This window comes from Rhinopithecus roxellana, chromosome 5 (genome assembly GCF_007565055.1).
Source record: "Rhinopithecus roxellana isolate Shanxi Qingling chromosome 5, ASM756505v1, whole genome shotgun sequence".
Taxonomy (NCBI): Eukaryota; Metazoa; Chordata; class Mammalia; order Primates; family Cercopithecidae; genus Rhinopithecus; species Rhinopithecus roxellana.
In genome coordinates, this window is record NC_044553.1 from 149,579,245 (window position 1) to 150,064,289 (window position 485,045).

Genomic DNA, 485,045 nt, shown 5'->3' on the forward strand with positions numbered 1-485,045 from the left:
TCTATTTTACTTTGTTTCTGTTTTCTGTAAAATTAAACTTAATTTTACTTAAAAATAATTTGTAGAATAAAATTCCACTGTTATCTATTGATCTTTTTGCTCTGCATGCCCAAGTTCAGATGACATATTCCAAATGTTGGTGGCTGTTTCCAGAAAGTGAGATTTGAGACACCAGAAAAAAACAACAACAAAAAAAACTTCCTCATGGTGCTTTTTAATGCTTTTTAGAAAAGCTCATTATATATAAAAAAACAGTCATTTTTCTTGAGTAGTGTGGAATAGAAGGATAAAATGGCCCCCATGCCTTTCATCACCAGATGTTACACCCATGATTATGTGATTTATGTGGTGAAAAGGATTTTGCAGATGTCATAAAAGTTATTAATTACAGGCCAGGTGAGGTGGTTCATGCCTGTAATCCTAGCACTTTGAGAGGCTGAGGTGGATGGATTGCCTGAGTTCAGGAGTTCGAGACCAGCCTGGGCAACATGGAGAAACCCCATCTCTACTAAAAGTTCAAAAATTAGCCAGGTGTGGTGGCACTCGCCTGTAGTCCCAGCTACTCGGGAGGATGAGGCATGAGAATCAGTTGAACCTAGGAGGCAAAAGTTGGAGTAAGCTGAGATCGTGCCACTACACTCCAGCCTGGGAGACAGAGTGAGATTCCATCTCAAAAAATTAAAAAAAAAAAAAATTAACTCTCTCATCCAGGCTAATGTTTCTGTTTTTAGTAGAGATTTTTGTACTTTTGGTAGAGACAGGGTTTTGCCATGTTGGCAGGCTGGCCTCGAGCTCCTGACCTCAAGTGATCCATCCCCATTGGGATTACAGGTGTGAGCCACCACTCCTGGCTGCATGAAAAAGCTTTAATGCAAAAGAGGTATCTGGTTGCTGACTTTGAAGATGGAGGGGACCAAGTGGAAAGGCCCTGAGGAGCAGCCCCCAGGAGTTAAGAGCAAGTCCCTTGCCAACAACCAACAAGGAAACAAGGACCTCAGCCCTATACCTTCAAGAACCTTCAAGGCAGGAGGATCACTTGAACCCAGGAGTTCAAGGCTGCAGCGAGCTATGACAGTTTCACTGTACAAGATAAATTGAAGATAAATGAAGTTAATAAGGCCAAGGTGGGAGAATCCTGTGAGGCAAGGAGTTTAAGACCAGCCTGGGCAATATAGCAAACCCCTATCTCTACAAAAAAATTTAAAAATTGCCTGGCACGGTGGCTCACACCTGTAATCCCAGTGCCTTGGGAGGTTGAGGTGGGCAGATTGCTTGATCCCAGGAGTTTGAGACCAGACTGGGCAACATAATGAGACCTCATCTCTACCAAATATATATATCGCTTGAACCCAGGAGTTCAAGGCTGCAGCGAGCTATGACGGTCTCATTGGACTCTAGCCTGGGTGACAGAGTGAGAACCTGACTCAAAAAAAAAAAAAAAAAAAAAAAGAATGAAGGTAACAGCATCTTTGTTCTTCAGACAGATTCTCTCTGACATCTACCTCCCAACTTCTGCCCCATATAATTTTATGGATAAAAAACATTTACCTTCTATACTTAACCGTAATTAAGTATTCTGCAGACTGACCCTAAAACATGAAAATCACTTAAACAGCATTTATTAGATTGATGCAAAAGTAATTGTCGTTTTTGCCATTGAAAGTAATGGCAAAAACCATACTACAGTATTCTGTAAATATTTTTCTCTGAAGAGGCAAAATGTTTACAAGAATTACTCTTCTTGGCTGAGTGTGGTGACTCATGCCTGTAATTCCAGCACTTTGGGAGGCTGAGGCTGGCGGATCACCTGAGTACAGGGGTTCAAGACCAGCCTGACCAACATGGAGAAACCCCCTCTCTACTAAAAATACAAAATTAGCCAGGCGTCGTGGTGCATGCCTGTAATCCCAGCTATTTGGGAGGCTGAGGCAGGAGAATTGCTTGAACCCAGGAGGCGGAAGTTGCGGTGAGCCAAGATCATGCCATTGCACTCCAGCCCAGGCAACAAGAGAAAACTCTGTCTCAAAAAAAAAAAAAAAAAAAAAAAGAACAAGAAGAAGAATTGCTCTTTTTATTGTACGAACTTCTTTCCCCTTGGATCTTCTATTTGCCTTTCTTGCATTTTTTCTTTATCATGATTCATTTTACCCTAGTTTCTTTATCCAGTTAGGTATTTTGTTGAGTTTTTAAGCCCTCCCCTCTGAGGCTCATCATCCTCCTCCTACAGGGTTGTCATGGTAGCATTTACTTTCATGGCTTTCCAGGGCCAATTGTCTTTTGTATTTAGGGTAGAGACAAGGTTTCACCATGTTGGCCAGGCTGGTCTCGAACTCCTGACCTCAAGCGATCTGCCCACCTTGGCCTCCCAAAGTGCTGGGATGATAGACATGAGCCATCGCACCCTACCTAGAGTCATGTTTTTAATTAATTAGAACCCTTGTTTGTCCTTTGTTGGGCATCCTATCTTTCTGAATATATTAATTGGAGCTTTTTAGTTTAGTTTGCTTTAATTTGGGTTCTCTTCCTCAAAATAAATGCATCCTCCAGGGTTGTTGTTTTATTTTCCTGCTTGTTTTAGTCTTTCTAACTGGCTGACTGTGGGAATGGACAAGAGGAAATGGAGTAAGGGCTGCTCCTTACTCTTGACCAAATGCATCTTATAATACCTGAAGTCAGTGTTTGCTACCATCAAAGAAGCAATCAGCATTAGTCCAGGTGGTTCATTTCCTTATTTATTCAGCATCTTTACTGGACCCTTTCTGTGTGCCAGTGCTACAGAGGTTATAAAGATGGATAACAGGCCAGGCGCGATGGCTCACGCCTGTAATCCCAACACTTTGGGAGGCCCAGGTGGGCAGATCACCTGAGGCTGGGAGTTTGAAACCAGCTAGGCCAAACCCCTATCTGGTTTGTAGTAGAGATGAAACCCCATCTCTACTACAAATACAAAAATTAGCTGGGCGTGGTGGTGGGTGCCTGTAATCCCAGCTACTTGGGAGACTGAGACAAGAGAATTGCTTGAACCTGGGAGGTGGAGGCTGCAGTGAGCCGAGATTGCACCACTGCACTCCAGCCTGGGTGACCGAGTGAGACTCGTCTCAAAAAAAAAAAAAAGATGGAAAACAGTGCCTGCCTTTCAGAAGCTCATAGCTGGGTAAGAGGAGACAGACATATAAACAAGTACAGTCTCTCTCAGTATCTGTGGGGGATTAATTCCAGGATCCCCAAGGATACTAACATCCGTGGATACTCAAGTTCGTAGCATCTGTAGATGCTCGTTTTACACTATGTATAAAATGTAGTATTTGCATGTAACCTGTGCACATCCTCTCATGTACTTTATAATCTGTAATCTCTAGGCTACTTATAATACCTAATGCAGTGTAAATGCTAGGTAAGCAGTTGTTATACTGTATGGGTTTTTTATTTGTATTTTTTATTGTTTTTTTCTTCCTGAATCTTTTCCATCCAAGGTTGGTTGAGTCTGCAGATGTAGAAGCCACAGACAGGAAGGGCCACTGTGTGTGCAATAGTGTCTTGAGTGTTCCAGTAGGAGCCCGTTTAGGACCCAGTGGAGGCGGAAAAGGGCAAGTGCTCAAAGCTACTGGGAAGGGAGGATCTGGGAAACTCCGCAGGGGTGGTGATACTTGCTTCAGGATTGAAAGATGAGTGGGCACGGGTGAGGGATGGAGTAGGAATCCAGGATTCCAGGCAGAGGGGGCAGTGAGAGCAAAAACAAAAAAGCGAGATGCCGTCCCAGGAGTGCTGGGGACTGCAAATTCCCAGAACCCCAGAGCAATGAGGCTGCATGAGGGAGGGAGTCACGGGCCAGACCATGGTGTCCTGTGTTCCCGGTCACGGTGCCCGCATGACTCCGCAGGAATGGGAAATACTAACAGCCTGGACACAGGACAGTGCCATGATCAGATTTTTGTTTCAGAAAGTTCCAATAGGCTGGCACAGTTGCTCATGCTTATAATCCCAGGCATTTGGGAGGCCAAGGTGGAAGGATCGCTTGAGCCCAGGAGTAATATCAACCTGAGCAACATCATGAGAGCCTGTCTCTACAAAAAATGAACAAAATTAGCCAGGTGTAGTGGTGTGTGCCTGTGGTCCCAGCTATTCAGGAGGCTGGGGTGAGGATCACTTGAGCCAAGGAGGTAGAGGTCGCAGTGAGCCATGATCACGCCACTGCAGACTGATTGTCAGAGCAAGACAAGCAAGCAAGCAAGGAGGGGGAGGTGTGGGGGGAGAGAGAGAGAGAGAGAAGCAGAAAGAGAAGAAGGAAGAAAGGGAGGAAGGAAGGAGGGAGGGAGGCAGAGAAAAAAAAGAAAGGGAGAAGGAAGGGAGGGAGGGAAGGAGGGAAGGAGGGAGGAAGGAAGGAAGGAAGGAAGGAAGGAAGGAAGGAAGGAAGGAAGGAAGGAAGGAAGGAAGGAAGGAAGGAAGGAAGGAAAAAGAAAAAACAAAAAGAGGCTGGGCATGGTGGGTCACATCTGTAATCCTGGCACTTTGGGAGGTCAAGGTGGGAGGATCACAAGGTCAATAGATCAAGACCATCTTGGCCAACATGGTGAAACCCTATCTCTACTAAAAATACAAAAATTAGCTGGGTGTGGTGGCACGCGCCTGTAGTCCCAGCTACTTGGAAGACTTAGGCAGAAGAATCACTTGAACCCGGGAGGCGAAGGTTGCAGTGAGCCGAGATCTCGCCGCTGCACTACAGCCTGGGTGACAGAGTGATATTCGGTCTCAAAGAAAAGAAAAGAAGAAAAGAAAAGAAAGAGGGAGGAAGAAAAAGAAAGAAAGGGAGGAAGGAAGGAAGGAAGGAAGGAAGGAAGGAAGGAAGGAAGGAAGGAAGGAAGGAAGGAAGGAAGGAAGGGAGGGGAGGGAAGGGGGAAAATGAGAAAGAAAAAGAGAGAAAAAGAGGAAGGGAAGGAGGAAAGAAAGAAGAAAGGAGAGAGAAAAAAAGGAAGGAAGGAAGGAAGGAAGAAGGAAGGAAGGAAGGAAGGAAGGAAGGAAGGAAGGGAAGTTCCAATCATACTAACTAACTAAAATAACTTTCTTTTCATAGCAAACTATCCCCACAAATAGACTCTGCTTGTAGTGTCTTACTGGTGCAATAAACATCAACAGGCCTTAAAATACTAAGCTATTTTGTTTTTTGTTTTTTTTTATTTTTTGTTTTTTATTTTTTTGAGACAGCTGCTCAAGCCTAGGCTGGAGTGCAAAGGCTCAATCTCAGCTCACTGCAACCTCCACCTCCCAGGTTCAAGTGCTTCTCCTGCCTCGGCCTCCTGAGTAGCTGGAATTACAGACGCCCACCACCACGCCTGGCTAATTTTTGTATTTTTAGTGGAGACGGGGTTTTGCCATGTTGGCCAGGCTGATCTTGAACTGTTTCCATTACTTTTAAAAGGCAGTATGAATCAGTGTTAATAAAAACTACTTTGAATGGTATGCTAATGAGTAATTAGATTGAGTTTCCCTCAAAAACTGGATTTAATAACCTTGGCCTACATTTACTTTCAAGGAACTTGGTTGTCTGCCTTTATCCTGAAAATGAAAACTTGTGGTTTTAGAAGCTACTGTTTGATGGGGAGGTTGCAGTGCGGAAGAATTTTCCCCTGCAGCGGGTCTCCTTTGAGTTCTTTGCTCCCTCCATCCCCCCATGCCTTCATTCACTGTCTTTCTGTGAACCAGCATGTGCCTCGTTTTGAAAACACTAGTGTGACCTCAACAACTAAGATTAAAGTAACAGTTGTTAGAAAAGAGCATAGTCTTGTACCCTAGAGGATGTGGTAGCCCCAAGTAAGCAAGAACTGTGCCACATTGAAGTTTTGGGGTTTTGGTTTTTAGTCTTCAAAGTAATTCATTTTCTCTGAAGAAAGCTGGAGAGTCAGGAAACTAAGAAATGGAGCAAAGTAATCTTTAACTGTCCAGGGACAACCTCTGATAATACATTGGAATATTTTTTTCCAATGTTTCTATTTTGTGTCTATTTATTTTTAATATTTATTTATTTAGAGGCAGAGTCTCACTTGGTCACCCAGGCTTAAGTGCAGTGGCACGATCTCAGCTCACTGCAACTTCCGCCTCCCGGATTCAAGTGATTCTCCTGCCTCAGCCTCCCAAGTAGCTGCAACTACAGGCACCTGCCACCATGGCCAGCTAATTTTTGTATTTTTAGTAGAGATGGTGTTTCACCACATTGGCCAGGTTGGTCTCAAACTCCTGACCTCAAGTGATCTGCCTGCCTTAGCCTCCCAAAGTGCAGGGATTACAGGTGTGAGCCACCACACCCAGCCTTATTTTGTGTTTTTTAAAATTTTTTAACACTTGGGAATCATTCCAAGCACAATATTGTACCCTGCCCTTTTTGGCTTAACATGATATTATCAGCATTTCCCTACATCAGTAAAATATCTTCATAAACATGATTTCTTTCTTTTCTTTTTTCTTTTTTTTTTTTTTTAAGGCAGAGTCTCGCTCTGTCACCAGGCTGAAGTGCAGTGGTGCAATCTCACTCACTGCAACCTCCGCCTCCCAGGTTCAAGCAATTCTCCTGCCTCAGCCTCCCAAGTAGCTGGGACTACAGGTGCCCAGCACCACGCCTGGCTAGTTTTTGTATTTTTAGTAGTGACAGTGTTTTGCCATATTGGTGAGGTTGGTCACAAACGTAAACATGATTTCTAATGACTGCCTGATAGTCCATAACTTGGATTACACTAATTTCCTAACAAATCACCTACTAACAAACTTTTAAGTTCTTTAGAATATTTTTTTTTTTTTTTTTTTTTTTTTTTTTTTGAGGCGGAGTCTCGCTCTGTCGCCCAGGCTGGAGTGCAGTGGCCGGATCTCAGCTCACTGCAAGCTCCGCCTCCCGGGTTCACGCCATTCTCCTGCCTCAGCCTCCCAAGTAGCTGGGACTACAGGCGCTCGCCACCTTGCCCGGCTAGTTTTTGTATTTTTAGTAGAGACGGGGTTTCACCGTGTTAGCCAGGATGGTCTCGATCTCCTGACCTCGTGATCCGCCCGTCTCGGCCTCCCAAAGTGCTGGGATTACAGGCTTGAGCCACCGCGCCCGGCCTCTTTAGAATATTTTATGATTACAAACAACACTGTGATGAAGAGCTTTATCCAAAAAAAAAAAAAAAAAAATGCTCACATGTCAAACTGTTTTACTAGAATAGATTCAGAAAGAAAAGGTTTGAATGCTTTTATGACTGTTAAAAAATTACAGTAAATATATATAACATGATATATATCATTTTAGCCATATGCAAATGTACTATTCAGTAGCTTTAAATACATTCACAATGTCGTGTCACTATCACCCTATCTACACCCAAAACATTCCATCATCCTCCGGACCCATTAAACAATAACAGCCCCATTTTTCCCTTCCCCCAGGTAACCTGTATTCCACTTTCTGTCCCTGTGAATTTGCCTGTTACAGGGACTTCATAGAAGTGAAATCATACAATATTCTGCTTTCTGTGTCTGACTTATTTCACTTAGCATCATGTTTTCAAGGTTCATCCATGTTGTAGCATATATCAAATTTTCATTCCTTTTTATGGCTGAATAATATTTGATTGTGTATATATACCATACATTCTGCTCGTCTATTCATCTGTGGATGGACGTTGCAATTGTTTCTACCTTTTGACTGTTGTGAATACTGTTGTGATGAACGCTGGTGTACAAGTATCTGTTTGAGTCTCAGCTTTCAATTCTTGTGGATATACACCTAGAAGTAGGATTGCCGAATCATACAGTAAGTCTATGTTTAACTTTTTGCGGAAACTCACACCATTTCTTTTTTCTTTTTTTTGAGATGGAGTCTCACTCTGTTGCCAGACTGGAGTGCAATGGCGTGATCTCAGCTCACTGCAACCTCCACCTCCCAGGTTCAAGCGATTCTCCTGCCTCAGCCTCTTGAGTAGCTGGGATTATAGGCGCCCACCACCATGCCCGGCTAATTTTTGTATTTTTAGAAGAGACGGGGTTTCACCATGTTGGTCAGGCTGGTCTCAAACTCCTGATCTCGCGATCCACCCTCCTTGGCCTCCCAAAGTGCTGGGATTACAGGCGTGAGCCACCACTCCCAACCAGAGAACATATAATTTTTAATGCTTTCCCATTTTAACCAACCATCCCAAACTCATGGTGTAAGAGAGCTTCAACTATCCATGTGAAACCAGGGCAAAAGTGGAGTCCTAGTAAGAGTGCTTTAGACTTTAGGAAAATCTTCAACAAATATGAGTGCCTTTTGTGTGCATTGTGCAACATTCAGTCCTTTGAGAAAAAGCAAAGAAGTCTAGAAAAAGAATTCCATTTCATTCATTTATTCAAAAGCATGTATTGGCTGGGCGCGGTGGCTCACACCTGTAATCCCAGCACTTTGGGAGGCCGAGGCGGGTGATCACCTGAGGTCAGGAGTTCGAGACCACCTGGCCAACATGACGAAACCCGGTCTCTACTAAAAATACAAAAATTAGCCTGGCATGGTGGTGGGCGCCTATAATCCCAGCTACTTGGGAGGCTGAGGCAGAGAATTGCTTGAACCCGTGAGGTGGAAGTTGCAGTGAGCCAAGATCGCGCCACTGCACTCCAGCCTGGGGAAAAGAGCAAGACTCCGTCTCAAAAAGAAAAAAAAAGACCCAAAACCAAAAGCATGTGTTAAGAGAATAATAATGGGTAAGCCCTGTTCTGTGTGCTACATAAACAAGTACAAGTGCCACGTTAACTAAGCTGAGAGAAATGTTGAAGAAAAAACAGGAGACACATCCCACAGCAATATGGTACTAAATTTCAAATGACTTCATCGTAAGTAATAGGGATTCATACATGGGAACAAACCTTGACGGCCATAGGCCAGGGCCAGCATGACCTTTCCAAAGGGTGATATTTTAGCAGGTATATTAGTTTCCTACTGCTATTGCAAATAAATTACTACAAGTGGCTTAAGACAATACACATTTATTGTCTTATAGTTCTGGAAGTCAGAAGTCCAAAGTGGGTCTTCTGGGCTAAGATGCAGGCGTTGGCAGGGCTGTGTTCCTTTTTGGAGGCTCTAGGGGTGACTGTTTCCTTGCCCTTTTCAGATTCCAAAGGCTGTCTGCACTCCTTGCCTTGTGGCTCCTTCCTTTGTCTTCAAAGGCCATCTCTCCAGCCTCTGTTTCTTTATTTTTATTTTATCTTATTTATTTATTTGTTATTATTTTTTTGAGACAGAGTCTCACTCCATCACCCAGGCTGGAGTGCAGTGGCACCGTCTCAGCCCATGCAACCTCCACCTCCCATGTTCAAGCGATTCTCCTGCCTTGGCCTCCCGAGTAGCTGAGATCACAGGTGCACGCCACCACGCCTGGCCTCTCCAGCCTCTGTTTCTGTCGTCACATCTCCTCTCTCCTCTTTGACCCTCCTGTCATCCCCCTCATAAGGACCTTCATGATTACATTGGGCCCACCCAGAAAATCCAAGATAATAAAGCCACCTCAAGGTCGTCAACTTCATCATGTAAAGTAACATATTCACAGGCTCTGGGGATTAGGATGTGGACATCTTTTGGAGTTGGACGTGGGGGCATATTATTCAGCCTGCTGTAGCTGGGTAATGTTTGGAAAAGCAGAGAAGAAGGAAATTGTGATAGAGCGTGCAGAAGGTATTTGTCAGTTTGACTGCATGCAATACCCTTTCTTATTTGGGAAGAATTCCAAGATAAAAAGTGAGCCACACCCCCCTCTTCCCATGAAAGAGGTACCTGACCCAAGCATAGCCAGTCTGATGTTCTGACCACCATGTTAACCAAATGTCTTCGCTTTTACTTCCTTGCTCTTGGGCTTGTGTTTGGAGGCCTTATCAGAAACAGCCACATGAAGCTTATTATTGTGATTACTGCAGGAACATTGTTGAGAACAAAGTCCACCTCGATACCAGGAATACCAGCAATTCTTACGAGCACATGGCTTGCTGTCAACTTACAGAGGTGGTGACTCCTATAATTGGACATTTCCCAATCCTTATCATGTTCTGTAAGGTTGAAGCCAGCTGTTAGAAGTTTGACGATGACCATTAATTGCAAGCCTCTTCCTGTCAGTGTTGGAAGCTGATTAAAAGCAGGCCGAAGGATCCTCATGAAGTGCCTGTTGGTATCAGTTTCATTATCACAGGCCTTTGGTGAATGTGTTAGACATGTAGGTTGCACATCTTGTTTTGTTTTGATTTGTTTTTTGAGACAAGGCCTTGCTCTGTCGCCCAGGTTGGAGTGCAGTGGTATGATCACCACTCACTGCAGCCTCGACCTCCTGGGCTCAAGCAATCCTCCTGCCTCAGCCTCCCGAGTAGCTGCAATTACACACATGTGCCACCATGTTTGGTTGATTTGTAAAATTTTTTTGGTAGCGATGGGGGTCTCACTGTGTTGCCCAGGCGAGTCTCAAACTCCTGAGCTCAAGTGATCCTCCTGCCTTGGCCTCCAAAAAGGCTGAGATTACAGGCATGAGCCATCATGCCCATCAGAGTTTGCATCTCAGAAAGATCTACAGGCATTCATGCCCTGCCCCAATTTTCAACCCTACATCTACATGTTGGGAACAGTGCAGGGAAAAGAGCCACATTTGTGCCTGCCCTTAGCACACTTATATTTCCACCACATCGGAGGTAGTGGTCTGCCTCCCACTTAAAGAACAAAGAGAGAAGGCTGGTCACAGTGGCTCATGTCTATAATCTCAGCACTTTGGGAAGCCAAGACGGGTGGATCACCTGAGGTCAGAAGTTCGAGACCAGCCCGGCCAACATAGTGAAACACTGTTTCTACTAAAAATGCAAAAACTGGCCGGGCGCGGTGGCTCAAGCCTGTAATCCCAGCACTTTGGGAGGCCGAGACGGGCGGATCACGAGGTCAGGAGATCGAGACCATCCTGGCTAACACGGTGAAACCCCGTCTCTGCTAAAAAATACAAAAACTAGCCGGGCGAGGTGGCGGGCGCCTGTAGTCCCAGCTACTCGGGAGGCTGAGGCAGGAGAATGGCGTGAACCCGGGAGGCGGAGCTTGCAGTGAGCTGAGATCTGGCCACTGCACTCCAGTCCGGGCGACAGAGCGAGACTCCGCCTCAAAAAAAAAAAAATGCAAAAACTAGCAGGGCATGGTGGTACGTGCCTGTAATCCCAGCTACTTGGGAGGCTGAGGTGGGAGAATTGCTGGGACCTGGGAGTCAGGGTTTGCAGTGAGCCGAGATCATGCCACTCCACTCCAGGCTGGGCGACAGAGGGAGATTCCGTTTCAAAAAAAAAAAAAAGAACAAAGAGAAAACGATCCATAAAAGAGCGAGTCTCCAGGCCTGACCCAGATGTCCTACTGTCAGCAAGCAAGAGAAGCAGCAGCAAGAAAATACATTCCTTGAAGTTCCTTCCTAGGGGATGCAGACATTTGTTGCTTTTGTGTCAACTTGAGAACAGAGATGCCAGCAATGTTTTTCTATTGTTTTTTTAATAATGTGTCAGGGCCGGGCGCGGTGGCTCAAGCCTGTAATCCCAGCACTTTGGGAGGCCGAGGCGGGCGGATCACGAGGTCAGGAGATCGAGACCATCCTGGCTAACACGGTGAAACCCCGTCTCTACTAAAAAAATACAAAAAACTAGCCGGGCGAGGTGGCGGGCGCCTGTAGTCCCAGCTACTCGGGAGGCTGAGGCAGGAGAATGGCGTAAACCCGGGAGGTGGAGTTTGCAGTGAGCTGAGATCTGGCCACTGCACTCCAGCCTGGGTGACAGAGCGAGACTCCTTCTCAAAAAAAAAAAAAAAAAAAAAAAAAAAATAATGTGTCAGAAATATGTGTTTCTACCTTGGGGCCTCCAGATCTTCCATGGCTCATTGTTAAAGCATCATTTAGGGTTTAGCTCAGCTGTCACTTCTTGAAGTCACTTCTATGGCCCCCAGTCTAATGTAGCTTCCCTCTATCCACCCCACCGCTATTACTCTCCATCTCATCTCCATTCTCTGCTTTAATGGCTTCATAGCATAGACCACTATCCAAAATGATCTTTTTCATCTATGTATTTTCTTCTTTGCTGCTGGTGGTCTTCCTCCTTCAGGAAGTAGGGAGTTTCCCTGTCCTGTTCTTGCTGTGTCCTCAGTGCTTAGCATAGTCTCTGGCACACAGTAGGGCTGGCAATACATGTTGTTGAATGAATGAGGGGTGCTGCCTGGGCCAAGACCTGAGCTCCTGGATGCCCCCCATCTATTCGATTCCAAGCATTAGCAGTTCTCTCCACCATCATCTGTCTCTCTCTCTCTCTCTTTTTTTTTTTCTTTTTTTGAGATGGAGTCTTGCTCTGTCACCCAGGCTGGAGTGCAGTTGCCTGATCTCGGTTCACTACAACCTCTGCCTCCTGGGTTCAAGAGATTCTCGTGCCTCAGCCTCCTGAGTAGCTGGAATTATAGGCGCCCACCACCATGCCTGGCTAATTTTTTATATTTTTGGTAGAGATGGGGTTTCACCATGTTGGTCAGGCTGATCTTGAACTCCTGACCTCAAGTGACCCACCTGCCTTGGCCTCCCAAAGTGCTGGGATTACAGGGATGAGCCACCATGCCCAGCCCATCTATTTCTTATGCATCTCTTCTTCTCCATCCCTCCCACCCCCTAGCACTAACGTTCAAGCTCTAAGGCAATTACAATGGTGGTAACTGCTCAGTCTGCACCAATCTCTAGCCCACCCTGTCACCAAATGTTCCTCCTGAATCTCACCAGGGTGCTTTCCTCTCTATAATTCTTAGCTTTGGTCTGCTCCACTCCAACTAGTGGACTGATTTCCATTATGGAGGAGGAGAGAGGCACCCCGGGGAGATACATTGTACTTGAAGTGGGTGTACGGATGTGCAGATTGGAAGCAAAGCAATGCCTTCTCCTGCCTGCACTTTTGTTTTATACTCACAATGTTTATTTTTGTGTGTCAAAATTGTTAAAGGAGAGCCTGAGATTTTGTGTTTATCAAGGGAGGGTGGTGGTGGTGTGATTTTTCAAAGTTAAGAGAGGCTGGGCATGGTGGCTTATGCCTGTAATCCCAGCACTTTGGAAGGGCAAAACAGGAGTATAGCCTGAGTCCAGGAGTTCAAGACCAGCCTGAGCAACAGGGCAAGACCCCATCTCTACAAAAATGTTTAAAATTAGCCTAGCATTGTGGTGTGCACCTGTGGTTCCTGCTACTCCAGAGGCTGAAGTGGGAGGATTGCTTGAACCCGGGAGGTTGAGGCTTCAATGAGCCATGTTCGTACCACTGCACTCTAGCCTGGGTGACAGAGCAAAACCCTGTCTCAAAAAAAAAAAAAAAAAAAGAAGTAGTTAAGAGAGCTGTTGATTGCTCTCTCCACTAAAGTAAACCTCACCCCTTAGTGCCTTTGCCCATGTGGGTCCTCCCTCCTGACCTCTGCCTGGGAAATTCCTGCTCTCTTCAAGGGCCAACTCCAAGGCCCCTCCTGGGCTGTGCCACTTTCTCCATACCCCCCACATCTTTTTCCCCTCCCCTAGGTCCCTTAGCACTGTGTCCATAGCTCTCATGAGTCAGTACAGTTGTCCCTCAGGATCTATGGAAGATTGGTGCCAGGACCCCTTGCAGATACCAAAATCCATGAATGCTCAAGTCCCTTTGGTGTTTGTTTGTTTTGAGTGTGCGTGTGACGGAGTCTCACTCTATTCCCCAGGCTGGAGTGCAGTGGCACGATGTCAGCTCACTGCAACTGCCACCTCCTGGGTTCAAGCGATTCTCCTACCTCAGCCTCCCAAGTAGCTGGGATCACAGGCATGCGCCACCACGCCTGGCTAATTTTGTATTTTTAGTAGAGATAGGGCTTCACCATGTTGCCCAGGCTGGTGTCGAACTCCTGACCTCAGGTGACCCACCTTACTTGGCCTCCCAAAGTGCTGGAATTACAGGCATGAGTCACTGTGCCCAGCCCTGCTCAAGTCCCTTATAGCAGGGGTTCCCACCTCCCAGGCCATGTACTGGTACTGGTACCAGTTTGTGGCCTGTTAGGAACTGAGCCGCACAATGGGAGGTGAGCAGCAAGCAATCTGTATTTACGGTCACTCCCCATCACCGGAGGTCCACTTCCTGTCAGCCCCAGTGGTGGCATTAGATCTCAGGGGAGCATGAACCCTATTGTGAACTGTGCACATGAGGGATCTAGGTTTTGTGCTCCTTATGAGAATCTAATGCCTGATGATCTGTCAGTTTCTCCCATCACCACCAGATGTAACTGTCTAGTTGCAGGAAAACAAGCTCAGGGGCTCCCACTGATTCTACATTATGGTGAGTGTCATGATTTCATTATATATTACAATGTGATAATAATAGAAATGAAGTGCACAATAAATGTAATGCACTTCAATTGTCCCCAAACCATCCCCAACCCCCTGCCTGGTCTGTGGAAAAATTGTCTTCCATGAAACTAGTCCTTGGTGCCAAAAAATTGGGGACTGCTGTCTTACAAAATATGGTGTAGTATTTGTATGTGACCTGTGCACATCCCCCTGTATACTGTAAGTCATTTCTAGATTACTTATAGTATTGAATACAATGTAAATGCTATATAGACCATTGTAACACTGTATCATTTAGGGAATAATGACAAGAAAAAAAGCCTGTACATGTTCAGTACAGACACAACCTTTCATTTTTTTCCTGAATAATTTTGCTCCATAGTTGGTTGAATCCACAGAGGTGGAACCCACAAATATAGAGGGCTGACTGTATTTTATACCTGTTCAGACCCCCTATCAGATCAGGTGAGCTTCGAGGGCTGGACACTCAATAAACACTTTCTTGTGTTTTATTTTTTAATTTAATTAATTAATTAATTTTGAAACAGGATTTCACTCTGTCACCCAGGCTAGAGTGCAGTGGCTCGATCTCAGTTCACTGCAACCTCCACCTCCCAGGCTCAAGCCATTCTCCTGCCTCAGCCTCCCAAGTAGCTGAAACCACAGGTGCGCACCACCACACCTGGCTAATTTTTTGTATTTTTGGTAGAGACGGAGTTTCACCGTGTTGCCCAGGCTGTAGACTTCCCTAAATTCCCCCAGAACAAAGACAAGACTGACTCCAGGGTCCAAATCAGGGCTGCACCTGCAGGTGGCTGCAGTTCATGGGACCCACCTTTGGAAGTCAGAGGTGAACAGAGTCTAGAAGTTTGCCACAAGATTGATGTCAGCTAGTCTTGCTCCCTGGTCTCCACAGACTAAAAAAGTCAAGCCCCCCAAAAGTTCAAAGGACTCAACCAATGTCTTAATCTTCTCTGTGCCTAGAATCGAATCAGGCACTGCTTACAAAATCATCTTTGTCCATTCAAAAAATATTTATGATCACCTATTGCGTGCCAGGAATTGTATTGCCCTACAGAAGCCCCCTGTCTGATGGGTATATAAAGTAGAGGTTCCTCTTCAAAGACTTTCCTTCCCATCTAATTAGTAATATTAGAAGTAAATAGTAACTTCTCTTAGAAGCAAAATTTATTCAAAGACCTGTGCTAACATTCTTAAGCATCTGCTATCCGTTATAAAGAAATCAATGTACTTTATGTTCTTAGCTCCCACAATTTAGCTGAAGTATTTGCCCTAGCATGCTTCTACTGGTCCAAGCAAGCATTAGGTCATAGCCTGTTCCTCTTCCTTATTTGAAGGTGTTTTTACCTTTCTCAGCATTCCACAAGTTACTTCCTCCTTCCTTTGTTCTCCTCTGCCTTTGCTTCTTTTAAAAAGTTCTAAGTTGGCCGGGCGCAGTGGCTCAAGCCAGTAATCCCAGCACTTTGGGAGGCCGAGACGGGCGGATCACGAGGTCAGGAGATCGAGACCATCCTGGCTAACACGGTGAAACCCCCGTCTCTACTAAAAATACAAAAAAAAAAAAAAAAAAAAACTAGCCGGGCGAGGTGGCAGGCGCCTGTAGTCCCAGCTACTCGGGTGGCTGAGGTGGGAGAATGGCGTAAACCCGGGAGGCGGAGCTTACAGTGAGCTGAGATCCGGCCACTGCACTCCAGCCTGGGCAACAGAGCGAGACTCCGTCTCAAAAAAAAAAAAAAAAAAAAAAAAAGTTCTAAGTTGCCAGCCATTCGGGACAAATACAGAATGTGAGGTCCCGTTCCAGCCAGTGGAAACTGGACATAGCAGTAGGGTGGGTGTGTCAGGTTATAAATTACCCTGTCTCCTTTGTTCAGTGTACTCTCGTGACAAAACTGCTGGTGAGTGTACCCTTTCTGCAGAAAGTAAAAATGGCCTTGCTAAGGAAATTAAATTTATGTTCAAGTGCTATTTCTTTACAGCACCAGGGAACCAGAAATGCTTTTCTAACCTGGGGAAGACAGACCTATAGCCAGCTACAATGAGACAGCCCAGGGATGGAGCCTCTAACCCAGCCGAGGGTCAGAGGAGGCATCTTGGGGAGGTGAAAGCTGAGGGGAGTCTGCAAGGAGGAGGAGGAGCTGGGCAGGCAAAGGGTCAGAGGAAGATGTTCCAGGCAGAGAAGGTGAGCTGGGAGCCAGGGAGAAGCGGACCCCATTGGAAATTGCAAGTGAATATAGAGAAGTCAGTATATGTGCAAAGTGCTTTGTCCAGTTTTGGAACTGCAAGGAATTAGAAAACAGTGACCCTGACCTCAAGGGATTTACAGTAAAAGATATGTGAAAAGGGAAATAGATGATGATATAGAGCATCATGTTTTGCTTCACCTTCCTGGGGGTTACCTAATACAGTTTGAATGTGATTCGGAGCTTCCACCCCACTATTATAAGAATACTTTTCTTTCCATCTTGGAGCATGTCAGTTTTCCATGTTAAGTTCGACAACCACAGGGTTCTACTCAGTCACTAGAACAGTCCTAGAGCTTCTGCCTATTAGAGAGAAAAAAATCAGAGAAGCAGATGAGTCCCCCTCAGTGTCTTGTTCTCTGCTGTTGTTATTGCTGTTGCTGTCAGTGGTGCCTCTGGTGAGACCTCAGAGCCTGGGGCAGAGCTTGTCCAAGGAAGAAAGTGCTTCCAGGACAGAGATGGGGGTTGTGGTCAGGGAGAGAGGGGAGAAGAGGACCCTTTTGCAGCCCCTGCAGGGGTTGCTGCAGGCCATGGTGACCTCAGCTCCCAGTGCCTTGGCCTACTGGCCCTGAACCATTTCAGATCCTGTGAACACAAGCACGTGCACACACCCAGAGTCACCCCCAGGGACAGAGGGCTGCCAACCTGAAGCCACATGTATTCTGGGAAGCAGCATCTATCTCTCCTCGGGGACCTCGCCCTCCTAAGCAAGGAAGTTCCTCTGTCTTCTGTTCCACGGCCAGCTCTGTCCCCAGGATGAATGGCATCTCTCTGTGGAGACTAATGGAGAATATTACTTCACTCTGGTACACATTTGACAAGCAAGTGGTTAGATCAATGCCACAGAGCCCGCTCAGTAAATACTTGATGCTGATTGTACCAGACACTGAAGGAATTGTCCATTCCGCACCGGTTGCCCCTCCTAAAAACTGCCTCTTCCTCCATTCTCGTCATGGTTCCCTAGACAGCTGCAAGGTTCTGGAACCATCTTGCCCTCCTGCCCACCATTGGACAGTAAGTTTCTTCCTGAGTGTTTCTGGGGACTTGCAACTGAGAAAGTCAGCGTTCTTCTGATGATGGAAACTGCCAAATGTCCAACTTAGGAGCTGGTGGCAGCTGTCAGGGAAAAAAGGGTGACTGTGCAGAGAGAAGAGGCAACAAGAGTCACAGGGCAGAAAGAAGCAGGAGAGATGGTGAGGGACCCCTCAGGGGAGTCTCTGGTTCTCATGATGTCTGACTTTCCTGTCGTTCTGGCAATAAAACCCTCTCTTTGTTTAAATGACTTTGCGTGCTTTATGTAAATCTGTCACCTTATAAACTAGGGGGACCAAGCAATTTATTGTCAAAATTAAGACATTTTAAGAATGAAAGGGGTGGCCGGGCACAGTAGCTCACACCTGTAATCCCAGCACTTTGGGAGGCCGAGGCGAGTGGATCACCTGAGGTCAGGAGTTCGAGACCAGCCTGGCCAAGATGTGAAATCCCGTCTCTACTAAAAATACAAAAGTTAGCCGGGCATGGTGGCCCATACCTGTAATCCCAGCTACTCGGGAGGCTGAGGCAGGAGAATCACTTGAACCCTAGAGGCAGAGGTTGCGGCGAGCCGAGATTGTGCCACTGCACTGCAGCCTGGGTGACAGAGCAAGACTCTGTCTCAAAAAAAAAAAAAAAAAAGGGTCATCCACTATGTATCCACAAAAATTAAAAATAAAATTTTTAAAAATAAAAGAATGAAAGGGGACATTACTAATAATTACTCTGGGATAACAGATGTAACCTGGAATGGTCTCAGACAAGCCAAACCTTTATGCACCCTACTTACAACTCACTGATCCAATCATGGGACAGTCAGTCTGTCCAACTCTACAGAGGTGCACAAGCGGGGCCCTGAAGAAGGAGGAAACATCTGACTGTGCGGGTATCTGGCTGGCAGCTGCAGAAACACGTGCCCTAATACCCATTCCTCTCTCCTTGCTGGCTGAGCACACTTTCATTGCACCTCCATAGGGAGGAAAACACCTTGTTCCAGACTGCTTCCAAAATTACGTCAGGTTCATATCGGGGAAAGCCCACAGATGAGCCACAGACTGGCTCCCATCCCAGTCATGGATCTCGGTGAGGACCACTTACTTCCCTGGACCTCAGCCAGAAAAAGGAGTGGTGAGGGTAGCTGTTGAATGACAGTGATATTGCCTCCATATGCTCTGTTCTTTTGTTTTAGATGCTACTGCGTCCCAAGCTACATCCTCTGTGAGTTTTTTTTTGGTTTTTTTTTTTTGAGACGGAGTCTTGCTGTGTCTCCCAGACTGGAGTGCAGTGGCGCGATCTCGGCTTACTACAAGCTCCACCTCCCAGGTTCATGCCATTCTCCTGCCTCAGCCTCCTGAGTAGCTGGGACTACAGGCGCCCGCCACCACGCTCGGCTAATTTTTTGTATTTTTAGTAGAGACAGGGTTTGTATTTTTAGTAGAGACAGGACTTTACCCCTGAAGAGCTATTGCTTTAAGGAGTATTGAGGGTAGAAAGATAACTATTAAGCTAGCTTGGCAAATTCCCCGACCAGTGTTACAACTCTTTTAGAATTTGTCTAGGATGGTCTCAATCTCCTGACCTCGTGATCCAGCCGCCTCGGCCTCCCAGAGTGCTGGGATTACAGGTGTGAGACTGCGCCCGGCCCCTCTGTGAGCTTTTAAAACCTTCTCCCAGCCTCCTGCATGACTTTGGCCATAAGCATCATTCCTCATCTGGGCTGAAACCAACAGGGAGTTCCTGAGGGTCGGGCAGCATTTGGTCATGAAGGGCAGGGATGCTCTGCCTCCTGCCATGGCTCTGGGGGAGCTCTGTCCTAGTTAGCAAACTAAGAGCCACTGGCAGGAGCTTGTTGATCTCAGGAAAGTCCACCGGTAGCCATGGGGTGCATGAGCCAGCTCCCCTCTGACCCAATTTGGTCATAGGTAGGTTCTCTGGGACTGATGGGAAGAAGGAGACATTGAGGAAGATGCCTAGGACATCTGGTGGAGTCTTGGCTGTTCCCTCTCCACTGTCCCTATCAGACTCCCAGCAAATGTGCACAGGGAGGGTGGGGATGGCTCCGTCTTCCAGGGTGACTTGGGGTGAGCATCCTGCAGCTCAGAAGCTGCATCCTGCAGGGCGAGTCCACCCATTTCCCTGGCTTCTCCAAACACCTCAGCCTCTTGGTCTCTATCCTTTGCCCTCTGCAAGAGAGGGAGGAAGGTGTGGTCAGCGTGGACTTTACCCCTGAAGGGCTATTGCTTTAAGGAGTGTTGAGGGTAGGAAGATATCTATTAAGCTAGCTTGGCAAATTCCCCGACCAGTGTTACAACTCTTTTAGAATTTGTCTAGCAGGTTTTCTGGTCTTTACTGAAAAGCCCCAAATAAAAATACAATGTAAGACAAGACAAGACAATACATTCCTTTCCATAAATTCCTCTTCTGGAAAGCCCCCCTTTCCCTCCCCCCCCCCAAAAAAATTTCTGGCTGGGCACAGTGGCTCACGCCTATAATCAATCCCAGCACTTTGAGAGGCCAAGGCAGGCAGATCATTTGAGCTCCAGAGTTCAAGACGAGCCTGGGCAACATGGTAAAACCCCATCTCTACTAAAAACTACAAAAATTAGCCAGGCGCGGTGGCAGGTGCCTGTAATCCCAGCTACTTGGGAGGCTGAGGCCAGAGAATTGCTTGAACCCAGGCAGCAGAGGTTGCAGTGAGCCTGGATCGCACCACTGCACTCCAGCCTGGGCAACAAAAATAAATAAATTAATTAATTAAATAAAAATAAAAACTTCTGTCCATTTGTCTATTCTCAGAGGGCATATGTCTTTTTCTGAACCTGGAAATAATGCAAAAAGTTCCGACAACTGGACAAAGGTCCATAGTCTGGACAATTCACATGTGCATGTCTGGGGCAGAAGACAGTTGATATAGAGGGCAAAGACACCCAGGTGCTGTCGTAAGAGATTGGTCTGAGTACAGAGACCCCTGTTCCATCGCTTATGGAGTCCCTTTAATGACTGTATCTGGGAATGAACATACCCAAGTCCCCTGAACACAGACTCTCCTGCCTCAGCCAGGCTGAGCGTTTTGGGACACGGCCTTCCTTCAACCCTCCTCTGCTCTAAAACCTCAGTGGCTTTTGACTGCCCCTCAATCATCCTTGCACCTCTAGGGCTCTGTCCTCTGATGTCCTACCCATGGAAATTGACCACGTCTTCCAAATCAAACCCTTGACTCCAGGCAGGCCAATATCTGTACTCTTAAGATTCCTTGCTCATTCCTGTCTCTAGCTACATGGAGCTCCCTGCCCCTTTAAAAATGTGCCTATTCTTCAAGCCAGACTCTTCCTTGGAGCCTTTCCTGATGACTTCAGCCCATGTTAATTTCATGTATTAGCCATAGGACTAATTTAACGCTTGATCTTATGCTGACACATTCTTGACTACTGTACTGGCCTATGGCTGCTCTTTCCAACTACTGAGTGTGCAGGACAGAAACTATCTTCTGCATGTTCATATCCACACGCCCCCACCCTGGTGCTTAGAATAGTACCAAACTTGTAGTAGGTGTTCAATAAACTCTTGTTAATCATTTGATTTCCATACTGAGTTGAATTGTTTTGGTTTCTTGTAGTGTTGCTGTATGCTAGTGGTTTCTAATCTTCTCAAATATGAGGATCTCCCCATGAGAAAAGTGGTATCTTGAGTATTGGTTAGACTGAGAAGACACATGATGATAAAAGGCTTTTATAAGACTTATCTTTTATTCATTCTCAACAAAGACTGCACACATTTGAGAAACAGTAGTGCCTATATATGTGAGAGAGAAAGGGTAGCCACTGAGTGCTGGAAAATGCTTGCTGCAGATGTGGTTCATGAACTCCTTGCTATAACAGTATAATAGAGATCTCATGGCTTCATGGCCCAAGATTGGGAACCAAAGGAGTATGCAATTCAACATAATCCTTGCAAGTACCTAATCCAGACATCTCTCCGCAGTTATCCAACCCTGATTGTGTTTACGATGTTTTGTGGGCCAAGTGCAGTGCCTCACACCTGTAATCATCCCAGCACTTTGGGAGGCTGAGGTGGGTGGATCACCTGAGGTCAGGAATTCAAGACCACGCCTGACCAACATGGTAAAACCCTCTCTACTAAAAGTACAAAAATTAGCCGGGCAATGGTGGCGGGCACCTGTGGTCCCAGCTACTCGGGAGGCTGAGGCAGGAAACTCACTTGAATACGGTAGACAAAGGTTGCAGTGAGCCAAGATCGCACCACTGCACTCCAGCCTGGGCCATAGAGTGAGACTCAGTCTCAAAAAAAACAAAAACAAAAAAAGATATTTTGTGAAACAAATGAATAGATACAACAGAAAACAAGAGGTTAGAGGAATTTCTGTGATCGCATAATGACTATAATGATGATATAATAATTAATAATATATTATTGAGCACTAGTTGCTAGGTGCTTTTGTCACTTTACCTGCTGTGTATTATTTAACCCTTACAGGATAATGATGAAGTATCATTATCCCCATGAGGAAACTGTGAGCAGGGGTCATTGTGGAAATGGAAGAAGGGGCTAAGTTTTGTATTTGGATAGATGAGGTACAAAACAGCACCAGCAGAGAAACGAAATGTGGTAGATCCATGAAATGAAATATTATCTAGCTATTAAAAGGAATTGAGGACTGATCCATGCTACAATAGAAATGAACCTCAAAACATTATGCTAGCTGGGCATGACGTTCATGCCTATAATCTCAATGCTTTGGGAAGCCAAAGTGGGTAGATTGCTTGGGGTGAAGGTAGGTGGATTGCTTGAGACCAGGAGTTTGAGACCAGCCTGGCCAACATGACAAAACCCTATCTTTACTAAAAATACAAAAATGAGCCAGTTGTGGCAGTACATGCCTATAATCCCAGCTTCTTGGGAGGCTGACGCATGAGAATTGCTTGAACCCAGGAGGTAGAGGTTACAGTAGGCTGAGATGGAGCCATTGCACTCCAGGCAACAAAACAAACCAACAGAAAACCATTTTGCTGAGTGAAAGAAGCCAGTCACAAAAGGCCACATCTTGTATGGTTCCATTTACATGAAATGTTCCAAACAGGTGAAGCCATAGAGGGAGGAGGCAGATCAGTGGTTGCAGGGACTGGGTCTGGGGAACGAGAAGTGACTGCTTAACAAGTGTTTAGGGTTTCCATGTGGGGTGATGAAAAGTTCTGGAACTAGATAGTGCTGATAGTTGCACAACACTATGCAGATACTTAATACCACTAAATTGTACAGTTGAAAACGAGTACATTTTATGTTATGTGCATTTTACCACAATTTACAACAAAAGTCAAAAAGAGCAACTACAGGCCAGGCACGGTGGCTCACGCCTTGCTGACCCTGAGCCAGCAACTGGGAGGCCAAGGTGGGTGGATCATGAGGTCAGGAGTTCAAGACTAGCCTGGCCAATATGGTGAAACCCCGTCTCTACTAAAAATACAAAAATTAGCCAGGCGTGATGGCAGGTGCCTATAATCCCAGCTACTCGGGAGGCTGAGGCAGGAGAATCGCTTGAACCTGGGAGGTGGAGGTTGCAGTGAGCCGAGATCACACCACTGCACTCTAGCCTGGGCAACAGAGCGAGACTCCATCTCAAAAAAAAAACAAAAAAAGAGCAACTACAGCCCATGTGGAAACAGGATCCCAGAGGCAGGGGTGACCATGCAGACAGAAGCTGGGAGACACAGGTGGGAGTGCTTCAGAATGTTTTCAGGCCTGGGCTGGGTACAGGAGTGAATGGCTCACTCCTGTAATCCCAGCACTTTGGGAGGCTGAGGTCAGGAGTTCGAGATGAGTCTGGCCAACATGGTGAAACCCCGTCTCTACTAAAAATACAGAAATTAACTGGGTGTGGTGATGGGCACCTGTAATCCCAGCTACTCGGGAGGCTGAGGCAGAAGGATCACTTGAACCCAGGAAGTGGAGGTTGCAGTGAGCCGAGATCTCGCTATTGCAGCCTGGGCGACAAGAGCAAAACTCCGTCTCAAAAAAAAAAAAAAAAAATGTCCTCAGGCCTGGAGTGAGAACTCAAGCCATGATCTCATGAGACAGGGCTGTCATCAGCCTTTGTGGGCATCTATATAAAGGATATACCGCTTTGTAAAAGGATCCAACACACTCTGATGAATGGAACCTGCTCACTCTGAGTCCAGGCATGGGTGATCTAAAGCAGCAGCTGCCCTCCAGCAGCCGGTCATCTGTCCTAGCTACACAAAACTCTAGCCATCTTCTCTGGTCATGGGACAGCACCCATGAGAAATTCCCCCAGCCCCCCAGTTCATTTGCCCCTGAAAGCAGACCATATGCCCACTTGCTTTTCTTCTCAGCAGCAACAGAGCAGATGTCCTTCCTCGGCGATCCTGCTTTCTAGAACCACTTTCTGTTATATCACAAAAATAGTGACTATTGCTGAGAAATTAGCCCACCTGTTCCTGAAGAGCTTCCAGGAGTCATGGTTGGGATATGCTGATTCCTAGGGGCACCAGGAGGGAGGAGGAGGCTGGTTCTCAGGGTCGGCAGAGGCTGCCACTCTGCCTGTGCCCTGTGCTTGCCTGGCTCGCTTCCTGCCACAAGGCCAGTGGCTAAGGAGACTAAGGGTGCTTGTCACTGCCTCATTACACGTGAAGGCAAGTGACTATGACACGGACTCCATGTTCTTTCTTTGGTAAGGGAGCTTTTTTTTCCCAGTAGAGTCAAGCCTCTTAAAAAGAATACACCATAGTTCAATCTGTTTCTTTTGTGGATTTCAAAAGAGATGCTTTATTCAGTTCAGAAATGTGTGGCAACAGCTGGAGAAGCTATTCCTAAGGCAAAGAACAAAGACTTGCAATTATTTATAGTGTGGGTTGAGAAGAGAGAAAGATGGAGTGGAAGAAGACTGCAAATAGCGTGGGAAAAAAATGGCGGCTCTCCTTTATACACCTCTTCAGTGGCCCACTGCGTTGGCCCATCCCTCCCTCCCCAGCTTTCTGTCTGGGCCCACCTTTCCCCAAAATACATCTTTTATATCTTTATCACCTAGAACCATCACTGCCTCAATCCAAAGCTCACATCTTCAGGGTCCCACCGCATGCAGAGTCCAGCCCCTGCTTTCCAAGGTAAAGTCTTGCTGACCCTGAGCCAGGTGCCCTTCCACCCCCTTCCAATCCCCTATATCAATTTCACTCATGGCCTCTGGGGATAATGGTATAACTCAAAGGAATGACAAGGATTTCAGATGCTAGTATTTGGTAGTAGAAATATTTTGAGACAGGTGGGGGTCTTTGTCATCCCCTCACTTTATATTGCACAAGTGGCCAATTGAACTAGTAGGGAGGCTGGGCATGGTGGCTCACGCCTGTAATCCCAGCACTTTGGGAGGCTGAGACAGGCAGATCATCTGAGGTCAGGAGTTCGAGACCAGCCTGGCCAACATGGTAAAATCCCGTTTGTACTAAAAATACAAAAATTAGCCAGGTGTGGTGGTGCACACCTGTAATCCCAGCTACTTGGGAGGCTGAGGCAGGAGAATCGCTTAAAGCTGGGAGGCGGAGGTTGCAGTGAGCCGAGATTGTGCCACTGCATTGCAGCCTGGGCGACAGAGTGAGACTCCATCTCCGGGCCAGGGGTGGGAAGGAAGAACCAGTATGGAGATGCATTATTGAAAACTGGGGAGTGAGACCCTCTCACTGGTGACTCCTCCTGGGGCCAAGTCCGTGACGGATGGAGCAGTTTGTATAGCCATACAGGTTGTGACTTTCCTTGAGAGTGCCTGGGGACTGACCACAGCACAGTTCTCCAGAGAGGCTTGTCTGCCCTTAGAGTGTCTGGGTCCACACTCGCACTCAGGCCCATGTTCAGCTGAGCGCCTTCCCCTGCCCACCTGCCCGCCCCCCGCCCCCGCTCTGGCTTATTCCTCCAACTTCTGCACCTACCAGAGTTTCACCTTGTACCTTCAGCCTGGGCTGACCACTCAGCTCACCTGCAGGAACGTTTCTCCCTTGATCCTTCCCAGGGGAGAGAACAAGTTGGCCTACTGAGAGGGAGTGGGTCAGCTGTGGTCAGAAGGCAGTTTTACTGAGCTCGCACTGGGAAAATTGGAGAAATTGCTGGGTTGGCACAGGGCGTGCTGCCCATGAAACACTCTCCAAGATTAACTCATACAATTTCAGATTTCTGTGTCAGCTTAAAAAAATAGCCTTAAATCTATAGAAGCAGAAAATAGATTGGTAGTTGCCTTCAGCTGGGGAGAAAAAGAGATTGGCATAAATGGGGAGTGACTGCTAACAGGTCTGGGAGTTTCTTTCAGGGTGATGAAAAGTTTAAGGCTGGGGACAGTGGCTCACACCTGTAATCCCAGCACTTGAGTTCAAAGCAAGAGGATTGCTTGAGTCCAAGAGTTCAAGACCAGCCTGGGTAATATGGTGAAACCCTGTCTCTACCGAAAAAATATGAAAATTAGCTGGGTATGGCACGTACCTGTGGTCCCAGCTACCTGGGAGGCTGAGGTGAGAGGGTTGCTTGAGGGCAGGAGGTGGAGGTTGCAGTGAACTGTGATTGCCTCACTGGACTCCAGCTTGGGTGACAGAGCAAGACACTGTCTCAAAAAACAAAAACAAAAACAAAAAAAGAACATGTTTTAAAATTGTGGTGAGGTTGCAAAGCTCCATGAATATGCAAAAATTATTGAGTTACACCCTTTAAATAGGTGAATTATGTATGTTTGAGAATTACATCTCAATAAAGCTATTTGCTAAGCTTCATGTTTCCCTCCAAAAATAATTCAACACAGACAGTCCCCACAAGGCAGGCTTGTAGACAGCTTGCCCACCCTCACCTTCACCCCATCTCTCTCTACTTGGCGTTCAAGGACCTCCCCCCCACTTTTTTTTTTTTTTTTTTTGAGACAGAGGTTCACTCTTTTTGCCCAGGCTGGAGTGCAGTGGCATGATCTTGGCTCACTGCAACCTCCACCTCCCGGGTTCAAGCAATTCTCCTGCTTCAGCCTCGCTAGTAGCTGGGATTACAGGCGTGCGCCACCACACCCAGCTAATTTTGCCTCTTCCTCCAAATGTTAATTACTCAATTGACTCTTCCCACCTTGTATGATATCACTTGTATCCAGTGGTGTTTTAGTAAGTGTTTAACAACCAGCTTTCTGGAAGAAAAAGAAAAAAAAAATCCTAGTTTGTAGCGTTTGCCAATGTTTATAATATAAATATTCCCCACTACAGCCAACGTCAAGCTGTTAACCTGATAGCACTGAATGCAGAGCTAGGAAATGCCCCACAGGCCACCATTATGTAGCATTTCTACCATATAGATGTAAAGGACCCCAAGAGCAGACATGATAGTAAAACATCAGAAAATGATTAGGAAGTGGCTGGGCACCATAGTTCATAGCTCATGCCTATAATCCCAGCCCTTCAGAAGGCTGAGGCAGGAGGATCACATGAGCCCAGGAGTTCGAAACCAGCCTGGGCAACATGGTGGGACCTCATCTCCAAAACAACCAAAAATTAGCCAAGCATGGTGGTGCGCATCTGTAAGTCCCAGCTACTCAGGAGGCTGAGGCAGGAGGATTTCTTGAGCTTGAGGTCAAGGCTGTAGTGAGCTGTGATGGCGCCACTACACTCCAGCCTGGGTGACAGAGTGAGACTCTGTCTCAAAAATAAAAAATAAAATAATTAGGAGGTGATGAACTTTGAGTGTGTATTACCTTTGTTTTTTAATATAACTTATTAAATTATGTTTATATGATTTAATTTCTAATAATGGCTGTATTTAACAACTGGCTCACAAACTTCCTGAAAATTTAACACTCAGCTGCTATAAGCTTGTGTGAGCCAACTCCAGCCTCAGGATGAGTACCTGCCTCATCCTGACCACTGCTGCAGGCCTGTCCTCTTGCCAAAAAGATGTCATTTCTTAGAAGGCAGACTGGATACTCTATGAGGACGGGATTGTGTTACCTTGTTGATCATTGAATAACCTATGTGGCCCATGGCCAGCACATCCTGGGTACACTCAGTACATATTTGTGGAATGAGAGTAAGGGACTTTCCTTTTAAGCACAGTGACAGTTAATGAATGCTTAGCAAGTAACAGGCTTCTATAAATATTGGCTGATTGAATAGTGGAAAATAATGGAATAAAAGAAAATTTAATGCATTTAGGTCTTTAGATTATTTAACTTTATGAGTTAAGTAAAGGTAAAAGATGTCTATTCTGCTGTGGGCACAGAGCAAGCTCTCTCTGCATTTGGGGTACAGTGTAAGGAAAATGAGAGAAGATGAAGAGCAGAAGAAAGGAGGCTGCTTGATGCAGGAGGTAGCTTTAGAAGAATTAAGGCCAGCAAATGGGACTACCTCCTAACCTACTGAAGAGAATAGCAATTTAACAAAGGAGGTCACATGGTGTGGGGTCAGAGTTTCCAAACACTTTTAAACAAATGCCCTTCACTGGCCAGGCACGGTGACTCATGCCTGTAATCCCAGCACTTTGGGAGGCCAAGGCAGGCAGATCACTTGAGCTCAGGAGCTCAAGACCAGCCTGGCCAACATGGTGAAACCCTGTCTCTACTAAAAATACAAAAATTAGCCGGGCATAGGGGCATGTACGTGTAGTCCCAGCTACTGGAGAGGCCGAAGTGGAAGGATTGTTCAAGCCCGGGAGGTCGAGACTGCAGTGAGCTGCGATTGCACCACTGTACTCCAGCCTAGGCGACAGAGACCCAGTCTCAAAAAAAAAAAAAAAAAAAGGCTCGGCCGGGCGCGGTGGCTCAAGCCTGTAATCCCAGCACTTTGGGAGGCCAAGACGGGCGGATCACGAGGTCAGGAGATCAAGACCATACTGGCTAACACGGTGAAACCCCGTCTCTACTAAAAAATACAAAAAAAAAAAAAAACTAGCCGGGCAAAGTGGCGGGCGCCTGTAGTCCCAGCTACTCAGGAGGCTGAGGCAGGAGAATGGCGTAAACTCGGGAGGCGGAGCTTGCAGTGAGCTGAGATCCGGTCACTGTACTCCAGCCCGGGCGACAGAGCGAGACTCCGTCTCAAAAAAAAAAAAAAGGCCCTTCGCTGATAAGCATAAAAATCTCCCTTCTTTTCTTAGAGATTCTGATCTGTTCCCTTTGCCAATCCCTTCACCATTGCCTTAGAATGAGAATTATTCCTACTCAGTTCTGAGTATCCCCACCAACCCAGGGTATCTGCAGTTTTATTTAGGAAAGCATAGCATTTTGGGTCAGTTGGGCTGAGAATCAGGCCATGAAAGTCTGAGCCAGGGCCAGCAGGCAGCACACGTGATTTCCAGGTCTGCCCTTGCCCTTGGACTCACTGTGCCACCTTGGGCAAGTTGCTACCCCTCTCTAGGTCTCAGTTTCCTCACCTTCGACATCGTCACCTTTAGCTAGAAAATTAGATGGTTTCTCCAAAATTAGCCGGGCATGGTGGCACATGCCTGTAATCCCAGCTACTTAGGAGGCTGAGGCAGGAGAATCGCTTGAACCCGGGAGGCAGTAGGTTGCGGTGAGCCAAGATTGCGCCGTTACCCTCCAACCTGGGCAACAAGAGCGAAACTCTGTCTCAAAAAAAAAAAGAAAAGAAAATTAGATGGTTTCGAAGTTTCCTCTCAGCTCTAACATTTGATGAGCCCAAGTTCAATATTCATCCTGACCCAGATTTTAAAGATAATGTACTTAAAATATTACAAAATTTGAAAGTGATCAGTTATCTCCTCCGCTTAGAAATGTCATCGCTGGCAGTGCATTGGTGGGTGTTAGGGGCTATTTTGGTGCCTGGGTGTTCAGAAGAGGAGGAAGAGAGGGTGGAGAGATTACCAATTCAGTAACCTCCTCACGACTTTTGAGGCTAAGTCAATGCTTGTCTTGAATGCCTAATCCAAACAGCTGTGAATTGTGGAGGTGTGTTAAAATGGTGACAAAAATAGCAACTGCTTTCTTTTACTGGGTACCCACTTAGGACCTTGGACTTAATATGACTTCTCTCTGATTTCCAAAACAGCTTCTCAAGGTGTACCACATTCTGATTCCCATTTTACAGGTGAGCATTGACATTTCTTGCTCGAGCTTGCAAAGCTGGATGAGGCTGGAATTCAAACTCCAACCTGACAGCATCCCATCTTCTTCCACTGTGGTAATAAGGTGTGGTCCTCAGACCAGCAGCACCAGCCTCCCCGGAAGCTGAGAAATGCTAATTCTTCGGCCTTACCCCCAGGCCTGCTGAATCAAGAACTCTGGGAGCAGTGTCCAGGAATCTGCGTTTTAACAAGCTCTCCAGTGAATTCTTTTTTTTACCAATTTTATTTTGGCCAGGCACAGTGGCTCATGCCTGTAATCCCAGCACTTTAGGAAGCCGAGGCAAGTGGATCTCAAGCCCAGGAGTTCAAGACCAGCCTGGCCAACGTGGTGAAAACCCGTCTCTACTGAAAATACAAAAATTAGCTGGGCATGGTGGCGCACACCTATAGTCCCAGCTACACGGGAGGCTGAAGCAGGAGACTGTCTTGAACTCAGGAGGCAGAGGTTGCAGTGAGCCGAGATCATGCTGCTGCACCCCAGCCTGGGCAACAGAGCGAGACTCCATCTCAAAAAAAAAAAATTATTTTATTGTGGTAAGAACATTTAGCATGAGATCTATCCTCTTAACAAAGTTTTATGGAAATCAATAAAGATGTTTGATAGATCAGTGAGGTAACTGTGTTAACATCATTGTTGGCTATGGCTATAGGTACAATGCTGGGCAGAAGATTCTATAGCTTATTCATTTTGCTTAACGGAAGCTTCATGCTCCTGGGTTAGGAGCTCACTCTTCACCCTCAGCCACCTCCCTGACCCCTAGCAACCATCATTCTACTACTGGATTATCTAAATTTTACTCTTTAAGAAACCTTATGTAAGTGGAATCATGTGATATTTGCCTTTTTCACTTCATTTGAGAGCCACTGTGAGGTTAGGCCACCTCTCGGCGATAGCCTGGCCAGCAGCCACACTGTGGAGATGCTCAGAAAGCAAGCATCCCTGATGCCCTTACAATGATAGGACATTTCCACCAGGACATTGGAAGTCGTGCACTCCTGTGCTGCTGGGCCACATGCTAACACTTCAGGGATGTTCCAAATGCCACACAAATCATAAAATTGGCTTATGGACACATTCTTGAGTCGAGTCAAAGTAAATCATCAGATATTTGATAGATCAATGGGGTAACTATGTTAACATCAATCTATTATACATTTCTTTCTGGGGAGGACAGGATCTTGCTTTGTTACCCAGGCTGGAATGCAGTGGCATGATCATGGTTCACTGCAGCCTCAAGCGATCCTCCCATATCAGCCTCTCAAGTGGCTGGAACCACAGGTATGTGCCACCATGTCCAACTAATTTTTTATTTTTTTAGAGATGGAATCTTACTATCTTGCTCAGGCTGGTCTCAAACTCCTGGGCTCAAGCAATCCTCCCACCTTGGCCTCCCAAAGTGTTGGAATTAGAGCCATGAACCACTATGCCTGGCCTTATTGTATATTTCAAAATAGTGAGAAAAGAATAATTCAAATGTTCCTAGCATAGAGGAAAGATAAATGTTTAAGGTGATAGATATCACAGTTACCTTGATTTGATTATATGAATGTATCAAATTATCACATGTGCCTCAGAAATATGTATATCTATTATGTATCAATAAATTTAAAACTAGCTGGGCACGGTGGCTCATGCCTGTAATCCCAGCACTTTGGGAGGCCAAGGCAGGTGGATCATCCTGGCTAACATGGTGAAACCCCGTTTCTACTAAAAGTACAAAAAAATTAGCCAGGCGTGATGGTGGGCGCCTGTAGCTCCAGCTACTCGGGAGGCTGAGGCAGGAGAATGGCATGAACCCGGGAGGCGGAAATTGCAGTGAGCCACAATAGCGCCACTGCACTCCAGCCTGGGTGACAGAGTGAGACTCCGTCTCAAAAAAAAAGTAATTAATTAATTAAAAACTATAAAAATATTAAATAAGTGAATATAGTTTTAAAAAATAAATCCCCAGAGATTCTCTGACTTGACTTTCTGGCTCCAGTGAAGTGATCATTGTTCAAGGCTTCTGGAATGTCTTACTCTTAAGTTCTCTGTGAGGCGATGGATGAAGTCCAGTACTAGGGTGAATTTAAATCCTTCTCAAGAAAGTGTCCTTGTGTCTTGTGTCCAGTAGTGAAATTCCCTTGTTTTAAGATGAGCAGATCATAGTATCTAGAATTTTGTACACTGATTTCTACCTGGACTCATTGCTCATACCTGCCGCCCTGCACCTCCCCCCCGCCCCGGAACTGTCCATGGGAGCCAAAAGGAAAGTAGCATTGGGGGTAGAGGCAAGTGTGAATGGCAGAGGAGCAGTGGTGTCCGCTGAGAGACTGTGGAATGTCAGCAGACTTTGGTTTTCTTCTTGTTAGGGTAAAGTAGGGGCTCATAGCCTCTACAAGGCATGAATATGGGGAATTGCATGTGGTCTAGCAGATTTGTGCATCTGCTTCTGGGGATGGGAGGATGCTGCTGGGACCCCCTCCGGTTTGTGTGTGTATGTGGTTTTTTGTTTTTTGAGACTGAGTCTCACTCTATCACCCAGCAGTGGCGTGATCTCAGCTCAATGCAACCTCTGTCTCCCAGGTTCAAGCAATTCTCCTGCCTCAGCCTCCCAAGTAGCTGATTGCAGGTGCCCCCCCATCACGACTGGCTAATTTTTGTATTTTTAGTAGAGATGGAATTTCACCATGTTGGCAAGGCTGGTCTCGAACTCCTGACCTCAAATGATCCACCTGCCTCAGCCTCCCAATGTGCTGGGATTACAGGTGTGAGCCACCCTGCCCGGCACCCCCTCCGTTCTTGATCTTGAAAGTGCAAAGATACCCCCATGTTTCTCTCAGGCTCAAGGGAGAGCAACTTAATGATTGGTCCTTAATGAGGACCCTGCTCCTGTAGGCTGCCTGGGAGCTGCTGCCAGTCACCCAGGCTTCATCCACGCACTCCATGCTGCTCCCAGAGCAGATGAAGTTGCCAGAGAAAATTCTCACACCACATGGGCTGGCCTCATTTCAAATTCCTGGTCTCAGACTGCAAATGGGCTATCAACACGGCCTAGCAATCCTTCCCCCTTCTCCTTTTAGCCTGCTTTGCTGTACTCCAAGATAAGTATTCTGTGCCTTTTCCTCCCTCCTCCTCCGTCTCCATCCCAGCTCTGCCGATGACCCTGTCGCAGGCTTGGCTGGGAAAATAGAAGCCAACAGATGGGAGCTCCCTCCTCTCCCCATCACCAAATACACACGCCTTCCTACATCTACTTCTGCATAAGGCCTCTCTTGCTTCTCTTATACCAGAGCAAATGTCTCTACTCCTGCAAAGGCAAATCCTGCAACTTGTAGTCTGGATCCCATTTCTTGTTGCCTACCCCAGAAATTCACACCTGCTGTTTCTCTCTTTCTCTCTTTATATATCTCTCCTCATCAGCAAATCAGCAACCGTTCACTCTCCCCTGTGTCATTGCCATCAACCTACAGCCCTTCTCTGCTATCTCTCATCATGTATATAAACACACATGCACACACAAACACATATATGAAACACACACGCACATATATATGTACACACACATACATGGAAGTTTTGGAACATTCCCTTGGCTCCTCCCCCACCTCCAGCTCTCACTTCTGCGCATGTCTGTGCAGGCTTTCTCCTCTCCCTCGCCTCCCATTCCCTCCTCTGCCTACTCCAATTTGGCTTCCGCCCACCATTCTACAGAGCAGTAGTGCTCAACCTAGGATGATTTTGTACCTGGGGGCATCTGTCAGTGTTTGAGAACCTAGGGACATTTGGCAATGTTTGAGAACATTCTTTTTTTTTTTTTTTTTTTTTTTTTTTTGAGACGGAGTCTCGCTCTGTTGCCCAGGCTGGAGTGCAGTGGCTGGATCTCCGCTCACTGCAAGCTCCGCCTCCCGGGTTTACGCCATTCTCCTGCCTCAGCCTCCCGAGTGGCTGGGACTACAGACGCCCGCCACCTCGCCCGGCTAGCTTTTTGTATTTTTTAGTAGAGACGGGGTTTCACCGTGTTAGCCAGGATGGTCTCGATCTCCTGACCTCGTGATCCGCCCGTCTCGGCCTCCCAAAGTGCTGGGATTACAGGCTTGAGCCACCGCGCCTGGCCTGAGAACATTCTTTATTGTTGCAACTGGGGAAGGGTGTTGGCTACCAGCATCAAGTGAGCAGAGGCCGGAGATACTGCTGAACATCTACAATGCATAGGACAGCCCCCCGCGACATGGAATTATCTGACCCCAAATGTCAGTAGTGTCGCAGTTGAGAAACCTGGATGTAGGGGCTGCTCTTGTCAAGGTTACCAAGAACGTCCATGACGCCAAGTCCAAGAAACGACTTTCCACACTCATCACACCCAGCTCATCTCTCTTGGTTTCCATGACACTTCTCTCTCCTGGTTTTCCTCCTGTCTAGTGGCCATTCCTTTGCAGGTTCCTCCTCTGCCTGACTCTGTCCTGGGCTCTCGAATTTCTCTTTCCTCTGTCTTCCAAATTGTCCTGTCCAGTGACTTCAGATCATTTCTAAGCTGGCTCTGGAGTTAGACTGTCTGGTTGGAGTCCCAGCTCTCAGCTTCCCCGCTGTTGTCTATAGCCACAATTTCTCCCCTATGATCTGGCAGCCTTAGTTTTTTCTTCGGTGAAATGGAGGTATAACAGCACTTACTGCATAGAGTTGTGATAACTGAATGAGGAAATCCAAGTACATCTTATGACACAGAGTTTAATTAGTATTAGCTGTTATTTTTATTTATAACTTCTATTACATAAAAATTGCGTTATTGGCTGGGCGTGGTAGCTCATGCCTATAATCCCAGCACTTTGGGAGGCTGAGGTGGGAGGATCACTTAAGGTCAGGAGTTTGAGACCAGCCTGGCCAACATGTTGAAACCCCATCTTTACTAAAAATACAAAAGGTAGCTGGTGGTGCATGCCTGTAATCCCCGCTACTTAGGAGGCTGAGGCAGGAGAATTGCTTGAACCTGGGAGGCAAAGGTTGTAGTGAGCTGAAATCGCACCACGGCACTGCAGCCTGCGCAACAGAGTGAGACTCCATCTCACAAAAAAAAAAAAAGAAAAAAGAAAAAAAAATACACTATCGTTTTACTTTTCACCAGACAACTCAAGAACAGGTGCTGAGGACTCACCAGATCACATCGAGATAGGTGTTTAATTCAATTTCAATGAAACGACAGCAACAGCAAACCACTGGCTGACCATGAGCCCTGTGCCAGGCCTGGTACTCAGTTTTTTTCCTGAGGTGCAAAGCAGGATTTCTGCTCCAGAGAGCTTGCCCGTGGTGAATAAACAGGAGAGCAACATAGAGGAATACGTGGAAAAGTCAGGCAGTTATAATAGGTGCCCAATTATTAAAAGACCAGTAGTTGCCAAATAGTATTCTATGAAACTCATTCTTCAGAGATGCTTCAAGGGGCATCCTCAAACTCTTGAATTCCAATTTCTGTTTTAAAGTATATTTTAAACTCCAGTCAGACATGACTTAGCAAGGATGGCCGGGCGCGGTGGCTCAAGCCTGTAATCCCAGCACTTTGGGAGGCCGAGACGGGCGGATCACGAGGTCAGGAGATCGAGACCATCCTGGCTAACACGGTGAAACCCCGTCTCTACTAAAAAAATACAAAAATCTAGCCAGGCGAGGTGGTGGGCGCCTGTAGTCCCAGCTACTCGGGAGGCTGAGGCAGGAGAATGGGGTGAACCCGGGAGGTGAAGCTTGCAGTGAGCTGAGATCCGGCCACTGCACTCCAGCCTGGGCAACAGAGCGAGACTTTGTCTCAAAAAAAAAAAAAAGGATAAGTTCTGAGAAATGTATCATTAGGAAATTTCCTCATTGTGCAAATGTCATAGACTGTGCTTACACAAACCTGGGTGGCATAGGCTACTACACATCTAGGCTGTATGATATGGCCTATTACTCCTGGGCCACAAACCCATACAGCATGTGACACTGACTACTGTAAGCAATTGTAACACAGTGGTAAGCATTTGTGTACCTAAACATGTCTAAACCTAGAAAAGCTACAGTAAAAATACGACATTATAACCTTACAGGGCCAGGCGCGATGGCTCACGCCTGTAATCCCAGCACTTTGGGAGGCTGAGGCGGATGGATCACCTGAGGTCAGGAGTTCGAGACCAGCCTGGCCAACATGGTGAAATCCTATTTCTACTAAAAATATAAAAATTAGCTGGGCGTGGTGGCGTGCACCTGTAGTCCCAGCCACTTGGGAGGCTGAGGCAGGAGAATCACTTGAACCCGGGAGGTGGAGGTTGCAGTGAGCCAAGATCTGCCATTGCACTCCAGCCTGGGCAACAAGAGAGAAACTCTATCCCCTCCCCCCAACCAAAAAACTTATGGGACCACTGTTGTATATACAGTCTGTCATTAACTGAATTGTCATTATATGGCACATAACTGTATTTTAAAACTGTAGTTAAAAAAACTAACTTTGGCTAGGCACAGTAGCTCATGCCTATAATCTCAGCCCTTTGGGAGGCCAAGGCGGGCAGATCATCTGAGGTTGGAGTTTGAGACCAGCCTGGCCAACATGGTGAAACCCCGTCCCTACTAAAAATAAAAAAATTAGCCAGGCATGGTGGTGTGCACCTGTAATCCCAGTTACTCGGGAGGCTGAGGGATGAGAATCCCTTGAACCCACGAGGTGGAGGTTACAGTGAGCAGAGATTGCGCCATAGCACTCCAGCCTGGGCAACAAAGCGAGACTCTTGTCTAAAAAAAAAATCTCACTTATGAATATATTGAAGGTGAAATTTCAAAACAGTGGAGATCATCAACACATTAAGTTCTGTTTCAGGTTAATAGATTTTTGTCCAGGCTGTAATGAAGTGTCTGCTTCCCTCTCTATTAAATAAAGGAAAATCTTGATTCACCCAGATAAAAGTTGCAAGAGGAACTATTTTTTGACAGCGTTATTGAGATATAATCCACATGCCATAAAATTCACCCATTTAAAGTTTTGGTTTTTACACAGTTACAATTTGCAATTGCTTATCTGAATGAATCAAGGTTCTCTTGAGTTTGTGCAAAGAAAAATGCAAATTTAGAGTGAAATGAGGATGCTAGGAGATGGTGCCTGAGTGTCCACAAGTGTCCATAGCATCAATTTTCAAATTTTTATGTACAAGCAAGCTAAAACATTTCATTTGGCTGCCTTTCTAAGTAATCATATACATTTGAACATACAATGTTCTTATATGTTCTCGTGTCTTATTTCATACTAACTGAAAACCCTTCATTTGACTGGGTGTGGTGGCTCACACCTGTAATCCCAGAACTTTGGGAAGCTGAGGTGGGTGGATCATCTGAGGTCAGGAGTTCGAGACCAGCCTGGCCAATGTGGTGAAACCCTGTCTCTACTAAAAATACAAAAATTAGCCAGGGTGGTGGCTCACACCTGTAATCCCAGCTGCTTGGGAGGCTGAGGCAGGAGAAATCGCTTGAACCCAGGAGGCAGAGGTTGCAGTGAGCTGAGATCGCACCACTGCACTCCAGCCTGGGCAACAGAGCGAGACTCCATCTCAAAAAACATAAAAAAATGAAAACCCTTCATTTATCTGCTTGATATATTGAGATTGCAGCTGAGAGTGAGTGTGAAGAGATTCTGTTTGACACGTGTTTACTGACTCCGTGCCATGTGTCAGGCTCTGTTGGAGGCTCTGGAACTCAGCCATGAACAGGCAGACATGAAGACCTGCTCTTGTGAAGCTTAGATTCCAGCGCAGGGAGACCGAGACTAGCTAGAGAGAAAACAATGGAATGGTGTATCAGATGGCGATAAGTGCTGTGAAAACTAAAGCAGGTCCAGAGGGATGAGGAGCTGGTGGGGGTGGGAGACATGAGACAGGGAGCTACTTCATGAAGGGCGCCAGGCCAGGCCTCACTGAGGATGCGGCCGTGGAGCAAAGATGTGAAGGAGATCAGGGAGTGAGGCTTGTGCTTGCCAGGTGCTGCTGCCAAGGAAGCCTGAAGCCCTTGAAAGGCAATAAGAATGAGAGGAGCTCAGAGAAGCAAAAGCAAAGGGAAGGGTTTGTGACGCAGATGAGAGCTGGGAGAGAAAAAGGCTTTGGTGAGCAGAGGAGTGGGGTTGGTCTTCTAGGGGGTGCTGGGGGAGAAGGCAGTAGGAGCAAATGTGTGCAGGTGGAAGTGTCTGCATGGTTCTGGAAACAAGGAGTCGATTGATTGGCTGATTAGCTCAGTGAGGAAGCAATAGGGCCAGGCGGGAGCCGAGCGTACAAGTGTAGGGTCAGTCCCTGTCCTTGTTTAAAATTTTGGTATTGTGTTCACCATGGAATTTTTTCGTTAACTTTGATTTTTAAAAAATTAGCATTCTTATTGGTTACTGAGTTGTTTGGTGCTCCCTTAAACTTTGCACCAGTTTCATCCTAGTTTTAGCCCTGGGAGCAGAGTCTGTGTCGATAAGTTCACAGTCCTTAGAGGAGGGCCGTCTAAGTCTTTAGACTTGACTCTGTGGTCACTGGAAAGGCCCTTGAAGAATTTTTTTTTTTTTTTTTTTTTTTTTTTTTTTTTTTTTTTTTTGTGAGATGGAGTTTTGCTCCATCGCCCAGGCTGAAATGCAGTGGCATGATATTGGCTCACTGCAACTTCACCTCTCAGGTTCAAGGGATCCTCCTGCCTCAGCCTCCCTAGTAGTTGGGACTACAGGCGTGTGCCACCATGCCCGGCTAATATTTGTATTTTTAGTAGAGACAAGTGTTTTGTTTTTCTAAGACCACCAGAGCGGGTACAAAAGAACCAGCGACTAGGCAAGGGGTAGGAGCAAAACTGCAAGTTTATTTTGGTCACCTAGCTTCAAGGGAAGAAGGTGGGTAGGGAGAGGTCTGTTGGCCCCCCGACAAAAGGGGCCCCCAGAGTCACCCGTACAGCTCTCGGACGGAGTTCCCACAATCCTGACATCCCGACAGGAGTGGAGGACTGAGGAAGGCCGCGCGTGGCGTGCCGCTGCTTTTCTAGGAGTGGGAGGGCAATAGGCGGGGCACGGGCGTGTCAGGGGGCGTTCCACAGGTGCGACCAGGTAAATCTTGGTCTCTTCAGATTGACATCACCTGGCGCATGCCTAGTTGGTCTGCACCTTCCCGGGTCGCCGGCTGGATTTTCGCACGCGCGGGAAAAGTTGGGGGGATGAAGAACCCGGAAGTGCGCCATCTTGCCTCCGTTCATCCAAACAACAAGGTTTCACCATGATGGCCAGGCTGGTCTCGAACTTCTGACCTCAGGGGATCTACCCACCTCGGCCTCCCAAAGTGCTGGGATTACAGGCATGAGCCACCGTTCCCAGCCCCTTGAAGGATCTTGAGCAAATAAATGATGTAACCAAAATCTCCTTTGGGGACGATTGGTCTAGAAGCAGTGTGGAGGATGAGGAAAGGGACCAGAGAGCAAAGACCTGTCAGGAAATGGATTGTGATGCCCCAGGCCCACGGTATAGGAACAGGAGGTGTGGGAAGGAAAGCTGGCTGCTCCTTACCTTTCATGGGTCTTTGCCTGCCTCTAAACCACGCCCAAAATTCATCATTTCCCAAACAACTGAACAGACATAATGAATGCGGGCCTCGTGCCTCTTTCTGTTTTTATTATGACTGATTTGTACAAAACAGGAAGTGCTACCGTGACAATGGTATTATTTGTGGCTGAGAAATGTACTTTTGAAAACTCAGCAAACCCTGGAACCCTTGCACTGAAGCCTAGTTGTGCTTATGGAGTCTCCCCGTTGGGTGGGCTCCATTCCAACAGGGACCATGACTTTCCTCTGCTCCAATAGCAGCATGGACTCAAGAGCCGCTGTGTTCCTAGGACAGGAGACAAGTTGCTTCACCTTTCAAGAAATTCCAGCTAGTGAGGGCCTGGCACTGTTGAGGAGAGTGGCTGGCTGGGTGCCACCAGGCACCATGAAGACAGTATGATTGATGAGGAGGTCACAGGAAACCCTCCCTGCCCCAGGCTTTGGTCCTAGATCAACGTTTTCATCAGCGGTAGTTAGTGGCTGCAGGCTGCAGGGAACATACCCATAATTCCCTGAGGCAGAAGTAGATCGGAAAGTAGGTGGTTGGGATCTGATGAGCCTCCTCTTCCTGGCTCCCAGATGGCCACCTTATCACTGTGTGCTCACAGGGCAGAGAAAGAGAGAAAGGAAGCTTTCTGGGGTCTCTAAAGGTACTGATCCCATAAGATCAGGGCCTTAAGCTCATGAGGTCATGTAACCCTAACTACCTCCCAAAAGCCCATCTCCAGAACCCATCACATTGTGGGTTAGAGCTTCAACACAGGAATTTGGAGGGGATATAAACATTCAGTCCATAATATTCTCCATTTCCAGAGCCGACCACGTCTGGAGGCTTCATATCTAATTCAGGTTGAGGAACCTCTTTGGGAAAAACATCTTGGGTTCCTGTTTCTATCAGCTCACTGAATCCCTTCAATTGCCTTCTCTTTTTGAACTTTTAAATAACTACGATTACTTGGCATACAATTGTTACCTAGGTTTAATTTCCTTTTTTTTTTTTCCCCTGGAGGGTGCCTCATTTTAGCTAAGCAGTTGCAAACAATAGCTTGATTATACTTCTACATTCTTTTGACACAAGCAATTGCTTTTCTTCCCAAGCACACTGTGACACCAGCTGAATATTGTAATATTTCTCTTCCTGAGCAATTTTGCCTGGATCTCACCCACTGAAGAAACCAACTGTAAATATTAGTATTTGGCATTCCTTGCACCTCTGGCCATACGCAGTTTAACCTTCTGAGGCTCTGCATCTCATCTTTAAGCCTTAAAAAATGGAAAAGGAGAGGCTTGGGCATGTTGCAAGCCCTGCTTGGTTTCAAGGAATCCTCCAAGCTCTGCTTGGTTTCATTTTCTTTCTTTCTGTCTTTTTTTTTTTTTTTTTGGATACAATTTCGCTCTGTCACCCAGGCTTGAGTGCAGTGGTGCAATCTCAGCTTACTGCAGCCTCCACCTCCAGGGTTCAAGCGATTCTCCTGCCTCAGCCTCCCTAGTAGCTGGGACTACAGGCGCCCGCCACCATGCCCGGATAATTTTTGTGTTTTTAGTAGAGACGAGGGTTCTCCATGTTGACCAGGCTGGTCTTGAACTGCTGATCTGACCTCAAGCCATCCGCCTGCCTCAACCTCCCAAAGTTTTGAGATTACAGGTGTGAGCCACTGTGCCTGGCCAATAGTTTGGGTTCCTAATCAAGTTTTTTCATTGTAGTAAAATATGCATAATGTAAAATTCAATCATTTTTAAGTGTAAAATTTGGTGGCATTAGTACATTCACAATGGTATGCCACCATCATTACTATCCATATCCAGAACTTTTTCATTTCAAACAGAAACTCTGTAGCCATTAAACAGTAGTAACTCCTCGTTCTCCTTCTGCCAACTCTTGGTAACTGCTATTCTACTTTTGTCTCTCTGAATTTGCCTAACTCCAGGTACTTCATATAAGTGAGATCGTACAATTTTTTTGTGTGTCTGGCTGATTTCACTTGGCTTGATGTTTTTGTCTTAGTCTGTTAAGGCTGCTAGAACAAAATGCCATTAATAGGGTGTCTTATAAACAACAGAAATTTATTTCTCACTGTTCTGGAGATTGGGAAGTTCAGGATCAAGGTGCCAGTAGGTAACATGTTTGGCAAGGGCCCATTTTCTTTTTATTTTTCTTTATATATGTGTGTGTGTGTATGTGTGTGTGTGTGTGTGTATGTGTATATATATATATATATATATATTTTTTTTTTTTTTTTTTTTTCAGATGGAGTCTCACTCTGTGGCCAGGCTGGAATGCAGTGGCACCATCTCGGCTCACTGCAACCTCTGCCTTCCAAGTTCAAGTGATTTTCCTGCCTCATCCTCCCAAGTATCTGGGATTACAAGTGCACACTACCACACCCAGCTAATTTTTGTATTTTTAGTAGAGATGGGGTTTCACCACGTTGGGCAGGATGGTCTCAGTCTCTTGACCTCGTGATCCGCCCTCCTTGGCCTCCCAAAGTGCTGGGATTACAGGCGTGAGTCACTGCGCCCAGCCTTTATTTATATTTTTTAACACTTACTAGGCTATCACTCTCAGATCTTAGTGAGGGCCTACTTTCTGATTCATAGATGATGCTTTCTGGCTGTGTCTTCACAAGGTAGAAGAAACAAGGCAGTTCTTTGGGGCCTCAATGCCATCATTAGGGCTCAACATATAAATGTCGATGTATGAATTTTGGAGGAATACAAACATTCAGACCATACAGCCTTCAAGTTTCATCCATGTTGTAGCATGTATAGGAATTTCATTCCTTTTCATGGCTGAATTGTATTCCACTGTATGTATGTATCACATGTTGTTTACCTACTCATCTGTTGATAGACACAAATTTTTTCCACCTTTTGACTCTTGTCTAATAAAGTTTAACATGGCCTGGTGCAGTGGTTCATGTCTGTAATCCCAGCACTTTGGGAGGCTGAGGCAGGCAGATCACCTGAGGTTGGGAGTTCGAGACCAGCCTGACCAACATGGAGAAACCTCTACTAAAAAAAAAAAAAAAAAAAAAATGCAAAATTAGCCGGATGTGGTGGCATTTGCCTGTAATCCCAGCTACTCGGGAGGCTGAGGCAGGAGAATCACTTGAACCCGGGAAGCAAAGGTTGCAGTGAGCCGACATCGCGCCATTGCACTCCAGCCTGGGCAACAACAGCAAACTCTATCTCAAAAAAACAAAGAAAGAAAACGTTTAACATAACAGATGGGATCTCTCTCCTTTGTGAGCCTGGCATCAATTTAACAACTACCTTTTGATTAATTCTATTTCATTCTCTAGAAACATGACACCAAACAGAGCAACTTAGACGCAGGGGTCTACAGGAAAGCTGGGGCTGGAGAACACACACGATGGGTAGCTGTGGTCATTAGGGACCTTTGCAGAGCGATGCCTGAGGGTCCAGCAGGTCAGAGATGACACCCTGGGTGGGTGAGGCTGCATGACATGGGGTTTTTGATTCTATAATAAAAGACACCTTTCACTTTTCACTTTAACCCGTTCATTTATTCATTCACTCACTCACTCATTCCAACATTATTGAACACTTACTAAAAAAAAATAAAAAAGAACAGGATGCGTAATAACAAAAGAGAAAAAGAAGCAAAAACAAAAAAAAAAACAAAATAAACAAATTAAAAAAAAATTGGCCGGGCACGGTGGCTCATGCCTGTAATCCCAGCACTTTGGCAGGCCGAGGTGGGCGGATCACGAGGTCAGGAGATTGAGACCATCCTGGCTAATAAGGTGAAAACCCACCTCTACTAAAAATACAAAAAATTAGCCAGGCATGGTGGCAGGCGCCTGTAGTCCCAGCTACACAGGAAGCTGAAGCAGGAGAATGGCATGAACCTGGGAGGCAGAGGTTGCAGTGAGCCAAGATCACACCACTGCACTCCAGCCTGGGCGACAGAGCGAGACTCTGTCTCAAGAAAAAAAAAAAAAAAAATGGACTGGTGCAGTGGCTCATGCCTGTAATCCCAGCACTTTGGGAGGCTGAGGCAGGTGGATCACAAGGGCAGGAGTTCAAGAACAGCCTGGCCAGTATGGTGAAACCCCGTCTCTACTAAAAAATACAAAAATTAGCTGGGCGTGGTGGCGTACACCTGTAGTCGCAGCTACTCGGGAGGCTGAGGAAGAAGAATCACTTGAACCCAGGAGGCAGAGGTTGCAGTGAGCCAAGATCGTGCCACTGCACTCCAGCCTGGGTGACAGAGCAAGACTCTGTGTCAAAATAACAACAACAGCAAAAGTTATACATGAATTTTTGACTGCACGAGGTTCAGTGCTCCACGTTGTCCAAGTGTCAATTGTACTGGGTCCAAAGGTAAGTCCTGATGGCTTTGAAGCAGAAGAAAAACAGATCAGGAGAAAATCACGGTCATAGTCAACATCTTTTGAGCACTTTCTAAGTGCTGATACTGTTCTAGTGCATAATGCTTATTATCTCAGTCAATCCTCAGAGCAGCCGAGCAAGATAAGTGAGGAGGAAACAGGCCTAGAAACTTACCAAGACCTCTAAACGTGGGTGGCAGAATGCAGATCCAAGCTCAAAACATCACCCTTGCTATTCACAGTGTGGCCCACGGACCAGCAGCTGTGTCTTGTGGGAGCTTTTTAGAAATGCAGAATCTCTGCCTGACCCCAGATCTTCTGGATCAAGCCTGCACTTTAACAGGATCCCCTAGTGATCCCAGTGCACACTAAAGTTTGAACAGCACAGACGGCGATTCGCCAGATCGGCTGCACATTGGAACCACTTGAGGGATTTCAAAAATCCTTAGTGCCCAGGCCATACACCCCTAGATCAATTACATCTGCATTTCTGGGCTGTGACCCAGGCATCAGGATTTTTCAAAATTACGCCTCTGTTGACACAGGGAGAGCAAGTTAACTCTTGCAGGGAGAACTGGGCTTGCAGGAGCCAGCCAGCTGCCAGCAGCTCTGCAGCTTTAAGAACTGGGGCGGGCTGGCTGCGAGGAGAGCACGCTGCTGCATGGGCCATGTGAGCTCAGGCTGTGGGAGCGGATGGAGCTGCCATAGTCAGCGCTTAGGGCTGGCCCCAGCTTGTAGACCCGAGTCCTGCAGAACAACCCCCCATGGCGCGGGCGAGCAGAAGAAAGGGGGCCTTTATGCCCTTTTGAGGGAAGCACACATTCTGCAAGGCCGTGGAAACAAAGAGAAGAACTGTTTGTAGCCCTCGTCCAGACGCCCCAAACAAACAGTAAGTCAGAAGGGAACAGAGCACAGCACAGTCCCTCCTTCTGCCCCAGGCGACATCCACCTTGCCCCACCCCACCTAAGAAGCCCAAGGGTATTCTGGGAGCCCACCGCAGGACAATGGCAGGGCAAAACCAGTGAGCAAGGCAGAAAATCCCCTGAAATTCTCCACTGAGGCCCAACTGTTCCTCTCCTTGAAAAGTCAAGGCTTGGCTCAAGCCAGATAGCACCAGAGGATGGACAGAACACATCAGGTATTGGCAGTGTTTCTCCTCTGTTCTCTCTCCTGCAAGGTCCTTTCAGTCCTTGTCACTGCCCTTGAGAACTCCCAGGTCACGTGAAGGCAAAGAAAGTAAAACTGAAACTGCCTTTGAGCCACAGGCTTGCTGGGGATGAGGTGACAAAGTTAATCGAGGTGGCAGTTGGGGAAGGGGTTCCGGGCTGCTGCAGGCACACCGGCCAGAGCTTCGTGGATACCTGCAGGGCCCAAAAGTCCCTCCCTGTTTTGAGGAGTGAATGATGGCTGTGAGGTAGCAGCCAGGCCGGTCACCCCCGTGTTGACTGGAGGCAGAATTCTGTAAATCCTCTCCTAGTCTTTCTCCAGACCACTGGTTAGCTCATCTCAGCCTCCTCTGGGAGCATCAACACCAACATGGCACAGGGGAATGCAGTGGTGTGCTTTGGGCCTGTGTACCCACCCAAGGCTAAAGGCAGAGCCAGGTGACTTTGTGGGGGTCTCTTCTGTAGGATTATCTGTACTTCCCCTCTGTCTTTTACTACGGGAGATCGAGAGCTGGCTATAACCCACCTTCCTTCATGAGACCACACTAAATTGCAAAAATTATCCCAGTGCTGGAGGAGGGCAGCAGGTTGAGATTACGTTGGCAGGAAGAATGTTGGCATTGATTGGCACGCAGGGGAGGAGAGCTGCTTTATGCTTTAAAGGTAACCGAGTATGAGCTAAAAAGAAGGAAAGGAGAGGCCGGGAGTAGGAAGAAGAAGGAAAGCTGGCTTCACTGGAGGGGTGGAGTGAAGTTGAGGAAGCAGGAAGGGGAAGGAGGCGATGGGTGGGAAGGGCAGGGCAGGGTGGAGTTAACTGAAAGAAGGCTAAACTGTGGCTTGTACATAATTATGAGGAAGCATCTTTTTTTTTCCCCCCTTCATTTTGAGACGGAGTCTCTATGTCGCCCAGGCTGGTATGCAGTGGTGTGATCTCAGCTCACTGCAACCTCTATCTCCTGGTTTCAAGCTATTCTTCTGCCTCTGCCTCCCAAGTAGCAGGGACTACAGGCACATGCCACCAGGTCTGGCTAATTTTTGTAGTTTTAGTAGAGACAGGGTTTTGCCATGTTAGCCAGGCTGATCTCAAGCCATCCACCCAGCCTGGCCTCCCAAAGTGCTGGGATTACAGGCAGGAGCCACCACACCTGGCTAGGAAGCATCTTAAAAGAGTCAGATGTCACTTCCAGATGAGGGCTAGATCCCAGGAGGCCAACTGGTGGCCCCTGACGTGTTTTATTTGTAAGCATGAGGACTCTTGGAAATTTGGGAAATTGTACGCGTGTGAAAGAACGGGTTCACGTTTCCGCAGGGCAGCTGGCGCTGGAGCTGCTGGTTTGCCAAAGTCCCTACCTCTCCTGCACTCTGAGCTCTGCATTCCTTGACCCACCCCAAAACTTCTGTACCTGCCCAGTTCCTGTGGGCAATGCAGATTGCTGCTACTCCTGGTTTGATAATAATGATTCTTGTCGAAGTGCATAGGTATATGCTCTTTCAATGAATTTCAATTAATACCTCCCTTTTTCAGTGGAGCATGACAGATGCACAAAACCAACCCTCTCCTTGACAGATTTCTCAGCCTTTGCAGGCGATCTGCCAAGTTGCTAGAGGGTATTTGCATTAAAAAAAAAAAAAAGTTTATTTTCTTATTTTGGGTTTAAGGATTTTCCAACCTGCCTTAAGGCAATATTTCATTTACGCCACATGTTACAGCTTTCAAAGCATTTCTTAAACGGACTTGAATTTGTTTTATCCTTCCAGAAGCTCTATGAAGTCTGTAGTTTGGATCTCCTCATGCTGTCTTGGAGGAAACAGAATTGTAGAGAAACTAAATGACGGCCCTTGGTCCTTCAGTAATGTTGAGGTTCACATTCAGGCACAGCTCTCTGGAAGACCAAGCTGTGTCTTTTTGACTGTGTGGAATTGTAAAAAGTTATGCTTTAAAAAGCATAGTGACTGAAAGTATGATCTCAATCCAGAATACTTGTGTTACCAGAAAGGGGCCCCAAACCAGACCCCGAGAGAGTTCTTGAACCTTGTGCAAGAAGAAACTGGGGGCAAGTTCATAGTAAAGTGGAAGTGAAAGCAAGTTTATTAAGAAATGAATAGGACAGGTGCAGTGGCTCATGTCTGTAATCCCAGCATTTTGGGAGGCCAAGGCAGGCAGATCACAAGGTTAGGAGATGAAGACCATCCTGGCCAACATAGTGAAACACTGTCTCTACTAAAAATACAAAAATTAGCTGGGTGTGGTGGCGCGCACCTGTAATCCCAGCTACTTGGGAGGCTGAGGCAGGAGAATCACTTGAACCTGGGAGGCGGAAGTTGCAGTGAGCCGAAATCGCCCCACTGCACTCCAGCCTGGTGACAGAGACTCCATCTCAAAAAAAAAAAAAAAAAAAAAAAAAATGGCTCCTCCATAGGTAGAACAGTGGCATGGGTTGCTTGACTGAATATACTTATAGTTATTTATTGATTATATGCTAAACAAGGGATGGATTATTCATGAGTGTTCCAGGAAAGGGGTGGGCAATTCCTGGAACTGAGGGTTTCTCCCCTTTTTATACAATATAGGGTAATTTCCAGACATCGCCATGGCATTTGTAAACTGTCCTGGTGTTGGTGGGAGTGTCTTTTGCCTGCTAATGCATTGTGGTTAGTGTATAATAAGCAGTGAGGACGACCAGAGGTCACTTTCATTGCTATCTTAGTTTTGGCTGGTTTCTTTACTGCAAAGTGTTTTATCAGCAGGGTCTTTGTGACCTGTATCTTGTGCCTACCTCCTATCTCATCCTGTGACTAGGAATGCCTAAGTTCCTGGGAATGCAGCCCAGTAAGTCTCAGCCTTATTTTACCCATCCCCTATTCAAGATGGAGTGGCTCTGGTTTGAAAGCCTCTGACACTTGGGCTTGACTGCTGGTTTGGCCACTCAGTACCTGTGAATCTTTAGGCAAAGTACTGAATCTTCCGGCGCTTCCTTTTCTGTAAAATAGGGATAACAGCCCTCATCTAGGGAGTGTTGTATGGATTAAATGACATAGTACATGAAAAGTATTCAGAACAGTGCCTGGCACAGAGTAAGCTTTTGTTGACACAAAAAAAGTGGGGGGGCAAACTCTGTGAAATATTTGAAGAGACTTATTCTGAGCCAAACATGAGGACCCAGGAGGTCCTGAGAACATGTGCCTACGATGGTTGGGATACAGCTTGGTTTTATGCAGTTTAGGAAGACACAGACATCCATCAATACATGTGAGGTACACATTGGTTTGGTTGATTCAGTCCAGAATTGAGGTATTCAGGTCATAGGTAGATTCAAAGATTTCCTGATTAGCAATAAGTTAAAAGAGTTAAGCTTTGCCTAAAGTTGAAGTTAGCAGGAAGAAACAGTTGGATTTAAGATAAAAAGGGTTGTGGAAGCCAAGGGCCAAGGTTCTTGTTGTGTAGATGAAGCTTCCAGGTAGCAGGCTTCAGAGAGAATGGATGGTAAATCTCCCTTTTTTTTTTTTTTTTTTTTTTTTGGAGATGGAGTCTCACTCTGTCACCCAGGCTGGAGTACGGTGGGATGATCTTGGCTCACTGCACCCTCCGCCTCCTGGGATTCAAGGGATTCACCTCCTTCAGCCTCCCAAGTAGCTGGGATTACAGCCACCACCCCTCCACCCACGCCTGGCTAATTTTTTGTATTTTTAGATTTTTAGTAGAGACGGGGGTTCACCATGTTGGCCACACTGGTCTCAAACTCCTGACCTCAAGAGATCCACTTGCCTCAGCCTCCTGAAGTACTGGGATTACAGGTAATCCTCTCTTATCAGACCTTAAAAAGTGCCAGACTCTTCATTACTCTCTTCAGGGTGGGAGGACCTGGAAGGGGAAAGAGCTAGTTATGTTAACAGATTCTTTACAGATGCAGAAAGCAGTTTCAAAATATGGTGAAGAAACATATTTGGGGGTAAGATATTTTTATTTCCTTCTTTTTCTGTCATTTGATAGAGTCAGGTTGGAATTTGGTATCTTATGGCTACAAAGAGTCTCTTTTGTCAGACTTAAGATCTCTGTTTTAATGTTAATGGTGGTCAGTTGTATCTAAACTCCCCAGTGGAGGGGGTATAATGAGGCATGTTCAGCCATTCCCCTCCCATCATGGCCTGGACTAGTTTTTCAGGTTTCTTTGGAATGCCCTTGGCCGAAAGGGGGTTCATTCAATTGGTTGAAGGGCTTAGAATTTTACTTTTGGTTTATACTTTCAAGAAATATTCCTATCAGTGGGGCCAGGTACGGTGGCTCATGCCTGTAATCCCAGCACTTTGTGAGGCCAAGGCAGGAGGATTGCTTAAGCTCAGGAGTTCGAAACCAGCCTGGGCAACATAGTGAGACCCTAAAAAGTTAAAAAATATATTTTTCAATTATATTACTACTACTAAAATTATTATTATCTGTGCCTTTGGGAGACACTCTGTATTATTTAGGGTACAGGCTAAATTGTAAAAAAGATCCCAAAATACATTTGCTCAAAAAGGATAGAAAATTTTTCCTCTTTCACATAATAGCTAAGAGGTAGATGGTCAGTCCAGGACAGGCAAACAACTCTGTTCCACAGGGTCATTCAGGAACCCAGGTTCCTCCATCTTGTTGCTCCCTTTTCTGCATAGTCAAAACTGACTCAACATCACCTTCACCTTCTGTTCCTGCCTGTAGTGGGAAGAGGGAAGGAATCAGAGGGCAAACAGCTCCCTTCTAAATGATATAACTCAGAGTTGTACATATCCTTTCACTCATATTCCCTGACACACTCTGTTCCTCTGATCAAACTTCCCAGGCTTTTCTACCTTGATCTGACCTTTGGTACTACTGTGCTCCCATACCTGAAGACTCTTTCTCACTGCAGTGCTACTCTTTCTAGGTTCCCATCCTACTTTGCTGGACATTTTTTTCCATGTATTTCACAGAGACCTCCTGTTCCACTCACTCCCTAAATATCCCCTGGGTCTTCGTGTTCCACTCACGGCCCTTCTTGCCTTCTGCCCTCTCCCTTGGTGTGATGGCTTAATGTTGAGTGTCAACTGGATTGGATTGAAGGATGTAAAGTCTTGTTCCTGTGAGGATGTTGCCAAAAGGAGGTTAACATTTCAGTCAGTGAGCTGGGAGAGGCAGACTTGCCCTCAATCTGGGTGGGTACCATCTAATCAGCTGCCGGCTCATCTAGGATAAAAGCAGGCAGAGGAACATGGAAGGACTAGACTGGCTGAGTCTTTTGGTCTTCATCTTTCTCTTGTGCTGGATGCTTCCTGCCCTCAAACATCCGACTCCAAGTTCTTCAGCTTTGGACTCTTGGACTTACACCAGTGGTTTGCCAGGGGCTCTCGCCTGAGACTGAAGGCTGCACTGTTGGCTTCCCTACTTTTGAGGTTTTGGGACTTGGACTGGCTTCCCTGCTCCTCGGCTTGCAGATGGCCTATTGTGAGACTTCATCTTGTGATGGTGTGAGTCAGTACTCCTTAATAAACTCCCCTTCATGTATTAGTCCTGTCCCATCTAGAGAACCCTGACTAATACACTTGAGTGTCCTCAGCCACGTGGAAGCTGATGGCTTGCAGCTCTCCCTCCTCCAGGCAGGTGTCCCTCCTGACTTCTGGTGCTGAATGTCCACCCTGTCATGGACTTCTGCCTGGGGCTGTCTCACAGGCTCCTCCTACTTAGCATTCTAAAACCAAATTCTTCATCAGTCTCTTCTTGTATTTATTTTCATGAATGTCACAGTTAGCTGGTTGTCCATCCCGGGAAAAAGAAATCTGATAATAATAATTATTATTATTTGTTGAGATGGAGTTTCACTCTTGTCACCCAGGCTGGAGTGCAATGGCGCCATCTCAGCTCACTGCAGCCTGCAACCTCCACCTCCTGGGTCCAAGCCATTCTCCTGCCTCAGCCTCCTGAGTAGCAGGGATTACAGGCACCCACCACCACGCCTGGCTAATTTTTATATTTTTAGTAGAGACAGCATTTCACCATGTTGACCAGGCTGGTCTTGAACTCTCTCCTTAGGTGATCCACCTGCCTCGGCCTCCCAAAGTGCTGGGATTACAGGCATGAGTCACCCTGCCCGGCCCTGATAATTATTTGTGATTCCTTTCTTTTGTTGCATGTTTTGCATACATTCAATCCGGTATCAGGTTCTGGCTAGTCTCCTTCCAGTTCCTCAAATTAGCCCTTCCTCTCATTCTCTCACTTTGGGGAACGCCTTGATTGCTTCTCAAACAGCTACGACAAAGTGTCCCTGAGGGATGTTCTCACATTCATCTTCCACCGAGTGCTGCCTGCTCAGGGGATCCTCCCACCCTTAGTGCTCCTGGGGCTCTTAGATGAAGCTCCTACTGCTTCAGTTTATTCACATGCTCCTTCCCAAGCATCTCTTTGTCTATCTTCCCAGCCCCTCTGCCTCTTTACCCCAGGTGTGCCAACCACTCACACTTTCACCTACAGAGACTTCTTCAACCTTTCTCCTAGTGCTGATTTCCAGTTGTTTGTCAAAGCTCATGCAATGCCTCCCAGACCATAGCTGCCTGAGGCTGTCAACACAGTTTTCCTTGCCTCTTCCTCATTAGCAGCTCCAGTGCTTAAGTACATTGCTGGATACACAGAAGGTGCTCTCCGAATGGCAAAAGAATGAACTATATGGCTCTTTCCATGTCCTACTCCACCATCCAATCGTGCCACCTGCTCTGTACCCAAGCTTCCGAGAAGACCCTCCTCTCCTGTGGGGATGTCTGTAACTGTTTCTTCAAGAAATAATATTTTTGGCTGGGTGCAGTGGCTCACGCCTGTAATCTCAGCATGTTGGGAGGCCAAGGTGGGTGGATCACCTGAGATCAGGAGTTCGAGACCAGCCTGGCCAACATGACGAAACCCCATCTCTACTAAAAATACAAAATTTAGCCAGACATGGTGGCGATCGCACCACTGCCCTCCAGCCTGGGTGACAGAGTGAGACTCCATCTCAAAGATAATAATAGTAATTTCAAGAACAAACTCAACTAATGTCTTCGGTGAAGCTTTCTCCTGCTTCCCCAGCCAGATTTTCATTATTTATTTATTTGTCAAGTATTTTTTAAATGCCTGTAGTGTGCCAGGCACTGTTCAGTATACCGGGGATAGAGCAGGGGGAAGAAAATGACAAAAACCCCTACCCTTAAGAGGTTCGCAATATAGCATGGGGAATTAGAAATAAGCATCTGCCTCTTCTCTGGTCTTTAAGCACCTCACAGGCACGGGCCATGTCTGCTCATCTGTGTATTCCCATCATCTAACAGAGTGCTCAACACATTTGCTTGATGAATGCGTTTTGAGCACTGGGAGATGATCACAGAAGAGCTAAGAAGTGATAACAGTTGTATTTAGTGGAGAACAGTATTCACACCTTGTTGTCTAGATTGCCTTGAAATCAGGCTCTGTATTATATATATATATATATATATATATATATATATATATATATATATATATATATTTTTTTTTTTTTTTTTTTTTTATTTCTTAGAAAAACTGTTAACCTATTTAGAGTAATTTTATTAAGGAGTCTTTTTTTTTTCTTCTTTTTTTTTTTGAGACAGGGTCTCACCCTGTTCTCCAGACTGGAGTGCAGTGGTTCAACAACCACAGCTCCCTGCAGCCTTGACCTCCTGGGCTCCCACCTCAGCCTCCTGCGTAGCTGGGAACACACGTACGTGCCACCCTGCCCAGCTAATTTTTTATTTTTTGTAGAGATGGGGTTCCACTGTGTTACACAGGCTGGTCTCAAACTTCTGGGCTCAGGCAATCCTCCTGCCTTGGCCTCCCAAATTGTTGGGATTACAGGCATGAGCCATTGAACCTTTAAAAGAAAAAAAGAAAGATTTTTTTCTTTTAAATTAAAAAGTATGACATTGCGACTGGGTGTGGTGCTCACGCCTGTAATCCCAGCACTTTGGGAGGCCGAGGCGGGCGGATCGCAAGTTCAGGAGATCGAGACCATCCTGTCAATGGTGAAACCCCATCTCTACTAAAAATACAAGAAATTAGTCGGGTGCGGTGGCGGGCGCCTGTAGTCCCAGCTACTCAGGAGGCTGAGCCGGGAGAATGCCGTGAACCCGGGAGACGGAGCTTATAGTGAGCCGAGATTGCACCACTGCACTCCAGCCTGGGCGACAGAAAGAGACTCCGTCTCAAAAAAAAAAAAAAGGTATGACATTGCATAACACTGTGAGTGTATTTAATGTTACTGAATTGTACACTTTAAAATGATTAAGATGGTCAATGTTATGTGTATTTTAACTATAATAAAAGAAAAAAAGTTCTTTTTTTCTTTTTTTTTTTTCTTTTTTTGTTTGAGATGGAGTCTCACGCTGTCGCCCAGGCTGGAGTGCAGTGGCTCGATCCTGGCTTACTGCAACCTCTGCCTCCCGGGTTCAAGCGATTCTCCTGCCTCAGCCTCCCGAGTAGGAGTAGCAAGGACTATAGGCACCTGCTACCACGTCCAGCTAATTTTTTTTTTTTTTTTTTGAGATGGAGTCTCACTGTGTCGCCCAGGCTGGAGTGCAGTGGCCAGATCTCAGCTCACTGTAAGCTCCGCCTCCCGGGTTCACGCCATTCTCCTGCCTCAGCCTCCCAAGTAGCTGGGACTACAGGCACCCGCCACCATGTCCAGCTAGTTTTTTGTATTTTTTTAGTAGAGACGGGGTTTCACCGTGTTAGCCAGGATGGTCTCGATCTCCTGACCTCGTGATCTGCCCGCCTCGGCCTCCCAAAGTGCTGGGATTACAGGCTTGAGCCACTGCGCCCGGCGAATTTTTTTATTTTTAATAGAGACAAAGTTTCACTATATTGGCCAGGCTGGTCTCGAACTCCTGACCTTGTGATCCGCCCGCCTCGGCCTCCCAAAATGCTGAGATTACAGGCGTGAGTCACCACACTTGGTTAGTTCTTTCTTTTCTTTTTTTTTTTTTTTTTTTTTTTTGAGACGGAGTCTTGCTCTGTCGCCCAGGTTGGAGTGCAGTGGCCGGATCTCAGCTCACTGCAAGCTCCGCCTCCCGGGTTCACGCCATTCTCCTGCCTCAGCCTCCCAAGTAGCTGGGACTACAGGCGCCGCCACCTCGCCCGGCTAGTTTTTGTATTTTTTAGTAGAGACGGGGTTTCACCGTGTTCACCAGGATGGTCTCGAACTCCTGACCTCGTGATCCGCCCGTCTCGGCCTCCCAAAGTGCTGGGATTACAGGCTTGAGCCACCGCGCCCGGCCTAGTTCTTTCTTTTCTTAAGGCTGCATTTCATTCAACAAGGAGGCACTCTCTATGTACCCAGCACTACTCTGGGTTTGTGGGCTGTAAAGACAGATAAGACACAGTCCCTGTCTTTGGAGGACTTGGGCTTAGCAGGAGACAGGCACCTGAACCACAGAGACAATCAAGAGTTGCTCCCTGTGCTCGGGGAGAACTCTGTTCAGCTCACACCACCTTAGTTACTAGTGACGGCCACCAGACTTGAAGCATCATGAGTACCTGGATCATCACAGAGGAATCAGTCCGTTTTTACAGGGCTAGCTTGGGTGTTTCTAAAAATATCAAGTAACAAACACACAACAGAACATTTGTAAGAGCAGGATTCCAAGGTATCAGTTTGACAGTAAACGGAGGGGCCCAGCCAAGCATATTCCCATGCTGCAAAGCCACTTGATATTAGCGCACATCTTGAAGCAATAAACACTGCCCTGGCAGACCCTGGCAAATGGACTTGTGAATATTTAGAAATGGGGCAACCTTGTTTGGGAAAACTGTCATATTGACGGTAGTTTGGGAGAAATGAGGTAGAGACAGTTTAAAAAAAAAAAAGAATGAGGCCAGGCGTGGTGGCTCACGCCTGTAATCCCAGCACTTTGGGAGGCCTAGGCGGGTGGATCACGAGGTCAGGAGATCAAGACCATCCTGGCTAACATGGTGAAACCCCATCTCTACTAAGAAATACAAAAACTTAGCCGAGCGTGGTGGCGGTCGCCTGTAGTCCTAGCTACTCGAGAGGCTGAGGCAGGAGAATGGCGTGAACCTGGGAGGCGGAGCTTGCAGTGAGCCGAGATCGCGCCACTGAACTCCAACCTGAGCGGCAGAGCAAGACTCCGTCTTAAAAAAAAAAGAAAGGAATGAAAGAATGAACTGTATGCTTTCAGAAACGTTAAACTCTCTCACTCACGGAGCCTAATGCATCAAGTTTAGGTCCATTGTAACAGTACTTCAGGTTGTTTCAGATTATTTTTTTCAAGACAGGGTCTCACTTTGTCCCTCAGGCTGGAGTGCAGTGACACAGTCATGGCTCACTGCAGCCTTAACCCTTTGGGTTTAGATGATCCTCTGACCTCAGCCTCCTGGGTAGCTGGGACTACAGGTGTGCACCACTACAGCCAGCTGATTTTTTGTAGAGACAGGGTTTCGCCATGTTGCTAGGCTAGTCTTGAACTTCTGGGCTTAAACTGTTTGCCTGCCTTGGCCTGCCAAAGTGCTGGGATTACATGCATGAGCCACTGCACCCAGCCTCTTTTTTCAGTTTTTTAAAGGAGCATCATTTGGCTTTAATAGTCAGACTTTTTTCTTTTCTTTCTTTTTTTTTTTTTTTTTTTTTTTTTTGAGATGGAGTCTCTGTCACCCAGGCTGGCGTGCAGTGGCACAATCTCGGCTCACTGTAACCTCTGCCTCCCGGGTTCAAGCAATTTTCCTACCTCAGCCTCTTGAGTAGCTGGGACTATAGGCACACGCCATCATGCCCGGCTAATTTTTGTATTTTTAGTAGAGACGGGTTTCATCATGTTGGCCAGGATGGTCTAGGTCTCCTGACCTCGTGATCCACCCACCTCGGCCTCCCAAAGTGCTGGGATTACAGGCGTGAGCCACCGCGCCCGGCCAGTGGTCAGACTTTTAAAAGCAGCAAACCCAGCCAACTGGAAGTGAAGCAGCTACTCCTCACTCATTTGCTGTCAAGGAGCTGAGCAAATGGAAGCACCAACCACCCTCGTCCTGAGGCCTCCTCTTCTCTCTGGGGTTTCCACATTGACTGCATTAGTGCATTTGGTTTGTGGGGTTGACAGTTCAGCAGGACTTCAGGCTGGAGGTAGGAAATGGGTCCGCTGTGGGCATAGCTGCTTGTTAATTCATGGCAGATTAGGCTTTCTGTGAATGGCATGGCTTTTTTCAACCACGAGTTCTCTGAGGCCTGAAGAAAGTGCTGGTGGAAGGCCATGTTGCCCGGGCCAAGGAAAGTGTCCTGTTACACAGGGTTGGTTGTGACTCACTCTGATTCTGTGGTTAATCAGAAGCAAATCAGCCTGTTTTATGGAAGCCTTGGTTGTTTGTTCTGATGAGATTTTTACCTGCTGTACTTGAGACATATGTAAAAAGTAAAGTAGAGGTTCCTCTTCAAAGACTTTGCTTCCCATCTAATTAGGAATAAATAGTAACTTCTCTTAGAAGCAAAATTTATTCAAAGACCTTTGCTAACATTCTTAAATATCTGCTACCCGTAATAAAGAAATCAATGTACTTTAATGTTCTTAGCTCCCACAATTTAGCCTAAATATTTGCCCTAGCATGCTTATACTGGTCCAAGCAAGCGTTAGGTCATAGCCTGTTCCTCTTCCTTATTTGAAGGTGTTTTTACCTTTCTCAACATTCTGCAAGTTACTTCCTCCTTCCTTTGTTCTCCTCTGCCTTTGCCTCTTTTAAAAGGTTCTAAGTTGCCAGCCAGTCGGGACAAATACAGAATATGAGGTCCAGCCAATGAAAACTGGACACAGCAGTAGGGTGGACGCATCAGGTTATAAATGACCCTGTCTCCTTTGTTCGATATACTCAAGGGGCAAAACTGCTGGCGAGTGTACCCTTTCTGCAGAAAGTATAAAAATGGCCTTGCTGAGGAAATTAAATTTATGTTCAAGTACTATTTCTTTACGGCACTGGGGAACAAGCCTGTCAAACACATACTGGCTGCAGAATCTGCCCTCTGAAATGGCTGCGATCCTGTCTCAAATTGATTTGAGCAGAAAAGGGGAAGTGACTGGCAGAAAAGCCCAGAGATAGATCTGTATTTAGGTACAGTTGTTTGTCCAGAGACAGATCTGTGTTTAGATAGGGTTGCTTGTAGGGCCAGGGATGACAGCATCAAGCCCTGCCTCTTTTTACTCTTGGCTCTCTGCTTTCTTCTCTGTTGGCTTCCTTCTCAAGCCAGCTCTCTCTGTGGGGTGACAAATGACCACTGGCAACCTATGCTCACATTGTACCTGTGTTTAGCAATTTCAGAGGTAAGAAATACTTCTTTCCCGACATCTATACAAATTCAAAGGGTAAGGCTGGGCACGGTGGTTCACGCCTGTAATCCCAGCACTTTGGGAGACCAAGGCAGGAGGATCACCTGAGGTCAGGAGTTCGAGATCAGCCTGGCCAACATGGCGAAATTCTGTCTCTACTAAAAATACAAAAGTTAGCTGAGCCTGGGCTACTCAGGAGGCTAAGTCAGGAGAATTGCTTGAATCCAGGAGGTGGAGGCTGCAGTGAGCCAAGATCTTGCCACTGCACTTTGGCCTGGGTGACAGAGCGAGACGCAGTCTCAAAAAAACAAAACAAACAACAAAAGCAAATTCAAAGGATAACTCTGGTTGGCTAGCTGGGGTCATGTGACTATCCGCACCCTAACATTGTGCTAAGGAGGATGGGCTATTTTGATTGTCCCCTAGGTCTGAGATAATGACTCTGTTTACTATCAGACAGCCCCACTGGGTAGTAGGGGACACTTTTCCAAGTTGCTGGGCAGGTAATTGTTTCTTAGGGCTGCCGCAACGAATCCCAACTTACTTGGTGGCTAAAAACAACAGACATCTCTTATCTCACAGCTCTGGGGGGTAGGAGTTCTACATCAGTGTATTAGGGGGACTATATTCCCTCTGATGCCTTGAAGGAATTATCCTTTCTTGCCTCTTTCAGCTTCTGTGGCCCCAGGAAATCCTTGGAGTTCGTTGGCCTGTAGCTGTATCACCCAATCTCTGCCTCCATCTTCACAGGATGGCCCCTTCTGTGTTTCTCCTGTCATGTCTGTGCCTTCTTTTCTTATAATTACATGTGTTGGGGTGTGCTCAGAGCAGGGGGCCCGAAGAATGCCTCCTCTGTTTACAACACACCCAACAGTAATCTGGGGTCATTGTGACAAGGGACACAGAGCTTGTGACCTCCCTACAAACAAATGCCCTACAGATGAAAAAAAAAAAAAAAAAAGAACATGAGTCAGGCCAGGTGTGCTGGCTCAGGCCTGTAATCCCAGCACTTTGGGAGGCCAAGGTGGGAGAATTGCTTGAGCCCAGGAGTTTGAGACAAGCCTGGGCAATATAGCAAGACCCCATCTCGACCACACACAAAAAATGTGTTACTGGTTTTAGGGTCCACTCAATTAATCCATAATAATCTCATCTCAAGATCTTCCACTTAATTGCATCTGCAAAGACCCGTTTTCCAAATAAAGTCATATTCACAGGTATAGGGTGAGGGTTAGGAGTTGGACTTAGATTTTTGGGGGCCACAATTCCACCCCCTATAGGGCAGAAATAAATAGATAGCCACTGCACTCCACCCGTTGACTACCTGGCATCCACCCATGGCCTTTTCCACATAAACAGTTCCAGAAACGCACCACCCCAGTGCGGTACAGGCTGCCCACATCCAAGCAAAGCTGATGTGCATTCTTCTCAGTCAGGCCTTGATACTTCTCTTTTTTTTTTTTTTTGAGACGGAGTCTCGCTCTGTCGCCCAGGCTGGAGTGCAGTGGCCGGATCTCAGCTCACTGCAAGCTCCGCCTCCCGGGTTCACGCCATTCTCCTGCCTCCGCCTCCCAAGTAGCTGGGACTACAGGCGCCCGCCACCTCGCCCGGCTAGTTTTTTGTATTTTTAGTAGAGACGGGGTTTCACCGTATTAGCCAGGATGGTCTCGATCTCCTCACCTCGTGATCCGCCCGTCTCGGCCTCCCAAAGTGCTGGGATTACAGGCTTGAGCCACCGCGCCCGGCCCCTTTTTTTTTTTTTTATGAGATAGAGTTTCCCTCTGTCACCCAGGCTGAAGTGCAGTGGCACAAGTATGGCTCACTACAGCCTCAACCTCCCAATCTCAAGCCATCCTCCCATCTCCCTCCCGAGTAGCTAGGACCACAGGCATATGCCACCATGCCTGGCTAATTTTTAAATATTTTGTAGAGAAAGGATCTTGCTGTGTTGCCCAGGCTGGTATTGAACTCCTGGCCTAAGCAATCCTCCTGCCTCAGCCTTCCAATGTGCTGGGATTACAGGCGTGAGCCACCATGCCAGGACCTTAGTCCATTTACTGATAACTCTGTAAGCTGCCAACTGGAGCTAGTCAAGTCATGCTGTAGAATCTGGACCTTGTCCCCCCTACACCTGCCCCCTCTACACCCTGTTCTCCTCGAGCCTTCCTTCAGACTGCAGCCTTCTGGCCTCCCCCCCAACACACTGGGCCGGGGCCAGAGGGATGAGGCCTGGGCTGTCTGGCCCCTTGCCTTCAGGCTGTTTGTGGTTTGGCCAGGCAGGCGACACAGGGCAGAAGCGGCAGGCAAGGAGCCAGGGGAAACTGCTTCTTCGGGTTTCTGTCCCCTCTCACACTGTGTCCTCCTTCTCTCAGCCTTTACCAGTGCTCTTAGCCTGGGGCAGGGAAGCTGACTTTTGCAATCCTGAAATACGATTTTCTGGTTCTCAGCTCAGTTGAATTGCTTGCCCCAGGCGGAAAGAGAAACTCATGGCTTTCTTTTCTCCTTCCCTGCTTTCAGAAAGGTCAATTGGGACTAAAGTGCATCTTTTTCTCACAGAACTTACTGAAGGCTGAAGAAGGGGCAGCACACCCCAGGCACCTGCCTTTTTTTTTTTTTTAACGAGTCCTACCAATTTCCAGCATCATTGAGCATGTGGTCTGACTCACTGGGCTCAACAGGAGAAGCTTTGGCTACCTTGCACCACCTGATAGATGTTGCTCACCCCTGAGTCAGGAAGGGGGACCCCATCTTACACCCACCTTAACCCAGCAAATTCCAGATATTAGGGTCTGTCATTTGCAAAACCCTGCTCCTGGTACAGAATTCTGAGTTACTTAGGACACTTGATTGCAGTTGATGTTAAGAAAGATCCAGGCTGGGTGCGGTGGCTCACACCTGTAATTCCAGCACTTTGGGAGGCTGAGACAGGTGAACTGCTTGAGCCGAGGAGTTCGAGACCAGCCTGGGCAACATGGAGAAACCCCATCTCAACAAAACAAAAAACAAAAAAATATTAGCCAGGCATGGGGGTGGTGGCATGTGCCTGTAGTCTTAGCTACTGGAGAGGCTGAAGTGGGAGGATCACTTGAGCGCAGGCACGGAGGTTGCAGTGAGCTGTGATCACACCACTGCACTCCCACCTGTGTGACAGAGCGAGACTCTGTCTCAAACCAAAAAAATAGAATAAAAAATGAAAGAAAGATCCAGAAAGGGGATTGTATTAGCCTATATAACTGGGAAGCAGGAAAGGCTGGATCCAGATACCTAAATGCCAGGATAAGGACTTTGTCTGTTTCTTACCCCCCTTTGTCCCCTGTGACTCTCTGGCCCTTCTTTCTGCTTTCCTTTCTACTGGTTTTAATGGGTTTTCAGGCCGATTTTCATGGAGCTCTAGGCTCACAATGCATTTATGTCTAGCAATCCACTTAGATTCTGAGTTATTCCAACAGAAGACACAGGGAGGGCTCTGACTGGGCTCTCTTGGGACCTCTGCTCACCCCCTGTATTAAGTAACCACCGAGGCTAGATGAGTGGAAATACCCTGGTTAGTCGGCCTGAGTCACATGGTACTATTGATGAGACCACATGATTGGCAGCCCTTCTGGGTTGGGGAAAAGACAGTTTCTGAAAGAAAAAAAAAATGCTAGGGAGACAAAATCAAATGTTGAGGGGCTGGGCTCTCAGCACATTCTTGGTTTGCATTCTCCAGTGGGTCAGAAGCCTGACAATCCGCCTAGCCTCTGCCTTGAGCCTCAGGGGACCCAGTTCTATTCCTGCATCCTTAGCCATCATCTACACACTTTTTATCTTTTCTTTTAAGTTTTTAAAAATTGTGAAATCTATATACATATAAGCCATATGTTCAACTTAAAGAATAGTAAACAACTGTGTCCCTACGATCCAAGTTAAGAAATAGATCAGAGTCAGTTTCTTAGACGCTTCTATATGTGCTTCTCCCCAGTCGTGTGCTCTTCTGTCTCTACCCAAGGGAAATTACAGACTTCGTGCTTTTCTTTATAGTTTTCCTATATACACCCTTAAGTCTCTAAGTACTATACGGTTTGGTGTTGCAAAGCCCAGAAGCCTATTTTAATGCTGTATATAAGAATATGCTAGCTGGGTATGGTGACTCACACCTGTAATCCCAGCACTTTGAGAGGCTGTGGCAGGAGGGTTGCTGAAGCCTAGGAGTTCAAGACCAGCCTGGGCAATATAGGGAGACCCCTTCACTACAAAATAAAAAATTTTTAAAAAAAGAATATGCTATATTTCTGTGACTTTTATTCAACATGAATAAAACATTCAACATGATGTTTTTTGTTTTTTGAGACCGAGTTTTGCTCTTGTTGCCCAGGCTGGAGTGCGAAAGTGATGCGATCTCGGCTCACCCCAACCTCTGCTTCCCGGGTTCAAGTGATTCTCCTGCCTCAACCTCCCTAGTAGGTGATCCACCCGCCTTGACCTCCCAAAGTGCTGGGATTACAGGCATAAGCCACCACGCCCAGCCTCAACATAATGTTTTGGAGCTTCGTTTGTGTTGATGCAGGTAGCTGTAGTTTATTTTTCACCACGTATAGTATTACATTGTATGATTTTCCCACATTGCATATGCTCTTTAGAGTGTATATCTAAGAATGGAATTGCAAGGTTTAAAGGTACTTCCATGCTATGGGATAATGCTATTTTTTTTTCCCTAAAGTGGTTTATAACAATCAACCCTTGCACTACAAGTCAGTGATAGTGTTTTGGTTGACCTCATTCTTACCAATTTTAATTTTTGGTAACACCACGAGTGTGGCCTGTGTTTCATTATAGTTATAATTTGCATGTATTCAATTACTATTGAAGTGAAGAATCTTTTCTTTTTTTTTTTTTGAGATGGAGTCTCACTCTGTTGCCAGGCTGGAGTGCAGTGGTGCAATCTCAGCTCACTGCAACCTCCACGTCGCAGATTCAAGCCATTCTCCTCCCTCAGCCTCCCGAGTAGCTGGGACTACAGGCGCGTACCACCATGCCCAGCTAATTTTTGTATTTTTAGTAGAGACGGGGTTTCACCATGTGGGCCAGGATGGTCTCGATTTCTTGACCTTGTGATCCACCCACCTCAACCTCCCAAAGTGCTGGGATTACAGGCGTGAGCCACTGCACCTGGCCATAATTTTTTCTTCTTTATTTATTTTTATTTGAGACAGGGTCTCATTCTGTCACCCAGGCTGGAGTGCAATGGTACCATCACAGCTCGTGCAGCCTCAACCTCCTGCATTCAAGCAATCTTACCACCTCAGCCTCCCAAGTAACTGGGATCACAGATGTGCACCACCACGCCCAGCTAACAGTGGAGAATCTTTTCATGTTTATAAACCAGCTGTTTTTTCTGTACTGTAAATGCCTGTTTATAGCTTTCCCCCCATTTTTTTAATGAATGGGTGGTCTTTTTCTTATTGATTAATAAGAGTTCTTTATATATTCTGGATGACAATTATTCCATATCAGTTTTATGTTTTTTTCTTTTTGTGATAGGGTCTCACTTTGTTGTTTAGGCTGGAGTGCAGGGGCAAGAACATGGCTCACTGCAGCCTCAACCTCCCCGGCTCAAGCAAGCCTCCTGCCTTAGCCTCCCAAGTAGCTGGTATTACAGCCACATACCACCACGCCCGGCCAAGTTTGGTATTTTTAGTAGAGACAAGGTTTTACCATGTTGGCCAGGCTGGTCTAGAACTCCTGGCCTCAAGTGATCTTCCTGTCTTGGCCTTCCAAAATGCTAGGATTATAGACATGGAATATCATGCCTGTCTCAGTGTTATATGTTCATATATCTACTTGCAGTTTGGGAATGCTTTTGCATTTTATTGATGGTGACTCTTGGACAGAAGTTCCTAATTTTGATGTCAAATTTATCTTCTCTAGGAAACCTTTCCCAGCTTGGGATTCTTTTCTATTATCTTATAGAAGTTTCTAATTTTGTCCTTCATATTTCATACTTCATATTTAAGTATTTGATCTACCTGGATTTGATTTTTGTTACTGATAATTAGCTTCCAATTTTACTTTTATTTATTTATTTTTTTGAGACAAAGTTTTGCTCTTGTTGCCCAGGCTGGAGTGCAATGGCACGATCTCAGCTCGCTGCAACCTCTGCCTTTTGGGTTCAAGTAATTCTCTTGCATCAGCCTCCCAAGTATCTGGGATCATACTCAGCTAATTTTGTGTTTTTAGTAGAGACAGCATTTCTTCATGTTGGTCAGGCTGATCTTGAACTCCTGACCTCAGGTGATCTGCCCACCTTGGCCTCCCAAAGTGCTGGGATTACAGGCATGCGCCACCGCACCCAGCCCCAATTTTACTTTTGTACCCACTTGTCTGCAATTCCCTCTCTGTCAGAAATCAAATTTCTAGACATGACTGTGGGTTTTATTTTGTCTTATTCTCCCTGAACTTTCAAATTTCCTATGTTGAACTTCATTTTTTTCCAAAATTCATTGTAGACCAATATTTGTAAGTACAATAAATATTAATTACTATGGGCAGGGTATGGTCGCTCACTCCTGTAATTCCAGCACATTGGAAGGTGAAGGCGGGAGGATCACTTGAGCCTAGGAGTTCAAGACCAGGCAGGGCAACATAGTGAGATCCCATCCCTATAAAAAAAAAATTAGTTTAGCATGGTGGTGCATGCCTGTAGTCCAAGATACTTGGGAGACCCATAACTTTTTCTTTTTTATTTCTTGAGACAGAGTCTTGCTCTGTCACCCAGGCTGGAGTGCAGTGGCGTGATCTCGGCTCACTGCAACCTCCGCCTCCTGAGTTCAAGTGATTCTCCTGCCTCAGCCTCTTGAGTAGCTGGGATTACAGGTACCCACCACTACGCCCAGCTAATTTTTGTATTTTAGTAGAGACGGGGTTTTGCCATGTTGGCCAGGGTGGTCTCAAACTCCTGCCATCAGGTGATCCACCAGCCTCGGCCTCCCAAAGTGCTGGGATTACAGGCGTGAGCCACTGCGCCCAGCCAGAACTTTTTCATCTTCCCAAACTGCAATTCCACAGTCATCCCTCCTTTCCCCCAGCCCCTGGCAACTACCATTTTACTTTCCATCTTTATGAATTTGACCATTCCAGGTTCCTCATATCAGTGGAATCATAGAATATTAGTTCTTTTGTGTCTAGTTTCTTTTACTTATAATGTCTTTCATGTCTCCAAGGTACATCCATGTTATGGCATATATCAGAATTTCATACTTTTTTGGCTGGGCGCGGTAGCTCATGCCTGTAATCCCAGCACTTTGGAAGGCTGAGGTGGGCAGAGCACCTGAGGTCAGGAGTTTGAGACCAGCCTGGCCAATATGGTGAAACCCCCATCTCTACTAAAAATACAAAAATTAGCCGGGTGTGGTGGCAGGCCTCTGTAATCCCAGCTACTTGGGGGGCTGAGGCAGGAGAGTTGCTTGAACCTGGGAGGCAGAGGTTGCAGTGAGCCGAGATCTTGCCACTGCACTCCAGCCTGGGTGACAACAGCGAGACTCTGTCTCAACAACAACAACAAGAATTTCATTCTTTTTAAAGGCTGAATAATATTCCATTGTCTGTATATACCAAATTTATCTGTTTATCCATCAGTGGACATTTGCTTCCACCTTTTGGCTATTGAGGATAATACTGCTATGAACATTGGTATACAAATATCTGTTCGAATTTCTGCTTCCCATTCTTTTGGGTATATACCAGAAGTGGAATTACGGGATTACATGCTAGCTCAATGTTTAATGTTTTAAAATTATATCTATTTTTTCTAGAGATGGGTCTTACTATGTTTCCCAGGATAGTCTCAAACTCCTGGCCTCAAGCAATTCTTCCGTCTCAGCCTCCCAGAGTGCTGGGATTACAGGCATGAACCACCGCCTGTAGCCCAGTGTTAATTTTTTGAGAAACGGCCATACTGTTTTCACAGAGGGCTACACCATTTTACCATCACACCAGCAGTGTACAAGGGTTCCAATTACTCCATGTCCTCACCGATACTTCTTTTCTAATTTTGCTTTTGTCTTTGATAATAGCCATCCTAATGTGTGTCAAGTGGTATCTCATTGTGGTTTTGATTTGCAGTTCTGTAATGAGGTCGAGCGTCTTCTCATGTGCTCAGTATAGCTTCTTTGGAGAAAGGGCCATTCAAGTCCTTTGCCCATTTAATTGGACTATTCATTTGTTTTTTGGGTTGAGTTGTGGGAGCTCTTTCACTCCATCTTAATTACCATGGTTTTCTGTATCTTAATATCTGGTAGAGGACAAGCCCCCAACCCCAACACACACCTGTCTGTTGCTCTTAATTTAAAAGTGATTTGTTATTTTTTGGCCATTGACCGTTCCCTGTAAGTTTTGGAATCAGTGTGTTTGGTTCCTTTTTAAAAGCCCGTTAGGATTTTGATTGGAATTGCCTAGAATATACAGTTTAAGGAGAACAGATATTTTTACAACATTGCGTCTTTCTGTCGTGAACGTGCTGTCTCTCCATTTATTAGTTCTTTAATGTTTTTAAGTAAAGTTTTACCGTATTTTCCATAAATTGTCTTCACATATTTTGTTAGATTTATTCCTGGGTAATTGATATTTATTCATGCTATTATAGATGATATCATTCAAAATTAGATTTCTTTTTTTTTTTTTCCTGGGATAGAGTCTCCATCTGTCACCCAGGCTGGAGTGCAGTGGCACCGTCTCAGTTCACCACAACCTCGGCTTCCCGGGTTCAAGCGATTCTCCTGCCTCAGCCTCCTGAGTAGCTTGGACTACAGGCATGTGCCATCATGTTCGGCTAATTTTTGTATTTTTAGTAGAGACAGGGTTTCGCCGTGTTGCCAGGCTATTCTCAAGCTCCTGACCTCAGATGATCCCCCCGCCTTGGCCACCCAAAGTGCTGAGATTACAGGCGTGTGCCACCGCGCCCGGCCTCACAATTACATTTCTAACTGTTACTGGTGTATAGAAGTGCAGATGACTTTTACATATTTATTTGGTATACAGAAACCTTCCTGAACTCACTTACTAATTTTACTAATTTATTTGTGTAGATAATGTTGAGTTTTCCATGCAATCATAATATCTGCAGGTTTTTTCTTCCTTCCCAAGCCTTTACACATTTTTTTCTTTTTCTTTTTGTGACAGGATGTCACTCTGTAGCCCAGGCTGGAGTGCATTGGTGTGATCTCTGCTCATTGCAACTTTCCCCTCCCAGGCTCAAGCAGTCCTCCAACTCAGCCTCCCAAATTCCTGGGATTACAGGCGTGAGTCACCGTGCCCTGCCGCCTTACGCATTTTTATTTGCTTTCTCATTCTTGTTCTACTACACAGGCTGGTATAATGTGATGATATTGGGAGTTCTTAGGCCTTGCTCCTGATCTTCACGGGGATGCTTTCAACATTCACTATTAAGTATGGTATAGGCAGGCCAGGCACGGTGGCTCATGCCTGTAATCCCAGCACTATGGGAGGCCGAAGTGGGCGGATCACCCAAGGTCAGGAGTTTGAGACCAGCCTGGCCAATATGGCGAAACCCTGTCTCTACTAAAAATATAAAAATTAGCTGGGCATGGTGGTGCATGCCTATAATCCCAGCTACTCGGGAGGCTGAAGCAGGAGAACCACCTGAACCCGGGAGGCGGAGGTTGCAGCAAGCCGAGATTGCGCCACTGCACTCCAGCCTGGGCAACAAGAGCAAAACTCCGCCTCATTTAAAAAAAAAAAAAACCAAGTATGCAAGTATGGTATAGGCTTTTGTTCTTTTTGTTTTTAACCTTGCTAGATGTTCTTTATCAACTACTAGTTCAAATTAGTTGAGTTTTTATTATTGACAGATATTAAATGCTACTAGTATTTTTTTCTGCATTTATTGAGATGGTATCTTTTTGCCTTTAATGTGGTAACATGATGAAGTATGTGAATTGCTTTTCTATAGTAACCAGTCTTGGATTCTTGGGGTGATCCCAGCTTGGCCGGGATACATTAGCATTTCTTATACCACAGGGGCCAAAAAAAGCTGTGATACCTTTCCTTCCCATCAAAGCCAGTACTCCTGAAACAAAAGTTTTAGGAGTATTGATGGGAAGGAAAGTTAACAAGAGAAAAGCATAAGAGATTTTCTTCATGAAAGTTTTATGTGACACAAGAGCCTTTAGAAATACAGACCCAGGCCAGGCGCTGTGGCTCACCCCTGTAATCCCAGCACTTTGGGAGGCCAAGGCAGGTGAATCACTTGAGGTCAGGATTTCAAGACCAGCCTGGCCAACATGGTGAAAACCCTTTGTCTACTAAAAATACAAAAATTAACTAGGCATGGTGGTAGGAGCCTGTAATCCCAGCTACTCGGGAGGCTGAGACAGGAGAATTGCTTGAATCTGGAAGGAGGAGGTTGCAGTGAGCCGAGACGCGCCACTGGACTCCAGCCTGGGTGACAGAGCGAGACTCTGTCTCAAAAAAAAAAAAAAAAGATTGGGCACGGTGGCTCCCACCTGTAATCCCAGCACTTTGGGAGGCCAAGGCGGGTGGATCACCTGAGGTTGGGAGTTCAAGACCAGCCTGACCAACGTGAAGAAACCCCATCTCTACTAAAAATACAAAATTAGCCGGGTGTGGTGGCTCATGCCTGTAATCCCAGCTATTCGGGAGGCTGAGGCAGGAGAATCGCTTGAACCCGGGAGGCGGAGGTTGCAGTGGGCCAAGATGGCGCCATTGCACTCCAGCCTAGGCAACAAGAGCGAAACTTTGTCTAAAAAAAAAAAAAAGAAAGAAAAGAAAAAGGAAAAGAAGGCCGGGCGCGGTGGCTCAAGCCTGTAATCCCAGCACTTTGGGAGGCCGAGATGGGCGGATCACGAGGTCAGGAGATCGAGACCATCCTGGCTAACCCGGTGAAACCCCGTCTCTACTAAAAAATACAAAAAACTAGCCGGGCGAGGTGGCGGGCACCTGTAGTCCCAGCTACTCCAGAGGCTGAGGCAGGAGAATGGCGTAAACCCGGGAGGCGGAGCTTGCAGTGAGCTGAGATCCAGCCACTGCACTCCAGCCCGGGCGACAGAGTGAGACTCCGTCTCAAAAAAAAAAGAAATGTTCGAGACTCGGTATTATAAAGGAAAGAGGTTTAATCCCCAGTTCCAAATGGCTGAGGAGGCCTCGCGAAACTTAAATTCATTGCAGAAGGCGAAGGAGACTTAAGCACCTTCACAAGGTGGCAGGAGAGAGCGAGCAAGAGGGAGGGGGGAAATGTCGCGCTTTTAAGCCATCAGATCTCGTGAACTCACTCACTATCATGAGAACAACGTGGGGGAACTACCCCATGACCCAATCACCTCACACATGGTCCCTTCCTCGTCGTGAGGATGATGAGGATTACAGTTCAAGATGAGATTTGGATAGGGACACAGAGCCAGACCGTATCAGATGGGGCATGAGCTAAATCAGCAGTCAGCTCCTGAGCAGGAGCTCAACAAACTTTTAGGAAAAGAACCAGATATTTTAAATATTTTAGGCTTCCGCGACACATGCATCTCTGTTTCTATTAGTCATTGTTCTCCAGAGAAACAGAACCAATAGGAGATACAGATATAGACAAAGAGATTTAGTATAAAGAAATGGCTCACAGGATTATGGAGGCTGAGAAGTTCCAGGATCTGCCATCTGCAAGCTGGAGATAAGGACTAAATTCCAGCCTGAGTCCAAAGGCCTGAGGACCAGGAGTGCTGATGGGGCAAATCCCAGTACAAGGACAGGAAAAGACCCAGCTCAGTCAGCCAGGCAGAGAGCAAATTCTCCCTTCCTCCTCCTTCTTGTTCTCTTCAAGTCTACTGTAGACTGCATGATGACCACTGCCATTGGTAAGGATGGGATCCTCCTTACTCAGTCTACTGATTCAAATGCTAATTTCACCCCGAAACACCCTCGCAGACATACCCAGAAATAATGTTTAACCAGACCGGCGCAGTGGCTCATGCCTGTAATCCCAGCACTTTGGGAAGCCAAGGCAGGTGGATCACTTGAGGTCAGGAGTTGGAGACCAGTCTGGCCAATATGGTGAAACAACGTCTCTACTAAAAATACAAAAATTAGCTGGATGTGGTGGCTCGTGCCTATAATCCCAGCTACTTGGGAGGCTGAGGCAGGAGAATAGCTTGAACTCGGGAGGCAGAGGTTGCAGTGAGCCGAGATCGTGCCACTGCACTCCAGCCTGGACAACAGAGTGAAGCTTTGTCTCAAAAAACCGAAATTTAACCAAATGTCTGTGCACCCTGTGATACAATCAAGGTGACACATAAAATTAACCATCACACTGTAAACTAAAAAGTACCTGAGACAGGTCTCAATCAATTTAGAAGTTTATTTTGCCAAGGTTAAGGACAAGCCCAGGAGATGGGTCTATGCCTTTCTCCAAAGATGATTTTGAGGATTTCAGGATTTAAAGTGGGGAAGAGCAGGATAGAGGGGGAAGGGGGAGGCTGTGGTCACATGACTGAATCCACATGTTGCAAGAGAAAGGGAGCAGGTAAGGGAATAGTAAGTCAGCACTCTCTGTAAGGTAAGGTGAACACAGAATAGCTACCTGCAGAGATCTTTAACCTTTTATCTGTAGCTATCTGCTTAGGAACAAAAGGAAAGACAGATTCTTGCATGACTCAGCTTTCAGCTTCATTTTCTTCCTTCTGGCAAAGTGAACCAGGGTTCAAGTTTTTGCTTTTCCTTCACAATATCGTTGTTTCTCCTCTTCCTTTTCTTCCTCCTCCTCCTTCTCCTTCTTCACAACCCCTAAAAATGTAAAACCTATTCTTAGCTTACAAACCTTACAAAAAAGTTTGCCAGTTTGATTTAAACTATCTCCCCAAATCTACATCTCAGTGACATTTTGTTGTTTCCTACAATATAGTGATGCTTGCGTGATTATCTAAAGAAAATAATTTATGGGCCGGGTGCGGTGGCTCAAGCCTGGGTCCTGTAATCCCAGCACTTTGGGAGTCTGAGGCAGCCGGATCACCTCAAGTCAGGAGTTCAAGAGCAGCCTGGCCAACATGGTGAAACCCTGTCTCTACTAAAATACAAAAATTAACTGGGCATGATGGCACATACCTGTAATCCCAGCTACTAGAGAGGCTGAGGCGGGAGAATCTCTTGAACCTGTAAGGCGGAGGGTTGCAGTGAGCCTAGATTGCGCCATTGCACTCCAGCCTGGGTGACAGAGCGAGACTCCGTTTCCAAAACAAACAAACAAACAAGAAAATAATTTATGAAAGTCAAGAACCTCATAAACAGTCACCACCCGTTCGTAATCTGTGCTGCCACACCTCTACCCAGCAGATTTGCCATCTTTTGAAATGAGTACCAACCTGGACATTCCCAAGTAAAATGCCCACAACACCTAGGGGTTGTGATTAGAACAGCAATGGTTAGACTCAGGCTCTCTCTTGCTGCCCTCTCCTGGCTGGCCCATTGTTGAGGATCAGATATGAATCCTGTAGGATTTCATGAGACTCAGGAAACCTTCAGACCTGATTGCTGACCTGTAGACTTGTCAAAATTTCTACCAGTGGATAGTACTTAAGGCTGGTCATGATGGCCAAGTTTGTCTGTTATTTCTTGTAGGGTGCTCTGACTTTCTTGAGTGTAAGAGTTGTAGAAAAAGAATAGTTAGCAGGCTGGGCACAGTTGCTCACACCTGTAATCCCAGCACTTTGGGAGGCTGAGGCACGTGGATCACTTGAGGCCAGGAGTTCAAGACCAGCCTGGCCAACATGGCGAATCCCTGTCTCTACTAAAAATATAAAAATTAGCTGGGCGTGGTAGTTCCAGCTACTCGGGAGGCTAAGGCAGGAGAATCGGTTGAACCTGAGAGGCGGAGGTTGCAGTGAGCTGAGATTGCACCACCGCACTCCAGCCTGGGTGACAGAGCGAGACTCCATCTGAAAAAAAAAAAAAAAAGAAAAGAAAAAGAGGCGTTATCATATATTGAACATTTACTATGTGCCAAACATTGCTAAACAAGTATTATTTCATTTCATCCTTAGAACAATCACACGAGCTCCGTATCCCTGAACTGTTCAGCATTACCTTCACACAGGTGATACAATGGAGACCAACAGAGGTTTTTCTTTCTTTTTTTTTTTTTTTTTTTTTTGAGATGGAGTCTCACTGTGTCGGTAGGTTGGAGGGCAATGGCGTGATCTCAGCTCATTGTAACTTCCGCCTCCCAGGTTCAAGCAATTCTCCTGCCTCAGCCTCACGGGTAGCTGGGATTACAGGCGCCCACCACCACACCCGGCTATTTTTGTATTTTTAGTACAGACAGGTTTTCACCACACTGGTCAGGCTGATCTTGAACTCCCGACCTCAGGTGATCTGCCCGTCTTAGCCTCCCAAAGTGCTGGGATTGCAGGCGTGAGCCACTGCGCCCCATCTTTTTCTTTTTTTCTTTTTTTGAAATAGTGTCGCTCTGTCGCCTAGGCTGGAGTGCAGTGGCGTGATCTCGGTCCACTGCAACCTCTGCCTCCCAGTTTCAAGCGATTCTTCTGCCTCAGGCTCCTCAGTAACTGGGACTAGAGGTGCACAGCATCATGCCTGGCTAATTTTTGTATTTTTAGTAGAGACGAGGTTTCACTATGTTGCCCAGGCTAGTCTTGAACCTCAGGTGATTCATCTGCCTCAGCCTCCCAATGTGCTGGGATTACAGGCATGAGCCATCGTGCCCGGCTGGAGAGGTTAATTAACCTGCTCAAGGATCACAGGTGGTAGAGCTGGAGCTTGGCATTCAGTCCATATTTATCTGACTCCAGAACTTGTGGTCTGAATTGCTACCCAAATAGACACTTGTCTGAATTGCTACCCAAGGTTCACAATCATTTGTGCAGAGTCTAATTCAGTAGGAATAGTATGGAGCCAGAAATTTGCATTTTTAACAAGCACTCCAGGGTCCTGGAGAGCTACACTTTGAGAACACTGCCTGTCGCAAATAGAAACTGCACTGCTTCCAGTAGAAAGATGAAACTCTTCAGCAACAGAAGACTTATTCTGGAGCGGAAAAAAATGCTGGACTTTCCCTCCTTCTTTGAGTACAAGAGGAAGTTAGAAGAGGATAATAAGATGCAAAGATTTCTTATCTCTTCCTGTCCCTCAGGCCTCCCTGCCCCCACCTAAGCCCCAGAAAAGTGCACCTCAAATGAATTTGCCTGAAGAGGTATAACATTGCCCTTTGCTGACAAACGCCTGAGCAAACATATACTGGTTATTTGGTAACACTCAAAAATCTAATTGCAGCTGGGCATGGTGGCTCACGCCTGTAATCCCAGCACTTTGGAAGGCTGAGGCACGCAGATCACCCGAGGTCAGGAGTTCGAGACCAACCTGGGCAACAAGGTGAAACCCCATCTCTACTGAAGAAAAACCACACACACATACACACAAATTAGCCAGCATGGTGGTGCACGCCTGTAGTCCCAACTATTCAGGAGGCTGAGGCAGGAGAATCACTTGAAACCGAGAGGCGGAAGTTGCAGTGAGCCGAGATCGCACTACTGTACTCCAGCCTGGGTGACACAGCGAGACTCCCTCTCAAAAAAAAAAAAAGGATATAATGGCAGTTTTGGCAGTTCTAAGGAACAGTTTTACATCTTAATTGAAACCGCATGCCAGGCCACCAGGTAAATCTCCTTCTCTTTCTTTAATCAGACTTGGTGATCAGGCTATCAGATCTGGAAGTGTTCATGGCTTGCTGAGCAGAGACAAGAGGACGAAGGCTTAGGTGTAATCTAAATGCAATAGATTTGCAGTGAAACAAGTGGCCTGGGCTACAGCCATTTCTCCATATGCTCTGCCTTTCTGACACCAAATCTATGTTTGGCAAGGAATGGGATGGAAACTTCTTCCCACCTGGTGGCCAACGTTTTCTTGAACGTTTATATCACCCTTCAGCTCCTGGGTAGGGTTGATGGTCATCCACCGAGAATGGGGGGACATATACCTGTGAGGGCCCAGCCACTGGTCAATGTTCAGCAGAGGAGAAATACAGTAGAAAAAGAGCAAGACTATGCCAGGCATTGTGCTGGGTATTTGACTAACATGATTTAATCTTCCAACAACCCAGAGAGGTGTTGGGATTCCATCTTCATTTGCCACATGAAAAAACGGAGACACAAATATGCAAAGTAACTTGCCCAAGATCATGCACGTAATAAGTAGAGTCAAGAATTTAACCTAAAGGCCTTGCCCTTTCCGGCCAGCTCTGTGCCACCGTGAAGGGCCGCCACCCTCTGCGTTAGTTCTTCTGTATAAGATCTCTTCCAATCCAAACAGGCTCCACTCACAAACCTTGGAGAAAAGCCACCAGCCCTTGGGGTCCAAGAATAACATAAATGCAGTGAGCCATTTTCTGAAAATGAGATGACATATGTCAAGCATTCAGCCCAGAGCCTGGTACTTTTCAGACTGCCCAGCTGGGGTAGGAGGGTCCCTGGGACAGGGTGTTTCTGGTTTCGGGAGATTCTATTGGCCATTTGGTAACAAACATTCATCAAGTACCTATATAAATGTTCAAAACAGGAAGAGCAGGGCTGGGTGCAGTGGCTCCCAGGACTTTGGGAGGCTGAGGCGGGTGGATCACCTTAGGTCAGGAGTTTGAGACCGGCCTGACATATATGGTGAAACCTTGTCTCTACTAAAGATACAAAAATTAGCCGGGCGTGGTGGCGGGCACCTGTATTCCCAGCTACTCAGGAGGCTGAGACAAGAGAATTGCTTGAACCCGGGAGGCAAGATGGCATTACTGCACTCCAGTCTTAGCAACAGAGCGAGACTGCATAGCAAAAAAAGGGAATCATGGGAGTCATTCTGATTGGACCAGCTTAGATCTCAGGAATCCATCCCTGCCTGCTGGGGGGATGGAATGAGCTGACTGGCTTAGCTTAAGTGGCATGCTCTATCCTTGGAAGCACGTGGACCCTCAAATGAAAATTGTGAGCTCTCGTGGGAAGTGGGGTTTGTCAAGGAGACAGCCACAATGATCACAACAGGAAAGCTGCTTTTGGGAAATAAAAAGGCAGGAAGGCACAAGCAGTATATGATTGTAGCCCACAGATTTGTTTGGCTAGAGCAGAGCGTTCTTTGTTCTTGAAAGTGAGTTGTGAGAAATGGAGCATTTGGGAGGGAGTTGGGGGTGCTGGAAGGGGCCTTGTGGGGAGCCTGCGGGGCCTCAGGCTTTGTGTGAGTCTGGGAGTTCCAGTGCAGCATTTACCGGATTACTAGCAAATTCAGGAAATGAGCCTGTTTCCTCCTATTATAGAGCCTAATCCTTTATTCCTTAAATGGAGTATTTACTCAGCCTTAAAATGTTCAGTGTGGGGGGTTAGAAAAGAAGGGAGCCCACAGCTGCTGAGAGCCCACTATGTGCTGACTCTGGGCTAGAGGTTTTTCCTACATTTTCTCTTTTAATGCTCCCAACCTCCCTCTTTGCCCCATTTCACAGATGGAGAAGGAAAGGGAAGTGACTTGTCCAAAGCCACTCTGTCAAAAGGGGACTTGAGTCCTCAGGGCTGTTGACACTAAAGCTGGCAATCAGGTAACCATATTGGGGTTTTCTCCAGGACATGAGAATTCCTTTGTCCCATGTATCACGTCAAGCACCTGGGCTGATGACCCTTCTGCATGGTGTACCCACCTCACAGCCTCAGGCAGCCTCAGCTTATCCTCAGCTACATCCACTATGCCCAGGGACACTGATGAATGCATCTGGGATTCTGGAGAGAGGGGTCCACTCATGAGTTGAGGCCCCGTTTGTACTTGCTCCACCAGGACTGAGGACAGGAAGTCACACCTAGGAGAACCAAGACACACTTGACACAAATGGTACCCACAGAGCATCCTTGTCCCAACTGTCACCACCATCCCCCTCCTCCTCCTCACACTTGCATCTCCAGCAGTTACTGAGCACTTGCAATGTACCAGGTGCTCTCTCAGCACTTTATATATATATATCATCTCCTGGAACCATCCCAAAGCTGCTTTGAAGCAGGTGCCATTATCCTCCCCCTTTTATGGATGGGAAAGCCAAGGAATGACCATGGAGGCTGAGGTCACAGCAAGGGGCTTGTCCCTATAAAGTCTATACACTCATCCCCATTTCCTTTTCTCTCTTTCATTTTCTTTTTTATTTTTGGAGACCGGCTCTCACCCTGTTGCCCAGGCTGGAGTGCAGTGACGTGATCATGGCTCACTGCAGCCTTGACCTCTGAGGCTCAAGCAATCCTTCTGCACCAGTCTCCCGAGTAGCTGGGACCACAGCTATGCACCACCATGCCTGGTTAATTTTTGTATTTTTTTGTAGAGATAGGGTCTCAGCATGTTGCTCAGGCTTGTCTCAAACTCCTGAGCTCAAGCCATCCACCCTTCTCAGCCTCCTAAAGTGCTGGAATTAAGGCGTGTCCCACCACGCCTGGCCCATGCTCCATTTTAAAAATGAGTAAATTTGATCTTCGAGAGGTTGCCCACTCATCTCACATGGCTGGCAAGTGGCTGAGTTGGGATTTGAACTCGAGTTCTGTCTGACTACAGTGGCTGGGCTGAGCACTGCTGTGAAGGATAATTGTTGAGTTAAAGAAAACCTCTGGAGAAGTGATTTGACCTTGTGGATCTTTCCCTGAGCACAATTTCCAGCATGTTCCTGAGAAAGCTTAGGATCCTTTTGTTGGAATAAGCGCAGGTCCTTCCTCGGGGCATCTATGCCCACTAACGTCATAGTCATCCTCCACCCCCACTTCTTCCCCTTTCCCAAAAACATCTGATATGGGGCTCCCGGCAAGCCCTGGGAGGAGCTGCTTCCCAGGTGAATGTGTCCCCCGGAGGAATGTACGCCTGCAGCAAGGCGAGTAGGACACTTTTGAAGCCTCAGGTCACATTGTCCCCAAGACAAGGCTGATGCGGATAGTAAGCCTCTTGTTTTTGAAGGTCACATACAACAAAAACGTGGAAACTCAGGATGGAAGAGGCCCGTGAGAGCAATCATGAGGCATAACAACAGCTGCAGAAGGTGACTGCAGGGAAGCGGACTGTGCTCCTTTTCTTTATGTTCTGTTTTTAGCTGTGTTTTTCAGAGCAAGTAGGTACCATGGTGATAGGTACCATAGAAATAGATGGAGCGCACCACCCAGCACGGGGCTGCTAAGCTGTTCCCCTGGAAATGCACCGAGAGCTGCCAGGGAGAGCCCAGGGACTCTGCTTCCTGGGGCCTGTCAGCTGCACGGCCAGGGAAGAAGGCCTCTGGAGAATGGTCCCCAGAGCCTTCTCATTGTCTCGCTGTGATTGTCCGAGGTCCCTGATGGTGCATCCTCCCTTCTGGAGCACCTATGGCCTTTCTCTCTGAGTCCTCCCAGGAAACTCACTTAATGAGGTTTGCCTCTGCCTAGTGAAGCAATTATCTTGGCCAACAGTGACCTCAAAAGTAACACTGCCAGCATTCCCGTCTCCATAGTCAGGGGTGCGTGGTCCTCATCCTGCCTGGATGTGGCACTGTCACTGGTTTTATGCAATGGGTCATAAAGAATTTGTGGGGCAGGAGCTGAGTTCTGAACATTTGGTAATCAGGAATACTCATAAAATGAAATCTCAGAGGATCTAACCCAGAAAGCCGGGCAAGGTAGGGCATAACCATGTCTGATATGGTGGTTTTCAGTTTGTGAAGCCGCAGGCAGTAAAGAATAGGGCCCAGCCTCAACTATTTTTGGATGCAGCTTGAATGGACTGAAAGACCCTTTGAAACAAGTGCTGGAACCATCCTGTAGCACTTACATAACCATATCTGCAAGGCTGTTGATAGATGAATGTAAATTAACCTAGGCAGAGCTTAGCTCATTTTTATTTAGATTTAGACCAATTTCATGTCTTCTGAAATGTAACCCATATATACACACACTAAATCTAACTCTTTTATTTTAGACCTAGCATGAGAGGATCAAGTTTAAAGGGCATCTGTTATTACAAGTTTAAAGGGCATCTGTTATTGTATCTGTCCCATCATATCTGTTTCTGTGATAGCTTCATTATGTACATTTCTTTCTATACATTTGTGCTCTCAGGTGGCATTCTTCTTCAGAGCAGGGCAAGTGTAATTCTGGACCAATGTATGATTCGGAGATCAGTAATTTTAAGCACCAACCAACTGAAGGTAATTTTATTCTCGATGAAAGAAACAGATGGGGCGCAGTGGCTCACATGAGCCTGTAGTCCCAGCACTTTGGGAGGCTGAGGCGGGCGGATCACTTAAGGTCAGGAGTTCAAGACAGCCTGGCAAACATAGTGAAACCCCATTTCTACTAAAAATACAAAAATTAGCCAGGTGCAGTGGTATGCACCTGTAATCTCAGCTACTTGGGAGGGTGAGGCGGGAGAATCGATTGAACCCAGGAGGTGGAGGTTACAGTGAGCCAAGATTGCACCACTACAGTCCAGCCTGGATGGCAGAGTAAATCTCTGTCTCAAAAAAGAAAGAAACACACATCTCTAACAAAGGATTTATTTATTTTTTCCTGAGACAGGGTCTCTCTCTGTCACCCAGGCTGGAGTGCAGTGGCTCCATCCCGGCTCACTGCAACCTCCACCCCCAAGGCTCAAGTGATACTCCTACCTCAGCGTGGGACCACAGGTGTGTACCATCATGTCTGGCTATGTTTTTGTAATTTTAGTAAAGACAGGGTGTCACTATTTTGCCCAGGTTGGTCTCAAACTCCTGAGCTCAGGCGATCCACCCACCTTGGCCTCCCAAAGTGCTGGGATTATAGGCATGAGCACTGTGCCTGGCTAGGAACTTATTTTATAAACCAGAAACTTAAAAATCAATAACATCATTAACTCATAAATTATTGTTTAGTTATAGATTATGAAAATGATAGAACCATAAGGTGCTAACGAAATGTCTGTCCTGCATGTGTGGCATTTGATATGAAGAAACTGAGGCCCTTGCCGGGCATAGTGGCTCTCGCCTGTAACCCCAGCACTTTGGGAGGCCGAGGCAGGAGGATCGCTTGAGCTCAAGAGTTCAAGACCAGCCTTGGGCAAGATGGTGAAACTCTGTACCTGTAGTAGCAGCTACTGAAGAAGCTGAGGTGGGAGGATCGCTTGATCCCAGGAGGTCAAGGCTGCAGTAAGCCGTGATTGTGCCACTGCACTCCAGCCTGGGCAACAGAGTGAGATCCTGTCTCAAAAAAAGAAAAGAAAAGGCCAGGTGTGGTGGCTCATGCCTGTAATCCCAGAACTTTGGGAGGCCGAGGCGGGTGGATCACCTGAGGTGCGGAGTTTGAAATCAGTGTGACCAACATGGAGAAACCCCGTCTCTACTAAAAATACAAAATTAGCCAGGCGTGGTGGTGCATGCCTGCAATCCCAGCTACTCAGGAGGCTGAGGCAGGAGAATCACTTGAACCTGGGAGGCAGAGGTTACCGTGAGCCGAGATCGCGCAATTGCACTCCAGCCTGGGCAACAAGAGCAAAACTCCATCTCAAAAATAAAAAAAAAATAATAAAGAAAGAAACTGAGGCCCAAAGAGTTGGCGTACTTTGCTGTTAGTTCAGCATGTCTTCTGTGTATGCAGGTGGTATCTCTAGGTCGTTATCACTCTGGCAAGTTCTTTCCCAGTGATGGAGATGTGCGGAGACCCCAGTCTCTCCAACCAGGGAGTGGTGCTCATGGTGACTTTGAAGTAGGCTTGTGAGTCAGGCCGTTGGTTGAGCTGTGCAGTGCAAGAAGTAGCTAAACATGAAAGGAATTGCCTGGTTTATCATTAGGACTAACCACAGAACCGATGACTCAGCGTTTACTGTTGGCGGTATCATACACTCAACCTGCATGTAGATTTCGTGCATCGGTATTTTGTGGTTATAGGAATTTGGCCTGATGGACCCGTTGCAGAAACTCTGTATTAAATAAGCAAACACGTGTGCTCTAGTTTTACAGGCCAAGCAAACTGTGAAACAGAAGGGTTGGCCTTTCTTGCCCATAGCAGTCATACCTTGGACTTTTGCCACTTGGTTGGTTGCTTTATTTGGCTAAGTAACTAAAAGCAGATTTACTTTGAAGACTGAGGCTCTCAAATATTCTAGAGCTCTCTAAGAATGGACATTCACAGTTATGCTGGGCAGACATATTCTCAAATTTTCAGAGTCATAAAGCTGATGTTTGGGATGGGCGTGATCACTCACACCTATAATCCCAGCACTTTGGGAGGCCAAGGCGGGCATGTCACAAGGTCAGGAGTTTGAGACCAGCCTGGCCAATATGGTGAAACCCTGTCTCTACTAAAAATGCAAACATTAGCGAGGCATGCTGGTGGGCATCTGTACTCCCAGCTACTCCGGAGGCTGCGGCAGGAGAGTTGCTTGAACCCGGGAGGCGGAGGTTGCAGTGAGCAGAGATCGCGCCGCTGCACTCCAGCCTGGGCAACAGAGCAAGATTCTGTCTCAAAAAAAAAAAAAAAAATCCAGTTTGGCCTGTGTGAAGCACACACACACAACCTTCCTTTCCCAAGATAAGCACCTTCCCATGGAGCTGGAACAGGAGACCTGGGATTAGAATATTTGATATTCAAGACACACACTGAGTCTGGTGAACACACTGAAAAATTGTTGCTTTTCACACCAACAATTTGAAACTAAACATTTAATGTGAATGTTTCTTTTTTTTGAGAGAATGTCTCACTGTCCCCCAGGCTGGAGTGCAGTGGTGCAATCATGGCTCACAGCAGTCTCGACCTCCAGGGCTCAAGCACTCCTCCCGCCTCAGCCTCCTGAGTAGCTGGGGTTACAGGCGCACGCCACCATGCCAGCTAATTTTTTTAGTTTTTATTTTTTGTAGAGATGGGGGTCTTGTACTCCTGGACTCAAGGGATCCTACTGCCTCAGCGTCCCAAAGTGCTGAGATTCCAGGCATGAGCCACCGCACCTGGCCTTCATGTGAATGTTTCTTAACAATCACAACTTGATTTTTAACATTTTAATTTAAATTTTTTATTATGAAAAATATATAACATACAGTTTACCATTTTAATCATTTTTAAGTGTCCAGTTCTGTGGCATTAAGTACATTCACACTGTTGTGCAACCATCATTGCCTTCCATTTCCAGAACTCTCTTCATCTTCCCAGCCTGAAACTCTGTGCCCATTAAACGATAACTCCCCTTTCCCCACCCCATCTTCTGGACCCAGCCTGTGGTCACCACCATTCAGCTTGCCATCTCTGTTCATCTGTCCGCTGTGGGTGCCTCGTAGAAATGGAATCACACAATATTTGTCACTCGTGTCTGACTTATTTCAGTTTGCATAACGCGCTCAGGGTTCACCCATGTTGTAGCATGCATCAGAATTTCCTTCCTTTTTAAGGCTGAAGAATATTCTACTGTATGTATATACCACATTTTGTTTATCCATAATTTTTCTATAGTTTTTTTTTTTTGAGAAGGAGTCTCACTCCCAGGCTGGAGTGCAGTGGCGTGATCTCAGCTCGCTGCAAGCTCCTCCTCCCGGGCTCACGCCATTCTCCTGCCTCGGCCTCCTGAGCAGCTGGGACTACAGGTGCCTGCCACCACGCCTGGCTAATTTTTTATATTTTTAGTAGAGATGGGGTTTCACTGTGTTGGCCAGGATGGTCTCGATCTCCTGACCTCGTGATCCACCCGCCTCGGCCTCCCAAGGTGCTGGGATTACAGGTATGAGCCACCACGCCCGGTCTGTTTTTTTATTTTAAAACAACTGCAAAGTGACAGAACATTTCAAGAATGGTACTAAAGAAAATCTTTTTTATATCTCATTATTCATCTTTTTTCTTTTTTTTTTGAGATGCAGTCTTGCTCTGTCGCCCAGGCTGGAGTGCAGTGGTGCGATCTTGGCTCACTGCAACCTCCGCCTCCTGAGTTCAAGAGATTCTCTTGTCTCAGCCTTCTGAGTAGGTGGGATTACAGGCGTGCCCCTCCACACCTGGCTAATTTTTGTATTTTTAGGAGAGACAGGGTTTTGCCATGTTGGCCAGACTGGTCTTGAACTCCTGGCCTCGGCCTCCCAAAATGCTGGGATTACAGTTGTAAGCCACCCCACCCGGCCTTTCTTTTTTCTTTTTAGACAGGGTCTCGTGTCATAAGAGACACTACCCGCCATTCCCCACCACGGAGTCCTACCTTACTCAGCTCCACCTTGTGGCTTTAGGACTGAATTGTTTAGCAAGGGGAGGAGAAGGGACCACCATTTGCTTTCATTGAAAAGATTTGTTTTGGCCAGGTGTGGTGGCTCATGCCTGTAATCCCAACACTTTGGGAGGCCAAGGCAGGAGGATCGCTTGAGCCCAGGAGTTCAGAAAATACAGCCTGGGTAGCATAGTGAGACCCTCATCTCTACAAAAAAAGAAAAGAAATTAGCTGGGCATGGTGGTACATGCCTGTGGTGGTCCCAAGCTAGTCAGGAGGCTTAGGTGGGAGGATGGCTTGAGCCTGAGATGTTGTGGCTGCAGTGAGCCATGATTGCACTCCTGCACTCCAGCCTGATGACAGAGCAAGACTCTGTCTCAAGAAAAAAAAGAAAGAAAGAAAATACTTGTTTCATTAACAGTTCTTTGCGTGTGGGGAGCCCTTGTATTTAACCTATTTAAATAAACAAATCTTAATTATGACTACCAGCATTTCCCCAATCTTTTGTCTCTGCTATTATAATACCATTTTTTAAATAAAATGTTTATACAGTTAGGATGCCTTCTTCCTTGCAGCAACACTTACTTTGCAAATTTGCAGTTGTATTTAGGCTACCACCAGCAACTCTCTTGGCAAACATTGAGCAACTCCTACCACAAAAATTAATGAGTAGAGAGACAAGGTCTGTACACCTACTCATTTTGTTCTTCCATTATCAAGTTGTGGGACTCTGGGGAAGTGATCCAGGGGACATCTACAGAAACCAAAAATGGAGTTTTGTAACACTGTGAGTTGTTTGTTCTTGTGAATAATAGGATCTTCTTGACTAGACTGAAGGCTTCAAGGAAGCTGTGTCTTCTGTTTTTTGTGTGCACCCTTCGAGGTTCTAAACATGATGCTACATGAATATAAGGTGTTCCCGGTGCTTGTGGGCTGGCAGAGCTGTGAGGGCTTCTTTGGGATAAACTGGGAGAAGGAGCCTGGGTTATAAAATTCAGTGGATGCTTCTTGGGTTTTATCTTCCTTGACCTCCCCGGATCGTAAATTCCTCCTTGAAATACTTGCTTCTGAATCAAAAAGTTTCTTTCCTACCTCCCTGGCCGCCTTTTCTTAGCTGCCTTTGTGTGAGCCACATACTCTGCCCATCCCTCCTGACAGTGAGATTTATTTATTTATTTATTTATTTATTTATTTATTTAAGACACAGTCTGTCTCTGTCACCCAGGCTAGAGTGCAGTGGCGAAATCTCAGCTCACTGCAACCTCCGCCTCCCTGGTTCAAGCGAGTCTCGTGCCTCAGCCTCCCCAATAACTGGGATTATAGACATGCGCCACCACACCCAGCTAATTTTTGTATTTTCAGTAGAGACAGGGTTTCACAATGTTGTCCAGGCTGATCTCGAACTCCTGTCCTCAAGTGATCCGCCCACCTCGGCCTCTTAAAGTGCTGGGATTACAGACGGGAGCCACCGCACCCAGCTGACAGTGAACATTTATTGGGCACGTTCCGTGTGCCAGGCACTGTTGATGTTGCATGTCCAGCAGTGAGTACAACGGATGGAAAGCCTTGTCTTCACTGAACTGAAAGGCAACGAGGAAAACCCCCTCCCTTGGGTGTGAGCCTGATTCCTTGTTTCTGCATCACAGGGACAACCTCAGCTGCTCCCCAGGGTGTGCTGAGCACTGCCTGCTCTTGCAGGCCTTGCCGGGCCCGTGAAGGATGAAGGCAGCCTCTTCCCTGCAAGGTTCTTTCCTATGCAAACCCAAAAGTATCTGAGACAGAGCTCAATCAACTTAGAAAGTTTATTTTGCCAAAGTTAAGGACACAGCCTTACCATACAGCCTTAACACACAGCCTCAGGAGGTCCTAAGGACATGTACCCAAGGTGGTCGGGGTACAGGTTTTTATTTTTGTTTGTTTGTTTGTTTTTTGAGACAGGGTCTCACTCTGTCACCCAGGCTGAAGTGCAGTGGTGCGATCTCAACTCACTGCAGCCTCTGCCTCTCCGGGTTCAAGCAGTTCTCCTGCCTCAGCCTCCCAAGTAGCTGGAATTACAGGTGTGCACCACCATGCCCAGCTAATTTTTGTATATTTCGTACAGATGGGATTTTGCCATATTGACCAGGCTTGTCTTGAGCTCCTGACCTCAAGTGATCTGCCCAACTTGGCCTCCCAAAGTGCCAGGATTATAGGTGTGAACCACCATGCCTGGCTACCGCTTGGTTTTATACATTTTAGGGAGACATGAGAAATCAATCTATGTGTGAGACTGATCAGCCTTTCACTGAATACACAATTTCCATGTGAGAAGGGGGTAGAGGAATAGTCACTTATGCCTTAGTCTGGCTCAGTGAATCTACATTTTTACATAAACAGTAGGGCAAAGGAAGCAATTAGATACGCATTTGTCTCAGGTGAGTCTCAGAGGGATGACTTTGGGTTCTGTCTATCCTTTGTCAGGCACCCATGAAAATAAGTTGTCAATTTACATTGCCAGGGTGAAATTCAATAGAACTGTTTTAGGGTAAAGATGTTGAAGCCCACAAGGAATTCATCTTTTAGCAATCTTATTCGGGAATAAAATGGGAGGCAGGCTTGCGCAGTTCCCAGCTTGACTTTTCCCTTTGGCTTAGTGATTTTGGGGTCTATTTTTGTGATTTATTTTCCTTTCACACCTGCGAGGGAGACTTTCTGATGCTCCTGTCTCTGCCCTGCAGTCCCCTCTCATCTGCCAACTTCATACTTTGGCTGCCCTGCCGTCTGTCCCCCACCTGCAGCCCCACTGATCTTCCTAAAAGGCAAGTTTCACAAATCACTCACTGCTCAGTACCTTCTGTGATTTCCTGAGGCTCCAGGATAAATCCAAATTCCTTCACATGACAGGAGGGTCCCCACGAGCCGGCCTCTGCTTTCCCTCCCAGCCCTGGCTCCCACCACCTCCTGCCTCGTGTCAGGCTCTGCAGCATGGACAGCTGGTGCCCCCTAATACCTCCCTGCCTTGCTCCTGCTGGCCCCTGGGTCTAGAGGACCTTCTCCCTCCCCAGCCTGCTTCTAGTCTGACCCCTACTCTCCTTTTAGACTCAGCCCCTTCTGCTCCACCCTGAGTCCACGGGCCCGGGAGCGCTAAGCACATGGTGTTATAGTTAACTATTTACTTTTCTATCTTTTCCTGGAAGACAGACATGATGGTAATTATGCATTTAATGTCTGTCTCCTGGGATGGTAAACCCCTGCGAGCGTGGGCTGTGACTGTCTTATTCACCACTGTTTCTGGCATGGGGCACGGAGTAATAAACATGGCTAATGCTTCCACAGCGCTAACTGAACCAGCCAGAAGTATTCTGAGAGCCTTACATGCATTAACAACTTTAACCCTTACCACCACTCAGTGAGGTACTGTAATATTATGAGATATGTATTTGGTCTTCCTCTGGTTTCCTGGCATACAACTTCTAAAATCCTTGGAATCTCCAAAGAGATAAACGTGTTTTTATAGGCTAGAGAGTTGACTGATGGCCAGGCATGGTGGCTTTGGCCTTGCACAGCAGCTCACTCCTGTAATCCCAGCACTTTGACAGGCCAAGGCTGATGGATCATTTGAAGCCAGGAGTTTAAGACCAGCCCCGTCTCTACAAAAAAAAAAAAAAAAAAGATTAAAAAATTAGATGGGCTTGGTGGTGCTCACCTGTAGTCCCAGGTACTCGGGGGACTGAGGTGGGAGAGGCTGCAGTGAATTGTGATTCCATCACTGCACTCTAGCCTGGGCAACAGGGCAAGACCCTGCTTCCAAAAAAAAAGTACAGAAAAGATAAAGAGCAGAAAGCCTGTCTTTCCTCAAGGCCACCCCAAGGCACAACTCCAGAGGGCGCCATTCACATAAAATATAGTGCGACAGTCACTCTCACTCAGGCCCCAGCCTCTCACTTTCCCCTCTGAGGGCACCACTGATACCAAGCTCTTCTCCATCCTTCCACAGATGTCTACGTGGATGTGAACAGAACATGGGCATGTCGGTTAATAGAGAATTCTCCACCTTGCCTTGTTAATTTTGCATCATTGGGAGATTGTTTCAGATAAGGTGTGGAGAGTAGCCTCATTCTTTTTTTTTTTTTTTTTGAGACGGAGTCTCACTCTGTCGCCCAGGTGCAGTGGCGTGATCTCGGCTCACTGCAACCTCCACCTCCCAGGTTCAAGCAATTCTCCTGCCTCAACCTCCCAAGTAGCTGGGATTACAGGCATGCACCACCATGTCTGGCTAATTTTGTGTTTTTAGTAGAGACAGGGTTTCTCCATGTTGGTCAGGCTGGTCTCAAATTCCTGACCTCAGATGATCCACCTGCCTTGGCCTCCCAAAGTGCTGGGATTCCAGGTGTGAGCCACTGGGCCTCACCTTTCTTTCCTTCCTTCCTTCCTTCCTTCCTTCCTTCCTTCCTTCCTTCCTTCCTTCCTTCCTTCCTTCCTTCCTTCCTTCCTTCCTTCCTTCCCTTCTTGCTTCCTTCCCTTCTTGCTTCCTTCCCTTCTTCTTTTTTTTTTTTTTCAATTGGGTCTTGCTCTGTCACCCAGGCTGGACTGCAGTGGTATGATCATGGCTCACTGCAGCCCTGACCTCTGGGCTTAGGTGACCTCTGGGCTTAGGTGATCCTCTCCTCAGCCTCCCAAGTAGCTGGGACTATAGGCATGCGCCACCACGCCTGGCAAATTTTTGTATTTTTTGTAGTGACAGGGTTTTGCCATGTTGCCTAGGCTGGTCTCAAACTGCTGGGGTCCAGCGATACTCCCACCTTGGCCTCCCAAAGTGCTGGGATTACAGCCATGAGCCACTGTGCCCAGCCTGTTTCTAAAACATTTCTATTACAAACAGTGCTGCTATATACTCAGTCATTTCATCACTGTTTGAGCACATCTGTAGGATACAGTCCTAGGATTGGATTACTTGGGTAAATAGAGACATTACTTTCTAAAGGTGGAATTTCAGAAATCTGTGACAAGCATGCATAAGATATTTTTACACTGAAGTTTGAGGCATGTCAGATCCAGCTAGAAGTTGACTGTCTGTAGGGCTCCTCTCTGATATATTTGATGTTAGGGAATGATGTTTCTGGGTTTGATAGTTTGTTCTCTAAAGAGAAAAGGGAGAGCTCGCAGCAGAAAGGTAGCTTTTTGGATTCTAGCCAGGGCTCACTAATTGGATCCCATCTCACTTCACTTCTAGAGGAAGACCACTCAGGAAAATAAGATACCTGGTCCATGCAGCAGTGGGTTCCCCAGTGCCCTGATAGAAAGTTTGAGAAGTTTAGGATTCAGTCCCTAAAAACATATGAACTGAAGAGGCTCTGGCCGTAAAATCACCTTGTTGGGGATAGTGGGAAGGTCCCTGCTATTTTAAAAATATACTGAGGATGTGATTCCTAGCACCACAAGATGGGTGGGTGGGTGAATGGATGAATGGCTGGGTGAATGGATGAATGGCTGGGTGAATGGATGGATGGCTGGGTGAATGGATAGATGGATGAACGAATGGGTAGATGGATGGATGGATGGATGGATGGATGGATGGATGACTGGATGGGTGGATAGATGGATGGATGAATGAATGGGTGGATGGATGGATACATACATAGATTCATACATATAGAAAGGCAAATAGTGATCAAACAAATATGAACTTAGACGTACTTTATTATTAGGTAACTTCTTTGAGCTCCTTGAACCTCAGTCTCTGACTGTAATAGGATTAACAATGCCTTTTTTGTGTGTGGGACTATAGTGACAAACCAACAGATGATGTACGTAAAGGCCCTAGCATGGTCCTGGCACACAGTGGGTACCCATATATGGTGGTAGTTGCTATCATTTACTATGAGTGGGCATTCTCTGATTGGTGTACATTGAAGGCTTTTTTTTTTTTTTTTACTTTGCAGGAGCCAGGTCACACCCTGTTTGACCCTGCCTTCAAAGGGATGACTCTGTAAGGTAGGGGCTCTCAGCCTTCTTTCCCTCCCAGCATGCACGGTGGGTGACACTGGGGTGCCTGACACACTCCCAGCATGCATTTCACAGGGCATTATTTCTGGCAACACTCATTTCTCTCCATGCCAGGAAAGTAACCTAAAATCAACTTACATTTACATTAAAACAATACATAAATAAAGGAAAGAGAAGGCAATAACCCTCAGACTTTGGTCTCCTGGCTAAAATGTATTTGCAAAACAGCACACAGCTTGCACCTGCTGCTCTCTAGCATAATAATGAGAGTGGGTGGAGGTACCTGTGGGATGACCTATTCCAGTGGGTTTGGGTAAATGAAGACGGTTGTCAGAGGGGTGGCTGCTATTCCCCACATGGTTATGGGATGCTTCTCTCTTGGGCCTTTGCTGTGTGCCAGGCAGAGGTGCTAGGTCCTCTCTGCAGTGTGCAGTGACCCTGGGGAACTACAGACATTTAGGACCCTGGCTGGTAGCTCAGTTGCTTGACTAAGGGGGTCAGGCTTGCCAGGCCCAGGCGTTAGGCAAACCCAGGCCTGACCTGCCAAAGCAGCTGCTTTAAGCCTCAGAATCTTCCACTGGGCAATGGAATCCTACCTCACCTGACTCCTCCCAGCACCCCCTCCCCTCAGTCCGTGGGGACTAAGTGTTCTCTCCCCTGTGTCCCCACAGCACTTTGTTCCCACAGCTATTAAAGTACTCATTGTTGGCTCTAAATACATCTCTCCTTCCAAAGCAATATTCTTTTTGTTTTGTTTGCAAGAGATTTTATGCAATCTCAAATTCTTTGTTAAAATGGCCCTGGGGTTTACATTATTTTCTATCTAGGAGATTAGAGTTGAAAACATAAATTGGTGGTTTGGAATTCCACTGAGTTCTTCTCTTTAGATAGAAAGAATTGTGGAAAGTCAGGCTTGTCCAGAACCCTCACTATGGGCACTGTCCTTGAATCCTGCTCTCATTCATTCTGCAGTCAGCCAGTCATTCAACGAACACTTACTGAACTCCCACCTTTGTGCCACTACGCTAGGCACTGGGTATATTTGGATGAAAAGGACCTTGGCTATGCTTTAGAAACCAACACAATGTGGTTATCTAGCTTTAGATTTTGCTGAAATACTAAAATCTATCTTTTTTTTTTTTTTTTTTTTTTTTGGAGACAGGTCTCACTCTGTTGCCCAGGCTGGAGTGCAGTGGCATGATCTTGACTCACTGCAGCCTGACCTCCTGGGATCAAGTGGTCCTTCCACCTCAACCTCCCAAGTAGCTGGGACTACAGGCATGCAATACCATGCCTGGCTATTTTCTTTTTTTCTTTTTGGTAGATGTGGGTTTTTGCCATGTTGCCCAGGCATGTCTTGAACTCCTGGCCTCAAGCAATCCTCCTGCCTCAGCCTCTCAAAGTGCTGGGATTACAGGCATGAGCCAACACACCTGGCCGAAACCTCTTTTTTTATAGCATAAGAAGTCAGTTTCGGCCAGGTGTGGTAGCTCACGCCTGTAATCCCAGCACTTTGGGAGGCCAAGGTGGGCTGATCACTTGAGACCAAGAGTTTGAGACCAGCCTGGTCAACATGGTGAAACCTCGCCTCTACTAAAAATACAAAAACATAAGCCAGGTATGGGGGCACATACCTGTAATCCCAGCTATTCAGGTGGCTGAAGCATGAGAATCTCTTGAAGCCAGGAGGTGAAAGTTGCACTGAGCTGAGATTGCGCCACTGCACTCCAGCCTGGGAGACAGAGTGGCGAGACTCTGCCTCAAGTAAAACAAAAAAGAAGTCAACTTATAGGATTCCCTTCTGAACACAATTTCCTGGAGATTTGAGACCACCTCTATTTTTTAAAAATCATATTTTTTAACTTTAAACTGTGGTTTAAAAAACACATTCTACTTTTAAAAATCTACAACATCTATTTACTCGCCAAAGATTGTATAAGGCACTGTGCCGAGAGAGGGGTTGGGGAAGCACAAAGAAGAAAATATAAAGTCCCAGCCGGACACGGTGGCTCACGCCTATAATCCCAGCACTTTGGGAGGCCGAGGCGGGTGGATCACGAGGTTAGGAGATCGAGACCATCCTGGCTAACATGGTGAAACCCCATCTTTACTAAATATACAAAAAATTAGCCGGGCGTAGTGGTGGGCGCCTGTAGTCCCAGCTACTCAGGAGGCTGAGGCAGGAGAATGGCGTGAACTTGGGAGGCGGAACTTGCAGTGAGCCGAGATCGCGCCACTGCACTCCAGCCTGGGCGACAGAGTAAGACTCTGTCTCAAAAAAAAAAGGAAACACAAAGTCCCTATACCTTCTAGAAACCTAAATCTAAATAACGGAAGTCGCATGTCGACAAAACTCAGCCTCTTATTTCACTTGCGACTGCAGTGGTACTCATTCGTCTGTTCATTCAATCGTGTCTATTTGGGGCACGTGCTATGTGCATAGGCTGTGATAGGTGCTCTGGAGCCTGTGGAAGAAGTCTCACCTGTGTCCCTGCCTTCGACGCCCTAGGGAGAGAAGGGAGTTCAGAGTCAAGTAGAATAATAGGCCACGGTGACTCCTGGCCAAGGAGCCCAGCACCAGCCTTTTGGAGAAGACTTTGCAGCTTCAGAGGAATGGAAAGCCCGTAGGGGAAGGAAGGGGGACATTCAGGTTTTCGTTAGGAATTTCTCATCAGAAACTGAGATGTGACAAGGGGGAGAATGGGTTCCAAACAATGCCCACCGCAAGGCAGGCCCAGGAACAGAGCCAAGAAAGGGTGGGATATGATGTGGAATGTGATGCTATGTGAGGCTGAATCTGCTGCCTTCAGGGGCCACCCTTTCTCATTTGTTCCCTTTTCTCCCTTCACCCAGATTCTCTGCTACTTATTCAAGGTGACACAATGCCCTTCACACTCCACCTGAGGTCCTGCCTTCCCTCTGCCCTAAGGAGTTTGATTCTACAAAAGAAACCAAACATCAGAAATACATCCAGCATGGCTGGGGGTAAGTGGTGCCAGATAGTTAAAAAAAAAAAAAAAGAAAAAGAAAGTTCCTGGGAAATACCAGCTGTGTAGGGCCCACAAACTCCTGAGACTTCTAGATTCTGCATAGGAAACAGAAAGTAAGAGCAGAATGATATTAGCTTCAGTCACTACTTAACTTCCCAGAAGAAACTGGAACCTTGGATTAGACTCAAGGTGTGGAAACCCATCAGATGGGTCTAATGACACCCAGTTCTGCTTGGTCACCTCGCCCCATATGGAGAACCACCAGTGGGCTCAGGTGATGAAAAGGGTTGTCCCTTCCCAGAAAAGTGCCCCCAGGTTACACTGCAGTTTAATCAGATTTTGAATCAGACCAATTCTTCCTACCCTTGACTGGTCTTATTCTCTGGGTGGCACCCATCTCCCCACTGTATTCCAGGAGTGAAACCGAAGGCTTTAAAAGGTCCTGCAAGAAAAAACAGATACCAAATTTGTCATTGACCTAAGTCCAAGCAAAATTTCACATTAAAAAAGACTCTTCTGGCCGGGCGCGGTGGCTCAAGCCTGTAATCCCAGCATTTTGGGAGGCCGAGACAGGCGGATCACGAGGTCAGGAGATCGAGACCATCCTGGCTAACACGGTGAAACCCCGTCTCTACTAAAAATACAAAAACTAGCCGGGCGAGGTGGCGGGCGCCTGTAGTCCCAGCTACTCGGGAGGCTGAGGCAGGAGAATGGCGTAAACCCGGGAGGCGGAGCTTGCAGTGAGCTGAGATCCGGCCACTGCACTCCAGCCTGGGCGACAGAGCGAGACTCCGCCTCAAAAAAAAAAAAAAAAAAAAAAAAAGACTCTTCTGGTTATGGTATAAGTGCCCAAGGAAAAACCATCAACACTGTCTAAAGTACTAGAGCAAGACCATTTTCCTTTAGTTTATTAACATGCCTGGCCTCTGTTGCTATATATGGGCTAACAGAGTTAACTGTTGAATAACAAAGCACTCTTAAACTTAGTGGCTTAAAACCATAATTCTCACAATTCTGCAATCAAGGCTGATCTTAGCAGGGCGCCTCTTCTGCTCCATGTGGTGTCTGTTGGGGATAGACCATCCAAGATGGCTTCCTCCTGACATATCTGGCATCCAGTGGGATGGCTAGAACATCTGAGACTGGCTGAACATTTCCTGTCCATGAAACCTCTTCAGTAGTGATAGCCAAACTTCTGTACATGGGAGCTCAGGACGCCATGAGACAGATTCCAAGAGAATAAGTCCTAATGCCCAAACTCATACCAAGCCTCTGCTTGCATCACACTTACTAATGTCCCATTGGCCAAAGCAAATCACACGGCCAAGGCCAGAGTCAATGGGGAAGGGGCTACAATGGGGTGTGAATACTGGGGAGCAGAGTTTATATAAATTGGTGCAAAAGTAATTGCGATTTTTGTCATTTTTTTTTTTTAAATAAAAGTAATGGCAAAAACTGCAATTACTTTTGCACTACCTAATATATACATAGAGAGCCACCAAGGTATTAGTCTACAACAACCCGTTATATATGAGCAGCGAACACCAGCTTAACCCCAGGTTGACAACTGCTTGCTAAGACTCTGGGGAGGCAACAGAGCGGATCAGCCAGGGCCTTGGAGCCTGGAGGGAGAAAGCCTGAGTGTGAGTCCTAGCTTCACTCCTTACTAGCAAACTGCGACCTTTCTAAGCCTCACCTACACAATGAAAGTAGCAGCAGAACCTTCCCAGTGGGACTGTCGGGAGGGGCGCCTGAGCTGTTCCCGCTGCTGTGAAATGCTCCTCAAATAGAGAAGCTCATTTTACCAAACAGCTGGAAAACTCCAGCTTGGAGCTGTCTTCTGGGGGCTTTCATTCAGATTAGAAATGTTAAAGGGTGTTTTTTCCTCTCTCTTGTCATTAAGTTAAAAAAAAAATGATTTTGAGGTAAAAGGACTCAGAGAAATTACTCAGTTTATCTACAAAGAAAAGTGTCACTGCTTTCCATGGAGCCCAAGGCACCTGGGGGATGCACAAATCACCAGACCATAAAGTATCCTCCAGAAAGGTGAGGCCTCCAGAGTCCACCATCCTCTCCAGAAAGAGACCATGCAGGCTTCTATTCTGTGCCTGTTACTAATGGGGACAACTTGGGGACTTTTCTATTCATCTCCAGCCATGGAGATGAACAAAACCAAAACATAGTACCTTGCAAAGTTCATTTAATTAAAAAGGAAACAAAGGGCCAGACGCGGTGGCTCCCACCTGTAATCCCAGCACTTTGGGACGCCGAAGCGGGTGGATCACCTGAGGTCAGGAGTTCAAGACCAGCCTGGCCAATGTGGAGAAATCCCATCTCTACTAAAAATACAAAAATTAGCTGAGCGCGGTGGCACGCGCCTGTAGTCCCAGTTACTTGGGAGGCTGAGGCAGGAGAAGCACTTGAACCCAGGAGGCAGAGGTTGCAGTGAGCCGAGGTCACACCATTGCACTCCAGCCTGGGAAACAAGAGTGAAACTCTGTCTCAAGGGAAAAAAAAAAAAAAAAGGAAACAAAGAAGCTTTGTGCACATACCATCCTGATTTATTGTATTAAAAATACAATTTGTGCTGGGTGTAGTAGCTCACGCCTGTAATCCCAGCACTTTGGGAGGCCGAGGCGGGTGGGCTGCCTAAGGTCAGGAGTTCAAGATCAGTCTGCCCAACATGGCAAAACCCCATCTCTACTAAAAATACAAAAGCATTAGCCAGGCGTGGTGGCATGCACCTGTAATCCCAGCTACTCAGGAAGCTGAGGCAGGGGAATCGCTTGAAACCTGGAGGTGGAGGTCACAGTAAGCCCAGATCCCGTCACTGTACTCTAGCCTGGGCAACAGAGGGAGACCCCATCTCAAAAAAAAGAAAAAAAAAAATCCAGTTTGTTCTCACAAGGGGCTTTGGTGGTAAGGAGCGGGTGAGTAGGGAGTGGGAGGCCTCTAAGCCAGCTGAATCCCCTCCCACCTCGCTCCAGATCATTTTCACAGCCCTGCTGGGCTTGTTTGAGACCGGCATCAGGTTCCTTGGGCTTTCGGCAGCTGGGGGTGTCTCACGTGTCCTCATTTGGAAAGTCTGCTTGTAGCATTGGCAGGCACTGTGGCGACTGTGATAATGAGCTCCAGGCACTGCGATTCGAGTAGGAGCCGGTCCTGGACATTCCCAACAGATGGTTGCATCTGTTTCACTCCCCAGTCCCCGTGGAGGACAGCGCTCCCCTCCTAGGGAAACCCAGTGCCTGAAACCCAGCGGAGGCCACTCCGTGATGAAGTGAGGCGAGCTCCACGGACACTCGTCCCAGGTTTAAATGCCGGCTGTGCCATGCAGCAGCTGTGTGACCCTGGGAAAGTCACTTCATCTCTCTGAGCCTTGTTCCCCTCATCTATAAAATATAATTACATGTGCAGATGACTTGGCATGGGGAGTCCGGCACATAAAAAGCACTCAGTAAATATTCGCCAGCAAGATTATTGCAGGAGAGAAAGGGACATGGGTTGATACAGCAAATCTGACAGGGCAATTGTCCTCAAGGGTATTTCTCCAGTAGAACATTATTATTATTATTATTATTGGAGATGGATTCTCACTCTGTCACCCAGGCTGGAGTGCAGTGGCATGATCTCAGCTCACTGCAGCCTCCATCTCCCAGGTGCAAGCAATTCTCCTATCTCAGCCTCCCAAGTAGTTGGGATTATAGCCACGCACCACCATACCTGGCTAATTTTTGTATTTTTAGTAGAGATGGGGTTTCACCATGTTGGCTAGGCTGGTCTCAAACTTCTGACCTCAGGTGATCCGCGAACCTCGGCCTCCCAAAGTGCTGGGATTACAGGTGTGAGCCACCACACCCGGCCCAATAGAACATAATTATGTTTTCCTTCAGGATGGTCTTAATTTTAGAATATTGTGAAAAGCACAGAGAAGCAAATGACCAGCATGCACAGCTCTGTCACCTGAGGCATTAACTTGTAATGTCCTTCCTTCTAGTTCTAGTAGATGTTCTTTAGTGTCTGCACATTCAAGGGTTAGGTATTTATTGTAGTCTTCGCTATCTGGGCTTATTTATAGCCCTCTGTTTTGGGAAGGCTTTCCAGTTACTTGAAAGGATTTGAGTGTTGTGATCTAAGCTGTTTCTGCTTTAGGGGGCACCTGAAGTCCAGTAACGCTGTCATTCTTGCAGCCTCAGTACAGGTATGGCTTTGATGGTCTTGGACAAGATCTAGGAAGATTCTCTGGTTTACCAGGCAGAGACTCTTGTTCTCTTCCCTTACTTTCTCCCAAAGAGTCTCTCTCTCTCTGTTTTGAGCCACCTAAAGCTGGGGGTGGAGTGAGACAAGCACCCCTGTAGCCGCCACCACTGTAAGTGTGCTGGGCCAGACCTGAAGCCAGCACAGCACTGGGTCTTACCCAAGCCCTGCCGTAACCACTCCCTGGCAACTGCCTATGTTCGCTCAAGGCTGTAGGGCTCTGCAATTAGCAGGTAGCAAAACCAGCCAGGCCTGTGTCCTTCCCTGCAGGGCGGTGAGTTCCCCCAGGCCCTGGGTGAGTCCAGAAGAGCCGTCTGGACGTCAGGGACTACAGCCAAAAAACTTAGATGTCTACCCAGTGTTCTATTGTATTGCGGCTGAGCTGGCACTCAAATTACAGGACACAGTCCTTTCCACTCTTCCCTCCCCTTTCCTTCTAGTTCTTTCACTCACTGATTTTATAAAAAGGAGAATTTGTCCAATACATTGTTTCATTACCTAGTATAGTTCCTTTAATGACACATCACAGACATCTTTTAACATAATCATTACATATTTCTTCTGTAACCATAATTTTAAACATCTACACAGGATTTCATTGAACAGTAACTTCAGTCCCTGCTTCCTGAACACCGAGGTGCTCAATAACTTACATACATTACCTCCCTGAGGTCTCTTGGAGGTAGGCATGGTTGCTGCCATCTTATAGATGGGGAGGCCAAGGCTAGGACATGCAAAGCCACAGCCCAGGGTCACACAACTGGTCAGAGACAGGATCAGGATTCGAGCCCAGGTGTGTTTACCTCCAAAGCCAAAGGATTTCTGTTGCGGAGGAAGGCTGGCTGCCCCCAGAGGAGGCTACAGCATGTAGTAGGATTCATTTCATGGCAATTCATCAAGCTGTAGGTTTGTGTGTGTTTGATTGAAGCATTACCTACACTTTTTTGAGTGGGGCTCTGCAGTTAGCAGGTAGCAAAACCAGCCAGGCCTGTGTCCTTCCCTGCAGGGCGGTGTACACTTTTTTGAGTGTAGGTAATGCTTCAATCAAAATTTACATTAGGCCTGTTGCAGTGGCTCACACCTGTAAGCCCAGCACTTTGGGAGTCCGAGACAGGCAGATCACTTGAGCCCAGGCATTTGAGATCAGCCTGGCCACCGTAGTGAAACCCCATCTCTACTAAAAATACAAAAACTAGCTGGGCACAGTGGTGCATGTCTATGGTCCCAGCTACTTGGGAGGCTGAGGCATGAGAATCACTTGAACCCGGGGGGCAGAGTTTGCAATGAGCCAAGATCAAGCCACTGCACTCCAGCATGGGTGACAAAGCTAGACTCTGTCTCTAAAAAAAAAGAAAAAAGAGAATTACATTGGAAGTTGGGTATGGTGGTGTGCACCTGTAGTTCCAGCTACTTGGCAGGCTGAAGCAGGAGGGTCACTTGAGCCCAGGAATTCAAGGCCAGCCTGGGCAACATAGCAGTCTTGCCACTTTAAAAAAAATCAGAGGGCCAGGCACGGTGGCTCAAGCCTGTAATCCCAGCACTTTGGGAGGCCGAGACAGGCGGATCATGAGGTCAGGAGATCGAGACCATCCTGGCTAACACGGTGAAACCTCGTCTCTACTAAAAATACAAAAACTAGCCGGGCGAGGTGGCGGGCGCCTGTAGTCCCAGCTACTCGGGAGGCTGAGGCGGGAGAATGGCGTAAACCCGGGAGGCGGAGCTTGCAGTGAGCTGAGATCCGGCCACTGCACTCCAGCCTGGGCGACAGAGCGAGACTCCGCCTCAAAAAAAAAAAAAAAATCAGAAAGGGGCCAGGTGCAATGGCTCATTCCTGTAATCCCAGCACCCGAGGCGGGTGGATCACCTGAGGTCAGGGGTTCAAGACCAGCGTGGCCAACATGGGCCACCAAATATCCCGTGTGTATTTTTAGTCTGTACTAAAAATACAAACAATGAGCTAGGCATGGTGGCAGATGCCTGTGTTCCCAGCTACTCAGGGGGCTGAGGGAGGAGAATTGCTTGAACCCAGGAGGTGGAGGTCGCAGTGAGCCAAGATTATACCATTGCACTTCAGCCTGGGCAACAAGAGTGAAACTCTGCCTCAAAAAAAAAAAAAAAAAAATCAGAAAGTATCTGCCAATAAACAGCTGACTATACATTTTTCCCTTCTCCCACCATATCCAGAGCTCCGACCAGCCAGCCTGGTGGTCCTGCCCAGGTCCCTTGCTCCAGCGTTTGAAAGATTCTGCCAGGCCAACACTGGTCCTCTGCCCCTGCTGGGCCAGAGTGAGCCAGAAAAGTGGATGCTGCCCGCTCAAGGTGCTGTCTCAGAGAGCAGGTAAAAAGCTTGGGTTATTGTGGGTTAAAGCTTGGGAGTGTCCAGGTGCTGTAGCCAGGTGTCTCTGTTATCCGGGACCTCTCTGTCCAACCTCAGGGACCTTCACAGTGCCTGGCACAGAACCTCACTCATGGCTGTTGCTCAGGAACGAGCTGCCCTCCCCACTGTTCTGACCCCTTCCCCTATCACCTGGCCCCTGCCTTGTCTAAGATCTGTGGGATCATGGAGAAAGTCCAGCCCTGGAGAAATCCCACTGACTCCACCATCTGTCCACTCCATTGCCCAAGCCAGAAACCCGCCTGCACAGGATTAAGAAGAAAATAAAAAACACTTGCATTACCAGGACCCAGAGACAGATATTGTGTCTATTCTCCTAGGCTTTTAAACTAGAACCTATGTAGTAAATGGCCCCACTGATTCTGGGTCGGTGTACCTCTCCCGCAAGTCTACCTTTCCTACGGCACCAGCACAGACTGGCATCTTCCCTGGCCTAGCCCTAGTCTCATCCTTCCTTCCCCCACCCTGTCATTGTCTGCTCTCCTAGCAGAGTGACTTTTTCTAATGCTAAACCGGATCATGTGGCTCTCAGACTGGGTGCCGTGGTTCATGTCTGTAATCCCAGTACTTTGGGAGGCTGAGGCAGGAGGATGGCTTGAGCCCAGGAGTTTGAGACCAGCCTGGGCCACATAGGGAAGACCTGGTCTCTACAAATTTTTGTTTTAAAAATTAACTGGGCATAGCAGTGCACACCTGTGGTCCCAGCTACTCGGGAGGCTGAGGAGGATCGCTTGAGACCAGGAGGTTGAGTCTGCAGTGAGCTGAGATCATGTCACTGCACTCCAGCCTGGGCAACAGCGCAAGACTCTGTCTCAAAATATATGTATATATAAAATAAAATAAAATTCTTCAGCATCTTCTCATGGCTTGGACCTCAGCCTGATCTCAAGATCCATGGTGACCTGGCCCCAGCTCAGTTTCTCCCCTGACCCCTGACACTCCAGTCATCCCCAACCAGCTCCCGAGACAGAAAGCTCCCCAGGAACTTTCTGTCATGATCATTTTAGGATGGGAAGGTCCTTTGGAGACCCCATCTGGGTCCGCGATTGTGACTTTACATTTTTCCCTGGTGCCTCCTATGCTGCCAACTTGGAGACTCCTAGAGCAGGTTGCCCAGTGGGCTTCCATGTGCCGCTTCCTCTGCCTGGGTGTGCCTTCTTCCTTGCCCAACTGGCGAACTCCTATTCATGCGAACTCCTATTCATGCCTCAAGACCCAGCACCTAACTCCTTTATGGAAGAGAATTGATTTCCCCCTTCTCTGTGTCACGCTACCCAGTCTGTTGACATTCACTGCTGTGTATTGCCAGTATGTTTTCAATAGAGTCTCACCTATCAATGTAGGATTATGAGCTCTTTAAACGCTGGGATGGGCAAGGCACGGTGGCTCACGCCTGTAATCCCAGCACTTTGGGAGGCCGAGGAGGGCAGATCACCTGAGATCAGGAATTCGAGACCAGCCTGGCCAACATGGTGAAACCTTGTCTCTACTAAAAATACAAAAATTAGCCAGGCATGGTGGTGCAGGCCTATAATCTCAGCTACTCAGGAGGCTGAGGTGGGAGAATCACTTGAACCTGGGAGGTGGAGGTTGCAGTGAGCCAAGATCACAACATTGCACTCCAGGCCGGGCTACAGAGCGAGACTCCATCTCAAAAAATCAAAAAACATTAAAAAAAAAAAAAAAGACCGGGATGGTGTCCTCTCCATTACTCTAGCCCCATCACCTAGCATGTGCCTGACATGGAGGCATGGCTCAGTAAAAGAGTTTGGAGTGAGTAAAGAAGAAGCTTGTAACCAAAGAAGTCTTTCAGCCCTACAGAAGAGTTTCCTCTAAGGGAAGAGAAAGGCCTCACCCACTGCTGGCACTGAGACGTTCCCCAAGACACATATTCTCTGTCCCCTTTGGGCTACTGGCCCTATCTCCATAGCAGAGAGGGCACCATTTACTTTTCTTCTTCTTTTTTTTTTTTTTTGAGACAGTCTCACTCTGTTGCCCAGGTTGGAGTGCAGTGGCGCGATCTCGGCTCACTGCAACCTCCACCTCCCAGGTTCAAGCGATTCTCCTGCCTCAGCCTCCTGAGTAGCTGGGATTGCAGCTGTGTGCCACCATGCCTGGCTAATTTTTGTATTTTTAGTATAGATGGGGTTTCACCATGTTGCCCAGTCTCGTCCTGAACTCCAGAGCTCAAGTGACCTTCCCGCCTCGGACTCCCAAAGTGCTGGGATTATAGGCATGAGCCACCATGCCCGGCCACCATTTGCTTTCTTGGTGGTTTGGCTTGTCTTGGATTGTGGGTATAGGAGACACACTGGGTGGCAGGTGGGGGTGTGTTCTATACATGCTGATTTAATAGTTTCTGATCTGAGGACAGTTGAAGGATGCCAAGAAGGCCCCCTGCTGAAAACTATGCTCCCTACCCAAGTGCCAGGGCTGGAAATTTCAGCACTAGACATCCTCTTCTCTCTCCACAGTCCTTCTATTGTGTATTATCAGGGGCCACAGTGAGGGTCTGGGGCCCTGCCAGCTTTCCCTTTGTGTCTACAGGATGGGCCACCCCCAGTTCTGGAAATACGAGTTCGGTGCCTGCACCGGCAGCCTGGCTTCGCTGGAGCAGTACTCAGAGCAGCTGAAGGACATGGTGGCCTTCCTCTTGGGCTGCAGCTTCTCCCTGGAGGAGGCCTTGGAGAAAGCAGGGCTCCCCAGAAGAGACCCAGCAGGTCACAGCCAGGTGGCTGCATACAAGGTAGGGACACAGCCCACAGCCCACAAGGGCAGAATGGCCTGAAAATGCAGATCAACTTACATCTTCCTGGGGCAGAGAGAACATGGGCACGGGAGGTGGAAAACCTAAGCTCCAGCCCCAGCCCAGCCACTTTCTAGCTGTGCAACCCAGGAGAAATGATTGATCTCTTTGAGCCAGCTTTGGTCCCACGCACCTCTGGGACCGCCGTGAGCACCCAGTGTGGTCCTTCTTCGTGGTTCAGTGCCTTAAACCAAACCCGCTTGGGATTTCTCTGGCTCCTTTAACTTCAGGCACCTCAGCAAGATTTTTATTAATCCTCCCTGGCTCGGGTGAGCCTCAGCCACGGGGAATGAGCCTAGCTCTGTCAATACCCAGGGATTTGTGGCAGAGCCTCGGCCAGGCAGTTCCTCCTGGGTTAGGTCTCTGGCCAGAAAGCCGGGTCATGTTCTTGGCTGGAGGTTGCCTCTGGCAGTCACAAACACAGCACAGCCGGCCTCTCTGGGACGTGCCTGCTGTGCCTCTTCCAGCCCTTACTTGTCAAGGTGAGTGCACTCGATTCCCTGGTTCCACAGATCCTTCCTGGACATCTGTTGGTGAAGTCTGAGAGTTCACTCTGCTCCAGCAGTGGTCAGCCAGCATAAACAGCCAGGCTCCAGGTTTCTTTATTTATGGAGGACTTGGATCAGAGATTTTGTCTTGGACTCTGGGACATTTATTAAAATGTCTTGGTTTGGGCTCCTGCCAGAGAGGCCCCAGCTGCCTCTGATCAGAAACAAAGCTGCCCATAGTCTGTGCTGCCCTCATGGGTGAAGTGTGTGCCCGAGCGGTTCTCTTGAAGCTAGGGAAGGGTGGGGATGGGACCCCAGCGGCTGGCGGGCACCCACAGCAGGCTCTGGCTCTGGAACACACCACTCTTTGTAGGAGGTGGGAGCTGAGAGGGCCCCATGGCTCCACATGCAGATTCTCATTTTAGATGAGGAAACCAAGGTCTAAAGAGAGAAAAGGACTTGCCCAAGTCCCAAAGCTCGGTGGGAACGCAGAACTCCTGGCTCCCATCTGTACAATGTCAGTAGCAGAGATGTGACAATTAAATGATGCTTTGCAGTCACAGGGTCTGGTGATATGGAAGCTCTTTGTTGCCTACAAAGGTGCAAGTAAGTGCCCATAGTGAGTGCTCAACACGGCCTCACTGACCCCGATGCTTATCAAATAACTTTCATCTAATATTGACACCTCTGCCCATGGGCTCCAGGGAGAGATGGCCAGGCAGCCATCTGGGATTCCATTGGCCACCCCCAGACGGAATGTGTCTCAGCCTTGGGGAGCACTGCCTGGGTCTGCCAGTGGCTCCAGCACGTCCCCTCTCCTGGGTGCCATTATGCAGACACTGCTGGCAGGCACACTGAGGTTCCATCCCGCTGCCGCCAGGGTGGTGATAGCAAGCTCTTTAGGTGGTGCCCAAGACTTCACAGTGGATTACAGTCCTGGCCATGTCCTAAATCTTTCATAAGCTCTATTGCAGGCACCAGAAACCATTCAGAAGGTGGGGTGGGGGAGCGAAACACCAATGAAAGTCACACCGATCAAAGCAGGCAACATCTGTTAAGGCAGGAGGAACCAGGCCATGCTCCATGGGGTCTGGGGACAGGCTTGTCACTGGTGTGGATTCAGAAGGCAGAGTGGACACCACCTCCTACTGTGATGTTCTCAGTTGCCTCCCTCTGCCCCTGATTCACCAGAGGCTGTTTACCTGTGCTCCACAGCCTTTGCAGTCGCTGGAGAAATTCAGACCCTCCATAATATTGGATAGAAAAAAAGTACATTTTTCTTTTCCCTCCCTCCCTCCCTCCCTCTCTCACTCCCTCCCTCTCTCCCTCCCTTCTTTATTTTATTTTATTTTTATTTTATTTTATTTTTGACAGTCCTTACTCAGTTGCCCAGGCTGGAGTAGTGCAGTGGCACAATCACAGCTCACTGCAGCCTCAACCTCCTGGGCTCAAGAGATCCTCCCATTTCAGCCTCCTGAATAGCTGGGACTACAGGCATGCGCCAGCACACCCAGCTAATTTATGGGGTTTTTTTTGTTTGTTTGTTTGTTTGGTAGAGATGGGGTTTCGCTGTATTGTCCAGGCTGGTCTTGAACTTCTGGGCTCAAGCGATCCAACCTTCTTGGCCTCCCAAAGTGCTGGTATTACAGACACGGACCACTGTGCCCAGCCTCATTTTTGTTTTCATAACCTCAACCCATATTTAGCATTTCCTTCAATTATGAATGTAGGCAGCAAACAGCTGTCGTATCAGCAGACCCTGTGACTTCATGGCTGGCAACGGAAATCACAGATATCTTCATATCACATTAGAGTTCTTCCTGATGTCTCAGAAATGTCCTATATGCTGATCACTACTTCAAAGTTACAATGATAGTCGAACTGGCATCTTGTTCTTTAGGCTGCTACTGAGGAAGCATGCATATTGTCTCACATTTTTCCTTTTTTTTTCTTTGAGATGGAGTCTCGCTCTATCACCCAGGCTGGAGTGCAATGGTGTGATCTCGGCTCACTGCAACCTCTGCCTCCTGGGTTCAAGCAATTCTCCTGCCTCAGCCTCCCGAATAGCTGGGACTACAGATGCGTGCCACCATGCCTGGCGAACTTTTGTGTTTTTAGTAGAGACGGGGTTTCACCATGCTGGCCAGGCTGGTCTCGAACTCCTGACCTCGTGATCCGCCCACCTCGGCCTCCCAAGTGCTGGGATTACAGCTGTGAGCCACCGTGCCCTGCCACATTTTTCTATTATGTGATAACTGTGCTTGCAGGATAATTGGTTTCCTTTGGAATCCTGTGCATTTTCTTGTATACAGTTAAAAGCATTACTTTGACCAGGGGTCCACAGCTGTTCTAGTCTACCAAAGGGGTCCGTGGCATACAAAAAGTTGATTCCCTATTTTAAACCAGTAATTAGCAGCAAACTCCCCCTCTCTATGTCACATAAAAATAGAAGCTAATTTCTGTAACAGCTACTCCTCCTTCATTTAGCTGCCTTGAACTCTTGGTGCTCAGAGCTTGGATCTGTGCTGATTCCATTTTTTAACATTTTCACTTGATTTTTTTTTTTTTTTTGGTCAGACAACAGTGCCTTGTGTTACCCATGCTGGCTTCTGCTGCCCTCTGGTGGTCATAATGAGGCCCATTCCCAAGGACAAGCTGGAAAGGCTGGTGCAGGCCTGCTGCTCCCTGGGGGGTGAGCAGGGGCAACCTGTTCACATTGGTGACCCAGGTCAGTGTCTCTCGCTCCTGCCCGTGATCCTGACAGCCTCTCTTGGAGTTGGGCCTGAGGAGCAGACAGGAGCTTGGCATGCTGCTGAGCTCCCACGGCTTGTCTTTCTTTTTACCAGGGGTCTCCAGGGGCAAAGGCCCTGAACAAGGCTCAAAGGCTCCGGCAGCTGTCTCGGGGCTGGGCTTACGGATGCCCCTCAGGTTTAAAGGTGCCACCCTTGGCAGAATAGCCAGTCTCACTGTGGTGTAAGTTTACGTATATCATATCCTCTTGGGTTTTTACAGAGGCTTAATATATATATATAGGAAAATATATATATATATAAAACGAATATATATTGGGTTTTGTCCACAGTTCCTGGCTCATAGCTCCTAAAATTCTTGGAACTTCCAAAATGCTATATTTTGTCTGATAGGTTCAGGGTAGGGCTGGTCACCGGAAAGACGAAGGTAGGATTAGAGGGTTGGGACTTTCAGCTCCACCCCTCCCCCCAACCTCCAGGGAGGAAAGAGGGGCTGAAGGTCAAGCTGATTACCCACGGCTGATGGTTTAATCAATCATGCTCATGTAATGAAGCCTCCGTAAAACCCCAAGAGGATAGGCTTCCGCGAGCTTCTACATAGCTGAAAACATACTAGAGGGTGGTGCCCAGGGAGGGCACGGAAGCTCCGCGCTCCTTCCCCCACACCTCGCCCGGGCCTCTCTTTATCTGTATCCTTTGCAATATCCTTTTATTTTATTTTATCTTATTTTATTTTATTTTATTTATTTTTGAGACACAGTTTCCCTCTGTCGCCCAGGTTGCAGTTCAGTGTTGCAATCTCAGCTTACTGCAACCTCCGTCTCCTGGGTTCAAGTGATTCTCCTGCTTCAGCCTCCCAAGTAGCTGGGATTATAGGCGCCCACTACCACGCCTGGCTAATTTTTATACTTTTAGTAGAGATGGGGTTTTGCCATGTTGGCCAGGCTGGTCTTGAACTCCTGGCCTCAAGTGATCTGCCCATCTTGGCCTCCCAAAGTGCTGGGATTACAGGTATGGGCCACTGCACCCTGCCTGCAATATCCTTAATAACAAACTGGTAAACATAAGTAAATGGTTCCTCAAGGTCTGCGAGCTGCTCCAGCAAATTAATCAAACTCAAAGAGTTTGGGTTTCATCAAACCCAAAGAGAGTTAATCAAACTGGAGGCCAGTTGGTCAGAAGTTCTGGAGGCCCAGACTTGCAACTGGTGTCTGTAGGGGGGTGGCCTTGGGGACTGAGCCCTCAACCCATGGGTTCTGATGCTATCTCCAGGTGGAATGGAATTGGAGGGAACCCAGCTGATGCCTCCTGCTTGATGGTGGGGAGAAACCCCCACAAATTTGATCACAGGAGTCTTCTGTGTTGGTGACTGTTATTGTGGTGTGAGAGCAGAGGAAACACACCATTTAGATACAGTTTTTTTTCTCTACACGCTCACCCACTGGGGAGATCTTTGATAAATGTAAAGCTCCTATGAACTTCCAGTGAATCTGGGGTTGGGGGAAGCCAAGGGTGGCAGCAGGGCTCTTTGTCCAGAGATTTGAGCTCGAAGCAACGTCTAATCTGGGCTGCTATTCATTGGTATATTTGGGTAGGAGATGGCTTTGTTCCAAATGTTAATTTGAGCTGAAATCCATTGATCCCTGGCATATTAACTCAATCTGACAGTGAGTGAACAGATCCAACATGAAGAGCCAATATCAAGAAACTGTGCAGGCCTCTTAGAGGGCCTGATGAGAGTTTGAGACTGGGCCTTGGATGACGGTCCAAGTTTGGTATACCTGAACTTGCTCAGCTGCATAACCGACAACATTAGACAGAACCTACCCTTTTGTGAAAACGCAGTCAGCACTTGCTAGCTTCATCACATGAGGGTGATTGCAGAGCCACCCACCAGGATGGTGTCTGCTGAGGAGTTTTATCATTAGTGGGGATGGATTGGGCCCAGCACATCCATCTTTGCTGTCTTCGGGATTAGGTTGCTGCTGGTAGTCAAGCAGCTGAGGTTAGGTGCATGAGATGTGACCCAGCCTGGACCAACGTCAACCCCCCAAGGCTGGCTTTGGTAGCAGTCTGCATGCACAATGAGAGTACTAGGCTCAACACACCCAAGGATCCTTCCAGAAGTCACGCCATGAAGTTTGAGATTCTGTGTTCTGAAACCAGCACTCCACATGGACTGTAAATTATGGAGAACCCTGAGTTGTCAAAGCCTCAATCCCTATTCTCCTTCACCTCCTCCTCAAATACCATTTACAATAATCCTGCAATTTGAGTTTCTGTTTTAGAGAAAGAACCATGAACTACTCAACCAGTTCTAATTGGATGCTCCCTGCTGAGGGAATTACATTCTCCTTTTCCATCTGCAGAACTGTTGGGAATCAAAGAGCTTTCCAAACCTGCCTACGGGGATGCCGTGGTGTGTTCCCCCGGGGAGGTTCCAGTGTTCTGGCCTTCTCCACTGACCAGTCTCGGAGCTCTCAGCAGCTGTGGTATGTTGGGGGATACTGGGGCAATCGCTCTGCCCTAGGATGGAGCCCAGTGGGGTCTAGTTCTTGAAAGCACATTCTCTCAGTACAATGATTTAAAAATAAAGCCATAAAACAAAACACAAAACAGAGGCCTACAGCTACAGTGATTCTCTCTCTGGTTTCCTTCTTTTATTTATTTATTTATTTATTTATTTAGGCAGAGTCTCACACTGTTGCCAGGCTAGAGTGCTGTGGTGCGATCTCGGCTCACTGCAACCTCCAACTCCCTGGTTCAAGCGATTCTTCAGTCTCAGCCTCCTGAGTAGCTGGGATTACAGGCACGTGCCACCACGCCCAGCTAATTTTTGTATTTTTATAAGAGACAGGGTTTCACCATGTTGGCCAGGATGATCTCGATCTCCTGACCTCGTGGTCCGCCCACCTTGGCCTCCCACAGTGCTGGGATTACAGGTGTGAGTCATCATGCCTGGCCTGGTTTCCTTCTTTTAATCCCAGGGCTGGAGCACTTTGTCTTACAACTCAATTTTTTTGTCGTTGTTGGTTCTTTGGTTTTGTTGAGACACAGTCTCACTCTGTCGCCCAGGCTGCAGTGCAGTGGCATGATCTCGGCTCACTGCAACCTCCGTCACCTGGGCTTAAGCGAGGGAGGCATGCCTCAGCCTCCCAAGTAGCTGGAATTACAGGTGCATGCCACCACACCTGGCTAATTTTTGTATTTTTAGTAGAGACGAGATTTTGCCATGTTGGCCACACTGGTCTCGAACTTCTGGCCTCAAGTGATCCTCCCACCTTGGCCTCCCAAAGTGCTTGGATTACAGGCATGAACCACCGCATCCAGCCTTAAATATGTTTTGATTAAATGTATTTCCTTCCTTCCTTCCTTCCTTCCTTCCTTCCTTCCTTCCTTCCTTCCTTCCTTCCTTCCTTCCTTTCCTTCCTCTTTCTTCTTTCTCTCTCTCTCTCTTCTTTTCTTTTCCTTTCTTTTCTTTCTTTCACAAGGCCTCAGTGTATTGCCCAGGCTTGAGTTCAGTGGCATCGTCATAGCTCACTGCAGCCTCAAACCTCTGCAGTCAAGTGATCCTCCCATCTCAGCCTCGCAGGTAGCTGAGACTACAGGTATACGCCATCATACCAAACCAATTTTTAGAATTTTTTTGTAGAGATGGGGTCTTGCTACAATGTCCAGGCTGGTGTCAAAGTCCTGGGCTCGAATGATTCTCCTGCCCCAGCCTCCTGAGTCATAGGGATAATAGGCAGGAGCCACTACTTCAGCCATTTTAATTAAACATATATTTTTATCTGCCGAAGCATCCCAGCCCATTCTAGCAGGAAAACTCACCTTTAGCTTGGCTTTTTGAGACATTTTGGAGATTGATGGGGCCTTGAAAACAAAGGTGAAGCCAAGAAATGTAACTAAACAAGTAATTTCCCATGGTATTTGCAAGGTGATTATAAACAAGGCCTGCAGCAGTACATTTTTTCCAAGGCCTAGGTGATATTACAATGAAGAGACACACGAGGGCGCCCTCCTTAGCTCACAGTACGATAGGAAGGGGACAGAAACATGAAAAATAACAGCCATTGCAGACCATGGTCATGGACACTGGAAAATTCTGGCCAGGCCAGTCACACTTGCACTGTAAGCATAGAATCTAGTGTTACTTTAATTTATTTTGAAAGCATTCATGAGAGTTCAGCTATCAGAGTGGCCTCATGCGAGGGAAAGATCATCCCTAATGTGGTGAAGAGGCATGGCTACCAAGATCCACAGGATTCCATTCGTTCGTTTATTTAAGTACATGTGTTGAGAACGTGCTGTGTGCCAGGCATGCACCCAGGCCTCGGGAATACAGTGCTCCCTGGGACAGGATGGAGTCCTCTGGGCGCTCATGGTCTTTTCTGAGTGTGTGTGTGGGCAGTGTGTAGACACATACACCCAGGTTTAGTAAACGTCCCCCAGCCCACTGGCCTCACCACTTTCCCACCATCAGCCTTGGCAGGTGCCCTGCAGAGGAGATCTCACTGCCATGGGCACCCCAGCATGTTCCAGCCCTTTAATTCTAACAGTGATAGCACAGTTGATCATAGATGAGAACAAATGACATGAGACAAGGACAACCTTGAATCATTCTCAAACTTCCTTTTTTTTTGAGACAAGGTCTCACTCTGTCACCCAGGCTGAATGCAGTGGCACGATCACAGTGCACTATAGCCTTGACCTCCTAGGCTCAAGCAATCCTCCCACCTTAGCCTCTGGAGTAGCTGGGACTATAGGCATCAGGCATGCACCATAGAGATGGGGTCTCACTATGTTGCCCAGGCTGGTCTTGAACTCCTGGGCTCAAGCGATCCTCCCACCTCAGCCTCCCAAAGTGCCGGGATTATAGTCATGAGCCACCGTGCCTACCTTGAACTTCAATATTTAAACTTCGATTAGCAATATATTATTTGCTGCAGACCTCACAACTGATGGGGGCAAAACTGTGTCATGCTCTGAGCTGACTGTTCTGACCTGTAGCTGGCTTTGGAGTGACCAGTTTTAGGTGCCATCCAAAACACAGACAAGCGATAATTACATTCTTCAGATTCATGACTTCTTCCCCTTACACATCAAATCTAAAGTTTATGTATCTGTCAGATTTTTATTTTGAAGTGCTGGCTGACTCTGGCTTTCTATTAAATACGAAACTTTAAGCCAGGCATGGTGGCTCATGCCTATAATCCCAGCACTTTGGGAGGCTGAGGTGATTGGATCACTTGAGGTCAGGAGTTCAAGACCAGCTTGGCCAACATGGTGAAACCCTGTCTCTACTAAAAATATAAAAATTAGCCAGACGTGGTGGCACACACCTATAATCCCAGCTACTTGGGAGGCTGACACAAGAGAATTGCTGGAACCGTGGAGGCAGAGATTTGCAGTGAGCTGAGATCGCGCCACTGCACTCCAGCCTGGGTGATAGAGCGAGACTCTGTCTCAAAAAAAAAAAAAGAAAAGAAAAGAAACTTTATTGTTCCTATGAAATCCAGTATTTACTCAATTCACATGTGCATTTGTTGAACACCTATTATGTGCAAGGCACTCTGTGGGATCCTGAGATGCATGAGCAATGGTCGCTCTTCTCCAGGAGCATACAGCTGAGTGGAGATGAGTATTCAAGGATGATAATGACACTGAGGAAGGCGGAAGAGGTAAATAGTATGGTATTAAGCACTTAATGAGCCAGGCACAAGAAACTAAGAATGAGTAAGATACTGTGTGATTCAGGCCAGGCTCCATGGCTCATGCCTGTAATCCCAGCACTATGGTAGGCTGAGGTGGGAGGCTTGCTTGAGCCCAGGAGTTTGAGGCTGCAGTGAGCTTTGTTGCACCACTGTACTCCAGCCTGGGCAACAGAGAAAGAGCCTTGTCTCTTTAAAAAATTTATATATGAGGCTGGGCGCAGTGGCTCACGCCTGTAATTCCAGCACTCTGGGAGGCTAAGACAGGAGGATCACCTGAGGTCAGGAGTTCGAGACCAGCCTACCCAACATGGCAAAACCCTGTCTCTACTAAAAATACAAAAATTAGCCAGGCGTAGTGGCACACGCCTATAATCCCAGCTACTCAGGAGGCTGAGACAGGAGAATTGCTTGAACCCGGGAGGCGGAGGTTGCAGTGAGCCGAGATCGCACCACTGCACTCCAACTTGGGTGACAGAGCAAGGCTCTGTCTCAAAAAAAAAAAAAAGTATGTGTGTGTGTGTGTGTGTATATATGGTGTGTGTGTGTGTATATATATGGTGTGTATATATATATATGGTAGATATATATACACACAGTGGATACATATGTATGGATATATATGTATATGGTGCTTGTTCAGTTATACAAACCATCATTTATTGAGGGCTTACTCTGAAACAAGCACTTTGCTGAACACTTTTTAAAAACTTATTTTTTTTTACTTTTTTAAACCACATGAGTGTGCTAAACACTCTTTTTTTTTTTTTGAGATGAGGTATTGCTCTGTTGCCTAGACTGGTGTGCAGTAATGCGATCTCGACTCACTGCAGCCTCTGACTCCCAGGTTCAAGCAATTCTCCCACCTCAGCCTCCCAAGCAGCTGGGATTACAGGTGCACCACCACGCTGGGCTAATTTTTGTATTTTTAGTAGAGACAGGGTTTCATCATGTTGCCCAGGTTGGTCTTGAACTCCTGACCTCAGGTGATCCACCCTCCTTGGCCTCCCAAAGTGTTGTGATTACAGCCATGAGCCACCGCGCCTGGCCTGCTAAACACTTTTACGTACATTTTCCAGTTTCTTTCTGACAACAGCCATATGAGGCATTATCATTGCTTTACAGTCAAAGAAACAGGTTTAAAGAATAAAGTCGGGCCAGTCGTGGTGGCTCATGCCTGTAATCCCAGCATTTTGGGAGGCCAAGGTGGGCGGATCACCTGAGGTCAGGAGTTTGAGACCAGCCTGGATAACATGGTGAAACCTCGTCTCTACTAAAAATACAAAAATTACCCAGGCGTAATCCCAGGCATCCTGAGGTGGGATAATCGCTTGAACCCAGGAGGTGGAGCTTGCAGTGAGCCGAGATTGTACCACTGCACTCCAGCCTGGGCGACACAGCAAGACTGTCTCAAAAAAAAAAAAAAAAAAAAAAAAAAGAATAAAGTCAATAAAGTCACATCCCAAATTCAAGTATATTCACAATGCTAAAACCACTTCTTAATAACTATGCTACAGTGTTTCACATTGCCTGAAATCTAACAAGGAAGAGTCTTTAAAGAATAAAATTAACAAAAACGAAAGCAAAATGTAACTGCCATAAGGAAAAATAGAAACGATGCTCACAGGGGGTTCCAAATCTAACATTTGCTGGAAAGCAAAGCAAGATGGCATCGTGAGTTTTAAGAATCCAGTAAATACTTCCTGATCTCCATGGGTTAAATTGATGGAATTACCTAGAGCTCTAGCTACAGCTGTGGCTGTATCTCACTTCTTTTCAACCCATAGTCAACTCATCTTTACTTTCCTAGAGATTAGAGGCAGCTGTGTAAATGGAACTCGATGTGGCCATAAACTAGCTCATTCTGGCCTTGGTGCCAACAGGTGGTATAGGGAGTGCTTAGGCTGAGCTGATGACCAGGCGCCATCTTGCCTATCAGCAGTGGGCTCGATGAGGGTAGGCTGGACTTGATGAAGTGGCTGGGCTCAGATCCTCCTGTTATGTGTTTTAGAGACCCCACTGGCTTTTGCCAGCATCCCAGGCTGCACGGTTATGACTGACCTGAAGGATACAAAGGCTCCAACTGGTTGTCTCACCCCAGAGAGAATTCCAGAGGTCCATCACATTTCCCAAGATCCTCTGCACTACAGCATTGCGTCAGTGTCCGCTTCTCAGAAGATCAGAGAACTAGAGTCTGTGATCGGCATAGACCCAGGTAAGAAACAATGCATTTGCACCTGGAGAAACCGACCACTGACATAATTTTCAGTGAAAAAGGCAGGATGCAAAATGTATCCACAGGATGATTTTTTAAATGTTGATACTGCATATAAATCTCAAAAAGACTAAAATTAAATACACCAAAATACTGACATTGATGGTCTCTAGGTAGTGCTATTATGAGTGATTTTTTTTTTTTTTTTTTGAGACAGGGTCTCACTCTATTGCCCAGGCTGGAGTGCAATAGCGTGATCTCGGCTCACTGCAACCTCTGTCTCCCGGGTTCAGGTGATTCTCCTGTCTCAGTCTCCTGAGTAGCTGGGATTACAGGCACGCACCACCACACCTGGCTCATTTTTGTATTTTTAGTAGAGGTGGGATTTCACCGTGTTGGCCAGGCTGGTCTTGAACTCTTGGCCTCCCAAAGTGCTGGGTTTACAGGCGTGAGCCACTGTGCCCAGCCTTGCTTTCTTCTTTGTGGCATTTTCTTTCTTTCTTTTTTTTTGAGATGGAGTCTCACTCTGTCACCCAGACTGGAGTGCGGTGGTACAATCTCAGTTCACTGCAACCTCCACCTCCAAGGTTCAAGTGATTCTCCTGCCTCAGCCTCTTGAGTAGCTAGGACTATAGGCACGTGCCACCCCACCCAGCTAATTTTTGTATTTTTAGTAGAGACGGGGTTTCACCATGTTGGCCAGGCTGGTCTCGAACTCCTGACCGCAGGTGATCCACCCATCTCAGCCTCCCACAGTGCTGGGATTACAGGCGTGAGCCACCGCGCCCAGTCGTTTTTGGCTTTTTCTTGTTGTTCTAAACTTTAACACTAAACATGTGAGGAAGTTCGTTGAGTTTATTTGCTGGACATGTTGCCAGCCAGAAGCAGATGGAGTTAGGTAAGAAAAAAAGAGAGAATGGTTTCTAGGTAGGCAACTGCCACCATTTTAAAACAGTTATTTATGTAGTTTATTATTATTATTTAGAGATGAGAGGGCGGTGTCTCACTGTGTTGCCCAGGTTGGTCTTGGACTCCTGGGCTCAAGTGATTTTCCCGCCTCAGCCTCCCAAAGTGCTGGGACTATAGGCATGGACCACCCAGCCTGTCCTGTATGGATTTAATGATGTCCCTGATCTCTCCCTTTTGTGCCATTGCCCTGGGGTTGGGCATGGAATAGATTATTTGTATTCTAGGCAGCAGGGATAGTGTTAGGGGCAGGATTACTTCTCTGGGGATCCCTGTGGGGCAGGACCCTACAGCCACAGCCTCACAACAGTTTACAGTCAACTTGTATATTGTATAATGCATCTCAGAGGAAGGATAGCCCTTCTGTGGCTTTGGAACCGCTGGCCTTCTGTACGTGGGAGAGGGCTGGTGAGATCCCCTAGGGGACCTGCCGATTCCAATTAGTTATTTATTTTATTTTATTTTATTTTTTGAGACAAGGTCTCACTCTGTTACCCAGGCTGGAGTGCAGTGATGCAAAGAGGCTCACTGTAACCTCCACCTCCTAGAAATCCTCCCACCTCAGCCTCCTGAGTAGCTGGGACTACAGGCCGGCACCACCATACCTGGGTAATTTGTTGTTGTATTTTTAGTAGACACGGGGTTTTACCATGTTACCCAGGCTGGTCTCAAACTCCTGAGCTCAAGTGGTCTGGCCACCTCAGCCTCCCAAAGTGCTGGGATGACAGGCATGAGCCACCACGCCTGGCCCTGCTGAGTCCAGTTAGAAAGAGGTTTGCTGAAAGCTGGTTGAGGGGCTTTTAATTTCCAGCTATGTCTTCATTTAAGAGCTGAATTTCTAATCCCAGGTGGCCAGCAGAGCCTGCAGTTTCACCTGCCATTGTGCGTGGTAAATTCCTTTGTTGGCAAACACTCATGAGAGAATTACAGCGTAGACGATACCTCAGTTTCCTCATCAGCGTAACAGGAGTAATGACAATTATGCCTACCTCTCTGGATTGTGATGCACAAAAAGGATAATGGTGTCACCTACCAAGTTGTACTGTGCTAGGCATCAGGCTGCCAGCAAGCATTTAAGCGTTTCATCTTATTAAAGTCTCCCAATGACTCTATGTGGAGGCAGCTATGATTAACTTCATTTAACAGGTGAGGAAACTGAGGCAGATAGGGTGCAGAGACTTACCAGAGTCCACATACCTAGTAGGTGGTCAGGGCAGAACTTGAACCCATGTCTGCTGACTTCAAGCCCATGATTTATAAATGTCAGCTAAATTAGAATCTGAATGTAAACGGTAAGTCACAGTCTTGCCTGGGCAGTTGAAAGAGTGCTCCATTGACTCCTGGTTCACACACCAGTCTGTCTTCTGGACCTTCTCATGGGCCGTGCTCCTAAACCTGGGGTACAAACCACCCTTGGCACCTGGAATGACTGAAGAGAAGGCATATGTGGCCTCCCCACCGGCCCACCTGACTCTCATTCCCCAGAGTCAGGTGGACCAGTGGGGAGATCCAGGTAGCTACCTGGATCAATGGTGGCTGACCGCCGTGGAGAGCTGAGGGGTGAGGCCAGCCTGCACATCAGCGGTCAGCTCTCTGGGCCAGACTCCCAGGGCCCAGACAGGACTGATTCCAGTGCCAGTTTAAAGCCTACGGCAGCTGGGCAGAGCCCCAAAACAGACAGGCTGAGACCTTCCCCAGCTGGCCAGCACTGTCACGAATCTGACAGTGCAGACCAGTCCTAGAAATGCCTAATTCTTGGGAGGCCGAGGTGGGAGGATCACTTGAGGTCAGGAGTTCAAGACCAGCCTGGGCAACGTAGAGAGATCCTATCTACAAAAAAATAAAAAAATCAGCTAGGTGTGGTGGTGTCACATACCTGTGGTCCCAGCTACTAGGGAGGCTGAGGTGTGCAGATTACTTGAGTTCAGGAGGTTGAAACTGCAGTGAGCCATGACTGCACCACTGCACTCCAGCCTGGGCAATAGAGCAAGATGTGAGAAAGAGAGAGGGAGGGAGGGAGGGATGGAAGGAGGGAAGGAGGGAGGGAGGGAAGGAAGAAAGAAAGGAAGAATGGATGGATGGATGGATGGATGGATGGATGTAGAGATGGGATCTCCCTGTGTTGTCCAGGCTGGTCTTGAACCCTTGGGTTCAAACAATCCTCCCTCCTCAGTCTCCCAAAGTGTTGAGATTACGGGCAGGAGCCACCGCTCCTGGTGCTCTGGATGGATATATTTTTTTAAATTTCTGCCGTACCTTCTCCTTCACAAACATTCTTACCCAAGCCGATGGCTCTCCATTTAGCACAGGGTCATGAGGGAAGATGAATTATTAACTCTATCATTAGCTCAGATTAAAAAATAAAAGTAATTGGGAAGTAAATTTATTGCAGACGTGTTGCACCCACTGCTTAATAAAACGAGCTAAGCGTTCAGCCACAAACACCATCCATCAATGCTGTGCAGACTGCAAGACGAAGCTTGAAGGATGACGCTGGGGGAGGCAGATTTACAGTTGTTGGATGTGTTGATGTCATCTGTTAAGGACTGTCTTTAATCCTCAAGAACAACAGATGCTTTTGATCCCCACTATATTAAATAAGCAGATAGAAGATTCATAACAGTGTCTTGAGCATTACTCACTGGGCATAAGAATAGGCCCACTCAGTCATTTTTGAGAGGGTGTTGGCTTGCATTTGAGGTGCCTGGGGAATATGAAGGGATATAGGGTTTATAGTAATGATTTTAGCTCTGATGATAAAATCATCCTAAATGTATTGACTAATTTACAGTTGACCAAGTTCTCACTCTCCTCTTCTCCCTCTGGTGCTCACCACGCCCTAGGAAGTAGGTTACATCCCAATTTTTTTACTTAAAAATGTTATTCTTCTCCTCGCCCCCCTCCGTTTTTTGAGACAGTCTTGCTCTGTCACCCAGACTGGAGTGCAGTGGTGCGATCTCAGCTCACTGCAGCCTCTGCCTCCCAAGTTTGAGTGATTCTCCTGCCTCAGCCTCCTGAGTAGCTGGGATTATGGGTGTGCACCACCATGCCATTTACCCAATCTTGCAGCCACACCTGACTGAAGGGAGGCTCCTCAGCCATTTACCCCCTTCTCTTTCACTGCTGGGGTCAGGGGGGAGGGGTAGAATACACTGTGGTGAGCAATTTGCAGTCTCTGCCGCAGTCCTCAAAAAAAACAAAGCGAACAAACTAAAAACCCAAACTGCTCTTGCTATAAAGTTTCTACTTTAAAAATAATCACTTTTGGCTGGGTGTGGTGGCTCACGCCTGTAATCCCAGCACTTTGGGAGGCCAAGGTGGGAAGATCGCTTGAGCCTGGTAGTTTGAGACCAGACTGGGCAATATAGCAAGGCCCTATCTTTTAAAAAAGTGCCAAAAAAATTAGCGGTATGTGGTGACGTGTGCCCAGCTACTCGGGAGGCTGACGCGAGAGGATCACTTGAGCCCAGGAGTTCAAGGTTGCAGTGAGCTGTGATCGTGCCACTACATTCCAGCCTAGATGACAGAGCGAAACCCTATCATAAATAAATACATAAAAACAATTTTGAAAGTAAAGATAGTTAGTTTTACATTCTATTTTCTTTTTGTCATTTCAGGGAACCGGGGGATTGGACACCTGCTCTGTAAAGACGAGCTGCTGAAGGCCTCTCTCTCGCTGTCCCATGCCCGCTCAGTGCTCATCACCACTGGGTTCCCGACGCATTTCAATCATGAGCCTCCAGAAGAGACAGATGGCCCACCAGGAGCTGTTGCTCTGGCCGCCTTCTTGCAGGCCTTGGAGAAGGAGGTAGCCATAATCGTTGACCAGAGAGCCTGGAACTTGCACCAGAAGATTGTCGAAGACGCTGTTGAGCAAGGTGAGCAGTGAGATGCGCTTGGTCCGTTTCCCCAGATGGGCTTTGTGGACGGAAGCTGGAGTGAATCCGCGTCTGCAGCACAGAGCATTCTCCTTCCAGCTCACAGCTCCATTGTAAGCTGCATAGCCTGATTTTATAGACGAAGAGACTGAGGCTTTGAGAGGTCCAGGGGATTTTCCCAGGTGGAAATGGCGAGCTGGAATCTGAACTTGGATCCACCAGGCTCCAAAGCATGGGATCCTTCCTGCACACCTGCTGTTCTCCCTGTGCGATGGGGGGAATGACCTGCTGAGTATTAGCAACCAGGGGCAGCCCTGGACCACCAGAGCTGGGGAGGATAGTGGAGTGTGAAGTGGCTGAAAGGCTCAGACATCCATCCCACCTGGTTGTGATGGGCAGGGCTGCACCTGGAGCACCCAGTGGGCGTTATTGCTGCAGGTGTTGGAGACTCAAAGCTGTAATTCCACTATACATGTAACCGAATCAGCCTCAGGTTCAATGTGAACAACCGCTACTCACCGCACCTCCATCCTGCAGGAAGTGTTATCAGGCATGAGCTGGAAGCCTGGTGAATCTCACCTGCCTCCCACTACCGATCGCTCTGTGTCCCTCAAAATGCATTCTTCAGAGGTATGTTTTTTCCTTTTAGCATTTAAAAAGGGCTTTAAACCCAGTAAGGCATACCCTAAAGCAGCCATTGTGTCAGAAGTTTCCAAAAGCCTGTGTCTGTACATGCAGAATCCATTTCATGCAGCAAATGCGTGTTGAACTCGAGTATGTGCCAGGCACTCTGTTAGGTTCTTGAGATCCACCCGTGAGCAAAACTGACAATAGTCCTGCCCCCACAGAGAGTATCTTCCAGCAGAGTGTGACAGACAAGAAACAACATGTAAGATGAAGGCACAGTGTGTTCGAGTGATGATGCCATGGGGAAAATGGACCAGGATGAGGAGACTGGAGAGTGAGGGGCTGGGCGGTGGCAGCAGTGGGGGACAGCTGTCACTTTAAACAGGATGGCCAGGAAGCTCCCCTGGAGGAGGTGGCCTTTGAGTCCAGAATTCAGGTTGATGATGAGGGCGTGAGGCTTGGGCTGGCTGAGGGAAGGGCATCCTGGGCTGTGGCAATGGCTGGGGCAGAGGCCATTGGGTAGAGTGGGGGCCCAGTGGGTTTAAGAAAGGATGACATGCTGGCTGACTGGCCTGGAGTAAATGAGGAAAAGGGAATTGGCACGAGGGACAGAGAGGTAACAGGGACCAGATGGGGCAGGGCCTCGCAGGACCCTGTGGGCAGCTGGGCTTTTGTTCTGGGTGAGATGGGGAGCCCGGGATTTCTCTGAGTAGGGGACAGCCACGTTCTGTGTGAGTTGTAAGCGATCACTGGGGTGCAGAGACAAGAGTGGAAATGGGAGACTGGTGAGTTATGGAAGGTGGGAGAGGAGGACGGTTTGGAGTAGGGGTGCCTCATGGCATATCCCTTCAACCCCACTTCTGATTTCAGCCGCCACTGCGGTGGAAGTTCTGAGTCACATTGACCCGATTGAGCCCTGCCATAAGCTAGGGCCCTGCAGGACCTCTCCAAAGCCATGTGGAATCACTGGCTGATGGCTTCAGGGCACCCTCAACCCCTGGGGGACAGGACCTGAGGTTAAGTGACCTGTCCCCTGTCTTTTGGAGACACACAGGTCCTAGTGGAACTGAGCCCCCACTCCCTAGAGGAGCAACCTTGAAGGTGCATGTTCCCTCCTTCCCAGCCTCACTCTCCCTGTTCCTCCCACATGCTTCCTGGCACCATCTCCCAAGAGACTATCTGCATCCAAGTCTCAAGTTCTGGTTTCAAAGGAACTTAAAGAGACACAAGGTATAGATACAGAGGGCAGGGGGTATTGTGAGAAGTAGCCAGATGCTGTATCTATTTTGCAGTCAACATGATTTCCAGATGGATGGGATATGGGTGTGAGGAGAAGGATCAGGGCTTGCTCTAAGGTTTGCGGCCTGGTAACTGAAAGGATGGAGTTGCCGTGAACCGAGATGGGGAAGACTGGCATGTTTAGGGGTAAATCAAGAGTCCAGGTTTGACATTTGCACCCCGATGGAGGGATTGTAAAATGGTGCAGATGCTATCAAAAACAGATGGCAGTGGCTCAAACAGTTAAAAATAGCAAATGCCATAGGGTCCAGCAATTCCACTTCCAGGCATATACCCCCCAAAAAGGAAAGCAGGGACTCAGAGGTATTTGTCCCCCCGTGCTCATAGCACTTTATTTGTGATAGTCAAGAGGAGGAACCAAACCAAGTGCCCATCAATGGATGAATAGATAAACAAAATGTGGTAGATAATTATTACTCAGCCTTAAAAAAGCAGGAAGTTCCAACACATGCTATAACATAGATGAACCTTGACGACATCTTGAGAAGTGGATTAAGCCAGTCATATTGTATGACTCCACTCATATGACGTGCCTGGAGTAGGCAAACTCATTGGGCAGAAGGTAGAATGGTGGTTGCCAGCAGCTGGGAGGAGAGGGGAATGGGGAGTTGCTTATAGGTACAGGGGTTCAGTTTGGAATGATGAGAAAGTTCTGGAGATGAATAGGGGTGATGGTTGCACAACGATGTGAACATACTTCATGCTACTGAACGTGAAAATGGCTAAAACAGGCCAGGCACAGTGACTCGTGCCTGTAATCTCAGCACTTTGGGAGGCTGAGACAGGCGGGTCACTTGAGGTCAGGAGTTCAAGACCAGCCTGGCCAACATAACAAAACCCCATTTCTACTAAAAATACAAAAATTAGCCAGGTGTGGTGGCGCACACCTGTAATCCCAGCTACGTGGGAGGCTGAGACACAAGAGTTGCTTGAACCCGGGAGGTGGAGGTTGCGGTGAGCCGAGATCATGCCACTGCACTCAAGCTTGGGTAACAGAGTAAAATTGTGTCTCTAAATAAATAAATAAATAAATAGGCTAAGATGGTAAATTTTATGTTGCATGTATTTTACCATAATTTTTAGAAGAATGCATGTTTGACCCTGTTAGGTATGAGGTGTCTGTTAGACACACAGTAGAGAAGTCAAGGAGGCAGTTAGTGATATATAAAGCGTTCAGGAGAGCAGCATGGGCAAGGAGAAATTGGGAGGCTGTTGGCGTGTCAGTGGGCTCCCAAGTCAAGACACTGGGTGAAATCACTGTGGAAATAAATGGAGGCAGAGCAAAGGACCCAGGATTGCATCCTGGGTTTCCCAGTGTTAAGAGGACAAGGAGAAGGGCGGAGCAGGTAGTGAGGGAGATGAGAAGGAGCGGCGCTGAGGCCAGAGGAAAGGCAAGGGCCTGTGTTTCCGTAGAGCAGAGAAAGGCCTCAGGAGGAAGGGCTGACAACGGCGTAGAGCACCACTCGCCGGCCAACCCTCGTTTCCATCGGACAACGGTGTTGCCAGCTATTTTCAGCTGCCCCCTTCCCAGAAGTCGCTCTGCCCTCTCTGCTCACCTGACAGCCTGGCTTGGAGATGCCTGCCAGACTCCACTCAGAGCTGGGTCTTGTCTCTCGTCCTCATGGGAGCTCAGAGGGTGGAATTTGCTATATTGGATTTTGCAGAACTTCCATTACATTTGGATGAAGAATGTAAAAGCAATTTGGCCTTTTAATGAAAATTATTTCAGCTCCCTGCTGTCTTAAGCTCTGTGTGGAGACTTGGTCTTTGGCCAGTGAATATGTTGGGATTCTACCCCAACCTGCCGTGAGGTAGATCAGTTAATGAAAACCAAGTTCATTTTATTTTATTTGGGGATTTTTGTGTATTTCCCACGTGTTCTACAACAATATGTGTTCTTTTTGTAATTAAAAACTCCTATTTTTAAGAGTCAAATTCACTTTGATTCACTTTTGGAAATCACTCCAATATAAGTAAGTAACCCAAGGCACAGAATCTGGGAATTTCCTTCAGTTGTTCTTGACCTTCCCTGAAGGTATGCAGGGAGGTAGGGAGTGGGTGGGAATTTGGGGTGAGAATTGGAGCTATGAAACTGGCATATATACATGGCCTTGCCCAAGTTGTTTGGCATCTCTGAGCCTCAGTTTTCCTCCTCTTTAAAATGGGGATAATGATGTTTTTTTGTTTTTTTCTTTCCTTTTTTTTTTTTTTTTTTGAGATGGTGTCTCGCTCTGTTGCCCAGGCTGGAGTGCAGTGGCGCAATCTCAGCTAACTGCAACCTCTGCCTCCCAGGTTTAAGCAATTCTCCTGCCTCAGCCTCCCGAGTAGCTGGGACTGTAGGCACCCCTACCACGCCCGGCTAATTTTTTGTATTTTTAGTGGAGCCGGGTTTTCACCGTGTTAGCCGGGATGGTCTCAATCTCCTGACCTCGTGATCCACCCACCTCAGCCTCCCAAAGTGCTGGAATTACAGGCATGAGGGACCACGCCCAGGCCATGATGGTTTTTATCACATAGAATTGTTGTAAAAATTAAATCAGAGTGTTCACATTGAGTGCTTAGCAGAGGGCTGGCGCACTGTCACCAAGGGCATATAAATGTGTGCCCAGCCCTCGTGACGGCAGTGGGCCAGAACAGGCACTGTTCCCGCAGTATTATGGGCACCTTGCGTGCGGCATATCTGATAGGCTGTATTAGCCCGATTCTGCCCTCCACCCCTGTCAACCCTAGAGTTTACCCAGGACCAAAAGTAAACTTAAGTATCCTGTGTGTCGTGGCCTCGGCTTACCTAACATGTTCTACAGATAGATGTTGTTCAATAACAGTAATGATAGCCTTCAAAGAAGCTTTTGAAAAGCTAACGTGAATTTCCAAAATCCAACACTAGAGCTGATGTGTGCCCCGCTTGCCTTTATTTTCAAGGTGTTCTGAAGACGCCGATCCCGATGTTAACTTACCAAGGTGGATCAGTGGAAGCTGCCCAGGCATTCCTGTGCAAAGACAGAGACCCGCAAACACCTAGGTACATATGTCCCATCCCAGTTTAAGTGGCGGATAGTAGAAACGCCCATATGCGCTCTTAACTTAGCAAGCAAAGCTGAGCCTTTCAGAGGGAACGAAGCCATGAGCCAAGGAAGATGGGTTCTCATGGACCAGACTAACAAATGAAGCTGGGGGTTTCAAGGTGTCCTGGGGGCCTCACAGAGCATCTCTGGAAGTAACAGATCCCTGGTCAGTAGAGAGGGACAGCATATCTTCCTGATAGAGGGGAGACATAGACATAAAAAAAAAAAAAAGACGGCCGGGCGCAGTGGCTCAAGCCTGTAATCCCAGCACTTTGGGAGGCCGAGACGGGCGGATCACAAGGTCAGGAGATCGAGACCATCCTGGCGAACACAGTGAAACCCCGTCTCTACTAAAGATACAAAAAACTAGCCGGGCGAGGTGGCGGGCGCCTGTAGTCCCAGCTACTTGGGAGGCTGAGGCAGGAGAATGGCGGGAACCCGGGAGGCGGAGCTTGCAGTGAGCTGAGATCCGGCCACTGCACTCCAGCCTGGGCGACAGAGCAAGACTCCGCCTCAAAAAAAAAAAAAAAAAAAAAAAAGACTAGAAGTTTCTCAGTCTCAAACTATGGGTCATGACATGTTAGATAATAGTGAAATCATTTCAGTTGGGGTATCCAGCACCTTTGGAAAATGAAATAGAAATACAGCATCATTGTATATCTTGTATAGTAATGGTAAGTACTCCCTCATAAGACTGTGTACGTGCAAGTGTGTGTGTTTCTTACTGTGTGTTATGGTCAAACTTTTTTGTTTTTTTGGATGGGGGGATGGAGTCTTGCTCTGTCGCCCAGGCTGGAGTACAGTGGCACGATCTCGGCTCACTACAACCTCCCCCTTCCAGGTGCCAGTGATTCTCCTGCCTCAGCCTCCCAAGTAGCTGGGATTACAGGCATGCACCATCACACCCAGCTAATTTTTCTATTTTTAGTAGAGATAGGGTTTCACCATGTTGACCAGGCTGGTCTGGAACTCCTGACCTCAAGTGATCCACCCACTTTGGCCTCCCAAAGTGCTGGGATTACAGGTGTGAGCCACCGTGCCTGGCCTCTCTGAACCATTTTTAAGCTTACACTTCAGTGGCATAAAACTACACTCACATTGCTGTGCAGGCATCATCTCCATCCATCTTCAGAACTCTTTTCATCTTGCAAAACTGAAAGTCTGTGCTCCATTCAAAGATAATTGTCTGTCTCCTCCTCAACCCAGCCTCTGGCAACCACAATTCTACTTTCTGTCTTTATGAGTTTGACTGTTCAAGGCACCTTGTGTAAGTGGAATCATCCAATATTTGTCCTTTTGTGACTGCTCATTTCACTTAGCATAATGTCCTCAAAGCTGATGTCGCAGCATGTGCCAGAATGGCCTGCCTTTTGAAGGCTGAATAACATTCGCTTGTGTGTATATACCACATTATGTTTTGGCATTCATCCAGCAGTGGGCTCTTGGTCTGCTTCCTGCTCTTGGCTATGCTGAATACTGCTGCGATGAGCATGGGTGGACAAATACCTCCTTGAGTCTTTCACTTCCCCTGGACACACAAGTTGAAGTGAAATTGCTGGAACATATGGTATGTTCTATTTTTAATTTTTTGAGGAATGGCCATACTATTTTTTATAGCAGAGTTGAGATTTTTGAAGAACACTGTCTTGGAAGGATTGAGAGAGATGTAAAAGTACAATATGTATATTCTTTTTTTTGAGACAGAGTCTTGCTCTGTTGCCCAGGCTAGAGTGCAGTGGCACAATCTTGGCTCACTGCAGCCTCTGCCTCCCTGGTTCAAGTGATTCTCGTGCCTCGGCCTCCCAAGAAGCTAGGATTACAGGCACCCGCCACGGTACCTGGCTAATATTTTGTATTTTTAGTAGAGACTGGGTTTCACATGTTGACCAGGCTGGTCTCGAACTCCTGGCCTCAGGTGATCCACCCGCCTCAGCCTCCTGAAGTGCTGAGATTACAGGCATGAGTCACTGTGCCTGCCTTTTTTTTCCCCCCCTTGAGACAGGGTCTCACTCTGTCACCCAGGCTGGAGTGCAGTGGTGTGATCTTGGCTCACTGCTACCTCTGCCTCCTGGGCTCAGGCGATTCTCCCACCTCAGCCTCCCAAGGATAGCTGGGACTACAGACACATGCCACCACACCACGTTGCCCAGGCTGGTCTCAAACTCCTGGGCTCAAGTGATCTGCCTGCCTCGGCCTCCCAAAGAGCTGGGATTACAGGTGTGAGCCACTGTGCCCAGCCTGCATGTTCTTAAATTGAATTGTCAAAACAGGATTCCTGCTAGTAACAATAGCAACAATAATCACTGTAACTAATACTGACTGAGTAGTTACAGGTAGTTACTACTACTGACTAAGTAGGTTCAGGGCTTCGTAACAAGCGTCTCCTGTGCGTTTTCTCGTTTTTCCCTTCAAACATTGTGTGAGGTAGACGCTGGGGTCATGTCACTTTACAGATGCAGAAATGAAGGTTAGGAAGGGTAAGCAATTTGCTCAAGACCCGTGGCAGGAGGACCTGGAATCAGAACCCAGATGATCTGCTGCCGCAGTCCACATCTGACCACTATACCATCTGTGCCCCTTATTTCTCTGTTTCTATCTAAAGAAGTTTATCTTTGTGTTAGACTCATTCCTTTTATATTTTGAGCCCTCTTCCTTCTGTTTTGTGTCTGTAAACTGCACAAGTTCCTGGAAGGGGCCAGCAGCAGGCCAATAGCAGCCAATACTCTCAGCCTCTCGGCCTGGCTGTCCCTGCTGGACAAAGGGGATCTGGGTGGGCACCAGCAATGTTCCCATCCCCCATAGCAACCCTGACCATTGGCCTCCTGCTTTTATAGCCTCTGACCCTACTAAAGAAATTGCTGAGGATTCCAATGCTGGACTTTTTTTTTTTTTTTTTTTTTTTTTTTTTTTTTTTTTTTTTTTTTGAGACAGTCTCACTCTGTTGCCCAGGCTGGAATGCAGTGGTGCAATCTCGGCTCACTGCAAGCTCCACCTCCCAGGTTCAAGCGATTCTCCTGCATCAGCCTCCCAAGTAGCTGGGACTATAGGTACCCACCACCACGCCCAGCTGATTTTTTAGTAGAGATGGGGTTTCACCATGTTGATCAGGCTGTTCTCGAACTCCTGACCTCAAGTGATCCACCTGCCTTGGCCTCCCAAAGTGCTGGGATTATAGGCATGAACCATCGTGCCCAGCCCCAATGTTGTATCTTAAACTGATTTGATAGACTAACCTCCAGCACAGGTCCTGGCCTGGAGTAGATGTGCCACCAAGTTCTGCAGTAATGGAGGAAGCAAAGAAAGAGAGAAGCATCCTTCGCACAAACACAAGAAGGCATGACCCAGCAAAGCAGCCACCTCTCCGTAAGGACCCTCTGACCTTTGCTTCCTGGCAGATTTGACCACCTGGTGGCCATAGAGCGCGCTGGAAGGGCTGCCGATGGCAATTACTACAATGCAAGGAAGATGAACATCAAGCACTTGGTTGACCCCATTGACGATCTTTTTCTTGCTGCGAAGAAGATTCCCGGAATCTCATCAACTGGTAAGTATGGGGTACTGGGGATGCACCAAGAACGTGGCCCCGTGAAGCATCTTTTTGTTGTTGTTGTTATGGAATTTTGTTCTGTCACCCAGGCCGGAGTGCAGTGGCACGATCTTGGCTCACTCCAACCTCTGCCTCCTGGGTTCAAGTGATTGTCCTGCCTCAGCCTCCCAAGTAGCTGGGGTTACAGGCACGCACCACCACGCCTGGCTAATTTTTGTATGTTTGGTAGAGATGAGGTTTCACCATGTTGGCCAGGCTGGTCTTGAACTCCTGACCTCAAGTGATCTACCTGCCTCAGCCTCCCAAGGTGCTGGGATTACAGGCATGAGCCACCGTGCTCAGCTGAAATGTCTTTTTATTGACTATCGAACACATGACCAGAAAGAGTTATGTGGGGACCATCATTTTCCACTGCAAAGACAGTTTTTGTTCATTATGGTTGGTATAGACACTAATGACACCGCCATTTAGAAATCCAACATCCCCACAAGCAAGGGAGGGAAAACGTATTCTATTTGCCCTCCTCTAAAGTAATAAAACTAATATTAAAGTAATATCAATAGTAAAATTGAAGCATGGCGTATTATTTTGGTCATATAGGACCGAATGTACCATATATTATTTTATGAAGCATGTTAATTTAAAAATTATCTAATACATGGTTAGTATTTCAATTTTTTTTTTTGAGGCAGAGTCTCACTCTGTTGCCCAGGCTGGTGTGCGGTGGTACAATCTCAGCTCACTGCAATCTCCACCTCCTGGACTCAAGCAATCCTCCCATCTCAGCCTCCCGAGTAGCTGGGACTACAGGCTGTGCTACCATGCTTGGGTAATGTCACGTGCATCCATGTGAAGAGAGTCCACCAACAGGCTTTGTGTGAGCAACAGGGCTGTTTATTTCACCTGGGTGCAGGCAGGCTGAGTACGAAAAAAGTCAGTGAAGGGTGGTGGGATTATCATTAGTTCTTATAGGTTTGGGATAGGTGGTGGAGTTAGGAGCAATTTTTTGCAGGCAGGGAGTAGATCTCACAAAGTACATTCTCAAGGGCAGGGAGAATATTACAAAGTACCTTCTTAAGGGTGGGGGAGGATATTACAAAGTACCTTCTCAAGGGTGGGGAAAATGTATAGTACAAAGTACATACACAAGGGTGGGGGAATATCACAAAGTACATTATCGCAAGGACGGGGAGGGTGTATTGTCTCAAAGTCAATTGATCAGGGTAGGGCAGGAACAAATCACAGTGGTGGAATGTCATCAGTTAAGGCAGGAACCGGCTATTTTCACTTCTTTTGTGGCTCTTCAGTTGCTTAAGGCCATCTGGATGTATACATGCAGGTCACAGGGGATATGATGGCTTAGCTTGGACTCAGAGGCCTGACAGGTAACTTTTTTTTTTTTCTTTTTGAGACAAAGTCTCGCTCTGTTGCCAGACTGGAGTGCAGTGGCGCTATCTCGGCTCACTGCAACCTCTGCCTCCCAGGTTCAAGTGATTCCCCTGCCTCAGCTTCCTGAGTAGCTGAGACTATAGATGCATGCCACCAAGCCCAGCTAATTTTTGTATTTTTAGTAGACACGGGGTTTCACCATGTTGGCGAGGATAGTCTCGATTTCTTGACCTCATGATGCACCTGCCTCAGCCTTCCAAAGTGCTGGAATTACAGGTGTGAGCCACCATGCCCGGCCGCTTGGCTAACTTTAAAAAATTTTTTTGGTAGAGATAAGGTCTCACTATATTGCTCAGCCTGGTCTCGAACTCCTGAGCTCAAGCTACCTTCCCACCTCAGCCTCCCAAAGTGTTTCAATTACAGGCATGAGCCACTGAGCCTGGCCTCCAATTGTTAATAATATAATAATGTGGGCTGGGCGCGATGGCTCACGCCTGTAATTCCAGCACTTCGGGAGGCCGAGGCAGGTGAATCACCTGAGCTCAGGAGTTCCAGACCAGCCTAGCCAACGTGGGAAAACCCCGTCTCTATTAAATATATTAAAAAATTAACCAGGCATGGTGGTGGGCACCTGTAATTCCAGCTCCTCAGGAGGCTGAGGCAGGAGAATCGCTTGAACCCAGGAGGTGGAAGTTACAGTGAGCTGAGATCGTGCCACTGCATTCCAGCCTGGGCAACAAGAGTGAGACTCTGTCTCAAAAATAATAATAATGTGATAATTTGTGTTTGCACAAAACATTGTACTTTTCCAAGAGGCTTCACATTCATTGTAGTGTTTAAGCCTCTGAAAACCCCGTGAGGCAGGTAAGGTGAGTCCCAGGAGGTTTTCTCAGATCACCCAGCTAATTAGTGTTGCTGGTAGCATTAGGAGTAGACTACGGACTCCTGGGGCCCCAGCCCTTTATCAGGGAATCATGCCTTTATGAATTGCTGAAAGGTTTAATGTAAGCCCCAAGGAGAACCTTTCTTCCCTCTGGGTGGGTCTCAGGCCCTGGGGTAATGAAGGCTTGTTTGTCATTCCGTGTTTCCGAGTGTTTCCCAGACTCATTAGTCTTTGGCTTTTGAGGTTTTGATGAGACAGTGAGAGCCTTCTAGGCTGATGAGAAAGTTTCTGCAAATCGCCCTGGCCTTTCCCAGAAGAGGCTGTGGGTGTGGTGCACACAGTGCGGGTGGCTTCCAGCTTCCTGTCCCTCGGGTTGGGCAGGCGGAGGACCTCAGTCTGTGGGGGAGGGGTTCTCAGAGTGGAGAAGGAAGAAAGAGGTCTCTGTGGCTACAGGGACGAACAGGGTCTGAGGGAGCTGCTAGAGCAATCCCATCCTCCCACGCCCAGAATGGGACCCCCATCTGTGCTGTGACAACCCTGAGATCCCAGAGGAAGCAGGTGGAGCTGGCTGTTCATGGCTTCGAACCGCCCCCTTTGTAGATCCTTGGGCCTTCTCATGGCCTCAGGAGCCCAGTCTCCTCCTGTGGCTCCCCCAGACCCTCCTGCCCAGCAAGGCTACCTCCTGAATTTTCCTGTTTCTCTTCTTCTGCATCAAACCCCCTATTCCTCAGGTTCCATGGGCAACTGCCATGTCATGGGCATAGTGCTCAATTGAGAATCAAGTTACCTGGGTTTAAGTCTCCACCTTCCACTGACTGCCCAGGTACTGCCCCCATCAGGGACTGCCAGCTCTGTACAGTGAGGATCACGATATCCATGACAGGATGGACATGAAGCCCAAACGAGATGGAATTCATAAGATGCTAAAAGGAGACAGCTATAGACGAGATAACAATGTTACATGGTGGGTGTTATTCCCCTCATTCAGTGGGCTATCATAGATCTAGAGAACTATTCTGAGAAGAACCATCAGGATATAAATCTAAGGTGTTTGGTCCTTCACAATTGTGTCATTCTTTTTTTTTTTTTTTTTTTTGAGACCGAGTCTTGCTCTGTGGCCCGGGCTGGAGTGCAGTGGCCGGATCTCAGCTCACTGCAAGCTCCGCCTCCCGGGTTTACGCCATTCTCCTGCCTCAGCCTCCCGAGTAGCTGGGACTACAAGCAGCCCACCACCTCGCCCGGCTAGTTTTTTGTATTTTTTAGTAGAGACGGGGTTTCACCATGTTAGCCAGGATGGTCTTGATCTCCTGACCTCGTGATCCACCCGTCTCGGCCTCCCAAAGTGCTGGGATTACAGGCTTGAGCCACCGCGCCCGGCCAACAATTGTGTCATTCTTTTGGCCAAATCCAGTCCCTGATGCTTGAGATGGATCAGATCTAGATCCCACAACAGTGAACACTAGCCTCTGGCAGAATTCTTCCACATCTTCCAAGCCTTTATAGAAGCAGACACAAAGATAATGATGTACCTGTTCTGTAGGCTTGGGGAGTCCAGCCCTCTGGGTTGAACATCTAGTTTACAGAATCCTCCAGAAATATCTGGACACAGGAGCTGTGTCCCCAGATCTACAGCACCACCTCAAAGGGTACATGCTTCAGGGCTTGCTAGGTTTTTGGTTTTTTTTGAGATGGAGTCTTGCTCTGTTGCCCAGACTGGAGTGCAGTGGTGTGATCTCAGCTCCCTACAACCTCTGCCTCCCAGTTTCAAGTGATTCTCCTGACTCAGCCTCCACAGTAGCTGGGACTACAGGCATGTGCCACCGTACGTGGGTAACTTTTGTACTTTTAGTAGAGACAAGGTTTTGCCGTATTAGCCAGACTGGTCTCGAACTCCTGATCTCAAGTGATCTGCCTGCTTTGGCCTCCCAAGTGCTGGGATTACAGGCATGAGCCACTGTACCCAGACTAGATTTTTAAATCTTATCCATATACCTGCTAGTTATTTTTAGCCAATCCACCTATCTTGAACACCATTCATTTCACCGATGAATTAAATCATTTCTAATATGTATTTATTCTAGCATTCATTTATTATGCTAATTAACAAATTCTCTGATGTGGACTATCAGATGGGCCTCAAGACTATGGGCTCTTTCAAATGCTCACTAACCACACTTGGAGTGTGTATTCCTGATTATGATATTTCAGATGTTAACCAGGCACCCCTCTGGTATAGATTAAAATGAACTAAAACACATACATTTCACATTCTTTCAGCAGAAGCCTTTAAAGTAAGCTCTAGAACTGACTTTGCACCAGATCCCCCAGGGGGCTCAGTGAGCCGGAGCCACTGGAAGGGAGGTCCTGAGTGTCACCATACCCACATCTCCCATGGGCCTGGCACCAAGAGCATAGAACATGCTCCATCTTGGCTGGAGAATGTGACCCAAAAGGGGACATGCCCACACTGTGGTATGTTCCAAACGTGGACTCATTTTTAACTAAAGAAGTTTCTAGAAGGCCTAAGGGGAAGAAACACAACTCCTGGTTGTCTGAGAATATATCCAGAGCCAACGTCTTTGCCTTCTAAAAGGCAACAAGCACACGTAGGGATGCCTTGCTTCAGGCCTCCCCGTTTTGCCCTGGTCCCGGGCACTGACTCAGCTCCCCTTCCCTTCAGGAGTCGGTGATGGAGGTAATGAGCTTGGAATGGGTAAAGTCAAGGAGGCTGTGAGGAGGCACATACGGCACGGGGATGTCATCGCCTGCAACGTGGAGGCTGACTTTGCCGTCATTGCTGGTGAGCACTCAGATGGCCGCCCAGTCCAGCCGGCTACCCAGGGTGAGGGATCTGGCTTGGAGTCTGACCAGACCAGAAGCTCTTCTCTGCGAGTAGTGCAGAGGGCACCAGGGGAGGGAGGGGAGGTGGTGCTCAGTCTCTGACCTTTCATTCATTCATTCAACAAACATTTACGGTGTGCCAGGCAGTGTTCTGAGCACCGGGGTTATAGCTGCAGTGACCCTGCTCCACAGAGCTCCCATTCTAGGACTGGGGGATAGAGAATGAGCCCTGACGAATAAACGCGTCAGATGATTCTAAAGAGTAATGAGAGCTTTGGGGGCGATAGTACAGATAGCTGAGAGAGGGTGATGGGAGGGCTACTTCAGACCAGTGGTCAGGAAGGCCTTTCTGAAGAGAGTCATCTGTGCTTTTATCTGCATGGACAGTAAGAAAATTATCTGGTAAGTGTTTGGAGGATGCAAGAAGCTTTCCACCTTTCCTTTCACCTACTTCTGCCTTGGGCTTCCCTGCGCCTCCCACTGTTGCTCCTTTCCCGCAGGACCCACTTTTCCTGTGTCCAGGTCCTTCTAGGTCTGGCCTCCTCCTTTGACCTCACCCCAAATTTCAAGAAAATTGGCAGATCCCTGAAAAAGGCTGTCTCCCACTTCTTGATCATAGTCTGGAGAGGAGTGGAACCTTGTGGGAACCAGTGCCGGGGTGGGAAAACCTTTTTCATAATTGAGAAATGGCTGGAGGCTCAGTACGGGCAAGTATGAGAGTTTAAAACTCCAGGGGACACAGTGGTCTGAGGGCCCTTGTGCTCTGTGAGTTTTGCCTCTGGGCACTCAACCAAGTTCTCACAATGAATATCAGAGAAAAATCCCCTCATTTGCATCAGGGGGAGGGAAAAATGAGTCATTTTCAAGTAGGCCAGGGCATTCTCCTTCTTCTTCTTCTTCTTTCTTCTTTCTTCTTTCTTCTTCTTTCTTCCTCCTCCTCCTCCTCTTCTTCCTCTTCCTCTCTTCTTCCTCTTCCTGTTCCTCTTCCTCCTCTTCCTCTTCTTTTTTTTTTTTTTTTTTGTGCCATCTTGGTCACTGCAACTTCCTGGGTTCAAGTGATTCTCCTGCCTCAGCCTCCCAAGTAGCTGGGATTACAGGTACATGCCACCACACCTGGATAATTTTTGTATATTTTTAGTACAGATGGGGTTTCACCATGTTGGCCACACTGGTCTCAAACTCCTGACCTCAAGTATCCACCTGCCTCGGCCTCCGAAAGTGCTGGGATTACAGGCATGAGCCACCATGTCTGACTGATTATGACTTTTTAGATAACAACACCAAAGACATTATCCATGAAAGAAACAGTTGATAAGCTGGACTTCACTAAAGTTTCAAACTTCTGCCCTGCGACAATGTTTTTTTTGTTGTTTTTTTTTTTTGAGACAGAGTCTCACTCTGTCGCCCGGGCTGGAGTGCAGTGGCCGGATCTCAGCTCACTGCAAGCTCTGCCTCCCGGGTTTACACCATTCTCCTGCCTCAGCCTCCCGAGTAGCTGGGACTACAGGCACCCGCCACCTCGCCCGGCTAGTTTTTTGTATTTTTTAGTAGAGACGGGGTTTCACCATGTTAGCCAGGATGGTCTCGATCTCCTGACCTCGCGATCCGCCCGTCTCGGCCTCCCAAAGTGCTGGGATTACAGGCTTCAGCCACCGCGCCCGGCTGCAAACGACAATGTTAAGAGAAGGAGAAGGCTGGGTGCAGTGACTCATAGCTATATAATCCTAACACTTTGGGAGACTGAGGCAGGAAGACCATTTGACGCTAGGAGTTTGAGACCAGCCTGGGCAATGTAGCGGGAACTTGTCTCTATGAAAAATTTTTTAAATATTACCTGGGCTTAGTGATATCTCTGTGTCTGTTTCCCAGTTTTCAAATGGAGATAATAACAGTACTTACACCTCACAAGCTTCTTGTAAGGACTCCAGGAACTAGTCTGTGTAAGGCATTTATAACAGTGCCACATGTTGTAAATATTCAATCAAAGAAGATACTCTATTCCATTCAATATAAGATGTCACTGATGGCCAGGCATAGTGGCTCATGCCTGTAATCCCAGCACTTTGGGAAGCCAAGGCAAGAGGATCACTTGAGTCCTAGAGTTCCAGGTTACAGTGAGCTATGCTTGTGCCACTGCACTCCAGCCTGGGTGACAGAATGAGACCCTGTCTTTATTTAAAAATGAAAAAAATGCTGGGCGCTGTGGCTCACGCCTATAATCCCAGCACTTTGGGAGGCCGAGGCAGGCAGATCACGAGGTCAGGAGATCGAGACCATCCTGGCTAACACAGTGAAACCCCATCTCTACTAAAAATACAAAAAATTAGCCAGGCGTGGTGGCGGGCGCCTGTAGTCCCAGCTACTCAGGAGGCTGAGGCAGGAGAATGGTGTGAACCCAGGAGGCAGAGCCTGCAGTGAGCCGAGATCACGCCACTGCACTCCAGCCTGGGCGACAGAGCGAGACTCCATCTCAAAAAATAAATAAATAAAATAAAAAATCCCAGCACTTTGGGAAGCCAAGGCAGGAAGGTCACTTGAGTCCAAGAGCTCCAGGTTACAGTGAGCTATGATTGTGCCACTGCACTCCAGCCTGGGTGACAGAGTGAGACTCTGTCTTATAAAAAGAAAAAAAATGTAATTGATGACAATCATTACCAATAATTTACATACTACTAAGGAAAACACAACCAATTATAACTGTAAGATACTATTAATTGTAAGTATCTTACAATTAATCTCAATCTGTAATCTCAATTGAGATCTCAATTGTAATCTCAATTGTAATCTCAATTGAGATCTCAATTATAATCTCAATTGTAATCTCATCTGTAATTGTAATTGAGATTACAATTAATCTCAATCTGTAATCTGTAATCTCAATTTCAGAGATGTAAGTGTAACAAAAGTACATCTTAAAATCGGTAAAATGCAGTATTATTTTTAGCACATGGTCTTTACCTGCCACATTTTGATATATGCCTTGTATTTTCATGCCACATGCCTTTGTACTCACTAAAGATTTTTTGTTTGTTTGTTTGTTTGAGATGGAATCTTGGTCTGTTGCCCAGACTAGAGTGCAGTGGCACAATCTTGGCTCACTGTAACCTCCACCTCCCAGGTTCAAGTGGTTTTCCTGCCTCAGCCTCCTGAGTAGCTGGAATTACAGGCTCCCGCCACCAAGCCCTCCTGATTTTTGTACTTTTAGTAAAGATAGGGTTTCACCATGTTGGCCACACTGGTCTCCAACTCCTGACCTCAGGTGATCTGCCCATTTTGACCTCCTGAAGTGCTGGGATTACAGGCGTGAGCCGCCGCGCCTGGCTAAGGGGGTTTTTGTTTGTTAGTTTTTTTTGTTTGTTTGTTTTGTTTTTTAAACTGGAATTACTCCCATTCCTCCACCCTTCTTCTGGCAAAATTTTACCCACCCTACGAGGCCCATATTAAAAGACCCACTTTCTGTGAATCTTTCCTAAACCGGTCAGAATGAGTGCTGCCTCCTCATGCTCCCATAATCCTGCATGAACATCTCAGTCACAGTGACCCATGGCTGACGGTGTGCACAGCCCCTCCTCTCCTGGACGGGAGTGACCTCTCTTTCGTAGTGCTCTGCACCTAGAGCTTAGCAGGGCCTTCATCAATTCTTCTTCAACTGCATGGAGAACTCAAGCAGGTTCTAGGGAAAAGCCAAGGAGATGGTCCCAAAACTGAGGAATAAGCCCTTTGGGCCTGTGATGGAAAAAGAAGGGAAGTCTGAGGCTGATCTGGGAGTGATCTTTGAGCACGTGAAGAGACCATGTGGTCCAGCATGACGGGGTTGTTTCCTGCCCTCTGAGGGTGGACCTCCATGTGGCACAGGGGATTCAGCTCAGCCAGAAGGGAGAGTTTCTTCATGTTGAGTGTTTTGGAATGGGTTTCTAGGGTTATTGCCTCAACCTTTTTTTCTGATGGTCATCAGCAGTGTATTAAGTAGTTTAGAGCAAGGGTTTTCAAACTTTAGCTTGAATCAGACTCACATAGAGGGTTTATCAAAACTCAGTCAGGTGCACCTATAATCCCAGCTACTTGGGAGGCTGAGGCAGGAGGATCACTTGAGCCCAGGAGTTTGAGGTTCTACCCCAATGAGCTATGATCATGCTAGCCTGGGGGACAGAGGGAGACCCCATCACTAAAAAAATTAAAAATAAAGATAGGCCGGGTGCAGTGGCTCATGTCTGTAATCCCAGAACTTTGGGAGGCCGAGGTGGGTGGATCACAAGGTCAAAACTGGATTCTGGAACACAGAGCTCCTGTGGTCCTTGGGCTGGGCCCTGCTAAGGGGTCTTCTCCTGACCCTCCCTTGCACCCGAGCCCCTGATGTGGGAGCACGGTCCCCTGATGTGAGACCAGCCTGGCCAATATGGTGAAACCCCGTCTCTTCTAAAAATATAAAAATTAGCTGGGTGTGGTGGCACGCACCTGCAGCCCCAGCTGCTCAAGAGGCTGAGGCAGGAGAATCACTTGAACCCAGGAGCCAGAGGTTGCAGTGAGCGGAGATCACACCACTACACTCCAGCCTGGGCGACAGAGCAAGACTTCGTCTCAAATAATAATAATAATTATAAATAAAAATAAAGAAAATTCAGCTTGTTCCTTCCCCTCCTTTCCTGCTGAGCTTTTTATTCAGTAGTTCTGGGCTGGGGCCAAAGAGTTCGTGTTTCTAGCCGGTTCCCAGGTGATACTGGTGTTACAGGTCTGGGGAACAGTCCTGAAGATAGTTCTGCTTCCTAGAGGCAGGCTGACAGACACATGACTTTTCCAATTCCATGATGGAATCTTGTTTTGCTGTTCTAGGTGTTTCTAACTGGGGAGGCTATGCCTTGGCCTGCGCGCTCTACATCCTGTACTCATGTGCCGTCCACAGTCAGTACCTGAGGAAAGCAGTCGGACCCTCCAGGGCACCTGGAGATCAGGCCTGGATGCAGGCCCTCCCGTCGGTCATTAAGGTAACAAACCCCAGCCATCCGCTCGCCTGGAAGCAGCTTTTACCCTGGATGAGCAGCAGGCCTGAGGTCCCAAGCCATAAGCCAAGGGCTGGCACCCTGCTGCCCCTCAAAAGCCAGAGGCAGAGCCAGCCTTGAAGCAGAGGTCTCCTGGATCGGGTGCCCTTTACACTACTCGTGGTCCTGAATCGTATGGCAGGCCTGATCCAGGTGACCATATTCCTTCTAGTTTGACTTTAGGTGAGTTGCTTAGCTTCTCTGAGCCTCATTTTCTTCATCTGTAAAATGGGTGCTGTCAGCATTGTTGGAGGAACCGAATGCCTCACCCATGGTGGGTACTTCATACTGGTAGTGGTGGGCAGGTGTCCTATCAGCCTCCTGCAAGGAACACACCACCCGGTGAGGCCCCTAAAACCTCCAGAGTGAGTCAATCAGTCATACTAAGGAAAGTGCTAAGGGGGACAGACAAGGTGGGAAGAGAATCCTGTGGGCTGGAGGCTGCAAGGAATAAGCCGGGTAGAAGGAGAGGAATCCCAGTGGGAGGAATGGGGGGAACAGGGGCTTGGGGGATGAGGACAGGCTTAGTGATGGTTTGGGGGAGATAGCTCTTGAGGTGGAGAGCAGGAGGTAAGGGGTGAGACAAAAGTAGAAGAGGGCTTCAGACCCCAGGGCCCATAAGGAGGACGTCCATGAGCCGCTGAAGCTGTTTGCACAATTGTTCCTGTACATGTATTTTTCTGGGCAAGACTCTGTGGTTTCATCAGATTCTTCAAGTAGTCTGGGGCCATTAAGAATCCCTGGTCCAGCTGGGTGTGGTGACTCGTGTCTCTCAGTACTTTGGGAGGCCAAGGCAGGAGGATCACCTGAGCCCAGAAGTTCAAGAACAGCCTGGACAACATGGTGAGACCTCGTCTCTAGAAAAAAATTTTAAAAATTAGCCAGGCCCGGTGGCATGCACCTGTGGTCCCAGGTACCTGGGAGGCTGAAGTGGGAGGATCGCTTGAGCCCAGGAATCCAAGGCTGCAGTGAACTATGTTCACACCACTGCACTCCAGCCTTGGAGACAGAGGGAGACCCTGTCTCAAAAAAAAAAAAAAAAAAAAAAAGAGAGAATCCTTGGGAAGGGACAGATCATATTAGCTGGGCCCAAGAACACTGACTTTCTCCTGAGGACTCTCCCTGAGAGGCAGCAGCAGGTGGCTTTTGTCTGAGCTCCTCCGACTGCAGAGCCCATGCTCTGGAGTGTTTGCAGTTCTAGGTACGCTCTAGCCCAGTGCAGAGGAAGGGCATCAACGTGTGCCTGTCTAACTTATGTGAACTCACACATGCATATGGGGAAAATGCAAAAGAGAGGCGCCCAGCACCCAAGCCTGAGCAGCGAGGTGGTGGCGGGACTGGCCCTTCCTTCCTTGGTCCTCAATTTCCATGGTCCCTGTAGAGCAAGCCCCACCCCTAACACCAATTCCAGGCTCTAACCTGCCTCCTCTGGGGCTCCTCAAGGAGATGGGACCTGCCCCTCCTGGAGGAGAAGCTGGTGGACCAGACTTGCGGGACATCCATAGTGCCTCAGTCCCTAACGGGACACCTACTTGGGGAATCTTCCTGGGTAATTTGGACCTTGGGAAAATGGGGCCAAAGCTCTGACTTTCCATCTAAATCCTGGGTTAGATGTGAGCGGACAGCAGCCTGTGAGTGGACAGCAGCCTGAGGGATTACAGGTGGGTGTCGAAGGTTGCGGAAGAGAGTGTGGAAGGTCTGGGGAGATGGGAAGGTAAATCCAAGAGGCAGGAGGCTCCTGAGCACTGAGCCTGCAGAAGAGCCCGAGATTGGGTGGGCCATTGCTGCAAGTCCCCTGCCAGTGGGCAGGCCCGATACCTCCTAACGTCTGCAACCAGACATCTGCATTGCTGCCTCTTTTCTGTCTTTTTTTTTGGGCAGTTTCACTCTTGTCACCCAGGCTGGAGTACAGTGGCACAATCTCAGCTCACTGCAACCTCCACCCACCAAGTTCGAATCAATTCTTCTGCCTTAGCCTCTCGAGTAACTGGGATTACAGGTGCCCACCACCATGCCCAGCTAATTTTTTTTGTATTTTTAGTAGAGACAGGATTTCACCAAGTTGGCAAGGCTGGTCTTGAACTCCTGACCTCAGGTGATCCACCTGCCTCAGCCTCCCAAAGTGCTGGGATTCCAGGCGTGAGCCACCACGCCCAGGCTCTTTTCTGTCTTTCTTTTCTGTTATCTTGCACCCTGTCTCTTCCCTTTTTCCTTCTGTCTGTCCCTCCCTCTCTGTTTCTCTGTATCTTTCTCCTTCCTGCCTCTGGCCTCTTTTTCTCCCCAGCATCTGCCTGGATTGGTGGTGTCATTCCCATTTTACAGACAAGGGAGCTGGGGCTCTGAGAAGCCGGTGGCTTGCCTGAGACCACCCAGCTGAGAGGCAGAGCTGGGATCCGAGTCTAGGTCTCTGTGACTCCATTCTCTGGGCTTTTCCCAATACCACTCAGAAGTGTCCCAGTTCCTGGTAGTGCCAGGGAAGAGGGATGGGGGAGGGGGAGCTCAGGCAGCTGTGGTGACATTTTCAGAAGGAAATGGTCTGCCCTCGAGGGGCCCAGAGGGCCTTTTGTGCTTTCTTTATACTTCCTGGATCTGAACTGGAAAAAAACACGCATGGGCTGCTTCACACATGATTCCTGATTCACGCAGACACAAAAGAACAAATGCAGCCAAAGAAATCCACACAGCCCAACATGCAGATGGAAACTTTTCCTTCTGTATTTCTACCCAGTCCTTCATAAATCGATTAATAATGTACCACCCTCATAAAGAACATACAATGGGTTTTTTTTTTTTTCTTTTTTGAGACAGAGTCTCGCTCTGTCGCCCAGGCTGGAGTACAGTGGAGCAGTCTTGGCTCACTGCAACCTCTGCCTCCCAGCTTTGAGCGATTCTCCTGCCTCAGTCTCCTGAGTAGCTGGGATTACAGGTGCACGCCACCACACCTGGCTAATTTTTGTATTTTTAGTAGTGACAGGGTTTCACCATGTTGGCCAGGCTGGTCTTGAACTCCTGACTTAAAGTGATCTGCCTCAGCCTCAGCCTCCCAAAGTGCTGGGAATACAGGCGTGAGCCACCGTGCCTGGCCTAAAATGGGGATTTTTAAAAGCAAAAGTACAAACACATGTTTGTTGAGCCCCTCTCCTGGGCAGGCCCAGGCTTGCTCTAGGGGACAATGAGGAGTCTCCCTGGGTGGGGGACTCAGGGTCCACTGGGGAGACTACACGTGACAGGCAGTTTCAGGAGCCAAGATGTAATGGGCAGAGTAAGCTTCAGTGGGAGGCCGGGCGTGGTGGCTCTCACCTGTATTCCCAGAACTTTGTGGCTGAGGCGGGAGAATCACTTGAGGCCAAGAGTTCAAGACCAGCCTGGTCAATATAGGTGAAACCCCATCTCTACTGAAAATACAAAAATTAGCCAGGCATGGTGGCTGGGACCTGTAGTCCCAGCTATTCGAGAGGCTGAGACATGAAAATCACTTGAACTTGGGAGGCGGAGGTTGCAGTGAGCCATGATGATGCCACTACACTCCAGCCTGGATGACAGAGTGAGACCCTGTCTCAAAAAAAAAAAAAATTAAAAAAATTTTTAAAAAGCTTCTGTGGGAGCACAGAAAACAGTGCTTAGCTCAGAGAGTTCAGGGAAGGCTGCCTGGAGGAGGTGGCACTGAGCTATCTTGAGGAGTAAGTAGGATATAAGTAGCCAGGTAAGGAAGGATGGAAAAGGCCTTCTAGGCAGCAGAAACCACATAAGCAAAGGTATGAGGACATGAAGCCATACAGTGTGCAAGGGAAATAGCTAGAATCTAGAATAGCTAGAGTTCTGCAGGTCACTACGTGGGGGTCCTTGAGTCATCTAGAGATGCTGGGCAGAGCTGTGGCCTGAGCTAGTGGCAAAGCTTGATTGGTTGGGGCAGAGAAATGTCCCACAGCTCTGCTCAGTGAGTTGCATTTGGGGACGGGGTTGTTAGGGATCTGACTGTGAGTGTGGTAGAAGTGGGCACCTTGCCGAGGAGGCCAGGGAAGGTGGACACCACTACCCAGGCACACCTTGCCCACTCTGGCTCTTGGCCCAGGGGAGCCTCAGAGTGAGGGAGAGGCAGTGCCCTTGGGTTGTACTTGAGGGCAAGCATTCCTCAGACGTCATCAAGAGCCAAGAGCCAATTGATGACACTTTACAGGGACACTCAGGTGGTACCTGCAAGGGCTGATAAGGAGGGCTTGGAGCTAAGGAGCTGGAGAACTTGGTCTTTCTCAGCTTGGGGGCCAAGATGCTGCAGTTCGGCCGGGTGACAGGGCTCTGGGCAGGGGGTGGGTCCCTGGGAGGGACTGAAGACCTCCAAGGATGAGGCCTCGGGAAGCCCCTCATGGGACCATCTTCCCCCAGCTTGATGGGGGCCTCAGACAGCAGATAGCCAGGCCGGCTCTGCCTGGATGCTGGTCTGGATTAGGGCCACTCTCTTCTCTGTACTTCTGTAGTTTGTAGACTTCTGTGTTTCCTAGGACCAAGTCCTTTATAAAAACATCTGGCCTGCCTTGGGTGAGTGAAGTGGTGGTTAGGAAGGTCACAGGCCCTGACTGACTGCCTGGTTCAAGTCCTGGCTCCACCCACTTCAGCCTTGAGCAAGTCTCCAACCTCAGCATTCCTCAGTTTCCTCGAGTAGGGTCATAACAGGTCTACTTTTTGGGTGATTGGAAGATGAAATGAGTTCCTTTGTGTAAAGCACCTGGCATAGTGTCTGGCATGGATTAGTAGTAAGTGTTCAATAAATGCCAACCATCATTATCATCATCATCCTTCTTATCATGACAAGGTCCTTTCTTTACTTCAGTCAGGCTGGGGCAGGTGTCAGGGTGTCCCTGAGCCAGGCTTGATGGTGGCAGCAGGTGGCCTATGCCAAGGAGAGCTCCCACAGCCAGCGCAGAAGGAGGTGAAGGCCAAGACAGAGCTGGGGCCTCCAGATGCCGTGTGGCGTCACATGGGACTGCCTGTCTTTCCCTGTGTGGCCAGGAGGCAGATGGAGCTATTTCTCCCGCTGCCACACTCCCCAGCCCGGCCCAGGCAGCCAGCTCTCCCCTGCCTATTGCAAGGTGAGACCATGATTATACGAGCCCCATCTTGCTCCATGGGAAGCCTCAGCACCACGTTCCTGCCCGCCTCGTCATTGCCTGTGCCAGAGCCCAGGGCCAAGGGAGTGCCTCACCTCATATCCCAGCCCATCTCATGCCAGCCCTTTACAAGAGATCACAAAGAAGAGGCACTCCCTGGGAGGGGTGAGCCAATGCCAGGAAGCTGATGCCTGGGCAGGAAAGAGGCTAAGGAGACGTGGGGCTCATGGTATAAACAAATACCAGGAAAGGTTTCCTGGACTTCCCCTACCTCCACCCAGTACTTGGGGAAGAGGAACACAGCAGCTGGGCCTGTTTTGTATCACTGCCTTGAAGTGGAGGCTGAAGGGGGCTGCCTGAGGGCTCTGGCCAGTCTCCCAGCCCCTCTCTGCTCCATCTCGGCTCCAGGGCAGTTACTGAGCACCCATGGTGAGCATGGATGTGCAATATTCCATCAGCCCAGGGCATAGCAGCCATGTGGGTTGGGGAAACAGAAGAGGACCCTGTTATTCACATGCCCAGTGGTAGGTAGGGAGTGAGAGGCCAAAGAGTGAGAGCTCTTGGAGGAACAAATGATGACTCATTTGTCCCTACTTCAGGGCCTGGCCCAGGGAAGGCACTCAGGAAATGTTGGATGGAGAGATGATGGATGCATGGATGGATGGTGGGAGGGATGGAGGGTTGGAGGGATGGATGGATAATGGATGGATGGATGGATGGGTGGGTGGATGGAAGGATGGATGGGTGGATGGAGGGATGGATGGATAATGGATGGATGCATGGTTTGATGGATGGATGGGTGGATGCAGGGATGGATGAATAATGGATGGATGATGGATGGATGTATGGGTGGGTGGATGGATAATGGATGGATGGATGGATAGATGGGTGGGTAGGTGGGTGGATGGAGGGATGGAGGGAGGGATGGATGTATAGATGGATGCATATGCATGGATGGATGGGTAGATGGGTGGGTAGGTGGGTGGATGGAGGGAGGGATGGATGTATAGATGGATGCATGCATGGATGGATGGGTAGATGGGTGGGTAGGTGGGTGGATGGAGGGATGGAGGGAGGGATGGATGTATAGATGGATGCATGCATGGATGGATGGGTAGATGGGTGAGCAGATGGAAGGATGAATGCTTTGATGGATCGGTGATGCAGGGAGGCAGGAATAGCCTCGGGCCTCATTCTGGGCTTCCATTCTCTTTCAGCACTTTCATTCGCCCTACTATTCTTTATAACTTATTTTTGTTAAAGTATAATTAACATACAATAGTGTGTACACCTTAAGTGTACAGTTGGATGAATTTTTACATAGGTATACACCCTTGCAACCACCAACAAGATTAAGACACAAAACAGTTCCAGCTTCCCAGAAGGCACCCCACTCTGAACAGCATCATCACCTCCCATAAATATCCACCCACCATGCTCCCATTGTGACTTAATAGCAAGCACCCGTACACTCAGCCTCTACACACTCAGCATCCACACACTCAGCAATCCTGGGGCCTCTGTCCCCATCCAAGCCCTGTCTACTCTCCCTCACTTGGGTCCTTCATTCCTCCTCTCCTGCTCTGTTGTCTCAGCCTGGACTGGTGCAGTGGCCTCTGGGCCCCCTCCAGCTGCCCTCCAGCTGCTACCTGGTGATTCTCCTCCACCACTGTTACCACCTCTGCCTCTTAGAAGATGGCATGGTCATTCCGTGATTCTTGGAAATTTGCAGAGAGTAGCTATTGGCCCAGCTGGTCCCTGTGTCTCTTAGAGGCTGGGTGCCAGTCAGCTCCAAACCTGTTGGCTGATCGCGTGCACCTTGAGGACCCCACAGCCCTTCCTGGAGGCCAGAAGGATGAGAATGGTGAGGGAAAACAGTGTACTATGAGGAAATGGCCCCAGGAGTCCCAGAAACATTCCCCCATAAAGAGAGGATATGACCAGTGGAGAAGAGAAGCGAGAGGAAAAAGCCCAAACAAAGGGCGGGAAATGCCATTCTGGGTGGGTAGCTCCTGAGAAGGGACTGTTGGACAAAGGACACATGTGAAAGTGGAAATGATTTAGGGCCTCCCTCCCACAGAGGAACATCCTTCTTGGCCCCCAGGGCAGAACAGAAATGCAGGCTCTCAGGCCAGCTGTGAAGAGACAGTTTGCAGTTGACATTTGCCAATGCTTTCTTTATTATTTAGAAAAAGTTATCAGTGAGTGACCCTCCAGGGCTCTCAGCTGGCTCGTTTTTATTCTTTCATCGCCTCTGATCCTAGTTGTCCCTTGTCTTAGCTCAAGCTGCTATTAAATAAAAAATACTATAGACTAGGTGGCTTGAACAACAGAAATTTAGTTATCACAGTTCTAGAGGCTGGGAAGTCCAACATCAAGGTGCCAATAGTTTTGATTCACTGGTGGGGACTCTGTTCCTGGCTTACAGGTGGCCACCGCCTTACTGTGTCCGCATATGGTGGAGAGAGCGAGAGCTCTGGTTTCTCTTTTTCTTATAAGAGCACTTATCCCATCATGAGGCCTCACTCTCATGACCTCATCTCAACCTTATTACCTCCCAAAGACCCCACTTTCAAATTCCAACAATTGAGGATTAGGTTCAGCATACAAAATTTGGGGGTACATATTCAGTCCATAACACCTCTTCTCCAGAAAATGTTCCCTGAGCCATGCCAATAAGCTGGGTTGGGTATCCCTGCTCTGTGCTGTGACATCCTGTACTATGACTACCTGATTACTCAACTAGACTCTGTACCCCATGGGGCAGGAACCATGTCACATTCACCACTGTATCCCTGGTTCAGGGCCTGGCACATACACAGCAGGTGTTCAATAAACCTTTGATCAATGGTGGGATGAATGAGCAAATGCCTGAGCAGGGAGAGAGCCTTCTTATATCTGTCCTAATGTCCTGTTCTAGATTCCTTAGGTTCCTTCCTCTCACCTCCCGCCTTTGTTTGTGGAGGAGGAAGAAGAGGAAGGATGTGTTTGACTTGCTTTATGCCTTCACTTAAGACTCACTGTCCTTAGGGGAACTTGAGCTGTTCACTAGGGACAGACACATTAGTGGCTTAGGCAAGTGGTTCTTTGGGACTTTATTTTTGGAAGGAGGGGGGATGGAAGAGGATCAAACCACTTTTTTTTTTTTTTTTTTACCAACAGGAAAGCAAAGGGAGAAAGCTCTAGGCTAATAGGCCAGAAGACCTAGCTCTGCCAATAAAATCACCCTCATTTTGTGAATACCTATTGTGTGCCAAGGACCCTGCTAGGTGCTTTTGCTTGCACTTAATCCTCAGAACAACCCTCTAAAGGAGGCAGGATGAGTAGTTTTATCATCACCCTCCCTATTTTACAGATAAGCACACTGAGGCACAGAAAAGTTAAAATTCCTGCCAGGAAAGACTCAAGTCAGATCTGTCTGATCCCCAAACCACTCTGCCTGCTAGGCCCTGGGCTGCGGCTTCAGGATGGGGGCTTGTATTCTCTGTGGCTCTGCTACACCTAGGTACTCCCACTCCCACAGTCACACTGGTCATGTCTAGACGGCAACAGCAGCAGGATTTGGCACATGCTCCACATTAGGCTAACAGAGGTCGCAGGAGAAATGGGGGTCTTTGGCACAAAGACCATTGGCAGATAATCCAGGGCTGGGAGGAACTGATGGGCAGGAAGTAGCCTGCACTGCACCTGCAGGAGGAGTGAATCTTCGGGGTTAAGGAAATGCAGGCTAGCCGGGCGCAGTGATGTGCACCTATAGTCCCAGCTAGTCAGGAGGCTGAGACAGAAGAATCACTTGAGGCCAGGAGTTTGATACCAGTCTGGGCAATATAGCAAGACTCCATCTCTAAAAATGGACAAACTAAGAAACCGTGTGTTTCCATTAAAGCATATTTAGTTACATAACAGTAACTACCAAAAGAAGCAGCCCAAACTATTCCCCTGATTGCTTCTGGGGAGTGGATTTGGGGGCCAATGAGCTATGATGGAGGACACTGTTATTTTTCATGACTTTTCCAATGGTATTAATATTTTAAACCAAAATTTTACTTTTTAAAAAAGCGAGTATGTCAAGGCAAAGGATCCTTCTCACTTATAAATGTGTATAAATGAAATTTCTTTTTCCTCCCCCTCCACTCCTATTTCTGCCCCATTTTTTTCCAGGAAGAAAAAATGCTGGGCATCTTGGTGCAGCACAAAGTCCGGAATGGCATCTCAGGCATCGTGGGCATGGAGGTGGATGGGCTGCCCTTCCACAACACCCATGCCGAGATGATCCAGAAGCTGGTGGACGTCACCAGGGCGCAGGTGTAACCGTCCATGTTCCGTGTGAGCAGAGTCCCTACCAATGGGCAGTTCTGCATCTGGGGAGAATGCAGCTGCTTCTGGCGACAATCCTGCTAGTAAACACTGGTATTTGGTGAGCAACGAACACTCGCCTGGCCTGGGAAACTGCATGCCCACTTTCTGGGAGGGGTTAGTGCAAGTGCTGTGGACAAAGGACAACATTTCTCTGGGGCTTGCCACAGGACAGTGCCTAAGACTCTCAAGGCATTGATTTCAACCCTCCTTCACGCTGGCTTCTTCAGGCCACCCACGTGGTCTCCTGCGAGAATCTTCTCGACAGTTACTTCTGGGGACACTTGTGAGCAATTAACTGTCAGGCAGAGCATGAGAACAAATATTCCCAGGCCATGTAGGACACTCCAGACTCCAGTCATCCTCCCTCACCCGTGGTTTCTGTTAATCGTGGTCTTAGTTACTCATGGCCAACTGCAGACCAAAAATACTAAGTGAAAGATTTCAGAAATAAACAACTCTTAAGTTTTAAATTGTGTACTATTCTGAATATTGTGATGAAATCCTGCACCATCCTGCTCCATCCTACCTAGGACATGAATCCTCCCTTTGTCCAGGGTACCAGTGCTGTATACACCACCTGCCTGCTAGTCACTCAGCAGGTGATCAGATCCACTGTCATGGTATTGCAGTGCTTATATTCAAGTCCCTCTTATTTAACTTAGTAATGTCCTCAAAGTGCAAGAGCAGGGATGCTGGCAATTTGGATATGCCAAAGAGAGGCCATAAAGGGCTTCCTTTAAGTGAAAAGGTGAAAGTTCTTGACTTAATAAAGAAAAAGTTCATATATTGAGGCTACTAAGATCTATGGTAAGAATTAATTTTCTATCCATGAAATTGAGAAGGAGGCCGGGCCTGGTGGCTCACTCCTATAATCCCAGCAGTTTGGGAGCCTGAGGCAGGCAGATCACTTGAGCTCAGGAGTTTAAGACTGGCCTGAACAACATAGTTAAACCCTGTCTCTACCAAAAATAGAAAAAATTAGCCAGGCCTGGTGGCGGGTGTCTGTAATCCCAGCTACTCGGGAGACTGAGGCGGGAGAATCGCTTGAAACCAGGAGATGGAGGTTGCAGTAAGCCAAGATCGAGCCACTGCACTCCAGCCTGGGCGACCGAGTGAGACTCTTAAAAAAAAAAAAAAAGAAAGAAAGAAAAGCCAGGCGCTGTAGCTCACGCCTGTAATCCCAGCACTTTGGGAGGCTGAGGTGGGCAGATCACTTGAGCTCAGGAGTTTGAGACTGGCCTGGGCAACATGGTAAAACCCCATCTCTACCAAAAATAGAAAAAATTAGCTGGGTGTGGTGGTGGGTGTCTGTAATGCCAGCTACTCGGGAGACTGAGGCGGGAGAATTGCTTGAAACCAGGAGATGGAGGTTGCAGTGAGCTGAGATCACATCACTGCACTCCAGCCTGGGCGACAGAGCGAGACTGTCTCAAAACAAACAAGCAAAACGAAAAAAAAAAAGAATTGAGAAGGAAAAAGAAACGTGTGCTAGTTTTGTTGTCAAACTTCAAGCTGCAAAAGTTCTAGCCACAATGTGTGGTAAGTGATTAGTTAAGAGGGAAAAGGCATTACATGTGTGGGTGGAAGACATGAACAGAAACGTGTTGCAACTGACAGCAGTCGAGTTCAGTAATATCTACTGGGGATCTTGGAACATATTCCCTGCGATGAGGGGGTATTATTATGATTAGGACATAGTCAAGCAGCCGTGCATGGTGGCTCACACCTGTGATCTCAACATTTTGGGAGGCCAAGGTGGGAGGATCCTGTGGGCCCAGAAGTTTGAGACCAGCTTCAGCTTGGACAACATAGTGAAATCCCATCTCTACAAAAAAAGTTTTTAAAATTTGCCAGGCATGGTGGTATGCACCTGTAGTCCCCGCTACTCATAGGGCTAAGGTGGGAGGATCACTTGAGCCCAGGAGTTTGAGGCTGCAGTGAGCTGTGATCACACCGCTGTACTCTAGCGTGGGTGACATAGCAAGACCTTGTCTCAAAAAAGGAAAATGGTAAAATGTACAAATGTAGAATACATATTTACAAAGTTTTTGGGCTTTACAGAAGATTTACTCCTACCACCACCAAAATATTTATACCTTTGAAATGTTTTTTTTTTTTTCCAAACAGCATTTTGTTTACTAAGGCAAAAGGTCCTTTTTTTTTTTTTTTTTTGAGACGGAGTCTCGCTCTGTTGCACAGGCTGGAGTGCAGTGGCCGCATCTCAGCTCACTGCAAGCTCTGCCTCCCGGGTTTACACCATTCTCCTGCCTCAGCCTCCCGAGTAGCCGGGACTACAGGCACCCGCCACCTCGCCCAGCTAGATTTTTGTATTTTTTAGTAGAGACGGGGTTTCACCGTGTTAGCCAGGATGGTCTCGATCTCCTGACCTCGTGATCCACCCGTCTCGGCCTCCCAACGTGCTGGGATTACAGGCTTGAGCCACCGCGCCCAGCCGGCAAAAGGTCCTTTGAAGAGCCTAACATTTATCACCATTGCTGCCCCTCACCTCACCCTGACACTATTCCACCTCCTCTCTATCTGCTCCCCTGCACCCCCTGAGCCCAGACCCTTGTGTAGGAGGGCAGCCTCACCCTGTGGGTGAGTCAGGCCCGTCCAGTGCTCAGGTGGCTCAGAGTCCTCCTGAACAACTCCAGTCACTTGCCCTTATCTCTTTCACAAGCTCCCACTGCACGGTGCCCAACAACATTAGAAATTGAGTCACTGACAGTGTCCCATTACACTCTTACAATATCCTGTGCTGGTTGCACTGCTGAGTGACAGCTGACTCACCCGGATCAGGGGAGTCCAGCTTGGCAGCCATGACCCCAAATGTTTGTTGAACCTGCTTAGTTTTCCTTCATTTCCTTAAACAGGTTGAGTTTCGTTCTTTAAGGAGCAACAGTTGTGAGAATAGAACACAGGGTGAAAATGAACCCCGCATTGTACACACAGCAGTTAAGCATTAGGATGTAGCACAGTGGTCTGGGACTCACTGCAGTTCTCCCTATGCAGGGGCGTGATGCAGCCCTGGGCAGAAGCCGCTGGGGTTGGGGCTCTCCAGGTCTCCCTTGTCATTCTAGGGGAGTTCCCACCGGCAGGGGCTATGCTCATGCTGTTGCGGCAGCAGGGCTGACACCTCCGACATCCTGAGAACTCAACCACATGGGCCTCTGTGGCATCTCATGGCTCGGTGAAGCCACCTCAGCTCTGCAGCCTCCCTGGTCACGTGTCCTCTAATTAGGATTTTTGTCCCTGATTTGGGACTGCAGAGTTCCATGTAGCAAGGGCCTCTGATTGAGAATGTACCCCAACGTTTCTGCAATCTTTTTTTTTTTTTTTTTTTTTTTAGATGGAGTCTCGCTCTGTCGCCCAGACTGGAGTGCACTGGTGCAATCTCGGCTCTGCAAGCTCCACCTCCCAGGTTCACACCATTTTCCTGCCTCAGCCTCCCAAGTAGCTGGGACTACAGTCACCTGCCACCACACCCAGCTAATTTTTGTATTTTTAGTAGAGATGGGTGTTTCACCTTGTTAGCCAGGATGGTCTCGATCTCCTGACCTCGTGATCCGCCCGCCTCGGCCTCCCAAAGTGCTGGGATTACAGGCGTGAGCCACCACGCACGGCCTGTTTCTGCAATCTTGATGGCTAGAAGAGAGAAGTCCTCACTATGGTAAAGCTGCCAGCACGCTTCTAACTCATGTTTTGGGGGAAGACACAAATGGGCCTTTGGTTTTGCAGTAGTAACAGCAGAATTCTCTTTTGGCATGGAGGAGTCTCAGGCATAAAACCACATAATGGGTTATCTTCACTATGGGCAAAAATTCATAGGGAGAGGATTCCAGTTCTTTGGGAAAGAGGCTGACACCAGGTTGAGCCCAGAAAAAGCTGAGAATAAGGGTCCTAGACTCAGTAACACAACCCCGCTACAGGGAGAGGCAGGCCCGTGCTCCCACATCAGGGGCTCGGGTGCAAGGGAGGGTCAGGAGAAGACCCCTTAGCAGGGCCTAGCCCAAGGACCACAGGAGCTCTGTGTTCCAGAATCCAGTTTTGATGCTTGTCCATTCCACTATAGGATTCCTGCTCAGACCTTTAGTAAAGTTTTGTTCAGCTTTGCTCTTTTATCCTAGCCTTGACTGTGCTTTGGGGAAGCACCTGTATCCATGGGGTGGCCATGGTGAGTGTGGCTGCAGCCTGAAGAAGCTGGTTACAGGGGGATAGGAGATGACATGCAGGGAATGATGGGATGGCTTAAGGTGAGATATGGGCCTGGTGCCAACCAGAATGGATTTGTGGGACATAGAAGCATTGCTGGGCATTTCCAAGAACACTGAGGGGAGGTAGTCCTGGTGAACAGTGCATAGGATGCTCCATGGATAACAAGGGCAGGCTGGGGACCTTGGCACCTAGAGGAGAGAATGAGCCACACAGACCCTGCAGGAGGTGGATCAAAGACAAGTGAGCCAGCTAAGCAGGTCAGGGCTCCTTAGTCCCCTGGAGGTCCTCTGGCCCCTCCATCACTCAGCAGGGAAAGGCATTCCTCTGAGGTTGTTCCTTGCCCCTCATTGCACGGGCTCTGTTGACCACCAGTCCCAACTTGGTCCAGCCCACTGCATTCTGCTACATCCCGCCCACTCCATGTGGCTTCCACTGGCTGCACAATGAAGTCTAACTCTTAGATTCAAAAAACCACTGCCTCTAGGCAGGGTGGAGAGGATGTGGCTTACCAGCAATTCACATAAACTCAATGTGTGTCAGCAATAAGATTTCTCACCAGAAGTAAAGAAGCAGAGAGGAAAATGGGCCTGTTCTCCACGCGGCAGGTCAGACAGACTTGGTCTCACTTCACGTTCCAGGCATCACATTTGAAGAAGGGGATTTTGTTTAGATGAAGGTACAGGAAGGTGGGCGCTTAAAACCTCTTAAGTTTAGGGTTGGATGTGGTGGCTTATGCCTGTAATCCCAGAACTTTGGGAGGCCAAGGCAGGTGGATCACTTGAGGCCAGGAGTTTGAGACCAGCCTGGCCAACATGGCAAAACCCTCTTCTCTACTAAACATACAAAATTTAGCTGGGTGTGGTGGCACATGCCTGTAATCCCAGCTACTTGGGAGGCTGAGGCAGGAGAATTGGTTGAACTTGAGAAGCAGAGGTTGCAGTGAGCCAAGATTGTGCCACTGCACTCCAGCCTGGGTGAGAGAGCAAGGCTCTGTCTCAAAAAAACAAAACAAAACAAAACAAAAAACCTGTTAAGTTGAGGTGGCTTGAAGAGCTGCCTGTCAGAGAATGGCCAGATGCTCACCAATTCTGCCTGCATCCGTAGGAAAACTACCTTCCCTAGCCTCACTTGCAGTTAGGTTGAGGCCACATGACTGGGATCTGACCAATGGAGTGTGAGTAGCAGGGATATTCGCCATTTCCACACTTGGCCAAAAACCCCTGTGAGATTCTCTTTTTGCTGCTTCCCCTTACCTGTGTGGGTGAAAAGGGAAGACCCCAAGATGATGGACTCTGGTGATGGAAGGACCTGAATCATTGCCATCACTTTGGGAAAGACTTGCCAGAAAGCAGCCTCTCATTGGACTTTGCATGAAGTTTTCTGCCCAACCCTGAAATTAGTCGTCTTGGGTAGTAGTGAGTTGTCATTGGCGGCGTTTGTAGAGAGACTGGACTATCATTTTTGGGGAATGCAGAGAGGAGGCTTCATGGAGAGGGAACTGGATATTATGACCTCTCTGGTATATGCCCGCACTGATATCTAACATGTAATTTAGCAGTATTCTTCTGAAAGTTGTTGAATTAAAGCAAATGGGATTGAAATCCCAACATTTCCCCAGAGTACTGGGCACCATCATAACCTCAGGATTAATGCCATCTGTCTTAGTCCATTTTCTATGGCTATAACAGAATACCATGGACTAGGTTATTTATAAAGAACATACATTTCTTTGGCTTATGATTCTAGAGAGTGGGAAGTCCAAGAGCATGGTGCCAGCATCTGGCAGGGGTCATCTCATGGCAGAAAGCAGAAAGGCAAGCAAGCTCTTAAGAGAGAAAAAAAAGCGGGCTGAACTCCCCCGATAACAAACTCTCTCCCACCATAACAGCATTAATCCATGACCTAACATCTCTTAAAGATCCCACCTCTTCGCATAGTTACAATGGCAATGAAATTTCAGCCTGAGTTTTGGAGGGGACATTCAAATCATAATATCATCAGGGACAACTGTCTTGCCAGATGAATTCCAGGGATGGAGGCTTCAGGATCACCAGCTACAAGAAGCGGGTTATTCAGAAAAGCAACAAGCCAAGAGGGTCAGAGTCTGGCTCTCTTTTGGTTGGAACAGTCAGAGGAATCAGCAGATGGGGATGTATTTCGTGCTGAAAATTTCTCCCACTCTTGTCTGGCCAACCCACAGACCAGTGTGTGTAACAGGAAGATGAGCCCTGTGTGTAAACAGGAAGATGAGCCCTCATCTGACTAAACAACTCTGGTGAATAAGAAAGAAATCCTAATGGCTTCTGTCACCTTCCAAACCAGATGGACTTTTTCTTCCACCCATCCTCTCAGGAGAGAAAGGAGTCATAATCCCCAATATTCTCCTTACTTAGTCTGTTTAGGAGAAGGATCTACTCTTCTGGAACACTCCAGGACTCTAGGAGCCTGACCCAGAGAGGGATTAAATGACCAAGATCAAATTTACGTTTTAATATGATGCAGTTAATCCTCAGTGATAAACATGGCATATGCCACTGTTGAGAAGACGCTCCAGCCTAAAGAGTCAGGTCAGCAAATGTGGGTTTCTCTAAACAAAGCCCCGTCACCGAGGACAGCCCCACAGAGATGAATGCAACAGGCCCTTCTGCTTTGGGAATCTTCTCTAGTGAGGAGGGGGTGGTCTGATGGAGCCCTCCCTCACTGTGGGGAGCAGCTACCTAGCAGATACAAGGGGTCATGTGGCCAAGGACAGAGTGGGTGATATTCTCCAAACCACATGACTGGGCTCTATCCTCAAAAGGGAGTTGACCAAGTTAAACCACAGAGCAAATTTGCAACACCACACTGTAGAGCTGGGTGGCACTTTATGAATCTCAAGTGGAGGGAGAGAAGGCTCTACTTCACTCGAGGGCTGTGTCCTTCTTGAACATTTTCTGGGTAATCAAGTGCAAATCCCTAATTGCTCTGCTTGAGTTTGCCCTGAGAAGTTCAACCTCTGCCCCTTCCTGACTCCTTTGGTTCTTCAAGGACCCTCTAGACCCCTGGTGTTGAAGACCCCCTACCCCATAAGGACTGCAGCATACTCCCAAGGTGTCCAGTTACTTTGCTTTATTTGCAGACTGAAGTTGGCTACATAAATCCATTGCACAGTCAACACATGTAGACTTGGCAAAAAGAGAGGACAATACAAAAATACAACTCTTGATAGTAAATGAGAGTGCCCTCAGCTCATCCCAGTGTGTATCAGTGGGGAGCCGGTGTTTAAGGTCAACATAGGAGGAGGTGCTGTGGAATGAGGAGGCATGGAGGCTTCCACCAATGTCATTGACCCAGTAAGATCCTGGGCTGAGTTGCATGGGCCTTCTTGGCTGTGTGGTCATTGCTGCTGCCTTCAAACTTGGTCACTTCCTTCTCTAGGAAGGGGAAGAGAACCTCCCCAAGTCATCGGACACCCTCCACAAGGATCTGATCAGGGGCTGTGCAGTCGAAGCCAAGTATATCCCTGGGACCACTGTGAGCACCCTTCCGTGGGGCACCTCCAACCTGGGCTGTCTGCCTCTGGACATCCCCAATAAAAGGGCTAAGAGACACAGCAGAAAGGATCAACCTCTTAAAAGTTAGGGGGAAGAGGGGAAGGGAGACTGAGGAAGGGGTTCTACCTGGGCCTCCCTTTGGTAGATTCCAGAAATGTTTACTGATGCCAACTTCTGCTCCTAGCCACTGGTCCCTTCTTGGAGGAAGCCCAGGTAGCCTCTTGGTTCTGAGGAACTGGAGTCCCAGGCCTTGGAGGACATCCCCAGTCAGAGCAGTCCCAGCCCACTGACCAGAAGGTCTGAAGGGCTAGCATTTCTGTGGAGGTGGGCAAGTCTTCTGGAGCAGCAGGTGGCTCTCCCAGTTCCTGTGGCTGAAGCCAGGGTCCTTCTCTGCCTATAACTACCCCCACTCCCCCAACCCAACACCCCCTCCCTTCCTTCTCCCCTCCTCCCTTCCTTCTCCCCCTCCTCCTTTCCTTCCCCCTCCTCCCTTCCTTCCCCCTCCTGCCTTCCTTCCCCCTCCAGTTTTCCCTTCCCACCCTGTTGTGGGCGGGGCTCCAGCGCTGATCCCACCGGGACACCTGGACAGGCATTGTCTGTGACAACGGTGGCATTGGAAGGCCCTGGCAGGTGAACGCCCAGCCTCCCACCCCCCAAGTCCTCACACTCCCCATGCACAAACTGCGGGAAGCAGGCCAGGGAGCGCAGCTCACTGTCTTCCCCCCACCGGCAGCCCCAGCCTGGCCACATCGCAGCCGCAGCAGAGGACACCATGAGCCAACGGGGGCTTATTCTCACCCTCGGCGGTCCCAGCGGGCTCAGCAAGGAAGAGCAGACTTCTGGAGTCACAGGGGCCTCGCTGCCTCTGCAGAAAGCGGCACTGGTGCTGGGGGAAGCGGGAGGCGGCCAGCCCTGAGGCCCGTGGGCTGAAGGCTCAGGCCTCACGTGGCCCCACCCGCGGGGGACCCAGGCTAGGCCAACCCACCCGTGGCAGACCCTACCACCCCTGGCGAGTTAGGGGTCTGGAAGGCCGGGTGGAGCTTGGTCAACAGCTCGGGCTCCTCGCCCTGGGCCCCGCTTTTCCCGGAGGCCTCGGGGGCACCCAGCGGATAGGCCTCCCGGGCCCGGCCGGTCCTAGAGCAGGTGAGGAAGGCCAGGCAGGCCCCGCGGAGGCGGGCCAGGTCCCGGTGGGTGGTCTCGCTGACGAAGCAGTAGAGCACCGGGTCGGCGACGCAGTTGAAGCTGGTGAGCAGGAGGGAGAAGTGGTAGGCGTTGAAGACGCCCTTGGCGAAGTCGCAGCTGGCCTCCCAGACGCTGCGCACCAGCAGCAGCACGTGGTAGGGCAGGAAGCAGGCCAGGAAGATGACCACGGTGCTGAGCACCAGCCGCTGGATCTGGTCCTTGCGGCTCTTCTGGGTGCCGTGGCTCCGGCGCACGGCGCGCAGGATGCCCTGGTAGGACGCCAGCAGCAGGCAGATGGGGAAGAGGAAGCCCACCAGGAAGCGGTAGTAGTTGATGGCGCGCTGCCATGCCTGGATGGGGTAGTGCTCAAAGCACACACGGTGCTGGTCCTCGTCCTCGATGACCTCCTCGTGCATCAGGAAGTAGATACTGGTCAGCAGCTCCTTGGCCCAGATGACCACGCTGACGCCGACGGCCGCCTTCAGGGTCCGGAACTGGTGGAAGCGGAAGGGATGGGCCACAGCCAGGTAGCGGTCCACGGAGATGCAGCAGAGGAAGCCCACGCTGATGTAGATGTTCTCGTAGAGGAGGATGCCGCACACCTGACAGGACAGGTCGCCGTGAGACCAGTTGTCGTGCTGCAGCACGTACTGCAGCCAGAAGGGCAGCGAGCAGATGTAGAAGAGGTCGGCCACCGTCAGGTTGCACAGGTACACGCCCAGCTCGTTCCGGGCCTTGATCTGCAGGTAGCCGAAGTAGAGGGACAGGCAGTTGGCCGGGAAGCCTACCACCAGCACCGTAACATAGACCACCGGGGCCAGCGTCTGGTGGATGGTGTGGTCGATGGTACAGCTCATGGAGGAGTTGTCTGCAGTGATGTTCCCCATCTTTGGGCCTGAAGGGGCCACACTCCTCATGGGCTCAGGGACTGGGCCTGTCTCTCCACCGCCATCCTGTTTATAGAAGGTGGTTCAAGTTCTACCAAGGGCTGGGCATCGCTGGTGGTGGGCAAGACCCTGAAAGTCAGAGGCAGGAAAGGCTTATAATAGTAGCTAACATGTATGTAGCACCTACTGTGTGTCAGGCACCGTTCTAAATTCTTTGCTCATTTAATTTAGAAGGTGTACTAGCCCACCAACTCCAATTCAACTAGAGTATCTGAATGGTCGGACATGATGGCTCACACCTGTAAGCCCAGCACTTTGGGAGGTGGAAGGATCGCTGGAGCTCAACAGCTCAAGAGTTCAAGACCAGACTGGGCAACATGGCAAACCCTTGTCTCTATAAATAAATAAATAAATAACAAGAAGAATAGATCTGAATGGGAGCCCCAGGCGCGGTGGCTCACACCTGTAATCCCAACACTTTGGGAAGCCAAGGTGGGCGGATCACTTGAGGTCAGGAGTTCGAGACCAGCCTGGCCAACATAGCAAAACCCTGTCTCTAGTAAAAATACAAACATTAGCTGGGCATGGTGGCGGACACCTGTAATCCCAACTACTCAGGAGGCTGAGGCAGGGGATTCACTTGAACCTGGGAGGCGGAGGTTGCAGTGAGCCAAGATCGTGCCACTATACTCCAGCCTGGGTGACAGGGGGAGACTGTCTCAATTAAAAACAAAAACAAAAACAAAAACAAAAAAAAAGAATATATCCAAATGGGTCACATACCAAGACACTATAGGGTAGTTTACATCTCCCCTCCCCATTCCCTGGCTTTGCCTATTTATTCCCCATCCTTTATATATTTTCCTGCTCCCTTGCTGTAGCAAGTAAGGCTGGAGGTTCTTTTTTTTTTTTTTTTTTTTTTTTTTTTTTTTTTTTTTGAGACGGAGTCTAAGTCTGTCGCCCAGGCTGGAGTGCAGTGAAGGCTGGAGGTTCTTATGAGCATGTGCCCACCTTGAGCCTGCTCTCCCAGGGAGACGTGGGGCAAAGATCAATTCTAACCCACACGCAACAGCACCGGCCACCCTCCTCACCCACAGCAATAGGCGGCATTCACATTTGTCCTATTTGCTCACAGGAATGTACTACTTAGGTCCATTTACAGAGGGCACCGCCCCTCATGGGGGCCTCTCCAGAAGAGGCCCAACCTTGTCCACATTTTACTGCGTCTTGGCAAGAAACAAAAGCACAGTTTCCCACGAGCACAGCCTGCACTCCTGGGTGCTCACCCAGCAAGAGCTACCTCTCCTCTCCTCCATGGAGCTCCGGGAAAGCTCCGGGCCAAGGCCCCAGGACGTGAGTGCCAGGCCAGCCAGGTACAGACTGTGCAAGTCACTTACCTTGTCTCAGCCTAGGTTTCCTCACCTGCCAAATGGAGATAAAAACACCTGCCCTTGGGGGTTAGTATCAGGGCCACATCAAATAATGGGTATGCAAACAGGGCATTGTTTTTCCAGAAGCAAAGAGGAGGAGTAAGAGATTATAATCTTATTGGAATCAGTGAAAAGTTCCTATTTATTGGCCAGATGCAGTGGGCTCACACCCGTAATCCCAGCATTTTGGGAGGCTGAGGTGGGCAGATCACTTAAGGTCAGGAGTTTGAGACCAGCCTGGCCAACATGGCAAAACTCTGTCTCTACTGAAAATTAGCCAGGCATGCTGGCAGGCTCCTGTAATCCCAGCTACTCAGGAGGCTAAGGCACGAGAATCGCTTGAACCTGGGAGGCAGAGCACGCAGTGAGTTGAGATCGCACCACTGCGCTCCAGCCTGGGCAACAGAGTGAGACTCCATCTCAGAAAAAAGAAGTTCTTATTATTGAGAATTTAACAAAGACAATTCCAGATATTTGAATATGTTTGAGCAAGATAGAATACAATGTTTTGGGCCGGGCACGGTGGCTCAAGCCCGTAATCCCAGCACTTTGGGAGCCCGAGACGGGTGGATCACGAGGTCAGGAGATCGAGACCATCCTGGCTAACACGGTGAAACCCTGTCTCTACTAAAAAAAAAATACAAAAAACTAGCCAGGTGAGGTGGCGGGCGCCTGTAGTCCCAGATACTCGGGAGGCTGAGGCAGGAGAATCACGTAAACCCAGGAGGCGGAGCTTACAATGAGCCGAGATCTGGCCACTGCACTCCAGCCTGGGCGACAGAGCCAGACTCCGTCTCAAAAAAGAGAGAGAGAAAAAAAAAAGAATACAATGTTTTGGTGGGGCGCAGTGGCTCACACTTGTAATCCCAGCACTTTGGGAGGAAGAGGCAGGTGGATCACCTGAGGTCAGGAGTTCGAGGCCAGCCCGGCCAACATGGTGAAACCCCGTCTCTATTAAAAATTCAAATATTAGCCAGGTGTTGTGGCGGGCACCTGTAGTCCCAGCTACTCAGGAGGCTGAAGCATGAGAATCACTTGAACCCGGGAGGCAGAGGTTGCAGTGAGCTGAGATCATGCCACTGCACCCCAGCCTGGGTAACAGAGCAAGACTCTGTCTCAAAAAAAAAAAAAAAAAAAAAACTTCTTGGATGAATAGGTGAACGACACTTCCCACCTTCCAGGTGAGGAAACTCCGGTTCTAAAGGGCAAGTGACTTGCCTGAAGCCAGCCTGAGGAAGGACGCGTTGCTGCTAGAATCCAGGTCTCCTTGCTTCACATCCCACCTGCCTGCCATGTACAGTCTCCGCCTGAGACTCAGCTCCCAGCCTCTCAGTTCCCAGAATACAGGGACTCCCAGTCTCTGACTCACCTCTTCCGTCCTCTTCAGGGCACTGGCTTAGAATTCCAGTGATGGCGGTGGAGGGAGTTGCTCCTTGTTTTCGTTGTGGTAAAATACATGTAAAATAACATTTACCATTTTAGCCACTTTTTTTTTTTCTTTTTTTTTGAGACGGTGTTTCACTCTTGTTATCCAGGCTAGAGTGCAATGGCATAATCTTGCTCACAGCAACCTCCGCCTCCCAGATTCAAGCGATTCTCCTGCCTTAGCCTCCCGAGTAGCTGGGATTACAGGCATGCGCCAACATGCCTGGCTAATTTTGTATTTTTAGTAGAGACGGGGTTTCACCATGTTGGTCAGGCTGGTCTCGAACTCCCCATCTCAGGTGATCTGTATCCATTAAATAATAACTCCCCAGCCCCTAGCAACCACCATTTCTGTCTCTATGAACTTGACTATTCTAGGTACCTCATATAAATGGAATCAGACAGCATTTGTCCTTTTGTGTCTGGCTTATTTGATGTAGTATAATGTCTTCAAGATTCATCCATGTTGTAGCACATGTCAGAATTTCCTGCCTTTTTAAGGTTGAATAATAGTCCACGGTATGCACAGCCCACGTTTGGTTTATCCATGCATCGATGGACATTGGGATTGTTTTCACCTTTTGGCTATTGTGAATAAAGCTGCTATGAACACGAGTGTACCAAGATCTGTTCAAGTTCCCACTTTCAGTTCTTTTGGGTACATAATCAGAATTGGTACTGCTGGATCATATGTTAGTTCTATTTTTAATTTTTTGAGGAACTGCCCTACCGTTTTCCATAGTGGCTGCACCATCTTACATTTCCACCGGCCATGCACAACTGTGGGTTTTGGGTTTGTTTGTTTGTTTGTTTTCATTTGTATGTTTTGGTGGTGAGAAAAAGGGGGGAAGGAACAGCTGAAGTCCATGATCCCAAAACTCTGCCCGCAGCCCAGTGAATCAGAATTCGGCCCTAGTCACCTTCTCTTGTCAGTCCGCCTGTCCCTGAATTGCAAGCTCACACCTGTGGGGCCAAGTGCTTTGCCAGGCTTACATATGAGGAAATCCACAGAAGCTCATGGCCCCGAATGGTCCCCAAGGCACCTATCCAAGGCCGTTCCTCTTTCTGAATTTACTTCAGGTTCACCACAGTCCACACAAAATCCACCCACAGGAAGATAAAATCCATTCATAAAAGCACAGGCCCCCAGGCTCCCCCCAAACGGCAAATGAAGCCCCCACGAAAGCACAACCAGTCATCTTGGAAACTGACTGAGCGTCATCAGGCTACGGTTTACGAGCGGGGGTGTCTATACGTGTAGGGTGGTGCTTCCTCTTCCCTAGGCCAACAATAAGCTAATTCTGGCAACCAAAGTCAGAAACATTCAAGCCTACAGAACAAAGAAGAAACATGGACTGCGTGTAGATGAAAGCACCTCCTACGTTTGTTTTGGAGAGAAAAGAGGGTTTGGTATTCTAACGCTGCAGTGCTTGAACTTGGGTGCATCAGAATCCCCTGGGGAATTTGTTATGCCAGGTCGCTAAGCCTCACCTCAGTGAGTCTGGGCTGGGGCTCAGGAATTTTACATTTCAAACAAGCTGCCAGGTGACGTGGATGCTGCCGACCCATGGACCACATTTTGAGTAGCAAGGTGCTAGGACAGTCTGGAAGGTCCAGGGTTCAGCTCTTGAGTGCATGCCCTACAAGAGCTCCCAAGGCAGGGAAACAGAGGAAGCTGGCAGGGGAATGTGATCCAGTGGGACCTTGTGGGCACAACCAGGTCACAGCCCTTGGGATGTCTCCCGGCTGATTCAAGGCCCCCAGAAAAAGCCATTAAACCTGAGCACTTACACCTTTTATTTGCAAAATACTTTACAGTTTACAGAGCGTTTCACTTCTGTTCTCTTGTCCAGTTTTAAAAACAGCCATTTAGAGATGTGTCCATTTTAGAGATAAGAAAACCGAGGTCAGGCTGCGTGCAGTGGCTCAAGCCTGTCATCCCAGCACTTCGGGAGGCCGAGACGGGCGGATCACGAGGTCAGGAGATCGAGACCATCCTGGCTAACACGGTGAAACTCCGTCTCTACTAAAAATACAAAAAACTAGCCGGGCGAGGTGGCGGGCGCCTGTAGTCCCAGCTACTCCGGAGGCTGAGGCAGGAGAATGGCGTAAACCCGGGAGGCGGAGCTTGCAGTGAGCTGAGATCCGGCCACTGCACTCCAGCTCGGGCGACAGAGCAAGACTCCGTCTCAAAAAAAAAAAAAAAAAGGAAGAAAACTGAGGTCAGACAGATGAAGCAGCTTGAACTATCCAGTACCCTGGCTTTCACTGCACAAGTGTGTGTAGAGCATCTCCGATGTTCACAGCACCAAGCTAGACATGGGGGACCTAGAGGTCCACAAGAAATGGCCCGGGTGTGATGGCTCACCCCTGTAATCTCAGTACTAGCTGAGGCGAGAGGATCACTTGAGCCTAAGGGTTCAAGACCAGCCTGGGCAACACAGCGAGACTCTGTCCCTAAATAAAATTTACAAATTAGCCAGCTGTGGTGGTGCACACCTATAGTCCCAGCTAATCAGAAGGCTGAAGCGGGAGGATCGCTTGAGCCCAGGAGGTTGAGGCTGCAGTGAGCCAAGTTCATGCCACTGTGCTCCAGCCTGGGTGACAGAGTGAGACCCCCCATCTCAAAACAAACAAAATGCAAGAAATGGCTCCCAGTTTCAAGGAACCTCCAAGCTCGAAAGACAGGAATGTCCCATACACAAATTACTAGCATGCAAGGCAGTGTATGGCGGGAGCCACGGGCAGCTCTCCCACACACATTCAACACTGGTTTGCCCTTTTCACTCTCTGTGGGATGGCTGCTTCTCCGTGGTTTCAACCCCACCTACACTCTGATGACTCCCAGGTCTCTCCCAGGATGGAGGCATAACCGGCTTCCTGCCATTCACAAGACACGCTCAGTGAGGCCCACGCTGGGTCCATCATTTTCTCCACTGGTCTGTTCTCAGAAGGGGCATCCTCACCTGCCCAATCACTTATGTCAAAAAATGACTGGACTTCAGCTTTCACCCACATCTTCATCCACAGCATCCAGTTAATTTCCAAGTTCTACCACTTTCAACTCCTAAGTATTTCCTACATCCATCTCCTCCTCTTCAGCTCTCTCATCAGCACCCTAGAAGGGCTGACGAGCTCCTTCCCAGAGTCAGTGCAACAGCCTCCTCTTGGGCTGCTTCCTGTCTCCATCTTACCATCCTCAAAGCCATCCTCTAAACAGAAATCTAAGCCAGTCACACCCTGTGGCAAAGACTTCCATGGTTCTCCAGTCATCCACTCATGCATCCATCATCAAGCCATTCACACATCCATCCATCCATCCATCCAAGTATTCATTCATACAACAAATACCGAGCATCTGTTATACGGAAGGCACAACACTAGACACGCCCCTAGTAACAAGTGGCTTTTAGTCTTAAGGGGGAGGAGAGAGGATAAGTGAAATAAACTCACAAAGAGAGTGCAGGATTTTGTGAGGGTTCATGGGTGAGGACCTCACCCTCTCAGGAAAGGCCTTCCTGAGCACCGGCAGTTACAGTAAGATCAGGAGAAAGACAAAGTGCTGCCCAAGCAGAGGAGAGTTTCCACCTGTGGAAAATGTGTGGAAACAGCCGAAATGCAAGAGGAAGAGAAGGGGCAGCTCTGCGGAATTGAAAGTAGGTTGGTGTGACTGGATCTGAATAGGAGGTAGGCAGGGCGAGAGAGGAAACAGCTGTAGAACTGGCAAGTAATTACAAGCGAGGTGGGGAACAACCAGGGGCCAGTCGGAGATTTTTCTTGGTGCCTGGTCCTTATAACCTCCCCAAAATTATTCGTTGGATGGATGGTGGAGAGGTGGGTGGGTGAATGAGTAAATGGAGGGATGGGGTAGCCAGATAGATGGATGACTGGATGGCTGGACAGATGGACATATGGGCAGCTGGAAAGGTGAGTGGATAGATGGGTGGGTGGATGGATAAGTGGATGGGTGAATATATAAATGGATGCATGGGTGAGGGGTAGAGGGATAGAGGGATGAGTGAACGGGTGGACAGGTGGATGTATGGGTGGGTGGATAGGTGAGTAGGTGAGTGAGTGGATAGGTCAATGGTGGGGGGTTGAGGCTGGGTGCTGGGACAGTGGGGGTATCACTAATAGAAACAGGAAAGTGAGGAGGAGGAATGACCGTGGTCCCCTCTCTGCTCAGGCTGCCTGAGCTGGTCTGAGGGTCCTGATTTTTCACCAGTGCCTTCCCTTCTACTGTTCCCTGAGGACAGGCACCCCCAGATGGAAACTCCGACTTGCCCTCTACCTCATCTCCACAGGAACCTTGCTCCTCGAAAATGAAAGAACACAGTGGATGCAAAAAATATTCCGTAAATGGAAAAACATAGATATATAGAAGAACTAAGCCACGTCTGTCAAGGGCCCTGCACTTGCCAGGCAAGTTTCTGAATGTCTGTTGTCTCTTTCACCACCACTCTCATCAGCACCCACTTTACAGATGCAGAAACTGCGGCTCAGAAAGATGAACCAACCTGCTGAAGACTCCGCAGTTGAGATGCGGCAGGCCAGGTCTGGAACTCGGACTGGTCCACACTTTCCTTGATGCTGTGCTGACTATCATGGTCATCCTGGAACCAACACCCTCAAGCCGCCAGCTCAGCCAAGCTCCAGTCCCCACAGATGCTGCAGCAATGGCCACCAGGCTTGGTCCGGGACTGACCCCCTTCACCTGGACTACGCTTTAGCAGGTCAACCATGTTTTCAACGCCCACTGAGGAAAACCAGCCATGTGTCCAGTCCGTGGTTTGGGAAGGCATTGGGGAAAAGAATCAAAATAACACTTTATTACCCAGCTAAGACACTGAGAAAAACTATAGAGTGGCTCAACGCCTGGAAGCGAATCTTTTTTTTTTTTTTTTTTTTTTTTTTTTTTTTTTTTTTTTTGAGGCGGAGTCTCGCTCTGTCGCCCGGACTGGAGTGCAGTGGCCAGATCTCAGCTCACTGCAAGCTCCGCCTCCCGAGTTTACGCCATTCTCCTGCCTCAGCCTCCCGAGTAGCTGGGACTACAGGCGCCCGCCACTTCGCCCGGCTAGTTTTTGTATTTTTAGTAGAGACGGGGTTTCACCGTGTTAGCCAGGATGGTCTCGATCTCCTGACCTCGTGATCCGCCCGTCTCGGCCTCCCAAAGTGCTGGGATTACAGGCTTGAGCCACCGCGCCCGGCCTGGAAGCGAATCTTTAGCAAATGCAAATCAGCATAGAGGCCTCTGAGGACTTCAATGACCAAGAGAAATTAAGCTCCCAACAGGAAGGAAAGGCCTCTCTGACTAAGCTAGGAGTCTCTTGCATGTCCCAAGTCAGAAGGCAGAGGTGCCTAACTGCTGGATTCCAGCTAGCACATAAATAATGATCTAACTCACCCCCCTCTTCCGGGAGGCACACACCGGCACGCACACAGACAGTTACTCATGGTGCCGGGGCTGCTCACGGAGCCCCAAACCCACAAGAGCTGGGGAGTTTCCCGAGGGCCCAGCTTCCTTTTCCTTCAGTTGGCCAAACCTCTGCATGCTTTAAACAAGACTGTTTCATTTTCTGAAAGTGCTTTATTTTTCCCTCTGAGGATGGGGAAAAATCAGGATGCATTTTTCCTTAGTCCCCATTTCCCCCCAGACTGCCTCACTCCAGCAGCCGCGTGGACCATAGCATCTGACTTCTAGAACCCTTGCCACTGTTTCAAAGGTCAGTCCCATCTGGGCTCACAAAGTCCCTGTGAGTCAGGTGGGGCTGGCATGGCTAAGCCATTTCTGAGAACCTGAAGCCCAGAGAGGCTAAAGCAGGGAGGCTCAAATTCACACAGTTAGTTGGGGTGGATCCGAATCCAGAACCCAGGTGTCTAGGCATCAGCTTGCTGCCTTTGAACTTTCTGGATCACAAGCAATAGCAAGAAATACACCTGACATCACGACCCAGCACACAGAGACACACCCCCCCCCACATCTGTACAAAGCGACAAACTTCCCCAAAGCAATACTTACCCTACTTCTTGCCATGCACTCTGATCATTTCTATTCTATTTCCATTTTTAAAATGCAGGTCATGAGTTACGAAGTTGATTTACTGACCCATGAATGGGTCACAACCCGCAGTTTGGAAACAGCTTGATGGACCCCCACCTGTGCTTTCCAGCTTCTCATAGAGCCTCAGGGCCCCAGGAAGGCGGTGTGGTCTCTGAAGACAGGTGAGGAGCAGACAGCTGCTGAAATCAGGACGGAGGGAGTCCTCTGAGGGGGGAGTCTGAAACGAGTCCTCTCTGACTCTGCCTGCCTCAGCTGGGCTCTGCCCTCAAACCTCAAACAGCTGGGCTTCCTGCAGAGGCTCTGCAGGAGCCTGGGCACCCTTGCAACCACGACCCCAGCTCTCCCTCCAGCGACTTCCCGCAGCCTGAACCTCCCAGCTCCGGCTAGAAAATCCCCAGCTGGAGGCTGCCCATTCCCGAGCTGAGGCAGAATCATGTGAACTCCAATCTGGTGTCAGGCTGGGCGGTTGCCGAGGAACCACTCGCCAGCCAGAGGCTGAGGGCGGCAGAATGGCTCTCTCCACGCATCCTCCTCTGCTCTCCATGCAACCCAGTCAGTGAGCAGCCTCACTGGGAATGTGAAAGCCTGAGCTAGGGGCGGGTGCCCTCAGGACTGCGGTGGGGGGATACAAGAGGAGGGGGTGGGCTAATTCTAGCCACCTTTCAGCACCTACAGGATACCAGGATCCAGGCAAGGGCAGGGGAAGCTGCCAACATCTGGGTCACTGGGGCTCAACCCTGGCCACGTGCATGAGAACATACCTGGGAGCCTATAAAAAAAAACCAATGCCCGGGCCCCTCCCAAGGCTGGTTAAATCATGCTTCCTGCAAGTGAGGTGCCAGCATCAATGGCTTTAAAGCTCCCTGGACTGTTCTAAAGGGCAGCGAAGGTGGGGAACCATGGATGTGGTGAAGCAGGTAGGATCCTGTTTGGCAGAGCAGCAGAGTGAAGGCCATGGAGCCAAGGCTCTGGGCATGATTAAGGATAAGATGGGCATCAATGTTTGCAACTGTGTCAGTCCCCAGAGCAGGAACCAAGCCCGGGGCTCTGGCCGCGGGGGGCCTTCTGGCTCTCAGGAGCACTTACTAAACTCCCTCACACACATAACACGGAGGATGAAAAGGCCCAGCCTTTTGGTGTAACCACCTCCCTCCAAGGCAGGTTCCTTGGAAGCTAATTATAAGTTACAATGCCAGAGCCAGGAAGCCAACAGACACACATGGTGCTTGGGGCCACTGGGGGCGCGAGTCCTTCCTGCCGGAAGCGGCCAGAGCCCTGTGCTAGGTCCCTGATCTGGGGACCAACACAGTTTAAAACATGCCCATCTTATTCATGCCAAGAGCCTTGGCTCCACTCCCCTTGCTCTGCTGGTAGAGGCTCTAAGGAAATCCCCTTCAGTGGAGCCTGGGCCCTCCAAGCAAATGCTACCATATAGCAGGCCTTTTAAAAACTATGTCCAGCCAGGCGCCGTGGCTCACCCCTGTAATCCCAGCACTTTGGGAGGCCAAGGCGGGTGGATCACCTGAGGTCAGGAGTTGGAGACCAGCCTAGCCAACATGGTGAAACCCCGTCTCTACTAAAAACACAAAAATGTCCTGGAGGTGGTGGCCCATGCCTGTAATCCCAGCTACTCGGGAGGCTGAGGCAGGAGAATCACTTGAACCCGGGAGGTGGAGGTTGTAGTGAGCCAAGATTGTGCCACTGCACTCCGGCCTGGATGACAAAAGCAAAACTCTGTCTCAAAGAAAAGAAAAAAAAAGTTTCCTATGTCAGTTGCTTCTTATGTTACAAGCAAAGGCTTCAACTTGCTGTGGTGCAGTAGTGTGCATTTAGACACACATGCTATTTCTGAGTTTCGGAAATGTGGCTGGCTCTCCCTGATGTCATATAGGAGGACTCGGGGGTTAGGAGCACAAAACTGACTTAGCAGTGACTGCCTGGCTTACCCCTAGGACACGACCTGCCAGAGAGAGCACCTCTGGCCCTCTACAGGGTGACCTGGCCTAACAGGGTGTGCACACGCAGGCCGTCTACACCATCATTGTCTATACCTGCAGGAACCACTAATGGCATGGTGTCCCGGCCCACCTCCAGCACCGCCAGGGGCCGTCAAGCTGCCCCAGCCCCTCTGCGAGCACCACATGCCCTACTGCACCTGGAGGAAGGACCATGACTTTGGGATGAAGAAGGTGAAACTTTCTTTGGTTTTACTCAAATCGGCGGAGCCCAGGTCTTTGTGAAATGCTAGCTCAGTAAGAGAAAAAAGAGCCCATGTTCTCTCACGTGCCTGGCCCTCGAGGGGTTAAGAAAGAGCCTGGAGTGGCTTGCTACCAAGAGCTGCTTTACCATTTCCCCAGCATTTGCTTTTTGCACTAGGTGCTGTGCTAAGCACCTTCCCGATCCTTTGTTTAATCCTTACATCAGCTCTGTGTGGCAGGGATTATCCTGTTGCCCAGGGTGGAGTGCAGTGGTACGACCTCGGCTCACTGCAACCTCTGCCTCCTGGGTTCAAGCAATTTTCCTGCCTCAACCTCCCAAGTAGCTGGGATTACAGGCACGCGCCACCATGCCTGGCTAATTTTTTTTTTTTTTTTTTTTTTTTTTTTTTTGAGATTCGCTCTTGTTGCCAAGTCTGGAGTGCAATGGCGTGATCTCAGCTCACGGCAACCTCTGCCTCCTGGGTTCAAGCGATTCTCCTGCCTCAGCCTCCTGAGTAGCTGGGATTACAGGCATGTATCACTATGCCTGGCTAATTTTGTATTTTTAGTACAGATGGGGTTTCTCCATGTTGGTCAGGCTGGTCTTGAACTCCCGACCTCAGGTGATCTGCCTGCTTTGGCCTCCCAAAGTGCTAGGATTACAGGCGTGAGCCACCATGCCTGGCCCTAATTTTTGTATTTTTAGTAGAGATGGGGTTTTGCCATGTTGGCCAGGCTGGTCTCGAACTCCTGGCCTCAAGTGATCCACCTGTTTTGACTTCCCAAAGAGCTGAGATTACAGGTGTGAGCCACTGCACATGGCCAAAACAACATCCATTTCTTACCTTGCAGTTCTGGAGGTCAAAAGCATGACATGGATCTTACTGGCTAAAATCAAGACTGCAGTCTGCAGGGCTGCATTCTTTCTTGAGGCTCTAAAATCCACTTCCTTGTCTTTTCCAGCTTCTAGAGGCTTCTAGCATTCCTTGGCTTGTGGCGTCTTCCAACTTCAAAGCCCACAGCAGTCGACTGAGTCCTTCTCACATCACATCTTCTCCTCTGACCCTCACGTTCCCTCTTCCACTTTGAAGGGTCCTTCCTTGTGACAATGCTGGATCATCTCCTTACTTTGTCAGCTGATTAGGAGTCTTAACTCCACCTGCTGCCTTAATCCCCCTTTGCCATGTAAGGTAATGCAGTCGCAAGTTCCGGGGATTAGGAACTGGACCTCTTTAGGGAGGGCATTATTCTGCCTCCCACACCCACCATGTGATACTTATTTATTTATTTATTTATTTTTGAGACCGAGTCTCGCTCTGTCACCCAGGCTGGAGTGCAGTGGCCGGATCTCAGCTCACTGCAAGCTCCGCCTCCCGGGTTTACGCCATTCTCCCGCCTCAGCCTCCCGAGTAGCTGGGACTACAAGCGCCTGCCACCTCGCCCGGCTAGTTTTTTTTTTTTGTATTTTTAGTAGAGACGGGGTTTCACCGTGTTAGCCAGGATGGTCTCGATCTCCTGACCTCGTGATCCACCCGTCTCGGCCTCCCAAAGTGCTGGGATTACAGGCTTGAGCCACCGCGCCCGGCGTGATACTTATTTAAAACCCTATATAGTGCTGGCTGGGTGAGGTGACTCATGCCTATAATCCCAGTACTTTGGGAGGCTGAGACAGGCAGACTGCTTGAACTCAGGGGTTTGAGACCAACCTGAGCAACATGGCGAAACCCCGTCTCTACAAAAATTTGGTGGGTGCGGTGGCATGTGCCTGTAGTCCCAGCTACTCAGGAGGCTGAGGCTGGGGAACTGCTTGAGCCCAGGAGGCGGAGGTTGCAGTGAGCTGAGATCACACTTGGGCAACTGGAGTGAAACCATGTCTCGAGCGAAACAAAACAAAACAAAAACCCTGTACAGTGCTGCTTCTCAAATGTTAGTGTGCATGTGTTATACATCTCCTAGGGACCTTGTTAGTGTAGCTTTTGGTTCAGTTCAGTAGGTCTCCGGTAGAGTCTGAGATTCTGTCCTTCTAACATGAACTGAGGACCACCTTTATCTCTTGTATCCCCATGGCAATTGCTATAATGCTGCACAAGTGTTTGGGCTAAATAAATACTTGATAATGGAAAGGGCCGGGCATGATGGCTCACACCTGTAATTCCAGCACTTTGGGACGTCAAGGCAGGAGGATTGATCACTTGAAGCCAGGAGTTTGAGACCAACCTGGGCAAAAAAGTGAGACTCTGCCTGTACAAAAGTTTACAAGATTAGCTGGTTGTGGTGGCCCGCACCTGTAGTCCCAGTTAGTCGGGAGGCTAAGGTGGGAGGGTCCCTTGAGCCTAAAAGTTTGAGGCTGTAGTGTCTAGCATAGGCAACAGAGAAAGACCCAAAGGAAGGAAGGGAGGAAGGGAGGGAGGGGAGGGGAGGAGGGGAGGAAGGAAGGAAGGAAAGAAGGAAGAGAAAAGGAGGGAAGGAGGGAGGAAGGGAGGGAGGAAGGGAGGGAGGGAGGGAGGGAGGGAAGAAAGGAAGGAAGGAAGGAAGGAAGGAAGGAAGGAAGGAAGGAAGGAAGGAAGGAAGGAAGGAAGGAAGGAAGGAAGGAAGGAAGGAAGGAAAAGATGAGCTCTGAGTGTTTTTATCACTGTGGTACAAGGGAGCTGGGATAAGGGCTCCTCACACACGCTTCACACAGAAGGAAGGCGGCCTGAGGTGAATGACAAACAGGTGCTGAGCAAGGGGATGCAGGGTGGGTGCTCACCTGTCTCGAGCTGCCAATATATGCAAGGCATTGAGCTTTGCATAGGCTGCCTTGATGCCTCACAGCAACCCGCCAGGTAAATATCATCCCAGCTTTATCACTAAAGCTCAGGGCTATCCAAGACCAAGGGTCACACAGCTGGCAAGCAAGCAGCAGTGCTGGGATTCAATTCAATGTCCGAATTCACTGTGTTTTCATTTTTAATTAATTAATTAATTTTTAGAGATGGGGTCCCTATTCTGTCACCCAGGCTGGAGTGTAGTGGTGCGATCATAGCTCACTGCAGCCTCAAAAATCTGGGTTCAGGCAATCCTCCCTCCTCAGCCTCCCCAGTAGCTGGGACTCAGGTATGGGCCATCATGCACAGCTCATTGTATTTTTTAAAAAAATTTTAGTATATGCAAGGGATTGGTTCCACCATTGTATTTATTTATTTTTATTTATTTATTTTTTGAAACAAGTCTCCCTCTGTTGCCCAGGCTGGAGTGCAGTGGCACAATCTTGGCTCACTGCAACCGCCACCTCCCGAGTTCAAGCGATTCTTGTGCCTCAGCCTCCCAAGTAGATGGGATTACAGGCGCACACCACCACACCTGGCTAATTTTTGTATTTTTAGTAGAGACAAGGGCTCACCATGTGGCTTATGCTTGTCTCAAATTTCTGAGCTCAAGCCATCCGCCCACCTTGGCCTCCCAAAGTGCTGGGATTATAGGCATGAGCACCTGGTCCATCATTGTATTTTAATATTTACCAATTTGTAACGCATGGAAATATGTATGACTATTGGTTGATGCCTATCTTCTCCTTTACACAGGAAGCTGCCTGGGGAAGGAGGAGCTAGATCTATTTCGTTCTTTGCTAGGGACTGTGCACACCAAAAACATGCCGAATGTTTGGGTGAATAAATGAATCTAAATTCCACTTCTTCCTGTAGCCTGCTGGGAAGGCCAGCATGGCTAAAATTGAAGTCAGAAGCTAACAATCTGAGGGAAACAGTCAGGATATAGGATGAGGCAACAAGAAGAGGGTTGGTTTGGACTCTCAGAGTGTGAGTGGGTGGCCTTAAGCGGAAGTGCATTTCCACGAAGGCCTGGTGCTGAACCGGGGACTTCCAGCCAGGAGGGCCTGTGGTCTGAGAAGGTCTGAGCTGCCTGGGGCATGTCTCCTGTCTGCAGCTGCAGCACAGACCACAGACCTGGAGGTTGCCATGGCAATCCCTGGGGCCTGCTGCCCCCACTGCCTGCAGAACGCTCCAGCCCATCAATTAGTAACCTAATAATGTATGACAACAGTCACTCCAAACACACAGGAAGCAGCCCTCCTGAAAAACAAACAGACTTCTCCAGCGACTCCAGAGCTTCGAAGATGCTCATTACACTCAACCCCGGGCCACCCGCTCAAATCTATTTTCTTGCATCCAAATTGCTCTCTCATTGGCTTCTCCCTCTTGTTTTGAAGGCCCAGGGTTGACAGAGCTGGGGACTGAAGCCTCAGAGGTTCCAGTGCTAGAGAGGCCACTGGGTAGGATGCCTGCTCCCTCAGCCCTGTGCCAGGTCCAGCGATACTGATTCTGACCAAGATAGACTGTGTGTGATAAGGCCCATGTGTCTGTCTCTGCAGGTCCTCTCCTGGGAGAAATGCTTCAACTTTTGCAAAAGATTAATTCATCAACATGGCGCCCAGAAAAAAAATGCAAAAGAGAAGACTCAAGTTGTGGTAGACCCAAGGTGGCTGCAAACTGTCTGAGATTTTCCTCATCGAGAGGTGGGGCTCTAAGTCCCCTCCCTTGAACCTAGGCAGGCCCTCTGACTGCCTGACCAAAGGAACAGCGTGGACGCAACGCTGTACCAGTTTTTGAGGCTAAGCCTGAAGAGACCGGCAGTTCCCACTTCCTGTCTTTTGGGAATAATTGTTCTTGAAACCTAAGTGCTATGCTGTGAGGAAGCCAAGCAGCCTCGTTGACAGGCCCACATTGAGCGGAACCAAACCCTGGCCAGCAGCTCCTGCTGCGCCCCCAGCTGACAGCCAGGTTTGACTTGTCTTGCATACCAGTATGTCATGTTGGATGAGGATCCCCCAGCCCCAGCAGGGCCATCTCAGCTGATGCTCCAAGAAGCAGAGATGAGCCATCCCCACCGAGCCCTGCCCAAATCACAGATTTGTGAGCAAAATAAATATGTTATTTTAAGCTAATACCTTCGCTCTCTCTTCCCCTCCCTCCCCTTCCCTCCCTCCCTTCCTTTCTCTTTCTTTCTTTCTTTTTTTTTTTAACGGAGTCTCGCTCTGTTACCCAGGCTGGAGTGCAGTGGTGCCATCTCGGCTAACTGCAACCTCCACCTTCCAGGTTCAAGCGATTCTCCTGCCTCAGCCTCCTGTATGGCTGGGATTACAGGCATGTACCACCACGCCCAGCAAATTTTTGTATTTTTAGTAGAGACGGGGTTTCACCATGTTGGCCAGGGTGGTCTCCAACTCCTGACCTCAAGTGATCCACCTGCCTCGGCCTCCTAAAGTGCTGGGATTATAGGCATGGGCCACTGCACCCGGTCTAAGCTAATATCTTTAAATATGGTTTGTTATGCAGCAATAGATAACAGAAGCATAAATTATTTGTCCCCCCAAATCACTTTAGGGGCTATCATGTGCTGGATTTATTCATATAATTATTTGATTTCAAATTTTTTCAAATTGTATAACAATTCCTTGAGGTGTATTATCATCTCCACTTTCCCTAGGAGACACTAAGACTCAGAAAATTAAAATATTTTGTTTGAGGCCAACCAGCTAGGAAAGACAAAACAGGAATTCTGATGCTAAAGCTCATTCCTCTACCACCATCATCATCCTCATCGTGGCTGGTGCCAAGCGCTCCTCCTTCCCTCCAGGGTCTTCAGTCACCAGCCCCTCTTTGGGTCCACCCACTGAAGTCCACCAACCTCTGGACACCACCACACTTTGCATTTGTTTTCTTTGAACCTGTTTTCCACTCGGTTTCCTGTTGGCTGAGTCTTTTCTTCTGACAATGTGCACCTTACCCAGAAGCGTGTGGTATGATAGTAATAATAAGAGTGAGCGGAGCTGACATTCAGAGGGCATTGCAAGGCTTTCAAGGTCGGATTTCACCTGTGCAATCCCATAATCGCCCTACTATGATGCCCATTTCACAGGAAACTCAGAGGCTTAGAAAGAGACAACATGGGCTGGGTGTGGTGGCTCACACCTGCAATCCCAGCACTTTGGGAGACAGAGACGGGTAAATCACTTGAGGTCAGGAGTTCAAGACCAGCCTGACCAACGTGGTGAAACCCTATCTCTACTAAAAATACAAAAATTAGCTGGACATAGTGGCGGGCGCCTGTAGTCCCAGTTACTGGGGAGGCTGAGTCAAGGGAATCGCTTGAACCAGGAGGTCGAGGTTGCAATGAGCCAAGATTGCACCACTGCACTCCAGCCTGGGCGACAGAGCAAGACTCCACCTAAAAAAAAAAAAAAAAAAAAAAAAATTGCGACTTGCCCAAGGTAATAACTGTAAAATATGGAAGAGCTGGGATTGGACTTAGACTATCTGGTTCTGGAACTGGGCTGGCAATACAGTCATACAGTCCACAGCATCCTCACTGCCCAGCTCCACTTCCACTGCTGAGCTCAGGAATCTTTCCCTCCCTCCTTTTGGAAGCAATCCTGTGTGTGGAGGTGGGGCAGAGGGAGTAAAGCCAAACGCAACTATAGCATCTCATATGTGCAGACTCTCAAACCAGCCTCACACCTCAGTGAGGTGACAATGGCTAATATTTCTTATCTCAGTTTTACAGAGGCCCAGCCACAGCAAGTTACCTGCCCAAAGCTACACAGCCTCTGGCTCCAACGCAGGGCTCTCTCCCCTGCCTGTGCCCTTTCGCCACCGCAGCCCCTGCCCTCCAGCTGAAGGACCACCTGGACCCTGCTGCCTCCGTTGGGCCATTTGCTTAGTGGAGTAGTTGGGGGGGTGGGGGGCCTGCAACCAGGGACCCCACCCCCACCCCCGGCGCTGCCCCTGCCGACCAAGCAGTGAGCCAGCTCTCCCCTCCTCTGAGGCAGGGGGTGTTGTCCGGGTCTCAGGGCTGCCCTGAGGGGCCGCGCACATCTGGGGGACAGAAAGGCCCAAACGGACTCGGAATGGCCGGTGCTGCCAGGCTCTGGGAAATGAAGGGCTCGCGGTGTCTCGCACTTTTTGTGGGGGCGGGAGTAATTACCAGGTGGCCGCGGAGCCAGCCGAGGGGGTGGCTGCTAACCTGGGCGGCGACCGCAGGCGGAGACGCCCAGCCCGGGAGAGGGACCCGGACGCGCCGGCGCTCGCGGACAGACACCCGCGGTCCCGGCCGCTACCGCGGCCGCGTCTCCCGCCCCCGCCACGCCCCGGCGGCCTCGGCTGGGGGCGCGCCCCCTCCTCGCACGCGCACGCGCCTGCACCCGCACTGGCCCGCCAGGTTCCCGCGCGCTCGCGGGGCCGCTCCGGGGGAGGTGCCGAGACCCGGCCTTGGTCCGCGCGCGGTTTCCGGGGTCTGGCGCGCCGGGGACCCACAGGCGAGGCGAGAGGAAGGGGTCGGCTCGCTGGGACTCTTACCTGCGCGGCGCAGGGCTGAGGCGCCGGCCACCGTTACCCCACGCCCCTCCTCTTGCCAGCGCGCACGCAGATGGCGGGGTGGCCTGGGGACGTCCTCGGGTCCCTTCCTGGGAACGTAGGGCCAAATTGTGCTCCGATTCCACGGCACCCCTGCGTTGGGCACACGCAGCCCTGAGTGAGGGTCCACGCCCTGCCTTTCACCCTGACCACAGTCCCTAGGCTCAGCGCCTGCTCCCGCTACCATCCTGCCCTGGGGGACAGGGTCTAGAGCACTGCATGGGGCTCAGAGTGGGCCTGCCTGTAAAAGGACAAGGGTCCTTCTCCAGTCACGTCCACTCCCGGGTGCCCTGGCTATCAGCAGCCTCTCACCACAACCCCAGGGTGAGAAGCCTAGAGAACAGTCCAGGAGGAGCCTTTCTGTCCTTTTCCACGTCCGTGTGCCCAGCACACGCAATAAACGAAGTGCGGTGTTGCAGCTCTGGGCCTCTCTGCACCTGCCCTGACCTCAGCCTGGCCAGCCCAGCCTGGGGCTCTGCACTTAGGTTTGCAGCCCCCTGGGTCCCTGCCAGGTGCTCCCCAGAGCCGGACCCTGCCTGCCACAGGGATGACTTAGAGGACCTCCTACTGACCTTCTTGATAATTCAAGGAGGTCTTAGTGCCCTCTGCCCCACATGCTCACAGATAATAGTAATAGTAGTCCCAGCCCGCATCTATTGAGCTCTGCTGTGTGCCAGGCACTGTTGTAAGTACTTAATCGCATTAACTCATTTGATGTTCAGGGGTGTATGATGCAGATACTATTGTTATTCCCATCTTATACATGGGGGAATGAGGCACAGATTGGGCAAACAACTTGCCCAAGGTCACACAGGTAGTACGTAGAGGCCTCGGGATTCAAATCCAGGCAGTACAGAAGCCCTTCTCCTACCCACATCCTGTCCCAAGCCACCCTCGGCTGTTTCCTTCTGCTTTTTCACAATTGCATACCTTGGTTCCTGTGGCCCTCTCCAATCCAGAGACCTCCTGTTTCCCATCTCTTGAACTCCTGCCCCGGTCTTAAGACCCCAAATCACTTCTCCTAGGGAGCATTCTTGGTTGCCCCAGGTAATGTGTGCTGAACCCCACTGTGTGCCCTTAGCCCCTTTCCCAGCATTGCACTGCCCCTGGGGTTGGTGGCACACAGCTGTCTCTCTACAGGGCCCTTGCTCTCAGCCCAGTTATCCTGCTCAAAGCAGGGTGCCCCCATTCCTATTTATGAAATTAATGTCTGGAACTGTCACTGCAAGAGTCTGCAGAAGCTTGGGCGGTTGTCAGGACAGATGGTTGCAGGTTAGGGACGAAGGGTGATTGGAACTGCAGGCAGGGGAGGTAGAAGGAGAGAGACAGCAAACATCTCACCTTCTGCTAACTCCTCTGGGTGGCTCAGCGCTCCACACGGTGTGACTTAGCCTCTAGGTGAGTCTCCGGAAGGATGGACAGTGGGTAAGAGGACAGAAGGTACCCTGGCAGGGGAAGGCCGGGGAGCAGGAGGAGGCAGAGAGAGGCACAGGGAGTGTGGAGTCAGGGGGATTTGCTTTTCCCACTGGACACTACCCTAGCCACATCCCAGCAGGCTAAGAGGCTGGATAAGCCGCCTCTGCTGGTCTTCACTTTGAAATTCCTCCTTCTTAGAAAGTCCTCACAAATGGAATTTTCTGGATTGACTATTTATGCCATAAAAATTCACATCTGCTTTCTAAAAGTTGCCAAACTAAATGTAGTTGTGAAGAGTTTGGCGTTGAAAGCCAGAGTGTTGGCATTTAAATCCCAGTTGTACTACACACTAGCAGGGTGACCCTGGACAAGTCTTTTAACCTCTCTGTGCCCGTTTCCTCATCTGTGAAATGGAGACACAACTTCAAAAGAGGGCTAAGATGATTACATGAGTTAAACCAACTAAAGCCCTTAGCTCAATGCCCAGCACACACGAGGGTTCAATAGATGTTAACTGTTATTATCACTGTCATTGGACATTCCAAATATCGTCTTATTTGCAGCTCTTATCATTTATTTATTTATTTTTGAAACAGGGTCTCACTTTGTCGTCCCCCAGAGGACAGTGGAGTACAGTGGCAGCTCTCTGCAGGCTCGATCACTCTTATCTTTTAAATGCTTCCTGTGTCCTTAGTGCCTGTGCACGATCTCCTTTCATCCCCAGAACAAGTAGTTTTATTCTCTCCATTTCACAGATCAGGAAACTGAGGTTTCATAAATTGCCTGAGGCCACTCAATTCCCAAGTGACTGAGCCAGGACTTGACAGGAGTTCCGACTCTGAAGCTGTTTCTTCCAGTGATTCTGTTCTGCCTCATCTCATCTCTCTAGGAAAGAGGTGGGCTCTTTTAAAGCTCATGGTCAGTTGCCAGATCGAGGACTCTGACTGTCAGGAGTACAGAGCACGCCCTGTAGAAAATATCTTACAGAATGAATCCTGTCAGGGCTACCACACTGCACAACCTCAAGGGTGCCGTGCATGCTGTAACCCCAGTTGGTGGTCCCTGGAGTTGGCACAGTGTGTCAGTACTTGGTGGCCCTGTCTCCCGCCTCTCTTTTTCTTTTCTTTTTTTTTTGAGACAGAGTCTCTGTCACCAAGGCTGGAGTGCAGTGGCACAACCTCGGCTCACTGCAACCTCGGCCCCTGGGTTCAAGCAATGTTCATACCTCAGCCTCCTAAGTAGCTGGGATTACAGACGTGTGCCACCACGGCCAGCTAATTTTTAGTATTTTTAGTAGAGACGGGGTTTTACCATGTTGGCCAGGTTGGTCTCAAACTCCTGGCCTCAAGTGATCCACCTGTTTCAGCCTCCCAAAGTGCTGGGATTACAGGCATGAGCCACCGTGCCCAGCTATGCCTCTGTTTTTCACCCCACTTTCTCCGTTTACAGGTGCCTAAACATATCCATTGCCTTTCACAGTCTTGATGCTGTTAAATTAAAACAAACTCACTTTTGATTCGTGTTTCACTTTTTAGAGACAGACAGCATGGCTCTTATTATAGTTACTTAAAGATCTGGAACTGGCCAGTGGAGTCTGAGATGCTTGGGCCATTGCCAAAACACAGACTTGGGCATTTCTGGCCATGCTTTCCCTAAGAAAATGCTGGAGCTGGAGAACCATATAGAAATTCATCATGCTGCTTGCAAAGTCACTTTTGGCTGGGTTTTGCTATGTTTCTCGGTGTCAAGATGTCCAGTCCTTGGCAGAGGCAGCAAAATTTGTTGTTTTGTAAATAAAACCTGGCCTTACAAGCAACAAAACAGCTCACTGATGGTAAATTAAGCACATATTGTCTTCCAGAACCTTCCTGAGCCTAGAGAATGTAAATGATGACCCATGCTCTTGAAATGCTGATTGGAAATGCTGCACTAATAACTGTCTCGCCCACAGAAATTATCTCCCACATTGGGCTGGGCTCCAGAGACATGGTCTGAAATTCACCACCCCCAGTGCCAGTGATGCTTGCATCCATTTCTTCTTTTCCAGTCACTTGTGGTTTTTCTTTTTATCTTGGCATCTGTAAAGGCAGAATCTCTACACAGAGCCTGAGGACAGCTCACTCACTGCATTTCCCCAATGTCAAACCCAGAGTGACACACTGCAGGTGTCCAGAAAATGGAGCCAAAGGAATGTGTGAAAGAGGCTCCTGCACCAGCAATGTGCCGTGTACTTTCTATCCACCTATCCAGATCCAGTCTCCATCCCGCTGCTCTAAGGATGATGTCACCCGGCTCCCTGCCTTCCAGCGTCTGCTAGATTTGGGCGATAGGAAGCACTAACTGGAGATCAGAGGATGGGAGGAGAGTGAAGACCTGGGAGTATTTATCCACTCTGCCGGGGTCACTTCAGGTTGGCTGCCTCCCTTGGCTGAAGATGTCAGCTCAGCTCCTGTTGGAGTCCCTCTCCTGCACTTCTCTCTCCCTTCCTCCTGCAAGCCTAGGGCTAGTAAGCTCCTGAGGCATGCCAGTCCCACCGTGTGGCACCATCCCTTAGCCCTGCCACACCTTTGTGTTAAATTCTTGTCAATTACCCTGCTTGAGGGTGCCATCTGCTTCCTGCTGAGTCTGACTGATACAGAAATGGATGCATCAGATACATCCTCACTGCAAACTCATACTAAGGAAGAATGTGCATATATTTCAGAATGTGCACAGATGATCTACTTTCGAAAATTACTGTTTTTCCACTTCGTTCTTCCAATTAGCACAGCTGGATAGCCTTAGCGGAAATCTCTCTTTATCCCCTAAACAACAGAATGAGTTCCTACTTCCTCCCTCGGTTCTAGCGCCAGCTCTTCTCAATCCCTGCTCAGGCCCAAGCCTTCTCTTGCTGATCCACCCCTGTCCTGTGCTTCCTGTCACCGTGAGCTTTCTAGAGCAGAGCATGCGGCTGCGGAATCAGGTCAGTAACTTTCCTTCTGGAAAACAATTGCCAATGCTGAGTCAAGTTTCAGGACAGTTTCAGGCAGAAAGAGACTGGTTTTCTTTCCTAAGAGTTATTGTTTCTGGCAACAACGACACTCCAACAGGCTCGGGCCTGAGCTGATGAATGGGACAAACTGATGACCACCACAAAGTTGCGTCTGCTCCCATCCAGCTAATCCGAGGGCTCTCAGACAGACTGTGACTAATGGGGACCTCTGAGGGCGAAACGTTCGAAGGCCAGGGAGGAACAAGTCTAGACGAAGTGTGAGCACACACATCTGGAGGGCTGGGAGCCCATGTCACATTCCTGGCTGGACTTTGGACTCCAGGAGGAAGGCTTCAGGTTGGGCTTGCTCAGGCTGAGGCAGTTTGGGAGAGTGGGAGTGCAGGGGACTTGGGCATCTGAATGCCTGGGTTTGAACTGCACATCTGTTGCTTTTTAGCTCTGAGAGCTCTGGCAAGTTATGTAGCCTCCCTGGGCCTTGGTTTCTGCTTCTTTAAAATGGGGTTAACAGTGAAGATTGGTGTAAGAATCACATGTAAAGGTGCTGTCAAGAAATCTGGTTGAAGGCTGGGCATGGTGGCTCATGCCTATAATCTCAGTACCTTGGGAGGCTGAGATGGGAGGATCACTTGAGGCCAGGACTTCAAGAAGAGCTTGGGCAAGACTGTAGCCATAGCCATAGCAAGAATCTGTCTCTATTTAAAAAAGAAGAAGAAAAAAAAGGAATGGAAATAAATGAATTAAATGGAAGTGTGGTTGACATAGAAACCAGGATACCAGCTTTGCCAGGTCCAAAAACAACAGGTTTTGCTGGGAAGGCACAAGAGGGGGCTTTGCTGATGGAAGGAGTGTGGCCCAGGCTGGGGCTGTTCAGCTCTGGTCAGCCTCTGCCTTGGTTCTCTGCTTAGGGAGAACGGACCCAGTTCTGGCTCCTCCACTTATTGGCTATGTGACCATAAACAAGTGACATTCACTCTGTGCCTTAGTTTCCTGATACGTAAAACGGGGATAATAATAGTACTGGGCCAGGCACGATGGCTCATGCTTATAAACCCAGCACATTGGGAGGCCAAGGTGGGCAGATCACTTGAGGCCAGGAGTTCAAGACCAGCCTGGCCAACATGGTGAAACCCTGTCTCTACTAAAAAATAAAAAACTTAGCCAGGCATGGTGGTGCCCACTTGTAATCCCAGCTACTCGGGAGGCTGAGGCAGGACAATCGCTGAACCCAGGAGGTAGAGGTTGCAATGAGCCAAGATCGTGCCACTGCACTCCAGCCTGGGCAACAGAGCAAGACTCCGTCTCAAAAAACAAAAACAAAACAAAACAAAAAAAAAAAAACAGTACTGCACAGGCTTGTTGTATTCACTGAGTAAGTATAAAACTCTTAGAACTATGCCTGCCTCTAGTAATGCTCACTTAATAAATGTTAAGCCATCCCTTCTTCCCCTGATGCCCATGGAAGGCTTATGTGTTCCAATCTCATTTAAGGGTGTAGGCTTCTTTGTGGCAGTGAGCTGGGTACATGGTGATGACTTTTCTTTGATTTGCTACGTAAGATTTGCCTCCTGTGGGGTTCATATGACTTGGTGTGTGGATGCTGGGGGAGGACAGGGATGGATTTGAGTGGTATTTGGCACACAGAAACCTTTCCAGCCTTAACTGCCTGGGACCCCCTGAAGAAAACCATTGGCAGCTCTCCCTTCAGCCCTCTTGGATCATGGCTTAGGGTCCTATAATGGGGTGTGGATGGTGTGGGAGGGTGAGAAAGGGCTGAAATGAGAGAGTACTGGCAGAGAATTTGTAGCCTATACAGGGGCCTTACCTAGAAAACCTTGGAGAAAATCTCCTCCTGATCTGGGCTTCAGGTCTTCTTGCCAGGCATCTTGAGGGCAATAATGGTGCCAGAGAGGCAGTGTAGCCTACAGGCCAGGAAGGTGCATCCTGGAGCTCCACTGCCTAGGTTCAAATCCCAGCTCTGCCACATGCCAAGTTATTTAACCTCTGTTCTTCATCTGTAAAATGACAATGATGGCACCTAACTCATGGAGTGTTGTGTAATGTGCCCGGAGCAGTAAATGTCAGCTACTAGGTATATTCCACCAGTCAGCATGTCCTGTGACTACGAGGGATAGCTCCTACTGTGGTAGGCAGAACAACAGCCCTCAAAGATGACTGTGGCCTTGGCTGGACACGGGGGCTTACACCTGTAACCCCAGCACTTTGGGAGGCCGAGACGTGTGGATCACTTGAGGTCAGGAGTTCGAGACCAGCCTGGCCAACATGACAAAATCCTATCTCTACTGAAAAAAAAAAAAAAAATTAGCTGGGTGTGGTGGTGCACGCCTGTAGTCCCAGCTACGCGGGAGGCTGAGACATGAGAATCACTTGCACCTGGGAGGCGGAGGTTGCAGTGAGCCGAGATCATGCCACTGTATTCCAGCCTGGGCAACACAGCAAGACTCTGTTTAAAAAAAAAAAAAAAAAGATGACTGTGTTCTAATCCCTGGTACCTGTGAACATGTTACCTTACACATTAAATGGACTTTGCAAATGTGATAATTAGAGATTTTGAGATGGGGAGATGATCCTGGGTTATCAAAGTGGACCCAGTGTCATCACAAGGGTGGAAGAGGGAGGCAGAAGAGAGAATTTGAGTGATGTAGAGAGGGGAGGGCTCCACCATCCATTGTAAGCTTTGAAGATGGGAGAGACCACAAGCCAAGAAATGCAGGCAGGCCTGAGATGCTGAAAAAGACAAGGAAATGGAGTCTCCCCTGGACCTCCACAAAGGACCTGGCTGGCCCTGCCAACACCTTAGTTTTAGCCCCGTGAGACCCTATTCTGTCCTCTAGAATTCTAAAATAATGAATATATGTTGTTTTAAGATACTAAGTCAGTTGGTGGTAATTTGTTCCACAGCAACAGGAAACTAATATAGCTATTGAGACCCAACACAGCTGGTACTTGGAGGCTGGACCATGTGGAACCACTCCACAGTGTTTCCTGAGCACCTGTGGTTTGTCACCCACAGCCCCTGACCTCTGGAGGGGAACACGCCAGACTAGGGAACTGAATACGCCCTAGGTATGCATATCACCAGCGATGTAATATTCTGGGGCAAGAGGGCTGAGGGTGGATCCGTTGGTTTAAAAAGGCCTCTGGAGAAGCCGGACCCCGGACCCCTGGTAGGGCCTTGAAAGATGGAGGGTTTGGATAAGGACAGGGAGGAGGGCAGGGAGAAGAAAGGCATAATTGGAAGGGGCCAGCAGGATCCAAGTCAGGGAGGATCACTCAGTTATTCATTCATTATTCATTCATCAGCTCATTCAACACCTGTGCTCCAGGCTATGGGGCCAGGGTGAGGCAGGTGTCAGAACAGTGAGGTGAACAAGGAACAAGGTAAACCTAGTGATTGTTCTTTTTTTTTTTTTTTTTGAGATGGAGTTTTGCTCTTGTTGCCCAGGCTGGAGTGCAATGGCACTATCTTGGCTCACCGCAACCTCTGCCTCCCAGGTTCAAGCAATTCTCCTGCCTCAGCCTCCGGAGTAGCTGGATTACAAGCATGCACCACCACACCCAGCTAATTTTGTAGTTTTAGTAGAGACAGGGTTTCACCATGTTGGTCAGGCTGGTCGCGAACTCCTGACCTCAGGTGATCCGCCCACCTCAGCCTCCCAAAGTGCTGGGATTACAGGCGTGAGCCACTGCGCCCGGCTGTAGTGGTTGTTCTTATGAAATTTATACTCAGGAGTGGAAGACAACACGCCATTGCAATGAAACACGGCAAGCATTACAGCAGGAGAGGTTTAGCTTGTGAAGGGACACATCAGGGTGGACTTCCTGGAAGAAGTAGCCCTTTAGTTGATAACAAGATTAACTGAAGGTTTGTTTTATATCACTCCAGGCACTGCTGGGCTCTCTGCACTTAGTAGGTGCTGACTGAAGGAGACAGTGACTATTTTTGTTATTCCCGTCAGAGCCTTTTTTTTTTTTTTTTGAGACGGAGTCTCGCTCTGTCGCCCAGGCTGGAGTGCAGTGGCGTGATCTCCGCTCACTGCAAGCTCTGCTGCCTCCCGGGTTCACGCTATTCTCCTGCCTCAGCCTCCCTAGTAGCTGGGACTACAGGCGCCCACCACCACGCCTGGCTAATTTTTTTGTATTTTTAGTAGAGACGGGGTTTCACCGTGTTCACCAGGATGGTCTCGATCTCCTGACTTCGTGATCTGCCCACCTCGGCCTCCCAAAGTGCTGGGATTACAGGCGTGAGCCACCACGCCAGGCCTTTTTTTTTTTTTTTTTTTTTTGAGACGGAGTTTTGCTCTGTCACCCAGGCTGGAGTGCAGTGACGTGATCTCTGCTCACTACAACCTCCACCTCCTGGGTTCAAGCAATTCTCCTGCCTCACCTCCCGAGTAACTGGGATTACAGACGTGTGCCACCATGCCCGGCTAACTTTTGTATTTTTAGTAGAGATGGGGTTTCACCATGTTTGGCCAGGCTGGTCTCGAACTCCTGACCTCAAGTGATCCCTGCGCCTTGGTCTCCCAAAGTGGGAGTAATCCCAAAGCTGGGATTACAGGTGTGAGCCACCATGCCCGGCCCCAGTCCTTTCTGAATCTGTCTTACTACACTAAGGAGAAAGCCTCATGTGGGTGCTAGTACGTCTTTAACACCACTCTCATTCTTGCTCATCTCCTTTTTTAGCCCAGAGAGCAGGCCTCAGGTATATTCACAGGTGCTAAAGTTTAGTAACACTGCTGCCTAGTTCCTTGCTTTTATTTATTTTATTTGCCAAGTCCCTTGCTTTTATTTGTTTAATTACCTTCCTTTTGTGGCAAAGGGGTACTGACTTTTCTATTTCTGGAAGTAGACTACAATTTCTTTTTTTAAACATAATGTATTTGTGCAATAGAACCAAGAGTGGGATTTACCCCCTTGTCCTGGAATTGACCACTGGGTCCAGGTCCTCTTTCGCGGTGGGGCCTGATTCTACTCCCTAATCAGGACTTCCACCAACAGCAGACCCCACCACCTCGCAGTCTCCACCCCACAACACACAGTCAGCACCGGGGCGGGGCGAGTAGGAACTGGGGTTAGAGGGAGAACACTTGGAGGCTCTGAGAGTCTCTGAGAGCTGGAAATGGGGCTACTTTGTTTAGAAGGTGGGTTACTATCTGCTCTCTCTCCTCAGTCAGGAGCCCCAGGGGTCAATCAGAGGTAACAGAATTTGTACCACAGGGGCCTGGAAATGATGAACTCTGCCCAGGAAGTTGAGGAGCACAGATGGAATCTGAAAATAGTGATGGTAAGACATAAGTTTCGAGTTTCCGTTTTTTGAGTAGAGGTCCCGCGGTAATCCAGCTCCCATGGTAAAATATTCGAATAAAAACATTATGTATATAGTAGACATGGAGCTGGAGGGCGCTGAGGTTTTTTGAAACTGATTAGAAGGGAAAACCAGAATGAACACAGCAAGAACAACATTCTGATAACAGCTATGATTGGAGGATAATGGGCAGGGAGGAGCCACGCCTCGGGTGCCAAAGTAAAAAGCTCCTGGTCTGGAGGGCGGGAAGTCAGGGAAGCCTTCCTGGAAGAGGTGATTCTGGACTGAAACCCAAAAGCGACTAGGAGGGTGTCCTAGGACTTCTCTCAGTGACTAGTGTATATGATGCTGTGGATACAGAAGGGGCCCTTGAATGTTGATGGTGGGGGCTTAGGGCCTTCTCATTGGCCCAGGGTTGTATTGCTGGGGGCCACTTAGTTTGATTCTGATCATCTTGGGCAAGAAGGAGAAGCAGTGCAGACCTCCCACCGGTCACTCTGAATTACAGTCTGTTTCCCATGTAGAGTGTGAGTTACATGGGCAGTGAGCAGCTCCCTCCAGCTCAGGCCAAAGCCCAGCAGAGTGCCCGTTTTGCTGAATAAATGAATGCAGGAATAGATGGAAGGATAAAACGAGGCAGTTAAACAAAATACTGTGTGAGAAGTATCTGGCGCCAGCGGACATTCAGTAAATATTAGTGTGTCCCTCCCTCTTCCTTTCGCCTCTCTCCTCTCTCTGGGCCAGGGTCGAATAGCATTTCCCCGGCTTTAACGGATGCCACGGAGCCCAGACCTCCAGCCTGGGTCCGGGTCCTTGGACTCCTCCCACAGTGCTCCTCGAGGTGCCTCAGTTGCAGCTATGAAAGGTCATGTCCTCAGCGGGTCTGGACAGTGCTGGATTTTGAGATATGCCCCCACCCCAGGAGCCCTGGGCAAAGGAGCCCCTCTGGCCTGGCGTCCCCCCAAACACCACTCCATGACACCCTCAGGGTGGCAAGTCCCTGGGCCTCAAGAGCCCCATCCATTTGTATCCTTTCCTAGCACAGAGACCTACCCCAGTCCTTCTCCTGCTCCACTTCCCCCAAACGCCTTTATTCCACAGATCGGATTTGAATCTTCCGCTCCGGTAGCTGGCGGGGAGCCGCCCTCGCTGAAGGTCAGCCGTTCCCCGGTGCGTCCCCGCGCTGCCGCCGCCGTCCGCCCTCGCCCCGGCCGCCCGGCGCACTCACCTCTGTCGGGTCCTGGGTGCAGGAAGCGCGGCCGCGGCTCAGCTGGGCCCGCAGGAGGGAGTGGCAGCGGGGACGGCGCCTGCGGGGCGTGGCAGGACCGGCGCGGCGCTCGCCGTGCGGGGTCCTCGAGCGGGAGGCGGAGGCTCCGCTGCCCACCCGACCACGGGGACAGAGTCCAGGCCCCGCCGGACACCAGGGCACCTGCACCCCCCACCGGCCTGGGGAGGGTGCGGCTCCCAGGACAGCTCCTAGGGTACCTCCCTCCGCCAGGGGCTCGCGGGGCCCAGGTTTCCCTCCCTGCGGCCAGGCTGGCTGGGTGCCTGCCCGTATCTATTTGTGGTCTCTGGGGGAGGGGAGATGGAGAGCAGGTAGATGGTTCTGCCTCTGCTCCCAGATGTGACACGATGAACCCAACTTCGTGGGGCTGGGCCAAAAGGCCCGAGCTTGGACAGGGGACATTTCTGCGCCTGACTTCGTGCTATGGACTCTGCCGGGTGGAGACCACTGTACCCCAAACACATGGAGAGATGACAGGCTTGCCCCGGGCCTGGGGTCTGTCAGTCCGCTGGCGGACTCTTTCTGCTCTCTCTGGAGAAGGGCAAGGAGGAAGGGTGGAAGGTGAGGGAGAAGCCGGGACAGAGTGTCCCAGCTTCCAGACAAGCCCGAGTAGCCATTCTCTGTGCCCTGTACGGGAAGACCACGTCTCTCAACCTAGGCTCTTCCAGAGCTGGGTTTGAGGGCAGCTGAGTCTTGAGGAGGCTGGGTTGTTCTCCTCTGAGTCTGCCACTGGGGCTGCCTCAGCAGACCTTTGTAATGGGATCCCTGTGACCATCCTGCACACCTGGTACCCCTCTCTCTGAGGCCTTTCCTGGGGCTCGCAGGGCAGAAATGAGAGGGAAATGGCCTAGGAGACAGCCAGAGGCTGGCATAGCTGCATGCACCTTAGGACGGTCAGCTCTGCAAAGCCTCCAGCTTCTCTTCTCTTCTCGTTCCTTTTTCTCCTTTAGTTATTTCTGCTCAGTCATTCAGACTCTTTCTCCGCAGCCCATCCCTAAGAGGTGGTGCTCCCTGTGCCGAGCAGACCTGTGCTGGCTTGTGAAAGCACATTCGTGAATTTCCAGGAATTTTGCAAGCCCGTTGTTTCAGCACAGCCATCATTAACAATTAACCTATGTAAACCCACCATCAAGTAACTTACATGAAAAGCAAAGGGAACACTCAAGACTCCCCACTTGCTAATTATTTTACTTTTACCCATGCTTTCAGGTTACAACTACTGTATCTGTATGGTGGTGGTATCATATCATGAGGTACATCTCTTTCTGGTGAAGGAAATCCCAAAATATTTCACGCCAAAATATGGCTCCCTGGTATAATGAGTATTTTGAATTCAACACCCTTAGAGATCAATAAACTGGAAGAAACTTTTCCCCTATCTACAAAAAGAAAGGACTGAATCGCCAAGGGGAACAGTTGTTCTTGTTCTCACCCTGTTATCTCATCACTCTTTACAGCAAAGAAGACCAAGAATGTAACCACATCTGAACAGACCCTTTTTCAAGACAGTGACTGTTTCCAAGGATCATATAAATTCCAAATAATTTTACAAGTTACTTTCTGTTCCCCATCCAATCATTCTCCCTAGTAATCATGTATAGCCCCTCAATAGAATGCTTCTCCCTCTCCCATAACCTGTTGTGCCAGGACCCAAGCCCCCATTCTGTCTGTAACCTCAAGACAGTATATAAGTTTCTGGACTTCCCTGGAGAGGGTGTAGTCTTTATTCTGAAGGCTCTCGTGTATACCTGTTAAATTTGTATGCCTTTTCTCCTGTTAATGAATCTGCCTCATGTCAGTGATTTTTCAGGGAACGCTTAGGGGCCAAGAGCTTCCTTGGCCAGTTCTGTGTTAAGTGATGCGTTCTGTGTTAAGTGATGTGTTCAGTGCTGGCAGCCTGACATTGGCCATGGTGAGAGTACTTATACCACAGAAACTGGTAAACGCTATAAACTTGGGTTTGATTTATGTTTTTTCATTGTCTAGTGTTTCTAGACTTAAGAATGATAGAGAAGATGTCTTGGGTGAATATTATGATATACAAATTATCTCAATTTTTAAAACATTGAGGCCGGGTGCAGTGGCTCACACCTGTACAATCTCAGCACTTTGGGAGGCTGGGGTGGGTGGATCATGAGGTCAGGAGTTCAAGACCAGCCTGGCCAAAATGGTGAAACCCTGTCTCTACTAAAAATAGAAAAATTAGCCTGGTGTGATGGCAGGCGCCTGTAATCCCAGCTACTCGGGAGGCTGAGGCAGAGAATTGCTTGAACCCGGGAAGCAGAGGTTGCAGTGAGCTGAGATTGTGCCACTGCACTCCAGCCTGGGCAATAGAGCGAGACTCCATCTCAAAAAAAAAAAAATTGAGATTTTTTTAATCTCAAAGATTGAAATCAGTTCCGTGTTAAGTGATGTGTTCAGTGCTGGCAGCTTGACATTGGCCATGGTGAGAGTACTTATACCACATAAATTGGTAAATGTTATAAACTTGGGCTTGATTTATGTTTTTTTGATTGTCTAGTGTCTCTAGACTTAATAATAATAGAGAAGATGTCTTGGGTGAATAATATGGTATGTAAATTATATCTCAGTTTTTTAAAAAGTGTGTTGCATCTGTAGCCATTATAATGGGAATAGTACAAAAAACTGAGGAAATATTTTCAGCATTCAGAAACTACCACTTGATTAAACAGTTGCTCATGTTTTCAGTGAAGCTCTGACATACATCTTTGACTTATTTCCCTTTCATCTTACATGTTAACATAAAAGAAATTACCAACCACGTTTGTGTTGGAGCTACGCTCATTTGTCAGTTGCAAGCATAGGTTGGCTACAAATACACCCGTTTGGCAAAAAATCAATGAGCTTTCTACAAGAATCAATTGGTTGTGTGGATTTTACAATAATGATTATTGTATGTTTTATTATTTGTAAATTGTTACTGATAATAAAGAGTCAAACTCTGGCCAGGTGTGGTGGCTCACGCCTGTAATCCCGAAACTTTGGGAGGCCAAGGTCGAGGGATCACTTGAGGTCAGGAGTTTGAGACCAGCCTGGGCAATGTAGCAAGACCCTGTCTCTACAAAAAATAAAAAATTAGCCAGGTGTGGTGGCATGTGCCTGTAGTCCCAGCTACTCAGGCGGCTGAGGCAGGAGGATCACTTGAGGTTGCAGTGAGCCGTAGTCATACTACTGCACTCCAGCCTGAGGGACAGCGGAACACCCTGTCTCAGAAGGAAAAAAAATATCCAGCTGCAACTTGGGTATTTCCCAGCCAAGAGGTCACACACCATACCAACGCAGAGGGTGGGGCCCTGTAACTCAGGAGGGGGCGTGATCTGGGGTGCTCTCTTAGCCACAGGGCCCCATGGTACTGCTGAAGGGGGCTGTGGCTTGGGATTGGCTGTGGAGGTGAGCAGGGTCTTAGCGTTGAAAGCAGCTGATAGAGTAACAGGACACAGGGGAGAGTGAGGGGAAGGCCAGCATCCTCTGGATGCATATGGGGCAGGTGTGGGGAGGAGGGAATACAAAGAGGCCTCGCTTTGGAGGGGGAGGATGGTGAGCTGTGTTGGGCATGTTGAATTTGAGGTGTGTTTGGGACATGCAAGTTGGAAATCCAGATCTGGACTTTTGGAGGAGAGACAGGGGCTGGATACAAGTTTGGGCCTTCTGGGAATAGGTGGTAATTAAAGTCATGGGTATGCCTGGGCTTGATGAAGTATGATCAGGGGGCTGGGTGTGCCTTGAGGGGAGCCTGTAGAGAGGACCTAGTCTGCAAAGGGCTGGGTGTGTGTATAGAGCACCTTCGACATAAGTAACTCCATCTTAGAAAAAGACTCCATCTTACATTTAATATGGCACTTTGCCAACAGGGACCACATGTTTTACCTGATCAATAAAGACTGCATCCAGCCAGATAAGGACATAACCAAGCACTCTCCTCCACTATCAGTCCTCACCAGAAGACTCTGTGACCATAAAAGGAGCAAGACTTCAGCAGCTTGAAATGGCCATCTCAACTGACACCATCTTGCTGTCACTCGTGATAAGCACCCAGTATCTCCCACCTAAGGCTCTGCCCACATTAGTGACTCTGCTATTAACAACAGCCAAGATGCAGAAAAAACCAAAGTGTCCATCAACAGATGAATGAAGAAAATATGGCATATATACACAACGGAGTACTAGTCAGCCATAAAAAAGAATGAGATGCTGTCATTTGCAACATGGATGGAACCGGAGCTCATTATGTTAAGTGAAATAAGCCAGGCACAGAAAAAGAAACTTCACGTCCTTACTTATTTGAGGGCGCTGACAATGAAAACAACTGAACTCATGGAGATTGAGAGTAGAAGGATGGTTACCAGAGGCTGGGCAGGGTAATGGTGTGGGAGGGGAGTGAGGATGGTTAATGGGAACAGACATATAGTTAGATAGAATAAGACCTAGTATTCATGCCTGTAATCCCAGCACTTTGGGAGGCCGAGGCGGGCGGATCACGAGGTCAGGAGATCGAGACCATCCTGGCTAACATGGTGAAACCCTGTCTCTACTAAAACTACAGAAAATTAGCCGGGCGAGTTGGCGGGCACCTGTAGTCCCAGCTACTCGGGAGGCTGAGGCAGGAGAATTGCTTGAACCCAGGAGGCGGAGCTTGCAGTGAGCTGAGATCCGGCCACTGCACTCCAGCCTGGGCGACAGAGCAAGACTCTGTCTCAAAAAAAAAAAAAAAAAAAAAAAAAAGACCTAGTATTTGATAGCACAAGAGGATGACTACAGTAAAAAATAACTTATTGTACAATTAAAAATAACTAAAAGAGGCCGGGTGTGGTGGCTCACGCCTGTAATCTCAGAACTTTGGGAGGCCGATGTGGGCAGATCACCTGAAGTCAGGAGTTCGAGACCAGCCTGGCCAACATGGTGAAACCCCATCTCTACTAAAAATACAAAAATTAGCCAGGCATGGTGGTGCACACCTGTAATCCCAGCTACTCGGGAGGTTGAGGCAGGAGAGTCGCTTGAACCCAGGAGGCGGAGGATGCAGCGAGTTAAGACTGCACCACTGCACTCCAGCCTGTGCAACAAAAGCAAAACTGTCTCAAAAAAAAAAAAGAGAGAGAAAGAAAAAGAAACAAAGAGAAAGAAAGAAAAGAAAAGAAAGAAAAGAAAAGAAAAGAAAAGAGAAAAGAAAAGAAAAAATAGCGTCAATAAAAGTCTGACCTTGTGGAAAGACACCAGTGGATGAGCTGGTTATGCCTGACCTCCCGCTGCTCACAAGTGTGGCCAATGTGGAGGGGATGTTCTAAATAGGAAGGTCCCCTGGTTCAGGGCACCTCCTGAGAAATGACAACTAGGGCCGATAAGTTGCCTCTGGATTAGTGACCTTGGCAGGAGCTCTCTTGTGGAACCAATGGGACCAAAAGCCGGCTGGAGTAGATGGAAGAGTAAGGGGAGAGCCCGAGGCAGCCAGACCAGTCGGCTGGAGGGTGTGACCTAGGGCAGAGGGGAGGGGCCCAGATTCCCGCCCCACCCTCAGGTCCAGGATGTGACCTGTGAAATGTGGGATGTGAGGAAAGGAAGGGTCCAGCTCGAATCTCAGGCCCCTGAAGCTGCAGAGATGATCCTGGGAACAGTGAAACTGGGTTGATGAGGGCAGCAGTCCCAGCCTGAAGGTCAGGAGACGCTGGGCTGGAGGTCACCTCCACAAGCGCTCCCTGCATAGGGAGGGTGGGGTCAGGCCTGAAGGGGGAGTACAGGACAGGGGAGTGGTGGAGACAGAATCCAGGGCTCTGCCCGCAGTCCTGATGTCCCCAGGAGGGATGAATGAAGGGACGAAGGAGCGGGTAGCACAGAGCTGTCCCAGAGGGACAGAGAAGCGTGCAGCAGAGGCTGAGGGTGCCAAGAAGTGCCTGGCCAGCTGTCAAATATTGCAGAGGCCACACAGGATGAAGACTGCGGGTGGCCGCCACTCAGTCTGGCTCAAAACAGCATGGATGGCAGTTTCTGCAGAGTGGCCAGATACAAGGACAGATTGCAGAGCCTCGGGGAGAACGGGCAAGGAGGCAAGAGGAGAGAGCCAAAAAATAGGTTTGTAGGAAGGAAGGAGACACTGAGGCAGCAGCTAGACAGAAAAACATCAGAAGAACCTTGGTCAGGCGTGGTCATTTTCATGCCTCCTCCTTCCCTCTCTTCCTCCTCCCCACCATGCATCTAATTTCAGTATCTGCAGCCCCTAAGGTCCAAATTCCAGATCCAGTATTTACTGGTTGAGTAGCCTTGGGAAAATCATAAGGAGCCCCTTCAAGTTGAGGTCCTGTCACGACATGAGATGAACGCCATAGCAAAATGGGATTCTTCAATTATTTTTGAGATGAGGTCTTGCTCTGTCGCCCAGGCTGGGGTGCAGAGGCACAAGCCTGGCTCACTGCAGCCTCGACTGCCAGGGCTCAAGTGATCCTCCCACCTCAGCCTCCCTAGTGGCTGGGACTACAGGTGCGCACCACCACACCCTGCTATTTTATCTTATTATTTTCTTTTTTGAGACAGGGCCTCACTCTGTCTCCCAGGCTACAGTGCAGTGGCGCCATCACTGCTCACTGCAGGCTCGACATCCTTGGGCTTAAAGGATCCTCTGTCTTCAGCCTCCCGAGTAGCTGGGACTGCAGGTATATACCACCACGCCCGGCTAAATTTTGTCTTTTGTAGACAGTGTCTTGCTATGTTGCCCAGACTGGCCTCCAGCCCATTGCATTCCCCCTGCGGTGGTGGTGACCCATTAGAAAAAACAAAATAGGATTCAGGGCCGGGCGCGGTGGCTCAAGCCTGTAATCCCAGCACTTTGGGAGGCCGAGACGGGTGGATCACGAGGTCAGGAGATCGAGACCATCCTGGCGAACACGGTGAAACCCCGTCTCTACTAAAAATACAAAAAACTAGCCGGGCGAGGTGGCGGCGCCTGTAGTCCCAGCTACTCGGGAGGCTGAGGCAGGAGAATGGCGTGAACCCGGGAGGCGGAGCTTGCAGTGAGCTGAGATCCGGCCACTGCACTCCAGCCTGGGCGACAGAGCCAGACTCCGTCTCAAAAAAAAAAAAAAGAAAAAACAAAATAGGATTCAATTTATGTGAACTTAAACACACCTGGGGAAGGGGGGAAAGCTGTCACATTACAGGAAATCTTTGTCCTTCACATTTGTCTCTGGTTGCACGTGTAAAAGCTTCCCCCACCTAGTGGCAAGGAAAGTGGTGGATTTCAACTGTGGAGGAAGGGTCCCCAGGGTGCAGAGGGAGGGGCACAGGGAGCCGCAAGTCCCCAGAGGCCCACCCGATGCTAACAATGTGCAGTGAGGAAAGCCAGAAGGCACTTCGGTTCCATTCCATTTTATTACAATCCTGTCCTTGAGTTCCAGAACGAACGGCTATTTAATACACAACCCCAAACACTCCTAAAATGGATCTTGTTAACATTCAAAAGTCTCCCATTTCTTTCTCAGTATATTAAATCAAAAGGGAAAAAAATCTTTAAAAAAAAAAAAAATCAATAGGTTTAGTTCACCCCAGGAAAAGCACCTTCACAACAGGAAACTAAATTGTCAGGACATCTGACCAAAGACACAAAGCAGCAGGTGAGATTCCTGACAGGAGAGAGGGACTCCCAATGGAGCATAAATAGACCCCCCCAAAGTATACATTTCACATGAGTGTGTACATATATATGTCATATATTAAAAAAAATTGGTTTCTATACCCAAAAAGTCATTCAGAAATAAATCAACACCCCATCTGAGACCGGGAAAGTCGGGTGCCGTAGCCAGGTTATACATCAAGCTTGCACCTCGCTCTGTGCGGGTGACCCCTCGGTGCACTGTGCACACTGGCCTGGAGGGGGCTGGATGGGGACCTCTGTCCTGCCCCCCAATCCCCAGGCCTGGCAGATCCAGTGTTTGCAGAAAAGTGAACCAGGGAAATTTAGGAAGGCAGGTAGCTGTGTGGTCCCCAAACCGCACGGTGCAGCTCAGGAGCCAGCTGGAGGCTGGGGGCAAATGGCCAAGGTCACCACCAGCTGCCCTGCAGGCTGCCCTGGGTCCTGGGGTAAAGGGAAGTGCTTGGGAACCCAGGAATGGAACAGCAGCACTCTCACTTTTTACCAGCAGGCCTGACTCTGGGGTCTGCCCAAGGCCCTGGAGACCTTAGTATCACCAGTGTGGGCTTCTCCTGGGATCCAACGGCCTTTGGGAGAGGGAGTGGGCTTTTCGACCCGCCAGGCCTGAGCCTCGTGAGCCTGTTGTGTGAGTGTGTGTGTGCTTAATGGAGCTCAACACACTGCAAATGAGTGTTCTACTGGGACATACTGGAGACGCGTCTGCTTTGGGGAAGTCAGTTTGTCATTGCATCCTAATTGGTCCCCATGCTGTGGATTTGTTCCAAAGATATCAGCTGCTGGAAGAGGCAGACACAGAAGACACGTTACACACTTGGAAGCGTAATCCTCTCGGGACTTGGCACAGTGTTTCCATTCACAGAACAAACAGCAGAAATGCATGGGAACCCCTTTCCTCATTCCAAACCCTTTCCTGACACCGCAGGCAAGCAGGAGAAAAGGCTGTGAGAGTCAGAAGGCGTGTCAGTAGTTTTCAGGTTTGCAAGCTCAACCACGAGACAGTCACACGCAGCCGTACTCATACCACACGGTCTGCGGGTCCCCGCCTGGCTCCGGGGAGGCGGGAGTGCTCTTGGAGATGCTCCCTCGACTGCAGTCCTCAGGGACCCGGCCAGGGTGGGGAGCCAAATCAGAAGACCGACCTGGGCTCTTGGCCAGGAGCCCCTCGCTGCAGTCTTGCCCGGGGACCCCGTCTCCCTCTGAGAGGCTGAGCCCCGCCCGGACGGGGGCAATGGTGGCCACCTCCCCCGAGTGTGGGGGCGCCTTGGGCTTGGTCCTGGCAGCCAGGGCTGCAGCAGGTGAGAAGTGTGGGAGCTGGGAGTTGCTGCCACTGCCAGCAACAGCAGTACCAGCACCTGCAGCGGCAATGGCGGGGGCTGTGGCAGACTGATGCAGGGGGGCCAGCCTTTCCTCCTTTGGGGGAGCCAGGGAGAAGCGCCTCGTGTCCAGTGGCCGGCTGCGGGGACCTGGGCCCTGACAGGAGCTGCCAGCCTTTCCCACAAGTGGGGTCCGCTCCCGGGCCAAGCTGTGGGAGCTGGGGGGTGCTGGGCTTTGTAGGGTGTGGCTGCCTGTCTCTTTGCCCCCTAAGGCCTCAGGAGTCCCCAGCTTCTGAGGGGACTCCTGTTTGCAGGCCTCTGGCCCACTGGCCCGGAGAAGGTCAGCTGAGGCCAGGCTGAAGGCCCGGCTCAGGGAGGCACTGCGGCTGGCAGGTGCGTGGGAAGCTGGGGGCACTGGAGCCTGCCGGGGTCTGCCCAGAGACAGGCTCTGGGGAGGCTGGGCCTGTCTCGGGGCCACGCTGGATGGGGCCACGCTGGGTGGGGCCTCGGCCTCAGTCAGTCTGAAGTTTGGCTTTACATACTGCCCAGGCTTCAGCGGCCTCCCCTCCGAAGTGGGGGTGGCCATCTTGACGGTGGGGGCCACAAAGCTGGTGGGCATCTTGGTCCCTTCTTTCTTGGCAGGTGGTCCTGGTTGGCCTCCGATGGCTGGGGGATCGCTGGCCTTTCGAAAGTAGTCACTCAGCAGGTCATCCCGGCAACTGGGAGTGTCCTATGGATAAGAGAGTGAAGGGTGGAGGTGGGCATGAGGGTTGGGCGAGTCCTCAAAGCCTCCTCCCACCCAGGACGCCCCCTGAGCAGCCCACATGGCTGGGACTGCAGTTCCTGCCTGCCTTTTCCGAGGCACATGTGCCACCCCCGCCACACACACCAGCCCTGGGCAGGACGGTGAGGGTGGATGAGGCAGCATGGGACCACCAGGAAATAACTCCAGATTCCCCCAGGCAGCCCCCTAACTTTACACAAATAAGGAAACAGACCCAGAGAGGGAAATGACTTCCTACAAAGTGAGTTAGTTTCCCAGAAACCCTGACTGCAGCTGACCACTTCGGTCTGTCTGGTTTCCACCAAGCACAGCCGGAACTAGAACCCTGGCGGGTGTGAGCAGGGCCTTGCTCCCCCGGTCACCCCGGGACATCATAAGGACCTCACCTTGCGCCACCGAGAGCAAGAGGAACAAGAGCAGCTCCTGAAACACCAGAACCTTCACTGCCACTAGACCTCTCTCTGGGCCCGAGAAAGGGAAGAGAGAGGCAGAATGGAGGTGGGAGGGGGCGGGGGACAGAGAGGTACAAATGGAGTCTGTAAGTGTCCAGAAGGGGGAATGGTGGGGCTGCACAGGGAAATGAAGACACTGGGACGGCCCAGCCGCCACTCTGTTCCTGCTAAGCTGCCGCCCAGGCTGTGCTTCCCCTGCCCAGGGAGCAGGTGTCCTTTGCCACCACCTTGGGAACAGGCAGAGCCATGGAGGCAAGGGTCTATGTCCCCACTCAGGGAACTGCAGCCTTCTGCAAGCACAGCTTCTCCTGAGGTTGACATGGATGAAGACGAAGAGAAGTGACTTCATGGGGGATGAGAGGCCGGCGGGTGTCAGCCTGAAGGTGGGTTGGTAGCTCAGGAGCCATCTGCACCTGCCAGCAACTCCTGTCCCACAGAAACATCTGCACATGGTGCCACTGGACAGAGATGCATCTGCTGTTTTATGCTAGTTTGATGCTACACATCTTGGGTGGGCGTCCAGTAAGACCTGTGATATCCACAGGTACCTTTCATCACCTAGGGGGCCATGTGCTGTTCTAGGAACCACATGTATAATTGCAAAGACACTCATTTAATTCTCAAAATGACCTTGCAAGGTTGTTGAAAGACTGTGTGAAGGTAAAGAAGCAGGTCATGGAGGTTTGGCAGGTCACGCGTCCAGAGAGAGGCAGACCCAGATGAAAGCCTACGGCTGCCTGGCTCAGAGCTGCTTTCCACTCCACCAGGCTCCTCCCTGCACACCTCAGAGCCGTTGATACCCACACTCCCTGGCCACACAGGGAGCCCCATCGTGCGACACTCCCTCCCTGCATCATCGACACCCAGATAGTGGGGGCGCAGTGGGCATACTGTTGTCATTTCCCTGGGATGGGAAGCCCTTGTGTACATTAGGGGCTTTGTGTGTCGGGGGTACCAGGAAGGAAGTCAGGTGTGTCAGGGATAGGGGGTTAAATATCCCAGGCAGAGAGAGGGGGCTGGCTCGCTGCATGCCAGGCATCTGCTTTCAACAGAAACTGCTACAGCCGGACTGTTTTGGTCTCATTTAAGCTAAAAATGGAAAGGTAACAGTACAGGGAATAGGAAATGGGGACTGTGAGGACGAGTCTGAACTGAGCAGGGAGGGGCCCCACTCCTCGATCAGGCCCTGCCTGCCAACATCTCCAAAGGGAAAGGAAACCATCATAAGGGGCATATAACAAAAGAAGACTGAGAAGGAAAGCCTTCCCGCCGCAGGCCCCAGTTTCTGGAGTGTTCTCGTTCAGTCCATTAGACCAGCAGCTTTTTTTTTTTTTTTTTGAGACAGGGTCTCACTGTGTTGCCCAGGCTGGAGTACAGTGGCACAATCTCGGTTCACTGCAACCTGAGCCTCCCAGGTTCAAGAGATTCTCCTGCCTCAACCTCCCGAGTAGCTGGGATCACAGGCGCCTGCCACCATGACCCAGTTAATTTTTGTATCTTTAGTAGAGATGGGGTTTCACTATGTTGGCCAGGCTGGTCTCGAATGCCTGACCTCAAGTGATCCGCCCGCCTCAGCCTCCCAAAGTGCTGGGATGACAGGCGTGAGCCACCGCTTGGCCTAGACCAGTGGTTCTTAAACCATGGTGCCTACCCAGCCACAAGACCATTATCTAGAATTTATAAAGATGCAAATTGTCAGCAAGCCCAACCTCAGACCCACTGATTCAGAAACTCAGGGAATGGGTTCTGTGGTCTAGCAAGGCCCCCAGACGATTCAAAGGCACGCCTGAGTTTGAGAACCACAACATTAGACTGCTAACGTCTTGAGCGCAGGCGCTCCTTTGCTTTTCTCAGCTTGGCTTTTCCAGCTCCTTGCACAGAATAAGTGCTTGGGAGACAGAAATATTTAAGTGAAGGAAGGCCAGGGCCATGTTTCATATTTCTCTTGTGTCAACTGCAAAGCCGGGCACGGCGCATGCAGGCAAAGAAAACCTGCTGATGAACTGGTTTGTTTTTCAAGAGCAGGCACCAGGCATACTGCTTAACGTAAGATAGTAGGTGCTCAATAAATATCTACCAAACACATACTTGCTTTTCTATGTCACTGTGTCCTAGTAGTGCAGGTCACAGGGTTTACCAGAGAGCTAGACAAAGTCCAAATGTGTTTCTTTAAGGGGAATGAGATGGAAAGACTGAAAAAGACTGAAGTTTTAAGAATCCTCAAAAGGGCTCAATTGCAGACAGTGAACTGCACTCACTCAGTACCCCAACAGCTCACGTGACGAAATTCGGAGGGAGCACTTGAAAGATGGATGTGCAGCTTCAAAAAAGCGAAATGAAGACCTACAGAGGCGGCAGGAGGATGTCAACAGGCAGTGTTCAGGGTGAGGAGCTGCAGAGCTGGGGCCAAATCCAGCTAGCTGCCTGTTTTTGTACATCCTGTAAGGTGAGAATAGTTGCTACATTTTTATTTTTATTTTATTTTTTCTTGAGACAGAGTCTCGCTCTGTCGCCGAAGCTGGAGTGCAGTGGTGCAATCTCAGCTCACTGCAACCTCCGCCTCCCGGGTTCAAATGATTCTCCTGCCTCATTCTCCCGAGTAGTTGGGATTAAAGGCACCTGCCACAATGCCCGGCTAATTTTTGTATTTTTTGTAGACACGGGTGTCTCTACAACTCTGCTTATTTGTAGAGATGGGTATATTTTTTGTAGAGATGGTGGCCAGGCTGGTCTCAGACTCCTGGACTCACATGATCTGCCCACCTTGGCCTCCCAAAGGCTGGGATTACAGGCATGAGCCACTGTACCTCGTCAGTTGCTACATTTTTAATTGGTCAAAAAGAAATTTTGTAAAAATGTATTTCACAACATGTGGAAATCATATGAAATTCAAATGTCAGTGTCCATAAGTAAAGCTTTATTGGATGTCAGCCATGTCCATCCATTGACATAGGATCCAGTGTTTGCTTTCTCGAATGGGCAGAGTTGAGTAGCTACAACAGAGACTGTGAGGCCCAGAAAGCCTAAAATCATTCCTCTCTGGTCCTTTCAAGTTAAAAGTTTGCCAGCCCCTGCTGGAGAAAATGCAGGGTAAGCGAGGACTCAGAGCTCTGCCATGAAACCCAGTGTGAGACCCTAGCCCTGCAAGTCAGGTGCTGGCCACGCACCCTTGGTGCCGGCCACAAGCTCTGCCGGCTCACCTCCCAGACCCAGGGAAAAGCAGCCTCCGAGGTCAGGGGCTGGCTTGCGGTGACTTGCCAGCTAGTGCTCTAGTCAGCCTCTCACGTCCAAGCCAGCTCTGTGCCTAGGCCTTGCCACCCCCACCCCATCCCTCTCTGCAGCTATGATCCTGAGCCAGGAAGAGACAGCGAGGGAAGAGAGACGCGCCAAGTTTGTGTCTGGGTCACTCACGTGGGTGGGGGAGCTGCGGTTGCTCTCCTCCAGGAACTCCTCCAAGGTGACCATCTCACTGCTGGGGGAGGCTGAGCAGGGCCGCACTCCAACGTGGGGAGGAGCTGTGCCCCTCTTCTGGGCACCCTCCTGTGGGAGGGGCCCGTTCCGGGGCAAGGGGTACTCGTGGCGGCCAAGGGCATTGCGTCCTGGTGTGCTGGCTTCCCGGGGCAGAGTAGCCAGGTCCCTGCTGGGGATCAGGTCTTCGCTGCTGAAGCTCTCGGACCGGCCATGGAGCTGCTCGGAGGAGCCTGGGTGTCCAGGCAGGAGACAGAGGACCCTCATCAGTCTCGGCAGCCCTCTGATGGCTTCTACAGGTTTCGTGCTGCCTTTGGCCCACTCCAAACTAGCAGAGAGAAACCCCTGCCCAAAATCCCAGGGCTTACTCCCACCAGGCTGAAAGTCTATTGAATCTGTAGGACTCCTTTTGAATGTCACTTGGCCTTTAAAAACATAATACCTTGAGATAAAAGTGGAAAGCTTCTGCTAAAGTTTCAGTTATTACTGGCTATGAGGCACTGCCCTTGTTAGCACTCGCTCATTCATGTATTCAAAGCTTATTCACCTGCTCCATGCTAGGGGCTAAATGTACAGGGAAAGTTCATGAAGTCAGACCACAGTCTGTGCCTAACACAAACTATACATGTTCCAAGAATCAAAATCCTCCAGATTTGTTCTGTGGCCACAGCAGAACGGAACTAGTGTTACTCTCCCCATTCTACAGATGAAGTAACTGAGACTCGAGACCTGTGACACGCCTGCATCTCAGTGCTGCTCGGGGGAGAAGGGAGCTGAACCCCAACCCATTCTAACTCCCAGTCTATGCCTGAAACTGTACAGTGTGGCCTCTGAATGTGTCAGAATGCATTTGAAACCCCTAGTCATGTATTTTAAAAATTATAATAATATGAGCCCAGAGCCAAACCACCAATACACTTTTATCCCCCATCCTAAAATAGGGTCTCGCTTCTGTTTTCCAGGCTGGAATGCAGTAGTACAATCACAGCCTACTACAGCCTTGACCTCCCAGGCTCGAGCGATCCTCCCACCTCAGCCTCCTGAGTAGCTGGGACCACAGGCATGCGCCACCACACCTGGCTCATCTTTTGCTTTTTGTAGAGATGGGGTTTTGCCATGTTTCCCAGGCTGGTTTCTAACTCTGGCCCAAGCGATCCACCTGCTTGTGCCTCCCAAAGTGCTGATTATAGGCGTGAGCCACTGTGCCTGCCCCGAATCAATTTTTAAAAGTACACAGAAGCAGAAGACTTACCTTTTAGGTTAAGAGGTGAGCTGTTGCTGGATGTGTTTCTACTGCTCTCTAAGCTACTTGGCCGCGACACTGAAAGGAAATGGCAGTGTTAAAATTAAAAAGCCAACGAGCAGGTATATCCCAGATTAGCCATCTGAGAAAAACTATGCACTAAAACAATCCTGTGCCAAAGCTAAGCCCAGTGCCCTCAGGAAGGAGGAACTCTGGGACTCCCTCTGCGCTCCAGTGAGGAAGCCTCGCGTCCCCAACAGAGTGCTGGGCACAGAACAAGTAGCCACCAACAGATGACAACTCTGCTTTTCTACGTTTAGGAGGCCTGAGGCTGCAGCTTCACACAACTGTACAAAGGAAATCTCACACAGAACGCCAGCATAGAGGGCAGACAAAACAAGGCTGCTCCGGGTGAACCAGAGGTTGAGGTGGGGGTAGGGGGGTCCTCCTCTATTACCGCACAGAGCTTTCTGGAACACATGTGGACAGCCTCAGCCGAGGCCATGGGAAGGAAGATGAGGGCTGTTCAGGGCCATGTGAGTGCACGTGTAAGCGCGTGTACCTGTAACCAGTGAGGTGTCATGTCAGGAGACCACAGGGAGCAGGTGCCAGGGGCCTGGGAAGGAAGGGGGCACTCCCTTCTCCTGGATATTTGCTCTTCTTCAGTTTCTTTGTGTCATTTGCCTTAAATTTACATCTGCCCCAAAGGAAAAAAATCAAGGCTTATGGTGCCGAGGGCACCTGCCCACCTGCTCTCCTGGCCACAGTGGGTGCTTGCCTGAGTGTGGCTCTGCCATGCCACCCCACTGCAGACTTTGGGGAAGGCTGGCACCATTCCCTACAGAGGGCAGGCCATCCCTTCCAGGGCCCGCAGGCCTCTCCTGGGTCACTCCTCCAGCGGCCCTATCTCGAGAGCGAACATGTCCATGCTGCTGTGCTATGAACCCCCGTGGCAGGGATGGCATTTCAGTTGTCCTGCAACCCCCAGCACCCAGCAGGCGCTGAGCTGAGCCACCTCAGGAGCCTGTAGAGACCCCTGGGGTTCCTCTGCTTGCTAGGCCACCAATGCAAGTTCATTCAGGTTTCCTGGGTCCACAGGGCACCTGGTTCCAAGGGCTGAGGTGCTCTGCAAACAGCAGATGTCCAGAAAACACCTGCTAGCAAACATGTTTGAAACTGAGCCAAAAACATACTTGGTGATAGCGAATAGCCTAAAAACAGAATCGGTCCCCTCCCTGAGCAGTGAAAATGTAAAATAAACAAATGCACATCTCTCTTTAAAAAAGAAGTAAATTTCAGTACAAGGGAACTGTGATAGCAATCAGCGGCCCGAAAGCACCATTGTTTATTAAGTACTGCAACGCAAATCCTTTTCCCTTCTTTTTCCTAAGAGAAGCTAGAGGAAACAGAACATTTATGAAAAAAGCTCCTATGGTTAGCTGACTGATCACACATCTGGCTGCTCAGGGAGATGCCCCCAGCACACGAGGTAGATTTCTCCTGTTGCATTAGCCTCCACTCAGCGTCAAGATGTAAGACTCCTGTTCATTCAATTATTTCATTACAGTTCTTTACTCAAGTAGAAGACTGTAAGAATGTCAACATCAAGGCCGGGCGCAGTGGCTCAAGCCTGTAATCCCAGCACTTTGGGAGGCCGAGACGGGTGGATCACGAGGTCAGGAGATCGAGACCATCCTGGCTAACACGGTGAAACCCCGTCTCTACTAAAAAATACAAAAACTAGCCGGGCGAGGTGGCGGGCGCCTGTAGTCCCAGCTACTCGGGAGGCTGAGGCGGGAGAATGGCGTGAACCCGGGAGGCGGAGCTTGCAGTGAGCTGAGATCCGGCCACTGCACTCCCGCCTGGGTGACAGAGCGAGACTCCGTCTCAAAAAAAAAAAAAAAAAAGGAATGTCAACATCATCAAGCTATTCAGACCGTGGATAGGGGCAGGAGGTGATGCCGGCTCCTACACTTACCAAGCCTTTCAGAAGTAAACTGAAATCGATGTAAACTTCTAAGGGTCTTTTTAGGATTATTTTCTCACACTTCTAGGGCTGCTTTTCAAAAATTAAAGCAAAGCAGCTTTTAATTTCTGAGAAGGCAGGTACTGTTTACTGCCTCCTTCTGCAGAAATTTATAACATGCCCGAATCAAATGACAAGTGCTTCTAACAATTTCCAAGACTAAATACACCTCAGAGCTACTGTGGGCAACTGCAGCCAAGTCAGGACAGTAACGGACCTTCTTGAAATGAATGCTCCCCCCCTGAGCCACTGGAACTTCCTGGCCAAACTGGAAGGGTGCTTGAAGGCATGAAGAGGAAAGGCCAGTGCTTCCAGAACTGTGATGCTTGGGAGGCAGCAAATTCCCCACCACTGGAGGTATGTAAGGAGAAGCTACATGCTCAGCACCCTGAGGAGGGGAAGGAAGAATGGGTCTCCCATTCCCACCTTCATTTGGTGTTGGACTCCCCTACAGGACTCAGCTTAAAGGATAGGTACCGTGGATAAAAACCAGTCTGGAAACCCAGATGCAGCACCCTCCCTACTCACCGTACTGCCTGTGGTTGGGGACCTCAAACTCCAGGGATGGCTCGCAGAGGTTGTCATCTGAGTTATAGGCTAAGGTGAAAATGAGGCTGGTGAGTCACGGTTACGGAACATCCCTCATCCACAGGGAACCCTGCCACCTCGCCTGCCACCTGGATCCCAGCAGCTCCAGCTCTTGGGATGAGGGCATGGTGTGCAGATGCTGCCTTTGGGACCTGCCTCTCCTACCCCTCCACTATTTCTCCTGCTGGGCAATGCTGACACTCCCGATTCCCATCCCCTTTAAATCACTCTTCCACCTCTGCTGTGACTGGGATGTGTGGACCAAAGGTGTGTTTTGGCCTAAGGATGATATAAAAAGAGCTGAATATTGAGTATCCTGGGGGACCCCTTCCAGCCTCAGAGGCCAGCCCTGAGAGCAATTCACTTTCAGCAGTCAAGCTATCTTCAGGTGGCAGGAGGAAGAAGGAAGAAAAAGAGGCAAAATCAGAATCTACCCCTTGAGGGGAGAGGCTGAATTCCTGGGGACTAAACATTGCACCAATAGCTCCTGACCAGAAACAGACCTGGAAACCATGGGCCATCAAGCATTCGGCCTTTCCCTGAGAACTGGAAAATGTCTCACGCCTCAATCCTGCTAGTTTCTACCTGACAGCAGACCCTGGATCCCCTCCAAATTGACAACAGGGTCTCCATTTTGGAGATGGTGACATGCCCACCTGCAATGGATATCTGGAGTTTGAGCGTCCCTTGAGGTCAGGACCCTGTCTCTGTTGCTTTGTTTTGTTGATCAGACTCAAGGTTCCGCATGCCCATGGCTTCAAGAATCAGGTGGGTGGGTTTATTTATGCAAATTAACCCCTTCTTGCTCTCTCAGACTTCCAACACCCCAGAGGCAATCACTTTCAACTCCTTCATCTGTTTCTCTGGATATTTCCCTGTCTCTTAAATTATAAGGGGAATGCCCTTTTCAGTTTTAAGCATTATCTCTTCCTTTCTCTTTGCATATTTTAAATTCCCAAATGCTCCTCCCTTCCCTATTGCTTTTTTTATAGCATCTTGTTCTTGTTTCTTGGGTGCAATCATTTCTCTTATCTCCGATTTGAGTGTCACCTGGTAAGATCTGACTGAGCCATTCTGCTGGGACTCTCTCATTACTTTGAGTAATGAGATTACTCAAAGAATATTTTAATCTCCTGCCTAAAGATGTGAACTCGTGGCACCCTGGAGACAGGGAGTTCGTAAATCCTTCACTGAACCCATTTGATTTTAATACAGAACACCTGCCTCAACTGTGTCAGTGAACTTCCAGTTCAGAGACTCTATCCTTTCTTGGCCCGGTGTAGTGGCTCAACACCTGTAATCCCAGCACTTTAGGAGGCCAAGGCAAGAGCATTGCTTGAGGCCAGGAGGTTGAGACCAGCCTGGGCAACATGATGAGACCACATCTCTACAAAAAATTTAAACTACACACACACACACACACACACAAATTTAAAATATATAATTTATCTTCTCTCGAGAAAAAAATTCCAAACTTTTACCAAGGTAGGGCAATGGCAGTTGCCTGGTTTTAGCCCAAACTCTGGTTCTCAGCCCACCTTCCCTTCCCTTCTGGAGCTATTTGGTGCCTTCACTTCCTGAATGCTGGTGGTGGCAGTGGGTTCTGAGGCCCCATTGCAATTAGGCCTCTGGAGGGTTTCCTGCCCAAAGTCCTTGGCTGGTAAACATAGCTGTATCTGTGCCACCAAAGCCTGTCAGCGGCCTCACCCCTTTGCTCACCACCTATCAGACTGAGAGGCAGAGCGACCCCTCTGAATTCTGAGAGCCTGGGGTCTTCGCAAAGGACATTAGGCCTGACGCTCGTGGCTCTGGAAGGGCTCGCGACTCACCTTTGGTGCGGCCTGGGTGCCGGGTGATGGGGGTGGAGCTGGAGGGGGCTGTAGTGGTGGCTGAAGTTGAGCAGGTCCGGGAGCCCAGCTCCGAGGGCCAGGACCTCATGGCCGGATCGGTGGAGGCATCTGTGCGGTCAAGGCTGCCTCTGTGCGGGGAGCCTCGCTTTGGTTTTGGATCCCCAGGGCCTGAGGCAGAAGAGGACATTGAGAAATGAGGCTGCCAATTCCTGTGCCCTGTGGACAACCACACCATGGCCTAGAAGCAGGGCAGCAGGGCACGAGGACCACAGAGACAAAAGCGGGGCTGCCACAGCTCTCGGGCTGCGACTTAAAAGGGACCTGGTGGGGCAGGTTGGGGCAAGAGGGCTTGGCCTCAGGCGGGTGTTGGAGGCCCCATGAGGATGGCTCTGGCTCTAATGCTGGGGTCACACTGCCAGCCCTGAGAGGCCGGGAGGAAACAAAGGGAGCCCCTGAGGGGATAAACTGTTGGTAAAAGTCACACATATTCACTCTAGGACACATCTCCTGTGTAACACTGTCTGGAACTCCAATCCCTGACTTCCAAAGATCCTAACAGATGTCTGCCAGCTCCAAAACCTGCAGCTGAGGATCCGAAGGTCCTGCTGACTGGACTCACTAAGGACTTCAAATAGAAGTTTATTGCTAACCTCACAATATTCTGTTTTTTCAAAACGGGAAGCCTTAATCTCTAACTGCAAGAAAATCTTTACCTTGTATCTTGTGCTTTTCTGAAATCTCTGATTTTTCTACCATGAACATAAACTGGTCAAAATTAAATTAAATCATATATAAAATCATTAAAAAAAATACAGTCCATAAGACCAACTACCCCACAGGAAAGAGCACAGGCTCTCCAAACACAAGATAAAAATGAACACGGTTGGCATTCCTAAGAGCCGACGAAGCACTCTGCAGAGCGTCCCACTCCGTGTGCCCTGACGGCCATGGACCCAGGGCCAGGACTCACTGCTGCAGTTCGGCTTCTTCACCCATGCAGCTGTCTGCCCTCCCAGTCACTCCAAGTCTGGGTTCACTGTGCAGTTTTAAGCGCCCAGAGCTGATGATTTGAAATCAAGGGGAAATGTGGATTTTGAAAGATAACCTTGATGAGAAGCAAGATTCAAGTCTGCCTGAAGTGGGACAGGTGGAATGAATTGGGACAGGTGGAATGAATCGGAACAGGTCATCCTACAGGTGAAGCTAAAATGAGGATCCACGGGGGAGGCGGAGATGAACGAACAGTTAGCATGAGCAGCGGACAGAGAAAGCACAATTCCAACAGCATGCGCAGAAGACAGGTCTGGAGGACCCGGCGCCACGGCAGCCCAGGGTTCCCAGAGCGAGGCTCATGAGATGAAGTCAGTGGCACGTTAACGCTCACATTTTAGTAGTTATGTGTTTATTCTCACGATTACCTTGTTTTTATGATGATACTTGTGTTTTCCACTTACAGGACGGATACTAATCTTTCCTTTTAATACATTTAACTACAAACTGTGAATCAACGTAAGGGAAAACATGTAGGTAATCATATTTTTGTAGGTAATCACATAGATGGTATCAGGATATGACAAAAATAACAGAGGCGGTACAGGGATGGCTGGAGACAGGAAATGCTCCGCCGGTAATGGCCTCGCTGGCCGGCTGGCATTTGCCCCTGCTCGAGGCATGATTTGTGTGCTGATGTTCTTTCTGTCTCCTGCTGTTTTAACTTCAGCATCCAAGATGTCAGAAAACCACAGCACAGTCATAAAACTTCACTTGGGGCTGAACTCTGGCTGGCAAAATCAATCCAATTAGTCAAAACGTCTGAACGGAACCATGAATCCTTCAAAACAGAACATATTTTATAAGGGCCTTACCGGAAAAGGTCCACAACTCAGTGCTCTGACAAAGGAAGAGGAGAGAAGGGCAGCAGTTTTAAATTTAGCTGCTTAAAAATAAAGTCTTAAAAAACCCCTCACTTGACAGAGGCTGTATATTTTAGAAAGTGCAGCAACCACCCGCCAGTGCTGCTTGACACACGGGCAAAACATAAGCTCGCAGGTGCAAGAGACGGGAGAGGGGCACGGCCACTCGACTTACTTAGTACGGACATCCTGGCCCAAGGACATGTGCACGTATATCCTGAGGCTCCCCCTAAAACTGTGTTGTGCTGAAGAAACGGTCCAGGGAGTGTGACAACTCATCTTCTATTTTGAAATCAGAATCCACGCTGGCTACTTTAAGCTTGAAATTGGGGTCAGGAGGAGGGGTCCGCTATCGGCCATCTGGCCTTTTAGACGCTGGCTTTTTTTGTTTGTTTGAATTTTGGAAATGGAGGAGAATACACAATGCAGACACATGATAAAGGAAAGGGATTAGAAATCTCCAATGTCGGAGAAAGAGAGAGGCTCATTAGGAGAGGATGGGATGTCGGAGGAAGACCAGAACCGCAGGCGTTTAGAGAGAGCTGGGTGGGTCGCTGGAGACTTGTCTTTGTCCTTGTTTTTGCTTTTCAAAAAGGGACTCTTTTTGCGCGGAGGTGCTAAATTGTTACCAATTGGATAACCCAAAGGAGGAAGGAAAAAGAAAACACAAATAAATGAAATGAACAATAATGACAAATGAATCGAAATCAGCTAAACGTACTTAAGAAATCAGAATCCCGTCTTGCCCAGGAAAGATGAAAACAGTACACAGTACTCAGACCAGAATCAGGGCTCAGGAATCATCTGTGCTCTGACTCAATTAACTTAAAGGCACCTGAATGCCAATAACTTATTTCCTCAGCACGTGAGGAGAATTACATACTGCCCAAGGAGCCAAGGTTTAGATGATTTTTCAGTTTCAGTGTGCCAAATTATTAAGCAGGAATGCTTATTAGTTTAGGGCCCAGCTTCTCTTACTCATCCATTTTAATGACAGGGTCCCTAACAGCTCAGCTCACACAATCCTCCCGTTCCCACCCAAAGACCTTGGGAACACTCAATGATCCGTTTCAGGGCGCTGTAATCAAAGACTCTACCTGAAGTATTCACTAATGATTTTGTATCTCTAAAATAATCTTTTGGCAGGACGAGTTTTAAGATAATTTAAATACCTCCTTCGCATACTAAAAAAACCCTTCAACACCAAGAATCATGATTTCCTTTTAGACCTTCTAGATATATCCTCCACTCCAATCCTCCACTCCTTAGCCTTTAAATTATAGTGTCTTAACAAAGCAGACAACTGGGCTAACTTCCTAAACACGTCTTATATTAACATTAATCGACCTAACCAATTTCTGATGTAGGATTAAAGTTGATGCCAGGATTTCCATTATTTCTTCCTCCACAGTACCACCTGGTGGCCACAGTGGCTCACACCACAGAAAAAGGGACCAACTCATTCAAGGTTGGTGTCCTTGCGGCCAGTTCAGGGCTAGGCTCTTGTTCAGCATCTTCAGGGACCCAAACAGCTTTACCTGGAGGCAGTCCATGCAGTTAAATGCATGCAGTTAAGAGCTCAGGCCCGGCCGGGCGCGGTGGCTCAAGCCTGTAATCCCAGCACTTTGGGAGGACGAGACGGGCGGATCATGAGGTCAGGAGATCGAGACCATCCTGGCTAACACGGTGAAACCCCGTCTCTACTAAAAAATACAAAAAACTAGCCGGGCGAGGTGGTGGCGCCTGTAGTCCCAGCTACTCGGGAGGCTGAGGCAGGAGAATGGCGGGAACCCGGGAGGCGGAGCTTGCAGTGAGCTGAGATCCGGCCACTGCACTCCAGCCTGGGTGACAGAGCAAGACTCCATCTCAAAAAAAAAAAAAAAAAAGAAAAAAAGAAAAAAAGAGCTCAGGCCCCGGAGTGTGGTCGACCTGAATTTGGGTCCCGCTTACCCAAGGCAAGGGTTTCACACTGTTGAGCCTCACTTTCTCAGCTCTACACAGGGGAGGCCACTACCACCTGCCTCAACAGGGTCGTTAGGATTCAGTGAGATGCATAAAGCACATAAAGTAGTCAAATGGTGCTGGACCCAGAGGGAGCACCCAAGACATGGTGGCTGCTAGCGATCGTGACCATGGTTATGGACCTGCTCGCTCATGGATCACTTTGGACCAGTCAAGCATTTTTTTTCTCTGAAAGTTTTCCTAACTCAGACTGATTCTAGTTAATTAATTCCACTTAAACAGTAATACAAGTTGAGATGACAAATGTCCAAAAATTAAACAGGAGCGAATATAAAAACCTGAGGCAACAGAACCCCTCTAGATTAAAAAAAGTTAAGCTTATCGTTTACTCACGAGTCCTCTAATTTTTTTCTTTTTCTCACCCTGTCTTACGGTGCTGACGCTATCTAATCTCGTCCCCATAAAGAATGACAGTGTTAGTCCCTGAATAAGGTGCGTGAACATTATTTTTGTTAGAGATGGGGTGTCACTCTGTCACCCAGGCTGGAGTACAGTGATAGCTCGCTGTAGCCACGACCTCCTGGGCTCAAGTCTACTGAGCAGCTGGGACTACAGGTACGTGCCACCACGCCTGGCTAAATTTAAAAAAAAAAAAAATTTTTTTTTTTTTTTTTTGCAGAGATGGGGGTTTCCCTATGTTGCCCAGGCTGGTCCCAAACTCCCGGCCTCAAGTGATCCTCCTGCCTTGGCCCTCAAAGTCCTGAGATTATAGTGAGATTATAGGCATGAGTAACTGCAGTAGGCTTTTTTTTTTTTTGCATCTGAAGGAGACACAACAGGTACTTGTGAATGTGCCCCCTCAAAAGGCTTGTGCACACACCACACTCAGAGGGTAGCCTGTCGCTGGTGCTCAGTGCTATATCCTCCGCCTCCGAGACCCCCATGGGTCTCAGGCATAGGCTGGATCTTCAGAAAGTCCTGGTATCCTTTGTAAAAATTTAAATGACTCGGGATAAACAATCCCCCCAAAATGGTATTTAAAGGTAAAGCTGAAAATTTAACAATGTGTAAGGTAAATGCTGTGTCTAATCGCTTCTAAGACACATTTTTTTTTTCCTATACTTTAACATCTCGGAAATTAGGAGGCAGCTTGAATGGTTTCTCGGTCACCACTGGCCAGGTGGCCACAGTGACAAAACAGACATGGTCATAACCAACTCATCTTGCTCCTATTTTCCTTTCATGTGTGTGTACAAAAATCGAATTCTTATTTAGAAAAGCTCTTTCAACAAGAACATAATAAAAATTCGAAGTGGTGGCCCTGTACCATTTGATTGCCTCATGGTATATAAGGTAACTGTACAGCTTTCATGGCTCCTGAGAGGTGATGAAATCCAGCATACACGACTAGAAACCCTGTTCTTGTTTCAGAACCTCTGGCAAACTCCAAAGGACAGCCCTGAGGGAAAAGGCACAGTGTGTCCTATGGCTGGTGGGACACAAGGCCAGATCAGGCTGAAGAAGTCCTAACCCACCTTTCAAAGTGGTAACAGATGAATCACCCAAGGGCTTTCAGGACATCTTATGTAAATGGAGAATGTGTTGAGTGCACCTGGGATCTCCCTGCACAAAGCGGCTTACTACAAATCTTTGGCACATATGAGGGAGCCTCAAAATAAGCTTCCTTGCTTGTCTCGTTGGTACCTGCAGGAATGTCAGCTTTGGATATTCAAATATCTGCCTGGCTACGTGATGAATGATGCTTTTCATTCTAAAATAACAAAAGCTGCTGGGAGTGGTAGCTCACGCCTGTAATCCCAACAGTTTGGGAGGCTGAGGCAGGTGGATCACTTGAGGTTAGGAGTTCGAGACCAGCCTGGCCAACAGGGTGAAACCCCGTCTCTACTAAAAATACAAAAAATTAGCCAGGTGTGGTAGTGTGCGCCTGTAATCCCAGCTACTCAGGAGGCTGAGGCAGGAGATTCACTTGAACCTGGGAGGCAGAGGTTGCAGTGAGCTGAGATCATACCATTGCACTCTAGCCTGGGCAACAAGAGTGAAACTCTGTCTCAAAAAAAGTAAAATAAAATATAAAATAAAATAACAAAAGCATTATGGGACAAAACGGTCACCATGCTGACATTTCTACTTGGCTCATAACACACCTAAGCAGAAGGTGCATGTGCAGTCACCCACCCCCGGCACGTTCCTGCACAGGTGTGCACAGCCGCCGGCGAGAGACCCTTCAGGACACCCCCTTCCTCACCCAACCACGGCCAGGGCGGCCACCCCTACCTTTCCCCGCAGACCCGTTGTGGGCATCGCGCTCCTCTGCACAGCTGGAGCCCAGTGCGGGGGTGTCGGGGTTCTCGGGCTGTGATCTGAGAGGCTGAGAGGCCGCCGGTGAGGCGGGGTCTGAGGACTCCAGCTGCCAGGGAGGGCTATCCACGGTGGCTTTTAAGCGTTCCCTCGAACCCTCTTTCTTTGGTTTGATGAGTTTGACTAAGGCTTTGGCTCCGATCCAGTGGTTCTTCCTAGTTAGAAGTAGATGTTTAGGACATAGCCAGCCCTCCCACACACCCCCAGCGGTCCCTGGTTCCCTAACGTGGGCTGGGATGTTCTTCCCCAGTCTGGGAAGTTTGGCCACATTCACGTGGGGTTCAGGACGATGATGCTCATGACCATGGTACTCGCTTTTGGGGCTCAGGAGCTGGAACCTAATTCTCAGTTTGGCGCAGGGCTGGGGATGGTAGAAGGATGTGCATCATGACAGAAATCCACTCTAGTCTCCCAGGATGAAGGAAGTGATGCCATGCTTAATTTAGTTGGCAATTTTTCTGTCAAAAAGCCATTTCCATGAATCTCATTTTCTGCTACAGTTAATAATCAGTGAAATAAGCTGGCATTCCCCTGACTCCTCCCTTGCACTGAGCAATCTGGGTGAGGTGGAGAGGGCAGAGGAGAGTAGGCTGTTTGATTAAAAATCAGTGCATTTAAGGAGTAAGCAGTAACATCATAGCTAGCTGGACACTGAGGGCATCCTGGTGTGACATGAAGAGAACCCTGCCTGGGCTCTCACCCTGACTCTGAAACTAAATAGCACCTATTTATATTATCACTCCAGTTTCTCATCTGGGCTTCAATTTCTGTGTCAAACAAGATTCAGACCAAGGTTCTGGGCCAGGCACGGTGGCTCATGCCAATAACCCCAGCACTTTGGGAGTCCGAGGCAGGTGGATCACTTGAGGTCAGGAGTTCGAGACCAGCCTGGCCAACATGGTGAAACCCCCATCTCTACTAAAAATACAAAATTTAGCTGGGCGTGGTGGCACATGCCTGTAATCCCAGCTACTCGGGAGACTGAGGCAGGAGGATGGCTTCAACCTGGGAAGCGGAGGTTGCAGTGAGCTGAGATTGTGCCACTGCACTCCAACCTGGATGTCACAGCGAGACTGTCTCAAAGAAAACCAAAACCAAACCAAACCAAACCAAAACAAAAAGCACACACACAAAAACCAAAAACAGACTGAGGTTCGGAAATTCTGTGGTTCTGGATTCCCAGAGAGACCTCAAGGGATTTGCGGAGATTTTGACTTCAAGGCTGGGCCAGGACAATCCGAAGGGACAATTCCTTGGGTTCGGGCCGTGGACAAGGGGCAGCACTGCTAGGCTGGGCCAGCTCCACTCAGGGAGGAGCTGCTGCTCTCTGGCGAAGAGACATGTTGGTGAAGCCACCCTGAGGTTCTGTGCATCCAGAAAAATCTGCATGCGGTCCAAAGGTTCCCACATTTGAAGACCATGGGGGCTGGGCCAAGTGTGCTGCCCGAGCATCCTTTCCAAACCAGGAACATGGGTGTCCACGCCACATTTAATCCTGAGACAAAACCCTGACAAGGCAGCCCTGCCATCCTGCTTGAGTGACTCCAGGACCACGGATGCTCTGCCCCCTTCAAAGGCCCACAGCTAAATGAAGCCTGTGTCTCACTGGGGTCACCCAGCATTGGCCGCCCCTCACAGGACAAGCCAGAGTACAGAGGCAGGCGGAGAGGATTGTAAACTCTCTGATGTGGGAGACATCTGTCACAGGTGATCTGCCACACAGTGGACGGTGTGGGGCCTGCCCTAGATGGGGGCTTTCACCCTGTGCACAAAAAAGGAAGCTTTTCAGTTCTGTCTTTATGTCACTACACTTAAATCAACTCACTTCTTTGGAGGAGGATCATAGAACTTGTATTGATCCATGATTTTTTCTTCCAGCTTTTCCTTATGTCTTCGTAAGGCATTTAATTTGTCTCTGTGAATACAGGAGAAAGAAAACCTATCAATCCAGTTTTAAATCAAACAAGTGAATTTACTCATTGGCCCAGCCTGGAATCTTGTGCACCGGGGGTTGGTATTTTTCCGGGATTGGGATGAGGTTAGTCACCACCGTCATGGTCACTGAGTTTGGAATACGTGAATGGAGGCATGTGCCATGGGTTCAGGGAGCCCCATGACCCTGAGATTTACTGAAGCCCCTGGGGCCCAGCTCAAGGCAGCAAACTTCTAACAATCTGAAAACTCACGCTCGGAAGGCCCAAAGTTTCTCCTTCCAGGTTGTTCAAGACGTGGGGTGCTCCTGGGGTCAGGCAGAAGCTACTCCCCGGTGGTGAGGGGGCGGGGTTCAGGGGGTACATATTAACACCACCTGGGCACTGAGGTTGAAAAAGTCAGCTCAGCAAAGTCAGATGCGTGACTCAGGGCCGTTCCCACTCAGAAGCAAACTCAGAAGCTTTCAGGGGCCAGAAAGAGAAGTTAATGAGCACAGCAGGGCTGGAGAAACCAGGGGCCCTGGTGGGGACTGCAGTGAGCTCCTGTGCTGTCAACGCTGGCAGATGACTGCCACGGGGGAGTGAACCAGGTCACAGTGGGGCGGACCTCCCAAGAAGCCAGATGCCCAGATGATGAAGCCAAATCTCCCAATTCCTAAATATTGGAAACTGGGTCACTTTTCAAGAACTCCGCAAGGGACCAAAGAGATACCTCTTGAATCTTGGGCAGGCTCAAGCACCTCTGCTTACCGGGGAGATCTTGGCCTTCCTCATACAAACAGAAAGCTTCTGTTTGCACTTAGGGAGTCACAGGGCTGCGCCCACAGTGCATTCGGAGCAGCGCTGCCCATGGTACTGCGGACTACTGCCGACTCCTGCCTCAGTGTTGGGTGGTCTTGAGGGCCCAGACCCTTGGTTTCCTCATCTGAAAACAAGGCCTTACATGAGAGATAACAGCTCACTCTCGAAGCTGCCAAGGTCCTAACCCAACCAAGGGCTTTCCCAAGAGCACACGATGAGGTGAGCCCCTGTAACAAGCGACCTCAGCCACGCTCCACTCCCAGTCCCTTGACTCGACATCTGTGTGCTGGTGTTCTGTGCTCATGGCCGTGCTGCTGAGCCTTAAGCCTTGAGTGCTTCATGGCTGGGGATGGCCCCACAGACTCACACAAACTCCAGGGCCCGGAGCAGGCCCCAGGAAGCCTGCCAACCCGCTGGCGTGGAGTAGACACTGTCTAATGCAAAAACGTCATCAAATAATCCCCGAGTGCTCCTACACTCCTTCTAGTTAGCACCTGCCCAACCTCTGCTGGCGATTTTTATCACCAGGATTATAGAGGGCCAACTTCAGGGTCATTTCCACCCCACAATTACTGTGTGCTTTTACATACAAACCATCCTCCCGAAGGTGGCACGCCAGCCCTAGACACGTAGGTGAAGCCAACAGAATAACAAAGGGGCATCGTTACATCAGAGAGCTGGGACAGCACCCTGGTGTTCACTGTGACCACAGTGATCACATCCCACCACAAGCACGTCCCTTCTTGCCTTCCCCATACTGATGCCAGCACACCCATGCCTGCCTGGACAGCAATACCAGCCATTCCCGATCACGTGGAAGGACAGCCCAACCACCATGGCTAGGATCCAGAAACCACTCTAGATTCTTGATTCCTCGACTTCTGAACCACGAGATTCCTGGCACCAGGGTTCGTCCTCTTGCCCTCTATTTCTGGAAGCTTCTCTGGCCCTGCTAGAGTAGTATATCTTCCAAAACAACTCCAGGAATCCAACATCTTTAGCTGGACATGGAAGCTACCATAGCTGAGTGTACACCTCCTTTTCCAGCCTTCTCTTCAGATGCCCCCTGCATATTGCCTGCACTTAAGACCACCTGCCACAGCTCACCTTCTTGTCCTCACCTGCCACGGTCCACCTTTCTGTCCCCTCACCTGCCACGGTCCACCTTCCTGTCCCCTCACCTGCCATGGTCCACCTTTCTGTCCTCACCTGCCATGGCCTACCTCCCATGGGCCTCCCCCAGGCCCTCCGGGGTAGCTGTGGACTTCGACTCCCCCTGTGTTTTTTTCCACGCTTCATGTAACCCTTCACATCTGGCTGGTAACGGACAAAGCTTTGTTCACATCTGAACTCCCCTACTGGTTCCTGGCTACCAGGGAACTGGTTCTGTACACCTCACAGGGCCCACGCTTAAACCACCACCTCGTAAATACCAGCTGAGTGAGGCCACAAGCCCACTTCCCTCCATCCAGGGGGACATGGACAAGTGCACAGCACTCATTCCCAGCCTTCAGTTTGAATTCTCCCTGAGATACTTCAGTGTTCTCATGATTTTTTAAAGTGAATTTAATTCTAGGAGCAGAGAAAAGAAGCTTCTGGTGGTGGAAAGCACCTCTGAAAGAGCAAACAAAAGCCAACTGCCATCACCTCTAGAAACTGAGAACATTCCAGGAAACTAAGGGAAGTCCACGCTGGTAACCGGTCTGTTCCCTGCCTTCAGGATCCCAATGGGCCCAGAGGGTCCTCTTTGCAAGGGAAGCCAGGACGTCCAGAGACTGAGAACGTGTAACTGTGGTGAGGGTGTAGAGAGGGGTTCAGGGACTCCCTGCTTACATGTACTGCTTCTGCTCCTCATGGTACTGCTCCTTGTTCTCCATGTTCTGCTCTAGAAGCATCTGGTTCTGCTGGCTCAACAGCTGGATCTGGCTCAGGAGGTGATGATTTTCTTCCTCCAAGTTCCCCTTGAGACGGGAGAGCAGCTAGAACACAGACCAACAGCATCTCAGACACCACGTGACCAAGTGATCCCACTGTTGGGAACCTAGCTTCCAAAGGAAGAAGGACACTGCACAAAGATGTTCAACGCAGTATAATCTACAGCAGTGGAAACGTGGAAAGGGTCAAACAGCCAATGACGTGGGAATGGCTGAGTTCCCTCTGTCCAATCCAGATGTCTATGGCAACATGTGGCTACTGAGCAGTAAAATGCAGCTACTCTGAATCATGATGCACAAGTGCAAAATATGCAACAGATTTTGAAGGCTTAATACAAATAAAAAGAACATGAAAAATCTCATCAATAATGTTTTTGTTTGTTTCTTTTGAGACAGAGTTTTGCTCTTGTTGCTCAGGCTAGAGTGGAGTGGCATGATCTCGGCTCACTGCAACCTCCGCCTCCCGGGTTCAAGCGATTCTCCTGCCTCAGCCTCCTGAGTCTCAGCTGGGAATTACAGGCGCCTGCCACCATGCCCAGCTAATTTTTTGTATTTTTAGCAGAGAGAGGGTTTCATCTTGTTGGCCAGGCTGGTCTCGAACTCCTGACCTCAGGTGATCCACCTGCTTTGGCCTCCCAAAGTGCTGGGATTACAGGCGTGAGCCGCCGTGCCCGCCCTGAAGTCTGCCAACTTCTGTTCTAGAGTATAATTGGGGTGCAATGGGAAAATCACAAGCTTTGGATTCCAATGCACGACTCTGAGAAAGGAGGATGGGCTCATGGGGCCACCGTAAAGATTAACACAGAGGAGAACACAGCAAAATGCCTGGCACACTGCAGATGGGAAACACAGGCTGTCCCCTCCTCTTCACCCCATTAGCAATTATAACTCTGACTTCACCATTAAGAGAAAAACCAAAATTCTCCCTGTTTTTAATATAATTATACATAATTTATGCACACAGTGAGAAGAACTGGAAGGGAAAAGGTGAGGCTATGGCATTTTTTCACTAAAAATACTTCTGTGATTGCCACTGCTATATTGCTTGGGCAACAATGAAAACAAATACCATAATAAAGCATTAGTCTCCCCAGTGTAGAGAACTGCATGAGGCTTGGGAGTCAGGCACATCACAAACGTGGGAAGTCAGCGGTCTGTAGGGTGAAAGGCCGTCCCTGGAAACTCAGCTTTGGCCCAATGGAAAGACCCTGTGTGGCCAGGGGGTCCCAGGAAACCAAGCCGGCTGGGCCCCACCCTTCAGCCCAAGTCCACGATCCTGAGGGCCAGTGCATCCCAGTAACAATGGGGGAGCTGCTCTTCCACCTCATTAGATGCCGGACAACAAACCAACCCAATGTAAGGCATAAGGGCTCCTGGAGAGAGGAGGGGTGGAAGGAGCGGAAAGCCCGGCTCCGAGCACAGCCATGCCCTCATCACTTCACTCATGCTGCTTCGCTTCTGCCACAGGGTGAACCACGTCCCCAAAATTCATACAGTGAAGCCCTAAGCCCCAGTCCCTAGCATGGGACTGCATTTGGAGACAGGGCTCATAAAGAGACCATTAAGTTAAAATGAGGCTGCGGTGAGGGTGGGCTCTGATCTGATCTGACTGATGTCCTTTCAAGAAAAGGAAATTTTGACACACAGATACTGGGAATGAGCCCACAGAGAGAAAAGGGCACTGCCTGCAAGCCAGAGACAGACCTTGGGAGAAACCAGCCCTGCCGGTTCACGGATCATGGATGTCCAGCCTCCCAAGCGGGATAAACCCACTTCTGCTGCTTAAGCCACCTGGCTTGTGGTCTTTTGCTCCTCCAGCCCAGGGAGACGAACATGGCTTCCATCTGCTGCCTGTTTGGGGAAACTGGTTTGTGCTGGATCTGGAGTTCCGCTGAACCCCTTCCCAGAAGCCACCATCCCGGCCACAGCCCTTCCCTTGTCCCCTCTCATGACCTGTGCTCCACCCTGAGTGAACCATCAGCATCTTCCAAAAGGCCTCCCCATCCATTTCTGTGCAAATCAGTCCTTCCCATGCAAAGCCTACCACACGTGTCCAGCTCTTGCCAGTCCTTCACTTCACCACAAGTGTGACCTTTTCCACAGGGCCTGCCTTGCAGCCCCTGACCTGAAGCCTCCTGGAAAATCCTGACGCATCTGCCTGTGACAGCACAGCCCCCGGGGGCAAGGATTCCACAGGCAGTGCCGTGGCCTTTGCCTCCATCCTGCCTCCACTCCCATGGGGCCCTCAGGGTCCCAGGGTCTCTCATTCTCAGGGGGCAGCATGAGATCCGGGTGGGTGCACCCTGCGCCTCGGTTCCTCATTTGTGATGTCTCACAAGGCTACCGAGGGGTCTGGGCAAAAGGCGTCTGAGACTGTTTCTCGATAAAAGAACAAACCTTGTCCTGAGGTGCCAGCTGTCCCTGGGGCTGTCTAGGAGGTGCGGTGAGACCTATGTGCTCCTCCCTGCCAGACCTGCCTCATCAGCCTTCCGTGTGCTGGGGTCTGTTAAGATCTCATCTGGAGAGGGTCTTGCTGCTTGAGACCATTTCCAACCTTGTGTACTAGAAGGGAGGGCTCTGGAAGCCGGGGCCTCCTGAGTGAGCTCCGTCCCAGAGGCAGCCACACCCCCAAAAGGAGCAAATTCACACCACTTCTCTAGAACAGTGTGACTACTGAACTGAAGAGATGTAGGAAGACAGCGTAGACACGGCCAAGAGGATTGACATAAAACATCATCAACCGTCCCTACCAGGCCTCTCCCAACCCTGCAAAAGGCAATGGTCAGACGGGTGTTTTCGTATACAGTCCCACCAGAAGCCGCACTGACCCCGCCAGCACCTCTGGCTTCGCCACAGCCTCTGTGCCACCTCCACACATTTGTGTCTTTGAGCACAAATGCCCATGAGGACCCCTCACAGCCTGGCTGAGTCCTGGGTTGTCCCCGACGCGGGCCTCACCTCGCAGTGGTTGTCCAACTTGGTCAGCGAGATGTCCATGGTCTGGTGCTGCTCCTTCAGCTCGTCAAAGCGGGCCTGCCAGCGGTTGAGCTCCAGCTGCGAGTTGTTCAGTGAGGTTTTCAGCTCCTTGGTGTGGGCGTGCAGCTCCTCGTACTCCCCCTTCAGCTGGTGGTGCAGGAAATTGACCCTGGAGGGGAAGAGTCACAGGGCAAAGGGGCTGAAGAGCCTGCCAAACAGGTATCGGCCCAGAGGCCTGGGCTATGTCCCAGCTCTGACAGTGGCAGGCTGTGCAACCTTAAACAAAATCACAGCCTCTCTGGGCCTTTTTATTTTTTCCCCACGTGTAAAATGAGGAGCTTAAACAAAACTGTCCATCAGCAAACTGTGTTCTTTGGGGTTCCATGAGGGTACCCTTGATGCCACCACACTGAGCCTACAGGGAGACTGAGCAGGCAAGCTCATATACCTGTTTCAACATAGCATCACTGCTATGATCTCTTCTATGCTACAGCTGTGGTATCTGTGTACACTTGAAAAATAGGATTCTGCTGTTTAAAAAATGTTTAAACCACTGAACTAGAACATTTTTGCTCTAAAATTCTATGTCTCTGCCCAGTTCTTCTTCCCAATTCCAAGCCGCTTTCTAATTTCACCTCCTGAGATAAAGTGTGAGATGGTGTGTATTATGTAAATCTACTAAAATTGCCAAAATCAAAACAACTATTATCCAACTGGGAGTTCCCTGGAGATTTATATCAGAAAGCTCAAATTACCAGGGTCTTGTGGACTTGATTTGGACATAGACGTGTCTTATTTGGCCTGCACAATTTTACTTTTTAAAAACAAATTAGTTGGCCGCGTATGGTGGCTCATGCCTGTAATCCCAACACTCTGGGAGGCTGAGGAGGGAGGATCGCTTGAGGCCACTTCCACACCAGCCTAGGCAACATAGTGAAACCCCCATCTCTGCAAAAAGTAGAAAAAAGTTACTGGGAACCTGGGAGGCGGAGGTTGCAGTGAGCCGAGATCACGCCACTGCACTCCAGCCTGGCGACAGAGCGAGACTCCGTCTCAAAAAAAAAAAAAAAAAAAAAAAACCTTGCCAGGCATAGTGATGCACACCTGTGCTCCCAGCTACTTGGGAGGCTGGGCTGGGAGGATCACTTAAGCCCGGGGGTTGAGGCCACAGTGAGTCGTGATCATGCCACTCCAGCCTCAGCGGCTGAACAAGATCCCATTTCAAAAAAAAAAAAAAAAAAATTAGTTGCCAACATTAAAAAATTTGAAGTTTACATCAACATCCAAACATTCAGGTTCTCTTAAAATGTAAGAAACAAAAGGCTGACCCGGCAGTCCCGGGCCTGCCTCCAGCTGGTGGCCTTTGCTGGAGCCGATTCTTTGCTGCCCTTTTAGATAAGGTGCATTCTCCGTTCTACGGTCTGTGGTCTATGTCTGGCACTGTTTTACCCATGTGCTTGATTTGCCTGGAGAGCCAAGGTATCTGAGTTTCTAACCCCCTGTACACACTCATTCAAGTATGTGGGAGGAGGAAGAATTTCGTATGGTCAAGCCTTTGCAATGAGACAGGACCTGGTTTCCATCCTGACTCTGCTATTCACTAGAAACACTGACTTGGAACAAGTTATTTAATCTCTCTCAACCTGTTTCCTCATCTGTTTAAAGAAAAGTCAAAAAGATATAATAATAGTATAGTCGATTCTTATTATATGTGGTAGTCATATTCTATAAAGTTGCTGTCAACACTGAATGAGTGAACAGCGAAGCATCCAGCCTAGGGAAAAAACATAAAATTAGGTTCCTGGGAGCCTCTGGTCACATTTTTGTTACTTGATCAATACATAACCTTGTTTTATGTGGGTTTCTGTTTAAAGATACCTTATGTAACATACTCACAGCCAAGAGCACTATAACTCATGCCTGAACAAAGCTTATCTAAGACTTTTTTCTCTGTAAGGCACATCACAGCCACCTTCTGCTTAGGGACATGAAACAGCACTCCAGTACTACAATTGTGGGTCATTTTAAACAGCAAAGTCACTTCCCGAAAGCACAAAATATGAAAACCGTAGCACTGAAGAGATTCTGAAAGGGACGTGTGTTTGTAGTAGGAGCTGAAAGAAGAAGGCAGCGTGTTGCTTGCTGTGCGCCCTCAGTTGGGAACACGCACATCCAGTAACTCCCACATTTCACCACTCGGTACGGGTCCACGAAAGCTCCACGGAGACTGCTCTTGGGGTGGCAAATAAAACTTTAGCAAGTAGGTGGATTCACAAATAGGGGCTCTGTGAATCATGAGGAATCTGCAGCTTCTCCTTCATGAGCATGAGGCGGGCTTATGCCAGATGATGAATTCACCTGTGCCTGATGCAATCCTCACAAGGGTCGGAGATGGCGGGGGGAGAACCACCCAACTCAGATGATGCACCATCTCCAGGTGTCACCTGAGTGTTCGCATGCCAGCAACCAGCTAGGGTTACCCTTTAGCTTATTTTACCCACCCAGCTGTTCACATAGCAAGGGATAAAAATCCACCATTGCCAGGGGACTCGACCTTCTCAGTGGTTGCTATGCAAGGAGGGTCTGAACAGAATCTGGGGTGCTGAATGCCGCTGTGTGCAGGGCTGGGCGCCGGCGCTCACCTGTCCAGTTCGCCCCGCAGCCTCTGGTTCTCGCCCACGGCAAGGGCGTTTGTTCTCTGCTCCTGCTGCAGCGCCTCCCGCTCCATGGTCAAGACCTTCTCCCGCTCCTCCAGCTCCGCCTTGCGCTTCAGCATGTCACCGTGTCTGTTGGAGGGAAACACCTCCTGTGAGTGTGGCCAGGGCCTTCTTTTCCTACAGGTAACTCACACCCCAGAGGATCTGCGTGTCTCCTGTGAGAAAATGGGATTCCTCTGGAGATTCTCTCTGCAGAAGTGAGGGGCATGGGGCAGGCGGGGAGTGCAGCCACTGGGAGCCATGTCCGGGCCAGTACCGTGCCCCGGAGCCCAGAATCCTCTTCCTCCAGCCCGATCTGTCTCCACAGTCCCTCCATGCCCTGATAAAGCAGTCCCTCTTCCTTTAGCCAACTGACAACGCGATGACTACATTTTCTGAGCTCCATGCCCTTCTCTTTTAGGGAATTATAAATAAGCACAAATAAATCTAACAAACCATAAAACAAACAGTAGAATTCCACCGCACATCACAGCTAATCCCACCCTCTAAGGGCTGGAGAAGCCTCTCCCTCTCCCCTTCGTGCTTGCATCCACTTTTTCTTAGTCTGGCCTCCCCCAGAGCACAGAGGCTCACCCAGAAGCTGCCAGGGACTAGCTGTCACATACACACAGCAGCTCTCCTCCGCCCCTCAGCCACAGTCCTCACCTTCCCCGCAACTTTCTCCCTACCCTCCAGGCTCTAATCTTCTCCAGGCTCTAATCTATCTTTGTTGGCTGCACTGGCCGTCTCTGGGGGGGCAGAGTACAATGATGCAGGCCCCATAGGCCCTGGCCCCTCCCTCTTCCAGCCTGTTTCAACCTCATGTGTTTACGCGTGACCCAGGATCTCCTAGCAGACTGGAAGTGTTGAGAAGTCTGAGGCATGGTCTCCTGATCTTCCCCATTGAGACAAATTCTTCTCTACAGACCCCTTCCTGAGTGTCTCACACCCAAAGACAATCTGACAGAGACTAGCCAGTGTCCCTGGGGTTTCCAGCCTTTCTCTTCAGGACTCCATTGCACCTTGTTGGAAAAGCACATTAATCAAGCACGTCTCTAACCATTAGCAATGACCCAACTGTAGGGCAGAAACTTTATAAGCCTTGCTCATCACTGAATCCCCGTGTGAGGAATGACACGTAGTGAATACTTGTTAGAGCAATGAGTGAGTGGGCGTCTCTGATTTAAAAGTGTCAAATGAGAAGAGAGAACCATCATCCTTGCGTGCCATGTACCTACACTCCTAAACCTGTAGTCCTGCTGCAGACACACCAAGGGGGCCTCCAGTCATCTGTCCAACCAGCAAAAACCACTGAGTAACCACCACATGCTGTATTGAGCAAGGACCTGCAGGGAAAACAACAGTCCAAACTCCACCTGCCAAAATCTTTGCCCTCTGAATGCACATTAAGAATACAATAAGGGGGCCAGGTGCGGTGGCTCATGCCTGGAATCCCAGCACTTTGGGAGGCCGAGGCCGGTGGATCACTTGAGGTCAGGAGTTCAAAACCAGCCTGGCCAACATGGTGAAATCCCGTCTCTACTAAAAAATACAAAAATTAGCCAGGTGTGGTAGTGCATGCCTGTAGTCCCAGCTACCTGAGAGGCTGAGGTAGGATTGCTTGAACCCAGGAGGTGGAGGCTGCTGTGAGCCAAGATCACTCCACTGCACTCCAGCCTGGGCGACAGATTGAGACTCCATCTCAAAATAAATAAATAAATAAACAATACGGCATTATTTAACATAACATAACATAACATAACATAACATAACATAACATAACATAACATAACATAACACTAAGAATAAGGCACACAAGTGCCTGATGAGTGCTGGGCATCATGCTGGTATCAGACGGACACAAATGCTTCATTAGTTTGTCAACTGGGTGCAACTCCTACCACGTCTAGACACAGCACCACGTACACAATAAATGTTACACAAATAACAAGATGGGTGGGGGAAGATGAGGGAGAGATTAAAGTGCCAAGAGGCAGCAGATGCTACTTTAGGCCGGAAGGAGTAGTCTTACAGTTTCAGATGCCTCAACAGCCCCTGAAGGATGGAGATCTGGATGGATAAAAGGGGTGAAGAACTCCAGACAGAGACAAAAAGGGAGCACTTGGGAAGTGAATAAATGAATGTCGTCACCACTCACGAACCCACAAGCATCATCAGTGCCCACACAAGGCTTTTGTGACTCATGACATTTGCGCTCCTGACTGTGGAGATGTCCTCCCCACTCCCACCTTGAAGAACCAATGATCACTTAGCCATGTTGTTGAGGCTGCTTCAAAGGAAACAGCATCAGCAGGGCCACTTCCCAGGCAAAGGAAAGTGGATCTTGCTCCCTCTGTTGTACTCCAAGTATCTGAGAGCCTCTCTTTAGCCACATCTCTCTCATGCATCATATCCAGGTACACATCACACCTGCCCCTCAGACTCTGGAGAGCAGCATCCTACCTCTCCTAGCCCTCCCAGGATCCTGCCATGCTCTGTGCTGGTGCCTGGTACCATCACTGATTAGCAGGAGGCAGAATCCCAGCCCAGGTTGGCTGACTTAATGAATACAAAACCCAAGACCACAAACCGTCAAGAGTGCAAAATTAAGATGTCTGCATTTCAATGTATGTAAGTTTTACCTGTAAAAAATGGGGCATGGGGGTGGAGAATGGGAGGTGCACATGAAATGAGAACCGCAGGACATAAATGACTGTAGAGGGCGCATGACACGTACACAAGAGTTTCACTATATGATTCTGCTTACTTTCTATATGTTTGGAAGTTTCCATAATTAAAGGTTAAAAATGAAAACAAGCAAGACCTTGATATGAAAGAGCTGGGAGGCCAGAGAAGGCACACCCCTACAAACGGAGCCATGGAGAATTCCCTCCTTATTTCTGTTTTGGGGAGAAAAGAGAGAAGAAGAGAACCCTTAGGGATCAGGGCCCCAAAGGCCCACTGGAAGTAGTAGAGGCACCCCCTTCTCCACACAGAACCCCTTCTTGCTAATGTCTCCAGTTGCACAAATTCCAAATTGCTGAAGGTAACGTTTTATTTCCTTCCCTTTGGGAAAGCTCAGGTGCCCCAACAATGGGAAGCAGACGGACAAGAGATTTCCTGCAGGGGAGGGCCGGGGAAGTCTTGGTCCTCTGGGTAGCCTGACAGTCTCCCCAGGCCTGGCCCAAGGCCCCGCTGCAGGCCTAACCAGGGGCCCCACCTCCACCATCCTTCACCTCCCTACACACCCTGCCTCTCCCTTGGGCCCTGCCCACTTCCCCAAGGCCCTGTATCTCCTCCAAGCTCTACCCCTCTCCTGAGACCCCGCCTCTCCTCCAGGCTCTACCTCTCCTCCAGGCTCCACCCCCATCAGGAGGCCCCGCCTCTCCTCCAGGCTCCACCCATCTCCCCCAGGCCCCGCCTTTCCTACAGGTCCCACCTATCTCCCCCAGACCCCGCCTCTCCTCCAGGCTCCACCTCTCTCTGCTGGCCCGACCTCTCCTCCAGGCTCCATCACTCTCCCTCAAGCCCCACCTTTCCCACAGGTCCCACCCATCTCCTCCAGGTCCTCTCCATCTTTCCTACAGGCTCCACCCATTTCCCCCAGGCCCCGCCTCTCCCCCAGGTCCCACCCATCTACCCCAGGCCCTACCTTTCACCCTGGACCTGCCTCTCCTCCGGACTCTACCCCTCCCCAGGTCCCCTTCCTTCCCCAGGCCCCACCTCTCCCCGAGCTCCTTGTGCTCCAGCTCCAGGTTCCGATGCAGTGTCTTCAGGCAGCTGTGCTGGCGGATGAGAGCCTCGTACTCAGCCGATTGCCGCTCGTGCAGCGTGCCCAGGTGCTCGTGGTCCTGCAGCAGGGCCTCGTAGGCCGCTGTAAGCTGCTCCTGCTGCCTCTGCAGGCTCTCGTTCTCCGTCTCCTTGGCTGTATGGTGGTTCTGAAGCAGCGCGTACTGCGCGGTGAGCGCGGCACTCTGGGAGCTCAGTGTGGAGTTCTCCACCTGCCGAGAGGGAGAAGCGCGGTGTGGCGCAGGCCCCACAGTCAGCGAGGAGGGCTGGGGAGCAGGTCAAGTGCTCCAGCAGACACGAAAATAGAGCCGGGACCTTCAGGGCAGAAGACCCAGAGGGTACCCAGGACGGCTGTTCCAGAACTTAAGGAACTGCTGTGGGAAGGGGACTAAACCACATAGACGGGCACTCAGAGGGTGCTTCAGTCCTGAACCACTGGCCACAAATGCGAGCTGCTGGGGCAGATGATGTCCTTTTCCTGGATAACTCCCTTGGGTGCTGTGCCCTCTTTGATACTTTTTTAAAAACCTCTTTTCAGCTGGCTGTGGTGGCCCAGGCCTGTAATCCCAGGACTTTGGGAAGCAGAAGCAGGAGCACCACTTGAACCAAATAATTCAAGACCAGCCTGAGCAACATAGTGCGACCCCATCTCTACCAACAAACAAACAAACAAAAGGTGTTTTTAACTTAGCTGGGCATGGTGTTGTATGCCTATAGTCCCAGCTGCTTGGGAGGCTGAGGCAGGAGGATTGCTTGAGCCCAGGAGTTGGAGGTTATAGTGAGCTATGATTGCAGCACTGCACTCCAGCCTGGGTGACAGAGTGAAACCCTGTCTCTTACAATGAAAATAAAACCTATATTCTAGATTAATTTATTTTTTTTTTTTTGAGATGGAGTCTCGCTCTGTCGCCCAGGCTGGAGTGCAGTGGCCAGATCTCAGCTCACTGCAAGCTCCGCCTCCCAGGTTCACGCCATTCTCCTGGCTCAGCCTCCCGAGTAGCTGGGACTACAGGCGCCCGCCACCTCGCCCGGCTAGTTTTTTGTATTTTTTAGTAGAGACGGGGTTTCACCGTGTTAGCCAGGATGGTCTCAATCTCTTGACCTCGTGATCCACCTGTCTCGGCCTCCCAAAGTGCTGGGATTACAGGCTTGAGCCACCGCACCCGGCCAAAACCTATATTCTAGAACAAGTAGACAGAAAATCTGTAAATAAGGCTATAGAATACCTGAACAATACTATCAACCTATTTAACATAATTGATATTTGTATACCTCTGCATCCAATGACATCCAAAATCACCAGAAACTGAAGAGAAGGGAATAGTTCCCAAATTATTTTGTGAAGCCAGAATTACCCTGATATTAAAACCAGATTAAGACTGTAAGAAAAATCCAAAATAGTAAGTCAATATACTATTTTCTTGTTAGCAGAACAAATTCCAATTTCTTTGCCAAACAGTCTCCTGTTGATTGTCCTTGCCCCATAAGTTACATATTTTCAAAGTTTTCTCAGAAACTGCAATAAAAGGCCAGGTGTGGTGGCTCACACCTGTAATCCCAGCACTTTGGGAGGCGAGGCGGGTGGATCATTTGAGGTCAGGAGTTCGAGACCAGCCTGGCTAACTTAATGAAATCCCATCTCTACTAAAAATACAAAAATTAGCCAAGGCACAAGAATCACTTGAACCTGGGAGGCAGAGGCCGCAGTGAGTCAAGATCGCACCACTGCACTCCAGCTTGGGTGACAGAGTGAGACTCCCATCTCAAAAACAAACAAACAAAACCTGCAATAAATAAATAATTTTCCCACAGTCTACAAGCAATAAATGAAAACAAGCATCTGAAGTGGCACACAATCCTAGTTCTACTTGATGCTCTCAACAGTCTGGGAGCCTCTTCATATCCCACACTTCCCTCTTAGAGATTAAAAATTTACATTAGCTTAAAAAGAAAGAGTTCTGCCAGGTTCTACAGTAAAGAAATCTACAGTAAAGAAATTTCTACAGTAAAGAAATCTGGTTAACTCTGTTAAACCAAGCTTAATCCCAAAACCTCTTTTCCAAGTCAGTCCTAATAACACCTCAAGGAAAAGACTGGAAAACATGCACAAGAATGCAAGTAAAAGGAGAGAAATGAAACTTTCGCCCATGCAGCCATTTTCTCAATCACTAAAAATGGCTTAAAAACTATCACCCCCTTCACTGATCACTGTTTGCAGCGGGTCTATTAACAAAACCCCAAACTGCTCTGTGCTTTGATCTGCTGCTTCTTTTGAGGAGTCTTAATGCCCCCAGTTGGTCCCCAGGAGCCACAGATAAACATCCTGCGGGGCTTGTGACCACTGGCGCTGGGAGCCCCGCTCACCTGCAGCTTGGCGGTCTGTGTCTGCAGTGTGGTATTGTGCTCCTGCAGGAAGGCGCTCTGTTTCTGCAGTGTCAAGATCTGGCTGCTGAAGGTCACATTCTGGGTCTCCAGGTGCTGCAGCTGTTCCTTGAGCAGCTGCTTCTCAGCCTGCAGAGCTGCGTTCTAGAAGATCGGGAAGCGTGAGCCAATCAAACTCCAACTGGGTAAATGCTAACTGGCCACAGGTACTTGGGTTGTAACGAACTCTCAAAAGTTGAGGTTTTGGGAGCCAAAACGAGGGTCTGCTGGATGAGGGCAGTATATTTTCTCTCTTTGAAAAAGATAATCAGCAGGAATTTTTTTTTTAAAGGCTACACATCATGGGGACACTGCCTGACACCCAGGTATGTAAGTGGGAGGTGAGTGCATGCTGGAGTTAAAGCCACTTCCTTTGTCTCTTTAATGCTTTCCTTTGTTTTCTGTTGAACACCTTAACAGTGCATTTCTGTCTCCCATTGACTAACCCTGAGTATCTCACAGGACAGAGAGTCAAAACCTTAGGCTACAGCCTTACTCAGAGGTGACAGCAAGTAGAATAAGGTGCTTCACGCTACATGAGATTAATAAAGACCATGTTAAAGTTTGCCACCAACTGGGCTAAGGGCCAGGACCCCGTAGTCTTTTACTATCCCTTATTAGCATGGGGCTTTGGGTCAAGTCTCTTAAATTCTGTTTCAGCTTTATCATCGATCAAATAGTGAAAATCACCACTCTGAACTTCATAAAGTCATTGTTGAGAATCAAAGTCAGAGGTACGGACATGCATTAGCAGACTTTTTCTAGCAAGGGCCAGATAGGAAATACTTTTGGGTTTGCCAGCCATGGGGTTTCCATCTCAACCTAAAGAATCACTGTCACTGGAGGGGAAGCAGCCACCGACAACCTGTAAACAATAGGCATGACTGTCTGCTAATAAAACTTTATTTACAAAGGCGGGTGGGGGGTGGAGTTTGCCAATCCCTGGTACTGGGCACTGAAAGACACAACACTCCAGGAAGAGGCTGAATTGCCGTGAAGACTGTGTGTGCCCCTGATGTGAGAATCACTGAAGGGACCTCGAATGAAGAGGAGCCCCCGGGACCTGCAACTCAAGACGTGTCCAACTAGATCCGGCTAAATCTCCTGTGTTCTTTACAGCAATGACAAGTCATCTGTGGGACTACTGATAGGGCAGTGTCTCTCTCTCTCTCTCCCCGATGGACCATGCCCAGGCCAGCCCACTCACATTCCGCTCCAGCTCGATGGCCCGGTCCTTCACTCGGAGAAGCTCCATGGTGGCTTCCTTGTGGCTGGGCCCCCAGGCCTCCTTCCCCTGGTGACTGGCGGCTGTCTTCCCCGCAGGGTGCTTGAAAGAGTTCTGCAAGTGCTGCCCCTCTCCCTCGTTCTGCCTGAGGGTCTCACACTCCTTCTTCAGCTACAGGCGGGTGTGACAATGAGCAAGGAGGCTTTAGGCAGAAGCAGCCCGGCCTGGAACCCTGAGTGAGTGGCTGAGGGCAGCCCGCACCACACCCTCCGCACTCCCCACACTTGCCCGCCCTGGTGCGTGTAAGCGAGACGCACTCCCTTTTTTTTGAGGGGAAGGCACCAACCCTCTGCCCTACACTTTCCCTTCCCTTCCACAGAGGACAGGGAGGTGGGGGCCTGCGACCCGTTCCTGCCTCAGTCCCTGCTTTAGCCACATGGCTTCCTGCTTTCCTGAGCCTCAGTTGTCAACTCCTTCAAACAGAGGTGAGGCTGAGGATACAGGACGTGAACAGGGACGAGGTCTCAAAGCCCCTGCCGGCGCTGCAGCGGCTTCATCCAGATTCCTATTCAATCCTGCAGCCAAGAAGCATGGCACATGTTCAAAACTGAGGCTGGAAGAGCGCATGTGTGGAAGGGGGGAGTGTGCACACCTGATGACCTGTGAGAGTGTGCACGTGGAGAGCACGTGTCGGGTGTGCACACCTGTGTGTGAGGAGCATGTGTCTCTGTGTGGAGTGTGCACACGTGGCGGGCATATGTATAATACATGTGTGTAGAGAGCATGCATGTATGTGTAAGGAGCATGTGCATATGTGTTTATGGAGAACATGTGCATATGTATGTGGAGAGTGTGCATCTGTGGAGAACACACGTCTATATGCATATGGAAAGTGTGTTCACACATGTGACAAATATGTGTGCACGCATGCACCCAGAAGTAGACATGTGCATGTCCTCATGGGTCCCTGTGCACCCGTCTGTCTCATCAGAAGGCTCCTGTGAGACTGCAGGCCGTTGCTCAGTGCCCGATGTACAGTTTCACGGAGGGCTCTCACGGGTGTTCCCATATCTTGCCTGGTGGACTTGGTGCTGCTCTAGGCCACTGCCCGCCTCCCTGCAGGCCTGTGACTCTTACTCTGGTTCTGTTTGGCCCCAGTGTGTGTGATTCTGAGGGTGGCTCCCTCAGTCACCCTGCGGCGCATCCACAGCTGCCCTAGAAAACGGGTATCTGGGTCACCCCTCTGCTATACAGGTGAGGGGCTGGAAAGGGTGAGGCCGAGAGTGGGCAGCTGGGCCGCACAGTGAAACCTCCATGCTCACCATCTGCAGCTCGCTCTCTAACTGGCGATTTAGGCTCGCTTTCTCTTCCATCTGTGCTTCCAAAAGCACAATCTTTTCTTCTTTCATGGCTAGTGTTGTTTTTAATGCTGATTCATTTCTGCCCTCCAAAATCTTGTATTTTCTGGAAAACACAAAGATATAATAGTATCGCTTATCTACTTCTCCACAAGTTCCCAGTGTCCTCACTGCCAACACATCACTCCTTCCACTAGGCTGGGTTATGGAGCTGCAGCTTTTGGTCCAGAAGAACTCATGAGCCAAAACTCATCTTCCCAGAGCCCTTTGGGGGTTCCCTGGGTAGAAACACCTGTGACACCTTCAAAGGCGACACCACAGCTACAGTTTTACAGTCACTGTCTGAAGCAGGAATTATTGCCATTTTACCAAAGGGGAAACTGAATCTCAGAAAGGTTAAGCAATTTGCCCCAGGTCACAGTGCTAGGTTAAGTGGTAAGTCTAAGGCCTTTCCACCAGAGAGGATTCCTACTATAAGGCATGTGGGTCTTCTAGGTTACAAGTCCAGAAAAAGACCAAGACCTTGGATTTCCTTAAAAAACAAGATCAGGACGAGCACAGTGGCTCATGCCTGTAATCCCAGCACTTTGGGAGGCTGAGGTGGGAGGATCACTTGAGGTCAGGAGTTGGAGACCAATCTGGCCAACATGGTGACACCCCATCTCTACTAAAAAAATACAAAAATTAACTGGGCATGGGGTGAATGTGATCTCAGCTACTCAGGAGGCTGAGGCACGAGAATCACTTGAAACCAGGAGGCGGAGGTTGCACTGAGCCGGGATTACATCACTGCACTCCTGCCTGGGTAACAGAGTGACACTTTGTCTCAAAACAATAACAATAGCAACAACAACAAAAAAATCCCAGGATCATTTAAGCAAGCATTGCAGGGAAAAACTCTAATAGTCTACTTTTTAAAAAACATTAAGAAGCGTGGCTGGGAGCAGTGGCTCACACCTGTAATCCCAGCATTTTGGGAGGCTGAGGTGGGCAGATCGCTTTGAGCTCAGGAGTTCGAGACCAGCCTGGCCAAAATGGCAAAACCCCCTCTCTACGAAAAATACAAAGATTAGCCAGGTGTGGTGGTGCACGCCGGTGGTCCCAGCTGGGTAGTGGTCCCAGCTGGGTAGTGGTCTCCAGCTGGGGCTGGAGGATCGCTTGAACCTGGGAGGTGGACATGGAGGTAAGCCGAGGTCATAACGCTACACTCCTACCTGGGTGACAGAGTCAGACCCTGTCTCAAAAAAAAAAAAAATTAATAAGCTTTTTCATCAGACAAAATCTCCTTCCACACCTATCTGAGAACCTCAAGGAACAAGAGCTGGAACAGAAACGACCAAGGAACTTTGGGCTCAAGGAACTACGTGAGATCAGAGTCCTCGGCAGTAGAGAATTCATGGCGGTCCCAGGGGAGGGTGAGGAGTCTGCAGACTGAACAGCGGAGGAAGTGCTCCCACAATGGGGAGAGGGAGAGGAGGCCCTCACGTGTCACTGCCGCTGTCGTCCTCCTGCAGCAGCAGCTCCCTGTTGAGGCCGACCTTCTCCAGTTCCTGGCTCAGCTTGTCCAGCTCACTGCTGAGCTGCTGGCTCTTCAGCTTCTCCAGCACCAGGTCCTGCAATGATGGGGAGAGAGCACGGGACAGGAGCTCAGCAAAACATGCAGGGAGGCCAGGTGCCAGCCCCGCCCGGGTGTGAGCAACTGTCCTCCCAGACCACGGCTGCCTCCGTGTGGAGCGAGGGGACTCTGAACCCCAGGGATGCTCTTCCCGAGAAAAGCCAATGAATGCACTTGTCCAGTCTTCCTGGTGCTGAAAACCACCAGACTAGGTGGCAATATGTCAAGGATGGATCTAATATGCCACTTCTCTAAGTCACGTATTTGAAATGCCACTTATGTTGACCTTTAAGTAGTACGTTTGATATCTGGTAATACGGCTGCCTTTTCAACACAGAAACAAGTAATTAAATGCCCCTTGTAGACACTTTGAAACATAAAATGTGTAAAGATGGGAAATATTTTATTTTAAACCCTGGATGTGGTTTACTTTTCATTTTTTAGAGACAGCATCTTGCTCTGTTGCCTAGGCTAGAGTACAGCGGTGTGATCACAGCTCACTGCAGCCTTGAACTCCTGGCTCAAGCGATCCTCCCACCTCAGCCTCCTCAGTAGCTGGAATTACAGGAGTGCACCACCACACCTGGCTAATTTTTACATTTTTTGCAGAGATAGGGTTTTGCTATATTTCCAGGTTGGTCTTGAACTCCTGGCCTCAAGCAATCTTTCTACCTTGGTCTTCCAAAGTGCTGGGATTACAGGCGTGAGCCACTGCACCCGGCCTCGGTCTACTTTTCAAAACGTGGGTGTTGAATGCACGTCGGTGGTTCACTTCCTCCACCCCAGTTTATGTCAGCACCTCTTTGTAGCTCTCTAGGTAGTGACCGTTTTCTGCCCGGTGTCACAGTCATTCACATGCATGCTTAACCCTCCTACCAAATCCTCAAACCTGAAGGGCAGTGTGACAGAGACGGTGATGCTTACCACCTGCTCCCCCAAATTTCCCAGCCACCCTGTATCAGCTGAAGTCAGGTCACCAGCTCTGGCAAAGGGGCTGTAGGTGGAAGTGACGTGGGTCACCTCCTGGCTGGAACACAGAAGAGCCTATGTGTGACCTTCAGCTGCCCTTTCACCTGCCAGGGCAACTGCCCAAGCATGGTGTTGAGACGGCAGAACCATGAGATCAAAACAGCCTGGACTGCTGGGTCAAGCAGGACAGACTCCCTGGAGGCTCCCCTGGACTCTGGTGAGCAAGAGGTAAGCCTTGGCTGTGATGAGCTGCAGAGATGCTGGGGTTGGCTACTGTAGCACAGCCTAAACCTACGCTAACCAGCTGGGGCTCTGTCTGCATTCATATTTTGGATCTCTCCCTCACAGCACACGGAATTGCCTGCACGGATGGTCAGTCATCTTTTTCCACTGTGGAGACTGCTCAGTGTTCACCAAACCGATTTCCTTCTCTTGTGTGGCATGTGGCACCCTGTGGTTGGTGTGGCTGTGCTGCTGAGCCTGCCCATGCAGCGTGATCTTCCTCACTCTCTCTCTTCCTCCTCTACCCACCACATGCCGAGGAACTAGAGGAGGACTCCACTGGACTCCACTGGGGGTGCCCAAGCCTCAAGATGACAGAAGGCAGGCGCCTGAACTGGGCCTTAAGTGCAGCGCTGCAGTGCCTGGCTTCTCCCATGTGGGCAGGCCCCCCACATTAGACCCTACATGAGTGAGACTAAACAGGGCTGGGCCTTTCAGCTGCAGAAGCCATTTCCCAGAGCAGCCATCTACTCACCCCAGCATACTAAATAAATGCCCAGGTGGCCCACACAACACTTACCAGGGTAAGGACAATATGGAATTCTGGAGGATTTTATATCCCTCAAGAGACTAACACGTTCACACCCTTTGACCCTGTAATTCAATTTCTGAGAATATACCCTAAAACACAGTTTGATTCATGAAGGTCTACGTGTACAAGGATGTCTAGTATTATTTAAAATAGTGGAAAATAGGATTCTAGGAAAAAAGGTGCTAAAATTTTAAAAACAAATTAAAAAAATACTTCAGCAAAGGATTCTAGGAAAAAAAGTAATAAAATTTAAAAAGTAATAAATAAAAATAAAATAGTGGAAAACACTAAAACAATCTAAACGTCTAAAAAATAATTACAGTAAACCTACAGGATTAAATATCTTGGCCGAGTACAGTGGCCCACACCTGTAATCCCAGCACTTTGGGAGGCCGAGGCGGATGGATCCCCTGAGGTCAAGAGTTCAAGACCAGCCTGGCCAATATAGCGAAACCCCATCTCTACTGAAAATACAAAAATTAGCTAGGCGTGGTGGTACATGTCTGTAATCCCAGTCTCAGGAGGCTGAGGCAGGAGAATCGCTTGAACCCAGGAGGTGGAGCCTGCAGTGAGCTGAGATTGCACCACTGCACTCCAGCCTGGGCGACAAAGCGAGACTCTGTCTCAAAAATAAAGGGCCGCGTGCAGTGGCTCATGCCTGTAATCCCAGCACTTGGGGAGGCCAAGATGGTGGATCACCTGAGGTCAGACGTTCGAGACCAGCCAGGCCAACATGATGAAAACCTGTCTCTACTTAAAATACAAAAAGATTAGCCAGACGTGGTAGCGTGTATCTGTAGTCCCAGCTACGTGGGATGCTGAGGCATGAGAATTGCTTGAATCCGGGAGACAGAGGTTGTAGTGAGCCGAGATTGTGCTGCAACACTCTAGCCTGGGCAACAGAGTGAGACTCTGTCTCAAAAAAATAATAATAATAAATAATAAATGAATAAAACAAAATAAATAAAATAAATAAATATCTTACAGCCATTGGGAAATTGTGGCTTTGAAATCTAAAATAATAACAAAACCCACAACATAATAAATACAAACCGTAACAGCTCACCTGTGTGTAAGTATGATATTAAGCATGTGTCTGTATACACGAGGGAAAATGATGAAATGAAACAACCCAAACTATGAGGAACGAACCTCTGGGTCATAAGATTGTAATATGTGGTATTTATTGGGTTCTTAGACCTTTAGGGATTGCTGTTTAGAATTAGATAAAGCATTTAAGGAGGACACAGAATCTTACATCTCTCCTGAAACCATGCACCACAGAACCCACCACCACGCCACCACCTGCCAACCCCTTTACAGGGGCCGCCTGCATCTGCTCACCTCCCTCAGAGTCGTCAGCGTCCTCGCATGCACGGTGACTTGCTTGGTGAGGTCCCGGTTGTCCTTCTCCAGCTCCTTCAGCTTGCCAGCCGCATCCCTGCAGCGGGCCAGCTCCTTGTCCAGCGCACGGCTCTCCTTCTCGACTGCGGACAGTTTGGCAGTGCTATCGTCCAAGACCGCGTCCTTGAGCTCCACCTGCTGCCACAGCCGCTTGGCCTCCTTCTCCAGCAGCTTCTTATCCTTCTCAAGCTGGGCCACCTCCTGCTCCAGGGCCTTCCTGTCCTTCTCAGCTCCCTCCAGCTGTGCATTGGCCAGCCGGAGGGCCTCCAGGTCCCGCCGCAGTGCCTGGCGCTCGGCCTCCAGCTCGCCCAGCTCACTCTCCAGGGTCTGCGTCTTGCGGCTGCTGCTCTCCAGGCTCTGCTGCAGCCGGAGGTTCTCAGCGCTCACGCTCTGGTAGCTGAGCTCCAGGCGCTCTGACTTCTTGCCCAGCGCCTTGAGCAGCTCCACGTTCTTCCTCAGCTCCTCTTTCTCACGCTCCAGCTGCTGGTTCTCCCTCTCCATCTGTGCCAGCTTGGTACTGGTGAAGCGCATGGTCTCCACTAGCCTGCGCAGCTCTAGGTTCTCTGCGTCCAGCTGCTTGTTGTCACGCTCCAGGCCCTCAAGTTGCAGGGACACGTTCTGCAAGGTGTCCAGAGACTTCCTCAGTGTCCGGTTCTCCAGCTGCAGGCCCTGGCTCTCATGCTCCAGGGCCTCGACTTTCTCAGTGGCCGTCTCCAGGGAGGTCACCTTCCTGGCCAGCCTCCCATTCTCCTCCTGGAGTCGCTGCAGCTCCCTCTCCAGCTTCTCCGCCTGCTCCCCCTTCTCCTTGGCCTGCTCCAAGTCCCTGTGCAGCTGCTGCTTCTCAAACTCCAACTGGCTGAGCTTGCCATTGGCCTCTGTCACTGACTGGTGGAGAGCTTTGTTCTCCTTCTCCACGTCTTTCATGCGGGCCTCGCTGCTGACCTGCGACCTTTCCCGCAGCGACCACACGGCTCGGTTGAGGTGGTCCTTTTCCTGCTCAAGGTCCTTGATCTGTGGGAAAACACAACAGGCACAACCCAGGCTGCTGCAGGAACCTATTTCAGTGACATGGACTCACACTGGGGGATGGGAGACAGAAGGTCTTGAACGGCGTCCTACCTGTGCTCAGACGCCTGTGTGTTCCCCAGGGGCCTGACAGACACAGGTGAGTGAGCACAGACACCACCACTTAGATGGTTCAAGTCAGAATACACTCAGAGCAGCCAGGATGATTTTAAAATGTAAATTACATCTCTCTTCCTCACTTAAGTTTCAGTGGTTTCTCTTGGTCTCTGGTGGCCAGGCCCTGCCCACCGCTGCAGCCTCTGCTTATACCACTCTCCACCTCCTGCTCACTACTCCTAGCCCGTCTAACTATGAACACTTTGCACATGCTGATCCCTCTGCCTGGAGTACTTTCCTCTGACTATCAACCTCACTGGTTCCTTCTCATACTGGGGGCCAGCTCCCCAAAACATCCTGGCATGACGATTCTAAGGTGGCCATGCACCCCAGTATTCTCTCCCTCAGCACCCTATTCTCTCAGTAGCACCCTCCTGAGATCATCTTGCCTGTCACCTGGAAGTGTGCCTTCCTGGCTGTGAGCAACATCTGGGCAGGGCCCTGTCCGTCTGTTTACCATGTGCCATTCCAACCATCTTCTCTGGGCTTTTTATTCCTCTACTACAGATGCCAAAAAGCTAAAATACTTGGGGCCGGGGTTGGTGGCTCAAGCTAAGACGGGAGGATCACTTGAGCCCAGGAGTTTGAGAACAGCCTGGACAACACAACAAGATCCCATCACTATTAAATTAAACAAAACAAAACAAAAAACTAAAATACCTGGTACCCTGGCATTCTTTGCGGGCAGAGGTAGTCACACGTCAGTTCCGGCCAACATGATGTCTATGGAGCGTCCTTGGGAGGGTTTCCCTGTGCCGCTAAGCCCTCCACCTTTCTCTGCTTGTACCTTAGGGATGTGCAGCAGCCACTGTTAAGGCTGGCAGAGTTGTAGGCAAGAGGCCTTGTTCCTGATGGCATCCCTGAGCCACTACATCAGCCCTGGACTGCCTGCCCTGGGGCTGCTTGTAGTGTGAGGCAAATAAAACCACACGGGTTTGCCAGGATTCTCAGCTGGGGCACCACAAACATTTGCAGATGGAGTGCTCCTTGCCCTGCACGCTCAAGAATGTGCAGCAGCAGCATCCTCGGCCTCTACCCACGCTATGCCAGGAGCACCACCCCCTCTCCTCCCCCGGATCACGACAATCAAAAATGTCTTGAGACATTGCCAAATGTCCCTTGGGAAGCAAAATTCACCCCACCTTTTCCCACTGCCAGTTGGGAAACTGAGAATTGCTGATTTAAGCTGAGGCTAAGTTAGGTAACAGATAATCCATGCATCCACAATACAGTACCAGGAATGGCGGTAATCCTGGCTCTCTGTCTTGCAGGCAGGGATTCTGGGAGAGACACCTACCTGCCTGGCTTTGTCAGCCTTCAGGGTCTCCATGTCACTCTGCAGTTGCTCCTTCTCTCTGATCAGCTCCTCACTGAGGGTCTCCAGATCTTGGTTGCTCTGCTTTTCTCTCTCCAGCTGGGTCTGTAACTTTTCAATCTGCAGAACCAAAAGACCCAGCCCAGTGTAGACGTCAATCCTATGAAGTGAACCATGATTAAAACAAAATGGAAACCTCTCACTCCCACAAAATGCACTAATGGGTGTTTTCTCAAGGGAAGACCTCCTGGCATCATTCTGTAGCAACCTCCCCACACCACAGCTGTCACTCTTAAGACAGTAAGGTCACCAGGCAGCAACCCATCCCCATCTCCCCAGTATCCCTCCGCCCTATCCTTGCTGCCATGTGCTCCACTGCCTGGGACCACCACCACTGGATGCCCTCGGGGACTTCACATACACCCATCTCCCTGTCCTCCCAGAGACTCCCTGCCTTGGCTGGTGACGTCACCTGGCTGCTCAAGTGGCCCTCTGTTATATCTCTTCCTCTTTCACCTCCATGTAAATTTGTCACCAAGCCCTGTCCTTCCTACCTCTTCCACACTTCCACCATCTCCATCACAGGCCAGGCCACATTTTGTCATTTTGTCTGGCCTGGACAGCCACCCAGTGATCTCCTTGACATCAAGCTCTTATGCCAGAACTCACCTGTGCCCAGCCCTCCTTAACACGAACTACCTAAACAGAGGTCCTCATGCTCCTCGTTGCACATGAGCACGCAGATAACTTACTGAAATGCAGATTCTGACTCAACCCTTGCTTTTTTTTTTTTTTGAGACAGTTTTGCCCAGGCTGGAGTACAATGGCATGATCTCGGCTCACTGCAACCTCTGCCTCCCAGATTCAAGCAATTTTCCTGCCTCAGCCTCCTGAGTAACTAGGACTACAAGAGCCCGCCACCACGCCTGGCTAATTTTTATATTTTTAGTAGAGACGGGGTTTCACCGTGTTGGCCAGGCTGGCCTCAAACTCCTGACTTCAGGTGATCTGCCCTCCTCGGCCTCCCAAAGTACTGGGGTTACAGGTGTGAGCCACCACGCCTGGCCAACCCTTGCATTTCTGATTGCTGTTGCTTCTGGTCTAAAGGTGTGATTTCCTGGGTCCTACCTACCTCTGCTGGACCCCTCATCTTTCTCATTCTGTGGTTCTTTGTCCTATATTCCGGGTCCATCCCCGAAGAATGCCCAAGCCCCTGACAAACTTGCTAGGCTGAGACACGGGCTGGCTGCAGGCCTTCTGGCATCCAGAGGGTTTTCTGTCCTCCCTGCAGCCCCTGGCTTGGGCGATGGTGTCGTGTTTTCTCAGGAATTGTGGGTGCCAGGACCCTGCCCCTCAGCCCCCAGGCTGCACGTCTTTACATGAGCTGCTTCTGCCTCTCGTGACATGTCCCCAAAGGGCTGCCCCTCTTCCTCTAAAAATAAGGATTCTTTTTCCTTCTTGAGTCAAAGAATGAACTCTTATGACTTCGATACAAAGCTACAGACACAGAGGAAGGAGGGGGCTTCTCTAGGACCCATGGAGGTGCCCTGAGTTAGAAGGAAAGATGTTTTAACTTCAGGGAACTATGGTTTCCAGCGGTCCCAGACCACAGCAAGCGTGCAGCCTGGGCTACACTCGGGGTGAGGTGGAGAGCCAGGTAGGCGCTAGGGCCCCCTGTGGGACTCAGCAGGGCCAATGGGCTTGCTTACTGATTGGGAAATGCCAGCTGGATGGCTGAGGTTAGAGAGGGAAATTCAGGATGAGCTGAGCTGGCTGAGGGTTGCCAGGCCTGAAGCACAGCCCACCTCCTGCTGCTGCTGAAGGTTTCACCTGTCAAACGCTGGAGGGCTCCCCTTACGTGTCAGGCTTTGGGCTGGGCACTGGGGCCAATAAAACAGTGAGTGAGACATGGACAGAGGGTGAAGGGAGAAACACCCTGCAGGGTTGGGCCAGATTCCAGCCAGGCTCAGGGCAGGTCGAGGACAAGAGAGAGGAAAGAGCTCCAGGCTTCAGACACAGGACAGCCCTGCCTGCAAATGGCGGCCCCTCCCTTCCGGTGCCCCCGCGACCAGGGAGTGTGTGCCAAGACAGGGCCTCCCTAGGCCCATGGCAGGAAAGGCTGGCATCGGGCCACGGAGGAAGTGGGTAGGGCCTGAGATACCAGTATAAGGAGTCGTGATGGGTGGGCGGAGCTCCCACCAGGTCCTGTTTGTACAGAGGAGGGGCCACAGCAGACAGGACAGGGCGGAGAGATGCCTGAGCACCACCTTGGTGACCTGCCAGGAGGGGACACAAAATGTCACTAGGCCAGTGAGATAATACTGCAGGCTTTGCAGGGCAGCGTCGTGAGGACCTGCAGAGCTGGAGGTTCTCATCTTCCTAAAGGCCAATTCTTTTTATCATGGCCAAGGTTGGGCTGCCATGTATGAAGACATTTCCCGTGCTAGGCCCACATGAATCTAAGAAACCAAAACGCCGAGCCAGCCATGGTGGCTCACACCTGTGATCCTAGCACTTCGGGAGGCTGATGCGGAAGGACTGCTTGAGCCTAGGAGTTTGAGACCAGCCTGGGCAACATAAAGAGACCCCAGTTTCAAAAAAAAATTAGCTGGGCATGGTGGTATGTGCCTGTGGTCCCAGCCACCCGGGAGGCTGATGTGGGAGGATTACTTGAGCTCTGGAGGTTGACGCTGCAGTGGGCCATGGTCACACCATCGCACTCCTGCCTAGATGACAGAGCGAGACCCTGTCTCAAAAAACCGAGTCACTTTCCCCATGCTGCCCTGCACCGGAAGACGTGGCATGAGACGAGGATGTTTTCTGTTGTCCTATAAAGAGAGGAAAAACCACCTGGCAGCTAAAATGCTGCAAGGCACACAAAGCTTCAAAGGGACAAGAGTGAGCAGCCACGTAGGAGAGGTCCCATGAGGGAACTCAAGGGACCAGTTCCCAGTAGTGGGGGACCTGTTCCCAGCCTCAGAGACCATGAACCTGCAGAGTGGCTGGGCGTGGTGGCTCACACTGGGAGGCCGAGGCAGCTAGATCACCTGAGGTCAGGAGACCAGCCTGGCCTACATGGCAAAACTCCATCTCCACTAAAAACACAAAAATTAGTTGGGCATGGTGGCACCTGCCTGTAATCCCAGCTACTCGGGAGGCCGAGACAGAAGAATCGCTTGAACCCAGGAGGTGGAGATAGCAAGGAAGCTGAGACTGCACCACTGCACTCCAGCCTGGGCAACAGAGCGAGACTCCTTAAAAAAAAAAATAAAATAAAATATACACACACACACACACACACACACACACACACACACACAGAGAGAACCTGCAGAGCCAGGGGACCCAGGTCTCCTGCCACAGTGACGCCTCAGTAGATGATACTGCCAGGACTCACAGTGGGTTGGGAGACACCCGAATGTGCCTGTCCTGCATGGCAGTCAGCCTGCAAGAACACTCTGGCCTCCTCCCTCGGCTGGAATCTGACAGCTGGTGCGTTCAGAGCCCACACTACACCTCCACAGTGTGAGGCAGGTGGATGAGAGGTTCTCTCACCTGGAATGAGCAAGACCTGTCAGCAATCCCTAGTCTCTCAATGGCCCCTTCCCGCACCTGAGGTGGAATCTGCCATGTGACAGGGATCCTCTTAACTGTAGAACAAGACTGGCTTGCAAACCCTCATCTGTTCGCCCAGATGTCTGGCTTCTACTGTGATCCCAGGAACACCTAACAGCTGTCATTAAAAGAGAACACAGTTCGGCTATCTCTTCTTCCCCATCCCATAAACCCAGAGGAGGGAGAAAGCACTGACCTGCTTGTTTTACCACTAGCAAGACCCTAAGGTGTTCCATCAGTGGCCTCACATATTCATACCTAGGCTTTGCAGCCCCAAGGATGTTCATTATCACTGTAGTCAACAACTCAACATTCGGTATTTGGTACCTTACTGCTTCTTCTCCCTAGGTCCCTATTGCAAGGTTTATAACAGTGCACTGCTCTCTTTTTTTTTTTTTTTTTTTTTTTTTGAGACGGAGTCTTGCTCTGTCACCCAGGCTGGAGTGCTGTGGCCGGATCTCAGCTCACTGCAAGCTCCGCCTCCCGGGTTCACGCCATTCTCCTGTCTCAGCCTCCCGGGTAGCTGGGACTACAGGCGCCGCCACGTCGCCCGGCTAGTTTTTTGTAGTTTTTAGTAGAGACGGGGTTTCACCGTGTTAGCCAGGATGGTCTCGATCTCCTGACCTCGTGATCCGCCCGTCTCAGCCTCCCAAAGTGCTGGGATTACAGGCTTGAGCCACCGCGCCCGGCCACTGCTCTCTTTTTATTGAGCGTTTGCTATGTGCCGAATCCATCACACACACTATCTCCTCTAATCCCCACAACACCCAGCATAAGAAATGTGTGTTTGGGGCCAGGCACAGTGGCTCACACCTGTAATCCCAGCACTTTGGGAGGCCGAGGCAGGTGGGTCATCTGAGATCAGGAGTTTGAGACCAGCCTAGGCAACATGGCAAAACCTCGTCTCTACTAAAAATACAAAATTAGCTGGGTGTGGTGGTGGGTGCCTGTAATCCCAGCTACTCGGGAGGCTGAGGCAGGAGAATCGCCTGAACCTGGCAAGCGGAGTTGCAGTGAGCCGAGATCATGCCATTGCACTCCAGCCTGGGCAACAAGAACAAAACTCAGCCCCCGCCCAAAAAAAAAAAAAGGAAGAAAGAAAGAAAGAAAGGTGTGTTTGGTTGTTGCTAAATTTCCTGGCACAAGTTTTGAAAATCCTTGGAATCTCCAAAGGGATAGGTGTCTTTCTTGTATGCTAAGATAAATGAGGACTGGGGGCTCCTGGAGAGCCTCAGGATAGGGGCTGGTTGCCAAGGGAACCAACCATGTTATTAGAGTTGAAACTTTCAGGTCTCCCCTACCTCCAGGGAGGAGAGAGGGCCTGGAGGTTGAACTAATCAAATGGCAAATGATGTACTCAACCATGCCTATATAATGAAACCTCCATAAAAACCCAAAAGGACTAAGTCAAAAAGTGTCCAGGCTGGTGAACATGTGGAGGTGCTGGAGGGGCACCCGCAGAGGGCAGGGTAGGGTCGCACCACTCCCCGCACCCACCGCCCTGTGTATCTGTTCCGCCTGTGCACTGTATACTTCGTAATAAACAAGGACTACTAAGCCATCTAGGCAATAGTGGAGCCCTCAAAGGGGACGGTGGGAACCTCTGATCTACAGCCAGCCGGTCAGAAGCACAGGTGACAATCCAGACTTGGATTGGCACCTGAAGTGGGAGGCAGGCTGGTGGGACTGAGCCCTTAGGCTGCGGGGTCTGTAGTGTCAGAATTGAGTCAAATTGTAGGATACCCAGCTGCTGTCCCCCGAGAACTTGAGAATTGCTTGATGCGGGGAAAACCCCACGCCCCTGGTAGAGGCAGTGAGATACTGGGAGCAGTGGCATAGAAGAGAACAAGGGAGTTTTCTTTTTACAGGCAGGCACCCCATCAGCCCCATTTCACAGATGAAGACAACGAGGCACAAGAAAGTCACATGTCCAGGTCATCCTCTAATGGTAGCGGAGCAGGGACAGGGCCCCACTCTCTCTGGCTCTCCCCAGTCCTCACTCCCGTTCCCATTATAATCAGTGGTGACTGCGCTTGGATTCTGCCCACTCCCTGACACCTGCATGCTCTACCCGGCTGCCTCCTTGTCTGTGTGCTCCAGACAAGCACTGGGGAGGGTGGGAGGGTGCCCGAGGGCTCTGTGCCTCCCCGCTGACCTAAGGAGGCTGAGGTACCTTCTTGCTGAGCTGGTGGTTTTCCTTCTCCAGCTCCCCGCACTTGAGGCCGCTCTCCTCCAGCACCAGGGACGCGTCCCGCAGCCCCTGGATGGTGCTCTGGAGGCTCTGGTTCTCCTTCTCCAGCTTCAGGATGCGGCTGGACGCACATTCGTTCAGCTCAAACACAAACGACTTCCTGGAGGCTGAAGACAAAGTCCAGTCAGAGCCCAGCGTTCTGTGGGCCTCCACTTCCACTCTCTGCCCCAAGCTCTGAGATGGTCATCAGCCCGAGTCCAGGCTCTAAGGGGCCGGGGAGGAGCTCCCACAGGTCAGCCGGGGACCCTCCCTCCTGCCCCTCCACTCCCAGTGCCTGAGGGTTCCTCTTTAGGCTTTGCTGGGGTCTGTCAGGGCAGCAATCCAGGGCTCAGAAAGGTGGCAGGTTACAGTCCAGGAGCCAATGCAAGGGCTGTGTCACTTACGGGAAACATCTGGCTATCAGGCTGCTACCTAACTGTCCAATCAAGGATTTTAGAGGCTAACAGAGATGGAACATAGGCAATGTATTCCATGCCCCCAAGAGCATAGTGGATACTTTGGCTGCTCAGCAGGCAGGAACACGTAACTGACCACTCCCGTCGGCCACGGGTGGTAGAAAGCTCCACTGGAACATGTGCTGGGCACTTGTCAGCCTGGATGACATGCTATGCAGAGATTTCTTTCTGTGACTTCACAATTATGAATTATGTTGAAGAAAACTGTGATAGTGTATGCAAATTGCTTTCAAAATTCTAAGTGAGACGAAAAACAAGCTAAAAATAGTAAAAGGCAGACTATCTACTCTGCTTTTAAACAGCTCAGATGCAAATGGAGAAGGGAACAGTCTCGAGTCAGGAATGGGAGTTCCTGGTCCTTCCTGCCACAAGCAGGTGCACAATTTGAGGTAAGTCATGGGGCTGTTTCGGGAAGGGGAAAAAAAGGTATGCAAAAGCCCTCTTAAGAAGGGACCCAGGTTCTTCCACCCCTCATTTACCCAACTGAGTGCCACGTCCTTTCCACACTGTTGCTAATACAGCTATTCCTCCCCCCACCTCTTCACCCCGGGGGCTGTGGGTACGGGGGGGTGATGACTTGCACGGCAAACACATAAATCTGGAAATGTGTGTGTTCAGATTCCCCCGGTGATCATAAAGACTGAACAGCGTCTCGTTTCCCTCTGAGTTTCCATCTTTTACCAAGGATAATGACACAGACCACCCAACAGGCCAGAACGCCCCAAAGACCCAAAGCAACAACAGGCGAGCAGTAGAGGGGACGGTGTGTCCCTGGCCCCAGCCCAGCGCTGACACACACATAAACACACACACACACTCCACATACAAAGACACTTGGAGGACTCTGGCCCAACTAAGCTGTAAATGAAACTAACCTAACTTCGACACCAAGCCTCAAACAACACTCCATTATTTCAAAACCTGTGGTCATCCGGACAGTGCCTCTGCAGAATTCATGGCAGGGGGAACCCATTTTTAAAATTATAGAAAAATACATTTAAAAAGTACCACTTCAGCCATTTTAAAGTGTTTAGATCTGTGGCATTAGGTACAAGCATACTTTTCTGCAACCATAACCACCATCCCTTTTCACCTTCCCAAACTGACCACAGAGAATAATTTTTAAGGTTCTATGAGTTAAACAATGGAGTTGATGCTTCATTTCCTCTTCCATTAAAGTCAGTGCCTTGAAGACTATTAAAATGACACAATGGTTTACTACTAAAACGCCAGTGTTTCTCTTTTTTTTTTTTTGAGACAGAGTCTCATTCTCTTGCCCAGGCTAGAGTGCAGTGGTGTGATCTTGGCTCACTGCAACCTCCACCTCTCAGGTTCAAGCGATTCTCCTGCCTCAGTCTTCTGAGTATCTGGGATTACAGGCACGCACCACCATGCCTGGCTAATTTTTGTAGTTTTAGTAGAGGCGGGGTTTCTCCATGTTGGCCAGGCTGGTCTCGAACTCCTGACCTCAAGTGATCTGCCTGCCTTAATCTCCCAAGGTGCTGGGATTACAGGCGTGAGCCACTGTGCCCGGCCCAGTGTTTCCTTACTAGTGCAAATCTCATCAGCACCCCCAGCAACCAGAGTAACTGGGTATGTCTTAGTAAGACAGACAAGAAGAGCTGCCCTCTATGGAACACACCAAGGGCCAGAGTCGGGGTTCATGCTCCGCTGTCTTCTCACTCATCGTCACAGCCATCCTGTGAGGCAGGTTCATTACCCCCATTTTGCAGGTAAGGAAACTAAAGTTTTAAAAGGTTAAGTACTTGCCCTAGGTCACCTAGCAAACTAGTGGAGGAACTAAGGCTTTATGCCAGGTGTTTCTGGCTCTCAAAGCCACCACCCCACACACTCAGGCTTTGCTTGCACGATGTCAGCTCCTAGCTAGGCACTAGGAGTTGACAAGACTAAGAATAAATCATGGTATTAACCTGAAGGAGCTCACACATTATACAAAATAGTGTAAATCGGTGAGGCCTTCTCACCCTACCAGCCACCATGGTCTCTTAACAAATACTTCGTTGATGGGAGACCATCCTAAGCTGCTTGCACCACCTCTATGCTCCACTAGGGGGCACCCTCAACTTGGACTTCCAGAAGCGAGGGATTTTTTTTGGGGGGGATCCCCCTCGTGCAGCCCTCAGGCCCCAGCGCTACGCACAGATACCAAAGCCCAGATAGCGAACGTCTCACACTGATTCACAGTGAAACTGATTTTAGGTTCGGAACTGATAGAAACCCCCAAATACAAAAAATATTCACCTGTTTCCAATAACTTTTCCAGAATGCTTAGATGTCTATCAAAAATTTTTAAAGCCACCCCCTAAACAAGCCAAAAGCCCCATCACACCCTGGAAAATCTAAGTAACTATGAACTTGCACTATCACGTGCGCCGGAACGGTGAGCGTGTGCTATTTTCAAACGCAGGAACTGGCTCATTGTTTGCCGGGGCTGAGGCTTCCTGCCAGCGGGGCTGAGTGCGGCCCCGCCCACACTTCCCATGACCGACACCTCCTCTCGGGGGCGCAGGGCAGTGGGCAGTAGAGCAAGTCCAGGAGGGAAGAGGGAAAGGGAGAGGCCCGGCAGAGGCGCTGAGAAACTGGGTCTCGGGGGCAACAGCCACTCAGCAATCCCCACACCCAGGAGAGAGAAAACAGGCTGCCTCCATCTTGCCCAATTATGCAAATGAATGGAGAAAATAACGCCCAGGGTACATTTATAGCAGGGATTCGTGCCCACTGGTGATGACTCCCGCCATCCAGGGCTTTCAGCCATCCACAGATGGCCTAAGAGAGCCTCTGGGTGTCAGTGCACTATAATCTGAAAGCTCTTGGGAATGTCCATATGGGAATTGGGAAACCTAGCAACACTTAATTTGTGTTTTGCGTCCTGACATCAAGGCTGCCAGACCCCTCGTGTCTTCCCCGGGGAGAACTATAATGAAACAGTTCCAAGTGGCGCTTGAAGGAAATCGTGTTTGCCTGGGATTAATGGATGGGCTAACATGGCAGCTCCAGAGCCCAGGGCTCAGCTCCCTGGAGGCAGTGGTGGTCACGGCCAGGCTGGCTCCTTGGCACCAGGCACTACCTACCGTCTGACAAGTCTGCGTTCTTGGACAGCTGCTCCAGCTCCCAGCCAAGGTGGGCAGATTCGTTCATGCTCTGCTTCTGTGCAATCTCAAGGACCATGTTTTCTTCCAGCAGCTCCTCAATTCGTTTCTTATCTGTGTCCCGGTCCTGGGGTAAGAAGAGGCAAGAAGTGAGGCTGCACAGCTGGGAAGCCCTCTGGACAAGCCTCAGCCCCTGTACAGCTACCATCATGTGCTGTGGATGAAGATGTACTGGCTCACTTCCAAATAAACAGAGCTGCACAGAAACGTCCCAACACAGGGCCCTGTTATGAGAGGTAAAGCCACTCAAAGGTACCCTGACCTGGCTACCTAGGTTATGAAGAGAGACCCGAGGTCCCTAACTGAATGCTGTCTGAACAAAGTGACGCATTGCACAGGGCTTTAAAGCAAGTGTGCAGTGATGGGCAGCTTCGTGGCTCTAGCGAAGCCCTAACAGGCCTCTAAAGCTATTAAGAGGCTAACAGATCACAGCTCACCTCACACCATCAACAACAGCAAAGACCTTTCTTGCAAAAGACACACACACACACTCATTCCTACAGAAAAGCAATACAGAAGTCAAGTGCTCTCTGTTGTGGGTGTTAAGTGGCACCCACTCAAGCCTGATGATTTTAGCCAGCTACTCCCCGCAGTCACCAAGTCATTGGTGTTAGCGGTGGGAGCAGCAGTGGCGGTAGCAGCAACAAACCCAGTAGCTGAACTATCAGAGAAGGGCATGGCATAAACCTGAACCTGCCCCAATCTGTTTTCTTTTCTTTTTTTTTTCTGAGACAGAGTCTTGCTCTGTCACCCAGGCTGGAATGCAGTGGTGTGATCATGGCTCACTGCAACCTCAACCTCCCAGCCTCAAGCAACCCTCCCACCTCAGTCTCCCCAAGTAGATGCGACTACAGGCTCACACCACCATGCCCAATTTTTAAATTTTTGTAGAGATGGGGCCTCACTAGGTTGCCAGGGCTAGAACTCCTGGGCTCAAGGGATCCTCCCACCTTAGCCTCCCAAAGTGCTGGGATTACAGGCATGAGCCACTGTGCCCCACCCCAATCTGTTTTCAGTGCAGTAACAACACAGCCTGCAGTACCAATTCCAGGTCGTGAAGCTTTGATTTCAGCTGCAGGTTCTCCTTTTCCAGTTCATGGACTTTATCGCCCCGGGCCCTAGCAGCAGTCAGCTGTTCCTCCAGCATGGCCTTGGTTTCAATTAAAATGATATTATCTTCTCTCAGCTCCTGGTTAGCAAAAACATACATGAGAACCATCAGATAAAGGCACCTGGGTCATTAGGACAGAATTCTAAAACCAAAGCTCTTTCAGGCATCTGGACCCAAGCAAACAATCTAGAGGGAAGTCCGAGGCAGGAAGTTTTTTCTCCACTTTTTGTTTTTATCATCTTCACTTTTTTTTTCCAAGACAGAATCTCACTCTGTCGCCCAGGCTGGGATGCAGTGGCGCGATCTCAGCTCACTGCAACCTCCACCTCTTGGGTTCAGCAATTCTCCTGCCTCAGCCTCCCAAGTAGCTGCGATTACAGGTGCCCGCTACCACACCCGGCTAATTTTTGTATCTTCAGTAGAGACGAGGTTTCACCATGTTGTCCCGGCTGGTCTAGAACTCCTGACCTCAGGTGATCCGCCTGCCTTGGCCTGCCAAAGTGCTGGGATTACAGGCGTGAGCCACTGCGCCCGGCCCATCTTCACCCTTTTGAATCGGGCAAGGACAATGGACTTTCTCTGCTATAAGGAAAAAAATCTATGAATCAAGATAGGCTGGGAATAGTGCCAAGGTTTTGACATTCTTAATCTCATTTGGATGGACAAGGGGTCTCTGAGCCCGTTTCCTTAACAAGGAAGGAGTGGGGTCAAGAGTCAATCCTGGGTTCCAGGTCTGAGTCTAGTAGACCTCTTGATTCAACATTCATTCTACAGATGTGGGGCCTGGAAAAAAGCAGCTATTCAGATAAGCTTTCATTCAATACACTGCTCCGAATCTGAGTATCTTACAAACACTCTTAGAAAAGAGAAGTTATTGGCAGTTTCCTGGAAATGGGGGTCTTTAAGACAGTTAAGTCTCAGCACAGCAAACCACACAAATGTGAACTCCACAAATATACACAGTTGAGGGGTCCACCGGATCTACTTTTGTCATAGGCAGTGAAGTGCACAAGGGAAGAAGTCGGTCCGGGGCCCACATCTCCACTGTTCCTAGGCTAAGGGCTTTCTTGGTTTCTCTTCTCCTGGGCCCTTCCAAGCACTGCTCGGTATCTGGTGGGGAACTGAGCTTTCCCCAAATGCCTTCGCAGGTTACAAACGGCACACGCCAGCAACCTGTATGCTTCTTTCGGTGGGCAGAGCTGTCTAAGCTTTGTCCCACTCACGAATCATACTGGGAACCAGGCTGGGAGTTCCTGCTTATCCACCATGTGCTCATCTTCCTATGTGGGCCAGAATCCAAGATTCCTGGTGGAGGGGAAGCCACACACTTTCCAGCCAGCGGACACAGCTTTGATCAAAGCCTGGCAGGGGGTGAGGGGCTTGGCCATTAAGTCTCTGGATTCACCTGTGTGCCCTCTCGGCCAGTCCCCAGCAGAGACCACATCTACTATGTGGCTGGCCCTGCCCCAGGCAATCCATGCACCGCCTTACTCACAGTGGCCCTCAGAGAGAGGCAGGGACAGTCCCTTCCTGCAGATGAAAGACCAACTCAGAAAAAATAATGAGCTCAAAGCCACAAACCTAGTGAGGTACAAAGCTGGGGCCTGACAAGCTGCAGACCCTGTGCTCTCCTCACTGCCCTCGGCTCCCTGAAGCCCACCCTCGGGGGCTTGTGTGGGTGAAAGGCCCCTGTTGTACTAATGACACGAGCCAGAGCACAATGACAGACTTCAAAGCAGAAAGAAGGCTGGGTCTTTTCTCTCTGGCTATTGTCCCCACTCTTCCGACCAGTGTTCCAGCAGGGTCCACCACCAGCACTCCCCAGCATCACTACCCTCAGGCCCTAAGCAACCACCGCACAGGCTCCCGCTGCTTCACCCTCACAACCAACTCCTATTTAGCCTTCAAGACCCAGCCTGAGTTGTCCCCTCGGAGAAGTGCTTGAGAATTCACTGTGTCCCACCCAAGTCAGGCTTCTGGGCTCCTAGTGTTCCCCTGGTCTGCTCTGAGGCCACAGCAGGCCGGCCTGTTCCTCCCCTAGATCAGGAACCCCGGGCAGGACTGTTGTGCTTTTGCTCTTGTGAGCCTCACATAAGTGTTCAATAACACTAGTTGGCCAAATCATGCCACGAGGAGGATCAAAGGCGGCATGTGAGGTGGAGATTAAAGAACTCAGGAGACTTCCTGGAATGAATGGGGATGGCCAGGAGGGGGAGATGGCATGGAACAGAAGATTTTTAACTGCTACTCAAACATGCCATGGTTTTCTGGCCATTTCAACTCCCACTATATATAAGGTAACAAAAACATCTCGAGTGCCCTGCACACCCCACCACCACCTCTGAAATGAGAAGCCAGATTCAGAAGAAGCTGCGGCCAAGCTCCCGAAGCAAGCCCAGAGCTCCCCCAGGGACCTGGTGAGGAGGAGCAGGAAGCCCGATTCCACACCTCTGGGTAGCTGTCCAAGGCCAGAACGCCCCACCACAGCCCTGACCACCAGTGATCTGGGGGGCTAAAGGCCCGGCCCAGCCCAGCAAACAGCTGAGGGGACCACACTCATGAAGTCACAGGCCAGGCCTGAGGGCTGGTCCAGGACGCTCGAGAGCTCACTTCTAATCCGCCACTGCGACTTGGGGCAGTGATTAGGCATGGGAGCTAACGGGCCCCGATTCCCAGGGCTGCTACATACACTGTCAACCCGGATTCCTCCTTTACAGGATGGGCCTGAAGCCAGGGTGATGCGGAGCTCGGATGATGCATGTAAAATACTCCATGCGCAGTGCCTGAGACCTACAAACTCACCAGCTGCCATCACCACCAACTCACACCAACAGCACCCCTGGCACTCGCTGTGTAGCACCTAGCATGTTAACAGCAAAAACTGGCTTCTAGGGTGCCTCCCGACCCCTGAGGAGCACACAGCACCAGAGCAGGTACAGAATCAAAGAAACGAGCAGTCCCCCACCAGGGAGCTCGGTAGCGACCACGATGCCGTACAGTTCCCTAAGGGGGCCATAGCAGCAGGAGGCCGGCCCAGGGCATCCTCAGTGGGGAGGGTCTAGGTCAGCTGACTCAGGGCGGGCAGGCCTCCTACCCACCCAGGAAACATCACCCCCGCTCTGAACTCTACCTGCTCATCCAGCTTCGTGGACATCCCTTCAGCTTCACTGAAGACCTGCCTGTTTTCAAACTTCGCCCACTTTGAGGAGCATGGGGGACTTAAACCTTAAACCAAACGTCAGGTCTGTCCTGTTCAACGTCTTAGTGTGCTGAACCTCATCACAACTCCTCAGCAGTTATTAAGGAATGAGGGAGACACAAAGTTCCAGGTGGGAACAGAAGACCTCCCAGTGTTCAAGGTGTCCTTAGTAAGTACCCTGAATCTTGACATTCCCTGATTATGACATGATGTGTCAGCTCTAATGTGAGCTGCTGGAGGCTGGGGCCCTTCCTCAGGCCTCCACGGCCTCGGAGACAGTGGCAGCCCCTCACCCCTCCTGAGAGTACCCCACACCCCCTTTATTTTCTCCTTCCTGTGAAGGCTGAAGCTCACGTTCATTCACAGGCAAGCATCAAGGTCTTGGAGGCAGACAGTCATTCCCATCCCAGGTCCCCCTGCTTAGCAACTGCCATGTTATTAATTAATCCATCATCCGTTTCCTCATCTGAAAAGAGGGTGGGAACTGACAGTAGCTGCTAAACCTGCAGAGCCACCATAAGGCTTCAGTGCACGGACGCAGTTAGGGCCTGACACCATTCCTAGCAGGCAGGGAAAGCTCCACAGATACACAGTCTAGTTACCACTCACTGAAAGACCCGATTGTGCACCTCATTTGGGCCAGCCCCTGAGACCGTGCAGGCCCAGTCAGGCAATGTTTTCAGCTCTGCAGGTTTTAAGTCTCTGTCACAATTACTCAGCTCCACAGAGGGAGCACAAAAAGAGACAGCAAATGGGCATTAGCTGTGCTCCAACACAACTGTGTTCATAAAAACTCATGGGGCCGGGTTTGCCCAGGGACTGCCATCTGCTGACCCCTGAGCCAGAAGGCGCATGGGGCACAGAGGACCAGGGGTCAATAAGGCACAGACCCTGTCTTCAAAGAGCTCCCACTCTGGCTGGGAAACAGACAGGAAAGTGCCACGTGATAAGCGTTGCCTGCAGTCAGGAGGGGTTTCAAGGTGCCTGGAGCAGGAGGCTGGGAGACACAGCCTGCACAGATCAGCGCCCCATCCCTGACCTGGCCCTGGAGTCTGAGGAGAGAGCTGGGAGGAGAGAGCGGGGCTGGGCCGAGGAAGCACTTGTGCAAAAGCACCAGGAGTCCTGGGGGAGCTGAAGGGGGTGAGCGGCAGACGAGAGTACAGTGTGGATTTACCCAGCAGCCATGGAGAGCGGCTGCAAAGGCCTCTGCAGCAGGACAGACGGAGGCAGACTGGCCAGTCCAGACTGTTAGGGAGGGCACTCCACGGGCAGACTCTGGAGTAACATGAGGATGCCAGTGAGGCTGAGGCGCCCTCTTCAACACCCGCCTCTGGACAGGGAGATGCTGGGAGGTGAGAAACAGGCTTATAAACAGGAGGGGCACCTGGGCCTGGGACGCGGAGGGTGGGGAGGAAGACAAAGAACCAAGGTGGCCCTGTGCTCCGGCTTGAGCACCCGAGTGGATGTGACTCCAGACCAGAGACAGGACAGGCAGGTGTGGAGGGAAAGACAATGACTCTGAACACACTGGCCTTGAGACGTCTCTGGACAACCCGGGTATACTGAGGCCTGGAGCACAAGACAGAGCCTCAGCCAAGGATTAAGATCTGGCACTCAAGGAAGGGTCTATGTGTATGGGCTAAGAGAAGTGGGCGGGGCAGGTGAGCCATCCCTGGAGAAAGCCCAGAGGAGCAGAGGGCGAGGGGTGAATGAGGGCCCTGATGCTGAGGGGTGGGCCTGCGAGGGGAGGGTGAGTCCAGGAGTGGGGAGAGTGGAAGCTCAGGGAGGAAGTGGTAGGAGGGGCTGGGGCCGAGGAGTGCTTGCCGGATACGTCCATGTCAGGAGCACTCTTCACTGGCAAGAGTGGCTTTGGTAAGTCGGGGCGGGGGGGGGGGGTGCAGGCACGGCAGGTGGCCCCAGAGACTGGGGGAAATGGGCCCACAGCTGACACTGCTTTCACACAGGTCCGCCTTTGAGCCCAGGGAGAGGCAGCTGGAGAGAGTGGAGGAAAGTGGAAAGGTCTGTTTTAAGTAAAAGATGGGAGAGCCTCAGGGGCATTAAGACACTGGACTCAAATCAACAAACATGTCCCAAGCACCTTTTCCTCCCAAAGATGACTGAGACCTCTGAGAGCTGCAGAAGATGCTGTGTGGGGCCAGAGGAGGCTGGAGGAGGGCAGGGGAGCTGGGGCCCTATCTCCAGGCCTTATGGGCAAGGCAGACCAGGCCACAGGAGAGCTCCTGCCCCACCCTATTCCTGATCGCCATGGCAGGGGGGGCGGGGGGAGGATGTGCACACGTGTGTGTGCACGTGCAAGAGAGAGGAAAGAGAGACACACACACATTCTGGGAATGATCATTAGCCCAGCTCCTCACTGGTTGGTGCTGGCCAACAACCCTTTCTGTCCCTCTGGCTGACCCCTCACTGCAGAGATCTATTCCAGGGTCCTCACCTCCTCTGGGGGAGCTCCCTGTCAGGGAGGCTCTCCATGGAGAGGTGCACCCCAGGATAAGCCCATTGCAAACATGCTCCTATATCACAGGATGCCAAGGTCTCAGATATGCCCCAGAGCACCCCCCACTTTGACAGATGGGGACAAGACTTGCTTAACACCTGGCGAGCTGGATAGAGACTATGCCCAGCTAGGTCTCTGCCCCTGGGTATAGACTATGCCCAGGTAGGTCTCTGCCCCTGGGAATAGACTGTGCCCAGGTAGGTTTCTGCCCCTGGGTATGGACTGTGCCCAGGTAGTCTCCTGGATGTAGACTGCACCCAGCTAGGTCTCTGCCCCTGGTGCAGACTCTGCCCAGCTAGGTCTCTGCCCCTGGGTGTAGACTCTGCCCAGCTAGGTCTCTGTCCCTGGGTGTAGACTCTGCCCAGCTATGTCTCTGCCCCTCGGGCTATTTGGGAGCCCGTGCTGCCTAGAGAGCCGTAAATCACACAGAAGCAGAGAGACATTACATCCACTCCGCTCAGGATGCACACAGCATCTATGCATCTGCCCTTTGGCTGCAGTAGAAACTTGCAGCCAGTTTTAAAATATGGGAAAAATTGCAGCCAATTTTAAAATATGGGACGCAATTTTAAAAATACTGCGTCCTCCTCCCACGCAGCCCTGAGGGCAACCCCCATGCTATGGACAGCACTGAGCAGAAGAACTACTATTTACAAAGGGAAGTCAGGGACACCCCACGCCTGCCCGCACGCTTCCTCCTGGACCGAGGGACACCTACTCTGCTGTTCATTTAGCTGTTTCACTTCTTATGTAAGCTAGGCTAGGAGCAAAAATAGCTGCCAGACTTTTGAAAACAAACCATGTACATTTGTGTTCCATGTTTTTGTAACCAAAATTAATCTGCCCTTGCCCCAAAGCCTGGGTCCTTTATCTTGTCTTCCCACATGGCAGGACGCGCTCTCCCTTTGGTGAGGCACACCGATGTGCTTGCCGGGTTAGACGGGGCAGCCTGTCTGGGCGGACCTGGCCACCAGTCTCTCCCACTGTACCTACAAGTGCTGCACCAATTCGAGCTGGCACAAATCCAATAACCTCTCTGCTCTCCTGCCTATCTCACCTAACAGCCCTGTCTCCAGTCCCAAGGAATCGAAAAACTCATGATTCCTCCTGTTCCCTCCTCTCCCGACTACAAGCCTTTTAACTGCAGAGCAAAGGATGGCGTGATTACCAAGTGCCTTGTGTGTGCCAGGCTGTCTGTATACACAGTCAAGTAAGACAGAGTCCTGCCTGCTGGGGCTCAAGGTCCACACAAAAAGCCTCTGGCCTCACTCTGCCCACAGACTGACCCTTGGCTCTGCAAACCCTGCCTTTCCGGAGGGAATCCAGGAGTGAAGAGCCTCAGGGGGAAAAAAGCACTCTGTTCATCTTCAACCGTATTCCTCCAGCTTGGGAGGAATCCAGGAAGTATAAAGGGACAGAGACACACAGATGTGTTCATATTTCCATTTGGATGACAGCCACTGACGTATGTGCATCTCTTTTGGCTGTACTATAGGAATACATTAAGTAATTCAATGGAAACATACCTTCTTGCTAATATTTTAATGGTATAGATCTGCTAATGAATTCTCTTCCAAACATATACTTAGTATACTCTGTTGCTTTATGTCTTATTTTAAACTGAGCCTTAAAGGAATATAGTATTTTAACATTAACTCTGCCAATACTTTTATCTAGAAGCCTGTTGCCATTTTTGTCGTCTGTGACATTTATGTCCAAAGAAAGGCAGGATTACGTTTTTTCCTAACAGATTGAGTTGGTGTAGTGTATTCTTGGTTATCAAAATACTCATACAGCTTTGGGATTTCAAATTGGTAAATATTCATGATGTGTGAAAAAGCATGACATATACTGCACGCTCTCAAACATGTAAAATGCGGCTGTGTGCACACACAGGACACGGAAGGACACGGCAAACTGTAAACTGCTTGTGATTCTGGAGGACTTTGTTCTTTGCTTGTCTTTTTCAGTTTCCTATAACGTACATGTTAATTTTTTAAAAGTAAGGCTATGTTTTTAAGGCGGACAAGATGGCCTGGGAGAGGGCCTGTAAAATGCAGATTTCTAGGGCCTGCCCTTACTCCCTAGGGTCTAGGGTGGGGCCCAGGAATCTGCATTTTAAACACAAACCCTCAGCTGATCCTGATACAGACAGACACAGACCACATCTTGAGAAACTGAGAAATGAAGAGCTGAGACTTATGGGAAGCTGCTGCATAGCTTTAAACTGATCAATATTTTTAACTGTTTCACAATGGATGTGGTTGACCAGGTGTGAGCTTAGGCAAAGTGCCTGTTGTCCCACTGACCTTTTACTTGGAATATCTCTTCTAACACTAACATTTTATTACAAAAAAATATGAAATTTCCTGAAAGGTCAAAATAATTGTATCACACACACCCACACACACACCACCTAGACTCTACAATTACAAGTTTTGCTAGCTGTGCTTTATCACATATCCATCCATCTATCCATCTCTCCAACCACTTCATTTTTATTTTCTGGATAAACATACCTCGTACTTGGGTCTTTTCTAATCTAAGGTTTTACCACCTGCGGGTCAACCTCAATTCACAGATGCATTTCTTGTTTTTGAGAGAGGGTCTCATTCTGTCGCCCAGGCTGGAGTGCAGATCTCGGCTCACCACAACCTCAGCCTCCTCCAGGGCTCAAGCAATCCTCCTACCTCAGACTCCCAAGAGTTGGGACCACAGCTGCCTGCCACCAGAGCCGGCTGATATTTCTGGCATTTTCTTGTAGAGATGGGGTTTCACCATGTTGCCCAGGCTGGTCTCGAACTCGTGGGCTCAAGAGATCTGCCTGCCTTGTCCTCCCAAAGTGTTGAGATTATAGGCATGGGCCATTGGGCCACCATGCCTGGGCCACAGATGCATTTCTTCATGGTGCTGTCTGCTTTGAACTGCATAGGAACTGTTCCTAAGGACTCTCAGGGCAAATCCCCTGGAAGTGTGTGTGCATCGCTACACCCTGAAAAACCTGGATTTTCATGTAAAGCTGGGCACACACTTATTTCTTAAAGGCAACACGGGCCCATCAAAGTCACCTGTGCATTAAGGCAGCGCCGGGCCTTGACATGAAGCTCACTCAGCACTGGAGGGAGTGACTGGCCCAGGCATCTGCCACGGGGGGCAAGGGCTCACCTCAACCCCAGCAGGGCTCAGATGGTACCTGGCTCCCATCTCAAAGTAGCTCAGCTCCAGGCCTCTGAGCTGCATTCCAAGTTAAGTCTGACACACACCTGAGTGCTCAGGTGGGAGGCCCGCCCCGAGAGGCCTGTGCTCCCATACTCGGCCTCTGCAGGTATCTGAGAAGGTGGGGGCTCCCATGCAGTACAGCAGCCACCAGCTCTGCAAATGCAGCACTGCCCAAAGCCAGCCCCAGATACGATTCACTCAGCAAGCATCTCTCCAACACCTCCCAGGACCCAGAACTGCTCTACATGCTGAGAACTCGCCCCATGAAGACACAAACCAAACTCCTGGGCCAGGCTTCCTCGTCCGGTGGGACTCGGGGAAGAAGTGGTAGAAAGCAGGGCTCGTGCATCGGGCAGACTTGGGGCCACGCAGCCTAAGTGCTTAAATGTTCTGAAATACCCCACACCACCTGCCTCGTGAAAATGCTTGATGGGCATGCTGCACGCTGCACACCTTCCACGGCTGGGCCCTGAGAGCCCCTCCAGCCTCACCTCTCACCGTCCACCTGGACACACCAGGACCTTGTGGCCCTGACCTCAGGTGTCTCTCCTGCATGCTGCTTTCTCGGGCTTCCAGGCCTTTGCTCCTCCCTCTGCCTGGCTCTCCCTGCTTGGTTAACTCCTAGCTATTTCAGGCCTCACTTTCAACAGCACCCTCCCAGCAAAGGCCTTCCCTGGCCGCAGCCCATGTTTGGATGAGGCGCCCTCCTCCGTGACCCCCAGCACAGCACTGACGGTGCTGCGTCCTAACCATGTGCTGCCCGCCTGCTCCCCTCCCCAGAGGCTAAGCCCTGTGGGTCCAGCTGTCTCTTCCCTGACTATCTCCATGCTGCTCAATTAATGTCACTGCATGAAGAAGGCAAAGTCACTCACAAACAGAAAGGTTTCAAGTCTAGAAGAGGGACAAGGGAGGGAATCCTAAATTGTTCTAAGCATCCTATGAGGACTGAAGATGGTTTGCTAGGCTGTTGTAACTATTCCAATCCAAGAACAGGTGTCCTCCACTACTTATCTGAGTCCTGACACCTACAACTCACTCCTCTCAACAGTGGCCTGGACTCAATCGACCATACCCAGTTCATCACCTGCGTTGATGGCTCAGTGTCTGCAAGCCTACGTGTGTGTCACTACCTATCCCTGAGTAAATGTCTCATGCAGATGGACACTATTGCTCTTTCTCTTGTGATTAATAAAATGAATACAGGCATTATAAATCTCATGGTAATTTTCCACTATGAAAGTCATTAATGTGAAAAATACTTCTGTCATTTCACAGAGGCATGACATTGGAGACTGTGGAAACCTCTCTAAAACACCAAGAACTCCCTGATGCAGAGGGCACAGCTTGTGTGTTTCTAGATCCTCTGCTCCTGGTACAGGGCTCAGTTACCATGCAGGCAGGTGCTGGGCAGACGCGTCTGCGTGACTGAGCGAGGATGCTCACACAAGGCCAGGAACGAACACAGAGACGGGATCCCCAAACCCACCCTCCTCCGCAAATCAGGGTACGGGGTGAGATGTGGGAGTCACGTTCCATCCATGACCTCACTCTGAGGCTGCACGAGGTCCCCCATGTGCAGAAGGAGCTGCTGAAGTGGTGGTTTGTGCATGACAGTCCCCAGTCCTTCCACCCAGGGCATTTCCAGCAAGTGATGCAGCCGTCAGAAGCTGCCCATGTCCCGGAGCCCATCTGTGCTGCGGATTCGTGCCTCTCATAACCCACAGAGCCAGTGGCCCATCTCCAAGACAAAGCTGAGAAACGGTCTACCCTCTCCACCCCTTGCCCAGGCCTGGACGGGCTTTGCACAGCCTCTAGGATGCTTTCTCAGCAGGGGGCAAGGAGCTTTAGCATGTGGCTCACATTCCTCAGGGGACACTCCCTGAGTGGGTCTGAGGAACAGACAGGCCCTCGCCATAGCCTCGCCAACCCACCTCGCCCAGCCCCAGTGCCTCCAGGGCCCGGTTGCAGCACAGAGCACATGGACATCCTGGGCCGACAGCCTTCCCCAGCAAGCCCAACAGCTCCATGGCAGGGAAAGGGCAATATGGCGCTCTGCCTTCGGTGGCCTAAGAAGCCTTCTGGCTGGTAGGAGAGACATCGGGCTTATTTCTTAGCCTTGAACAAGTCCACTCAGTGTGTGCCAGGATTCTGATTTCACTCAGCTCATGTTTTCTAACCACTTCCAGCCCCCCCTTGGAATAGGCAATGGCAAAAATTCCTAAATCCTCAGAAAAGAGGGTCCCGGAAGCTGCTACTGACGTGAGGTTGTCAGGGTGAGTGGTCAAAGCATCAGAGACCTCACTTGGGTCTGGGTCTCCATGTAGCCTTAACCCTTTCAGCTGCATTCTTCCCAGAGCCTTGAAAAGATTTAAAATAAAGATGGTTCGAGTAGCCTCCACTGGCTGATGACTATGGGGCTTGCCCAACACCAGTTACATCTTTGAAACCTCATAGAGCCATAACAGTATTCCTATTTTTAGGGACAGGGTTCCTCTCTGCCACCTAGGCTGGAGTGTAGCAGTGCAATCATAGCTCACTGCAGCCTTGACATCCCAGGTTCAAGCAATCCTCCTGCCTCAGCCTCCTGAGTAGCTGGGACTACAGGCACGTGCCACTATGCCTGGCTAAATTTTTTTATTTTTTGTAGAGACAGAGTCTTGCTATGTTTCCCAGGCTGATCTCAAACTCCTGGCCTCAAGCGATCCTCCCACCTTGGTCTCCCAAAGTGCTGGGATTATAGGCATGAGCTGCTGCGCCCAGTTGCCTGTTATTCCCACAGATGAGGAAATAGTCCTAACAAATTAGCCACAGAAATTGCAAGAAGTCTTTTAAAAGATGCACACGGATAGAAGGTGATCATAATGCCATGAGGTGGGGGCAGAAGAAACCCTGAAGGCAATCACTGCCTTACATCAATCAATGACACTCCTTCCCCTCCCCTACTGATGGGGAGATGAAGAGGAGCAAGACGGGGGCCCTGGGAAGCCCAGGCAGGCTGAGGTGCCAGGGAAGCATCTGCTGAGACAGCTGTGGCTCCGCTTCCCCAAGCCCCCAAGGACAGGTCAGTCTGAATCTGCTTCTGAGGAATTTCCAGCAGCCCCGTCCAGGGGCCTCGCAGCAAGGTCACCTACCTCCATGCGGGCCTTGTAGAAGTCCACGTCGTGCAGTTTCTCCTTGCAGCGGGTCAGCTCCAACTCCAGCCTCTCCACGCGGTTTGCCTTCTCCCGCAGGGAATCCAGCTCGTCTCGATAGGCACGAGCAGACCGGGCATCTGCTGCTAGCTGGATGTTCTGGAAAGTGGACAAAGGCAGGAGAACCTAGCTTAGGGCATCCTCTAGGGAGGGCAGAAAGGCCAATTCCCTCCTGCATGGTGTCTCCATGATGGCCCAGGACAAGCCAGCTCCGGTGGCCAGGAGCCTCCATGTGCACGCCACCACACGGGATCTCCACCTGCTGTCACTAAGAAACAGGGTCATCCCCATAGCTGTGCTCAGGACAAGTGGCTCTTGGGTGGCTTAAAAGTGCTGCTGTTGTGCTCCTGACCCTCCAGGCCCCGTTATTGGACACTCCAGCCCCGCCACCCCCAGGACACACAGGCTCAGGCCCCCAACTCACCTCCTGCTTAACTTTCTGCAGTTCCAGCACCAGCTGGTCCACCTCATGTCTGGTGTCCACAAGCTGCTCTGTCTTATCCTCCCTGTAGAGGCAGTAAGGACAAAGAGTGTGGGAGGCAGCATCCTTAACAAGCAGTCCCGGGAGCAGGCTGCCACTTCCTAAGACCAGTGGGAAAAGGAAAGCACCCGGGATTTGGGCGGTGGGGAGGCCATCTGCTTATAGGGCCTGCAAAAATGTTACCAACTCAAAATTCTTTTCTTTTTGTAAGTTTGCAACATCGGCCCTTAAACTATGTCCATCCGCCACTCAGGTCTCCCTCCAAGTGTGTGGGCAGGTAAGGAGACCCCAGCGGCAGCTGTACCACCCTACAGCCAGGCTCTACAGGTGACCAGCCAGGTGACATCCACCAGCTGCAGGAAACCTGGGAGAACAGGCTCACCAGACTGGACGGAAGGAGGGGCACCTCCTCCCTCCAGCCAAGAAAACACACCAGGTGTGGTCGTCCCAGCCCCAAGCTGGAGCTGAGCATGGACTGGAGGCTGCCTCTGTGGACAACTTGCACTGTCTGGACTGAAGAAACCCTGAAGACTGGGAAGAACCCCCGCCCCCATCCCTGTGCGGGCCTCGGAAGGCGAGGCAGCTGGTCCCAGGTCAGAGTAAGCTCAAGGCAGACCCCAGCTGACTCCAGGGCGCACGTCAGAGCTGTGCCATTGGCAGCACCACACATGTGAGTGGATGCCACACCAGAAACATGACTGTAACAACACACACAAAGGTAGGAGAAGCAGCCGGGGACTCACAGCTCCTGCCTGACGCGCCGCAGCCTGGCCTTGGTGTCGGCCAGCTCCACGGCCAGGTGCTGCTTGTCTTCACTGGAGAGGCTGCTGGTGGGGCTGGGAGTGGAGTCAGCACTGGAGGACTTGACGGGGCTGGGTGGATGCTGCGCCTGCAGGTAGTCACGCTCCTGAGTGAGGTCCACGATCAGCTGCAGCCGGGCAGGGAGGCGGATGGAGGAGAACAAACGGGGTTAACCAGCACCACACCTGAGCTTGAACAGGGTGAAGAAACCACCAAAAGACAGATATTTCAGCGGAGACGAAGAAACCAGGAGGAAGGTGGGAGAAGGCTGGCGTAGCTTTTGAAAAGAGGTGAAATATTTAGTGAAACAAAAGGGAATGTACGAGGAGAAGCGCCCTGATCCCCTGTATCCTCTCACAGGCCCGAGGTGACCATGCACTGCAGGGTCGTAACCAGGGAAAGCACGCACGTCCCACCCCCACCAGAACCTCAGCAGCAGGACTGAGGCGTCTAGGCTGAAGATGAAGGGAGAGGAGATGAAGGGGCCTGAGCCCTTTCCCAGGCTGCCCGGGCCGCCGCCCTGCGGACGTACCTCGGTGCACTCGTCCCGCTGGTCGATGAGCCTCCGCAGGTGGAGCACCATGCTCCTCGAGAGGGCCTCCAGCTCCTCCGGAGCCACGTCGGGCAGCTCCAGCCACTGCAGGTCAAACACGTTCTCTTGGTTGTGAGTCACCTGTGGGCACACATGGCAGGGCACTGCAGGGGCGGCAGAGACGGGCACCCACTTCCTTCACACTGCAAACAGCATCTCCTTCCAATCAACCTTACTAATCCCTCAGTGACAACTTTACTGCGGCCAGCAAAAGGGTGCCCTATGCAAGTGCGGCCAGACCCTTCAGCAGAGCCCTGTTCATACAAACCACTTCTGCTTTCAGAACTGGGTCAAAGAGGACACTGATTTTCAAAGAGGACCAGAAAGTACGCCTTACAATTATTTCCCTATAAGGTCCTGGGATAAGATATCTTCACTGGAACTACATCAATGTAGAACGCAAGGAAAGCTTCAGGGTGAGAGGGTGAGGAAAGGGACTGTATGTTACTTCTTAAAATCTATGCGAATAGAACAAAAATACTAATCTTTTATCAGAATGTTGTGTACAAAGCAATCTTGGGTTGTTTTCTGGAACTATTCATACTCAAACAGTTTTCAGGGAAGGGTGCATCTCATTCCCACGGGCCACAGAAGATAGCCTCTTTGGGCTTCTTTCCCTGGCCAGGGAGCGGAGATACATGGCTCTGTCTACATGAAACAGCCTCTCGACACACACCCCCGCGATCTGCCCTGGGAGACAGGGTCTATTTCCAGCTCTCCTCCTCTCAGTTTTGGAAGAGATACCATAGTGCTCGGGCCTCAAAAGAGGAAAACAAGAACAATGAAATTGGGGCATCTACTCTGAAACACACCCAAAGAAGTCTTATTCAATCCACAGAGGCAGAGAAAACAAAAAAAAAACAAACTCAGCTTGAGCAACATAGTAAGACCCCATTCTCTACAAAAAAATGTAAAATTTAGCCGGGCGAGGTGGCATGCACCTGTGGTCTCAGCTACTTGGGAGGCTGGGGCAGAAGGACCACCTGAGGCCAGGAGTTTGAGGCTGCAGTGAGCTATGATCACACCACTGCACTCCAGCCCTGGGTGACAGGGAGAGACCCTGTCTCTAAAAAAAAGACAAACCCATAAAATAAAAAGCAGACAGGGCCCTGTCAACAAAGGCCCTTCAATCTCTCAAAATTTGAAGAGACACCATCTTACTTTTCTCCACCTTAAAAGGATAAGTTTGGATACGGGTGATCTGAGAATTAGGAGAAATCTTATCCCATGATTCAGAGCACCCTAAGGGCACAGGATGGAGAGGCTGGTTCTAGGCCTGCTCCAGACCCCATGCTGGGGAAAGTCCTCGGACATCTCAGGGCCTCTGAAAAGGGTGGTGTGGCTGGGCTTCAGGGGCTCAACCTGGCTGCACCACAGCCACTTGCTAAGGTTTTATTTAAATGCTTATGCCCCTCCTCCCACTGAGTCTGACTCAGTGGGTCTCTCATGGGGCCCAGCACCCCAATTTTTAAAAAGCACCAGGGAATTCTGAAGCCCAGGCCTGACAGCCCCAGCCAGCTGTGGAAGCTGGTAGGCCCAACTACAGCTTCTCCCCAGTATCAACCCAGGGAGTCCTGTGCTCAGCTGCCTCTGCCAATCACACACCAGTTCCTGTGTATGCAAATCTTCTTCATGCATTTATCTCATCTGTCCAATGACACTGACTGCTAAACCCATATCCCCTAAGGTAATTAAAGCACACAGTGCATATGCGTATTTTGGAAGGAGTGTGGAAGTGGAGGTCAGGAAAGTAAATTTCCACCTGGATACTGCCCCCCAGGGTGGCTGCCTCCTTAGCTGATACCACCTCTGCCAACGTCAATGGCAAAGGGCCGGGAAGGTCAGGCCTCCAAGGCCAAGGGCTCCTCCTCCTGCACTATGCTGATGCTCAATGCAGAGCCCTCCCGACCCCTTGCTGGGGGGCCTGAGTTGGGGATGGGCCAAGTCTCCCAAGGCAGCCTCTCTAGGACTCACTGGTTTAGCTTCCCAAGTGGTGTCAGCTTGTCTCTGCCATGTCACTGACAGAAGCAGAGACTCTCTCTCTATAAAGATCAGCCGTTCAAAGCAGGGTGACATTTGCCAGAATACATTTTCAGGGCCTGTAAATCAAACTCTGAGCCTCAACCACTTGACAGCTCTTAAAAATAGTCTGAGTCCATATTAGGCAAAAAGAAGGCGACAAAAGACGACTTGATTGAGGTGTTTTTTTTTTAATTTTTATTTTTACCCTCATTTTATTTTAGCTGGCTGATTGATGGCTATCTTTCCAAATAGAATCAATGTGCCTCTGGTGTCTGAAACCTAAGATTAGCAAAATCGTAATGGGTGATGTATTCTTTAAACGTTTCCACTCATAGAAACGTTTTGCCTCCCGGCTACCATGGGCGCAGCAGTCCACAGCTGAGCCCTCCACGAGGCCACGCACCTACCTCCTGGATATGGGCCACGATGCCAGCCTGGGTCTCAATGTCCAGCTGTTTGATTCTTTCAATGAACTCCTCTTTCCTCTCACACTGCGGAGGGTTACATGTGTTAACGGAAGCACTGTTCAAGTGAGGGCGAAGCTGAGTCCACCACGGCCACAGAATGACAGTTTCAAAAGGAACCACCCACCCCGGGCTTCTTCATAACGAAGAACGCTGTTGTCCTCCTGCCAGCCCTTACGCTGATGTGTCTCTAGTGGTTGCCGGGACCACCTACATCAGAATCACCTGGGGAACTTGTTCTTAAAACTCCCATCCGTAAGCCCCCACCGAGATTGAAAAGACCAGGGTGGAACACAGAACGCTTCGTTTTAAACAAGCTCTCCAGGTGATTCTTAAATACGTAAAGACAGGGAACACCTGGTTTAAGCCAGGGGGTGGGAAACATCATGTGTAAAAAGCCAGATGGTAAATATTTTAGACTCCGTGGGCCATTTGGCTTCTGTCACAACTACCCAGCTCTGTCGTTGTAGTGGGAAACCAGCCACAGACAACATGTGAAGGCGGGCATAAGGCTGTGTTCCAATAACACTTTATTTGAGAAAGGGTCTCGCTGTCACCCAGGCTGGAGTGCAGTAGCATGATCATGGCTCACTGCAGCCTCAAACTCCTGCACTCAAGTGATCCTCATGCCTCAGCCTCCTGAGTAGCCGGCAGGCATGCGCCACCATACCCAGCTAATGTTTTCTATTTTTTTCTGAAGACAAGGTCTCACTATGTTGCCCAGGTTGGTCTTGAACTCCCAACCTCAAGCCATCCTCCCCCACCTCAGCCTCCCAAAGTGCTGAGACTACAGGCATGAGCCACTGCACTCGGCCAAATAAAACTTTATTTACAAATACAGGCAGCAAGTCAGATCTGGCCCACAGGCTGTAGTTTGCAGATCCTTGCTCTAGCAGTTCCTACACTGGGGACGATTTGCTAATGGTACCCTGGCCTGAGGGATCCCCATCTTGCCTCCTGCCCAAGGTGCCCTAGTACTAGAAACAGCTGCCACCTAAAACAATGGCCACTCTCTTCCAGGTACCCAGCGGCCTTCTGTCATACTGGACTGAAAGGAGCATCCTCCCACCTAAGCTAAGGGCTGGTTCCAGTCCCACAAACCCAATATGAGAAGGCTGGGAGAGCTCCCTCTGCCGCAGCCCTGCCCAATCCCTACCTGGACGGCACAGCCCAGCACCAGGAGCAGCACCTTCTTGATTTCCTCCATGCTCTTCCCTAGATCAAGAAAGCAACACATTTAACTCAGCTTAACTGCTGGTATAATTTCAGTGACATGTTTACTGTAGGGGAAAAAAAAATCAGATAAACAAAAAAAATCATCTCTCTACTCTGTGACATTCACTTAGGTATACACACTCCATCGATCTTCCATGTGACACTTTATTTACTTTTTCTTTTATTTTGAGACAGGGTCTCACTGTCACCCAGGCTGGAGTACAGTGGCAGGCCCACAGCTCACTGCAGCCTTGACCTCCCAAGGCTCAAGCGATCTTTTCACCTCAGCCTCCCTAGTAGCTGGGACTATAGACATATACCACCACGCCCAGCTAATTTTTGTATTTTTTGAAGAGATAGGTCTTTGCCCTGTTGCCCAGGCTGGTCTCAAACTCCTGGACTCAAGTGATCCGCCCACCTCAGCCTCCCAGGGTGCTGGAATTACAGGTGTGAGCCACCATACGCAGCCTTATTTACTTTTTAAACCAAATGAGAATTCTGTACATAACTATTTGAAGCCCCATTCCATTCAAATATGTCATAAATATCTCCCTGTGATAATTAATGAACCGTAACATCAGCATCCCTTTTTAGCGCATCAGGTAAGCAAAGTACACAATGGGAGAGAACGACTCCCACAGGAAATACTGAGTTGACACTCAAATAAGGCTGTATACAACCTCCCCCTTTTTATCATGCAAATTTCCAAACAGACATGGGAGGACAGTATAATGAACCTTCACAATACACTCAGCCTCACATGATCAACATTCTGCACCTCTCACTCTACCCGCCTCCTCCTTCCCTCTTTAAGTTTGTTTGGCTGGAGTATTCTAAAGTAAATTCCCTAAGATAACATAAAGACATCCTTTTTTGGGGGGGGATACAGGGTCCCACTCTATTGCCCAGGTTGGGGTGCAGTGGTGCAATCATAGCTCGCTGCAGCTTCCACCTCCTGGGTTCAAGTGATCCTTCCACCTCAGCCTCCCGAGTAGCTGAGACTACAGGTGTGCACCACCACACCTGGCTAACTTTTGTACTTTTTGTAGACAGGGTCTCATAATATTGCCCAGGTTGGTCTTGAACTCCTGGGATCAAGCAATCCTCCCACCTCAGCCTCCCAAAGTGTTGGGATGACAGGTGTGAGCCACCACACCTTTTTGATGGTTACATACTTACTTTGTAAAGCAAGGCCACTAACTTACTCAACCAATCCCCTTCCAGAGGTTCAATTTATATATATTATATATATATAAAATATATACTATAGATATAAATATAATATATACTATAGATATAAATATATACATATATTTTGAGACAGAGTCTCACTCTGTCACCCAGGCTGAAGTGAAGTGGCACAATTTTGGCTCACTTCCACCTCTGTCTCCTGGGTTCAAGTGATTCTCCTGCCTCAGCCTTCCGAGGAGCTGGGATTACAGGCGCTTGCCATCATGCTCTGCTATTTTTGTATTTTTAGTAGAGATGGGGTTTCACCACGTTGGCCAGGCTGGTCTTGAACTCCTGACCTCATGATCTGTTGGCCTTGGCCTCCCAAAGTGCTGGGATTACAGACGTGAGCCGCCGTGCCCGGCCCTAAAATATGTCAATCTAAACAATGTTATAAAGAATATCATGGTAGCTAATTCTTTATGCATTCCCTTTTTCAGCTTTTCATATTGACAAACTGCCCTGCAGACAGGCTTTACCATTTCACCATGGGACATATGTGGTGATTCCCATTTTCTTACCCTTGACCAGCAGCTACCCTACCACTCTTTCTCAACTTTGTCAATCAGGCCAAAAATCCTGTTTCGTCATTCTGAGCTCTCTCTGATTGTGCTTGAGGCTGAACGCATCTTCACCTGTTTATATATTTCAAACACTTAAACGGCAGCAGAACACCTGGGCCGAGACGACGGGCTTGGTCACCCAGGAACTGTGTGTCCCAGACAAGCCATATTCTGTCTCCAAGCCTCAGTTTCCACATCTATAAAATGGCCTGGGTAATGTGCAGGGTTCCCTTTCAGGTAAAAAAAAAAAAAAAAAGAAAAAGAAAAAGAAAAAAAAAACTATGTGTTCTGACTTTTTCGTTATATTCTGTTGTATTTGAGGAAGAAAGGACATGCCAGAAATAGCTTTCTTCTCTTGAAAGACTTAACCGACTCACACACTAGGCTACAGTGGCCCAAAGCATCAAAGACTGCTGGGATGAAAAAACCAGACCACCGTCCTGAGAACCAATGCTGTGGTTCATTTCAGATCCCTGAGTACAAGTAGTGAATGAATGTGACCTCCTCCTAAGACCCCTCAACTGAGAAATAGCTAAAATTGGCCTTCCTTGAGATAATGACATCATTGTCAAGCCTCAGAACTGGGAACTGGGGGGTTCACTGAACCAGAAACACACCCCACCCCCCAGCCTGAAGGCAGGGAAGGGAGAGACTGGTGGGCTGGACCACAGGGTCTAAAGGCCACTTTCCTGCTCTGGAGGACACACCTGAGAAAAAGGCTCAGCGTTGCAAAGCAACCTTCTAAGGTTAAATCCTTCTCCTGTTAGTAAGTTTAGAGATTCGTCAATATTTGAAAAAGAAAAATTCTCAAAGTCTTAGTATTATTATTATTTTTTTACTTGAGATCTTTTATTTGGCCCAAGACACTCTAATCCACAGAATAAATATCACCACAGTGACTCACTTCCCTATTAACACAGAGCTATTCATCAGCCACTTAACTTTAGTTTCGATAAAGAGAAAAGGGGCCAGGCGCGGGGGCTCATGCCTGTAATCCCCGCATTTTGGGAGGCCAAGGTGGGAGGATCACTTGAGGTCAGGAGTTCGAGACCAGCCTGGCCAACGTGATGAAACCTCGACTCTACTAAAGATACAAAAATTAGCCAGGCGTGGAGGCATGCGCCTGTAACCCCAGCTACTTGGGAGGTTGAGGCAGGAGAATCACTTGAACACAGGAGGTGGAGGTTGCAGCAAGCTGAAATCGCTCCACTGCACTCCAGCCTGGGTGACAGAGGGAGACTCTGTCTCAAAAAGAGAGAGAGAGAGAGAGAGAGAGAGAAAAGGGAATGCCCACATGAGTGTTAACAAAGCCTCCAATCAGTCTTTCTGACAGTGCTTGCCGGCTCAGCCCAAGTCACCCACCTCCTCCTTTTCCTTCTGTTGGCCCACAGATCACTGGCAAGGGCTCATCGCATGCCCATGCTGGATATAAGAGGCACAGACCCTTCCCTGCCATCACTGGCTTGTCTTCCTACAATGAGACTCGCGTTTTGAAAGGCCACTCACCAGGTACTGTACCCACCAGAGGAGCCGAAACACTGAGAGAGCACTAAGGGTCTGAGATCAGCCTAAACAGAAGTCAGGGCTTGCACAGAAAATCTTCATGTACTCTATGCAGAGCAAAGTCCCCAAAGGAACTAATTACATCACACTGTAGAATCATTTAGACAACTGGTGATCCATTTCCCCAGCCCAAAGCAGATTACAACAGCAAAGTAAAAGAGGGAAAAGGGCTGGAGAAGCTCACTGATGGTGTTCTGAGAGCAAGGAAGAGAGCAGGAACCTTGCTCACACACCGGAGGGCTCAAAACTGCACTCTGAGGCCAGGTGAGTGGCCCACACATGTAATCCCAGCACTGTGGGAGGCTGAGGCAGGAGGATCGCTTACATCCAGGAGTTCAAGACCAGCCTGGGCAACACACAGAGACCCCCCCCCCCCCCACCATCCCTGTTTTTCTTTTCTTTTTTTCCTTTTTTGTTTTTCTTTTTTGAGATGGAGTCTCACTCCATTGCCAGGCTGGAGTGCAGTGGCTCGATCTTGGCTCACTGCAATCTCTGCCTCCTGGGTTCAAGCGATTCTCCTGCCTCAGCCTCCTGAGTAGCTGGGACTACAGGTGTGCACCACCACACCCAGCTAATTTTTGTATTTTAGTAGAGATGGGGTTCCACCATGTTGAACAGGATGGTCTTGATCTCTTGACCTCGTGATCCGCCTGTCTCAGTCTCCCAAAGTGCTGGGATTACAGGCATGAGCCACTGTGCCCAGTCTTTCTTTTTGAGATGGAGTCTCGCTCTGTCACCCAGGTTGGGGTGCAGTGATGCAAGCTCAGCTCACTGCAACCTCTGCCTCCTGAGGTCAAGCGATTCTCCTGCCTCAGCCTCCCAAGTAGCTGGGATTACAGGCACACGCCACCATGCCCAGCTAATTTTTGTATTTTCAGTAGAGATGGGGTTTCACCACGTTGGCCAGGCTTGTCTCAAACTCCTGACCTCAAGTGTCTGCTTGCCTTGGGCTCCCAAAGTGCTGGGATTACAGGAGTGAGCCACTGCGCCCAACCAAGATCCCATTTCAATTAAAAAAAAAAAAAAAATTAGCCAGCCCTGGTGGTGCACTATTTGGGAGGCTGAGGTAGGAAGATCGCCTGAGCCTGGGAGGTTGAAGCTGAAGTGAGCTTTGACTGTGCCACCGCACTCTAGCCTGGGCGACAGAGCAAGACCCTGTCTCCAAAACAAACAAACAAAAAACAACATCACAAAAACAACGCTCCAAGGCTGCTCGGTGACAGAGCAAAGGGTTCTACTCCCTCAGCACCCTGCAATCACATACCATGACAACCCTGAGTTCATTCATTCCCTCATTCATCCCAACACCCATCAGACATCAAGAAAACACTCAATCTGACCCACAGCACAGGTTAGAAAAGTATGGATTCCTGTTTGCTAAGGTTTGTAACAGGAGGAAAAAAGGCTTTAAACATAGAGAATTAAGTTTAGAAAAATATTACTAGGAAAAAACTAAACTCTTTGGTGATTAACAGGTTAGTAAGAAATTCACCTCTGCCCTCATTCAAATGAAGCAGAGCAGTGCTCATTCTCACCAGGCTGAGTAAATAGAAACATTTACTTATAACAAATGCATCCTGTGATCCCCACCCCTACAGATTCCTACAAATTTTTTTTAAAAAGCAGAAGTTTCCTCATTTCTCATGAGAAGCCGATGCCCAATTTCTTTCAGGATTTCAGTCGTAAGAAAAACCGCTATTTCCACAAATCTACCAGATTGTGGGTTTTGAATAGTTTCAAAACACAGCAGAAGATTCCCTCCTGGGTCCTTGCCAGTAGGACTGGCTCAGTGACACAGTCAGGCAGGCCAAGATCAAACAAACCTACAGACAGCTCCCTGCCAAGTACCTACTATGTGCTGGGAGCCAAACCAGCAATCTGAAAGCTGGTAAGTGCTACAGGAAGCCGAGAAAGGAACTTCTAATTTGCAGCAAGGCCCAGGGCAAGGATTCTAAAGGGAATAACCTCTGAGCTGAGTTCCACAGATGAGGAGGAGACAGACTGTCGGGTAGGCAAGTGTAGGCTTTCCAGGCCCAGGGAACAGCATGTGCGAAGGCCACGAGGTGAGAGCGCACGCTGCTTGTCAAATTATAAGTGCTTTGCGGTTACACTTATCGAGCTGGTGTTCAGAGGCAGAAATGGGGGCAGGTTATAAAACGACGTGGATTTCTACACCAAAAAAAGTCACAAGCAACTGCTGGGGGCGGGGATCGAGAAACATCAGACAGGACACACTCCACACTTAACACAACTACACTCTGTCGAGTATAGGAGAACCCCCGGAGGACTCCCAGGACGTCCTGAATGAATAGCTGAGTCTAAGAAAAACCTTATCTTACTACCTGCTTCCTGGAGTCTTGACACAAAGAAATTCACCCCGGCCTATCTTAGCAGAAACGCAATGCAGACAGACAGGCCAACATAAGCTATATAGAAAGCTGCAGATGTTAACAGTCATAAGCTTCCAAAACAGAAGGGAAACCGCCAGACAGCACATGTTTCTAAGTGCAGAGGTGAGGACAGAAAAGTAGTTGGACAATTAAAATACATCATCCTCTAAAATGTGCATTATATCACGGTTTGAAAAATCCCCGACTTGCTAGCCCTGAGTCCATGGCAGACATGATTAGTCAATCACAGCACTTTCTGACTCAGGGTGGAACTAGGTCTCAGAATCCTTCTGAACACAGCACTCCACAGACTACCAGTTAATGGACGTTAACACATGGAACAAAACCTATCTTCCTTCCATGACTGGTATATAACCTCGAGAGTCCTTTTTGACTTCACTCTTTGGTTCTTTAAGATGCAGCCATGCACATGTTCAGAAGACACATTTTTTTTTTTTTTTTTTTTTGAGATAGAGTCTCGCTCTGTTGCCCAGGCTGGATGGAGTGCAATGGTGCAATCTTGGCTCACTGCAACCTCAACCTCCCAGGTTCAAGCGATTCTCCTGCCTCAGCCTCCCAAGTAGCTGGAACTACAGGCACCCACCACCACGCCTGGCTAATTTTTGTATTTTTTAGTAGAGACAGGGTTTCACCATGTTGGCCAGGCTGGTCTCGAACTCCTGACCTCAAGTGATTCATCCGCCTCGGCCTCCCAAAGTGTTGGGATTACAGGTGTGAGCCACCACGCCCAGACAGAAGACACTTTCTGATTTCTGGACACAGGAACTAAATCTTGTGTATAAGTGATGACTGAAGTGTGAAGCTGGGGATTTAAGCAATGGCAGGCAAGCATCCCTGTCCAAGAGGGAGCCCTTCCTGCTTCAAACTACATACCCTCTGCCCTTGCTGGGGTCGAAGGACAGTGACTCCTGTCCACAGATGAATAGGGGTCAGAGATAAAGCAGTGAAACTGATTCCTCTGTCTTGCTAACTCAGCTCTCCACAACCACAGAGGCCCAGGACCTGCAAATCACCAGCCAGGCTCAGGGTTTAACCCTTACAACCTGGAAGGACTGAACGTATTCCGTAGAGTAACTTTGCCCTTTCCTCCTATAGACCACCATTACTGTACCTTAATACACAGCATGCTACCATGTGACTTAATTCTGAAAGCAATCCCCTGAAGATGGTATGATGACTCCATCTTAGAAACAGAACGATGTAGCTCAGAAAGGCTGAGTCACAGAACTGTGACTGATCTGTTCCCGGGTCCACCACCACCTACCATCTCCTAACTTATTTATGTTTCCTTCTAAAGCAGGGAGCTATGTGGTTTCGCTTCTGATCCCTGTGATCCCAGGCAGGTTAGTTAACCAGCGTTTGCTGACTGAGTGAGGTTAACTGTTAGCATCAAGTACCTGGGTTAGAACAGCAAAGAGAGCAGTTTCAGTTTCTCTCTTCCACGGCACATACGTGTGCTTACTGATTCTACATTCTCTTTTCTTCTGGCTTATATGCTGGTGTGAACCACTGACTGCTTTCCCTGGTTTTGTACTTAAAAACCAGTTATTTCATAAGGATGCTCATGAGGCTGTCACAGTGCTTTGAAAACAGCAGTGCACCGAACACAACCCTGTCGTCTCTCCTCAGTACACAGGCACACCCCAACACTCAAGCGGGCACAGCTCTGAGGGCCCTCCTGAGGCCTCAGCTTACAACGGGAAGAGCTGTTTATTATTATAACAGTCAGGGGTACTTCCCAGGCACTGCCGAGGAATACTAGAGGTAGAGAGTTCCCTGTGGGTGGACTCACGGGGATGCTCCATCATATGTGTCCCCACCCACGGGGAAGGAGGCAGGCGCCTCTATACACGGGCTCACATTCTGGGGAGCGGCCCCTGTGAAATCCTCATGTCACCACATGTGCCCCCCACCATTAACATAACCAGGCACACACATTTATCAAACATGGACTCTGGCAGGCGCTAAGCCGCGTGCCTGTGTGGAATGGTGCAGGAGCCTCCCGGGGCACCCTGACCAGTGGCCCTTTACCCCACTGTCTCTCAGCTGCCCGTATCAAGTCAGTCCCACCCCCACAGATACCCCAGCACCACCATGCACAACAGACGTCAGCTGCCCCCAGGTCGTGTAGAACACTTTGAAATAGCCCCTCGGAGCACTCTCACCCCCAAAATGACCTCCTACCCCACCTGCCTGCCACGGCTGCAGAAGCTGAGAGCGCGAATTCATTTCCCAGCACCAAACAACTGAAGACCAGAAAAGCAGAATCAGCCACAAGCCTGCAGCTTTAGACCTGAGTTTGCCCTGGGAGGGGGCGAGGAGCTAGGGCAGGCAGGGGATGCTCTGGGAAAGGGTCCCTCCCAACCGCCAGGTGGAAAACTCAAACATAAAGACCTTTGACAAACAGCATCTCTTCCCTCCTCTGCAGACGGCGGCGGCCACAGAGAGCAGGCCTGCTGGAAGCCATGGTGTGGCTGTTGCAGCCAGCGGCGCGTTCTCTGTGTGCCCCAGCCATCGCTAGGAAGTTTACTAACAAAGTCTGGTCTCCAGGCAGATCCGCGGGTGCTCAGAGGCCGGCGTGTGGGCCGCGCTGTGACGCTCAGCTGGGCTTGGTGTCAGCCAAACTCTGCAGCTTCCTAGGAAAGGAAAGCCTCGGCTCCCGGCCTAAGTGCTCCAGCACCGCACATGGACTGGAGACCTTGTTTCTGGATCCAAAAAGCAGCACAGAAGCAAAGAAGCGGGATGGAAATGGGGTAGTTGGAAACAGCATTTGGTTGCTTTTCTGAACCTTCTCTCTCAAGGATGAAAGAGGAAATTTTACAACAATCAAAATGCCTGAAAGATTAGTTTTCTTTTTCTTATTTCTTCCCTCTCATTCGAAGGCCCCAAACTTTTTGCAGATATGAAAATTATATATATATATATATATATACATATATATATACACACACACACACATACACACGTACATTTATACACAGGATTAGAGAATTATGGCCAGGAGAAATAAAAGAAAAACAACAGAGGTAGGGGAAAAGAACGCAAGAATGGCTCATGAAGCCGGAGTGGCCGACCCTTAGCCTCCACACCATACGGTGAGCAGGCATGGAGCCGGGGGCAGGACTGGGAGGGCCACAGGGCCGGGAAGACAGGGCTTTTGATTTTTAAAAGCACAATCTCAGCAGGAAGATGGCTCCCCACAAGCAGGACTCTGAGCCTGTGCCTGGGTTGCCAGGGTGGGGGTCAGCAAGCCTCGGGCACACCCAGCCCTCACAAGCTCCCGGGGCCCCCTGAAGGGCTGTGCCGTGAAGGAAGGCAGGGCTGTGCCGTGTGAGCTACGAGAGAGAGGTTTCCATGGGATCTGAAAAGCACTCCAAGGACACGCTGGCAGGAGAGCAAATCAATACTGAGAGGGCAAAATATTAAATTCCAAGGAGTTTCAGGAGGTTTCCTTCTGTTTCCTCTGGCCCATGAAACCTAAACCTCAGCTGTCACAGAAGACCTCCTCCCTCCCAGGCTTGCTGCTCCTCATGGGACTCCCAGCAACTTGCACTCCCCTGAGCTCGTTCCACCTAGAACACCTTTCCTCGCTTTCTGTGTCTGAGGCCTTGCCCAGATATTGCCTCCTCCAGGAAGCCTTCCTGACTTGCCCAAGCAGAACTCATCAGCCTCCTTGCACTGGCTGTGAAGCACGATCTTGTACCATCTTCTGTCCTGGAATAAATGTCTCCGTGGACCCCGTCTTCCCTTCCTGTCTCAACACAGACTGGGGGCTTCCTGATCTGAGGTGGCCTGTTCATCTCACCAGCGGAGGGGAGCTAAAGGAGGGGCCTGGGCTGAGCTCCTTTTGAGAGCCTCTGGCCAAGGGGCAGCCAGCTAAGATGAGGAAGGATGAAAAGGTGCTCCAGCCTTTTATTTGGGGGAGGTCAGAAGTTGGGCCTTCTGGCTTCCTCAGCTGGTGCAGTAGATAGAGCCGAGTCCTGCACTCAGCTGAGAAGGGAGGTCGGTCACAGCACTTTGTGTGCACAGAACCCTGTTTCTTCGGGGTGCTTCCTCTGCTGCTGGAATGCGCACCCTCTATAACCATCATGAGAGAGAGAAAACGCAGGACAGAGGGCCAGGCCACTGAACAGCAATTAATGAAACACCAAGACTCTTCTCAAAGGTTCCAGTGGTATTCAGATAGGACCCTGCAGGGTGTGCACATGGAGTCGCAGCTCCTCCAGGGCTCCCAGGAATCCTGCTTGGCATTGAGAATGTAAGAAACATCAGGGCAGACCAGTGGCCGACTGTCCACAAAAGTAACCATCTGTGCAATTTATGGTGTGAAATCTGTCTTTCACCTATGGAGACCTCTATGCCGTGTGCCTCTGAATGAGCTCCTCCACTCTCTGGGCTGGGCTTCTGCACCTATAAGGCTCGTACTCTTCCATTCTAAATGGCTTCGGTGGGATCAGCCATGTGTAAGTCTGGAAACCACTATTACACTTGGATACAAACCCTGGAAGAAAAAACAATGCTCTCTTCCAGCACAACTGTCCTGTGATTCATCGCAGAAAGTAATTTGCTAACACCCTGGCTTCCCGTCAGACAAATCTAGTCCTTATTTGTGCGTGTGGCACAGTGACAGGCCTGGCTGCTGAGAAAGATGCTGAGAAGCCAGAGCTGGAGGGACCCCAGAGCTGGTCTAGCTCCATCCAGCATCCTCCCTCACTGCTCAGACAGCACAGACATGAGCTCTTGCTTCTCACAGGCTTCTCGTAGAATACACTCATCAGTAACCGCGGAAGATGTTTAATAGCTGTGCAGCTGGCAAGATGCTGAAGGTGGTTTTCAGGGAGTCATCTCAGGCCTAGGGGAGGCAGACAAGTGGTACTGGGCAGAGAATGAATCTCACTTGACCCTGACCACCAACAGCTGGCCTTCTTATCTGTGACAGCAAGTGGGTAACGCCTGTCGGGGGCCCCAGCTTGATGGGGGAGTCAAGTGGAGAGAGGAGAGAGGAAGACAGAAAGGCGGGCCCCCTGCATGGATGCTGTATTTACTGAGCACCTACTACATGCCAGGTGGTATGTAATGTCTACATTCTAGACATTAGAATGCACTGACCACAGCAACAAAAACCCCAGGATTCCTGCTCTCAGGAGAGCGTGCACCCTAGCGGGGGAAAAGCATGCAATGCCACAGAGGGGAAAAAAATAAGTGAACAGTATCGTCTATTCTCAGGTGCCAAAAGGTACGGAGAAGAGAAAGCAGAGCGGGACAAAGAAGACGGGGCATGTGACAGGAGAGACAGGTGGGGCCACACTGAACAGGTGCTCACAGGTGGTGTTTACACACTTTGCTGGCAGAGGGACCGGCAGGCGCACAGGCCCTAGTGCCCAGAGCGGGCTGCAAAGTGACAGTCAGCTGACTTGAGGAGGGGGCTGCTCGGGCTGCCATGCTGGGAGCAGACTGCAGGGGGTAGGGGTGAGGACACTGCCCTGGGGAGCAGCCAGGCAGAAGCAGGGTAGCTGGCGGTGGGGAGGAGGGCTGCAGAGGAGAGCTCAGCTTCTGGGGGTGCACTGAGGGTAGACCCAGGATGCCAGGCGAAGGCACAGACGTGAGTAAAAGGGAAGGCTAAGGATGGCGGAGGGGAAACAAAGCAAAGGACACTGGACGGCACTCTGGCCCCAGAAGCCTGCATACTGCCTCACTACGGGGGCCGGCTATTATAAGAGCCGTCATATAAAAGTGAGGGTGGGGTTCAAGCAGGGCCCAGCCAGAGCCCAGGCCGTGCTCGGAGAAGCAGAGACTACAGCAGTGAGGCACCAGACAGACCCTCCCATCCCCAGGGGCACGGGTGCAGCTGAGAGTGAGCTGCAAAACCACAGCACCATCAGCGCAGAAACCCAGAGACGGTCCCAGGGGTGGACACAGCATAAGGGAGTGAGGAGTTTGGGCCAGGACAGGCTGAGGAGAGATTTCAAATGCAATTTTCAGTATACAAAGTACTGTTTCGTAGTCATTGCACTGTCCTTGACTTCCACCCAGGATAGGAAGAGAGTGAACACCCTTCTGTCTGATGGGTGAGGGGGGGTTAAGTGAGACATACAGAAAAATTGTAAGTTGTGACACCTCCCTTTTTTAGGTCAGAGAGAGGGGACAAATGCATAGACTCTCAGGGTCTTTTAGTATCATTGTGCTGGGGGACAGCGGGTGGACTAGATGCTCTGTTGGGATCTGGAATCAGGAAGCTTGTGATGCTATGTGCTCAAAACAGAAAAGTTACCCCAAACTATAAAAAATGTTATAAATAACAGTACAGTGTCAGCATCCACCAAAAAGAGTACAAAGCAAGCCCCTGACACATGAGGGGGACAGATTTAGTTAAAAAGCACACACATACCCCACCCCAGGCAACCATACAAATTAAAAAAACACACCAACTTTGTTCTTTGTTTAAAAAGAAACGAAAAAAGCTTCACACATCTATTTTTGCAATTTAAAACTGAAAATGCTATTTCATAAATCCATCTCTCTGCCCCCAGCACTGGTGTCTGCATCTTCCTGCTGGTGGATGTCCCCTGCCAGCCTCCTCTGCTCTCAGAGCACCCTGGGACTCCTGTCAAACCTACTCATCTGTGCACCCAGCTCCCGGTCCCCCAGCCCTGACACGCTGCCCTCCATGTGCAGCCTGCTGAGGCCACCGTCTAGCATGTCAGTCAGCGCGGCCTGGGGCCCTCTGAGCCCTCGGTGATGGGTAAGTTATTCCCGTCCTTCACTTTCCCGGCGCTCACTGTCCAGTTTCTCTAACTCCGCCTTCAGAGCTGGGAGCAGCTGATTCATGTCGGCTGATTATATACCATGGGGGTCCCAGGGACATCCAATTCACCTGTCAACCATCTAAAACCAGCTTCCCCTTAACGTTCTAAAAACTAAACTGTGGTTAGGGTTGTACAACTTTGTATATTTATGAAAAAAAATCACTGAATTATACACTTACGATAGGTGTATTTTATAGCATGCAAATGATACCTCAATAAAGCCGTTAAAAAAAATCAGCATCCACATCTTTACAGATGTTTCTGTTTGGCAGCAGACCTGAGATGGGGACCTATGTTCTCTGCCCATGAACAATCTCTGTGGTGTTGGGAGGTGCCTGACGGCAGCGGGGCAGAGAGGACAGGCTTCCAGATGGCAGTGGAAGGGGAGACACCTGCAGGGGTGAGAAGAGAGGGAGTGCCAGCAGGAAGGTGGGCAAGCTATGCAGGTGACATCGGAGCTGAAGGGAGGGGTGAGAAAAGGCAGGGAGAAGGATGTGTTTAATATTGGGTTCAACCATATACAATGGCCATTTTCATAGGTCAAAAAAGGCTGAATATTGCAATCGCCTACAGTTAAACCTAACCCATGGATGTCCACGTGTGACAGACGAAGAAGCTCAGGTTTGGGGGCAGACAGAGCAGGTTTCCAATCAGCCCTTCTGCTTACAGGCCAACTGGCCAAGGGCATGGCATCCAAACCCTCGGAGCCTCAGTTCTCTCACTATAAACGGAAATGGGCGCAGCCACACCGCAGAAGCACGTTTTCATTCCTTTAAAAACAAATTTTAAGTAACTAATTAAAGATGGAGTCTTGCCTGTCATCCAGGCTGGAGTGCAGTGGCACAATCATGGCTCACTGTAGCCTCGACCTCCTGGGCTTAAGCCATCTTCCTCAGCCTCCCAAAGTAGCTAGGACTACGAGTGTGTGTCACCATGCCCGGATTTTTTATTTTTTGTAGAACTAATCTCTCGCCACCACGCTCAGCCTTTTTTTTTTTTTTTTTTTTTTTTGAGACGGAGTCTCGCTCTGTCGCCCGGGCTGGAGAGCAGTGGCCAGATCTCAGCTCACTGCAAGCTCCGCCTCCCGGGTTTACGCCATTCTCCTGCCTCAGCCTCCCGAGTGGCTGGGACTACAGGCACCCGCCACCTCGCCTGGCTAGTTTTTCATATTTTTTTAGTATAGACGGGGTTTCACCCTGTTAGCCAGGACGGTCTCGATCTCCTGACCTCGTGATCCACCCGTCTCGGCCTCCCAAAGTGCTGGGATTACAGGCTTGAGCCACCGCGCCTGGCCCACGCTCAGCCTTTCATTCAATTTTTAACGCAAGTTCAATGGCAAGCACAGGGTGGGCTTGCTAAGGAGTCACTGTCCCCCTCTCTTGCTCCTCCAGTATCTCCAGGGTAGACGCAACAACAGGAGTAAGCTACCGCCAACCTCTACAGGCATCACTCTCACCTCCTCCCGTAACACCAGCCCCAAATAAACCAGGAAGGCGGCAGAGTTCTGCTTAGCAAAACAGGCTCCACTTCCCTGAAGTTACCAGAAATCATGAGAGTGCCCCCATCCCTGGAGCCCAGGGCTGTGGCCAGCGTGGACTGCATTTGGCATCCTGCCTTTCTCCAGAGGAGCCGTGAAATAAAGCCGGAACACACATGGCCCCATGACAGAGCTGGCAAGCGAGCAGAACCAAAGGCTCCCTGCTACTAACACGTGAAGTGGGGGAGGGCGCTTGCTGTCAGGGGCCACCAGGAGGACCGGGGGTGGCCTCTGCAGAGTCCCCATGTAAGGCGGTGGTGCCCATAGGCCAGAGCATGGAAGACTAACGGGTCAGGGAAGCTCTTCCTCTTCCTGCTGGCTTGTGCAGACAAAAGGCAGACACCTCAGCCAGCTGAAGCCCAGAAAGCGCAACCCCACGGAACAAGGAAGCTACTGTCATATGGACAGGAGAGGGGATGGCCAGGCTGCAGTGAGGCCAGGATGAGGAGACGCCAACAGAGGGAAGCCTGAGTCTCTTTTGGAAACGCCTCTAATGTTTAGGATCCACGGTCTATTGCCATCCTACAGGTGCGGCTTTTCCTGTGTTCCTTGATCCCTCAGCTATTCCAGGAGGCCCCAGACCTAGGGTTCCAAAATGATGACAAGGTCTCCATCAGAACAAGGGAACCCCTAGCCAGCGAGAGTAAGTCTGTCCCTGGGGCCTGCGACTTCTGCCCACGAGCTATGGGTGCAGCTAAACACAGGCAAAGGTGAAAGGAACGCAAGGCATCACTCCATGTAATGCACCCAGGAAGTTACCTGACAGGCAGAGATTAAGTTCTGACTTCCTGTAAGATGCTAGGAGGACATTTAATTTGGTCTTCTTTCTTTTTATCATTTTATAATTAGAGATGAGGTCTCACTATGTTGCCCACGCTGGTCTTAAACTCTTGGGCTCAAGCGATCCTCCTGCCTCAGTCACCCAAAGTTTTGGGGTTACAGGAATGAGCCACTGTGCTGGGCCTCATTGAGTCCTTCAAACTCACACTGAGTGTCAGAGACTGCAGGGACCTAGAACGCGTGCCTACCAGGAGAGCTGAGTCCAGTAGGCAGACGTAAGACAGATCAGTGAGCTCCATCACTGAGCATGAATGAAGCCTCGCATGACCCCAGTGAAGACAGATGTTCTCTAAAGAGATTCTTACTCTCCTGTCTAAGGTACCACACTCCCTGATGGTGTCAGTTGATTCCACACTTACTGAGGAAGTGAGTCCACCAGATGGTATGACTCAGGCACCTAAACCCAGACTCATCTTCTCAGGAGGAACAAGGCAGTGGCCTCGCCAGCCTCTACACACACATCTGAGGGGTTGGGAGGCTTCACTCTTTTTTGTTTTTAAGACAGAGTCTTGCTCTGTCGCCCAGGCTGGAGTGCATTGGTGTGATCTTGGCTCACTGCAAGCTCCGCCTCCCGGGTTTACGCCATTCTCCTGCCTTAGCCTCCCAAGTAGCTGGGACTACAGGCGCCCACCACCACGCCCAGCTAAATTTTGTTTTTGTATTTTTAGTAGAGACGGGGTTTCACTGTGTTAGCCAGGATGGTCTCAATCTCTTGACCTCGTGATCCACCCGCCTTGGCCTCCCAAAGTGCTGGGATTACAGGTGTGAGCCACTGTGCCCGGCCTGGGAGGCTTCAATCTTTTTTTTTTTTTTTTTTTTTTGAGACGCAGTCTCGCTCTGTCCCCCTGGCTGGAGTGCAGTGGTGTGATCTCGGCTCACTGCAAGCTCCGCCTCCTGGGTTCACGCCATTCTCCTGCCTCAGCCTCCTGAGTAGCTGGGACTACAGGCACGCGCCACCGCACCTGGCTAATTTTTTGTATTTTTAGTAGAGACGGGGTTTCACCGTGGTCTCAATCTCCTGACCTTGTGATCCGCCCACCTCGGCCTCCCAAAGTGATGGGATTACAGGCGTGAGCCACCGTGCCCAGCCGAGGCTTCAATCTTAAGGAAGAAATGTGTCCTTGGCTGAATGCCTCAGGGTAATGAACCCACTCTTTAAAATCTCAGCAAAATGATCATGTGTTTTCACTGTGCTGGCCCAAGCTGGCAGCCAGAGCTCGACGGCCAGCAGCTGCCCAACGCCGATGGCACTGCCCAGGCACCGCAGGGGGGGAAGGGAGCGGCTTTCACTCACCAGATAGTGGGTCTCTGCCAATCATCAAAACATTGGGCAAATTCATTACAATCAGCTGCTGGAGAACTTCCTGCAGAAACAAAGGGGGAAAAGATACCATTAAGAACCGGGAACAAAAATAAAGAGGGATTAAGTAAATTACAAGTAAGGAAGCCCCCGGATGGGTGTGCAGCCATCCCGTGGTGATGATGACGGTGCTAATGACAGCAAGGAGCATGTAAGACGCAAACAAACGTGAAAGTCAAAGCCTAACTGTATTTCTGTCTTGATTGTTAGCAAATAAAAAGTATATCTACAAGAGATTTAATGGGGTTATGAAAAAAGAAAAAGCATATTTAAAAAATAAAATGAAAGCTAAAGTTATGTTCATATAGGTAGAGAGGCCTCGGGAAAAAAAAGGCAATAGATGACACGCTCAGATAGCAGGATGATGTTTCTTTTTTAAAAGATATCCTTATTTTTATCATATGACTTGTGCAATTAAAAAATGAGGCCAGGTGCAGTGGTTAACGCCTGTAGTCGCAACACTTTGGGTGGCTGAGGCAAGAGGATAGCTTGAGACCAGGATTTTGAGACTAAGCCTGGGCAACATAGCAAGACTCCATCTTCACACACACACACACACACACACACACACACACACACACACACGCTCTTAGCTAGGCATAGTGGTGTGTGCCTGGGATCCCTGCTACTCGGGAGGCTGAGGTGGAAGAATCGCTTGAACCTAGGTGGTCGAGGATGCAGTGAGCTGAGATCACACCACTGCACTCCAGCCTGGCGAACAGATGGAGATCCCGTCTCCAAAAAAGAAAATAATAATAATAAGGAATAAAGATTAAAGAGATGCTACTGAGCCTTTCTAATCTGATGGTTCAGGATCCAGCACTAAGCAGGTCTTTGGTACAAGTTATAAATGAGGAGACTTCTCTTGTTTATAGCATGGACTTCCTAAGTGAGGGATACATCAGAGCTGCTCTGCACAGCCAGAGGTGGTGCCTTCTGGCCCTAACACCAACGGGCTTGGAAAGAAGACCCAGGCATCAGCTATCAGTCACGCCCGCTCATCTGGGTACAGGCTCTCCTCAGTGTGCTGGCAGACAGCCCAGACTACCACTTATATCCCCCTAAGTATTTCTTGGGGCAGATCAGTCTTCTGTGCCCAAATGCACAAATAAGGAGATTTTAAAATTCCAATTCTGGCAGGGCACGGTCGACACGCCTGTAATCCCAGCACTTTGAGAGGCTGAGGTGGGAGGCTTGAGCGTGGAGTTCAAGACAAGCCTGGGCGACACAGAAAAAACTCGTATCTACAAAAAATTAAGAATCAGCTAGGTGTGGCACTGAGCCCTTGTGGTCCCAGCTACCCGGAGGGATTGCTTGAGCCCAGGAGTTCCAGGCTGCAGTAAGCGATGCTGCACAACTGCACTCCAGCCTGGGTGACAGAGCAAAACCCTGTCAATTAAAAAAAAAAAAAAAAAAATCCAATTTTACGGAAGACAAAAAAGAGGGTGGGTTTCATAACTATTCTAAAAGTGGCCACTATAGAAATTCTTCACCAAGAAAGCTCCTCTTAGGCCTTTAAAAAAGTGTTTCTGTTGAGACACAACTAGTTTCGTAAGTCGCTCTATTGCATAACATGCGGAATCTCTATATCCAGTATGCTGCTAACTCGCTCTCGAGAAGAGGGGGATAACTACACAACCCATATGGCCCGGGTGCGTATCTCAGACCATCTCTGAGTCAGATTAGAACGGGGCCGAGGCCACATGCTGGGAGAGGCATGCGTCCTTCCTTACTGTCTTTCTATGGCTCCTGTCCACACTGCTGGAGGGGATGTTAAACCATGAGGTGTACCCCACTCCCGAACACACCAGCCCCCCTCCACTCAATGCTGGAAATCACATTTCTCCATTATCCAGGGTCACACATCACTGCGTCAGCGACGGCTAATGCTTTCTCAAACATGTTTCAGCTGGTAAGTATCTGTATGCGTTGGATAATAGTGTGAGTTGCTTAACCGCCTCAGCCCTCCTTTAGGGCTCAGTAGAAGTCAATGTGAAAAAATTGTCTCTTAAGTGCATGAGTTCGCCAAAGGGTTCCAACACCCTCGCCCTACTGGCAAAACACACCAGTAAAATCAGTGAAATCTGCTTTCCAACTCAGTGAAAGGAGGGTGCCCAACAGCATCAGCCTGTCCGTCACATAGCTCCCTCCCAGCCTCAAGACTATACTCCAGGCCAGGCACGGGGGCTCACGCCTGTAATCCAGCACTCTGGGAGGCCAAAGTGGGCGGATCACCTGAGGTCAGGGGTTCGAGACCAGCCTGGCCAACATGGTAAAACCCCCGTCTCTAATAAAAATACAAAAATTAGCCAGACGTGGTGGCACATGCCTGTAATGTCAGCTATTTGGGAGGCTGAGGGAGGAGAATTGCTTGAACCCAGAAGCAAAGGTTGCAGTGAGCCTAGATCACACCACTGCACTCCAGCCTGGGTGACAGAGCAAGACTACGTCTCAAAAAAAAAAAAAAAAAAAAAAAAGAATAGAAAAGAAAAAAAAGACCACACTCCAGTGTTCCAGTCAACCCAAGGAAGAACAAACGTCATCACCAGCAAACCAGCCACAGTCCCCTTTCTAACTCTTGGCTAGTTGTTTTCTTCTGCCATTTATCCAAGCTCAGCCCTGTACCAGGGTGAATGTGTTTATAAGCAAGATGCAATATGTGAAATCATCTTGTTTTGTTGTTTTGTTTTTTGAAATAATTTGAAGGTCACTGCAAAAAATGCAAATTGTTATTTTTATGCGAATGTTAATCTAAGCAAAACACTGCTGGAAATATTGCCAGAAAATGTATGTGTTCTCCTTCCAAAACAGGATGTTTAATTTTGTCTAATCAGTACTTTCTAGTTTTCCCACAAGAAACATGTGTCATTTGTGCAATTAAGAAATAATGTTTTAGGAACAGACAATGTCTTTCTGAGTTGTTCCTTTCAAAACACCATGGTTCTCCTAAGATGTAATCCTATGGCCAGAGCTACTCCCAAGTCATTAACTGGTCCCCTTCAAGGACCATCAATCACATTTCCAGCAAAAACTGGCTCAGACACCAGGGATGTCCAGCAACATACATAATTGAGACACATTAATTCAAATGTTCTATTAGCCATCTTTAAAAAAAATAAAAAGAAACAGGTGAAAATATTCAACTTTAATTAAGCCAATATAACCAAAATATAATCATTTCAACCCATAATTGACATAAAAATGTATTGAGATACTTTATTGTTTATGTTTTTTTTTTTTTTTTTTGTAGAGACGGGGTTTCACCATGTTGCCCAGGCTAGTCTTGAACTCCTGGACTCAGGCAATCCGCCCACCTCGGCCTCCCAAAGTGCTATGGTCACAGGTGTGGGTCACCTCGCCCGGCCTTTGCATGCTTTTTTCTTTTTTTTCTTTTTTTTTTTTTTTTTTGAGACGGAGTTTCGCTCTGTCGCCCAGGCTGGAGTGCAGTGGCTGGATCTCAGCTCACTGCAAGCTCCGCCTCCCGGGTTTATGCCATTCTCCTGCCTCAGCCTCCCGAGTAGCTGGGACTACAGGCACCCGCCACCTCGCCCGGCTAGTTTTTTGTATTTTTTAGTAGAGACGGGGTTTCACCGTGTTAGCCAGGATGGTCTCGATCTCCTGACCTCGTGATCCACCTGTCTTGGCCTCCCAAAGTGCTGGGATTACAGGCTTGAGCCACCACGCCCGGCCTGCATGCTTTTTTCATACAGTCTTTGAAATCAGTGTGTATGTTACACATATAGCACATCTCAATTCAGATGCTAAATGTTCACTGGAATTACTTATGTTTCCAGATTTCATGAAATCTAGAGTTGAAAAAGTACATTTCTTGGAGGTATAATATGCTGAGATTAAGAAAAAATAATTAAAAAAGTTTTTAAGAAAGAAAAAGTAGACTTGTGCCGGGCGCGGTGGCTCAAGCCTGTAATCCCAGCACTTTGGGAGGCCGAGACGGGTGGATCGCGAGGTCAGGAGATCGAGACCATCCTGGCTAACACGGCGAAACCCCGTCTCTACTAAAAAATACAAAAAACTAGCCGGGCGAGTTGGCGGGTGCCTGTAGTCCCAGCTACTTGGGAGGCTGAGGCAGGAGAATGGCGTAAACCCGGGAGGCGGAGCTTGCAGTGAGCTGAGATCCGGCCACTGCACTCCAGCCTGGGCGACAGAGCGAGACTCCGTCTCAAAAAAAAAAAAAAAAAAAAAAAAAAAAAAAGAAAAAGTAGACTTGTATTCCCACGTTGTTCCAAACACATTTAAAAGTTTTCCTACAACTGAACTGAGTACCAGTTTTTAAATTTAAATGAACTAGAATAAAGAATTCATTTCCACAGTCACACTGTGGTATCTCCAGGCCCTGAAGGCCACATGGGACTGGTGGCTACCGGGCCCCAACACCAGACCTTTGCCCTCCCCCATGGGGAATGGGGTGGGGTGAGGCGCCTCTGGGCTGGCCCTCAGTCTGGCAGGGACGTGAGGAGGCTGCTGACGAGGGGACCCTCCTACATGGCATCAGAACAGAAAGTCGCTTACTTGGAGGCTGCAGCTGACGCTGTCCTGCCAGGGCACCTGGTCACACCCCAGGCAGCCACGCATGAGGCAGGACCACACCAGGCTGGAGAGTGCAAGTCCAGTGATGCTCCGGACAGGCCCCAAATTTGCCAGCAAGCCCTCCTTGTGCCACTCTGGCCTTTGCAATGACAGAACAAGTGCCAAGGCAAGTTTGAGGGACAACGGACACACACCAGTCTCGCTGAGGCCTCTGTCTTGTCACCAGTCCTCGTGGTCTGATGGACAGGGAGGAAGAGGGTCAGGCTTGGGGCACAGCCCTCCCAGGGAAGGGTGCGGCACTCCTCCTCACTCCTCTCCACTCCTCCCCACTTCTCCTTTAGGTTTGCTTTTGGATCCTAAAATAAGATTTTGCTTTTCATAAATGACTTGCTCTTCAACTGCATCACTGCTTTTCAACTGCATCCTGGAATGACTCCTCGGCCAATTAAATGCTTTAAACAAACCAAAAGAAAAGTCAACGAACCAAGGGTCAGAGGCAGGTGCGTTTGTGTTTTGGATACTGCAGGGGCCACTGGAGTCCCTCCCGGTTGGGAGAGAGCAAGGCTGAAAAGCACTTTGTAATGTAAAAAGAGGAGAGGGCCCACCTGCCTGACACCACCCTGGCCTCAAATCTAGGCTCTTATTAGTCACCCCATAGGGGAGGGGTGGGCCGGGCCAGGACTCCCTCAGGAAGCGTCTGTCACCCCGGCAGGAAGACGGCAGGGGCAGCAGTTGTGTCTGCACACAGTGTCAACAAGCCTCCATTCCCGGCTCCTGACCCAGACCACAGGAAGCAAACAGGGTGGCCCAGAGCATGCTGCATCTCAAGGCCTGTAGCACTGGCTTTCCAAGGTCACAGGCGTAGAGTTCTAAGAACAGAACCAAAGAGAAAGCTGATTCTCTTTTTTTTTTTTTTTTTTGAGGCGGAGTCTCGCTCTGTCGCCAGGACTGGAGTGCAGTGGCCAGATCTCAGCTCACTGCAAGCTCCGCCTCCCGGGTGTACGCCATTCTCCTGCCTCAGCCTCCCAACTAGCTGGGACTACAGGCGCCCGCCACCTCGCCCGGCTAGTTTTTGTATTTTTAGTAGAGACGGGGGTTTCACCGTGTTAGCCAGGATGGTCTCGATCTCCTGACCTCGTGATCCGCCCGTCTCGGCCTCCCAAAGTGCTGGGATTACAGGCTTGAGCCACCGCGCCCGGCCAGAAAGCTGATTCTCTTAGAACCCGTTGGGGACAAACATGAATGTACTTGTTGAGAAATCGGGACTGTCCCCAAAACACAGGATACAGGTGTCCCATTCCAGGCTTCATAGGTGACGAAGCTCTGACGGGGGAGGATGACGTCAGATCGCAGAGGCACCTCGTTAGGGAGTGATGCCTACGCTAGATGGTGGGGCCACTGCAAACAAGACCAGCGTCCAGGCCAATGGTCTGACGCTAAGCACTTGTCACTGTTGGCTCCAGGAGGTCACAGGCACCCTATGGTCCCCTCCGGCCTAAGTGCTCTCTTCCTCTCCTCCAACTGCCTCACACCTCATTCCTCCCAAGCAGGGTTCACTTTGCTGGGGCTTCTGCCCTCCCGAGAGGCAGGAGGGCAGAAGGACAGAAGGACAGAATGAGTGGCAGGCAGATGTCTGGAGCCCGTGCAGCAGATAGGGACCAGGACGGGACGGGACTGGGCTAGGAAGGACCCAAGGAAAGGGGACTGAGCGCCTCCCTTCTCTACCTATGATGGCCCCTCATACCCATATGACCCTGTGTGGCTCCTGGGGCTTGTAGATGAAGCTCATTTTCTGTTTTGTCCAGTTGAGGCCATTAAACTGTTAGGGGGACAGGCCACCTCATTCCTTTTCAGCCAGTCTCTATGTGGGACCTAGAAATAGTGCAGCCACTCAACCATGTTCACCTCGGGCTCAATGTCTTGGAGGCCCTAAACTGGAACTGTGCTTTCTTTTGGGACCTCCTCCCTTGGTTTGGCAACAGAGGGATTCAGGTCAAGTACCTTAAATGACATCCTTAGCCCCAATCTGAGAACAAGTATGTAGACCCCCAACTCTGAGTCAACCATCTACTATGCAATTTGTCAACCACAGACTATTAAAGGCCCTAATCCTCCCCAAAACTTGAAACGGAAGCATGAAAGAGGTGTGAGATTAGAGAACAGCACTCTTTAACAGTCTTGCTGCAAACTAACGCTGGGGAACGGTTCAGGACACTATGGCCACTCATCCCATTTAAGAAGGCAGCAAAGAGTGCTCAAAGGTGTAAAAAGATACACAATTGTATGTACAGTAGGAAATGGATGTTGAAAAAAGAAAACAAAACCTCAAAGGAAATATGTTACACTAAAATGACAGAATTTTCTTTATTAGAGTGAGTAGGACAAGAGCAAGTTTCCCCAGCATTTTCTAAATATTCTGTAAAGGTTCCCACAGAGACCATTTGGTCAGAGGCATCTATTTACTACGTATTTCAGCTGTGAACATGACAGATCCACTTAAAACACACACACACACACACACACACACACAGGGCTGGGCGCGGTGGCTCACACCTGTAATCCCAGCACTTTCGGAGGCCAAGGCGGGTGGGTCCTCTGAGGTCAGAAGTTCAAGACCAGCCTGGCCAACTAGGCAAAGCCCCAGCTCTACTAAAAATACAAAAAATTAGCCAGGCACAGAGGCATGTGCCTGTAATCTCAGCCACTTGGGAGGCTGAGGCAGGAGAATTGCTTGAACCCGGGATGCAGAGATTGCAGTGAGCCGAGATCACGCCACTGCATTCCAGCCTGGTGACAGAGTGAGACACGGTCTAAAAAAAATAAAAATTAAAAAAAAAAAAACAAGAAACAAACAAAAAACCATGTATCTGTATCTATATATCTGTATCTACTCTTTCCTCCGAGACAATTCACCAACTATCCAAGATGAGGAATGAAATAGATTGTCATTTAAAAAAAAACCTACAAAAACCAAGCTGCAACTTCCAGCATCTTCTCATCAGGAGAACCAAAGCCTCTCGCTTGGGAAGAACGGATGGGAGCCAGGAGCACCCAAGGGGCCTGTAACCAGTGGTGGGGACAGGGGTTCTGCGCAGAAGGCTGACTCCCAGGGTACAAGCCCTGTGAAGATAGAGGCTCAGAGGTCCCAGAAAAGGCCTGCTCAACACCTGAGGCAAAGTAAGGGCCTCCTGAAAAGACTTAACATCCTGCCAGGGCCATCTCAGCCTCTGTGCCTGCTCGAACAAAAAAGGTCATTTTCTCCGCAGGTGGGAGAAACGTTACAGTCCTAGGAAGGATTTAGGTGGAAACACCGTTCTGTGCACGTGGCAGAGGTGAGCTTCAGTAACCACTGGAAACACTAGGATGGCTGGACCAAGAACAATGATTTCACGAAGAAATGGGAAGAATTATTTTTCTCCTTCTAAATGAAACTGAATCTCGCAGCTGGATATTTTACCAGGAAGGAAGAATAAATGCTGCCGGAAGCCAAGCATTTAGGCCCATGGGATGCCCCTCATGTGGCTGTGAATGGGAGCTGCTAATGCAGAGTAAATGAGAGGGAAATCCCAGAAAAGTTAAGATGAATGCGCGGCACAGGCATCCAGGATGAAGGTGACGCTCACGGTTGCCAAGGAGACCAAGATGGTCCAAATAGCAAAGAGAGCCTTCCACAGAGCTAAAGTAAAACCACAAAGAATGCTGCTGTTGACCCACACACACCACAGTCAAGACTGAAACAGAAGAAGCAGGAGTGACGTCGGCTTCCCAGGTGCACCCAGCAAATCTTTAGACACCGTCTTCCCTGGTGCCCAAAGGCAGGGCATTTTCTACACCTTTAGGTCTGGTCTGGGGTTCAGATATTCAGAAGACACGCACTGTGTACACCTTACAGCAAGCTGAGAACTCTCGGCCTGGCTGGGAGGGAGGCAGACAGTGGCAGCACAGCACAGGGAGTACTGCCAAACTGCCCAGGCAAGTCTGGGAAGGCTTCCCAGAGGAGGCAGCTTCTGAGCTGGGCTGTAGAGAATGCTTAGGAGTCTGACACGTGAAGGACAGAGCCAGGAAATATATTAACTGCTAAGTGTAGGCAGCAAGTCAACCCTTTGGTTACCCTGAGTATCAAACTGAACCATCTGCACTCTCTGCATTTCCCACGAGGGTGCCCTTCCTCCCACAGCCCCATCACCACCAGATTACCACCTGCCAGACCCTACTCGCCCTCCAAAGCTCAGCTAAAACGCCCCCTCCTCCAGGCAGCCACCTGATGCCCGATGATTTTTTTTCTCCCCCGAACTCCTAATGCTTCATCAGCCCCCTTCTGCGGCACTTTCCACCCCGTGCCGTGTCAATCAACTCCCCACGCCGAAGTGGCAAAAAGCTGCTAATAGTGACGATTGGGAAAATTAAATCAGAAAATGTTCCTCAAAATATATAGTGAGTACACAATTTTTAAAAACCTCTTTTGTGGAAGAGGTGTCTTCTCTGTGTCTTCCATGTTGACAAGGGAACCAAGATCTGAAAACCGACTGTTCTGCTCTATGGCTGCAACGAGGGTGGTTTCTCTGCTAATTCCTGTGCCTTGAAACCTGGAAAATCTGACACCATATTCCTTAAGATTCACAGCCTGCAGCTGTTAGCAGAAGTTAAAAACATTTCAGAGTGGAAAAAAAAAAAAGCTTCGAATTTGTTTTAGAATTTTCCACTAGAACTTGTGTGAGTGGAATACTGAATACAGATCTTTAAAAACATTCCAAAGTGAACTGGCAATGCTGGTTTGAATATACCATGCTTTCCAACGGTAAAATCCCAAATACAATAGTTTTATGAGCAAACTAAGCAAAACTAAATTAATTTTAAATTCCTAAACTAGAGAAGTGACTTCAGATAGGAAAAGCCCCATATGTATCCAGTGTTCCCACGTCTAGTCCAGTGCCCTAGGAGGGACGTCTAAACCCTGCACCAATGTAAACCTTCCAGAAACGGCAGGTGCTGGCTGTGCTTCAGGCAGGAGGGATGCTTTTTGAGAGCCCCCAGGAGAACCCTGTAGTCAGGAGGGATACTCCACAGATCTCCTATGCAGGTGTTGGAACGTCCACGCTCATGCCACTGATCAACTCTCCGTAGGACACATTTCACAACCTCTTCCTGGATGTGGCCAGAGGCAGCCCCTGAATGCATCGCAACAACTTGATGGCCAAAACAAAAACCACCTGAGGACCTGGCACTGGCAACCAGCCAACCTCAGGCTCTTGTTACCAGAAACACCAGACAGTGGGGAGGTTCCATCTCCTTTCTCTTCCTTACCCCCTGACATTCATGTGAGGTGGCCAGGACAAGAATTATGAGCATTTCCAGCGTGAGGGAACAGCCGCAGCACAATGTCGCTGATCGTTTGCCAGCAGGGTCCAGAGCAAGACCAGGGTTGGAATCTCGGGCCTGGAGAGCTTCCCCCCATAGACACCGTCTTCATCACCTGATGCCCGAAGCCAGGGCACTCTCTACAGCACAAGCCCACCCCAAACCTTCAATAACAACTCACGACACAGCCTGCCGCCCAACCCCGGCCAATCACACCCGCCACGGTGTCACCCCATTGGAGGGTAACAGGGACTTGACCCCAAAACCAACACTTTCTGGCTGTTAACTACAGCTGGAGCACAATTTTCTTTCTTTTCTTTATTTTTTTATTTTTGTTGGCCAGGCTGGTCTTGAATTCCTGACCTCAGGTGATCCGCACACCTCGGCCTCCCAAAATGCTGGGATCACAGGTATGAGCCACCGTGCCCAATTTTCTTATTTTTTATTCATTATTATTATTTTTCTTTTTTACCTCTGGAACAGCACATTTTCTAACATAGCCACTGAGATGAAAACCCGGCAGTGATTTGTCCTCACTGCCTGCACAAAGCCCGGGCCCATACACTTGTAACTCCATCTGCACAAGTGGCTCTCCTATCCACACGGTCTCTCTTTGGGGCAGGGAGTCCTGGCAAAATCAGTGGCAATGAAGTGCTTTTATGTTACGAGGCTGTCATGTAAAGCTGCTGATAGATTCAATCCATCTGTTCCACCTCATTTTGATTAATCCTGGAGTCCCTAGGGCCTGAAACCAACTGCAATCTGCATAAGCCCAGGAGCGCCACCCCCCCAACAAGGCCACCCGTGTCTCAGTACCCAGCGACCAACTGGGCCCGGACGAGGTTACCACATCATCAGAAAACCCCGCTACAGAACACCTCCTAACTGCCTGTCCTTGTGGCTGCGTTCACAGAAACAAACACAAGCCGGTTCTTTGTTCACAGAAAGGAAAACAAGTATTTCCTTCGAGCTGACCCCGGAGGAGGAGAACCACTGGCAGGGAGCACCTGGACACTCAAAACACCACCAAGTGAGAGCAGAGCCACTAACTCCAGCCTCTGCCTATAACCCTGCTGTGTGGCCTCAGGCAAGTGACAGTCCCTCTCTGAGCCACACCCTCATCTGTACCAGGATCAGGACTCCACAGTCTCTAAAGGACTTTGGTCTCCTTCAGAAGGGGGAAGGCAGGGGCTGGAAAAGGAGACGCTGCTGGCAAGGGAGGCACAGCCCATCTTTATGGCGTTAACTTTAACTCAGCTGCCAGCTCTCACCAGCAGGCAAGTGCCCACGTGTCCAGAAGCACTCAGGGAATTCGGCAGGGAGAGAACTGGAGGACGTTTCGAGCACTCCCAGGAGCGCCTGCCACCTTCCCTTTAGGGCTGTGCGATGCCCGGGATCGCTCTGTGGGCAGACTTGTCTTATCTGATGCCAGGAAGGGCCTGTTCTGAGACCCTGAGCCAAAGAAGGGTGGGGGGCAGCCCCAGAAACATGGGCAGGACACGGCATTCGACTTCTTGGAAGAGAACCTCTGCCCATAAACGGTAGTTCAGGAACCATTTTACAAGAGGAATGCAAGCCTGGTCTGTGCATCGGGCTTTAGGAACAACCAGCTGCAGTGATGCCGCGGCGACCACAGGTGTGGAGGGTGGGGGAGGGGAAGGCGGGTCAGCAGGTGGACACATCCGTGCATACAGACCCCAACAGCAGAGGGATGCTGAGAATCCACATTTTTAAAACCGAAAGAGCCATCAAGATTTTCCATAGAGTGAGGAAACCGAGGCCCAAGAGCAAAAAATGACAGAGTACTGTAGCCCCACAATCAGGTCTGGAAACCTTGGACTCTGCCCTAGGGCTCCTTGTGCCACACCAAGAAGCTTGTATGCACTCAGTGGTGTCTGCTGAATGCATGCCATGCCCTAAGGTGTGTGTCTGGGGTGAGGCAGAAGGGTATCAGGATTAGGCTATGGATGAAGAGCAGGGCTCTGTCCCCACAGGACAGCATCTGCAGCGGTTCTGGGCTTCCCTGTCCTCTGTGCCAAAGTCCACCCCTCCTGGCTAAAATGACAGCATCAGTGCTCCAGGCCTTGGAGTTGATACAAGGGCCCTGATTTTACGGCCATGAGAGATGGTATGACTGGGACTTAGTGGTGGTAGAGTTTTGTTTTGTTTTGTTTTAAGCTTCTTGGCAAAGTCAGTACTTCTGCTGATGGATGGAAAAGTATTTCTGCTGATGGATAAGCAAGAAAGGGGTAGAGAAAGTGTGGCCAGAGGCAACTACGGTATGCATGCAGGGTGGGCTGGGACGGGCATGACCCACCCCCCCAGCCAGAGTGAGTGCAGGGGTCCCACGGGAGGACCCATGTGCTGTCCAGGCCCAGTCGGCCTCACCCGCCGGTGGCAGGAGTACAGAGGCCGGTGGTGGCAGGAGTACAGCACAGACCAAGACCACGGTCTTGCTCCCGAGAAGCCTGTGGAGTCACAGACTGGGACCAAGACTGCCTCCCGCACCCTCCAGTCAGGGGTGGCTCTAGCTGATTTCCTGGGTGGGCACCTATCTGTCCTGGGCACACCCTCCCTCGCTCAGCAGAAGGCCTTCTTCCTCCCAGCAAGTAGCTGGGCCAGGGGAACGTGGCACCTGCCCACAGAGTGACCCATGTCCCACTCCACCGCTCACCCACCCAGGCCCGCAGGCACCTATGCCAGGGCAGGGCTGGGGCCACGCCACACCCTGGCAGCCCTCACCCGGTGGCCTGACAATGCTGCCTCAATCCCAGGCACAAGTCGGAGCAGGATGGTGGAGGGCACCTAGGAACCTCCAGCGGCAGGTGGCAGCCAGACCACCCCAACTTGCCAGGACCTGTGAGGGTGGGAAAGGCAGGCGGTGGGGACAGCCAGCCCCCGACCCCATGCCCCAACCTGAGCCCAGGCCTCAGGGCACGAGCACCACAGCACAAGGGGCACCAGCACTCCCAAGTGACTAGGCCTCCTTGTCCAGTGTCCCAGGGCAGGCATCTGGAGGGCAGGGAGAGCTCCTTGAGGAAGGGCAGCCATTCCCTCTCTCATTTATGCCACCACATTTCCTAGGCATCTGCTGGGTGTCTGATGGCATGCCAGTCGGGAGGTGGAGGGTATGAGGCCAAGACTGCTGCCATCGGAGCCAGGAAGACAGACAAGGAAGACAAAGCCTGTGAGATGGGGGGCAGTGAGGGCCCAGGGTGTTTGCTACAGGGCCAGGCCCTCTCCTGGGGAGCTCACAGCCTGATCCCACCAGCAAATCCCACCAAGTCTGGCACCCTAACAGAGGGACGGCAGGCACCTGAGCTGGGGGCAGTGGGAGCAGAGGAGTGGGGAATCCAGAAAAGCTCCAAGAAGGAGGTGGCCGGAAGCTGAAATGGGAAAGAACGAGGAGCAGGTGCCATCCAGGTAGATGGGGGGGGGGGGAGTGGAGGGGGGTGGTTGTTAGTGTAAGGAGGGCTAGGAATAAAGGAAAAATAAAGGAAAAGGAAGACACAGAAGGTACCCCCACCCTGTGTCTCCGGCTACAGTCCCACGATGAAGGACAACTAAGAACCAGATGTGCACAGAAACACTGTTCAGGGAGTCTGGACCCAGCCCCATCTGCACATATCTAAACGGTGACAGCAGCAGCTTTGGAGTCCCCTCTGCCAGCCCCACCACAACGTTGCTGCTAGGCCTCGGCGTCAACCCCTGCCAGGTGGCCAGAAAGGCAGGTGGCCGAGCAGGCAGGCATCACTTAACCTAGCAACCATCAAGCTGGTGCCTGGCACGAAATCAGGCCCCCAGAGGTGCTGGCTGAACCTGAGGCCTTTCCTACACCTTCAGCTTTTGCTGGGCACTGTGCTCTCAACATGCTCAGGGGTGACACACCATCCTCCCTCCTGCTTCAACACAGGGCAGCTCTGCAGGGGGCAAACACAGGAAGCCACAGTCACCACAGTGAGCCCATAAAGGAAGACGGTCCCAGCAACCTGTGTGTGTGAGGAGGGGGGTCCATTCTAGAGATCCCCAGGAACACACAAACCCTCCCCAGCCCCCGGGCTCAGGACCAAGGAGGAAGAACTCAGCCGGGACATCTGCTGGGGACACCTTCTCTCTTCTTCCTCTGGCCTCACGAGGGCCAAGAAAAACACACATGATACCAGTGCCCTATGGCGGTCTGGACTCACAAGGGCTGGCTTGGATGCTACGCTGAGAACACTAGGGGCAGGTCTGGCCCCGGGAGCAAGTGTGCCACAGTTCATCAGTGACATCTGCCTGGGGCCGAGCAGAACTCGTGCTGGGCAAATGGCAAAGGATGAACAGAAGGAGAAATTCTACACACACGGGAACCACGACTCTCCAGTGTGGACAAGTAGGACTGTAATTACCCCTCCTTAGCCCCCATTCGCCCCTCCAAAAAAGCTTTCTGGACGAAACACACAGTGGAGCAGACGTTTCGTGCAAACCGGTCACTTTTTGTTACAGGAGTTTGCAGCAAAACATCAGACTCCATCTAGAGAGCAAGAAACTCTCTATTCTATCACCAAGAACATATTCTATAGCAGGAAAGTGGGGGAGGGCACATCGGGACACAACTGAAAAGCCGGGGAGGAGGAAGGTTCAGAAATGACAAGTTTCTAATGACTAATCTCTTGGCAGGAAGTGAAAATCTCAAAAGATGTTATCAACTTTGTGGCAGCTCTCCAAGTTGGCAGGTGGGCAGGGGTTGGAGGTAACCCGGCAGCCCAGCCGGTCCCCTGCCCACCTCCACCTGACAAAATCCTCTGTCCAGCAACATTTGCCTCCAATGCCTTCCCTACTCAAAGCCTTCCTCAAACCCCTCCGCCGGCAATGGTCACTTCCTCAGCAATCAGTGCTCCCAGGCCCCTCTCTCGTGTCCTCCTACACAGGGAACTGAGATCCTCAGGGTCCCCGGGGCAGATGCTGGAACATGCTCACCTCTGAATCCCCCCAGGGCTCTGGACAGTGTGGCCCACAGCACATGCCTGCCAGCTGCTGGCTAAGTGGAACTGACTGCAGGAAAGAGGGGTCTGGTGAGAATAGAGGCTTTGGGACCTCCACCGAAATGCACCCTCCCCCATCTACAGTGCAAAGAACACTTTCTTTCGAACAGCAATAAATCAGTATGCTGCATAAACCAGAAGCTAGGCTAGACACACTGTGTCTATTACCTCTAATCCTAACTGGCAGGGTTAAGTCCACTAGGTATCTGCTAATGCAAGGTTCGTTTGATCAACAGGTATTTTCATTGCTTGGGATATTGGAGTAAATGAGACAGCTAAAGAGGTAAATATATGTCACATGTGTTAAGAAGCAAAATAAAGGAACATAGGAGGAAGTGACAGAAAATAGCTCTTACAGACAGGTGGTCAAAGAGGGCCCTCGATGAATCCTCAGCTGAGCAAAACACGAGTGTAGGGAGGGTGTGAGCCAGGCGGACGGGTAGAACTGGAGAATCCCAGCCAGAGGGAACAGCCGGGGGCAAGGGGTTGAAGCCAGAACAGGCAGTGAAGTCCTGCTGAGCACAGAACCGGGGGTGGCCCAGCCGACCTTTGAGGCCATGCCAACAGTCTGGCAGCGTCCGCAGTGGTCTCTGCGGTCACGCTCATTCCGAAGTCTCAGGAGGCACAAGGAGCTCTCACACAAGTAACTCACTGTAATGCTGGTGGTAGTTTAAGCTTGGGTCCCCGGCACAGAGGACTGGTAGTGGTTACCTCGAGTTCTGTGTTGAGAAGGATTCTGAGGCCAGATCTGGGCTCAGAGACAAAGAGGGCCAAGATCGGTCAATGGTGCCTGTCAGAGCCAGGAATGAAGATGTGGTGACACTCCCTTATGGAGCCCAATGGGACAGGCGTTGTAACACATATGTGGTATATAACATGGCAAGGGGATGTGGGCAAAACACCAGGAGCTCTCTCCACTAGTTATGAAGCTGTGGACTGAGCTTCCTCTGCTAAACCAGCCTTACTCTTCGAGGCTCCTTCCTGGGCTGTGGGCTCCTGAGCGTGGTGATCTGGGTGGTCTTGCTCCCCAGGGCTCTCCTAGGGCCTGGCACACAGCAGGGCTCAGCCATCATTTGTCAAATGAGCTAATCAAGGGCCACAGGCCCCAGGGTTAGCGTGCATGTGTGTGTGTGTGTGCGTGCGCGTGTGGGAGGGAGAGAGACAGGCTGTGTGAAGAGCCGGAATCTAAAGGACTGGGACAGAAACAATGCCCTTCAATTAGACCAACTGGACCCCTGCCGTGTGAGGCTCTGACCTGAGGACTCCAAAAACAATCACATTAAATCAAATGATGCTTTTTCTTCCTTCCCTTTTCCTTGAAGTAGGGAAGCTTTTCTTCAGATGTGGGTGAGGTGGGGAAGAGGGGGGTGGGGAGCGGAATCAAAGAGCGTTTTGGGGGAAGAAGGGAAAGGCAGGCGCACAGACCCGCCCCGGCACCTGCTCATGAGGCAGACCAGCTGCTCTGGCTTCAAGGCAGGGCCAGCCGAGAGCCCACACTTCAGGCAAATAAAAGCACCCTCACCAGCTGTTCCCATGCCCAAGCCAAGCAGGATGGCAGTCTGTGCCAGCCCTGCCTCGGCAGCAAGTGGACTCTTCTAGTCCAAGCCACGAGTTAAGGGGAGACTCAACCCTGCCCATGCCTGGAGCACCTTCCCTGTGTGAGGCTCCTCAGGGCGAGTGGGGGGCAAATGTCTCCCTCTGGGCTGACCCTTTCCAGCCAGCATGCACCGTCTTGCGTTCAGTGGGGCAGGTGCCTTAACTGTGCCTATTTTACAGAGGAATAAACTGAGATACAGATAATAAGGATGTGCCCTGGGGTCACATGACTAGTAGTGGCGAGGCTGGGGCTGCAAACGTAGACCTCCCAGCCCTGCGAGTTCACAGGAGAGGAGGCTTGAACCCAGTCAGCCAACAGCCAGTGGCCCAAACGTGTCTGCAGAGGAGACCTGAGGAGCTGGGAGGTAGAGAGGACCCTTTAGGCTATGGCGGCCAGGAAAGGCCACACTGGTCACTCCCGCTGCTGCCCCCAGGACAGGGCAATGACCACAGGCCAGGCTTCTCTCCTGTGAGCTCAGAGCCTCCTGAAACACCCAGGTGCTCCTCACAGGGCGTATGCATATCTGGCTGGTGGTGGGGGCGCTGTCTGCTCCTGCTCCCCGACCTTGGTCGCCATCTTTTGTGCTTTGCACACTCATGACTGTCTCGATTTTATATCTGCTCGTGTGTTCATTCACTCACCCCAACAAGTATTTACTGAGCCACCGTCCCCTCGAGGCATGTGCTAGGAGCCAGGGCATGATGGTGAATGGAAGCAGATAGGAAGAACCCCTGCCCTCCAGGAACCACAGTCAAGGCCACGAGGGGATTTTAATCCACCGCCCTCTCTGGAGAGCCTGCAGGTGGGAACACAGCCCTGGTGTAGCACAGGGAGGCTCTAAACAAACATTTCCTGCATGAACGCAGAGGTGAGAAGGAATGCCGGGAAGCCTGCAGCTGGGCATTCTGACACCCACCTGGCAGCAGAGGCAGACAGCAGAGATGGGAAGAGTGGTTGGTGCTGTCTGTGGGGAGGCCCAGGAGTCCCCTGGATGGTACCCTCCCATGGGGACCATGCACCCCCAGGTAAGCCCAGTGTTGGCTCGGCCCCCAGCTGGCTGCCCACGACACCCAGGCCAGCAGAGGTGCTCTGCCGAGGTGCTCACTGCCGAGCTGCTCACTGCGAAGCCCTGTGGTGAATATTCCAAAGTGACTGCCACAGCCCCGGCCGCCCAGACCTGGGAAAGCGGGGCTGGCCCCAGGACATCGTGAAGAACTGCTCCAGTTGCGGCCACTCCACACCCACCCAAGCAATGCTGCCTCCTCCCAAGGTCATATAGTGGCTCTCACCCTCTATCCACTGAGACACTGGTCTTGAAGAAAGGAGAAAAAATTAAGAGAAACAGAAGCCATGAAAAAGCACCCCCACCTGAACAAACAAGCTCATCCCACCTCAGACTGCCTGCCCTGAGCTTTTCTCAGGAGGAGGGGGTGGCAGTGGCCACTGAGGGCTGGCAGCATCAGTCACCAGGGACAGGGCATGGGTGTCACGGGAGCCCTTCAACCCATTCCTGTGTGGCAGGCTGAGAAATGAGCTTACTCTTCCATAGCAGAGCTCCCAGACTGAGGCCTGCTGTGAAGATGACAGTTCTCTCCCAGGAGAGCCGGAGTGACGGTGCTGAATGGCTGACGATCTGTGCCACTTAGCTCTGATGTCGGCAGGCGTGGTCATTCACTCCCTGAACCAGCGAGCAAGTGGAGTTCAGGGGGTGAAGGGATAACCCCCGTCACCCGAGCATGGGACGCATCGTGGGACTCACCATCAGTTCTTGAGAGTCCAGATCTCTTGCTAAATGCAGATGGTCCCCCTCGGTGCCACTTCATGGTTCTGACTTTTTTAACCCACAGGATTCACAGTATAACCATTAAGCACCCAGGAGTGCTAAGAACCACGGTGGGGAGGGTTACAAGATGCACCCCTGAGAATGATGTTCATCTGTGAGTAACAAAGGCCTTAAAAATAGTGACTTACACAAGATTGAAGTTTCTCAGGAGACAGGCAGCCGAAAGCTGCTATGTGAGCTCCCCAGTGCCGAGTGTCAGGGACCAGTCTCTGGTTGCCCCTCTGCGGGGACTGGACCTCCAGCCACTACGCTGCAGCGCATGTAGCAGGAAGGAGGAAGGGGGAAGGGAGGCATGCTGTCTCCTCCTTCTAGGAAGGCTTCCCAGGAGCACGTGAGGGTGCTCCATACATGTCATGCAGCCACATGGCCATGCCTAGCTGAGGGGAGACTCGGGGTTCTTTAATTAAGGAAGAAGAGCAGAGCAGGCACAGAATTGGGCAGAAATCTGCCACATTAGAGGAGATAAAACATGACCTCTAGCTCTGTGGAGATTACCATCTCATTAAAAGACACACGCACATGTGGAAATGATTAGTGGGTGAGGCCATATATAACAAGGCACTAATTGTGTGACACAGATAGGAAACAGTAGTTGAGGAAGTGCAGAGCCACAAGCTGGCAGAGGTCACTACAGCCAGCAGGCATCCTGAAGTGGGGAGGCCTGAGCTGGAGGGACAGGGGGTGACAAGAGAAAGAGTAACTGGAAAAGCAGACTCCACCCCCTCCCCCAGTGAATGCCGGGCCATCACAGCCTCAGCTAAACCAGCTCAGGGCCGGGGGGGGAGCACTGGGCCTGACATGCCCCGAACTGGGTTAATTGTTCATGTCAGTCCTTGGCTCGGGACACTCATCTTTGGTTTGCACATGGCCCATTTCCACTTAGTCACTTTTCACAATGTAATAACCACCTGCACACCCACCAGCCGAAACAAAGGCTGGGGCCTTGACAATAACCTACAGTGAACCAGATGGCACCCCCAGCGCACCGCCGCCTCCTCCCACCCAAGACACCAAAACCGGAATGAGAAGAACACATTCCCATGCTCTTTTTTACACAGTTTTATTGCATCTGTAAATTTTCCTAGAGAGTACAATCATTTTAGTTGCTTTTATTTTTAAAAGGCATGGTGCTGGATGTCACCGTTGGGAACATGCTATTTTTACTGGTATTTATGATATTGCCAGAATCCACCTACATCACTGAGTTATGCTGCAGTTAATTTGTTTGGACAGCTGTATAATATTCCATTGTGTGATTGTGTCTTCGTGTATTCATCCCTTCTCCCACTGATGGGCATCTGGGCAGCTTCCAGGCTTCTGTTATTGTGCGCGGAAGGGCTGTGAAGTCCCCAGCATCCATGTGCAGAAGTTACTCCGGGATACCCTGAGGAGAGAAATCAGCTGGGCCACGGCACGGAATGTGGATGTAGAACTTGAGGCATTAGTGCCAGAGAGTTTTTCCGAAGTGACCACACCAATTTGCACTCCCACCAGCAGCTGATGAAAAGCAGAACAGCAAAAACTTGTCACACGCTGAAGTCCACGAGAGTTCTGATCCCTTCTCCAACCCCTGGTGTTACTGGTCCCTCGACAGGAAGCAAACAGACGCGCTATGACCCAGCATTGCAAACTAATGTGTGGAAGGGCTGGGTCTTGCCCCCGAGCCAACCTGACTCAAACCCCAAGCTCCTGGCACCAACGCCTTCCATGCCTCAGGGCAAGAAGCCACAGTGGGAGGCAGCTCTGAGAGGCAGAGGATGAGGTTGCAATCAGAGGATCACACCGAGATGGACACCTCCAGAGGGTCAAGTTCAGGGTCAAGGGCTGAAACGCAGACACTCCCACACCAGCGTGTATAGGATGTGGCCTTGGCCACCCAGGGCAGCTAGGAACTGGGCCCACGCGTGTGCTGTTGCAAGGTCTTCTACTCTGGTGTTTCTCACTCCATATTTGCTGCCTGATTCACGTGCCTCCAGGGGATCACACGAGCGGAAGACTGGCGCTGACCATGCCGCCTGGGGGAGGAACTCTGGTCTCGGCTCGCCTCCTTCCACTCCACCCCAGCACCCATTCTCCTTGCTGGCTGTCAGTACCACTCCCAGAATAGCCCACAGTGATGGACTTCCACCGCCAGGCCTGGCAGCCACACCCCAGGCCCGGGCCTCCAGCTGGGGTGTCTCGTTCACTGTCCACTTCCACTGGGTTTGCTTGAAGCCAATGCGAAATACAAATGCTGCGTCTGCCCGCAAGAAGTTTAGTTACCGGGAAAAGGGTCTATCCTGAAAATAGGATAAGAAGATTTTACTAAAGACAAAGGGTTTGGGGGCTGAATACAGGCTCACTACGGGATGTCAGAAGGGACAAAACTGTTGGGAACTGGGCAAGCCCACCGTGAGAACCACCTCCACGCTGAAAGTCCTTTCTCCTTGCAGGGGTCTCCCTTTCCAGCTTCCGGAGCAGGGTCCTGAGACAGTCAGGGTCCCTCCCCCACCTCATTCATTTCCTCATATTTGTTTTCACACATACATGCTCAAGCAATATTTGTCCAGTAAAAACAAAACTCACATTACTATTTATGCAAGAGTACAAACAACCTTTGTAAAACAGTTAATAATAGGATTCGGCTATCTGGGGTGGCTAGACATACTGCGGCTTTTCAGAAAACCTTACATAAAGCACACCAGTGTTCAGCTAGGAGACGGCGGCAGCAAAGACCCAAGAACAAAGTGCTGGTGGAGGAGTCAGGCCCGCATCTCTAAATAGGTAAATCTGTTTTTAGAAGAGCGTCAAAAATTACATGCAAGCCAAAAAGTTGTCATTAGAAGTCTACACACTTTAAAAACATTTTTATTGTGAAAAATCTCAAATGCAAACAAAAGCAGACAGTACAATACGCCCCTGTATACCCTCCAATTCAACAGCAAGCAAGATTGGCTCCATCTATCTTTTTTCCCTTTGCTGGAAAGGGAAAGAATTTTAAAGCAAACTCCAGCATCATGTCATGCCACTTCTCCATCAGAATGCGCCTCTAAAGAATATTGGCATTTTCTTACATAATCACAATTACATGCTCTGAAGTTTTTTTTTCCCCCCTATGTGCCTCTTAAAATGAAGGCCTCTGTACGTGTTTGGAGGCCAGCCCAGAAGCAGGGACAGAGGGAAGGGGCGGGGGAGACCATGTAGAGAGAACTGTGCTGGTGGAAGCTGCAGTCCCCAGGGAGCGTTTGTGATTTGCACGCCCTGTATCCTCCCTGTAGTCCTCCCTTCTGTGACTATAACCACTAACCACCAGCCAAGGAGAATGGGAACTTTGAAGGCTGACAACATGGTCGACCAGTCCGGTCATGGTGTAATAGCATTGCTGGTGGAAAAATTTAAGCAACTCTTCTAAATACCAAACTGATGCCCCTTCCTGCAAGAAAAACGAGCCACAAACAGGGCTGTGAAGCAGTGTGTGCCCTGGTCCACCCTCTGTTTAACCCACTGAAAGCCACTGGTCCCATCACGGGAAAGGTTACCTCCATCTCTCAGGGGCTCCCAGAGAAGCACCTGTGGGTGGGCAGCACTGAAAAGTGCTGGGGCTTTCCTGGTGGGGTCTGAGACTCCTGTCCCCCAGCTTGTCCTCTGAAGGAGACTGTGACCCACCAGACCCCTCAAACATGCCCACGTGGGGGTCAAACTCCAAATCTCAAACAACCCGTGGACGGGGTCCTGGGGACACAGCAGATATGACTAACCAGCCTGCAAACTTGGGGAGAAATTTTCTGGGTTTAGGATGTGATCTTCTCTACATTCTCTATGCCCATGAAGTTGCATCCTCCTCCTGCTACTGAAGAAAAATGCTTTAAAACTCGACCCAAGGAGAGGGCAGCAACACTTTTTGCCCCAGGTGGCCCCTGCAGGGGACTGCCGACCTGTCTTCCATCCAAACCGGGCCTTTTGGCTGGGCGCGGTGGCTCATGCCTGTAATCCCAGCCCTTTGGGAGGCCAAGTTGGGCGGATCACTTGAGGTCAGGAGTTCGAGATCACCCCTGGCCAACTTGGTGAAACCCCGTCTCTACTAAAAATACAAACAATTATCTGGGCATGGTGTAATTCCAGGTACTTGGGAGGCTGAGGCAGGAAAATCGCTTGAACCCAGGAGGCAGAGGTTGCGGTGAGCCAAGATTGTGCCAGCCAGGGCAACAGAGCAAGACTCTGTCTCAAACAACAACAACAACACAACAACAACAACAACAACAACAAAATTCCGGCCCTTTCCTGAGAGACTCAGCTCACTCCTCTCTCCAGTCTGAGCCCACCTCCCTGCCTCCTTCCTGATGCCTTCCACGGTGTATTTTCTGAACAGCCCATTTTATCACGACCAGTCCAACATCTTATCTTCACTGTTTCACACTTTGTCTCGTGTCTCTACTAGGATGGGTTGTATAATGTCAGGGCAGTAGAAAGAGCACTGGGTTGGATCTCAGCAGCCTTAGGTTTTCGTTTCAGACCTGCCATTAAATACAGAGACAAGTCACAATTTCTCTGGGCCTTGGTTTTCTCATCTGTAAGATGAGACATAGCCAACACTGCATGGAGCACTACTGTCCACCTCCTCCTGCCCCACAGCAGACATCACTAATGGATGAAGCACTCTTTTCCACACCTCAAAGTGGAGGCTTCATAATCCTTCTCATCACAGCCCTCTGGGCAGCCACAACCAATCAACTCAAGATTAAACCTATCTGCCACTCCCTGGACCAGGTGGTTTCTAGGGACCCTGTCAACATGGCGGGCCCCATGACACAGCACCTTGGAGATTATGCAAAACATGAGAACACAATCTTTCCCCAGCTTATCTGGCCTCTAAACTGGCCTTGTCAGGAATAACAGACCCTGAAAGGTTTTTCAAAGTCAGGTCCCTAACAAAGCTGTTCCATATCTCCAGCTCAGCCTGTTTCCCTTTGTTCTATAGGACATGGGTCCTACAGACACCATCCAGCAGGTGAGGCAGAGACAACCCAGAGAAGAGGGGGAAATACACAACCACCAAAGCTGGGGATGAAATTAAATCTGACCTCAGTCCAAGAAATAGGTACAGGCATGCGTAGATGCTCCCAAGGACTACCTGGCCTCCTACAGAAAATTCAAGGGGTAACCTTGTCTTCTTGGACATGTGGCACAGACTCAAGCGAACACTCCAAGCCCAGGCCATGTACCCGCTTTAAAATTCTCTGCTGGCCGGGCGCGGTGGCTCAAGCCTGTAATCCTAGCACTCTGGGAGGCCGAGATGGGCGGATCGCGAGGTCAGGAGATCGAGACCATCCTGGCTAACACGGTGAAACCCCGTCTCTACTAAAAACTACAAAAAACTAGCCGGGCGAGGTGGTGGCGCCTGTAGTCCCAGCTACCTGGGAGGCTGAGGCAGGAGAATGGCGTGAACCCGGGAGGCGGAGCTTGCAGTGAGCTGAGATCCGGCCACTGCACTCCAGCCTGGGTGACAGAGCGAGACTCCGTCTCAAAAAAAAAAAAAAAAAAAATTCTTTGCTTTATCTCCTGCAACATAAAGACTAGGGCCTCTCAGGGCACAGGTGTCATCTGATTGTGCCTCTTTAACAACCAGTGTCACAGGCCCCGGAAATCTGTCAAGCCCTGGGCTGTCACCCTCATCCCACTGACCCAGGAGGCCATAAAGCAGGGGCCTGCCAGTCACTGTCCGTGCCTCCATCCTCCAAAGCTGGGGTTGCTCCTGCCTCCCTCAACGCCTCATCTTAAAGCCAGATCCTACTGAAGGACCCCAGGGCTCCAGTGCACTCCTTCCCAGCACCTTCCAGCCCAGGGTCTTCCCGCCTCACGGCAGCCTCCAGCTTTCTTATAGAGCCCTACGCTCCTCACCATCCGCAGACTTGGAGCTGGGGAGGCTGCTTCTCGAAGTTTAGAGAGTCACCCCCTCGCACTCTGGCTCTGCCAGGCCTGGAGTGCCCAGGGCAGTCCACTCCACAGAAAGGCTCATCTCCCAAGGAGACTGCCCAAAGCCCAGGCTGGCCATACTGCAGTGGGGGGTCCAGCCAGGAATCTCAGGGGGCCACGAACAGACGCCCCAAGCAAGACTGCCTTTGTTTCCACCAAACAACACTACTTTGATCAATGCCTCCTCCCCAGCACCAAGAACAAGAGAGCCCCTCCTTCTTTCGGCCTGGGCACTCAGGTGTCCGGGAGCCAGAAGGAAGCGGGAGGAGAAGGTGGGGAGCCAGGGACACTCTGCTCCTCAGAGGTCGCCAGGCGCTTATTAAACTGCCTCATCCTTGCTGGTTGAGGATACTCCACAGAGGTATCAGTTTACTTTGCAAAACCAGTTCTTGCTGCTTAATAGTGTGGGGCTGGGTGAATGGCCGGTGGGAAACCAGACACCCCTGGGAACAGCCCCATTCCTGGGGAAAGGAAGCACTGAGAAAAGACATAAGCACTCCTGCAGGTCATAAACCATTTTATGGCCCGCATTGTGCTGTGACAGGGAGGGGGTCTCCAACGAAGAGGACCTAGCACTGGAAGGTGATAGCCCCAGAAGGCAGAGGCTTCTTTCTTACCGTGAGATGAAAACAAATTTATCTGTATGTAAACTTTTCCAGTAATGGGTGTTGCTGTGACACCTGCAGAAAGCAGCCTCCCTCTGTTTCTACTATACAGGCCCATTCTGCAGGCAGTGTGAGGGCACGGCCTTCTGGAGTGCCACACCTGGGTACCACGGCACACTGGTGCATCCCGGGAAGATGTTCCCAGGGTACCACACCTGGGTACCAAGAGGACTGGTGCATCCACATAGACCGAAGTGAAAAAGCCAGTGCATCAACATCCAAGCCATGAAGATCACCCAAAAATTCTTAGGTGGAGGCCAGGCACGGTGGCTCACACCTGTAATCCTAACACTTTGGGAGGCTGAGGTGGGAGGATCATTTCAGGCTAGGAGTTTGAGACCAGCCTGATCAACATAGCAAAGACCCCCATCTCTTAAAAAAAATAATAATAATAACAACAACAAACCAAAAATTCTCAGGTGGAAAGACTATGACCTTCAGATTGTGCTGCACACTACACACTGGCACCAGGAGGAAAGGGTGGCCAGCCTACCCCCAACTGCACACCTGGGACGCCCATCCGCTGCTCTCTCCTACACTTGTGGCTGCTCCATGGTGCAGGGCCAGCTAGGGAACCAGGCTTGTCACTGTGCTGCCAACAAGCCCAGTGTGCTGCTGGACTCTGGATCCCGGAGTCCTCCCCCACTCTCTTCCTGGCCACAGACAGCCCCAAGGGTGGATGAGGTCCACTGGTGATACCCCAAACCCTGACTCTCAAATCCACAGCACAGGGGTGGTTCTTAGGGCAACATCCACCCAGCGGCAAAGGATACTCCAGTTCCTATCCTCTAAAGACGACAAACTTTTTCCTTCCAAAGCACATTCTCCCCATGAAGAAATGCAGTGTGATCCCTTAGATCCCTGGAAGGCTTTTCTAACGAGCCACACGGTGAGACCAGCACTACCAATCCTTTTCTAAGACAGACAAGGTCCACCAGGACACAGCACACTCAGGCGGTTTTGCTTTGAGCTTTGGGTGTGCAGGTCTGCAAGACCCCAAAGCACACAGAGCCCACGTGGAAAGTGTCGTCCACTGGCCAAAAGTTTTACCTAAGAAGGCTACCATTGAATGCCAGCCAACCGCAGCCAGGGCCCCAACACGCCTTTCCATCTCTACCCCAGACCCAGGGTTTACCCCAAAGCAACTTTAGCACAAGAAATGCCTTCATGGCTGCACTCCCCACCACCCCCACTCCATCAGGCCTCAGTTCTGACATAGAGCAGCACCCTGACGCAATTACGAAGGCGGGAACCTCCTGCAGCCTCAGTGAGAAAGTTCCCAGAGGAGGAACTAACACAGTGCCAGATGTTTTGCAGCTTGCCCAGCCCTGGGAGGTGGGGGTTTCCAGGCCCACTTGGCCCACAGAAAACCTGTGCTTGGAGAAGGGTCTCAGGTCACAAGGTGGGACTCAGGTCACAACTCGGACACCAAAAGCTGGTTGCCCCTCTTGAGTAGTCCAGGGTGTGCTAAACAGCGGGCTAGATATTCTAGGCTTTTAAAAGCCTGCTTTTGACCAGGTATGGTGGCTCATGCCTGCAATCCTAGCACTTTGGGAGGCCAAGGTGGGAGGACTGCTTGAAACCAGGAGTTAGAGACCAGCCTGGGCAAGATAGCAAGACCCTGCCTCTAAACAAACAAACAAAAAAATTAATTAAAAATAAAAGCCTGCTTTTGTCCTGGGTGGGGCACAAGGCTTGCTGCCTATGACACATCTCTACCTCCTAGAACTGTCCACATGCATTTTTATATCAGAGGCCATACAGTACAGAGCAAAACATTGGGCCAGGAGCAGAAGGGCCTGTATTCCAATTTCAGGTCTGACACTCACTAGCCATGTGTGACCCTGAGCAAGCCAGTTAACATCCCAGGGCCTCATTACCTACCTGTAAAATGGGGACAGTAATTCCTGAACCATCTACTTCATACTCTTTATAGATCCTGTGATGACTGAGTTCTTTCTATGATGAGCCCACAATTTAAAAAGTAGAGCAGGCCGGGCGCAGTGGCTCACACTTGTAATCTCAGCACTTTAGGAGGCCGAGGCGGGTGGATCACTTGAGGACAGGAGTTCGAGACCAGCCTGGCCAACATGGTGAAACACTGTCTCTACTATAAATACAAAAAAAAAAAAAAGAAAAAAAAAACTAGCTGGGCATGGTGGTGGGCGCCTGTAATCCCAGCTACTCGGGAGGTTGAGGCAGGAGAATCACTCAAACCCAGAAGGCAGAGGCTGCAGTGAGCCAAGATCACACCATTGCAATCCAGCCTGAGTAACAAGAGTGAAACTCCATCTCTAAATAAAAAAATAGTAGAGTAGACCAATGGTAGAACCGACAGGGCCTGTGCACATCTGCGCATGCCACACACCCACACACCTGCCACGGTGGCCATAGCTCATTTGCCACCCCGATGTGCAACCCTGCTCTAAAAGCTGACAGTCTCCATTGCTCGGGCTAATCTGTGTGTTTTCTGCTCCTTTTAGCAACACTGCTCATGCCCGAGCCCAGTGTTGGATGTGATTGTTAAAATGGGAGGGAAGCTTTGTGGATTCCATCTTAGAGGCCAGCACACTTTCTCCTCATGCCCAGCGCCAGAACAACCCTGGGCTCTGCGTTCACGGGCTATGATCCAGGCTAACCCCACTTTAGGGGCTTGGGACCAACTAAGCCGTCTCTGCCAGAGAAGGGAGCCAGGACCCACCACAATGAGGTAGTACTGGGCATCCTCTGTGATGAAATGCAACAGTGGTGGTAATGGTTAATATTTGTGCACTAAGCGCCCAGCACCATTCTAAGTATTTTAAATACATTAACATATTTATGCTCAGTCTAACCTTGTCGCGATTCCCACTTCATGAATGTGGAAAATGAGGCATAAAAATGCAGAGTGACTCGCCCAAAGTGGAATCAGCTTTTGGCGCAACTGTCCACATCCAAAATGCACAGCCTAACGCAAGGACTTGTTCTGGGAAAAGAAAACCAACCACGGGGCTCTAAACACACAATGTTTACGCAAAGATAATTTAACTCCTTTGCAGAACTGACAGTCCGTTTCAAGGGGCTGAGCTGTGTTACTGAACCTCTCAGCTCTGCTCCCACAACCACAGAACCTCTACGGGTTGTCATGGAGAGTGCCAACGTCCGGGCCATGGAGGTGTGGCGAATTGGCTCAGATGACGGTTACACTCCGCTGCATCTTATTCCAAAGGCCCAGTCAGGCCAAGCCACCTCTGCAGCGTGTGTGGCAGGAACCACACACAATACAGACAGAACTGCTCCCAGGAAGGCAATGACAGTTGCCGCCTATAGAGCTTTCTGTTGCCCCCAGATTTCCAAAGCCAGATGGAAACTGACAAACCTTGAACTCTCTTGCCTGCTAGGTTAGGCCCTGGACAAAGGCACTAGGAGGCAGACTAGACAGGCCTCCTCCAGTCGCTCTGACCACAAGAAGTGCACAGGCCAGCTGTCGCCACTCCAGGGACTTTCCACAAGGCTTTATGCAGCCGCAGGAAGATTCCTGGCTGATGCCTGACAGGGAAACAAGGAAAGGAGGGAAGGCAGCACCCTGAGAGACAAGAGCCGAGATGCTGATGGCATGGACAAAAACCACTTCATGGCCCATGTTTCAGTTTTCTTGTTGGCTAAATGAGGAGCAGCTTGGACAGGATCAGCAGTGCCCAACCCTGGCCGCACATCAGAATCATCTAAGACAACGGCTTTTAAATAATACTGACAGCCAAGCCCACTCGGGCCAGTTAAATCAGAACCCTCACTCTGCAAGAGGTGGGGTCCAGACAATGCATTTTAAGGGCTCCCCATTGGTTCTGCCTTGCGGCTGGGGATTCAGGTCCCTGCAAGCTTGAACATTCCACTGCTGAGCAAAGGCATACACCATCAGGACTTGCTCTGAAACCACTCCCCTTAGAGTCACCATTAGTCTAAACACACGCCCCAGGGATATCCCCACTGTGCCGCGGCCAGCAAGTGGGAGATAGCCAGAGTGGGAAGGGCCCCAACCAATGTATGACCAGATTTCTGTCATCTGTCACACAGGAGCGAGCTCCAGCTCTGCTATTAACTCACCATGTGGCCTCAGCCACCCCCGACTCCACCTCCCATGTAAAATGAGGGGACTGGGCCTCATGGCTCTAGGCTGCCTCAGCCCAGCTTCCCAACATTCTTGACGCGGATGCTACAGCCTCCAGGCCTCAGGCACTCAGAGGCCCAGGCAGGTACCAGATAGCACCTGTTCTGGAAACGTCCAGGGCTAAGGTGTCTGCCATAGCAACGTTAGATCCCTCTCTTCCTGGGTGACCTGAGCTATAGCAGCCTTGAGCAGACGGTGACCGCGTCTGCTGCCCAGGGCTTAACTCAGATGCTCACAGTAAGCTCTCAAACTGATGTGTAAACAAGAAACACAGTGAGCTGTCAGTCACTCGCAAAACACAGAAAATGACTTAAAAAGGATCGAAACACTCAAACACATGACGTTGCAACCAAACACAGACCAAGATCCGCTCTAACCGTGGGCCATAACTCAAGCACACTTGCAGCGACGGATGTGAACTCCTCCCTTTGGGGCTGGTGGAAAGGACTTCCTTGGGTATTAATAGCCCTCAGCTGTCCCCACAAAAGCCACAGATTCCCTTCCCAGGGAAGGGCCACAGGCTCTGCAGGGAACCCTGGAGCACCTGGGTGTGCTGAGGTGGCAGGATGATGCGTGAGTCTCTGCCTTCTTCAGACTCCTATCACTCACGTCACAAAAACAAAAGACAAAATAAAGCACCGAGGGTCCTGATTCTGCTCAGCCTGTCAGAATATCAGTCTGCATGCCAGCCCAACACGAGGTTCAAGTGAAACTGAAGTACACAGAGACACTCCTGGCCCCCACCTGAATGAGGAGCCAATTAGTTCATCTGAAGGCCTGCCTGGCCCTTACGGCCTCAGCAGCTACTGGTCAAGTGGAGTCGGGGTAGTTTACAAACCAGGGAGGGACAGGTACGGTGAGGAGGGAAAATGGCTCCATCCAGGCTTCCTCCGAATTCAAACGTTAAAAGAGAAGAGAGGGTCGTGGGCCCTGACCTCTGCTCCATCCTCCTCCTGGCCTTCCCGGCTTTCCCAGGGGAAAGGCAACAACTGCTCTTGAAGATGTGATTCCAAGTTCAAAGTCAAGGTCACTGACGCTAAAGGTCTGAAGTAGAAAGGGATGCTTCTGTGTCTGACAGTTTAGTCCTGCTTGATTTAAGCGTGAGCTTCTAAAAAGCCTTGCTATCCTAGGACTATCCATCATCAACAGGAGTACCTTGGCTGCTGGCACTTAAGAGGAATTGCTTTGATGTGGAAAAAGCCCTATGCTGACTCCAAGTGAAAAAAGGTTTTTGGCTGGGCGTGGTGGCTCACACCTGTAATCCCAGCACTTTGGGAGGCCAAGGCAGGAGGATTACTTGAGCCCAGGAGTTTGAGACTAGCCTGGACAACATAGCAAGACCCTGGCTCTATTTTAAAAAAATACAAAAAAAAAAAAAAAGAAAAGAAAAGAAAAAAGAAAAAGAACGAAAGAAAGAAAAAAAGAGAAAAGCTTTTTCTTAAAAAAGAAAAAGAAAAAGGATTTAAAAAGAGAGAAAATATAAGAAATGCTGACAAGTCCTGCTCAAGTCCTCAGTGGGACAGCAAGTTGCTACTTTCAGGGCTGGGCTGGGGTTCCAAACCCCTTATGATGACGATCACACACATTCTTAGTAGATTTCCGATTCTGTTCCTTGACACAGATTTGAGCACAGTGTCTGGCACTTAGCCATATGTTTCACAGAAACCCTCCATCTGCTTAATTTATGCTTTTGGCATCTCCATCTCGTTATCAGACTAGAGAGGGTGGGGACTCTTCTCGCCCAGTGCAACACCGAAAGCATACCCCGTGCTCTGTGCTAAATGAAGAAAAACCAAGCTGGCATCTCAGAGGCACTTCTGTTCATTAAAGCCTCCCATCACAGAGAACACTGGGGCGGTGACACACAGACTGCCACAGAGACCTCATCCGTCCAGCCTCTGGGTTTGCTGACTAACTATTCCAAGTCAGTGCTGTGGGTCACCAGGAGGCAAAGTCCATGGCCAGCCCACTGCATCCTCCCAGTGGTCAGTGACCATACCAAAGTCACCTTCCAGGTACACATGCGAAAAGCCAGTGGCTGGACCCACTCTATTACAGGATTCCCAGAGCCTAAGGGAGTTACAAAGGAAAAAAACCCAAACACCACGTTCCAAAGCCCAGAGAATGGGGTGGAAACACCCTACACTTCCTTTACTTGGTCTCCCACCACCTATCAGAAAGAGAGCAGAGGACAGCAGTCTCTGGAAAGGAAGAACGTGGATTCGGTCCTCAGGCTCGCTGCTTCCTTGTTTCAAGGTCTTGGGCTCTGGGACAAGGTTCCCAGGGTCCTTGGTTTCTCTGAACTTCCGTCTCCTCATCTTTGAGATGGGAATAAATGCCACCTAGTGAAGGTGAAGACTGAAATGGGAAGGAAGTAAGGATTCTTAGCATCAGTCCCGACACCAACTGCCTTCAACACCAAGCACTTAACACAATGGCAGCCACAAACCAGAATGTTCTAGAAGCCTGAGGAGCTTGCCCATTCACTGGCACCTGTGTGCTGAGCCTCATGCTGGACCCAGGGAATGCAGAACCATCATCCTCACAGTACAAACTCTCTTCCTAAAGAAAAAACAAAAAACAAACAAAAAAACCCCACTGGGTGCCCGGTTTTAATTGTGGTAAAATATGCATAACCTAAAAAAGAAAATAAAAAAGCTTAAAACGGTAAGTTTTAAGTGTATAGTTCAGCGGCATTAAATACATTTATGCTGTTGTACAACCATCCCCACCATCCATTTCTAGAACTCTTCTCATCTTGCAGAACTGAAATTCTGTACCCCTTCCACAAATAACTCCCTGTGTTGCTTGCTTTTTAAAAGTCAGAAGTAGGCCGGGAACAGTGGCTCACACTTGTAATCCCAGCACTTTGGGAGGCCGAGGCGGGCAGATCACTTGAGGTCAGGAGTTTGAGACCAGCCTGGCCAACATGGTGAAACCCTGTCTCTACTAAAAATACGAAAATTAGCTGGGCGTGGTGGCGGGTGCCTGTAATCCCAATCCCAGCTACTCTGGAGGCTGAGGCAGGAGAATCGCTTGATCCCAGGAGGCAGAGGCTGTGGTGAGCTGAGATCATGCCACTGTACTCCAGCCTGGGTGACAGAGCAAGACTCTGTCTCAAAAAGAAAAAAAAAAAAAAAGTCAGAAGATTTCTAAAACAAGTCAACTTCCTAAAAGACCAGAAGTTACATGTTCCTGAGTGTACTATATTCCTTTTTCTTGTTTTTAAAAGTTTTACTCTACTCTGGAGCTGAAAGTCTGCTTTCCAGCTACTTTCTTTTATTTTGCAGACGGAGTCTTGCTTTGTCGCGCAGTAACGCAATCCAGCTACTTTCTAAACTCTTTCCAGCTAAATCTGAACATACACTTGGATCTCAAAGTCACCTGACGAGTTCACTCCCAGGCTCCATTTGGCTCTTCCTGACCCTCTGGTGCCTCTGTGGCCCCCAGGGTAGCAGCCCCCAGGGCCACCATGACAGCTGCTCCCACTGACCCCGTTCCCATGAACACGGCCACCTCCAGTGGTTCCAGCTCTCCCTTCCTGAGCCTGTACCTAGGAGGAGTTCAAACAGACCCAGAACTTAACATGTTCTATAAACTCTGGCTTCAGATCACCCTTTCCTATCACATGCCACCCCCAACTCTGCCAAAACAAAACAAAACAAAAAACAAAACAACAACAACAGATCCCTACCCAGGAAACCTAGAGGTGGGAGTCAGTGGACACGGAGCTCCGAGGGGCTGGCTTCAACCACCCAGAGCCCGGAACGACACCTCAATTAGGACTAGAGGAGGAGAACTTTTTCAAGGGGAAAGAGAAAAGAAAGAGGCTTCACCTGGTCACATTTCCAATTCCTTTCTGTTCAAAAGGAATGAGATCAAAAGGCTTGTCAAAGTGGCTTTGGCTTTAGAAATCAATTTGCCTCATCTTTTAAACCCAGAGCCGATAATGACCCAGGGTTTCCATACCAGCGATGCATAAAAGGAGGAACATTTTAGAGCCCAGCCTAGCCGAGGACCTGGCCCTTTGGAGTTCTTGGAGGGAGCACCAGGGAGCCCAGCAAGGGCGGCCCCTCACTCTCACTGCGGCCCTCACTGTCACTGCACCCCTCACTCTCACTGCGGCCCTCACTCTCACTGCACCCCTCACTCTCACTGAGCCCCCTCACTGCGTTTCCTGGGAGAGACAGAGGCTGCCGGAGTCCCCGCCCTGAATGAGTCTGCAATGTGGGGTGGGACACAGAGAAAACAAGTCAGGGCCAGGGGTGTGATGACGGCAATAATGAAATTAAATTCCAGAGAGTCTTCAAGGCCTCACATAGGGAAAAAGGAAAGGTGTTGGGGCAGGAGAAACTGCAAGGGCAGGACGTGTGAGGGAGCAGGAGAGGGAGAGACAGTAACAGAGCCCGCTCCTTGAAACGGCCCATGGGCACCGGGCTGGGCATTTCCCAGGCACCAGTCGCTCACTGGCTCTCTCGGAATCGCTGCAACCCAGGGAGGGGAGTGCAGTCATCACCCCCATCTGACAAAGGAGGAACAGGCTAGGAGGGGTTGGGCCACTTGCCCCAGGTCACACCAGTGTCAGGGTGGGCCTGGAGGACAAGAGGAGCCGCCCTGGGAGAGGCTGAGCTGGGAGATGACAGATCCAGGTGCCAGCTGTTCTGCCTGTAAGTAGGATGGGAGCCCCCCCACACCTCCTAACCCCCAAGCCCTGCAGGCAGAGGGGCAGATGAGGTAGATGCAACCTGAGCGAATTCTACCTCCCGAAGGAAGACACAAGGGTAAGGTAGGAGAAGGGGCGCAGACAGAAGTGCCTTCCCGATGGCCCACACCGCAGCCCCCATCTGGCTTCCTCTGAAGGTCTGGACAACCTGTTTTGGATTAACTGCCCCAGGTGGTTAGCAAAATAGCCCAGAGTTCTCGGAAACCACCACCGCTTCTTTCTTCTGGCATGTAAGCATGGGATACTCGCCTCTGCAACTTAGTCCATTTCCATCTGAAATATTCAACTTCCCAGCCTGACCAACATGGTGAAACCCCATCTCTATTAAAAAATACAAAATTAGCCGGGCATGGCAGCCCATGCCTGTAATTTCAGCTACTTCGGAGGCTGAGGCAGGAGAATTGCTTGAACCCGGGAGGCGGAGGTTGCAGTGAGCCGAGATCACGCCACTGCACTCCAGCCTGGGCGATAGAGCGAGACTCCGTCTCAAAAAAAGAAAAAGAAAATATAAGAAAAGAAATATAAGAAAAGAAATCAACTTTGTAAGCTCTACTCCATAATGCCACAAATTCTCACCCCAAAAACAGGGTGCCAGAAGACAGACTGAGCACAAAAAGTGCCAAACTGCTCGGGAGTTTCTGTCCCTTAGCCACAATCCCACACTTTAAAGGCATGTAAATCTGACTTGCTGGGCAGGAAGGTGAGCCTGTTTGGTTATTAAGGTTTGGAAAGGAGGCAAATATTTTAGTCTTAAAATTTTAAAGTCATTCAGCCTAAACCTTAGAACGCTCAGGGGAGCCAAGCTGGCTAGACAAAGTTGAAAACAATCAATTTAATTTCCACCCCTCAGGGACTGAGCCTCCCTCCGGGTACCTGACATATGGCATTTCCATCAACAAAGCAAACACCACATGAAAAGCCTACAGGTCTGCGTGAAAATAGTAGGGGAGCCCTAAGCTCCAGCCCAGCCCCCTCACTGCACCGCACCTCCATACCGGTTTACCCCCGTTTACCCCCTAAACAGTCAGGGCCTGGGTCCCTGCCATGTGTCAGGGACACAGAGGAACAAGACAGGCCCCATCCTCTAATTACTCAACAGTCTAGAAAGGGCAGCAGGTGCGGGGGCCTTTGCAGGGTCATTTTAACCTAGAGACAGGACTCCCAGTCCAGGCCTGGTGCGACACCATGTTCCCTGATTGTAATGACTTATTCTCTGAATTATTTACTCCACTGAATGGTGGCCTCTATCATTATGTATCTTGTCATTAACACATGCTGACTGACGGCAGATACATTTCCATGCTGGTGCGGTGACAGACAAACAAAAAGATTGAGTGCCTGCTTTTAAGGAATTCTATTGCTGGTGAGGGATAAAATCGTGAGGCTTCCTTTGATGAGATAATATGTGTAAGTCACTCAGCTTAAAATAAAACGATCATACAGGAGAAAAACGTGCAGGGCTAGAGACAGGCACACGTGCACATGCGTGAGACTAATCCAAATGAATCAGAGCGCATTACTCCGGGAGGGCTCCTTGGATAATCTGCTCAGTGACAGATGAATGCAGAGCGGCCAGGGGAGGGGGCTTAGAGTGGGAGGCCTGCCCGCCACCCCTCTGCCAGAGGGGTGGGCATCCTCCCCTCCCACCCACGTGTCCCCTGAGTACAAGGCCCTCATAGAACCCCTCCTACAACCCTCCCAGGCTGGCACTATTAATATCTCCACTTTTCAAACAAGGAAGACTCTCAGAGATGAAGTAACTTACCCAAGGCCACAAATCTGAGGGATGCGCTCAAAGGAACCCGCCATTCGACCTTGTGCCTCTAAGGATGGTGAGGCTCATGGTTGTTTTTCCATTTCTATTTGAATTTGTGTCTCCTGCCTCCCAAGTCCCCTATCTGCAAGTAACTGCCCCCTCTGCCTGCAGAATACAGGTGAACAAGTGCGTCCCCTGCAGAGTCAGGCTGGGACCCAGAGCTGTCACTGTTATTATTCACTGACTCAGGAAACGTTTCGTGACCTCATTTGAGCCTCACAACCACCTATAAGGTCATTTTTACCCCTGCTCCACAGGTGAGGTTGGACCGACGCACCCTAAGTCACACTGCTGGGAACAGTGAACACAAGCTTGTGGACCAGGGAAAGAGTTCAGGGACCCAAGCTGACACAGTGGCAGAGCCCTCATCATTCCTGCCTTCCCACCTCCCATCCCACCTTGTTCTCTGGCTTCACTTTCCTGGCCTTCAGGTAACCAAAGAAGTCACCTCACAAAGCTGGCTCACCCACTTCCACCAAGCAGTGGCTAACCACCTCGTCCCCCAGCCAAGAAGGCAAACCTGCCTGCTCCCTCCCCAGGCCACCAGACCCCAGGCCAAGCTTGCCCAGCTGCAGCTAAAGGAAGCAATACGAGGCTTCTCCCTGGAGCTGCAGTGTGCCCATCTCTTCCCCTACAGAACGCCCCTACGTGTAGAATACCACCCCTCAACCCTTAACCTCCCCGAAACCCAATCCCAAACCAACAGAACCCTCGCAGTGGAACCTGGCAGCCTTGACTCTTTATCTGAAACCTCTGCCTCCCCACTAACCACCACCAACTCAGAACTGGGGGTACAGAGTGTGGCCCCTTCAACTTCTACAGTCCTGGCTGAAACCACCAATTTAAGACCAGCACTTCCTCATCCTCTTTCCTTCAACATTCCTCTTGTTACTAGAAAAATAAGGCTACAATTATATCGCAACAATTCTATCGCGAAGGACCAAGGGGCCCTGCATAAAAGGCGAAGCAGAAGAGAATCTCTGCCATTCCCAAAAGAACAGCTGAATAACAAAAACTGTTATGAGCCCTGGAGGGGAGCCACGCAGCCGGCTTCATGGAGAGGCAGAGCCTGCCTGGGCAAGTTCTTCTTCAGAAACTCCTTCTGACAAACCAGTGAGAACATCAAACATGCTGATCCTGGCATTTAACACCAAACCCAAGGCAAAGGAGAAACCTCTGTTTTTTCTTTTTAACAACTTGAGAAATCCATTCCTCTCCTTTCTGTCACAAAAGGAACTGGTCCCTCCTGCCACTTCCTCCCACTCTGGCGTTTAGGGTATGACCATAAAGTAAGCTGTGTTTCCAACCTTCATTCACGCTCGCATCACTCGAATCCTACAACACTCATCACCCACAAGCGCTGCTTTAAATCAGAACTGAACGAGACCTAACTAAGAATGAGCCCGACAAGCACCGGGAACACCAACACCGCTCACTCTTGGCTTCTGCAAGCTTAACATTCATCGTTTCAGACATAATTTTTCTGGAAGCACAAATTCAGACTCCTTGTCCTCTGATCAGGGGATCACTCAGCTTCCACTCCCAGAAGCTTTGTTGCTTACTTTGTGCTCCCAAGATGGGCTCATAAACACACGGCTCTGTAAATAAATGGCCATGAATTAAGAAACAACTTCAGAGGCCGGGCGCGGTGGCTCAAGCCTGTAATCCCAGCACTTTGGGAGGCCGAGACGGGCGGATCACGAGGTCAGGAGATCGAGACCATCCTGGCTAACACGGTGAAACCCTGTCTCTACTAAAAACTACAAAAAACTAGCCGGGCGACGTGGCGGCGCCTGTAGTCCCAACTACCCGGGAGGCTGAGACAGGAGAATGGCGTGAACCCGGGAGGCGGAGCTTGCAGTGAGCTGAGATCCGGCCACAGCACTCCAGGATGGGTGACAGAGCGAGACTCCGTCTCAAAAAAAAAAAAAAAAAAAAAGAAACAACTTCAGGAGTTCGAGACCAGCCTGGGCAACACAGGGAGACTCCATGTCTACAAAAAATCAGAAACATAAATTAGCCAGAAGTGGTGGTGCATGCTTGTAGTCCCAGCTACTCTGGGGGCTGAAGCAGGAGGATTGCAGATCAAGGTCGAGGCTGCAATGAGCCGTGATCGCACCACTGCACTCCAGCCTGGCTTACACAGAGCAAGACCCTATCTTCAAAGAAAGAAGAAAGAAAGAAAAAAACTTGAGCAAACGGTGAAAAAGTCAATACTTCACATGGTAAGATAACCTGTATCAGAAACATGATTCTGGAACAAACACCATTGGGGACGGAGAGGGACCTGGGGGACGTCCCAATGTGTCAAAGTCAGGAAGTGGGAAGGGCTCTGAGCAGACCCTTTGAGGCTGCACGTTCTGAGAATCTCGGCTCGGTGCTATGCCCAACAGGCCCAGGCAAGGGGTCAGTCAAGGGGCCTGGGTGACACCCCCAACACCAGGAGCGAAAGCAAGACTCCTGAGCCAAACCTCCTTCCTGCAAAGGCAGAGGACAGGGTGGCCACTCCCGGGATAGGCGGGAAGCCCCAGCAAATCAAGGTCTTGACTCAAGTCCTAGAGAAAGAACCCTCAGAGAACAGAAAGACTGTGTACACACACACACTTACTCACACACACTCACACACACATACACTTTCTCTCCATCTCCTTGCCCCGGCTGAACTCCAACTCTGCTAATTACATCAAACCCACCTTTCGCCCTCCGCAACCCCCGCAATTAGCCCTGAATCTCTGCTTCCTGCCACTCTGGGGTGAAGGGTGAAGTCGGAGGCCAGCTGCTCCCTGTTCCACCCTCCGCCCAACCCCGGAAGTTTCAGAGGTGCCTGAAGCAACCCAGTCCCTTCCTCGGGGCTCCAGGCTGGTGTGAAGCCTGGTTATCACGGGAGCCCACACTCCCAGCTGGGGGCACACCACATGCAGCACCACCCGCCCCACTGCGGGTACAGATCCTGACTGGCCCTGCCAGCCTTTACAGGGCAGCAGGTCCACCTGCAGCAAGTTACCTCCCTACATGATTCTAGAAAGCCTGGCTTTTAGAAAGAAGCTTCTCCAAGCAGCCAGTGATGAAGAAACCCTGCAGCTTTCTGAGGCTGTTTCCTGATCTTGCTCCATGAGCCTTGGTTTCCTAATCTGTAGAATGGAGACAGTAATTTCTTCTTTATAATACCGAAGTAACAGTGAAATATGACGAGGTTCTGAAGTCCCCAGCAAGGGCACTCAGTAAAGGTTAAGCTCCCTCCCATTCATCTCTCAGTCTTTTGATATGGGCACAGATCTGAGTCCCACAGTTCCTCGCTGCTATCTGATATGCCTGGACAGCATTTCTTCTGACAACAAAAAGGAGAGAAAAGAAAGGAAAACAAGTCCAACTGGCACTCTAACAGCTTACAGAAACCAAACCTGCCTCTCAAGAGGTTTGGGCGTTCAGCACATCACCAAGTCCTCAGCCCGTTTGCTCCACCCCTGGCCAACAGCTGAACCACTGAGCTTGTAACACCAACACTGGCTGGCATGTGGGGTTCACGCCTGTAACCCCAACACCTTGGGAGGCCAAGGCAGGAGGACTGCTTGAGCCCAGGAGTTTGAGTAGCCTGGCCAGCACAGTGAGACCCCATCTCTACAAAAAATTCAAAAAGAATTAGCTGGGCACAGTGGTGTGCACCTGTACTCCTAGCTACTTGGTAGACTGGGGCCGGAGGACCACTTGAGCCCAGGAGTTTGAGGTTACAATGAGCTATGGTCGCACCACTGCACTCCAGCGTCGGTAAGAGAGTGAGACCCTGTCTCAAAAATAAATAAAAAGGTAAAATAAATAATTGAAAGAAATACAAGCAGCAGGAGCCAGCAAGGCAGGGAGCACAACAGGCTGGGAGTACACGCCTTTTGTTAAGTGTGGAAAAGGGGATTCTAGTGGCCCTGAGAACTGCAGCCCTCTGGTCTGGCTGATCAGGAAGCCTCCACCACCAGCCTGCAGCCCTGAGGGCACGCAGGTCTGCTGCACAGCAAGACTTTCTTGGGCCCGGACGGCCGTTCCTGCTCTCCTAGGGTGCTTGCTCCAGGTGGGCACTGAGCCGCCCACAGCTGAGTGGTCTGCTGGGCCACGGGCAGCCCTGTGTATTGGTGCCCTCTCTCCTCAGGGGTTCTCCTCTCTGCAGCCCACTCTCCCTCTGATCCTCCCACTTGGGGGACTCCTCACTGTCACCTTGGGGAGTCCCATGTGCTCTGCCCAACCCTAACCCTGGCGCCTGCTCCCACCTCCTCGGCCAGTGGGCAATTCTCATCCCCCACGCCTGCTTGTGACTCTCTAGCCAACGTCCCCATGGCTTCCATCTGCATTCCTAGCCCGGAACGCTCAGATCTACCTGCCTGACACCAGTGACAACAAGCTGGCTTGCTCCCCACTGAGCCCACTTCTCCTCACCCAGAGCCCTAGGCTCACCCAGACAGCAGCACCAACACCCACCCCCAAGTCACATCAGGAACCCAGGGACCCCTCACCCCTAGATTCCCACATCTGGGCTGGATCCCCATGGAATCTCCTAGAGCTCATCCTTCTCTCTGCTGCTGTGGCCTCAGTCCAGGGCCCCGCGACCTGCCAACCCCTCCCAACACCTGTGCATTCTCCAAACAGGAGCAGGAGTTTTCTTTCCTAAGCTTTCTCTTTTAGAAGTTCAGGTTCCTAGGCCAGGCTCGGTGGCTCACACCTGTAATCCAGCACTTTGGGAGGCCGAGGTGGGTGGATCACCTGAGGTCAGGAGTTCAAGACCAGCCTGGCCAACACAGTGAAACCCCATCTCTACTAAGAATACAAAAAATTTGCCGGGCATGATGGCAGGTGCCTGTAATCACAGCTACTCAGGAGGCTGAGGTGGGAGAATCACTTGAACCCAGGAGGCGGAGGTTGCAGTGAGCCGAGATCGCGCCACTGCACTCCAGCCTGGGTGACAGAGTGAGACTCCATCTCAAAAAAAAAAAAAAAGTACAAGTTCCTGAGCACCTAAGCACAGCCTGCAGCCTCACCCCCATATCCCCCAAGAGATGCCCCAACCTTCGGGCTGTTTTATGTCTCCAAAGTTCTGCAGGTGCTGCTCTTCCCAGCGGACAGCACCTCCCTGCCAGTCAACCTGACAGCCGCAGGCAGACATCTCCCCTGAGAAAGCTCTCCAGGATCCCTGCTCCCCGGGCCTGTGTCTGGCCATATTCCGTGTCCTGCGTACACAGGTGTTATTGCAGCTGATTGACCTGGCCACTCTCCCACCCCACAAAACGTGAGCATCTCGGGCATGGAGAGGAGAAGAAAGAGAAACAGAAAGAGTAAGAGCCGGTAACCTGGCAAGTCCCACCCACCTCTGGGCCACCAGAGCTTCCACATCCTGCATTTCCTTATTCTACTATACAAGTTCTAGCTAGGGAATGGGGGATGGGATGAGGATGAGGATGAGGGCCCCCCTCCCCCGCCCCGCAGACCACTGCCCTCCTCAGGCACACCTCCCAGCAGTCTGGAGGGTTCGCTCTTGAATTCTGAACGGACTGCAAACCTTCACACGGAAGCTGACTGTGACCTCTGGATGGTCAGGTCCACAAAAGCTCCTGCTGCCGATGTGGGGACGGAGCCCAGGCCTGGGCTGGATCCCCAGCCACAGCCAGGCCCTGCCCCTAATGGCTGCCTTGTTCTCTAATGCCCCTACGACTCCCTCAGGGAGTCCTGCTTGAGAGATCCCCAAAAAGCACTCAAGATCCTTCAACACAAACGAAGTCCACCCAGACATCACAAACACAACCTCAGGACCTTGCTGGCCTGGCAGGGACTCGAGAATCTTCAGCATGCAATAGCAATTTGTTAAAATAGCTGCATTTTAACAAACGCAATCACAAAGGGTGAAGAACACAAATGGGCAATTGACCAAAGAAAAGGAAAAAAACCTATACATACAGCTATTTTGGCAACAAGTAGCAAAACTTCTCAAAGTATTCATGTCGTTTGACCTAGGAACTCCCTGCTAAGGAAATAAGAACATGTGTTGAATGACTTATGTACCAAGTATGTTCACAGTGGCATGGTTTCTAATTCTGAGACAATGATAGGAGTCACATCGACATGATAAAATGTTACAGACACCAAAATTCATATTATGAAGGAGTATTTAATGGTGGGGAAAAGCTTGCTCACTGCATGGTAAATGAAGAAAAGGCAGGTTACAAACAGTATAATGATACGAGCCATACTTTAGAAACACACACACACGCACACACACAAAGCAAGCACAAGTACCAAAATGCTGGCAGTGGTATCCCTAGGTGTTGAGATAATAGGTGAATTTAACTTTCCTTCTATTTCCTAATCCATAGTAAGTATATATATATATGTGTGTGTGTGTGTGTGTGTATATATATATATATATATATATATATATTTTTTTTTTTTTTTTATACGAAGTCTCGCTCTGTCGCCCAGGCTGGAGTGCAGTGGCGCGATCTCTGCTCGCTGCAAGCTCCGCCTCCTGGGTTCACGCCATTCTCCTGCCTCAGCCTCCCGAGTGGCTGGGACTACGGGCGCCCACCACCATGCCCAGCTAGTTTTGTATTTTTAGTAGAGACGGGGTTTCACTGTGTTAGCCAGGATGGTCTCCATCTCCTGACCTCATGATCTACCTGCCTCGGCCTCCCACAGGGCTGAGATTACAGGCATGAGCCACCGTGCCCAGCCAGAAGATATTTTTATAATCAAAAATGTTATTTTTAATTTCCTCACAATGTGGAAATGAGCTACAAAATCAAAAATATGGCCCTCCTCTTTAACCTTTGAAGTCAAAAGTGGAGAAACTAATTTCTCCTCTGCAAATTCTATACAACGTATTATTACTCCTAAAGCAAATGCCTCTTGTACCAGTAGCCATGGCCTGAGCGGACTCTAAGTTCCCTTGAATCCTGTCCCTGCCCATCAAAGCAGTGAAGCAGACTAAACCCTCCAGACCACACAAATGAGACACAGCCACAAGTTTAATGTGTTGTTTCCACCAACAATGTCAAATGTACATTTCCTTCTATTCTTGCTTTTGACAAAAGATTTTCCATAGTGGATCATGCCTGTAATCCCAGCAGTTTGAGAGAGTAAGGCAGGAGGATCGCTTGAGCCCAGGAGTTTGAGACCAGCCTGGGCAACATAGCGAGACCTTGCTTCTACTAAAAATAAAAAAAAAAAAAATTAGCTAGACATGGTGGCACACACCTGTGATCCCAGCTACTCAGGAGGCTGAGGTGGGAGAACTGCTTGAGCCTGAGAGGTTGAGGCTGCAGTGAGCTATAATCATACCACTGCACTTCAGCCTGGGAAACAGAGCAAGACTGTCTCGAACAACAGCAACAAAAACAAAACAAAACAAAAATTAAAAGAAAAAAATTTCCTTCTTCAAACAAAATGTCCACATTTCCTAAAGATAATCCTAATTTTTAGTAAACAGAGCATGCTTATCTCATACAACTACCACAGAGGCTGACATCTCGGAAACAAGGCTGAGCAGAGGAAGAAGTTACAGGCAAAGCGCTGCCATTTATGGAAGTCTCATCGAAAGATCACACAAAGCTCTGTGTGTACACAAGTGTGTAGAGTGTGCACACACATATATATACAACACACACACACATACACAGCAAGAGGATAAAAATGTTAAGTGGATACCACCAAATTAATGAGAGGTATTAACCCCAGGAAGGGAGAGAAGAACAGGGCTTAGTAGTGGCTGGTGGGAACGTCTATCTTAACACAAAATTTTTACTTCTTAAAAAAAAAAGAAAAGGTCTCAAGCAAATATGGAAAAATAGAACCATATGTTCGTATTTATTTTGAACGACAGGTATGTGAGTGTTCGTTATGACCATTTGTACTGTTTTATTTTTAATTCTTCAAAGCAATAAAGGAAAAAGAAAGGGCTAGGAGAAGCTAAGGCACCCAGGCTGTATTTATTCCTCTGTTTCATTTGAGATAAGGAAGCTTCTGGCCTTGTGCCCATGCTAGAGGCCAGAAGTCAGAGAGCCGAGCTCAAGGAACCCAGAAAGCTAAACTTCTTTGAGCTGATCGTAAACTCTAAATCTCGCAGTTTCTGGTCACCATGCCACTGTAGCATTTCAGGCCCCCCCCCGCTTCGCTTGAAGGAGGACACTCAGGAGGCTCAGAGGACAGCAGCCCGCCCAGAGAGACGGTGGGACCCCAGCCTTGCAGCCTCTGCACCTGGCGAGGAGAGGCACGTGAAGAAACAGCCAATACCTCATTTCAGAGTGAGTCCTATGGGTAAGTCTCCACATCCATCCAAGGGTCCCGATCTCACTGGATGAGATATCCATGTGTGGACTCGATGACAAAGACATACGTCTCCATCAACCCACAGGGAATGTATCCAGGCCACCATCTGAAGTGCTTCCCACCACACAAAGCCAAAGAAACCTCAGAAACTTCGCCCTTTCCGGACAAGGCACCGGCCTGAAGGTGTCCAGGGCAGGGAATGGGGACGGGATGCCAGGCACAACCCCAGAGCATAGACAGGCCAGCCGCTGCTGCACACGGCAGACTTCGGCTGCAACAGCCTCACTTTCAGCCTGACTCCACTATCTGCATTTAATGTAAATATTCAAGGTTCTTAATGGAAAAAGCGAACCATTACACAAATCCAAAATTTAATTTCAAAAAAAGCCAGGACAGATGTCGCAAGCCTTACAGGTTCATGCTATAAGCCCAGCACTTTGGGAGGCCAAGGCAGGAGGACTGCTTGAGCTCCCAAGTTTGAGACCAGCCTGGCCAACATAGTGAAATCCTGTCTCTACTAAAAATACAAAAAGTAGCCAGGCGTAGGGTGTGCACTGGTGGTCCCAGCTACTCAGGAGGCTGAGGTAGGAGGATCTCCTGAGCCCAGTGGAGGGGGAGGGGGAGGATTGCAGTGAGCTAAGACTATACCACTGCACTCCAGCCTGGGTGACAGAGTGAGACCCTATCTCAAAAAATTAAATTAAATTTTTAAAAAGCCAGACGAAAAGGAGGTTGGCTATTGAATGAGTAAAACAAGCATGAGAGGACACAGGGTGACCCCAGCCAACCAGGCTGAGGCAGCGTGGGGCTCTGGCCCAGCCTTGCCTGTCCTCCAGGCTGCTCAGCAGATGTCCCATTTGAGGGCGCTGTTCCAAAGCCGGTGTCCCCACCTTGGACAGGCCAGCCTTTTCTTCTCCAAAATGCAGAGACTGACCCAGGTGCTCTCTCTCCAAGGCTTTGTCCTACTCTGGCTTTCTCCGCCCCTTCCCAGTTACTCCCTCAACATCCCCTCCTCCCTCTGGTAACCTCCTGGTCACCGCATCCTCTCCTTCCCCTCCTCCATTCTGAGACCCTGCCTTCCTGCCCTGGGGTGATGAGACATGCATCTGGCATATGTGATGAAGAAGGGTCACCTGGTGAGGACTGAGCTCCCTCTGCCCAGGAGATCCAGCTCAATGTGACTCTTCTAGAAATCACCAGAAATGTTCTCCCCCATTGGTTCCAGTGGTTCCCATGGGCATGTGCCTCGGAGTCACCTGGGGGCCTGTTAAAATACAGACTCCCAACTTACATCTGCATCTCTAACCAGCTCCCTGCGAGGCTGCAGATCTAGGGACCACACTTTTGAGAACCACCACTGTCAATCCCGTTGGAATGGTGAGACTCAAGCAGCTGGGAAACTTGAAAATGCAGATTCCAGGGCTCCAATCCCAGAAGAGTCCAATGCAGTAAGCCAGGAAGGCGGAGGATCTGACTTAGATGCCGGTGGTGGGATGGGATCTCAGCCACACTGGTTTCCACCCGCTTGCTGACCTATGCCCTGCTCAGGAAAAGGTCAAGGACCCTTTGCCTCCCCAGGTTTTCAGAGATCAACTTGAGCATCCTAGTGACACGGCCCATGCTCTTTAGGAGAGGTCTGGCCTTCCAGACTGTCACTGCTCCAGTGTGCCGCAGAGAAGAAGGGGACAGTTAGGGGCACAAAGCCATCTCCTGGCAAACAAAACCCCAAGCCAGACTGCGCGAACTTGATGTGTCTACCGAAAAGCCACAGGTGAGAGGGCGGCCCACCCACGCAGCACCCAGTCAGAGTAAGGAACGACGTCTGTGTCACTTAATTCCAAGCCCTCAGGACCTTCAGGGTTACCTTCAGGCGGCAGCTCTTACGTTCTGGAATACCCCTTGACTATAATAACCGGTTATGTTTGCGCTATAATGTTAGGTGGGAGGGAAAAAAGGCAGGATACGCAATTGTATATATGGCCACAACCACAATGGCATAAAACAAAAACTATTCACTCAAGAACTGGAAGGAAATACAACAAACGTTAACAGCGATTGTCACTGGGTGCTGGGCTAATGGGTGGGTCTTTTCTTGTGCTACTTGTCTGTTTTCCAAGCTGTTTACAAAGAGCACGTACAGTACAACCTATATGACAGGAACTTTATTTTGTCATAAATTGGAAGGAAAAAAATACACACAGCAGAACACTGTCCACACGGAATGTGCCAGCCCTGAACATAAGCGTCTTGTCAGTTTCCTTCAAGCAGGCAGGACTGAGAGGCAGTGACCACTCCCTGGTCAGCAGCAAGTGCTGTCAGCACACACTGACTGACCATTTGCTCTGAGCTGGGCCAAGACTGCCGGCGCACACCAGCCTGGTCCTCCAAGCGCTCCCAGCACAAAAGGAGGGGGAGCAGGGATGCAGGATCCTCTTTCCACCTGGAAGTCCTTCTGGACCCTGAGGGTGGGCTGGCCATCTTTTACCTTCTGTGGCCACCTCCCACCTTCTGGAACTCTGCACAGTACCCCAAGAACAGCAAACTGCTTCTCAAACCCACACAGTCTCAAGCGAGTGTCAAGTCCATTTTGCCAGGCCCAGAGTTGGACCCTCAGAGTGGCTGGTCACCAACAGCAGAAGTCCTCCTGGGCTGGCAGAGCCAGAGGATGGCATCTCTATGGCCAAACAGCTTCCAGCAAGAGCCTGCCCCGTGCTACTCATGAAGACCTGCAGAAACCTCACCTCCATTTGAGACCTTCATCACATCCAAGCTCATCCAGGAGCTCACAGTGCAGGAGGAGGGAGGACAGGGAAGCAGACACCTGCCCAGTGCTATACCGCTGGCTCTGACCAGCCCTGCCTATTCCCTCCCATGACCTTCCAAACTAGAAACTCAGTTGCCCACTGAAACTCCACTCAGGTATCACCTCCTCCAAGAAGCTTCCCCAGCTCCCCGCATGCAGGCTGGGTTAGGGGGTCTTGCCTCTTGAACTTGCAGCACTATGTGCTTCCCCCAGCACTTAGTACACAGTACTGAAAGCACCTGCCTGGCATGAATGGCACCTGCAGACAGGGCCCATGCCCTGCATACCTGCTGAGCAGCCAGCACAGCCACCAGGCCCTCATCACAGACGCCCAGGTCACTGACAGCACCATCGCCTTTGCCCCACTGCCTCTGTGCATGGCTGTCGAGAGGGAGACACCAGCAGAAATGCCCCTGCCTATAGCATACACCATGCTGAGTGTGGCTCCCCTTCCACTCCCCAGAGCCAACTGTCACAGGCTCCCACACCAGTCCTCCAGGCCTCTCCCTGACCCTCGGCCCCCTCCTCAGACATCTGGAACTAAAGGGATGGGGCTGGTTCTAAGCTTCCCAGACACAATGTCCAGAGACCCCATGGTGCCCCTCTCCCAGTGGTCTCTGGACTGAGCACAGATGGCTCACTGAACTGGCCCGCACAGGCAAACCACGCCAGCACCCCCACCCAACGGGAGGAGGATGGAAACAGTCCCAGAAAACCCAGGCCATCGTCCATTCCCCCCGTCACGTTCAGTTTCAAATTCATGTTGAAACAGAAGCAAGGGCTCCTGCAGCAACCACAGCCCTCGACAGGAACTGGGCCCAGCACAAAGCCCAATGCCACAGTACACATTCTGCCTGGCAGCCCACCCAGCAGTCCCTCAGCGGACCCCAGAACCAGCAACTACTGCACAAGGGCAGAAGGGGAGTCATGGCTGGCCAGAGGGCTTCCTCACATCAACAGAGGCCTCACAACATCCAAAGATGCTCCCCAATCCCAGAACAAGACCAAGTTACAGCCCAGGAAGCCAAGTGCGAGGAACAGGTGTCAGGTGGAGTCTAGTCACATGTGTAGTGAAACGCTGGCCTGAATCTGGGAGGCAGTTGTTCTTGAGCAGTTCTCAATCTGTGTCCCCTGGGGTCCCGGGAACCCAGACAGATGCCCTGGAGGCTGAGGAGACAGCTGAGCACAGTGCACTGGGCTTCACCTGGGGTCTCAAGAAAAATCATATAGGGGGAAAGTTTCACTGCTAAGAAAAGGTTTGAAAACCAGGGCTCCCGGCCAGGCACGGTGGCTCACGCCTGTAATCCCAGCACTTTGGGAGGCCGAGGCAGGCAGATCACGAGGTCAGAAGATGGAGACCATCCTGGCTAACATGGTGAAACCCCGTCTCTACTAAAAACACAAAATAATTAGCCGGGCGTGGTGGTGGGCGACTGTAGTCCCAGCTACTCGGGAGGCTGAGGCGGGAGAATGGTGTGAACCTGGGAGGCGGAGTTTGCAGTGAGCTGAGATGGCGCCATTGCACTCCAGCTTGGGCAACAGAATGAGACTCCGTCCCAAAAAAAAAAAAAAAAACAACAACAAAAACAAAAAAAGAAAGCCAGGGCTCCAAGGTACACAGTTTCAGTCCATTTCCATCCGTGTTGGCCATACAGAGATCACTGACACCATCAAAGACTCTCAACTGGCCTTCCCAAGGCTGGGATGGGTTTTGGGTTTTGTTTGTTTGTTTTTGAGATGGAGTCTTGCTCTGTCACCAGGCTGGAGTACAGTGGCACGACCTTGGCTCACTGCAACTTCCACCTCCCAGGTTCAAGCTATTCTCCTGCCTCAGCCTCCTGAGGTCTTCATAGCCCTCCTGTGGTTCCTCCTCTCCCTCAACCCTTGAATGGCTCCTGTATAAAGAACCAGTGAGCCAGGGGCTGGGGACAACAACCACATCAGGGTCACCTTCGGGGAGCCCATGCCACCCAGTCCCCACTCAACTCCATTCCTGGGGCAGAGGCAGCAAACCGAGGCTCCTCTCTGGGGCCTTCCAGCTCAAAGAACGTTCACCTAACAAGAGAAAGCAACACACCATCTCCTCCTCACACATGCTCCAACGAAGGGTTCACATGAACGCGACCCACTTCAACAAGTAGAGGCCTAAACGTAAGCACCGTTTCCTCCCGGCCTCCTGTGGGAAAACCGTGACAGTGATGATACTGATGGACACACATCAGAATTCGTGACAGCAGAACTGCCCTTACCTGATAGTAGGTCTTAATACTTCTCACCAAGATGGTCAAATTCTGAATGCGAAGGTTCACATCATTGTTGACGTGCTTATTGATGCGTTGATTTGTGGGCCTGGGATCTCTAGGGGAAGAAACACGAGAATGGAAATTGCATCTCCCAGCAGCTGCCACACTTCCTCTCCCAGCCGCGACCCAGCATCTTGTCCTCCAGTCCCTAGGTGACCATGAGGTCGTGCTGTGGCAGTTGTGGTTCAAGTCAAATCTTAATCCTGCCACTGCTAAGCCAGGACCTCAGGTGAGCCACACATCGCCTTTCCGCTCCCTGACCCGAGCACGTGGCCCACCACAGGCCCTCAGTCAATGCTGTTTCCATTCTCACCGTTCCGAGCACCCGAAAAGAACAATCACATATTAGTGCAGACCCCAAATGTCATATTGTATAAAACCAACCCAGCCAAATATATTTCAAGATTAGAAGAATTAAAAGCTGAACAAAGAAAAATATGTGAAACATGGCCGGGCGCGGTGGCTCAAGCCTGTAATCTCAGCACTTTGGGAGGCCGAGATGGGCGGATCACGAGGTCTGGAGATCGAGACCATCCTGGCTAACACAGTGAAACCCCGTCTCTACTAAAAAATACAAAAAACTAGCCGGGCGAGGTGGCGGGCGCCTGTAGTCCCAGCTACACAGGAGGCTGAGGCAGGAGAATGGCGTAAACCCGGGAGGCGGAGCTTGCAGTGAGCTGAGATCCGGCCACTGCACTCCAGCTCGGGCCACAGAGCGAGACTCCGTCTCAAAAAAAAAAAAAAAGAAAGAAAGAAAGAAAAATATGTGAAACATCAAGAAAGGCGGAAGGAGAAAAATGGTAGTTTTTTTTTTTTTTTTAATCACCCAGTCTGGCGTGCAGTGGCACCATCACAGATCACTATAGCCTCAAACTCCTGAGCTCAAGGGATCTTCCTGTCTCAGCCTCCCAGGCAGCTAGGACTACAGGCCCAGCTACATTTTTAAAACTTTTTATAAAGACAGGGGCTCACTATGTTGCCCAGGCTGGTCTCGAACTCCTCAAGCCATCCTCCTGCCTCAGACTCCCAAAGCACTGGGATGACAGGCGTGAGCCACTGTGCCCAGCCTAAAATGGTGCATTTCTTTCTTCCTTCCTTCTTCCTTCCTTCCTTCCTTCCTTCCTTCCTTCCTTCCTTCCTTCCTTCCTTCTTCCCTTCCTCCCTTCCTCCCTTCCTCCCTTTCTCTCTTTCTCTCTTTCTTTCTTTCTTTCTTTCTTTATTTTTGAGACGGAGTCTTGCTCGTTCGCCCAGACGGTAGCGCAGTGGCGCAATCTCAGCTTAGTGCGCCTTCGCCTCCTGGGTTCAAGCGATTCTCCCACCTCGGCCTCCCAAGTAGCTGGGATTATAAGTGCACGCCACCACACCCGGCTAATTTTTGTATTGTTAGTAAAGACAGGGTTTCACCATGTGGGCCAGGCTGGTCTCCCACCTTAGCCTCCCAAAGTGCTGGGATTACAGACATCAGCCACCGTGCAAGGCCAAAAGGGTACCTTTTCTGACTTAATACACCAATAAAATCATAATGTTCCACTAAACACAGGTCTGCCTCTGTCATGTGAATTGGTCTTGGGCTGGTCCTCCCTATGATTTACAAATTCCAGGGACAAAAATCCTATTTGAGAAACTGGCATAATCAATCTATGACACTTCTATGGTGTACAAGGCACCCTGTAAGAAATGCTAAGAGACACAATTCATGTGGGAAATCCCCAAAGTGTCATTTATTTTCCAACCTCGGGCAAAAGTCGGGTCTGGTTGTGATGAAACTAGAAATCTACATCAAGTGATGTATTATGTCCCTTCCTCATCTATATACAGGACATTTCTCAAAACGCTCAGTGTCAGAAAACGTTTTCCATCAGATGAGAGCACTCAGCATTACTGAGTTCTTTCCACCCCTCCACAGACTGCGCGCTGCTTTTCATAACAAAGACCTCCCTTCCATCTGACGGTCCCAAGACACCGCGAAGGATGGCTAATTCAAAGGAGGGCCTGTCTTCACAGTTTCTTCTGTCATCCAGGCCCCGTGATGAAGGTGCTGAGCCTCTTGGGGGTTGGTGTGGGGAGTTAAGGAAATCAATCTCAATGCCATCTGGTTCATTCAAAGCCAATAATTAGTAGAAAATTGACAAAGAAAAAAAACCCTACAAATCGAAATCGTTTCAAATGTTTCTGGAAGTACAGTGATGGAGTGTGGCCAAATCACTTACGTGTTACATGTTTCTCTTCGAGTCATGCATAACTGAGAAAATAAAGGTTAAGAGTTCTGTGAAAATTAATTCAGGAAAAGAAGAGGCATTCAGAATTTAAACTGCAAAGGCATTCTTAGCTACAGAAGTGTTCCTGGAATTATAAAGTAATTTATCTTAAAGGTACAATTCTCCTCCTTTTACTGTAGATACCTTAAAAGACGAAAATCAATTTCACAGTGACAAATGCGCTTCTTAAAATAGCAGAACTCAGAGAACAAGCAGCACTTTTTGTTTTGTTTTGTTTCTTCTTTTTTTCGCCTTTGTCATTGTAGTCCCATCTTTCACTGAAGTCAGATGGGACCACCCCAGGAGTGCCAGGAGCCAAAAACCTCAGCATGCATCGTGGACATCTCCAGCACGTGCAAAGGCATAGCATACACTCAGGGTCAGGAACCTGGGAGTCCCCTCACATCACAACATAGAAGCCTCTGACCATCCCTGCTTTTGTTCTCCCCAATTCTTGGAAGAAATAGCTCACTGAAACAACACTCTAAAAACTCTGACATTTACTGTATGAGTAATTAAGCTACCTATCGTGATTATTAGTACTCCCTCCTTTAACTAAGCCTTTCTGGGTAAAGAGAGGCTATCAAGACACTAATCAAAACAAAAGCCTCAACTACAGTTAAGGCAGGCACATCTCAATCTCTACTCTGCCCAGCACCCCCGTAACCCTCACCTTTCCATGCTGTAGGAAATGGGAGTCAGGAGACATGGGTTCTAGTCCAGGTCCCAAGCCTAGCCAAAGTTCCCTGGGCTTCGTGCTCAGCTGCAAAATGGCTACAGAATCCTTCCGGCCCTCAAAGGCTATATGGTTCCATGAAGCCCACGTCTGCATTAGCAAACTTGGACTATACTTGCTTCTGTACCACAGGAAGATGTTATTATAACCGTTACACAACTGCACTTCCCCAAAAGTTGTCATTCAGAACAACAATCATCTTTACATGATAGTCCTAAAACATAAAAGGCCAGCACTCTAGTATCAGGATGACAGAGGACAGGACACAGACATGGTAGCTGGTCAGAACTTGAAGACTTCCAAGAATTCCAAGTCTAAAGTGTGGGCCCCCAGGGATTCCTTTTCATAAAAACTTCCCACTAGAGAAAAAGAAGCTGGCCGGGCACGATGGCTCATGCTTGTAATCCCAGCACTGTGGGAGGCTGAGGTGGGAGGATCACTTGAGGTCAGGAGTTCGAGACCAGCCTGGCCAACATGGTGAAACCTGACTCTACTACTGAAAATACAAAAATTAGCCAGATATAATGGCATGCGCCTGTAATCCCAGCTAATCAGGAGGCTGAGGCAGGAGAATTACCCGAACCTGGGAGGCAGAGGTTGCAGTGAGCTGAGATCAAGCCACTAAACTTAAGCCTGTGCAACAGAGTGAGACTCCATCTCAATAAAAAAAAAAAAAAGAAAGAAAGAAAGGAAACCAACTCTTGCTAGAATTTTAAAGAGAGCCATAATTTAGGTTTACAATAACCTTGCCCCCTCCTTTGGGAAAGCCAGCCCCCAACTTTTGGTCATATTCCAAAAACTTCCTAAATTTAAAGCTAAATCAAGAAACTGTGTATTGACACAGAGAGATGTCTGTAATTTATCACAGGTTAAAAAACATGCTAAATGTTTTTATACATGTTTAATGTATTTTTATACAAATATGGACCCATGCTAAAAAACAATAGCATGAGTCCATATTTGTATAAAAATATTAATACATTAAGGACATGTATTAATATATATCACAGATAACATTTGGAAGGCACTAGAATACTGACATCGCTACATCCACACGGTAAAATCAGGTCAACTTTTATTTTGCTCATCTGTATATGTTCCTATTCTCCTAGGATGAACATAAATTGTTTGTATATTTTTTTTCTTTTTTTTCTGAAACAGTCTCGCTTTGTTGCCCAGGCTGGAGTGCAGTGGCATGATCTTGGCTCACTGCAACCTCCCAATCCCAGGTTCATGCCATTCTCCTGCCTCAGCCTCCCAAGTAGCTGGGACTACAGGCGCCCGCCACCACGCCCGGCTAATTTTTTTTGTATTTTTAATAGAGACGGCTTTTCACGGTATTAGCTAGGATGGTCTCCATCTCCTGACCTCATGATCCGCCTACTTCAGCCTACCCAGGTGCTGGGATTACAGGCATGAGCCACCGCACCCAGCCTGTTCGTGTAATTTTTAAGGACTCAAAGCCCCCATGTGTCACATACTGCAGCCAAAAGATGGAAATTACTGAAGTTCATAAGTAAAAACTGTTTTTTCCCAAGATTTCTGCGCCAATCCAAATTCATTCAACCAAAAAGTAAAATTTGCCCTTTTCTCCTAAGCTTCTACATCTGCAAAAGAGGAACATAAACGCTCCTTCAAGTGCACTGGGGGAAGTTACCCTTCAAATGCTTTTTGGAAGGTAAAGAAACTCTCCCATTTCCCTGAGGATGTTTCTAACCTATGAATAATTAACACAGTATCCTGAATTTTGCAGCTAGCACCAGGGGTCACAAAGGAGCCTGAACAAATAGGGTTGAACTTAAAGGGCACAAGCTCTCAGCCCTAGTACCACGTTCCAGTTTCAGCCACTGCATCAAACTGGATGGTTCACCCTCACAAATAGAGATGTATAGTGCTAAGGGCATGGGTACACGTATGTACGTCACACACACAGGCACACACACTAACTCAGATCTGGGCCTCATCTGCACAATGATAGACATATGTTAGGCTTTTTCTATATATACAGTCTTATTTAAACCTCCCCCAAATTTGTAAAACACCATCCCCTTATTACAGATCAGGAAATCAAGGCTTAGAGAGGTTCAGTCACTTGCCCAACATAATAACACTAGGAAGTGGCAGAGTGGGGATTTGAACTTGTCTGCCTGATGCTAGGGTTAAGGCTCTTAAATAATTTTCCTACAAGAGAATGAAAAACGTGTCCAAAGTTAACCATAGCAAACTTTTTCTCTTGGGTGCTGGTAGGTACCAGGAGACACCGTGTTGACAGAGGAGCTATTGAGCAGGCATCCCCAGGCCTCTCCCTCCAGGCCACTCAAAGCCTCACTTTCATTCATGAATTCTAGCCCCGGGCCTCCCCAGAAAGCTGAACCGGCGGGGCTTTCCTGCTTCCAGGTGCTGGTGTCACCAGGAGACCAGGGCCAAGAGACTACTAACAGCCTTCTCGAGTTGCTGGAGACAATGGCCAGGTGCCGTCACGTGACCCCCAGCCAACCTCCACAAGGCTCCGAGGTGTTAGGTAACAGCCTCTTATCTGAGCTCTGTTAGCAGTACTGCTCAATGCGATTTCCTCCGGTCCTATGAACTTGGGGCCAAGGAATCAAAACAGGCAAACGGCACAGTCTAAGAACTACTGGCATGGAAGATGAGGCAGAACAGCCTTACCCCTTAGCTGCTGGCTAGTGGCATGTTGCCATTTGGCAGAAGTGAAAACAGAGGCTCAAGTGCAGTACAGTCTAAACGCGGGGCTAGGACTTGGGTCACAGGGTCCAATGTTGCCCTAGACATCACTGGTAGAGGGCTAAGGGCTGAGAACTGTGGGGTAATTCAAGGATCTAAGAATGTGGGGGAAAAGGTAGGCCGGAAAAACATTAAAAAAAAAACTTTTACTTGGTGCCTCAAATCCTTTCTGGATTAAGATGGCACCTACATAGTCAAAAGCTAAATGTTAACACACGGTTTCATTCTGTCCTCACAACCATCTCTTAAGGAAGATACTTTACATCCCATTTTACAGATGAGGAAACTGAGGCACTGAGCAATGTACCCACTGTCACACTGCTGGTAAGAGGGAGACCAAGGCTTTGAACCCCAGCTGGCTATGTAGGCTGACCGATACAGGCCAGGGTTCATTTTTTAGTTGAGGTAATTTTACATAGCATGAAATGCATACAGTTATCATTTGAGGAGTTTTGGAAAATGAAACATATTCCAGCCACTCTAAAGGACATTTCAACTGCCCCAAAAAGGACCCCCTGGGTCCCTTCCAGTCAATCCTCACCACTTCCAGATGCAGAAACACTATTCTGACTTCTATCACCTGGAACTGGGTGATTCTGATCACCCATGCAGGAAACCATGCCCACCCACTCTCTCTTCTCTTTCCTCATTCTGGAAAGCAGCCATTCAGCCTCCCCATGCTCCCTTCCTCTGTGCCCAAGCCATCCAGAGGGACCCAGAAGCACTTCTTGAAGTCTTAAGAGCTACAATTTACCAGTTTCCACTTCCGGAATGATTACCTTGGCGTATCACAGAGAGAACATCTAAAATTGCCCAGGGAAGGGGAGAAGCCCCTCCCCTGAATTTAGCCACAGGCCAAATGCGAACAAGTGATGAGCTGGCAGTTCTCAAAGGAATGGTCCAACAGGCTTTCCTGATTTACAAGCAAGTGGGAAACGCTTCAGGAATTCCAAAGGTCAGGGAAGAAAGAGAAACAGTTCCAGTGCTTTTGTTCCCCCCTCTGCCTGGGTGTAGGAGCTGAATGAAAAGGCTGGGGATACTGCTGGTTTTTTTAATTAAACAGTCTTGGGCTTGGGTAAGGACAGGTTGAAGTTTCACCGGTCATTGCGCCAATGGAATCCAGTAATTTTCAGGGTCTCACAGAATGTGGGGAGAGTGGCCAGAACTCGAATATGTCACCAGACAGCATCCGGAAAATTCAGTTTCAACAAAGTTATATAAGAAGTGCTGCCAAAGCTGGCAACAGATTTATGTTTTTGAATCCAATTAAACTCTGAAGATTGGTAAGATTGGTAGTGACTTTTTTTCCTACACCCACAGCTGTGAATCTTAAAAAAAAAAAAAAAAAAAGGCTGGGCGCGGTGGCTCAAGCCTGTAATCCCAGCACTTTGGGAGGCCGAGACGGGCGGATCACGAGGTCAGGAGATCAAGACCATCCTGGCTAACATGGTGAAACCCCGTCTCTACTAAAAAATACAAAAAAACTAGCCGGGCGAGGTGGCGGGCGCCTGTAGTCCCAGCTACTCAGGAGGCTGAGGCAGGAGAATGGCAGTAAACCCAGGAGGCGGAGCTTGCAGTGAGCTGAGATCCGGCCACTGCACGCCAGTCTGGGCGAAAGAGCGAGACTCCGTCTCACACACACACACACAAACCATTAAACAGGGTGACATCAAATGACTTATTAAAACAAAAGGAGGCCGGGCACCACAGTGGCTCATGCCTGTAATTCCAGCACTTTGGGAGGCCAAGGTGGGCGGATCACCTGAAGTTGGGAGTTTGAGACCAGCCTAACATGAAGAAACCCCGTCTCTACTAAAAATACAAAACTGGCTGGGCGTGGTGGCGCATGCCTGTAATCCCAGCTACAAGGGAGGCTGAGGTAGGAGAATCGCTTGAACCCGGGAGGGAGAGGTTGTGGTGAGCTGAGATCACGCCATTAACTCTAGCCTGGGCAACAAGAGTGAAACTCCGCCTCCAAAAAAAAAAAAAAAAAAAAAAAAAGAGCAAGGTTCTTGAATTATTTTTTTCTAAACAGGCCATTTAAGGCAATTGATTTAAGCCACTTTCTGGATATGCCAATGCAAACTGCTCCCCTGCCTTTGTGAGCCACAAATGAAGCTGATCTCTCATTAGCTAATAGATTTATGCTCCAGTATGACAAGTTGCTCAGTCGTAGGTGAATAGGTGAGCACACAAGGCTGATCCACAGAGAACATCAGGATGTTTTATTTTGCTTCAAGTGCCTGTGAATCATCCCGACACACAGTTCCGATGTTCCCTGCAGTTTCTGAGTTAAAAACAGAATGCAAAGGTAGGAGCCAACACCTACACTGTGGCAAGCTGTCAATCAGACAGGCCACGCACAACTCAGCAACAGGAAAGGATGTGGTCAGATGTACTCGCTGGCAAGAGTAACTTCTACCAAGACCCTGTTTAGGCTGCATACTTCCAAACAAACAGCACCAAGGCCTCTGACTCCCTGCGCCCCTCCTAACACTGTGACTTTAAACTCAGTCCATAGAGTGGGACTTAATCAATTGCACTTGCTCTGGGGCAACTGAAAAAGGAAGATGAAATGTAAAGGAGCTCAGAAACACAGGCGACCTCATCTAAAATGAAACTTTATAGTAACCCTCGGATGCCTGGGCCCACCCCGACACTTCCTGTAACCAGACACTCTCCGTTACAGTTCCTTGCCCTTCAAAAGGGGACTTTTTCATTTCATTGCTCAAACCACAATTAAGTCCTTGAGTTTGAAGTCAATTGCACTATCTCCACCAGGTAAACGGCAGTCATTCAATTCCAAATTTCCTTCATCAAACGAACTGCCCGACTCACTGTCCTGGAGTTCTTCAAACACCTATTAGTATTAGTTAATACTAATACTCAGTATTAACGCCACCAGGCACGTTAATACTGAGATACCAGCGTCTCTATCTTCAGAGAACCACCCCCCACCCCACCCACACCCGGCCATGCAACCTTCCACTCCTTTTCTACTCTCAAACTTTCTAACGCACCATTCTTTCCTTTCTCCGAGAAGGTAACTTACATTTGCAGCATGATTTGGTTCAAAAAGATGCCGTCCACTAAATCCATGTACATAGTCAGGTTGTCCTGGTTGCCGCTTCCAAACAGGCCAAAAGTTTTCACCTGCCGGGAGGGGGACGAGGAGAGAAAGACAGGAAGTCACCCCAAGCGCACAAACGGTCCAAAGCTCTCCCAAGCAGAGACGGGCCGGGTCAGTGTGAGCAGAAAGGGGTCCCCCACGCCCACCCCACCCTTCAGCAGGGACCGAGCCCGGCCTTCTCCCAGGGCCTCTCTCCTCTCCCCGCGCCGGGCAACAGACACGGGACAGGAGGAGGAAAACTTCCTCGCCACTTTTCTCCTGCGTTCCAGGGCAGAAAAAAAAAAAAAAAAAAAATAGACAGGACTTTTCAGTAAATATCTCACGTCTCAAATCCATTGTAAATCAGTGCGCCCACCCCAGTCTGTTCACGTTCCCACTCGGCGCCCCCCATTCCCCACCCGTCACCGCCATCCACCGGCTGGTCTGAGGGATTCAGAAAAACTACACGAGATATTTGGTTGCGAAGAATGGGGTCCTTTTCGGGAGTGGCTAAACCTCGGGGACAGGAGTGACCACTGGGACCCGGTCCGCCCCGAGGCCGCCAGCCTAGCGCCCCGGCGGGAACAGGTGTACCCGGCCGGCTCCCGGCCCGGCCGAAAGCGCGGCGGGGTGCCGCGCTGGACGCAGAACGGGGGCGCCGGCTCCAGAGTGAAAAAGCTCCGGACTCCAGGACGCGGCCCCAACCCCGGCCGGGAGCCACTTGCTGCGTCCCTAGCGGCCCGGGGCCACCCGGGGCCCCGGCCGGGTCAGGTCTGCGGCGTCCCCCAGCCGGGCTAGAGAGGAGCCGGTGCACCAACAGAGGGGCGGGGAGCCAGGCACACTCACCCAGGTCACCAGCGGGCTCTGCAGGAAGAGCTCCAGGAGCTCCGAGACGGTCACGTCCATGCTGAGGCTGCGCCCGCCGGCTCCGCACCTCCCGCCCCGCGTCCCCGTTCCCCCGCGCCGCGGCACAAAACGGCCCCGCAGCGAGCACCGGGCGCGGAGCTGCGGCGGCTCGCGCCCGGGAGACAAAGGCGGGGCGCGCGAGCTCACGTTCCGCGGCTTCGGCGGCCCCGCGCCCCGCCCGGGTCTGGGGGAAGGGGAGGGCCCGCCGCTCGGGGAGGAACAATGCGGGCGGCCCCGCCCCTCGGCGGCCCTGGGCGACCGGCGCGCCGCCTCGCGGTGCCAGCCCGGGAGCCTGGGAGCCCGGGCGCGGGACGCGGCTACGCGGGGCGCTGGGAGGGGGCTGGTGGCCCGCGGCGGGTGGGTCGCGGCGCCCGGTTCACCGCCCGTGGGACCGCGCGCCCTCGCTGAGCGCAGCCTCCCGGCGTGTGGAGCCCCAGCACGTGGCGCCTGCCTGCGCGCGTGCGCCTGCAGCCGGGGCCCGAGCGCCACGTGCGGACTGGGGCGCGCGGGCACTGGTGCGCGCCGGGAGCTGGGACGCCCTGTCCTCCGAGGTTGCTCTGCTTTCCGAGGTAGCCGCCAGGCCGCCGCCCGTTCCGGGCTTGGGGAGCTCGGCCCTGCGCCTTTGCGGACTCCCGGCAGGTGCACGCCCCAGGTACAGCCAAGAGGTCCCGCAAACCCGCACTCCTCACGGTTGTGCCCGGCGCCAGAAACGCGCCCCGACCCTGGGGGCCGGGCCAGTGGGCAAAATGGGGAAACTTTATGTTGAGTTTAGGCCATAGGGGCGCAGCCCATCGCGCCCTACCGTGCCCCACCGTGCCATGTTCCGGGCTGCCTGCCTTCTAAAAGTTCCTGCAGGAAGCAGGTGATGTGGCCTCCCCGACCCGGGCCCGCCCCCACCACTTTGCCGGAGGCGAGCCAAATTCCAGCCGGGGTTCCTAGCAGCAGCTTAGTGGCAGGCGACAGAAAAAGGGCAAAGGCCCCACCTGGCTGGAAGGCAAGCCCAGGGGCCGGACCTCCATGCGGGACGGCACGAGGCAGGAGCCGGCTCCAGGCTGGTCTTGGCCTGGTAATAATTTCACACCACCAGCTGGTCCTTGTTCAAAGCAGTGTAGACCATTTTACTAATTTAACCCACACGATCGCCGCATTTCCCAGCTGGGCCAGCCGGTGCGGGGTTGACCCGAAGCGCCCTGTGTAGCGCTTGGCAAGTATACAGCAGGCACTAAATGGCTGCCGACAGGCTAGATGGTAATTTTGAAAGTCGGCTTTGTGAAGTGTTGGGGCTGCGGCATCTGCTGGTGGTGCGTGGTATTACAGCCCAGCGCTGGCAGACCCCGTTGGGCTGGGGAGGGTTGTGAGATTATGGACTGAGAGCCAAGGACGGCGGTTAGGGGTCCCTGGAGACTGTGGAAGGTGGGGTAGCATAAAAGACAATGGGGGGCTGCGGAGGAACTAAAATTTCGAGACCACATGGTTTTGTTGTGCACCAGAAGTTCATTAGAAGAGTTCCTTAATTGCTTCTCAACCGCAGCGCTGGCTCTCCACCACGCGGATTAATTTAACAACTCTAATGATTGCTCTGTGAAATTTGAAGAACACTGGCTTAAGCAAAGACCACAAGAAAGAAGAATTGAGATCAAAGAGGAGTGTGTACCATAGCTGTGGAGGAGTTTCAGCTGTGAACCATGAAATGTCCTGTAAACCATTTCAAGGAGTTTGATTTTTATACCAAAAACAATGGGAAGACACCACAGGTTTTTGGAGCAGCATCTCAGACATGTCGAAAAAGATGTTTTGATCCCTAAAATAATGAGAGAAAAGACCAGAGAGAGGTCTTCTGACAAGTTCAAGATTTTACCAAATGTTGCAAGAATTCTGCAATCCTTATGGTAGTAAAATGCTGGAAAGAAAATTCTGCATTGAAAGAATGTCTAACAGCTCACTATAATGACCTAGCTTTTTATGAATAATACAAAATGGAATACCTGAAGGAAAAGGAAGAATTCAGAAAAACTGGAATTTCTACAAAAAAAGACTACAGAAGCTGCCCACAAGTGTGTAGACAAATATTCAGATGACATTCAGGAACTCTAATATTCATGGAAGTCGTTTATAGAATAAACCTTAAATAATGGACTCAAGAATGTGTGTTTGCTAATTATGTGTGTATCCTAATTATGGAAATATTAATTTTATCTGAAATAAATTTTTTTTTTTTTTAGAGATGGAGTCTCGCTCTGTCACCCAGGCTGGAGTGCAGTGGCATGATCTCTGCTCACTGCAAGCTCCGCCTCCTGGGTTCAGGCCATTCTCCTGCCTCAGCCTGACTGTAGCTGGGACTACAGGCGCCCGCCACCACGCCCAGCTAATTTTTTGTGTTTTTTAGTAGAGATGGGGTTTCACCGTGTTAGCCAGGATGGTCTCGATCTCCTGACCTCATGGTCCGCCCGCCTCGGCCTCCCAAAGTGCTGGAATTACAGGCGTGAGCCACCTTGCCCGGCTAAAAATTTTTTATTTAAAAAATGTTCCTTAGTTGCTCATAATGTAAGTTAGTTCAAAAATAGGTATAATGTGTACAAACACCGCTCTTTGCTTGGAAGCAAGCAAAAAAGTAAGGGATGCAGATGCGGCCAAAGTTATTTTTCCAAATTTTTTGGAAAGACAAGGATGAGGGATCTTTAAAGTTATTTGTTGAGGCTGGGGCAGTGCCCCACACCTGAAACCCCAGCATTTTGGGAGGCCGAAGTGTGTGGATCACGTCGCCCAAGAGTTCCAGACCAGCCTGGCCAAAAAAAAAGAAAAAGAAAAAAAAGCTGGGCATAGTGGTGCACACCTGTGATCCCAGCTACTCCGGAGGATGAGAATCACTCGAACCTGGGAGGTGAAGGTTGCAGTGAGCTGAGATTGCACCATTGCCCTCCAGCCTGGGTGACAGAGCAAGACTCTGTCTCAGAAAAAAAAAAAAAAACACACACACACACATTTATTGAGTAAGCTCACTCTCCCACACTAGGAAATACAGTGGACAAATCCCTTTTGACAGTTGTGAGACTTTTCCCAGTCCTAGTGAGGGAATTTTTCCCTGGGGACATTGACAAGGCCCTGGGCCACAGCCATGTCAGGAATGTTTGCTTTGGGGTCAGTTAGCTGCTGTGTTGGTTCATAATCATTGATGTATCTGCCACCATGCGGTGGCTTGACCACGCCACCAGCCGGTCATTGTTCAAAGGATCTAACTCAGCTTCCTTGTTCCCTAGGAGGCAATGGGGCAGGTACGCTGGATGGTGCCCCAGGTAGCAGGGTTGGAAGGCTTCAAAGGACTGGGTGGCCTGGACACGTTACCTCCTAGAAGTCACTTAATCTGCAAAATCAGGATAAGACCATTTTCCCCATACGACTTAAAGCTCAAGGTGATGCATGTAAAAAGATTGTGGAAGCCATAAAGCTTTGTAGAGATATATAATCACTGTCTCTTCCTCATCTTCTGCCCCATTCTGCTACCCCTGCTTTAATAAAAAGTGTTTTCCCGAAGTCTCCATCAGGCTGGGGCATAAGCTTCAAGGAGCAAATGCACAGACCCTCCACTGACCACTACACAGAGAGTCCCACTCCCCGTCCATCCTTCCAGAACATCCTTGGCTTTCACTCCATCCATCTGAACCTTAACTCTTTATTTTTAAGTTTTTCCTTGTTAATCTCTGGATATAAATGTATATATTGCTTAATATATTGCTTCCTGGATAGAAGCAGTATTTTGTATTCTTCTGATAAAGGAATTTTCTACCCTCTCAGAAAATAATGACTCAGCAGTGTTAACTAATGGCATTTCTACTTTACTACATTTCTAATTTCTAAATTGTTCCTACAACTTTGGGTGGGTGAGGGAATAGCTTTTTTTTTTTTTTTTTTCGAGATTGAGTCTTGCTCTGTCACCCAGGCTGGAGTGCAGTGGCACAATCTTGGCTCACTGCAACCTCTGTCTCCCGGGGGTCAAGCTATTCTCCTGGCTCAGCTTCCCAGGTAGCTGGGACTACAGGTGTGCACTACCACACCGAGCTAATTTTTATATTTTTAGTAGAGACGAAGTTTCACCATATTGGCCAGGCTGTTCTCAAACTCCTGATCTCAGGTGATCTGCCCACCTCGGCCTCCCAAAGTGCTGGGATTACAGGTGTGAGCCACCATGGCTGGCGACAAAATACTATATTCTGTGATAGTTTTATATTGTCACAGATCTGACATTTTGGAACATTATTTTATTTACTTAATTAATTATTTTTGTTTATTTATTTTTGAGACAGAGTCTCGCTCTGTTGACCAGGCTAGAAGTGCAGTGGCTGAGCGATCACAGCTCACTGCAGCCTCAGTCTCTTGGGCTCAAGTGATCCTCCTGCCTCAGGCTTCTTAGTAGCTAGGACTACAGGTGAGCCTCACCATGTCCGGATAATTTTTCTTTTAAATTTTTTAATTCTTAGTAGAGATGAGTTTGCTATGTTGCCCAGGCTGGTCTCAAACTCCTGAGCTGAAGTGATCCTCCTGCCTCGGCCTCCCAAAATGCTGGGATTACAGCCCACCATGCTGGGCTGGAACATTCTTAAAATATTGGAAATTAGGCTGGGTGCAGTGGCTCACACCTGTAATTCCAGCACTTTGGGAGGCCGAAGTGGGTGGATCATGAGGTCAGGAGTTTGAGACCAGCCTGACCAACATGATGAAACCCTGTTTCTACTAAAAATACAAAAATTAGCCAGGCATGGTGGTATGCACCTGTAATCCCAGCCACTCAGGAGGCTGAGGCAGGAGAATTGCTTGAACCCCGGAGGCGGAGGTTGTAGTGAGCCGAGACTGCACCACTGCACTCCAGCCTGGGCGACAGAGAGAGACTCTGTCTCAAAAAAAAAAAAAAAAAAAAAAAAAAAAATTGGGAATTAATATTATTGTCAAATTCAGGAAAAGCATAAAGGATTTGGGGTGCTTTGGGATGCAAGGCATAGGAGAGTATCTATGTTTCAACCTGCTGCTTGTTAATGTGACACTGATATTTTGGGGAGCATTTCAACCTATTTCAAAGATTTTTTTTTTTAAGAATAGGAAATAATACACTAAAATGTGGAAATACAGCTGGGTGCAGTGGGCTCACGCCTGTAATCCCAACACTTTGGGTGGATCATGACGCCAGGAGTTCAAGGCCATCCTGGCTAACACGGTGAAACTCCGTTTCTACTAAAAAAAAAAAAATTAGCCAAGCATGGTGGCACGCACCTGTAGTCCCAGCTACTCGGGAGGCTGAGGCAGGAGAATTGCTTGAACCCAGGAAGCAGAGGTTGCAGTGAGCCAAGATCGCATCATTGCACTCCAGCGTGGGCGACAGAGCAAGACTCTGTCTCAAACAAACGAACAAAAAAAAACATGGAAATGCTGAAGTATACACGTAATATTGGAAACCAGGATGCTCAAGTAAACATATTTTCAACTAATTTATTTTTCCTTTAACTTTTTCTTAAGGATATAGTTTAAATCATGAAAATGCTGATATTTGTCAAATTTGGTCCTACAAAAATGGCAATTTCATATGGTTGAACCTAAAGACTAACAGTATTTAAAAATTTAAAAATAAACATTATAGAATTTCTGCTAAGTGCTAAACATTATGATAAGCACTTCAAACAAGACACGAACCTGCTCTCAAGAAACAATAAGAGACCAGGCGTGGTGGTTAATGCTTGTAATCCCAACACTTGTGGAGGCCCAGTTCAAAACCAGACTGAGCAAATATAGTGAGACCCTGTCTCTACAAAAAATCTAAAAATTAGCTGGGTGTGGTGGTGTGCACCTGTAGTCCTAACTACTTGGGAGGCTGAGGTGGGAGGATCACTTGAGCTCAAGAGATCGAGGCTGCAGTGAGCCATGATCATGCCATTGCACCCCAGCCTGGGCAACACAGCAAGACACTGTCTCAAAAAAAAAAAAAAGGAGTAAGAAATAATCACAGATAAATTTAAACCATCTGCATTTTTAAAAGTTATATGCAGACAAGTAAAAATAATACAAGTTCAATCATGTATTATGATGCTAGATGCATCTGAAACTGGATAATACAATATATTTTTTTTTCTTGAGACGGAGTCTCACTCTCACGCAATGTCCACTTGCTGCAACCTCGGCCTCCAGGTTCAAGCAATTCTGCCTCAGCCACCTGTGTAGCTGAGACTACAGATGTGCACCACCACGCCCAGCTAATTTTTGTGTTTTTAATAGAGACAGAGTTTCACTATGTTGGCCAGGCTGGTCTTGAACTCCTGACTTCAAGTGACGCACCTGCCTCAGCCTCCCAAAATGCAGGGATTACAGGCGTGAGCCACCACACCCGGCCATACGATATAGTTTTATCTAATAAGACAACCTTACATGAAACCTTACTAGAAAATGCATAAATTTGGGGTCACCAGAGATATGGATTTGAGTCCTGGCTATGCCGTCTACTAGCAATGTGACTTGAAACAAATTCTTAATGTCTCTTAGCAATGGTTTTCTTGTCCACACAATGTGGCTCCTACTACCTCCCTCCCAGGAATGCTGTCAGAATGAGGAACAATCTATGTAACGCGCCTGGTACAGCCTAAGTGTTCAATGAAAAGTGGCTTTTTTGATCATTGAAATTATTAAATTGTTACATTTATAGCACTTGATATTTTTCAAAGCATTCTCACTTATACTATCATTTATCATAACATCTCAATGGAAAAGAGAGTCTAGTTAATGTGATCTGCCTAAATTGGCTGAGCACATTTAGATTTGGGACTAAGAGCCAGGCATCCTGAATGGTTCCATGCTCTCTCTTCCTGATCACAGGCACTGAAGAAATAAGCTGTATTGTAAAGCTATGTGTCAGCTCAGAACTATGTCTTCAGTGACAACATAATGAAGACTAGATGTGACCCTTGATTTTAAGAGCTTGATGGTGCATAGGAAGGACAGCATCTTGGAAAGCATGTATGCGGTACAGAAATAGTACAATGGAGAGTGTGTTTACACCTTAACTTCTTTTGGGGAATTGTGAAAGGCTTTGCTGGGGGTGTGATATTTGGCCAGAGTACTTCAGGCTGAATAAAAGCTTGTTCTGCAGATAGGTGGGAAATGTTGCATGTGGCGACTTTCTGGGGCCACTGTTGTGAGGGTAGGAAAAACAGTTTACTAAGATAGTTGTAGGTAAGGAAAGGCAGATTTATTAGAGAAATTAGGAAAACCTGTTGCAAGGAAGCAATGGGCAGGTCAGCAAGTGAAGAGCTGACTGCAAAGAGACGAAGGCTGGCTGGGGATTTTACGGTATGCTCTTGTGCTGTGTGCTGAAGAGAGCTTTGCGCAGTGTCGATAATGCCAAGGTTGCAGTGATCTAACTTGCATCTTTCTATCAGCCGAGGGTCTGCTGATAAGTCGGGTGCAGGAAGATTTTGAGTTATTCGTGAAGGAGAGCTGTGTGTCCTGGACCATAAACAAAGGCTGACTTACAGCTTATCTGCTTTCTCTTTTTGCTTTCCCCTGGTCCCGCTAAGCCTAGCTCCTTTTCCATTGCTAGGACTCCACAGTAAGGACATTCTAGGCAGAGGGCACACCACGTGGAAAGACATGTGGGAACCACAGGCAGCCCCACACTGCCGAGACACAGAGGGAGGTGATGTTACTGGGATATGGGCGAGGTGGGCAGGGCCCAGCTTCTGAGAGGGCCAATGGGCTTAGTCCAGGAGTTCGGACTTTATCTTAAGGAAAGGCGGGAGCCATCAAAAGGACTACAGCTGGACTGGGCCTTGACTAGGTTTGCTTTTCTTTCTTCTTTTTTTTGAGACAGAGACTCTGTCGCTCAGGCTGGAGTACAGTGGTGCAATCTTGGCTCACTGCAACCTCCATGATACGGTTTGGCTTTGTGTCCCCACCCAAATCTCGCCTTGAATTGTAATAATCCCCACGTGTCGAGGGCAGGGCCAGGTGGAGATAATTGAATCATGGAGGCAGTTTCCCCCATACTGTTCTGGTAGTGGATAAGTCTCACAAGATCCGATGGTTTTATCAATGGGAGTTCCTGTGCACAAGCTCTCTTGCCTGCCGCCATGTAAGATGTGACTTTGTTCCTCATTTGCCTTCTGCCACGATTGTGAGGCCTCCCCAGCCATGTGGAACTGTGAGTCCATTAAACCTCTTTCCTTTATAAATTCCCCAGTCTCAGGTATATATTTATTAGCAGTGTGAGAACAGACTAATACAGTAAATTGGTACCAGGTAGTGGGGTGCTACCTTAAAGATACTCAAAAATGTGGAAGCAACTTTGGAACTGGGTAATAGGTAGAGGTTGGAACAGTTTGGAGGTCTCAGAAGAAGACAGGAAAATATGGGAAAGTTTGGAACTTCCTAGAGAGTTGTTGAATGGCTTTGACCAAAATGCTGATAGTGATCAGGACAATAAGGTCCAGGCTGAGGTGGTCTCAGATGGAGATGAGGAACTTGTTGGCAACTGGAGTAAAGGTCACTCTTGTTAGGCTTTAGCACTGAGAGACTGGCAGCATTTTGCTCCTGCCCTAGAGATCTGTGAAACTTTGAACTTGAGAGAGATGATTTAGGGTATCTGTCAGAAGAAAGCAGCAAAGCATTCAAGAGGTGATTTAGGTGTCGTTAGAAGCATTAGTCTTGGCTAGACGTGGTGGCTCATGCCTGTAATTCCAGCACTTTGGGATGCAGGTGGATCATTTGAGATCAGGAGTTTGAGACCAGCCTGGCCAACATAGCAAAATCCCGTCTCTACTAAAAATACAAAGATTAGCCAGGTGAAGTGGTGTGCACCTGTAATTCCAGCTACTTGGGAGGCTGAGGCACAAGAATTGCTTGAACCTAAGGAGGCAGAGGTTGCAGTGAACCAAGACTGTGCCACTCCAGACTGAGTGAGACTCAGTCTCGAAAGAAAAAGAAAAGTGAGACTTGAAAAAAAAGTGAGACTCAGTCTCAAAAAAAAAAAATTTTATTATGTATTCACAAAGATATGGTTTGGAATTGGAACTTCTGTTTAAAAGGGTAGTAGAAGGCCGGGCGCGGTGGCTCAAGCCTGTAATCCCAGCACTTTGGGAGGCCGAGACGGGCGGATCACGAGGTCAGGAGATCGAGACCATCCTGGCTAATACGGTGAAACCCCGTCTCTACTAAAAAATACAAAAAACTAGCCGGGCGACGAGGCGGGCGCCTGTAGTCCCAGCTACTCGGGAGGCTGAGACAGGAGAATGGTGTAAACCCGGGAGGCGGAGCTTGCAGTGAGCTGAGAGCCGGCCACTGCACTCCAGCCTGGGCGGCAGAGCAAGACTCCGTCTCAAAAAAAAAAGGGGTAGTAGAGCATAAAAGTTAGGAAAATTTGCAGCCTGGTGATGCGACAGAAAAGAAAAGCCCATTTTCTGAGGGGAAAATTCAACCCACTGCAGAAATTTGCATAAGTAACGAGGAGCCAAACGTTAATCACTAAGACAATGGAGAAAATGTCTCCAGAACATGTCAGAGGTCTTCATGGCAGCCCCCCTCATCACAAGCCTGGAGGCCTAGGAGGAAAACATGGTTTCCTGGGCTGGATTCAGGGCCCCGTTGCTTTATGTAATCTGGGGACTTGGTGCCCTGCGTCCCAGCCGTGGCTAAAAGGGGCCAGTGTAGAGCTCGGGCCATTGCTTCAGAGGGTAAAGCCCCAAACTTTGGCAGCTTCAACCTGGTATTGGGCAGGAGTTCGAGACCAGCCTGGTCAGCATAGCAAAACCCCGTCTCTACTAAAAATACAAAGAGTAGCCAGGTGAGGTGGTGTGCACCTGTAATTCCAGCTACTTGGGAGGCTGAGGCAGAAGAACTGCTTGAACCTAAGGAGGCAGAGGTTGCAGTGAGCCAAGGGCCCCAACTAGTAGAGCTGTGAGAAGAGGGTCACTGTCCTCCAGATCACAGAGTGGTAGAGCACCAACAGCTTGGACCTTGGGAAAGCTGTGGCCTGGAAAAGCCACAGACACTCAACACCAGCCAATGAAAGCAGCCAAGAGTGGGGCTGTACCCTGCAAAGCCACAGGGTGGAGCTGCCCAGACCATAAAAACCTACCTCTTGTATCAGTGTGACCTGGATGTGAGACATGGAGTCAAAGGAGATCATTTTGGAGCTTTAAGATTTAAACATTTCTTTCTTTCTTTCTTTTTTTTTTTTTTTTTTTGAGACGGAGTCTCCCTCTATCGCCCAGGCTGGAGTCAGTGGCCGGATCTCAGCTCACTGCAAGCTCCGCCTCCCGGGTTCACGCCATTCTCCTGCCTCAGCCTCCCGAGTAGCTGGGACTACAGGCGCCCGCCACCTCGCCCGGCTAGTATTTTTTTTTGTATTTTTTAGTAGAGACGGGGTTTCACCGTGTTAGCCAGGATGGTCTCGATCTCCTGACCTCGTGATCCACCCGTCTTGGCCTCCCAAAGTGCTGGGATCACAGGCGTGAGCCACCGCGCCCGGCCGGAGCTTTAAGATTTAATGACTGCCCTGCTGGAGTTTGGACTTGCATGGTGCCTGTAGCCCCTTGGTTTTGGCCAGTTTCTCCCATTTGGAACAGGTGTATTTACCCAATGCCTGTATCCCCGTTGTACCTAGGAAGTAACTAACTTGCTTTTGGTTTTACAGGCTCATAGGCAGAAGGGACTTGCCTTGTCTCAGATGAGACTTTGGACTATGGACTTTTGGGTTAATGCTGAAATGAGTTAAGACTTTGGGGGACTGTTGGGAAGGCATGATTGGTTTTGAAATATGAAGGACATGAGATTTGGGAGGGGCCAGGGGCAAAATGATATGGCTTGGCTCTGTGTCCCCACCCAAATCTCACCTTGAATTGTAGTAATCCCCATGTGTCAAGGGTGGGAGTAGGTGGAGATAATTGAATCATGGGGGTGCTTTCCCCCATACTGTTCTCACAGTAGTGAATAAATCTCATGAGATCTGATGGTTTTAGAAATGGGAGTTCCCCTGCACAAGCTTTCTTGCCTGCTGCCGTATAAGATGTGACTTTGCTCCTCATTCATCTTCCGTGATTGTGAGTCCTCCCCAACCATGTGGAACTGTAAGTCAATTAAACCTCTTTTCTATATAAATTACCCAGTCTTGGGTATGTCTTTATTAGCAGCATGAGAATAGACTAATATACTCTATCTCCCAGGTTCAAGTGATTCTCATGCGTCATTCTCCCAAGTAGCTGGGATTACATGTGTGTCACCATACCTGGGTAATTTTTGTATTTTTACTAGACGGGGTTGTACCATGTTGGCCAGACTTGTCTTGAACTCCTGGCCTCAGGTGATCTACCCACCTCAGCCTCCCAAAGTGCTGGGGTTACAGGCATGAGCCACCATGCCTGGCCAAGTTTTGCATCTTAGAAAGATCTCTGTGCAACCTCAATAACAGGATTAAAGAGGAAAAAAAGGCAAGGAGATAAATCAGAGTTTTGCAGTAATTCCTGTGAGGGTGATCAGGGTCTAAACTAGAGCAGGGGAGGTGGAGAGGAGGGTTGGTGATTGAATGTGGAGGGGTTGGGGGATTTGGATAGGGTAGGAAGACTGAGTTGTGTCACCAACTTTGGGGAGCCTACCCAAATTTATTTCATGGCCCCTTCCTTGATAAAGCCTAGTCAGTGGATCAGCCACAAGCTTGGTAGCAATGCAGTCTCAGAACCCTCTCAAGGCCTACTTGAATCAGAATCTGCATTTGAGGCTGGGCACAGTGACTCATGCCTGTAATCCCAGCACTTTAGGAGGCCAAGGCAGGCAGATCATTTGAGGTCAGGGGTTTGAGACCAGCCTGGTCAACATGGTAAAACCCCATCTCTACCAAACAAAAAAAAAAGAAAAAAGAAAAGAAAAAAAAAAAAAAAAAGAAAAATTAGCCAGGCTTGGTGGCAGGCATCCCAGCTACTCGGGAGGCCTGAGGTACAAGAATTGCTTGAACTTGAACTTGGGAGTGAGCCAAGATTGCACCTCTGCACTCCATCCTGAGTGACAGAGCGAGAGTCCATCTCAAAAAGAAAAAAAAACAATCTGCATTTGAACAAGGCCCTGATTGATTCCTAGGCGCCTTTACATTGAAGAAGGGAGCTCAGGAAAGCGTTGCTTTCATTCACCCTTTCATAGTAGCAGGCCTCCAGCACGAGCCTCAGTTTAGTAAAGATAGGTTTACTGTAAAGGTGCGGGATGAAAGGGTGTATCACAATATATCCATGTTCAATCGTGTCTGGCACCAGAAGTATCTGGGTAATGGAAGAGCAACAGGTTTGAAATGTACAGGACTAGCTAAGTGACCCGGAGTAAATAGCTGGCAGGAAGAAGCAAAGAGGGAGATTTCTTTGAGCCCCAGACTCTGCTGGTTCATTTCCAAATTCTAAACTTGTAGCATGTTTTCATGTGTAACAGTCAATAAGCAAGACTAATGTTTATTGTTTAATACCTAAGAGTGAGCACATTTTCAACAATGGCTTACTTATTTAAGGGGATTTTAAAAAAATCAACAGAGAAATGACTTTGAGATCTTGTCGCTGAAAAGTTTCCTATAATCTTTGCTCGTGTAACTGAGGCAGAACAGGACAAAGCATTTTTAGGACCTGATGCAGCCTTTGAACGGGGGTCCTAACTCTGGGGTTCTGAACACACCTTTTTATGAGTAAATGTTAAGATCAGGCCAGGTGCGGTGGCTCACACCTGTAATCCCAGCACTTTGGGAGGCCAAGGCAGGTGGATGACTTGAGGTCAGGAGTTCGAGACCAGCCTGACCAATATAGTGAATCTGTGTCTCTACTAAAAATACAAAAATTAGGCCGGGCGCGGTGGCTCAAGCCTGTAATCCTAGCACTTTGGGAGGCCGAGACGGGCAGATCGCGAGGTCAGGAGATCGAGACCATCCTGGCTAACACGGTGAAACCCCGTCTCTACTAAAAATACAAAAAAAAAAAAAAAAAAAACTAGCCGGGCGAGGTGGCGGCGCCTGTAGTCCCAGCTACCTGGGAGGCTGAGGCAGGAGAATGGCGTGAACCCGGGAGGCAGAGCTTGCAGTGAGCTGAGATCCGGCCACTGCACTCCAGCCTGGGTGACAGAGCGAGACTCCGTCTCAAAAAAAAAAAAAAACAAAAAACAAAAATGAGCCAGGCATGGTGGCACACACCTGTAATCCCAGCTACTCGGGAGGCTGAGCAAGAGAATCACTTGAACCCAAGAGGTGGAGGTTGCAGTGAGCCAAGATCGCGTCACTGCACTGCAGCCTGGGCAACAGAGTGACACTCTGTCTAAAAAAAAAAAAAAAACCCTAAGTGAACCACCAACAATATGTAAAAGCGCTTGTTTCTCTACCCTACCACTGTACCAGCAGAGGGGACTGTCAAATGCTTGAATCTTTGCAATGTGATCAATTAGAAATGGAGTCTCATAGTAGTTTTAATTTGCCTTTTCTCTTATTGCAAGTGAACTTGAACATCATGTTTCTGGTAAATCTTTTAATATCTCAGCCAGGTGTGGTGGCTCACGCCTGTAATCCCGGCACTTTGGGAGGCCAAGGTGGGGGGATCATCTGAGGTCAGCAGTTTGAGAACAGCCTGGCCAACATGGCAAAACTGTGTCTCTACTAAAAACACAAAAATTAGTGGGACGTGGTGGCAGGCACCTGTAATCCCAACTACTCGGGAAGCTGAGGCAGGAGAATTGGTTGAACCTGGGAGGCAGAGGTTGCAGTGAGCTGAGATCATGCCACTGCCCTCCAGCCTGAGTGACACAGTGAAACTCTGTCTCAAAAAAAAAATATCTCTATATGTGAACTGTCTTTTCAAATATCTTTTTTCCATTTATCTATAAAATTTTTGGACATTGTCAATATTTTAAAGAGTTCTTCATATAAATTAGGATTTTTGCCCCTTGGTGATGTATGTCACACGTATTTTCTGCCAGTTTATCATTTTTCTTTTGACTTTGTTTTTGCTACAAAAATGTTATGTATTGTTACATATTTATACCTGTCAATATGGTGGATTACATTGACTTTTCAAAGGCTGAACCGGCCTTACATTCTTGGGATAAACCTTAGTTGGCCATGATGATTTATTCTTTTCATGTATCATTAGATTCAATTTGCTAGTAATTTGTTGAGAATTTTCACATCTATATTCATGACGGATATTGGCCTCTAGTCTTCTTTTTCTGTAATATTTTTAGTTTTGGTGTCAGGTAATGATGACCTTAGCAAACGAAGTATTTCTTCTTCTTTATAGCCTAAAAGAGTTTGTGTAGAGTTGATATTTTTCCTTAAATAATTGGTAGAATTTGCCAGTGAAGGTATCTGCACCTGTAGTTTTTGTTGCTAAAAGGTTTTAAATTATAAATTTAATTTCTATAATAGATACAAACTAACCAGGTTATTTCATGTTTCTTTTTTTTTTTTTTTTTTTTGAGGTGGAGTCTCGCTCTGTCGCCCCGACTGGAGTGCAGTGGCCGGATCTCAGCTCACTGCAAGCTCCGCCTCCCGGGTTCCTGCCATTCTCCTGCCTCAGCCTCCAGAGTAGCTGGGACTACAGGCACCCGCCACCTCGCCCGGCTAGTTTTTTTTTTTTTTTTTTTTGTATTTTTAGTAGAGACGGGGTTTCACCGTGTTAGCCAGGATGGTCTCGATCTCCTGACCTCGTGATCCGCCCGTCTCGGCCTCCCAAAGTGCTGGGATTACAGGCTTGAGCCACCGCGTCCGGCCTATTTCATGTTTCTTAAGCTGTATAATATGATTTTGGCTCTGTGTCCCCACCCAAATCTCATGTTGAATTGTAATTCCCAATGTTGGGGGAGGGACCTAGTGGGAGGTGATTGGATCACAGGGACCAGACTTCCCCCTTGCTGTTCTCATGATAGTGAGTTCTCATAAGATCTTGTTGTTTAAAAGTGTGTGTCACCTTCTCCTTTGCTCTCTCTCCTGCTCTGCCATATGAAGATGTGCCTGCCTCTGCTTCACCTACCACCATGATTGTAAGTTACCTGAGGCCTCCCCTTGCTTCTTATACAGCCTGTGAAATGTGAGTCAATTAAACCTCTTTTCTTCGTAAATTACCCAGTCCGGTAGTTACTTGTAGCAGGACAAATGTCAGATCAAACTAATACAGAAAATTGGTACCAGAGAAGTGGGCCATTGCTATAAAGATACCTGAAAATGTGGAAGAAGCTTTGAAGTCGGGTCATGAGCAGAGGTTGGAACCCTTTTGAGGGCTCAGAAGAAGAAAGGATGATGAGAGAAAGTTTGGAACTTCCTAGAGATTTGTTAAATTGTTGTGACCAAAATGCCGATAGTGATATAGACAATGAAGTCCAGGCTGAGGTGGTCTTAGATGGAGATGAGGAACTTATTGGGAAATGGAGTAAAAGTCACTCTTGCTATGCTTTAGTAAATAGAATGGCAGCATTGTGCCCCTGCTCTAGGTATCTGTGGAACTTTGAACTTGAGAAAGATGATTTAGGGTATCTGGCCGAAATGTCTAAGCAGCAAAGCATTCAAGATGTGGCCTGGCTGCTTTTTTTTTTTTTTTCTTTTTTTTTTTTTTCTTTTTTTTTTTTTGAGACAGAGTCTCGCACTGTCACCTGGGCTGGAGTAAAATGGCACAATCTTGGCTCACTGCAACCTCCGCCTCCCAGGTTCACATGATTCTCGTGCCTCAGCCTCCCAACTAGCTGGGATTACAGGTGCATACTACCACACCTGGCTACTTTTTTTTGTATTTTTAGTACAGACAGGGTTTCACTATGTTGGCCAGACTGGTCTCGAACTTCGATCTCGTGATCCACCTGCCTCGGCCTCCCAAAGTGTTGGAATTACAGGCTTGAGCCACTGCACCTAGGCCTGCCTGGCTGCTTCTAACGGTGTATACTTATATTCGTGAGCAAAGAGATGATCTAAAACTGTAACTTATATTTAAAAGGGAAGCAGAACAGAGAAGTTTGGAAAATTTGCAGCCTGACCATGTGATAGAAAAGAAAAACTCATTTTCTGTGGAGGAATTCAAGCCAGCTGCAGAAATTCGTATAAAAAAAGAGGAGCCAAATGTTAATAGCCAAGACAATAGGGAAAATGCCTCAAAGCCATTTCAGAGACCTTCATGGCAGCCCCTCCCAACACAGGCCTAGAGGCCTAGGAGGGAAGAATGGTTTCATGGGCCAGGCCCAGGGCCCTGCTGCTCTGTGAAGCCTCAGGACATGGCACCCTGCATACCAGCCACTCCAGCTTCAGCTGTGGCTAAAAAGGCCCCAGATATGGCTCAGGTCAGTGCTCCAGAGAATACAAGCTGGAAACCACCAAGGCTTCCACATGGTGTTAAGCCTGAGGGTGCACAGAGGGCAAGAATTGAGGCTTGGGAGCCTTGCCTAGATTTCAAAGGTTGTATGGAAACACCTGGGTGTCCAGGCAGAAGTCTGCTATGGGGGCAGAGCCCTCATGTAGAACTTTTACTAGAGCAGTACAGAGCGGAAATGTGGAGTAGGAACCCACACACAGAGTCCCCACTGGGGCACTGTCTAGTGGAGCTGTGAGAAGAGGGTTACTGCCCTCCAGAACTCAGAATGGCAGATCCACTGACAGCTTGCACCATGCACCTTGAAAAGCTGCAGGCACTCAATGCCAGCCGGTGGAAGCAGCTGCAGGGGCTGTACTCTGCAGAGCCACTGGGGCAGAGATCCCCAAGGGCTTGGGAGTCCATCCATTGCATCAATGTGGCCTGGATGTGAGACATGGAGTCAAAGGAGATTATTTTGGAGCTTTAAGACCTAATGATTGCCCTGCTGGGTTTCCGACTTGCATGGGGCCTGTAGGCTCTTTGTTTTGGCCAATTTATCCCATTTGAAATGGGAGCATTTAGCTAATGCCTGTACACCGGTTGTATATTGGAAGTAACTAACTTGTTTTTTATTTTACAGGGTCATAGGCAGAAAGGACTTACCTTGTCTCACATGAGACTTTGGACTTGGACTTTTGAGTTACTGGTGGAATGAGTTAAGACTGGTGGACTGTTTGAAAGGCATGATTGTGTTTTGAAATGTGAGAAGGACATGAGATTTGGGAGGGCTCTGGGGTGGAATGACACGGTTTGGCTCTGTGTCCCTACCTAAATCTCATGTTTAACTGTAATCCTCAGTGTTGGGAAAGGGGTCCAGTAGGAAGTGCTTGCATCACGGGGGCAGATTTTGCCCTTGCTGTTCTCATGATAGTGAGTTCTTGTGAAATCTGGTTGTTTAAAAGTGTGTGGCACCTTCCCCTTTGCTCTCTCTCCTTTTCCACTATGTGGAGATGTGCCTGCTTCCCCTTTGCCTTCTGCCACAATTTTAAGTTTCCTGAGGCTTCCCAGCCATGCTTCTTGTACAGCCTGCAGAATTGAATCAATTACACCCATTTTCTTAATAAATTACCCAGTCTTGGTAATTTATTAGAGTAATTACCCAGTCTTGGGTAGTTCTTTATAACAATGTGAGAACAGACTAATACACTGTGGTAGTTTGTGTCTTTCTAGGAATTTCTCCACTTGATCTAAATCCAAATTTTTGGGCATAGAGTTGTTCCTACCACTGCCTTATTATCCTTTTAATGTCTTTAGAGTGTGTATTGATGTTTCTATTAATTTTTCTGTTCTTAATTTCATTGATTTGTGCTCTTTATTTTCTTCTATTTGAGTTTGGTTTAATTTCTTTTTCTAGTTTCTTTGTTTTTTTACTTTTAAATTTATTTTCTTTTTTATTTTTTTAGACAGGGTCTCACTCTGTCACTTAGGCTGGAGTGCAGTGGTGTGATCATGGCTCACTACTGCCTCAACCTCCCAGGCTCAAGTGATCTTCCTGCCTCAGCCTCCCAAATAGTTGGGACTACAGGTGCACACCACTACACCCAGCCAATTTTTTTAATTCTTTGTATTAGAGATGAGGTCTCATTATGTTGCCTAGGTTTCTAGTTTCTTTTTTTCTTTTTTTTTTTTTTGAGACGGAGTCTCGCTCTGTTGCCCAGGCTGGAGTACAGTGGCTGGATCCCAGCTCACTGCAAGCTCCGCCTTCTGGGTTTACGCCATTCTCCTGCCTCAGCCTCCCGAGTAGCTGGGACTACAGGCACCCGCCACCTCACCCGGCTAGTTTTTTGTATGTTTTTTAGTAGAGACGGGGTTTCACCGTGTTAGCCAGGATGGTCTCGATCTCCTGACCTTGTGGTCCGCCTGTCTCGGCCTCCCAAAGTGCTGGGATTACAGGCTTGAGCCACCGCGCCCAGCCAGGTTTCTAATTTCTTAAAGTGGAAACTTATATCATTGTTTTCAGACCTTTCTTTTAGGTTTTTTTTTTAAACACCTTTTTTGAAATATAATTCAAGGCTGGATATGGTGGCTCATGCCTGTAATACTAGCACTTTGGGAGGCTGAGGCGGGTGGATCACCTGAGGTCAGGGGTTTGAGAACAGCCTGGGCAACATGGTGAAACCCCATCTCTATCAAAAATACACAAATTAGTCAGGTGTGGTGGCGCACCCCCGTAATCCTAACTACTTGGGAGGCTGAGGCACGGGAATCACTTGAACGCAGGAGGTGGAGGCTGCAGTGAGCCAAGATCATACCACTGCACTCCACCTTGGGAAACAGAGTGAGACTCTGTCTCAAAAAAAAAAAAAAAAAAAAAGGCCGGGCGCGGTGGCTCACGCCTGTAATCCCAGCACTTTGGGAGGCTGAGGCGGGCAGATCACAAGGTCAGGAGATTGAGACCATCCTGGCTAACACAGTGAAACCCCGTCTCTACTAAAAATACAAACAATTAGCCAGGCACAGTGGCAGGCGCCTGTAGTTCCAGCTATTTGGGAGGTTGAGGCAGGAGAATGGCGTGAACCTGGGAGGTGGAGCTTGCAGTGCCTCAGCCTCCCAAGTAGCTGGGACTACAGGCACACGCCACTAGTTACCTCTTTAAAGACCCTGTCTCCAAATACCATCACATTCTGAGGGACTGGGGGTTAGGACTTCAACATATGAATTTTGGGTGTACTCAATTCAGCTTGTAACAGTATCCGTGTTGCAAATCAGTTGACCATAGACACATGGTTTTATTTCTGAACTCTCTATTTCGTTTAAATTGATCTCTATTTTATATGCTAGTACGACACTTTCTTGATTACTCTTGCTTTGTAGTAAGTTTTGAAATTTGGAAGTGTGAGTCCTCCTCTTTTTTTTTTTTTTTTTTTTTTTGAGACGGAGTCTCGCTCTGTCGCCCGGGCTGGAGTGCAGTGGCCGGATCTCAGCTCACTGCAAGCTCCGCCTCCCGGGTTTACGCCATTCTCCTGCCTCAGCCTCCCGAGTAGCTGGGACTACAGGCTGCCCGCCACCTCGCCCGGCTAGTTTTTTGTATTTTTTTAGTAGAGACGGGGTTTCACCATGTTAGCCAGGATGGTCTCGATCTCCTGACCTCGTGATCCGCCCGTCTCGGCCTCCCAAAGTGCTGGGATTACAGGCTTGAGCCACCGCGCCCGGCCCTTTTTTTTTTTTTTAAGATTGTTTTAGCTATTTCGAGACCTTTGCAGTTCCATATGAATTCTAGAAGCAGCTTTTCAGCATCTACAAATATGTCAGCTAGTGATTCCGATGGGGATTGCATTCTGTCTGTGGATCAATTTGTGGAATATTGCTATTTTAACAATATTAATCTTTCAATTCATAAACATGGGATCCATTTCCATTTATTTAAATCTTTAATTTTGGCCACGCCTGGTGGCTCATGCCTGTAATCCCAGCACTTTGGGAGGCCAAGGCGGGCGGATCACTTGAGGCTAGGAGCCTGGCTAACACGGAGAAGCCCCATCTCTACTAAAAATACAAAAAAACAGCTGGGTGTGGTGGAGTGCACCTGTAATCCCAGCTACTCAGGAGGCTGAGGCACGAGAATTGCTTGAACCCAAGAGGTGGAGGTTGCAGTGAGCCAAGATCTCACCACTGCACTCCAGCCTGGGTGACAGAACAAGACTCTGTCCCCAAACAAACAAACGAACAAAACTTTAATTTCTTTCAACAATGTTTTTTAGTTTTCAGGGTATAAATTTTGGACTTCTTTTGTTGAATTTGTTCATATCTTATTTTTCTTTATGCTATTGTAAATGGAATTGTCTTAATTTTCAAATAATTCATTGCAAGTATATAGAAATGCAATTGATTTTTTTTTTTTTTTTTTTTGAGATGGAGTTTCACTCTTGTTGCCCAGGCTGGAGTGTAATGGCGCAATCTTGGCTCACCACAACCTCCGCCTCCCAGGTTCAAGCGATTCTCCTGCTTCAGCCTCCCAAGTAGCTGGGATTACAGGTATGCACCACCACGCCCAGTTAACTTTGTATTTTTAGTAGAGACGGGGTTTCTCCATGTCGGTCAGGCTCGTTGCGAATTCTAACCTCGGGTGATCCGCCCACCTCAGCCTCCCAAAGTGCTGGCATGAGCCACCGTGCCCGGCCTTTTTTTTTTTTTTTTTTTTTTCTTTTTTTTGAGACGGAGTCTCGCTCTGTCACCTAGGCTGGAGTGCAGTGGCACGATCTCGGCTCACTGCAAGCTCCACCTCCCAGGTTCACGCCATTCTCCTGCCTCAGCCTCCTGAGTAGCTGGGACTACAGGCGCCCGCCACCACGCCTGGCTAATTTCTTTGTATTTTGCTAATTTTTTTTGTATTTTTGACAAGGGTTTCACCATGTTATCCAGGATGGTCTCGATCTCCTGACCTCGTGGTCTGCCCACCTTGGCCTCCCAAAAGTGCTGGGATTACAGACATAAGCCACCGCGCCCTGCCCCAGAAATACAACTGATTTTTGTATGTTGATGTTACATCTGCAACTTTGCTGAACCTGCTTATAGTTCTAAGAGTTTTGTATGAATTCCCTAGGACTTTGCATGCAAGATCATGGCATCCACAAACATCTACAAACAGTTTTACTTCTTCCACCTTTTTTTTTTTTTTTTTTTGAGGCAGGGTCTCACTCTGTTGCCCAGGCTGGAGTATGGCAGTGTGATCTTGGCTCACTGCAACCTCCTCTGCCTCCTGGGCTCAAGTGATCCTCCCACCTAAGCCTTTTGAATAGCGGGGACCAACAGGTGCATGCCACCATGTCCACCTAAATTTTTTTTGTTTTTTGAGACGGAGTCTCACTCTGCTGCCCAGACGCTGGAGTGCAATGGCGCGATCTCGGCTCACTGCAACCTCCGCCTTCCGGGTTCAAGTGATTCTCCTGCCTCAGCCTCCAGAGTAGCCAGGATTACAGGCACATACCACCATGCTCGGCTACTAATTTTTAAAATATTTTTTGTAGAGAAGGGGTTTTGCCATGTTGGCTAGGCTGGTCTGTAACTCCTGGGCTTAAGCCATTCACCCTCCTTGGGCTCCAAAAGTGCTGGCATCACAGGGGTCAGCCACTGTACCCAGCTACTTTTTCCTTTCTAATCTGATGCTTTTCATTTAATTGTTTTACCTAAATTGTCTGGCTAATACCTGCAGTAAAATGTTGAAGAGGCAAGAGACACTTCTTATTTCTGATGTTAGGTGGAAAACATCTAGTCTTTCACCATTATTTTAACTCTAGATTTTTCTCAGATGCCCTTTATCTGGTTAAGTTTGTGTAGTGTTTTTATCATGAAATGGTGTTGAATTTTGTCAAATGCTTTTTTGGCATTTATTGAGATAATCATGTGTTTTTGTATTTTAATCTTTTGATATGGTTTATTACATTAATTGATTTAAAGACGTTAAACCCACCATGCATTCCTGGATAAATCCCACTTGGTCATTGTATACAATTCTTTGTTGCTGGATTCAGTGTCCTAGTATTTTGTTGAGAATTTTTGCAACCATATTCAGAGATATTACTTTGTAGCTTCCTCTTCTCGTGATATCTTTGTCTGGATTTTTTTATTAGGGTAATACTGATCTGACAGAATGACTTGGGAAGTGACCCCTCCTCTTCTGTTTTTTGGAAGAGTTTGTGAAGAATTGGTAAAATTCAGTAATGAAGCCAGCTGGACTCCAGGGTTTTTTGTGTGTGGGGATAGTCTTTTGGATTACTAATGGAATCTTTTCACCTGTTATAGATCTCTTCAAATAGTGTTTCTTCTTGAGTTACTTTCAGAAGTTTGTCTCTAAGAATGTGTCCATTTCATCTGAGTTATCTAATTTACTGGCATACAATTATTCATAGTATTCCTTCAAGGTTGGTAGTAATGTCCCAACCAAATGTCTTTTATTTCTGATGTTAATAATCTGAGTCTTCTTTTTTTCTTCGTCAAGCTACTGCTTCTGTGAACAACCAGGGGTGTGTTTTTTCCCTCCACTCCAAATCGAGTCAGCCACTTCCAGCAGTGAAGCTACTTGTTTTTAAGGCTCTCCTGCTTAAGTAGAACTACCTAGCTGGTTGAGCTGAGGGGTTGGGAGTGGGGAAGGAAGGTGGCTTCAGGGGATGGGAGTAGCCCCGGGCCAAAATTCTAGACTCCCACTGTTCTTACCCAAGATTATTATTATTTTTTGAGACAGGGTCTCACTCTGTCACCCAAGGGGGAGTGCAGTGGCATGATTACAGCTAGTTGCAGCTTTGACTCCCTGGGCTGAGGTGATCCTCCCACCTCAACCTCCAGAGTATCTGGAACTACAGGGATGTGCCACCATGCCCAGCTAATTTTTGTATTTTTTTGAAGAGGTGGGGTTTTACCATGTTGGCCAGGCTGGTCTCAAACTCCTGAGCTTAAGCCGTCTGCCTGCCTTGGCCTCCCCAAGTGCTGGAATTATAGGTGTGAGCCACTGCGCCCAGCCCACCAAGATTCTTAACTTTTCTTAATTTGTTGTGTCTTTGGTTGATTTCTACAGTCCTGAAACGGTTGGTTTTGGCAATTTTGCTGTTTTAACATTGCTTTTTGGGGAGAGATTTGCCAGTTCCTCACTCAGCCATTTATGGATGTGTAATCTTAATCAATACATTAATTCCCACTGCATAGATTATGAATGACTCCTAAAAGTAGATAATTTTCAGACTTGTTTGGACTATATTATATGAAATAGGTACTACTTATTGAGTCCCTACCATTGGGATAGCTGTTTTATATATACATATATTCCATAGCCCTCAATATTGTTTTGTGGGTATTATTCCTATCACAAATGAGAAAACCAAGGCTAAAGGAGCTTGCCTGAGATCTTAGTAGCAGAGTAAGAATTTAAACCCAGGCCTTTCTATGCTCTTCCCATTCCACTTTGTCCACTTTTCACTGCTCTCTTACCAGGAAATATGTTCTTGGAATAAATTTATCAATCAATATACAAGTACGGAACACATATTGTGGGATTTCCTGAGTGCTATTTAGCCTCTTTTATTTTGCACCCCAACTCCCTATCCCATTCCAGTCTTCCAAAGTAGGCCCTTGAAGGGCTTGAATTGGGGGTTTTGGGTGAAAGGTTTTCACTAATTCCTCATTCTCTGCCTTTATTGAAAGCCACCCCAAGCATTCCAAAGGCCAAATATTTCTGGGTTCTTTGTTTTGGAGAGATTTTTACCTTTCATAGTATAAGCCAACCAGAATTATCTTGGAGGTTGGTTAATAAAGTATCACTATTTCCTCACCTTCCTTTAGAGCAATGGTCCCCAACCTTTTTGGCACCAGGGACTTGTTCCATAGATGACAATTTTTCCACAGACCAGGTGGGTAGGGGGATGGTTTTGAGATGATTCAAGTGCACCTACATTTATTGTACACTTTATTTCTATTATTATTGCATTGTAATGTATGAAATAATTGAGTTGTATAACTCACCATAACGTAGAATGGGTGGTAGCCCCAAGCTTATTTTCCTGCAACTAAACCGTCCCATCTGGGGGTGATGGGAGACAGTGACAGATCTCTCACATGTGCAGTTCACAATAGGATTTGTTCTCCTATGAGAATCTAATGCCACTGCTGATCTGACAGGAGGTGATCAGGTGGTAATGCAAGCGTAATGCAAGCAATAGGGAGTGGCTGTAAACACAGATACAGTTCGCTCATTTGCCTGCTGCTCACATCCTTCGGTGTGGCCCAGTTTCTAACAAACCATGGGCTGCTACTGGCCTGTGGCCCGGGTATTGAGGAACCAACCAGCTCATGACTAGGTCTGGTGATGAAAGTCCTACTTAGGGGCAAAGACCTATGACCAAAATGAACACTGAGCTAAGGAGTTAGGGGTGCTGGGGCAGAGATGAATAAACCAGGAAAGCTTAAAGAAGTGGGATTGTAGGAATTGTTGATTCAACAAATGTTAGTTATGCCAGGGGGGTATTTTGGGCTTTTAGAATTACCCTAAGGTCTCTACCTACAGTTCATTTAAAAAAGAAAAAAGAATTACCCTAAGGCTCACGGGTACAAAGGATAGGAAATTTTGTGGTAAGAAGTCAAACTCTTAACTGTTTAAGAGCATCAGCTAACACTTTCCTAGTCTGTATTCTGTGTGCACATTATTCAGTCTTTCCTTTATTCACCCAGATTACCCAAGATCTACCTGTGGATTCAGTATCATGCTAGATGCTAGGGATACAAAGTTGAAAAGGATATAGCTAGCCCCTTCCTTCGAGAAAGGAGTGGGGTGTCAGGGGATCACTTTTGAATGTTGAAAGAATGTAAGTTCATCAGCAGTCAAGGCAGGGAAAAGAGCACTCAAGAAAAGGGGCACAGTACAGGTAAGGGCAGATCCTTTAGGGCACAGCATAACTGTGTCAAGGACCTAACAAGAAATGTGGTCTGGCCAGAGCTTGGGAAGTTGAGTGCACAAAGGTGGAACCCTAATGAATCCCAGCATTGAAGGGGTAGAGAATGGAGACATCAAATTTGAGACTGGCCTGGGCAATATAGTGAGATCCCATCTCCTGTCATCCCAGCTATTAGAGAGGCTGAGGCAGGAGGATTGCTTGAGGCCAGGAGTTCAAGGCTGTAATGAGTGATGATTGTGGCACTGCACTCCAGCCTGGGCAACAGAGCGAACCCTGTCTCTTAATCACCACCACTCTGGGCAACACAGTGAAACCCAGTCTCCACACAAAAAATTACACAAATCAGCCAGGCGTGGTGTCACCTAACTAGTTCCAGCTACTCAGGAGGCTGAGACAAGAGGGTTGCTTGAACCCAGGAGGTCAAAGCTGCAGTGAGCTGTGCTCGTCCCACTGCACTCCAACCTGGGCAATGGAGTGAGGCCCCATCTCAAAAACAAACAAACAAACAAACAAAAAACACATGTAGAAACCAAGACAAAGATATCAAAAAAACTGGTTGGTAGCTAATGCTGCCTCAGTGTCAAATAATAGAAAATGAAAAAGGATTCAATGAAACTGCAGGTAGGATGTCACTTATACCAGAGCACTTTCTTTGAAATGGTAGGAGGCAGAGGAAATTAAATAAACAAAAGCCCATCTGGCATCATGTTGAAGTAACCACTATTTCCTCTGAGTCCATGGAAGAACCTTTTATCCAGGAGACTGAAAAGGGTCAAGGAACGTTGTCTCCAACAAGAACTATTTGAAGAAACAAGACATCTGACTCCAGCATTAGCATACTTAGCTGAAAAGAGGAGCGCTACAGTTTTCTTTCAGATTTATCATTCTACAGAGCCAAAATAAGATATTAAGGCTAAAGAAATAAATATAAAACTGAATTAGCATTGGGAATCACAACATACTGATGACTCATTTTCTCATATGCTCTCAAAGCCCCGGTGTAACGGTAGATGATAGTCCATGCATAAAACTGTCTATCATCTTCCTTGAAATAACATTGTCAGAAAAAGTTAATATAATCTGAATAAAAGAATTTTGAAGGCCTAAATTTTCCTCCAAAAGGGACTCTGACAATGCTGTTTTAGCAATTATTTATGGTTAAATACTACAAATCTGACAACCTGAAAAAATTTCCACTTAAATCTTCCAATTTAAACCTGTTGTCATTCTAATCTTGTAGCCTTTACAATGACCAATTGTTAAATTAATTAAGAACAAATAGTAGGGAATGTTTTCCCCTGCTCCATGCCTCCCCTGCGTTTCCAAATTCAAAAAGATTGACTTGTGAATTCGAGTTCTGGGAAAAATTAGATGCAAGATCTGAGTATAATTGGGCAGAAAAAAAGAGACACATCATTCTATTAAAAAGATGTCAAAGTGTTTCCTGCAATAATTATAAATCCTTTTCAGAAACTGTGGAGTTCACTCTGGGAGGTGAAAATGTTTTCATTTTAAATACTGCAAAATGACCAAAAGTACCAATTGGTGTCATTAAGGTGGAGAATAAACTACATTCATGTCAGTTACCAAGACAGTATCTATGATTAAGGGTTTAGACTTTTGGTCAGGCACGATGGCTCACACCTGTAATCCGAGCACTTTGGGAGGCCAAGGCAAGGAGGACCACTTGAGACCAGGACAACATAGGGAGATCCCGTTTCTACAAAAAAAACCCCAATTAGCTAGGCATGGTGGTGTCCCTTTGGTCCCAGCTACTTGGGAGGCTGAGGCAGGAGGATCAGTTGAGCCTGGGACATCAAAACTGCAGGGAGCCATGGTCATACCACTGCACTCCGGACTGAGTGACAGAGTAAAACAAAGTATGGATTTTTAAATTATATGGAACTGTGTGAAGTGTTGTATTTCTAGCAATTTCTTTCTAACAGTATTCCTTCGTAAGATGACAAGCTATTTCTAACCTCATTTCTCCTACTGTGTAGGTTTTAGGAACACTTGTGTCAGGTTTCTATTCCAGTAACCATAATCACTAATAACTAAGGGAACACAAAAGTCCATCAATGAAAAGTCATCTCTTAACTATGGAAGGCCAGCAGTTAATATACTGGACCACAAAGTGAAAGTAAGTGATGCTTCTTCCCTCAATCTAAGAACCTGCAGAATACCAAGACAAGTGTTTCAAGAATCACCCAGAAAGGTCAGTTTTAAACTGTATGTTTAAGGCAGAAACATTACTTGACATGGGGCTTTCTAGGTAAAAAAGGAAGACGTAATATAATTGGCTTAGATCCTAAGAGTTTTTCTTCTCTTTATTTGCAAGATAAGTTGATTAACTTCAATTATTAATAACCAAAACTTGCACCTCTGAATTAGATCTATACTCTAGTGAGATATAATCTCATAATTATGCACCCAACGTTTTTGTTGTTAAAAAAAAATTAGCCAATAATAAAACTTTTAATGACTGTAGCAAGTTGACACTTTCTGGTTTTCTATCCAACTATTCAATATAGTCTTGTTTTTGGTACCACCATTAGAATTTACTGAGGAATAAACAAGACAAGATAGAGAAGCACACAGTGCTTGCTAGATACTCAGTTAAAGTATATGATACTTAAAATAACATCCTTTCCAGGATATGAAGTTTTACTCACATTTGAAAATATATTCTTAAGTTCTAAACTCCTTACTTTAAAAAGTGAGGGTAAGTAGCGTTATTTTCATTTTCCTTGAAAGAATTTGATCACATCTAAGACAACAAAAATAACCTATTTAAAGGGTGATGGTCCTTTGGCCAGGTATTTATTTAGAAACCACCACTTACAAGTCAAACTGGTATTCCAAAGGGAGTAGTTAAAAACAAAAACAAGAAACATACAACTAATACAATTTCTCTTACTCTTCACTTTTCTTTTTATTATTCAAAAGTCAAATGTTTTTAAATCATCCATCCTCAATTTTGATTTAATGTACCGTCATTTCCCCAAGAAAAGAAATTTCAGAATCTCTTTGGAATACTAATTTCATGTTTCTAGATTTAACAAAACTGTTGAAGTTTTAAATTCCACTCTATTTCCCTGAATTCTCAAGACAGTTGCTGATGTAAATTTTAATATAAAATATTTAGTCACAAAATAGTATTGCTTTTGTATGCACATAGTTGTAAGATTACTTTGCTTTTGTCAATAAAAACTATACCATCTTTCATAAAACTCTAAACAAATTAAGAACTGTGATGTAGAACAAAAATTACACATGGTAAAACAGGTACCAGCACAACGTTAGGTTATATTACATCAAAAAAAGTTTTAATGGTCCCAAATATATATACTCAACAACTAAGCATACACTCAGGGGAGGAAAAAAAAAATCAAAAACAAAATAAAACAAAAAAAATTATGACACAAATGACCACATCTAGAATTCCACTCAATCTTTAATCAAGTAGGGAGAAATCCCCACTTAAAAAAAAAAAATCTGCAGTTTGAAGGGCAAAGGGAACAGATAAAAAAGAGGAAAACTTTATATTCGCCCCTCCCCCACAGAGGTTTTCCAAACCTGTTGTAGTTTGACTAAAATGTTCAGAATGTATGATTTTAAAGGCAGGTCTCTTTATACAAAGAAACTGCTGGCATTCTTAACTAGTGAAGAATTATGGCAGAAAAGCCCCTTCTTCTGAGTCTCAAACATGGTCCAAGAAAGCGTATTCTGATTGTAGCAACTGACCAGTCAATCCAGAGTTCCACTTACAAAACCCCTGCCCTGTTGGCTTTTTGTTTCCATTTCCTTCCCTGAGAAAAGGGCAATGTGTGGTCCAAGCTGGAGAGCTCAAAGGCTTAAGTCTTTCCCCTAAATGTATGATATCCCCTCCTCCTGCTCCATTGAATTGGCACTTGATGAGCAGAAGTCAAGTGTAAGAGGCTGATCTGTGTCAGTCATTCACAAGAGACCACTGCGTGTTGTTGTGGATTTTGTATGGGGGAGGGGTGAAGAATCAGTTTTTTTCAACAGGTACTGATCCTAGGCCGTTGCCATTATTATGAATCAAATTTTGCTTTCTTTGACAATGGTAACGTATCTTCCTTATCTTCATCCTCATCATCATCTTCATCATCATCAGGATAATCCACCAGACCCACGAGGCCTCCCTGTTCAGAAATAAGGATTAAAGAACAGAAAACAAAACATATTAAAAACACCGGTGTTTTATGGCTGGAGAAAGAAAACAGATCCTACCAACACAGTAAATTTTTTTTCAAAGTCGGAGTCTCGCTATGTCGCCCAGGCTGGAGTGCAGTGAAGTGCAGGAACCCACCTCCTGGGTTCAAGCAATTCTCCCTGCCTCAGCCTCCCAAGTAGCTGGGATTACAGGCGCCCACCACCACGCCTGGCTGATTTTTGTATTTTTACTAGAGACAAGGTTTTGTCATGTTGGCCAGCCCGGTCTTGAACTCCTGACCTCAGGTGATCCACCCGCCTTGGCCTCCCAAAGTGCTGGGATTACAGGTATGAGCCACTGCACCCAACCTAAAGCCAAAACATTTAAGTAGTTTATAATCCTAGCAAATTACCCAGGAGTTAGAAAATGAATGAAAAATATTTCAAGACTGAATGAATAGCACATTAAAAATTTTTTGAACATAAAGTCTAAAATAGTATAAAAATGAGACTGAGCGTGGTGATGCATGCCTATAATTCCAGCACTTTGGGAGGCTGAGGCAGAGGGATCACATGAGGACAGGAGTTCGAGACCAGCCTGGCCTTTTAATTAACAAGCTGAAACTCTGTCTCTAATAAAATTACAAAAATTAGCCAGGCGTGGTGGTGCACATCTGTAATCCCAGCTACTTGGGAGGCCGAAGCACAAGAATCGCTTTAATCCGGAAGGTGAAGATTGCAGTGAGCCAAGATCATGCCACTGCACTCCAGCCTGGGTGACAGACTGAGACTCTGTCTCAAGAAAAGGAGAAAAAAAAAAAGTACTAAAATGAAAGCTGCAGCAGATAAAGAGACCACCAGAAATGAGGGTAGACAGGCTATTCTATTAGAAGTTAGGAAAGCAGTTCTACCTTGACTCTTCCTCATCATTTCATCTGGGTGTCCTTTTGGCCCTGCTCCTTCACCAGAAACCACTGCCCCTTGCTTTATTTAGATGCTAAGGGAAAAATTCATATTGCTCTGCTCTCAAGCATGTCTCAGATTCACTTCTTAGCCATTAGGACTCTACAGCTCACGCCAGAAAAAAAAAGACTGAATGGACATTACATGTCTGATTTAGATCAGTGATTCCCAAATGCCAGTCTTTTAACTGCTAGTCTGCTAGCCCAATAATCAATATATTATGTCTCAAAAGAAAAGAGTGGTTGGCATAAGGAGCCCACCAAAACTGGTTTTATTCGGAGATTCCATGTTCTCTACATTTTTCTTATTAAGATTTTGTTCTTTTTTTTTTTTGACGGAGTCTCTTTCTGTTGCACAGGCTGGAGTTCCATGGCGCCGATCTCAGCTCACTGCAAGCTCCGCCTCCCAGGTTCACTCCATTCTTCTGCCTCAGCCTCCAGAGTAGCTGGGACTACAGATTAGCTGGGACTACAGGAGCCCGCCACCACGCCCAGCTAAATTTTTGTATTTTTAGTAGAGACGGGGTTTCACTGTGTTAGCCAAAATTGTCTTGATCTCCTGACCTCGTGACCCGCCTGCCTTGGCCTCCCAAAGTGCTGGGCCCTTATGAGCCACAGCACCTGGCCTTGTTCTTTTCTTATATGAAATGTTAGTGACAGTAAATGTTTAAGTTTTCTTAAAAAAATAAACCATAACTGGCAAAGTCAAGTCAGAAGTATTCAGATATTTAGATTATTATTTCCCCACAAAGGCTTTATCTCGGTATTAGTTAGGAAAATTTATTCGAGAATAACTGAAAACCTTAAACATTTCTGTAAATGTTCTGACATACAAATTTGAAGTTGCAGTTCTAAAATGCAAAATACCCAAGTGAGAATTCACACTATATTCAGACTTTTGCATTGGTCATAAAAAAACTTTCAGAAATTTCTCAACATTTATGTAAGTTCAAGTGGTGGGGGGTACTCATCCTCTAGTTCACATATGTTAAATCAGTTCTAGGTGGCAGTAACCAAAGGGAATCTTAGTAAAAATTATTGTTGAGAAAGCTTAAATCGGGGAAAAAAGGGGGCAAAATGGGAGTCAAAAATGTACCTTTGTAGTAATAGCTGCCGTCTGAGATGTATTTTTAGGTACGGATCCAGGAGAGCCTGGAGATCCTGGGGATCCAGGTGATCCCGGAGAACCAGGCAGATTTGTTGTAGATGACTGGCTGGTGAGGTTAGTCTTCGTTCCACTGGACAGGGAAAGCTTGAAACTTGGGCTTTGCCGTCCAGAAAGATTTGTTTTCAGAAGCACTTCCTTTTCCTCACTTTCTTTTACTAAAAATGAGAATACTGTCAATAGTTGTCCCTCATACTCATTCTTTTTAAAATTTTCCCAAATGAGGTAACACTAAAATGCATTTAACTAGCTTACTCCACTGGGTAGAAACACTGAAGTTCAATTTATAAATGAAGCTCACCAAAACACTAAACAAAATTCCATTCACTGGATCTTACTCCAGAGAAGTGAAACCCTCAAAATCATATTCAGTATCGCCACCCTTCCTGAAAGAGTATATTCCTTATTCAACTCAAATTAAGAAAACTTAGTCTATGCCTGCACAACACTGCTATTCAGTCACATCCCATAAAGCAATGGAGTCTTTAAAACTTATGCCATCACACATTCCAAGCAAATATTAACTAATCATTTTGTCAAGAAATAAGAATAAATCTAGAGTGAGAAAGCCTTAATTTTCTCTTGCCCATTTTTTTTCAACATACATTTCTTCCTTTCCATGAATTTACTTATTGGATCCATAATATCATCATCATTTTTAGTTTTGTCAGATGGAGACACTACAGCTTCTCCATCTTCCATGTCATCTTCATCTGTGTTAAACCACATCTCTTCTTCATCTTCTAGTGTTCTGGCATCTCTTCGATATCTATGATTCCTCAAAATGGAACGCATACTATGAGCAGAGAAGAAAGAGTAAATACAATCATATATGGACTTAATTGTACTGTTACATATCACTTAATAAACTTAACACAGGGAATTAACAAGAAATTTACAAATATTAAAATATCAATGTAAATCCAGGTATTTAGATTAATGTACACAATTTTAAAGATAATTTGTAACCTTAGTAACTTGTAAATTCAAAGCAAGTAATATAATGCTCTGATTTTATTTTGAACACATGAAGCCTCACTGCCACTGTTTGGTCTTTTTGTTTTTTTTCATTATCTAGCTTGATACATGCCTGAGGTATTATACTAACAACCAGCTAAATCTTCAGGGAAACATTTATGCTGACCCTTACAGGAAGCTACAATTTCTATTTGCTATCTGCTGATTTCCCAGTTCCTTGTCAAGCCAAATAATATCAAATAAACAATAAAGCCACTACCACACAACTTGATGTTGAACGAGTATGTTTAAATGTATGGTAATTTACCTGTCAAGTTTGGGATTATCTTGCCTTTCTCTTTGTTGTTCAAATCTCAGTTTTAATCCTTTAAATGTCTGTACATAATCTACATCTTCCAGTGCTTTCCAGTAATTTTCAATTACATGAGCAGTTAATGATTTTATATCTTCCTACAGAAAAGAATAGTAATGAAAAAATGATAGGAAAATGTCATTTTAGCAAGATGAGCTTAATTTAATAAATTCATACCCACCAAAAGTAGCTTAATTTCATATAACATACATTGGCTACTATAATAGTCCCCAATTTATCTATGGGTCTTTTTTTTTTTTTTAGATGGAGTTTTGCTCTTGTCGCCCAGGCTGAAGTGCGATGGTGTGATCTCGGCTCACTGCAACCTCTGACTCCTGGATTCAAGCGATTCTCCTGCCTCAGCCTCCCAAGTAGCTGGGATTACATGCATGCACCACCATGCCTGGCTAATTTTGTATTTTTAGTAGAGATGGGGTTTCTCCATGTTGGTCAGGCTGATCTCAAACTCCTGACCTCAGGTGATCCACCCGCCTCTGCCTCCCAAAGTGCTAGGATTACAGGTGTGAGCCACTGCGCCCAGCTATCCATGGGTCTTTACAAAGTAAATGCCCAGGTCTTGCCCTAGGTGATTCTGATTCTGATGTGTGGGCTGGGTATGTGTATTTTATTTTTTTAAGAGATGGGGTCTCGCTCTGGCACCCAGGTTGAGATATAGTGGTATGATCATAGCTCACTGCAGCCTTGAACTCCTGGGCTCAAGCAATCCTCCCGCCTCAGCCTCCCGAGCAGCTAGGACTATAGACATGCACCACTATACAGGGCTAAGTTTTAAAGAAAAAATTTTGTAGAGATGGGGCCTTGATATGTTGCCCGAGTTAGTCTCTAACTCCTAGCCTCAAGCAATCTGCCTTGGCCTACCAAAGTGCTGGGATTACAGGCATAAGCCACTATCCCTGGCCATGGACATTTATGTTTTATTAATCAATTTTTATTTTAGGTTCAGGGGTCCATGTGTGTATTTGTTATATGGGCAAACTGCCTGTTACAGGGGTTTGGTGTATAGGTTATTTCATCACCCAGGTAGTAAGCACAGTACCCAATAGGTAGTTTTTCAATGCTCACCTTCTCCCACTCTCTACCCTCAAGTGGCCCTGGTATCTGCTGTTTTCCCTTTACTTCCACGTGTACTCAAATTTTAGTTCCCACTTCCAAGTAAGCACACACAGTAGCCATGCGTATTTTAAAAGCATGTCACAGGCTGGGTGAAGAGGCTCATGCCTGTAATCCCAGCACTCTGGGAGGCCGAGGTGGGCAGATCACCTGAGGTCAGGAGGTCGAGACAAGCCTGGCCAACATAGTGAAACCCTATCTCTATTAAAAATACAAAAAGTAGCCAGGTGTGGTGGTGCATGTCTGTAATCCCAGCTACTTGAGAGGCTGAAGCACAAGAATCGCATGAACCTGGGAGGTGGAACGTGCAGTGAGTCAAGATCATGGCACTGCACTTCAGCCTGGGTAATAGAGACTCTGTCCCCACGCCCCAAAAAGAGCATGTTACAGAAAAGTTCTGGAGACGGATAATAGTGATGGCTGCACAACAATGTGAATGTATACTTTAAAATGGTTAAAATAGCAAGTTTCATGTTATGTATTATTTTATCCCAACTTTTAAAAAAGCATGACATCCACGTACTATGGTATGCACCTATAGTCTCAATTACTTGTGAGGCTGAGATGGGAGGATCATTTGAGCCCAGCTGGGCAACATAGCAAAACCCTGTCTCTAAAAAAAACAAAACAAAAAGCCATGCCAGATAAATTTGCACAGCATCAATGAGAACCACTAGCTCATAACATTACTAGAGAATAAGGAGTATTATGAAATTGGTCTTTAGAAATGTGTAAGCTAAGAAAAATGCATTCAAATGCTTATCTGTCAAGTGTAGTTTTGCTTTCTTAAAATGATTACTGTGACCATCCTACAAAGCAGCAGTCCCTAACCTTTTTGGTTTCACAAAAGACAATTTTTCCACAAACTGGGGTCAGGGTGGGGGGCGCACGGTTTCGGAGATGAAATTGTTCCACCTCACAGTTAACCAAAGGGTTCATGCTCCTAGGAGAATCTAATGCTGTTGCTGATCTGACAGGAGCTTGCCTGCAGCTTACTTCCTGCTGTGCACTGGTTCCTAACAGGTTATGGACTGGTCCACCGCCAAGCGGTTGAGGACCCCTGCTATAAAAGATTTGTAACTGCTGAGAGGTAAGACGTAGCTTGAATCAAATCTCTCACAGGCTGTTGGTACTGTTTTTTTTTTTTTTAAAAAACTCTCCAAATATTATATAAGGAAGCTTATATATTATATGAGGAAATATTATTATAAGGAAGCAAATACTATATAAGGAAATATTATATAAATAAGCCAAAATACTAGGTAATGCATATTCAATTTTCTCAAACAATTAAAACGAAAATTCTAATTAAAAATACAGAACGTACCACTCTAATAAATTCAAACATCTCTATTATGGCAGAGTTCATCAGATTGTAGCGGGATCCATTGTTGAGAAATGCTTTGACTACTGGTTCAAACAAAAAACTTTTCATTATATAGCGGTTGTAAAACTCATCTTTTAATCCAATAATCTTTCTCTTAAAACGGAGGGCACCTGAAACACAGAGGCATTGTTGTTTAAATCACATACCACGCTTCCATACTTTAGACTTACCAAACAAAACAAACCATCAAACCAAGAAAAACTATTTAACACATATCAACAATTATTTGTGATGTTTGCACTTCTGGAACTGTGAACCTGAAGATAAGGATTATGAAAGTGTTATCAGACAAATGTCTTCTAAAAGTAATATATGTCATCATAGAACACAAGTCTTAGAAAGCCAGAAAAATCCTGAAAATAAACCAGTTACTAATGACCAAAATGTAATTTACATCTAAAATAAGAGCTAAGACAAACGAATGAACCTATCACACTACTTAAGATGAAAAAATTCAACATGACCTTTTATATCCACCTCAATAGAAAATACCAGTGTTTTATTAGGGCAATCCACTAATAATTTGATCTTCAATATTTTTGGACACTCTTATTATTTTGCATCGTAGTTCATGGAAATTTTATTTATTTGTAGATGTGGCTGTCGAAAGGCCATAAACCCACAAAAATCTGCGTGACCCAAAATTTGCCTTGCCATAGTTTAGAAATAAATTTAGAGGATATTATTTAAAATGTGGTCCTCTATGCTTATTGTAGCGAGTATGCTTTTTAATTTTTTTCTAGTTTTCATTTTCATAATTAATTAGGCTTTAACTTACAGATTAAAAGGTATATTTACATCTTGAGGTATGGGGAGTTACTGAAGTCACCATTCGTCAAGACACAAATATACTCAGACAGCTAGACTTCAACAAAGCCCTCTTTACCTAAATGGAATTATCAGTAAGTTAATGCCCCAGTTATTGTAAACAGTGCAAAAAAGCATACTCACTTCATGCAGTCACATCGTCTTCGGTTGGCAAGATTAAATATTGTGTTTGTATTTTGGTTTCTTTGGAGATCATGGAAGTGGCTCGTTAAATTGCCAATTTGCTATTAATCAAGTCCTTCATGAGCAGGTAGCCAGGCAACCATGCTGACACGGTTTCTGGGTGGGAAGGCAGAGGAGTAAAGCAGCTCAATTTTTCTTTAGTTGGCAGAAAAGAGGTCCACAAGTGAATGCCCAATTAGGTACAGTTATTAACTGCCTTAACAATGCAACTTATTTAAGAGTGTATCTTTCTTAAGAAACACTCTGGGCAGGGAGTTTCTAAATAGTTTATAGAATAATAATTGCATTTTATTTTTTAAACTACTGAATATTTTTAAAAACATAATCATGGTGAACTAAGACATTTTAAACACTAAGAGGCATCTTTCTGTGTGATAAGTCAAAGCCGAACAAGGGTTTATTTTCCCAAAACAATATTTTCAGTTTGTATTTTTAAGCTTATTTGACAAAGGAACTTACTGAGGCATTTCCATTTGTTAGGAATAAAAATCAGTACTTTAGAGCTCATGCTAACAGACCACATTTTAAACTTGTAGTAATTGAGACAGGAGTATTACTATTTTAAGAATTTGTACTCCAACTTTGCGGGCTTTGTGGAGACTTGTGTCCTACCATAACACACACACAAACGCACACACTGACCCCTCTTGTCTGATTGTAATTCCTAGGTGAGTGAAAAACTCTTTTCCTGAAATGCACTAAGACAAGGGAATGCAGATGGGCACCACCGCACTTCTTTAAGAGCACTTCTATCCAGAAACTGCTGGTGTAGATAGAATGAGGTTCTAGTGGTCTTTTTGTTTCGGTCCTTATTTCCATTTGCGCTTACATTTTTATATCAAGAACTTTGTATTACTACCACTCAAATCCATCCCTTAAAAGAAACCTGCATCAAAAATATCCAACCACTATTCTTTGCTGTTGAGTAAAAAGCTGCTTTCAAAATTTTACCAGTAAGATCTAGGAAGTCAAGTCACTCCAAGTAGAGTGGAGAAAGCTTTCAGGACAGGCCAAGTTGGCATTGCCACTGGATTTTCAATGTAAAGCACATTCTGCTTCCACTCACGTCTCTAACCTTCATTAACATTTCCAGTAACCTCATGTGCTTAGTTTCAACCATCTCAAAAAAACATTATTTATCTGTACTTTATAAAACGTGAGATTCCATGTAATAAGTTTGTGACTTTTTACTTTGTAACTAATGATAGAATAAATGCCTCTACAATAAAGCTTTATTTCATTCCTTTTTAAGATTTCCATGTTTTTTAATAAGAACAACAAAACACCCTCAAACAACATAAAAGTATGAGCTAAAGGGCTATAATGTAAGATCCAAGGAACTTAATAAGGCCAAGGAAATTGACAGATCTGATACTTAGCCTATAAAGACTGAGTTTAGAAAGGATTGCTAGACACACCCACATACTTAAGTAGCTGTCTTTAAATATGACGAAGTATACTAATTAAGCAGCAGCAAATATAAAAAAATTAAAAGCTCCCTAAATTCCCAAACTGTTACATTTAACTGCTCATTACTGTCTGCATTTATGTATGTGCATCTAAACTTAAATATCAATAAACTCTCCCTTAAAAAATACTACACCTAATACTTCAAAGTACACTTTTTTCAGAAGAACCACAAATATCTTAAATTTTCTCAAATTTATTTTAGTTCTTAGATAGCTTTGATAAAAACTCCTATTGCATACTATAAAGCCAGTTCTAAAAAGCTTGTTCCTAATGACAGGCATCTCTGTTAGGAAGATACTTACATATCAACCCTGGGAAGAGAGGTACACCAAGAAGTCATTTCAAAGAGTTAGGTTTAACGATAACCTGACTCAGTTTGGAAAATATCAACAATGAAACATAACTAAGATTTTGCTAACATAGTTTCGAACAATAAACTTTCATTTACTTAAAAGATTCTCTCCATAGTTCTCATTAGATTATGAGAAATTTTCTTTGTAATACTGCAAGCAAAATAATGAAATGAGGAACTGAACTAAAGAAAAGTTCTTTCCTTTCAGCTGCATTGTCCTGACTCTCTTTAAAAATGACCAAGTAGGCTAGGCGCGGTGGCTCACGCCTGAATCCCAGCACTTTGGGAGGCCGAGGCAGGCGGATCACGAGGTCAGGAGTTCAAGACCAGCCTGACCAACATGGTGAAACCCCATCTCTATTAAAAATACAAAAATTAGCTGGGCGTGGTGGTGTGCTTCTGTAATCCCAGCTACTCAGGAGGCTGAGGCAGGAGAATTGCTTGAACCTGGGGGGTGGAGGTTGCAGTGAGCTGAGATTGCGCCATTGCACTCCAGCCAAGGCGACACAGTGAGACTCTGTCTCAAAAATAAAAAAGAAAAGAAAAAAGAAGAAAAAAAGACCAAATATACTTTGTCCACACTTTTTTTATCCAACTAACATCTTAACTGTGTATTCAACCAAGAATGCAATACTCTCCCATGACCAAGACACAATTCAAGTTACCACTTGGGTGAAATTTTTCATCTGCCTCATTAAATTATAACGAATTATTTCCACTATGCATCCAAACACCCTCAATATAGTGCTTATTACTGTTGCATTTTGATTTTCACATGACTCTCTCCTCCTAATGAACTGATTCCGTTGATGGCCAAGTCCAGGTCATAACCATCTTCATTTTCCTAGTACACCAGATGTAAGACAGTAATCAAATCTAAGATGCCACTGATTGAGCTACCAATTATAGTGACATGCCATGAACCCATTTATGCTAGAGGTTGCAAATTTTTTTTTTGTAAAAAAAAAAAAAATCAGACCTGGGTGATGACCTTGAGCAGGATATAAGTAACTCCCACAAGCTTAGCATTCCAATAATGGAACACTAGGCATAAATAGGTTAATTGGAAGACTCATCTTGATTTCAGAAATAATGTGTAAAAATGCACATTTTTTGAATCAATGAAATATAGTAGTGTTTAATATGTTTGGTAAAATGAAACTAAATTTATTCATTTATTCAGTTTTTCCATTCTGTTCTCAAATTCCCTTTTCCACACTTGAACAAAACTCTATTGTCAACATAAAAGAACAAGTCAAAGAGCTATAAGCTCCCCCTCTAACCTTGGCCTTGGTGTTCTCACTTTTTCTGTGATAGGTATATGAGAAAAATGAATATAATATTGCCCTGATAGGAATTTTAATGTATTTTAAAAGAAATCAACATTGCTTTTATAAAATTTATTATTATTTTTCTTGGGTAGGGGGACAGTCTCTCTCTGTTGCCCAGACTGGAGTGCAATGGCGCAATATCAGCTCACCGCCACATCCGCCTCCCAGGTTCAAGCAATCCTCCTGCCTCAGCCTCCCGAGTAGTTGGGACTACAGGCATGCACCACCACACCCAGCTTTGTATTTTTAGTAGAGACGGGGTTTCACCATGTTACCCAGGTGGGCCTCGAACTCCTGACCTCAGGTGATCTGCCAGCCTCGTCCTCCCAAAGTGCTGAGATTAGACATGAGCCACTGCGCCTGGCCATTTATTTATTTATATATTTTAAATAAATTTTAATTTACAATTATTTCAATAATATGTAATTATATGATTTAAGGATTTAAAAAAATCAATTAAGCAAAACAATTAGAAATGAAGATGAGCAAAAACGGATATATATTCAGGCCTCTAATTAGTGCATGACTATGACTGCTTAAAACAACAACAAAAAACACTCAAACTTACCTTTAAAAACCAAAAGGCAAAAATTAAATTACCAGCAGAAATCTCTTACAGAACCTCTAAGGTGCCCCTAAATTTGGTCTAACAACTTACCAGTAAGGACCACTTACATACGGAAACTCATTACCTGAGATGTCTGGCTGCTGCTTGATAAAGAACATTCTGAATTAACCTATTTTCAATTCAGAAACATAGTTTTCTCTAACAAACTAGGGTCTTAAGAACACTGAAAGTCAATTTTTGAAAAATTTATGTCTAAGAACAATCTTATTATGAGACTATATTGCTCTAAAAGAGCCTACAAATGTTTTCACAAATGTCCACCTAGTACATATTTTAGGCTTTGTGGGCCACATATGGTCTCTGTAGCATACTCATTTCCCTCTTCTCAGGTCACCTTTTAAAAACATAAACATGTTTCAGCTTGTAGGCTGTACAATCATAGGCCACGGGCTGGATCTGGCCTCAGCTGTAGTCTGCCACCCCTGCTATAAAATATCCAAGGTAAAATGATCAATGGTGCTGTTTTAGTAATGGAATATAACACTGTAGATACATTCTACTCCCTTACTGTATATTGAGTAAGAAGAGAGTCAAGAAAAACACCTGCTCAGTGTGGCAAACCTGCATAATCAGTGGCAGAGCTAGTATTACGACCCAGATCTCCTGACTTTTAATCAGTGGTCTCTTCATTTGGGCAATAAGATGTAAAAATACCAACATGACAATATACAAAGATGATAAATAATTCTAACACTTACATAATGCCAAGAAAGCATGCTTCGAGGCCATAAGAACTAGCACTCTCCGGAGGATATCCTTATTAATAATGTAGTTCTTTATGTGGTAGGTATGGTGCTCCACACAAAATGTTAACAATTCCAATACAAGTGCCAATAGTTGGGCAGTCTGAAAATCATCTAAAAGAAACCAAACACAACTAATTATATTTAATGACTGACATTTTTCCTTTTAAAATATAAGAACTCAAATTCTAATCAAGTAAAATCCCTTCTATTAACCAAAATATATTAATTTTAGGGAGGAGGAAATCAGCATTTACCAAATTCCTAACATGTGCCAGGAATGGTGCTTTACTTTTTTTATTTAATTTTAACAACCCTACCGGGAATTGGTTTCACATTATAAGCCTATTAAACTACCTAGACTCAAGTTGGAAAAGTTAGTAAGGCAGAGTTAGGATACAAATCTAGAGTATCTGCCTTATTTCAAAATTCAAGGACCCTCTACCAAGTATCTTAGCATGTTCTCCAACAGATATACTATATGAGGTTCTGCCAGACACCGTGTCATCTTTGGTGCAATGACTCTGTCTCCCTGTTCCCTTGATTCCACAGTGTGTTTTGTGCCTCCTTTACTACTTGTAATGAGTCTATACTGAATTATAATAATTGAATTATCTTTACTCCTCACCAGGCAGCAAGCCTCTGAAAGGCTTTTTGTTCATTCCCCCACATTTGGATTATAACACAGTCCTTCCACAAAATCACGATGAGTTCTCATCTTAATAAAGGTTGGAGGAATAGAACATGTGGTTTGGAAAGAAGCCTCAAGCTTTACCCTAATATGAATAAAGCAGGTAAGAAAAATGGACATTCACATTTCATGAACTTGATTCTGGAGTTACACAAAAAGTAAATTTAACATATATTTTATGTGAGTGCTATAAGTTAATTATGCTATATTAAGAATTCAAGGCTGGGCGTGGTGGCTCACACCCATAATCCCAGCACTTTGGGAGGCCAAGGCAGGCAGATCACTTGAGGCCAGGAGAGTTTGAGACCAGCTTGGTCAACATGGTGATAACCCCGCCTCTACTAAAAATACAAAAAATTAGCCAGGCATGGTGGCGGGCACCTGTAATCCCAACTACTCAGAAGGCTGGGGCAGGAGAATTGCTTGAACCTGGGAGGCAGAGGCTGCAGTGAGCCGAGATCACGCCACCGCACTCCAGCCTGGGCAGCAAGATTCGGCTCCAAAAAAAAAAAAAAATTTCAAACAACAAAATAATATCTTTATTCCTAAAGCTTAACTAAGCAATTTCCAAATGAAGACCTAAAACTACCTCCTAAATTAAACACACACACATATGCGTTAAAGCTCTAATGAATAAAATGCAAAAATAACAAACCTTAACATATCTTTAATATAAATAAAAGTAGCTTAATACTGTGCAAAAATCCTAGCTCTGTCTATACATCTGGAATATAATTTAAAATGAATTTTTTCATACCTACTGCCTTCTATTTCACCAGTGTAGATGCAAACTGAATACAAATATTGTTCAACAAAAAATTATCTTATTTCTTTTACATGTTTCTGTTACCTGATTACAGTACTTTTAGGGAAAAAAAATTTTTTTTTTGAGACGGAGTCTCGGCCGGGCGCGGTGGCTCAAGCCTGTAATCCCAGCACTTTGGGAGGCCGAGACGGGCGGATCACGAGGTCAGGAGATTAAGACCATCCTGGCTAACATGGTGAAACCCCGTCTCTACTAAAAATACAAAAAACTAGCCGGGCGACCTGGCGGGCGCCTGTAGTCCCAGCTACTCGGGAGGCTGAGCCAGGAGAATGGCGTGAACCCGGGAGGCGGAGCTTGCAGTGAGCTGAGATCCAGCCACTGCAATCCAGCCTGGGCGACAGAGCGAGACTCCGTCTCAAAAAAAAAAAAGAGATGGAGTCTCGCTCTGTTGCCCAGGCTGGAGTGCAGTGGCGCGATCTCGGCTCACTGCAAGCTCCGTCTCCCAGGTTCATGCCATTCTCCTGGGACTACAGGTGCCCGACACCACGCCTACCTAATTGTTTTTTGTATTTTTTTAGTAGAGACGGGGTTTCACCATGTTAGCCAGGATGGTCTCAATCTCCTGACTTCATGATCCATCTGCCTAGGTCTCCCAAAGTGCTGGAACTACAGGCCTTTTAGGGAAATTTTTATCATGAACCTTTCTTTTCAAAATACATTATTAACACTCCAGGTTGCTTTTGATAAAAACAAACAAACAAACAAATTATTAAGACCTCTATGTTAACCTGATGGTTTGAACTTTCAAAGACTATGACTTTTTAAAAGGTGTGTCCTCCCAGCCTCTACCTCCCACTAACTGCCTCCTAACAAGATTACTTAACACCAATTTTGAATTCAGCATTCAAGAACAGAGAACTTAACTACCAACCTGAATTAGCTTACCTTTACTAGGTTTGTCTTCTGTTGTATTCGCTAGTAAAGGAGCAGTGAGAACATGCATACAGTGCTTGTAGAAGAAACCCAGAAATTCAGTCTTTTCTGTTTTCTAAGGAATCAAAAACATTTCCATGAACTTTAACCACACTGGTTCCCACCAGCAATACACAATATACTAGCTATGAAAAAGAAGAAAAATGCTCATGGCTTACATTGGCAGTGGCTAGCATATTCTCCGGGTCAACTAAAGTTCGAAGCAGGCCCATAAGTTGGACTGCTCCTCCAAGTTCAGGATCTGTATCACAAATCATATGTTCTATAATGAGGTTGATGAGCAAAATATCCTGGAGAGAAAAAACAGATATACTCAGAATCACTTATTATGAGAGAATGGAAAAAGCAAAAACTAAGACACATACCACAGCATTATACCTAGGCTCAAGGTGTTTTGTTAATTGGAAAGTGAAATGTTTAACTCAGTTACCTGATAGGACATATGACTGTTTCATTCCCCAAAGTGTGGTACAGGGACATAGCCCTAAATATAAATTTCTTGTCTATTATCTTTAAATTCCTCTGATTAAAGCAAAAGCAAGGTTTTAGTTTGGTGATAACAGATCTTTACAACTTTCTAATAACATAATCTACCTTTTGAAGAAAGCCAGTGGGTTTTATGACCATAGCTTTAACAGTAAGAATATTTAGGTAGGATTTACAACATCATTCTACTTTCATTGCTTTTATTTTTATCTTATTTTATTTTGAGACGGAGTTTCGCTCTTATTGCCTAGGTTGGCGTGCAATGGCTCAATCTCGGCTCACTACAACCTCCACCTCCTGGGTTCAAGCAATTCTCCTGCCTCAGCCTCCCTAGTGGCTGAGATTACAGGCATGCGCCACCATGCCCAGCTAATTTTGTACTTTTAGTAGGGACGGGGTTTCTCCATGTTGGTCAGGCTGGTCTTGAACTCCCTACCTCAGGTGATCCACCCACCTGGGCCTCCCAAAGTGCTGGGATTACAGGCATGAGCCACCGTGCCCAGTCTATTGCTTTTATCTTTATAGAGTCCTTCTATTTATGGCCAATGATATATGTTCTCCATTTGTAAAAGTGACATAAAATTTCCTTTTAAAATAAATTTAGGAAAAAATTATCTGAATGTCTGAAATTGGAGAAAATGAGACTATGGTATTTAGAGAGTGCAGAGAACAAATGGATTATACACATTCTAAATATCAAAGAAAATAGATGGCTGGTTTTCCTGAGGTCCTATTATGACTGGTATTCCTCACCTAAGTAGTAAGTAAGCTTGAGAGGGATTCAGTGAGAAAATCCCTGCTCCTGCCTATGTGTATGCAAAGGCAGGATGGACAAGGGATAGAGAAAATGGAGACAGTAGACCGAAATGATGATCAAGAAGAGTGGGAATCAAGAGTCCTATTGACTGAAATGTTATTCTGCTGCAAAACAGAAAAAAAAAAGAGTCCTACTGTGTGTAAGTATTTTGAGGTATATCCATACATGTTCCCATGTTCAGATCATGTAAGGTTAAGGGGACCAACAAAAGCCTTTATTTTCAATAATAGAGATACTTTGGTTCTAGCAGAATTTTTTTTTTTTTTGAGATGGGGTCTGGCTTTGTCACCCAGACTGGAGTACAGTGGAGCAATCATGGCTCACTGCAGTCAAACTCCTGGTCTTAAGAGACCCTTCCTTCTCATCTTCCTGAGTATCTGGGACTATAGGTGCATGCCACCATACCTAAGTTTTAAAAATTACTTTTGTAGTAAAGGAGGGTCTTGCTATGTTGCTGAGGCTGACATTAATATTTTATAAAAGAAAAACATGACATAACATTCAACAGTTCGAACTGGTGCTTTTTTGCACCTATCCTGCACTATACTTTAAAAATAAAAATTTAAACCTAACAGTTACATGGCATTCCATTTTTTTGACATCACAATACATAAAATTGGATCTTTTCAAAAAGTCTATTTTCTTATTTTGTAAAAATACCACAGGCTGGAATTCTAAACAGATTTTTTTTTTCCTTAAGGGTGCTTTTTTCCCCTCCTCCCTTAAGAAGGACCTAAAGGCAGAATATCTTATTCATTCTTATGTAAAAAGTTGCTTCCAAATTGTTATAGGAGAAGCAGGAAAACATCAGAATCATTGGTTCAGTTATTTTAAAATAAAGGAGAAGAGCACACACATTTAGTGCTCTCAAATGTCACGCACTACGTGATCCAGGTGCACCCTTCACATTACCAGGATATATTCTCTATCACTTTAAAATATGGTATATCTCAGATGCTAACATGTGAGTGAGTGTGAACAACTAACAGCTTGTTCTCTATGGCGAGGCAGTAAAGAAACAGCACCCTACATATTTTAAGGGACTGTGCTACATTTCTTCATTCTTGACGATTTTGAGAATCTACCCTAAAGTCCATGTTTTCCTAGGTAACTTACTCATAATTCCCCAGATACAAGAACTGATTGACTAAATGATTTAAGTAAGACAACACAGCAAGTTGACTTCAGAATTAAAAAAAAAAAAAAAAAAACCTAAAAAAAAGTGACATTCACATTTTAAAAGGCAATTTAAACGAACATAAATAATTTCTGTAGGACAAATTGATAAACTGAGACAGGAACAAATTTAGGGGAACACTAACTCATCTGATATTATGGCTACACTTTTCCCAAACAGCAACAATTTAAATCTTAAAAGTGAATAATAAAAACAGTTATAGCTTCCTATGTATAAATACTTACTATTAGTACAAATAATATTTACCTTGCTGGTTATTTTTTGCTCTGTTAACTTCTTACTTACATCATCATTCTGTTGTGCCTCCTGCATGACAAACTCTCGTACCATGGATGGATTATATTCAACCAAGTATGAGAATATATCAGTAGCAGCACTTCGCACCTGTGTATCATCCATGCCCTGCAGACAAAAAGCATTTATTTCTCCTATAATTATAAAAATATGGAACCTATAGCTATGTAAATATCTAAACCTAACAAAACATACGAAAAAACTGCAATGTAAAAGAAAGGTCAAAGAAATTCTTCTGCATATAAAACTCTTATCGTATGGATAAAACTGTATTTTCTAAATCATGTATTTTTGTTTGCCTTTCTATTTTAACATTTCAGCTAATAAGCTGCAAAGCTGACAAATTATCATTAAATTATGGAAAATTCCTTTAACTGCATTCTTTTAATACTGTGTGAAAACTGTCTAACATTGCAATTTTATAGCTTCATTAGCTTAATGAACTACCTAAGATTAAATATTGGCTATAATAGAATATTTGCATGTTACATTAAAAATATTAATTTTGGGATTAAAAAATGGTAATTAAAAATGAGGAGACACAAAACTTACAAGGATGACTTCTAAAGCTGGTAATATGCCCATGTTTGACAAAGTCTTGAAAAAAGCATCTCTGTTTTGAGGCTGTAGCGTTTGGGAAAACGCACAAAATTCTTTTAAAAAGTTAACCTGAAATTAGAAAAAAGGATAAGTGATATAAAAAGTTTTATTTATTTATTTAGACGGAGTCTTGCTCTTGTCGCCCACACTGGAGTACAACGGCACGACCTTTGCTCACTGCAACCTCTGCCTACCAGGTTCAAGTGATTCTCCTGCCTCAGCCTTCTGAGTAGCTAGGACTATAGGCGCCTGCCACCATTCTTGGCTAATTTTTGTACTTTTTAGTAGAGACGGGGTTTTGCCATGTTCGCCAGGCTGGTCTCGAACTCCTGACCTCGTGATCCACCCACCTTGGCCTCCCAAAGTGCTGGGATCACAGGCGTGAGCCATCAAACCCGGCCAGTGGTTTTATTTTTATGCCTTTCATAGTATCTAATTTCTTACCAATTCCTGTCTTTTTTCCTCATCTGTTGCTTCATCTGTTAGTTGTGCAAACAAATCCGTCAAAAATTTTTCATCTTCCTGTGAAACAAAGGACAAATGCAGTTATGTTAATGCTAAGATTGTACTAAAATATAATTTCAGGACACTTTAATATAAATGGCAATAACTGAAAAAAGGAAGGTATTGGCAATGCTGTCTTTTTATTTTCTTAAAAGAAAGAAAAACCATACTATTCAAGTACAAAATTCTGTCAAGGTTCTATTTTCTAAGCCTATTTAAAGGCCAGGTAGTAACTATTTTGAGCTTTGTGGCCCATGTGATCTCTACTACGAGTACTCACACCCTGGTCCAGTAGTACGAAAGTAGTCACAGACAACTGTAAATGAATGGATATGGCTGTATTTCAATAAAATATTATTTACAAAAATAGCAGGACCAACACTTGCTGACTCCTTATTTTCATAGGTTTTATAACCTTAACTTTTAAAGGACAGGTTCTACAACCTCTCAAATGAGAATGAAAATGAAGACAAAGCTACTTTAGTGTTTTAAAGATACAGAGAACGACTCAATTATTTAAAAAGCAAAATTTAGAACTTTTTGTTTTACTTCATTTTATAATTGAGACTTGGATTTTAAAATTTACCCAAGCCCAATTAAGGTGGTAGAGCCTTCATGATTGCCCGGTCAATGCTTCTCATCTCTATTTTTTCATTGAGATCCTGGCTTTTGTTTTGTTTTGCTTTTTGAGACAAAGTCTTGCTCTGTCACCCAGGTAGAGCACAGTGGTGCCATCTCGGCTCACTGCAACCTCCACCTCCCAGGTTTAAGCAATTCTCCTGTCTCAGACTCCTTAGTAGCTGGGACTACAGGCACACACCACTACGCCCAGCTAATTTTTATATTTGTAGCAGAGGCGGGGTTCTGTCATGTTGGCCAGTCTGGTCTTGAACTCCTGGCCTCAAGCAATCCACTGGCCTGGGCCTCCTGAAGTGCTGGGATTATAGACATGAACCACCATGCTCGACTAAGATTTTTTTTAAATTACATACTATCTCAGCTAGTGGAAGTAGATTCAATACCACTCTATCCCTAGACATGCCTCACTCTAAATACACATACACATGGATGTGTATACAAGCTCCCACTAGATTACTAGCTCCGGAATTCACTGTTGTGAGTGCTCCAGAAAAACCTTCTGTGGCACTAAGTTAGTTTGGTTATTCGCACCTTTACTTTTTCTAAAATGTCGAAACAGGTCATACCTCACTAATATGATCTTGACCACGTTTGTTACCCAAATGGCATCCAATTTCAAGACACATCCCCAATACACTATATTCTACCAAATGGATATCAAATGGTTAAAAAAGATATTCTCTGAACTGCTGCAGAAGTACAGCAAGCAGAAGAAAAAGTACAGAAGTAGAGAAAATAAGAATGTTTATGGTACTACAAAGGAAGCAGTCAATGGTAAGAGGGCGTGATATTATGTATGCATGGGGCTACACAAAGTGGGCAGGAACCTGCATTAAACTATACCTCAATCACTTCTTGCCAAAACATTTGTAAAATGCTACAGCCTTCACAGCAGCACTTTGGATAGAAATGTCCAGCATCAAGAGAAACAGACGTATTGGCAGCCAATATTTTACACAGCATATTGCAGGGAAGCAAAGATTTAATAACTTGAAATTATTCATACTTAATGAATAAAACTGGCATTTTACATGTACGAAGACCAAGAAAACACAGAAGTGACAAATCCCCACATAACAAAAACAGAACCATATGGAGCTGAAGAAAAGGATCAGGAGAACTCAGTATCTTAATTCATACTTTTCCTTTTTTTGGCTATCACTGGCTAATACTTTAGAAATACAAAATTTTCTAAACAGGAACAGACATATGATTAAACATACTGCTTTAGATGTGATGTGTGCTATCAAGCAGCTCTTGCTACGTTTATTGTCTTCCTTTCTATACTTAACAAATGCAGGTTTCAAATAATTATTTTATTTATACACCTGAGGTAAAGTCTTAAAAGATCTTCCAAGTCACATTACACTTATCTGCAGCGGTGCGACCTTGGCTCAATGCAACCTCTGCCTCCCAGGTGCAAGTGATTCTCCTGTCTTAGCCTCTGGAGTAACTGGGATTATAGGCATGTGCCTCCGCATCCCGGATTCAAGCAATTCTCCTGCCTCATTCTCCTGAGCAGCTGGGATTACAGGTGTCCACCACCACGCCTGGCTAATTTTTGTTTAGTAGAGATGAGATTTCGCCATATTGGTCAGGCTGGTCTCGAACTCCCGACCTCAAGTGATCTGCCCATCTCAGCCTCCCAAAGATCTGTTATTCTTACAATATCACAGGCATCAAAGAATAAAAAACAACATGGGTGTGTGTGTGTGTGTGTGTGTGTGTGTGTGTGTGTATGCATGCAAATAATTCTTTCTTTGTACTACATAAACTTATTGCTTTGTTGAGATAGGGTCTCATTCTGTTGCCCAGGCTTGAGTGCGGTGGCATGATCCTTGCTCGTGCAGACTCAAACTCCTGGGCTCAAGCGATTCTCCCAACTCAGCTCCCCAAGTGGCTAGGATTATAGGCATGCACCACCGTTATCTGGCTAATTAAAAAAAAAAAACAAAAACTTTTTTTTTTGAGACAGAATTTCACTCCTGTTGCCCAGGCTAGAGTGCAATGGCACGATCTCAGCTCACTGCAACCTCCGCCTCCCAGATTCAAATGATTCTCCTGCCTCAGCCTCCTGAGTAGCTGGGATTACAGGTGCCCACCATCACGTCTAGCTAACTGTTGTACTTCACTATTAGTAGAGACAGGTTTTCGCCATGTTGGCCAGGCTGGTCTTGAACTCTTGACCTCAGGTGACCCACCCGCCTTGGCCTCTGAAAGTGCTGGGATTATAGGCGTGAGCCACCACACCCAGACCCAGGCTAGTCTTTAACTTCCAGGTTCAATCGATCCTCCTGCCTTGGCTTCCCAAAGTGGTGGGATTACAGGTGTGAGCCACTAGGCCCAGCCTATGTAAACTTCTATTTCAGTTAGAATAGACCGATTCACACATTGGGATGACACAGTAAGAGGTTTTCTAACTTTGAGGGTGTTACAAATGCAAATTATTGTCTAGCTCTCAGAGACTTCCACTCTGTTTTGTGTGGAATTCACCACACTGCACCCTAGGGGACTGTGATGCAAACACCCTAAAACACCAGATCAGAGAGACTGGGCATACTGTAAGAAAAAAAATCTACATTTTAATAAGCAATTATCAACAGATACTTTTAAAAATTCCCATGAATCTTACATCATATTAAACACTTTCTTTACATGCCTGACCTCAGTTAATTTTCAGACAACTTTACAGGGTAGGCATTAATGTCACCATCCTTCAGATGGGGAAACTGAAGCTTTAAGAAGTTAAGGCTGCCCAACTCATATAGCTACTGAGAGTTTTAAGTGACAGACGGAGCTGAAACTCAAATTCACATGGGTTTAACTCACCCCAAGGCACACTCCCTAGCAAAACGTGGCTTTTGGTAGGGATACATGCAGTTATAATTTGCCTCCTCTGCTACATTCCCTAGACCCTGAAACTGGACCTTTACTGTATCATTTTCTGGGATTTTTACAAATTCGCCTTAAATTTTATTTATTTGGTAGAGACAGGCCACAGCGCCTGGCCCACAATTCTCATTAGAATTTATATTCTGTATTTAGTGACATTTCTCTTGGCTTTGTGCTTCACTCTTTCCTCTTCCAATCTGTTCTATTCTATGCATAATTCATAGAGTAATAACCCCAAAGTTCAGCATTCAACCATTTCATTAATGTTATCTTCCTGTAGTTGAGTATGGTGGCTCACACCTGTAATCCCAACACTTTGGGAGGCTAAGGTGGGAGAATTGCTTGAAGCCAGGAGTTTGAGACCAGTCTGGGCAACAAAGTGAGATCCATTCTTTACAAAAAAAAAAATGTTAAAAGGTGGGTATGGTGGCATGCATCTGTAGTCTTAGCTAATTGGAAGGCTGAGGTGGGAGGATGACTCAATCCCAGGAGTTCAAGGTTGCAATGAGCTATGGCTGTGGCACTGTACTCCAGCTGGGCAACAGAGCAAGACCCCAACTTTATTTAAAACAAAAGAAAAGAAAAAAGTCAGGCTGGGCCCAGTGGCTCACATCTGTAATCCCAGCACTTTGGGAGGCCGGGTCAGGCAGACTGCTTGAACTCAGAAGTTTGGGGCTATCCTGGGCAAGTATGACAAATTCCATCTCTACAAAAAATACAAAAATAGGCTGGGGGTGGTGGTGCACACCTGTGGTCTCAGCTACTCAGGAGGCTGAGGTGGGAGAATTGTTTCAGCCAGGGAAGCGGAGATGGAGGTTGCAGTGCGCTGTGCTGCCCTACAGCGTGGGCAACACAGCAAGACCCAGTATCTAAAAAATCATCCCGTTGTACCATTTCTTCAAACTACATTTATCATACTTACCTCTCCTATCCCAGATACAGTAACCTTCTGGTCTCATAGTATTATTATATATTATAATCTCTTAAAATATTTCACAAATACTTAACTTTATACATTAACAAAATTAAAACTTAATATATGTATTTAAGAGGAGCAAATTGTTTTTGCTGCATCTCTTGAAGTATGAAAAAAGGAATGATCTAACTCACCTGCAACATGCCAACAATCTCTACCTTATTGAAAAAGATAAAAGAGTGAAGTGTTGATAACATGTTTTCTTCAAAGACTGAAGGAGTTGGTAGAACCATATCTTGTATATACTGAACTCTGTATGTCTGATGAATTTTTTGTTTCAGCTCAGGATCTGATATGGGAATCACTTCTTTAAACTTGGCTGTTTTCGTTAGAAATTCCCTGTGTTTTCGTGGTTGTGATAAAGCAGGATCATATTCTAAACATCCAATGACGTCCATTATACATTCTTCAGAGAACATAACTTCAAAAAGAGCAGTTCGATTCAAGAGGAAGATGCCTTTGATAATTTCATACAAGTGGTGCAGTCCTTCAATATTTTCCAAATCCTCACACACATGAAAAAGCTCCAGGAGCTTTTTAATATAACCCTCATTTTCTAGTGCCAGTGCAAGTTTTTCACGACGAAGAGGTGAAGGTAAAGATGATGCCACAAGTTCTGCAATTTCTTCAAGGCGACTTAATTCACAAGATGGCAATTCTAAGCCTGGCGATGACATATCATCAAAACGCTCCTCTTCAGATTCATCCACAAGGTCCTGAGTGATGTCCACGGAAGGGTCCTTTCCTTGAACCTATGGAAAAAAAATTTAATTGCTGACTAAATATGTAACAAGTGACCAGCAAACCTAAATGATATTCTAAGATGAATAAAAGAGATGTTGTAAGAAACCTATAATGATAATTTTCAAGAGAAAACTGCCTATTTTTCTACATTACATTTCTCCAAATAACGTATACTTTCAATTTTAAGGAAGTTAGTCAAAGTTCAAAAACAGACTGAGCTTCCTTCTAAAGCATGAGGTCTGCTTGCAAGAACAACTTTCTAGGACAGGCTAAACTAAGTGAGACTGTTATGAAACAGACCTCTGCAGACTCACAACAGAAGCCTGATGCTAAAACAGCCACTAACATCTCATATCCCTGGCCCTCTTTTCCAGCAGACCAGGGCAAGTCTCAGAAACAGTCCTAGGACTGTGCTAAAGGATAGCTGCCACCACCAAGCTCTTCAATATTTAACTCTGAGATGAAGACCAAACAAACACCAAATATCATAATGTTATGATCACAGAAAATATATATAATTATAAGCAAAAAGTAAAATACTTAACATCAATTGACTGTAGAAACCAAGAGCCAAAGAGCATGAACAAACTGGCTTTGGACCAAAGTGAGTCACTGATTTGCTATAAATACTGACAGCCCAAAAATAGGATTTAAAAAACACTAGGCAGAATACAAGAGTACCTACATAAAAATGAAGCCACGTATAAAGTAAATACAACCTATATGTATGTAGTAGGAGTTACCCCCAAAAAAGGTCTGCTGAAGGTTAAGTAACCAAACCACAAAAATATTTTCCTTTCTACACACCCTAACCTGTAGCCTTCGGGATCCCTCTAGGAGCCCGCAAATCTGTCATAAAACCCAATTTTATGCCACTGGAGGGGCTCTTATTATAAAAAGGTAACTTACATTGACTACATTTTAAAGTAAGGCATTTTTTTGTAACAAAAGGTCGAGGATAAACTTTGAAGGGAAAGAAATTTTGTTATCGTGGCACTACAATTTGATACAGTGACCACTAAAGCAAGTAGAAGGCCAAGTAGAATGTAAAGGGATGAAAAAAATTAGACCTTGTATGAAAAAGCCAAGAAGTTTAAATTGCTTAGCGTAATGAACAGATGCATTGATAGATACTAGAAGAGATGATGACCTGGAATACTTTTCTTGAAATGTGCTGCAAGGTGATATGGTCTTGACCTCAACCAAGTGGACAGCAGCACTGAAAGGAGGCAAGTCAAGTCACATTCATGGCTTGTACCTGGCAAGGTCTCACATTGGCTCTGAATTTGTTAATTACGTAAGCTCTCATTATAATTTTAAGTTCCTAATACCCAAACTATGATTTCACCACAGAAAAATGTTAGATTTTGATTAGCAAACCGAATGAAAAGAGAGGAGTGCCCTTATTATATTAAAAATGCCATCTTTTTGAGTTCAGACAAAAATTGGTGAACATGGTTCAAGAAACAGAAAAATATTTAACATCTCAGAGAGCAAAATGTAATGACTTTCTTGGATCTAGAAAATGATTGAGAAGTTCAGACAGAACCCATAGCGACTGAGAAATGACATCTTGAAAATAAACTAAGTAAATGATGAAAGGGAATACCAGAAAAGAAGATAACGCAGCTAGTGATAAAATTATTATAGAGAAAGCATGCAAGTACTACTATCTGTGCCCCGACTTTAGATGACAGAAAACTTTATGGCATTGAAGACGGAACAAAGGTAAAGATCAGACAATATTAAAGGAGAGACAGGCATGACAATGACAGATCGAGTTCAGGTTTGAGTTGCACATTGGCATAAAGGAAGACTGCATCCAGAGTGGGACTGTGTGATTCAGAAAGATGAAACAGAGGAGAACAACATTTGTCTGAATAACAGATGCTATTAACATAGCCTGAACTCACTGATGTCACCTCTCTCTCTTTGGGAGAACTCTACAAAACAAAATCTAGAGAAATGTGCTATAAATAGAATTGTTGGACAGAAAGCAAAGAAAAACTAAAAAGATGGATGGCATTCAGATATAAATGTTAGTCCTTTCATGTTTCAGAGAAGGAAAAGGACAGCTTAACAGACAGCTTAATTTATGAAAAGCACAGCTAAGTAGAATATATAGTTGAAATAAATTCCATAAGTTAAGAAAAAACTGTGCTAAGGGCACTGTATCTTCTATGAATGTTATGGCTGTCAAACTTCAGGGTGCATCAGAATCACCAAAAGCAGGGGGCGACAAACTACAGCCAAATTTGGTCTGTGCCTGTTTTTGTAAATAGAAGTTTTATAGAAGACAGCCCCTCCATTCATTAATGTGCTGTCTACGGCTACTTCCGAACTACAATACCAGAGTTGACCTAGCTGTGACAGAGACTATATGGCCTGCAAAGCCTTAAATATTTGCCATCTTGTCCTTTAAAGAGAAAAGTCTGGCCTATAGGGCTTGTGAAAACAGAATTCCTAAGAAAGGATTTTAAAAAACAATTATTGGACACCACTTGCAGTTTTTGATCCAGTAGGTCTAGGGTCGGTGGGAGGGGGGCTGGTCTCAGAATTTGCATTTCTGTCAGTTCCCAGGTCATGCTTGTGCTGCTGGTTTGAGGGCCACACTCAAAGGAATTAAGGAATCTGGTGAAGATTATTCTCCAGATATGGAGTGGAGAAACCTTCTCTGGAATGAAATGGCCTAAACGAGTGTGTAACAAGAGCCAATGGCTTTAGCAACGAGAGCACATACAAATGCAAATTCACAAAAGGTTGCGATTATGTCACTAGGAAACTCCAGAATAAATTAAGAACATTCAAGCCTAGAGGCAGAGTAAGGCTGAATCGTCAGCCAAGAGCCATACTGCTCAAGACAAGTACAAGGGTGGGTTTTCTTTCAAGAGCCACAAGAAGTTATAAACAAAAAAGTGATGTGATCAGACTTGCATTTTTCAAAAGATCACCTAATCACTGTAGCTAAAATGTTGATTTAGGAAGATCAGTCAAGACAAAACCAATAAACCAGGCAAGAAATGATGGTGGCTTGGAAAACTACAATAGTAAAAATGAAGATAAACTAATGGATCAAGATTTATTATCGAGATAATAAATGGGGGGACTGAATGGGTAAAAGCGACGATGGAAGGATAAACATGATCCACAAGTTTCTGATTTCAGCAACTGGATGGCACTTAGAAGAAGATGGGACAGATGTATGTAGGAAGATTATGTTTGGTTTTGGAGTACTAAATTTGAGATGCTAGTGAACACACAAGGAGAAAGTTTCAAAAAGGCAGGTGGATATAAAACACTGGAGTTCAGCAAAGGTATGAGCTAGAGAGTTTAGTGTCAATAAATTATATCTTCCTTTAAATCAAGTTCAAAGCAGCAGTGAATTTAAAAGATCAATCCGAAATTTAAACTCTTGGGCATTAGTTGAAAGCATGGCGAAAAATAAACACTTAAAGAAAGCATGTTGATTTTTTATTTAAACAATTACCTGACATATTTTCTCCCAAATTTCATCACATCCAGCTTTTTCTTGAAAGCTAAGGGCCAAGTCATAATTTTCTGCTTCAGACCACACAATCAGAGTGTCCTTTGGAAACATAAAAGGAATCTGAATGATTAACATACACTATCACAAACGAAAATGAACAAACAAAAGGAAATAAAACTGTGCTCATTTTTACTTCTTGCAACACTAATACTGGCAATTACCAATGTCTTTTTCAAAACAATGACTTTTTACACTTCACTTCCCCCAATCTATAAAACAAAAATAATGTTTCTTAAGGACAACTTAAACCAATATATGGAATATATTCTTTTCATGCACTGCAAAAGATAAAAACATTATACCAATTACACCAACACTATCCAAGCATACTGACTTGTATTTTACGCTGTCAATAAAATGTCCAAAGAGGAAATCTAAGTATAAAATAGCTAGGACATGTTAGGACGATAGGGTTAAAACAACTCTTTCTCTCTTCCCTCTACTGTCAGCAGGTGTTTTTCACCAGGGGCTTCTGAGATCCACGAAGCCCTTGAAATTATTGGCTAAATTTGTAGTATGTGAGCATTTACCTGTACATAGGTTCAAAAAAAACTTAGCAAAGTGCTATGGTTCAAGAAGCAGCAACTCCTAGCACCTACCACACTTTCATTCCTATTCAGAACTTCTTAGTTTTTTGATGGAGGTCTTGTCATGTTGCCTAGGCTGGTCTTGAACTCCTGGCCTCAGGCCCTCCCACCTTGGCCTCCCAAAGCAATGGGATTACAGGCATAAGCCACAGTGCCTGGCCATCTAGACAGAACTTTAATGAAAATTTAATGAATAGTTCGACAGTTTTTATTAAGATGTAATCTCAGCAAAACACTGCACATACAATACTGAGACCATTTTATATTCCTCATAGTACCAACAGCATATATTCTACGATATGCATGGTATGATAAAAATATATGGCTGGACGTGGTGGCTCATGCCTGTAATCCCAGCATTTTGGGAGGCCGAGGTGGGCGGACCACCTGAGGTCAGGAGTTTGAGGCCAGCCTGGCTAACACAGTGAAACCCCATCTCTACTAAAAATACAAAAATTAGCCGGGCGTGGTGACGTGTGCCTGTAATCCCAGCTACTTGGGAGGCTGAGGCAGGAGAATTGCTTGAATCCAGGAGGCAGAGGTTGCAGTGAGCTGAGACAGCACCACTGCAATCCAGCCTAGGCAACAGGAGCAAAACTCTGTCTCAAAAAAAAAACAAAATTAAAAAAATTTTAAAAAATTAAAGAGTCAAAATATTTATTAAGGCCTAATATATCCTTTTGGCAGGGTGTGGTGGCTCACGCCTCTAATCCCAGCACTTTGGGAGGCCAAGGCAGGTGGATCACCTGAGGTCAGGAGCTCAAGACCAGCCTGGCCAACATGGTAAAGCCCCGTTTCTACTAAAAATACAAAAAAATTTTAGCTAGGGATGATGGTGGATGCCTGTAATCCCAACTACATGGGAGGCTGACGTGGGAGAGTCACTTAAACCCGGGAGGCGGAGGTTGCAGTGAGCCGAGATTGTGCCGCTGCACTCCAGCCTGGGTGACAGAGTGAGAGTCTGCCTCAAAAAAAAAAAAAAAAAAAAAAAAAAAAAAAAAAAAAAAAAATTCCTTTCAAATCTTACTGGCAATAAATAAATATACATACTCTTTGATAGCAATCAACCATTTCAAAAAAGGGCCCTCTCATTGACAGCAATCTATAAATCATCTCATACAAGAAATTGAATGGTACTAGGGAGAGTCACAGTTAATGGCTAACTTCCAAATCTGAAGGGCTATGCCACTCGGTGTTTTTTCAAGCTGGTACAAAGAGAATTTAGAAGAGTAAAGTTAGACGGATTGGAGTATGGTATAAAGAAAAAAATAATTCAGTCTTACTAGTAAGTAACCAAAAACAGACATGCAAAAGCTGACTGGGCATCCATCGGGATGACAATGGTTCCTGTATTGAGGAGGAAACAGGACTAGCTTAAGGTACTTTTAAGGACCTATGATTCTACTGCAGCGGTTTCTAACCTTTCTCATTAGCAAGGACTTCTGTTTTTTTTTTTTTTTTTTTGAGATGGTGTCTCCATCACTCAGGCTGCAGTGTAGTGGCACCATAATGGCTCACTGCAGCCTCTACTTCCCTGGGCTCAGGTGGTCCTTCCACCTCAGCCTCCCAAGTAGCTGGAACTACAGGCATGTGCCACCATGCCCAATGTTTATATTTTCTGTAGAGGAGGAGTTATGCCATGTTGCCCAGGGTGGTCTCAAACTCCTGGGCTCTAAAAGTGCTAGTATTACAAGTGTGAGCCACCACTTCTAGCCAAGAACACTTCTCAATATAACACAAATGGATTCCATGTTTAAAAATGTGTCTAAGCGAGGCACAATGGTGTATACCTGTAGTCCCAGCTAGTTAGGAGGCTGAGGAGGGAGGAGTGCTTGAGGCCAGGAGTTGGAAGCCTCAGTGCACTAAGATCACACCTGTGAACCAGTACTCCAGCCTGCGCAACATATCAAGACCCCACCTCTAAAAGAATAAAAATGAAAAATTTATCTGCTAAACTGCATATTAACTCTGTTCAGTCATTTATACAACTGTCAATCAAGAGACCAGTAGTCTCGCTGGACTAAAGTGCTGCCAGTCAGAAATAAATAAATGAGAATCTGATTTGGTTGTGCAGTATTACTAAGTCTATAATTTTTATTCAGAAATTTGGAAAATACCTCAAACTCCCCTTTTTACACTATCTTAAAGGACTTCCAGCTATCACAGACCCCAGGCAGGCAATCTGATCCAGACTGAGTAGCAGTTCAGGCTCAAAACTATTAACATTCTAAGATCAACATGCCAAAAATTAGTAAGGTTTCATTTTTAGTTTACCTTTATAATTCACCAGAACAGAACAACGGGTAGAAGAATTTGCAGTTAATCTATAATTCTGGCAGCCTAAATACTTTACAAGGTTATCTGCTCAATAGATACTGAGCATTTATTGTAAGTCTCCATGTAAGACAAAATTAAATTACGTTATTTTCCCTCAAAATAGCATGGAATGAAAATACTGAATTTAGGAGGTACAGAGGCCACAGTATAAATTCTAATACCACCATCTATGTAGCAGGTGATGCTTAGAAAGTTAGGTAACCTTTCTGAGCCTCAGTTTCCTCATGATCAGGATGGGAAAGATACATCCTGTTATGAAAACTAGTCATAATATAGATACTACTTTTTTTTGAGTTGGAGTCTTGCTCTGTCACCCAGGCGGGAGTGCAGTGGCACCATCTAGGCTCACTGCAAGCTCTGCCTCCCAGGTTCCCGCCATTCTCCTGCCTCAGCCTCCCAAGTAGCTGGTACTACAGGTGCCCGCCACCATGCCCGGCTAATTTTTTTTGCATTTTTAGTAGAGACGGGGTTTCACTGTGTTAGCCAGGATGGTCTCGATCCCCTGACCTTGTGACCTGTCCACCTCGGCCTCCCAAAGTGATGGGATTACAGGCATGAGCCACCGTGCCCAGTTGGTACTACTTCTTAGTGATGAAAACAAAGTTGGGGGAAAATAACAATCATCTTGGGGGTGTGGGGAACAACTTGCCCAAATTAGATGGCTTCTAAAACTCTGATAAATACTTAAGACTATCAGCTCAATAAAGACTACTAGGATAAGCATAAAGCCAATAACACATTCTGCTGTAATGTATATTCAGAATCATTTGGAGGCTGATGCTTAAGTCAGGGTATAGCCAGACATATGCTCTTAATTACCCATTTGAAAAATCTAGCAAGTTTATAAAATTTTAGAAACTGCTCTTGTTTTCCTTGAAGATTCCAAATATTACAGCAACTTTTCTCCAAATTATCTTGCTTATCACCCAACAACCTATAGGCTGAGACACATGAATTTGTTCACTAATTCTCAAAAGTTTCAATCTTTCCTTTTTCTTAAAATGTGCTTTTACTCTTCAGCTGAATAAAACTTCAAAATAGGAATTTAATGTATTTAAGTATGGAAGATCAAAACCAAAGATTCCAGGCTCTCAATTTTTCCATCAAATTTAAGTTTTCTTAAGAACACTAAATGCAACACAGTATTGTATCAGACTATCAAATTATCAAGAAAATATATTGTATGAATGTTTGGTGGACAAATAAATCACTACTAAAGATATTTAGGAGTTGATACCAGCATTCCTATCCACTATTTGGGTGACGTCAAACAAGTCACGACCTTTACACATCACCTAATGGGAAAAATAAAAACAATTCCAACTTATTTCTAGTATTTTCAAGATCAATGATGAAGCAAAGCACTTTATGAACAAGCTGGTAATCTTCTTTCTTTTAAATTAACTATTTTGTATCTGCATCTTCTGGGCAATGAGAGAACTGATCTTGACTTCATTGGCTATATAGAGCACTCATCTTGTATGTGTGTGGGTGGACATGAAGCGCAGGCACGTGTGTACTGAATGAATACCATTTAATAACAGCACTAGTTGATACTAAGTGAAAGATTTACTTTCTGATATTTCATTGCATATTAGAAAGGCTTAAGAAACAGTGTATTTTGAGTACACTGTACTGTTAAGTACAGTTATCTTCAAAACTGTAATATCATAAGACTATTCAGGAATCTGTAAAAGAAATCAGATAATCAGATTCATATGACAGAGTCCTATCTACACAGTACTGCTGTAGAGGGAGATACTAATGTTCTTTCTGCATTATCATCTACAACAGCAAAAGAAGGAATTTTCACAATTAACTGTGTTAGTAGCAGCTTATCACATCAATGGTCACCTTTTTATTAAGGTAAAAACAAGGAAATTTTAGGGCTCAGTTGCTATAATAGGTGGAACACAAACTCCATTTTAACTTGTGGCAAGCTTTTTAAATTTAAAATTATTGTGTTAAACACTATAGGAACTGGCAGAAATCCTATTTTAGAATTTCACTGGCAAACTGTTGTAATCTGTTCTAAATTTTTCACTATAAGCAATCAGATTATAAACTTTCATTTACTCAAAAGGAAAATATGCAAGATAGAACATAACATCTTCAAAATTGTACCTGTTGTTTCTGGTATGCGGTGTTAGGATTTATTTTGGACTCTAAAAGTAGAGAACCTAGGAAATAGAAAAAGACATTCCATTATGTTACTATAAAACAGCAAAATTATATTCCCTTACATACATACGTATTTCCTTAAATTTTTTTTTTTTGTTTTTGAGATAAGCCTTCCCTCTGTCACCCAGACTGGAGTGCAGTAGAGCGATCTCAGCTCACTGCAACCTCCGCCTCCGATGCTCAAGCGATTCTCCTGCCTCACCCTTCCAAGGAGCTGGGATTACAGGTGTGTGCCATCACACCAGGCTAATGTTTTGTATTTTTAATAGAGATGGGGTTTCACCATGTTAGTCAGGCTGGTCTCGAACTCCTGACCTCAGGTGATCCACCAGCCTTGGCCTCCCAAGGTGCTGGCATTACACCTGTGAGCCACTGCGCTTGGCCTCAAAAAATATTTTTTAAATTTTTTTCATTTTTTGTAGAGATAGAGTCTCGCTACGTTGCCTATGCTGGTCTCCAACTCCTGGGCTCAAGTGATCCTCCCACTGCCCCCTCCTCCCAAAGTGCTGGCACTGCAGGTGAAGCCACTGTGCCTGGCCATATTTCCTTTTTTGAAGATTTGATGCACACTCAACTTCAGTTATAGAAAAACTATTATTATTTGAGACGGCGTCTCACTCTGTTGCCTTGGCTGGAGTGCAGTGGCATGATCTCGGCTCACTGCTACCTCCGCCTGCCAGGTTTGATTCTCCTGCCTCAGCCTCCTGAGAAGCTGGGACTACAGGCATGCGCCACCACGCCCAGCTAATTTTTGTATTTTCAGTAGAGACCCGGTTTCACCATGTTGGCCAGGATGGTCTCAATCTCTTGACCTTGTGATCCGCCCACCTCAGCCTCCCAAAGTGCTGGGATTACAGGCGTAAACCATTGCGCCTGGCCTAGAAAAATTATTTTTAAAACAATGTAAGTTTAATTACAGTAACTGGTAACCTAAGAAATGTTTTTCTGAGACAGGGTCTCGGCTCTGTTGCAGTTGTGTAATCTCAGCTCACTGCAACCTCCACCTTCTGGGTAGCTGGGATTACAGGGGCCAGCTACCATGCTTGGTTAATCTGCCGAGTAAGGACTGGGTAACAATAGAAATCTACCAATTTATGGACAGCAGAAGGCAATCAAACAGCACAGTGTGAAGTCAGATGATCTGGGTTAAAATCTCTGATATATTGTATGACTTCCCATACCCCTCTTCTCTTATCAACCAGTTCTAGTTTATACCTGCAAGTACTACCTGAAGACAAACTCTGGCCCAAAAATATTTGAGAAAAAGCAGTTTTCTCTGCAACCATCTCTCATACGGAGCTTTCATTTCTTCTCGTATTACACTTAACAATTGCTTTACCCATTCCAAATAGTGGCTAAATGGCTAAGAGTGCTCTTAACATTTCTAAATTTAGTTTGCTTTTTCATCAAAATTCATTTGTTTTACGATACTGTCCAATATTAATGATTTACTGACCATTCACTACTGTGTGCTCAGAACAGTACCAAATAATACTGAACATAGTAAATTAACCAAGCTCTGATAACTCAATTTGTGTATGTCCTATGCACATAAACAGCTTTCCACTTCACACCAATCCTCCCACTATGTCTAGGACAGGTGACCTAATTAATCCAAAATCTTTTTCTTATCCTTTGAGTACTTAAGGTAACTAAACATTCTCCATATTATTATTTTTTACACCTGTATTCCCTACAAACCCCATTTCTTTGAGTTTTCTTTCTTTACAAAAACTGGTTTTGGCTTAGGAGGCTCAGATAAGCATTCTCACGTTTTAGAGAAAATACTGTTTTAATCTTCTTCCTCTATTTCCAACTTTTGCCAGATTAATCAAAACACATTTTCCAGTGCCCCTTCAATTCTCTTTATGCTCAATTTTCAAGATTTCATCCATAACAAGAAAAAGCAGCAGGTGGCCAGGTATGGTGGCTCATGCCTATAACCTAGCACTTTGGGAAGCTAAGGTGGGAAGATTGCCTGAGGCCAGGAGTTTGAGAACAATTTGGCCAATAAAGCGGAACCTTGCCTCTGCAAAAATAAAATAACAATAAAATAAAATAAAAATAAGAAAAAGTAGGCCGGGCTCGGTGGCTCACGCCTGTAATCCCAGCATTTTGAAAGGCTGAGGTGGGCAGATCACTTGAGGTCACGAGTTTGAGAACAGCCTGGCCAACATGGTTAAATACCATCCATACTAAAAGTACAAAAATTAGCCAGGCATGGTTGCAGTGAGCTGAGATTGCATCACTGCAATCCATCCTGGTCAACAGAGACTCTGCCTCAAAAAAAAAAAAAAAAAAAAAAAAAAAAATTAGCTGGATGAGGTGGTGGTGCATGCCTATAGTTCTAGCTACTCAAGAGACAGGCAAGAAGATTGCCTGAGCCCAGGATCTCAAGACTACAGTGAGCCATGATTGTATCACTACACTCTAGACTGGGTGATAAGAGATCCTGTCTCAAAAAACAAAGGGAAGGTGCAGTGGCTCATGCCTGTAATCCTAGCACTTTGAGAGGCCAAGATGGGAGGATTGCTTGAGGCTAGCCTGGTCTCAACAGTGAGACCCCATCCTATATATTTTTAATATAAAATTTAAAAAAAAGTATAAACATCTCCAACTATCTTTGTAGTCTTTCATTATTTTAATTACTAGAATAAAAATGGCATTCTATTATTCTCCATGGAAATAATAAAGTATACACAGTACATTATGGATCAATATTACTTTTTTTTTTTTGAGACGAAGTTTCACTCTTGTTACCCAGGCTGGAGTGCAATGGTGCGATCCCGGCTCACCACAACTTCTGCCTCCTGGGTTCAAGCGATTGTCCTGCCTCAGCCTCCTGAGTAGCTGGGATTACAGGCAAGTGCCACCATGCCCGGCTAATTTTGTATTTTTAGTAGAGACAGGGTTTCTCCATATTGGTCAGGCTGGTCTTGAACTCCCGACCTCAGATGATCCGCCCGCCTTGGCGGGCAGGTGGGTCACTTGAGGTCAGGAGTTCGAGACCAGCCTGGCCAACATGGTGAAACCCCGTCTCTACTAAAGACACACAAAAAATTAGCTGGGCATGGTTGTGCAAGTATTTAAACCCAGCTACTCGGGAGGCTGAGGCAGGAGAATCACTTTAACCTCAGAGGCGGAGGTTGCAGTGAGCTGGGATTACACCACTGCACTCCAGCCTGGGCGACAGAGACTCTGCCTCAAATGAAAACAAAAACCAAAACCACAAATGAGATACCATTAAGTACCCACTAGAATGTCTACGATCAAAGACAAGACAATAACAAGTGGTGACAAGGCTGTAGAGAAATGGGAAGCTTCATACATCGCTTCTGGGAATATAAAATGAGGCATCGATTTTGGAAAAGTTTGACAGTTCCTCAAAAAGTTAAGCAGAGTTACCTTGCAATTTCCCTCCTCGGTATATATGCAAGATAAATGAATACATGCCCAGACAAAAACATGTACATTTATATTCACAGCAAGGTTATTTACAACAACAAAAATGAACAGATAAATTCAATGTGGCACATACTCAGCTACACAGAGTAATGAAAACCTAACACATTACAATATGTATAAACCTTGAAAACATATGAAATTAAAGAAGCCCATCACAAAATACCACATGTCCAGACAGGTAAAGTTACATATATATATATATACACACACACATATATATATACACACACACATATATACACACACACACATATATATAACGGAGTCTCACTCTGTCGCCCAGGCTGGAGTGCAGTGGTGTGATCTGAGCTCACTGCAGCCTCTGCCTCCCGGGTTCAAGCAATTCTCCTGCCTCAGCCACCTGAATAGCTGGGACTACAGGCATGGACCACCACGCCCGACTAATTTTTGTATTTTTAGTAGAGACTGGGTTTTACCATGTTGGCCAGGCTGGTCTCAAACTTCTGACCTCAAGTGATATGCCTGCCTCGGCCTCCCAAAGTGCTGGGATTACAGGCGTGAGCCACCGTTCCCAGTCCAGACAGGTAAATTTAGGGATGGAAAACAGATTAGTGGTTGTTTAGAGCTGGGAGGAAGTGAAAGTGGGTAGTGATTGCTAATGGGCACATGATTTTTTTCAGAGGACACAAAATGTTCTAAAATTAGATTGTGGTGATGGTTGCAAACCTGTGATTATATTAAAAAACAATGAATTGTATACTTTGAATGGGTGATTTGTATAGTATACAAATGCTGTTTTAAAAAACCAAAAAAACAGGTAATGTGCAGCCTAGGCAATATAGTGAGAACTTGTCTCTACAAAAAAATTTTAAAAATTAGCCAAGTGTGGCAGCGCACGCCTTTAATCCCAGCTGCTCAGGAGGCAGAGGTAGGGGGACTGCTTAAACCTAGGAAATGCAGGTTGCAGTGAGCTGAGATTATGCCACTGAACTCCAGCCTAGGCAACAGAGCAAGACCCAGTCTCAAAAAAACCAAAACAAAACAAAACAAACACACACAAAAAGGTAAACTATAAAGTATAAATATTCATACAATGGATACTACGAACAATGTGGCAAAATTAACCTATCATTAGGCTAGCAGTTTTCTCTGGGTAGGATCGTGACCGGGGAGGAACATGAAGCAGACTTCTAGAGTACTGGTTATGTTGTTTCTTCAATGGTGTACTGGTTATTTTTTGAAAATTCATCAAACTGAATACTTATGATTTGTGTACCTTTTTGATGGATTATACTGCAATTCAAAAGATTTTTCTAAGTTTAAGAAGTCAAAAACACATAGCACAGGGGATTGAGGTTGTTATTCAAGTTGTGCTTTCAAGAAACACACGCCTGACTTTTACAGTCACTAAAACAAAAAACATGGCAGCGCGGTGGTATGACATTGTCAGTCACCTAATACCTAATAGCAATTATTTCTCAAGTACCAGTCTCTTTTATATTTTCTTCAAAACTCTCTTAGTAGTGTTTACAGGATCAGGATAATTAGAAAGGGGAGGGGAAGATTTGATGTATTCCCTTCCAAAGTTCTGGCTAAAACAAGGACACACTAGAAGTTTCCGGGGTTGGGAAATGTTTTTCTGGACCATTCAGGATATTAGAGGAAAGTATCCCCTGAAACTCTCTTTTCAATCATATCACATGGTTTTGGTCTAGGAAGTCCAGCTCTGATTCCCAGTACCATATTCCCAAAGAGATAAGTAGGCTGTAGATGCTAGAACATGGGAAACAGTCTTTTAACTTGAGGGCTCAGTAAGACAATAAATAAAAGACACAATACTGTATTTACTCCTAGTCTATCAGGTTTCCCTCCATCATCTAATAGGTTTTATTGAGCCAAGTTATACACTACACCAATCAACTATAAAATAAAAGATCCAGTTCAGTGTTAATATCAATTAACACAATCCTTCCCCCCAACAACTTTGTTTGTATTTTGTTGCTATAGCTACAGTATTAGGCACAGTAATTCTATCCTACTAATGTATGGGTATGCATGGGGTATAGAGTTCAACTTTAGGAGAGGGATTTATTAAATAACATGGTAGCAGCGATGACAGGGGAGAAATGATGATCCTTAGCAGAAGATCTCAGCAACATTAAGGGGAGGCAGAGAAGGTTCTAAGAACAACACGTTTCTGGTAACAGTTACGTCTAGTGGAACTCAGTAACTGAAGCACACACTCAAGACAGACCCTATTCACCCCAACTCATTTGAGAAACACATCTATCCTGTCTCCAGTGAAACAGATTCCCTTATCTCCCAAGAGGAATCTTTTACTTACACACACACACACACACACAAATACCTTTTCCCACACATCTGAGAAAGACATTGTAACAAAGACCAAGGAAAGGAAATCCTACACTCCAATTCAAGAAAACTCCAATACTGAGACTTGAGAAAGATCTCCCCACTTCCAACCTGAACTATGAGAAAGGCAATACAGAGAAAAAAGAAAATCAGGAGTGCTCAAGCCGAGCGGAATGCATCAGTATTTCTAATTACATCTGTCACTGTGGAAGCTATCATTCCTAACAAATTCTCATGTCTACTAATTGATATATGCACTTGGACTTTCTCAAAAACCTAAGTCCTAAATACTCACTTAGCAGTACAAAGACTGAAAATTGAATCATCTTCACCTATCCAACTTTTAAACACATACTACTCTTTGGGCCAACCATTCTTCTTCTAGGAAATTACCCTACACCCTCGGGTAAGTGCCAAGGTATATGGATAAAGATTTCATTAGCAGAGTCTGTAATGGCAACACACTAAAAACAATCTATACCAACCATTCTCAAAATGTGATTTGGGGACACTATGGGGCCTGCAAAGTCAAAATTATTTTCAAAATGATATAAGGTTATACGCCTTTTCCACCATTAATTCTCTGAGTCTACACTGATACTGCCAAAGATTCAATGCAGAAGCAGATGAGAATCTTCCTGGTTTTTTAAAAATTAGGCCAGATGCTGCAATTCGTAAAAACAGGCCAGGCATGGTGGCTCACACCTGTAATCCCAGCACTTCAGGAGGCCGAGGCAGGCGAATCACTTGAGGTCAGGAATTCGAGATAAGCCTGGCCAACATGGTGAAACCCCGTCTCTACTAAAAATACAAAAATTAGCCAGGTGTGGTGGCCCATGTCTGTAATTCCAGCTACTTGGGAGGCTGAAGCAGGAGAACTGCTTGAACCCGGGAGGCAGAGGTTGCAGTGAGCCGAGATTGTGCCACTGCACAGTGAGACTGTGTCTCAAAAAAAAAAAAAAAAAAAGATACTCTTCTCATTAAACTCTTATTTTAGAAAAGTTATTTTTTCCTTAATGTTATTTTGTTAACATGCTATGTTAAAATATCATTTTTAAACATTATTTTTATTTTAAACTTTAAACATTTTTTTTTTTTTTTTTTTTGAGACGGAGTCTCGCTCTGTCACCCAGGCTGGAGTGCTGTGGCCGGATCTCAGCTCACTGCAAGCTCCGCCTCCCGGGTTCACGCCATTCTCCTGTCTCAGCCTCCCGGGTAGCTGGGACTACAGGCGCCGCCACGTCGCCCGGCTAGTTTTTTGTAGTTTTTAGTAGAGACGGGGTTTCACCGTGTTAGCCAGGATGGTCTCGATCTCCTGACCTCGTGATCCGCCCGTCTCGGCCTCCCAAAGTGCTGGGATTACAGGCTTGAGCCACCGCGCCCGGTCTAAACATTATTTTTAAGTGATTTTTTTCCAAAAGTCTGTTTTAATTTCTAATATGGTAAATATCGATAAAAACAATTCAAATGAACATTTGGGGAATCCTCAATTTAACAGTATAAAGGGATCTAGCTGGGTGTGGTGGCAAAGGCCAATGACCCCAGGTACTTGGGAGTCTGCTACGGGAGGGTCACTTAAGCCCGGCTAATTTTTGTATTTTTTTTTTTAGTAGAGACGGAGTTTCACCATGTTGGCCAGGATGGTCTCGATCTCTTGACCTCATCCACCCACCTTGGCCTCCCAAAGTGCTGGGATTACAGGTATGAGCCACCACCTCCAGCTGAGACCTCCATCTCTCCAAAAAAAAAAAAAAATTGCCAGGCATGGTGGTGCAGGCCCGTAGTTCCCATTGCATGGGAAGATTGCTTGAGGTCAGTAGGTTGAGGCTGCAGTGAGCTCTGACCACACCACTGCACTTCAGCCTGGGTGACAGAGTAAGACCCTGCCTGAAAAAAACAAAATAAAAAATAAAAATGAAAACAAAACAAATAAAAAAAGAGTCTAAAGGCATCCTGAGAAAAAAAGTTCGAGGAACGCTACACTGTGCCACCAAGAAGATACCGTGTGAATAAGTACAGTGGAATACTATGCTACTTTTAAATGAGATCTATGTATCCTGACATTAACTGACGTCCCAAATATACTGATAAGGTGTTTACAATTAGGAAATGGGAAAACAATGTCAAAAAGAGAAATGCCGCTCAGAACATCACCAAGACAACTGCAGGTAGAAACTGACCAATAGTAAGAAAAAATATAATGAAGGCTGAGGCAGGAGGATCACGAGGTCAGGAGTTCAAGATTATCCTGGCCAACATGGTGAAACCCCATCTTTACTAAAAATACAAAAATTATCTGGGCACAGTGGCGTGTGCCTGTAATCCCAGCTACTCGGGAGGCTGAGGCAGGAGAATCGCTTGAACCCGGGAGTGAGCCGAGTTTGCACCACTGCACTCCAACCTGGGTGACAGAAGTTGCAGTGAGCCGAGATTGCACCACTGCACTCCAACCTGGGTGACACTCCCTGCTTCACATCTTGGTTCCTCCTCTAAAATGAAATGTGAGGGCCTTTCTTGTAGGGTGTTGCCAACCCCCACCAAAACACAACACAACACTACACTCTGGGGATTAGAGGTAATGATGGCTGGTAGTACAGAGTAAGGTATCCTTCTAACAAAGTCTACATTAGAGAGAACTCAGCAAATATTTTTAAAAGGAAAGATTTTGCATAAAAATTATAGATTTCTTGCTGGGTGCAAGTTAATACAGCAAGATTTATAGTTAAAAAAAAAAAAAATACCTACCTCACAGGGCTGCCACGAGCATTAACTGAAATTTTTTATTAAAGTGCCTGTCCCAATATATAATACATAACCAGCACTCAATACTTTTTTTTTGTTTTTGAGACGGAGTTTCACTCTTGTCACCCAGGCTGGAGTGCAGTGGCATGATCTCAGCTCACTGCTAACTACGCCTCACAGGTTCAAGCAATTCTCCTGACTCAGCCTCCAGAGTAGCTGGGACTACAGGTGTGCACCACCACACCAGGCTAATTTTTCTATTTTTAGTAGAGACGGGGTTTCACCATATTGGCCAAGATGTTCTCGATCTCCTGACCTCGTGATCCACCTGTCTTGGCCTCCCAAAGTGCTTGGGATTACAGGCGTGAGCCACCGCACCCGGGCTCAATATTTGTATTTTTAGGGCACCATCATACAATCTTCACTGGTAACGCTGTACTGTTGTACAGCAGGAAAACGAGTATTAATAATGACCCATAAACACATTATGAATAAGAGGTTAACCAATATATTCATTTACTGTTTAAGAAAAAAATTCTAGTACACATTTAGTCAACATTCCATAAAAAAATTACTGACTTTTAAAACTTATGGTAGGTCAGGCATGGTGGCTCATTACTGTAATCCCAGCACTTTGGAAAGCTGAGGTGGGTGATCACTCGAGGCCAAGAATTGGAGACCAACTCAAGACCAGCCTGGGCAACATGGCAAACCCTGTCTCTACAAAAAATGCAAAAATTAGCCGGGCATGGTGGTAAGTGCCTGTAGTACCAGCTACTTGGGAAGCTGAGGCAGGAGGACTGCTTGAACCCAGAATATTGATGCTGCAATGAGCTATGATCGCGCCACTGCACTCCAGCCTCGGTGAAAGACCGAGACCCTGTCTCTAAAATTTAAAAACAAAAAAACCCAAAAACACTTTCTGGTAAACAGTTTTTATTCATCTGGAAAATTCACTTGTTTAGAAGATTTACTTCCTGTCACTGAAGAAATGAGATAGTACAGACAATTCCTGTAATTTTTATGGTTTTATCTTCACTATCAACCAATTAGACTCAGGTAGCAGGAAAGTAATATGGGAGTGTTTGGGTTTGGGTTTAAGTAACTTTGTTTGGTCTTCGCCACAGCCCTGATTTGGATAAATACTGAAGGATTTCAGAATGAACAGCTACACCATTGTCACTCTTAAGTAAGCAGCTCAACCCAACAGCTTCTAGAGTATATTGTCCTCATCAATATTCAAAGCTTAAGGCAGGGACTTATGTACTATGCTTCATTAGGAGAGAGAAAGCACCATCAAAAATGAGTTAATGCCAGGCTGGGCAACATAAGGTGACCCCGTCTCTACAAAAATAGTAGAAAAAAATTAGCCAGGCATGGTGGTGTACACCTGTGGTCCCAGCTACTAGGGATGCTGAGGTAAGAGGCTTACTGGAGCCTGGTGGTTAAGACTGCAGTAAGCCCTGATCACTGCACTCCAGCATGGGCAACAGAGTGAGACCCCACCTCAAAAAAATGAAGTCAGTGGGGTCCAAAATCTTATGTAGGTGGGAGACTAAAGTATGCTTTAAACCTCTAACAGGCATATGCTCCAAGTCCTTTTTTCCTGATTTTTTTGGAAAAAAATTTAAATGCCTCATTACACAATGGCATTTAAAAACTAAAATGGGCCAGGTGTAGTAGCTCACAGCTATAATCCTGGCTACTCAGGAGGGCGAGGCAGGATTGCTTGAGGCCGGAAATTCAAGACTAGTCTGGGCAACACAGTAAGATCCCACCTCCCCTCAAAAAATTTAAAAATAAATCAACTGCGTGTGGTGGCATGTGCCTATAGTCCCAGCTACTTGGGAGGCTAAGGCAGGAGGATCACTTGAGTCTAAGAGTTTGAGGCTCCAGTGAGCTATGATTGTGGCACTGCACTCCAGCCTGGGTGACAGAGCAAGACCTTATCTCTAAATAAACAAACACTTTTCAAAGTTAAATACTTCCCCTTGTACCGAAACTGAGCTCTTCTTGGTAAATATACAGAATGCTTGGCATATTCAAGATTCTATACTACTGACTTAACTTTTCATTTCTCTCACAGCCCTCACCGCCAAAAGCTTTTCCACCCTATGTGTTCTGACCTCCTTTTCTAATTATAGTAGGGGTAGAGGCAGACCCACCTACAACGAACATGGAGTTCTATCAAGTGGCAGAAACAGCACAGAATCCCAGTTTCACCATTCGCTAGCAGTGCTGCCTTGAACAAAAACATTTCTCCATGTCTCATTTTCTTCATGCCTTAAGTATCAGTGAGAATTTAACCTGTTTAACTCTGTAAGATGTGAGTCAGAGAACAGATAAAACTATTTTGAAATGTAAATAATACTTTATAAAATTCAAGGTAAAAACTCAATGTAAGCACACTATTCTGGATGCCTTGGCAAGTAATTCATAATAAAGAGCACAAATATAATTACGGCCAAAGACACTCTTCAGTGTGTGGAGGAATTCCAACTTCCTTACATTTCTTTCTTTTAAAAATTTGTTTTTAGAAATAGGGTCTTACTCTGTCACCCAACCTGGAGTGCAGTAGCACGACCATAGTTCATGGCAGCCTCAAACTCCTGGTCTCAAGCAATTCTCTGGCTTCAGCCTCCTGAGTAGCTGAGACTACAAGTATGTGCCATGTGACTGGCTAATTTTCCAACTTTTTGTGGAGACAGGGTCTTGCTATGTTGCCCAGGCTGGTCTCTAACTTCTGGCCTTGAGCAATCCTCCTCCCCCAGTTTGGCTTCCCAAAGTGCTGGGATTACAGGTGTGGGCCACTGTGCCCAGGGGGCTCTCTCTCTATGTATTTATATATATATACATACATATAAATACACACACACACACACACACACATACATATATTTTTCCTGATACAGGGTCTTTCTTCATCAGTCAGGCTGGAGTACAGTGGCTCAGTCACAGCTCACCGTAGCCTCAACCTCTGGGCTCAAGCAATCCTCTTGCCTCAGCCCCAAGCAGCCAGAACTACAGGTGTTTACCACCACACTTGGCTAATTTTAAAATGTTTATTTTGTAGAGATGGGGGCCTCACTTTGTTCCCCAGTCTTACATTTATCAATTGTAAAACTGGCAGGTGGATGTGGTAAAAATCATAATGCTGAAAAGTAGTACAGTAGGGCAGAGGGAGAGGGGGTATCAGGAAGAATAGCTAATGGATGCTGGGCTTAATACCTAGGTGATAGGTTGACCTGTGCAGCAAACCACCATGGCACACATTTACCTATGTAACAAACCTGCACATGTACCCCGGAATTTAAAATAAAAGTTGAAGAGAGAAAAGCAGTATAATGATTTGATCACAAAGGGAGAGGACAAATAAGGTATGAAATTATTATCCTTACTTCAAGTCAACAGACACGGCATACACTGAAATAATTAAAAATAAAAACAAAATTATCTGAAATGGAAGATGGAACTTTGCAGGTACATGGCTATCATAGAAACTGAGAGAAAATAAGGTAACCTATCTTCATTAAAGAAAAGCACGGGCCAGGTGCGCGGTAATCCTAGTATTTTAGGCAGCCAGGTGGGAAGGATCACTTCAGACCTGGAGTTTGAGACCATGCTGGGCAACACAGTGAGAACCTCTCAAAAAATTCAAAAGCTGGGCCGGGCACAGTGGCTCACGCCTGAGCCCAAGAGTTCAACACTATCCTGGGTGACAAAGACCCACCCCCTCCCATCTCTTACAAAAAAAAAAATTTTTTTTTAAATTACCCAGGCGCAGTGGTGGGCACCTGTAATCCCAGCTAGGCAGGAAGATCAACTGAGCCCAGGAGTTTGAGGTTACAGTGAGCTATGATCCTGCCACTGCACTACAGCATGGGCAACAGAGCTCTTAAAAATAAAAATTAAAAAAAAAAAAAAAAAGGGCAGGGCTTGGTGGCTCACCTGAGGTCAGGAGGAGTTCGAGAGCAGCCTGGCCAACATGGTGAAACCCTATTTCTACTAAAAACATAAAAATTCACCAGGCGTGGTGGCAGGCACCTGTAATTCCAGCTATTCTTAAGGCTGAGGCAGGAGAATCACTTGAACCTGGGAGGCGGAGGTTGCAGTGAGCCGAGATTGTGCCATTGCACTCCAGCCTGGGTGACAAGAGCGAAACTGTCTCAAAAAAAACCAGAAAAAAACAAAAAACAAAAGGGATGTGTTCTTCCAACCAATTTTGCCAGCAGAAACCTGCTGGATAAGGATGCAATCCAAGAAATGGGCCCAGAAGCTTAGTGGGACATCCCTTTTCCTCTAAAGCAAGTTAGGGTGAGTGCCAAGTTTACTCAGTTTTGGAAGGGAAGGGCATACAGTACTTACCTAGACAGATCTGCTCTGTAACATGAAGGCCACAAGTACTTCCATTTAGAAATTCCCTTCTGTGATTTTTAGATGAGCATATAAGCTCCCCTAACAGGAACTGAGCCTACAGTTGAGATAGCATTATCATAGCTTCCCCTTCCACAAAGATAGACCCAATAATGAGAAAATTTTAAAACTACCCAGGCTTTCTATAACCATGCTAAAACTATATATATTACAAAATTCCCAAACACTTTGTCATTACTAAGTAGTGTTTACAGTTTAAAACGAATTGCCTGAATTTGAATCCCAACTCATACCATCTTAATAGATGAATGACTTTGGACATGTTATCATCCTTTCCAAGAGAACTTACTAAAAAAAAAAAGAAATGAGGCCAGGTGTGGTGGCTCATGCCTGTAATCCCAGCACTTTGGGAGGCTGAGGAGGGTGAATCATCTGAGGTCAGGAGTTCAAGACCAGCCTGGCCAACATGGTGAAACCCCATCTCTACTAAAAACACAAAAATTAGCCATGCATGATGGCGGACGCCTGTAATCCCAGGCTTGAGGCTTGAAGCATTGAGAATCCCTTGAACCTGTAAGGTGGAGGTTGCAATGAGCTGAGATCATGCCACTGCACTCCAGCCAGGGTGAGATTCTGTTAAAAAAACAAAAACAAACAAAAAAAACCATCATTTATTTCACAGATATGCAAAAGCCCCTATCACCCTATCTCTAGCACTGACCAGTTTCTCACCAAATTAGCTGACAGACTATTTCTAAGGTAGATGATTAACACATCACAAAAACTTAATTTTATAGAACATAAAATATTGCAAAAGTGTTAAGAATCAAGTATTTGTTTTGTTTTAAAGAAATAATCTGAAAATCAAAAGATTTTTTTTGGGGAAAAGCTACAAGTAATTTAGAAAAAAAAACTTCAACACAACCATGACCAGGTCAAGCCCAAGCACGGAAAAGCGCAATTAATTTTAGGTTTCTATTGGACAAATGACTCAGTTTATGGAAAATCAGAAATACTTTCCACTTTGCTCATGACAATAAAAAGAAAATATCAATCATCCTATGATGGAGAATGGAGCAAGCACACAGTAATGGCTGACCCCAACTAGTAGTTAACACAAAAACATTCATGTAAAGCTTGTAGATAAACTACAATTGAGATTTTTGTTTTTTGTTTTTTGAGAATAAGTCTCACTCTGTTGCTCAGGCTGTAGTGCAGTGGCCCTGATCTCAGTTCACTGCAAGCTCTGCCTCCTGGGTTCACGCCATTTTCCTGCCTCAGCCTCCTGAGCAGCTGCAACTACAGGCGCCCACCACCACACCCGGCTAATTTTTTGTATGTTTTTAGTAGAGATGGGGTTTCACTGTATTAGCCAGGATGGTCTCAATCTCCTGACCTTGTGATCTGCCCGCCTCGGCCTCCCTAAGTGCTGGGATTACAGGCATAAGCCACCGTGCCCAGCCGAAAATATCTTTAGGCTAAAAGTTATTTTCATTTTCTTTAAAATACAACTTCAGGCTAATAGAGCAGCAAATGCAAGCAGACAGTAACATGGGGGTTTAATAGGGCTAACAGCACTAAATCAGAGCACTGTTGTGAGAATTATGTAAGTCAATATAAGTAAATTGCTTAGAGTTTGGCACAGAGAAGGTACTCACTAAATTTTGACTTATTATCCCTACTTAGATATTAGAAGAAATGTTAACCATCAAACTAAAGATTACTGACAATATCTCACAAGTATCCTGGAATTTTTTCTAAGTCCAGGGTGAGTGTGTGTGTGTGCACGTGTGTGTGTATCACAGGGTCTCCCTCTGTCACCCAGTGCAGTGGCATGCTCATAACTCACTGCAGCCTCCACCTCCTGGGCTCAAGTGATCCTCCCACATCAGCCTCCAGAGCAGCTAGGATTACACGCCCCTGACACTGCACAAGCTAACGTTTGTACATTTTGTAGAGATGGGGTTTCGCCATGTTGCTCAGGCTGGTCTCGAACTCCCGAGCCCACGAAATCTGTATGCCTCAGCCTCCCAAAGTGCTGGGATTATAGGCGTGAGCCACCGCACCCAGCCTAAGTCCATTATTTGGATTCAGTTTTCCTTACAGCCTAAACTTACAAGGGCACATCAGTAATTGAGTTAAGCTATCTCCCTGCTAGATAAAAACTAAAGTCATTTTGTTTTAGTCATTTAACTTCCAACCTGCGAAATGGAGGAAGAGAGATTTGTGGCTATTTCCAAACGGTAAAAATATAAATGAAGGTTGGGCGCAGTGGCTCACACCTGTAATCCTAGCACTTTGGGAGGCTGAGGCGGGCAGATCACCCGAGGCAAGGAGTTCGAGATCAGACTGGCCAAAACGGTGAAACCCCATCTCTACTAAAAATACAAAAAAATTAGCCAGGCATAGTGACACATGCCTATAGTCCCAGATACTAAGGAGGCTGAGGTAGGAGAATTGCCTGAACCCAGGAGGTGGAGGTTGCAGTGAGCTGAGATCATGCCATTGCACTCCAGCCTGGGTGACAAGAGCGAAACTCCATCTCAAAAAATATATATATGTATATGTATATGTTATATATATGTACTATATACCGTATGTACTACATATTATATATACAAGTACTATATACTGTATGTACTACATTATACTATATATGTACTATACGCTATATATACTATGTATTATATATACTATATTATACACACATACGGAAAAAAGTTTCTTATATTAACATATAATTATATTAACAGAATTATGCAGAAGAGCATATTTCTGATAGTATGACATTAACCTTTTATGCTTAAAAATATCTTAAGGGATTTTTTTGTATAATGAATCAAATTAAACACATGATGTGAAGGTCATATGTATTATTTTTAATATGGAGTTCAAATAATTGATCTCAAATCTACACATGCTTTCGGCTGGGACGGTGGCTCACGCCCGTAGTCCTAACACTCCGGGAGGACTAGGCGGGTGGATTGCATGACGTCAGGTGTTCCAGATCAGCCTTGGCAACAGGACAAAATCCTGTCTTTATTTTTTTGAAAGTAAAAAATTAAGAAGAAATCTACAGATAAATCTACTAAAAGCCCATACCTTCTAACATACTATGTAAAGTTTTCCAAATGTGTGAAAGATCTGAGTCACATACAAAATTACACTAACACTTGACATTCAAATTGTATTTTAAGAAGCCAATAATAGGCCGGGCGCGGTGGCTCAAGCCTGTAATCCCAGCACTTTGGGAGGCCGAGACGGGCGGATCACGAGGTCAGCAGATCGAGACCATCCTGGCTAACACGGTGAAACCCCGTCTCTACTAAAAATACAAAAACTAGCCGGGCGAGGTGGCTGGCGCCTGTAGTCCCAGCTACTCGGGAGGCTGAGGCAGGAGAATGGCGTGAACCCTGGGAGGTGGTGCTTGCAGTGAGCTGATATCCGGCCACTGCACTCCAGCCTGGGCCGCAGAGCTAGACTCCGTCTCAAAAAAAAAAAAAAAAAAAAAAAAAAAAAAAAAAAAGAAGCCAATAATAACTCAGGCCCAGAAAAATATACCCAACATTCAAAAAATTGTAAATGCCCCCAAAAGGAAATAATTTATCTCCAGATTTAAGTCATTTTGGGTAACCTTATAACCTGTGGGCAATATACTCCAGATTACCACTTTCAATTTAAATAGAACATCAATGTTCCCAGAGTCTTCAACTACAGAAGGGCTAGTCTTGTTGGTTTTCCATGGAATTGGAATTCTGGGTAGAGTCCAACTGAAGAAAATTCCTTGAAATTAGTTTGTAAGAATTCAGACACAGAATCACTACAATCATAATACACTGACCTCGTCAGCAACTGTAAACTATAAACCAATGTACCAAGAGAGGTGGAAGAGAATTTACTTTCACGTTTGGAAGTAACAATGTGACAACAGTTTTACCCCTCTTGAATATTTTAAGTGAAATTCACTGTATATCTCCAAAAACAGTGGCAATCCCTAGAAAGAATAAGTCTTTTAAAATATGAAACACTCAGAAAATGTGGAAAAAAGAAAAAAAGGGAAACATTTTCAAACAACTTAGTCTTTGAACCTTGAGGGTTGTTTCAAAATGTGTGAAGCATAAACACTAGGGAAGATTCGAAAGGTTTTAAAAATTATCTGCCAACTTCTCTGCACCTGTTAACGAAATTATGAACACCCATTTAAGCAATCAAAAAAAAAAACTCATATAAAATTATTCCAAACTTGCAAGATGTTTATATAGCAAGCTACACACAAAATTCTGCATTACTATAAAAAAGACAACCAACACTGGTGAACAAAAATCTCTATCTTCTCAAGGTAAAGCGTTTTCTCTTAGCGTAGAGTTGCCAGATCCAGTGTTGCCAACCTCCAACGGGATCAGAAACATGTAGCAAAAAGATGTTTAAAAAGAAACAGAAAGAAATCACAGCAAAATGTTCTTCAGAGTATGAAAGGTCCAAGAACTTTCTTAGCTCCAAGCAAAGTTTCATGCCTGCTTTACAGATGGGTGAACTAAGGCAGAAGATCAGATTAATCAGTGTCTTTCTCAAGGTCACTCTAGTGCAAAAGAACAGTACACTCCGGACTCCCCATCTCAGGTCCTCGACCTCTCCACACTCCAGGGCGGCACAGCTCAACACGCTTGGCTCTCTTCGTACCCAAAATGCCACCAGGCACTCAGAGAAAGAAAACATTTCAAGCGCTCTCCGGGGAGCTCCCGCAGGACTGGGGTACCTGGGGCCCGCCCTCCCCCGGGGTGGCTGCCGTCCCCAGCCGTCCCTCCGTTCTCGTGGGGCGAGCGCCATGTCCCGCAAGAACCAGGGAGGCGGCCCAGGGCCTGCCAAGGTCCCGCCGCGAAGGGCTTCACTTACCGTCGCTCTCAGCCCTGACAAGCAGGGACATGCCCTTCAGCCGCTCCACGTAGCCAGACGACACATGCCCGGTGCCCCGGTCGTCCCACTGCCGGTCCTCGTTGAGCGTGTACACCTTCACCCGCCGCCGGGTGTCGGTCATCGTGCCGCCCGGGAACCGGGGCGGGGGCCCCGCCAGTAGACGCCCAGGAAAGGGGTCCTGGAGAGGCGCGGGGCGAGGCGTAAGGGCGCCCGCGAGCGGAGGGCTCCCCGGCCTCACTGCCGCCGCTGGGCGCCGCGGGGCCGCGCCGCCGCCTGCATGGCCCGCTCCCGGGACCGAGTTCTGGGCTGCCGCCTTTTCTCGCCTCCGGCTCACCGGCGCTATTGTCCAGGCCCGGCGAGCCCGGCGCCCGGCAGCCCCAAGGGGGCCGCGCAGCGCTTCGTAGCCTCCCGCCCCGCAGCGCTAGGAACTCGGGGCTCCCGTCACTGCCCTGCTCCCGCCTCCGCCATGATCTCCGCGAAGCAGCTTCCCGCGCCGCCGCCGCCTCCTCAGGCCGCTGCCGCCGCCGCCATGTTTTCCTTCCTTATACCTGGCCCTGCCACCGCGGCCAGTGGCTCCCTTCCGCTCCCTGCTTCAAACGTCAGAAGCCGACAGGCGCCTGATCCTTCTGCAAATGCTACCACTGCCCGGGAGACACTGAAGGCCCCCGGCCGTCCGACCGCCCCGGGCTAGTGGGAGTCGGTTTCCCTCCGCCGCCGCCTCTTCCGTCTTCCTCACACAGCCAAAACCGCCGCCATCTTGGTTCGCCCCTCAAAAGCGGCGCGCGGGGCCACCCAGGGAGCAGCTGCAGGGGCGGCTCGTAGCCCCACCATTTAAAGAGACAGCAGCGAGACCGGGAACCTTACTGCGGTGGAGGCTTCCGACGGAGGCGGGAGGCGGGCGCGGAGTTGCCGAGGTGGCGGGAGCGCAGGGAGCGGAGGAGGCGGGACGCTGACTGCGCCGGTGACAGCCCGAGGCTCCCTCGCGCCTCCCTGCACGCACCGTCGTGCGAGCGCGGGGCGGTGTGTGCGTCCGTCGCGCCCTGTGTTCGTCATCAGCCCCGCTCCAGGATGCGCGAGGGGCGTGGATCCGTCTGCGGCCTCTGCGCGCGGGCCCCGGTGTCTCGGCCTCGGGTCCGCCTGCCGCCGCCTTCCCTTGTTCCTTCCCTTATCCCTGCCCCTGGCCTGCGGACGCCGGGCGGCGTGGGCCTGGGCCCCTACCCGCTTCCGAGAGCGTTTTCCCGGGGCCGCCTTTGCGGCTGAGTCGGGCGCTCGGGACCCACCCGGCCCCTTGCGGACTTGAAGGAATGAAATGGAAACGCTTCCGGGGAAGGTCGCGGGTGTGGGCGGCTCGATTGGCGCAGCCTTGGGAGCCGCCATGGGTCGCGGACTGGCGTGGCCAGTGTGGAAACTTGGGACTGTTTGCGTTTTCTGGGCGTTGGACCGAGTCCGAAGTGACAATTCTAAAACTTCACCTTACAGCCTAGGCAGGCCCCAAGTGCTCCATTTCTTCATCCCTATCAGAACTGTCTGCAAGCCTTGTCGGAAAAGGAACTTAAGGCGCTCACAAAAACAAACGCGACACTGCATAATCGGGAGGGGTTATTCTCAGCATTAGGTAGTCCTGTGCTTTGAAGACCTACTTGATGTCAAGTATTGCTAATCTTCACAGAGGAATAACATTCTCTTTCCTATCATGCAGCTCATACGCCACTATTTTGGTGGCTTTTACCATTTGCCAGGCCTGGTAGGTCGGGCTTGTCCGCTAGGAATATAATGCGAGCCACACACGTAACTTTGAACTTTGCCGTAGCCACAAAAAGCACTGATGAAATTAGTGTTAATGTTTCAGTGCGGTATTTTCAACATGTTATTTCAATAATCAAATTGTTAAAGATACACGTTCCTTATTAACCGTACGATGTCTTTAAAATGTGATATATTTTGTCCTTCCAGCAAGTCTCTGTTGCGACACTAAATTTTCATCAGAAATATCTGTGTTTAGATTTTATTGAAAAAAAATTGTTTTTGAGACGGTCTCTCTGTCACCCACCCTAGAGTGCAGTGGCTCAGTCTCGGCTCACTGCCGCTTCAACCTCCTGGGCTCAAGCGATTCTCCCACCTCAGCCTCCCAAGTAGCTGGGACCAGAGGTGCGTACCACCACTCCCAGTTAATTAATAAAGTTTTTTTTTTTTTTTTTTTTTTTTTTCCGGTAGAGGCGGGTTTCACTGTCGCCCGGGCTGGTAGAGTGTATTAAATTTACAGTTGAGAATGTAGATTCACATATTCTGTTATTCCAATCATAGTTAAGTTTTCCAAAAGCTGAATCAAGTATCAATTTTTAAATTTAGCTGGGCGCGGTCGCTCACGAGGTCAGGAATTCAAGACCAGCCTGGCCGACATAGTGAAACCCCATCTGTACAAAAAAATACTAATTAGCGGGTCATGGTGGTGCGTGCCTGTAGTCCCAGCTACTTAGGACGCTGAGGCAGGAGGATCTCTTGAACCCGGGAGGCAGAGGTTGCAGTAAGCTGAGATTGTGCCACTGCACTCCAGCCTGGGCAACAGAGTGAGACTCTGTCTCAAAAAATAAAATAATTTAAATTTAAAAATTAAGTAAAAAAATTCAGCTTGTGAGTCGCACTAGCCAGAATTTGAAGGCCCGGTAGCCACATGTGTCTAGTGGCTACAGTTTTGGAAGATTGGAGTGCTTGACATTGCCAGGATCTTTTAAATCCTGTGCAGAATCTTTTAAATCTGCAATGTGGCCGGCCGCGGTGGCTCACACCTGTAATCCCAGCACCTTGGGAGGCCAAGGCAGGCGGATTGCTTGAGGCCAGGCGTTCGAGACCAGCTTGGCCAACATAGCAAAACCCTGTCTCTACTAAAAATACAAAAATTAGCCAGGCATGGTCCCAGCTCCTTGACTCTGGAGAGGTATAAGAATTGCTTGAACCTGGGGAGGCGGAGAGTGCAGTGAGCCGAGATTGTGCCGCTGCACTCTAGCCTGGGTGTCAGAGCAAGACTCTGTCTTTACAAAAAAGAAAAGAAAAAAATAAACCTGTAAAGTATTGGTGTTACTATACCCATCTATTAGGAAGGAAGCTAATAGCATGAACAGGGCTGAGGTGTTTCTAGGATACAGGACTTTCAGTTTTAAAATCCTTTAGAAGTTGGGACCTTCCTCCCCAACAACTTAAAATATAAAGATATAAACAGGGTGTGGTGACTCACAGTTGTAATCGCAGCACTTTGGGAATCCGAGGCCGGCGGATAACGAGGTCAGGAGTTCGAGACTAGCTTGGCCAACATGGTGAAAACCCCGTCTCTACTAAACACAAAAATTAGCAGGGCGCAGTAGCACGAGCCTGTAATGCCAGCTACTCAGGAGGTTGAGGCAGAAGAATTGCTTGAACCCGGGAGGCAGAGGTTGTGGTGAGCCAAGATCACGCCATTGCACTCCAGCCTGGGCAACAAGAGTGAAACTCTGTCTCAAAAAAAAAAAAAAAAAGATATAAACAAGTGCTTGAAAGACCAGTCGGAAACTCACTGTTCACAAACAAAACGGGAAAATTATGAAAACAAAGCAATAAAGCAATCGCTTTTTCTTAAAAAAAAAAAAAAAACGGGCAACAATTTGTTTGTTTGTTTATTTATTTATTTTGAGAGAGAATCTCCCTCTGTCGCCCAGGCTGGAGTACAGTGGCACGATCTTGGCTCACTGCAACCTCCGCCTCCCAGGTTCAAGTGGTTCTACTGCCTCAGACTCCCAAGTAGCTGGGATTACAGGCGCCTGCCACCACGCCCAGCTAATTTTTGTATTTTTGGTGGAGACAGGGTTTCACCATGTTGGCCAGGCTGGTCTCGAACTCCTGACCTCAAGTGATCCATCCGCCTCAGCCTCCCAAAGTGCAGGGATTACAGGGGTGAGCCACCACGCCTGGCCAACGATTTCACGTATTAGGGCATGAGAGCAGTTTTGTCAATTTTTGATGCAATTATGACATTGGTAAATTTATCCGTATGCTAATACTTATTTGATCCCCAAACCAAACATGAAATACTTTGTAGAAAATAATAAATGAAAAAGAAAGTAATAAATGGAATAAGGTTAAAAATTATAGTTTATGGAACATACCATAAAATATTAGATTTAAATGAAATTTAATACAATACAATCTTAACAGTTCTATCAGTCTGGATTCTACCAGAGAAACAACCAGTAGAATACATCTACACAAAGATGGAGAGAGTTATCTCAAGACATTTGTTTACATAATACTGCAGTCTGGGTAAGCAAGTCTAAAATATGTAGGACAGGTCAGCTGCAGAGGGGAAACTGAGGCAGGAGCTGACACTGCCGTCAACACATTCTACCTCAGAGAAACATATTAGCTCCTTTTTTTTTTTTTTTGAGACAGAGTCTCACTCTGTCACTCAGGTTGGAGTGCAGTAGCACAATCGCAGCTCACTGCAACCTCCGCCTCCCAAGGTTCAAGCAATTCTCATGCCTCAGCCTCCCAAGCAGCTGGAACTAGAGGCCTGTGCCACCATGCCCTGCTAATTTTTGTATTTTTAGTAGAGATGGGGTTTCACCAAGTTGGCCAGGCTGGTCTCGAACTCCTGACTGCAAGTGATCTGCCTGCCTCAGATTCCCAAAGTGCTGGGATTACAGGCTTGAGCAACAACACCCAGTCCTGATTTGCTTTTAAGGCCTTTAACTGATTGGATCAGACCCACCGAGATAACCTGGGATAATTTTCCTTTAAAGTCAACTGGTTGTGGATGTTTAATCACATCTACAAGTACTCCCACAGCAATGTCTAGATTAGTGTGTGTTTGAATAACTGGGTAGTATAGCCTAGCCAAATTGCCAGAAAGGCTGGGTGCGGTTGTTCATACCCATAATCCTCGCATTTTGGGAGGCTAAGTGGGAGGATTGCTTGAGGCCAGGAGTTCGAGACCAGCCTGGGAAACAGCGAGACCCTATCTCTACAGAAAATACAAAAATTAGCCAGTTATGGTGGTGTGTGCCTGTAGTTCCAGCTAGTCAGGAGGCTGAGGCAGGAGGATCCCTTGAGTCCAGGAGGTAGAGGCTGCAGTGAGCCAAGATCATGCCACTGCACTCCAGCCTTGACGACAGAGTGAAACTCTGTCACTAAGAAAAACAAACACATGCAAAAAAATAAATTGCCACAAAACTAACTTAGAATAACTTAATCATATTCCATGCACAAATCGTGATATGGTTAAGAAAATACCTAATGGAATTCAATAAGGGAGGTTGCAAATCACAAAAGGCTGAGATACGCTGTCTTAGTGGTCAAGCATGTGGAGGATGGATCACCAGTCCAGGTCCTGCCTCTTAGCAGTTGTGTGACATTTCCAAGCATCTTCAGCTCTCTCTACCTCAGTTTCCTCATTTGTAAGATAGGAATAATGTTAATTTTTAGGGTCTTAAGAAATAAGAAACTGATTCTTCATTCTTCCTGTGCTGTAAATATAAAGCTTTCCCACTGAACCTTTGTACCTTCACCTACACGCATAACATAGATTTGTAAAGTATGTACTGGAAGGAGCATGTTCAGTACATAGTATCTGTACCTGTTTGTTACTTACCTTGATCCATGTTGCATTCATCATTTTATAATATTGCCTGCCTTAGGTTTAAAATCCTGGAAAGGTCAGCGACAAGGCTGCTGGCTTGTATGCTGTCCATATCCAGAAGGTGCCACCCACGTAGATGACCTCTATGTTTGCCAGTGAAGATAATGGTGTCTGTATGGTGGAAAGGGCATACCACTAGAAGTTAGAGGAGTTGAGTCCTTAATTGGTTCAGCCCCTAAGTTGGTGGTCTAGGATAAGAACTTGGCCTTTTCTGGCCTTAGTTTTATCATCCTGATAAGATGACTTAAAATTTTTTTAAATTTATTTTTATTTTATAAATATATTTTTTATTGACACATAATATTTGTAAATATGAGGTACAGGTGATATTTTGTTACATGCATAGAATGTGTAATGATCAAGTCAGGGTATTTAGAATATCTATCACCATGAGCATTTATCAATTCTGTGTGTTGAGAACATTTCAAGTCCTCACATGTAGCTATTTTGAAATGTACAATACATTGTTGTTAGCTATAGTTACCCTACTGTGCTACAGAACATTGTAACTTATTCCTTCTGAAACCACCTTTGCAAAATTATGAGAGTAAAAGAAATCTGACATAGTCGACTCCATCTTGCGTCTGACCCCCAAGCTGCCCTTGGCCATTCCTGGACATAGGCCAAACTAGCTTTGGAAGGAATTCAGTGTATAGTTTAATTTGAAAACAAGGACAATAACAATTCCTCCCTAAAACTAACCCCTTCCTTGCTCAGGGACAGAAAACTGCATTTTTAAGACTAATGAAAGGCCACAAGAATAGCATTATGGGAGGTGCATGAACTCTGCTAAAATGTAGGCAAAATTTCCATAACCCATTACTGCTCAGGAGTCCTGTGGCCAGAGGTCACAAGACTTGTGACCTTTCCAATTGCTCCTATAGATAACAACAGTATTGTTGAACCTAAGATTGTTTTTTCTAAGATGTTTTTCAGACTGACCCCACCTAGACTCATGACTGATGACTCAACTGGTCCTGTGACCCCACCCAGAGGCGGACTTAGCACACACCTTTATGATTTCATCTTCAAGCAGTCAGCAGCACCCATTCCCTAGTCTCCTGCCCACCAAATTGTCCATAAAAACCCTAGCCTCTGAGCCTTCAGGGAAACTGATCTGAGTGATAACTCCCGTTCTCACAAGGGGATGGCCTCTAGTCAATTACACTCTTTGTTTACTGCAGTACTGTGGTCTCAGTGGATAGATTTTGTCTGTGCAAGCAGGCAGGAAGAATCCCTTGGGCGATTACATTTCTATTTATTATAACTTCATGGTTTGCATGTTTGTATCCCCCGTTTTTTCTTTCAGGCAGAGTCTCCCTCTGTCATCCAGGATGGAGCGCAGTGGTGTGATTTCAATCACTGCCTCAGCCTCCTGAGTAGCTGGGAGCACAGGTGATCGCCACCATGCCCAGCTAATTTTTGTAATTTTTTTAGACACGAGGTTTCTCCATGTTGCCCAGGCTGATCTCAAACTCTTGAACTTAAGCGATCTTCCCACCTTGGCCTCCCAAAGGGCTGGGATTACAGGCGTGAGTCACTGTGCCTGACTGTTTGTACCCATTAATTAGCCACGCTTTGTCCTAACCCTCAACATCCTTCCCAGACTCTGGTAACTATCGTTCTACTCTGTACCTCTATGAGATCAGCTTTTTCAGCTCCCACACCAGTGAGTGCTTGTGATATTTGTCTTTTTGTGTCTGGCTTATTTCACTTAATTTAATGATCTCCAGTTCTGTCCATGTGGCTGCAAATGACATGATTTCATTCTTTTTTATGGCTGAAAAATACTCTATTGTGTAAATATACCACATTTTCTTTATCCATTCTTCTGATGATGGACATTGTTGTGAAGAATGCTGTAATAAACATGGGGATGCATGTATCTCTTTGAAATTGTGATTTCCTTTCCTTTGGTTGTATGCCCAGTAGTGGGATTGCTATATCGTTTGGTAGTTCTATTTTTAGTTTTTTGAGAAATCTCCATGCTGTTCTCCGTGGTGTTTGTACTAATTTACATTCCAACTGCAGCATATGAGAGTTCCCTTTCTTCTGAATCCTTCCCAGCTTCTGTTATTTTTCTGAAATGATGATGATTTTTAAGGACACTTCTAGCTTTTAGATTCTGTTAAGTGTGCAATGATGGTTGTAAGAACAACAGAAATCACTAAATTCTCCCCATAAAGGTGGATGTCAATCTGACCACACATGAGCTTTTTTTTTTTTTTTTTTTTTTTTTTTTTTTTTTTTTTTTTGAGACGGAGTCTTGCTCTGCCGCCCAGGCTGGAGTGCTGTGGCCGGCTCTCAGCTCACTGCAAGCTCCGCCTCCCGGGTTCACGCCATTCTCCTGTCTCAGCCTCCCGAGCAGCTGGGACTACAGGCGCCCGCCTCGTCGCCCGGCTAGTTTTTTTGTATTTTTTAGTAGAGACGGGGTTTCAGCGTATTAGCCAGGTTGGTCTCGATCTCCTGACCTCGTGATCCGCCCGTCTCGGCCTCCCAAAGTGCTGGGATTACAGGCTTGAGCCACCGCGCCCGGCACACATGAGCATTTTTATGACATTCGTTAGAATCTTACTCCAAAGCACCATGCAATATATATATATATGAAAATAATCACCAGAGAAAATACTCAACAAAATAGGTATTCCAACAATCATCTCACCCATTTTTGTCCTATTTTCTTTTTTTTCTTTGAGATGGAGTTTTACTCTTGTTGCCCAGGCTGGAGTGCAATGGCACGATCTTGGCTCACTGCAACCTCTGCCTCCTGGGTTCAAGCGATTCTCCTGCCTCAGCCTCCCAAGTTGCTGGGATTACAGGTGCACGCCACCACGTCGGGCTAATTTTTTGTATTTTAGTAGAGATGGGGTTTCACCATGTTGGCCAGGCTGGTCTTGAATTCCTGACCTCAGGTGATCCACCTGCCTCAGCCTCTCAAAGTGCTGGGATTACAATTGTGAGCCACCGTGCCCGGCCTTCTGTCCTATTTTCTTTTTTTTTTTTTTTTTTTTTTTTTTTTTTTTTTTTTTTTTTTTTTTTGAGACGGAGTCTTGCTCTGTCCCCCAGGCTGGAGCGCAGTGGCCGGATCTCAGCTCACTGCAAGCTCCGCCTCCCGGGTTCACGCCATTCTCCCGCCTCAGCCTCCCGAGTAGCTGGGACTACAGGCGCCCACCACCACGCCCGGCTAGTTTTTTTTTGTATTTTTTTTTAGTAGAGACGGGGTTTCACCGTGTTAGCCAGGATGGTCTCGATCTCCTGACCTCGTGATCCGCCCGTCTCGGCCTCCCAAAGTGCTGGGATTACAGGCTTGAGCCACCGCGCCCGGCCTTCTGTCCTATTTTCATAAGTTATGTACATACTTAATTTATAATGTAATATTTGTAATAAAATTATTAAAGAAAAATTCATGACACTATTAAACATAAGGCAGACTTTATTCAAAGGGAGCCATGGTGATAGGTATAGGGACGATTGCAATGGGGTCTCACAGTTGGGAAAAGAGATTGGACTCAACTGTGTCTCCAACAAGGACGAGTGAGGATTTATCACCAAGGAGCGAGGTGGGAGTAGGTGGAAAATTACTAAGAAGAAACATGAAGGATAGGGGGTTTCTGGCTAAACCAACTTGATAGGATTATTGCTAAAGGCAGATCAGCGTGATAAGATGTGGAGGCTGGTCAGATATAAGCGTGGAAGATTTTTCACTAAACCAATTTATCAGGATTCTTGCTCAAACTGAATTCAGTAAGGACAGAGAGAGAAGCCCAAGATTGAGCCTAGTGCAGGGAGGACTCAGAGGAGCCTGACTGAGGTTTTGGTCAAAGGAGAGTCTTTGTCAAATGTTGAAGTTTCCCTTATCCTAGGAGAGTCTTTGTCAAATGTTGAAGTTTCCCTTATCCTACCCTTAACATAATGACATTGGGAACAAATCAGAAAAGAAACATAATTTTAGATAAAAGCTGGAGCAGCCACAAACTAACAGCTTAGAACTCACTACCATTCACAATTCATTCCTTTGTACATCAAAACAACCTCACACCTCACAACGTGCTGACAGGCAAGCCTTCCTAGTTAACAATAATCAAAACAAATGGGAAATATATTTGTAAAGACCAAAGCGAATTAAAGAAATTCCTTAAGTCTGTCTGTCATTCAGCTAGCATGCTTCGGAATTATTCAAAATACTGCTAGGCTTGGTGCAGTTGTCCGTGCCTATAATCCCAGCACTTTGGGAGGCCAAGGCAGGAGGATCACTGCTTGAGCCCAGGCGTTTGAAAGCAGTCTGGGCAACAAAGTAAGATCCTGTCTCTATTAAAGTAATAATAATAATAAATATATAAAATGCTTCTGGGGGGCTGGGCATGGTGGCTCACGCCTATAATCCCAGCACTTTGGGAGGCCAAGGTAGGTGGATCGCTTGAGGTTAGGAGTTTGAGACCAGCCTAGCCAACAGAGCCAAACCCCATCTCTACTAAAAATACAACAATTAGCTGGGCATGGTGGCATGTGCCTGTAACCTCAGCTACTTGGGAAGCTGAGGCAGGAGAATCGCTTGAACCCAGGAGGCAGAGGTTGCAGTGAGCCAGGATCCCACCATTGTACTCCCACGCTCCAGCCTGGGTGACAGAGCAAGACTGTCTTTTTTTCTTTTCTTTTTTTGGTAGAGACGGGGTCTTACTTTGTTGCCTAGGCTGGTCTTGAACTCCTGGACTTAAGTGATCCTTTTGCCTTATCCTCCCAAAGTTTTAGGATTATAGGCAGGAACCACTGTGCCTGGCCTAAAATGGCAAATTTTATGGTAAATAATGTTTTACCATGATAAAAGAAGTCTACATTTTAGAAGCTGAATTCTGGTGGTGATATTGAAGACAGATTGAAGAAAGTCAAGAACGGAGTCCGGGAGGCCTGCTTGGACGTGATGTCCTAGCCAGCAAGAGATTCTCAGGAGGGCCTGCACCAGCACCAGGGCAGAGTTTTGGAAACAGAATGGTGATGACAGAGCTATTTTAGATGTACAGTCAAGAAGAATTAGACACTCACTGACTATCAAGGTGGGGAGGAGTCATAGATTTCTAATATTTCCAAGTCACATGACAGAAAGAATATGGGAAAGGGAACACAAAAGAAAATTTGATAGAAATAAGTATAATTTACAAAATAAAAAATACGAAAGCAGTTTTAATTAAAGGATTGTGAAGCAATCGTTGCCTTTTTATCTAGGTGCAGTGTAGTCAACTCTGTTCTGTATTATTTGCAGGACCAAAGTTCATTAGTGGGGCTAAGAGCAAAGTTCCAGATTCAGATTGCTCTTTGCTGTGCTTTGTTCTTTTTTTCCGGAGACAGAGTCTTGCTCTATCCCCCAGGCTGGAGTGCAGTGGTATGATCTTGGCTCATTGCAACCTCCACCTCCCTGGTTCAAGCAATTCTTGTCCCCCAGCCTCCCGAGTAGCTGGGATTACAGGTGCCCACCTCCACGCCTGTCTAATTTTTGTATTTTGAGTAGAGACGGGGTTTCACCATGTTGCCCAGGCTGGGCTTGAACTCCTGACCTCAGGTGATCCGCCCGCCTCGGCCTCCCAAAGTGCTGGGATTATAGGCCTGAGCCACCACGCCTGGCTGTAGTCTTTCTATCCCTAAATTTCTTGACATCAAGGTACAACAGGTAAGTCTATCAGATGAGTTTAAAGTCTGTTTTAAGTTATGAAATGTATTATACATACACAAAAATATATAAACATATTGTACAATTTATTGAATAAGATGAATTGTGAATTGCCATCTAAAATAGATCTTTCTTGTTGTTTTGTTTGTTTTTTGTTTGCTTGAGACAGAGTCTCATTCTGTCACCCAGGCTGGAGTACAGTGGCGCAATCTTGGCTCACTGCAACCTCTGCCTCCCAGGTTCAAGCAATTCTCATGCCTCAGCTTCCTGAGTAGCTGGGATTACAGGTGTGCACCACTGTGCCAGACTAATTTTTTTATTTTTTGTAGAGAAGAGGCTTTACCATGTTGGCCAGGCTGGTCTCAAACTCCTGACCTCAAGTGATCTGCCCCCCTTGGCTTCCCAAAGTGCCAACCCCCGTGCCCAGCCTCAGATAGATCTTTACCAGTATCTTAGAAGTACTCCGTGTCACCTTTCCTTTCCATCCTCCATCAGGAGAATCACTTGTTCCTTTGTTTGTCTTTTTAGTGTTAACTCCAACATACAAATTTCTGGTGATGGAAGTCCTCATCTGCACATATCTTCTCAATGAAACTAGCGATGAGCCCTTCCAGTACAAAAATGAAGTGGACTAGGCCTCCAGCCGTGGAGCCTCTCCTAGCTCTTCATCCCACTCCAACAATTTCCCCTCTCCCAGCTGTGACTCAAAGGGTGGCATATCAAGATCTTTAAATATATATATGAATTTCTAAACGATATGCTATTTACATGTAAAGAACCAAAAAACAGGCACAAAATTAGCTGCGTAAAAAAAAAAAAAAAGACTACTGCCACTGTTAGAAAAAGACTCAGTCATTGCTATAGACTGAATGTTTTCATCCCTCAAATTTCATATATTGCAACCCTGATTGCAAAGCTACTGGTATTTGGAGATGGGGCCTTAGGAGATCATTAGGTCATGATGGTGGGGGCCCTTGTGATGGAATGAATGACCTTATAAGAAATGTGAGGGTTTTTCCTCTCTGTTCTCCGCCATGTGAGGATATAATGAGAAGATCATGCACAAACCAGGAAGTAGCCCTCACCAGACACCAGGTCTGCTGCTTGATCTTGGACTTTCCAGCCTCCAGAACTGTGAGACACTCAGTATATGGTGTTTTGTGACAGCAGCTTGAGCACACTAAGACAGTCATAGTCTGGGTAACTGCCTGGATTCAGTTTTCCTCAGAGTTCCTAAATGCCCCTTCTGGAGAATTCAGCGGGCAAAGCTGAGTGAGTCTGGGGAGACAAAGACTTCCCCTTCTGGAGCATCTGCAGGTTCCCCTTCTGGAGCATCTGTAGGTTCCCCTTCTGGAGCATCTGCAGGTTCCCCTTCTGGGGCATCTGCAGGTTCCCCTTCTGAAGCATCTGCAGGGCTGAGCATGGGGAGGGGAGAGGTCAGGGGAGTGATCACTTTCTATTTTCTACTTTCAGGAGATGTTCTCAACTCTTCTTTACGACCCAACTATTAATTTCTTTTTCTTTTTTTTAGAAACAGAGTCTCACTCTGTAGCCTAGGCTAGAGTTCAGTAGCATGATCGTAGCTCACTGTAACCTTGAGCTCCTGGGCTCAAGTGACCCTCCTGCCTCAGCCTCCAGAGTAGCTAGGAGCACAGGCCTGTACCACCACACCTGGCTAATTTTTTTTTTTTTTTTAAATTTTTGTAGAAATGAGGTCTCGCTGTGTTGCCCACGCTGGACTCAAATGCCTAGTCTCAAGTGATCCTCCCACCCTGGCTTCCCACCTTGTGTGGAACCACTACACCAAACAGAATTTTTCATTTTTTAAATTATACTTTTATTTTCCAAGATCTCTATCTCTCTTTGTTGCTATAAATGGTCCTTTCTCTGAACTTCCTTCATGATGTACGCTTCCGTCAGACAGTCCTTCCTTCCCCGTTCTTTCTGTCTTTGTTTCTTTCTTCTTTTTTTTTCGGGAGGAAGGGAGGAGGGAGGGAGGAGGGCTTTCTTTTTTCTTCTGTCTTTCCAAGAAATCCACTCCCCTACAACCTCCCCTTCCCTCCATCCTCCCTCCCTCTTCCTTCTCTCTCTCTCTCTCTCTTCTCTCTCCCTTCCTCCCTCCCTTCTTTCCTTCCTTCCTTCCTTTCTTTTCTTTTTGAGACAGAGTCTCACTCTGTCATCCAGGCTGGAGTGCAGTGGCACGATCTTGGCTCACTGCAACCTCTGCCACCTGAGTTCAAGCAATTCTCCTGCCTCAGCCTCCCAAGTAGCTGGGATTACAGGCGCCTGCCACTGCACCTGACTAATTTTTGTATTTTTAGTAGAGACAGGGTTTCACCATCTTGGCCAGGCTGGTTTTGAACTCCTGGCCTTGTGATCCACCTGTCTCGGCCTCCCAAAGTGCTGGGATTACAGAAGCCCCTGCATCTGACCTGTTTCTTTCTTAAAGTATTTCATTTTTGTTTTATGATACCACATCTTCTGTCTCTGAGGATATTGGCAGGTTTTTAGAAATTTCCTTCCTTCCTTCCTTGCTTCCCTTCCCTTCCTTCCTTCTTTTTTTTTTTTTTTTTTTTGAGACAGGATCTTGCTGTGTTGCCCAGGCTGGAGTGTAGTGGTTTGATCATAGTTCACTGCAGTCTCAAACTCCTGGCCTTAAGTGATCCTCCTACCTCAACCTCCTAAGTAGCTAGGACTACAGGCATGCACCACCACACCTTGCTAATTTTTAATTTTTTTAATGGAGATGGAGTCTCACTTTTTTGCCTAGGCTGGTCTCAAACTCCTGGTCTCAAGCAATTCTCCTGCCTTGTCCTCCCAAAGTGCTCAAATTGCAGGTGTGAGCCACTATACCCAACCAAATTTTTCATTTTTTAAATTATGCCTTTTAACTTCTAAGATCTCTCTTCTGTTCTGTGAACATGTCTTTCTTAAAGCATTCCATTTTTGTTTTATGAGTACCACATCATCTGTCCCTGAGGATACTGATTGGTTTTTTTAGAAATTTTCTTTTTTTTTGAGACAGGGTCCTGCTGCTCTGTTGCCCAGGCTGGAGTGTAGTGGTGCAATCATAGCTCACTGCAGCCCTGACCTATGGGCTCAAGTGATCCCCTCACCTCAGCCTCCTGAGTAGCTGGGACTACAGGTGTGCACCACCACATCCTGCTAATTAATTTTTTTTTTTTTTTTTTTTTAGACAGAGTCTCGCTCCTGTTGTCCAGGCTGGGTGCAATGATACGATCTCTGCTCACCGCAACCTCTGCCTCTGGAGTTCAAGTGATTCTCCTGTCTCAGCCTCCCGGGTAGCTACGATTACAGGCACCCATCCCCACGCTCGGCTAATTTTGTGTTTTCAGTAAAAACGGGGTTTCTCCATGTTGGTCAGGCTGGTCTCGAATTCCTGACCTCAGGTGATCCGCCTGCCTCGGCCTCCCAAAGTGCTGAGATTACAGGTGTAAGTCACCACACCTGGCCAATGTTTAAAAATTTTTTTTTTTTTTTGAGATGGAATCTTGCTCTGTCGCCCAGGCTGGAGTCCAGTGGTGCAATCTTGGCTCACTGCAAGCTCCGCCTCCCGGGTCCACGCCATTCTCCTGCCTCAGCCTCCCAAGTAGCTGGGACTATAGGCGCCTGCCACCACGGCCCACTAATATTTTTTATATATTTAGTAGAGATGGGGTTTCACCACGTGAGCCAGGATGGTCTCGATCTCCTGACCTCGTGATCCACCCGCCTTGGCCTCCCAAAGTGCTGGGATTACAGGTGTGAGCCACTGCGCCCGGCCTTTAAATTTTTTTTTTATAGAGACAAGGTCTTGTTTTGTTGTCCAGGCTGGTCTTGAACTCCTGGTCTCAAGCACTTCTCCCATCTTGGCCTCCCAAAGTGCTGGGATTGCAGGTGGGAGCCACTACATTTTTCTACTTGTTTGTTGTTTGGCATCTGTCTTCCATGTTATGGACTTTTCTCAAATATCTGATGATCCTTGGCTACCTACTCATGTTTAAGAACAGGGCACTTAGGAGCCATTTGGAAGCTACATGAGTAAGTTAGATTTATCAACTGTGCATGCATTGATCTGGCTGGACCATTTTGCTGAGAAACATAATGATTTAACATCTTTAAAACATTTTTCTCTATAATCAAATTCTGCAGAGAAAAGTATGCCAACTGCCTGCATAGGAGAGGCAAAAGGCTTCTCATCAGCCCCAAGATCTAATGGGAAAACTTTCACCTTTTAAAAACTTAGTCCTTCTTCATACTCTCAGACTCACCTTACTCTTATTCCAGGCATCACTGCAGTGACCAGAGCTGTATGGGCACTCATCAGATTCACACAGATGCACCTTAACAGCCTCACCATAGTCCTGTGTTGCATGCTTCTCACCTCCCTCCCCAGGGCTCCTCTAATGCTGTAGGTGGGGATGCTATGAGAACCTGCTCTTTGTCCATGAAAGCATAACCCATAAGTGCAGGATAACTAACACCCCATCAGGTCAACTTTGGATTTAGGAACATTTGAACTAAAGGACAGATGCTTTCCCTTTCTCTCCACTAGACCAATGCTTCTGAGGGCTCAAGCAATCATCTACCCATGGCAGTGACCGTCTTTGCTAACACCTCTGTCAACTGACACCTCCTCCTGGTCTGCAATGTATTCGTCTTTTTTTTTTTTTTGAGACGGAGCTTCACTCTGTTGCCCAGGGTTGGAGTGCAGTGGTGTGATCTTAGTTGACTGCAACCTCCACCTCCTGGGTTCAAGCAATTCTCCTGTCTCAGCCTCCTGAGTAACTGGGATTACAGGCATGCACCACCACACCCGGCTAATTTTTGTATTTTTAGTAGAGACGGGGTTTCACCATATTGGCCAGGCTAATCTCGAACTCCTGACCTCAGGTGATCCATCTACCTCAGCCTCCCAAAGTGCTGGGATTACAGGCGTGAGCCACCGCGCCCAGCTCTTCCTTGCTTTTCTCCATAGGATCATACTCCCCAACAGAAAACTCATTCTCAAGACTTTGTCTCAGCCTCTGCTTTCTGGGATCCCTTAGGTAAGACACCCTAACGTCAGCTATACTTGATGTCCTCCAGCCTGTGGCTTCCATGTGTGTGCTTCTCAAGCAAACTCATCCAAATGGACTGTATCCAGGTGAAACTGGCCTTCAGGATCACATCTGAGGCTGAGCCTTACACTGGGAACAGGCCTGTCTGCCAGAACCTCACTCAAGTCTTAATGCTCAATAGAGGTTCTGAAAGACATGGACTGTCTCTTGTTCACTGTTGGATGCATAATGCCTCCTGATTCATTCAGATATCAGCTGAATGAATCCATTTGCTAGCAAAAATGCTGGAAATGACCAAATGCTAATATAATGACCAAATGCATTAGTCATTGTTCCTCCCCTAGTTTATCTTGAGAGTGAATATTTCTGCCCAGGTCAATACTCTACTTGTACCATAATTTTCCTCGTGGTAGATCAAAAAGGGCTACTGTATCAGGCTGTTCTTGCATTGCTGTAAAGGAATACCTGAGACTGGGTAATTTATAAAGAAAAGAGGTTGAATTGACTCACAGTTCTGCAGGCTGTACAGGCACGGTGCTGGCATTTCTGCTTGACTTATGGGGAGGCCTCAGGGAGCTTTTACTCATGGTAGCTTTTACTCATGACAAAAGGTGAAGTGGGAGCAGACATATCACATGGTAAGAGCCAGAGCAAGAGAGAGGGTGGGGGAGGTGCCACACACTTTTTTTTTTTTTTTCCCAGGCAGTTTTTCACTCTGTCTTCCAGGCTGGAGTGCAGTGGTACGATCTCAGCTCACTGCAACCTCCACCTCCTGGGTTCAAGCGATCCTCTAGCCTCAGCCTCCTGAGTAACTAGGATTATAGGTGCGCACCACCATGCCCAGCTAATTTTTGCATTTTTTGTAGAGATGAGGTTTCACCATGTTGCCCAGGTTGGTCTCGAACTCTTGAGCTCAAAGCGATCCGCCTGCCTTGGCCTCCCAAAGTGCTGGGATTACGGTTGTGAGCCACTGTGCCTGGCTGCCACACAGTTTTAAACAATCAGATCTCATGTGAACTGAGTGAGCACTCACTTATTACCAAGGGGATGGTGCTGAGCCATTCATGAGGGATTCATCCCCATGATCCAAACACCTCCCACCAGACCCCATCTCTAACACTGGGGATGACATTTCAACAAGAGATTTGGAGGGGACATCCAAACTATATTGCATAGCTCCCCCATGTCTGCTTGGATCTCTGGGGGCCAAAAAGAAGCCTATGCTTTTTTCTTTTTTTAGCCATGTTGTCCTATGTGTACTAACAGCTGGGAAAACTAAAACGCCATTTGGACTGTTCCAAATTCCCATCAATACCAGGAGAGACTCTAAAACTGATAGATTGGGAACAAGAGGGTTCACAGCATGGATCTGGGATCCTGTATTACACCTGGGATCATCTCATCATGATTAGTGGGAGGAAATTAAGATAGAGGAGAAGGGGCTATCATCTTTCTACATTTTTTTTTTTTTTTTTTTAACGCACTACACCAATCTAAGGGGCTACCTTCTTTAAGACATGTTGGGGTAAGAGCTGCAACACTTACTATGTTGCAGTGGGCTCTAGGTGAAAAATGATCATGCTGAAAGCCTATTTAGTTTTCCTTTCTCTGGGTTGCCTGGGCTCCTTTCCTGGGCCTCCTCTCCTCGGCTTCTGCTCTTGACTATGACTTTTCGCACTCTCTTGCTCAGCTCTGGTGTTTCTTCATGGCCTCCCAGGATCAGTCTTGACTTGAGAATCTGCCTCTTGGACCATGAATTCTCTCCTTTACCATACTAACCGTGTAAGCCTCTGCTCTCAGCTTTAATCCGTCAGTCCTAGCATAGGGCCGGGAAAACAGTGCTGACCTTTAACTGCTGCTCAGAGAAAACACAGTGTTCCCATTTCAGTGGTTGAAGGAGGGTCCTGTTTTCATTCTTTATCGTCATCTCTCCCTTCACGTTTTTCTTTGATCCAACTTCAAACAGAAATTTTCAACCTGAGAAAGTTGATTGAAAAAAAAAGCAATAATATTATAAGCACAAGTTAAACTAAACTAAACAAAAATTTCAAGGCCACCCATATTAGGAAAAAAAAATGATACCATTGATTTTTCGTACAACAAAATACATGTGCAGTCCCTGTAAGACTGTGTAACAAGATCTGATCTATGCTTGACAAATCAAATATTGGAACCAGAGTCAGACATTTAAGATCTAGGCTGTGCTCAAAAATCCATTTCAGATCAGGTGTGGTGGCTCATGCCTGTAATCCCAGCACTTTGTGAGGCTGAGGTGGGAGAATCACTTGAGGTCACGAGTTTGAGACCAGCCTGGACAACAGAAGGAGACCCCCATCTCTACAAAAAATAAAAATAAAAATAAAAAATTAGCCTGTAGTCCCAGCTACTCAGGAGACTGAGTCAGGTGGATTGCTTGAGCCCAGGAGTTTGAGGCTGCAGTGAGCTATGATCATGTCACTGCACTCCAGCCTGGCTGACAGAGCAAGATCATGTCTCAAAAAATAAAAAATAAATACATTTCATATAGTCATTGTATCTGTTAAGTAAAGAGTTTTATAATATGTAAAGAGCATATCAGCAGAAGTTTTTAAAAAACACATAGCATTTAGATCTCATCTATTCCATCCATGGAAAATGCACTACTACTGCCATTACTTTGAGATTGGAATCAATTCCAATGCAAAGATGCATTCTAGTTACTATTACTCTGTAACAAATTCTCTCTAAACTTAGTGGTTTAAAGTAGGCATTTTATTTTGCTCCCAATTTTGTGAGTCAGGTATTGGGGAAGGGTTTTGCTGGGCAGTTCTCATTTGAGGCCTTTCATGTAGTTGCAGTCAGATGTCAGCTGTGCTGCTGTCATCTGAAGGCTCAACTGGGCTATGAATGTCTAAGATGAAGCACTCACATGGCTTGCAGGGGATACTGGCTGTTGGCTGGGAGCTCAGCCAGGCCTGTCTGCCAGAACAGGTATACATGGTCTTTCTGAGAGGGGAGTTAGACTTCTTACATGGTGGCTGCTTTCCCTACAGAAAGCATTGTAAGAGAACCAGGCAGAAGTTGCATGGTCTTTTCTGACCTGGCCTCCAATGTCACACAGCATCATTTGTGCTTTATTTTATTGGGTACAAACAAGTCACCAAAGCCAGCCCAGATTTAACAGGAGGCAGTAGAGACTCTACTTTTGATGGGAGAAATGTGAAAGAACTTGATAACGAGTTTTAAAATCACCTTAGATGATGTTAACCCATAGAGTTATAAGGAAAGAGATTGCATTTACAGCCAATAATACAAGATAAATTTCGGAGAGGTTGAGGTAGGGTGTAGATGAAAAGAATCAGTTCATCTCAATTCTTTATTAAATTTTTAAAAAAAATTTAGACACGAGGTCTCGCTCTGTTGCCCAGGCTGGAGTGCAGTGGCATGATCGTAGCTCGCTGAATCTTGAACTCCTGGGCTAAAGTGACCCTCTTGCCTCAGCCTCTCAGTTCAGCCTCCTGAGCAACTGGTACCACAGGCATGCACCACTACACCCGGCTAATTTTTTTTTTTTTTTTTTTTTGTAGAGACAGGGCTTCACCATGTTGGCCAGGATTGTTGAATCCTGGATTCAAACAATCCTCCCATCTCAGCCTCCCAAAGTGTTGGGATCACAGGTGTGAGCCACCGTGCCCAGCTCCTTATCTCAATTCCTAACAGACCCCAGAAAGATATTGGTCTGGTTTGGAGGATAACTGGGCTCCCCACAGAATGTTCTGCTTTCTTCTCGCTGATGCAGACATATTTGCCCACATTGGGAGTGGCAGTCGGGGGTCATGGTTATAGGCAGCCCTATAACTCACCCTTCTAAATTTGATGTTCAGGAGTTAAAAGCATTTCTCACCCCATGACAATCTGAAAAATACAGGCAGTATATTTGAATGGCCTGGCTTTTCTCTAAGTACTACCCTAACCACTGTGGTTGGGGGGTAAGGTATAGAATGTTTGCATCATTTAAGGATAAGCATATTCTTCTCAAACACAAGAGTTAGAAAGATTATTTGAAATGACAAAAATTAAGTCACAATCATATACATTTAATTTGATTTTAAAATAGCTAAATACAAATTTTTAATATTTACATATTAACGCCATCATCCTTGGCTTCCTATTCTACCTGTATTGGTTTTTAAAAGGTGGAAAAAGGCCGGGCGCGGTGGCTCAAGCCTGTAATCCCAGCACTTTGGGAGGCCGAGACGGGCGGATCACGAGGTCAGGAGATCGAGACCATCCTGGCTAACACGGTGAAACCCCGTCTCTACTAAAAATACAAAAACTAGCCGGGCGAGGTGGCGGGCGCCTGTAGTCCCAGCTACTCGGGAGGCTGAGGCAGGAGAATGGCGTAAACCCGGGAGGCGGAGCTTGCAGTGAGCTGAGATCTGGCCACTGCACTCCAGTCCGGGCGACAGAGCGAGACTCCGCCTCAAAAAAAAAAAAAAAAAAAAAAAAAAAAAAAAAAAAAAGGTGGAAAAAGAAATTGAGAGTAATGAATGCACGAATGTGTTTGTACATTCAGAAAATACTTATAAGTTATTCCCTTTTTGCCAAAAGATAGATAGTCTGAAAAAATGATCTGCCACAAAGAACACCCTGAAAATAAGAAGCCCTTTGTGATCTGCATATCAAAGATATTAATCTGGGTACATTTCAGGATTGGGGGGTCTGTAGGGTGCAACACATAAAAGAAAATGCAGATTTAACATGACCTAAAAGGGATCTGTTCTACTCAGATGAGAGCAGGGAAGATGCACACAAGCTTTTGCTCCTGACAGCCTTTTCAAAACTTAGGCAGATATGAATTTTATTTTATTTTATTATTATTTTTTGAGACAGAGTCTCACTCTGTTGCCCAGGCTGGAGTGCAGTGATGCGATCTTGGCTCACTGCAACCTCTGCCTCCCGGGTTCAAGCGATTCTCCTGCCTCAGCCTCCTGAGTAGCTGGGATTACAGACACATGTCATCATGCCCCGCTAATTTTTGTATTTTTAGTAGAGACAGGGTTTCACCATGTTGGCCAGGCAGACTGGTCTCGAACTCCTGACCTCAGGTAATCCACCTGCCTAGGCTTCCCAAAGTGCTGAGATTACAGGTGTGAGCCATCACGCCTGGCCTTTATTTTAAAAGAGAAATCTCTATTTGTATTGCAAATTTTGATATTAGACACAACTCAGAGTTCTTAAGAAAAAATCTAAGAAAGAACAAAGTCATGGCTATGTTAGAAATGTTATTTTTCTCATTTTATAGAAGAGTCTCAGCAAACATCCAAATCAAAAGACACTGAGGGGCTGAATGTGGTGGCTCATGCCTCTAATCCCAACACTTTGGGAGGCCAAGGTGGGACAATCACTTGAGCTCAGCAGTTTGAGACCAGCCTGAGTAACAGAGAGAGACATCATCTGTACAATTTTTTTTTTAAAGACACCGAGAACATAAATGTCAACTCTCAGTGTCTAATTCGGCAGTCCTCAGCATAGCTGTAAATGAATTTCAGTTTTCTGTTACTTATGGTTAATATCTTATGAACTAAATCAATACTTATATATTTTCTATTTAAAAGACTTACTGTGTCTAAGAGCTGAATTTAGCACTACCTTGTTGGGTTGGCCTGGGCCCTCCAAAATGCAGACATCAAGATGGAATGAAAGGGAAATGCTGGTGTGAAAGGAAATAGGGAGAGAGCCAGGATGGCTGGGAGAGGCATCACTTGGTGATGCAAGTGTGACCCTGAGTGGAGGAAAGAGAGAGAGAAGGCTGAGCACAGTCATCCTAGAGAGCATTGCAAGGAGGATTTGGCAAAGTTTTTTTTTTTTGAGATGGAGTCTCGCTGTGTCACCTATTAGGTGCGATCTCAGCTCACTGCAACCTCCGCCTCCTGGGTTCAAGTGATTCTCCTGCCTCAGCCTCTCAAGTAGCTGGGATTACAGGTGCAAGCCATCACGCCTGGCTAATTTTTGTATTTTTAGTAGAGATGGGATTTAGCCATGTTGCCCAGGCTGGTCTTGAACTCCTGGCCTCCAGCGATCTGCCCACCTCGGCCTCCCAAAGTTCTGGGATTACAGGTGCAAGCCACTGTGCTCAGCCTCGGCGAAGTTGATAAGGGAGTCCCTGAGTCAGCCTGCAAAGGAGGCCATGCCTCCCGGGAGTGTGTCTGCCTTGGTGTCCTGCTGCATCCAGTCCCTAGCGGGAGCAGCCTATGAGCAGTAGCGCTGTGCCCAAGCATACTGATGAATTTCAGAGCACAGCAGCTGGGGCCTTTGGTCAATTATGTTCCAAAAAAGAAGTCTATGAGGCATGTTCTCATGGCCACCATGTTTGCCATCACTGGAGTAGTACGCAGCACTAGAGCTATTCAGACACCCAGAAATAGGAAGCAGGAAGCAGGAAGGGGGTGTCCAGTTGCAAGCACTCGGCCCTGAGGGAAATGTAGAAGACTGAAAAGGCATGTGTATGCTGCAATTCCCTGTGGATAATGCCAATGCCCAATCCGTCCTTCTCTTTCCATCCTTTTCGCATTGAATCTTGGGGCCCCTCAGGAGGCTTCCCTTACCTAAGCAGGCAGCTGCCAGAACCTTCTCTGCAGAACTTCTTTTGTTTTTTTTGAGAAAGAGCCTCACTCTGTGGCCCAGGCTGGAGTGCAGTGGTGGGATCTTGGCTCACTGTAACCTCCACCTCCCGGGTTCAAGCAATTCTCACATCTCAGCCTCCTGAGTAGCTGAAACTCCAGGTGTTCACCATCACACCCGGCTAATTTTTTTGGAATTTTTAGTAGAGATAGGGTTTCGCCATGTTGGCCAGGGTAGTCTTGAACTCCTGACCTCAGGTGGTCCACCCACCTCGGCCTCCCAAATTGTTGGGATTACAGGCGTAAGCCATGGCACCCGACCCTCTGCAGAATCTGATCACAAAGGAAAAAATATTTAAAGACACGAAATAATTGAGTTTCTTAGCAAAATGGTCAAGGCAAATCAATATTCACACAGTTTCCAAACACCTTTTCAGTACCCCATTCCTGAACATGAGTAGACACCTAAGGATCTTCAGACAGTTAAGAAAAGTCCATGGCATGGAAACAGATAGGAAACACCACATAAGCAGGAAACGGCAGCCTAGAGGGAATGGAGACTATCCTTAGAAAAGAAAACTGCTACAAACCTATCGATATTCTCTGAGACAGAAGATGTGGCACCATGAAACCAAATGGAATGTTTTAAGAAAGGAACATTCAGAGAACAAAAGAGAGGTCTTGGAAATTAGAAGTATAGTAACAAAAATGAGAAATTCAACAGATGGTATGAAACAGAGCCGAGAATAGCTCCTGAAAGTAGATCAAGACGATGTATATAGGAAGAAAATAAGAAAATTAGAGAAGCTTACAGGTAGAACAGAGCCAGAATATTAGGAGTTACAGGGAGAACAGAGACAGTGGAAGGAAGAAAATTATTAATCACATGATTCAAAAAGATTTCTCAGAATTGAGGGATGTGAGCTTGTACACAGAAAGGTCCACTACGGTGTCCAGAGCCCATGACATGGATATAGAACAAAAACAAAGCCCACCAGGCCGGGTGCAGTGGCTCACACTTGTAATCCCAGCGCTATGGGAGGCCGAGGTGGGTGGATTACTTGAGGTCAGGAGTTTGAGACCAGCCTGGCCAACATGGTGAAACCTTGTCTCTACCAAAAATAGAAAAAAATTAGCGGGCACAGAGGCATATGCCTGTAGTTCCAGCTCCTCTGGAGGCTGAGGCAGGAGAATCACTTGAACTCAGGAGGCAGAGGTTGCACTGAGCCAAGATCACGCCACTGCACTCCAGCCTGGGTGACTGGAGTGAGACTCCGTCTCCAAAACAGACAAACAAAAAACCAAACCAAAACACAAAGCCCACCAGTATGAAATGTCATAACACCAGGGACAATGGAAAGATATTTAAATCTTTTCTTACAAAATAATCAGAGAAAATAATGGCATTGGACTTTTCAGTGCAACACTGCAAGCTAAGGGACAAGGGAGCAATGCGTTTGAAATGTTGATGAGAAATGGTTTCAAGTAAAAGAATTATCTATGCAGCCAAACTATTACTACAATGGGAGTAAATAAAGACATTTTCACATATGAACAATCTCAAAACACTGGCCACCCATCTATTTTTTCTCTGAAAGTTACTGGAGGAAGAGTTCCACTAAAATGAGGTATTATACTAATAAAGTAGAATATACTAGAGCTGGGAAACAGAAGATCCAGTAGAGGGAGACAAAATAGTGAACAGTGTATGGAAAACTAAGTGAAAACAAGGACATATATTAACACTAAGAAAGAACAAGAACAAGAAAAGGTTATCAGGGAAGAAAAAGAAACGTGGCTGTGCTGTGAATGTGGCTAACATTTCCATAACAACACCAACAGTGAATCTTACTCAACTATTCTATTTTAGTTTTTTGAGATGGAATCTCACTCTGTCACCCAGGCTGGAGTGCAGTGGCATGATCTCAACTCATTGCAACCTCTGCCTCCCGGGTTCAAATGATTCTCCTGCCTCAGCCTCCTGAGTAGCTGGTATTACAGGTGCGTGCCACCCGGTTAATCGTTTTTGCGTTTTTAGTAGAGACAGGGTTTCACCATGTTGCTCAGGCTGATCTCGAACTCCTGGGCTCAAGTGATCTGCCCACCTCAGCCTCCCAAAGTGCTAGGATTACAGGGATAAGCCACTATGCCTGGCTTAAGCTATTTTATGTTACTTTATTTTAATTTTTAGAGACCGAGTCTCACTCTGTCACCCAGACTGGAGTACACTGGCATGATCATAGCCCACTGTAGTCTTGAACTCTTGGCTCAAACTCTTGTGTGAGATCCTCCCACCTCAAGCCTCCCACTGAGTAAACTCTTCATAAAACTCTCATGTGGGAGGATGAGAAGAGTGAGTGTTTATGTATGGCGGTGATAGTAGGGCTTAGAAAAGACCTACATCCTCGTCTTTCATAGTGGAATGTTAATAGGTTTTACTGTTTTTTTTTTTTTTTTTAACCTTTAAGTTCAGGGGACATGTGCAGGTTTGCTACAAAGGAAAAGCTGGGGGTTTATTGTACAGATTGTTTTGTCACCCAGGTGTTAAGCCTGGTAACCATTACATATCTTTCCTGATCCCCTCCCTCTTCCCATCCTCCATCCTCTGACAGGCTGTTTTCCCCCTCTAGGCGTCCATGTGTTCTCATCATTTGGCTCCCACGTATAAGTGAGATCACTTGGTATTTGGTTTTCTGTTCCTGCTTTAGTTTGCTAAGGATAATGGCCTCCAGCTCCATCCATGTTGCTGTAAAAGGCATGATCTCATTCATTTTTATGGCTGCATAGTATTCCATAGTGTATATGTACCACATTTTCTTTATCCAGTGTACCATTGATGGATAGTTAGGTCGATTCCATGTCTTTGCTATTGTGAATAGTGCTGCAATGAACATACACATACATGTATCTTTATGATAGAACAATTTACTTATAACTTAAAAAAAATGGCAGTGTAAGTCCAGGCACCGTGGCTCGTGCCTGTAATCCCAGCATTTTGGGAAGCTGTGGTGGGTGGATCACTTGAGCCCAGGAGTTTGAGACTAGCCTAGGTAATGTGGCAAGACCCGGCTCTATAAAAAACTCCAAAAAAACCCAAAAAATTAGCCAGGCATGGTGGCATGTGCCTATAGTCCTAGCTACTTGGGAAGCCCAGGAGATTGAGGCTACAGTGAGCCAAGATCACACCACTTCACTCCAGCCTGGGCAAGAGAGTGAGACCCTGTCTCAAAAGAAGAAGAAGAAGAAAAAAGCAGTGTAAGCAGGTTATTTAGAGATTCCAAGGCAAATGTCCATATAAACAGTTAAAACAATTTTATGTGGTTGCCTCCGAAGAAAGGGAAATGGAAGAGGGATATGTACAGGGAACTGTTAGATTTTATAATAATTTAGGATTATTTGACTTTCTGAAGTATATGCAGGGATACATTTAATGAAAATGATAGCAAAATGAGAAACTTAAAAACAGAAAGCTAGGACTACTTCAGGCTGATGAATGATTTTTAAAAACTTATAGACATCAGGAATTACCCATAACATTATTTACTAGATGTTTATTTGGTGGCTTGGTTATTCAGTGGGCATTAGTGTAAGAAATCTTGTTTTCAAGTTTATTGACAGCATAAGTACTTCATCTTCACTTTTTAATATTTGCTTAGCAGTATCCAAAGCATATGGTGCAAGTTGCTCAACTTATGGATTCCAGCAGCTATTGTGCAACATATAACTACATCAATGACAATGATATCTATTTGTTTAAAAACCCATTGGGTAAGTACAACAATCAGCTGGGCGTGGTGGCGTTCAACTGTAGTCCCAGCTACTCGGGAAGCCAAGGTGGGAGGATCACTTCCTCAACCCGGAAGTTTGAGGCTGCATTGAGCCAAGATCGCACCACTGCACTCCAGCCCGGGTGGCAGAGCAAGCCTCTGTCTTTTTTTTTTTTGAGATGGAGTCTCACTCTGTCATCCAGGCTGGAGTACAATGGCATGGTCTCAGCTCACTGCAACCTCTGCTTCCCGGATTAAAGCAATCCTCCCACCTCAGCCTCCTGAGTAGCTTGGACTATAGGCACGCGTCACCACGCCCAGCTAATTTTTGTATTTTTAGTAGAGATGGGCGTTCACTATGTTAGCCAGGCTGGTCTTGAGCTCCTGACCTTGTGATCTGCCCGCCTCAGCCTCCCAGAGTGTTGGGATTACAGGCGTAAGCCACTGCGCCTGGCCAAGGCTCTGTCTTAATAAAACAAACAAACAACCCCCTACCCCACCACCAAAACAAAAAACAAAAAACAAAAAAAACACTGGGTAGATTTAAACTTTTTCCCTGAAAATTATAAAAGAATTCACTATTGTAAAAAAATGGCTATGATAAATGGATAAAAAGATGTTTTAATCAGTGAGAATGGTGGAGCACATATTTAACCATCTGTATCATACCAACCACATTTTGATTATGGGTATAATTATCTAATTCCTTTTTGAGCTAGGAAGAATTTTGAAACCATGGAGAGCAACGTAATGGTTCTATCCATGGAATGAAAACAGGATTTTATGTAACGCATTTAATATTATTTGAGCTGAGACCTGGGATGTTTGATGAACTCTGTCAGAACATGTAAAAATCTTGGAGGATAAGAATGGCATTTGGGGCCGGGTACAGTGGCTCACGCCTGTAATCCCAGCACTTTGGGAGGCACCTGAGGTCGGGAGTTTGAGACCAGCCTGACCAACATGGTAAAACCTCGTCTCTACTAAAAATACCAAAAATTAGCTGGGCGTAGTGGCGGTTGCCTGTAATCCCAGCTACTCAGGAGGCTGAGACAGGAGAATCGCTTGAACCCAGGAGTCAGAAGTTGCAGTGAGCTGAGATTGCACTATTACACTCCAGCCTGGGCAACAAGAGTGAAACTCCCTCTTAAAAAAAAAAGAAAGAAAAGAAAAAGAATGGCATTTTGCAAGATGAGACTTTGGTTCCTAACTGCTCTAGGACCTAGGTTGGCTTGAGGTTCAGTGTGCCAGTTAGTCTCCATTTGACTGTCCTCTCTTCTGCTGCAACATCCATTCTTTGCTCTTCTCTGCCCTATTCTGTGACCTGAAGTCTGATCCCCATGGAGGGTTTCACCCAGGCTGTCTTGCTCTCTGTCTTCTCACTTCTGTTTGAGCTCAGCCAGTAGGAGGAATGGCACAAGATGGGTGGGGAAGATGGGCGGAGAAAGTAGTTGCAGTCCAGTTGTTCTTGGTATCTGTGGGGGATTGGTTCCAGCAGCCCCCAACCACAGATGCTCAAGTCCCTTATACAGTTAAGTCCTCACCTAGCATCATCAATAGGTTCATGGAAACTGTGACTTTAAGTGAAAAGGTGAATAAAGGAACTCATTTACCATGGGCTAATTGATAGAAACAAGAGTTAAGTTCCTATGGCATGTTTCTGGTTATAAAAATATCACCAAACTTCTAAATAAAGACCCAAAACCTTTCTAATATTAAACACTGAAATAGACCGGGCACGGTGGCTGATGCCTGTAATCCCAGCACTTTGGGAGGCCGAGGTTAGAGGATTACTTGAGGCCAGGAGTTCGAGACCAGCCGGGTCAACATAGTGATACCTTGTGTCTACCAAATATTCAATAAATAAAAAAATTGAAATAGATGTGAGTGATACATATATTTAAGAAAGATTAATAAAATCAAGCAAGATAATTATTTACCCAATGATTCCATTTCAGGGTTGCAGGTGGCCAGAGCCTATCCTGGCAGCTCAGGGCACAGGTGGGAACTAACCCTAGGCAGGACAGTATTCCATTGCAAGGCTCTCTCTCTCTCTCTCACACACACACATACACACTCACTCACTCACACTAGGACAATGTATTTATTTGTTGTAGAGATAGGGTCTTGCTCTGTTGCTCAGGCTGGAGTTCAGTGGTGCAATCATGGCTCACTGCATCCTCAGACTCCTGGATTCAAGCGATCCTCCTACCTCAGCCTCCTGAGTAGCTGGGACTACAGGTGCATGTCATCATGCCCTGTTAATTTTTATTTTTTTTTGTAAAGACGGGGTCTCATTTGTTGCCCAGACTGGTCTTGAACCCCTGGACTCAAGTTATCCTCCTGCCTGGACCTCCCAAAGTGCTGAGATTATAAGTGTGAGCCACTGCACCTGGCAACACTGGGACAATTTGGACACACCAGTTCCCCTAATGTGCACCACTTTGGAATGTGGGAGAAAACTGGAGTCCCTGAGAAAACGCACGCAGATGTAGGGAGAATGTGCTAACACCACACAGACTACAGCCCTTGCCAGGAATCAATTTTTTTCTCATCAATATTATACCAAAATGATGTTGAATGAAATGATGTTCTTCAAGGATCTACTGTATAAAATCAGTAGTATTTGCATATTATCTACACATATCTGCCCATATACTTTAAATCATCTCTAGATTACTTGTAATTCCTAATACTACATAACTGCTATGTAAATAGTTATACTGTATTGTTTAGGGAATAATGACAGGAAAAAAAGGCTGTACATGTTTAGTAAAGATGCAGCCATCTATTTCTTTTCTTCTTTTTTTAAATATCTTCAATCTGTGGTTAGTTGAATCCATAGATGCAAACCCCATAAATATGGAGGGCTGACTGTATTTTTTGTCTGTCTTTGCTTCCAGGCCTCAGTGATGTCAGGGACTGTCTTCCAGGACAAGTGGTTTGATACAGCTGATCTACAGGGTTCCCTAGTTGTATTTGTCTGTTCTCACATTGTTATAAAGGAATACCTGAGACTAGGTAATTTACAAAGAAAAGAGGTGTAATTGGCTCATAGTTCCACAGGCTGTACAGGAAGCATGATGCTGGCATCTGCTTGGCTTCTGCGCAGGCCTTGAGAAATTTACAATCATGGCAGAAGGCAAAGGAGGAGCAGGCACATCTTACATGGCAGAGCAGTAGCAAGACAGAGCAAGAGAGGAGGTGCCATAAAACCAGATCTCGGGAGAACTCACTATTGAGAGAACAGCACCAAGAGGATGGTGCTAAACTATCATGAGGAACCAGCCCCCATGATCCAATTGCCTCCTACCAGGCCCCACTTCCAACATTGGGGATTACAACTGGACATGGGATTTGGGTGGGGACACAGATCCAAACCATACGATTCTGCCCACAGCCCCTCTCAAATCTCATGTCCTTCTCACATTGCAAAATACAATCATCCCTTCTCAACAGTACCCCAGCATTAACTCAAAAGTCCAAAGTCCAAAGTCTTACCTGAGACAAGGCTAGTACCACTTGTGAGCCTGTAAAATAAAAAAACAAGTTAGTTACTCTTAAGATACAATGCGGGTATAGGCATTGGGTAAATACTCCCATTCCAAAAGGAAGAAATTAGCCAAAAGAAAGAGGCTACAGACCCCAAACAAGTTTGAAACCCAGAAGGGCAGTCGTTACATCTTAAAGCTCCCAAAATAATCTCCTTTGATTCCATGTTCCACATCCAGGCCACATTGATGCCTCTCTGCCTGTGTGACTTTGCAGTCTTCAGCCCCCAGTGATTGCTCTCACAGGCTGGTGTTGAATGTCTGCAGCTTTTCCAGGCACATGGTGTAAACTGTTGGTGGATCTACCATTCTGGGGTCTGGAGGAGGGTGGCCCTCTTCTCACAGCTCCCCTAGGCAGTGCCCTAGTGAGGACCCTGTGTGGGAGCTCCAACCCCACATTTCACCTCTACACTGCCCTAGTAGAGGCTCCCTGTGAGGGCTGTGCCCCTGAAGCAGGCTTCTGCCTGGACATCTAGGCTTTTCCATACATCCTCTGAAATCTAGGCAGAGACTCCCAAGCCTCAACTCTTTCATTCTGTGCACCTGCAGGCCTAACACCATGTGGAAGCCACAAAGCCTTATGGCTTGCACCATCTGAAGCAGAAGCCTGAGTTCTGGGTCCCTTTGAGCCATGGCTGGAGCTGGAGAGGCCAGGATGCAGGGAGCAGTGTTCAGAGGCTGTGCAGGGCAGTGGAGCCCTGGGCCTGTCCCACAAAACCATTCTTCCCTTCTAGGACTCTGGGCCTGTAATGGGAGGGGCTGCTGTGAAGGTCTCTGAAATGCCTTCAAGGGCTTCTCCCCATTGTCTTGTCTATTATCACTTGGCTCCTTTTTACTTATGCACACTTCTTTAGCCTGCTTGAATTTTTCCCTGGAAAAATGGGCCTTCTTTTCTACCACATGACCAGGCTGCAAATGTTTCCAAACTTATTATGCTTTGCTTCCCTTTTAAATACAAGTTTCAACTATAGGCCGTTTCTTTGTTCATGTATATGTGATAGGTTGTTAGAAGCAGCCAGGCCACATCTTGAACATTTTGCTGCTTAGAAATTTCTTCTGCCAGATACCCTAAATCATCACTCTCATGTTCAAAGTTCCACAGATCCCTAGGGCAGAAGCACAAGGCAGCCAAATTCTTTGCTAAGGCATAGCAAAAGTGATCTTTGCTCCATTTCCCAATAAGTTCCTCATTTCCATCTGAGATCTTCTCAGCCTGGCCTTCACTGTCCATATCACTATCAGTATTTTGGTCACAACCATTTAACCAGTCTGTAGGAAGTTCCAAACTTTCTCTCATCTTCCTATCTTCTTCTGGGCCCTCCAAACTATGCCAGTCTCTGCCCATTACCCAGTTCCAAAGTCACTTTCACATTTTTAGGTATCAGTATAGCAATGCCCCGCTCCCAGTACCAATTTTCTGTATTAGGCTGTTCTCATATTGACATAAATACATCCGGCAGGTTCGTATTTATGACATAAATACATCCGCTGTGGTTCATGCCTGTAATCCCAGCACTTTGGGAGGCTGAGGCGGGCGGATCATTTGAGGTCAGGAATTTGAGATCAGCTTGGCCAACATAGTGAAGACCTGTCTCTACTAAAAATACAAATATAAAAATTAGCTGGGTATGGGGGTATGCATCTGTAATTCAAGCTACTCAGGAGGCTGAGGCACAAGAATCACTGAACCCAGAAGGTGGAGGTTGCAGTGAGCAACATTGCACCACTGCACTCCAGTCTGAGTGACAGAGTGAGACTCTGTCTCAAAAAATAAAAAATAAAAATAAAAAAAAAGGAAATACCTCAGACTGGGTAATTTATAAAGAAAAGAGGTTTAATTGGCTCATGATTCTGCAGGTTGTACAGGAAGCATGACCCTGGCATCTGTTTGGCTTTGGAGATGCCTCAGGAAACTTATAATCATGGCAGAAGGTGAAGAGGGAGCAGGCATGTCTTACATGGAAGAGCAGAAGAGAGAACAAGCGAGCAGGTGCTACACATTTTCAAACAGCCAGCTCTCAGGAGGACTCACTCACTATCATGAGAATAGCACCAAGTGGATGGTGCTAAGCCATCAGGAGGAACCCACCCCCGTGATCCAATCATCTCCCACCAGGCCCCACCTCCAGCACTGGGGATTACAACTGAACATGAGATTTGGGTGGGGACACAGATCCAAACTGTATCACTAGTGGAGTGAAATGTTGCTGGAAAAGTTGGCAGGGACCAAGTTCTGAAGGGCTCTCTTTGTTTTGAATTTTATTCTGGAGAGTGTAGGGATTCATAAAAGGATTTTAAGTAAGGGGATGTGATGACTGGGTTTATATTTTGTAAAGATCACTCTGCAAGCATTGTGGAGGAAGGATGGGAGGAAGAAAATGTCAAAGTTGGGGAGTCCATTTACAAATGAACTGTCCCAGACCAGGCAGGAAATGACAAATATTAAGTTAAATTAGTTCCAGTGTGTACAGACAGAAAGGAATGGATTTCAAGCACCCCTGTCCTTCTCACACAGGAAGGTGTCAGTGGAGGCCTAATGAGATGCGGGAACTCTCACCCCCACGCAGTAGAGATATGGTGCACCCTAGCTTGGTGTCAAAGGAGGCTGAGTGGGATTCTGGACCTTCACTCACATCTGGCAGTAACAAGGCAGAAGTGTTCCCTTCTCCTGCTGGAGTAGTGTCTCACACATACAAGAAAGTCAGCCAAAAAGAAAGTTAAGATCTAGAGTCTCATAACACAATACCCAAATGTCTCAGATTCAATTGAAAATGAGTGCCGTGTCAAGAACTAGTAAATCTCAAACTGAATGAAAAAAATACACAATCAATAGATGCAAACACCAAGATGACAGAGATGTTAGAACCATCTGACAAAGATAAAAATGCTTCAGTGAAAAATTATGAACATGCTTGAAGCAAGTGAATACATTGAAAGTCTCAGCAAAGAAATAGAACCAAATAGAAATTTTTAGAAATTAAAAATACAATAAGTAGGCTGGGCATAGTGGCTCATGCCTGTAATCCCAGCACTTTGGGAGGCTGAGGTGGGCAGATCACGAGGTCAGGAGATTGAGACCATCCTGGCTAACATGGTGAAACCCTGTCTCTATTAAAAATACAAAAAATTAGCCAGGCATGGTGCCGGGTGCCTGTAGTCCCAGCTACTCCGGAGGTTGAGGGAGTAGAATGGCGTGAACCCAGGATGCGAAGGTTGCAGTGAGCCAAGATGGCGCCACTGCACTCCAGTCTGGGTGACAGAGTGAGACTCCGTCTCAAAAAAAAAAAAAAAGGAAAAGAAAACAATAAGTAAAATAAAATGTCCAGCAGATGAGCTCAATTTGCTGAGGTGACAGAGGAATGAATCAGAGAATTTGAACATAGAACAATAGAAATTACTCATTCTGAGCAGTAGAGAAAAATAGACAAAAAAAAAAAAAAAAAAGAACAGAGCTACAGGGACCTGTGGGTCTATAACAAAAGATCTAACATTCATGTAATTGAAGAGCCAAAAAAAAGGAGAAAGAAGGGACTTCCTTATAAAAGTACTCAAAGAAATAATACCAGAAAACTTCCCAAATATGGTAAAATACATAAAACCACAGATATAAGATGCTGAGTGTATTCCAAACTAGGATAAACCCAGAGAAATCTACAATATTAACATAGTCAATCTTCTGAAAACAAAAGACAAAGAAAAAGTATTGAAAGCAGAGCAAAAGAAACGACACCTTAAGTATAAGGAATAAAAGTATAAATGTTAGCAAATTTCTCATCAGAAACCACAAAGGCCAGAGGAAATGGCAAAACAGTTTTCATGTGCTAGAAGACTGTCAACCCAGAATCTTATACCCAGGGAAAATATCCTTCATGAATAAAGAAGTCACAGCATTCTCAGATGAACAAAACTATGAGAATTTGTTGGCAGAGCACTCTAAGAGAATGACTAAGTGAAGTCCTCTAAGCCCGAAAGGAAACAGTAAAACAAGGAATCTTGGAATATCAGAAAAGGAAAATATGGAAGTCAAAATACAGGTAAATACAGAACACCTTCCAAAACTCCTATTGAGTTTTCTAAATTATATTTAGTAGTTGAAGCAAAAGTTATAACACTGTTTGGTATTGTTCTAAATGTATAAGGAGGAAGTAGTTAACATAAATAAATCTGGGAGGATAAAGGGATGTAAAGAAAGGTAAAGCTTCTATACTTTAATTGAACTGGTAAAATGATGACACTGTAACTACGATAAAATTTTGTATATATGTGTGTTTGTATACACACATAGAATTTTATATTTCATGTAATTGTATATCTGTAACTTCATATATTATAAAATTATACAATAAAATATGTTATATTAGAAATCATTTATTATGTATCTAATTATAATACCTTATTTAAATAATAAAATATATATTTCTATAAAATATAAAATTATATAAATATAAATATATAATTATATAAAATATATTTATATAATATACTATAGATTAAATATGTATAATTCAATATTTATAATTTAACTACAGACTAAATATTTTATAACATATTATAGACTAAATATTTTATGTTTCTAAAATAGTTTTTTTTTTTGACACAAGGTCTCATTCTGTTGCCCAGGCTGAAGTGCAGTGGAATGATCTTGGCTCACTGCAGCCTCCACCTCCCAGACTCAAGCAATTGTCCTACCTTAGCCTCCCAAATAGCTGATATAGTTAAGATACAGAGCATTTCTATTACCACAAGGATCCCTCCTCTTGCTCCTTTATGGCCACATGCATTTCCCTCCAGGTCCACACCTCCCACCTCCTTAACCTGTGGTAACCACAAATCTGTTCTCCATTTTTAAACCTCCTTTTTGGCTGGCTGTGTGTGTGTCTGTGTGTGTATGTGTGACACTACCCCAGCAGAAGGGGGCACTGCCTTGTTAGTACCAGATGGGGTAAAGGTCAGCCTCCTTTAACACCAAGGTGGGGTGCTCTGTGTCTCTACTGTGTGGGGGTGAGAGTTCCAGCACCCCACTAGGCCTCCACTGTGGACACCATCATGCTCAGCTAAATTTTGAATTTTTTATAGAGAGGGGGTTTTGTCATGTTACCCAGGCTGGCCTCAAACTCCAGGGCTCAAGTGATCTACCCACCTTGGCATCCCATAGTGCTGGGACTACAGGCATGAGCCACAGTATCAATATCCTGACTGTGATATTGTGCTATATATAGTTTTACAATATAATATTGTATTATTATATTATATTGCATCATATTATAAAATTGTATTGTAATAACATAATGTAACATAATATTCATGCCCAGCCGAGAACCCAGAAATTTTTTTTAACTTCATTTACATAGATGTATACTTTTTATAGAGATTGGTCTCGAACTCATGGGCTCAAGGTGTCTTCTCATCTCAGCCTGCCAAAGTGCTAGGATTACAAGCGTGAGCCACTGCATCTTGCTGAAACCCAAAAATAGAGCCACACAAATATCCCCAACTCATATTTTACAAAAGTGCAAAAACAATTCAATGAAGGAAAGCTAGCCTTTTGAACAAATAGTGCTGGAGTATTTGAACACCCATAGGCACAAACACTAACAATAATGAACTTGGACCTAAATCTCACACCTTATAAAGAATTAAACTGGCCGGGCGCGGTGGCTCACGCCTGTAATCCCAGCACTTTGGGAGGCTGAGGTGGGTGGATCACCTGAGGTCAGGAGTTCGAGACCAGCCTGACCAATATGATGAAACCCCCTCTCTACTATAAATACAAAAATTAGCCAGGCATGGTGGCATGTGCCTGTAATCCCAGCTACTCGGGGGGCTGAGACAAGAGAATCACTTGAACCCGGGAGGCAGAGATCACAGTGAGCCAGGATCGCAGCAGTGCACTCCAGCCTGGGCAACAAGAGCAAAACTGCGAAAGAGAGAGAGAGAGAGAGAAAGGAAGGGAGGGAGGGAGGGAGGTGAGGAAGGGGGAGGGAGGGAAGGAAGGAAGGAAGCAAGGAAGGAAGGAAAGAAGGAAAGAAAGAAAGAAAGGAAGAAAGAAAATAAAGATTAACCCAAGTGGATAATAGATGTAAATGTAACTGGTAAAACTATAAAATTTTAGCAAAAATTCTAGCAGAAATTCATTCTTTGGGACCTAGGGGTAGGAAAAGAATTCTTGGACTTGACATTAGATGGACAATTTGTCAAAGGAAATCCTGGCAAATTGGACTTTATCTAAATACTTCCTCTGTGATAGACACTGTTAATAGGATGAAAAGATGAGCTACATACTAGGTGAATATGTTTGCAAACCATATACCTGACAAAGAATTTCTTTCTTTCTTTTTTCTGAGGTGGAGTCTCACTCTGCTGACCAGGCTGGAGTGCAGTGGCACCATCTAGGCTCACGGCACCCTCTGCCTCCTGGGTTCAAGCAATTCTCCAGCCTCAGCCTCCCAAGTAGCTGGGATTACTGGCACACACCACCATACCCATCTAATTTTTGCATTTTTAGTAGAGATGGGGTTTCACTGTGTTGGCCAGGCTGGTCTCGAACTCCTGACCTTAAGCAATCCACCTCACTTGGCCTCCCAAAGTGCTGGGATTACAGGTATAAGCCGCTGTACCTGGCCAGTATTTCTTTTTCCTTTATTTCCTTTTTTCCCCTTCCTTCCTTCCTTCCTCCCTCCCTCCCTCCCTTCCTTCCTCCCTCCTTCCCTCCCTCCCTCTCTTCCTTCCTTTCTTCCTCCCTCCCTCCCCCTCCCTCCTTTCTCTTTCTTTTCTTTTCCATCCCTCACTCTCTTCTTTCTTTTCTTTTCTTTCTCTTTCATTCTTTTTTCTTTCTTTCTCTCTCTCTCTCTCTCTCTCTTTCTTTCTTTTCTTTCTGTTTCAGACAGTTTTGCTCTGTTACCCAGGCTGGAGTGCAGTGGTGCCATCACAGCTCACTGCAGCCTCAACCTCCTCGGCTCAGGTGATTCTCCCACTTCAGCTTCCGAGGTAGCTGGAACTACAGGCACGCATCACCACACCCAGCTAACTAAATTTTTTTTTTTTTTTGGTAGTGACAGGGTCTCCCTATGTTGCCCAGGCTGGTCTCCAACTCTTGGGCTCAAGTGATCCTCACACCTTGGTTCCCCAAAGTGCTGGAATTAGAGGCATGAGCCACTGCTCCCAGGCCCGGATTTTTTTCTTAAATATATAAAGAAGGCTCAAAAATCAATAGTAAAAAAAACCCCACACGCAATCCAGTTAGAAAATGGCCAAAGACATGAACAGACATTTCACCAGAGAGAATATACAGACGACAAATGCACACATGAAAAGATATTCAGCATCATTACCCATTACGGAAATGCAAATTCAGTTCACAATGACATATCACTATGCACCTAACAATGGCTAAAATAAAAAACCTTGACAACACCACATAGTGTGGAGGATGCAGAGAAACAGGTTTACTCATACATTACTGGGAGAAAACAGCTTGTCAGTTTCTTAAAAAAACTGAATCTGAATATGACCCAGCAGTTTTACTCCTGGGCATTTATCCTAGAAAAATAAAAAGTTACGTTCACAAAAAAACCTGTACATAAATGTTTATAACAGTTTATTAGTAATAGCCAAAACCTGCAAACAACCCTGATGTTCGGATGAGTGGTTGAACAATGTATATCCACACCATGGAATACAATCTGCTATGGCTTAAATGTTTGTGCCTCTCCAAAATTCATGTTGAAGCTTAATCCCCAATGCAATCGCTTTAAGAGGTGAAGCCTTTAGGAGGTGATTAGTCAAGAGGGCTTTGCCCTCATGAATAGGATTAGTGCCTTTATAAAAGGGATTGAGGGAGTCTGATCCTTTTTGGCTTTTGTCCTTCTGCCATGTGAGGACACAAGCACTCAACCCTTCTGCCATGTGAGAATATAGCAGTGAGAAGGAGCCATATTGGAAGCAGAGAGAAGCCCTTACCAGACCCAAATCTGCTAGTGCCTTAATCTTGGACTTCCCAGTCTCGAGAACTGTGAGCAATACGTTTTTATTATTTATAAATTACCTAGGCTAAGGTATTGTGTTATAGCAGCAAGAATGGACAGAGACAGTATTTAACAATTAAAAGGAATAAACTGCCGATGAACACAGCAGCCTGGATGGATAGCCAGAAATTTATGCTGAGTGAAAAAAGCCAATCCCCAAAGGTTGTGTACTTTGTGATTTTATATAAAATGTTCTTGAAATAATAAAATTATAAAAAGAAGCCTGGCTTGGTGGCTCACACCTATAATCCCAGCACTTTGGGAGGGCGAGGCAGGCAGATTGCTTGAGCCTAGGAGTTCAAGACCAGCCTGGGCAACATGGCAAAACCCCATCTCCACCAAATATACAAAAAGTTAGCTGGGCATGCCTGTAGTCCTAGCTACTTGGAGGCTGAGGTGGGAGGACGGCTTAAGCCTGAGAAGTCAAGGCTACAGTGAGCCAAGATTGCGGCACCACACTCCAGCCTGGATGATAAAGACCCTCTCTCAAAAAAGAAAAAAAAATTATAGAAATGGAGAACAGATTACAGGTTACCAGAGGTTAAGGAGGTGAGAGTTATGGAGTGGCAGGGAAGTGGGTATGGCCATAAAGCAGCAAGAGGAGGGTAATGGAAATGCTCTGTATCTTGACTATATCAGTGTAAATATCCTGACTGTGATATAGAACTATATATAGTTTTACAATATAATACTGTATTATGATATAATATTGTATTATATTGTATCATCATATTATATTGCATTATATTATCAAATTGTATTGTAATACAATGTTCCTTCCTTGGAGGAAACTGGGTAAAAAGTACATGGGATCTCTTTATATTATTTCTTACAACTGCATGTACATCTATAATTATCTCAAAATAAAATTTTGGCCAGGTGTGGTGGTTGATGTCTGTGGGAGGATCAGTTGAAGCCAGGAGTTCGAGGCCAGCCTGGGCAACGTAGCAAGACCCCATCTCTAGAAAAGTAAATGAATAAATAAAATAATTTTAATGAAAATATTACAAAGCAAACAACTATGTAAACACCTCCCAATTAAGAAAAAAGAACTTGCCCAGGGCTGGTCATGGTGGCTCATTCCTGTAATCCCAGCACTTTGGGAGGCCGAGGCAGGAGAATTGCTTGAGCCCAGGAGTTTGAGACCAGCCTGGGCAACAGAGTAAGACCCTGTCTCTACATAAAATAAACATAAAACAAAATAAAGTAAAATAAATAAACAAATAAAATAAAGTAAAATAAAAATAAAATAAAATAATAGCTAGGCTAGATGTACACCTGTGGTCCCAGCTTCTCAGGAGGCTGAGGTGGGAGGACTGCATGAGCCCAGGAAGTCGAGGCTACAGTAAGCCATGATCACACCACTGCACCCCAGCTTGGGTGACAAAGCGAGACTCTGCCTCAAAAACAAAAACAAAACGAAACTTGGCCAGCACTTCAGAAAAAAGAAAACAAACTTGGCCAACACTTCAGAAGCTGCTGCACATCTCTTCCTATTCGAAATTACTTCCCCTAAATGTAACCACTATTCTGACCTTTTTTTTTTTTGAAACAGGGTTTTACTCTGTCACCCAGGCTGCAGCCCAGTGGTGCAATGGCAATCATGGCTTACTGTGGCCTCAACTTTCCGGGCTCAAGCAATCCTCCCATCTCAGCCTCCCGAGTAGCTGGGACTACAGGTGTGCACCACCACCCCTGGCTAATTTTATTGTTTTTTAGAGATGTAGTCTCACCCTGTTACCCAGGCTGGTCTGGAACTCCTGGACTCAAGTGATCCACCTGCCTCGGACTCTGTGCCCGGCCCTTTTCTGACTTTTTACGGCAATAATTTTCTTGCTTTTGTTGATAGTCTTATCATCTAAGTTTGCATCCGTCTCAAAAAAAAAAAAAAAAAAAAAAAAAAGAACCTCTGTTCTATACACTTTTTGTTTGTTTGTTTTTGAGATGGAGTCTTGCTTTGTCACCCAGCTGGAGTGCAGTGGCGTGAACTCGGCTCACTGCAAGCTCCACCTCCTGGGTTCATGCCATTCTCCTACCTCAGCCACCCGAGTAGCTGAGACTACAGGCGCCCGCCACCACGCCCGGCTAATTTTTTGTATTTTTAGTAGAGACAGAGTTTCACCATGTTAGCCAGGATGGTCTTGATCTTCTGACCTCATGATCCGCCCGCCTCGGCCTCCCAAAGTGCTGGAATTACAGGCGTGAGCCACCGCACCTGGCCCGTTCTATACACTTTTAAGATGAAATGTTTTCCTCTAAAACTGCTTTAGTTACACCCCAACCAGGTTTGATATGAAGTATTTTCCTCACCATTCTTGATTTCATTTTTGACTCTCACACATAGGGAGTAGCTTTTATGTTGTTGTTTGGTTATTGATTTCTAGTTTAACTGCAGTGCGGTGAGGGAACATAATCTAAATCATTACCATCCTTTGAGATTTGCTGAGACTACTTCACAGGCAGTATATGGTCAATTTTTAAGGAGTTGTCACTGTGAAAACTCAGTGGCAGTGTGTTTGTCATATTAAAAATATAGAAGCTACAGTTGTTCAGATGACTAAATTGGAACTTTTCTCCTCCATGTGTCTATATGTCAAATTGTCAGCATGACAAAAGTGACCAATGTGGCCGGGTGCAGTGGCTCATACCTGTAATCCCAGCACTTTGGGAGGCCGAGGCGGGTGGATCACTTGAGGTCAGGAGTTCAAGACCAGTCTGTCAACATGGTGAAACCCCGTTTGTACTCAAAATTAAAAAAGTAGCCAGGCATGGTAGTGCAAGCCTGTAGTCCCAGCTACTTGGGACGCTGAGGCCGGAGAATCGCTTGAACCCAAGAGGCAGAGGTTACAGTGAGCTGAGATCGTGCCACTGCACTCCAGCCTGGGCAACAAAGCAAGACTCCCTCTAAAAAAAAAAAAAATGACCAGTGTTATTTTTGTATTTTTAAGAACCAATTTGTTGTATATAAAATTTCACAGATTGTGCAGATCACTTTTAAACTCACATAGGTAGGTGTCTTTACAGTGGTAAACTGAAATGTCAGTGTTCAGCCAGATGGTATGATGGAGCAGCAGAAGTCAGAATTCAGGGAGGGGACACTGAAGGAACAGATAATGCTCCTGCTTTGCCTTGAAAGTGTCATCAATTTGTTTTCAGGGTTAACTGCAGAAGTGTCTGTAGGTACATTTTGTGTTAAGGACAGACCAAAAACCAACACATCAAAGCTTGAAAAACTTAGGGAAACGGTGAGATTAAGAACAAGCACATTTGGCTTATAGTAAATGAACTGATTTTTATTAACTACTTTTGTCCATATAAAATGCTGATATTTACTGGAAACCTAGCCACCTTCATAATTATGATAAAAGTGCCAGGTTATAATCCAGAAAATAATGTGCGGGCAATAGCAGATATCTCTGACAAAGTGTGACTCAAAAGTGATTTTGTATGTATGTATATTTATTTTTTGAGACAGGGTCTTGCTGTGTTGCCCAGGCTAGAGCGCAGTGGCATGATCTCAGCTCACTGCAACCTCTACCTCCTAGGTTCAAGTGATTCTCATGTCTCAACCTCCCAAGTAGCTGGGATTACAGGCATGCACCACACGCCTAGCTAACTTGTGTTTTTAGTAGAGACGGGGTTTCACTATGTTGTCCAGGCTGGTCTCGAACTCCTGACCTCAAGTGATCCACCTACCTCAGCCACCCAAAGTGCTGAGATTACAAGCATGAGCCACTGTGCTCCGGTGCATTTATTTTTTAAACATCAGAGGCAGGGTCTTGCTGTGTTGTCCAGGCTGATTTTAAACTCCTGGGCTCAAGCAATCTTCCTGTCTCAGTCTTCGAGGTAGCTGGGACTACAGTACAAACTTAATTAATTAATAAACAATTAAATTAATTAATTAATTGTATAGAGTCGAGGTCTGTGTTGCCCAGGCTGGTCTTGAACTCCTGGGCTCAAGGGACCCTCCTGCCTTGGTCTCCAAAAGTACTGGGATTACTGGTGTGAGCCACTGTGCCAGCCTACAGTACAAATTTTAAATGGGTGTATCTTCCTGGTTAATTGACCTTTTATTATTATAAACTGACTGTCATTATCTCTGGTATTGGTTTTTGTGCTAAAGTCAATTTTATCTGATATCATTATGGTCAAACCAACTGTCCTATTGCTAATATTTACTTAGTACTGTGTATCTACTTAGAACTCTACAAGACATTCTTTTTCTTGTTTAATACATTTGGAGTTACCCACTTACTGTTACCTATTTTACCTTTTATTTTTTCTCCCAACTCAGACCTTTCATATGGGATCATTTTCCTTTTGCCAGAAATGCATCTTTTGTAATTTCCTGTAGTGAGATTTTGATGCTGGCAAATTCTCTTAGCTTTTATTAGTCTAAAAATATTTCTATTTTTCTCTCATTCTTTTTTTTTTTTTTTTTTTTTTTTTTTTTTTTTTTTTAAATTTTTGTTTGTTTATTTTTTTAGTAGGGACGGGGTTTCACCATGTTGACCAGGCTGGTCTTGAACTCCTGACCTCAGGTGATCCGCTGGTCTCGGCCTCCCAAGTGGGATTACAGGCGTGAGCCACTGCACCCTTTTCTCTCATTCTTAATAGATAATTTTTTAATGACATAGAATTCTAGGTTGATGGTTATTTTTTAAAAAATACATTAACAATATTTTCCCATTGTCTTCTGCCTTACATTGTTCTACTGAAGAAATCAATGTCAATGTAATGGTTGCTACTCTGAGGATAATATATTTTATTTAATCTGGCTTTTTAAAAACTGTTTTTGTTTATATTTGTTTTTCTTTGGCTTCACTATTTCACTTTTTATTTATATTGTTTAGGTTTTCTTTTCTTTTCTTTTCTTTTTTTGTTTGTTTGTTTAGAGACAAGGTCTCACTCTGTGGCTTAGGCTGGATTGCAGTGCCTCAATCATAGCTCATTGCAGTCTTGAGTTTCTGGACTCAGGCAATTCTTCTGCCTTAGCCTCCTGGGTAGTTAGGACAGCAGGTGTGTGCCATCATGCCTGGCTAATATTTAAAAATATTTTATGTAGAGATGGGGCCTTACTATGTTGCCCAGGCTGGTCTTGAACTTTTGGCCTCAACAGGTCATCCCGCCTCAGCCTTCCAAATTGTGATTACAGGCATGAACCATCACACCCAGACTATATAATGAATACATATTATTTACTTTAATCTTATTTCTTCCTAGTCGTGTTTTGATTATACTAAACCCATTAGAATCTTGGTGCACCCCACTATCCCTACAATTTAAGTTAATAGAATGTCTGGGAATGAAATGCAAGGTTTTAATTTTACTGCAACTGCTTTTCATGTTTAAAACAATTGTTGATACAAAGCATTCAGGTGATGACATCCATGTAACCAAGGTGAGTGAAGTTGAACCCTGGGAAAGAGTCATAATTGAACTACATGTAATGGCAACTAAAGAGAAAGTTCAATACAAAAAAATTGACTCTAAGGATATCTTTAGGTCTATTTATAATGAAAAAGATAAAGTCCTTCTGTTTTTAGGAAAGAGGGCTACTTAACATTGGAGTGCTAAACTACTATGAGACCAAATAGAATATTGATCAAATATTATTTGAGTACCAATTATTAACTTCTAAGATACAAAAGAACCCTGCTTTTATAAATATCATTTTATAAATACCATTTGTTAAACAATATCAACATGTCATTTAGCAGTCTAAATTATATGGCAATATTATGTAAGCATTAATCCATTGATTGACTTAAATGAGACACTCAGTAAATGTACAGTGAACAAGTATTTTCAGTTGTCATCTTGTCCAGGCACAGCGGCTCACCCCTGTAATCTCAGCACTTTGGGAGGCCACAGCAGGAGGACCTCTTGAGCTCAAGAGTTTGAGACCAGCCTGGGCAACATAGGGAGACCTTGTCTCAACAAAAAATGTCTTCAAAAGTTGTCATCCTTTTAGTAGCCTGTCTATGAATGATAAGAATTTATATTCAGTAACTGTTTCAATATGTGACACAGCAAGAAGGCTGTCATCTGCAAGCCAGGAGGAGAGCACTCACCAGAAACCAAATCGGCTGGCATCTTGATTTTGGACTTCCCAGTCTCCAGAACTGTGAGCAATAAATGTTGATTGTTTAAGCCACCTAGTGTATGGTATTTTGTTATGGCAGCCCAAGGAGACCAATACATGTGTGAAATTTTTCATATTTAACTGGAGATTTAACTGTTAACTTGAGAATATTTTACTTAAGGAAAAGAAAAAAGAAAAACAAAACAGAAAAAACCAACCAAACAACAACAACAACAACAACAAAACAACTCCCCAGAGAGACTCTCTGGAAATGTTGCAACTTCTAAAAAGGAGCTTAATTCACATGTACAATGTATGGGATTCTTTATAAGATTATCATATTTCAATTTCAATTTATCTGGGGATATGATGGCTCATAGATTAGTCTGTCTTTAAAGGGCTTTTCATAATAAAACATATTTTCATTTTTATACCAACAAGAATGAGCTTGAATATAATTTCACATCCTATAGGTCTCCTGCTAAAAAATGATTGATATTTTCTTATATTACAATTTTTATCAATGAGTCTAACAATATGTAGGAAGCACTTCTAATAATAAAAAGAAACACAATCATAGATGGTTAGAGTGGACGCAAACCCCGGAAGTCATGAAACCCAAGCCTCTAACTTTACTGATGAGGAAAATTAAATTCAGAGAGGCTCACGGCTTGTTTTTGGTTCTCATAGCTGGCAAGAGAAAAGATGAAGCTTAAAAGTGGGGCTCTGGGCCCCTAGTTCAATGTCCTTTCTACCACACTAAGCTGCCTCATCAACCTCATCAACAAGGTTTACAGCTTTTCCTCTTCAAATGACCAAGACAATTCTTTAAAAGAAGCCATTTCATTAAGAGTACATTATAGTATACACATATTATAATACATTTAGGAGGGTTAAATATGTTATCTGTTAATTTTTTAAAAACCATACTTCATTACTGATTGTTAATATGGTAAATTTAATAGAGCAGATGCTAAATATTTTAGAAGTTTACTTTTGTATCATCCACATGCAGTTTAGCAACAGATATACATTTTTAAGCAAATTATGGATACAATATGACAATTTTACCATGACCAAATGTTTGATATTGGGATTCTGCTTGTACTAGATAAGTCAGAAACTTCAAAAATATCCCAGGATATACAACATGTAATTGAAAATAAACTTACAGGACCCCAAGCATGGAATAGTACTTGGATAGCCTTTACTTTATCTTCTGTCTTTATAACAGAGACTGGAAACTAATGGAACACGTGCTTAAAAGACTCACAAGCCGGGTGCGGTGGCTCATGCTTGTAATTCCAGCACTTTCGGAGGCCAAGGTGGGTGGATCATGAGGTCAGCAGATCGAGACCATCCTGGCTAACATGATGAAACCCCATGTCTACTAAAAACACAAACAAACAAAAAAAATTAGCTGGGTGTGGTGGCGGGCACCTGTAGTCCCAGCTGCTGAGGAGGCTGAGGCAGGAGAATGGCATGAACCTGGGAGGCGGAGCTTGCAGTGAGCCGAGTTCGCGCCACTGCACTCCAGCCTAGGCGACAGAGCAAGACTCCATCTCAAACAAATGAACAAACAAAGACTCACAAGCTAACAATCTGCATGGCATGGCCAGGGCTGTTGTTGGCCAAATTGTAAAGTGTCCAAGTTATTCTTCATCCCTTTCAAAGTTTCTCCATCTTCCTTCTCAGTCTCTTTCTTAAATCTTGTCTTATATATCCTTTGCTCACATCCAATTGCCAAAGAGTGATTACATGTGCACTATATCTCCCATATAAAAATAAGTAAGACTGCATGAAAATTGGGCATGTTATCTCTGAAATGTCAGCAACAATTTCTGTAGAGAGAATTGGGTAAACCATTCAGAATACATTGAGGACCCTTCTGTATTACAGATTGCCAGCTCAATGGAAATATCTCTGCCTATCCTCCGAACTTTTTATGTGGGCAGCTAGTCAAAATGCATGCCTGCTTTTGTCACTCACTCCATCCAGAGCTCAGGGTTAGGTCTTCACTGCCCTGTGTCCTCTGCTCCAGGAGTTCTAGGTGATTCTGCCACAGCCTCAGCCTCCACCACTCTGTGAATTGCTGGTATTGGAAAATTCATAGCTAAGACTCCAGCGCACCCCTGAAGCCAAGAAATGGTGTCACTGTCTCCAAGCCAGACCTGTTCACCTGTCTGTAGTAAGGGAAAGAGTCCTGCAATGTGAAGAGACATGAGACAGTAGCCAAATACCCAGCCAAGGACCAAGATGGCCGACTAGAAGCAGCTGTGGTTGGAGGCTCCCACTGACATGAATGAAAACGGTGAATGAATCCTATACTGGCAACTAAGGTATCCAGGATCTCTCACTGGGACTGACTAGGCAGTTGGCATGATCCATAGAAAGTGAGGAAAGGCAGGGTGGAGTGACAGCCCACCTGGGAGCTACATGGAGCAAGGGCAGCTCCCACCCCCAGCCAAGGGAAGCAGTGAGTGATTGTGCTACCCTGCCTGGGAAACCATGCTTTTACCCCAGATCTGTGCAACCCACAGATCAGGAGATCCCCTCGTGAGCCCACGCCACCAGATCCTTGGGTCACAAGTACAGAGCTGTGTAGGTTCTTGTCAGCTGCTAAGATTATGGAGTTCCCAGGGGAAGGGGCAGCCAGCATTACTGCAGCTCCAGTCTGCTGTTTTCCCCTGCTGGTGCCGGGGAGACTGGGGAGTTTGGACCCAGGAGCAGTTCCCCACAGTGCGGCACAGTAGCTGTGGAAGATCGTGGCCAGACTGCCTCTTTAGGCCAGACCCAGACCCGTATCTTCTCACTGGGCAGGGGCCTCCCTGTGGGAACTTCAGCAGTTCCAGCCAGGGTTTTATGGACAGAACTTTGACATCCCTGGGATGGAACCCTGGAGGGGAGGGGTGGCCACAATCTCTGCAGTTCAGCAGACTTAGTCTTTCCCCCTGCTGGCTCTGTGGAATCTGGGCAGTCTGGGGAGTGGGATTCCTCCCAGCGCAGTGCACTCCCTCTGCTAAGTGGCAGCTAGAGTGCTTCGTTAAGCAAGTCCCTGATCTCCTGCTTTCTGACTGGGTGAGACCTGCCCCCCATGACAGCAGGGGTCATCAGACACTCTACAGGAGCATTTCTGCTAGCATCAGGTGAGTGCCCTCTGGGACAGAGATCCCAGAGGAAGGAACAGGCATCCATCTTTGCTGTTCTGTAGCCTCCACTGCAGAACAGCAGTGACACCTCCAGGGGTGGGAAGAACCCAGGGAAATAAGGTTTAGAGTGGACCCCCAGCAAACTGCAGCAGCCCTGTGGAAGAGGGACCCGACTGTTAAAAGAAAAACAAACAGAAAGCAACAACAGCAACAATATCAACAAAAATGTCCCCACAAAAACTCCATCCAAAGGTCAGCAGCGCCAAAGACCAAAGCTCGATAAATTCAGGAAGATGAGAAAGAATCAACACAAAAATGCTGAAAATTCAAAAAGCCAGAGTGCCTCTTCTCCTCCAAATGATTGCAACACCTCTCCACCAATGGCACAGAACTGGCCTGAGGCTGAGATGGATGAATTGACAGAAGTAGGCTTCAAAAGGTAGGTAATAACAAACTTTGCTGAGCTAAAGGAGCATGTTCTAACCCAATACAAGAAGCTAAGAACTATGAGAAAATATTACAGGAGCTGTTAACCAGAATAACCAGTTTAGAGAGGAATGTAAATGACCATATGGAGCCAAAAAACACAACCCAAGAACTGCACAATGCAACCGCAAATATCAGTAGCCAAACAGACCAAGCAGAGGAAAGAATTTCAGAGCTTGAAGACTATCTTGCTGAAATAAGACAAGCAGATAACATTAGAGGGGGAAAAATGAAAAGGAATGAACAAAACCTCTGAGAACTATGAGATTATGTAGAAAGACTGAATCTATGACTGATTGGGGCACCTGAAAGAGATGGGAAGAACAGAACCAAGCTGGAAAACATACTTCAGGATATCATCCAGGAGCACTTCCCCAACCTAACAAGGCAAGCCAACATTGAAATTCAGGAAATCCAGAGAATCCCAGTAAGATACTCCATGAGAAGATCAGCCCAAGAAACCCAAGACACAAAATTATCAGATTCTTCAAAGTCAAAATGCAAGAAGAAAGGCCAGGTCACCTACAAAGGGAACCCCATCAGAATAACAGTGGGCCTCTCAGCAGAAACCCTACAAGCCACAAGAAATTGGGGCCAATATTCAACACTCTTAAATAAAAAAATTTCCAATCCAGAATCTCACATCTGGCCAAACTAAACTTCATTAGTGAAGGAGAAATAAAATCCTTTTCGGACAAGCAAATGCTGAGGAAATTTTTCACTGCTAAAACTGCCTCGCAAGAGTTCCTGAAGGAAGCACTAAATATGGAAAGGGAAAAAACGTTACAGCCACTACAAAAACACACTGAAGTACACAGACCAATGACACTATGAAGTAACTACCGCAACAAGTCTGGAAAATAACCAGCTAGCATCATGATGACAGGATCAAATTCACACATAGCAATGTTAACCTTAAGTGGAAATTGGCTAAATGCCCCAATTAAAAGACACAGAATGGCAAGCTGGATAAAGAGTCAAGCCCCATCAGTGTGCTGTATTCAAGAGACCCATCTTACATGCAAAGACACACATAAGTTCAAAATAAAGTGGTGGAGGAAAATCTACCAAGCAAATGGAAAGCAGAAAAGCATAGGGGTTACAATCCTAGTTTCTGACAAAACCAACTTTAAACCAACAAAGATTGAAAAAGACAAAGAAGGGTATTACGTAATATGGTAAAGGGCTCAATTCAGCAACAAGACCTAACTATTCTAAATATATATGCACCTAGTACAAGAGCACCCAGATTCATAAAACAAGTTCTTAGAGACCTACAAAGAGACTTAGACTCCCAAACAATAATAGTGGGAGACTTTAACACCCCACTGTCAGTATTAGACAGATCATCAAGACAGAAAATTAACAAGGATATTCAGGACTTGAACTCAGCTCTGGCTTAAGTGGACCTGATAGATATCTACAAAACTCTCCACCCCAAAACAATAGAATATAAATTCTTCTTGATGCCACATGGCAACTTACTGTAAAATCAATCACTTAATTGGAAGTAAAATACTCTTCAGCAAATGCAAAAGAACTGAAATCATAACAAAAAGTCTCTTAGACCATGGTGCCATCATATTAGAACTCAAGACTAAGAAACTCACTCAGAACCACACAACTACCTGGAAATTGAACAACCTGCTCCTGAATGACTCTCAGGTAAATTATGAAATTAAAGCAGAAATCTAGAAGTTATTTGAAACCAATGAAAATGAAGAGACAATGCACCATAATTTCTGAGATGTAGCTAAAGCAGTGTTAGGAGGGAAATTATAGCACTAAAGGCCCACATAGAAAAGCTGGAAAGATCTCACATCAACATCTTAATGTCACAACTAAAAGAACTAGAGAACCAAGAGCAAACAAACCCCAAATCTAGCAGAAGACAAGCAATAACCAAGATCAGAGCAGAACTGAAGGAGATAGAGACAGAAAGAACCCTTTAAAAAAATCAACAACTCCAGGAGCTGGTTTTTTGAAAAAATTAATAAAATAGATAGACTACTAGCTAGACTTATAAAGAATAAAAGAGAGAAAAATCAAATAGACACAATAAAAAATGATAAAGGGGATATCACCACTGGCCCCACAGAAATTCAAACAGTATTATACAAATACAAAAATACTATAAACACCTCTATGCAAATAAACTAGAAAATCTGGAAGAAAAGGATAGATTCCCGAACACATACACCCTCCCAAGACTGAACCAGGAAGAAGTTGAATCCCTGAATAGACCAATAACAAGTTCTGAAATTGAGGCAGTAATAAATAGCCTACAGACCAAAAAAAGCCCAGGATCAGACAGATTTATAGCTGAATTCTACCAGAGATACAAAGAGGAGCTGGGACCATTTCTTCTGAAACTATTTCAAACAATTGAAAAGGAGGAACTCCTCCCTAATTCATTTTATGAGGCCAGCATCATCCTGATACCAAAACCTGGCAGAGATACAATTAAAAAAAAGAAAACTTCAGGCCAATATCCATGATGAACACTGATCCAAAAACCCTCAATAAAATACTGGCAAACTGAATCCAGCAGCACATCAAAAAGCTTATCCACCACCATCTAGTTGGCTTCATCCATGGGATGCAAGCCTGGTTCAATATATGCAAACCAATAAACATAATTTATCACATAAATAGAACTAAAGACAAAAACCACATGACTATCTCATTAGATGAAACAAATGCCTTTGATAAAATTCAACATCCCTTCATGTTAAAAAGTCTCAATAAACTAGATATTGATGGAACATACGTAAAAATAATGAGAGCCATTTATGAAAAACCCATAGCCAATATCATACCGAATGGGCAAAAGCTGGAAGTATTCCCCTTGAAAACTAGCACAAGACAAGGATGCCCCGCCTTACCACTCCTATTCAAGATAGTACTGGAAGCTCTGGCCAGGGCGATCAGGCAAGAGAAAGAAATAAAGGATATTATAACAGGAAAAAAGGAAGTCAAACTGTCTCTGTTTGCAGATTTTATATCTAAAAACCCCATTGTTTCAGCCCCAAAAGTTTGTGTTTTTTTTTTTGAGACAGTCTTGCCCTGTCACCCAGGCTGGAGTGCAATGGCATGATCTTGGCTCACTGCAACATCTGCTTCCTGGGTTCCAGCAATTCTTGTTCCTCAGTCTCCTGAGTAGCTGGGACTACAGCTGCGTGCCACCACACCCAGCTAATTTTTGTATTTTTAGTAGAGACAGGATTTTGCCATATTGGCCAGGCTAATCTTGAACCCCTAACCTAGATGACCCGCCCACCTCAGCCTCCCCAGATGCTGGGATTATTGGCATGGGCCACTGCACCTGGCCACAAGATTATTAAGCAAATTCAGCAAAGTCTCAGGATACAAAATCAATGTGCAAAATTCACAAGCATTCCTATACACCAACAATAGATAAGCAGAGAGCCAAATCATGAATGAACTCCCATTTACAATTGGTACAAAGAGAATAAAATACCTAGTAATACAGCTAACAAGGGAAGATAAGGACCTCTTCAAGGAGAGTTACAAAATACTGCTCAAGGAAATCAGAGAGGACACAAACAAATGGAAAAGCATTCCATGCTCCAGGATAGGAAGAATCAATATCTTGAAAATGGCCTTACCACCCAAAGTAATTTATAGATTCAATGCTACTCCCATTAAGCTACCATTGACATTCTTCACAGAATTAGAAAAAACTACTTTCAAATTCATATGGAACCAAGCAAGAGCCCATATAGTCAAGACAATCCTAAGCAAAAAGAACAAAGATGGAAGCGTCACACTAACAGATATCTAACCACACTACAACGCTACAGTAACCAAAACAGCATGGTGCTGGTACAAAAACAGATACATAGATCAACAGAACAGAATAGAGAACTCAGAAATAAGACTGCACATCTACAACCATCTGATCTTCGACAAACCTGACCCAAAAAAAGCAATGGGAAAAGGATTCTCTATTTAATAAATGGTGCTAGGAGAACTGGCTAGCCATATGCAGAAAATTGAAACTAGACCCCTTCCTTACACCTTATACAAAAATTAACTCAAGATGGATTGAAGACTTAAATGTAAAACTCAAAACTGTAAAAACCCTAGAAGAAAATCTTGGCAATACCATTCAGGACATAGGCCTGGTCAAAGATTTCATGATGAAAATGTCAAAAGCAATTGCAACAAAAGCAAAAATTGACAAATGGGATCTAATTAAACTAAAGAGCTTCTGCAAAGCAAAATAAACTATCATCAGAGTGAACAGACAGCCCACAGAATGGGAGAAAGTTTTTGCAATCTATCCATCTGACAAAGGTCTAATATCCAGAATCTACAAGGAACTTAAACAAATGTACAAGAACCAGAACAAACAACTCTATTAAAAAGTGGGCAAAGGATATGAACAGACACTTTTCAAAAGAAGACATTCATGGGGCCAAAAAACATGTGAAAAAAGCTCAGCATCACTGATCATTAGAGAAATGCAAATTAAAACTACAATGAGTACCATCTCGTGCCAGTCAGAATGGCGATTATTAAAAAGTCAAGAAACAACAGATGCTGGTGAGGCTGTGGAGAAATAGGAATGCTTTAGGCCGGGCGCGGTGGCTCAAGCCTGTAATCCCAGCACTTTGGGAGGCCGAGGCGGGTGGATCACGAGGTCAGAAGATCGAGACCATCCTGGCTAACATGGTGAAACCCCGACTCTACTAAAAAATACAAAAAAACTAGCTGGGCGAGGTGGCAGGCGCCTGTAGTCCCAGCTACTCGGGAGGCTGAGGCAGGAGAATGGCATAAACCCGGGAGGCGGAGCTTGCAGTGAGCTGAGATCCGGCCACTGCACTCCAGCCCGGGCCACAGAGCGAGACTCCGTCTCAAAAAAAAAAAAAAAAAAAAAAAAAAAAGAAATAGGAATGCTTTTACACTGTTGGTGGGAATGTAAGTTAGTTAAACAATTGTTGAAGACAGTGTGGTGATTCCTCAAAGATCTAGAACCAGAAATACCAGTTGACCCAGCAATCTCATTACTGGGTATGTACCCAAAGGAATATAAATTATTCTCTTATAAAGATACATATACACATATGTTTATTGCAACACTATTCACAATAACAAGACATGGAATCAACCTAAATGCCCATCAGTGTTAGACTGGATAAAGAAAATGTGGTACATATACACCATGAAATACTACATAGTCATAAAAAGGAATGAGATCACGTCCTTTGCAGGGACATGGATGGAGCTGGAAGCCATTATCCTCAGCAAACTAATGCAGGAACAGAAAACCAAACACCACATGTTCTCTCTTATAAGTGGGAGCTGAACAGCGTTGCCATTGCTTTTGGTGTTTTAGTCATAAAGTCCTTGCCCATGTCTGTGTCCTGAATGGTATTGCCTAGGTTTTCTTCTACGGTTTTTATGGTTTTAGGTCTAACATTTAAGTCTTTAATCCATCTTGAATTAATTTTTGTATAAGCTGTAAGGAGGGGATCCAGTTTCAGCTTTCTACATATGGCTAGCCAGTTTTTCCAGCATCATTTATGAAATAGGGAATCCTTTCTCCATTTCTTGTTTTTGTCAGGTTTGTCAAAGATCAGATGGTTGTATATGTGTGGTGTTATTTCTGAGACCTCTGTTCTGTTCCATTGGTCTATATATCTGCTTTGGTACCAGTACCATGCTGTTTTGGTTACTGTAGCCTTGTAGTATAGTTTGAAGTCAGGTAGCATTATGCCCCCAGCTCTGTTCTTTTTGCTTAGGATTGTCTTGGCAGTGAGGGCTCTTTTTTGGTTCCATATGAACTTTAAAGTAGTTTTTTCCAATTCTGTGAAGGAAGTCATTGGTAGCTTGATGGGGATGGCATTGAATCTATAAATTACCTTGGGCAGTATGGCCATCCTCACGATATTGATTCTTCCTATCCATGAGCATGGAATGTTCCTCTATTTGTTTGTGTCCTCTTTTATTTCATTGAGCAGTGATTTGTAGTTCTCTTTGAAGGGGTCCTTTGCATCCCTTGTAAGTTGGATTCCTAGGTATTTTATTCTCTTTGTAGCAATTGTGAATGGAAGTTCACTCATGACTTGGCCATTTTCATGAGCCAAACTCTGTTTGTCTGTTATTGGTGTATAGGAATGCTCATGATTTTTGTACATTGATTTTGTATCCTGAAACTTTGTTGAAGTTGCTTATCAGCTTAAGGAGAAATTTTTTTTTTTTTCAGACGGAGTCTCACTCTGTCGCCCAGGCTGGAGTGCAGTGGCACAATCTCAGCTCACTGCAAGCTCTGCCTCCCGAGTTCATGCCATTTTCCTGCCTCAGCCTCCCAAGTAGCTGGGAGTACAGGCACCCGCCACCACGCCTGGCTACTTTTTATGTATTTTTAGTGGAGATGGGGTTTCACCATGTTAGCCAGATAGTCTCGATCTCCTGACCTCATGATCCACCCACCTCGGCCTCCCCAAGTGCTGGGATTACAGGCATGAGCCACCACACCCGACCAGCTTAAGAAGATTTTAGGCTGAGACGATAGGGTTTTCTAAATATACAATCATGTCATCTGCAAACAGGGACATAGTCCAGGACAATCAGGAAAAATTCCTCTTTTCCTGATTGAATACCCTTTATTTCATTCTCTTGCCTGATTGCCCTGGCCAGAACTATGTTGAATAGGAGTGGTGAGAGAGGGCATCCTTGTCTTGTGCCGGTTTTCAAAGGGAATGCTTCCAGTTTTTGCCCATTAAGTATGATATTGGCTGTGGGTTTTTCATAAATAGCTTATTTTGAGATATGTTCCATCAATACCTAGTTTATTGAGAGTTTTTAGCATGAGGGCTGTTGAATTTTGTTGAAGGCCTTTTGTTCATCTATTTATATAATCATGTGGTTTTTGTCGTTGGTTCTGTTTATATGCTGGATTATGTTTATTGATTTGTGTATGTTGAACCAGCCTTGCATCCCAGGAATGAAGCCAACTTGATCGTGATGGATAAGCTTTTTGATGTGCTGCTGGATTCGGTTTGCCAGTATTTTACTGAGGATTTTTGCATCAATTTTCATCAGGGATATTGGCCTGAAATTTTCTTTATTTCTTTTTTCTTTTTTTCTTTTTTTTTTTTTTTTTGAGATGGAGTCTTGCTCTGTCGCCCAGGCTGGAGTGCAGTGGTGCCATCTTGGCTCACTGCAAGCTCTGCCTCCTGGGTTCACGCCATTCTCCTGCCTCAGTCTTCTGAGTCGCTGGGACTACAGGTGCCCTCCACCATGCCTGGCTAATTTTTTTTTTTTTTTTTTGTATTTTTAGTATAGAAGGGGTTTCACCATGTTAGCCGGGATGGTCTCGATCTCCTGACCTTGTGATCCACCCGCCTCGGCCTCCCAGAGTGCTGGGATTATAGGCGTGAGCCACTGCACCCAGTTGAAATTTTCTTTTTTTGTTGTGTCTCTGCCAGGTTTTGGTATTAGGATGATGCTGGCCTCATAAAATGTGTTAGGGAGGATTCTCTCTTTTTCTATCATTTCTACTGAGGGGCGGTTGCAGTGAAGCGAGATCAAACCACTGCACTCCAGCCTGGGTGGCAGAGTGAGACTCTGTCTCAAAAAAACAAAACAAAACAAAACATGAGTATCATGCATAATGAGAATGGACTGTATTTAGTGTACATTTTTAAAAAGATGAAATGAAGGGGAAATTACGTTTTCCGTGTTGAAATACTTGAGTGCATTAGGAGCTATATATCTTATTCACAATAATCTTATGAATCTTAGTTTTTATTTTTCTCCAGCTTTATTGAGTTGTAATTGACAAATAAAGTTTAAGTTTAAAGTGTACAATGTTTCTGAAATGATGACTACAATCAAGTAAGTTAACATATTTATCACTTCACCTAGTTACGGGAATTTCAAGTTATGGTTTTCGTGGTGAGAACATTTAGCTGCTAAAATCTTAATTACGCCTTAATATATTATCAACACTTTCAAAATAATAGGGAAAAGGGGACTCTTTGTAATATTTCTGAACTAAAAAGAATGCCTTGGGAGTGCAAGTTACAAACTCAAATGCCTTCAGGGCCAACCAGGTATTTAGCCCAGTCACTCAAGTGTTTTGGAAACACTCCCTTGTGGAAGCTTCATTGCCAGGCACTGCAATTTTCAGTGTTAGCAACTAAATTGGAATGATTTGTTACAATGTGTAGGCCAGATAGAGTAGCAGGGCTATCAGTTTATGGCTTCTCTAGAATTTTGCCACTGCATGTAACATTGACTTTTTTCTTTATTTTTTCTGAGACGGAGTCTTGCTCTGTTGCCCAAGCTGAAGTGCAGTGGTGCCATCTTGGCTCATTGCAACCTCTGCCTCCTGGGTTCAAGCAATTCTCGTGCCTCAGCCTCCCAAGTAGCTGGTAATACAGGCACACATCACCACACCCAGCTAATTTTTGTATATTTTGTAGAGGCAGGGTTTCGTCATGTTGCCCAGGCTGGTCTCGAACTCCTGGGCTCAAGTGATCCTCCAGCCTCTGCCTCCTAAAGTGCTAGGATTACAGGTGTGAGCCACCACGCCCAGCCTTATGTTGACTTTTTAACACAGTTTTCTTATCTTTTTTTTTTTTTTTGAGACAGAGTCTCGATCTGTCACCCAGGCTGGAGTGCAGTGGCGTGATCTCAGCTCAGTGCATCCCCTGCCTCCCGGGCTCAAGCGATTCTCCTGCCTCAGCCTTCTGAGTAGCTAGGATTACAGGCATGTGCCACCACCACGCCTGGCGAATTTTTGTATTTTCAGTAGAGACGGGGTTTCACCATGTTGGCCAGGCTGGTCTCCAACTCCTAACCTCAGGTGATCTGCCCATCTCGGCCTCCCAAAGTGATGGGATCACAGGTGTGAGTCACCGTGCCCAGCCAGTAGTCATGTTTCATAAGGTCACTGCAATCACTGAATTTGTTCACAGGAGAAATACAGGGTTAGGATCCTGAGAGCCTCTGTCCCAATATTTTTGTAAACTGATCAATATGTAGCCTTGTTTTATGTGTGGTTCTGTTTAAAGACACCTTATTTAATATATATTGTTCATTCATTAACTCTTGTTTTACGTGTAGTTCTGTTTAAAGACATCTTGGTTAATATACATTCATTCATGAACTCCTGGCCAACAGCACTCTCACACCCGAATGAAGCTTATCTCACCCACATATTTTCTCTGTAAGGCACATTGCAACTTTCTTGTACTTGAAACACTAGATCGCCCTTCAACCACCATGCTTGGGGGCCATTTCACAGGCAAAATCACCACCCAAACTCACAGAATAGGAACAATGTGGTGCTAAATAGATTTTGATTTGCTTGCAGTGGGAGAGTTGAAACAAGAAGCCAGCGTGTCACCTTGTTTCAACTCAGCTGGGAATGTGCCAGGTGGGCAACTCAAATTTGTTCCACTCTGAGCATATGTTTGTCCATGAATGACCAGGAAAGTGACACAAGTTTTGTTTTGTTTTTGAGACAGGATTCTGCTGTGTTGTCCAGACTGGAGTGCTGAGGTGAGATCATGGCTCACTGCAGCCTCGACCTCCTGGGCTCAGTGATCTTTCCACTTCAGTCTCCTGGGTAGCTATAGGTGTGTGCAACAATACCTGGCTAATTTTTTTTATTTTTATTTATATTTATTTATTTATTTTTGAGATGGAGTTTCGCTCTGTCGCCCAGGCTGGAGTGCAGTGGTGCGATCTCGGCTCACCACAAGCTCCGCCTCCCGGGTTCATTCCATTCTCCTGCCTCAGCCTCCCAAGTAGCTGGGACTACAGGCGCCTGCGACCATGCCCGGCTAACTTTTTGTTTTTTTTTAGTAGAGACAGGGTTTCACCGTTTTAGCCAGGATGGTCTCGATCTCCTGACCTCGTGATCCACTCACCTTGGCCTCCCAAACTGCTGGGATTACAGGCGTGAGCCACTGTGCCCGGCCACTTTTTTGATTTTTAATAGAGAAGAGGTCTCCCTATATTGCCCAGGCTGGTCTTGAGCTCCTGGGCTCAAGTGATCCTTCTGCCCTGGCCTCCCACTGCTAAATTTGACTGGCTTCAAACAAACAAACAAAAAAGTACACACTTTTAGAAAGGATTCAACATTCTAGATGTCATTAAGAATATTCGTGTTGCATGGGGGAGGACGTCAAATATCAACATCACCAGAAGTCTGAAAGAAGTTGATTCCAGCCCTCATGGATGACTTTGAGGAAGGGTTCAAGACTTCAGGGAAGGAAGGAACTGCAGATGTTGCGGAAACAGAGACTAGAGTTGGAAGTGGAGCCTGAAATGTGACTGAATTGCTGCAATCTCATGATAAAACTTACTATTGTTTTTGAATGGAGTCTCTCTATCACCCAGGCTGGTGTGGAGTGGCATGATCTCAGCTCACTGCAACCTCCACCTCCTGGGTTCAAGTGATTCTCCTGCCTCAGCCTCCCGAGCAGCTGGGATTACAGGTGTGCACCACCATGCCTGGCTAATAGTTGTACATTTAATAGAGACGGGGTTTCACCATACTGGCCAGGCTGGTCTCGAACTCCTGACCTCAGGTGATCTGCCTGCCTCAGCCTCCCAAAGTGCTTGGATTACAGGTGTGAGCCACCGCATCCAGCCTCGTAACACTTGAATGGCTAAGGAATTGCTTCCTATAGATGAGCAAAGAAAGTGGTTACTTTTTTCTTTTCTTTTTGAGACAGGGTCTTAACTCTGTCACCCAGACTGGAGTGCAGTGGAGCCATCATAGCTTACTGCAGCCCTGACCTCATGCGCTCCAGTGATCCTCCTGTGTCCTGAATTTGTTATTTCCAATGGGTTCTTGGTCTCGCTGACTTCAAGAATGAAGCCGTGGACCCTCACAGTGAGTGTTATAGCTTTTAAAGGTGGTGTGTCCAGAGTTTGTTCCTTCAGATGTTCAAATGTGCCCAGAGTTTCTTCCTTTTGGTGGGTTCGTGGTCTCGTGGTCTTGCTGACTTCAGGAGTGAAGCTGCAGACCTTCGTGGAGAGTGTTACAGCTCTTAATGGTGGTGTGGACCCAAAGAGTGAGCAGCAGCAATATTTATTATGAAGAGCAAAACAACACTTCCACAGCAAGGAAGGGAACCCCAGTGGGTTACCACTGCTGGCTCGGTGGCCAGCTTTTATTCACTAGTTTGGCCCCACCCACGTCCTGCTGATTGGTCCATTTTACAGATCTCTGATTGGTCCATTTTACAGAGTGCTGATTGGTACGTTTACAAACCTTTAGCTAGACACAGAGTGTTGATTGGTGCATTTTTACAGAGTGCTGATTGGTGCATTAATAAACTTTTAGCTAGACACAGAGTGCTGATTGGTGCATTTACAATTCTCTAGCTAGGCAGAAAAGTTCTCCAAGTCCCCACTCCACCCAGGAAGTCTAGCTGGCTTCACTTCTCACTCCCACCTCAGCCTCTCCAGAAGCTGGGACTACAGGTATGCATTACCATGCCTGGATAATTTTTGTAGAGTTGGGGTTTTACAACATTGGCGATATTATAGTTATGCTTTGATGTATTCACACAACAGAATGTCAAGGATAGTTTTCTTTAAGTCGACAGAATAATAAATTTTGTCATTCTGTCTGCTCAGCCATACATAGGCACAGTTTAGTTTAGTCTTTACATAGACAAGACCCCCATATATGAAAAACTTAAAGATGGTGCCTTCCTCTGCTTGCTTTCTGAGGATGCCCTACTCTGTAAAGAAGTAGCTTTCAATAAAATATCTCCTTCTCACTCTTCCTGTGCGAGATCCAAGAACCCTCTCTGGGGGTCTGGATGGAGACCGCCTTTTCCAGTAACATTTTCACCTTCTCTTTAATAGAGAGACTGAACACAGGTGTTCTTCCAGGTGGAATCACCTTTCCAGGATGTCTTGGGCCCTTTACGTGTAACTCAACATAAAATCAGATCTACGGATGCTCAGGGGATATGGAGCCATGGAGGTGGCTACTCACAGCTCCACTAACAGAGCCTGCAGGAGACTTGGGGTTGGCTGATGGCCACTCTCTGCCCCCTGCAGCATTCGCTGGAGACAACGCCTTCCCCAGGCCATTCCCAATCAAGGACTGAACACTGCAAGGGACTTAGACCCTGGCCATTATTGCTGGACACGAGACTCCTCTAATGTCAACTCGTTGGCCAAGTTTCTTAGGAGATTTTTAGGGTTCCCCTTCTGCTCTTGCTCCCTTTTGCCTCTATCCTTCCTCTTGTACATCTAATTTCATCTTGGCAGCTGCTTCTCAGATGACCCAGGCTACAACAGGACCCTAAATTCAGCTTTTAGATTTACAAGAAAATCTATGAATTCCTACAGTAATTCCCTGGACCAAGAACTTCAGGGCAATTAGCGTAGAGGAGTGCATGAGCAGATAGGCTTGGATGGTCTGCTAATTGTGGGCTATACGATTCAAGACTCACCAGAAGTTACCAACTGGCTAAACAGAAGTTTTTCACTGATAATAATTCCTATATTCATAACATTTTCTCCTTTTGGTGTTTTCCTAAATCCTTACCACAAAACCACTTACATGTTTTTACAGTGGTCTATGGGTCAAACGTTTTCCCTTACAGGAATTTACAAAAAATTCAACATCTTCCTTCCTTCCTTCCTTCCTTCCTTCCTTCCTTCCTTCCTTCCTTCCTTCCTTCCTTCCTTCCTTCCTTCCTTCCTTCCTTTTCTTCCTCCTCCTTCTCCTTTTCTTTCCTTCTTTCTTTCTCTCTCTTTGTTTCTTTCTTCTTTCTTCTCTTTCTTTTCTTTTTCTTCTTTATTTTCATCTTCCTTCCTTTCTTTTTCTTTCTTTCTTTCTTTCCCATAATACTTGCTGTCATATAGAATCCCCAACCTGGCATTTTTAATTTCATGATTGCATTAAAAAATTAAAAAAAAAATTTTTCATCTTTCCTTGGCTCTCTGGTCAGAGGAAAGAATGAACAAGGTTGAATTTTGGACATCAAATTCTGTTTTTTTCTTGGTTGACTCTGTTGCAGATAAATAGATTTGAGATATCTGTTCCTCATTAATGCAACAGTTGCTTAATAACTACTATATGTAGGGAACTAGTTGCTGAAAGGAAGGACCAGATGAAAAAGAAATACATAGGAATTTGAGAAGGAAAGGGAGGATTATATTAAATACAATAGTTGTTAGTCTGTTCAAAATGCTCAAAATATCTTAGACTGGGTGACTTACAAACAACAGGAACTTATTTCTCTCAGTTCTGGAGGCTGGGAAGTCCAAGATCAAGTTGCCATCAGATTGGGAGTCTTGTGAGGGCCACTTCCTTCATTAGATGGATGTCTCATCTTTGTAGCCTCATTTGGTGGAATGGGCAAACAAGAGGTTAGTGACCTTCCTCAGGCCCCCTTTATAAGAGCACTAATCCCATTCTGGAGGGTGGGACCCTGTGACCTAATTACCTCCCAAAGGCTTCACCTCTTAATCCTATCACAGGGGATTAGGTTTTAACATATGAATGGTGCCGTGGGTGGGGGTGAGGGACACAGACATTCAGACCATAGCAAAATATAACTTGCCTTAGTTATATTTAAACTCCTCATGAAACACCAGACACTTCCAAAATTGAGGCTGTGGCATACAAAAGTGACAATTCCATCTCTGTAAACAAAAAAACTAATTTCTGAACCTGCTACTCACTCTAGACAGATCAATCTGTGTCAGTGGGGTAATATTTTTCTTCTAAATCCCAAAAGAAAAAAACATGCCCTTTACTGTAATATAATATAATATAATATAATATAAAGCAAAACAGAATTCACCAGAAGGAATCAATATCATTAGATACTTCATTAGAACAGTAACCTCTGAGATTTATGAATGGCATGATGATAAATCAGAAAGTGAGCTCTGGCTCCCTCTCTTTTTAAAAGTACATTATTTTGATTTTTATTTATTTTTGAGACAGGATCTCACTCTGTCACGCAGGCTGGAGTGCAGTGGTGAGATCATGGCTCACTGCAGTCTTGACCTCCCAGGCTCAAGCAATCCTTCTGCCCTAGTTTCCCAAGTAGCTGGGACTGACTGCAGGTGCACATCACCATACCTGGCTAATTTTTAAATTTTTTTTTAGAGACAGGATCTGGCTTTGTTGCCCAGGCTGTTCTTGAACTCCTGGCCTCAAATGCTTCTCTTGCCTGGGCCTCGCAAAGTACTGGGATTACAGGTTTGAGCTACTGCGAATTCTGGCTCTCTTTTATTCAATCGTAGGAAACTTTCATGAGATATAGCTAATTATAATCACTGATGCAGAGACAGAATCTATCATGATAGATGCTTCTATAAATAGTTCTAAATTGAGGACCAAAGAGGGGAAAGGGCATTAAAAAGAGAAGGACAAACCACAGTCTGACTCAAAAATATTTTTCCAAGAGAAGAACCTAAACCATGGTCAGATAAGTTATCTGATTCTTTTTCTCCATTGCAATACTTATAATATCATCTAAAACTATTATCAGTTTCTTTGCTACAAGCCTAACTGAAAAATTATTTATAATAGTTGAGTGATAAGCACATAGTATAGGAAGGGCTCATTAAATGTTTGTGGTATCTTCTTTATCTTTAAAGATAAATGCTTGAATTAAAAGGATAAGCATGAATTTGGCCTTCTTTATTTTTATTGTAAATTTACAACATAGGAAAAACATGTGAGTATGCATGATACTAAAGTATTTATAATGAAGCTTATTAATTTTCTGTTCTTTAATCTACATATGATCATGCATAATAATGAATTTCTTTAGGTGTGGAGGGCAGAGAATGGAGAACTAACCTAGGAAATTTATAGAGGCTGTTAAAGAAGACATCGACACAATTAATACATAGATAATATTATTCAAATACATCATCAAAGGAACCTTGTCTGAGTTTCCAAAAAAAAAATCTAAAGATACACAAAGTGCTCCCTTGATTCTAAGTGACACCTGCTAAAAATAATTTTAATTATAAGGGTAAAGGGGGAAAAAAACTATCAGTATCTGGCAAAAACATGAGTTATTCTCAAAGGAAAGAAATTATTTCTTTCCTACTTTCTCACTTTTTCTAGGACAAGAAAAATATCTTTTTAAAGCCATATTCTTAACAAAGCAGTTCAGATGAAATATCTTTTTATTTTTGGTGACCACTGTGAAAACAAGCAAATGAAGAGAAAACCTGAACTTGCTAATGGTGTAAACCTTTAACATGTACGGACTCTGTGCAAAGATAATTTTAACTAAACAAAGAAATAAACAGAAAGGCCATTACTGCCAGCTAACATGTTCAGTAATTGCAAGCATCTTTAAGAAAATTCACATTGAACAAAACCAGGAGGGTTTTCTTTTGATTTTTGCTTTTTTTTTTTTTTTTTAATTAGAAAAGACCCACATATGGCCAGGCACGCTGACTCATACCTGTAAACCCAGTACTTTGGGAGGCCAAGGCAGGTAGATCACCTGAGGTCAGGAGTTCAAGACCAGCCTAGCCAACATGGTGAAACCCTGTCTCTACAAAAATACAAAGATTAGCCGGGCAAGATAGTGGGTGCCTGTAATCCCAGCTGTTTGGGAGGCTGAGGTGGGAGAATTGCTTGAACCTAGGAGGTGGAGGTTGCAGTGAGCTGAGATTGTGTCATTCCACTCCAACCTGGGCAACAGAGTGAGACTCTGTCTCAAAAAAACGAAACAAAACAAAACAGACAACTTATGTTGAAGTGCAAAGAGAGAGCGGGAAAGACTTTTAAAAAGAAAAAAAAAAGACCTACATATAATAAATTACGAGTGTCATTTGACAGCAAGCTCTTCATGTTACTTTCGATTTAGCCCAGTTAATGCATCTATATTATGTACGCTTAATGTATATGTACACACACACACCATAAAAGATTAAGAAATACACTTAAATTTTAAGTGATATGATTTAAAATTTTTTTCATACTTTTATTTTCTAAATTTTTCAGTTATTACTCTTAGAAAGTTAGAGACCAAAAAACCCCATTCCCTTATAATTTTATGTATATGATTCCCCAAAGCCTCTTATTTTGAGTTCTTTCTTTGTATTCATTTTCAACCAATATTTATTGAGTGTCTAGTTTGTGCCTGAAATGTGTTATTTTATATGAACTTCTCTTATAACAAGATGCTCTTATGCCTTATTTATATTCTCATAGTCTCCCCTGTACTTGATTATAAACAGCATTTTTCTTTTTCTTGTTTTTTTTTTTTTTCCAATCATTTGTTGAGTATCAACCATGTGTTGGTCACTGTTTTAGGAAGGCATTAAAAAGAAATGTGACATAAAATTAGCACTGTCCCCATTGCAGGGGAGAGATAAGCGTGTAAATACCAAAACTGGGCCAAGAAGCATGATATAGAAATGTGCACCATGCTACCCTACTCAAAGGAGAGAAAGAACCAATTATCAGAGAGAGCTGGGGAGAAACTTTTCTAAGGAGGTGACATTTCAACTAGGCCTTGATTGACAGGTCAAATGATCTTAGATGAAAAGGGAGGAGGGGGCTGGTGAGGAGGAAGAGACTGGCAGGAGAGGAGGAGGCTGGCAGGGGAGGAGGAGGCTGGCAGAAGAGGGGGAGACTGGCAGGGAGGAGAAGGATGGCAGGGGAGGAGGAGGTTGGTAGGGAGAAAGATGCTGGCAGGAAGGAGGCTTGCAAGGAGGAGGAGGCTGGCAGGAGAGGAGGAGGCTGACAGGAGGAGGAGGAGGCTTGCAGGGGAGGAAGCTGGCAGAGAGAAAGAGGCTGGCAGGAAAGGAGGAGGCTGGCAGGAGAGGAGGAGGTTGGCGGGAGAAAGAGGCTGGCAGGAGAGGAGGAGGTTGGCAGGGAGGAGGAGGCTTGCAGGGAGGAGGAGGCTTGCAGGGAGGAGGAGGCTGGCAGGAGAGGAGGAGGTTGGCAGGGAGGAGGAGGCTTGCAGGGAGGAGGAGGCTTGCAGGGAGGAGAAGGCTGGCAGGAGAGGAGGAGGTTGGCAGGAGAAGAGGAGGTTGGCAGGAGAGGAGGAGGCTGGTGGGGGAGGAGGAGGCTGGCAGAGAGAAAGAGGCTGGGCAGGGAGGAGGAGGTTGGCAGGGAGGAGGAGGCTGGTAGGGGAGGAGGCTGGCAGGCAAGCGCAGTGGGCGACCGTGGGTGGTGGGCGGGTTTTCCCCTCAGGCAGGCGCAGGTCCTAAGGGCGCGGGCCCCGCTGGGTGCTCAGGACGCAGAGGTCCCTAGGATTTGCTCCTCACAGCGGGAGCGCCCTCGAGAGGAACCGCGTCTGCGCCTCCCGACCACTCGGGCGCCTCAGCCCCGCGCCCTGCCTGGGGGCCGCCTAGCGCCCTGAGCTCAGCGTGGAGGCGGCAGCGCGCTGGTTCTTCACGCCCTCCCAGCGCGGCCTCTCCTTGTCAGCGCGCCCAGCTCCCCAGGCGTTTCTGGGATGCTGGTTGGCCGGGTACTTACGTGTTCCAAAGCGGGTGACAGCCGCCGCGCGGGTGCACTGTTCGCTCTCTCCCGCCAGGATCCGAGTTCTTGTTCCCCGACAACTCGTGGGAGTGCCCGCTCCAGCGTGGTTTCTCCTCCGGGAACGGCGCCAGTCAGCAGAAGAGCTGGGTCTGGATTGCATGGCCCTGTCTCCCAGCCATGGTTGACTAATTTAGGGACACCCATGGCTCTGGATTCCTGCAGCCAGCCAGACTCCTGCCTTTGGATTTTTGACCTGGATGGGCGTCCTGTAGCTGGAGGTTGTGGTTGAGAGGGGAGTTTCAATGGCAGTGCCTAGAGAGATCTGGGCAGGAGGTTCTGCTGCTGTGGCCCTGGAGGGCCTGGGTGATGCTGTGCTCAGAGGCCCCTGAGGGTGATGTGAGATGGGGAGGGGGCCGAGGGAGGTAGGTAGTCAGTGACTGCTGAAACAAGAGGAATGTTAGCATTTCTGGGTTAGATGGTTGCTTCGGATGGCACTGAGACAGGCAAATCCCCAAATTACTGATCTAGATAAAATGGTCTCGGTCAGAACGATTTTGTTACTCTTCTGAACGAAGCTCTCATTGCCTGTGGCCAAACGCTGAGATGAAAATGCAGTTCAGAACCGATTTTGTGAATTTCTGAGGTTGAATACCAGTTTAGCTCACAGCTCAAGTAGATTTCTTTGATGAACATCAAAGTGGCAGATTGTGTTTCCAAAGATGACTGCAACAATCCCCCCAAACAACAGGATCTTTTGCAATGTCCCCTTGCCAGTCAAAAAAGGGGGAGTCTACTTCTCCTTCCTTTGAACCTGGGCTGTCCCTGCGACCACCTTGACAGTAGAATGAGGCAGAGGTGACATTCCAGGGCAGCCAAGACCAGGCATTAAGGAGACTCTAGCAGCTCCCGTTTTTGTGTTCTGGTGGAAACCCATTGCCATGTAAGAAGTCTCCCTACCGCTGAGGCAGGAGAATAGGGTCTGGAGGCAGGGAACTTAAGGCCAATTCATGCCGACTTCCTAAAGCTGAATCAAGGGAAAACACCAAGGTCTAGGGGCAGGACTGAGGCCAAGTCCCGATAATCTCCCAAAGCTGGACCAAAAGGGGAGACCTGTGTCTGGACGGGGAACCGAAGGCCAATTAATGCCAACTTCCTAAAGCTAAATCAAAAGAGAAAACCCCAGCTTCCCACGCCCAGTAACAAAGGATCAAAGGTCACTCTCCCTGCAGCCCTCCCACTTCCACCACGGCTCAGATGGAAAGGGAAAGTGCCCTGGATTGGCCTGGGCCGAACAGGGACCATCCCTTCATCTGCATAGGGCGCCAATTCACCCCAGCCTTTAATTAGCCACGGACCAAATCCTTCATCCAGATAACGGGTAACCGATAGGAATCGCAAAAGGAGGGCTTAAAACCCAGAAAACTTAGTTACTGGGCCCTTAAGCTGTGTGCTTGGGCCCACTCCCACCCTGTGGAGTGCTTTCTTGCTTTAATAAATCTCTGCTTTCATTGCTTCCTTCCTGTGTTTCATCCCTTTGTTACTTCGTGTGTTTCGTTCAATGCAGTGTCTTAGTCTGTTGCCCAGGCTACAGTGCAGGGGCGTGATCATGGCTTACGGCAGCCTCAACTTCCTGGGCTCCAGTGATCCTCCCACCTCAGCCTCCTGGTTAGCTGGAACTATGGGTGTACACCACCACCCCTGGCTAATTTTTTGTAGGTTTTTTTTTGGTGGTTTATTTATTTATTTATTTTGGTGGTGGTGGTGGGGGGTGTCTCACTATGTTGCCCAGGCTGGTCTCAAACACCAGCCTGGTGTTTGATCCTCTGACCTTGGCCTCCCAAAGTTTTGGGATTACAGGTGTTTGCCACCAAGCCTGGCTGGCCACATGATTTGATTTGGGTGACAGACTATGAGCAGATGTGTTGTACAGCTGCCCAAGTGGCCCCTGCTCTTTGGCCTGTGTCCTAGAATGAAAGACGTATGGAGGCACCACAGCTGATTGTCAGACCAGTGGGCAAGAAATGTTTATTGTTGTAAGCAACTAAGAGTGAGATCTGAGGGTTGTTACTGCTATAAAAACTGCCTAAGACGCCTGGCCAACCAAGTATCACCTCAATTCTTCCTACAGTGAAATCTTTGCCATTTCCTAATGTGCTTCCCTTGCAGCTGAAACCTCGAAATCCTTCCTGTGTTCCACTGTTTGTCAAGTGGTAGATTCTAACTCA

The 485,045-nt window shown here is 47.4% G+C and overlaps 4 protein-coding genes, 1 long non-coding RNA gene, 2 other non-coding genes and 2 pseudogenes across 21 annotated transcripts; 6 read left to right on the plus strand and 3 right to left on the minus strand.

Moving 5' to 3' along the window:
• Nucleotides 1-19,145: 19,145 nt before the first annotated feature.
• Nucleotides 19,146-19,200, plus strand: LOC115897851 (annotated as a pseudogene).
• Nucleotides 19,201-19,917: 717 nt separating this feature from the next.
• On the plus strand, nt 19,918-19,979 carry LOC115897842. Its single transcript, XR_004057622.1, has one exon. It is a non-coding gene; the product is annotated as a U7 small nuclear RNA (small nuclear RNA).
• A 24,277-nt stretch (nt 19,980-44,256) lies between these two features.
• DGLUCY (D-glutamate cyclase) lies at nt 44,257-144,367 on the plus strand. Of its 5 annotated transcripts, none has more exons than XM_010356385.2 (14): nt 44,257-44,526; nt 87,227-87,278; nt 90,144-90,275; nt 96,722-96,875; nt 99,480-99,678; nt 102,804-102,954; nt 105,346-105,468; nt 110,699-110,902; nt 115,486-115,746; nt 120,595-120,694; nt 124,133-124,281; nt 129,237-129,356; nt 134,228-134,379; nt 143,700-144,367. In XM_010356385.2, the coding sequence occupies exons 3-14, from the start codon at nt 90,173-90,175 to the stop codon at nt 143,847-143,849; spliced, it is 1,866 nt and encodes a 621-aa protein (XP_010354687.2). In that variant the 5' UTR covers nt 44,257-44,526; nt 87,227-87,278; nt 90,144-90,172; the 3' UTR covers nt 143,850-144,367. The 5 variants fall into 5 exon arrangements, 4 of the variants coding, with proteins under 4 accessions (XP_010354687.2, XP_010354688.2, XP_030785812.1 ...); XM_030929952.1 differs by having other exon boundaries at nt 44,313-44,776; XM_030929953.1 differs by lacking the exon at nt 44,257-44,526 and adding an exon at nt 80,820-80,834.
• Nucleotides 57,936-58,064, plus strand: LOC115898035. Its single transcript, XR_004057797.1, has one exon. It is a non-coding gene; the product is annotated as a small nucleolar RNA SNORA11 (small nucleolar RNA).
• A 6,838-nt stretch (nt 144,368-151,205) lies between the features above and the next one.
• GPR68 (G protein-coupled receptor 68) lies at nt 151,206-183,241 on the minus strand. 5 transcript variants are annotated; one of them, XM_030931170.1, is made up of 3 exons: nt 161,087-161,154; nt 156,514-156,576; nt 151,206-153,843 (listed from the first exon to the last, which is right to left on the minus strand). In XM_030931170.1, the coding sequence occupies exon 3, from the start codon at nt 153,742-153,744 to the stop codon at nt 152,617-152,619; it is 1,128 nt and encodes a 375-aa protein (XP_030787030.1). In that variant the 5' UTR covers nt 153,745-153,843; nt 156,514-156,576; nt 161,087-161,154; the 3' UTR covers nt 151,206-152,616. The 5 variants fall into 5 exon arrangements, with proteins under 5 accessions (XP_030787030.1, XP_010354691.1, XP_010354689.1 ...); XM_010356389.2 differs by lacking the exons at nt 156,514-156,576; nt 161,087-161,154 and adding an exon at nt 183,200-183,241; XM_010356387.2 differs by lacking the exons at nt 156,514-156,576; nt 161,087-161,154 and adding an exon at nt 162,589-163,016.
• LOC115897650 lies at nt 160,111-169,761 on the plus strand. Of its 5 annotated transcripts, none has more exons than XR_004057408.1 (5): nt 160,111-160,225; nt 161,053-161,302; nt 162,647-162,791; nt 164,688-164,819; nt 169,198-169,761. It is a non-coding gene; the product is annotated as an uncharacterized LOC115897650 (long non-coding RNA). The 5 variants fall into 5 exon arrangements; XR_004057409.1 differs by having other exon boundaries at nt 160,125-160,225; nt 161,039-161,302; XR_004057410.1 differs by lacking the exon at nt 160,111-160,225 and adding an exon at nt 160,478-160,496.
• Nucleotides 183,242-190,617: 7,376 nt separating the features above from the next.
• On the minus strand, nt 190,618-338,919 carry CCDC88C (coiled-coil domain containing 88C). Of its 2 annotated transcripts, XM_030930084.1 has the most exons (30): nt 338,707-338,917; nt 337,804-337,904; nt 328,962-329,070; nt 279,870-279,939; nt 263,567-263,625; nt 262,354-262,437; nt 259,865-260,005; nt 259,275-259,459; nt 258,475-258,556; nt 257,991-258,149; nt 245,858-246,004; nt 244,738-244,882; nt 241,113-241,297; nt 235,307-235,444; nt 232,768-233,838; nt 229,511-229,638; nt 227,990-228,131; nt 226,650-226,838; nt 225,386-225,547; nt 222,956-223,233; nt 219,179-219,322; nt 216,519-216,705; nt 213,460-213,605; nt 210,720-210,809; nt 208,811-209,049; nt 202,620-202,808; nt 200,731-200,799; nt 198,186-198,254; nt 196,877-197,166; nt 190,618-192,959 (listed from the first exon to the last, which is right to left on the minus strand). In XM_030930084.1, the coding sequence occupies exons 1-30, from the start codon at nt 338,764-338,766 to the stop codon at nt 191,916-191,918; spliced, it is 6,102 nt and encodes a 2,033-aa protein (XP_030785944.1). In that variant the 5' UTR covers nt 338,767-338,917; the 3' UTR covers nt 190,618-191,915. The 2 variants fall into 2 exon arrangements, with proteins under 2 accessions (XP_030785944.1, XP_030785943.1); XM_030930083.1 differs by lacking the exons at nt 190,618-192,959; nt 196,877-197,166; nt 198,186-198,254; nt 200,731-200,799; nt 202,620-202,808 and adding an exon at nt 204,956-205,170 and having other exon boundaries at nt 338,707-338,919.
• A 597-nt stretch (nt 338,920-339,516) lies between these two features.
• On the plus strand, nt 339,517-340,828 carry LOC115897688 (annotated as a pseudogene).
• Nucleotides 340,829-366,439: 25,611 nt separating this feature from the next.
• PPP4R3A (protein phosphatase 4 regulatory subunit 3A) lies at nt 366,440-418,243 on the minus strand. Of its 2 annotated transcripts, none has more exons than XM_010358598.2 (15): nt 417,273-418,243; nt 399,408-399,463; nt 394,300-394,398; nt 390,203-390,820; nt 385,502-385,579; nt 385,010-385,126; nt 384,449-384,565; nt 381,821-381,952; nt 381,615-381,717; nt 379,168-379,326; nt 373,618-373,787; nt 371,115-371,257; nt 370,435-370,625; nt 369,761-369,987; nt 366,440-367,692 (listed from the first exon to the last, which is right to left on the minus strand). In XM_010358598.2, the coding sequence occupies exons 1-15, from the start codon at nt 417,412-417,414 to the stop codon at nt 367,582-367,584; spliced, it is 2,463 nt and encodes an 820-aa protein (XP_010356900.1). In that variant the 5' UTR covers nt 417,415-418,243; the 3' UTR covers nt 366,440-367,581. The 2 variants fall into 2 exon arrangements, with proteins under 2 accessions (XP_010356900.1, XP_010356899.1); XM_010358597.2 differs by having other exon boundaries at nt 384,410-384,565; nt 417,273-417,995.
• Nucleotides 418,244-485,045: the final 66,802 nt, after the last annotated feature.

Bases quoted from the DNA above. Each gene is read 5' to 3' on its own strand.
- DGLUCY (XM_010356385.2), top strand. From the start codon at position 90,173: ATGCCCTTCACACTCCACCTGAGGTCCTGCCTTCCCTCTGCCCTAAGG. The intron at 115,747-120,594 runs GTGAGCAGTGAG...TTTATTTTCAAG, and splicing joins CGAAGACGCTGTTGAGCAAG to GTGTTCTGAAGACGCCGATC. The intron at 124,282-129,236 runs GTAAGTATGGGG...CCTTCCCTTCAG, and splicing joins TCCCGGAATCTCATCAACTG to GAGTCGGTGATGGAGGTAAT.
- GPR68 (XM_010356389.2), bottom strand. From the start codon at position 153,744: ATGAGGAGTGTGGCCCCTTCAGGCCCAAAGATGGGGAACATCACTGCA.
- CCDC88C (XM_030930084.1), bottom strand. From the start codon at position 338,766: ATGGACGTGACCGTCTCGGAGCTCCTGGAGCTCTTCCTGCAGAGCCCG. The intron at 258,557-259,274 runs GTGAGTCCCCGG...CTGCCTCTACAG, and splicing joins CGGCGCGTCAGGCAGGAGCT to GGAGGATAAGACAGAGCAGC. The intron at 200,800-202,619 runs GTGAGTCGCGAG...TTTTCACCTTAG, and splicing joins GCACCCAGGCCGCACCAAAG to CCTATAACTCAGATGACAAC.
- PPP4R3A (XM_010358597.2), bottom strand. From the start codon at position 417,414: ATGACCGACACCCGGCGGCGGGTGAAGGTGTACACGCTCAACGAGGAC. The intron at 399,464-417,272 runs GTAAGTGAAGCC...TCTATTTCCTAG, and splicing joins TGTCAGGGCTGAGAGCGACG to GTTCTCTACTTTTAGAGTCC. The intron at 370,626-371,114 runs GTAAATTACCAT...CTCTGCTCATAG, and splicing joins GATAATCCCAAACTTGACAG to TATGCGTTCCATTTTGAGGA.